The sequence below is a fragment of the Hippoglossus stenolepis genome, chromosome 13 (assembly GCF_022539355.2).
Source record: "Hippoglossus stenolepis isolate QCI-W04-F060 chromosome 13, HSTE1.2, whole genome shotgun sequence".
In the NCBI taxonomy this organism is placed as follows: Eukaryota; Metazoa; Chordata; class Actinopteri; order Pleuronectiformes; family Pleuronectidae; genus Hippoglossus; species Hippoglossus stenolepis.
In genome coordinates, this window is record NC_061495.1 from 10,712,477 (window position 1) to 11,134,459 (window position 421,983).

General features: G+C 41.8%; 21 protein-coding genes across 35 annotated transcripts; 10 read left to right on the forward strand and 11 right to left on the reverse strand.

Moving 5' to 3' along the window:
• Positions 1 to 3,023: 3,023 nt before the first annotated feature.
• On the reverse strand, positions 3,024 to 25,070 carry LOC118119602 (neuroligin-4, X-linked). Its single transcript, XM_047342485.1, has 9 exons — positions 24,526 to 25,070; positions 22,249 to 23,182; positions 21,095 to 21,247; positions 17,352 to 17,537; positions 16,391 to 16,841; positions 15,147 to 15,360; positions 14,503 to 14,627; positions 7,783 to 8,392; positions 3,024 to 6,178 (listed from the first exon to the last, which is right to left on the reverse strand). Exons 2-9 carry the CDS (start codon positions 22,721 to 22,723, stop codon positions 5,771 to 5,773), a joined length of 2,622 nt encoding a protein of 873 aa, XP_047198441.1. The 5' UTR covers positions 22,724 to 23,182; positions 24,526 to 25,070; the 3' UTR covers positions 3,024 to 5,770.
• Positions 25,071 to 47,256: 22,186 nt separating this feature from the next.
• Positions 47,257 to 57,836, reverse strand: sona (SON DNA and RNA binding protein a). Its single transcript, XM_035174228.2, has 10 exons — positions 57,668 to 57,836; positions 55,469 to 55,558; positions 54,993 to 55,200; positions 54,574 to 54,650; positions 52,639 to 54,444; positions 51,899 to 52,295; positions 51,120 to 51,637; positions 50,402 to 50,889; positions 50,168 to 50,260; positions 47,257 to 49,376 (listed from the first exon to the last, which is right to left on the reverse strand). The coding sequence occupies exons 2-9, from the start codon at positions 55,494 to 55,496 to the stop codon at positions 50,186 to 50,188; spliced, it is 3,597 nt and encodes a 1,198-aa protein (XP_035030119.1). The 5' UTR covers positions 55,497 to 55,558; positions 57,668 to 57,836; the 3' UTR covers positions 47,257 to 49,376; positions 50,168 to 50,185.
• Positions 57,837 to 58,782: 946 nt separating this feature from the next.
• On the forward strand, positions 58,783 to 62,231 carry ercc1 (excision repair cross-complementation group 1). Its single transcript, XM_035173686.2, has 9 exons — positions 58,783 to 58,937; positions 59,139 to 59,573; positions 60,056 to 60,159; positions 60,318 to 60,417; positions 60,838 to 60,914; positions 61,253 to 61,352; positions 61,568 to 61,639; positions 61,791 to 61,859; positions 61,940 to 62,231. Exons 1-9 carry the CDS (start codon positions 58,878 to 58,880, stop codon positions 62,000 to 62,002), a joined length of 1,080 nt encoding a protein of 359 aa, XP_035029577.2. The 5' UTR covers positions 58,783 to 58,877; the 3' UTR covers positions 62,003 to 62,231.
• Positions 62,232 to 65,677: 3,446 nt separating this feature from the next.
• LOC118120540 (zinc finger protein 135-like) lies at positions 65,678 to 68,030 on the reverse strand. 2 transcript variants are annotated; one of them, XM_035175599.1, is made up of 3 exons: positions 67,724 to 68,030; positions 67,318 to 67,433; positions 65,678 to 67,241 (listed from the first exon to the last, which is right to left on the reverse strand). In XM_035175599.1, the coding sequence occupies exon 3, from the start codon at positions 67,191 to 67,193 to the stop codon at positions 66,165 to 66,167; it is 1,029 nt and encodes a 342-aa protein (XP_035031490.1). In that variant the 5' UTR covers positions 67,194 to 67,241; positions 67,318 to 67,433; positions 67,724 to 68,030; the 3' UTR covers positions 65,678 to 66,164. The 2 variants fall into 2 exon arrangements, with proteins under 2 accessions (XP_035031490.1, XP_035031489.1); XM_035175598.1 differs by lacking the exon at positions 67,318 to 67,433 and having other exon boundaries at positions 67,724 to 68,029.
• A 469-nt stretch (positions 68,031 to 68,499) lies between these two features.
• Positions 68,500 to 87,953, forward strand: si:dkeyp-118h9.7 (sacsin). The gene is made up of 8 exons (XM_035174816.2): positions 68,500 to 68,703; positions 70,913 to 70,958; positions 71,783 to 71,870; positions 73,133 to 73,244; positions 73,652 to 73,798; positions 73,907 to 75,335; positions 76,108 to 76,196; positions 76,315 to 87,953. The coding sequence occupies exons 2-8, from the start codon at positions 70,930 to 70,932 to the stop codon at positions 87,216 to 87,218; spliced, it is 12,798 nt and encodes a 4,265-aa protein (XP_035030707.2). The 5' UTR covers positions 68,500 to 68,703; positions 70,913 to 70,929; the 3' UTR covers positions 87,219 to 87,953.
• Positions 87,954 to 89,048: 1,095 nt separating this feature from the next.
• Positions 89,049 to 168,617, reverse strand: dip2a (disco-interacting protein 2 homolog A). 7 transcript variants are annotated; one of them, XM_047342535.1, is made up of 39 exons: positions 168,077 to 168,613; positions 126,531 to 126,602; positions 121,495 to 121,611; positions 121,281 to 121,400; positions 116,937 to 117,206; positions 114,904 to 115,041; positions 110,248 to 110,367; positions 108,362 to 108,559; positions 108,139 to 108,230; positions 107,558 to 107,668; positions 106,370 to 106,493; positions 106,167 to 106,276; positions 105,930 to 106,032; positions 105,222 to 105,286; positions 104,819 to 104,912; positions 103,615 to 103,734; positions 103,350 to 103,464; positions 102,610 to 102,749; positions 101,670 to 101,806; positions 101,040 to 101,120; positions 100,459 to 100,586; positions 100,182 to 100,296; positions 99,307 to 99,508; positions 99,027 to 99,136; positions 98,618 to 98,698; positions 97,512 to 97,629; positions 97,173 to 97,294; positions 96,947 to 97,058; positions 96,289 to 96,398; positions 95,891 to 96,021; positions 95,602 to 95,770; positions 95,181 to 95,351; positions 94,548 to 94,577; positions 93,670 to 93,731; positions 93,300 to 93,357; positions 92,734 to 92,808; positions 91,503 to 91,677; positions 91,208 to 91,331; positions 89,049 to 91,077 (listed from the first exon to the last, which is right to left on the reverse strand). In XM_047342535.1, the coding sequence occupies exons 1-39, from the start codon at positions 168,198 to 168,200 to the stop codon at positions 90,825 to 90,827; spliced, it is 4,797 nt and encodes a 1,598-aa protein (XP_047198491.1). In that variant the 5' UTR covers positions 168,201 to 168,613; the 3' UTR covers positions 89,049 to 90,824. The 7 variants fall into 7 exon arrangements, with proteins under 7 accessions (XP_047198491.1, XP_035030057.2, XP_035030056.2 ...); XM_035174166.2 differs by lacking the exon at positions 94,548 to 94,577 and adding an exon at positions 113,350 to 113,391 and having other exon boundaries at positions 99,036 to 99,136; XM_035174165.2 differs by lacking the exon at positions 94,548 to 94,577 and adding an exon at positions 113,350 to 113,391.
• Positions 168,618 to 169,107: 490 nt separating this feature from the next.
• Positions 169,108 to 175,420, reverse strand: LOC118119716 (CASP8 and FADD-like apoptosis regulator). 2 transcript variants are annotated; one of them, XM_035173896.2, is made up of 10 exons: positions 175,125 to 175,420; positions 174,666 to 174,996; positions 174,156 to 174,261; positions 173,737 to 173,872; positions 172,639 to 172,688; positions 172,474 to 172,543; positions 172,217 to 172,257; positions 172,045 to 172,123; positions 170,739 to 171,243; positions 169,108 to 170,636 (listed from the first exon to the last, which is right to left on the reverse strand). In XM_035173896.2, the coding sequence occupies exons 2-10, from the start codon at positions 174,959 to 174,961 to the stop codon at positions 170,510 to 170,512; spliced, it is 1,410 nt and encodes a 469-aa protein (XP_035029787.2). In that variant the 5' UTR covers positions 174,962 to 174,996; positions 175,125 to 175,420; the 3' UTR covers positions 169,108 to 170,509. The 2 variants fall into 2 exon arrangements, with proteins under 2 accessions (XP_035029787.2, XP_035029786.2); XM_035173895.2 differs by having other exon boundaries at positions 172,639 to 172,691.
• Positions 175,421 to 176,741: 1,321 nt separating this feature from the next.
• On the forward strand, positions 176,742 to 217,069 carry LOC118119715 (protein FAM126B). 3 transcript variants are annotated; one of them, XM_035173891.2, is made up of 13 exons: positions 176,742 to 176,897; positions 191,857 to 191,941; positions 196,186 to 196,262; positions 198,278 to 198,379; positions 199,900 to 200,079; positions 201,790 to 201,870; positions 204,194 to 204,309; positions 206,142 to 206,237; positions 206,942 to 207,058; positions 208,360 to 208,447; positions 208,663 to 208,819; positions 209,487 to 209,702; positions 212,384 to 217,069. In XM_035173891.2, exons 3-13 carry the CDS (start codon positions 196,212 to 196,214, stop codon positions 213,055 to 213,057), a joined length of 1,878 nt encoding a protein of 625 aa, XP_035029782.1. In that variant the 5' UTR covers positions 176,742 to 176,897; positions 191,857 to 191,941; positions 196,186 to 196,211; the 3' UTR covers positions 213,058 to 217,069. The 3 variants fall into 3 exon arrangements, with proteins under 3 accessions (XP_035029782.1, XP_035029783.1, XP_035029785.1); XM_035173892.2 differs by having other exon boundaries at positions 176,743 to 176,897; positions 209,487 to 209,654; XM_035173894.2 differs by lacking the exon at positions 209,487 to 209,702 and having other exon boundaries at positions 176,743 to 176,897.
• Positions 217,070 to 221,083: 4,014 nt separating this feature from the next.
• On the forward strand, positions 221,084 to 236,383 carry trpm2 (transient receptor potential cation channel, subfamily M, member 2). Its single transcript, XM_047342491.1, has 32 exons — positions 221,084 to 221,253; positions 221,475 to 221,643; positions 221,741 to 221,921; positions 223,342 to 223,508; positions 223,631 to 223,811; positions 223,920 to 223,981; positions 224,047 to 224,235; positions 224,672 to 224,774; positions 225,547 to 225,659; positions 226,641 to 227,018; positions 227,234 to 227,356; positions 227,445 to 227,574; positions 227,675 to 227,820; positions 227,956 to 228,068; positions 228,415 to 228,513; positions 228,638 to 228,860; positions 229,059 to 229,202; positions 229,272 to 229,391; positions 229,899 to 230,070; positions 230,486 to 230,666; positions 230,782 to 230,963; positions 231,761 to 231,893; positions 231,993 to 232,080; positions 232,235 to 232,338; positions 232,448 to 232,580; positions 232,688 to 232,733; positions 233,100 to 233,136; positions 233,558 to 233,644; positions 233,735 to 233,813; positions 233,901 to 234,002; positions 234,635 to 234,751; positions 235,040 to 236,383. Exons 1-32 carry the CDS (start codon positions 221,084 to 221,086, stop codon positions 235,154 to 235,156), a joined length of 4,389 nt encoding a protein of 1,462 aa, XP_047198447.1. The 3' UTR covers positions 235,157 to 236,383.
• A 1,480-nt stretch (positions 236,384 to 237,863) lies between these two features.
• si:ch211-45c16.2 (mitogen-activated protein kinase kinase kinase 13) lies at positions 237,864 to 267,998 on the forward strand. Of its 4 annotated transcripts, none has more exons than XM_035175076.2 (15): positions 237,872 to 237,951; positions 247,915 to 247,993; positions 257,591 to 258,297; positions 258,935 to 259,118; positions 259,230 to 259,421; positions 260,300 to 260,458; positions 260,708 to 260,866; positions 260,967 to 261,075; positions 261,270 to 261,379; positions 261,911 to 262,027; positions 262,364 to 262,507; positions 262,648 to 263,407; positions 263,493 to 263,560; positions 264,106 to 264,397; positions 264,714 to 267,998. In XM_035175076.2, the coding sequence occupies exons 3-15, from the start codon at positions 257,658 to 257,660 to the stop codon at positions 264,813 to 264,815; spliced, it is 3,036 nt and encodes a 1,011-aa protein (XP_035030967.1). In that variant the 5' UTR covers positions 237,872 to 237,951; positions 247,915 to 247,993; positions 257,591 to 257,657; the 3' UTR covers positions 264,816 to 267,998. The 4 variants fall into 4 exon arrangements, with proteins under 4 accessions (XP_035030969.1, XP_035030967.1, XP_035030970.1 ...); XM_035175079.2 differs by having other exon boundaries at positions 262,720 to 263,407; XM_035175078.2 differs by lacking the exon at positions 247,915 to 247,993 and having other exon boundaries at positions 237,864 to 237,951.
• A 959-nt stretch (positions 267,999 to 268,957) lies between these two features.
• Positions 268,958 to 279,000, forward strand: pfkla (phosphofructokinase, liver a). The gene is made up of 22 exons (XM_035175169.2): positions 268,958 to 269,291; positions 270,294 to 270,367; positions 270,473 to 270,550; positions 271,286 to 271,475; positions 271,576 to 271,741; positions 272,820 to 272,864; positions 272,948 to 273,056; positions 273,174 to 273,269; positions 273,431 to 273,523; positions 274,218 to 274,343; positions 274,443 to 274,507; positions 274,677 to 274,740; positions 274,850 to 274,996; positions 275,089 to 275,159; positions 275,583 to 275,670; positions 275,757 to 275,909; positions 276,587 to 276,751; positions 276,834 to 276,895; positions 277,276 to 277,387; positions 277,899 to 277,998; positions 278,098 to 278,203; positions 278,285 to 279,000. The coding sequence occupies exons 1-22, from the start codon at positions 269,207 to 269,209 to the stop codon at positions 278,430 to 278,432; spliced, it is 2,343 nt and encodes a 780-aa protein (XP_035031060.1). The 5' UTR covers positions 268,958 to 269,206; the 3' UTR covers positions 278,433 to 279,000.
• Positions 279,001 to 279,130: 130 nt separating this feature from the next.
• Positions 279,131 to 282,755, reverse strand: LOC118120341 (RUN and FYVE domain-containing protein 2). The gene is made up of 14 exons (XM_035175170.2): positions 282,615 to 282,755; positions 282,348 to 282,404; positions 282,051 to 282,177; positions 281,830 to 281,919; positions 281,546 to 281,733; positions 281,409 to 281,451; positions 281,207 to 281,315; positions 280,967 to 281,108; positions 280,778 to 280,848; positions 279,912 to 280,117; positions 279,708 to 279,825; positions 279,573 to 279,614; positions 279,455 to 279,482; positions 279,131 to 279,369 (listed from the first exon to the last, which is right to left on the reverse strand). Exons 1-14 carry the CDS (start codon positions 282,664 to 282,666, stop codon positions 279,242 to 279,244), a joined length of 1,401 nt encoding a protein of 466 aa, XP_035031061.1. The 5' UTR covers positions 282,667 to 282,755; the 3' UTR covers positions 279,131 to 279,241.
• A 1,026-nt stretch (positions 282,756 to 283,781) lies between these two features.
• tmem169b (transmembrane protein 169b) lies at positions 283,782 to 287,592 on the forward strand. The gene is made up of 3 exons (XM_035173708.2): positions 283,782 to 283,936; positions 284,508 to 284,900; positions 285,199 to 287,592. The coding sequence occupies exons 2-3, from the start codon at positions 284,627 to 284,629 to the stop codon at positions 285,831 to 285,833; spliced, it is 909 nt and encodes a 302-aa protein (XP_035029599.1). The 5' UTR covers positions 283,782 to 283,936; positions 284,508 to 284,626; the 3' UTR covers positions 285,834 to 287,592.
• Positions 287,593 to 288,711: 1,119 nt separating this feature from the next.
• xrcc5 (X-ray repair complementing defective repair in Chinese hamster cells 5) lies at positions 288,712 to 297,205 on the forward strand. The gene is made up of 21 exons (XM_035174151.2): positions 288,712 to 288,939; positions 289,805 to 289,918; positions 290,014 to 290,197; positions 290,809 to 290,857; positions 290,940 to 291,062; positions 291,437 to 291,610; positions 291,753 to 291,867; positions 292,432 to 292,570; positions 292,885 to 292,997; positions 293,132 to 293,194; positions 293,282 to 293,419; positions 293,507 to 293,597; positions 294,488 to 294,618; positions 294,781 to 294,977; positions 295,139 to 295,232; positions 295,362 to 295,431; positions 295,583 to 295,692; positions 295,926 to 296,022; positions 296,239 to 296,306; positions 296,436 to 296,510; positions 296,702 to 297,205. The coding sequence occupies exons 1-21, from the start codon at positions 288,925 to 288,927 to the stop codon at positions 296,714 to 296,716; spliced, it is 2,175 nt and encodes a 724-aa protein (XP_035030042.1). The 5' UTR covers positions 288,712 to 288,924; the 3' UTR covers positions 296,717 to 297,205.
• On the reverse strand, positions 297,062 to 309,105 carry LOC118119821 (collagen alpha-2(VI) chain). Of its 2 annotated transcripts, none has more exons than XM_035174150.2 (29): positions 308,854 to 309,105; positions 307,128 to 307,185; positions 306,528 to 306,692; positions 304,492 to 305,102; positions 304,365 to 304,385; positions 304,205 to 304,270; positions 304,043 to 304,096; positions 303,882 to 303,926; positions 303,756 to 303,782; positions 303,637 to 303,663; positions 303,477 to 303,521; positions 303,331 to 303,384; positions 302,712 to 302,774; positions 302,139 to 302,201; positions 301,986 to 302,039; positions 301,858 to 301,893; positions 301,701 to 301,763; positions 301,189 to 301,251; positions 300,818 to 300,880; positions 300,646 to 300,708; positions 300,505 to 300,555; positions 300,329 to 300,427; positions 299,918 to 299,980; positions 299,743 to 299,778; positions 299,610 to 299,655; positions 299,334 to 299,486; positions 298,190 to 298,645; positions 298,061 to 298,099; positions 297,062 to 297,981 (listed from the first exon to the last, which is right to left on the reverse strand). In XM_035174150.2, the coding sequence occupies exons 3-29, from the start codon at positions 306,676 to 306,678 to the stop codon at positions 297,380 to 297,382; spliced, it is 3,114 nt and encodes a 1,037-aa protein (XP_035030041.1). In that variant the 5' UTR covers positions 306,679 to 306,692; positions 307,128 to 307,185; positions 308,854 to 309,105; the 3' UTR covers positions 297,062 to 297,379. The 2 variants fall into 2 exon arrangements, with proteins under 2 accessions (XP_035030041.1, XP_035030040.1); XM_035174149.2 differs by having other exon boundaries at positions 306,519 to 306,692.
• A 6,711-nt stretch (positions 309,106 to 315,816) lies between these two features.
• marchf4 (membrane associated ring-CH-type finger 4) lies at positions 315,817 to 326,841 on the reverse strand. Its single transcript, XM_035173788.2, has 5 exons — positions 326,485 to 326,841; positions 325,394 to 326,115; positions 319,169 to 319,324; positions 318,155 to 318,347; positions 315,817 to 316,419 (listed from the first exon to the last, which is right to left on the reverse strand). The coding sequence occupies exons 2-5, from the start codon at positions 325,823 to 325,825 to the stop codon at positions 315,998 to 316,000; spliced, it is 1,203 nt and encodes a 400-aa protein (XP_035029679.2). The 5' UTR covers positions 325,826 to 326,115; positions 326,485 to 326,841; the 3' UTR covers positions 315,817 to 315,997.
• A 2,269-nt stretch (positions 326,842 to 329,110) lies between these two features.
• smarcal1 (SWI/SNF related, matrix associated, actin dependent regulator of chromatin, subfamily a-like 1) lies at positions 329,111 to 341,349 on the forward strand. The gene is made up of 17 exons (XM_035175167.2): positions 329,111 to 329,852; positions 329,933 to 330,305; positions 330,858 to 330,908; positions 331,052 to 331,306; positions 331,407 to 331,457; positions 331,556 to 331,739; positions 331,983 to 332,133; positions 334,394 to 334,555; positions 334,681 to 334,746; positions 335,709 to 335,849; positions 336,325 to 336,543; positions 337,704 to 337,774; positions 337,988 to 338,090; positions 338,268 to 338,450; positions 339,692 to 339,792; positions 339,999 to 340,095; positions 340,260 to 341,349. The coding sequence occupies exons 1-17, from the start codon at positions 329,514 to 329,516 to the stop codon at positions 340,389 to 340,391; spliced, it is 2,679 nt and encodes an 892-aa protein (XP_035031058.1). The 5' UTR covers positions 329,111 to 329,513; the 3' UTR covers positions 340,392 to 341,349.
• Positions 341,350 to 341,388: 39 nt separating this feature from the next.
• On the reverse strand, positions 341,389 to 349,509 carry nme9 (NME/NM23 family member 9). Its single transcript, XM_035175168.2, has 17 exons — positions 349,323 to 349,509; positions 349,177 to 349,234; positions 348,738 to 348,841; positions 348,532 to 348,603; positions 347,770 to 347,886; positions 347,517 to 347,601; positions 347,269 to 347,351; positions 347,075 to 347,167; positions 346,074 to 346,228; positions 345,552 to 345,751; positions 345,251 to 345,395; positions 344,859 to 344,966; positions 344,126 to 344,277; positions 343,863 to 344,007; positions 342,226 to 342,491; positions 341,936 to 342,028; positions 341,389 to 341,515 (listed from the first exon to the last, which is right to left on the reverse strand). Exons 1-17 carry the CDS (start codon positions 349,353 to 349,355, stop codon positions 341,445 to 341,447), a joined length of 1,980 nt encoding a protein of 659 aa, XP_035031059.1. The 5' UTR covers positions 349,356 to 349,509; the 3' UTR covers positions 341,389 to 341,444.
• Positions 349,510 to 387,588: 38,079 nt separating this feature from the next.
• Positions 387,589 to 402,455, reverse strand: zgc:162707 (UPF0524 protein C3orf70 homolog B). Its single transcript, XM_035174942.2, has 2 exons — positions 401,925 to 402,455; positions 387,589 to 390,389 (listed from the first exon to the last, which is right to left on the reverse strand). The coding sequence occupies exons 1-2, from the start codon at positions 402,106 to 402,108 to the stop codon at positions 389,695 to 389,697; spliced, it is 879 nt and encodes a 292-aa protein (XP_035030833.1). The 5' UTR covers positions 402,109 to 402,455; the 3' UTR covers positions 387,589 to 389,694.
• Positions 402,456 to 403,173: 718 nt separating this feature from the next.
• Positions 403,174 to 413,979, reverse strand: ehhadh (enoyl-CoA, hydratase/3-hydroxyacyl CoA dehydrogenase). Its single transcript, XM_047342716.1, has 7 exons — positions 413,780 to 413,979; positions 412,454 to 412,557; positions 411,323 to 411,492; positions 410,864 to 410,975; positions 410,160 to 410,264; positions 405,506 to 405,847; positions 403,174 to 405,198 (listed from the first exon to the last, which is right to left on the reverse strand). The coding sequence occupies exons 1-7, from the start codon at positions 413,851 to 413,853 to the stop codon at positions 403,946 to 403,948; spliced, it is 2,160 nt and encodes a 719-aa protein (XP_047198672.1). The 5' UTR covers positions 413,854 to 413,979; the 3' UTR covers positions 403,174 to 403,945.
• A 230-nt stretch (positions 413,980 to 414,209) lies between these two features.
• tmem41aa (transmembrane protein 41aa) lies at positions 414,210 to 417,818 on the forward strand. The gene is made up of 5 exons (XM_035173695.2): positions 414,210 to 414,425; positions 415,117 to 415,267; positions 415,724 to 415,885; positions 416,449 to 416,587; positions 416,988 to 417,818. Exons 1-5 carry the CDS (start codon positions 414,256 to 414,258, stop codon positions 417,206 to 417,208), a joined length of 843 nt encoding a protein of 280 aa, XP_035029586.1. The 5' UTR covers positions 414,210 to 414,255; the 3' UTR covers positions 417,209 to 417,818.
• The last annotated feature ends 4,165 nt before the right edge of the window (positions 417,819 to 421,983 follow it).

Below are 421,983 nucleotides of genomic sequence, written 5' to 3' on the forward strand. Positions count from 1 at the left end.
TTTCGTGGACGTAACATCGTCACCGAACCGTGACGAGATAAGAGGAGGATAGTGTGGTGGTGAGAGAGAAGGAGGGTGATGAAGGCTGCAGAGAAAATGATTCAGTGACTCAAGCTGCTATGAGGAATTCAGCAGTGTGTGTGTGTGTGTGTGTGTGTGTGTGTGTGTGTGTGTGTGTGTGTGTGTGTGTGTGTGTGGTGGGGTATGAGGAGGCAAGCATGCATGAAAATGTGCACAGTTTATTATGTATCGGTAGATGTGCAACAATGCGTGAGTGTGCGTTCAGACTGGCACGTGCAATGTGTACAATGTGTGCAACTGTGTGTGTGTGTGTGTGTGTGTTTGTGTGTCTTGGCAGTAGTGATTAAGTACAACTAGCCTGCCAGCCAATAAACAACCAGAGAGGCTGTGTTCCATTCCTTAATGAGTTCCCCTTATCTCCTACCCTCCGCTCCTCCTTCCATGCATCCTTTATTTACTCCCCTTTACATTATCTCGTTCACTCGTCCTTCCCATGTCCCATTGTCATTCATCTTTCATCCTCCACTGCTACTCCTCTTTCAATGTTTCCTTTGCACGGCCACGTTCTTTTTTAGCCTTCCCTTCCCCCTTATTCACCCTCCATCAGAAAGAAAAGAATAAAGGAAGACACCTTGTTTACAAAAATACCTTGCTAACATTGAATGTAAAATGTATTGACATTCATGGTCCCCAGTGGAAGTTTAATTATTTTGATGATTTTTTTCTAGGGCTTCAACTGAAAACTGTTTTCATTATCAATTAATCTATAATTGTTTTTTCAGTTAATCCATTAATCAGAGCGAATCGGGGGCTCCACAGAGGAGAGAGTGGAGGATATTAAGTTTCCGGGAGTGCAGGTCTCAGACAATCTCACCTGGTCCGGGAACACCACCCGGCTGGTGAAACGGGCCCAGCAGAGTATGTACTTTCTGAGGAAACTTAAGCGAGCATCACTCCCCACGAGGATCCTTAAAACATTCTACAGAGGTGTTGAAAGTGTGCTGACCTTCTGTATCACCATCTGGTTCTCCAGCTGCAGTGGAGCAGACAGAAACAATTTCATTCTACACTGCATAGTTGTACTGTTTGGTTAGAAATGACAATAAAAGATTATTGATTTTTATGCCTGTTATACTGTAGTGTTGGAACTAGCTGATGTCTTCAAATAGTGTTTCCTCAACAGTCCAAAACCAAAACATATTCCATTTACCTTCATGTCTGACAAAGACAATCATTAAATCCCCTTTTGTGGGAGGCTTGAAACGACAGACATTTGACATGTTTGATTGAAAAATGTGTAAACCCATTATTCGATAATAAAAATTGTTGCAAATACATTTTCTGTCAATCGGGCGAATATTTAACTTGTTGAAGTTCTGGTCTTTTCCTCTACATTTTTGATTTTATTGAAATAACTCAACAACTATTTGATGGATTGCCTTGAGATTCACCGCATTCATGTGTTGTTTAAAAAATGTCTGTGTTCATAGTGGTTCAAATCAAGTGAGTATTTCTATGTCTCATTCAGAATATGTGACTCCCAGCTCTCCTTCAAGCTAATTTGCTCATTGGTCAAATGGTCATTACCTAAAAAATGAGCAGGTATTCAATGACCATAATTACAGGTCACACGTAGGACAGTGAGAGTTTCCATTAAGTTTAAAGGTAAAATTCTGGATAAAACACTTCAGTGGAAAAATTCGGATCTCTGACAGGTTTTAAATTAGCTAACACTCAGTTATCACTTATGATTTAATAGTTACTTGGTGCAAAAGGTCATGAAGCTCATAATGTCAGGAACAATAATTTAAATATCACCTTGAAACAGTCTGCAGATGTTCCAGACTAAGAATCTAATCTACCAGGTATCTGTAAAATGTTCTAACATAACCACCATACTGACACACAGCATTTCTGATTTATATGTTTCAAATATCCTGATGAAACAAGTTCCTCCCGTTTCAGGTAGGATCCAATTATAAAAGATGCTAAATTAACCTGTGGGAGGAAAAATGTTTCTGTATGTAAGTGACTGTGGATTCAGTAAAAAAGAAAAGGAGCCGACAATGCAGTGGCTCTCTTCTCCGGGCGTCTCTGTGCACATGTTGACGTCAAACAAAGAGACACCTGGTCATGACTTGAACTCGTGCTTTCTAACGTGTTGCCGTCCATAAATCGAATTAACTGCAGTTATATCTAGTTAATGGGATTAGAGCGAGGACACAATGTAGGAGACATAAATCTGGTCTGGAAGTCTGCCATGGATTCGGTTCTTTCACATCTCACAGGGTCTCCTTCGCCAGCTGGCAGGGGCTGCTGGTCCATGGTGATTTACAGTAATGTCTCCCTATTTTGCTGCAGCTGTGACTTCAGTAATTGTCCAACATATGCAGTATAGCGAAAAAGCTAAAAGATAATCCATACGAAATTCTTTTTACATGGGTTTCATGAAAACCTAGTGGATTAGTTAGAACTTTTCTTGGTTTATTTGCCTTCTTGGATTAGAATCGAAAGGATTCAGTGTCTTATTTAAGGCTACAGACATCAGCCACTTTTTTTTAGCTTCACAAAAACTGGGTGCATTGACCTCCTCAACTCGTGTTCCATCCGACAAATAGTCCAGGACAACCTGCTGTAAAGTCACAAACTTTCCTATCACATGGACCAACCTGTACAGGAACTCTGAACTGAGCTCTAGCGGTGTTGTATTGGTTGGTATAGGTACATTTTGTTATCCTTGAACTGACTTAACCAAGTTGTTTCCACTTGTCTGCTAGCTATAGCTTCATATTTAAACGTGACAGTGGTAAAAGCTCATCTATATCTCTGCAAGAAAGCAGATATGTGTATTTCCAGCATGTCAAACTATTCCTTCAAGTTTCAATGTAAATTCTACCGCTGCTGTAAATTACAGTGATTTTTCATAAAAGTACCTCATAATTCAAAAAAGTCAAAAACCACAAGAATTCAGACTAATTATCAGAATTAAGACATAACAGACATTTAAAATGCTCATAAATTGTAAAATACTGATATTTTTATTTTTCAAAAATGCAGCAGAAATGTTTTATGCTTGACACAATCCAGCCATCCGCTGAGTCAATAAACCCATATGAAAAAAAAAATATTAAAACAATCAAACATCCATTAAATGTTACTTTTATATTATTTTTCTAAAACTTCTTTGCTTGCCATCCACAAAATGTTCAGCTTTCAATTTTCGCGTATTTTGTTGACAGTAAACTAAAAATCTTTCATGTGGAAGTTACTTAGGATGAGAGGAGGTTAAATAGGCCTCACTGTGACAAAGCTGCATGTGGTCGCACAGGTGAGGCTGGGAGAGGGGGAAGGACGGGTTTGGATGGGAGAAAGGAAAGTTTAGGGCAAGGAAAGGAAGAAGAAAAAGAGAATAATACAGGAAAGTTATAATATGAGTGTTAGGGCCTTACTGGTTAGGATGACATTGGGAGTTTGGGTTGGGTTGGTTGATACAAGATTCTTTTAGCTTCCCAGCAGCAACCAGATAGACAGAGCTTGGCTATTTGTCATTTTTAGTGGCTGGTAAGATGGCACCATATCTCTCCGACTTATCAGCCGTTTGGAACTTATTTAATAACAGCTGTACTTGTCCTTATGTTCACACAGAGCAGTAACCACCGTAGCCCTCGAGCTATCATTCGACTTTAACATATTTCTGAAATAAATCATTTCAATAAGGTATTGGTTAGGGATTTTGGTTGAAAATTGAAAAGATTAATGCTCCATTTAAAAGATATTACGACTTAAAAAGCTGCATGTTTAGAGGCGTGTTTGCCTTCATTGTCAAATCTCTCACAATCTCAGACAGAGCGTCCCTCCTCAGCTCCACCCAGGCTCCACCTCAATCGTCAAATTTGGCTCCAGACAACTGACAACATGGGGGCAGGTCGTAAACTAAACCGTGTGAGTGACGGATCCACATTTATCATATAGACCATGGGAGCTGCTGAGGACATGACATTATAGATTACAAAACAACGTGGGCCAATTTCCTTCAGACGGCAGCTTTAGGAGGGACGAGGTTTCAGCCAGAACTAGGAGGTTCAAACAGGGGCTCGTTTAGAAATACCAGCAACTCTGGTAAAGCTGTTAAAGTCTGAAAAATGCAAGATAGCACTGGTGACTTTTTTGGGACACGCTGTGACTCGGGACCCCCTGAATCATCACCACCTGTCTGTCTACAGAAACATTAATTATATTTGGGTCGACAGGGTATTAAAGGTAAGGCCTTTAATTAAAAATCCAGGAACATTAGGAAGGAACAGGGAGGGTTTAGGTACAAAGGGTTAAAGGTCATGGTTTTTGGCTGGTGCTCAATCATCAAACCAATATTGCATTATCTACACAGTACAAGCTTCTCGTCCGATGGTCAAACAAATAGACAGGATGGAGCGAAGAATGCCCTACACTTCAACTGCTAAACAAGTATCTAGATGCTAAGATAGTTAATAATTACTAAAATGACTGTGCATAGCAAATATAGCCTTTAAATAAAGGTACTGTGTACATACTACAATGGGTGAGATAGAAAGACAACCAGCCTTGCTTTAGGACATCTATACAATAATATAGTAATATCTGAAATGAAAGCAATAATGTGGTTAAATAAGTCATGTTTTTAATGCAAGAGCAGGTAAATGCTATAAATCATAATAGATCATCTGTATCTTTCCGTTCTATTTACAAGAGTTGAACACTTAGCTGGTTAGAGTGATTCTTCAGTAAGTCTGGCGACGCTTCAGAGGCCCTTTGTTCTTCTGAAGCTAATTTTCCTTGGTACACGTTTTAATTTTCTGTGTTTTCCAGATCACTCCATCTCACTTCGTCTCCCTCGCTCTCACAGCTGGTAAATCCCTCTCAGTTAAATCTTAATCTCTTTCCCACAAACTGCCTAACTTTTCCTTCAAATAATGTTCTTCTTTTTGTCTTTAACCCCCTTCTTCCTCTCTGTCTGTTTTTACATCCATCTCTCGCTGACACTTTTTTTCTATTTTTTCTCCTCAACTTAGTTTGATCCTTGGCAAATAGCGCCCTTTGATCGTTTCTTGAAAAAAAAAAAAATGCTACATTCACATTTCACAGGTTGTTCAAGTTGGCTTCAGCAGTCTGTGTGTGGTATCCCTAACAGCTCAGGTCTGCATCTGCTCTGCTCAGTTGCCGGCTGCTGCTTCGCGGTGCAGCGTGAGTACAGTAGGGGATGTAAACCGATCAATTACTGACCCCTTTTTTTTTGCCACAGCGCTCCTCTTCCTCCTCAGCTGGAGAAAAAAAAGCAGAAGATTTAATATCCAAAGTGGGTTTTGAGACAGTTGATGGATGTCTTGGCTCGTCAAATTCCAGGTTATGAGCGAATGATGCATAGAACTGCATCTCCTGGGAGTCAGTCTGTCTTCAGTTCCACATGCAACACACAGCTGTCTGTCTCTTCATCCTGTTACTGAAAATGCCTTTCAGTCTCTCCATCTGTAACAATCCTGCAGGGTAATTAGTAGAGGTATTTAAGTCTTTTGTTTCACGTATGTTTGTGTGTGTGTGTGTGTGTGTGTGTGTGTGTGTGTGTGTGTGTGTGTGTGTGTGTGTGTGTGTGTGTGTGTGTAGTGTGTTTGTGTGTTTGTGTTTGTGTTTGTGTGTGTGTGCGTGTGTGTGTGTGTATATTTATATGTGTGTTTGTTGTAATGACGTCCCAGTGTGTGCAAGTATTTTGCTGCGGTTATACACGTGTAGTGGAGTGTGTGTGCGCGGAGATGTGTGTGTGTGGCAAGTGTGTATTGCTATACGGGCTGTGGTGTGTGTATCCCTGGTGAGGATGCCCCATTCTCATCCCCACCACTGATGCAGGCGTCATGGGGGTCATCGGCGTCGCCGGGGTAACAGGGTGTGACCCAGGGGTCACCGGCAGCGACCCTGGGGTCAGAGAGGTCATGAGGGGGACGTCATCAGGTGAACGGCGTAGGGTGAGTGTGTAATCAGGTGGGCAGGTGAGGCGCACGGTGTCCAGTGTGCTGTAGATGTCCTGGGTGTCCATGCCGTCCAGGGCATCCAGCGTGTCCAGAGTGTGATGGTGGTGAGTGTTGTTCCTCTCGTCTGCTGATGCTGCATCACACTCAAGCTGCTTCACCTACAAATAAGAATGATGCGGAGGTGTCGACATGTCAGTAAGGAAAACAGAATTTAATCAAATCTCAGCCTACAAGTATGGATTAATTTCGTTATCAATTAATGTTGCAGTTATTTTCGTGTTTCATTAATTAATGATGTGACGCTAACAATTTAGAAAATTTTGAGAAAAGTTTATAATCCCCATTGAAATTTCCTGAAGCTCAAGGTGAAGCTTTCAGATCTCCTGTGATGTTTTCTAACCACTGAGAAGCTCGAGCCTGAGAATATTCTTTTCATTTTAAAAGTCACTAAAAACAAATAGTAGTTGCCAATTCATTTTCTGCTGACTGAAGTCAAATGATCAGCCCATCATCTATTCAATTTACTTTGAGGGTCCAGTCCAGAGGCTGGAGCCAGTCACAGCTGACATTGGGCGAGTGTATTACAGGGCCAGCCTATAAAAATAAACACCTCTACAGACTATTTAGAAACTCTAATTAACCCATACAGAGAACATGCAAACTCCAACCCAGCCAAACCAGGATTCAAACCCACTACAACACCTCGCCTCAATTACCAATTCAATTTAATCCCATATTATTTTGGCTGGGTGATGTGGTTGAGATATATGTTTGCATATAAATACAAAATAATCAAATGATGTTCATTGCAATAAACATTTTTTTTTAAATTTCATTTTTTTTATAATCACAAAAAAGCAGTAAAAGTTGAGGTTGTTAAAGTCCCACATTTGTTCCAGCCTGAAACCAGTCAGAGCAACAAACCAAAATTTAAAATTTAATTTAGAATTCAATTCAAATCTCATCTGATATTTTTCATCATTGTCTGAACCGATGCCGAGTGAGTCTGACTGATCCTTTGCAGGGCTAGTGTGTTTTTTTTATTAGTCAGACTCATCTATAACAGATAAATAACCCAAATGTCCGTAGTGATAAAACACCACATGAGTACAAATTACTTTAACTGTTTACAAACTAAAACACAAAAATATTTTTTTTAAATACAAAATAAGCTGCAATGCTGAGCTATATCAGCTGAGCTGTACCTCATTAACAGTTATCTGAGATTCTAAAGCAACTAACAGCTCAAAAGGGGCCAGGTAGTGACTGGATGAACTGGGAAAATAAAAATCAGGTAACTGGACAGAGCTCACAAATGCATCACAACACACTCACAGATACACACACACATTCTCACACTGAGAGTGTCTGCTGATCGCAGGCTGTGTTTCACAGCAGTGCTCCACTGGCAGCTCCACCGCCAGCTGCTCCACTTGCAAGAGAGGATTTCATTCAGAGAGTCGCACACGACCTCATCTGGCTTAATGTTACTTAAACCTAAAATAACATGTGCAACTCTGAGCACTGAGCACAACTTAATTCAATGCAAGCTAAATAACGTATTCATTGTGTAGCTGTGAAACACACAGGCAATGCAAACAAATGGTAAATGGTCTGTGTTTATATAGCGATTTTCTAGTCTTGATGACCACTCAACCCGCTTTACACTACAGTCTATTGTCATATACATTCATACATTGCATATATGGGCAGCACGAAGGGAGACATATGCAATTAAAAATGCAATAACTCATCGACTCACCTGTAGTGACATCAGTCCTTCCCCCTGTAGGTGGGCGGCGACATCTGCAGGTGTGATATCTCGTCTCGGTTGAGGAAGTGGGCGGGGTCTACGATGCTCCAGACGTCTCTTGTCCTTCTTGTACAGCAGCGCCGCGAACGCAAGGATGTTGAGAAACAACAGGGAGGCTCCAACAGCGATGGTCACAGAGAGTTCAGTGGAGTAGTCCTCATTAGGGATGCGGACCCCGTTTTCTGCTCCGTCTTGGCCCAAAGCAGCCTCTGGAGGCTGCGGGGTACCTCCCTGCGAGCCTGGGTGACGTGTGCTGCTTGGAGGCCAACCTTTGGACAGCCGCTTGGTGTAAGAGTAAGGGGTGTCGTCCTGCGGAGAGGGACTATGCGTGAAGGAGGACACCGACTGGAGGAGCTCGTTGACATGATGCAAATGAGGCACCAGCTGGAGCCAGAAGGAGATTTTGGTGGCGCGGTAGTGGTCTCTGACCCGGGGCTTGAGGCCGATGTGGAGATACAGCTGCTCTTTTGGGGTGTACTTAGACCAGGCCACTTCCTCAAAGCGGTTCGGTTTCGTGTGGATAAACTTGGTGTCTTGAGGAACTGGCTGGTTTGGATCACTGTAAAAAAAGTGAAACACAATGACTTATTTATTCATATGTAAAGAGTAAGAGATTTGTTCATTGGGGGAGGAAGGTGACCCCCCCTCAACTCAACAAGTAAACAATACATGGAAAGATTTTCACTCAACTTGCTGGGATGACAACCTCTCAGTAGAAATATGCTTGTTGTGTGAACGTGCCTAGCAAAACCGGTATCTACTAAGTTTATGCTCTATCCTGCCTGCCTGCTGAAGATGGCAAAACTTTTAACGATGGCCACCGGCAAACCGACAAGGGTAGGACTTCTCCTGGTGCCGCTGATGGTCAATCTGACTGTGACAAAAGGTCAATGTGTTTGTATGGGAGAGAGGGAGAGAGAAAGGCAAAGACCGCTGTTTTTGGGTTCTTTTCGATCCCATTAGGATTCAACCTTTTTAAAAATTTACTTTGGATCTGTTTAATATGCAACATTAGCTAGAATGGCACTTAGCAGAGTGCCCAACAGTCCCCTTATGAAGCCATATTTAAATTAACTAGATCAACATTTTTATTAGGCTCTGCTCCAAATTGTACAAACTCATAAATATTGGTCCTCTAAATGTATTCCTCTTTTTTGTTCGGTTTATTAGCGGGTAGCAACCAACGTCAAGGTGTATAAATGCCATCTACTGTGTCTTCTTCTTCTTCTTCTTCTTCTTCTTCTTCTTCTTCTTCTTCTTCTTCTTCTTCAGTGGCCGTCCGGTTTATTGGCGGGTATGGAAGTAAATCAGTCTCACCAGATTTTGAAATTTTAAAGGGGACATAGGATGCAAATTCCACTTTGTTAGTGCTTCTACAGGTTAATGTGGGTATCTGGCATGTCTACCAACCCAAAAACTCTGGGGAAAAAACACTCACGCGTTTTGTTATAGTTCCTCTAAGTCAGAAACGTCATGCTTGAGCGACTCGATTGCGCTTCCTGGGTATTGTGTCGTAACAAGGAACTGGAAGTCTCCCTACATGGTCTTGGTCTCGTCCCGTGTGAACAGCCAGGCGGCTGCGCGCTTGAGAACGGCGCTGCGCTGCCTCGCAGCGGTCTTCCACACTGCCAGCTGTGTGGAAGACTTCCGCAGTGTTCAGCTCTACTGTATGCCGGGTTACAGTAGTTACGCCGGGGTACAGTAGTTACGCCGGGGTACACCAGACGCGGAAGCGCAGCTGCGAGGCAGCGCAGCGCCCCCCAGCGCGCAGCCGCCTGGCTGTTCACACGGGACGAGCATTTCTCCGCTGGTCAGCCCCATAGACTGTATATATAAGGTCAGCCCGCGATTCTGCTTTCTCCGCTTGTTGTTGTACCCGTTGAATGTCGGGGTTCGGGGTAAATGATGGTCTTCATAGCCCCCCTCTCTCTTTCTCTCTCTGTCTGTCTGCTTGTGTGCTTGTAGTGGATGGGCAGAGGGGGACATTTAATTATGTGATTGGGAAAATTAAAACTCCAGGACAACAAGGGAATACAAAGTATGGGATGCATATTTGATAATTTATATCATATAAAATATGTAATTTATATCGTTTAAAATCATGGGGGGAGAGGGGGAGGGGGGAGCTGGCTCATTAGCATTTAAAGGAACAGGCACTCAAAACAGGTCACTCTGTGGAGGGCTGTTTTATACAGGGTAAAAAGGGTGCTGTTTTATATGATCCTTGTGGTATTTTGACCAAAGTATGTTACAGACATTTCATTAAGACCCCAAGGAACCATATCAACTTGTGGTAAAATGGGCATGCTATGTCCCCTTTAAAGCCTTTTAAAGCACTGAATTTTTTTACGTTGAAATTATGGATTTGTATTTTTTGCCACTGAAATTCAGTATTCACATTTTAAAAAGTATAATATTCAACTGCTAAAATTCAGTTGCAAAAATTCAGTTGCAAAAATTCTGATTAAACATCCGGGATACCAGGAAAAGCGATCGATAGTCTCACATCGAACCAAACCTCTGACCAATCAGGTCATGTGTCAGTGGTCATGTGACGTCAGGTGATGCTTGCGACAACGGGAAGCGACATACTGTCAGCTACGCTACTAGACCGGCCATGGCATCAAACCAGCATGAGGTTTGGTTCGATGTTATCGATTGCTTTTCCTGGTATCCCGGATTGAATGGGTCCTTTCTTTAAAAAAAAAAAGTATGCCCCACCCCTCTGCTAAATTTGATTTGGTTGAGTAGTTTTTGCCTCATCCTGCTAAATAACTAACAACCAAGGAAAAGCAGACGAAAACATTCTCTCCTTGGTTGAGGTAGATATACACCTGCACATACAAATTCCTTCTCTCTCATGGGGGATGGGGGGTGGCTGAGAGGGGATGGCGGAATTGACAGGTTGTCAAGGGGGATGGATTTTTGGTCATTTTAGTTTAAAGACGATGGGATCCAAATCGCCTCCTGGCTGAAACCATTAACAAAACAATTCAGAAATAAAACAGAGAAAAGATTAGCTCAGCAACAGTGAGACGGCTCTGAGCATTTTGACTGTATGAAAGCAAAGTCATCATGGTGAAATAGCTGCTAATGACTACAGCCTCCCTCAACAGAGGCCTAAAATAAGTCAGAAAAATGAAATGCAGCAGAGAATACACCCACATGCTGTATCTACCGTGTGGATTCCACATATTCATTGAAAGCACAAATACCAGTATTTCACGATTTTCAGCTTTTCAAATGTCAGGGAGCTGCGGAGGACTTTTTCCTGTTGGCTTCCGTCCCCTGAAGAGGCTGAGTTTCTCTCTCGCTGGCCAGTTTCACCCAACCTGGCACACGTCTCTCTAATCAATATCCAAGTAACACAGACAAACCAGTGGCAAAAAAATACTTCTAATACGAAAAACAAGTTTTGTATTTCTGTGCACATAGCTCAAAGGTGGTCTGGTTCTAGATCATTGATTTTAGTCCATATGCCTCACATTTCACTTAATGCACAGTTCAAACTCCTGCTGTTTGTATAGTGTTTGGATATTTTCCCCTCTAGCGAACATAAAAGTTTAAGTGTGTGTGTGTGTGTGTGTGTGTTTGCGTGTGTGTGTGGTACAGTGAACATATCCTCAGAAATCCCCTCCCTGACACATCTAGTTGTCGATTTGCCGACTTATTCGTGTCAGCAGCTCAGATGCCATAAATGAAACAGCAGCACGTCTTCACAGACTTGCCAGTTACAGACAATGTGCTCACTTGTCAATCACCTTATGAGCGGGGCACAAAAAGGCAGCCAGCGTGAAGACCTACCCGCACACATCCGCTTGGATTTATACGCCCATGCTGGGGCTTAGAAAATATACATGAGGGAACATTGCATCCACGGCGCCCTTAGTCTTAGCCATAGTCTTTACTCAACAACACATGGATGGAATTTACCAAAATTCACGTGAGTATTACTTGGAGAGTATCTCCACATGATTGACATTGAGAAATGATCGGTCTTGGGTGGGGGTGTGGGGGATGACAACCTCTCAGTAGAAAAATGCTTGTTGCCTAAATGTGCACAGCAAGTTTATGCTAAATCCTGCCTTCCTGCTGAAGACAGTTAAATATTTATGGATGGCAACCGACCACCTGCAAACCGTCGCAGGTAGGATATGTCCCATTGCTGCTGATGCTCAGTCTGACTGTGACAGTGACAGATGGTCAGTGTGTTTATGTTGGAGAGAGAGGGAGGGAGAGGTAAACATCGCAGTCATATCCTCTTCGAGCCTGTTAAGTTAAAACTTTTTAAAATAGTCTGTAAATCCTATGATTTCGTTAGCATCATTAACTAGGAGAGCACACAGGAATCTTTGCATCCCTCCTCTGTGATTTTGCTTTGCAGCCTGCTGCAGTGGTAATCACAATAAAGGGCTATAAGCTGGAGGCTGCTAACTTGAACTACTTGCCTTAATGCACCCGCGTTAATGAAAGTCAAAATATGTGTGAGCACTGTCCTGATTCTGTACTGCATGTTGTGAGATAGCAAGGTTCTGCTGTGATTTAGATCAAGGTCTAGACTACAGATGCCTCGGTAAATCTAAAGATCTCTCGGTGGAGCGAGTCTCGATTGGATTAATTACTGGTAATTATTCACTTGGAGCACTGCAGAAAGAGGGTCCATCCTCAACAATTACTTTTAACTTGTGTATATCATGTCAGAGCGGAGAGATAAAAGGTGCTCTTATCAGTGCGGATTGTCAGGTTTTTAAAAGTTTTAATGTGGATTTCTCTCTTTAACAACTGCATTTCTTTTAGCCACTGGCAGATCATTTCACTTTCAATTTAATGAATTAGATATCAAGAATCAAGGGGAAAAAAAGCTCTGTCTTCGTTGCACCACTTTTTGCCCATAAACAAGTGAGTGAGGAAGACAAAGAGAGGATAAGAGAAGATTTATCAAACTGAGGCCAGCCTCTCGTTTTTCTTTAAGGACACTACCTTGGCTTTCCTCAAGGACTCTTTCAAGAGCGGCGATTCTTTAACTCTCTCAGCCAAGGTCCAAAGAAGAGAGGCCTCGTCAATATTTCCACATGACGGAGAACCCATGGGCTCCCTCTGCCAAAATTAGTCTGCAGTGCTGCTTTCATGATTGTATCTAAAGTCGCGCTGTCTTCTCGTCAGACACCTTTTGAAGGGGAAGACATTATAATAACACATCCTTCAGCTGTGAGCTTATTATTTTGCTGGAGAAGTTTTTATGGTCTTAAAATGTTGCTTATCGTGACAGAACAACTTGACAGAGATGCTGGATCTAATCTAGCCCTGCTGCACACATTTGCATTTTTTTCCCTAAATTATATTTAACTAATGCTAATTAGCCGCATACAAACATAATTTGCAGGACATAATTTTGCTTAATGCTACAGTAATCAAACCCTGTTATCTTCTCCCTTCTACTCTGCATCTTTGATTGTCGGCTCTCTGTGTTTAAACCCTGTCAGATAACTACACTATACACATGTTTACAATCTACTGGTACAGCAAATTAAACATAAGGAAAAGTTGAAGCAAAGTGGAGAGGCGTTGTGCTGTTTTTCTTGATGACACCATGGAGAATCTTGGCTGTCTCATTTCTAGCTTGGAGGAGATTTGTTCCTGTAAAATCAGGAGTGAGCTGTTTGCTTACAGCAACACCACTTCGTGTTGCCAAAACCTTGTCTCCTCACAGAGTAAAAGAGAAAGGCATGAAAAAGGACAGATTTATCATCGACAGCGATGCTTTTTCTTTTTTTTTTTGCATATTTTAATGTGATTAAATTTCCTGACTCTCATTCACAATTATGAGACATTGTCTATATGAGAGTGGCGATTATCTATCCATCCATCCATCCATTCATGAATTATCTATACCGCGAGAGTCACAGAGGGGTGGAGCCAATCCCAGCTGACATTGGATAAGAGGCGGGGTACAAGTCACCAGGATTTTCTTTTTTCCTTGGTAAACAGTGCGAGATAGGGCGTTTTTCAACATTTCAAAGTTCACCAAGGGAATGTTTCATGGTTCTTTATCTAAAAAAGTCAGGCATATTAAGGGAACTGATATCTAAGAGCGTGTGTAATTTGGTGCAGCTTAATTTGAAATGAAGGGGACTTACTGTTGGACCTGGGCGGACGTCTCGACTCCGCTCTACTGAGTGTCATTCTAATTTATTGATTAGTTTGTCTGTTTGTTTATCAGCAGGATTACGCAAAAACTACAGAACGTACTTTCCACGAAACTTAATGAAAGAATGGGACATGGGCCAAGAAAGAGGCAATTCAATTTTGCATTAGATCCACACAAAGGATCGGGTCAGGGAACTTTTTTTTATTAGCACTTTCTATAACAGTGCAAGATTTCAAAAATTTCCAACAATGTCCCTGGAAATAATTCATGACTGTTGATGAAAAACTATCAGACATATTCAAGGAGACTTATATTTATGAGTGTGTGAAATTTGGTGCCAATCCAAATAAAAATCTGGATCTAACAGATTTATATGTGGTTTTATAGGGGCCTGTTGGCGGAGGTGTCCCCTCTACTGAGTACCATTCTAGCTTTGTGTCGTTTTCTGGATTTTGCTGTAATTTCTATCGCCGGGCAAAAGATAATCAATATTCCACAGTAGTAAACATTTTATAGCTCACCCAGTCTTGGCAAAGTTGGTCCAGTAAGTCATGACCACCGCGCTCAGCATCACGTCGTTCTTGGAGAAGTTACAGTTGAACAGATCAGTGGGTCCCACCATGGGCACGCCGAACACATAGGGCACCTACACACATGCACACACACATACATGTTAGAATAGCTTTCTGTCGGAATCACGTTTCATTCATTCTCTTGACAGCAACTGAATCATGTCGAACATCTAGCCCCAGTGAAGACAGACACAACTTGGAAATAAACAGTTCACAGCTTAATAGATACAAAAGAGAATATTACCATAATAACATCTTATTCATCTGAGCAGTAAATACACAAGTAAATAAGACGGCTTCCAAATCAGACCGGCAGCAAAGTATATTTCAGATATTTCATGCTGTAGTGAGTTGTGTGATTCGACTTATTAATCACTTTGAACAGATCAATATGGCGAAACACTTCAAGGGTATCCAAACCAAGAGCTTCCTATTCATTGTATAAATAATTCAAAAGTCTTTGAGACATTAGTCACTATCATTTGCATCTTGATTCAATTTAGACTCGTAACCACCCGGTGACTGTGTGGAGTTTGACAACTTCACTCCTTACTACTTGTTTTACTTCAACTACAGCAATGTGACATCCTTACCTCGTCACCGTGGGCGGAGTCAGCCCAGGGTGGAGTGGCGTCACTCTGGCAGTGGTGGTAGAAGGAGTAGAAATAGGTGGGAGAGCCATACTGAGCGTGAAGGTCAGCTGTGGCGATCGCTGGCGCCACCCATTGGTGGTCTGTAAAGAGCGCCACCAGAGTCTTCCGTCTGGTCTCTGCGTTGTCGCGGTCTGCCCAGTCCGTGTACATGAACCTTCAATGAATACATTTAAAATCAGACAATAAGCTAATTGGTCACCCGAATAATTAAGGTCAAGTACGTCTTTCTATTAATCAATATTTCAAAAAAACTATTGTTGCTCTTACAGTATGTAAAATACAAATTGCAGGATCGATGCCACTCTGTCTGAACCATAGGTATAAAGCCGCAGTGAGGGGACAGGTAGCCTGGTTCAAAATATCTGCCTACCAGCTCCTCTAAGGACACTTTCACACCTACCTTGTCTGGTCCAGACCTTCTGACTTTTCAGTTTAGTGTGAACCAAAATAACAGGTGTGAAAAGCGTTTCGGATCAACGGAACAAAAGTTTGTCCAACCAAAAGAGGCGGTCTCGCTCCAGATCAAACAAACCATGGTTCAGTTCCTTGCCGATGTAAAATCTTCCTTTTTTAGTTCAGACTTTCAGACCAATTGCAGGAAGTTGAGATAGCTTTAAACAATAGAAGAAGAAAAAGAGGTGGAAGCAGCTCACAGGATTGCTTGCAGTCTTTTTCCTTTTACCATGCACTTTATTCAAAAAAGTTAGTGAACACAAAAGGCGAACACGGCGATAACAGACACACGCCTGTCTACCAACCCATCGCAGCCCATTTAGGTGATGACAACAAGACGTACTTATGTCATACAAAGGTCTTCAGTGCGCTCCTTAAAAAAAAATGTGAAAATGTCCTAAAACGAAATCTACAACCAACAAGCTGGAATTTCTTTTTTAAGTAACCATTTCCCAGTTCTCCGCCAGATGCATGGATTCCAGGAAAACATAGTGACCAGGCAAGAAAGAGTCACTAGTAATTTTAACATACTTTTTTTATAGATTAAATAAACCAGACATAATGTGTTAATTACTGAGCCCTAGGTGCTGCTAGGTGGATTTTTAACTTTAGGATGCACCCTATTTAATGCTGTTCCACTCTTTACACTACGCTAATCATCTCCTGACAGGGGCTTAATATTAAAGGTTCAGTCATAAGAGTGGTATATATTCAGACATGCACTCACTCACCTTATGCTCTCTCTCAGTGTGTCTCGGCCTTCTGGGTATCCATATAAACTATCCACAAAGTCTGATACAGCGAAGTCAAAGTCCTCAGCCGTGACGCCGTCCTCTGAGTCCACGATGCCCTCCACGAACTTCACGCCCTCGCCCTGATTAACCCCCAACATCACGTCGTAGTTAAGAAATTCTCCCTGCTCCATCAGAATCTGGGGGTCATCCGGTATGACATCACCGTCAATCACGGGGGCAAAAGCTGTGTGATATTTGGCCGGCGTTATGCTCTGCTCCACCAGTTCCCGGTAGCTCCGGCCCTGAAGGCAGGCGACCAGTTGGGTGCTGTCGTCGATGCCGCAGCCCACTCGCTCGCCAAGCTGCCGGGCGTACTTGCTTGGCTGGTAGTTGACAGCCCAACTGGCTAGAGCGCTGCCGCTCTGGATGATGGCTCTATGGAACAGGTCTAAGATAACACATGGGCACACAAACATGAATAAAAGCACAGAGGCACACACATCTATACATTTATGGAGGCGTATGCATGAGCGCACAACGCATATTTGCACACTTGAAGGGGTTACACACTACATTTCTAAACAGATGCAGGACAAACAATCACATAACAAGAACATTGAATGGACATGCATTATTCAGGAGAACGACAGGTCATGGTTAGAGCAGCAGGTTCAAGTAGGTGAGGGTTAAAAGATTAAAATAATACAGCTCTGAGCTATGTGAGTCATTGGAAAGCTCTACTGTATAATTCAGAGGATTCAAAGGCTTATTCAGGAATTTATACCAGTAAATGATGTATTGGTCCACTGGACACCTTGACAAGTTTCCTAACCCAAAATGTCAACGCTTTCACAGCACCAACGATCACAGGGCCCTGCCTGTCCATTTGCCTAAACTCTTCCACATCTGTGCCACATGCAGTCAGAGGAAGGTGAGCAGCGGTTCTGTCTCCCCTTACCTTCAGAGTAATGAGACAAGGTGAGGAGGCTGACACAGGAGGCTCCGGCCCCGGATCCGAACACAGTCACCCTGCCCGGGTCTCCTCCGAAGGCTGCGATGTTCTCCTTCACCCAGCGCAGAGCCTGGATCTGATCCAACAGGCCGTAGTTCCCTTTGGCTGCCTGGTCACCGGTACTGAGAAACCCTACAGGCAGAAAGAAAGAGGGATGGTAGAACATATACCACCTCATTTTGAACTTATACCACTTAATTCTTAACTAGACATTTGTTTGTTGTATTGTTTTATTTTGTGTTTTTACTGATATTTGCTTTGAACAGGAAATTTGTTTTTCTTATTACTTTAATTATTCAATTTTCTCTTGCATCAACTTGTTTAAGTTTGTTATTGTGCTGCATTGACTTTCAGTTTCTGCACTTTGCAAACCTGTTTATTATAATAATAATAATAATAATAATAATACATTTTAAACTCTTTGTTAAATAGAGTTTAAAATGAGTCAACCTCAATTTTTTAAGGATTGAGTATCAACATCTTACATATTATGATATATTGATAGGTTGGACATGCTATCATGGCATCCCAACTGTTAAGATCAATTATGCACGAGTCTCGTTCATCATATATTTAAAGAGCAAATGAATAAAGAAATATGTACCTCCCCTACAGTCCCTTGGAACTTGAATCAAACCAACAGGGGACATACATATGCATGTAGAGCAATATCAGCTTACACACAGAGACCCAACATACACAAATACGCGGTTGCAAAGGCAGCCATCCCTTATTCCCTTTACTGCTGACTTTATTAAGTAAACACAAAGGATCCTAATGGCTCACTCCACTGCAGTATATCTCATTACTGCAGAAAACTTGTTTCTTTGAACCTCAAGCTGGCCCTAAACACACAAGAGTATAATGAGCAAGAAAAGCAGCCCTGTTAAAATAATACATTTCATCACTTATGTGCATTTTGTCAGAAATCCCTGTCATGCAAAAAGAACATTATATGGATATTATGTTAATTGGATTGTAATAACAGTTTCAGCACGCCTTCAAATATACTGCGAGATGTGTGCCTGCATACTGTAGTGAGATTTGGGTCAGTCGTTCTTTACATTTCTGCAGGAACATGCTCCAATTCCAGCTGATAACAAAGAGATTAGCAAAAAATAAGAGTGTGCATGATTATACAATGTGTTGCATGTATGGGCTCACCTCATTCACGCTTATGATGACAAGGGAGGAGAGGAAGACAGCGATTTGTAAGGATGGATGGTGGATCATGGTGATGATGATGATGAAGATCATATTGAAGATGGAGTAAAAACAGAGGATGGAGATGGAGACAAAATGAAGCATGTAGGATTTGTTCAGTTCACTGTGGTGATTACTTTTTTTTATCCCAAGGTCAAAACTAGACAGAATTTAGTTTCACCCTCAAAGCAGTTGCAGATTTATGCCATCTTTTAAAATCAATATCTAATGAAAGCATTGAAAGCCTCTACAAAATGAAAAAGACAGCATGGATCTCTTAAACTGAAATCAATATTTTTTGTTTGTTGAATCTTTAAACCTTTTAACATGTTTTCAACTCCAGCTCCAGTTTGTTTTCAAACCAAATCTCTAAGGAGAAGCATAGGTGGCTCTTTTTCCTGAAAGAGAAATATGGCACATACTGTATTATCATGCTTTGCGTGTACACATGAACTATGAAATGTGCTAAAACTGCATAAAAAGATAGGGCGGGAAAATAGGAGCACTTAATTATTTAAGGAGGAAGAGCAGCCAAACGCCCTGAGAATTCTGCCTTTACTTTTGCATCTATTAAAATAAGTCAAATTATTCGGTACAAAAAACTGATTTAAAAGCCACAAAATAACACTGACCCACTACAACACCAATGCATATTATCGAGTAGAACAAATGATTATGGCATATGCATGATGTAATATTATTGAATAGTGGGCACAGTTACAGTGAGGACATGATTTAACCTAGCCAGTGGAATGATACTCATCTTATACCTCTGACTTACTGTAATCAATATAAAGGCTGTGACACTACTCAGTGCACATGCCCTCACTGTAGTACAATCACAGATGCCTTCATTAGCCCTCCTGTGCCCCCGCCCAGGCTCAGTTAAAAAAATTTATAATTTCTGCCAGAAAAAGCTTAAAATGCTCGTATTCTAAGATATTTTATTCATTTGGCCTGCGTGCTTCACATAGCTGTCTAAAATTAGAAAACCACAGGGAAACAGATTAGAGCTGAAGCTAGTAGTGGATATAAATGGCTTCAGGGGGTTTAGTCCCTCTAGGGACACCCATTTCAAACATATTTCCACTCAAACAAATAAAAAAATAGATAAATAAGGGCACTCTGGGTAAAAAAACAACTCTCTAATGATTTTTCCATTTTATAGCTCGTTGAAGGATTAAACAATCCAGATGGTGATACAAAAAAAAACAATATCTCATTTTATGTATAGAAAATGGTCATATCCCCAAAGAAATTAGTCAATAAGGAAAATAATACATATTCCATAATTAACTATAAAATTGGAGGTGAGGAACAATGGGGTGTAAAATTTTAAAAGAAATTGCTTTTCAAAAGTTCATATTGCATCAATGCTCTTTACTGATAAATGCATGTCATCCAAGAAAAATGAGACAGGGAAATAGCACAGAATTAAAACAAAAATGAATGTGGATTTAAATATTTTTCGTTTTGTGATTATGTGATTTAAACTGTTGCCTGTGAATGTGAATTGATGAATGTTCATCAATTGTGGAGGTTTTTTACCAGATGTGGTAATTGACCACTGTCTTTAGATTAAACGTACATATCCTCTAGGGCTGGACAATATGTCCTAAAATAATAAAAAGATGAAAATGTTCATATCACTCGATATAGTAAATTATTATGATAAATGTCACATTATTAAAGTTTACCTGAGTGAAGGTTGAGGTTTTAAACTCTTCTTTATGATCAGAATGATTAACACTTGATTAACAGCAAAACATTTTACACATCTGTGGTCGATCAGTATTGAGTTACCTCCTGACTCTGCTTACACAATGCATCAGCATTATATCAATATATATTGAACCATTTTATTGTTATTGATGAAAATTATATTACGATAATTGTTGCCATTGTTTTATTGCCCAGCCCTAATACCTTCAACCAATACCACTTCCTCTTGAATATTCAGTCCAATTTATCCATTCATTTGCATGTGAAATGCATGCAATGCATTCCTTCTAGCCCCTTTACCTCCCTTAAGAAAATGACTATACAGCAGGCATATGATATCACAGAGATGTTATCAGGTTACCCAGAGAACCTTGTCAGTAATTGCACTTCTGTTGCTCTTGCTCAAAGGAGGAGTTTGCTGCTGAAGCACCACTACAGCCGTTTAAACCCTGGATTGATAGATTGCTGCCTATAGTTTTCTGTGTGTGGAGCCATCCCCTGAAGTCCAACTGACACTACAAAGCCTGTGTTTATTACTATATTATTTGATTGTTCTGTGTCAATATCACAGCCACAATAAAAGTGATTTGAAATAAATGAGAAAGATGCATAAATTGTACAATACAGATGTGTTTTTTTTTTACCAGTGACAGATTTGAAGTATGGCCACATCCATATGAACTATATACACTCACAGCAACATAAAATTCGTATGAGCAGACTGTGCACACGATAAATGAGATAAGAAAGATATATAATTTTACCCAGTACTCCCAGGCGGTAGTTGAGTGTAATAACAATGACGTTGCCGTAGCTTGCCAGCACGCTGCCATCCATCATGTTACCAGTGCCCTCTGTGTACGAGCCACCGTGGACATAGACCATTACAGGACGCTGACCTCCCTCCTCGTGGATGTCTGGGAAAGAGAGAGAGAGAGAAGATGGAGGATGACTGACCACCTCCTTATCCCTCCATTGCACCTGCTGTTTGAATAAAAATAACATGTCGACTTCATGTATGTGGCCACATGTCCATTTATATGTATCTCGACCTTTCCTCCCATGATGTGGGCTTATACAAACAAAAGCAGAATTAATCACTGCCTCACTCGCTTCCACTGTGGGTTGGTGTGTTTACTAGTATGGCTGCACATGGCGAGGACTGGTTTTTAGACCGGAGTGGGGACAATTTGGGAAAGTGAGGACATTTTGGTTTGTCCTCACTGCCTGAAACACCTTCAATGCTAAGACGTCAGATTTAGTTATGACGGCTACAGTTAGGGTAAGGGGCTGGGGTATGTATCGTGGCAATGTGTGTCCTTACAAAGGGAGAACTACAAGCGTGTGTGGAGTCGCATGCATGTGTATGAACCAATATGTATGCATGAGTGAGTCTGTGTCCTTCCCACTTTGCTCCACAAGTAGAGGCGTTAACCCCTTGGCGACTGGCACAGGTGTCTGCATATTAAGTGATGGTTCAACCAGTGGTGGGAACACAGGGGGTGGAGGGGATAGGTTGAGTGGCGTGTCCCAGATTAAAAATAAAGAAAAAAACTCAATAACTTAAATTATTAACTTTATTTATTTATTTAAGAAGGCTAAGTCTGCGCCCTCAAAGGACACTTGCATATTTTATCCCTTTGTCACAGCCCAAACGCTGCTGACGTTCCTCTCTGGTTAGTGGCCAGTGTCACTTTGTATTGACTTGGGACTAAAATGAACCTAAATCTAAACATGTATGATTATATATCTACACCTGCCCCCAACAGAGAAAGCGTGTGGATGTGGGCCACTTCAGGCAATGATGCTGCACTTGGCCTGCATAAAATGGATCAGAGCCCAAAGTGGCCCACTTGTAACATGGCAAATGGGCCCAAATATCCCCCCAAAAATGGTAAACAAAAACACCTAAAGAGGCCCATGTGGTAAATATAGATATTGAGGTAGAGACAATCCTCGCTCTGGTGAGTGAGGTACGTTGCTGCTATATCCAGGTTAGCCGTGAGCCAGGACGGCATCATATCTCCCAGCATGCTCCTCTCATCCAGCGACTGCGGGCACACGGGAGCAAACTGTGTCACGTTTCGTATTCCAGGCCAGGGCAGCGGAGGCTCTGGTGGCTGGAATCGCCTGTCTCCCGTTGGAGGCCTTGCATATGGTACTCCCAGGTACTGGAGGACGGGCCCCAGGAGATCTGAGGGCAGCGGGGTCAGCATGCCACGGATGCGTCCCTGCGCCGTGGAGATGACGGGCACGGTTTGCTGCGCCGACACCGGGTCGAAAGAAAGGGAGAAGCCGAAGAAGAGGAGGAGGGATAGGAACCCAAATGGGGAGGATAAGGGTGGGAGAGACGATGAGGGAGGCGGAGTTCTCCTGGTCCTCGACGCAGACATGATGTTGTATTTAGGAGTAGCTGGGAGATGGAGGATGTTGAGAGGAGGACGGCGAGGGTAACTTTCAGATGTATCCAACACTCACACACAGCTGCTGCTCAGCTTGGCCCATAGCACGAACGACACACAGTCCAGGCTCTTGCAAGCAACCTTTCCCCCTTGTGTGTTTGTCTGTCGATGAATGTGTGTGTGTTTTTTGTGTGTGAGTCACTGATTCTGTGCCTTTGAGTGTGTGGTGACTCAGTCAGTGAGTCCCTTGAATACGTGTCTGTATGTGTGGAAGTGTTTAAGCGAGTGTGTATGTCCTGGACTGGCGATTCGAGCGTGTGCGTGTGTGTGTATGTGTGTGTGTGTGTGTGTGTGAGAGTGTGTGTGTGTCTCGTTATGTAAACAGTAGCATCACTGTTCCTCTGTCACTCTCTCCTTCCGGTCACCCCCATAACAAGTCCAAAGTGCCTCCTGGAAAAGAGGGGAAGAAGAGGCAGAGAGATGGAAAGAAAAGAGGCAGATTTAATTAGTCGTCATTGGAATAATCACAGTGTAAAATGAATACAAATGTCACACACACACACACACAAACACACACAGGAGGGATGCACATGACATCAGAGCGATAGGCTGTGCTACCTCGCTGCTGTTCACGTTAAAAATAGATATGAGAGCGATAGATAGGGCAAACGAGATGTTGTCCGCTCAGCTTAACTTGGTGTCGGACTGTCAGGGCTGCTGTGTCACACAGTAAAGGCGTATGTGTGTGTTTGTGTGTGTCCGTTTTGAACTGCAGACATATGTCACATCCTCACTACACACTGTTTCACAGATCACAGGACCCTGGTTGAGGTGGGGAGGGGGTTGCAGCGGGTGAGGTTGGAGAGTCACGTCTCATGCTTAATTAAACCCTGAATACACTGCGGGGCTCCTGACCTGCATGTAGCATAAGGTAGGACGCCTGTGACACACACACACACACACACACACACACACACACACACACACACACACACACACACACACACACACACACACACTTTGTTCTCTATCTCACTCCCACAGATGCATGCACACACACCTTCATTATGTCTCTTAATAATAGACACAGACACTGATTGTCTCTCTCTCTTTCTCTCTCTTTCTCTTCCAAAGATGCACACACACACTTTCTTGATCACACACACGCACAGCTGCTCCCCAGCCGACACTGCTATCTCTCTCTGAGGGCCTTAGGGCAGAATATTAACACATGGAGAGAGCAACATTAATTTCCCTGTAATGACACACACACACACACAGACACACACACACACACACACACACACACACACACACACACACACACACAGTTAGGACATTAGATTGTAAAGATGACCAGCACAGGCTACTCATTCCTCCTCCCCATGTTGGCTGTGGTATTGTATTGGTGCTGTCCAAGGTGCTAGTTAACATTCCAGTGGTGATCACACACACGCTGATGAATACTGCTCCATTTATCAAGGCAAACCCGCCTGCCACCCTCCTCCTTCTATGTTTTCCACACAGAAACAACAGAGCCGCATTCTTTCTTCTCAATCACCGAGCGAAAACAAACAGATAAGAGCAAGTAGGAGGGGAAAAAGAAAAAGAAAGAGAGAGAAAAAAAAAAACGCTTGGCTGTGAGGTAGATGGAGGAGATGGAGCTGACTACGGCAAAAAAAAAAAAAAACACACACACACACGGACACACACACACACAAATGCAAAAGCCCCAAACCTGCATCCCCGCTGCAGAATAAGAGTGTTAAACGATACAAATGTGTGTTGCTTACTGCACCCGGTGAGAAATCCCGCGCACCATGTTCCTCGTCCACCGCAATATTCGCCTCGTGTTTTCGCTGCTGCAGCTTATCCGACGTGCCCGGGATGGGATATGTGGGGGGGAGATACTCCTCTATCACCGCTGCTGCTGCTGCTGCTGCTGCTGCTGGTGGAGGTGGTGGCACGTCTCCTTGGTGGGAATAAAAAAAAGAAACAAGAAAAACACACACTCACAACCCTCAATCCTTCAGTCCGAGGAAGGTGGAAGAGGAGGAGGAGGAAGATAAAAAATATAAGAAAAAAAGAAATGACGTTTTGGATTGAAGTAGAAAATTGAAATGTTTCTTCAAGGAATCCAAGGCCCAGGACGTTCAAATGATCAATCTCCCTCTCTCCCTCTTTTCCTTTCTTTCTCCTCCCTCCCCCATCTCTCTCTCTCTCTCTCTCTCTCTCTCTCTCTCTCTCTCTCTCTCTCTCTCTCTCTCTTCCTGTGTCTCTCTCCCTCTCTCTCCCTCTCCCTATATGCGATTGGACAGTGTGGCAGGCAGAAGCCACTGATCCAATGATAGGCCCACGCACCTATAAGAGGCACAGACATGGAGAGAAGAAGAAGAGGAATGGGGGAAGAGGATGGAGGGGGGAGAGAGGGGGGGGGACTGACCTGTGCAGGGAAAACACAGAGAGAGAGAGAGAGACAACAGAGAGAGAGGGACTGACCTGTGCAGGGGAAACACTCACACAGAGACTATTACACATGCATTAACATGCACACATGGCTCCACACACAACTTGTAGAAGGTCCCATCACATATGCACATGCAGGCGTGAAGAGGACAATCAGTCTCGTTCACACAGACCTGTGGCAAACACACAAACACACCTGCACACTCTCTCTCTCTCTCTCTCTCTCTTTCTACCACACGGGCACACACAGGCACGCACAGCTTTTACAAATGGTGCTGGAGTACACAGTGACCTCTTCAGGACCAAAACAGGAGATTCTGTCCCCATTCTATTCAGCTCTGCCTGCAAGCAGCCTTCTCCCTGAGGCACTGTGTGTGTGTGTGTGCACGCATTTTTATCTTTGTGAGGACCAGTTGTGGCTACAGACCTTATGGAGTGGGGGGGGGGATATAGCCTAAGGTTTTAGGGTTCAGGTCAGAATCAAGCTCTGGTTAATGTGAGGTTGGGGTTGGGATTAAGCTGTGATGATTAAGGGTTAGGGTGAATTGCTGGAATTTGTTGTATTCATAGATGTCCCTGCAACGATAGAAATGCGTGTGTGTGTGTGTGTGTGTGTGTGTGTGTGTGTGTGTGTGTGTGTGTGTGTGTGTGTGTGTGTGTGTGTGTGTGTGACTATGGTAATGCAGTGGGTCTGCAGTCGCTACCAACTGTGTTTGGGAACACTCCTCACGTCAGCACAGCCTGCCGCAGCAGCATTCAGGACTTTCTATTCCTCCCCTCAACAATCCTCCATCCACCCATCCATCTCTTTGTCTGCCTGTCTGCCTCTCCGTCTGCCTGTGCACTTGTTTGCTTATTCCCCCGTGTTGCCCTCTAGTCCGTGTCTCCCGAGTCCTTCCACTCTTTTAAAAACGGGTTGTCTAAGTATATATTTTTTTTTAATAAGGCAAAAGAAAACAAGCACGCATTAGTCCATTTGTGAGGATGGGTTTTCGAGAGGTGATTTGGAACGATGATACTGACTTATAGTTTGCGCGTTTCCAAGCCTACAGGGCCCCTAACAGCCAAAGCCTTGTCACTCATTATTTTTAACCGAGACTGGCTCCAGCTCTGCGTGAGGATCTTTGGTCTTTGAGGTTTAGTCCAAACAATGCAAAGAATATCTTCGTAAAAGCCAAGGAAAAACTCAGAAACTGACAAGAAGTGTAAGTGTAAAAGGAAGCGACAGCAATTTTCACTATCTCGAGACAAATCACGACGTCTCAGCTGAGAAAGATAAATAAGTTGCAACAGGATTTGAGACAAACCGCTCAGGAGGCACGTTTGATTCTGTGTCGTAAATTATCCCGGAAATATCACACAACTGAATCAAACCCGATGATTTTGGAGAGTTGTTCAGGGGTCAGGCTTGGATGAGACATGATTCACAGAGTCTATTATCTGGATGCAGGATGAAAACAAACCTTAGAGTCTGATTTGAAATTGGACTCAGTGGCAATGACAACGTGCGAGCGACAAAAGCATCACTTCAGTCTTGTCAGAGCACGGACAGTGTATTTCCTGTTGCAGTGTTTGCTCATGTGAGCAGCCGACAGGATGTGAACCTGGACCCAAAGCTGTTTACTCGCAAGCTGTCAGTTTTGAACAGAGATTACATCTGGATCTGTTAGGACGGAAAGCCCTTGTGCTTGGACGTTGGGACTTTAGGGGACATAGTGTCCACTGTGTTTGTCATCACTCTTTTCACTGTCGTTTTCTTCCCAGCACACACAAACACCCTGGGAGAGAAAAAAAAACAAATTGTGAGCAAAAGGCAGTTGACTCATCTTATCAATGACGCAGAATTTGACAAGACAACTTTAAATTTAGAACATACATATGCAAATTAAAACGAGAAGAGATAGGCACACATACGTGATCAAGTCAAGATCATCCATCCACCTCAATAAGGCCATATTCTTTTAAATCTAAGAAACCGATCCTGTCGACTTGTGGGACGGGGCTCAGCAGCTGGAAAAGGCTCCTCAGCTGCAGGTAGTGCCGTGACAGGGAGCAGGGGCGGGGTCATATTAGCATATTCATAGATCCTCGTCACAAAATGAAGAGGAAGGTTTAGAGTTACGTTCAAGCCATTTTAAGGCCTTAAGGAGATTTATTTTGTCCTGTCAAACCTTTTGAATATGTAATTCTGAGGAACAGAGAAGAGAATTCAAGGGTGTCATAAGATACTGGAGTGAGACTTTAATAAGTAAAAAAAAAAAATTGATGGAAAGCAGCATCCAGCACATCGGCCCCAACTTTTTCCATGGTGGTTCAGTTGGTTTAAGCCTTTGAATTAATTTATTGTGACCATTCCTGTTCCTATTATCTCTGGGTCTGTGCTTGTTTTACACTACTGAACACTCAAATGTGCATTTGATCTTGAAATGCGCTACAAAGTGCCCCAAGCTGTTTACATGCAAGTGGTGACACCTTGTAATGTTGAATTATAAAAAGGGTCTCATGTGCAATATCATAGAGCAGCGATAGGGAGGAAGTCAGGGTGCAGGGTCATGTCCACAAAAATAAAAACCGGACCTTTTTTTATCAAAGTGAAACATCTATTATTGTAACCATGGTAACTAAACTCCATTAACCTCAAACCATGATCTTCATATCATGGTTATGAAACCTTTATAATACAAATACAGATTTATTTTACCTTCACTAAGAAGGTTATTAACCCATGTTGTTTGTTTGCAGGATGACGCAAAAAACTAACAAACCAATCTCCACCGAAGTCGGTGACAGGAAATGTCCTAGACCTCCAAAGAACACATTACATTTTGGAGAGGATGTGGATTAAGGAGCAGATCCAGGAAATGTTTTCTCACTTTCTTTAACTATTACAAAGTATTTCAGGCTATCAGACCACTCTTCCTTTTTTCTTTTGTATTTCTGCTATTAGAATTAGACGATCGTGTGTAGGATTGTTTGACCTTGACAGAGGTATGTGCTCCACTGACTGACATTTTAGTTTAACAATACATTGCTGTGTTTTTTTGGTACAGCACAGACTAATGATTTTGCCAATAGGTACATCAGATCAGACGTAGCTTTTGTGTGAGTACATGCACCAACAGTGTATTTTTTTATTTCAACTAGACGGCTTGTTGTGTAATGTGGGGTTCATGCTCTGCAGTTCTGCTATAATAGTCTCCTATTTTTCCTCTCATGCCACAGTAATGCACATATATCAGGGTCACTGAATTTATGTTTTAACCAAATTTTCTTTCCTATGCTATTTCCCCAACGAAGCACTGCACCTTGTCTTTGAAAGCCACGCTCATTCCAATGCTGAACCCTATTTCAGAGTCTTTTCTGAGTTGTCCCATTTGTCAACTGGATCTGTTTGATATTTGTATACATGTCATAGCTTGAGAGCAGGTTAATTGCTTGGTTGTATCTAGAACTGCACCTTTATGGCAGCATTATCTGCATTCATTATTCATTCTTCACTCATTAATTCATTAATCAAATAAAACAAGATACATAAAACACAATGAGCTCTGTGTAGATTGGTTGCAAAGGGGATACAAAAAGATGAAATAGCATGGATTGTATTTTGTATTTGATTGCTCCTTTACCAATATTGCAGACTCATTTTACAAGGGTTATTTTACACGTTATGTGGGAATGACCTACTGGCAGCAGTGTGGCAGGTGAAAACTGCCTCGGTAATAATCTTGTATAGGGTCTTTAAATAGTCTGAAATCAATTTTGTAATTTAGTCATTTTACGTTACGTCTTACATGGCATCACAATACATTACTATCAGTATTTTTAGTCAAAACTATTTGTGGATTCTCAAAATAGTAGAATCTTCAGGATGGTGCACTGAGTCACACGTGGTGGTTCAGTTTCTATTTTCTTTTTTTTAGGAAGTGGATAAAAATACCACAAACAAACAGGGAAAGATTAAAACAGATTAAAACAATTCAAGAAATGATTCAGACACCATGTGTACACACACTGTGTGTATCCTCCATGGCCACACTGCACAGAGAACCAATTTTAATCTTTCTCTGAGACGTTTCCTGTTTGAGTCATTGTGCCATTGCTGGAGATAAGCCGCAGCAGGAAATCACTTGTACGTAGTTAAGTGGAGGCTGAGCTCATCTCTAACGTGCTTTAGGTCAATTTAATCTGTGGTTTAAAACCGCTGCCAGAATCTGCCAGTCTTAAATGACACCGATACAGAGCATGAGGTGACGGATACAGTAGACAATCGTCAGCATAGCAGCCGAGCTCAGTATTGTCTGGCACATGAGGCGGCATGAAGGAATAGTGAGCATAAAACTGAATCCTGACATATATAACATTTATCTTAAGAAGTAAATGGAGACCCTAATACTTTTATTCAACCACATCATCAACTCCCATGCTTCATATCTTCATGCTTCCTGAAGGTAAGTCAAGCTTGAAATGGATTTAAAGCACAGCAGCTGATGGACAGAACATCTTTGTGTCTTAGCCTCAGGGAGGCCACACTTAATTTGAGAAGTTGAAATCTCTAAACCAAAAAACACTTCCATAATTTTCCCCGTGTGCTCTAATGCAACAGCATTGAAGTGCCCCCAACTTCCACCTCTGGTCAGTTCAAGTGTTCGTAAAAAAAAAACCTTCTGGTCAACCCAACAACTGTGTTTTTACTAAAACATTGAATTTCATCCGTCCAGCTAAACCCACCTAAACACACTTTTCATTCGTCACAAGGCAGTCCAGGTTTCTGATATTTTTTTAATATTGCACAATGCATCTATTTGTCCATTCATCCATCTTATTACATTAACGTCTGTTCTCGTCTCCATCGCTTAGTCCAGATTAGTCCACCATTCATTCATTTCCCATCCCTCCAGCTTTTCTGTCTCTCCTCCAACACATTTGCTCGGCCCGTGTATTAAATTATCTCTCCGTCTCTCAGCAGCCCAAGTCTTTGAATTCACCCATCCCTCCCACAGCTCCTGTTCTCTCTTAAAATATTCATTGATGTCTTAAACACTTTTTCTGTCTCTTTGACACACACTACCTGTCTTTAACTCTTCAGTTGCTCTGTGCAGCTCCCATATAGAAAACCACACACACAGACACGAGAACAAGGATTCGTTTTTTTTACAAGTCACATTCACATATAATTCCTGATTTAATTGAAACTTATTATTTAGGATTTAGTGGTTTGATGATTTACAACCATATAATATTTGGTATGTGACAAACAGTATCACATAACAGCTCTAACTGGAGTCGTGATATTCTGTGGCTTTGGCAACAGTGTGGTGATTTTAAAATCTGTGAAGAAAAATCATAAAACACAAGTGGTTGTTTGTGGCGATGTACTTTCAATAGGAGCTCATCAAATTTACGCAGCAGGGAAAAGCGGAAAAACACTGGAAATGGTGTTGTACTGCGCGTGCAGAGTAATGAAAAATAAATTACTGGCTGAGCTGGAAAATTCACGGTCATTTTCTCTCATCATCTGATTACTACAACTTGTTGCTCATCTCATAAAATTGTGTCTTTTAAATCACATTTCAGTCATGTTTTGAATGTGTCTGGCTTAGTGATGTTATCAAAACGCACGGTCGCGTAGAACACATTTTCTCATTTCTGTCTACTGTGCAGAGTAATAAAAACAGACACACCCGAACGGCATTTAGACATCATCTTCATTAGAGTCATTTTCTTTTATTCAGACAACACAGTTAATATAAAAAGAAGGGCTCCACTGGTGGTCTCTGCGTTTTCCCACTCACCCTCTCAATATGAGTCACATTTGAGTCACGAGGGGTCCAATTAAATTTCAGTCAACCTGCATAACGCTGTCTGAGAGCCTCTCTGGTCCTGCCCGTCTCCCAGAACACGGTTCAGTGGTGTAGCCGTGCCTTCAAATTTATTTTTATCCCCCCCCATCATATTACATGGCCGGGCAGTCGCATCAAATCTGATTTATTTATAGAGCGCTTGTCACAAAGTACTTTATCACAAAGTGCTTCAAAGAAAACAAAGGACACACTAACAGATATTAAAGCAAGGACCAGTAAAAGACAAAACCAAGTGCAGACAGAGACTCCAAAGTTTGGATGTGTAGAAGGTTAGCGTGGCTGGTTGGCTGGTCAAGGAAGCTTCCATCCATCCAGACAGTATCTATAGCACATATCCTTTGAGGCTCACGGGGCTGGAACCTATCCCAGCTGGGGATAGGGCGAGAGGCAGAGCCAACATATCAAACAAACAACAACATTCACAGCTACGATCAATTTAGAGTCTCCGATTAACGTAACCTCTTGTGGGAGGAGGCCAGAAAAAAAAACCACAACACAGGGAGAACATGGGAGGTTGAGATTCAAACCAGTAACCTGCTAACCACTGCACCACTGTGCCACCTGTAGAAAGCTTTTATAACTTAATGGGCATGTAGGCTGACATGGACACCTGCAGAGCTATAGCAATAGAGAAGGAAAAGAGCAGGGAAGGTGAATAACATTATAACTAACAGCCCATTACAGACAGATGTTGCAGACTAAACCATACAGACTATTAGAAGTGCTCATAAACAGACATATACATTTGACATGTTTAGTCATTGCTTAAGTCCTGGATATCAAAGACAAACTCAAACTCGGATAGCACTCAGGAGAGCACATATCTCCACCAAGTCCAATGGACCCTTCACTTCAGCTGCACCAAACTGCACCCACTCATATCAGTTCTCTACATGTGCCTGATTTCTTTCATCTAGATCCATGAAATATTATATAAATTGGCGAAAATGTAAAAAAAAACGCTTTTTGGAAATGTTAAAGAAAGTGTTACAAAAAAAGAAATTGCTGGATCCACACCAACATTTAATGTGTTCTCCCCTGACACATATTGCATCCTTCCACCAAGTTGTGTGATAATCTATCTTGCTTACAAACAAACACACCAACAAACACACCAACAAACAGCTGGGTGACAACATAACAACCTTGGCGTAGGTATTTCAACTATAGGAACGCTGCTATGTGATTGATTATGCATTACTAGAGGATCGGCCCTTCGTTACATTAAATAAATCAGCAGTAATTGTTATTAAAAATCCTGCAATGGAAGTCAAAACAATGGGGTCGCAAAATTCACTCTTGGCTGTTTGAGTTATGTGTCGTTGATGATTTATTCAAATGGCCTGGAGATTCTGCCTCATCAGCTGTGATCTCTCAGCGGTGGTGGACGGTCACCGGACAACACGGGTTTATACAGAGCTGTGTCTGTGGGTACTTCACTCTTCAGATATAGCAATCAATAAATGTTGTTCCCAGCAACAAAGGCCTCTTTTTTTTGGGCTCTTGTTTCGGATTAAGATTAAGTTGATTTTCAAAATGTCAGCGACACACACACACCATTTTGAGCTGTTTGTGTAGACTGGAGTCATTCATAAGGCCACTGATTTTCTGTGCAGTGCAGTCACGCTCAGCGGTGTGGCTGCACTCTTGCAGGCTGCAGGAGTGTTTGTGCGTGTAGCACCGGCTGAATGACACACTTAAGGCATTCTGGGAGCGTGCACACTCCCGCACGGCAGAGCAGAGGCAGCCCTTATTGGTATTTCTCACGACGTTACAGGGGGGAGGGGAGGACAGAGATTGGGAGGTAAGAGACAGATGTCAGATGGCGACAGAAGAGGGGAGGTGGGGGAAGAAGGGGATAAAGGGGTGAGGGAGATGTAAATGAGGATGAGAGGAGAAGAGGGGGATGAGAAGAAAAGAGGGGGTGGGGATATTAGGGAACGAGGGAAGAGAGGGAAATGGGTGCAGGTGACGGATGAGGGAGGGAGGGGGAGAGAATGTGAATAAAATGTGAGACGCAATTAGGAGAGGTGAGAGCGATAAGGAGCCATAACAATGTTTTGAATTAACGATGTGAATCTATTGTGATTACAGTTCAAGGGATATGAATATTACGCAGGTGAGGGTGAATATTGACTCACAGCACCAGGGTGTATGCACGTCCAGAGGCTGCGAAGGGAAATTGACATGTCTGGACCACATGCCTGTGTAGTGTGAAGATTAAAGCTCTATAATTGGCCGCTCTCTGTGAACTGGTTCAGGCAGAGGTTAGAGTCAATAAAAAGCACCAGACAGCTTCGTATGTGCAAATTGATTGTTCGTGGTACCACCAGAGACAATAAGTCCTTTTTTTCCCCTCCTTTCTAAACTGTTATCATTTAAACATGAGCTAAGCAGAAACCAAATGTTATCATTCAGAAATAAATCAGAAACCGTACCTTCACGTTCACATTGAGTTTCCATTTGGCTTCGCTCCATTTACTAAATCGCGGAACAAATGCGAGCAGTAATTCAGACGCCCCAAACCGAGGCTGTCACCAATTGTGGCTCGAGAACTGTGACTCTATGATCAGTTATTGATTGGTTAATTGACTCGCTGACTGGACTGGTTCATTGGCGTGTTGCTCGGTGGTGTGAAATGAGGAAAGAAAAACAAATGAATTGCTTTTGTCAGATTTGGGGGGTTGCACCACATAATTAGGCTTTTAACCGAAAAGCAGAGTCAGTGCTTGTGCTTCTGCTTGTACTTGTGCACTAAACATACATGTTCTTGGTCTGACTGCCATCCTATAACATTTTGAATTATAGAGCATGTATCCATCCATCCATGATCTGTAGCGTTTATCCTTTTGACGGTCACGGGGGGGGAGGTGGAAACAATCCCAGCTGACATTGGGCGGGAGCACCACCGGTCGATCACAGGGCCGAAATGCAGAGACAAACTTACTCTCACATTCACACCTACGATCAATTTAAAATCTCCAGTTAACCTAACCCCAATCTGCATGTCTTTGGCCTGTGGAAGGGAAGTGGAGCACCTGCAGAAAACCCATGCAAACACGGGGAGAACATGCAAACTTCCACAGGGACAGAACCCTGGCCAGCCTGGATCCAAATCAGGAACCTCCGAATTGGGAACAGTGCTAACCACCCCACCATCGTACTGCACAGTATACAGTATTTGTACCTCATATCCCAGTGATAATTATTCTGCTTATGTCTGAGCGTGTTGCAGGAAGTACTGCTAATGTGAACCCACAGTGCCTGAAATCGATGTCCATGTTCGGCAGCCTAAAAGGGGGCCTCCTGCCGGCGTCTCATCAAGGGCTGCACCTTCTCTGCTTGAAGATGTACGCTGATCGCATGTATATATGAGCTAAGCTCCAGCTCATGCAGAAAGAACACTGGTTTGAGGCGATGCATGCAGGGCTGTGCTCGTGTGCCTCCCTCTTTATCTGCGCCAGGAGATTTATTGCCTGAAGGTACCGCTGGGTTACAAATAGCCGCGGCACTGGCCTCCGAATTGATACAGCAGCTGTTCAATCAGGAGACCTATAGGCGCGGCTACGTGACGGAGCATCCCAGATCACCGCGGGGAAAAAAATCCTCTTTTTTTAACTCGTGGATTCCTCCACTCCCGGCTGCCCGACTCCGTCACCTCTCTGTCAGCTTTGTGTTGTGACTACACATGAGCGTCTGTTCAAATACCCCGAGAAGAAAACAGCGCATCAACTCCAATTTGTCAGTTCACTATGAATTTATGCAGGAGCTACACACCTCCCGCTGTGTTTACTTAAGCAGTGTTCCAGCAGAATTACTGTCATCATTTTGAGTCTCGTAGTGTGACAGTACACAGGAGTTCAGTGTTTCTCCACCGGGATGATGAGACCTTGTCTGAGAGGTCACACGCAATTAACCATTCATACAGCGAGCATCACATTAATACATAATACACATACGCATGCCTACGATCCTATTGATAACTGATTATTACCTATTGTCTGGTAATTTTGCACGTTTAAAGCATGCAAACACTTTCTGAAAAGGAGACAACCCATGATCGACGCTGCTAGCGGTTGACCTTGGTTAATCTATTTGTTTGTGTGTGTGTCATTTTGTGTGTGTAGACCAGCCTTGAAGCAGCAAGCACACTTTGAGCGTAGCTGGCACATAGGTAGGCAGATCTGACAAGTCTTTTATTTTTTTGTCCAGAAGTTGATCATCTCCCGCGCAGCCCTGAGCTCTGCCTCTTATGTTTCTACAGCAACCCGCACTCATGGCGGAGCCCTATCTTTTCCTCCAACACGCACGCACAACACACTCAGAGAGCAACACAAATACGCCTGAGTACACAGGAAACAGATTTTAAATATGCAATATGCATGTGCATATAATGTGCTAAATGGCTCTTTGCATGTTGCATGTTCTACTCTTCTGCAGACACATGACAGAAAAAAAGCTCAGAGCTATATACAGATATTTTTAGTCACAGGACACTGTGCTGCAACTCTACCAATAAAGGCACTAACTGGTTCTTTGAAGTGTTAGTTAGTTGACTAGTTTAATTGTGCATTAATTTGTGATATAATCAATAATGCAATGCACCAAATAAATGACAAAACTATTTCAGAAACACATTTCAGAAATATTCCACCACAGGCAGATAATCACCAGAAGCAGCAGCAAAAATGAAACATGATGGGAAAATATATGTTATAACATAGTAGTGTTTAAAATGTTCACTGGATTTACTGTAAATTCCTGACTTTAGATTATCTACTCAAGTTATGCATTTAATAAATCAAGTGGAGCGAAATGTATTTTCACCAACATAGACGTCTAATTGGACTATTACTCTGGCCATTCCCTTATTTCCCTTATAAATGGAGACACAGGCCCAAGTGAACCTGTGAGGCTGTGAGGCAATTTTCCAGAAACGTTGCAAACCTCTAAGTTACACGAGAAAGATATTAACCACACATTGATTCTTATAAGGAAATGTACATGAAATAAGAAAAAACAACTCAATTACTATAATTTAAAGTTCAATCAACCGTAAACAGCTTTTTGTTCTATATTCTGCCAAACCTGGGACGAGTGGGTGAAAGTATCAACATCAAGCAAATCGTTGAGACCAGGTCACAAACAGGGGAAACTTTCTCAGACACAATGTGAGCAAGAAAACATCGAACTGGTTGATCTATAATTTATCATATTTTGTACCTTGCTCTGTGAATGAAGGACTGGCAACGGATACAATCGGTGAAATACTCTGCAGTAGACAAGGGTTTTTATCGACTCTGGCAGTGATGGAAATGAGACACCCGGATAAACGCACTTATTGGGTGAGACAGTGAGGTGAGAGAGCGCCTCAGTTTTCGGTTTGTTTGCTAGTCAGACATGATGCAGCAGGGGAAAAAAACAAAAAGGAATAGAAAGGAGTCAAGCGCCTTTTTTAGCATATTTACCCACATTAAAAAAACCCACTAATTTGGTGTATAAGAAGTGTATGACTGATATATTACACAGACCGATCAGTTTTTTTTTAGGAAAGCTAGAGAATAGAAGCAATGGGGAAAATAACTAAAGGAAAAGGTAAAATAACTAGAGGAAAATGCGGGGGGAAAGTAAATGAAGCAGGCCTGGAAAACGCCACAGACTTGCAACACACCAGTGCTAGATTATCTGACAAAGAACCTAAAATTACAAGTGGCATGTGTCACGTGCTTGTGGTAACCTAGCAACCCTTTGTAACTGTAATAAGCAGCGTAGTTGGGGGTGACCAATTCAATAAGAAAAGAGACTGTTTCGGTGTTTGAAATATTATTCGTCTTCGTCCTTTGTCCTCTAATAAAAATTATTGAGGGGCTTTGGCAATAGTGTGTTGTCGACATTTATGCCGAGAAAGCTTCGAGAGAGAGAGAGAGACAGACAGAGAGAGAGAGAGCGTGCATGTTCGTATGAAGGCACACGAGTGGGTTAACTCGAGGGAGAAAGACGAGGAGAAGCAGTAGAGGATGTGAGAGAAAATAAAAGAAATCCAAAATGAAAGACAAGTGCTGCTGCTGAGGCTGAACGTTCTCCACCACACTGAAGCCTACAGAGTCCCATCGCCGCGGAACTGAAAAGCACAACATTTAGAGGCATAGAAGGTCAATAACAGCCTCAGAAATAACACACTCTCTCCACCAATACAGAAAGCTCTCAAATTATAAAAGGTCTGGGATGAAACATGGACAAAAAAGGTCGTCACCATATCGGAGAAAACTCTATTTATACATGCCTCCAGGTAGATTTGGAAAAATATAGATTTGGTGGATTGAACTGTATAATCCAAAAACATGACGGCACTCAGTAGAGGACACACCTGATAGATAGATAGCACAGATAGATAGCAGATAAATATGTCCGACTTTCTTTTTATCAAGATCCATAGATCAGTGAAAAAGCAACAACAATTTTTCCACGGTCAAAAAGCATCATAACAACACCACTATTCCACCAGATTTCTACAGAAAGCTTTATAATTTTAGAGTGGCTGTATGGTAATGGGGGTTTGCACTTAAACTTTACAACTTTACTATTCTTTATGTGTTTGTACAGTATGCACTTTGTTTATATTATTGATACTAAAAGAAACCAAAGTGTGAGGATTGGAATGATGTCCTTTGGTATCATATGCTCCTTGGGGGGCCCAGATCTCTTCTCCCTCGGGCCCCTAAAGTCCCTTGAAATGCTCCTGGGTGAAGTAACAGGCAGTAATTGGACAAAAGGTGATTTTGTATCTGTCAAAATGTTGACAGTGTTGAATCCATCAGATCTTGCTGCAGTTAAGTTGTGTGTCTTCTCTTGGCATTTCATTAATTATACATACGAATGCATCTTTTCTGGCAAATAGCTATAAAGGCAACACAGAGACTTTCTGTGAGTTTCCAACTAGGAAATAATTTGGGTCAGTGTTGCCATACAAGTGTTAAACCCCTGGGAGACATCAGGAGACACAGTTAACTGACAGCCCCATTGTTTTCTCAAAGTCAAACATTTCCTGCAGAAAAATAGGAGAATAACCAAAACAGAGACACATCAGAGTTTCTGTCCTCTCTGTAATACAGCACAGTGTTGAGGACAGGGACACGAGTGAAAAGGGATTCAAGTGCTGTGGGAATAAATGCAGGAGATGTTCTCTGTGTTAAACTATCACATATACACTGTAAAAAAAATCATGTATAGGTCATATCCCGGGAGAATTGTATTTACCATTTGACAGTCGATACGGTGTGTACACTCAAAACATGCTCCTAGAAGTAATGGTTCATACCGAGAGTAAAAGTGACACAAACTGCATATTCAGTGGAATTTCTTCTTCTTCTTTTTCTTATATTGGCACGGGCTCCATTTAGTTGGACAGGAGTGGGAGGCAAACACATGTGAGCCGCGTATTGCCTCGGTCGCTCAATGTAGTTCCTGATCTAATCCATTTTGCATGGAAGCCATCATTAATGCAGGCAGCAGCAAGCAAAACATATATTACTTGGCTGTCTTGCTATGTCAGGGAACAGCGAGTTAGCTTTAAAAGAGCTGTCGCGTATAAAAATGTGTAAAAGTACAGTCAGAGGAAAGTCTCGGGACAGCAGCACAGAGAAAATGTTTGTTGTTGTTGCTGAAAGAAGTCAGAGTTTAACCCCTCGCATAAATAAAATGTGCAAATGCAGTCCACGAGGAGAAGCAGCACTACATATTGAAGAGACATTTGCTATTTCTTGCCCCACATAGAAAGCATTTTAATACCTTTGGTACCAGCTGTATTCTCTTATATAACATGCGCAGTATATATAACTTTTCAACAACGACAAAAGTGACACCCAAAAGACTTGGTGGGTGTGTCTTGCTGGTTGTCTGAATAAAACTGCGACTTTCCCAAACATAAAGGAAGTATTTTTTCCAATAGTCCTCCAGTTCATGTTATGTAATAACTAGAATGAACAGAATATGTTAAGAGCAGCGGGCACAGTGTGCTGTAATATGAAATGAAAAAAGTGTCATCACAATTCGAACATTCAAGGTATCAACATCTGTATTTTCGATATACAGTGTGATGGAACAGAAATAGACAGAGTATGAGAGAATATGTTATACGCTATGATGCAATGTGATACAATGCAAAGTGGCACGATAAAAAATACACAACAATATGGTGCAAAATGATGCCACACCATACAAAACGATACGTACGATACGATACAATACAAAATTTTACTGTACGATACGACAGAATACAATACGATACAAAACAATACAATACTATACGATATGATTGAATACAACATTAAAGATGCAAAACAATATGATACAAAACCAAATCGTACTATACCATACAAAACAAAACGATATGATGTAGCCTACAACAGTACGATTAGAGACAAAAGAATACAAGACAATGGGATAAGATACAAAACAATATGATATTCAAATTATACAAAATGATCCAATACGATCCAATACAATAAAAAAAACAATACAATTTGATACGATACAATATGGTACGATTAAAAAAACAATACAATTTGATACGATGCAATACAAAACAATGTGATACGATACAATCTGATACAAAACAAGACAATATGATATGATACCAAACGGTACAATATGGTACAATACAATGGGATAAGATACTAAATAATATGATACAAAACGAAACGATACAAAATGATTGGATACGATTCAATAAGATGTATTACAAAGGATAGAAGGAGAAGAAAGGATAGGAAAAAGGATGGGAAACAATGTTATGCCATGCGATACGATACCGTACAATGTGACGGTACGGGATGAGATAGGACAGGGTTGGTGAAATGACGTGACATGATATGGAGCAGATACGATAGGACAGAAATTACTTTATCTGATATGAACTTTAAATAATAGGACCATGCAATTAGTCAGCATGTGAAACCTGTCTCTATGCACTCGTTAGGTGGATTCAAGTCCGGCTCATTACCTCTGTCTTTCCCACCTTTCTCACTTCTCCCTGAGGTATAACATCTAATGACACACGGGTACAAAGAAACAACAGTCAGCTCTCCCATTCTTATGATGTCTCACGATTTCATTAATGTCCTGAATTGAGCGACGCTGCGTTTCAACCATCACCGTAACGTATGTCTAATGAATGAGTCAGCTGAAAGGATTCAGTTTATAATTAAAGATTACACTTGTTTTTTTTCCAGGAACAGAACTTGTGATCTCTCGGTAAGCCAGGGAGACCACTCAACGAAATAATATGAGTACTTTACAGCCCTGTGGCAAGAATGAATATTTGATCAGCCAGTTGGAGATTTCAATATTTAATCAGCCTGTTGCAGGTGGGTAAGAGTGAAACCTTTATATTTGTATCATAACAGGAAGAGTGGCCTTGTTTCATTTACGCTTACACCGTCATATGTTTTCCTCGCAAGCCTGTAAGCTCATAATGCAAACTTTTTTTCGAACAAACCAATTAATTGTGTTCGTTTTTTCCACAACAGGTGATTTATTAGGCCGGGTGAGCATTTCATGAGTCAGCAGCTGATCTAAATAGATGACCAGCCTGTTGTGTATGTATGTGACACACTGATTATCTCAGCCATGAGAGGGAAGCACATGCAGGTCACTGTCAAAGCACCAACATGTCATGGCAGCTGCTCATATCTGCTCTGCGTCTGCTGCTGTGGAGTTTGTTCCCACTGAAGCATGTGCACGCTCACACACAAACATGCAGCATCACTGATCCACCTGGATGTTTCACGTCAGCAGAAGCAATGAACTAGATCTTCCTCAGTGCCAGTGACAAGCACACACACGCACAGACACACACACTCTCTCTCACACAGACATACACACAGCCGCACACAGCTCTACCTTGTTGTATCATGACCCTACATCGGTTTGTCACTGCACAACCCCCCTGGTTTTGTCACTGTGAATCTGGGAGCATGGGCGACGGACTGGAACGTCCATAACTCTATAATACAAACGTCTCACACGACATCAGTGTGAGCACTGGACTGAAACCTACCATGCATATAATATACCTGCATGCGAACACACACACACACAGACATACATACACACAACTGCATGGGCTGTGTGTGGCCTCAGATGCAGAATGGTGGATCAGGTGACATCCAGATGGATTTAAAACATTTCAAAATAAATTTTCTCTGCCAACCATCAGTTACATTTTTGTTAACGTGATTCCCCCGAGGCTTTAATCCTGAGTCTCACCTCTGATGTACGAACAAATGCTAAACTAATCAATGTGGACACAAGAGGAACTTTCGTTCCCCACAGCCAACACACACGCATACAGACTCACACACATATTAACCTTGATCTACCTTGATCTTTGTGGACGTCACCATGGGTTCTCCCTCTGTCCCTGTGACAAACACACACGCACGCACACACACACACACACACACACACACACACACACACACACACACACACACACACACACACACACACACACAAGTGCGCAGATTGCTTCTACCTCTGCTCTCAAGCAATGAACTGGAACTAACACACACATTCCTGAGGCTGTCTCTCTTTCTCTCTCTCACACACACACACACACACACAGGGAGAAAGGCAAAGAAGACAACCTTGCTACTGTGAACGCTCAGACTAAATTTCACAAACACACACACACTCTTATGATCTCTGACTCACACAAACACACTTCCTCTGTAGAAAAGTATCACTTGGAGTCTAGGCCACCACATACACACACACACACACACACATTCCCACACACACTCTATACTGCACCGCCATGATGGTCTCATCATTCACAGCAACACGTGCTGCAGTCAGGAAGCATCCGTCTCTGGGGTTGACTTCATAGGTCAACTCTGTGGCAGTGGCCGGCTTCTCCTCTGCCCTTGCAGACAGAGTTTGATGACCCAGGTCCACTCATGATGACTAAAAGCCACATTTCAAATGCATCATCTGAACATCAGTTAGGAAAGTGCATGCACAGCACACAAATATATTTCGGTTTGCGGTATTGCGGTTTCAGGAAGTTCGGTGTCTTTGCTACACAGCAGGGCAACCTTACACTTCACTGTTTTCTCTCTCTGTGGTTATGTCTCATGGACTTTATATAGCGATGAACGCCTTGTCTTCACTTCCTCCCACTGTCCATAAATGAAGCCAAAATATGTGAGATACAGACATCGCCATCTTGCACATTTGGAGCCGGTAGCGATCGTGGGATGGATTTGCAGTCGGGGCTCTGTACAATCGTGATGTTTCACCCCCCTTTTTATAGCTTCAAATAACTAATTGAAACCAAACTTACAAAATCTTACTGAAAAGAACTAACTTAAACAACGTATATATATAGGTCTGCTGCTATAGGCTTATTATTGGTCATTTTGTCTGAGACGCATTCAAACGAAGGTCAGAGGAGGAACATTTCCTGAGGATAATCACTTGTCTGGTTTCTTACATCAGTCATCCGAAATGACTCATGCTTTAGATGAAAATCTAATTAAGACGACCAGTATAAGATGAAAGACAGAGATGTGCAGTTAATCTGATCCACATAAACATATGTAATATCATTATCCATCTATCAATCAATCTACCAATCTATCTATCTATCATTTCTTGTCATCAACCATAAATTAAATGTCTTTAATGAATTTCTCTCTCACATTTTAATATTCTTGCCAACACTATTTTCCAGTTAACATGAATATTTGAATTGGTTTCACTTCAGTCATTCATAAATTAGGATCTCTAGTTGCTCCTTCCCAGTGCCCTCTTTAAATATTTAGGTATGGTGATGCAACATGTGTGTTTTTTACTCATTAAGATGAAGATATTCACACACTAATGTTGCAGGAGAATCTCCTGCTTTTGTACAATTTTGGCTTCTGACCTATCGAGGACAATGTCACAATCACACACGCTTGAAATGAAATGTACACACACATACACACATATACACACAGCTTTGACTGTACAATGAACCGACAAGTACAGTCAAAGTCGCAACCTTTATTGTCCTCCTCTGACCGGTGCACGGACCCTCACAGTTACACACACAGCTCGCCCATTTCTGTCGGCAGTGCTCCAAATCCTCCTCTGTAAAATTAGGCATTCTTCGTTCGTCTTTTGTTTTCAGTTTCCTCTTCCTTTCTCTTCAATCTCGTCAGCTTTTATCTCGCCGAGCCTCTCATTTCTCCCAAATCCTCTTTTCTCCTCTTCCCTTCGCCGTCTCCGTTGTCTTCGTTAGGCTTTCTGACATTGTAGTGAAACAAGTTCCACTCTGATCCAGAACTCCACCATGGGCTGAATTCATCAGCTTATCTGGTCTGTGTGTGCATGCATGAGTGTATGCGTGTGTGAGCATGAAGCAACACTGTGAGAGAAAAATATCCTCAGCAAAAGGAAAGCAGGGGGGAGTATGTGACCTCCTTTCCTGGCTGCTCGACAGAACGGGTAGAGTGCTTGGACTGGGTGGTCGTTGCAAAGCACTCAGCCATCCATCGACTGACAGCCATTGATCTGCAAAGACCCAATGACTCACTAGCTGCTCAGTATGCAACCCACATGCATATACATGCAAATACAACTGCTGTGTGCAAACAAGTGCGCATGCAGACGCTGACAGGAAAACTGTAACTGTAATTACGGATTAATGTAATTTACGGTCCACATTTTAAACAAGTATAATTGGCCAGGACCATTAAACCGAATTACTCTTTCTCAGATTTTAGTTAATGCAGATAACAAACCCCAACCCACACATAGTGGAAACAGTGCTGGAAACTTAGAGTAGGATCAAAACGCTGCCTCTGCATTTCTAATTAAAAGATTTGTTGCTGTTTTTTTCTGTAGGGATGAGGAGGGATCAGAAAAAGGGGAGATTTATTTACTTCTTTTTTTTTTGCTAAAGAGTGGGAAAGTCAGATATTTTTGGATTCCAACTTTATTCTACCCTTGTGAGATCAAGGGTAAAAAAGAAATCAAACTCACAACAAAAAGATAACCTTGTGTGCACCATCGTTAATAAATGTCATCTCATTCATATGTATTACAGTTCATTTTTAGCAACATGTTCCTATTTCCCTCATTATCTCCACCAAGGGGGTTACGACCCCCCCGTCCATTTGTTGGTTAGTTTGTTTGTTCGTAAGCGAGAAACTTGCTCACAGATATGGAGCTGTGAGCTTTGGGGACTTTTTTGACATACGTGGGAATAATTCATGAATCTTGATGAAAATAATCAGGAACATTTAGTGAACTGAGATCTATGAGTATATGTGCAATTTGGTGCAGCTTGATTGAATTTAAGGTGACTGCGGTATATGCTCTACTGAGGGCCATTCTAGTTTAGTGGCTGTAATATTGTTCTTATATGCTCTTTATTCATATTAAGACAGTGGCTGTATTTTCAACATTCTGTAATGAGGGGTATTTGTTTTCACACAGTCTCTTTATCATATGTTTCTAAGTCCTACACAAAGGCAAATGGATGATGTTGAGGGTTCTTGAAGAAGTCTCACCTCTCATCTGAAAGGCTTCTTCGTGTCTAAACAATTGAACCTCTCGTTGCGTCGTCAACGCCTCGAGCCGCGCCAATGTCACGTGTGAGTCGTTGACCCACCTGACCATCAAGTAAGCTGTTAGGGTCACATGACGGTCAAGCCACATGGGCATTGAGCTACCTGGGGAAGGATCTCTAGACTGCAACGTCAGCAGCTGATAATTGGTGTGGTGTAAATCACCTCCACTGGGGTTTTTTTCTCATGTCAGGATATGCACATTGTTGTCCTTTAACTGGGTTCCCTTGTCCGACAGATGTAAGTGGTTCAGTCCTGAGGAGTTGGGTATCCTGTTAGGAGGTGGTTGTCTATTTCCACCCATGTCTGTGTGTTCCTCGCTGCATGAACTGCGTACAATGATCTGCTTATGCCTGGGTGTTTTGTCCTCTGGGGCTTGATGTGCACATGGATACAGTGTTTGTTGAAAACAGTTTTCAGATACTCCTGCACTGTAAGAAATAACCATGTTGTTCAATGTATTGATGTTTTGTTCTCTCTCTGCTCTCCCACTTTCCCAGTGCTTCCCTGATGTGTCTTTTGCTCCTTGCCCCTCTGTCCCAAAGAGTAAATATGGATCTGTGCGGGTTGTCTGTATACTTCAATGTTGAGGCTTCTGTCATCTTCAGTGTGCACTGCTCAGTCCGAGAAGGCCAAACGATTCCCCCTGACATCCCCCCGAGTGAATTTAATGTTGCTGTCCACTGCATTGATGTGTTCGGTGAAAACTTCCACCGCGTGAGTTTTGATTTTGATCCAGGTATCAACCATGAATCTGAACAAGTAGCTTGGAGCCGTTCCTGCGGAAGAGCTCAGAGTTCTGCTCTCTAGTTCTTCCACACAGAGATTGGCCACTGGAGAGCCCAGGGCACAGCCACCGGTCGGCAGCAGCCCTCATTATATTGGAAAGAAGTGGCAGGAGGTCGAGCGCGGTCTTGAGAGAACATATCAATGCAACACCAAAGTTCACTCAGGAGGATGATAATTTGAATTAATGAATATGTTGCATGTATGGATATGCATTTCTCTCCGAACTGATTTGAAGGGGAAATTTGTTAAGGGACCATTCAGAGTAAGACAAAAAAGCTTAAATTTGTCTCTCACCATCACAACAAGCAAACAAAATAAGAAGTCATGAAGGACTGTGATGTGATGAAATGACTGGAAGGAACAGTCTCTGGTGTTTGTTTCATTTGAAGAGGAAAACGAGCCACAGCACTGATCAGTCCAAAGCCCCTAATCCATGACTATGGTAATGATTGCATTTTTCATCTCAGTGTATGCCACAGTGAATTGTATTATCATACCCCATGAAGACCAAAGCAGAAAGTCCCACTGTGGTGGGGTTTTTTAACCTTTTTATCCAATGCGCTGAGCAAATCCACAGATTAAAGCCTTTTAAAGCTTTCTTCATGAAAACTGTGCTGGGTCGCTCCTCTTTACTGGACATCTGAGTCAGAATCAAAAAACAAAGCAAAAAACAAAGTGTCTAATATGTCAAAGCCTCTAACCTAATCCAATTACAAAGTTTCTCCTGTTCCTACACAAACTGCACACTGATGTGTTTTAATGCTCATTTTCTTAATAGAGGTTTAAAATGGCTTGTTTGCAATTTCACAGAGTTAATGTCTCTTGATTAAAGGCTTTGGAAATGAATTTACTCACTGATCTCCAGGATAAAAACACAGTGCAAAGAGAAAGTGCACCACTTGTTGGAGGATTTCATAACTGCAGGTGCTTAAAACATTTTTTAATGAAACTGCATTAAAATGATCAAAGCACAAAGGAAATGGCATGGGTATATCAGGGACTGCATTTCCCATAAAACATTCACATTAATACATATCTACTTTTATCTTTATCTTTGTCACACAGACAAACCAACAAAACAAACACATCAATAGAGGGGACGGAAAAACTTGGATCCGCCTACAATCCATATCTTTAACTAACTCATCCCTCTACACTCAGTACCTCCATAGTGAAAAAGCAAAAACTGAATTTTTGCAATTTTATTTTAAAGGAAAAGCTAAAATATCAACATAAGTTTTCAGTTTGCTATAGCACTCCCCATTTGTCTTGATCATCTTTGAGATGTTTCTACACCTTGAATTGAGCCCACCTGTGGTTAATTCAATTGAACAGACATGTCTCACTGTTGATAATGCATATAAGAGCAAATATCAAACCACGAGGTTTAAGGAACTGCGTTCAGTTTAGAGACAGGACTGTGTCCTGTCTCTAAACTGGGGAGGGTCTCAAAAGATTCTGCTACATTTAAAGTTCCCAGGAGAACAGTTTCTTAAATTGAAAAAGTGCGGAACAATCAGGATTCTCACTATAAAGCAGGGTGCCCTGCCAAACTAAACACTGAGGATGGAGAAACTTTCAGGACAGTCGTCACTGCAGATCATCAGACAGTTAAATGTATATGTATGAGATGAGGAGTTATAAGATATTAGAAAGACCTATAGAGAGCTCTTTAATTGCTTGTATCATCATATCCAATCATTTTAATGAACCTTAACTCTTTACTACCCTTATGAGAAGTGATGCTTCTTGAACCTGACAGGTGAACATATCACACAAGGACAACAATAAATACAGATCATTGAGATTTTTAATAACTGTAACACATTTATGTACAAAGCAAGCAATGTCCTATTGAACTGACTCCCTAAAAAAAAAAAAATCCTTTTTTTTGTCATTAAAACAGTTTTAAGATACCGCAGGGAATCAGTCCAACAATATTTGTGTTGCAGAGTCTGTATAGGTACAGTTTGACAAAGCCGTCACAGATCATCTTCCATGGTTAAAAAGCCCTGGTTATAGAAAAACGACATGGGAGGACGGATCCAGAAATATTTCCCCCTCTGATGAAGCTAAATGGTTGGAGTTATGGGGGGAAAAAAAACAGAAAAACACAATTTCCACAAAAGCACCAAGTTCGTCTTTGTCCTTCAGCTAACCAATGGGATGAAGGTTTACTGTGAAACATGGATCCTGTTTACTCAGCTCTAACGAATTACCTAGTGCAGGCCTGACAGTATCTACATGTAAAGAAGATATTAACTGTATCATTGGATTAAATGAAAAAGGCTTGTTGGGTTTTTCATACTACATTTTCTCTTCTCTAAGACAAATCCCAAATTTGCCGCCTGAATACAACGCTGCAAGATGATCAGATTTGCAAAAAAAAAAACTCGAGACAAAGAACCTGATTGTCTTGACATAAACACATTTAACAGCGTTACAACTCAGGAAATACTCAGGTTTCATCATTCACCCCTATAACCACAATCAGTAATTTGTCACCCCCTCCATTGTAGTAACATGTTTTCGTGTGTGCCTCTAAAAATGGCACCAGTGGAATTTATGTATTAATCAAGTAAACAGCCGAACCGACAAGGGTGTCTAAAGTGTACTTGATACCTGTTTCTAATGTCACGCAGTAAAACATAAAAAAATCTTCTAAACAAGTAATAATCACCTACATTAAGAGAATCAAGTTGCATTATCATCTTTTTGGGGAATATCAAAAACCTGGTGGATTTATACAATTTAATTCATAATTTTGATCTTAATCTGGATTTATACTAGGGTCAAGTGTTATGGTTGGCACAACCAGCAATTCTTTCGAACGTCACCTGCTCTGAACGTCAAACCCAGACAACAAATGTTTGACAGACTTAAGAAATATTTCTTCAAGTGTTAAATTGGCATCATGGTCTGACACTGATATACGACATGCCCTGTGCATCTTAAATAACATGTCTTCTGCAAAACCCAGGAGAATGCATGTCATGGTGGCAGATGAGAGATGAAACAACCTTTCAAATATACAGGAAACATGTTTCCACATCTGAGGAAATCCTAATAAAGCAAAGATGAAAGACCAGGTTAGAGTCAAAGATTTGCTCATTTAAAATATGGGTAAAATAATTCACACCCAGGGCAGAACTGAATTAGCTTTGTAAATGGATACAGTAATCTTTGAACTAAATTCCAAAACCTTATTTTTGCAGCCAATATATTCATTTATTCCCATCTATCACAATAATCAGCTCTGGCATCTGTTCCAGGACACATGTTGGCACTCTCTTGCCCTGGAGACCATGAAAACAACTCACGTGTGAGGATCAACCAAAACTTTGTCTACATTATTTATTAATAAAACCAGGGAGAAGAGGTAACCAAGGGAATACAGCAGAACAAGGGAAGCAATCTCCACTCAACACAATCCTTAGCATAAAATCATGAAAGTAAAACTAATTTAGAGAAACTAATCTTTTACAAAAAACACTTGAGCCACTAGTTAGTTTGGTTTGTTTCCTCTTCAGTCTTATCGACGACGACTGCTTGAGCAAGCAGCAACACTGAGGGGTTGGTGGTGAAAGTCAATATATACACACACTTTCACACACACTGTACAGTCATACAACTGTGCACACATGTCAGTGTATCCAGTTTTCTCAGTGGTATCACAGGTTACAGTCTGCCTGACTCACGCCCTCTCTCTCACACACAGAAAGAAACAGGGGAGCAGAGTGGGGCAGTGGCTGGTGCCGGTACTCCTACATTATAACTGTGACAACTACGGTGCTCTTCTTCTTCTTCCTGGTAGTTTATGACTCAGGTTATCCGGCTGACAAAGGAAACTGTGGATAGGGAAGTCCTCTTGAAAATATTTTTTTTTTACAATTTCCTTCAGTCCTTCGGAGGCTGTGTGCAGAGAAAAGTCAAAGTTTTAACAGTTTGCCTGTTTATATAGTAAATAGAGACAAAATAGACAATAAATATGTACAGAAAAACAGGCTTCATAACTACAGCAGGACTAAATGATATAGAGAGGAACACTTTAGTGCAGTGAGAGATTAGAGTGTATAAAGATGGACGACACATCTCCACTCCCTCCCACTATCCAGAAATAAAGCCAGAAATATCCTGGTTACGAAAGCTGCCATCTTGCAAATTGGGAGCCAGCCTGAACAATAGCGATCAGGGGAGGAAGCCCCGGTAGTGAGGTCCTGGCGATAACACATACTCGACCAATTGTGAGTCTGTCTCGGCTGTCAATCATGACGACTCACCCAGTCTTTACAACATCAAATAACCAATTCAAATTACAAAACCAATTCAGTCCTGGACATACATCAGTGTAATAAGACGTGCCTACAATGACAGAAACCTTCTTTGTGAAAATATTATTTCACATGTACTTTGACTTATTAGTTTGAAGTTGGGTACATGACCTATACTGCAGCCAACTTTACTTTAAGTTAGCCCATAAAATCACCAGTGGACCAACAAGTCAGTATTGTTCATAAAAATATAAATGAAAACTGGAGTGGGTAAAAAAATAAAAAATAAACTCCCTCAGGTATAGGATTCAATTGATCATAAATAGAAATAATGAAGGAAGTAGGGGAAGGGGACAAGGGGGGTGCCAAGTAATAAAACACGAATATAAAGATATACAATGAAAAGGAAGACAAATAGATTGAAATTTTTACCATGAAGACCTGGCGATTCTAGCTTTCATCATCTGAGACATGAGGTTTAGCAATGGCCATCTCCTCCTTACTATTTGCAATCATCTTGCATTTCTACAAAAACACAGAAAACACATCAGTTAGGACATGCACAGATACTATATGCATTTATACATCCTTACACTACTCACTAATCGTTCAGTCCCTCACAAAAAAAACTGTTAAACAAAAATGACAACTTTAGCCCCCTTTTACCTCAGTAAGCTCCTTGATGGTGTGAATGTTAGCCTGCTGCGTGACCTTCCTCTTTGCTTCCTCAATGTGGTCCAGGTTAAGAGTTGGCGTTGGAGGAGCGAGGCATGGTGGAGGCTTGTTAGTAATGGTAGGAAGTGGGGCAAGGGGAGGCATGGCCGCCAGTGCACCCATGTTGGTCAAGGCAGCTGTCATAGTTGCTGCCGTCATACTCGCCATAGCAGCACTCATGGTGATGTTTGACATGTTGGGCATTCCCGGGATATTGCCTAAGCCCAATGGACCCATGTTAGACATATTCTGCATGTTGGCCATCCCCATGCCCATTGGAAGCGGTAAAGGTAGAGGTAAGGAGAGGGGGGTAGGAGATGGAGTGGGTAGAGGGAGCTGGAGAATGGCTTTTGGCCGAAGACTCTCAGGAATGGGAACCCCCGCCTTAGCACACATGGCAGCAGCGTTAGCCTTGGCTATCTCCAGCAGCTGGTCCTTATCTGAGGAAAGGGATTGTAGAAGAGATACATGGAAGAGGGGTAATGTAAAAAGGGAGAAAAATAAGGCAATATTAAGCATTAGAGTAGTTGAAAACTAAGACTATAGAAATCTATTAAACAAAATCACGCACAACTGTTACATAAGTATTCCTAAAAGATATAGAATCACAATTGGTAAGAGTTTATTGTATTAAATGCGATTGTCATTGGTTATCATCTAATTGTTTTACCCAGTTCAGTGAGCCTTGGAGGAGTCTTGCTGGTGCTGCGACGTGTCCGGGACCCTGAGCGACGTTGTTTCCGAAGAATAAGAACTGGAGAGTGGCTAGGTTCCCTCTTCCATCTGTCCCGTCTATCAAACGAACGACTACGAAACACTGGACGCCTCCCTCGACCCCTCGATCTAGACCTGCGTCTGCGATCAGAGGAACGAGACCGAGAGCGCCTGCTTCTGTCTATTGACCTAGACCTTTTCCTTCGGCCTATGGAGCGGCTCTTTGATCGCTTGTTCCTGTCTGGGGACTTGGACCTCCTCCTCCCTCGAGCATTGGGTGATCGGGATCGCCTCTTGCGGGCTGGACTGCGAGACTTGGACCGACGGGTTTTGTTTCGCAACTTCGAGCCTGATTGCTTACGGCGTGCGGCGGAGCGGGAGCGTGACCGCCGCCGCCGGGCGGGAGATTTAGACCTTCGTTTCTTCCTGTCTGAAGGAGAAACAGATTGTCTTTTCTTCAATGGAGACTTGGACCTGAGGAAAGATGAATGATAAGACTGATGAATACCTGTACACAACACAGCAACTTAATAGAGCAGTTAGACACAGGCAGAACGTGTCAGATTTCTTAACATTGGCTCCGGCAATAAGATAACTTTGAGATCAACTTCATGAGTTCTTTAACAGCTACTACCTTTAAGACGATTAAGTAATTTAATTATTGCTCTTTAAGGGACCCATTGCATCCCTGATTAAGGATGTAGGATGGGTGCAAACACAGACTAACACACTAACCTGGATGGCTTCCTTTTGGATTTAGACTTGGATGTTGATCGTCGAGGGGATGAGGTTGAGCGTGAAAGTTTCCTTCGGCCGATAGGTGACGGTGACTTTGACAACTGTTTCTTCTGCACTTCAGGAGAGACTGAAACTGAGGAGCTTCTCTGGCATTTAGATGTAATTTTAACTGGAGAGGTAGAATCCCGTTCTTCATCAGAGCCTTCGGAACAATCTGACCCACCTGGGTTAGGCTCTTGGGAACCAGACCTGGAACCATCTTTTTCGTTGGATGAGCTGGTGCGTTCCTTCTGCACCACGTCGTTGTTAGGAGCAAGCTGCTCCTGCAATTTATCTGAGGAGCTTCCCGCTTGGGGGCTGGCGGCAGCTACCGAGGGCACAGGTTTCCAACCACCTGCATGGTACATGTTAAGGGATTTTGCACAAAGACATGTTAGGACTTTTTAATAAAACAAACTTGAATGTATCCACAACAATTCACTAATATATTACTATATCACCAATATTCCCCACTTAGCAAACATCACCAAAATGAACATTGACTAACAATTGTAATCAGTTTGAAGGAATAAATGGAAGAGTATATCTAACGATTAACAGTGTTGATGCATGAGGTAGGATTCACTTTTGCAATTATATGAAGACTTATTAAATGTGCAGATAGTGCAACTATAGAAACAAAATCGATTAAGTAAATATAGTTTGCATAAAAATATAGGAATGAAAAAACTCTTGACCTGTTGTTACTGAAAGTCCTTCACTTTCTGCTGCTGTCTCCTCTGCCTTAGGAGAAGGAATCTTTACTTTTACAGGAGAGGAAGATGGTGATCTGGCTGGCGAGGAGCTGTCAGACTGCTCACCACTTGATTCAGACCTAGACCTGGATCTCTTCAAGTCGGCAGGGATAGATTGGGATTTTGACCTTCTCGCAATCTTCTCGGGAGATTTTGACCTCTTCTTGCCAGGTAGTGGCGAGCGAGACTTTGACCGGTGCCTTCGAGACAAAGAGCGGGATTTGGAGCGTTTTCCAGACCTAGGAGAACGCTTTCTGACCGGTGACCTGGATTTTGACCTCTTTCGGGAGGGAGGGGTTCTAGATTTGGTCCATTTGCGGGGACTTCTGGATCTGGAGCGTCGGCCACGCTTAGAGACTACAATGGAACGTGATCGAGACCGCCTGCTCTTGCGGATTGACCGGGAGCGGGAGTGACGGGATCTTGGGGGTGGTGACCTCCTACGTCGAGACAAGGATCGACTCTTTGAACGCCTGCCTCCTGCACGTCTTGCTGGTGTCCGTGACCTGGAGCGACGAGCAGGCCGTTTAGATCTAGAGCGGGAGCGACGTGTTCGATTGATGGAGCGTGACCCTGAACGCCTGCCACCTGCACCTCCTCTTCTGGGTGAGCGAGTCCTGGAGCGCCTAGTGCCTCCACGGGAACGTGACTCTGACCTTCGGTTTCTTCTTGGAGACCGAGATATAGAGGGGGACCTGCGCCCACCACGTTTAGGGGATCGCGAAACCTTTCTCTTTGGAAAGGGGGAACTCCGGCGTCGCTTTGGGGAAGTAGATGAGGAATTTCTACGACGTTTAGGGGACTTGGACTTTCTTGGAGATTTTAACACCTTCTTCTTGGGGGTGAGGGAGCGAGAGGTGGACCGGGATTGACAGCTTGCTCCCTTTGGAGATTTGGGCAATGGGGAGGGGGACTTCCTTTGAGATTTAGGGGACTGGGAGCGGGACATCTGCCGACTCATTAAAGGAGTTGTAGACTGTTTTCCCTTCGAGGTTGACCTAGAATTGGATCTTGACTCTTCTTTAATTGTTGTTGCTGTTTGACCACCAGACGGCTGCCTACTGGGACTAGGTGTTGGTGAGTGACTAGGACTTGACCCAGATCTCTTTCTGTTTATTCCTCTGGAAGGGGTAGGAGACCTGGACCTTGATCCATCGTGTTCCTTTACCGTTGCCCTCTGAACCAAACTGGCCTGATCTTTCAGGCCTGGGTCATCTCTTGGGGTAGCGCCTTCCTGTTTTGGGATGATGTCAGGCAGTTCCTGGGCATGGCTGAATGTACCGTCTCCATGACTAACTTCTGTCTTAACCCGAACTGTCGCCGTCTGTGTTATCTCAACCTGCCCAGCAGATGGCGACATATCCTTTTCAGATCCGTTGGTGTTGCTGTCCTTCCCTCCAGTTGGGGACATATCCATATTTGTAATCTCCTCTTTCTTCACTCCAAGTATTTCAGGTTTCTGCATGAGCATGGGAACTCCTGTCTCCTCCCCTCGTTTGTTTTTTGAACCCAGTTTGGAAAATGGTTCTTGCAGGTCAGATGCTGCAGCTGGAGAGTATTTGGCATCACCAGCTCCTTTGCCTCCTTCACCTTCAGACTCTGAACCTGTAGCTGAGCTGCTTTCAGATGGGGAGTGCGATGGTGATTTCTTTTCTTGCTTTTCATCTTTCTTCCTCTTCTTTTTCTTCTTCTTGGCTGCATGTCTTTTGTGTTTTTTGGATTTTGTATCTCCCTCTGTATCCACACGATCTGAGAGAAGAAATGATTTGGGATATATATATACATACATACATACATATACATATACATATACACACATCAAATACAAAAGAGAATTAACCCTGCACTTTATAGGGGAAGTGTTTTTGGATCACCTACCTGTAATCACATTCCTTTTACTCTCCTCCTTCAGCCCAGCAGGGTCTCCAGCTCCTGTAGTTTGGGCCAGTCTGGCACTAAAAACACAAGATATTAAATTTAAGTGCCAAATACTAACAAAGCACACATTGGCCACCATTTAAATTTGGGTACGTTACAGAATCTTACTCAAGTAAGCGAAAAATTCACTCTACAGCTCATTATGGCATTTCACAGACATCTACATTGGATGACGTAATAAAAACTGATTACATAAAGTTTGAGAGATGTGAAATTTTGATAAATTCACCGTTCATATATCAATTTTAGTGAAATCAGTTGAATCTTGTAAAATAACAGAAAAATGCTTAATTTTGGCATCAATACATCTCTCAAACAGTATTTTGGTTTACTCATGGTGCTGGTAATTTTAAGCTGACCTGGCTCTGGTGGTCCGAACAGGTTTCGATTGAGGTGGTGATTCTACATCGGACTCAGCACCAGATTCTGAACTGCTCTCCTTATCACCCTTCCTCTTCCGCTTCTTCTTCTTGCTTTTGTGTTTTCTGTGCTTCTTGTTTTTCTTATGGGGTGGCTCATTCCCTTCCTTCGCATTTATGTCATCTTTCTCAGGTGCCTCATCCTCACCTGCACAGGAAAACGGTATTTCTGATTACTTGGCAAATCCATGACATGAGCAATGATGCACAGTGTAGGTTATTTCAAAAATAGAGCATGAGTTGTGAAAGAGGAAAAAAAACAACTGTCAAAATCATTCAAATTATCCTTTATGTGTTTTAAATAGTTTCTGGACACCAATGGACTTTTATGGTTCAGTGGCAATGCAGCAAAAGAAACTGTCAAATTGGATTAGAATTTTAATGACAGATGATTTTGTGAGTTATCCACCACTCACCTAATGGGATGTCCACTGCACATTCCATTGTGCCGCTGTCTTGTTCAAGACCCTCTGAATGTCACTGGTTTGCTGCTCCCTCACTCAACACTGGGGGGGAAACAGAGGCATTGGAACTCAAATCAGTAAAAAGTTTAGCACAAACAAATGAAGTACTGTATATTTAAAAACCATGCTTCAACAAAATGTTAAATAGCCACGTCTTGATCAATGACAACTAAAAACATTTCCTGAAATTATAAGTACGGATGGGCCCTAAAATACAAAAATTGTTACCCCATTCACCTGGAGCAAAATAGCTGTGCAGTCATACTTTCATCAGTATCTGAATGTCATTAAATTCATTATCCATAAGTAGCAGAAAAAATATTACACTGTATAACCAAAAGGACAGCTACTAACTACCAAATTGAAATGAAGCTGCATCAACACTTCTCTAAAAACAGTTTCATCAATAACCTGAATAACAGTAGACATGTCTGCTGTATTCTGTATATGACCCCTCTCTGATTAAAACCAAAGAAGCAACTTGCAGGATTAGGATTGGAGCTCATCTCTTTCAAATATGCCTCAACGAGGCACAGAAAATTCAAAATTAGGTAAAAATAAACCAGCGTACTCTGGCAAAACAGCTCTCATTCATTTTTACTACTCTAAATTAAAAACAGAGTCATGCACTGTAGTGATAGCAGAAGAACACCTTCTGGCCAGATTGTTTGTAGACTCTGGGCACAAAAAAACCCCCCCATAACTCTACAGCATATCATAGCTGATGAGAATACTGAGAGGATAACAAGAGTAAATGATTACCTTTCACTTTTAAACTCTGTAAACACTATATACACACAGTTTCCTGTACACAATAATAATTATTCAAATGATGTGAGCAGTGGCATCCTGATTATCAGACGGAACAGAACTGCTGCATGTATCCAACGCTTCCATAGACAAAATGCACTGATTGAGAATATTGATTGAGGGTTGTAATAAACTCAAAAAGCTGCAACCACTTAAATACAGGAGCAGTGGTCGTATTTGCCATTAAGCATCAATACAAACATTTAAAACAGACCCTCTCTAACCTAAACAAGGTTGAAGTTTCTCTTTCACAATGAGACTGGATTTCTGATGCAAAAAATACCGCATTAATCAAATTTATAAATATCTAATTGTAAAGCTTGGTAACGATTCCATTGAAGACTTCAATAAAGGCTTACTCCAAAAACTCATTCTGAACTTGCTATTCACGCAAAACACAACTTAGCCTTTCGACATTTTTACACGAACATACCGATCTGATGAGATTTAGCTATAAGCCAACGAGGCCTGTGCTTGACTAAAGAGAGTAAGTCGTCCTGATATCATAAAAGTTTGAACACGATCAACACTAGCCATGCCACCATTAACACGTGAGGAGCACTAACACAGGCAATGAAGCCACAGTCTCAAACACTACAGAAAACACCCATAGGCTATATTGGCTGAAACCATTCCCTTACTACAGTTATAGTTACTAACAATAGTTACTCCAGACAATGAAAAACAACGATACTAAGAATTTAAGTTACCTACACCCAACACATTCAATGGACATTGCCGTTTCGGGTTCATGCTAAAGCTAACCGTCGTAAGGTATGGCTGCCAACATGTTATTTTAAATTTAATGTGGGTTAATACAGTTAAGCCCTCTGCAGCCGATACATTATTTACCATGTAATTACACGAGGACACGTTTTTTACAAGTGGGCTAAGGGGGGGAAAAGAGAATAAACTAAAACGGAATCAAAGTTTATTCGTTGCCACGTTAGATAACAGCAAACACTGCCGGGCCTGCACTACCGCAGCTAACTTTAACACCATTATCACATATCAAAGCACAAATCACTAGCTAGCTAACATTAGCTCAGGTTAATATAACAGAGACTTTATGGTTTATCTGGAGAACCGATTCATTTAAGGGTCCGACACGTTTACCGGTTACACAACGCAGACGCTATCAAAGCTGCACATGTAGCCTGCACGCCGCGGCCTCAGCGGCGCCTCGCCGCCACCTCGTTCCGCTAACATGTTACCGCTCGCTAAGATAGCACGCTGCTAGCCATTCAACTAGCTAGTTTGCTAAGATATTTAGCGGCTACTTCTCTCATGAAAGCAGCGTCGTTCGCTCGTCAAAGCCGTCGGTCTACAGCGCGAAATTACCTCGTGTGTGTTGGTCGGCAGTTCCTTTGTAGAAAATACCAGTTGACCGCGGTCCTGAAAATGTGCGGGACCAAACAATCGCTGAATGTGCTATCCGACAACGTCCGCGAACTTACTGGTCCGCCATGATGGGGAAAGGTTTCCCGACATGCTGCGCGGTTCCAATGGCGGCGTTACGGTCTCCTAGGCAACTCCACACCGCGGGATCCATCAGATCTGCACTTTGTTGTTTTTGTCTTGATGTTCATTATCCCATGTTTATTTCATCCAGTGTATACGTGTCAGGATAGGAGCTTGTTATAATATAATATATATCATACAAATAAACAAACTCGTCGCTGAACGATCTGACCGCATGTTGAAAGTTCACTTGTATTCACTTCAGTCACCACATTAAAGTTTGTCTGCGTGGTTAAAATGTGTTTGATTTGGTTAAAGAGATGATTCAGGGATTGGATGTTTTCATTTTTAACTATACAGTTTATTTTCCGCCAGGGAGATCTAGATGGGCAACAATGAAATAAAACTAAAGTTTAATAATGTAAGAATGTAACCAGGGACAGACACAAAACTGACAAAAACGAATTAAACATGCCAACATGCACAGTTTACAACTTTGTTACATAAACTGATTCTTGTCTATTTCTAAATCAGGTGACATTAATTATGTTGGGCTTTGGCTTGAGTGAGCTTTTAGAAAATTAATATCATAGACAGTACAGACACATGTACATATACACATGTGTATATATATTAGTGATCATTGTATCAGTATCCCAGCGGATAGTAACATCAGAAAAAAGTAGCATGAGACGATTGAAAAGTACCAAGGGCTGAAAGAACAACTAGAACAGATGTGAAAGGTGAAATGCAATGTGATCCCTGTGATAGTAGGAGCATTAGGGGCTGTAACCCCATAAGTACATACACACACTGTATATAACATATTGTAAATAGATAGATAGATAGATAGATAGATAAATAGATAGATAGATAGATAGATAGATAGATAGATAGATAGATAGATAGATAGATAGATAGATAGACTTAGACTATATACAGTTTATTGTACAAATTTAAGGGGACGCTTTTATTCTGAAGGAGGTAGACCGGAAGTGTCATTGTTGCTATTCCTGTCAGACGATATTGAGCAGTAGTATTTCTAGTCTGTGCTACTTTTTATTTGAAAAGTCTTTATCAGTTTACAGACATGAGTAAAAGGTTCAACATCAACCTGGAAGATTCAGCTTTCACCAAAGAAAGAACACCGGTCTGTATTTTGCCAGAATCTTAACTCTTAACTTCGTGCGGCTAATAGTTAGCAGGCTAACCGACTAACGTCACCTTCAAATTCAAATGTCTGAATTATGTCAGCTTAGCAACACAACGCTTTGGTCAGGAAAGTTTGCTATAAACATACCCGATTTTATTTATAATCCTCAGACCAGCTCTTCGTCTAACTGTTTTTCAGCCAAAGCCGCAGTTTGTGTCTTCATCGAAAGGAGCTGTCTCCTCAGCCTCCTCTGCATCTCCAGCTGAGTCTGCTCCAGAGTCAGTGGACCAGCCCATGTCTTATGCTGAATACATCGTCCAGAGTAAAAGCACCGTGGCTCCTCAGAGAGAGAACATCTTCAAAGGTCCCGGGACTGACGGTGCTGGAGTCCCCAGTGTGAAACAAACCCGGCCTGGTTCAGTATCTTCTGCCACTGGAGGGTGTGAAACCGGTCAGGATCAGGACTGTTCTAAAGTGACTGAAGGTGGATCTGAGGTGCTTCGGGGGACTGAGGAGACACAGGCGGTTTGCACAGACCCAAAAGAGGGAAACTGTCCAAGGTCAGATGCGAGCCTCAGCCTGGGTCCTAAACCAGTGGGGACAGGGAGCAGCATTATTGTCAGTTCTCGACAGGTAATCCTCAGGGTTTTTCAATCAGGCAACAACAGATGTAGGATTTACAAAAACACTGGGCATGTAGCCTTGATCAAAACTTTCTTATGAGTCGGTGTGGATATTGTCATGATAAATGTTCAATCTTTATTTCTTAAAGACTTAAGACTTAAAGATCTTTGCTTCTGAGGGAAAGTTGAAGAAATCAGACAATTGATTGTGGTTTTAAACTCTTCTTTGCGGGCAGGAACTTACAACAAAACACTCGTTGAAAAGCGAAACATTTCATAACTTTGAGGTAGAACATTCTAAACAATTATGTGTTATACCTCCTGACTGTGCTTGCTCATCAACAGTAAATAGTAATTCGCCACACCTGACACTTCCAATGGAGAGGCAGACTCGTATGTTTGATCTGGAAAGAAGTGTTTTCTGGCTTGTTAGTTGTTGTGCAAAATGGTACGTATCACATCACATCTTTTTTTTTTTTTACATTCATACAGAGAGGAAATCCCATTCTGAAGTTTGTGCGGAGTGTTCCGTGGGAGTTTGGAGATGTCGTACCAGACTATGTGTTGGGCCATACGGCGTGTGCTCTCTTCCTTAGGTGAGGTTTTGTTCTGGAAGAATAGTGTGTGAGATCAAGAAGATGTGTTTGAATGTACACAAGAGGAGTAAACAGTTTGTTTTGTTAATGTTTAATCGTGTTTCTTTCTTTTGTGTTGCCTGTTTGGTTTTGATGTTGGTTTCTGGGCTGACTTGAAGTCTGAGGTATCACAACCTCAACCCAAACTATATACACGACCGTTTGAAGCTGCTTGGACAGACTTTCACCCTGCGAGTTTTACTGGTGCAAGTAGATATAGTAAGCAAAAACATGTTTTGTAAATACATCCAGGCTATGTTTTTAGCTAATATAGCTGTTTATTTGATAGGTGTTGTTTTCCACTACAGTAAGTTTTGACATGTAATTATGGGATGTTCAGCTATGTTATTTTTTACTCAGTTGAAAAGCCTCTAGAAAACAATAAATACAGGCTGTAATGTCAGCCTCCCATTCTGAACTCTTGTATATCTCATACCTTGCCTAAATTTAATCAGCTCTACTATTTAAAGTGTGCCATGTAGCTGGAGGCTGTTTCACGTCTGCATTTAGGTAAATATTATTGGATGACAGATATGCTGTATACATACTTAAGAAATATTTGGTTCAAAAAACCTACAGCTCCATGTTCCATTTATGAAGCTTAAAGAATTAATTTTTCTCACTGGTTTATGATCACAGAAAGATCCTCATCATGCATTGAAGGAGCTGGCTCGCATCTGCATCATGGCTGACTGCACTCTCATCTTAGCTTGGAGGTAAGACCAGCAACAGATTGCCAAGAAGACAGATCCATTTTTTTTTCAGAAACACAGACAGAAAAGAGCGAGCTTGGAAACGGCTTCGAATACATTAACTTTGTGAATTGGGAATGACACTGAAAGTTTTTTATTTATTATGTAATACAGGTTTGTTATTTGTAGTTTCTGTCTTTCATACTTCAGCAGTCTTAAATTAAATATGCTCATTCTGACCATAATCAACACATGGAGAAACACTCGCAAACCTAACTCTAGCATGTTTTATTTTTTCTGTTAGTAATCTAGCATTATGGCTGGCCAAAAGAACAATTCAAATATTTGTGTTGATTTAACAGTCCGGAGGAGGCAGGACGTTACCTAGAAACATATAAGTCTTATGAAAAGAAACCAGCAGACCTACTGAAGGAGCAAGTTGAAAAGGACTATCTGTCAAAGGTAGGCAAATTCATCCAAAGATTTAAGCATCCGAAACTACTTCTAATGTGATCCTTTTGCCACTTCAGAAAAAAACATATGAGACATTTGTATGTGATCTGACTTAATATGACGCTGTCACATTGAAATTCTGATTAAAATAAACTGCCAAAGTCATGCAGAGTTTTTCCATCTCTGAACAATGTGATGCTGATTGGATTTGATGTTTTTTAAAGGTTACAGATTGCTTGACCACTGTCAAGTCTATAAACAAGACCGATGCCATTACCTTACTGTCCACTTTTTCGGTGAGTATTACTGAACAGAAAACAGTATTTTTTCATCCAGTAGCTGCTCTGTACGGCAAAGATTATTGTAATAATTATTTCTGATCACTGTACCCCTCCACACACACATTGAGTGATATGTGATCTCCTTTTATTTCTTGTTTTTAAACAGTCCATAGAAGGAATCATCAGTGCATCTAAGGAAGACCTGGTTCTCTGTCCAGGCCTCGGACCACAAAAGGTACATTAAAGCACATAAGCAAGATATAACTGTGCGGAGGATAGATGGAACATTTGTTCAATTCATATTTCTGCTCACAGGCAAGACGACTCTACGACGTGCTGCACAAGCCCTTCCTCAAGTCCAAAACAAAAGACACCTGAAACTTCCCACCAACAACATCAGACATGAGTTGGTCATCACCTTGGACTTCACTGAATACTACCAACTGAGAATCAAGGATTTAAAATGTGAACTGTTCACAGGGCGTCACAACACGGTTTCACTGTGTGAAAAGTGTTTTTGGAGTTTTGGTGTGCTGTAGTTGGTTTAATGTTGAATGAATTTTATGGAAATAATGAAAATAAATGTTTTGTATATTTTTATACTTTATATTGTGCCTTAATTCTTTGTTACTTAATTAATTGAATATACTTAACACAAAACAAAAATAAGTAATAAAAAAAATAAAATGTGCCCAACCAATCCAGAGTTAGTCTCAGCTGTCAATCATGTTCACCCCAAAGTCAAATAACTAACTTGAATGACACTCAGTAGAGCGTATAACACAAAGGTCTTCCCTGACCCATACCGCATTCTTCCACCAGGTTTCATGGTAATCTGTCCAGTAGATTTAGTGTAATCCTCTAGCAAACAAATGAAAAAACTGATGGGTGAAGACCAAGACAGTTTGGCTTCCCTTCAGGGAGCTGTCCTGTCATCCATCTTTATATATATTCTATGGTCTAGACAGTACTGACTATGGTAGTGACACCAAGACATAAATCTGACTAGAGTCAGGAAATCCATCACAATAACCATCTTCTCTCAAAGTTATATTTGCTAGAAAATGCAATGAAACAAAAATAGACATAAATCAAAATGCAAGAAGCTGTTCAGCTACTCAGCTTTATATGTCTGCATTTCTTTGAACGCACCACTCATAAAGACACAGGACAGACACAGGACAGACACAGGACCACCTGTATTACAAAGAGGAAATTGGTGATTGTTAACTTGGATCCCGTTAGTTGTTAGGGTTAGGGGGTCAATTTTTTTCTCATAATGCAGAAGCTTCACTTGGAGATGTTGTCAGACAAGAGATGTACTGAAACATATGGGCAGGTTCTTCTTGTCCCTCTGAGGAAGATAAGTGACTGTGTAAATAGATTTAGGTCCCCACAACATAAGTAATAACTTGACAACACAAACAAACACACACACACACACACCAGACTGCATGCCGTTAAAAGTTTTTTGCAAGTTTGGACATTTCTGTCAAGGTATAATTTTTTCCATCTGGTTAAACAGTTTCTTTAATTTTTGTATTTGTAATATTTTCCCCCATCATGTGTCTTTCCAATGGACTGTGTAAACATGGATGAATTATAAGACAATGGGTACCTGTGTACAAAAAGATGAAAGTTGCTCTGGCCGACCTGTATAGGAGCAAGAGCTACGGCGACTTCATTTTGATTCTCTTATTGGTTGTTGACTTGTCTCATTGTGGATTTGTTGTCTCTCTTTATGGCAGTTGTGTGCATCTTTAGGGTCATTGTGGATCTTTTTGTTGTCACTTTGAGTCCATTTGTAGTCGTTCCATTGACTTCCCAATGAAAAAACAGCCCACTTTATTGGCCCAGGGACTCCTGACTATGTGACTCTTTGTGCACCTGGGCCTGTGCCCTGTAGGCCCATTCAGTAATCTGCTCATGCATAGAAGTATATAAATATAAATTACCATCCAAATATCACGAGAATGCGCATGGGTCAATCATCGTTACCATAAACAACAGATAGTGTTGTAAGCTTGCAAGTTTTCTAACTGACAACGTCATTTTGAGTTATAATAGACAGGAAATCTGGTAAATCAGAGGAACAGAATCTCTGTGTGATATACTAAATTACTGTTTACTCATAGGTCAGATATAATGTGTACTGAACATAAGTGAATCTATGCTCCCATCTGCTGGATAGAGGGTGTTACTACATGGTATGAACAGCATGTTATGGTTTATACTCACTCTCTTGATTTGTCTAAATATTACATGAAATATTATAATGGTTCTCGTACACATTTTTCGTGATGTTTTTGGTAAAAACACATGTTGCAATACAAAATACACACAATACAATTCTCACAGCATGTACATCACTCTAATATCATACCCACTTCTTGTTATTTTTAAACATGAATCACTCATTATTGTCGCTTCAAAATCACTGCTCCCTGTGACGCCATCTACCCGGACACTCTGCAAGTCAGTTACCTGGAGGTACTGTGTCTGTGTGTGTGGTTTTTTTCTATATTCAAAAAGGATCCACCCCATACACCTTGGATTCCGTAACCAAAGGAATGTGCTTTCATTTCTCAGGAATTCGAGGGTCAGTTTCAGTTCTGTGTGGAGAAGCCTGGAGTTTTCCATGGTACACTGTTCATTTCGAGAGCCTGGAGACAGGAGGTGCAACAGTAGAGCTAAACACTGGACCGGACTCAGAGAATAACACACACAAACTTCCCTCAGCACTTCCTCTCTCTGTCATGCTGTTACAACATGGAAAATAGTTTATTCACTTACAGCCATTTCTAACAGCAAACTCACATAATTCAAATTAACAAAATTAGTGAGTAGTAAACGTTCAAATACTTTTTGACTTGAACACCACCGAGCACGTCTGTCTTTTAATCCAACACTCATCTTCTAGTCCAAACTAAAAGGGCCCTGGCAGAGTGCATACCCCCACCATTGGCCACTTTATTACCATATTGCATTAACGTATGTATGTAGATCAAATACATCCGGATCATTAACCAAATTTCACCTGTTCATACATACTGCTTAAGCACTCTCTTTTTCCATTTCTTACAAGATTTCTGCGTTATTTACTCATATTTTTACCTTCCTCAGCTCATACCACATCCTTCCACCAAGTTTCAATAAGATCGATTCAGTAGTGTTTGTGTAATGCTTGTGAAAGTCACTTATACAGTAATGAAAGCATAACCTCCTCGGCAGATGTAAGAAGTCAAAATCTCTAACGGCTGACAATATCAAATCGCCTCTTCTCTCTTCAGGCCAACGCGCTGGAAACAGACTCTCTTCATGTTGGACAGGCTGGTCAATGTGTATGAGGGAGATTCGATAGGTGGAGCCATTGTCCTGCTCTGGAGACGCCACATGACTGTTACCCTGCACTGGAACATCAACAGCAGCACAGAGGACACTGACAACTGCAAGGCAAAAATCTTCACTTCATACGCCTCAACTGAACGATATAATTAATGGACTATAAGCCATAAAGTGGTGGGAGATTGCTTTATCATATTTTATAGCACCTTGGTTGCGTTATTCCCATGCTCTCAAGAGTCCTCGCTATATCTTTGGTGCCCTTACACTCTGTGTCTCCATAGGTTGGTACAAAGAGTTTCCCCATGTGGAGGTGACACACACACAACAGAAAACCAGTGATTCATCCTCTGTTAGGCTGAGGGTCAGTGAAGGTATCAGCTGCGAGCTGCTTATGACCTGTAATGGAAGAGCGACCTTCATATTATTACGAAGGTGCCGGTCACAGGAGCCTCATCTGGGCGGACATGTAGCCGTACACGTGATAACCACAGGCCCAGGTGATTCAACACACCATGATGAATGCAATAGGAGCAGGGTTGGGTTTGAATGAACAGCGGATGATCAGTGTAATTTCAATTTAAATGCTTTTTTGGGCTCAGTGGGGTAAAAGGTTTCAGAGAAGACAGTGCTGTGCTGACAATGATCAACAACAGAAACATGTTTTTATCAAATATTCGTGGACGCAGCGGCAATAAATGAGAATTCAAGTTCAACACTATGTTTCTGTCTTTATTTTTCCACAATATACATTTACTTTGCATTTGTACAAGTGTTTTAAAAGCCAATGGGCCTGTATGGAGTTAAGAAAACAGATTAACCATGAATTACAACAATTGGAGATTTCTTTTCTTTGTCTATATGAAAAGATTAAAGTGAACATGCATGCCACATAAATATTATTGGTACTAATGTTAATCCCTCACACGAGCTAAAATGTGCAATAAAAACACTGAATTGTTCGCAATAAAATTCAATATTCTAAATAAAATAAGTGTGCAATTCGTAAACTAACGTTAATATAAGTCTGTTGTTTTTCTGGAGTTATTCAACCGCAAATTTGTTCTTTGTCTTTTCGGGAATTTGGAAACGAGTGACTTTTCATTTGTTTCAGGTGTTTTTAAGACAATATCTTAATATGACAATAGCAGAATTGCATTAAAGATCATTTTTGTCCAAGTAGATGCCCACTTCCTGGTCACTGCTCTGTTTTACTCTTTGCTTTTGACCTGGAGCGTGTGTTGACTTCTGAGGATAAAGGCTGAGTGGGTAAGGATTCAGGAGCAGGAGGAAGAGGAGGTGACGAAGGCCTGGAGAGTGGAACAAACAGAGGGGGTTTTACAACTTTGACCTTAACCTCCTTACTTTTATCCTTTTTTTTCCTCAAGTGTTTATCACAGTGGTTCACAAAGGTGTCCAGCTTGACAAAGGTCTTGTTGCACACTTTGCAGTGATATGGCCGCAGTCCTTTCTTGAGGCGTATGTGCAGCCGGATGTACGACGATCGGACAAAGGTGCGGCAGCAGACGCCGCACTTCAGATCCTCTGTGCTACCCTGTGTTTTCTCAGGTTGGGTCGGTGCTGCTGCAGGTGCTGGTTTGGCCTTCCCAGAGGACTCCTGTGCCTTGTGAGAGAGCAGGAGGGAAAAAGACCGAAAACCCTCACCGCACCGCTCACACTTGTACGGCCGCTCCCCTGTGTGAATACGAACGTGCGCTAGGAGCCCGGCCTTCTGCGTGAAACACTTGTCACAGTAGGAGCACTTGAAGGGCTTCTCGCCAGTGTGGAGCCGGCTGTGCGTCTTCAGATGTGAGGCGCGGCCGAAGGTCTTGCCACACTCCGGGCATTTGAACGGCCTGTCTCCGCTGTGGATTATCTTGTGCGCCATCAGATGGGAGGACTGGTGGAAGAACTTGCCACAGGTGCTGCATCTGAACTTCCTCTCCTTGTTGTGGGAGGTGAGGTGAAGGGTCAGGTGGGCGGAGGAGATGAAGGTTTTGTTGCACAGGCTGCAGATGTGGGGGTCCAGGCGTAAGCGCCGGTGCGGCCGTCGGCCATTGGAGAGGCTGCTGCCCGCCTGGCAGGTCGGACACCTGGACTGGAGTGTCTGCTGCTGGTTGGGAGGGGATGACGTGCTGGTTGAGTCTGGCTCTGGTTGGCTGAAAGTGCATCCACAGTCTGAGCAGTGGCCAGCCTGTTGGTCTTTATCACTGGGTTTATCCAGCATGGTGCTTTCTACAGCCACAGTGGAGGAGCAGGGGTTTCACAGGGACATCTGAAAGATCATAAACACCTATTTAGTTATGATACATACTAATGTAAAGACATGCACTTCTACAGAGTACACCCACCTCTGCCTATCAGCTCTGTGATTATGAAAACAAACCAGCTAGCATACGGATGTGGGCCACTTCAGGCAACGATGCAGCTCTTCTGGTCTTCTTGTGGCCCAGAAATGGACGAGAGGCTAAAGTGGCCCTCGTGTAAAAATATATTGCAAAACAAATGTGGGTCTTTGTTGGCAAACATGCAGTGATCAGTCGCGGTTCAACTCGTGCATGTACAGTGCACAGCAGGTCTGATTACAGTGGTTGCCGATGGCCATAACAGACGATTGATGTCCACATCTGACAATCCTGATGTGCACCGCTGTACTAAACAACAAATCAGCTGTGCCGCAGGCCTCGGTGTTCGCCCTGAACAATGAGGTTATTGGAGAACGTGAGTAATGGCGGATAAATAAATGATTTTACATACCGAGTTCATCCTTCTCTAGAAACGAAAACGTGCGTGTGTTGAAAGCAGGTGTCTCTCAAATGCAGTTAAATGTCATAGTGACACAATTTTTTGTCCGATCACATCTTACGTCCTGGCTTTTCCCTGCTGTGAGACACTGCCCCCGGATCTGTGGCGAAAACATAATACAAAACAAAACAGGCTGCAGCGTCATCTAGCGAGTGGCGGAGGAACATGTCTACACCACGTGTTTTACTCTTGGACTCTAATATAAAAGATTTTACTGAAGAGTCACGGTGCGTTCACGTGCTGTGGACACTGTAAAAAACTAAACAAAGAAAAACAAGTGTTGTATTTACGTTTAGAGAATAACATGATATAATCCTAAAAGAGGATAGATGTATTGAAGTGAGTAAAATAGAAACATAATAAAATATAGCACATTAAAAAGACCATCAAGAGCTTAAGATGAACGAGTTAAAGATCAATTAATTGAACTCAAACAAACAAGTCAAAAACGTATGTTTTGGCTTAAAAATATAGAGTTTGGATCTTGTGAGAGATGGACACACGGTTTGCAAGTGACAAAAGATTAACCCTTGACAATTTCTTGCAGGAAGTACTTTTTCCGATTACCCGGACACCACGTGATAATAAACACTTGTGTGCACGTGAAGTGATTGTGTGTGCGCGCGCGCGTGTGTGTGCGTGTGTTCATCACACGCGCGCACGCACACAGATGCGAACATCCTCCCAACAGAGTTAAGTTTCGTTTTCCCTGATGCAGCCAAAACAAATGAACCCTGAATGAAGCATTTCTGATGAAACGGTCTCCGGGTAAAGTTTCATTTTGGGTGAACTGGTTCTGACGGAAACGTCTCGTCACGTTGGGGCAGGACATGTTCAGTCTTTATATTCTCATGATGTGACTCCATTCAGTCTGTGAGTGAACATCCCAGCAGCTGCAGACCTGAGACAACCCGTCGACCCACATGTCTGAGGTACAGTGTTTTTACTGCTGTCACCATGATGGCATTTTATTAGTATATGTTCATATATGTTTGTATTTTTGGTTTATTAATTATTTTGTCCACTTCCTACTTTGATACTTTTGGTGAGCCAGTAAAATCAGAATCACACTTCCAGTCGTGTGAAGGCACAGATGTGGATCATCTGAGTTTAGCCTAAATGAAGTCAATATTTGTAAATTATTGTAGTGAGCACCCGTGTATTGTGGAGATGGAAACTAACTGTAAAACCATATAATCCTCTACACTGGATCAGTTTAACCTTATTATTAGTCTTGAGTCCACCTGCTCATGCAAGCAGCAGCAGTTGGTATTTGCATCTACAATATGCAGTGTGAGTCAGCAAAAATGATCTGGACATGGAACAGGAAACTGGGTTGTTGGATCAAACACCTGGTTTTCCTGAAGGCACCACTAACCTGCTTGTATCTTGATTTTCATTTCATCAGAAAACAGATCTAGAATCAGTCTGTGTGATGAAAGACTATAAATTTGTTACACTGGCATTCTGGGTCTGAGTATACATTTCTGAACCACACCCTTACTCTTGATATGGCAAACTAATTCAAAATCTAAATACATATATCGGTAAACTATTAAATGCAGTTCTAACTGATTTCTATGCATTTTCTTTTGTCATGCACATGGTGCCATTAACACAGGGTTAGAGTTTTTGACACTAACAAGTTGCTGATGTTGCTGCAGAACATTTTTAATTCCAGATGAAACCATGGAAATAAGGCAGAAATACATAGATCGAAACCTGTTTTGTACATGTGATTCTTTTTGTCTGCGAGCGTGTAAGGGAGGGGCCATCACTGAAAAACCACAGTGAAGAAATTGTCTGATACTGGGAACTGATTAGCTTTCATCACAGGTTCCGGTTTTCTCAGAAACAAAACAAGGAAACTGAGTCATCACATTCTTTAACTCCCTGATACTTTTAAAAATCATTTTGAAAACACTTCCTTCTGTCCATTGCATATGAAATACAATTTTTCCACACTATAGTAATAAAGAAGGCTAAGTCAAAGCCAAGTACATGACTGGACTGTGTATGGTCAATGTGCAAAAGTGAGGGTGTAGATGAAATGGAACGCCCGGCTGTTGTCTGAAGGCCTCCCTACTGTCTGTCACTGTTAATGACATTGTTATGCATTTATATTGTTGCTGTTAAATGGTGTGTAACATTTGCTTAGGTGTTGCCTTGTTGTTTGTTTCATGTGATGTGGTTTGTGGGGGTGAATTGGGCTGAATTTCAGCCCACTCAAAAAGTTGGTTCATGTTGCCGGATGACGTAACACACTAATTACCACATTCATGATGTCATCGTGTGGAATTGGCATCCTGCCATGTGTCTGAAGATTCGGGTGAATCTCTCCGCCCACTCCCGGTCTCACAGAATAAACATTCAGGCTTGAGATTCTTGAACCGTTACATATTTCTCTGATTCTCTTTTCAGACAGCAGGAAATAAACCCTGGTCCATTAAGACCACAGATTAACATATTCCAAGGTGCTGTTCTTCATCACCACAGTGTCATCTGACAAAATCAGCAAACACACAAGTCCAAGACAATGACTGTGATTTTAGCTACAATTACTTATTAAAAAATGGCTCATGGAGACAGTTAGCGGAAGATAAGTCACATCATTGACTTTTGATCAGAATGTTTACATGAGCTGCAACCACAATATTCCATTCACATTCCTGTTTACATGTTACAGAGCATAGTCTGACCATAACATAAATAGTTGCTTACTGCCGTACATGTTAATGTTGCAAAATGCAGTGAAAACTTCAATAGGATGTTATGATGTGATTTAGATGTATGCATATCTATGTAACACGACTAAGATCGGATGCAGGCCTTCAATTATTGCTTAGTCTGAGTATGACCTTTATTCAGGTAAAGGTAATCAGAAAATACTGTTTACATGACAGTGAGACCATTGTCTTAAGCGGGTTAATATCAGAATATTGGTGTCTATGTAAACAAAGCCAATGTCAGCTGCCATGCTGTGGGGACAATTAAATGTGATGAAGCCTTGCATTAAAAAATGTCTATGAACAGTTTGCTTTGTGAAGTGCTCAGGCATTAACTAATTTTTCAATTCATTATTAATGCCAGTAACTATGCTGGAGTCATTGCAGTTGTCACAATAATGTGATTCTGTTACAGCACCCAACACAGGCAGGATGAGTCAGAAGACAAAGAAAAAAGCTCGGTGAGTTTCACCTGTATCTGTTTATACATTGATGCACTGACCCATTACAGTGAGAGGGACATCACCTTATGTTTCACTTTTGGTAATTTTGAAGCCAGTGAAGGAACATTGTGATGAAATGTCTGAGTTACTAATATCCTCAGAAACATTTGAACTGAAGTTATCCTCAGTGGTCGGCTGTGCGAGGAGGGAGAGCGGGTTGCCCATGAATCAGAAGGTGTCCATGTGTCATTGAGCAACATACAGTACTGAACCCCAAAGTGTGTGAAAGAAAAAGCACAGCATATAGTAGCACTGTATAAATGTGTGTGTGAATGGGTGAAAGAGTGGTCGATAAAAGTAGAAAAGCTATATAAATACAGTTAATTTACTTAGCTGCAGGACTAGAATACATAGTTTTGTAAACTGCTAGTTTCTATATGAATCTATTCTTATTGCTCATCATATTAATAATAAATTATTCAAATTCAGATCCGAAACAGGCATTTCATTTCCTTATGTCTACAAGAACAAAGTCATATACAGTATGAATCCAAGGAAACACCAGGGGAAGTCAAGTGGAATACCTGTTATGGCTAAACATAAAAGCCAAATATAAAGAATGTGCTTGTATCATTAATTCAGCCTAATATTGTCTTATGATTCTGTTAATAGCTTTCTTTTTTGAAAATGTATTTCTAATTTCTTTTTTTGTACCTAATCTTATGTACTCTGACTTGACTTGTCTAACCCCATTTTTCCAAACTCTTAAGTACTTTAGGACGACTCGCCTTGTGTTGATTTGGATTCTAAATCTTTTTCTTTAATCCTGCTGCTTTGTTTAGAACGTCCTTCGGGGCAACAGCTCCACCCTTCATTGACTACCTGAAAGATATTCTACGTCGATACCCAGACGGTGGACAGATTTTGAAGGTTGGTATACAGTCAGTGCTCACTTGTCAAATACTGGTCGTAAAAAAGGCATGGGAATCAAGCTATGCTAAATGCTAAAGGCTCAATCCAACGCTTAAAGTGCTTGGAACAAACTTTTGTGTTCATGGAAACTGTATGAGCGTTACACAGGAAGATGTTCCAGTGAGCAGATTGTGACATAACGTTACTGATTTAATCAGAACATTTCTCAGGTCTGGGGAAAAGATGCCACGACAGCTAACATTACGCTGCTAGCTTCATTAAAACATGCAAGTTGGTTATATAACGCTCCAGCACCTGACAAAGGTGTATCATTCCCTATGATGAGGATGTATATCTTTCATAAAGATCGTCATCAGAGTAGGCAAAAGGATTGTGTGGGTCTCTGAAGACCCTTGTCCTCCTCAGAGACCCTGTAATAATCCACTACGGGATCCTCTACTTAAGTGATTCTCAACTGGTGGGTCGAGACCCAAAAGTGGGTCGCGGGCCTTTGCCTGGGCAAAAAAAAATGGTAAGAAAAAAACCTGTGCTTTTATTTTGAAACAGATTTTTTATGCAGCGGAGTGCCGTCAATTCACACTCCTGAACAGTATTTGTTAAGGAGTGTGAATAGAATCAGTTTTGTTGGTTGTCATAGATTCAGTGAGTGAGTATTCTCAGCTAAAGCTCCATAATTTGAGTCTTTTTGAAACAACTTCTCAGTAGTTGGACTTTTTTATTTCATGTTTGTGCATGAAAGCACTGTTGAGTCTGTTAAAAAAGGCTGAAGTTACTGAATTGTTATGTATGTTGTATTACCTTGTGTCCTTAAGATGCACTTTTTGGTTTTTAATTAAAATGCAGCAAATTGAGTGTAAAAGGGAATATTTCACTCTCTAGCATCGCCACCTGCTGGTCGTTTTGGTTTATCATTAAACTTGTTTTTTTTGTGTTGGCATACTGTGATATTCTGTACCATCTCAGGTTCAAACTGCACCATCTTTTCATGAAATAAATTTGAGAAGTTTAACATTTTCCTCGATAAGGGGGGATGGTAGACCAGTTGATAACCACTGCTCTACTTAACCTGCTCTGGAGTAAGCTGGCACCATGGTAACTTATGCTGAACTGCCAGCTTACTTACTTCATAAGAAATTAATGAGAGCTGAAAAGTCTGAATTAAACTCAAAGTTACCCTGACAATCGCAAATCCTACTTCGTACTACAGGCCTCCGGTCTGCTAAACTCTGTTCATGGTCATGATCTTTATTTGTCAACAGGAGCTGATTCAAAATGCAGATGATGGTCAAGCCACAGAAGTGGTTTTCATCCACGATGAGAGAAGCTATGGGACTAAGAGCCTGTGGACTGATGAACTGGAAAAATACCAAGGTACCAAATTGATAAATAATTGATAACTTGATGATACAGCTTATTAGTCTACAAGCAGACCTTGGTTCTCATGATCACTTGATAAGAAGTATGATATTTAATAATCATCTTCTCTGCAGAAGTAAGGCAGCCTCTGCAATGTAATGTATGTAGCTGGTTACAGTTACATTAGACCACAAAAGATCCCAGGATTACTATAATATTAATTACAGATGTTTTACTCAACAGTTTTAAATACTGGATCTGACCAGGAAATGAATTGCTTCATGTCTACAGCATTTCTACCTCAGTTTGTGCTGCGGTGGACTTCAAATTAAGCAGTTTGAGAGAAACTGGAGAATATTAATGAACACATGCATGAATTGATGTAATGCCATAAGCACTTTTCTCTGTAACTAACTTTTTAGGTCCCGCTCTCTATGCATACAACAATGCTGCATTCACTGGTGATGACTGGGAAGCAATTCAGAGGGCAGGGAGGAGTGACAAGCGCAATGACCCAAACAAAGTCGGGAGGTTTGGAATTGGCTTCAACTCTGTCTACCACATAACAGGTAAATACATGTGCACTTACCACCCATGTGCATAATAGTCCAAGTATTAGTATTAGAGAACATATGTTGCGAATTAACGGCAAAATATCAATTTCATCTTATTTACAGATGTGCCGAGTATATTCAGCTCAACACACCTTGGCTTGTTGGACCCCCAAGAAAAGATATTTGGAGACAGAAATGGAGGTTATCTGTGGTCTTTGGATGATCCAGAACACCAAGAAGCTCTGACGTTCATGCATGATCAGTTCCAACCCTTTCGAGATATAGTTTCACTTGTGAGCGAACAAGAGTGGTCAAAAGTCATCATGGAGGATCAGTGCTTTGACGGCACAATTTTCAGATTCCCTTTGCGCAACAAGACATCAGAAATTTCAGATAATCTGTATGACTCTGACAAGGTGGTTGAGCTTTTCGACAGCTTCATTGCAGATGCGGACCAGAGCCTCCTGTTCCTGAAAAATGTGACTTCTGTGTCACTGATACATATCGACGTACATGGCACTGTGAACACCAGACTTAAGGTGATATCCTCAGTGCCCACGGATGTCGTTTTGAAGTCAGAAGACGAGTCAGTCATTGAGAGTTTAACAAGGTTCAAACTGATCACCCTCCACGCAGACGCCCACAGAGAAACAAAGTGGCTTGTGACAACATGTACCATGAAGAAAGGCATTGTAGAAAATCTAGATGCACTCGCAGAAAAGTTGAAATTTTTGCCTCAAGTTGACTTGGCATTCCCTTGTGGAGAGCGAAGAGACTGCAGTGAAGGTCGACTGAGCTGCTTTCTTCCCCTCCCAAACAATGAGTCCAACAAAACAGGACTCCCAGTTAATGTCAACGCATGCTTTGGTCTCACAGACAACAGAAGACACATCAAGTGGCAAGAGGAAGACCAGAGACATGATGAACATGCCATGTGGAATGAACTGCTGATGAAGGAGGTGCTCCCACACGCATACCTCACGATCATTCAAGATGCTATCAAACTTGCCCAGCAGTCTGTTCTGCCTGTCTGTTCTGTGTACGATTTGTGGCCAGATATTGCCAAGATACAGCACAAAGAAAAATGGTGTGCCGTTGGTCTGGATGTTCTCAGTCACTTGTTCTTACAGGATGTGCCTCTCCTCTCTCTTGCAAAAGATGAGCGAAAATTCATCACCCTATCAGAAGCTGTGTTCCCCTGTAATGGTCCAACAAGCTCTGAAATACTGGCTGCCATTAAAAACACTTTGGTTTCCTGTGGAGAAAATCTTGTCACATTACCAGGACCTGTTGCAAGAGCCATACGTGAGGCCTGTCCTGTCAGCAGCCTGAAATATGTGACGCCAGCTTTCTTGAGGGACATTCTCCGCAGCTTTGGTGCGCATAACATCCCTAAAGACGACAAACTATGTCTCTTGGAGTTTATATTGAGTGATGGAAAATACAGAGAACTTGAGGGTCTTCAGCTGCTACCACTCAATGATGGCTCTTTCAGATCTTTCACAGACAGAGAGGAGGACACTGCTTTAATTGACAGCAATGAATTTCCCAGGTAAAATATATTTATAATAAAATATTATTCATATAAATAAAATGAACACCATGAGACAAACACCCACAATCTTGATAGAGGAAGAATGAATTGCAAAATTTGGGTTTGGGCCTCAAAATCACAATGTATTATTCTATTGTCGTCCAACTGCATCTGTCATGTAACTACTTTGGTCTAGTTATGATGAGTGATTAACGTAATGGTAGTTTGATTAGATCAAGATGGATAATAACCCTGAGATTGCAGACCCTCACACAAAGTGGCAAAAAAAAAGAAAAACATGACTTGAAAATCAACCTCAGCCAAACCCTGGATTTGTAGAATCATTACACCCCTTGTACATTTGAAGGTAGGGTACGTCAGGTCGTATACATTGGGCTTGTCAGAGCTTTTTTGTAGAAAATAACTGCCTGCAAGTGTGGTGGTTCTGTGGCCCACACCCAATCTCAAATGCTTTGATTTTTAACGATGTGATTTTTTTCCTGTAACATAGAAAACACCAGAGATATGGCTCATTGTTTTTTTAAGTTTAGCCTGAACCCTAACCCCAAACCTCGACCCTTTATACAAGTTATAATGTACTGTATTTACAGTTTGATCCCTAATAATATAAATTGACAGTTGTTCCCCAAATCCAGTGACTACTGATTGGCTTACTCTTTCTTGCTTCAGTATTTTATTTGACAATGCATATGGTTTTAAGCAGTTTCTGATCTTCTCTTCCATTAGATTGAATCTAGACTGATAGAAACATGTGCTATCTTTTGTGCAGAGCCTTGCTGCCATGCTGCAAACACCTCTTCATCCCTGATGATCTCAGTCCAGCCTGCATTACCCACCTGAATGAACTGGCCAGAAAAGGTATGGATGTGATTTTATTAACAGTGATTTAAAAGTGAATTGTATCTGTAATTTGCATGTTGTTTCACTACATCAACATATATTTATACATATATTGTTCCAAAAATCTGTGTTTCAGATTTCTACAAAGTCATCAACATTGACGCAGACCAAGTGGCTGACTACACAAGGAGGTTTTTGCCACCAGACTGGAAGCAGACCAGGACGGGGCTTGTTACCTGGAACATCGGCTGCAGTCAACATCCACCTTTAGAATGGCTCCAAGAATTCTGGAAATTTCTCAACACTTACTTCAAAGAGTTAAGTCAATTCACTGGAATACCATTAATACCTATCAGCCCCATGTCTGTCAGTCAGGTTGTGTCACTAGCACAACTACAACAGAGCACAACCCTCATCTTTCAGAAAAGCAAAAACAGTAGCTTGCCAGATGAAATAGCTCAGTTGTTGAGCAAAGCCGGTGGCACAGTGGTGAGAGGAAACGAATGGCTCCAGCACGTAGACTTAGACTCTTATGTGCTGTGCCCATCTCCGAGGAGCGTCATGAAAGTATTGGTGAATTTAGACCCTCAGAATCTCATTGGAGAACTCATGACGGCCTCTCACAGAGCACGAGAAGAGCTGAAAGATTATCTCTCTCGTCTGGATTCTCTCTCAAGGAGTGAGAATGATTTACTCTCAAAGTTACCTCTCTTTCAAACCATGAGAGGAGTGTGTTCGGCAGCTCAATCAAAGAAGGCTGTTCTTCTGACATCTGGTCTAACAGTACCAACAGAGCTCCCAATGCCTGATTCAGTTGTGCAGTGTGCTACTGAGGCTGATCGCAGATTGTTACAGCTGCTCAAAATTAGTCCCTTGAACACAGCCGAAGCAGTCCTTCTCCTCATTGACTGTATTGAGAAGAGAACTTGCAGCAAAGAAGACACAGAGAAAATCATGACTTGGATTTTACAGAATGGTAATACCCTTTTCTCTCAGAATAAGACCTTGAGACAAAGATGTAAGGACTTGAGCTTCATTGAAGTGAACGGACAGCTGAAAAAGGCCTCAAACTTTTTGGATCCAAGAATTAAAACTTTCCCAGTCATTTTTGAGTCAAATCTCTTCCCCCCACATCTGTACACTGACACATCACAAATGCTTGAAAGCCTAACAGATCTTGGATTGCTGAATAAAGAAGCAGATGTGTCACCTCAGCATTTGTTGAATGCCGCCACACTGATTGACAAAATGCATGTTTCCTCTCAAACTGAGGCTGAGAAAAGAGCTCAGGTGCTCTTAAAAATGTTGGATGGCAATAATCTGCTGTCAAAGTTTTCACATGAGCAGCTTCAAAGCTTTAAAATGCTCAAATGGATCCCATGTAATCAACCTGGTAATGACAAATCTCAGAAAATGTGTTTCTTCTGCCCAAATGAAGTAAGACATTCGGATTTCAAGGACATTGTTGGACATGTAATGCCTCTACTGGGAAATGTCACTGACAGAGTAAGCAACAAACTTGGTCTCAAATGTCGACCCCCACCAGAAAAGGTGATGGACAATTTATCGGTCCTGACATCAAAGGTCCAGAAAATGGTTGATCCTGACAGAGATGTGGATTTCAAAATGGAGCTGCATAGCATTTACAGACACATGCAAGATCACATCTCTGAATTTGCGACAATGATAAAGGGGGACACACGCTGGCTGTGGAGCCACAACCAGTTTGTTTCACCAAAGGATCTGGTTCTTGACTACCCACCTAATCTAGACCTGAGCTCTTACATTGGAAAGGTGCCCGATGAATTCCTGTCATACAAGAAGTTGCTCAAGGAATCAGGCCTGAGAACGCTGATTTCAGATGAAGAAATCATTTGCATTCTGCATTCTATCCAGCAAAATATTGAAGGAAGGCAACAGCCATGTGCAAGTTCCTCTGAGGTAGAAGTGTCAATAGAAATTCTTAACTGGCTTTGGAGAGAGAAGAAGGCTGTTAAGGATGACATCCCAGTGCCAGTCATCTTAGAGGGTGAACAATACACACTGAAACCAGGGTCGACAGCAGTCTTCTGTGATGTCAGCAAAAATGGGTTGAAAGATCTTAAGTGCAGCCAGGAGGAAATTCATGTTGTGCATGAGGAAATCACAAAAGCAACAGCTGAATGGTTGAACATTCAATTTCTCAGTACCTTTATCCTCAATCCAGAGTTAGTGGGAATAGAGCAGTGTGGGCAATCTGAGCCAATAACAACAAGGATTAAAAACATTCTTAAAGAATACGATGAAGAAAGTGATGTATTCAAAGAGCTAATCCAGAATGCAGAAGATGCTGGAGCAGAGGTCTGCAAATTCCTGGTGGATTTCAGAGTGCACAAAGATCCCCCTGAAAGTCTCATTGACCCTGACATGGCTCTTTGTCAAGGACCTTGTCTTTGGGCATTTAATAATGAGCAGTTCACAGCTGAGGACTGGGAAAATATTGTCAGAGTTGGCTCTGCTTCGAAAGAAACCAAAGTGGAAAAAATTGGAAAGTTTGGACTTGGATTCAATACTGTGTATCATGTGACAGATGTTCCCTCCATCCTGAGTGGCAACAGTCTTCTCATTCTTGATCCAAATGTAACTCATCTTAAAAAGCACATCAAGCATAAAACAAATCCTGGAATCAAGCTTGATCTCTCTAATCAGCAACTTTTTCGTTGGTTTCCTGGTCAGTTTGGACCATATGAACACATTTTTGATTGCAATTTCAGCAAACAAAGTCCTCCTGAACCCTATTCAGGCACTCTGATCAAACTACCTTTTCGAACTGAAGAAGAAGCTCTCCAGTCAGAAATAAGCACAACGGTGTATCACAAACACAATATCCTCACTTTTCAACAGCACTTAACTACGAATTCACAAACTCACCTGCTTTTTCTGAAGAAAGTCAATGCATTAACTCTACAAAGGATCTCCAGCAATGCATCAACTCCACCAAGAGATGATGAAATAGAAGCCGTTCTAACTGTCTCCAAAACCGTTGTGAGTGCAGTGAGGATTCCTGATGAATCCTTTGTGTCGAAGCAGGATCAGGCTGAGAAATCACTGCTGAAGCTTGATGGAAAATGTAAAGAGGTCATTGACTCCACCACAGTCAGTGTTGTCCAAATCACCAGTCAGCAGTCTGGAGTGACTGAAGTCCAGTCCTGGCTCCTGTACAACTGCTTTGGAACAGATAAGTCTTTAAAAATGGCCCTTGAAAAAAACAAAGCAGCCCAGTTCTCTTTGCCCATAGGGGGGGTTGCTGTGCCTTTGCAAAATAATCCCAAATCCGGGAAACTGGCCTCATCACAAACAGATCTTGTTGGACAGGCATTTTGCTTCCTTCCTCTTTCCATTCACACAGGTCTTCCAGTTAATGTAAATGGTACATTTGCCGTAACAAGCAACCGAAAAGGTCTGTGGGAGAGTGGGGTGAAAAATGACTGGAACAAAGCTCTTCTACAGGATCCTGTAGTGACGGCATATGTCATGACACTTTTGACACTGAAAATGTCTGAAATCAACCAACTGGAAGATTACTGTTATCACACCTTCTGGCCTGATAGAGAGAAAGTGAGTGAAACTTTCAAGCCTTTGGTCGATGCGTTTTACTCCACCATTGCCCAGAACAACAATGGTCCAGAGCTCTTTAGTGATGGAGAACATTGGTGCTCAATGGACACTGCCATATTTCTACATGAGAGCATTGAAGAGGATAAGGACATCAGTGAACTTGTCAAACAGCTGTGCAAGAAATATCTAAAACCACCCAACATTGTTGTTCCTCTTCCACTGTGGCTGAAAAATAGCTTCAAACAGGCAGGCCTGGAAAAGGTTGTACAGAACAGAACATGGAACTGGGAAAGGTTTTACCAAGAAGTAGTGTTTAACAACCTTGGTACCATCGACCCTGTGAGCAGAGATACGCTTTTACTGCATGCTATCGATCTTCAAGTCAAAGGGATTGACAATCGACTCATCAGCGAACCATGCATTCCCACAACAGATGGACAGCTGCAGTATATCAACAAACTTGTGAATCCATCAGGGAAAGTTGCCTGTCTTTTTGAAGCAGAAGAGGGGCGCTTGCTTGGTGGGACAAAAAATGACTTTTGCTCCCCCAAAAGGATCAAACGCTTGTTGGAACTTGGAATGGCAAGTGACGATCTCCCACTGGAAGAAATCACAGAAAAAGCAGGCACAATCCCCCAAACCTGGAGCACTGACAAAAAGAAAGCATATGAGAGGTTGAGATGCCTTCTTACACTTATGAAACATCACATGTATGAGGAAGACTCCCCCCAATGGGTAACACTGAGGAAGACGGAATTTCTTCCAGCATTTTCCCCTGGTGACATGAAGATGAAAAGAAATGCAACACTCAGAAGGCCCACTGATGTGTTTAGTGACAAATGCAGACTTCTTGTGAACATGACACAACCTGTGCTGGATCATATCAATCTGATTATACACAACACTGATCCGCTCCTACAAATCTTAGGAGTTCATGACAGTCCAAGTCCTGAGACAGTGCTTCAGCAGCTGGAAGAAATGTCGAAGCAGTCTCAATCCACTGACAAACCTATGCTGCACGAAATAGCACATGAGTGCTATAAGTTTCTAAACCAGGCGCTCAGTGAGTCTGAGAACTCCACTATAATCTCACAGAGGGCAAATTCATTCCCTTTCATACTTGTAGGCAGTACATTTATAAATGTGAACTGTGTAGCTGAAAACGAGCAGTTTGAAGCAAAACCGTACCTGCATGTACTTCCACCTGGCTTCAAAAGTTTCACAAAACTCTGGAAATGTGTAGGTGTTGAGGAAAAATACACAATCAGTCAGTTTGAAACTGTGCTCCAGAACTTGCAGTGTCAACATGGAAACAAGCCCCTGCCAAAGAGTGATCTGTCAATGTGCCTCACAATTTTAAACAAAGGGATATTTGAGGCAAAAGAGAAAGCAACAGTTGACTGCCTGATACCCAATGAACATGGAGTTTTGCAACCTGCAAGTGAGCTGTTTTACGATGACAGCCCATGGATGCCAGTGGCTACTGGTGTCACATTAAGCCACAAGAATATCGCACGTGCTATGGCTCTGCACTTTGGAATAAAAACAACTAGGCATCATACTCTGCAAAGCCACGTAGCTGACATTTCACCATTTGCATTTCAGTTTGAACAGCAGGAGGAACTGACAGTTCGAATCAAAAACATAATTTCAGCCTATCCGTCAAAAAAGGATATCCTTAAAGAGCTAATCCAAAATGCTGATGATGCAGAGGCAACAGAAATCCACTTTGTGTGGGACAAACGACAGCATGGCAAAGAAAAAACTTTTGGGAAGAAATGGAACCATCTGCAAGGTCCAGCACTGTGTGTATTCAACAACAAAGTGTTTTCTGATGCTGACCTGACTGGAATTCAACACCTGGGAGAAGGAGGGAAGCACAACACTCCAGGAAAGACAGGAAAATATGGTGTTGGATTCAACTCTGTTTACCATTTGACTGACTGCCCCTCAATCCTCACTGGAGATCAATTACTGTGCATTTCTGATCCCAATAAAAAATACATTGAAGGTTCTTCAGACAAACCACTTTCTGGCATTGGCTATAAACTAGCTGATGAATTCAAGAACATGTACGTCGACGTCTACAAATCCTTTCTTCCAGACAACTTCCCTCTCAAAGACGGCACCATGTTCAGATTACCTCTGAGGATTGGTACCATGGCAAACAGCTCTAACATATCAAAGCAGGGAGTCACTGACGGTGACATGAGACAACTGTGCTCTGCTCTCTCCGAAGATCCTGAAGGATTAATTCTGTTTCTGAAAAACATCTGCAAAATCGAAGTCCATGAAATCAATGAGCCTTCAGGAAAACTCACAACACTCTATGTGGTTGAAAAACGTCTACAACAGAAAAGCAGAGATGAAAAGGATGCTTTTGTAAAACTTCAACAAGAAGCACTTCAATCTGACAAAGTAGCATCACCGCACAACGCGATTTATGAAACCATAATTTCAACCTCAAGTAAAAGACAAAGTAAGTGGATCGTTGCAGAGCAGTTTGGCTCATTCAAAAACAGAGATGGAAGGGAAACAATATCAGAGAAACTTCCCCAAGCAGCAATAGCAGCACGTGTGAGCTTAAAGGATGAAAGTAAGGCTCGTGGTTGTTTGGATTTTCAAGGCGAAGCATTTTGTTCACTTCCTTTGCCTGGGACCACAGGACTTCCAGTGCACATCAACGCAAACTTTGAGGTAGATTCTTCCAGGAGAAGCCTCTGGAAAGAAGATGGGCAAAGTCTGAAAAGTGAGTGGAATGAACTATTGAAACAGAGTGTCATTGCTCCACTGTACGCAGATCTCCTTCATTACATCAGCCATAAAATTCCAGAGACAAAAGTGTCAATTAGATCTATGTCTTTTTGCTTCAATCATTCGTACTTGGTTTTTTGGCCAACTGTGTCCAAAGATGTTGATCAGAATTGGCATGAAATGATACACGAGGTGTACAGATCAATCAAGGAAAAAGGCCTAAATGTGATTCCTGTGATGAGAAGATCAATGCATGTACTTGCAGGCCGCACATTTATTGAATACTCTTTTGACTGGTGTGACATCAGAGAAACTGAGGCAACAAAGGCACTTTACCTGACACATTCAGACGATGAGGAGATGAATCTCATTTTGGAAGATCTGGGAATGAAATTGGTTCCCTTTTCTACTAAAATGCAAGAAGTTTGGAAAAGCTTCAAATCTGCCGGTATTAAACTGAAAGACGTGAATCCTTCAACTGTACGGACTTTCCTGACAGAAAAACCTCTCCATGACCCAAAGCAAACAGATGAAGCATTACCACTGCCCATAACGTCCACTCTGATCAGTGATGATAAAAGATGTTCAAAGCTCTTGGGATTCTGCTTAAAAGATCTCTCGCCGCAAATGGTCACCAAGGACAATGCTAGTTTACTCGATGGGCTTCCACTTCTCCTCACAAGAGATAAAGTTTTGAGAGTGTTCAACTCTAAATCTCCTAAACTGATATCACCATACGACATTTTGTTCTTTGACTACATGGACCAATTTGCGGATTATCCGACCAACAGAGATCACATGACTGTTCTGCAAAGATTTAACCTCGTCGAAAGTCTGACAGTTCCCCTTGCAGCAAAATATCTGAAGCCATTAATTCAGCATCATCTTGATAGCTGTGCTGTTGATTCAGACAGTGGTCTCTATGTCCCAAACCAGACAATGTTGGTGTGGTTGAATTCACTTTGGAAATTCTTTGCAAGTCAAATTAAACCTGCAACAGCCAGTGGTGACAAACAAACTCTGACATTCAGTGATGTGAGGCAGCTTTTCAGTGACTGCTACATTCTACCGGTTGTGTGTCCAAGGTTAAACAACAAGTGCTTCTTAAAAACAATGAAAGATATGCCGAGTGTGATTCAGTTTGCCCCAGAAAGATCAGACATCCTCTTCAAACTTGGTTTCATGAAGCTCAACAATACATTCTTCTCCGAGACGCATGTAGATCAACAGATACATTCACTTCTACGCTCTGAGCTTATGAATGTGAATGATGCAAGCTGTGTGCTGGACCAGGTTTATAACATTAACCACTCAGAGTTTTCCCAGCTCTCCTCTGATGAGAAAAGTGAGCTTCAGAGCTTCCTGCACTCTGGAGTGTCCAAGGCCAAAGACACTCAAGACTTTCAGCGGAAGCTCAGGTCCCTGCCATTATTTGAAACAATATTTGGTGAAAGAGTGAGGATTGATGGACACAAGGAGGTATTTATCCTCAAGAGCGAACAATTGGGGAAGTTTCCGGATTTGTTCCTCCTAACCAACAGCAACACCATTTTTCTCAAATATCTCGAGAACCACCATCTGTCACAGTCACTAAACATCAAAATCCTGACTGATATGGAGTTTTTAATGAAGTTCATTCTCCCTGTTGTACACACACTCAAAGAGAAGCTGGTGCTTCAGTGCTTCAAGCTCTTACTGTCACTGCAACATGATTGCAACTACTGTAAATACAAGGACAAAATCATCTCCTCGATGAAGACGGTCAAATTGATTCGCAATTCCCAAGGCAGTTTGGAGACAGCATCATATTTCTTTGATGATAGCATCGAGCTATACAAGAAAATGTTGCCAGAGGAGAGATTTGTGCCTGAGAGATTTTGGTCTGAGGTTGATGACAGAAATCCACAAAAAAAAATACAAGCAAAAGAGCTGCTCAGAGAACTTGGAATGAAGCATGTGCTGTCAAATGATGAAATAATAGATTTTGCATACCAGTTGGAATCAAAAGCAAAAGAGAACTTTCAGCTTGAAGAGTTGAAAGAGAAATCATCATTCCTCTTTAGAACAGCCTTAACTAAAGTGAGTGTTGACAAAAACAATGAAAAGTTGCTGGAGAGCATAGCCGACATCAAGTTCATTTTTCCCGTGACAATTCAAAAAGAACTGCGCGACTATCACCAACCATTCGTCGCTGAGGGAAGTGCTGTTAAAATCAGAGGCTCTTTGATGGATATCAATCCCAAGGATCAAGAATTGATTTGGTCTTCAATGCCAATCATACATTTACCAGTTTATCAGTCGCCGGAGCTGCTGCGGATGATGAAAAATTCAGGTGCCCATGATCAACCACCTCCACAGTGTGTAACCAGCAACATGAGCAACATCTGTCAGTCTCCCTGTCAAACTGACAAGTTGATTAAAACCCGTGCTATCGTGTTTCGAAGTTCCTACACCTTCCTGCTAGCAAACAGATTTGACAGTCGGCCACTGGCTGGTCTTCCCATTGTATTGGTTGAAAAAGACAAAGAACTTGTGAAGACTGAAGACACGTCTCTTTTCGTCCCCTGTCACAAAGACTTCAGACCATATTTGTACAAAATTCCTTCAGATGATTTAATTTACAAAGAGTTCTTCAAGAAAATAGGTGTAAAGCAAAACCCTACTGCTGTGGAGTATAGTAACGTTCTGGCAGCAATTTATGCCGAAACTTGTGATAAACCACATCTAAACCCAAACCAACTTACCACTGTAAAACGTGCTGTTGAGATGTTGTTTCGGTTAATCAAAGACCAAGGAGTCAAGTCCCTTGTTAATGATGTGAAGTCTTTGTATCTTCCTGCAGTAGATGGTAAATTATACCCCTCATGCACTCTGTACTACAATGACACGACATTTGAGACCAAACGGTTTGAAGAAGCATTGGAGGGTGAGGTCCTGTTGCTTGAGAAACTCAGCGAATGCCATTTGGGGAAAGACACCTATGAGCATCATCGGTTGGTGAAGTTGCTGCCTCCAAACCTTCAGCCAAAAATGCTGTCTCAGGTCACTAAGGAGAAAGTAGTGGAATCACACATTGAGCTTTGTGAGTTTGAGACTGACTGTGAATTCAGTGGATGGTTTGAACAACATCTGTCCTCATTTGCATTCAGACATGGACTCATTTGTCTTATCAGAGCGTGGTCTCAAGGAGAAATAAAACACGAAGATGCCGCTGAAATGTGCGAGAAGACTTTTGGCAGTATTCAGATCGTCTGCTGCAAAAACCTGGAAACAAAGCTTTGGCTGAATGAACAGCCGCTAGAAAAAACTGCCACTGAAAATGATGTTTTTGTCACACCAGTGCAACAAGGCTGCGTATTTTACCTAAAACACAATGATGACATGGCTATGAAGGTTATAACTGAAGTCATTATGACACTGACAAAGGAGATTATTGCTCTTTTAGGCAACAGAATTGCACCAGATCACCTCCCAGTCCTTGGACAACTTCTTATGTGTGACAGTTTACAAGACGTTCAGAAAACTCTGGCTAAGAATAGGATCCAAGACAGCACTGAAACTAAAAGTTTGTTTTTCACACCACCAGCCCCTGGGACAGAAGTACCAAAGGAATGGCATGACTCCTTAGACATGAACATCCTCAATAACTTTGAGGAGGGGGAATATGTTGGCTACAGCACTGACAACAAGTATATTTATGCAGTTATTGTTGAAGAACTGCCTGGAAACTCTGGGCAGCTTTCACGCAGATACAAAGTCGATATTGGAGAAGAGGAGCCAATTGAAGTCAGTTGTCTCGACATATACCAGATTAAACGGGAAAAGAAAGCAAAACATAGGAGGACTTGCAAATCCACTTCTTGCATGGAGCTGGAGCCACTGGCAGGAGCTGTGCCGCCTCATTCCCAGTCATCATCTACAAGATCCTTACCAGCCTCTGTTGACGAAGCTAAAAGGGAAATTGATCAGTGCTTGGCAGAGATATGGACTCTTCCTGCGGAGGAGAGGCATAAAGCCATCAAGCGACTGTACCTCAGGTGGCATCCTGACAAAAATCCTGACCACCAGCTTCTTGCCAATGAGGCATTCAAATACTTGATGAGTCGAGTTGATGAGCTCAGCACAGGCAAAGGCAAAACCGCAGGCTCCTCCTTTTCAAGGGGTCACCAGGATTTCAGAGACTTCTACCAGCAATGGAATCAAGAGGCACGGTATCACCAAAATAATCGACAGAGATCCTCTGGTGGCGGTTTTTGGACCAATAATGGAAATGTCCCTCAGCCGAACAAAGAGGAGGCTCAGCGCTGGTGCAAACAGGCTCGCTGTGATCTCAATGCAGCCAACAAGGACACCGGTGGGGGCAGCACAGAATGGTGTCTGTTCAAAGTCCATCAAGCAGTGGAAAAGTCTCTTACAGCCGCAGAGTATAAAAAGCACGGCCATCCTCCCTCCGGCAGCTCCATCTCAGCCCTTGCCACACGAGTTTCCTGCTACAACCCCCAACTGACAAATCTGCCTCAAATAGTGCAAAATCTGAAGACGCTGGGAGTGGACGCCAAAAAGACTCAGTATCCCAACTGCCATCGGTATCCCCACATTCCAAACGGACAGTTCAAATCTGAGAACGAAATGCAAGCACTGGAGAAAGCGTCTGAGCTTCTCAGTGCAGTTGAGGCGTATGTGAATTAGCAATTCGAGAGTCATGTAATGCTGAGAACACAAATTTAAGTCTTTATGTTATAAATACAATTAGCCATAATATAGTGGTATTTAGACATTAATATGAAACAAAAAAAGTCTCTTTTTGGACTAATTTCACCATATGATTTGTTACTGAAATGTAAAAAACAGGGATTTTGTGCAACGTTTGACGTCTCACCGAGGATCAGTACATTCATTATCATTTATAACTTCTCATTTGGGATCAGTACTGTCACCATACAACTTATGTTATGAAAATGCAGATATCAAATAATTGTTGTTGTGATGTCAACATGTATGAATACTTGCTAATGACCAGTATAATCCCTCTACTACTTTGTTATGTTCTATTAGTGTCAATAACCACTCACTGAGGACCAATATACAGTGATCATTGTGTGACTGTTATTAAAGTTTTAAACATTTATGGCTTCTTTCTGTGGGCCTGTTCATCCACTGTACTTTATGTTCTATTAGTGTTTATAAGTACTCACTGAGAGTGATCGATTTATGTCATGAAAATTCATGTTTCTTTTCAGTTTTGTTAACTTTAATAGCTACTTGCGGAAGACCCAAGTAATCACTGTGCCACTTTGTTTTGAAAATGCAAGTGCAAACGTTTTTCACGTATAATTTTGTCATAAACTTCTGTTACAGTTGAATCACCTTTTTCCTGTTAAAAAAAAAAAAAAAAATTCAATTCAATAAAGGATGAAAAATGTATTCCTGTTTCATGTTTGTTTTGAAGTCTTCTCACAGGTAATTTAGTGTAAGAAAGTTTTTGACAAACTATTGTGTTTGTGATATAGCTAAATTCTACACAGCATGTGTGTATATGTACAGCACCACGTCCAGTTAAGCGTGTGCTCTGTGTGAATGGGGTGTGCCCAGCATTCTTATTTATTACTTTTATTATTATTCTTACTATATAGAACAAACCTAAGTCATTGCTTTTTTCTTTTAGAACAACAAAAAAAAACACTGTTAGCACTGTTGCATCACAGCAAGAGGGTCCCCGGTTTGAATCCCTGACTGGCCGGGGTCTTTCTGAGTGTAGTTTGCATGTTCTCTCCGTGTCTACTTGGGTTTTCTCTGGCTTCCTCCTGCAGTCTAAACACATGCAGGCTTGGGTCAGGTTCACTGGAGACTCTAACGTGTCTGTAGGTGTGGATATGAGTGTGAATGGTTGTTTGTCTCTGTATGTTGGCCCTGTGATGCATTATTCAAGGTTCAGTGTGTAACATTTCAGTGATTTCTATTGGAAGAAATTGAATATAAAATAATCTTACTGATGTTTTCACTAGTGTTTTTAGTACTGATAAACTATATTTACATCAGGAGCGGGACCTCTCTATGTAGGCCGCCAGGTTTTTTACAGTAGCCCAGACTGGACAATCTAAACACCTTTTGAGTTTTATGACAACTGAAGGATACCACAGGTTCTCTGTCATGTTTTGAAGGGGAGGGTGAGGTGAGGGGTATTCAGCTGCAACATGCAACACCACCACTAGATGTCACTAAATTCTACACATTGAACCTTTAAGCACTGCTGATAATAAAACTTAATATTAAATTACTGTCACCTGCAGGCCAATCTGAAACAAGAATCGTCAGTGAACCCAATGTTAAAATTGCTAAAGCACAAGAAGATGTAAATGAAGTCCGCTAACATTGTGTCATTCCAATTTAACTCTGCCCACCTTCAACCAGGGTGGTGGTGGTCCAATCTGCCACAGTACTGAACCAAAATATACTAAAATATAGTTATTGGACAGGATACCTGGAGGCTCAGTCGCCACTGAAGACAAACATTTCAAGTTAAAAGCACTTTTTTATTCATTAGGAAATCATGTTATGAAAATAATGACAACTAACCGTATATCAGACAACTGTATCTTTCCATATGTTAACAACAAAACTTTGCGAGGGAGGGAGTGACATCTCACGGTCACCAGAGCAGAACTCTCTTCTCCTTGTGCTCGATGTGTGCTCTGTCCCGTCCTGGAAGTTCCCACTGTTCTTTCACACTTAAAAAAAAAAAAGTCTCTTTCCCATTGTCCACACACGAGGATCCATTTCAAATCATTTTTGTTTGTGAGGGAGACGTTCACGTCCATATCAGATTCAGTCTTTTTGCGTCCCTGTCGTCTCCTCCATCTATTAATAATTTACACAAAACCTGTACATACTTACAGCAGGCTGGGGCCCGTTTCTGAAGGGATGTGCACGTAGAAAAAAAGCAACACACAATGACGCGAATCTTTATGTAATGAGATGTCACAACACTCGCCTCATACTTTACATGCAGCTCAAAACACTTTTCATCCTCCACCCAACCTTATGCATCTTGAAATGAGGCTGTGACAGGCGGCATCAGACCCACTACAATTTCTTCCAGTCTTTCGCTATAAAACACATTCAAATCGACTAATCATAGGGACAGACGTTAGTAAAAACACTTATGGAGTACGTGTGTCTGTAATGGTCGATGTTAGGATCAAGTATATTCATCTTAGCCATCAAGATGAGGGTAGGTGCAACAAGAGCAGGATTTACCACACTAACCTCCTTCTGCATATTCCTTTCCTGTCCACCAGCTAATGAACTTCACTAAATGAAGTCGCACAGACGCTGGGACAGGAAGAGGCATCGGAAAAAACACTTAAGGCTTAATTCGTATCATTTGGTGCTGCTAACAGTAAGCAGCGATTCTATTTCTCTCCGTATCGGGACGTCACTGTCCACAGTCATTCAAAGCCACAACCTTTCTCATCACTCATATTGCATTTCGTTCAGATAAAACAGGAACTATATTACACGTTTCCGATTCAGACAAGAACAAGATTTTGTCAAACCACGAGAATATTCCTAAACTTTTTGTTCTACAAAAACTAAAGCGTTACAGCTGGAATGAGCAACACATAACACTTACTGCCCCCTCCTTTGTCAATGCAACAACATGGAACTGAACTGAGCTGGATCACGAGAATCAGGGATCACATGAGGGTGCAGCCGTAACCTGGAGAGCTGCCCTTCCGTCACAGCTGTGACGGCGGTGCTGGTGGCGGAGTTTCTCTACGAAAAGCATTATGACCTGTGGACGCGAAAAGTGTGAGAGCTCGTTTGAAACAGGTTACTGGTTGGGTTACCTGCGTCGGTCCTGTTCTATGGCACAAGTGTTTGACAGATCAAAACTAACAGTCGTTATTGTTGGGACTGACAAAGTAAAAAATAAGTTAATGGCACAGTGTAGTATTAAACCTTTAACCTCCTGTTGTTCCTCTATCTGGTGTCCTTTGTTTAAGGAGCTAGACGTTCTGTCATACATATAAAACTTACTTTAACGAAACAAAAATGCCCTTGAAAACATTATTTGTTGAGGCAGATAAAATAAAAAATTACAGGGAGAAACAGACATTAGTTTGGGAATTTGTCTCCGTCTTGCATTTCATACTGTATTTCCCCTCTGCGACAGAAGAGGGCAGTGTGCTCTCTTTCAACAGAAACCAGGACCTTCCCAGCTCCATATTTTTTGTATCGTCCTGTGGTCTCCAGTAATATGAGGAGTGACCCTCCCCCTTCCAGCAGGGCCCCTCACATGTTGTAAGCCACGTATATGGGGTCCAGCTGGTCGGCCAGGAATCCGTCTCTGAGGTGCATGCGCTGCTTCTCCCCTCTGGAGTTGATGGGGATGACACCGGGGTCGACCACCACCACCACCCCTACAATGAGGTAGTGCTCCTCCAGGACGACGTTAGTGACCAGAGCCACCAGGTCCAGGGCCTCCTGCTCGGATCCCTCCAGCTCCACGACCACCACGAGGAGGTTGGTCCAGGTAAACACCGCGCTGGTGGGAGGAGGAGGTGGTGGATGCAAAAAGGTTAAAAAAAAATATATAGCAGGAAATTTAAAAGTAGAAGAGGTTAGAAGTCAGGAATCATGTTGAATAAGATTCATAACTGATGCAAGTTTCTCACCATTCAGCTATGCTCTTATGAGAACGGATAACGGAGGTCTCAATGTCGATGGGGTGATACCTCATTCCCCTCAGCTCAAGAGTTTCATCAAGAGAGCCCACCACATAGAGGGCATCATGGCGTTCTGAGACAGACAGACACACACACACACACACACACACAGATGTCAATTTATATCTAATAAATACATTTTTAGGCAATGATAGAGAGAGAGAAAAAAGGAAGATATCTTTATTTTTCTGTGATAACAATAATGTGGTGAGTGTGCGTTAGAGCAAGCACTGCTGACTCTCACCTCCGCTGGCATCGGTCAGCTCGGTGCGGCGCAGGAAGCCCAGGTAGCCCGTCCTCGCCCAGACCGTCTGAGTGTCACCGAAGCTGAGCTTGGTGTTGAAGTGGTCGGCGTGCAGCGCCTCCTCCCCATAAACTGTGTAGTAGCCTGTGGCGTTGTGAGGACTGCTCACCCACACCTATCACACACAGACACAGTGAATAAACGCTGATTGTGAGATGATCGCACACATCCACCAACCTCCCGCTCAAGGTTTCAGAACTACTACGCAAACTATCGCGTCACGTTTTAAATAACAACTAAAGCTGGATGTTACAGTTCCACAGAAAAGGCTTAATGGCAGATCAGTTTGCATTAGATTGTATAGGTGATATAATAAAGTGACCTGTGAGTAAATATTTACAGCAAAGAGAATAAACATGTTTAGTGGTCGTCATTGGAAATACAAATAAAACTGATCTGGTTAAAGAAATAGACGTTTGATCAGATATGAGCCCCCTGTCGTAACACACTGATTTCTGTGTGTGTGTGTGTGTGTGTGTGTGCTCTCATTTGTCTGGCAACACAGCGTGAGGACTGGCTCTATAGCCAGAGCAAAGAGAACTGACTTATTTTTTTAAAGGAAACTTGGATTTCTGCAAATGAAACCTTTTTTCTTTATGTATAAAATGTGTAAAACGCCAACCAGTGCAATTTCAGTCTTCATACGTTTTTTTCCAGATTTATATAAGGACAATGACCTTCAGCCAACAGCCATGTTTGGTCTCCCAGTCAAATGAAATTTAGTACATACATGTTATTGCAGCAAGAAGACTGTTACCTGATGGCTCAGGTTTATAACTAGAGCCTGACTGATTTATCGTTTGGGCAGAGAAAAATAAGCCGATATGAACCTTTCACAGTATCAACGTTTATTTTAACATTTTAGTTAAAAATAAAGTATATTTTCTTAATTCTTATTATTTATAATAAACTTTATGGTTGAACTGTAAAACATTAAGCATTTCTTTTTCAGTCTATGGTCATAAAAGTTTGATAACATTTTAGGAATAATTGAATTAAAAAAATATATAAATATCGGACAATTTATCAGAAATGTTTTGTTGTCTAATCAGTATCAGCCCCCAAAAGTCGGTTGGACTCTGAGGTTAACACACTGACTTTGCATTACAAGCAGGTGGAACAGGTGACGTTGAAATAAGTCGGCTGCTCATCAGATTACGTCATGACTTACCTCTCCGAGATGAGAGTCTCCCAAGGGTCCTTTAGTCTCAGTGTTTGCAATGATCACTTTCACTCCTGGAAGGATCTACAACAGCAGACAGACATGTGTCAAACTGACTGATTTGTTTTAAGACAGCAAATCTTTTGCAGCATAAAGTCACAGCTGTTTATTGTATTTTTTTTTATACTTAAGTGTTTATTTATATATTTAACAATTTATACAAACGTATAGAACAAACGAACAAGACAACTTTTTGGTTGCTACACCTCCATGCCATCCGTTCTCTTAGTTTTCTCTTCTCCATAGTTTTTAGCTGTGTCGCAATTCAGGGGCTGCGTGGACTGTCCCATTTCCAAGGCTCCAACAAATGCGGCCGACCGTTTTCCAGAACATTGATAATTTGTGGCATTTCCAAAATATCTGTTGTTCCACACTCTCTCCAGTAGGAGACTTTTTTTTGAGAATTAACTCCTGACCGTGGGTGTGAAAAAATGTTGAAGAGAGTACTCTCCACATGCATTAATTGGTGGATGTCGGCTGTCAAAAGTAATTTAGTGCTTCACACGACACCGTACCTTCCCAGACTCCATCAGCGGCAGGCTGTGTGGTGACCCTCTCTCCACAAGGCGAACCCTGAAGAAGATGAAATTGAAAGGTCAAAATCAGACAAAGTATAGCTCACCTGGTAGAGCTGCTGCCCCAACGAGGCAAGGCCTCAACCTCGATTCCGACCCGCGGCCATGTACATGTCCTCCCCCACTCTCTCTCTATCCCCCTTTCACAAGCTTCCTCTGTCCTGTCCATTAAAGGCGATAAAAAGCCCAACAAATACACAAAAAACCCAACTAATAATAATTACATACACAAATATATTCAAGAAAACATCTAAAAGGACGACATAGATTATCTCAAAAACGACTCTTGTAATGAAATTGGTGCCCCCACCTGTCGTGACGTAGAGCTCTCATGTCCACGTAAACAGTGGTGGGGTCTGGTCCAGCTGTACCCTGGAAAAAAAACATGACTTGAGTCACTGACGTACCCCATTGACATTAAATGGATTCTGTGTGCTGTCTGAGTGGAGGGAAGGTGAAGTTATGACACAACTGTAGACAAAGCAGGGGGCAGCCAGAAGCCAATCAGCCAGGCTACAAGAGTTAGGGCCTCGGCACAACTCAACCATGTAGACACAGACACGGCAAGGACCTGCAGATTTAAATTCACTTGCTCTAATGGGGAAAAAGCTACTTCTGTAATAAAAAAGGTCCCAAAATATCCGAAACGATCGAACTGAGCATCATTTGTTTGGACTCGATGTCCAAAACTTAGAATTGTAACTGAATAATTTCGTGAGCATTGACTCCTTAAGTTGTGGGATTTGTCATCATTAACGCTGTGAGCTTCGTCACAACACACTTTATTTTCCATCGCTCCTTTGCCAGAGTATAGCCAGAGCACAAGCCAACAATGAGTCGCTGTACGGGGGCGGACATGTCAAGCCAAGCAGAGGTTTCAGCAGCTGCGTTGGAAGTTTGAATATTGTGATTGTCAAAACATTTTTTTAATTAACATAGCACTCCTCAATTTAGAAATCTTCTCAAAGTAAATACATCACAGCGCCGCTCGTGATGCTCATGGTATAATGTACTGTAACAGCATGAAGCTTAAGCTTGTCTGGAAAAATAAAACCATGAAAAACATCACTGAATAAAGGTTAAGCATGTTCAAACGTCATGCAAGATAAACAACAAACACACACACACACAGAGACAGACTCAGTGGTAGTGCGATGAGCAAACGGCCACTCTTATATCCCACAGTACCTGCTCAGCCAGTTTTCCTAACCTGTTGGGCTGACAGGACAGGGCAGGACAGATAAATAAAGATTTGTACAGATTTATATACAAAGACACACATGCACACACCAGACAACACACCACAACACACAGTCGCATACACAAAATCCAAAGGAGGCAAAGTAGGAGAGAGAAAACAAGGAGCGGTACTGTGGGGCAGCATCGTTCAAAAATCCTCCGTCTGCGGAGCCTCAAAAATTGACAAAGTTGAAAGGTCGAAAATATAAATAATCACATCAAATTATTCTTCATTAGTTATGAAAATAGTTAACATAGAATTTGACAAGAAATTAAACATTCTCTCTTTCTTTCTTTAAACTAAATTTAGACATCTTATTTCTTACTTTCCTGTTTTTAGTTTGTCTTTGTTTTTTTTGTTTTATTGGTTCATTTTTGCCGGATAAACTGCTTCTTTTCAATTATTTGTACTTTGTCACACAATCCTGTGTCTTTCACTAATTTCTTGGATGTTCATCTGAATTGTTACATAGGTTTTGGCCCTTAAACATTCATAATCAAGAACTCTGGACCTCACCCTCCCTAATTCCCTCCTCTCCTCCTCCTCCTCCTCTTCCTCTTCGTCCAGCCACAGCTCCTTACCTGCAAACAGATCGCCACGTTCACCCTGCAGCCAAACGTGGTGCTGACGGCACGTGGCGAAAGCCCCAAGTCTTTGAAGATCTTTGAGAAGGACTGAGTAAGTGCGATGCGGGGCCGCTCCTCTGCTACCACCATGCACGTACGCACGCAAGACAGGTTCACATTCCGCAACTGGAGACAAACAATTTTTTTATATCATTAAACTTTTTACGTTTTGACAGATTCATTAAACAACAGACATTATTTGTAAAATCCAAATCTCAAGTGCTGCAGGCAGTGACGTGTTTTCCTCGATAATCACTGGGCGGTGGAAGAAGAACCGCAGGAAAAATAACCCGTTAAAGTAAAACCCTTAAATTTCGTGGAAGAAAATGCTGCGATTTGCTGCCTCCCTAGTGACACGCTCATTAGACAAACTGACCCGTAGTGCTTCTGTCTGTGAGCCCAGGCCTTTGGTGCACATCTCCATGACCGAATACGAGCAGAAAGTGACTCGCACTTTGTACTGGCTGACTGCAGCGAGCCACAGAGATGCGTTGCTCTCTAGCTCCAGAGGGGGGACCAGGATCGACTGGTGGCCCGAGTACACGCTAAAACATAGACACAACACACAGGAAAAAAAGTTTGGGACAGCCATTAACCCAGGATCTAAAGCTTTAAACTCATTTTGACTTTGCCATTATTCATTTGATCAGAGGTGCTGGTTTTACCTGCAGAGACACCAGAGTGCAAAGCCAAGGCCGCAGTAAGGGTCCAGGCAGATGGCGATCTGCCGGGAAGGGTAGAGCTCGCACTGCAGCTTGATGGAGCGACACAAGGCACTGGTGGCTGCATGAGACATCTAAGAGAGATGATATGTCACATAGACGCATAAATGATGACAACCTCTGGAGCTTTTATGGAACTGCAGTTTCACACATGGACACGTCAGCAGTAAGTAGATGTCTAGAAGTCTGTGGACTTAAATGTGCTGATCTTAACACTAACAATTGTTTTCATGATCTCTAACTCCTGAGAGCAGAAGGTAAAAGCCATGTTGTGATAACAGGAGTATGTGGAAGCTGGTAATATCTGGAGACTACTGAACAGCACATCTCCTTCTACGTACCTTGACCCCCGCCAGAATGCCTGTTGTGGACACACTGAAGTCCAGGTAAGCTAACATCTCTGGGGTTGGGGGCTTGTACATTTGGGGACTCTTCTTCCTGGGGAGGTCATCTGGGAAATGAACAGAGGAGAGTTTTTCATTGCAGACACATCATTTTTTCTACACTGTGCCACTCTGTAAATGTTGTTAAATTTGACCAGTAAATAATCTGAGGTGGAAAGCCAAAGCTCACACGACCTGACTGCTCACGCTATACATTCCTGTCGGCTCCTCCAGACCGACTCCAGACAAGGGTTTTTTTTTTTTTAAAGAAGAAGAAGTTGAAGTTTGTTTGCTAACAATGCTAACAAGGGAAAATGCACTGCCTTGATCATTTGTGCCACTTCTTTGCCAAAACGTCCAAAATAAGAGGCGCTAGCATAGAGACACGCAGGTGGCTTGGAAGATTTGGCATTTCAGTCTGGCTATTCTGCAGAAAGAAAGAAAAACTATATTTGAGGGTCCAAACTTGTAAATTGATCACTACCTACACTCTGATTACTGTACTTTCCTTCCAGAGAAGGACAATGTGCTGACTTTGGAGGAATCGACCTGTGACTGCTTCAACCGTGCCTGAGCTGAAGACCTTGGTGTGTTTGCGTGCATGTACACAACTCACCTGTGTCCAGCACCATGGGCCAGCTCTTGACGTCCACGGCAGCAGCAGCCTCTTTGGATTTCAGCAACTTCATTATTGCTTGTGTTGTCAGGATGCACACCGACTTACTGACCTTTAACAAACACACACCCACACTACAGTATTACTACATTCACAATGTATATATCACTTTAACTGTTTAATGATTGCAATAACTGCGGTGGGAGGTCGGTGGACTCTGTGTTACCTCAACAATCATCTTGACAGTGGGCAGGGTGGTGGCCAGGTTCTGGGGGTGCGGGGGTCTGACAGTGACTGGCACACAGCCGGCGTACAGGCAGCCGTAAAAAGTGGCAATCAGGTCGATTCCTGCAAATAGATGTTTATAGTTTTGCATTTTATGTCTTGTAGCTGATTATTTCACAACAGATTAAGCAGCAGAATTAACTTTACTGTAATAATAGGTAATTGATCAATAGCCAAGGATCTTTGTTGGTGTGCAACTGCGACAGATAGACAGATAATACTGTGCTCTGGAGGACAGAAATTAAAGGACAAGCTGCACAGTAGCAGTAGCACCTCTTACCTGGCGGGTAGACGAGCGCCACATGGTCTCCAGTGTTAAGGCGTCCCATCAAAGCTACGGCCACCCGCTCTGCCCGCTTGTGCAGTTGCAGACAGGAAGCTGTACTCGCCACCGTGCCCTGAAAAGCAAAAAAAACATAAGAACTAGTTGTATTTATCTACACTTTTACATGTTTCTTTAATTTCTACAGATATAACAGGGATTCTGCAAATTAAAGATTCTTGCAATCTCTAATGATTTAAATTTAAGAGCTATTTTTTCTGCCATTCTGCCAAAACATTTCTCTTAAAAATAAAGAAAAACAAATGATAAAGTGTGACAGAAGAAATTAATACTCAACATAATTAACATCTACCTTAATGTATTACACAATAATTTAACATATTTTAGACTATTTCTTTGACTTTTTAAGACCCCAATAGAGACCCTGTATAAAAGTTATAAACTCAGTGATGGGTCATCTTTATGGTCTGCGGGATTTATCAATCTGTACATCTCTATCAAGGTACTTTTAACTTTTTAACCTTGCAGGAAATGTTGCAAACCAATAAGAAAGCATTTTAGAAGTTACAGGATTTTTACATCAATGTAATTAAGTACCTATATAATGTAACTTTATAAGCCAAATAGAAACACAACTTTCTAGCAGCTCAATAGCAACAAACAGGGAATTTAAGGACTAATTTAGCTGAGCGGGTACACAACACTTTATATTTAGAATCTAATATTTAGTTTTTAATTGCCACAGGTCAACTTGTACTTAATTGGTCAATTTTTACTCCTTCTACAGTATTTTGTATTCTTCTGAAATGTTGTTCCTGGTAATGTATTGTGTCTTCTTATGTACTGTGTTGTATTCTTTTGTCTATCATACATCAGCGAAAGCAGAATTTCTATTCATGCCCACATTATTGGACAATAAAGTTTTGAATCTTGAATGTCGCAGTTCCATCTAAAAACTGTTTCTAAACTGAAATTCATTATATCACAACATAAGCGTGTTGTCATTGCAAGATGAACTATCATATATTGAGGTAGTAAATTATATCTGTATCCAATTCTTAATTTAATTCGTGGTTAAGAGACGGTGAATAAAACAAAGGTACCTTAGCATTGAGAACAAGGAACAGAGGATGGTCTGGAGTGGCCTGAGCTCTCCACTGTAGCACATCCTGTATGTAAAGGAACTGTAGGAGAGAGACAGAGACACAGGTTTAATTACAGAGGAATCAAAGTGAGACAACAATAACTCATTTAAAGAAACAGTGTTGAAATGTTGGTGTATGGTGGCACGTGGTGTATTGCTAATGCATGATGGGTTTAATGGGGTATAGTACATGTGAAGCTGAAAACCGTATCAATAATAGAGGAAGAATCAGATTTACACAAAACTGCGTTCATTCAAGCCCACGTCCTCTTTTTGTGTTTCAGATTCCACACCCTCCGTTATGTAACCGTACCTGTGTCTGCAGTGGATGTGTGGAGGTGATGAGTGTGTGAAATGGGGATGACTACCTTACGTGCCTGGTCATTGTCCTCCAGTTGTGCCACGTCTCTCCCACAGGCTTGTGCGATCCTCTTGCCTGCTACCAGGTTGCCCACTATCATAGAAGCAGGACCAACTTCTAAGAAGCATAAGTAAACAACCAGTGTCATCATACGTGTCACTGAGGTTACAACCAAAATTCATGTTAACACAAAAATAAACACAAGAAAATACCGAAATTAACTAAACAAGTCTTTGCGCTGCATTTTTTCCGAAACCCGATGCATGCTGGGACGTCTGGTAGGCTACCTGGCTGTTTTTGTCTCGGCTTAGGCAGGTTGGTCACACAAGTGTGAGGGCACATGAGGACGTTGCAGGGGTGCAAGGCGCCCTCCAAGAAACGCTGTTTGGTCTCAGATATGTGGATGCCACCCAGGGGTGCCTTTGGGAGCGTGTTGGCAGGCACCAGAGCCAGGCAGTACACCCCGACCTGGTGGATGCTGTCTATTGCCTGGAAACAGACACGTAACACACACGGAAACAGAGGAGAACTTGAGATCAGCAAAGTTGTTAAAAAAATATATATTAAAAAATTTTCAATATCAAAAACCAAGTGTGAGCTTGACATAAATATTTAAAGTAGGAATAAAATATGATTAAATGAAGTAATAAGACCAATAAAATAATAAGATACATATAACCAATAAAAGGAATAAAAGGACAAGGCCCAAGTTTCCCTTTAAATAGAATCATGCCGCACCAAATTTTATACACTTAAAGATGTCAAGATATCAGTTCCCTAAATATGTTTTTCATCTAGATCCATGAATCATTCTCTAAGAAAATGGTGAAAATGTAAAAAAAAAACAACTTTATCACGCAATGTTAAAGAAAGAAAATCCTGGATCTGCCCCTTAACCCGGATATGCATTGTAAATGCAATGTAATGGTTTCTTTCCTGACCCATATCATCTAACGTTCGTGGTAATCAGTCCAGTAGTTTTTGTGTAACGCTGCTAAATAACATAAAAACACAAATAGAGACAAAAACATGACCTCCTTGGCGGAGGTAATAAAATCTAGTTTGCACTTACTAAAATAAAGCATGCAAAACCACAAGTATAGTTGTTTAAATACATGCTACAGAGTGATAACATGAGAAGAAGACAGGACTCAGTCAGTACCTGAAGGACACGGCTCATCCACTGGAAGCTGTCTTCTTCGGAGGCATCCGGCCTTTGCTCAGCCACAACAACAATCCTTTCGTCATGCAGCACAGACACAGAAAACACTGCTATCCTGAAACACACAGTGCAAAACAATGCAGTTAGAGCCTGACTGTACTCATTCAATCAAGCTTCTCAGTTATTTACATCCTTTACTATGTCAGTAGAGACAACACAGCAGATAAGACAGATGTGTAGACAAGTGGCAGGTTTTTCAGGCTCCTTCTTCGTTTACCTGCCCCTGTACACAAACTTCATGGGCTCCACTGCCAGAGCTGTGGCGACCACGTCGTCAGCGTTGTGTCTCCGCCCGCTGACCACCATCAGCCCTTCCATCTTGCCCACGACAAACACAAGGCTGTCCTGGTGATGAACACAAAGTCAAAACAATTAGGTTTATTTACCAAATGAGAGATAATGGTTTGTTGGAAATTGAAAACTTAACTGAAGATTTGCAAATGATCATCAACCTCTTTATATACTTGAGCTGTCATGTCTCTGTTTCCGAAAAAAGTCACCCCCAAATTTTTGATTCACTTATTGTTGTCCTTTATGATATAAGCTTATGAGGGATCATCTCAGGTCAGTGATATAAAACAGGATTTCTCTCCTTTTCTGAATAAACAGACCCGCAGATCAGATTTAACTGACAGTTGTCATTGCAACCAAATACGTACAATCAGAGAAAGTATCAATATTTTATGTCAAATATCTTGTTGTTCTTTTAAGCAGACATGTCATTTAATATCTGTATATGAGGCAGACGTTTAAGTAAAGGAAGGTTAACAGACTGCAAAGTGATGAGGTGGAACTTACTGGTCCCACAAAGCCCAGCAGTGACGTCCTGGTGAAGGGTCTGTCACTGACGGGAACCCCAGAAGATGTTACTGGGATGGTCTGCAACAGGAAATACACGTGTATGGATGAAGTATTTAGAGAGAGCAACATCATACTCTGTCAGCTATAAACAAGTTGAATAAAGATTTGAAATTAAATTAAGTAACTTGTGATAGAAAAACACACCAAAACTGACAATATACTTGTTCTATGTAAAAGCATTTATGTCCGTTATACTCCACCGCTTTGATCTCCATTGTCCCAATTTTGAAAGACTTGCAGTTTGCTTCATAAGCACTTCCAGACACTGGTTTAACCACCATAAATACTCATCATTCTCAAGCCACTTGTCGTTAAACTTGCATTTCCCCATGTTCATAAACTAATCAGGAGGCTGGCTAGAAAGGAACTAGTTTATTTAATTTCAACTTAACCAGAAACAGAGTAAAAACGCAGCGCATACCAGAACTAATATTTTTTCTTCAGTCTGACAGAAGTAGAGAAATTCTCTCAGTGATGTGAAATATTAGGACCCATCCCGTCTGAATTTAAGACAGTCTCAGACTTTTTAAAGGCCTGCGGCGTCCGTTTCAGAAATAAAAGACTCACCTCAAAGATGTTCTTGGTCATCCCTGGGAGGCCGTAGTAAGCTACACCGGTGGTACCTGAGCTCAGGCAGATCTCTCCAACCTCATCGGTGTGACAGAGATAAGGTGTCCCCTCCACCCGCACCACACAAACAAGAGCTGGAGACGCACAACGATGACAGGAGAAGTCCACTTCAGAACAACGAAATATCATTAACAGTACTGCAGATGTCTAAAATGATTTACTCATTCCATTTGGAGAGCTTCTTTCTGTTTGGGTCATGTTCTAATTACAATTAATTACTTATGCCAAGATGGTTATGTATTCACCCCTGTCCATCTGTTTGCTTGACAGCAGGATTACACAAAAACTACTAAAGAGATTTCCATGAAACTTGGCGGAAGGATGATCAAGAAAGAAATCAGTAATTTTTGGTGCAGATTTGGACAAAGTGAAGGATCCAGATTTTGGACATTTTCACTGATTTCCCAGGAAAAAAATCCGACATACTTAGGGAACTGATATCTATGGATGTTGTAATTTGGTGCGGCTTGATTGAATTTAACGGTTGGGCCTTGGCTGGGGTATTCGCTCTACTGAGTACCATTCTTGTTATGTTTGATTTAGATTTTTGTTCGCTTTGTAATTTTGTTTTTAATGGTTCTCAAGAGCCTCATGTGTTGTCATAAAAACCATGATGTAAACACAGAATAAGAGAAGAGAGCTGAAGCATAATTATGAAAACATCTCAATTTACCACAACAGCATCTGTCTTCACATAACACAAAGAAGAACTCTGGATTTAACAGTACCGGGAATAATTTAATTGTTTTTTTAGATTATGCATTTTTTCCTGTGGTATTAATTAAAAAAATTCTGTATTTCACAATTTCTCTTTATCATTAGTGTGTTTTACTCGTATAGGCAGCAAACTGTTCATAAGCAGCACAGTGCACTGTACCTCCAGGCATGACCTGTCCCACATCCTGCACTGTGAGGACAGAGAGTTTCTCCTCTGTGTCCACACGGATCACACTGTGACTCAGCCCACCCATAGACAGCACCGCCTTCCCTGGGGGAGGAACACCCATTTCTGGAGGTCTACAGGACACACACATTATTACACACACACATCATCAGCTGTCAGAAAACAACACCGTCACTTATTCCTCTTCATTTCCTCTGCCTTTCATGCCAAAACACAAACGTAGCTACATTAAGACTCACAGTTTCTATGGTTTTGATACCAGTTGCTGTCTTAGATCATCAAATAATGTTTTTAAATAGCCTTCATTCCAATGCCTCAGTGTCATTACATAAATACAAACACCTGAAAAATGAGACAGATATGATGTGAATCTGTGAGATTCAGACTCTGTGGGTCTAATTACAAAATTTCTAGACTCGTATCTGAAAACGAGGTATTTCTCATTTTAAAAATAGCACCATCGTCTCTATTTGAAGCTTTAGTTTTTTAGTCTGTCTGTCGTCCTCAAGCCTTCCTCCATAACCAAGCCCTGTGATCAGCAGAAAGCAGTCAAATCAAAAAGTTCATCTCTGTGATTAAGACACACAAATCTCTCTCTCCTCTCCCTGCAGGATCCAGCTGATGTTGCAGACGCAGTGTGATATAACAGCACGGTAATGCAAAGCCATGGTAGGTTTGCTTTGTTCTAATACGACGCAGTAACGGCACCTCACCTGCGGATGGCGACAGTCATGGCTTCCGAGGAGCTGGCACATGGACAGATCACCTCAGGTCGCAGCCCACGTGCCTGGAACACATTGAGGAAGGCGTCGCAGGAGGATATCGACCCTGTGGTCACACACACACACACACACACACACACACACACACACACACAGATATACAAGCATACACAAAGTGAATCAGTAATGAATTATTGTAGCTGCGGGGTGTTTAATAAGGTTTTTTTATCAAAGGAGAATCGGTAGGTGAACTCACAGGGGTTGGCTCCGTCGGCTACGATCAACATGCGCAGTGAGCTCAGGCTGATGTCTCTCTGGTCCCTCTGAGCGAGCAGAGACCAGTGCATGTCCCTCGATTTCACCACTGCTACCCGCGCTGTACAGGGGACAAAAACAAACCAAAGTTTCCAATCAACACCTCGGCCGTAACGCTTGACAGCCAATCACAGACCACAAAATCTTGCCAGCAAATAGCAGCACGGTCTGAGTCAGTTGCTGAGTCACCTGTTGGCAACAGAGAGATGTTGTTGAATTGTGTTCAGTGCTTCAGGCCTAAAGTCCTCGACCTCCACAGGGCTCATACAAATGAGCGACAAATCAATGAGTCCAACAAACGATTGCTTTAATCTATTCCCCCCAGTCAAGTGTACAGTGAGAATCAAAACTGCAATGAGAAACAGACTCTCTCTGGATGTTCAACAGACTCACACTCACAATGATAGCACAATGTTGGGTAAGGTACACTGTAAAAAAAAAAGCTATTTCACAAAGGTTATTTTACTTTTTTCTAAATTAAGTGTAAATGCCATAAAAAATACAGCAAATTACTTTTATTAAAAATATTAAGCATAAATAAAAGTTGTATTCTGTAAATTAATATAATGGGGAATTATAGATTCACGGGATTAATCAATTGCTTAACAAAGTTAAATTACATTGAATCCAATGAAAAATACACATCACATTGCTGAATGTATGCATTTGTATCTGTATTAAAAAACAATCCCTGGAGAGGTGTTTTTACTGTAATGTGTTTGGCAACTTTTGCTGCCAGACCTTTTACCACTTTTTTCAGTTTCACAATAAACTCTAAATGATTTACCATGATAATAAAACAACAAGGCTTATCCTGCACTGAATCCTGCTTCAAAGGGCTAAGTCATCACAACACCAGGCGGTCTATTGGTTGGGGAACTTTGAAAGACTTGTTGCAGAATAAACATGGACACAGAAGCAGCATGAGCAAGAGGACAATGAGCTGAAGCTGGAGGACAGGAAATGTAAGCAGAAGCAGGGTATACTTGAGTGCGAGCGCATGGTTTTGAGCGAGAGCATCACAAAATCCGAATGTGAAATCAATCAATCCGTCTCTCAATCTGAAAGACCACGCTCTTGAATGAAGACAGGAAAAAAATTCCATACTGGCAGAGTAACAAATGCCAAAGTGGACGGAGTCTTACCTTTGTACGTGTGAACCTTCTGAATCCAGGAGAGCGGGTTGACTTTCATCAGGGAGTAAGGGATGCTGACCACATGCATCCTATTCATGACGCTCTGCCATGAAAACAAGACAATTGAAAATGTGTCAATTTGTTGTGTAACAGCAGGTCATGTATGAACTCTTTGAAAATTCCACGGCAAAGTTGAGTTGATTTTTTTTTTACAGGTTTCAACCTCTTGAGTTATGACACAAGATGTTTCTGTCCATCAATAGTTTGAATGCATTTACTTAGCTAAAGCCCTCATAGGGGAAAAAGGTCAGTCTGGTGAATGACTTTCTATCAGCAAACTGAGAATGTATTTCTATATTTGTAATTGTACAACCATCCTGTTGGTTTTACCACAGGGTTAAAGATCACTCACAGTGAGAACTCCATGCCATAATCCTGCTTCCCTCTTGAAGTCCAGGACGTTGGTTATGGTCTCAGCTGAAAATCAAAAAAGGGGATTTTTGCCAAGGTTATTAGGAGAAAGAAAAGTTTTAGACATTTAATCTAACCTCATCATTGTAGTACTTATGACACACGCACAATTTTAATATAAACCATGACTGTGACTGCACTGGCTTGAGCGAAATCACCCAGCTAAATTTCAGAAACAGACCTGGGGGCTGGCGGTGTCCCTCTGGGCTACTGGTGCAGTAAGAAGTTATTTGGAACTAAAGTGGGACGCTGGAGTGAAGGAGGTAGTTTACGTTCTCTTTAACCTGACCCAGGTCTAACGCAGACACGCAACACACAGAGCGGCTGTGTTAATCAAAACTAGATTGTAATTACACTCTGTTAGGGTCAATGAGGGATGCGAAGAGTAATCCTATAATATCAGAGATTATAAAACAGGTTTCTGCAGTGACTGCCCTCTGTATTTTCTAAAGAATGAATAAGAAAAAACAATAAAAATCCCACATTTTAATTATTACAAAAGCTGGTCTTCCTTTCTCTCTCTCTCTCTCTCTTTAGCATGTATTAACATCACCAACTGGGTGTGTTTCAACATGGCAGACGAATAGATAAATGATGGAGAAGCACAGGGCACAATGCATTCTGAGTAAATGCAGAGTGTCCTCCTCACCTTCAGTGTAACCGCAGGCCTGTGTGAGGGAGTGACAGTGAGCCAACATGGCTGAGTTGGACACTGTGATCCCCATGGTGCTTCCTTCCTTGCTGGTTTTATACTGGATGCAAGAAACACAGAAAAACAAGCAAAGAGAATGCAATGATTGCTCAAAAATACTAAAAAACACATGGAAAGCAAAATATAATGACAATATATTGGTTTTATTGGTAACATCAGTGAAATTACACTTACCTCTATGTAGGCTATGTCATTACTGGCTTCACGTATTGGAGGATGCCAATCTTTCGGAGGCTTCACAACGTGCTTCCCATCTGTCACAAACCACAGTAACCGTGGCCAGCCTGCAGAGACATGAAACCAGTTCAAACCAAGACACTATACAGACACACTGTTAAAATAAATATCAAAATAAACATGTTGTACGCAGACAGTACCTTTGAAAGTTGCTACCTCCCCAGTTTGTGCTTTGGGCAAGCCTTTCTGACAAGCGTCGGTGGTCAGTGCCAACGTGACGCCGCAGCTGCCCAACAGAAAGCCAATCTGTTGACTCCCTGCATCCTGGGGGAGCAAGGAGCATGAAGACCAGAAGTTCACAACGACAAACTGAGGCATGTGTTGCACAATGATCAACAACAACACAATTCAGAAAAGCTTTGAGATCAGTTGCAGTGAGGGAATGAGCAGCAGTGGAGAAAGCAAGTGACGGCCAATCACAACTAAAAACTACACTGCTGAGCATCAAAGACCGATCGTAGTGGGAACTAAACCCAGGATCCCGCTCTCTGAGTGGACGGGCAAAATAGCTTATAGCAAGAGTTATTCTGAGGAAAAACCATAGTGTGATGGATTGATGGATGGAAGAAGAAGGAAGGAAGGGGGCGGGAGGGAGGGAGGAAGGAAGGAAGGAACAAAGAAAGGAAGAAAGAAAGAAAGAAAGAAAGAAAGAAAGAAAGAAAGAAAAGAAGACAGCAAGAAAGAAAAAACAAGAAAGAAATACATTTAGAAGGAAGAAAAAAAGAAAGAAAGCAAGTAAGAAAGAATGAAAGATAGAAAAAAAACAAGAAAGAAAGATAGAAAACAATAAATAAATAAATAAATAAATAGAAGATAGGGTGTTCTGAGTGGGTGAATGAGTGTCTGACTCCTCCAGAGAACAGTTGGCCTGTGATCTAATATTTTGACTGGAATTACACATCATTTCACCTCCACTCAAATCTCATTAATTACAGCGCAGCGTCTGCCAGCAGCATGCTTACAAAGGGTAATGAAGAACAGGCGTTAATATTCAGCCTGTGTAACTAATGTGGATGAGTCTGTGTGGTTGGAGCTGATGGATGTGCTATACACTGCAATGCATCACACCACTCTGTAATTACAACATTTAGAAGATAACGCTGCCATAGTTAGAAAGTCATGCAACAAATGACAAAAAACTTGACATTCTTTGTGACAAACAGATGTTCAGACACATACGAATAAACAACATGACTATCTGACTGTGTCATGACTCTTCTTCAATCATTTAGGGTCTAAATGTCCAGCAGGGGTCACTACTGCTCTTCACTGGTGGAGCTGCTCAGAACAAATAATCCCAGGAGACAGTATTTTGTTTTTGCCTTTACCTTTCTGGTCAGCGGCACTTCGATAGGCACAGGTACCAGCTCTGCCAGGAGACAGCCGTAGAAGGCCACCATGAACATCACTGGGTCGTTGTTGGGGAACACAAGTGCAACCTACCGGGTATCACACACGCAATTTGTCATATATGTATACATTGATATACTGTATAGTGTTATCCGGCTATCCAGTAGCTGTTTTAAGTCAAGATACAGCATGTAAAGCAAAGTGAATGATGTGTAGCACATTGTGTTTGTAAATACAGATTGAATACATGAAAACTTATTGAAAATAGAGCTTTGAAAGGCAGCTCTCTGAAAAGGAACATTTATTAGGCTGACTTTAAAATAATATGTTTTGAGGAATGACATTTTCTCCTTTGCTCCTGCTTTATCTTCAGTTCGGTTTTGGGAGTAGGGTTGTAGAACTTTAACCTTTTCTCACTGCTGATACTAGTAATTGAGAAAATTCATGTTATTCTACTACTGTACTTGCTGAATATTGTTTACACTAATATTGAACACTTAACTAAACAACAAATAACACAACAACAACAACAAAAAAACAGTTTTATCTCACAACTTACTCTGTCTCCAGGCATGAGCAAAGGCTCATTTCTGGTGCTCAGCTTGTTAAGGAGAGTATACGCCAGTTTGTGACTGCGGGTCCACAGTTTACCTACAGAGGTGAAAACACAGTGTCATTAACAACCACTCAGATCAACATTCAAACACAAACTTAGTCTGACAGAAGTAACGAGAGGTGATATATTTTAATTCTGGATCAATCATCCACAGTTTGACACCTACCGTAGGTGAGTGTGTAGACGGGTTTACCAGCATTGTCAAGTGCTGTCAGACATGGACTCTTGGGCTGAGTCGTACCCCACCGCTGTAAGGCTGCTGGCAATGAAGGAGGCCAGTTGGTGACCACGCCGAGCGGTTCCCCTTCAAGGGGACTCATCTGCTGGCCTTCAGGCTTTGGCTGGTTGGGGTCTGGCTGCTGAACTAAATACACAAAGAAGAAAATAGAACATGTTTTTTGAGTGCTTAAGGTAGAAACGGAAAATCCTAGCATTATGCAACTCTCTTAAAGGAAGGCATGGTAATAAAGGAAGTGTGGGACTGAAAGACAATGAGATGTGAGCGATAGAAGAGGTAAAGTTGGGGGATTAAAGGTGAGCTGTCTTCTGTCCTTAACAGTCTCATTTGCCTTAGATACCCATTCCTGAGAAAGTTGGAGCTACGGCTCATTACAGGTAACCCTTCAAGCACCGTACTTGCTCTTTGATTCCACTCCCATCTCTGTCACTATTGTCTCCTCAAACCCTCCTGAACTCTCTGATAAGTGGAATTCAGTTAAACTGAGCTGGCAAGAAGGATCCCCGCCAAGTAAAACGCCTCGATCAGGAACAGATAGCGTTCGACCCTGCTTCCGTTTCAGCTTCGTGTGTTTTTCTGCCCCCACCACACAGACCACTGAGGCTCGCCACAGCTTCAGTGCCGAAGTCAGGGAGGCTTTACAATTACCTGCTGATGTATTACTATTCTTGCTGTTTTTACTTTTTTTGTGTTTATTCAGCCTGGCAGAGTACCACCCAAAACCCACGAGGGGCCGGTTGGAACAGAGGAAATGGTTAGACAGGGCTGGTCTGATGCTTGTGTGTGTGTGTGTTTGTGCACCCAGTATGACCACTCCGTTTGCACACCTGGTGGTCTCCGCTCCGACAAGAGCCAAAATAACAACCAGTGATCTAAAAGCGTGCATTGCCTGTTGATTTGGTGGGCATGGGGAGGTCAACATGACATTTTTATATCAGCTGCAACAAGAATCTACCTACTAATACCACAAATGTCTGTGTATGTGGAGCGCATATCTTGCTAAATGTTCATCTCACAGGAAGCCCGAGGAAGTGCACTGTTGATTTTGTTCACGCAATATATGTTCAAAATGTATTATTTGTGGATAAACAGGCGACCAGCACCTTGCAGTCAATGCCTTCAGTCTGCGGACCGAGTTGAACATGTCTTCTTCTACGTCCTCGGATAAACTAAAGCAATGGATGGCAACTGGAGACAATGGCAATAATGTCTTCTCCACCAGATCATTTTGATTATTTTATTCACCATATCGGACTGACATGATATTCATGGAGCTGATCTCCGTCATTGCAGCAACATTCATAGAATCCCTTCCTCTTAAGCAATTTATCTAAAAACTAAAAGCACAATGTTAATTTTGTTTGTGAGCTTTTGTTTTGATAAGTTTTGTACTTGGTTCTGAAGATTATGTCCGACAGACCTCTGAAATAGCCATTCAATAGTAACAACAACACAAACAACAACAAACATTGACTTCAAAATTTACGCAAAAAACAGAATCCAATAAATTATTGGTCACTTTTACAGTTTCAGAAAGAAAACTGCAACAGCCTCGCCACAGGCCAAGCTAACAGCCCATTCAGAACAGACAGGTTTAGAACAGGCACTGCACTAGTATCATAAATAACCAATAATGAAACAGGAAAACTCGTCTTGTCAGCTGATGGTCCTCTCTGTGTGTGAGCGTAAAATTCAACATTAACCGACTGAAGGCTCTGATCAATATGCTTGACACACCAAAGGAAGAGGAATACTTTTTTTTCACGATTTATTGATTTGATAAAGCCAATGTAAGTATTTTCAAGCCAGTTTACCGTCCATAAGCTCCTCAAAGTCGTCCACAAAGAACTCTCGCAGTGGCGGTCGCTTTGGTCTCTTCAGTGTGTTGAGCAGCTGCTGGATCTTAGAGGAGACGCGACTGTTGACTGGAACACCTATACAATGATATTGGAGGGGGTGACAAAAAAAGGTTGGGGAAATAAACATGGCAAGACAAAGGTATGGAGAGAAATACAGTCATGGAAAAAACAAATATCACAGTGGATATGATGCATGAAGCAGGTGGGGGGGGGGGACACAGTAGAGAAAGACATGTAGACGAACAAATTGAAAGAGTGAAGAGGTAAGAAGGAGAAATGGCAGAGGGGAGGACAGATAAGAAAAACAGAGAAAAGTTCAGTGTGGTATTGTTGCGAGACATAGAGGACAAACCAGCCGTCACGCACACTGTGGCTAGACAACAAAACAGTGGATGAGGTCTGCAGTTACCTGGAGGTCAAAGGTCACAAGACACGCTCAAGAATGACTCGGGACCTTTTCCTCGAAGGCAAAATAAATACAGAAACGAAGAGCAGTTTTGCCTGCTGCCTAGCAACAAAAGATGTCCTCCCTATATTAAGCGATTCATGAGATGTCTCATAAGAAATCTGTTTTTCATACGCTCTGCAAAGTCTTAACTGTAGGAGGCTAAAATTAACTACAGCCAAGTCAAGTCAGAATTTATCTATATTATTTGACATGCATGTTAAAGCTGATCATTAATAAGATTTTTACGTTGCTGTAAACAAGAAAGCCGAACCGGAACACACTCATGAAGCAAAGCTAATAACGACAGGAAAGACGAGAGAAATAACAGACTTCAAATGAGAGAGCAGGGGAGGAGTCCATTAGACTTCCCTCACATTTTGGGCACGTGCAGACTATAATCATCGCCGGACATAATTTGCTCCATCTGATTTCATACTTAGTTTGGGAAGAGGAGGGGTAAGTGGTCTGTGTCAGACATTGCAGACAGCCGCAGGAGACGAAGGCCACAGCTGCATGAAGCTCACTATGATATATCTTACTATAATAAACCCGGCTCAGACAGACTCTGCCTCCACGTGTCGGGACAGATGTACTGGGAGTTAGACGCATGAGGGTCAGCGCAGCACCTGATGGGCCAATTAGAAAGCCCCAGACACACGGGACGACATCTGAGGGCCCTGAATCCCACCCACTCAAGGGCTTTGATCATTAATATCACAGCATACCAGGCCCTGTCTGTGATGATAACTATAATTAATGCTTCATAATTTCATTATTTTTCCTGCCCACAGCACTGAATCGCTGTAGCAACAATGAGTCTGGTTAAATTTGTGCTTGAAATGCAACAGAAGCTCTTTGAAATAATAGTATAATCATATAGCTTAATGAGAGCTGCATAAAGCATCAGATTGAGAACATAAGATTCTGAGTATGGTGTTTGGGCAATGATGGTGTGGCTGAAGAGTTTCTTACAGATATTACATCATACATACAGGCAAAGCGCATGAAAATAAACTAAAAAGAAAAGTTGTTTTAGTGCCTATAGACAGCATGAATCACAAAGTGATGAATAGACATGTGGTGAATAGGTTGTTAGCGCCACAGATCATTTCAGAGCTCTGGATGGGGTTCAATTGTCAGACAGCTCACACTGTTACTGTGCTGTTTATTTAGCTGTTCAGTGAATATTACCAAGACTCTGTGTTTGACAGGTGTTTAGAGTTATGGTGGAAAATAGGTGGCAGCTGATAGAGGAGCTGGCTTTGGATGGATCACATTATGATTTAAAAGAAGTTAAAGAAGCATGGAGTGTAAATAGTCTAAGTAGTGAAAATGTCCATATATAAGATGTTATTGTGGAATCATGTGTATATTTCGATGGATGACATGGCAGCGAAGCCAAAGCGTCTTGATTGCTACCTGGTGGCTGGCTGCAGTATAGGTCATAAATCCTGCCTACTCCATGTTAGTGGATCGGACATTGACCAAATTAAAAAGTCAAAGTACAAGTTGAATTAGTTGTTCTTTAAAAGGGCTTCTGTCATTTTAGGTAGTTCTTGCCAGTTTGTTCAAGTGGTAATTTTACCAGTTGTCTGATGTTATTAAAAAGGGAGTTAAACATCATGATTGACAGCTGAGATTGACTCCACCTGCTCCATACCCCCATCTCTACGGCTTAGACTATCACTCTAAATCCGCAAGATGGCAGATCTTACAACAGATCTTTTGGCTTCATTTCTATAGTAGGAGGAAGTGTCTATTATATTATAAACAAATACTATGCACAGACCCTCAATTGTTTGTAAACAGGAAATCCTGCCATAGCACAGAAGTAGACGAAAAATCAGACTGTGGATAAACAGTCAAAACTTGTTATTGGGAGAAAAGCATTGTTGGTATTGTTCTTTTTGTGGTATATGTTAGTAGTAGGAAAAAGTGCATCATATCACGGGGTGCACCCTCCATCAGAAACAGTATCTGAAATGTAACTGAAGTCACTGTGTGTCGTGTTTTCTTCAACCAACCACGTGTCAATGTTGAATCGACAGCGGTGTGAGACAGCTGCCTTCAAAGACCCCAATGTTTGGCTACAGGCTAACAGGCAGGTGTAGCAAGAAAAATAAACTGACAAGTCTCAGTGTCAGAGAGGGAACCAGTAGGTTAACATGCTAATCATTCACAACACGCCTGTCACCTTTTCACACTATCTGCTTCGATGTGATCAACGTGAGAAGCATTTAGGTTAAATATAGCTTGAAGATGCTATAAATGCTGAAGCAACACACTCCGTTATGCAAACCACACACACACACACACACACACACACACACACACACACACACACACACACACACACACACACACACACACACACACACACACACACACACACACACACACACACACACACACACACACACACACACACACAGACTGAATCCAGCTCTGCATATATATTTCTGGAAAACACACGGTTTGGGCAAGTGCTACATCTGACAGTATAGGCGAAGGCGGAAACAGGCACAAACAAACACAAATGCAAACACTCGCACACAGCAGAGGGCACATATAGAAGACTGCCATAAAGTTGGAGGAACAGTTATAAATACCATCCATTAAACTGAGGGATCCTTCACCTCCCCACTCACAGCCTGGAGGAGAGACATATCAGGATGTCAATGAAACAGTCCTAGGAAATTGGTGTTCGTGTGTGTGTGTGTGTGTGTGTGTGTGTGTGTGTGTGTGTGTGTGTGTGTGTGTGTGTGTGTGTGTGTGTGTGTGTGTGTGTGTGTGTGTGTGTGTGTGTGTGTGTGTGTGTGTGTGAAATGTACTAGCAACCAGACGTAGAGTGGTCTTATAATGAAGTCAGACTGTTGTTGTGGTTGTTGTACCACATAAGGACAATTTTATTAAGGTCTTAATAAGATGTGTGGCTTTGAAAACATTTGAATATCACGCAGAAAAATTAGGATTTAACAACTGTCCATTTGCTTGTCAACCAGAAGACAGATTATGCACACACATATTCTTAATGACCAAGGATGGATAGCAGGAAGATAATAACTCAGCTGTAGCAATGTACATTAAGTGAAATTAGACTTTCAGCTCTGATTTTGTATTAATCAAGATGGACAAGTGACAAATACATTGCTCCTGCTTTTCTATGGATTGGTTGACCTGATTGTCATCTATGGCAACTCTCTGTCAGCAGACAACAAAGTTGTACAGTTAAAGCTAGGGTTGGTAATACTGGAAAAAGCTAGCAAGAGAAGGTTACACTTTGAAAAAATGCAACAGATACGTCCCATCCTGTCCCATCGACCCTCTCGTCCAAGCTACACCCCCAAAACACATGACCTTGACACGCTCGCTGACTTCTGACTATCTTCTCTGCTTCAGTGGAGTATGTCTCCCGGCTGAAGACTCCGGTCATGGACAGTAAGCGCCCGGGCAGGGTGTACGCAGGCAGGCTGGTCAGTTAGTGACATACAGGTACTGCAGCGAATCATTTAATTTGGTCCGAATGAAATGATTGGTCGTTTTAAGGCCCACAGACACTAACTTTGTTTCACTTTTTTTTAGTCAACTTAATAATGGCTATCAGGATGTGAAGAGAATATCAACAATGATAAAAAAGTTTCAGGAATAACTAACCAACCCTTCATGTAAAAATAACTAATTGACCCAATATAAGGAAAAATAAGCTGTTAAATTGATATTGTATACATTGACATCATCCGCTTGGTCTGTTTTCACTTGTTGTCACCGACCTCTACACTTAAAGGACTGGGCAAGATCGAGTGGATACGAGAGAAACCATTGTTTTCAGGGCTGTTTTTTAAGAACTGCCTCACTAGCTGAACACAATATTCACCTCTAAGATTTAGGTTCATTACTCAAAGAAATTCTGAAAGAAAATGCTCCCGTCTACATTGTTATTATCTATGTGTTTGTATTAGTTAAGGAGAAAGAAGATTAGGGTAGAAAACATGGTGTGTTTTTCATGGGTGGTTGAGGAATGGTTGCAACGTTACCATGGCAACACAAGAGGGTCAGTCAGCAGCTTGCGCCAGTCTGAGTCCGACAGAGGGACAGACGGCAGGGGAGAAAGGGAAAAGGGAGGTGACTGTGTTTCTGAGTGTGTACGTCTGTAGGAAACTCACCATCTGCAGTCTCCATGACGCTGGTTTGGTGGTTGTAGCCGCGGGGAATGCCTCGTACCGAGGCCACTTGGGGCCGCTCCGCATGAAGCGAAGAACGCTCCGACAGCCCTGTCACGTCGGGGGGTGCTGAGTGGTTATCTGTGATGAGTGGGGTGTCGGGGGTTGAAAGGTCAAACGCCAGGTCGAGTATGGGCTGTTGCAACTATATGAGTATGTACTTTATACATTAAATGATCTGAAAGCTGAGGAATTTGATTAAGAGGCTTGAAACCTTTTTGTCATCTGTAAGTGAAAATTCTTTCACTGCAGAAGAATGTATTTTTAAAAGGGTAACATTTTGCCTGCATTTTAACTACCTGCCAGAATAATGAATGAATGTTTCTATTCAGCAGACACATTCCCTATCAATGGGGACTGTATTCACAAAGAGCAAGAGGACAGCGCAGTATGATTAACAGGCAAGTCTGAGGACATCGTGATGGCTTCCATTTGTACTCCCTTTGTCCTTAACTCTAAAAAGGGGCTTCACAATAACGTTACAACAGATAAATTAATAACATGGCGCAGAGAGATTTCTGTAATGCAGATTAATAAACCCAGGGCAAGACAGCAAAACACCTGGAAATGCTTTGGAGGCAAATAGATATATTTTGAGGTGATAGAACTAAGTTTATTATATTAAACGCATTTTTATAACACAAGTGTGTTAGTGCAGCCTACGCTACCTAGCGACTTAATCCATGTGCTGGTAAAACTGAAAGCAACTCAGTAAGACATCAGCCACAAACTCTCCATTTACAAAGATTTGAATGTTCAGTTTTTGTTACAGTGCACTGTCACAAAGGTGATTTCAATTCAACGTTATGTTTATTATTGAAGTTAGTGTTGGTGTAGCACTGGACTTTTGAAATATGTCATCTGACACCTCAGTAATGAACATATAGTCAAATGTCCACCTTAATACCACCAATAATTGGTAAATACCATCAATATCACCCTTCAATGTTTCCCATGCTTGATGGACTACAAGTCATTGGCTGTTGCTGACGTGAATCAAGAGTTTGACGGACCGAGGATGAAAGTGAGATTTATTTACAGCTCGACTGTCTCAATTAACCTCAACCTTGAAGGGGTTGGCTGCACAACAAATAGTATAAAAAAATAGATATTTTTTTAATATAGATATTTTTTTACCCTTAAGGAACACCCATGCCAGCAACACATACTGACGCACATGAACACACATACACGAGCAAGACACAGTCTCACTTTGCTGCTGCTGTGAGACAGATTGATACAGATACTGAATCTCATTTACTAGCTTATGACACTTGCATCGCAACATGGTATGAGTAGCTTTGACAGGGAAGTAGCTATGAGCCCTTTCACATGACTGAATGACAGTGAGATGGCAGACGGAGACGACTAATTAGATAAACGCGAATAAAAACTCTGTTTCTTGTTCCCTTTGTCTCGTCCCACCAAGTGCTTTTGTGTGCCTGGAGGGAGATAAGACCTCTGATGTACCAGATGTGTAGGACACCACTGTCTGTCTGTGATTAGGCCGCAGTTACACAAAAACAGCCTGAGCGACATAGTACAGGTTCTTGTGCTGAAATCAGCAAATGTGAGATAATATATAAAAACCTGTCTGCATGCAGAAGTCTGCAGTCTTGTTTAATGATTGTATAAGAATGTTATTTTACTGTGAAGGTTAACCCAATGACACTGAAAGCATCTTGAAAATATTATATGCACTAAATAAATTTGAAAATTCAAGCGTTTTTTGGCTCACATCGTCTCATTCTAGTTTTACATTGCCTCCTTACTTCAGCTCAAAACCCCGCTAGACACAATTTTACAGTTTTCCAAACAGCATGAGGGGTAGAGATGAGTTAGATTAACATTGTGTAAAACTTAAACATGAACCTCTGCTAACTGAATGAGAGCGCTGTATTATAGTAAAGGGTAAAGAAACATACAGATGGACCAGCTGATATGTGATGGAGTGTGAGACTGCGTGTGTCACTGACCTAGCTGGGTGTGTGCCATGAGGTCTGCCAGTGCGGTAGCTGCGGCGTTGGCGTTGAGGGCTGCGTGGGCAGTGGTGTTGGTGGTGGTGACGGATCTCCCTCCCGGGTGGGATGAGGTGGATGATGCGGAGGATGAGGTGGACGAGCCCTGGATGACACGGTTAAACCAGTGCTCAACGGCTGGGTGGCCGTGGCCCTGGTAGGGCGTGGAAGTGGCCAGACGTCCCTGCCGGCGCAGCGAGCCCTCATCTTCCGACGCTGAGGAGGTGTCTGTGTTTGACAGGTCAAGACAGGGCAGCGTCACAACAAGAATATGGCGAAACATGGCAATGAAACTCTTCAGCAGGATTTAGATGATATGCTGATGATACACTATTCTATTTATGCAAACAGGAAGAAGCAAGTGAGATGGCCTGATGATTTGGAAAGAGATGCAAGTTGAAAGGCTGAGGGATGCTTGTTTTTAATGTCTTGTAGCGCATGTCTTTGATATTTGACTGCATGTAAAACTGCCACACTAACACACAGTTACACTGCAACTATACTTTCACAACACGTAAATGACAAAGTGCAATAGATTTCTCCAACAGATGGAAGAGAGTGACTCATATTTGTAGAGGACTGGAGGGGTGAGAACAAATTTGGTCTGGTAAGAAAACAAGAGGTTGTGAGGTTGTGTTTTAATACACTCAACATAGACATATTTTAATCTTTTGAATACAACAAACAAAGTCAGTTTTCCAAGAAAGTTTTTCCAAGATTTAAAAAAAAATTTCTGCTACAAACTACAGGGACGCAGGTATAACATTTTATAAATCTTGGGTATTTTGAATACACTCAAGAATACAGTTTTCAAGAAAGACGTGTCAGTGCATTTACATTTAACTTCACTGATACTGGTATTTGTGCTTGAGAATGTTGCTTCTAAAAATTGGAAATATAGATACATACAGTACATGTATAATAATCTGGTAAACTAGAGATTATCTGCTTCAGTTGTTATGAATTGGTCAGAGCCCCAGGTATTGATGACTTCGCTGTGTGAACTGTGAGCAGTTGGTCTCAGCAAAAATAGCCCAAACAAGAACAGCTTCAAAGTAAGGTAAGGATCTTTAAAAATGAACACATTCCACTGCATCTGCCCAGTTCACAGAAATGTCAGCTCTTTCAAACAGATCACTGTAGTTGCACAACAGCAGGCCAGTCTGAGATTTGCATTCTGCAGAGAACGGGATGAAAGGGCTAAAACAGCCTAAAAAAATGAAATACTAAATTCATGAAGCTTTTTTCAAATTCAACAAGAAAGATCACACTTGCCTTATGAACCATCATTTACAAAGTAAAAAAGGGGGCCTCTTCTGCAGCAACTGAGAAATGTACCAAACTCATTCACATGTGAACACTCAAAGTCTCTGAGCATGTTTTCCAAACCAAAGCTTTAGTAATGTGGGAAATCTATCCCCAGTCCACTGAGGGGATGAGAGAAAGACGTTTAGAAAACAGAGATTAATCCTGTGTGTGATCAGCACATGCCTGACGAATGTTCTAAACTAATGAGCCTTCTCTGTGATTAATCTGCCTACTAATCACTCACAGTATGTATTACAAGTGAAGTCCACCAATAGGGATCCGCAGACTCCTCCAGCTTCCTCGTGGCCTTGCAGAGGCTGTCAGAGGAAGGCTAGAGGAGGTCTGATTATAACAAGCTAAAATTTAATATCTCTACAACCAGTGGACCCAAGGGGGTTATCACGTATTCATGATTCTGTTTGTTATTCCTCTGCCTCCTTACAATCTCTCGCAGTAACCTCAACACAGTTACACAGAGGGATGGGGAAAGAGAGGGTCCGAGAATAATTGCAAAGTAGAAATAGACAGGCGAAAATAATGGAGAAAGAAACTATGAGAGAAAGAAAGAAAGAGGTTATTAGTCACAGAGAGGAATAAGAATAGAAAGTAAAGAGTGAGTCAGAGAAAGTGCTGGAGGATTCGTCGGGAGAGAGGGTTATAAAAGAACGAAAAGAAAGAGGCAGATAAGCTGAGATTTCTATCATTTTTTTGCATCAATTAAATATTACGTCGAAGCAAAGACGAGTATATAGAGCAACAGTCCAGCAGTCTAACATTAATTGGAATCCATTTAAGTGAAATAACATCATAACAGTTGGTTCCTGAATGTTACAAGTTAACTATACAAATGACATCCTATGTATTGGAGCATCCATGTGCAATCTATCTTTCTTTATATGTACCAAAATGGTAAACAACTTGCAATAACTGACTGATTACAACTTTGTGAACATTGACAGTACTCAGAAAATGTACTTAAGGTACAATGATGCTTTGAGCAAAATGCTAATGACAATGACAGTGAACTATGCGTCTCCACTTCCTCTAGTTTTGCAGAGATGAAGTTAACATATCCCGGATATGGGTGCCGCCATCTTGTGCTTTTAATGTCATTTGGAGCCAGAGTCTATACAGGAGAGATCATGGGGTGGAACTGGGTATTGATACACATGCTCGACCAATCGCAAGTAAGTCTTCGCTGTCATTCATCATCAATCGTCAAACGTTTCTCAGTGGGATAAGAACTGCCTAAAATGACAGAAACCATCTTTGAGAAAAATGTATTTAACATGTACTTTTACTTTAACCTTTTATTGGTTGGTCCATGTCCTATCCACTGACATGGAGGAAGGGAGTTTATGACCTATACAGCAGCCAGCCACCGGATGACCAAGATAGTTTAGCTTCATTATTGGGGAGCTGTCGTATCATCCATCCTTATATAAAGTCCTGTCTGGCAGGTATATTTATCATTTCCATCATCTTAGTTAAGACTGTTAGCTAATTGGCATGGAAGACAATGTATAGCTGTGGCAGCTTTCGTTCAGCAGATATTCGTTCGGGAACTACAGGAAAATTGTGGCACTAGAGGGAAATTCAGGGGATCACTACAGTTATTACAGTTCCTCTCCAGGGGGAAATGAATGTGTTCTGGATTTGAAGGATATGAATCCAATTTTTACTGAGATATTTCCGTCTGGAGTGAATTGATGGGCAGAGAAACAGACACAGTCGCTGACAGACCAACATTGCCATCCCTAGAGCTATGCTGTTAGCATGGCTAAAAATACACAAGAGAAGCAGATTACTATTGGGCATTGATTGGTGCTGGTTTTTTTTCATGTTTTCCGTGTATGATTAGTCACAATCATTATCTGTATATTACTACTATTATTACTACTGTATATTAGTACTTTTTGCTCGTATGACTACTGATTCTTCCCTGTTAGACGTTGGGTGATTAGACACATAGTTTGACTGAATATGAGAGATGCAAACAGAGAAAGAGAAAAATTGAACGATGCCTGTGTTAGATACAGATAGCAACAGCACTGGGACCTGCTCAACAAAATATTACACCACAGCACCAGTAGTTTATAAAAACTCTTCAGAGCAACTTTAAGGTTATTCTGCCAAATATCAGACATTATGTTGAAATAATGAACATAACCAATGTCACTATGCGCAACGCCTGTAGCTGCCATTAGAAACAGTAGCAGATCCCAGACCATCTTATGTGTACAGTACAGGATTTTGTGGGTCTGTGGAGCCAATCCTGTGAACATTACCCCAATATATTACAGTAGATCAACTCAGAGTGACTCAAAACAACCATGAAAAGGGCCCCTCCTCCTGCTCAAACCCCAGTGTCTGAGCTCTTAATCCGGTTACGTGCTCCTGTGTCCTCTCTTTACCCAAGACATGAGGCTCTGAGGACTCCTACCAATTAACTCTTATACACCAACAATAAAACCACGACAGAGTTTGAGAGACTTGAAAGTTTTCGACTGTAAAATATGTCACACAGATATCTTACTCGCTGATCAAACAACGATTTAGGAATTTGAGAAAACATTTATATAGTTTTTTGGCCTTGGACATCTTGCAAAAAGAAGCCACAAGCTGCAGCAAAATGACAAAAATTCAAGTGATCTGGCCCACACAATACAAACCGTTATAAAAGCAGGCGAAAGGTCGACATTTTGAGACTATGTTAAAAATCTGATTATGCAACTCATGTGGGAAGGTCTGCCTGGGAACATGATAGTGAGAACTGAGTCCTTTATAGTCCTAGAGAATGGACACATTCATCAGACTGCAAATTTCTTTCCAGTGGCAAAAGCTTGGCAACATCATCTTCGTTCACTGGACACAACAGGGAATAGGCATCCTGCACTCTGATACACATGTAAACAATCATGAGTGATTGTAAACCTCGGCTAGGATACTCTCTGGCCTGGTTTGGCAGTGGGTCTTCAGGAATAAAGGTCTCACCTGGTGGGGTGCATGCCTCCACAGATGACTGAACTAGCACAGATCGTCTCTTAGAGGGCATGGGCATCTTCCTCTCTTTGTACTTTGCCAAAGCTGCTTGGACGGCTTCTGTGTGCAAATCTACCAGAACAGACAAACACAGTTTAGCTACAGCATATAAGAGGAGCACCAGGTATAAAAAAAAAAACTTTTGGCAGTATGGACAAATCTTTACCAGATCTGAAGCGTTCATCCCGGGTGTTGGCAGCCCGGGACTTGTGTTTGGAACCTGGAAGAACTGCTTGGGAGGAGGCCTGGATTCTGTTGTCAATTTGCAGAGATGGATCTACACCTGCAGAGAAAAAAAGACCAAAGCCGGTAGAGGACAATTTATACCAGGAAATCAACAAAACGTTTATCTTCCTCTACTGTCCACAAGCTGAAATATTAATATCAGAAATAGGAGCACATACCATCTTTGCAGAATGTGTTATGGACAAAGAGCAACGCTGCTGAATATTTCTTGACCAGATCAAGTATCCACAAGCTTAAAGGTAATCCCTACTTAGGCTCCTGTCTTCTAATACAGTAGCTTGGAGTTGAGAAAGTGTTCGCTATAATTAATCCAGCCTGTCTCGCCGCTCTCCAGCTGCCTTCAAGCTTTCTAATAAGGGATGCAAATGCAAATTTTACAGTCAGACATAACAGAAAGAAGGTGATTAAGCACCATGAATGTCAAAAAGACAACATTTTCTGAGTGGAGCATTCTAAAAATTATCAAACACTCAGACTCGTCAACCTCAGACAGGGACTCATCCTTTTGCTAATGCAATTCTCACTTGAGCTTCATTAAGGAACTAATGGTTAGTATCAGTGGAGGAACCCGAGAGTAATGCCTGCTTTCGAGAGGATGTATTTAGGTGGGAAGGTTAAATGCATAGGATAAACTCAAAAATTTATTCTGAGGAGGAAAGATCCCATGAAACAAAAAGAACGTGATCATATTAGATTAATCTGACTTTGGTGTTCATCATTAAAGATCTGAATGTACACATAAATGATGTAACATGAACAATACAACTGAAGAAATCTGTTGCCCACAATCTGCCTACATTTCTCTGTTGGGCAATGAAAGGCCGTAGCGGTTATTTTAGGCAGCCTTGAAGGACAACATTAGACACAATGGAACAGGAGGCTGTACTATAACTTAGCAATATGTCCGACAGTTTTACACAGGGCATTTTCCTGGAAGCGGGACAAAGAAAACACTCCAGTTAAAAAGGATGTTTCTGTAGTTCTGTAGCTGTGTCTTGATAAATATCAACTGGGCCCATGTTTCCACTGCCTCCTGTCAGTTTTCCAAAAAATTATCCAAACCAAACAGATGCCAAAATATTACGTGGCTTTTTTTTCTGGAGCATTAGCAGCAGAGAAAACATTTAAATACGTTACTGTGTGGGTGATAATGTCGGACCAGAGCTGAACTAGAATTATCACCTCATGGCTGTATGCCTCCAGCAGCAGGTTAAGTTGTAGTTTACATCCATGTCTGTTAAGACTCATAAACATTAATGTGAAGACTTTGAAGTTGAGTTTAATAAATGGAATGTAAGTTAGGTTTTTGGGGGAAATGAAAGTGATGCATGATTCCAGGGAATAATTTCCAGTGAAATCAAACATAATAATTGATACCTTGCTGCACAAGATTAAAGTCAGACTGGATTTGGTCGTTATGAACACAAATGACAGTTGGGATTATTTGCATATCGATCGTGGAATTGAGAGCCGATCACAAGTGGCCACAGAGGACACATTCAGGACTCACTCTAATGCCAGAGTAAACAGATGAACCCAACGCTGATCACTTGTGATCGGATTTGTCAGGACGGATGTTAATTCCAGGTCTGAACATGGCCCAATAGTCACAGTGTGGATAGAGAGAAAGTCTAAATGTCCACAAATTACAGGCCAAAATTAACAGAACAGATAAAATTGACAAGACTGTAGACAGTTATGAGGTTTCACTGGGTATTGACCTGTGACCAAGCGACACACACAGAATGACTACAGAGTTCCACCAAGGGCACATTCAGCCAGTTAGATCCAACACTTCGCTGGATGGCTGATCAGACACCCGGGCCAGCCAGCCAGCCGGCCATCAGCCCACCCGGCTTTTCAGCGGCAGCTTACAGGGGATCAGCGAGCTCCACGATGTCAGCAACTCTCAGACAGCAGCAGCACAAAACACACTGCAATACTGAGCAACATCCACAAACACACTTCAACTTTACCCTATTTAATAATATGAGTTTAAATATTACACAACATAGCCAATACGGCCTGAGGACATTTAAGGACACACAATGCATAGAGCCTCACACATGCACAGGTGCACACACGCCAGACACACAAACACACACACACACCATCCCTTGAGCTTAGATAGAGATCAATATACGCTGGTGCCTTATATTGCTCTGACAGCACAGTCACACAATGGCCTTTTCCCAGCTCCCACAGGAAACAGACCTATAAAACAAGCCAGACAGGACACCAGACCCGGTTGCTGGGCAGAGCACACCTAGGAGACACACCACACTGAGCCAATCAGAGGCATGCTCCGTCACAGCAGATGTTGTTATTGGTTCACAGCGAAACCCTGATGAATTTTTAGCACCTGCCTGATGCCAACACTTATCGGTGTGGTGGCTGACAAGACGTGTGCCGTGTCTCGCTTGTAGAGAAACACTTGGCTATCAACGTGCATCAAGTTCACAGATGAATATAAGAATCACACATAAATAATCTTCCTTAATATAAACTATATATGTGTATAATATCTTAATAAAGGTGAATTAATTAAGAAAGAGATGGAAATACATTCCTCATCAGAAACAAGAAAAACAACCATACTATTATTGTATTTTTTACCATAGACTGTATATAAAGACGGTCGCCATGACTGTTCCCCAAAAGTGAAGCCAAAGCATTTGAACGCCACCTGGTGGCTGGCTGCATTATAAGTCATTATAGGCCCCCTCCATGTTAATCAATGGGAAGTGGAACAAACTAATAGGTCAAAGATTACATTACTTTGGTTTTAATTAGTTATTTGATGCTATCTGAACAGGGTTAAACGTTAGGATTCACAGCTGAGACTGACTCCTGGTCGAGCACATGTATCGATGGGACCTAGCTACAACGGCTCCATCCCGTGATCACTAATGCACAGACCCTGAATAAAGATGGCAGCGCTCATATCCGGGGTATTTTAGCCTCATTTCTGATAGTGGGAAGAAGTGGAGACGCATTCTCCATCTCTATATACAGTCTATGATTTCCATCAAGAAGGTATATACATTCCTCTGAAAAGCTGAATTTAATGCTGATAAACCTACATTCAACAAATCATGCAATTATCTATTCTTTCAGTGGCACCAAAAAAACTAAAGTATAAACAAAGGAAATTATTCTGCTCTCACAGATCTGGCTTTGTACACCAACTTTATTGCAGTTGGCACATGTTCAGTCCTATGACAACAGTGAAATATAAGACATTAAAACAGCTTGTGAAATTTAGTATGGAGCTCTGAAGCCGACAGTCTATTGGACTCCTATTTCAACCGTTCAGCTGTTAAACTCTAACCCACTGTCTCGTCGTGCTGGATGGATTTGTCATTAAAGACCAACACATCCATTCATCCTGAGAGAAGTATGTGTTGTACATGAACCACACCAAAGTGTGTCCCTCTCTGCTCTAAACCAGTCACTTCCCTGCTTTATCAGACTGTGTGGAATCGAACAATGAATGAGGGAGCAAGATAAAGATAGAAGATGAAGATGCTGGTCCGCCCAAGCTAAATAACAGGCATGCTAACTCCAGTGGAAATCCTTGAGCGAGCGGCCCACACCAGACTCTGGTTTCCACTGAGGCTTGATGTTCTGAGATCAGGCCAAACCAAAGAACGACATGGACCCTGGATAAAGGACCGAGAAGCATGAAGCATACGGCAGCAATTCCTCTCTGGGATTCACCACAAACCACCTCGTCCTTACAGTCTGCTCATGGCGGCTAGGAATGACCGACTGCATGACTGGGACTAAAAATACAATGAATTGATATACGCAGTCAATGGCCATAGACATAAGTAACACACAGATGGGAAATATCACAACCTCCTGTTCTTCAAAGCTAATACTTGTCTTCTCAAACAATTATAACCTTAATGTAAGATGGCTGGCACAAAAACGCACAAGTTGTAGTTACAAAATAAATAGAAGAAACATTCCTTAAAACTAGAACGGTGCAGGAATAAGGCAAACACCCTATCTCACCTTGTTAAAGAAAGTAGGATAAAAGAATCCTGGATCTGTCTGTTCATCTGGACCCAGTCCAAAATTAAAATTCCCCGACAATGTGTCTTCACAAGATTCACACACAATTCAATGAAATTGTAAAAAAAAAAACATACTATCTTGCAATGTTAATGAAAATGAAAAATATCCACCAGATCCAACAAGTTTCATGGTAATCTGTTCATAAATTTTTGGTGTAATCCTGCTAGCTGCTAACAGACAGGCAAACTTCCTTGGTGAACGCAATAACCGTGCTCCTGTAAAACAAGCTAATTTATTTAAAAAGCACATTATCCATACCATGAGAGTAGCATAAACAATGACAGGTGACTGAGTAACTTGTAGAATCTAGACGAGTTGTCTCCTTCCCTAGCTTGGTTAGCACCCATTTTCATTTCCATTACATACAGTGTGATAAATGGCTGACGCAAGACAAAGGCATTAATTACAGATCCAAGGGTGACAGGGCAACAACCCTGACCCGAAGAATCAAGGTCACACCAGCAAGAACACCACTAACCAGGATAGTATAAAAAATAGATGGGTCAAAAACCTCTGCAGTATCCTTCATGTGGAGGTTAATTTACTGCGTTTAAAATAACTCCTTTGTAACTTCTCAATTTGTTTTTCTACTTTGCTTAACAATTCTAATGTTGATTTTGCATAATTTTCTTTCTATTACTTTTCTCTGCAAGCTGCATTAAGGCTCCCTTCAATAAATAACCTGAATTTGCTCTTAGCAAATAAAGATGCAACAATAATTATCATTACTAACATGATCAGATTCATCATCTTGTTCTCTTTTCTGTTGCAAGGACAATTCTCTCAATGCAACACCGACAGAGGCGGTCAGAGCAAAGATACAGTAAAACCTGGTTCTGGGCAGTAAATCTCTTGCAGGCCTGTGTGCCTTACCTTGTATCTGTGGGATGTACGGTGCCAACAGCTTGCCTCTTTTCTTCTCATAGCCCTTCTGAGTGATGTCCCCTGAACAGACAGAGACAGAGAGGTACAGAGAAACAGACAGAGAGAGAGAGAGAGAGAGCAAAGAGAGGGGGGCAACGGAGAGAGATGAGTCATTAGCTCAGCTGTGTCCTGGCGGTGTGTGTGTGTGTGTGTGTGTGTGTGTGTGTGTGTGTGTGTGTGTGTGTGTGTGTGTGTGTGTGTGTGTGTGTGTGTGTGTGTGTGTGTGTGTGTGTGTGTGTGTGTGTGTGTGTGCTGGCAGCCTGGTTACACTGGCACCATAGGGCACCAGAGGAGGGCTGTGGCAGCAGATGACCAGTACAGTAGATGACCAACTGGATGTCTCTCTTAAAAAAGACAAACAGGAAGTGACACTGCAATTGTTGCTCCGTACAACCACAAAAAAACTAAAATCACACTTGACAGATATGATATTGTGGAGAGTTTCCACTGAATTCTTGAGTGATAACATCAGCTCGGCAGCGGGCATTTAAAAGATCGTTTGTCTGGTGCGCCTGGAACATGTTTCCCTCTCTGGGTTTTTTACCAGAAGTAAAAATACTGCTGATGTCAGCATCGGCATGAAGTGAATCCGCACACACACATAATTAAAAGGCAGTATGTTAAATAATCTCTGGCTACAGGTTATTTCAAAAGCCCTGAAAGGAATATCAATGTACAAGCGTTTCCAAGCCTGGAATTTAACTAGAATAATTGAAGGAAGACGAAAATGAAGGCAGAGGGAGATGGAGAGATAGGGATGCAGACAAATGGACAGAGAGAGGCTGCACCTCGAATCTATTGCTGTGAAAGGTGCTTTTTAAATAAAATTGCCTTTCCTTGCCTTGAAGGTAATATGGCTTAGTAGTGTGAAAACATTGAAGATTCAGCAATGGATTAACTCAGCAAATTATCACTACATTTAGCGGGGGGAAGAGTAGACTTAGTTAAAATGGCGATTAAAACAAGTTTGCTCAACTAAATTAACCCCAGCACTGCTTCTGTTGAGCTGCTTATATTGTTGGTGACCTGAGGTGAAACAGACTTATTGTGTGATACGATAATAAGGGAACTGCAAAATGTCACTTTGTTTACATTATTATGCAGACTGGACAAACTTTTATATATGACATATTAATAAAAAAACATCATAAGATTATCATCGTCAGATTTGTAGCAGAATAATTTAGTCATGTACATCACATTTTGGCATTTTTGTGTTGATTTGACCCTGGCAGCAGTTTAACATTTTGAAGAACCCGGCAATACAGTGTGTTACACTTTATTATCAGCTGTCACAGTGTGAAATGCTTCACTAACAGCATTTAGTCCAAGGAGAAAGAAACTGACTTATGTCACCGTAACATTGAAACGCATCCATGTCCACATGAGACCAGCTCAGAAGACAGAGAATGAGGTCACTAAGTTTGGAGTGTTTTGGCTGCTCGTGGATGATTTGGGGTTTGTAAGATGTCACCATTTCTCAGTGGATGCTCACTTTGTTTTCACATAAGGCTTTTCGATTCACACACAGTACCTCGGACACACAAACAAACAACAGTATATCCTCCTAAATATGACCTCTCTAGCACAGAATTCAACCCAACTTCTGAGTGGTCAGGTTTTCCACTGGATGTGACTTGTCAATGAGAGTTCAATGAATGGAGATCACACTGTGACCATTTTAATAATCTATACAGGCTTTCAGTGGGGGTCATTTGGGTGGAGGTCAAGTAAAAAGGGGTCAACTGGGCTATCTGGACAGAACAACCTGATTAAATTCCTCCTCCTCTGATCATATCTCTTCATCCTACCTTGGGGAGTTCTTGATTTTACTTGCTTCTTATTAATGTACAGTACATGAAGTGTTGAACCTCTATACATGTATTAAGGTATAAAGAACACAATCTGGTCCTTTATATTGATAGATTTTTAACATTTTAATTAATGCTTTCCCAAAATATTCACATGATATTACAAAATACGTGTCACAACCACATGTTGGTGTGAAGGCAGGTGTTGGTGGTCACTGCCTACTGGTCCTGAGTCACCAGTAACAGCTGAATGACTGCACTGTTAAATGTCCAGGAGAGCAGGAGGCCAGCAACAATACAGCGCTGTCCACAGACCGGCTGAGCCCGCTGACCTGACACTGACTCTTTCTGGTGATAAGTGTATGTGTGTGTGTGCGTGCGTGTGTGTATATATCAGTATATGTCTGCGTACATGCCAGCGTGTCTGAGTGTGAGCACCGCAGCAGCCAATCAGCCTGACAAGAACACAATAGAGGGCTATTCTCTGTGGTTGCTGCAAATACTGACCAGCAGCCTTGATGGCCAAGTGGCGCACACACACACACACACACACACACACACACACACACACACACACACACACACACACACACACACACACACACACACACACACACACACACACACACACACACACACACACACACACACAAAGTAATGTCTCTGTGAAGCTGAGGTCTTTTGATCTGACAACTAGCAGCTTGATTATTAAATATGGAGGAATGGACTCAAGCATTCAATGGTTAATTATGGCCCTTTAACGAATCTTAAAAAGCCAAATAAAAAAGGTCTGAGGCAAAAGAATGAAATGCACAAGTGTGTTTTCATATGCTTGCACATATGTTTGTATGTGTGTGTGTGTTCCAGGTATTTATATTACTAAATCAGTACACAGTCACATTATGGGGAATTGTATACCCTATGGGAGCAAAAATCGAGTCCCATTATATAAATCAATAGATTCCAAGGTGAAGACATGTGTTAAGGTTAGGTTTAGGTTAGGCAAGTAATAACTATGGTTAAGGTTAGAGTAAGTCTCCATGAAATCAATAAAAGTCAATGTGATGTCACCTGAAGTCATGGACTTAAAGTAAATGTGATGCAGTGTAAAGGCGACAAAAATGAAACGTCCCTTTTGCCTTGAATACACTTTGGGATTTCTCTGGGTTCGAACGTTGTTGGAAACATTTTGGAGAAAGTAAAAACAAAGGCAACAAAATATAACATTGGTCTGGTCATTTTTAGACATTTTAATGATGAGTTGGTACATATTACAGTATATCATTAAGGTTAGGATAATGGACCAAAAAGTGTGTCAGTAAATGTCCTCACAAGCATCTAAATAACCAACAAAAGTGTGTGTGTGTGTGTGTGTGTGTGTGTGTGTGTGTGTGTGTGTGTGTGTGTGTGTGTGTGTGTGTGTGTGTGTGTGTGTGACTATTTTAATGTATTCCTGAACAAACACTCCATGTCCTTCTGTGTATGAGCTTTGAACACCTCATAAAAAGAAAAATGTGAGGATTCAAAGGTCAATATGTGACCTGTCACCTGGGGAATAAACAGAGGGTGGTGGGACACAGAGAGACAGAGGGATGAATGGAGAGAAGTTTAGCACATGCACCAAATTAAATTGTCACAGGGGACAAGCTGTAGCTTATAGTATATTCGCGGCGGAATGGGAAACACTTCATTTAACCCCTGCACGCTGACTAAAGGCTTTGCCATGTAATTGAGCTGTAAAGAAAAGGCTGCATCTCTAAACAAGAGGGAGAGACGAGGGGTGGGAGAGAGAGAGGAGGCATTTCTCATGTCATGATGGTTAGACAACCAGGGGCTCAGCTGAAAGAGTTTTTTTTTAGCTTCCTCAGCCGGCATCCACCTTTATCAAAACCCAGCTTCTTTGTTCGCACCATCCCACTGCTCTGACCTCTCCACACTGCGCATTCCTGTCATCTCTTGACCTCCAAACACTCTCACTTTTTAATTACCTGCCGCAGTTCCTCCTGAGAATGTCCATATTTTTGCGGGGTATATTTGGTCGTCTTGTCAAACTCATTATCAGTCTGAAGTGACAAAAAGCTTATTTACAGCAGAGCGTGGGCATATTTTTGTTGTGGAACATCACACAATGTTGTTACCATAAAAACCCTTCTCACAGGGTCCTGAATCCAATTGTCGAAAAAGAGACGGTCAATCTCGTAACACCCTGAACTGTGACAGCTAGAGAGCCCGCTGTCCTCTGCTTTGTCTTATTGACTGTAATTGACTGATGGCTATTGACCGGAGCTGCTCCTCAAATGAGGCCCCATTAGAGAATTACCTTGCATCTGCCTAGACGGAGCTCTACAGTGAGGAGGGAATTACTGACACACACACAGCACATTCCTCTACAAGGCTTCACCAACACAGTGATGACAGATAATGAGACAAGTAAAATTAATATATATATATTTCAAATTGGTATAGAAAATTTCTTACCTTATGATTGTTCTCATCTTGAGGTATCATATTTCACAGTAATTTCTCGTAGTATTACTTATTCTGTCCATATAGTCCAACACTCATTCATATAGTCTCAATTTCCTCTATGTCCTGAAATAAAATGTGCCACCCTGCCACCCTCTCCTAATTGACAGACGGACAGGTGGCCCCATCCTCCCTTCATGTCAGTTCCTGTGCCAGGTTGACCCACAACGTGCCAACACTGCTGCCAAACCAGCGACCAAGCCGCCTGCCCTTCAGCCGCAGAACGCCACAGCTAAATATTTAGGCTGAGCAGCCCTTGCCCTCTGGGCTTGTATATTTATTCCAACAAAAGCAGATGGCCAGGTGTCATCTAGCATCAGCTCTCCAAACGTTGGTTTTACACATCTGGATTAAACTTTACTCCAGACACGCGTTAAAAAAATCTTGACATTTTTCCAGTGCATATTTGCAGTGGACGGTTTATTCGAGGACCTGAAGTGAATTATTCCAGGTGTGCACAGCAGGCTCTGAGCACTACCCCTCTTATTCTCAGAGTCTATATACGTGCTTCTTGCAGCTTTCCCTTACTTGTGTCTGGCAGATGTAAAAAAAAGAAAAGAGATATGAATAAGGGGCAAAGAGAGGGCTAGATGGAGAAAGAACAGATCCACACCACAAACTGAACCACAAGTCTAGCTTAATAGTCTGTGTACATGACAAATAAAACACCAAGCTGCAGAAATCATTATAGTAAAAGAACAATGTGCAATTACCACAGCTGATCCCTATTAAATAGTTTTACCTACACAGAGACGGAGGCAGAATCACTCACATGCAGAAGCTGGAGGAGTGAGCGCAGCGGCGATGAAACGTCTTCAGCGCAGAGTGAGAGATGATATGCACAGACAGATGGAGGGAGGGAAGAGGAGGCCAGCGGCAGAATACAGGCAGCCGGGTCAGCAGAGGCTAACACCAGCTAACAGGCTAACAGGCAAAGTCTATATAATCAGTCCTGCTGTCACCAGTCAGTCTCTTCAGCATCCTTTGTTTCCTTCCAAAGTGAGAGCAAGAGAATAAAACGTACAAACCATCTCCCCTCATACTGCCTTCCCATCAGTCCCCCTCCCTCCTACCCTCACTAACATCCTGCACTCCTGGCTCACCCCCCCTACCCCCTTCAGTCGACTGCCCCCGACGCCCCCCCCTCCTTCCCCCATTCGTTCCCTCTCTTTCAATCCCTCCCTTCCTCTCTGCTGAGGTCTCTGCACAAAGCCAAGCTATAGGCTGCAGGATCAGGGTGTCAAAGCAGACCCCTGCCCCCCACCTTCCTACATACCAATCTCACACACACATGCACACACACTGTACAAGAACTATGGAAGAGACTAGCCTGTTACAACATGTTTATGCAGGTTAAGTTACCGGATAATGCAAACTTTGTCTCACTGTCAAAAAGAAGATTCTTCTACTCTGATGTTGACAACCACAGCACTTCCTACAACAATATACTCCACAGCTGAGAAATAAAAAGACAAAGTCATTTCTATAACACTGATGGAAGGTTGATATGACCACTAAACCACCTGGATAACCAGGTATAATAAGCTTTGATGCTCTATTGTAACTTCCACATGGAAATAGCTTTGTGTGAAGCAGAAGCTATGGGGTTAGTTAAGACTGGGCTTATTGTGATGAGGAGGTCTCTGATGGAGAGGAAACACTGACCTACTGACCTGTGATTAGACTGGTTGGAGATGGAGTAATACAGAAGTCCCAGCAGGCAGTGTACACACGTGTGTGTGTGTGTCTGTGTGCGTGGGTGTGTGTTTGTGTTTGCATTTGTATTTCATTTTTGAAATTAAAAACCAAATCAGCCTCTGGCACCAGGTTTCAATGAATAGCTGCACATAATTAGGCTCAATTGTTCATTGCTTACACACTAAAGGGCCTGAACAAACACTCCAGCAGAACGCCCACATACAATAGATCAACCCCTATGATTCTAAAGACAGACATTTACTACATGTCACCATGGACTTGTGGGTCAATCATGTTCTAAATGTTTGTTTAAGCTCACAAGATAGGAGGCTCTTCACATGTTAAACACCAGATACATGAAAGAAGACAACCATTCTGTTATATAAGATAATCCAATAAAAAAGCCCGGCATTTAAGATACAATGTGTAACAATTATATTTTTGGGTCTAAAAATGACAGAATAGATGATTTGGGTTTAAACCCAGAGGTAACGAGATGTTTTTTTACAGTCTCAATGATAGGTGGAGTATAATCAAAAATGGAAACAGTCATTGGTTGCATGCCTCTTTCTGTTGCAGTTCCAAACCTTATCATTTAAAGTTATTTTTAAGTGACTGTAGCTTCCAGCAGAACACAGCAGTACAGTGCTTTTCAATAATAGCAGGAGATGTCGAGTAACTTCACAGCTTTAACAAATACGTCATCAAAGATTCATACAGCTTGAGTCATACTGAATGACATGAATACACAGTGTAGGTTAGAGACAGTTGGGGATGGGAGGAAAAAAAGGCTAAGTCTTGCAGAAAAGAGGGGTTGATTGAAGATGACAAGGAGCTTGACACTGAGAGCCAGCTGGTGAGACGGAGGGGGTCGGGCCGACTGGAGGAGGCTTTAGGGAGAATTTAGAGACAGGAGGGGGGGATGAGGAGAGAAAAGAGAGAGGAGGAAAAGGGGAGAAGGACTAAAGAAGGATATGATTAAAAGGTAATGACTTCCTCTTCCTTTCACTAGACACACAGACACATGCTGATACACACACACACACACACACACACACACTCACAAATACACACTGATAGCCTCGATCCTAGAGGGCCTGGGCATCTCAATCCGTCAATGGCTCCAATCACACTGTCGCATCACTTTTAATTAAGTAGTGCCAACGAATTAGGAGACTGAACGAACCCTCCATTACCACTTTGCTAATACATAACCCCCTCATCACATGTGCACACACACACACACACCCTCCATCCCAGAGGCTCTGTATGGCTGGTGAGTAGACAGACAGTGTGAATAATAAGACATTAGATGCAGCGCTGCCTTACACAGGGGGGCCCTGCAGCTGTGCACTGATTTGGGAAGCAGACAAGAGGGGTGGAGGGGGGCTTAATTAACAGTCTCAAATAAACACTGATACTGCACACACGCACACACACACACACACACACACACACACACAGTGATGGTTGCACCAGACTTCACAAAGAAACAGATGCAGATCAACTGAAGCGCAAATACCAATGCTGAGCACTTATAGCAGGGATCAGGCCATTACACAACGGAGCAACACATAAATATACAAAGCTCACACACTGTCATCACTGGTTGCCTGAAATGTGAAAGTATGGAGCGCCTTTGAGGAGCATGGCCATGTATGTCTATCATTATGACGACCAGTTTGAGTTTTCAGAATGATTTTTCAAGAGTGGAAACATTCTGATCATTGATCAGTTTATTAAATGGCTGTTTGAGGGTTAGGATTTGGTTTACACATGGGCTCGGTTTAGGTTAAGTTGTAATCTAATAATGATAAATTAAACGTGCAATATGTAACTTCGGCCGCTCTGGGTCTCTCAATCAAGACAATAACAGAATACCTAGTCTTTGTGAAGCAGCGTGGGATCATGGGAGTTAAAGTCTTCAACTCCAATGTGAATGAAAATAAGATTCACAGATGAGGTAATGTATTAAAGTTTCTTTAGGTTGTGCAGTACCAGTGGAAGGAAAAAACAGCCAACTGGCTAACTGGCTAGCAGTGTGTATTTTTCCTATCGTCCTGTTACCTTCAATAAAAATTGGGCTTTCTCTAGGTTTGATCAATGTTGGACACATTTTGGATAATGTAAGTACACAAGTCAACAAAATATATAAATTGTTTTTAGACATTTTAATGAAGAATTGTTACATATCACAGTATATATTCAAGGTTAGGATAATAGGCCACAGTTTGTGTCAGCAAGTGTCCTTTCAAGTATATGAATGGAAATTAATGTTTGTGTGTGTATGTGTGTTTACGTGCGTGTGTGTGTAAGAGACACTGGCCTGGCTCCAGTCCAAACATATTCATCTCAGTTCATTCAGACACATGATACGCAGGCTAGTCTGAGCTGCTCTGTGTAACTGAGCGATGTGCTGCTATTCTGGCTCTGAGCCAGAGCTTCATTATGTGTAAACATGCATCTCACCTACACGGACAGCAGCAGAAACCGTCCTATCCCACATCACGCAGTGCAGCTGTACATACGGCTCAATGAAAACACTGAGCAGTGACAACAAAGGGTGCAAGGCCAGGAGAGAATAAGTCTAATGTGTAATCCTGTTGACCTCATCAGATTAACAGCCTCTTTTTTAGGGAGCGTAATTTACTGATGCCTCTTGCAAACAGTTTTTTTCTAATTTGCTTCACTATTTAGATCTGTTTGGGGGGGGAAAATGAGAAATGTGGAGCTGTGGAGTAAGAATTTATTATATTTCAGACTGGATTGTGTCATTGTGTAAGTGCTTTCATGTTGCCTGTGTGTGTGAGATTTGTGGAGCGAGACATCTGTGTGACAGGCGTGACCAGTGTGGGAGCCTCAGACGGAAGATTGCCATGAAAACACAAGAATCTGTTCACGGCCAACAAGCCCCACTCTGCCTCCAGCCACAGTTGAAGGACTAACCACTCACTGTACTTTATATCTTCAGCTCAGGAGTGCCAACCTTACTGTATTCCCCGCTGGTTCACTTATTGGATGGCATGCCCGTAATTCAGCTCTGCTGCTGGTGACAGCTTCAACGTCTCATGAGATGCAGGAAACCATGTGTGCTACTGTTGTGATTAGGCCAAAGTGTCCAAGCCGATGGTGTAGTTTCAGAAGAGCTGCACAGATCAGTTCAAAAACAGTATGAACAGCGCCTGAATAGCTGCTAATGAATGACTCAGGTTAAAACTGGGGCTTTATCCAATGTGTCCTCATGAACAAACTGCTTCTCATGTGTGTCCCCACAGAAAGTTTTCAGCCGGAGGTACCATCACCCTTCGCGCATACATCAAACCCCACTGTTACCAAAATGGGACGACGTGGGACGTTACATTCATCTCCTTAGAAATCCAGTCAGTCGAATTCAAAGCCAGAGTTTATAAAATCCTCTATTCAGGGCAGAACAGCTCTATACTCACACTCAAACAATCTAACCCGTCTCATTTAAAACACAGAAGGAGCTACCCCGATGGGGAAGTCGACCGCCATTGTCAAGATGCTATTCAAACCGGCGATCCAAACATGCTGCATGTGCTGCACAACAAGAAAACAAATTGTTATTGGTAATGACATGGTAATGATAATAATAGAGATAAAAGAACAATAGTAACGTGGCACCCAGAGTAATTCACTTCTGAATAAAGTTAGTTTTTAGACAAGACTTAAAAGAATATGTCTTAGACAGCCTTATTTCCTCAGGCAATTCATCCCAGAGCCTTGGGGCCCTGATGTCCCCCTAGTTTTCAGCCTAGATTCAGGAAGTGACAGCAGTTTCATATATATTTTTTATCATTATATACGAGCCAAAAATCATCCTGATCCATAGAGTCTTCATGACCTCCAAAGTGAACCATGTCGACAACGTGACAACAATTCCATACATAACTTGAGCCTACTGCCCAATGACGAACAAATCCTACTACAGCTCTCACCTACTTGGCAGAAGCAGCATATATGTCCTCCAACATCTCCAGCCTTTGTGGAGAGAAGCCCTGCATCCGTGGTGTTTGAGATATGAGTGGGACGGTGTCCCATCTGAAGCTCCCAACTCCGTGCATGGAGTCTGCCCACTTCTCTGTATGCTCTCAGAGGATGTGGAGAGATTTATTGTCTCCTTCTTTTGCATGGTTATTACCATATGAATGACCGTGGTTTCACTGGCCTGACACAGGCTTAGCCATTAAGCTCCTTGCATATACACACGCATAAACACCTTTGCTGTGGTGAGGGATAGCAGGGTGGGAGGGAGACGCTGGGTCATTTTGCATGGACACACAAAACAGCTAAACGTCTACACATGGCCACCGTGGCAATCCAATTAAAGGGTGCACACACAGATACACTTAGTGTGGTATAGTAGTTGTATTAGAGATGCAGGCTAATGCGTCCAACTGTGTGATTGTGTGAGTGGGTTTGTTTGTGCATCCATATCTCTATGTCAGGGGCCAGGGCTAACTAGCGCAACTCCAAGTCTAACAAGCCGTGTGGCACACTCTTTTGTTCTCCGTCTGTGATTCATGACCGGGTCTTGGAGGGAAGCCCAGAGTCTGTGTGTGATTACATGAAAGCCTGTGTGTGCCTGTGTTTACTCTTTTCAACACACAAAAAAAACACACCATACGCCCATGAATTCTTGTCATCGTCAAGCGTCTCTTTCCAAATATACCCAGAGAGCAGTGCTGCGCCATTCAGGTGAGAGGATCAACTCGGCATCAGCCCAGGTCGACAGATCAAGCAGGTGGACACACAATATGGAACAAATGTGCTCAAACTCAACTACGCATTCAGTCATTGGTCCGCGAGCACAATCTCTGTTTTCCAACATACACAAAAACAGAACAGGCCAATCTCACCAGGCGTTGGACAGGATGACCACAAGCCTCACCTCCTCTCAAACGCCATCTGTTCCTCTTTTTAATTCCCGTCCTCTCTTCATCATGACTGCACCGTTCAAACACACAAAAAATATAAAGCCGAGGTGTGACAAACACAAAAGTACCAGCACTCCTCCTTCCTGCTCTGTGTGTATCATCTGTTGTTCATATTTCAAACTCAGTTTGCAGACTTGCAGAATATTTCCCAGAAATCTTCCAAGGAGTTTCCAAATTTGCTTGCTAAAACAATAACATTTGGGCAGAAAGAATATTAGCTCTACAACGTCAGCTGCTGAGCCCATCACATAACACAGAGAGCAAAAGTTAAATATTCTTAAATACAGAGAACTGGGTTAGTCTCAACAAAATGAAGTAACCATTGGTCCCTAGAACCACATGGAAATATGTGTCATATCATGTTTTTATTCTACCATGACATCTGTGTCTACACAATCAATTGTGTAAAACACTGTATATACAGTATATCTTTCTTTCTCTTTTCTCTCCTTAATTTTCTTCATTCTCTTAATCACCTCAATGTAGGAGTGACCCCCCTTAATCATATATATATATAACATATATAGCAAGTCAGAGGATCCGTGATTTCTTTCTCAAGGCCCGACTTAATCCATTTAAATTTTAACACTGCCCCAGCCCCTGTTAACACGTCCGGGGCTGACTGGAACATCTGTTTGCCCTCAGTCAAGATATTTACTAGAGAAGCGAAGAAGAAGGGGTGAGAAAATAGTATGTACACTGACAGCCAGCAGAGTTATGTTGGTATGTTACATTATGGCTTGCTTATTTTTTCGATTATCACTCAGACCAACTTAGGAAAGTGTGTGCGTGTGTGCGTGTGTGTGTGTGTGTGTGTGTGTGTGTGTGTGTGTGTGTGTGTGTGTGTGTGTGTGTGTGTGTGTGTGTGTGTGTGTGAGACAAACAGAGCTCATTTAAGTCTGTCTCATCTGAGATCCACCACGCACAGACATTACCAGACTGGTTTTCCTGCTGCGATTAACTAGTACACGTGCCACACACATACTTTAATTGGAAACATTTAGACTTAGATATACAGACAGTTACCCCCTCAACCCACACATGCGCGCGCAGGCAAGCACACATAGTGAACAGTACATTAAGGAGAGCAGAGGCAGCATGAGGCAGTCCAGCTGGAGCACATATGCCGAGCTCCTCTTATAATGAGTCTATTAGTCAGCGGCAAAGCAACTGCAACTGCTACCACACACACACACACACACACACACACACACACACACACACACACACACACACACACACACACACACACACACACACACACACACACACACACACACACACACACACACACACACACACACAAAGCACACATATACACATATTGTTATTATATACATATTTATATAATAACAAAATAAGGCGTCCTCTGCCCCTTCAGCTACATACTCACATCAACACGACACATTCATTTCACTGTGATCATCTGATGATGCTCCACACAACTGGATAACGGTGGGAACAGCGCTCCTGTCAAACAGGCTTATCGTGTTACACGATAGCATCTCACCCGTCCCACCAGAGTGCACAGTGACAGTTCAACGGCGGTGGGCTTTTCTATGATGTGTCCAAAAGAGGGTGCTAGAGAGCCTAAAGACTCTCATGCCATCACTTGTCTGACTGTCTCCTCTTATTCTTCAATTCATCTAATCTGGTCTCTTCATCCTCCTCCTCCTCCTCTTCTTCTCTCCATCTCTTCTTCAGCCTTTATTTATATTAATGATTTGGTTGTTTTTCCAAATTTGTAAGTCCAGTCTCTTGTATTTAAAGTGAGGAATCATTTTTCAATTACTGCAGTGTAGTTGTGACATCTCTGCTATGAATAACCTCCCATTACACCACTATTTCAGAATATTAACAGCATAATTCCAGCCCTGAGCTCTGTAACAAGTATGTGGGATTTGGTTTATCTGAGGACCAGCAGCTTCAGACAGAACCCGACACTGTCACATGTGAATTGACAAACTGAGCTGTATTCGCATCATGTAAGTAAACCCCGTCCTTATGATGTTTGTGTGTATATGAAGAAGTGGCAGCACTTAGCCTGTGCACATCTATCACAGTAGTTGCGCGTGTTTTCTAACGAGCGTGATCTGTGATCTCTTAATGAGGCCGAGCTCTGTGTGATCAGCTCTCTCCCGCAAAGGCCAAGATATAACAAAAGGCACTTGAGCAACACAAGCAAAGAGCAACACTTACACAAAACAACAGACTCTTGACCCGCTCAGGCAAGTAGCAGCCGTCATCTGTCCGCATGGGATTATGTTTACACCAGTGTGTTTACAGCGGGGCCGCACAATGAGTGCTGAAATGATAATCTCTATTATTTTAAGAGATATAATCTATTAATCTGTGGGTGATCTGCTGCAGGCAGAGAGCATATTCCTCTGTTGAAGCTGCACACGCCTCTACATTTGTTACTGTAAAATTGTTAAGTTAGGAATCTTTGTTACTGAATTAGTTTATAAAAAAAAAATTGTGAAAATCTTTGTTTAAAAGTAGTTTTGATAACCTCACATTTCTAAAAGTTTTATTGCATTTGTTCAAAATGTATTCTAGGATTGTTAACTGTCCATTTTTCATTTGGATCAGTGTCTAAATGTTGTAAGACTGAGGCCAGCACTGATTGTGACATTAATACTGTCCAGCTTTGAACACAGGAGCAGCTACTGATCTCAAAGGCAGTAAAGCACTTCCCTCAAAGTGAGCCATGTCCTTTTATGCGCAAGTAGAGTGCTGAGAATGCAGATGTGAGGAAATGCAGAGACATGAGGGGGTGGTAGAGGTTTGAAGAGGAAGGGAGGTAGGGAGTCAAGTGTGAGGGACAGATGTCTGATCTTTACTGTACCTACGTGACAGCGGTGCTCGTCCGTGACTTCTCCTCAAAGGCATTTACTATGTTAATGTAAGTGCACAGCTCCCTTCGGGCTGAACTGATCGGTGCAGCACTGAAGGTCATCAATGACTGATCAGCGACAAAAGGGTAGGGGTGTGTGAGTGTAGGTCAACCTCAGTTTAATGAGCATGTGTGCGGATTGCTCTGCATAATTTTTTGTTTGCTATATTTGTGCGTGTGTGTGTATTGGTTGTGTAGCATTATCTCTGCGGACTGAATTGTTTTAGTAGAGCAGAGTGCAGTTTTTACAGCCCTGACCTGACAGGAACATTGGCCTCCGTCACTGGTGAGTCGCCAACAACACAACCCACTACAAACAAGTGGACACAAATATCTGCAGACAAACGGTGTGTGCCTATCTTGAAAGCCATAGAAAGATGGACAAGATGATGGCCTCAGAATGTTAACAGATTAGACATGGACCAAACTAAAGAGTCAAAATGTTGAATACATTTGACTAAAAGATTTTTTTAGATTGCTCTTATCACGCTGTTGCACAAGTGTTCATATTTCTGTTAAACATACAATAGTTACTTCAGCCACTTGGTCCCTTAATCGAAACAATAACAAAATACCTAGTTATACTGCGCACTCTTTGTCCAAATGACGTCATTAGTGAAAGACGGAAGCATTCGTATCTGAGATATTTTGGCTTTATCTCTGGATCGAAGTAGAGACGTGTCTGTATTTTGTGCTCTACCTCAAAGGAATGGAAGTCAAAAGAGTTCATCTGTGTGGTTCATGCTATAGAGGAGAGCGCTGCAGAACAGGAAATTTGATAATTGAGGGATGTCATTGTAAAGACCCATAGTTAAGCCTGCAATACAATCCCAGCTGAAGGGAGATATTATGTGGTACAAAGTTCAGTGGCTATCAAAATACTATATTTTGTCCTTCATGCTGTTTCCAGGAAAATGGGAAGTTTGACTACAAACAGTTGCAAAGATAGAAACTAAAAACTGAAAAAAGTAAGCTTTGTTAAAATAGATGACAGCCTCGTTGTTAGTTCTCAGGCAGAGCTTCTCTTTGTCCTCTTAGCGTGTAGGCAAACAATGCCTCGTGTTTCACCGCCATTTTTCTATACATTCCACCAAGTATGACATAATTCCTTATATGGACCTTTACTTTTTTTTTTTCCACACTCTCGTTGCCAGATAAGGTGCCATGTGTTTCCACGCTATTCTTCCCCTGAGGGAACCTGGCCGTGGCATGAAACGTGCTCGCTGTCTGCAGGCGCCTGCCTGGGTAAACGACTGCTACACGAGGCGGAGACATGGCTTTGATGTCTCCGGACTAGTACGATTCACTGAAGAGAGATGAGGGTGAGAAAAAAAAAGAGGGAGTGAACAGGAAAGGGAAGAGGTGCCGAGAGATAGAGGAAGACAAAGAAAGGGCGAGAAAAGGAGCAGAGAGGGGGAAAAGATATTGATTGAACAATGCAAAGAAGAGAGAGAGAGAGAGAATACAAATAAAGGAAGAGGGGCATTGAGTAGGTAGATGGGAAAAAAGAGCAGGGGGCATGTGCTTTGAAGTTGTGAGCCGAGCAAAGACCTGCCTCCCTGAGGTACGGCCAGGGGAGGGTTGGAGCCATAATTTCTGAAGGCTGGATGGGTAGAGGAAAGGGAAAGGTGATGAATCATGATGTGTGATAGTGGACTTCTCTCAGTCTCCATTTTTTGTTTGTCTCTGGGCTACATGTTTTATCTATTGAATGTCACAAAACGTGGAAACAGTGGCAGAAAAAACCTAAACACACTTTTTCTTTGATGTCCTCACAGCCATTCAGTTGTTTGGCTGTCTGAATTAAGGCTATTTTTCTCTTTGCTGTTGCAGACTTTGGCAGCATGTGAGTGTCTTAAGTCTGATTCAGCCGGGCCAGCGCTGGTGATTTAAAGCAAGGCTTCCAGCATCTGCAGCATTAGTCCAGAGTCCCCTGGTGTCCAACATTGTCTGTCCCAAGCAAGGGTCACCATGGTGACAGCAGCAGGGCTCCACCGGGGTCATCCAACACACAGAGTGAATGTGCTGAAAAAGATTGATTGTTCAACTTTCACTTGCAGAGTATAACCAAATTAAGAGAATCTAGACCAAGCAATCACAGTTTCTCTTTTTCCCATCGGCATCACTGAAATCCAAAACACACAGATTCGTATGAGGGAAGAAAATTAGCCTCTCTGTCCTCCTCTCTCTTAAGATCAGAAAATAAACTCAAGGAGAAATAGGATGTTGTTTACCGAGAACTCGAACAAACGCAGGTCGAGCCCTGACACATAGGGTGATGGAATAAACCAGACAAGCAGTGGAGGAAGACGGCAAGAAAAAGAGAGACCGCTTTATCTCTCCTTCACACTCCACGGCCTCTCTTATGGTTGCCAGACACTTCCTGCTCCATTGTGTAGAATATTGGCTGCATGTACAGGAAGTGGGCTCTTTGTTTCCTCTCTCCTTCCTGTTGGTGTCGAGCACAGTGACGAGAGGAATGTGCGCAGATACTGGGAGGGAGGGAGAACACACGCACAGTGTTTGCAAGTAACCAGGAAGGAGCTCCCGGTGGAGACCTTTGGACTTGGGAGAAAAGACACACACACACACACACACACACACACACACACACACACACACACACACACACACACACACACACACACACACACACACACACACACACACACACACACACACACACACACACACACACACACACACACACACACACACACACACACACACACACACACACAAGTAGAGTGAAGGGCTGTACTTCACATGGTAAGACGTTGTGTCGCCTACAAACAGGGGGTTTGTTGCACAGATGGGACCATATTGGATACAGGCATTTAACGCAGGCACATGTGCGGACAGCAACATGCAAAATCTCATCAGATCAAACACCTGATCCTTAGTGATGAATTGAGCAGTTTCACGACTCATCAGGGAGCGGAGTGAATCATCAATGGCAGGCTCTCGGCCACAACATACGTCATGTCAGCCAACTCTATTTACCACTGTTTATTGATTCACGCTTACACAATAGCCCCTGGAAATGTGGACCTCTTTTTTTTGGCTCAAAATATCCCATCCATCCTACACTTAATCTACCCTCCACGGCTGATAGCCGGCAAGAAAGGGCATATATCACAACACTCCATCAGAGAGATTAAAAACTGAGTGTTATACGGCCCTGAATCTTTCATTGTGTTACTACAACACACTATTAAGCCCACTGCTCTCTTAACTGAAGGTAAATAAAGTTTCCAGTAGGTCCTGTTAACACATATCACTCGAGTTTTCACATTTCCTTGAAACATCATATTTAAAAGGAGGTTTTGAGGACATGTTTTGCACTGTGACCTTAGACGTCTGCTGCAGTTTTGGTTTTGGTTTTGCGTTGACGAGTCATATGACATAATGTCTACAGTCATTTTTTTTCTACGCACAGAGAGAAAGGTCAAAATGCTGCAGGCCAAAAAAAACACAGAGAAACTAGTTTCACTGGACAAACAGGTGAGAGAAGAAAGAAATGGAAGAGGGAAGGAAGCAAGAAGAGCCGTCGGTGAGATTGATTTAAAGAGAGCAGAGTCATGACAGCCCGGCTTCTCCCAGTCAGACCCTCATTTCATGAGGCTGGCAGAGCGAGACAAGCGTATGTGTTTGTCTGCATAGTAAAATTCTCACAGGAAGAGAAGAAAATAAATAAAAGCTGTGCTTCTCTGTGAACTTCCTGTATCTCTCTTTCTTTATTTTCCCCTCAAAACTAAGCTTTTGAATAGTTTAGTATTAAAAGCATCTGAAAGCCGTGTTTCTGTTATCCTATAATCATTTAATGTAATTAATAAATGTATTAAAGTTTTAAGCATTGTGTTTTTCCTTCATCATATGTCGTCTGTCTCGGAGGTTATAGCAGAGAGGTACAAAGTCAGGGGTAAAGTGGCTATGACGCAATTAAAAGCCGACCAAAATGAAATGTCCCATTACCGGGAATAAAATTGGGTTTGAACATTGTTGGAAACATTTTGGATAATGTCCACATAGGTCTAGTTGTTTTTAGACATTTTAATGTACAATTGTTACAAATTATATCTTTAAGGTTATTGTTGGGCACATGTGCCTCAGGCCAATAAACTCCCCTAATGCCGTTGTTACAACTGAACTGAGCATCACAGCTGATGCAGTCCATTGTCAACCCGAAACCTGGCGGCATGACACACATCCAGATAAGCAATGTCCACCCTCTGTGCAAACAGTTAAAATAAGCATAGCAAACAAGATGAAGCATCCACTGACAGGAATCTGGCTCAATACTGCAGTCACGTCAAGCACTGTTATACCCATTACTTCCACCTCAGTGGTAATGTGTGTGCTCATGTGTAGCATTGCACACATGTAGATTATGTCTACTCAAAGAACTAACATTTAGGTGGAAGCAATATGATCCGGAGAATGTTTGTCTTTTTAGTGTGTGTGTGTGTGTTCAGGTTACGGAACGTACTCGTTTTGTGACCTGAGGCTGAGCACCAGGATAATGAGGATCTGTAGATTAGACTACAGATGAGACAGCTGGGCCCCTGACTTCTTGGCCATCTCAACCGTTCATGGAAGTTTAATGGAGTGTGATGATAATGGCAACTAATCTGAAGGGTTGAAGGGAGGTCAAGTGACCCTGATTGACTCAGGGTCAACGGAGGAGGAGAAAAAAGGGAGAGAGCATGAAAAACATCACATGAAAAGGGAAGAAGAATAGAATAATGCAAATATTTTCTATAAATAGCACACCAGGGGATGGCTTTGATCTGTATCAGATCACTCACAGATCACTGCTGATGATGACAGACATCAGAAAAAAGTGAGAAAGAAAAACAGTTAGAGATAAGAGAGGTGGAGATCCAACACGGCAGCAGAGACAAAGTGGCAGTCGTACAGTATCTGTCTGCTCTTTGATGATATGGGAGTCTTTTCCCACGGGGGCAATCCCCTCAGACGGGCTGACATGGAAAACAAACAACTCTATTGCCTTCACTCCCTCCCTCCTTCTCCCTGTAAGCCTATTTTTAACCCTCCATTACCTCTTTTTCCGAGTCTCTCTGTATTGTGCATCTCTTTCTCTTCTTCTTCTTCCAGTCACATGACCTCGGTCTCTAAATACAGAGAAGTTGTTAGTTGTTGCCTGTTGTTATAGGCAACACTTGCCTGTTTAGTTCACCTTCACTCCATCGCAATTTGTGTTTAAATAGATATATATAAATTATTCAATCATATAATAAGCAGGAAATTAATATTTTCTGATAATATATTCATTCTTTTACATTATAGCAAACACTAATTTGGTTACTGCTCATGTAACATTAACTCACTTTTTTTTTTATTATGATTGAGGTTCCAGCAAAATGGAACTTGTAATGATATTCGCAATAACTTATTATAAATAATGATAGTTTACGTGGAAAAAAACCCCCAAATGAACTAGTAGGGGAAGTACTGATATTTATTTACCATCTCGCACATCTGGCATCGTTATTAACATTTGTGCTATTTTCAACTAAATCAGCTCCTTTGAATGAACGCTTTCTAAACTTGACAAGATCCAATTGCTATATTATTATTTACTCTAAAGACAAATCACGGCACAACAAAGTCCTGGTTGGAGCAAATGCGGTGGAGAAAATCAACCGCCGCAAAAGAAAAAAAGAAAAGGGAATCTTAAAATGTCCCAGCTGCCACTTGTTTCTCCACCTGCTACCAGCCACACTGACGATGCCTCACAATCGCGCGCGCGCACACACACGCACACACACGCACGCACGCACGCACGCACGCACGCACGCACGCACGCACGCACACACGCACACACGCACACGCACACGGCACCTTCTCAAATGTCTTAGTGCATGCTTGCAGACTAAGCACACAGCGGGAAATGCAAACAGACCAGTTAATGCACATGTACACACAGGTAAATCCACTTGCCTGTTTGCACATGCTGTTTACCAGGCGACACCTTCCTTTAACACAGAGATTGTAGAGGCAGAATGTGAGGTGGCAGGACCCTTCACACACGCACGCACCAAAAATGTGCCACACAGCACACACACATCTGTAATAGACCCTAATCCTTTGTTTCACACTTGTATTTCATTCCAAGAAACACTGAACTGATCCTAATGTAATGTAATGTAATATACTGTAGATTACTGTGCTTATCTACATAAAATACTATATGTGTGTCTGTGTATTTGGGAGGTGTGATATTTTTTTCAAACCCCCACCTAACTGCCATCCGTTGACTCCTGATATCATGTTGTTTTTGTTTTTGCGAACCAGTGAACCCGGTTGTGTGTTTGTGCTGGAGTCCTCATATCTCCACTGCGAGCAGAGAGTGGAACCAGCTGAGTGAGTTTACAGTCACCTAACTTTCCAATCAATGCTCACTGCTCGCTCCGCTACAATGCCTCCGACACGCGTCACGCCATCGTTGCTTTCTGTGTTGGAGGGCAAAAAAAACAAGTGCATACATGCAAACATGCACTACGCCACATATAGCAAAATATCCATAGGGACCAACACGAGCACGCACTCATTCTCCTGCTCTCACACCACATATGCTCTATAAACAGACATGAGGGCACACACCCACACTGTAAGATTGACATAGAATAATTTTTTTTCAAATTCCTAATCCACCCAGATTTTCATGATATGTAGACATAACCTAAATAGTGAGCGGCTTACTGCACATAGATCCCTATTAAAACCTGAGTTGTTGCCACTCAGCTGGTATTATCTCCTCTCCACTACACTGTCCAGGTCCAATGAGTGACACGGATAACACAGATCCATTGTGCTGGAAGGATTATTCATGTAAACACGTGCTCTCTGACACAGGACACAGTCGAGCAGCTTCACTGACAGACTTGATCATTTCATCTGACTGTCCAGGTTGTTGTTTTCAAATGGAACTACATTTCCCATTTCTCCACACAGCTCCGACATGACAAGCATTTAATAGTCAGCCTGTGACCAGATCTTAACACAACCCGACAGCAGTGTATAAACACAGATGCTGACTCAGGTCATGAAGGTGCTACATGTGCTGGCCAAATCAAACCCCAGAGATGAGACAAAGGAGGAGGCATCACAATAAATCATCAGCTAAACATCTCTCTGAGGTAGCCAGCGCTCTTTGAATCATCTCCTTATAAGGACCAATGAGCTGGTGATGCAGCGATAACCGACGAGTCTGCTGTAGGTTCAAAAAAACTGCAGTGCTTTTGTTTTTAAATAAAGCACAACGGGAAGTTTGATTTGAATAGGACAGAGAGCAGGGCGGACAAGAGGCAGGAAGACTGAGGGGTGTCTAAAAGGGCGGAAGGAAGAGACACAGGCGAAGTGTGGACACAAAAAGTGTAAAAGGAAAATAGAGGGTTTAGAGGCGTTTGTAGGAAGGTGGGAGAGGAGAGAAGAGAATTGAGATTAATAAGAGAAAGAGCAATACAATAAACAGTTAAATAAACTAGATAAAAATACACCGACAGGAGACACAGATAATGGATTACGTGCATCAATGTGTGTGTGTGTGTGTGTGTGTGTGTAGACCTACTTAAATCCTGGTAAGGACCAGGATTTTGAGCATAGACCTTCTGGAGTGAGGACATTTTGGTAAAATGAGGACATCTTGGCCAGGGGTTCGAGGGGGTTTGAGGGATTAGATTTACTTTCAGGGTTATGGTTGGAATTAGGGTTAGGCATTGAATTGTGATGGGGGGGCTAGGGAATTTATTATCCCAATGGGTGTCCTCACAAAGTCAGAAGTACAAGAATATGTGTGTGGTTGTGTGCAGGCCTCCATCGGGAAACATGCGACAGAAGTCATGGCCAGTCTACCACTACTCACTAGACTATACCCTCCCCCTTCACACACACACACACACACACACACACACACACACACACACACACACACACACACACACACACACACACACACACACACACACACACACACAACACACACACACACACACACACACACACACACACAAAGACTGGCGAGACACTGGCAAACACAAAACAAATTAACTGCCGCTACCGACATTTGTTTACAACACAACACACAGACAGTGCTGTTTGTGTTTGCCAGCAGGGGTTAGAATTTCAGATTAAAAGCACTTGCATGATTGGAAACCTGGGTGGAAAACTGCCATTAAATTTAAATTACAACTTATTCAACCCTAAGCACCAAGGTCAGTTTGTGTTGCTTTTCTGGAGCTTTTGTTCATATCACACAGGCTGTATCAGGGGGTGGAGTTTAATGCTTTTTCAAGGAAACCAAATATTATCATCTTTAGCCAACGTGGCCAACTAGCTTGAAGCGCACTGAAAAAAATGTATTTAACACATATGCAATTTAATGTAGAAAATGAGTTGAACATATAATATGTAACTTCTGCCAGTAGGAGTCTCTCAATCACAACAATGACAAAAGACCTGGATTGATGATGTCATGAAGCAGTGTGCGATCATGGGAGTTGTTGTTTATTTGTTTACAACTGTTGCCACCACATTATAGGTAGTTCAGCTCAAATTCATTTCTGGATAGTGGCATGAAGTGGAGACATGTTGTCCAACTTTATATACAGTTTATGGTTTCAGACTAAATCCCTTCATGAATTAAACAAAGAGGTTTGTACTTGGTTCTACACTGTACGCTGTCAACTTTGTTACTAAGGTCATATCGTATCCTTTCACATTTAAGTTCCCTAAAACTGAAATATATTTGCTGACCTCAGTGGGTCTGGTATTAACTGCACACACAAAGATTTTCTGTTCCTTCGTTCTTTCATTATCTGTTGTCCATAAATAATTTACTGTGACCATGTATGGTGAGAAAGGTTCCACACACAAAAAAAAACACTGGATACCATACCGTTTGGTGCTATGCTGCTTAGCACGATGCTGGTTGAGGTCACAGATATTTTAGATGACATCAGTGTAAAAGAAGGCTGCAGATCCGCTCTGTGTAACTTTTAACAATAGAGGAGCAGTGGGCTCTTTTTCTCCCTCTCCCCCGTTTCCCCATTCTGTCCTCTTTCTTTCTCTCTGCCTGTCCTCGTCTAATTTCTCTTCCTTCCAGCCGTCTTCACGTCTATCCATCACTTCTCTCTCAGATGAGCTGCAGAAAATTAGGGCCTGTGTCCATGACTGTCCTGAAGGGAGTTATAGCTTTGTGTAATCTTTCACAAAGCCAACCTCCATCTCAACCTCCTCAAGCTGCAAGTGAGAAACTGTCTTTTGTTTGAGCTAGGCCACAGTACGTGACTCATGAAAAAAGAAACTCAGGAGAGATAGAGGGAGAGACTGTAAGTCCTCTTTTGCTCTCTAAAGTGGAGGATACAGCAACACAGTTTATGGTCTTGATGCTAATGAAACCATTTATCTTTCTCCCAGAATTCAATCACACTAATGCCGAGCTGCTTCCCTCCGTTTCAGCTGATACATTACAGCCAGGCTGCCGACCAGGTGTGACCTCACTGACCTCTGCTTGAGTTGGTGGGACTGCAAAGCTGCCACGGCTCATCTGTGACTATGATGGCCTTTACCTTTCCAGCTCGAGCCTAAGATTAATGCAGCTCGGAGGTATAATTGTGTATGAGGGATGAAAAAGGTCAAGCTCAGACCATAGACTCTTTTGAAGCTGATGGCCCCTGACTGAGGCTAAAAGGCCCCACAGCTCTGCATGTGTCACATATATGACCTTAGCATGTGGATAGTCGGTCAGCTACAAAGTTAACATCTGAATTATAGCTGACTCAAAAGGTCAGAGGTTAAGTAACAAGTGGCTGAAAGTGTTTAGAAGTTCCTGGGGGTGTAAAGAATAAAAAAAAAATTCTAGCTTGATTTGATGCTCTGCTTTAGCATGGTGATTTCATAGAAAAATGTGAGTGTAAATTATTTTTAACCACACAGATTTTCAAGATCACTTTAAAACTGAAAGTAAAATTGAAAAAGTAAACAACAGTAAAAATGCTTTTTTTCTATTTGTGCACTAGAAGCAGTGAAGATATTTTAATATATGTGTAAAAAATACACAAGCTCATCAGTGCGTGACCTCTCTAATATCCGGCTTTCACAAAAGGGAACAGGGTCCAGGGTCCAGCGATGGGAAATACCAGCGTGACGGGGAGCAGGGGTTTGATCCCTCGGCTGATGACAGAAACTTCCTCCTGGGGTCTGCCTGATAACACTGTTTACACTGGTTACCTCAGAGCAAACCCCTCATCCAAAAAGACTTTCCTGCAGATCCAACCATCCAAATATATGTTGTAAGAAAAATTCATTTCCAGCAAAGCCTGAGTTAATTGCACTGCCGTACCTCAGAGGCGAGTGGCAGGCACTGAATCTCAGAGTTTAAAAATGATTTAATAATGTGCTTTACTCACAAACCCACAGACAACGAGCATTTGAAGAGGTGGGATTTCATTTGGGGGTGAAACTTGTGTGTTTTGTTGGGGCCTCAGGACTGTTCCTTTGGTTGACTAAGTAGTAAGACGCTTGCAACACCATGAACAAATTTAAAGGAGTTAAAGGAGACATATTATGTTTGATTTTACTTCTCTGCTGTGTGTTATAGATTTTTTTTATGCCTGTAAAAATTCTGCAAAGTTAAAAAGCCCAGAGTCCGTGGCAAAGGAGGCACCTTTCCCCAACAGAAAGCACTGGTCCTGAAATGCCTCATCATGGGCAATATTTTGGTCATGTGACAACACAATGCCATACATTTGCATAATGCACACCTGGCAGCTAGTCAGACACGCCCCCTAATAAAGGCAGGTCGGAGCCGACGCTGACATTTCATCTCTGGACACTGTTAACCAATCACAACAGAGTGGACCTGCTGGCCAATTAGAGCAGATTGGGTTTTATCAGGATGGGGTCTTAAAGACACAGCAGCTAAAACCAAGTGTTTCAGACAAAGGCTGAAAGGAGTAGCTGCAGCAATAGGAAGAGGAAATTGAAATTTAAAGCGATGTGTTTACATTAGAAGAAGTAAACATTTTCAGGTAAAAACTAAACGTTAAATTATGAACTTGAGCGGAATAGGTCTCCTTTACTACTGTAAAGATCATAAAGCCAGACTTCGTTGTTTCAGCATCACTGTGCAAATCTTGATATTATTTAATATTTTAGGAACCTATATAACCTATTCACCTATAAATAATAGTGTTATTGTCTGAATAACGTATGTTAACTTATGTTCACCTCAATTTTTTTTTTTATTAAACATGACATGTTTCCTAAATGGAAGAACTATGGATTTTAACATTTAAACTAGGCTGAGAGGAAAAATTATATCTGTTAGCCAGAGGAAAAATTATTTTAAATGCGACAACTTTTGCTTGATTTGTTTAATTATAAAGACAAAGCAATGCAATCTTAAAAGATAAATCTGCACACTGACTCATTAGCTAATCAGATGGGCTTTGCTACCTACTGAGGAACAACGAGGACAGGAGGGCAATGATTCTTTGGAGGATGGTGGGGGGTGGAGAGAGAGAGAGAGGGTGAGGGATATAGGAAGTGTGTGACTGACTGAAGCGATTGCTGACCCATGACTGTGGTTTACTTGCAAAGGGAAATGCATTGCAACACACATTCCAATTTGAAATCAGAGGAGAAACATCAAATTGCCTGAGCAAGCACATATATATGTTCACGCAAACACATACACAGTCAGACACACTCACTTGCGTTGCGTCGAGAAAGCTTTTAAGCAGCATTGTTGAGGTGAGCAGAGGAAGAAAAGCAGCTTTTTACAAGGAAGAATGCTTGTTCCAGCTTCGAGATGCTTGACTGATCAGTAACACATCCAAACGGTGGGATGAAGTCATTTATAAAAGGGCCTTATCATGAGCTCAAAGATTGCTTGAATGGTGCGGTAAAGTTTTTTTCTTTAATTATTACTGATATGGCTCTTGGTCTCGAAAGTTGCAGAAGTACTGAAGGCTTTATTTTTTTCCCCAAATAGCGATGTGCTGCTCTGATTGATTACTGAGCATAGCGAGAATATGATGTGATTGATGAATCAATCTCCTGCTAAGCTGAAACAGACAGATGTTGGCCCATTTCATCTTTTTACAGCTGTAGGTATTGGATGACGTTTGTTCTGTGTGATGTAAAACAACATCCTTTTCCCCCTTAAATATACTGTATGCTTGTTAAAAATGTATGATTTTCTTTTTGATGTTCATGTCATCTGGGGATGTATCAATCCTACGAATCCTCGGTTTGGTTCAGACCTTGATATATTGATCACAGTTTGGTTCATACGTCATTCGTGCACCTGCAGCTGTGGCAAAGGACTGGGGTGTCGCAGGTCTGTTGTCCTGTATTGTCATATGCAGACTTTGGTACCGCGGTTTCAGTCTCTGTTTCAGAAAAGTTGAACCCCTGGTGTAGACATGATCTACTTCATGTAAGCTTTGAGGGCAGAGTATCAGTTTAACATTTGAGTCTTCTAATGATGTCAGCGTTAAAAAATCCTACCTCGAATCTCAAATGAACATCGCATCTACAACCCCACTGCAAATGCCTGCTGGCTGTGGTAATTCAACCACCCAGCTGAGAGATTTTATTCAGCTAGATCATTTTACAGTGAGGAGATTTCTAGCTTCTCAGCATTACTTTGAGACCATCATCTTTCCCCATCTTCGTTCAACGGCACATACTGTACCTGAGGTGAAAACGAGACACTGACATAACCTGATCGTCTGGTCTGTAAAACATACACCTCTTTGTGTAATGTAATAATAATAATGTACAGTAAATTAACTACAATTACATTTTCACAAAGAAGTCAACCCTTTTTTCTCACGGATCACCCAGTCTTGTGAGACACCAGAGGACTTGCTGGTTTGTATAAAACCTTCGGGACAGATAGATAACGATTGAAATGGGCCTTTTCTTTCAGCTGGATCTAGGGCATGTGAACCTATGAGTCATATTCACATTCATTTGCTGAGAACACATACACAAAGCAAATGATTCAAGACCAAAAAAGTGATTTGTAAGGTCACAGTGACTTTGACCTTTGAAAACTAAATTCTAATCAATTCATCCATAAATCTGAGTGAATGTTAGTACCAAATTGAAAGAATTCCCTGGAGTGGTTCCTGAGATTTTGTGTTCACAATGCAAAGATGTGTTTTGTGATTTTGACCTTCGACCACCAAAATCGAATCAGTTCATCCTTGATTCCAAGTGAAACTTTGTACCAAATTAGATAATTTTTTCCTCAAGGCATTTTTGAGACATCATGTTCACAAGAATGGGACGGACAGACGTAAAAAACCCCAAAACATGATGGATCCAGCCACTGGCTATCTTCGGCGCAGAGGCATCAAAGGGGAAATGTACTTCATGATAAATGCTACAAAATCTCTGACAGGAGACAAATTTATATTGTCTCTCTCATAAAAACCTCTTGCAGCATGTTTTTTTTCCAAGCTGAAGATACTCTCTTATTATTCAAACTTTCAGATTCTCATCCTTTCCTCTGTATGTACTTTATCACTCTGTCACTCAGCAGCTCCCAATATCCTACTGCCTCCCATTACTCCTGAGTCTCCCTCATTTGGTCTTTCGCTTTGCTCCTCAATCAATATCCTCCCTCAGTGAAACCTCAAGAGTTATTGTCAACGGTCAAACCCCCCTGCATGAGCCTCTCAGTGAAGAATCTGACAAAAAAATAAAACAAACCCAGAAAAGATACAGTAGAGTCCAGCCTGAGGTAATGCAAGGTTATAGCCTCATGCTCTTTTGAGAATGAGAGTGAGAGACGGAGAGAAAGAAAAGAAGTGAGTGGCAATAACACGGCTCAGAGACGCATCTCCTGAAGCTAAACTGTAGGTAAACCTTTATTCTGACAAACAAACTATTTCAAAGATTTGGGTTGTGCCTTCAGAGAAATCCCTCATTTACATTACGCAGGTAAACAATCCCACATGATAGGTGATCTGTATTGTATCATTCAAACAAACAAACAAACAGACAGACAGAATAGAGGCAACCACAGGAACTTGTTTCCTCACGTCTGTCAAACAAAAGAGCCTGCAGGCCATTTCACCAGCTTCCCGGGGTTAGTCTGCCAGCTCTCACTGCTTCCCCACACATGGGGGAAAACAACTGAATAACATGGTTGTTCAGAAATGTCTCAACAAAACCCATCCCTTTTTTCCAGCCCTGCATTCCACATAAGCCCACAACTCAAAGTGGAGGCCAGCCCTCGGACCAGGCAGCAGTAGGGCTGTTCGCTATTCTTTCCAGGACGTGTGGAAGATAAGAGAGTCAGCTGTGGTGATATTGTTCACGTGGCTTTTGCGAAGTAACATTAGCCAGCTGATACTGTCTGCCAACAATAGTGCAGGCTTATCTGCCCTCTGTTAGCTAATGTGGTAAAGAAGCTGCCTTGCAAGGGAAATTAAAGAGTTCTAAGTTCCAAGTCCTTTGGGATTTCATTATCTGAAGTTGCATATAAACACACCTGGGTCAACTATGTGCAAATGATTCATAGCATTATTTTCAACCTGCTTGGAGAAAAAGAGGTACAAAGTTTATTCTTTATAACGAGTGCCAGAAAATATTGTATTTCAAAGTAACACCCTGACACTGTGTGAACTGTTCTCATGCAGAAAGCTAAATGTGTGTGGTGAAGTAAATTGTCTAAATTCAAACCTCAGGAATCAGTGGTCATTCTTGAGGATCTAGCCAAAGGTCTGTCATGCACTAACTGCAGGAATGCATGAACTTCTTTAACACCATTGTTTTAAAATAAACATCTACAAAAATGCAATTAATAAATACCAGTCCATTAAACTAGACAAAATATCCCTTATTTATGGAACCAGTGTTGGATTGCTGGGTGGGGTTTAACTTGAGAGTTGATACTTCAAAAACAAGCGGAGCCGATTCCAGGACAAAAACAAACCCTTGTCCTGGCTAAGTCTTGTAACAGCATTTTTCACTGAGTAAGGCATTCAGTGCTCTAGACCCTCCACCACTGCTTATAGAAAAAAAAGGGCACAAGAATAAATGGTCAGTTCCAGAGAGAGACAGACAAGGTCTGCTTTTGCACTTATCCTCACACACATGTAAGCCAGAGGCCAAACCCACAAACTCAACAAACCGGCTGTGACACGAGGGAGAGGGGGAAGGAGTATCTGTGTGTGTGTATTCATGTGCATACACATGTACAGTATGTGTGTAAAGCCTGCCGAAAGTCAAACACACAAAGCAGATCAGGGGTCCCAGATGATCGTCTATGGGCAAATAGGGGGGAGCAGCATTGGTCCCCAGCCACCGGCCGGCGGCCATTCCTTTTGCCCTTAAGAGAAAGTGCAGATTGATGGTAACCCTGGTGGAGCTCTGCACTGGCCAATCATTTGTCTTCTGTGACTTGCAGGGGATACCGCACTCATCCTGATGCAGCATCAGTAGCAGTGGGTCAGAGGTCATGGCCTTGAGGACAGCCCTGCTGACAGTTCATCTACACAACTCTTAAAGAGGATGGAAGCGACAATAAGTTGAATACATTCAGATGTTACAATTATTATTATTGGTTTTAGTAGTACAGTTCTTTACAAAATCCTTTAGGAGCGAATAAAACCCCAAAAGATTGTATCAACAAAATTGATACAAATTAGTGTTGTATGCTCTGCCACAAAAACCCATTACCCAGGTAGTGCTTTTAATAAAGCACGAGATTTCCAACAGTAAAACTAAGGCAGTAAGGTGTGTCAGCTCTACTGTTGCTGTAAGGACACAGAAAAAAAGAATACTACAAGTTTGGATCGAGATCTGAAAAGAACAACTTACAAATTACTGCACATACTGCTATAAACCTTTCTTGATGCAGACAGTGATTGTTTCATAAGAGTAAATGCATTATTTAAGCATACAAAGCTGCTGAGTACATAGTGTTAATTCTTAGCATTGGTTTTGAACATTGTTAAAGCTCAAATCTTACTGCATCGGGAAAACTATAATCAGACGTAAGTCAGCCCTAAAATAGAAAGTCTGGAAATATCTTAATGTGATTGTTGCGGATATTCTGTGTCTATGTGGCAAAGTAAACCATTTAAATCTGCTACAAGCAGATTAAAAGCATGCAATATGAATAACTGGCAAATGCTGATTTCCCCAAGGTCTGACAAACTCCAGCTGTTTCTGTGTGAGAGAACATTTAAATCCAGGCCTCCCACTCCTTCTTTCTTCCTCCTCCTTTCTTCTCCTACTTCAGCTGACCCCTTGGACACAGACGTGTAAATAAAACTCTTTATAGATCTGACTTGGAAGAACTGACTTTAACCTCTGAAAAAAAACAGACCAAATGGTAAGCCTGGAGCTGACGTGAAAGACATGAAAGACACAAAATGACTACTTTCCTTGACATTTGGTCTGGTCACAACATGAATTTCATTCATATAATCACAAAAGGCAAAAATAAAAAAATGACATGTTTCAGAATGCACGATATTCAATGGTCAAGAGAGTTGCACAAAGAGATGTGTACACGCTGGGAAATAGGATGAATTGCAGGATTCACTTGGTGCTGTGTTCTCTGCATTGACAGCAAGCCTTTGTTGTGTAAATCCTTTCCATTTTAGCCTTATTGATCTTCATTGAACGTGGCGGTGGTGCCGGAACTCATCTTCCTCTACTACTCCCCTCTCTTTGCATTAAGTGGAGTCACCTGGTCATCAAAGCACTGGTCCCGAAGGCTAAATATAGGCCTCGCCCGACCATGACAACAGTTAAATTGAATTCAGTTTGACTCATCTAATTAGTAAAACAAAGAGGGGACAAGCAGCAACTCTGTCATGGGTTAGCTTTCTGATTTCAGGTCATATGGCGCACACACACACACACACACACACACACACACACACACACACACACACACACACACACACACACACACACACACACACACACACACACACACACACACACACACACACACACACACACACACACACACACACACACACACACGACACTAAGAATTGGAGGCTGCAGTGGTGCGCTTCAGGAGGAAGTTTGGAAAGTGTGTGTGTCATCAGGAGCATGACACACAAAGAGAGCCTCAGCAACTATCTGCCACTCACTGGCATTTCAGACTTCACTGTTTCTCTCCCCTCATGATGGACAGGGTGTAGTCAGCACAGGCTGTATATCTGAGTTCACTGCAACAGAGATGCAGCAGTTCATCAAGACAAGCCCTCCAGACTTTGCTGTAAAATGTGGGAACGGTTCCTCCTTGTAGTACAAATGCAGCAACATGCACACTGTTCAACTTGATTTATGCTGAGGGATAAAATAATCACCCAGAAACCCAACACCACAGAACACACAATCAACGCACACCAATCTGGATATTAGGACTCAAATACACACACAAACATAAACACAAATGTGTGTTTAATTCCCTGAAATGCTTCATGTAAAGTAGAATTTAGAAAGTTTGTGAAAGTTGGGCTCTTAAACTTGGTTGTCTAATGAACTTCTTGGGCAAAGACAAAAGGGAGAGGGGACGTGAGGAATGGACATCTGATATTCAACAACTGCACTATGACCTCATCATGGGGTGAGTCCACCACAGCCACAAACATCAACCACAGGCTGCAGTGGCCTGTGACCTCTATGGCAAGAATGCTGTGAGCTGGAGCACAAAGACGTGACAAGTGGTGTGGGTATGTGTGTGTGTGGGTGTGTATGTGGTGTTATATTAGATTACAGGTCCGCTTAAAGTTTGAACTGCGTCATTGTTCTTCCCCAAGCGCCTGGGATTCCACAAGTAACACTGTGTAAAAAAGGTTATTCACCACGTCTGTGTTGACATGCAGCAAAACTGCTCAATGCAGTGAGAACCGGGTATATTTAAAACAAAGCTTCCAGTAGCCACAAACTGTTCACGGATCAGGATATCACAGATTTTCTCTTCAATTTATTAATGTATTTTCACATTTGTAAATTAACCCAAGCAACTTTATCAGCACATGTCAGACATCATATATGCCAATACCAATATATCTGTGATAGGCCAATTGGCAGATTAAACCAGCCAACCGATATATCGGTCAGGCTCCAGTAAAAACATCTGTGCTCGTGCTAATGCCAGAGAAAACATCACAGTGATTACTTTAGACTTTGAACTCACATATGTGAAACCAAATTCATACATCATTACTCAGGTATGAAGATTGGATGCAAACTCCTTAGATAGTAACTCCAACGTTAAAAAGTCATTGAAAGCATGGCAAGTTAAAAAAAGACTAACATGGTGTTAGTTATCTTTTCGTGGCTACAGGGGAATAAAATAATAGAAGAATATAAGGCTTCACAGGTGCCATGAGGGATTTGCTTGGTAAAAACCTGTGACTAGGTTTGATCAAAAGACCTCTTCAAACACTTTAAACAAAACTTCAGAAAGGAAAGAAAGTCGGATGAAATGAGAAGTAGGTCTTAATAGTATAGCACCAAGCATTACTGACATTATTTTACAACTTCTCTCAAACAGACATTAAGTTCTTGGTTGTCAAATGCTGAAAGTGTCTCCACAATTTGTCAATTATGCCTCGGGAGCTTTACACATAGTCTTAACTTGCCCCTGCTTTGTGTCACTACTTTCTTTCTAGCAATCCAGGTTCTCCTGAATAACACACTGGGAAAAGTCTCTGGAGAGCAACAGCAGCAGAGCTCATCTTAAACCGTCTGTTCGCTGTCATAGCACACAGGCTGAAAACATATTTTCTGGTATGTGAGCCGAGTCTGCCAAGTTAAGTTTTATATCTAAAAAAAGCCTGGCTTTAACCCCATAAAAAAAAAAAAAGTTTTGCTCTGTTCCTTCCCTCCCGTATTCTACTGGGACACCTAAGGGAATGAGGTGGAGGAGGGGGGAGGGGGGAGGAGGGAAACTTGGCCTTGTTCTCTTAAAAGGCTGGGACAACCTGCTATGCTATCTGCGTGTTTGTTGTGTGTAGTCGTGCCCTCCAGCAGTGTTGGGGATTTGGAAACCCCTCTCCTCACGGTTAAGTTGATAGGTCACGGCACATTCCAGACATTTTCTGATTCTGTTTGTTTTCCACCAGGACGGCTCACAATGCAGCCCGCTGCTGCTACAAAGCGCGCTGTCGGTCTTTGATGTGCACATTACACCTGAGCAGGCCTCGACATTGATTGAACCAACAAAGAACTCAAAACCTGTTTATTGTCTTCTCACACATCTCTTCGGTTTCATTGCTGTAAGTTTCAAAACAACTTTTTCTAGTGATGTTAGACTACAGTCACAGCATGGTAACTGGCATCATTCTTGGCAACAAAATCAAAACTACACATTTTCTGGTTTACCCTATCAATTCTAAGTAAAGCTGCATTACGACATTAGCTTTTTCAGCACAGCTAACCATCAGGACCTCTTAAAAGTAGCCCTCTGTAGTGCTCCCTCCATACATTCACTGAGGACTGCTTGTTGAACAGCTGCTGTTACAGCTAACTTCAGTGGACTACACTGCCCTGTCACATCGCACAGGCTGACCTCTGCTTGCTCCCGGCTGTAGAGGGTCAAGAGAAGCTAATAAGTGTTGATTCCACTGACCAGTACATCATTACACCACCTTTCTGGAATGAATTATCATAACACATTTTAACTCAGTAGAACACCTCGGCCAAACACTCCCCCTAAAGCTGCAGCAGGTGGGATCGCTGGAAAAATAGCTGATTGTTGAGAGAGATGAGGGCAGATGCACTCACTTCATACGCGACATATGATCTACGCACGTTTTATTGTGCTAATTGTCCAACTCTCTTTTAGACTCAAGTCTTCCTTACTTTAGGTTACTTTGGCAGTTGTTAGCAATGCTAGAACAGCGACCTTTCCTGTACTATTTTACGCCATTGATTGAGGGCAGGCATGCGCAGCTGCTTGGTAGAGGGGCCAATAGGAGCGGCTTCTGTCTGAACTGCCCTGTGATTGGTCAAAGTATCCTGTCCCAAGCCACATTTTCCCAAGGCTGGACACAGAGCCAAGAAGAAGTACAGAGGTTAAGTTTTCTCTCAGATCACTTGGTTTACATTATACTGGAAAATTATTATGGAATTACTCAATTTCGACAAAATGCTATGTGTTCTTTCTTTGCCCATGTCCTGTCTTTCCACTAACTTCCATGGAAATCAAACAAGAATATAACATTAACACTATAGACATGACATGGACAAGTCCTCTACTTACACTGTATGTTATTCCAGTGTTCAATCAAATCAAATATTAAGCATGAAGACTAAAGAAAGATTAAATAAAACAGAGAAATGAGCAGAAAGAAAGAAATACAATGGAGGAATATTGATGGATTTTCACCTTGGGCTCTGAATAAAATGCATGTAACAGATCCCTGCACAGCTCAGTGACCTCAGCCCTGCAACCCCCTCCCACCCTCTGTAAGCACATCACTCTGTACCTTGAAACCACTGCAGTACAAATGTTGTGAGCGTACTGTACTAATGCAGCAAACATAAATAATAGAAAACATGCCCTTGGATCCAACTCTTTATTTGTCATATATATTGTATTTGTAATTCACAGCATCTAGACTGATCTACAGAGGCCTTTGTGTTTCACAGATAGTCCAGATTGAGCTATGGCGTTGGCTGGTGAGCCCCCGACTCCAACCAGATGGTCACAGATAGGGTGAGCAATCAAAGATACACACACAGGTGGGTGGGCACTGGGCAGAAGAGAATTTACACCAGAAAGTTGATGGAGGCAGAACAAAAGCCTTGCTGGGCACAAGAATGTGGTGCACAGAGTAGCGCAGACTCTGTAATGTGTCCTTGAAACGGGGCATGTGGCTTGTTTGGTCAGCAGATCCCCCTGCCATCAGCGCCCGCTATGGTGCCCCGCTCGCCACTGCACATGACATCTCGCTTGCTGCAAGGACGTTAACAGTGTAGCCATGTACTAGCACAGAAATCAGACCTGGCAACCATGAAAATAAAGACACTTTAAAGTGTAAAAAGCAGCATGGTGGTGCAGAAATTAGCACTGTCGCATCACAGCAAAAAGGTTCTCGGTTCTAATCCCACTTCGGTCGGGGTCTTTCCGTGCTGAGTTTGCATGTGCTGGCCGTGTCTTGACTTGGGAATGGGAATGCTACAAGGAAAAGAGAGTTTCTAAAAGCTTTTCTTAAAACTTTAAAAGGATTGAGCATTGGCTCCTGCCACAGACTTCTTCATGATCTGGGGTTTCAATAAATGTAATACACACAACAAGCTGACAGATATTTTCACATAATGTAGCAAACAATATTTAATTGATAAATAAATGTGGGTAGTAATAATTTGTCGTTATTTGTTTTTCTAACACATTATTGGACTGTGATAAAACACTGCCCCAGTGTTACATATTTGTGGCATTAATGCAGGAAAGGGGGAACATTTTTTTAGCATTTCTCAAGTTTGAGTGCTTTCTGACAATACTTCCATAGGGATGTAAAGCACGGCCATGGAAATTTGAAAAATGTTTTCACAATGTAGAAATGCTATGAGAGCAAAAAATAGCTTTAAAAAAAAAAAAAGCAATAACAGATATTGGATTGAAAACAAAACTTAATCAATTCATATTTTTGATAACCTTGAAAGCATGTCGATTAATAAAATGGTAACAAATTGCCAATCACCTCTAAATGAGATGCAACGACTACATTTCAAACACTGCACTAGATTTTTCAATAAATTAAAACAATCAGTCCATTGATAATGCATATTCATTAGTTGCAGTTTTAGTGATAAGGAGTACCGAAAATGTATATTAGCAATTCTATTTTAGAAAAAAAGACACTAAAAGTACTATGCTGTTGGAAATGCTACTCTGTATTCATACTTCAATAAACACATGGAAGAACAGATACATTTCTAGATATTACATTCCTGCACTGCAATCCATTAAAAATGGTGGCTCCAATAAAAGCAGAGACAGGATGCTGAAGAACTGTAAAGAAAACAAACCGACAGAAACTACAATAACAGGCACTCTCTGGATATTAGTGTCATTAAAATGAAACACAGTTCTGTGGTGTATAAATAGGGAGGAGCACATCAACAAAGCAGCAAGAGACACAACCCAAAAAAAGCAAATGCACTGAAAACCACTCATGCACACACTTACATGTGCACATATACATGCAGCAGCATAAGAGAGGAGCACAAGAATCTGAGGCTCTCCTCCACTCTGAGGCACACCCTTGAAATATTTATGACCCTCCACCTTCTCTGCTCCACTACGGCAGGGGCACAACATAGCTGTCTCTTTATCTCTGAACTGGACTTTGCAGCAGCTACAGGGACCTGCTAGCTCGCTCCAAGGCTCAACATTCTTCTCTGTTGGATCCTATTACAGAGCTAACCAGCAGCCACGTACAAAGTTCTTTCAGCAATCGCCCGAAATCCTACATGTTCTCAAAGCCCTTAATGCAATGTTATTCTACGGTACATTCGTCAAATGCTTGGTTTTGCTTAACAATAGGCTTGAACTCACACTGGGTGAGCCCACTGGAAGTTCTTTCTTCGTGATTTATGTGGTGGGAGTAAGTGACCACATAGAGGTCTGAGTCAGGACCACAACCAGGACCAGGGCCAGGGTTTCCTGTACACTCATACTTTCCAAAAGAAAGTTTTAGGAAAGTATTGGCCACCAAATCTATCCACTACCCCCACCTCGTAAGCAGGACCACCACTATGATTCAGGTATAATAGGTGTGTTTGCAAAGATATTTGAGGAAACGACGCCTTTAGCAAATAAAGTTAGTTAGTCAGTGTCATGAAAATAGGAATTAAAGGTCGCGTATCAGGAAGTGGGTTTTCTTTTATTATAAACAGGTCTAGGTGCTGTATAAATACTGTAAGAGTATCAAATTGCTGTGTGTGGACTTCAAACTTGCTTGCTGCAACAACTATTAACTTTGCAGCCCTGGTTAAAAAAAACATACGGCGCTACAGTGGGGTTACAACCATTAACAGCAATAAGATACACACCACTGATCATTACACCATCAAGCCTCTGTCAGTGCCAGAGGTTGACAGGCTTGTGTAAGTGTATTCATCACCATCTTATTACTGCTGTTACCACTTGCCAGCGCACACTGCCTGACCGCCTCTTTACCTCTAGGTCTTCTGTGAGGGAGGTTCCACCTTATCTAATCACTGAGATAAGGTGAAACTTTAATGATCTCCATGGGGAAATTGGGTCGCTTCAGGAGCAGATACTAGGATAAATACCAGAACAAATGAAAACAGTGTCTCATTAAACTGACTGGACATTATCACTGCTTTGTCAGCATGCATTAACAAAACGCAGTAGCCATGTTTTTATGCTAGGTCTTCTTTCAAACACCAAAAAAACTGCTGCAATTGTTTTCACAATTAATCCAAATAACCAGAAAGAAGCCTGACAGCCATTAAACTACCAAAAACCGGCCTTCCTCCTCTGTAAATGTTTGCTGAAAGTGAGAAAACAAGCACATATGACCAACTAGGGGTTCGCCAGGTTCCCCAGCAAACACAAGCACCAGACTAAAAATTACTTAGCAATCAGAGTGTTTGGAGAGCAACAGAGGAGGAGGGAAGACAACCAGGGAATGATAGAGTCCGCCTATGAATTACTCAGCAGACCATTTCTCCCTCTGTCCTCCATGCAGGAGATAATGGGGATCATCCATCTTCTTGGCCTCCTTTTACGCCCCATCGTTTCACCACTCATCTGCATCCAGGTCAGCTGAGAAATAACACAGGTCCTTTCCAATAACTCTGACACGTAGAATTTGGTAGGAGGGAGATTTCAGTCGACAAGAATAGTTTGGGGAAAAGCCATGGGAGCATGTCTCACAAGGCAGAATCAGCATGTTAGCCGGACAATTGCACTTATTAACGGCCCTAAAAACATGAGGGAACAGCTGTGGTTACTCCACATGATAGACTTCTGTGTGTGTGTTTTTCTTCCTCTTAATTCTTCTCATTGTTTTGAAGTGGGCGGGGCTCAGCTGAAAAAGGTGATGTCACACAATTTTCTCAGCACCAATCATCGGTGTTTGAATCTGATGACGATTGTTTGGTCATTGTGAATCAAACTGCATAATAAACTATATGTTTATCTATAAATGAGTAAAAAATGTCAGAAGTTCCAAAACTGAAAAAAGGTTGAAACATCTGGTTTGAAAGCTTGAACTGCCTTCGTAGGCAGAAAAGAAATGAAAATCTCTGCAAACATTATATTGTATATGAGTTTTCCTTACTCCAACTGCAGCACTCTTTTGACAGTGTTTCTCCAACACATTTTCAGAGTTTAATTTAGTCACTGATCTCCCAGTGCATCAGTTTGCTTTCCAGGTTTGTAAATTTGTAAATGGTTAGTTCTCGGAAACCCGACAGTTCGTGAATGCACGCATTGGGGAAAGTATTAACAGAATTAACCGACATGAGCAAGATTATGTTGGTGAGAGGGGATAAATGTCAGTTGCCCAGCCCTGCCATAGACCAATTAAAAACAGTTGAGTTATTGACAGAAATAAATGCACAATACAAGTGACATAGAAAGAATAACTTGACTGGGTCAAATAACTGGGTGGTTGATTTGCAAGTTCTCATTACCACAAAAATGTATCCGAGGACTGTAGAGTGAAGTACACAGCCAGAGAAATTGAAAATAAAAGCATCTCTTGAGGAAACACTATTTATTATAACCACAATAAGAGAGCCCAGATTGTTTATTTCACACATCAGCAGGCCTAAGCTGCTGATGCTGGAACACTATCGGGCTGAGCTGTGGACGGTCTCAAACTCATATTAATCAAATGGCTGCTTCAGCTAAACTGCTTAAGATAACATACATGACACAGCTACTCAACCTCATGCATAATACAGCGTTCCTGCACACTCACACACAGTGAAAAACTAAGCTGTGTCTCTGTGGAACACAGACGTGTCTGACGTCAAATCCCTGTAAGAAGAGTTCATTGAGAAGGGTACAAAACCTCCGGGATTATCAGGCTCTCATCTCCTTCCAATAAAACAAGTCATCTATTCTATCCCAAGACAGGATGCAAAGGGGGAAGCAACCAAAGGGCATCAGCGTGAGGTGAAGAGTTCACCATGAGATGCAGGAATAGGATTTGAGAGTGAAAAAAATATGTTGATGTTGTTTGGTCTGAAAGAGAATGACTGTCTCTTCTTTGATTGGAAAATAGAGTAAATATGGAGGTGGGGGGGCCTGGAGACAGACACAGAGAGAGACAGTGGGCAAACAGACAACAGAGCATGTCAGAGGAAGAAAAACCATAAAGAGAAGCAGAAGGCAACCGAGTCCGGGAGATACAGCTATCAGAGCTCCAACATAGCAGGATGTGACATGTGGAGAGCAGGAAGAGGAAACCGGCCAGATATAGATTGGTTTGGTAGCTGCTCCTGAAAACATGTCCATCCCTTCGGGGGCCTCAGTGGCAGTTAATGTGCTTATCAAAGCGTGCACCTTTGGTCTATTCCCAACCGAGGTATGGTGCGTGCAAAGGCAACATGGAGAAAGAAAAGATTCAATGAACATAACTTGAATGGCAGTCAGTAGAACAAAACTCCACCAAGGCCGAATAATTCTACATATGTCTGGCTCTCATAAAGGGGAAAAAGAAGTAGTACCAAAATATACACAATCGTCAATCTCAACACCATTGATATGTCTGATTGTTTCAAGATCTATGCATCATTTCCTGCGAGGTTGAAGATATAATTATATATATGAAAGACACATGTGAAAATAGAACCTACTTTGTCAGGGGTAACGATTCAGGATTACAGAGGGTTGTATTTCAAGTTGTAGGACGACACTTATTAGATTATGTGGTTGACATTTTCTCCAGAGTTGGCAAGAAATGGGGTCACACCCTGGGGTCATGTCCCAAATCTAATCAGACCAAATGTGGGTCATTCATTAGTATTAGTATAATTGTACAACTTGATAATGGCTTAAACAAAGGGTTAGGCGTAAAACTAAATATATTTGTTTAATAAAGTCTGTGTAGTGCTGTCTGACGATATGTTTGATAAAGTCCCTCTGACACCAAATATGAAAAAAGGTGTGCGGGTTTCAGTTGACATGTAAAACAAATACAGGCAAATCAGTGACTGATTATTTAAATGGGGTTCCATGGAGGCAAAGCTATGTTGACACGGCTTTGATATTTACATATCTGTTCTGCACATTCAGCTCTATAAATGCTACATTACAATATAAGAGAAACATAATCACATTTGTCCCTCTGAACAAATGTCAAGGAAAAAGATATAATAAGTCATATCAATGCACACTGCTTTCTCATTGTACAGTTTCATAATATGATGTCTTGGTGTGTCTCTCAGCAGGTAAGTATGATAGAGGATTTGATTATTTTCAATAGAATAGACTCTAGGGCTGGGCGATAAAACAATAACAATGATTATCGCCATTTAACAAAAGTTATATATATATATATATATATATATATTACATATGCGTTGTAGAAGTACAGTCAGATATATAACACGTTATTGTGGATAATGCTATCATGGATTATTATATGAGGGATTGTGTTCTACTCCGAATTGTGTAATGTTTCACTGTTCAGCAAGTGTTTGATAATCTTTTTGGTCATATTACCCAGCACTAAACCTGGAGATACAAGATATCCACGCTGAAAAGGCCACTCTTGGCTCTTATTATACCAAAGCTCATGGAAGTGGAAGGTCACACGGAGGCTACAAGCAACTTGTGCATGACACATGTGTGCCTACACACAACCACACGTGTACAGATCAGCAATATCAGCCAAACTGCACATACATCTATCCTATAATGTTATCCGTTGACTTACACAAAACTGACCACGTTGCCATTTTTCACAGCAAATCAACTTATCTACTGACCTTTTGATTCGATGGTCAGTAAACTAATGACATCTGGATCACCAGTTACAGCAGTGAAAAAGTTTTACAGACAAGATCTTTTATGCAGCTGTGGTCTCAAAGCAAAAAAATCTGTTTATGTGGAAACATTTTGATTACTTTTATAATGAACTTTAAAAAGACCAGAAACACTTGAGTGAAAACAGAGGCAGCAGCAGCATGGGTGTGTCGGCTCAGATAGCCATCTGATCAGCAGGGTATTTGGAGTCTGGACGTGTGCTGTGTAAAACTTCAGGCCAATGGGAGCAGCGTGTCTCCATTAGGGACAGAACAGCACATATTAACCGGTGTGGGTCAGTTTAGTGTGTGAAGCCCCGGAGCTGCAGCAGTTCAGAGGGATGAGGAGAAAACTACAGCAGAAGTTCAGCTGTAGTGAAAAAAACCCCAGAGCGGCTGTGATGATGCTGACATGTCCTCAAACATGCCGAGATAAAGGGCGGTGGTCGTGGTGGCTGTCTCACACAAACACACACAAACACACACAGACACACAGACAGACACACACACACACGACACCGTTTAAACAGCGTGTGTTCCTGGAACCTCGCGGTGCAGCTGTTTGTGTTGTCAACTCACCCTCGGACAGCTCCAGCTCCAGCTCCGCCAGCTTCTCCCGCACCTCCGCCGGCAGGGTCATCGCGACAGCCGGCGTGGGCTCCAACATCATCGTTAGCAACCCGGTCGAGGTCCTCTCTGCCATGGTGGTCCAGTGTGAAGCGCTGGGTGAGGTGGAGGAGGAGGAGGAGGAAGAGGACAACACCACCAGGGATGGAAGATGTGATAAAATACAACCTCCTCTTCACTCGGTCTCGGCTGGAGAGGGCGAACAGGGTGTTGGTGCGGCTCCTGTCTCGCTGCAACGTCGCGCAGATGTGGGAGAAATGTCTCCGGCCGTCATGACACGGTTAGCCGCGGTGCTAGCGGACACACCTGGCTGCGGGTTTCCATGTCGAGCACCGGGCCCCGGCTGTGTGTGTGTGTGTCTCCCCTCGTCCCGCTGCGTGTCCCTGGGCACAGTCGGCGGCTGCTGCTCCTCAACTGTGCACAGAACTCATTCAACTCCTCGCTCCGCGCTTCCCACGGCGTTGCATCATAGCAACCGCAGCTCAGGCCGTGCGCGCTCACGAGAGACACACACACACACATACCCCCTGCGCGTGCTCGTGGGCCTCCTGCCTCTCCACGTGCAGCGTGTCCGCCTCCTGCTGTCTCAGCCTCAGAGCTGCTGTTTATTGTGTGAAGGTCCAAAAAACTAGTGTTTCAGTTGACACGTTAAACAAATACAGGTTAAATCAATGAGGGATTGTTTTTGTAATGTGGCTCAGTGAAGGTAAAACTATGCTGACAATAAAGTTTTCATATTTACATCAGCCCTCTGCACATTCAGCTCCATAAATGTTACGTTATAATATTAGTGACACTTACTCACATTTGTCGCTCTGAACAAATATCAAGGTAAGTAAAAACCGTGATGACACATCAAGGCACACTGTCTCTCTAGGGTTGGACGATAAAACAATAATTATCACAGTATACATTTCCTCGATAGCAATATAGCAAAAGTTAAATATATATCATAGATAGATAGATAGATAGATAGATAGATAGATTATTGAATGATCCTCGGAGAGAAATTCGATTTAATAGCAGCCAGGTATATCAGAATACAATGAAATACATGGTAAAAATACACAAAAAATAAAAGAAAATACACAAGGTGAGGTAAGTCTTAAAATACGAATGAATGAAAGATTAAATGAACAGCATGCAAAGGAAGTCGTGATACTGGTGTGCAAAGGATGGTGGTGATAACATACTGATGAGATGATGATAATGTTATAATAATAATAATCATAATAATAATAGCATCACAGTATAACATTATAATCATAGTAATAGCAGTAATTAAACAGTAGCAATAGTATAGTTATAAGCCAGATATGTAGTTATGACTAGCATGTAAGAGGTATATCCATATATACATGCATACATACACACAAACATAATATATGGATATGATATATAACTATAGCAATATAGTGTATACTATCAGAATAGTGTAACATGATGTTACTAATATAATAATATTCGTGTCACTTACTTATATAAAATATAATCTGCACCAAGTTATACAAACTCATTAATCTCAACACCATTAATATGTCTGATTGTTTACAGACAGATCCACACACACAAGCAGATGACGATGATAAACAATGACAGTAGTTTTGCTGGGGCTGATACCCCAGAAGGTATCTGTTAAAACAGAAGTGATTGTCGTAATGTGCTGGAGAAAGGTTGTATAGGCTGAAAGCCCAAATTGGAAAAGATCATGTCAAAGGGCTAACAGGATAGTACTGCCTCATGAACCCAATGATGACACTGACATCATGTGATCCACATCAACATATAGGTCATTTCACTTTAACCTTACTGTCATGCAGCAAACATAAACATTAGCATGGTATCGTAGAAAAGTAAAAGAGAAAAAGCCATGTCAAACACATTTGAAATCTTTTTATTCAAAAGGGTTAAAAATATATAATATTGTAAAATCACATTGAAGGTAATAAATGCACCCATTAAAAGCTTCAAATATTACATTACATTTAGCTGACGGTTTTATCCAAAGCGACTTACAATAAGTGCATTAGCAATGGGTATATATATATATATATATATATATATTACTTTTATAAAAAAGCCAAAACCTTTAGAAAACCTTGAAAACAAATACACGTAAGACATACTTGCACAAAAAAGTCGTTCTGTGACGTTCACAAAAATGTTTTGTTTTGAGTTCATACAACCAGTAGGTGTCTCTGTATACACAGTAAAAAAAAAAGCAGGAATTTACTCACCACGCACCACTGTTTCGTTAAGCACTCCTTTGTGCCCCTGTCCATTAAAGCCCTCAACACTACCATAATAATACAAAATATGTACAGTATATATTAACATTAACAATCCCTTATGGAGAGTTGAATGAACATGATTGTACAACATCCTCTATTGCAAGTAAAGATCTTTCCGTAGAGTATGTTTCAGATCGATGTGGTAGTTTGCTGCAGGATTCCTTTTGTTGTGATCAAAGATTGCCCCATTCACCTCGGTGTGAATATCAACAAGCTTATTCCTGTCAGACCATAAACAAGACAACAGTTAGCACAATGGTTGTAGTCTAAAGCTTATATTGAAACTTTCTGATAATAGACAAAAGCTAAGAATTTGCCTCTACCTCTTTCGGCCTTTGAGCAAGGAATCTGTCAGAGCCTTCAGGTACATGGAGCGATGATGTCCTTGCTCCAGTTGACGTTCGTCCGTCCAGGAGTGGCTCCAGAACACGTCTGCATCTGTGGGGATAAAATCATATCTGGGCAGCCCATGACAGCCGTCTGTCTCAAGATCCTCATCCTGATGGTGCATCGCAGCGCAGGTCTGGAACTCGGGTCCGTTGTACGTCTGGATGAAGAATAGTTTGGGCTTTCCCGCCATCATGGGGCACGCATCAGCAGTGAAAAGACGTCTGACAGTGTTCAGTTGTAGGCCATTACTGTGCGTGTCTACACCCAGGAGATGATCTGCCCTACCACGGCTGATGATGCAACAGACAAAGGCATCGCCTTTGAGGTTCTCTCTGTCTCGGGATATGTTTCTGAGGGTTGAGAGAGTGTCATCCACACTCAGGTACTTGCGGAGCACCACGTTGAAGTGAAGAGCCTTAAATGTTTGTTCCAACATGTCTGAGGGAGCAAAGAAAGACGAAAGATAAGTTAAAAAAGAGTTTGAAAGTAGTAGCAGATTAATTTAATGTTGACGGACTCACTGATTAATTGACTAATTATCTAAGCTCTAATTCAAATCAGACATTATTCTTTAGTGGAACGTGTAATTTAACTTTTTACTTCAGTACTGTACTTAGATATAAATTTGACTTGGATCATACTTGAATCTTTCCATTTTCTGCTATTTTGTACTTGTGACATCTGAAAGTTTGTCTGTTTGTCATGTGCTTGTCTCTTATTTACTATTACTGTTGAAACTGTTAAGTTTAAATAAGAACACTTGTGATTTGCCTGGGGCCCCTTGCCATGTTCCAGATGTCTATAAGTAGTTAACAGCAAGACCAAAAAGTACTTTCCCCTCTAAACTTCTCATATGGTTTAATATAAATAAAGATATGGGGCCAAAATTATTTGAATCCTCTATTTTTCAAAGGATCCTGCCCCATAACTATCTTTAAAGCCTTGAGGTTTAAATTGTTAGCCTTTGGAAGGGACTGAGTCTTTAAAGCTGTCTAGTTTCCACCTCAACTTTGCTTACATGTTGTATTAATAATCTAATAACATCATATATAAATATGCCAGTCAAGGCCCATTTAATTACAATTTTTTTGCTGATGATTCTCTTGTATTTTTATTTAAGTAGGATTTTACGTGCAGGACATTTATTTGTTTTTTAAACAAACTTTACTTGGGTAAATGATCTGAACACTTCCTCCACACCCTCCCTGTAGGCACCAACTGTTTGCTTTTTAATCTCACCTCCGTCATTACCCACGCAGTCTATGATAACACAGACTCCTCTGGGATTACTGTTGAATTTGTAGCGATCCAGTAGACTCTGAAATGCAAAGGAGCAATCAGTTTCACTCATGCACTTATCTAATTAAACACACCGAAAAATACAAAGTCCTGTAATAAGAGCAATCCTTACCTGAGTGCTCTGCTCCACGTGTACGGGTGCTGGTATGTTTTCTGTGCCAAATTACAGAAAGATGATGATATTAAAAGTCAAATACAATGAGTGACCTGGAGTTTTCCAAGTCTCTTTACTGCTTAGCGCTGGTAAACCCCTTGTGAAACAATAATTGTCATTTCCTCTTCTATTGGTTTAACATGGTATTTTGACTATCTCTGGGAAATACGTGTCTTTGAAGTTGCTATAAATTGTTAATATGCAGCCAATCTTACCAGCATGGAGGGACTGTCCTCCTCTTGTTTGCTGCAGAGAATGGGAACTCTGAGGACTGAGGGGTGTACACTAAAGAGAAGATGATTTTCAGAAGAATAGATTTTATGAGAGAGGAAAATAAATAAATAAAAAACCTGTTATTTTTTTAACAGTGTAATACTCACAGGAGCTCTGGACCATTCCCGTTGAGATGACTGCTCTTCAGGTGCTCCAACTACTGAACACAGACAGAGACTCAGTTAACATTAGTTATAAAATATAATTTAAAGTACTTTGTAATTACCCTTCTGCTCTAATTTCTGTCTAGCCTTCGTCAGTATGTGCTGCTGGGGTCTATGAATAAATGGCGTTCAAAGTAACACCTTGGCGTTGTGGAGGTAGCTGGGAGAGCACCTTCACCTACACCGGAGGATCAATCAGAGCAGGTGAGAGCTGTTAGCTGATTGATCCTCAGGTTTAAAAGGCAGCAGCGGAGCTGCCTCAAGAGGAGACTCTCAAGACACTCAGAGAACACTCGGAGACTCAGAGACACTGAGCTGCAAAGCTGCAAAGCTGCAAAGCTAGTCCCTTTGGGTCAGTTTATCTGTGTTTGTTCACGTGTGTGTGCTTAAAAGCAACAGTTCAGTCTCTGGCTGTGTGTGGGAGAGCCCTGTGGCATATTTTATAGGATTAAACCAATTTGCTCCGAGCAAAAAGCTGTGCTGGGAACCTTGTGGAGAACAACTGGCTGTTTGTATGAGCAAACTGTGGAACCAACAGGTATTATCCCTCATGTGGGACGCAGATTTGTGGTCCTTGGCCATTATAACTGATGTATGTCCGAGTACTAACTTTTCTGGTAAGTTTGGTTTCAATTTGTTATTTGATGCCATAAAAATGGGATGAAACATCATGATTGACAGCTGAGACTGACTCGCGATTGGTCGAGCGTGTGTATCATCGAGACTTTGATACCGCAGCTCCTTTCCCCCGATCGCAACTGCACAGACTCTGGCTCCAAATCTTCGTATCTGGGATATTTTGGCTTTGTTTCTGGAGAGCAAGTGGAGACGCGTCATCCATCTTAACATACAGTCTATGGTCTATATCTATAGATGTGGTATTATCATGCGTCACGGATGAAGTTTTGTTCCTCTTTTCAGCATTTCCCCTTTAAAAACTTCCCATTTTCACATTTTGTCAAAGTATGCTTTGTTCTTTTCATAAGCTCTGTAAACATTTGAGCCAGTCACTATTAAAAGGTATCGGTAAAATGGTCTCACCTGACATCTTGTACTTAGTCACTTTTTTGGCGAGGTCCACCCTGCCGATGTTTGTCAAACACTGCTCCACAATGTCGACTCTTTCGGGTGAAACTAGATCCAGCCTCTCAACTTCACTGATCACATCCAGGAAATTCTGTCAGGGAAAAGAGAGAGGGGGACGTCAAAAAAACAGAAAGAGACTCTGAAAAAAAAAAAATTGTGTCACGTGATGACACCAAAGTCTGGTGTGAAAAAATGAATGAGTTCTGGTTTTGTTTTCATTCATTGGATTCCTCTGTGTGTGTGTGTGTGGGAGGGGGAGCTTTGGTGTCACATTGTCATCACTTGACACCAAAGCTCACACACACACACACACACACACACACAGAGTAATCCAATGAGTGGAAAACAAAACCAGAACTCATTCATTTTTTCACCTTTGCTTTTTCCATGGTCTCACGAGGCAACGTGCTGCCCATCAAGAACTTCACATTGTTCAGATCTTCATTGGCCAAATCCTCACTTATATGAGCCATCAATACTCTGCAGAGAGGGAACAATGATTAGATGAAGACAGATGGATAGACAGATAGATACTTTATTGATCCTGGCAGGAATGGGGGCATCCAGTAGCTTCAAACACACATCAGGGACAAGAAAACATTTCAAAATTACGGAGGCAAAGTAAAAGGCTGTGGAAATGGTCAACAAATATATGAAAATACTAAATTTAAGTGAAAAAAGCATAATTAAATTATGCCTTGGTAAATGTGAGTTTCTCTGGAGGAAATCAGTTTTATATCAAAAAATAAACCCTACTAAATAAAAAAATGTAACCTGAAAACATATTGTGCATATAAGTAAAAGTGTGTGTTTTAATGGAGGACCACAGTGGTTGGATAAATAATTATGACCCATTATAAAGCCTATCATCAAACATATCTCACCTGAATTCAGGCAGAACCTGTTGACCTTTCGGAATCCTCTCCACCTCGGCTCTGCTGATACTACACACCCTCCTCAGGATGTCAAATCGTCTCAGCTGCGACAAGAGCTCCGCAAGGAACAAGTCACCTCCTTCCTGGCACATCACTCTGGATTTCAGCATCTCCTTCACACACGCCAGGCTGTAATCCGTGTCCTCGCTTTCGCACAAGTAGAAGACTCTCCTGCGCTCGCTGCTGTCGAGGGCCTCAGCTATCTGATTAATGGCCTGGAGCTCGTGTTGGTGTGTAAGAGCCATGGACTTGGGTAGAGGAGGAGCGAGTATGTCCTGCACTGAAACGACATTGCGGACCGTCTATTAAATATCAACCAAGGGTGTAATTAGCTATTTGGGACCGTAGATCAAACTATACAGAAAATAAACATCACAATATATCGGTAATAGAATGAATGAAACTTACCTTACAGCGAGTAAAGCGACAAGGACGCAACTGCGATAAGAGCGAGAGAGTACAAAGTACAAAGCAGCTGATGACGCACGACCAAAAAATCCCGTTCGGGAAGTACCTCTTACACGGAGACTAACAAAAAAACTCCCTTTTAATCGTTCACCCTGAGTGACGAAAAATAGTGCACGTACATATATCGTAAACGAGTCTTGGTTACAGCAGAGTTATCAGGTAAAAACCTTGATTCGTTTCAGTTATTTAAGACGCCACGACTTGCCTTCGTCGAAACCAAGGTGAAAGTGAAAGTTATTGGGCGTCAGCAATGGAACTAAAATTAACTTAAAGTTGCAGTGTGTAAAATTTAGTGACAAAGTGGTGAAGTTGCATTTTGCAGCTGAATTCCCCTCACATCATCCTCCCTTTCCAAACATGAAAGATAACCTGTGGTAACCTTCAGTTTTCATAAAAACTCCAAGGGGGTTTAGTTTGTCCATTCTGGGCTACTACAAGAAACATGCCATAGAGAGGACCCCCCCTCATGTAAATATCAAGTCTTTCAATATAAAGGGCCCATTCTAGGGTAAATAAAACAACAATTTGTATAATTTAGATGAAACACACTCGTGAAAACATCACCAGGATTATTTTATATTAAATTTCTGTCAATTGATCCCTTTCAACTAAATCGTACACACTGGACCTTTTAAAGGCACAATCCATGGCAAGGCAATTTTATTTATAATTTAATTTATTATCTGCATCCAAATCCATGATGACAACTTAAACTGTAGATGTGGTGGATTCTCACCTTGGGTAAATTGTTTATTAGAGAAATCCAGAAAGATTTCAAATGGCTCAAAACATTTAGAACCTATTGATTATCAATTATAAAAAAGGGGGGAAAACACCAACCAATGACATTTTTGACAGCTAGCCACTCAAGCTGATCTATGCAGCAATTGGTAAAGGAGATTCAAACAATCATTAAAGCCATTATTTACAGGGAGTCTTTCTAAAGGGTGCCTTTAAGCATCACAGTTAGCAATCCATTGATTAATTGATTAGTCAATGGACAAATACAATGATCAGTAACTATCTTGAGAATTGATTAACCATTTAAAAAAATCTGGTTTCAGCTTCGCAAATGTGAGGATTTGCTTCTTTTCTTTGTCATATGTCACGGTAATTTAAAAACCTTTTTTTGTATTGCTGGTCAGACAAAAGCACAAATGAAAGACATCATTATGGATTTTGACTGTGCCAATGTAAATGACACTTTTCACTATTTGAAAAAACATGATTGATTTATTGAATGAATAATCATCATCATTGATAATTAAAACCATTAGATGCAGAGCAAGGCACGACAAATGAAACAAATATGTTTTAATTAAAAAGAGGCGCTGGCCTTCCTGTGGATGCAAGACACATTTCAGGAGAGATTCTGACAATAAAGTCGGATCGAATCTCATCTGAACAGTTTGTTATTTGACGTACAGGTGCGCTCCTACTGAGATTCTGTGTTTTCCGATAGTCATGAATGCACCACGGCTGCTCCCCCTGCCTCCTGCGTATCACAGCAGCGTCCTCACTTCCGCTCGGCCTGACCAATCGCGTGGCTCCGTGGCTCAGCAGCAGCGTTGCAGTGTGGGGGATCATACGCGGAGAGAGAGGGAGCGACTGGAGGGGAGAGACTCGACCTGGGTGACCGCTCTGGACGAATAGCACCCCCGCTTCCCCCCCGACACATTCACCGGCAGACCAGCATCACCAGCCTCGGTCCGGGTGAGTGTTTTACTCGTAACCGGCCAACACACTCATGTAGTCGCAGGGGTCGGTGGCTGCTGCTGAGTTGGAACATCATCAGAACTGTTGTGTTGATGTGAACGTAGACCCCGCGGCGAGGAGGCTCCAGCGGGCTGCTCAGCGCGCCCACACGGGCGATTGAGTGTCACCGGAGCCGCACGGCGGACACCTCGGCTCCGGTGGGGTGACTCGTCCCGGCCTAGTCACGACCTAGTCTCGACCGGTGGGAAACCGGGGGGGGATGCTCGCCCGCCGCGGACACGCTAGCGGCATGCGAGCCGAGCTAAAGGTGGCTAGCGTTGACGTCCAGGTTGAGGCTTCGTGGCAGTGTCCTCACAGACGTTAGCTAGCGGTGAACCAGCCGGCTAACGGAGCTGCGCACACACGTCCAGAGAACACGTTAGCCGTAGTTTGACTCAGCCTCCACACATTTCACCCTGAAAACACACACAGTATTTACACCGTGACACGTTGTAAGTGAACTCAACAAAAAAACGCTGCAGCTTGTCGCTACAAAAGGACACGTTACTTTCAAAAATGATGGGCGGAAATGTACCTTGCAGTCAGGTTTCTTTTATAACTTTGTATTTGTACCACAAGAAAAACTAATGTTTATCTCATGTAAGTAGAGATTTAAAGGTTCAGTTTTTCAGAATTTAGTGGTGAAGTTGCAGCTGGACACCCCTCACCTCACCCCCCTCTTCCAAACATGAGACAGAACCTAAGCCTTCAGTTGTCATACAAAACTCAAAAGGTGTTTAGATTGTCCAGTTTGGATGACTGTAAAAAAAACATGGCAGCCTCCGTAGAGAGGACCCGCTCCAGGTGTAAATATAAAGGGTCCATTCTAGGGTAAAGAACACTACAATTCATAAAATTTTTAGATGATACACACTAGTGAAAACATCTCTAGGATTATTTTATGTTCACTTTCTGCCAATAGATCCCTTTCACCTAAATCTTACACACTGGACCTTTTTAAGGGTTGGTTGATCATTCATTTAGTCTTGTATAACAAAATGAGCTTGCCTGTCACCTAGGTCATTGACTTCTGTGATTATTTTAGTAAATAATCATCATCACACCATGTCTGTGAGTTTGCAGCTGTAACATAGTGATTCAAATAACCACCACATACGTATGGCTATGTATAAGAATATGTGCATGTCCAATAACTTGTGCCGTACTCTGTTAATTCACCTAATTGATGGGCCATCAGTTGAGCAGCATCAAGCTCGGAGCCTGGTGTTTCTTTAGCTTTTCAAACAAGAAATTTCAGGCGGGAAGCTATTTCCTTGAATGGTGCCTTTTATACCTGCACTATTTGGCTAAATACAAGGTCTCACTCTTTGCCCCATAGACTTGATTTAAAGATGGGCGACATAACAGCCCCTGATCGTTACTGCACAGACTCTGGCTCCAGATTACGCCATCGGCACAAGCTTGTTGTGTTCATATCCAGGATATTCAGTTTTGTAAAAAGAAGTAGATATGCCTTGCCCATGCAGTTTTCAATGAACTATGCTTGTACAGATCAGTGAGTTACTCTAGACTAGAGCTGCAATTTCATTATCGATCCAATTGATTAATCGATGAATCATCTGCTCTAGACCAGTTATTAATTGCTGAAAGTGGCCAGCAAACCACAGTCCTTACAACAGCAACACGTCTAAAGATGGTTTTGGACATGAACTCCAGAAAATATCCCATACATTGGGTCCGGGCATTTTCCTGAGTTTGCCTTTTACATTTGAAACATGCAGCAGGAGATTCCCAGAGTCTTGTATTATTATTGTTACAGTATTGAGCATGATGGGTAAACTCAAATCATGGCATCATGGGCTACCGCTACAGCTGAAGATCCAGATAATTCCACGCCATCTGCTTCTCATCCTCAATCGTCTCCTCCTCCCCTGTGCTGTCTTTTCCACTGTGTGTTTTGGGACTAAGCTATCATCAGAGCTGTGGTCTATTTTAGACAGAAACTCCATTTACCCACTTAATCTGTGTCTCTTTCTCCAGGAGTTGAGTTTACTTTATTGCTCAGTGCAACAAATGGTAGCTTATCAAGAAGAAGGACACGAGGCTTAAAAATGTATCAGATCATTTTGTGAGTTGGTGAATGGAGCAGTATACTGTAGTTAAGGGGGTAAGTGCTGTAAAATACAGTTACCTTGCGTAATAGTTTCAAAGGGGTTTCATGAGAGGCAGAGGTCAACTCTTGTAAACTCTTAGGCCAGTATCTGAGCTGACTAACAGTGTATAGCATTGGTATTTGTTGGTCACACATCTGCAGCAGCTTTGAGCTGATTAAGACATCTCCCAACCAAAACAAATCTAACCACGAACCGTGTTGAGCCAGAGAGTTTGTTGCCTCCCTCCCACCTATGGTGATGCACACGCCTAGGGGATCAGAGCTGTAATTAGCCTGCCATGGATTAACAGTGGGGACTATTTTCCACTGTACTCGCTCCCACAGAGCCAAAGGATCACACAAGCAGCAAGCCCTCTGCCCTTCCTCTTCTTCCAATAGAAAATAAATTGGATTTAAATGCCCATATTTTTCCCTTTTAAGGCCAGCCAAATGAGAAACTTCATAGTTCTTCCCAGAGAGTTTGGACATTCAGCATCTCTGAAACTGATCATGACATTTTGCTTCATTTGTTGTCATTCAGCATCAAACCAAAATTCTTAACCTACCCAAAAGTCACTCATGCCGTCATTCTAGTTGTGTTGCATGCAGACGGCCTTGAGAATCAGCTGGATATGTGGTTTGGCTGTGGTGCTGCTGACACTCTGCTCTGCCAGGTATGAGGTCTGTCTGTGATGCACAGTACACACCCCCTTTCCCCTCGCCTCCACATGCTGAGTGCCTTGTCTCTCTGTTGGCCAAACATGAGTTCATACTGTTCCTCTGGGGGCTCCGGGAGGCGGAGCAGCATGACGCAAGTACTCTCCTGCTTGAAAATTAACTAATTGCAAGGTTTATTACACTTCCAATATATATTAGTAATTTCTTGAGGGCTGGGTATCACCACTGTTTTCCCAAATCGATCCGATTCACAAGATTTCGACTTGATTCCCGATTAGATTTATTATCGATTCAGTTAAGGATATTTAATTTTACAATACCAATTTTGCTTCGATATGAAAGAAATTCTGAGAGAACTAAAGCTGTAAACTGTGCAAGAAAACCTCTAACATGGTTAGAGGTTTTGTTGGACAATATTTTGTCCCAGAAATTATAGCGATAAATTATATTATTGTCGTCATTGTGAAACCATTTTAAACCACTGGTGTAATGATAATATTATAGCATAATCATGCAAGTTCACCCTTTCAAAGAGCAATACACTGCAAGAGCAGTGTCTTGTGAACTCTTGAGCAGATCAAACAAAGTAAACTTCAGTACTCTCCAGGTCCTAATAACTTCTGATGAGAGTTGGTGTTTATTCTTAAAGTGTAAAGCGAGCACAGGTCAGTGGGGGAGTGTGGAGGGAGGACAACCAGACAGGAGACTCTGACATGGTATAAACCAACCGCTTATTCTGCTCTGATCCTGAATCAGCGGCTTTTTTTGCCACAGTTTACCGCCTTATTCACCGCCTCCCCTCTCTGCCTCACTGCCCTTGTGTCAGTGTATGACTAGGGGCGGGGCCTGTGTGTGTGTGTGAGTGTAAACTCATGAGATGAGTAAGAGACAGGACTCGCTAAAATACATTTTCCAGATTATTTTTCATCATGATTCATACTTTATTCCCTTGAAAAAACGTTAAAGATGTCAAAGAAAATGCCCCATCTCGCAATGTAGAAAAAATATCTGAAGATCTTTGTCTAGATCTGTGCCAAAATTTAAAGGGTTTCTTGGTGCATGTTCCATCCTTCCACCAAGTTTTGTTGAAATCCGCTCAGTAGTTTTTGCGTAATCCTTCTGAAAACCCGACCAACCAAAAAAAATGAACAGACAGGGTAAGAAATGCCAGTGTATCAATATTTAAAAAGAGGAACTAATCTAGAATATTATCAGTTATTTACCAAACCAGTTATTTATCAAATTCATTAGTTAAACTTTTAATTTGACATGTGAAATGAGGATTACTTGTGATTACATTGTAAGATTTTAAAACAATATTATTTATGAATTTGGCCTTTGCTGCTAAACTCAGGTGCCATCATCAGAGTGTTGGTGTCGCTGGACGTGTGACTGTTTTGATTAGGTTAGATTAACTGTATTACCCCTTGGGGGAAATGGCTTGTTCCCATGGGAGTGGTGAACGGGTCTGTCATTGTTTTGCTGTACGCACTGGTTGATTTTAGTTTGCCACAGACTTTCACCCCCTTCAGTTCATTTCAGAGAGTGCTCTGTTTGCCACCCTTCATTATTAAAACAATGCTGTGTTGGCAGACCAAGTAGTTCACCTTTAATACACAATTCTGGACTGAACGCAATGAATAGACACATTATTGCAGATATTTCAGGCAAATTCAAATACTCTGTTGATAATAAATGAAGAAAGAGTTCAAGCTATAATTTTTAATGTTGAATGTAATGAGATGTTATAAGGCAAACTACAAGAATGAACTTACAATGATACACAGTCTCATGATAATGCATATTTCAAGATATATTATGTCTTTTTCCTACAGCTACATCAGTGTCATCAGATACTAAACAGAAAACCTCACCCATTAATTCATCTGCGGTTTCTTGAAAAGACATTATGCAGACAAAATAAGAAACATTACTTGCCCATCAGGAAGGAACACACTGAACCAAATGCATTGCGCACACTTTTAAGTCGACTCCTGTGGTTTCCCCTATCTCAACCAGATAACACTTTGTCAACAAACAAAAATCAAGAGCTCACATCTGTTGATTTTACAAGCTGTGACTATTAAATTTGTTATGAGAAAGCCAACTGTTTTTTACAACAGTCCCATTGCCATTATGTCACAGTACATCTTTGCATCTTTAAATAACTCAATCTGTCAATACAGACATTTTATGCATGGTGCTAAAACAAAAATTGATTAATTGAATTAATATACACATCTTCCTCCTCCTTTCTACTTAAATTTGATCTCCTTCATGTTGCCGGCCGAGAGTCAGCAGTAAATTTCACACGGCTCGTTAGACACTGTCAGTCGGTTCATAAACAAACAACATGGTGTTCAGCGCCGTACTTTTTAATTTGCCAAAACTGACCGTTCTGGAGAATGTTGGTTTTGCTGATTCGCATAAAATCTAACTGGTTTAAGTTCTTACACTGGACTTGGTGGGCAAAACAGGTAATCAATACATCACTATTGTCTAGCTCGATTTCCAACAAATATACAAAGCACAGAAATATTAATGAAAATGATTTACAGTGAAAGATAAGCTGCAAATCTTTATTGGACATGCTGGAGCCTGCCAATGTTTGTCACTTAACTGCTTAATAAATAACCAACTCTACTGCTCTGTGAGACTGAACTAAAAGAATGTGTGGAAGAAATGGATTTAGGTGTAAACATTTTTCAAGACCTTATCTCTCCTCAGAATTAAGTCATGTCTCTGTTTATACCACCTAAAATATTTCTTTAAAGTGTAATACCAGTATTGTTCTTATTTAAAAATGTTATTTACACAAAAAAAGCAGTTGAACCAGACAGGACTAAGGCTCAATTGACATACAACCTGCAACTGCAGCACTTGAAAAGTAAACGTCACATCCTGCTGTTGACCTCAACACAGTTTGCAAGAAACTGAAAGGCACCTGAACTTCAACCGCTGTTATACTGGGTATTAGAGTGTCTGTCTTTGGAGGGGAAACACAAGCTCAGTATCATAATGTGGCAGAATGGTTTACGTGTGTAAGCTTTGATAATACTGAAAGTCATCATCTATTCACAGCCACTGCTCTCTGCTGGGCTGTACCTTACCGTCAGTCAGCTCTCTGCTCTCCTGCTCGGTTTGTTGGTCACGACTCAGCACTTGTGTAAAGTTGAGCGGATGCCAAAGCCTGGTGGATTCCAGGAGACTTTGAATTGTTGCCAGTAATTTGTTTTCGTGATATGGTGGAAAAGACAGCGAAGGAAAGTGGAGGCTTTTGCTGAAGCAAGCTGTGAGATATGTTCGCTGTAGAAATGTGCCTGGTAACAAATGTATTAAGTAAAGGTTTAGGAACAAGAGGAAGGAGGATTTTTCTCTTTAAGTGTGCAACTTAGACAATCAAATACAGACAGTTAAAAGCCGGCCAGAAGCCTCAAAGCAACAGTTTGCATTGCATAATTCAATGTTTTCGGTGTCTTGGTTTAAAAATACTTAGCAGGACTGAGTGATTGATTGGCAGAGGAAAGTCTGGCCAGGGCTCCGTGGCTAATGCTTATTAACTTGGCAGCCGTTTTTATCAAAACTCCATCATTGTCCAGCTAGTGTAATGTCTTTACATCTGCTGCAGTGCAAAGGATGTAGATAAAATGTTGCCCACATTATTGCTGTTGTCTGTGTTGCAGGAAACGATTTGATTTAATAATTATTATGTGTCTCTGGGGTGGGAGGAAGTTGAGAGGCCAGGCTCTTTGGCTTGATGTTCATGGTATTCAGCAATTTTGCAGGGCCCTCAGCAACTGAGGTGGCTGTGTAGTAATCCAGCCCCTCTCCTTCTCTGTTTTTTCCTCGGCTGATCCTCTGGTCATGATGACTGTGGCCTGTGGGCAGTCCAGTGGTCTTGGCATGTCACAAAAAGCCAAAGGTGGCCCATTGCTTGGAGACTGCTGATCGGCTTATATGGCAGTACGGCACATAACTCTACCTCCATTCCTTTTAACTGAAATGCGTAGCTTACACACACACAATAACACACACACAATAACACACACACACACACATCATGCACACATTGTCGGCCACACTCAGTTGTGAATTAATGGCCACGTGTCTGTATTTTGAACTGTCGGTAAACTTCTGACTGCCAAGGTTTTCATAAAAACAATCCCCACCACCTCATGGCTCTTTGTTTACTCTGCATATTGGGCACACTTGTTCATTCCAATGCTCTCATGCCCATTCGAGTGACTGGTGTGGGAATGTGGACAGCTAAAGTGGAACTGCTTTAGTTGCCTGCCTGCTGAGGACGGTGAAAAATTAATGCTTTTTTGGGGGGGGGGCAATCCCCTGGGCAATCCCCTGGGCAATTCCCTGGGCAATGGCACCTTTCTCCTGGTGCTGTTGATGACCAGTGAGAGAATGTCCCAATCTCAAGGTGAACGAAAGCAGTAAAGTGCGTTGCGTATTACTCTGCTATAAAGCATAGTCTGGAAGTGCTTACCACTGCCTGACAAAGTTTACAGATAACTTTGCTTTGAGAAGTTTACTGTGCATAACTGAACCACTGCTGCTCTACTGACGTTGAGTCCTTTTTGGCTCCAGCTCCTCATCGGCCATGCTGCTGGCTCACTCACGATGAATTGTTTTGCAAATACGTCATTCATGAAAGTGACCCTGTGTAAAAGAAGCTATAATTCGGCCAATCAGTCATTCATGTCATTTAGCAATTATGTGTAGGTGAGGTTACTCTGGGTCTTTTTGGAGAGCCTCAACACAGCGAGAGTGTTCATCCGGTCTGTAGATTTGTATACACACAACATTTGCATTGAAAACATTTGCATGCCTCAGTTTGAGGAGCAGAGAGGACAGAACCCAGAGACTCTTGGCATTCACCTGTGCTGTTGTTTATTGTGACTCACCCTGGCTAATTGGTGGAACCCTCTGTGTCTGCGTGCTTGCTTAGTTACAGCGTGTGCCCATCCCAACACGTCTGGTCCTGCAGCTGCAGCAGAGCTAATTTTAGCCCAGGATGTGTGTACGCCTCAGTTCCCCTAGCCTAGCCTATAGGAGATGAAGAGAGGATAAGGGAGATGGAGTAGCCAATTTTTCACTGTCTTTCTCTCTTCCATTATCTGCAGCTATATTTTTCTTTTTCTCTTTCTCTCTTACTATTATTAACTGTAGTATCTTTGTGTGCCTATAGAGTATTTTTGCATTTCTGTCCACGTGTCCTAAGGGCACTATTGATCTGCACAGGAACATGTTGACTTCAGTGAATGTTGCCTGCCTGTTTGTGACCTTACTGACCAAAGTCCTTGTTCTCAGTTGGTGTCTCACTGAGGTGTGTGTGTGTGTGGGCGGGCCTGTCCTCTGCTCTATCTCTATACCTGCATATCATTTTGAATAGAAAACCATGCAACAGGGTTTTTTCCCCCTCAGTGTTGTATCTGCTATAAATAAACTCAATTCTATTCATGTGCTGACAGCCAACTACTCCACTGCTGAGTGGTCGGTTCTTGTTACGATTCAGAGAGGCACAGGGACGAAGATTACAGCAGTCTAGTTCACTGTGGTTAGGTATTAGAGCGTGTGTGTGTGTGTGTGTGTGTGTGTGTGTGTGTGTGTGTGTGTGTGTGTGTGTGTGTGTGTGTGTGTGTGTGTGTGTGTGTGTGTGTGTGTGTGTGTGTGTGTGTGTGTGTGTGTGTGTGTGTGTGTGTGTGTGTGTGTGATATAAAAGTTTGATTACCAGGTTTTGGTTCCCTTTGTGTGTAGTTTTGATGATGAACAGCATCTATTATAACAATGTGAGCATGATGATAGAGATGTGTGTGTGTGGAATAATTTATGACAAAACATATCTAGAATTGCATTGATTACACAGACAGGGGATCACGTCATTGAGGAATCCTATCTTTCATGTGTGCAAAAAGCGTTTTCATTTTTAAAATTAATATTAATTGTTATTTACAAATCTACATTTTAACAATCAGATGCGTAAACATATTAATATATCCAATAGTTAAGATTAATGTTTATGTTGGAATATTGCCTTCATTATGTCTGGCTACTCCATATCTTTTTGGAAAGACAGTAGTCTTGAACCTGCCCCATATTGTAAACCTTACTTTATTCAGTCATATAGTCTTAACTTAAGTGAAAAGTACAACATATTTAAACTAGACAATATTTGCATTGAATCCCTCTGACCTGGTGTTCTGACCTTCTGTTTGAAAAAGTCAAAAGCAAAGGAAACACCAAATGTCATCGTTGGATATTTACTTTGTCATGGTCACATGGGCCAAACTTAAAGGAAAAGTCGTGGTGCAAACAGAACAGGGACAAACCATGCTCAAGTTCAATAATTCATGGCCAACTAAGTTAAGCTGACCTTGAAAAAATCTCCAGTGTTGGACCGTTGAAACCAGGCACTGCTCATTTAGGGCAGAGAGAAGATGAGACGGACAAACACACATACACAGACAGTACATGTGAACTCTGTCTTTTGGTAAGTTTTTTTTTTTCATTCCTTGATGCAAATTATCAGCTTACTTTGGCATTTGTCACTATCGCAAAGAGCTTACTTTTAATTTCATCATGATAGTTGTTTTTTTTCTTTGACTTCCATTATATCTAAAAGCTCTACCCACTTTGACTTTACATGTGAAGGAAGTATTTTCCTCTACCGTGAGTAAACCTCTATAAATGTTAAAAAAGACCTGTCTATAACAACAGGTAAAGCAACTACCGAAACCTAACCTACAAACTACCTTGATAATTGTTAATTGCTTGACCCCTGTCTTGTATTGTTATATACCACATGAGATAGTTGCTTAATCTAATCATAATGGCAAAGTTCAAGCCACCTCCTCACTAAGTACTTTTATTTTCTCAGTGTTGAAAGATGAAAATAGATTTTAAAAAAGGCACACCTGGATCTTCCCTTAGCTATGATGTGTTAGCAAGGTGAAGACCAACTTTTGAGATTCTCTCCAGCAGCAACAGACTATCTTTGCAGTACTGGCTGGCATCAGGTGTTCACGGCACCTTATGCCAAAAGACAGGGACATTGCCACTCTGTTGAATGTCGACAAGCTCCTTCAGCTACTATGACCTCACTGATGCCCTCGCCTCTGAGAAACAGGTCCCACTTTCCTTGCTCATAGTAGTAGAGTTTATAGGCAGCGAAATTCTCACTGAGCAAGCTGCAGACAACACACTCACCACACAGATGAAGAAAGCATTGAGTGATGACTTGCTAGAAGTGAAATACACTGAGCGGGTTGCTGCACACCTCCTGCTTTGGATGCCCGATTTATGAAAAGCTTTTGTAAAAACCGGGATGACACTATTGATGCGTGCGTGGAAGAAGCTGTGGATTTAGCAACAGCAGTGTATTCATGCAGACAACAGCCTCGAGCAGAAAGGGTAGAAAATGAGATAGGAGAGGGAAGAAGCAGCACCACGTCCTCTTATAGGAGAGAGAGAGAGAGAAGTCTGGGTTGGCACAGCCAATCACTTCATCCGGGCAGAACAAAGTGACCTCAGGAAATGAAAACCTCTATGAAAAGGTGCTGAGGTAATGTACATCTTCCTCCCATTGATACTGACCGTCTTGCTTGGTGTAAAATGCAGCCTGAAGGAAAAAGCCTCCTCGTAAATATCCCAGGAAGTGCCTCTGTATTCTTGACAGGCCTATTTACCCATACCTCCTATTAATAAATTTAAAAATAAACATTTCAACTTTAATAGCTGAGATAAAACGTTTTGTGAAAAACCATGTAGAGTAACTTGATACCATGTGACTGCTTCATTCATACCTTGAAGAATGGATTTGAGGTCACAGTGACCTTGAGCTTTGACCACCAAATTCTAATCAGTTAGACCAAGTGAATGTTTGTGCCACATTTGAAGAAATCCCCTCCAGGTTTTCTGGACCGAATTACAGCGCCAGAGGCATACAAAGTGACACCACATAATCTGGCCTTGCTAAAACTATCCAAGTTTAGATATCCTTAGATGCCCTACATTGCAAATAGAGTTTTCAGAATTACATTTTAAGCGATAACAAACCTAAAATAAAAACTAAGTAGCCTTCAAGAGCAGCAGGGATCGAAATCAGACTTGCTTTGAGAGAATCTTCTCACTCCTCCACTGCCAAAATCTCACACTAATCTCATGGCACGAGTTTGCAAAGCTGATGATTTGACCCACACAGAATTGTGTGTAGATAACAGTTTTGATCACAAATCCAATCCAGTTCCCAGTTGCATTTGAACTTAAACTAAATAAAAAACCTTCCAGTGGTTTTGAAGATGAGAAAAACAGTCTGTGTGATCGTACCACTTGTTTAGAGGACTTCAGCATGCGGTAATGTCTTTTACTTGAGAATTCAGGACATTTATTTACAGGATATTACTGCAACTCTAAAGTAATTAATTCAGTAGCCAAAACAACAAAACGGCATTGGAAAATCTGAAATTGTGCCCCCCTACAAAAGCTAATACAACCTCAGTGTGGAGTGGTTCATTTATCTTGGCTAACACAGGATGGTTTCCTTTCTACTGTAGCTTCTAACAGGAACGGATTAACTATTAAAATCTTTAGGTCTATCACCCCTTCCCTGAGCTGGGTGCGGCAGTGGTTACTTGGTCCTCTGTAACCTTGAGTTTGTTTAAACTGATTTAATCAGTCACTTATTCACAGATGATTGGATGTACGAGTCCTCTGTCTGTACTGAATGATGAGCATTGTGCGGTGCTTGGGGAAATGCTTGGGGATACCTGCATTCAGTAGCCAGTAGATGTAAAACTCCAGCCACTAAGGAGGTAGATTGTAGATTGCTTGGTTTTACGTTGACTGTTGTTGCTAATAATGTGTCACCTGTTGGAAATACTTTCTTTTAGAGGCGTAATCAGTCGCAATGCAGCTTGCATCCTAAAATGATTGACAGCCAATGTCTAATTTAAGAAGATTGTATATGTTGACTGTAAGGTAAACACACGGTACACCGAACAGCAATGTGGGATTTGCATACAAGTGTGCGACTTGATTAGCATGCTTGCAGTGTTCGTCTGAGGGGTTGCACAGCATGGTGATTAGCGTGCTGCAGCTGCTGTTGGCCCTGTATGTCCTGGCAGCTGTTGGCAAAGGAGAGGATCAGCTGAGACTGTCCCTCAGTTAGAGTTAGGACTGTCACGTTTTCCCAAAAAATGTATCCTGTATTTTGATATACACGGTGCCCAAAGGATGAAACCCGATGGCTTTTGCGATCTTTACTTTACCCCTGACTCAGTTGTACTCAATGACTGACTCAGTTTCGTCATCCCTAAACTTCAGTGCTAATTAGCAAATGTCAATATGCCAATATTCTGAACTAGGATGCTGAACCTGAACAGTATATCTGCTTAACATCAGCATATTAATATCATGAGTATGTTTGCATGCTGAATTATTAATTTAGCTAAAAACACCATACCAAAGTAAAGGCTTCAAGCATGGCTGTTTCAATATCCTTGGCTCAGTCCATGGTTTGGATTAGATAATAATTAGACGATAAGATATTACTACAATATTTCTTATACAGAAACAGACTAACTATGTTACACAGCACTAATAATCCAAAAAGTATTAAAGCTGCAGTCCTGCAGTTAACCTTGTAAATAAAGATAAAGGTGTGTACATTTTGTTGAAAGTGTTTTAGAGATTGTGATGATAAACATTTAGTACTGCCTTTTAATATTCATGAAAGTTAGTTTTTGTTGAGTGTTGAAGCCTCTGACTTTAAATTCACAAAGGAACACATTGTGTGTTAACTGCTACATCTTGAAACTCACAAAATACAATTGTTGTCTCTGTTTCCACCTTGTGCACCGTTTAGCACATATCTAACAATGTCATTGTGATTTGGGGTTTGAAGTGCCGTAAACAGGATGGGTTGGCACTCTCCTAGTCCCTTGTGAGGCCCGCCACGGGACAATGAGCATTGAGGAAGAGCGACTCTTGAAGGAAAGTTTGCTTACTGTGATTCGCCAGGTCTCATTAGGTGTATGACATATTTAGCCAACAGTGGCGGCTGGCTGGAGAGTACTGTTGTTACTACACTCAAACACTGGGAAGAGATGGGTGCAGAGTGCTAAGGAATTACACTTTAGTCCCGTGGTACCGCTCCAGCTAATTATGCATTGTCGTTGTCATGATGGATTGTCACCTCTCTTATTTCATATTCTATTCCTGTTAACTAGCTGTTTTTCTTATTCTTACTGTCGTTTTATAGTGATACTGTGGCTTTTGGGTTGGATCTGTGTAATGGGAAACTCTACCCCTTAGATTAGGTGTTAAGTTCCAAGCTCTTTGAGTAACACTGGAACAGCTGAATTGAAGGAAATGCACTTTTGTCCCTTACAGTTCAATCATTTTACCTTGTACCATATAATTTGAAGCACAAACAGTGTACTGTCACAATACAAAGACCAGTCCACTCCAGTTCAAATAATCTTGGTGTATTATATTTGACTGGTAATCTCTGAAATGTCCGCAGAGGCATTATGTCTTCAGATACCTCTTACTGACTGACTGACTTATTAATAATATCTAATACATTTATCAGACAAAATGTGGGAGGGGGTTATGAACAAGTAGTAATACATGTCTTTGCATATTTAACATTATTGTCTATACAGTTGTGACAAAAGATCTGGATTTTCTGGGAAATCAATTAAGGAACAATTAAGGATTTACTAATGTTAAAATAACAAAATGTTGTCAGTTTTCTGGTAACCCAATGGTATTTCATTACACTGATGCAAAAACCATATCAAAATCCAATATTGCCATTAGACAGCCCTATTCATTGACTTGCAACGTTGCCCACAACCGCCTAATATACCCAGAGAGCCAACATAAAATCTCCTGTTTATTGACTCACTGTATTTATCATGATGTCACCACTAGAGTAAGACTGAATGAAAATTCTATCATGAAGACTGAATGAGATACAGTGGATACCAAAATGAGATCAATCCCATTTAATGGAGATTCAATGTCCTATCATGTTCTGAAGAATTTGAAATATTTCCCTTTCAAACGTTTCTTTATTTCACGTTTACTGGATTTGATGAGTCACATAATGAGTTGGCTTTATCAGGCAAAGTAAAATAAACAGCTTTTAATAAATATGGAGTATATAGATCATTCTAGACTGATGGGACTTCTGCATGGTATTTTACTTGACTCTTTGTGATAAAGCACGAATGTGAGGGTCCTTCAGATAAACACACGGCTCTTATGAAAATACTTGACATCAAATGCCGTGCTCAGTGATGTGGCACCGTCTGCTTCTCAGGGACATGCAGCAGTGCAGAGCGACCTCTCGACAGCGTCTTCCTGTGTGTCACCGAAGCCTTGATTCATTCTGCCAGATACAGCAAATATGACGGGTGTGGATCCTCAGGATGCATTTTTAGCAGGCGACGGCAACAAGTTGGCCAGCTGACTGTTGCTATGCAACGATGGGGAACTTGACAATGTATTCCTTTTGCCATGACTCAAAATAACCTTCAAAAATGTGGGGTTTTTAAAAAATTTTTTTTAAAGAAAATGCATTGTGAAACAAAAACTGCATGTTATTGTTTATGTTTTACATGACTGCTATTAAGCCTTCTCTACATCACGTTTTACTGTTCAAACTGCTTCTTTGGGTCTTGCTGTTTTTTTTATCCAGTAAATGTTTTCAGCTGCTTTGTTCATTGTCTTTACTGATTATTTACCATGTACTGTATGTTGTTTGCTTGCCATTTCCTTTCTCAACCTTATAAGATTCAAAAACATTATTTGAAATGCTGTTTCAAATTTTTCTGTGATTCCTTCTCAAAGTCACATGTCTTTAGACCTGCAACAATTAGTCGATAAATCAATTGTTAAGTAAGTTTTGACTCCAGTGGTCACACTTGTGGGTCTGACTGTCATGCTGGACACGTATATGTTTACCTGGTCAGAAATTACACTCAAACCTGGCAACGTAGTGTCCTGCACATGATGTTATATGATTGTAGTTTAACTTTTGTTTGATTTCTTATGGCAGTTGTAACCATGATCATATTACTAATAGATCATGTTTCCTTGTTGTTGCAGGTGACCCTCAGTGAGTGACAAATGTGTGAGAAAGCAGAGAACCACTTTCCTCTCCCAGTGGAGATCTGAGTTCTGGGACACTGAGGTAAGTACAGGGATTTAACAACGTGCTTTCAAACTGCCTCATATTTAGTATTTTAGTGGTCCATGTACAGCTGAAATAATAAGTTCTTATTTTATATTTCCTATTTTGTCAGTGTCTCATAGTTTTTAACAGATTGTTCTTCCCTCCATAAATTCTCACATATGTCACATAGTCTGAAAGAGAGTCTTATTTTAAAGACAGGCTTTTATTTCTAATTTCCCCTGTTCCCAAGTTAATGTAAACTAAAAACCACCTCTATGTTTATGTTTTGTCTGGACAACGTGACGTCTCTGTAATGTCCCACTATTAATATTTAACTTCAGGGATATCAATCTGTCCATTTAGGAAGCACAAGTGATTGTGAATACGTTTCACCTGCTGGTGGCCACAGACAGTTGCTCCCTCCTCATCCTTCCTGACTGATCCTTGTCTAGTTTTGTGTTCTGCTAGTGTTCTTGTCACTACTGGTAGGATGAGGCGGTACCTGCAGCCCAATCAGGTTGCACAGGTAGTCCAGCTCCTCCCGGATGGCACATCCATACGTGCGGTCGCAAGAAGGTTTTCTGTGTCTCCTGCTTGGTGGTGGGTCAGTGATGGTCTGGGGAGGCATATCCTTGGAGGTTAGCACAGACCTCCATGTCAAAGCCAATGATACCCTCACTGCTGTTAGGTAGCGGGATGATCTCCTCAGTGCGATTGTAAGACCTTACGCGGGAGGAGATCCCCCAGGATACCATCCACGGACACATCAGCGGCATGCCTAGACGTTGTCGGGAGTGCATACACACTGAGTCACATTATCAGTTGCCGTGATGAAATTCACGCAAGTTGGATCAGCCTGTGATTTCAATTTTTTACTCGGTGTGGTTTTGAATCCAACCCTCAATAGGTTGATGATTTGGTTTTCCATTGACCGTTATTACGTCATTCTTTTCTCAACAAATTATACAATGTCCATCGGTAAAGATTTTCAACTTGAATAATTTGTTCATCAAGATCTGATGTGTGATTTAAGTGTTCCCTTAATTGTTTTGAGCTGGGTGTATTTTGAGCACTATCTCGAAGTGTAACAATGTTACCCTCACTCAATGTTATTATTCTGATATCTTATTAAGCTTATTAATGGGTTTAAATAAATTCTCTTCTCTTAAATTACATTTATTCAGGTCTTAAAAAGGTCTTAAAGAGCATTCAATTCGACTTTAAAAATGGTGCAAGAACCCTGGTTTATATAATCCGATTGGTTGACATTACCAGTTATGTAAAGTGTTACTCTGGAAATGTGCTATTTATCAACCTGACTTATGCTTCCAGAAACCGCACATGGAATCGAAATGTGAGCTTTTGACAGTTTTTGACAATCCTTCCCCTGCTGATTTGATTGATGGATTGTTTTCTATTTAATGTTGCAGTGACAGTTTTTAGTTTAGTTTAGCACTTGGAAGGTTTCTGTCATACAGCACAGGTTGTTTTTTCTGTCTGCTTGATTTTGTCAGGTTTATATCTTAAATCAGCAATTAAATCAGAAGGAGCGCTCACCTAAAGCAATGTAGTGCTACAGACTTATAGAGGATAGCAAGAAAATGTAACATCTTTTCTGAGAGCAAAAATAACCTAAATAGTTTTTCTGTAAAGGACATGTCTTGTTGGTGAATATTTGCCATTGCCTTAAAGTCACTTGACTACTGTTCCCATGGTAACTGATGAGCCTGCCCTGCCAGTGGTGAATTTCACTCCAGTGAGTCTTTGACAGTTTGACAAGCTAGGAGAAATGAATGAGTCAGCCTTTCGCGAAGAGCTGAACAAGCTTACTAAGTGGAGCCTTTCAATTCACACAGATTGTGTGCTGACACAAAAAGATTTCACTCGTTCAAATCTTCATCTCGGTGGAGCAGAGAATGTGATCTCTCTCTCTCCTCATGCCCAACAGCAAATCAGATATCCTGCTCCTCAAAGTCAGTTTAAAACATTTTCAGGCTCATTATCATTATTTAGACAGCCGTGTATTATATTTTATATTATAGACAGAAAACAGCAAAAGGTAATTCTGGTACAATTTCTGTGTCACATTTTATGACAACTGATCAAAATACGTAGATCCTCTGAGGCCTTAGTGCTGGTGCGGATTTCCTCACCCATGATGTTTTGGGTGTGTAAGGAAGATTAAGTAGTGGTGTGTCAACACTATGGCGTATTGTGGGAGAGAGCTTTAGCACTGTACCCATGTACAGAGTTAAAACATTGTTTGGTGCTTTCAAAATGGAACAGTGTGTGAATGCTTCATAAGCAGCGATTGCTTAATCTGTCTAAGTCTAGTGTGAGCATATTACCAGTTTTGCACATACAGCTTTTTACTCTTGAGAGTTTAATACGCCTTAAATAGCTGTCTGCATAATCTTCGTGGTCTGGGTTCAGTTCTGTAAACTTGCACATATCAAAAAGTTAAGAAAGGACTCACCCAGATACAGCTGCAGTGAGTTTATTTACAACACTCTTCTGTCACATGGTGCGAGCCGTGGGAGCACATACTTTTGCCAAAGAGAGGAAACCAACTAAGAGCGAGGAGTGAATTGGTCAGATCATAGACTCTGACATAACACACGATCACTGCACTTCTGTGTGAGGGCTTGCGGTGATAAAACAGCTCATCACAAACCACTGTAGGGGAGATTCTGGATTTCCTTTGTCTTAACTGTGGCATCTAGACAAAAACATAAATGACAGTACAACTATCCTGATGGGGATGGGCAATACAGCCAAAATTCAATATAAAATAATAATCATGATAAATTTCACATTATATATGTAATAGTCCCTTAATTTATGATGAGCAAACTTTGCAGTCACATCCATCAGATTTTATAAAAATGACTTGAAATATTAAGTGGGATTCCACTTTGAATATATTGAGTTAGTCCAAATCCATTATCCCATCAAGTCAAAGCCACAACAACATACACAGCTTTTGACCCCAGGCCCCAGTGCTGTTGTATTTGAACACAGGTGACTGAAGTAGCACAGTATGTCACTTTAAAAGATTTTTTTACAATGGCACAATGTCCTTAGATAAGGCAGGGAACATGTTGAGGTTAGATGTTATGTTAATTGCTCTTACTGTCAGAAATGTTCTATTGAGTCCATGACTCATTCACCACATGGTGATTTGAGGTGTGAGTCAAGGTTTCTATTAATCTGAAGCCATGTATAGGCCAGCTGTGTGTACGTGGTCTTAAAGAAATCAATAGCAGCTCACAGGTTGTAAATTCTAGCTCAGGGTTGGTTGCATTGTCATTCAATATTTTTTGTCCATGTTGACTTTTTAGGCTTTTCACTGAGTAGATGAGAACAGATTTCCCTCAGCTCTGTAGCCTGCATAGAGCTGGCTGGTGCTTTTATCCTCTGCTTTTATCCGTACTAAAGGTTATTAATGGAGGCTCAGTCATGATAGTGTTTGGTGAAGGATTTTATTGTCAAACAGGAAGGATGAGCGGCTGTGGTGAGTGTTAAGGTACATCTACCTTTACATAAGAGTTGCTTGTTCCATTCTGGAAACTTTGCTCGCTGAGTGTCTTGCAAAATCACCTACTCCCCCAACACAAACACACACAAACGTGCGAACACGCTGAGGCACATGTGTCCGTTCATGGCAAATCTTCTATGGGATTATTAATGAGAGTATATTTTCCATTGGATGAGGAGAACTTGTTATTTTGGGCAGTTTGCTGAAGATATTTTTAGCTGCTGGATACAGAGAACAGGGCCAAGGATGACTGTGTTCCTGCAGCCCCAGATCATAATATGTTTAAAGAAACTAAAGACCGCCTTATCTCATCTCCTTTGATACATTATGAATATGAAAACTGGCACCAAAATTCTGATACTTGAGCTTTCTGTCATAGTAAAGTAGTTATTTTAAAATTTTTTAATCGTATAAATTTGAGATGGAGCCGCTGTGGCGATGCCCTTTCGATATATTTGCACTCGATCAGTCACGAGTCAGTCTCAGCTGTCAACCATGATGTTTCACTCCATTTTTATAGCATCAAATAACTTATTAAAACCACACTTACAGGAAAAATGACCACTTGAACAAACATCAGTTATAAGAACAATATAAAATGAAGGAAGCCATCTTTGAGAAAAAATTATTTAACATGGACTTGTACATGCTGTTCTCAAGGTTTCCGTGTTCCCTGCTCTCCTATTCATCCACTATATCTCCCATCTCTGTGTTCACGCTGCAGGCAGCCGGTGGGGGTCTCTGAGGAAGATGCTGGGTTCAGAGCGCGGTGTTGTAGAAGAATGGCTCTCAGAATTCAAGGTAAAGGCTCCCCTCTGTTCTCTCTGTTATGACTCATGTCATTTAAATGTGCGCCTGGAGTTTTTTATTTTTTCTTCAGATAAACCACCTTTAATATTTCAGTCCGTTTTGAAATCAGGATTAAAAAGTGTACTATGGAAGTGTGTACTATGGCCATTTCAGGACAGTCAAGACTCAGGGTCAGCTCTGCTTTCATTAGTTATTTGTACTTTGTCAATGTTAAAGCATTTATTTGTCTTTGGTTGTCTCACAAGTAGATGTACTTTGCTGTCTATTATTATTTTCTGAATCATAGTCTCTATCATGCATAAAGAAAAACTGTTTTTTTCTTGCAGACATGTCAAGTTTACAGGCTGTTACAGTAAAACCTTAGTATGTTGTACACAACCAATAGGAAGGTCTGTGTATAGCACTTAGAAATAATGTCTTCTTTCTGTCAAGTGCTAATCACAAAGGAAACAGACAGAAAGCAATAATGCTGAGTCATTTTCACTTATTCATAACAGAAACTCAAACATGGTGAAATGATAACTGGTTTCCTGCTGTTTATTTTAACTCAACTGCAGTTGCTAAATGCAAAGTAAAACTTTTTGGATTTCACAAGGCTGATATATCAATTCAAATATTGATTCAAGCTCAGGTAACTGTTATTTGTAATATTAACACTACTGACAGAGTCCATCTTAGTAATTCAAAGCCATAAGTGAGTTACCGGAGCTCAGTACAAAGACATGTGAAACGCACAATCATGTTAAGGGAGTGTAGGTTGAATGTGAAAGGATACACGTGAATATTACAAATATTGACAGTTCCTCTTCAGGAAAAAAATCAGCTGGTCTGTTCATAATTCTGGTACATTCCATTTCAGGAAACTTGCAGGTGTTTCCAAAAACACAATCTTGTACAATGTTCTCTCCATTATACTCTTTCCTACATAGTGAAATACTGTACGGCTAAGATGCATGATGCAGCTCTTTTCTCCACTATATTTATGTATAGTGTCTATTTTTGACACTAGATTGCATCTCTGAAACATAAAATTAAGTACACAGCATGCAAGTTTAAACATAAGAATATTGTACATGTGGACGCTCCGTTTCTGAAACGTGGAGACTGGACACCAGAACCCAGTGCTGCTGCATCCGGTGGACATCTGAGTTAAACACAGTTACACTAATCAAAGCGGGCTTGAGCCCAGAGTCTGAGATGTCCTGAAATTGCCAGAGTACATCAAGTATTTAAAAATCATCTCTGTGAGATGAGGGGAGTGCAAAAGAAAGATGAGCCACGGAGAGGAAATGCAGGAAGTGCATAGTGCGTTAGAAGCGGTGGCAAAAAAAATGAAACTATGAAAGAGAGAAAGAAGTGAGTATTATGAATAGTGAGGGAAATAGCTTAGTATGACTCATGGTACATTGTGTTCTGTCCTCAGAATGTCTGAGGCTGTGCTGCGAGTGTATCAGACTTCTGTCATCTGCACACAGACAAAACAGCCATGACCATTTTAAGGATTTCCGGATATTTGATACAGTCAGATATCATCACCCTGTGATACTCTGTGGCTTCTAGAAGTTATTTTCTGATGCTTTTCTTATGAGCGTATCCACTTTCACGTAATCTGCCCTATTGACTTTTCCCCACCTTCCCTAGAATGCTTTCACTCTGAATAAGCCTTTTTAAACAGTAGTTACAGAGTCAAAGTAAAACCAGATGGTGAGGTGTCCTATAGACTTACAACAGACAAATGGATGGTTGTTGATCACTGATGTTTAGCTTAAATGCCCTGCACACTGTCACAGGTGTTTTCAGCGTGACTCTTAAATTACAGAAACAATCATTGCCGATTTTAGCACAGTTTCTACACACCTACACACACCTGAAAAATAGTTGAAGTGAAACCTGGTGATGTTTAAAAAAAAATTCCCCTGCATTTAAACTTCTCTGGGTGTGAACTGGAAGTGAGCATTTTAGTTTTATCATCATTCTCAGCAAACCTTTTTTTCTCTTTGCGCCAGTCCTTACCAGAAACCCACATCCCCAGCTACGCCGGCAGCCTTCATCTGAAGAAGTCCCTGGTGTCAGCTCTCTACAGAGTCATCCAGGACCCCAACAATGAGGTGATACACAGAGAAAGCACACACACACACACACACACACACACACACACACACACACACACACACACACACACACACACACACACACACACACACACACACACACACACACAGACTCCCAAGTATGGCTGTTTTTAGCTCGAGGAAATGCGTTGCTCGTGACTCACGTGACGTAGCCTCAGTTGGCAGTGAGCAAGAAACCGGCACACAGCTGTGTCCACAAGGTACACGTGCACATGGAAAATGCAAGCATGCAACGCTTTGGAAAGAGTGTGATGGACAGGCACAGTCACAGCGCCAGCTACGTCACCTGCGAGATGGCACACAGTGTTCCTTATAATCTCACGTACACACACACAGAGCACACAGACAGCTTAGAACATCTGCTGCCCACACTGGTAAAGCAACGTGCATACTCAAAGATACATCCACAAATATTGTATATAATCTCAGGTTATAATTAGTCATACTGCAACACACAAGCACCACAACGCCTATTTAAAGGAAGTAATGACACAGTTTTCCAGCAAAGGCTTGAGGCCCTCAACGGGACAGGACTTTAATTTCACTCTAATGATACAGTCGGTGCCTCCAATTCTCTTCTCCCCTATGTTACTCGCTCCTTCATGGTCGAATTTGGGTGTCAGGCAACCGGGGATATAAATTCCATTAGTGTTGTCAATCTGGCTGCACAAGCCCATTAATGATTGGACAAGTGATCCAGTGTGTGTGCGTGTGTGTGTGAGAGAGACAGAGAGGGGGGCTGGGATTGCAGAGCGTATTTGACTGCTGTGTTAGGCCGTTGTTTCGCTGATTACATGGAGGGTCAAATGTCTTGCCAAGTTCATTAAATGAGTTGCCGCTTATTTCAGGGTCAGCCACAGTACAACACACGATCCAGAGCAGTGCTGTGCGGGCACTCACTCCACTGACCCCTGGACAGTATAAACACATTGGCTCAGCCGGCTCCACTGAGACTACATTTGAGCAGACTTTCATTGTCGTGATTTATCCCCTCCGCTCCTGCGCACCTCCCACTACTGAGCAGCAGCAAAGCTTTCTTCCCTACAGTCCACCCGCCCCGTTATAATCAGGATGACATCCATTCATGCTTTCAAATGAGAGCTGCGAAGCAGAGATACTGTCTGAGGCTTGTCACTACGACAGGTTCCCGCTGAGACTAAAAGTTTTGCATATGAGTGAAAACAAGATTATTTTCTGAGTATCATATATTTTTTTTAATACCATACGCATATATTAATGCTAATTTGATCCATTTGAAATAAAGATGACTTGATGATCATAGAGACTTTGTAATTTCAAAATTTCTCCAGGCACTTCCTCTCGATTGGTGAAAGACTTTACATTGTCTGTACATGTAAATGTGAGCGTGAATGGTTGTCTCTCTGTCTCTTGCCCAATGTCAGCTGGCTTTAGATCCAGCCCCACCATAGTGTATATTCTAGTAAGGTGTCAGACCTGTGCTAATTTGCATTCATGCGTTTCCTCCTCCTAACCAGCTGCTGGAGCCGGTGTGCCACCAGCTGTTTGAGCTGTACCGGAGCTCTGAAGACCGCCTGCGACGCTTCACCCTGCAGTTCCTGCCTGAGCTGGTGTGGGTATATCTGCGGCTCACGGCCAGCAGGGATCGTCAGAGCAATGGCTGCATTGAGGCGCTCCTCTTGGGCATCTACAACCTGGTAGGGGCATGACCTTTTTAGAAGACATAGGTTTTGCGCCAGTTTGTATCTATTTTAGGAGGGAGAGCATCCACAGAGTTGCCGAAAATAAAACGGCAAAGAATAAGGGTTAGGGTAATATAGTCCTTATTTGAATGGACAATTTGTCCTCCAGAGAAACTGAGGGCCTGTTCATACCTGGTATTAACGTGTTTTCAAATAGACAGCTCTAAATTAAGGTGTGAATGCACCCAATCCACATTGGGATCCAAATGCTCAGACCACATTTACAGATTTGTAGGCTGCAAAGGGCCACTTTCTTCTAGAAGTGTGACTGTGCCCAGAACTGCATTTTTCTTTATGGATGAATGTACAGTAGGTGGAAATTATGTTTTAAGATAGAAGGAATACATGTCTAAGAACCATATCTAATATTTTGACAACATGAAGAGGGCTCTGGGGGTCCTGGAGTTTTAAACTATTTCATGTGGGAAAAACCAGAATGCAGGGAAAAGCCCAGTTAATGGAAAGACCCGGGATAGATTGTATCATGAGGAAACACCCTTGGGGAAATGGGCTAAGAGCCGGAGATATCAATAGAAAGAGCTCCATGTCAGCTGGTGCGGCTAAAGGTATATCCATGCATAATTTATTCCTGTATGGCTATACCACCACACACACACACACACACACTATACATGCTCATAGCCCTCTTTTCTTGCCTATGGTCATTGCCAACCGGGCCCTGATAAACAGCTTTGCTCTCAGCAGTCCCATCAGATATTCAGAGATACACTTTTAGCCACTGAAGGGCAGGACACGGCCTGAACCAGGAGTATGCTGAGGAAGAATGGCAGATAAAAGCCTTTTTGGGACCACGTTTCAAAACCTAGATTATGTGATGCTTGGTCGTGGGAATGGATTAACAGATTTTTTGTTTGGTCTAATTCATTTATTCGCAGTAGCCACACACAGCCCAGAAAAAAAAAATCTGTACAATCTGAGCAGCTCATATTTAAACAAAAGAAAAACTGTTGCAGTTCAAGCGTTAGTAGTAAATGATATATGTAATAAACCCTCCACCTTCCAACTCTGCCTTAAATTAGAGTTTTAAAAAAACGAAGGAATGTTGCACATTCAGGAGAAAAGAGACAATTATTTCTTTGTCTTTGAATCAGTGAGCAATGTCCGCCATCCTCACACGTAATAGAAACAAGTGGTTCGACTCTTGCACACCCCGCCAATCCCCCTCGGCTGCACATAATTGGTTTACAGAGCAAAGTAGGAATAACAAGTACTTTCTTCCAATTGTAAAGTGCTCAGCTGTATATCTCTGTGAATGCACTTGATTATTATTATTATAACCATTATTTCAACTGCAGTTGTTATGCGTGGAGATAATCAGGCATTACATTTTATTAAAATGCCATCATTCTCAGAGACGTGTTCATCTCTGTTACGTATCGCAGTGTGAAATTGGAATTGAGTGGATAGTGTGCTGGCAGTGACTTTCAATCTGTCAAAGTCAATAACATGTACCAGCACTGAGAAGGAGAGTGGAATGTAGAGCAGTTGTTCAAAGTATTCGGCTAAATGTTTTCACCTATCTCCACAGGAAAGAGCTTAACCGGTTTAAGATTAATAAAAACAAACAGGGTGTTTTCCAGGCTTGGTTTCTGTTCCCTGAATGACACAGCTTCTCTGTCTCTTCCTCACTCTCTGGTTTCGCAGGAGATCGTCGACAAAGATGGCAACAGCAAGCTCCTGTCCTTCACAATCCCATCTCTGTCCAAACCATCAATATATCATGAGGTAGGATGCCTGCCTGTCCAATCAATCAGTGTTTTCAGAACGCCTCTCTCCTCAGTGTAATCTACTAGTTACTCCTCTCCCCTTTTTTATTGCTATGTTTGTCTCCTCATCTCTTTCTTTCCTCCTCCTTCCTCTCCTCTTTTGACTTTTGACACCTCCTCAGTATCCAATGCTTCAGGAGGTCCATTTTCATTAACCCCACCTCCAGGGCTTATCCATCCATGTTTGTTAAGATGTCACTGTGATTCCAACATCGCAACAGGAGGTTTTTCACACTTTTTTGTGTGTACAACCAAAAGCTTCACTATGAATGTTCTTCTGTTGTTTTAAATGGAGGTAACTTCACTTTCTTAACTTTCATTCACTCTCTCAGGCACGCCAGGTTTTTTGGAAAACCCTCCCTTCTGACCGAATGCTAACACAGGACAGAGTATTGACTATTTTGTTGAGCTGGAATTCATTAGCGAGGTGTTTCATAGGACATGCTGACCTAGGACCATTAACCAAGGGCACAAAGAAGCATGTGTCATTTTTATTTATTTTTTTCTATCCTGCTACCTAGGCTCAGCAAAGACTGTGCTGTGCAGTATATTTATATACAGTTTGACAATGCTTAGTGGCTCCCTATGAGTGTGTGTTGATGAGACTACAGTGTATGGCGTGTGCTGTGGGAGATTTATCGCTGTAATTACAAGCTTGAGAGAGTCTTCCCTCCATGCTGAGAGAATGCAGAAAGCATGGAGGTGTGTGTGTGTGTGTGTGTGTGTGTGTGTGTGTGTGTGTGTGTGTGTGTGTGTGTGTGTGTGTGTGTGTGTGTGTGTCGCGCGTGAGTGCGCATGACAGTGAGTGCGCATGAATCCCAACAATCTTCCTAGGCTGTACTACAGCTCGGCACATCACATGTCCTTATCCCCAAGCCTCCAGCATTAGCATACACTCAAGTCTCTCTTTGAATTAATCCGTACTGCCCGCCTCCTCTGCTCAGAGTCGCTCAAGATACTTAGAATGGAGTATCAATTCAATGAAGAGGTGACTTTTGTTCTGCACACCATCAGAATGACGTTGCCTAATGACATATTCTCATGTGAATATAAATTTAGATTAATTTAAGTCATAACCTGTTCCTCTTCCTCTATCTTACATAGGAAAATAACTAATTTGCTCATTGTGTGGTTCAGTTTGAGAGCAGGGCTTATTGTTTTTTATCTTCAGATTTTGCAATGCTTTCACTCAAATCCCTTGGCTTGCACTCAAGTATATCCTGCTTGTGCTTAGATTTGCCAGCTTCAGCTCGTCTCTTTGCGCTCACGCTGCTTCTCTGTGAACGTGTGCTCTCTGATTTCTCCTTCACTCTTGGATTTTTTGTGTAACAAGTCCGTCAAAAATCCCCAACCAATAAAATGCTAGGTGTAGTGTTGACGAATGAAATTGCACAAAACAATCCAAGACGAGATGTTTAACGCGTGCGCAGAAGCAGCGTGAGGAGTAGACCTAACGCAGGTGCACAGGAAATCTGGCCAAGCAACAAAATATGAGTGCAAGCGTACAGTTTGAGCAAAAGCAGACTAGATATTCTACCAGAAAACTCTGTTAAGCAGAAGTGTTAAAGCTAAATCATTCTGCATCTCGTGTTATGGTCAGTTTAGGTGGTAGATGACGACCTAAACAAGGTCATTTGATGTGTCAAATAAACACTGTGACCTTTCTTCTGAAGAAAGAACGTTTTAGTTCATTAAAGTTTATTAGTTTTTGTCAAGTTACTACAGGCGATTCTTACGAGGCAAGGTGGCCACTTCCACTATAAAACGCTTCAGGAAACTGTTATTATAGGTGTGCAGATGCCTTTTAATAAAGAGGAGAGACTAAAATAGAAACCTGGATCAAGAATTTGAAAGGTAGTAGAGTATAAATTCTAAGCTTTATGTTGCATGAAGGAATTTGTAGAAGTTACAAGAAAAATTGCAACATATAGATTTCAGTGGACGAGTTGTACAGTCAGCAGTTAATCGACTAAAATCTGTCTGTTCCCGAGTTTGGAAACAGATAAATGAGCCCAACAGAAAGAAGTCAAGTGCTGCCAGTTACGGTGACCAAAGGTGAGACTCTGGCAGAGGTCCAGTGGCAATCTAATTCAGCTGCAATAAAACATGAACACTAATCACAGCAGTTTCCCATCTGAGCACAACGAAGGTCCCAGTTTTTCAGTTAACTATTTGAAGTGCACATAATCGCACCATCCTCGCTGTAATTTTACTGTCGTGGTGCAAAAGCCGACATGGTTAACAAGTATTTGATTAACTGTGGTTTCTTTGTGTGTGTTTAGCCTTCTAGTCTGGGGTCCATAGCACTGACAGAGGGGGCTCTGTGTCAACATGACCTGATCAGAGTGGTGTACAGCGGCCTCCACCCACAGAGAGAGACCTTCACGGCTCAGAACAGGTACGGCTCCCACTCAGCCAGCTGTTAACAGGGAGTGAATGATTTGAGACCAGACTGTGTATAAAGATGGACGACATAACTGCTCTCCTAAAGTGAACTTAAAGCGTCTTGATCACCAGCTGGTTACGTTGGTTATATATCCTGCCTCCTCCGTGTTCATGGATGGGATATCGACCAAAACAAAAAGTCAGAGTACATGTCAACTAATTTTGTTTACGTCATATTAGGCAGTTGTTCTTCTTCACACTGATGTTTGTTTGACAGCTGAGACTGTAATTGGTCGAGCGAAGGTATTGACGGGACCTGGCTACCGCAGCTCCATCGCACAATCGCTACTGCGCAGACTCTGGCTACAAATTCGTATCCAGGATATTTTAGCGTAATTTCTGGTTAGTGGGAGGAAGTGGAGACACGTCGTCCATCTCGTGTCATAATTTATCTCATCTCTTATTAATTTATTTATTTCATGACGAAACACTTTTCTTTACCTTTCATCCCATCCATCCACCCATGTAATATGAAAAAGACCCTTTAAGATGATCAGAACATAACCCTCGACTGTCGCTCAGCCCCCTCCGGCCAGACGCTGCAAGCCTGAAAGCTTTTTTGGCTCCGACACTTTCTCTGCTGCTGTGGATGAATGATAATCTTGGCATAATAATGAAGCACACTGGAGTCCTGACAAAAATATGCCTTTCTGTCACACTAAAAGGAGTAGACTCACTCTTTGTACATTTGTTTGTTGGCAACGATGCATGTGCAGAAACGGACTGAACTACCAGAGCTGATAATGTTAGGGCAGAGCAGATGACGCAGGTCATCCTGTTGTCCAGAGCAACATGGTCCGGATACGATGAACATAGAGTGCCATAAGTATATTGAATGGATTTTATCGGGGCCAGGCCTCATAGTTTATCTGGAAATCTATTTGTGTGGTTGCTGCTGAGATAGAGTTTATGTGAAGAAAGCCTGAAGCTCCTGAGAGGTGGCAGCTCTCACACACTGATGACATTTACATTTACATTTACCTCCTCAATTATGGCCCTTACACTCGAGGTCCCCCTCCTGGTTGTGCTTTTTCAGCGTACACACAAGCACAAGCTCATGCACATATTCACACACTGGAAAGCTCAAATGCACCAAGAGATGTACAATATTGACATTTGTACCGACGTCTGGAAACCAATCAATTAAAAGTGGGTAGTTTCATTTTGCTCTCATTTTATTTCATTACCACATAAATCTTTTTATCAGTGGTGTCTATAATACTCTAATTGTAATGCTGCAAAAGGGACCATTTCAAAAATCTCCCCTTTCCTCACTTATCTATAGAAGAAATGCACTGCTGCATCAAGTGGAAATAAAAACGTCGGTCAGTTGCTGTCACATTTAAACAAGAATGGATAAAAAAAAAGGGCAAACTTGAATCCTACACATTAAAAGTTGTAATATGTCAAATAATCTTTTGACTGTTCATTTCATTTCTTTGAATAAATGTGGTGGACACATGAGACTTTTTATGAACAGAGGTCCCGGACTGGACAAAATGTACATGTGAATATCTTTGCGAACCTATGCAGAGAATTGTATATTGGGTAACCTTAGGTCGCAGAGATTTGCAGAGTTTACCAACATAAACCACTAGGGCACCATACAGATTATATAAATATATATATATATATATATATAGGGATGTCACGATTGCAAAAATGTAGTAGTCGATACCGATACCATGAAAGGTTAAGTGATATCACGTTAAAACAAATATTGACTTTACTTTCTCTTGTCTTTATAATTTTTCTTTTTTTTCTGACTGTGTTTTGCGGTTGCAGGTTTGAAGTGCTGTGTTTCCTGATGCTCTGCTACAACTCTGCTGTGGTGTACATGCCCCTCTCTTCGTATAAGTCGGTCTGCAGAATGAGCTCCAGGTAAGAAAAACAAATGCAGAACATGCAAGTCTTATTTTTTTTTTTCATCCCTTCTGTTATTAGTGACCTCCCTCTCCCCTCATCTACCCTCATCACTCACTCTCCTGAAATGGGGATTAAATCGTCGCTACTACCCTGTAGCCATACACTAACCTCTATACTGTGTGGATTTGATATGTACGATTTCGTTAGAGCTCAGTTGTGCAATTGGCAAAATGAAAGCATTACTGGTGGATACCTGTCTGTCTGTGAAATGCCCTGTTGTTAGAAGAAAGGATCAATATGGAATTCACAATATGAGGCCCTGTACTGGATCTTCAGCGTGAAGACGGTTCAGGATATGAAGACTTCCCCTTTGCTCGCAAGCAGACGAATGCCTGAAGCAATCTCTGTCTAGACAGACTGCAAACTGTGAAGGTTTCAGAGCACGAGAACAACACTCCCTCTTTCAGTTTCCGATGCAGAACACCCCGCCATCTAATCTCACCTGACCTCAAACAATGGCTTCCCTAGCTTGCTGTTTGATGTGTTTCATCTTTAGCTGTTCTTCTTCTCATCCAGGCTCTGTGACTTCCTGCAGCGTTCAGAGGATTTAGCGCACAGAATTTTAAAAGCTAAATATCTCTAAACCTTTGTCTCAACCGCCTTTGTTTGACTTTACTTACCTTTGTCATTGTGTGTGTGTGTGTGTATTCCCTCCTCAGGTTGTGTGTATGTGGCTTCCCTCGGCAGCAACAGAAGCTTTGGCGGGATCCATGCAACCGTGTGCTGCTGGACCCTGAGTTCATGGTGCAGATGCTGACTGCCGTGTATCATGCCATGTATGTATCTTTTTAAAGCTGAAGTAAAAAATAATAATACCTAGGCAAAACAAAAAAAATTACAAACTTCTTCCATTTAAAAAATTATGGAAACCACACTTTTTTGACAACCTTCCCTAGTGTGTCACACAGTAACACAGTCCTGTCTCTGCAGCCAGTTCCTTTGACCTCATGGATTGGTATTTACAGGGAATTGTCAACAGTGAGACTTTCTATAGACAAGTGTTTGCCTTTTAGGATCATGTCCAATCAAGTGAATTTATTTTAGGTAGACTCCAATCAAGGTGTAGAAACATTTTCAAATGTCTTGATTGTCATTTTAAACATTGTTTTTAATATTGAGTAAACCCATTTCAAATGACTTTAATCCATTTTTCCTCAGACGTGTGTAGAGAGTTTCTTTATGAGCTCGATATCACAGCTTTTTTTCACTGTTTGCCTTTGTGGGACATTTCTAATGAGAGTAGTCTCCATTGTAGTTTGCTGTGGTCTACTGCAGAAAATCTCTTAACGCCATATGCTAGCACTCTACCAAGGACAGCGGCTCCCCACTGTACTGACTGATTTCATCAGCAGTGCATTGTGGGAGCAGGTGATTTCATCCTGCGATGGGGACAGTCGTTGCAAAGCTGATTACGGCTCCTCGATGACAGCTCATCCTCAGTGATGGATCCCCTGATACCATAGTGACTGGAATCACTGCTGTTAAGGATTGTGTAGCAAGGATAGTGGGAGAGAATGAGGGTGTGTACTGTCTTATCCCCCTAGCCTCATTGCCAGCTTGAGCTCTCATATTCACCCTTGGCCTGTGCAGGTGCACATGAAGGGCAGACAAACATGAATCCCCGGCTTCACACATGCTCAGGGACCTTGGCAGCTTGGAGGATACTCTGAGATTTAGGTTAATATGTTTGCTAATGCCACATGAAGAGAGAGAGAGAGAGAGGGTGACGTGCAGGATTTATCCGAACAAATACTGTCATGGGACACTCCCAATTTAATTTTATCTATCCAGCAAAGAGATGAGTGATAAAAATATCATGCGCTTTTGCATAGTTCTTGAATCGGCTTAATACAAATTTGTGGAGTATAATGGATACGTGTCCAACCTCTTTCCCTCCCTCACTGTAGCTGGAGACATTATTAGGTAACTAATAATAGTTCAGGGGGATGTGACTCAGACATCAAGGCATGTTGTCAGACACTCCTGTTTACTCCCAAAAGATAATTACTTCACAACATGACGTCTTTGAATACCAATGCGTGTGTAATTGTGTCCTGTTCTGGGTTGTGATTTCCAGATACAATGGAGAATGGGAGATGGGGCGGGAAGCTCTGGAGGACATTCTGTACAGAGCTCAGCTGGAGCTTTACTCCCAACCTCTCCTGGTAAGACCAATAGGATTGTGTGCATGGAGTCAATTACACACAGCACAGTACATGTGCAGCCTGAGTAAAAAATTAAAACACTAAAGAAGAAGAAGAATGCTTTGATCCTCCATGTTTTTCTCAAATCAGCACAGAATGGCCATTAAAAACAGTCATCAGGCTTTAGATATTGGAATATTATCTTTGATCTTCATCTGTGTTTGTATTGTCTCCAGCTGGGGAACGCCATGAAGAACTCGCTGCCAGAAAGTGCTCCCAACGAGTCACAGGGGCGCAAAGTGCTCCAAGTGGAGGTGACGCCCACCATTAGCCGCATCTCCATCTCAGCCATCACAACTGCCTCCATACGGCGCCACCGCTGGAAAAGAGAGGGTAAGACGAAAAGCACCGGGAGACGCAGGGAAATCTTGGACACACACACGCAGCGAAGTGAACCAGGCCTCAATGCAAGAGAGATCTCAGCAGAAGAGACAGCACAGTATTTCATTAGTAGTTTGGAAAGGAAACGAGGAGAAGGACCAGTGATCCGTTAACCTCACGAGCTGTTCCTTATTTTTTTTTTTATTAGTAAAAGGCCGCAAGACGGATCTATTTGGTGAGAAAATGATTTTTCTGGTGTTTGTCCTCAGCAGTGAGAAGAAAACCTTCTCTTGTAACCCAGTCACACCATGAACATCATCCAAATGGTCTTTTGTGTCATTTATAATATGTAGTTGTGGTCATGTAGTCTCTGTGTTGCAGTGCCTGTGCCACCCATTTTGTCTTAAGTGTGCTCTGTGCTTTGTATTTCAATTTTACAATGACTGTTTGTGGTATAAGAGAAACTTCAAAACAAAATGGTGCCTGTAGAGTCTACTGACTCCATTTTACCCAGTAGATGGGCAATTAATGGAGCAGTTAATTTTTAAGATATAAGCTCTATATTTTGTAATCTACTCATGAATTTACACACCTTCTGTGCCAATGATGAGACCCGACTCGTTTGACGCTTGCTGCCACTAAAGAAACGCGTTTCCCCGTCTGTGTTGTTGACTCCCAGATTGTTTTGACTACTCAGCCGATGCAGAGTTGAGCTTCATCGTCAATCCTCCTAGCCCAGTCCACCACCACCACACTCCCTGGGACGCAGCAGCCAAAGAGGAAAGACGAGGGCGAGCTCACAGCCACCGCAGCAGCAGCAGCATCATTCCCCCGATCACACTTGAGGGTAGGGGACAGGGGCGGATGCTCAGAGAAGAGAGGGTCTCAGGAGGAGGTGCCCACTTCCATCTGTATCCTCCCCATCCTCCTCTTCCTCCTCTTATCCCTTCTCCAAGTCGAGGGGCTTAACTCTGCTCTTCCCATTTTGGCTTTTTCTTCACTTCCCCCAGAGTATACTAACTCATCCAGTTTATAAGACCCTCAGCCAACAACCCCTCTACTACCAGACAGCTACTGTTTGTCATCTCACAGAAGAGTGGAAGAGTCGCCTATTCTGGGTTTGAAGGAAGTGTCACTAGTGGCCATTTTGCATGGGCCTGTAATCATGTCATATCCTGCCTCTATCCTCATCATGCATCCTCCAGCGTCTGACTGCTAGACTGCTGCCCTTGTCACTCACTGAGCATGTTCAGTGCCCAACCTGCAGCATAACCTTTTACTCTTGGGTTTTCTCAACCCTCCATGTCTGATAATTGGCTTTATGGTTTAGATTTGTTTAGATTCCGGTGTTAACCGGAAAAATATATTCGTTTTACAAACCCGGCACAAAGTACCCGAAACCTTTGTCTCGCACTGTCCCTCATGATGTTTGACAGCGCCATAAGTTTTGGGTCACTCAGGCCAACGGCATCCATCTGCTGCCACCATCCTTTTGTTTTTTGTTTTTTTCTGTCCAACAGCTTTATTGTTTGCTCATTTTGTGTTGCGTTCATTTTTCCTCCGTTCAGTGAGTGGGAACGAGCCCTTCACCATGCATGCGCACGCCACAGCAAGCTTTGATCTTTTTTACTAGAACATGAAACCCTGGAACACTAACACTTGAAATGACAGGACCGGACAAACAAACATAATTCTTGGTACAACTAAAGCTATTGACTTGACTACCTGCCAGGACCTCTCGAATGGCCCGTTTTGTCTTGTTGAATGTGTGTGTGTCCGTTTCCATGTGTGGAATGTCGAAGATTGAGTCCCATTCCCAAACTTTATGGTCAGTGTTTGTCTGGAGCACCATCCCGTCTTCTTCCCATGATCTTTCAAAGAATTCTCACATGTGTTTTATTGATAGAAATCTGCCAGTCAGCGAAAAAGTGATGATTTGACAGATTTATCACCCAGCATCTGTGCACTAACTGGACATTTTTTTGCAGAAAGAAATTAATAATAACACACAATTTTGGGGCTGGTATTACCACACTGGTGGTTTGGCAGGTTTAATCCTGTTAACTAAGATTTTATTTTCTCTGCGTAATAACCATTTGCACAGGGATATCATTTGTTTTTGATAGATTTTCCCTTGATATCTACAACAGCATCTAAGTGCTATTGTAGGATCAAAAATAATGGCATGAGGGGGTACCTAATCAAATTATACTTTGCAGTTAGATGTAACTGTAAAGAAATCCTCATGAAATTAGCTCAGTCACTATATTGTGATAAGCATCTGGACTTTAAATTACAAAATTGTGGCAAAGAAAAACAGTTTATTGTAGTGGATTAACCTCTGCAGGCTGATTTTCATAGCACAATGAAATGAGCGTTGCGTAACCAAACTGTAGTCAAGGTTAAATCATGCAAAAACACTGGTTCAGTCCTTTTTTAATTGTTCCTGTGTTTGTGACGTTTGGGATTGGGTTGGCTTGTGATGGCTTGCAGACAGGCCCCCGTTTCAGCCGTGTGGTCTGTCAGCCCTAACTGGTATGCTATTGATCTGATGAGGTTTACGGACTCGCCTCAGTGGGCTCCGCAGGCTCATCTCAGCCAGCCAAACCATGTGACCACCAGGCCAGCGTTGTGGGAGAAAGGAGGGATGGGGCTGGAGGGGAGAGCATGTGTCTTCTCTCCATGTTATGTGCATGTCAGTCCTGGTGCTGCCTGCGTTTCCCTGTGGTCCAATTTCTGCTTGTCCCAACAATGCATGACGGAGACAGACGGCTGATTCTCTGCCTCTTCTTTTAACAGACGTTTTCCTCCATATTGTATGTCAATAACTTTTGATTTTTTTTTACCTAACATAGTTTATCATCTTTTTCTCTTCCAGCTTTCAAACAATGAGGTCTTAAATGGACTAAGACTGTTTAATTGTTTAGATTTCTTCAGCTCTGTCCTGTGCCTGTATGAATTCAACGAAATTATCACCAGATAGGAAATGTTAATGTTTGATATTTTAAATGAGGCTCTGCTCACTGATCAAGCTGGTTATTGAACTCGAGCTTTTCCTAAACATACAGCCAATCATTCTTTTAGTCAATCTGGATTACGTCAGATCATCAGAGCTCAAGGTCATTGTGCACTGTATTGAATTGTTCTTCAGTCTGGTACAAGAGTGAGCTAATGAACCAGTACGCTCTGACAAGAGGCAGTGTTAGTGCTGGCCTGCTAGAAGGCTGATAAATTAGACTCCTCCTCTGCATTGTTTTAAACACTTAATGTTACTGTCACTGCTCAGTAGTAGCTCATTAGTTTATCGCTGGCCAGTTGACATCACAATTGATGAGAATCAGCAACAACATTTTTGTCCTTTCTCTAGATTACTGTGAAATTTTGTATTTTAGAAGTTAATTTCTAAAAGTACAATTTAACTTTGCTCCACAGGACTGAAAGCAAAAGGGTTAAGTTTGCATCACAGTCAGATATTAGTCAGATTTGTCATCAGGTCATGTGTTGTCTGCTTCACCCACTTCTCCGTTTATCTATCATCCTTTCTTCCTCTGTATGTTCGTGTATGTTCATGTTCAGATGCTGATGGCATGAGCGGTGGGGAGGATTCCTTCAACGTCAACGACCCAGACGAGGGTTTCTCCTCCGGGGCTTCCAACAGCAGCCAGCCCAGCGGCATCAAGGCGAGCGGCAGCGTGGGGCCGCGGGGCGGCAGCCTGAACAGCAGCAGCAGCAGCATCAAGAAAGCCATCACAGCCCGGCTGTCACGGGACAAGGAGAGGGAGAGGGAAAGGGAGAGGGAAAGGGAGAGGGATCGAGAGAGAGCAGCGGAAAAACAGGCCGAATTGTCTACTGATCACCAGGCAGCTGTGAGGAGGCATCACCAGAGGCAGCAGTCGCCTCCAGCCAGTATCACCTTGGATGCCATCCAGCTGAGCCCCATTAAGAAGAACCTGAGCTTCCCTGTCGGGCCCACGCTGGTGCGGACTGGAAGCACCTCCTCCAGTAAGTCTTTTGACTGCATGAATTTCAACCTGAACGGAGGCAAGGACGAGAGAGAGGAGGCACTGGGAGGCTCAGACAAGGAAGGGGAGCGTCCGGCAGGCAGCTCCCACCGCCACTCCACCATTAGCCTGCAGGAGGAGCACCTGATCAGGCCAGAGGATGCCCAGGACCTCCTGTCTCCTGGAGCTCCCCTCACCAAGCAGTCCCGCTCCCCCAGCTTCAACATGCAGATCATATCACAGGTCTAACATGCAGGGCAGGGCATAATACACACACACACACACACACACACACACACACACACACACACACACACACACACACACACACACACACACACACACACACACACACACACACACACACACACACACACACACACACACACACACACACACAACCTAACCATAAAGGCTTGTTCACACCGAACATGGCGTAATTTCATACAAAGTGAATCGAGTTGAAATATTTTAACTCGGGCATCAAATTCGCGTAGTGCGATGTTGCATCATCCAATCAGCGCTGAGAATGAAACTCCGCGGACTCGGCCCTGGGACCGACCCGAGCTAGAGAGTGATCAGGCCCTTCACTAATCAGCCCCAGGTGGCCTTGGAAACCACAGTCATCCAGACCAAGCTCCTGTAGGAGCCGGTGACAGTCCCTGAGCTGTGTGCTGTTCCGGGTGGGCTTGTGGACCCACACACAACAGCGCTGGCTTCCCCAGTTTTTCGATTAACTTGAATAAACACAAATGATCCGCATTCGGTGTGAACACACCATTACAGCCTGACTACTACAACTCCTGTCTACCTGTGCGTTAACGTGTGTGTGTGTGTGTGTTTGGGAACAAACCCTTTCATCATCCATTAAATAAAAATTGGCCTGCAGTTACTGAGAATGCAACAAGAAAAGTAGTAAAATCATAACAGCCCACTTCTGTAACCACAGTGGAGCATTAAAGAGTCACTGCTCTCTTTGTGGAGAGAAAAGTCGTAAGGATGCCACGCTAGCTGAAGGGGAAGTATGACATTTCAGATTTTTCTTGAGTTCATGAATCAGCAATAACACTTATCGTCGCTCATGTGGAGAAGAGTTCTCTTCATTCCTTCCCTGTCATTCCCGGGCTCACGTGCAATCGTTCTTGCTGATTATCTTCCTTCTTAATTGCTGTTTGGTGGAAATGGTTTTACGGAGAAAAATAAATCTTTAAATATTTAGTTAATTACAATCCAAAGAAGATAGATTTTGTTTTCGTTCACTTTGCTGAAGTCAGATTTTGTCGGATCCAAATGATTCTCAGCCCATGACTTTAATTTTATTGTGAAAATTATTATAATAATAATGATCTGATTTGATCTATAAAACTTTTAAGATTGTTGTTCAACCAAACTGGAATGTGATAAGGGTTTGTCTTGCCCCAGACTTTTAACCAGGCAAATCACTACTGTGCAGCTACAGAAGGAAAGAATTCCTCTTGTGATTTGATATAAAACCCGAAACTTGAGTAGGAACTGGATAAAAACATTGAGAAGGTGCAGGTTTGTGTCTGAAGCTAAAGGCAATGACTGTATTTTATATTGGGATTGTTTTTTCTGGTTTAAACCATTGCAATCTGAAAGCACTTGTTGGTGTCGAGGCTTGTGCGTGGCATTGTCTCTGATCCGTTGAATTTGCCGCTGGAGGCTCGTACTCGTCACTGTGCATCAGCAGTAACCATGACGGTGGTCTTGTTGTGCTCTGATTGGATGCTCATGAAACATTTTGTTCTACCTCATTGTGTGTTCACCTGCCACTCAGACACCTGTCTCCCAATCAGATGCAGGATTAAAGACCCCATTAGGTTTGAAACCGGAGCGCTCGACCAGTATAGCGAGGGACCAATATGGTTTCACACTGCAGCTGTAACGACACTGAAGAATCTGTTCTGACTGAATTTCTGGTCCACACATTTCAGTTCAATCACATTGTGCACAAACTCGCGCTGCAAAACGAGAACACAACCTCTGTCTTCAGGTTTTCATATTCTCTGTCATATATCAAACAACCACACTGGGGGTTAACCTGATAATTTACCAAGAGAAATGTCCTGCTTATCTTTTTATTTATGTAATGATTTTCAAAGTGCAATTTTGTTCTCCTCACGTGCATGGAGTTGGATCTTCTCTGCTGATAAATGCCTGCATCTGTGCACAGTGCTAGCTAGCCTTCTGTAGTGCTCCCTGCCCAGACTGAGTGATTTTAAAACATGGCGTGCTTGTCTGCATGTTTATTTCCCTGCAAAGCACTGCTGTTTTTTTAGATGCGTGATTTACGGCCAACAAGTCAAACCCAAGTCTCGTCTTCTGCCAGATGTGCCAACACACATCCTCTTAATCTTTTTTCGCTTGGGTGTCTTAAGTTAAAAATGCCTTTTTTTCTGTTTACTTGTCTTATTTTAAATTTAAGGCACAAAAAAAGGGATGTTTGGACGTGTGGCTCAACGTGCCCTTAGATGCGGCTTCACCTTTTTTGCCATGAACCATCTTTTCACTCGTCACTCGTGTGTGCGACACACTGTACTTTCACAATCATTACTAAGCATTGCTGTTCACGTTAAAAAGCAGTATAGTAAGCGTCTGTGTACTGTAGCCGTCAGCTGTTGTATTGCATTTCCCCAAGTCTTGCTTACGTGCTCGTTGAAAACGAGGGTGAATGATTAATGTATATAAAAGTCAGTTCAGTCTGCAGTGAAACTGTCACACACTCGCGCTCCTGCTGTGCTGAAAAGCCGTCACACGGCCACTGCTCCTTTGTGCGCTTCCACCTTAAACATTTCAGGCCAAACAGCCTACGATTGCTGGCTCTTTGGCCTCACGGCGCTCCTCCTCTTCCTCCTCCTGCTGGACTGGACTGCGGAAGAAGAAGAAGAGTGCAGTTCACGCTCTCACCTGGTCTGTCTGCCGTCATCCTCTGTGCTGTGTGGCTCCCAGCGAGCCGTGTTACCATTTGCTGTATTTTGCTGTGAGTTGAGTGGCACCTTTTTGCTGTTTTTAAAACTGGTGACGTGTTCATGTCATTAATATATGAGTGCCCCTGACCGAGATTTACCAGCAGCCATGTTGGTACTGTATGTTGACTTAGAGTAATCCCTCAGTGTCTGGTGTTATTTGCATGTGATCAGGGCGGGAAATGAACGCCGGCTAGCACACGTCTGATTGGCTGTGGCTGATTATTTTATCTTCCATTTATTTTTGGCAGAATTATCAGCTCAGAAATCCTCACATGGTCCACTAACATTTAAAAAACAGAAAATCTCTTCAAGGTTGTGGAAATATTTCGTTAACTTCGTACCGTGTCAGCTGTTGCTGCTGGTGGACAACGTTCATTTCCTGTCCTGCATGTGATAACTGTGGGCTTGGTTTTCATACAGTATAATGCACTTTAATCCATCCACCTCTCTCCTCAAGATAGTTATAAATGATATATATATATATATAGATGTGCAAATGTGTATACACTAAATGCAGGGTTTAAGTCTCTTTAAAGTAGTACTTCTATGTGATGTCACATCCAACACAATGCTATTTTTGTTAGTCTAAGGGTACAGCTATCTATTTTTATTTTTTCATTTCAAAACCAAAAAAAAAAGTTCCGTGGTCTGGAAGGTCTCAGGAGATTATCAAAATGCCACATTTAAAAATGGCAGCACCAAAATTTCTGTTCTTGAAGTCAGAATTGATTCTATGCAACATTTTTTCCCCTTTTTTTCCTTTTGTTTTCGGTTCTCGGTATATGGGCTCTCATTAATCCTTGTCGGGTGGGATGGGGCTGATGCTTTTAAGCTGATATTTAAGGTGCGAGTCCTCAACAGCATCCTCATTCAACAGTTCCGTTTGTACACCCTGTTGTGGTGCCACAGAGTAAGCACCTCTCATGTGGGTAAAATACGAGAGAAAGCCACATGTGGACTTCTGATTCATGTTGAGCCCTCATGTCAGTTTGCTCCTCTGTGGCTCAAAGACGTCGGCCAGTGTATGAAATGTAAACAGATGATCGGTGATGAATCTAATATTGATGCTTCGAGGGAAGCTGCTGTAAGATGTGATAACACTGTACCACTGCTGTTGTATAAATGGAGAGAAAGACTTATTTTAAATCTTGTAAATATCGAATGTACAAAGGTGAGAGCAAGGTAAATTTAAAAAAACAACCGAGGATCAGTCTGATATGTAGGGAGAAATTAATCTGTATATTGTTGAATAAATATTGTGCCGTAAGGGATCCAAGTGTCTCTCTGCTTTGTGTGTCATTCAATACGATGTTGCTCATTCTCACTCATCACCATGATGCAGCTCACAGTCTATTACTATCATATAAACCAATATCCACAGTACATATAAGCTTTCCATATTTATGCTTCTGCACCAGTGACAACCAGTGGCCGGAGCCATGTTTTCAGGTTGTCCGTCCATATGTACATATGTTGGTACGTCTCTGACACTTTTATTCTTGTGAACACTTGGAACGTCTTCCAATTTTGTACAAATGCTCACTTGGAGTCAAAGAAGAAGAATTTTGACGTTAAAGTTTAAGTCACTCACTTCACAAAAAACCCTTTTCCCTTGTGAACGCGTTATTTTAAGAATGCCTTGAGAGAAGCTTTTCAATTTTGGCGCAAATGTTCACTTAGACTCAGAAATGAACTGATAAGATTTGGGTGATAAGTCACAGCGACCTCATGAGTCTGGAAATGAACTGATATAAACTGAAACTGCAGTGGTTGGTGGCAGCATACAACCACACAGAGGGAGTTCTGGTTTTAATCTTAGTTTAGTCTCAAAAAGATCATAGCTGCTAATAATATGGTAATATATGATACACTTAGTGAGGTTATAATTACAGTAAGAGATAAAGCTATTAGATTTAATAAACAGAAATAAAGAGTTTGCATTTGATTGACACATTTCTCAATTTTGTTTAATCTTGTTTAAATATGATTTATTTCTATTGTTTAGTACTAAACAAAATATTTTGGGGTTTTGGACTCCAGTCGGTGATTTATAGGTGACACCTTTGTGTTTTGATAAAGCTATTTGATCAGTAATATGCAAGTTAATTGTAATGTTTGTGCAAAAGGTTCAACTGAACATCTCCTACACAGAGCCACATCTCTCCTGCAGAAAAACTCTGACAGCTGAGTTCAAGCATGTGACCAGCTGTGATTATTGGTGAGGTGCTGACATCTGGTGGTGGGACGTCAGAACAACTGGGAATTCAGATTACACAAGAACAATTCATGAAGGTCTGATGTGTAATTCAATGTCTTCATTGGCAACTGTGGTGGTTTATACCACATGAGAGGGAAGAATTCTAGTAGCCTGCTCAAAAACTGAAGGATCAGATAGACTTTATCAACAGGTCAAAGCAACACTATGTAACTTTTACTGAGAAACAGCGCCCTCTGCAGCCACACGTGGTGAATAATAAAAAATAAATAAGCTGTAATTATCCTAACTTTATTCAGGCTCTCCTGGTCATTCTGTCTTCATGAGTTTTCAACACAGACACGGTTTTAACACCTGGAAACCAACCAGCGCTCCATTCAGTAACTAGATCCCCTTACTACAATACTCTGAAGGTGTCACCTGGCAACAAGTGTTGTTTGACAAACTGTTGTAATGCCTGGAAAATGACATGAAACACACACCACACCACTGAAAGTGTGTGTTGCTCAAGCCAGACGCCAGAAACCCCTTCATGCTTCTGCTGTCGTTCGTCCGAGTGAGAGGAGCGTCTGAAGACAGTAAAAAGGGTAAAGTTATCTATAACTAAACTTACCATAGCTGTTGTAGACATATTTTTTCACTGATGACTTAAAAATGACTGAGCTTCCTTGTCTTCTGAAATTATTTAAAGTGTGTTTTGCTGACTCACCTTCTTGGGTGTGTTGAGCTTAAATATTTATATATAGATATCTCAATCTTTTTTTTGGTGGTCAGGTGGAAACTGACTGGATGACAGCTGCTCTGTCTTATGACAGAACACATTAGAGCCACTTAAAGGGGGGGGGGGAATCATTTGATGAGATTTTCAAAAAAAGTTATATTATGAGTATAAAGTCATAATATTGCAATAATAAAGTTGAAATGTTACAATAATTAACTTTACGCACAATACAAGTAATTACATTAAAATAATAAAGTCGTAATAATTACGATAATGAGGTGGTTTTACAGGAAAATCTGATTATTCTATCGCCTGCGTTGAATTGAGGAATGTGGATTACTTGTTTAGTTATGCTTTAGTTTAGGTATCACAAATAATAAAATAATTAATCTTTTGGCTCATCAGCACCATATTTTCAGAAGTATCCAGACTTTGAAAGGATTGTGCAAGAAACTGTGTCTATTTGGCCTTGTTTCAGTTTAGTCACATTAGTCTCAGAATATTACAACATTGTCCTCGGAATATTACATTATTTTAGAATTCACAAAATGTGGCCCTAATACTCCCCATGTTTTGACATTATTTTAATTGTAATCTCAATTACGACTTAATTCTCAAAATGTCTTCATTGTACTGTCCAGCTGAGTCATCACGAAGCATTTGTTGCCACTGTAGAACGTGGTGGCTGAATCGGTGGATCAATGTGCTGGAGATGAGAGCTGCTTGCTTGCTGCTCAAGGAGCCTCGGTGGAGGAAGAAGCAATAATGAACAACAGATCACATGTCGGGGAGATAAAAGCATACGTCAGAATACTGAAGCACCATCACTCAGAAGGTTTTATAGATGAGGAGTGACTGTCTGCCTCTACCTCCAGTGTTCGTTCAGAGCAGAAGCTTGCAACTTATAGTCTTATAGTCAAACCTTAGACCTTTTGTTTGTGACGTCTTCAGAAATGCTGCCGAAATCTGAGAACCAGGTCCAACCAGAGGGATTTATCAAGCAGCTGCAGCAGAGCAAAGTCGGAGTAAATCAAGTGGTTTCTTGCTTTAAAAGGGTGAGTGTTCGCCTGTTATATTTCTCCTCATGATCAGGGATCATTACTAAACAATTACCATGGTGAGAAGGGACATTTATTCACTAGTAAACGTGACTGTACAGCAATGGATGAACCAAAGATTCAATAAATCCAGTTCAAAGATTAAGGTTTTTATTCTAAGTGCCTGTGGGGAGTAAAATAAAAGCATTTTGTGGGAAATAAATGACCCGTATCTCATTTTCCATTAAGAAAGCAGAAGAAGAGTCTGATACGTTTACTCATATTGAAACCATTGGAATCAAGATGCGGAGAAGAATCAGAAGACCAGACAAAGGGTTCAGTTCAGATGAGGCAATAAGAAACAGACTAAAATCCACAGTCCAAAAACATGAATACAAGTCGTGAATGGGTTAGCAATGCTAGGAGAAACACTTGAAGGACATGAGGGTAACAAGACAATCTGGCACTAAACTGTAGAAAGGGGAGACTGTATAAAGGGGTTTACCAGGTGGGGAAAGCAGGGACAGGAAGCTAATCAGGTGGCAGAGGTCAAAAGTTAAAAAATATTCCTCCTTTCCTAACGAAACTTTCATGAGGTCAAGGAAAGAAGATGTATTGATATCTGAAGATACATACAGTGATAGACTCAATGCTGTCTGCCTACAATTCAAGAAAGGTTTCTTGTCAAAAGCAGAATGACACCTAAAAGATGGATGTAATTACAAAATAGATGTCTGTGAATATAAAAACAGAACAAACAAGACTGAAATGTTGAAATAATGTGAGAGAAAGTTGAGCCATTCAAATAATAATTGAATTCAAGTTAATAATATTCAGGCTGAAGTGCAGCTCGGGACAAAGAGGGTAAAACAGTATTGGTATAAATCATAAAATCAAGAGCACCCCAAAACTGTACTTAGATACACTACTTGAGTGAGTATACTGTATCTTTGTGAAAAACATGAATTATATCCCTTAAGTACAACAAATAACTTTTATCAATATTATAAACTGCAAGTGTTTCATCTTTTAACAGAAAGAAACTGCAGTATTTTAGCTGTGTCATGTTATTAATCCACTCTCAGTAATGCAGTAATTTATTGATCCAGAACTGGCGTCGGGCAACGTTCTGTCCGATGAGGAGGAGGTTCGGTCAGATTTTGCTCTGGTGTGGCTCAGCACTGACATCACTGATGCAGTGCTGAGCCAGCACCCACAGCCCCGGCTGCAGAAGGCTCCTCTCTCCTCTCATGCTGCCGGGCTGTCGGCCTGCGTGGGGCAGATCTGTGCAGCGTGGCCCTCCCATGTTGTGATGGGAGAAGCTGAGGTGGAATCGGAGCTGGTTCACGCTCTGGCAATCAGCGTAGCCAGACCCTCTAAGCATCTCTCTCTCTCCCCTTCTTTCCAGCGCTGTGCATTCGGCTCCTGGATCAGGGAAAACATCTGCAAGACGGAATGTCGCCTCTTTGAAAAAGGTGTCAGGTAGGCAGAGCTGCTTTGTACTGTGTTGGTTTGGTGAAATGACCTTGTTGATGTTGCCAGTGCACAATGACACGGAAATACTAAAGAAAAGCTACATGAATGAATGTATTAGTTCTCTCCAGCAGCTGCTACTCTTATCACACTGTCTGCTGAGGAATGACATATCAACACTGCCAGGTATGTGCTCATGTTATGCCCCTTTGTCCTCTGTGACCCACTAGAGAGGATGTGTGTAAGTGTGGTTACTCAAAAAACGATCATGTGGAAGAAGCCATCAAGCCAGAGGACTTCACTGGGGAGTCGTGGGACAAACACAGACACGTTCGTGAAGTCCCCACTGATGCTTACGGAGACATCAGCTTTGGTGGTTCAGGCCCAAAGACAGGAAAGGTGACCCAATCCTTTCTCTACACTACGGCAACATGAGTGAAGTGCCTGTAAATGTGTCTTCATCCCTCCTTTTCTTTCCACCTGTGTCCATTCTCAGTATGTGCGAGTGTCCGCAGACACCAGCCCCGAAGACCTGTACCACTTACTGACAGAGCAGTGGAAGCTTTCTCCTCCCAACCTGCTGATCTCAGTGACCGGAGGAGCCAAGAACTTCTATCTGAAGGCTCGTCTCAAGAACATGTTCCACAGAGGTCTGATCAAAGTGGCCCAGACGACAGGTCAGTCAGCCAGAGAGAGAAACGCGTGTGTGAGCTGTCCAAGTGTAACAATGATGATATGCAGTAACAAATTAAGTATAAAATCATTGGGAAAATATTCAGTATTTTTAATAAGTCATTGTTTGATTGACATTTGTAAATCAGGTCATTTCCTGTTGGTTTACTGTGCAGTAAAGCAGGGGCGGATCTGGGGCAGGGCCAGGGGGGCACGGGCCCAGGCAAACCATTTGATTGTCCCCTGATTTAGAAAATCCTCGAACCACACTGTAGTAAAGTAAAGTATTTTTATACTAGATGTGAAAACAGTGTGAAGATTAGCTGTGCAGTAGTAAACATTATAAAATACATGGACCACACACTTGAGGTTGGAGGCACTTTGTTTTCGGTTGTTTGTCTGTTGTTTGTCTAAGAAAAAAAACTGTACGCACTTCACTGAGTTGTTTGTCTGTCCTTCCCATTATTGCAAGCATGATATCTCAGGAACGTCTTGAGGGATTTTTTTTCATTTATTTTATTCATTTATTTATTTTCAAGTTTGGCACGAATGTTTACTTGGAGTCGAACAGAACCTGGTGTGATTTTGTTGGTGGAGGTTTTTTGTTGTTTTGTCTGGTTTGAGCGACGTCCCCTCCAATTAAATGAAATCTTAAAGCTGCAGGGTTGAACGATATTTTAGACAATAGAGGGAGACAGTGAGCTTCCAGTTTGGTTTCAACATGACAGTAGCCTAATGCATACAAGTTGTACCTGAAGTAATAGTTTTACCAGTATGATGTGGAAGAACCATGACCTGAACCATATTCAACACATTTGACACAGCGTTAAAGAGCACATACCTCTGCAGACTATTGATGAACAGGCTACTGTAAGACGAGCCGATACGATTGTCAATGACACAGCTAATATTCAGAGTATGAGCTGCTGCCCTCTGGTAGGAGGTTAAATAGATTTAAAAATTCAGTTATCCCTGTATTTATAAAGCTTTTAAATAGTGGTAGATAAAGCCAGATTTGGCACTGGAGGATGATATCTCATTTGCTCACTTGTTGTTACTCATTTATTTTGCTGACTGTATTTATTCGAACCCTTGTATATGAATATGTACATGTATTTGCAATATGGTCAGGTACGCACTGTAAAGTACCATGTTATGCATCAACACATCTTTAGGGTAATTGCGATGATGTTTGTTGTATAACGGGGATTTGTGCCTGTGTACGTGTTTATTTGTATCTTTATGGCTGCAGCATGGGTGAAGAGCCCATGAAGAGTTTATCTTGGATCTCTTGAATGTTGAGTAGCACAAAGACTGGAAACTCAGGAAGTCACCGCAGCCCCATTCCACTGTCCCGTGTGTAAACGTGAACCTATTCTTCATCACATTGTTTCTCTGAATTTGAAGATGTTGTGTTGCTCACAGGTGCCTGGATCATCACCGGTGGTACCCATGCAGGTGTGATGAAGCACGTGGGGCAGGCGGTGAGGGACCACGCCCTGAGCAGCTCCTCCTCGCAGGGTCAGATCGTAGCTATCGGAGTCGCAACATGGGGAGTGATTCACAACAGAGACGCTTTGGTGAATTCAGAGGTGTGGAAAACACATTTACACATGGCTTTTCTTTCTCGTGTTGCGTTGATACGTCGTTTTTATAGAATAGATTCTTCTTGTGATATCATTTCATTCCTCTTATGCCACCAACTTCACTGCAGGGTTGTTACCCAGCCCATTATTTGATGGACATCAATGGCCAGGGCCGGCTGTCCTGCCTCGATAACAACCACACCCACTTCCTGCTGGTGGATGATGGGACCAACGGACGCTACGGTGTGGAGATTGAACTGCGTAGTCGTCTGGAGAGGTGCATCTCCGGGAAGCTTCTCGGAAATAAAGGTTAAAAGCAACTGATGCATTGTCTACAAATACAGCAAGCCACTACAGATAGCATCTCAAATCTGTTCCCTGCTTTTAATATTGATTTTTTTGTTATCCAACCCATAGTGAGCGGTGTGACCATCCCTGTGGTGTGTCTGGTTTTGGATGGAGGACCAGGCACTCTGAATGTGAGTCATCAGTTTCAAGCCTCCTTGTTGTTGTCTGTCTTGTCTGAATTTGCGTCTCCTTTCAGACCATCTATAATGCCGTGATAAATGGTACACCTTGTGTGGTCTTGGAGGGCTCTGGGAGAATAGCAGATTTGATTGCCCAAGTCGCAGGACTGCCAATGAAGCGGGTTACTATTGCCCTTGTCCGCCAGTTGATGAAGAAATTCTTTGGCCAAGAGGAGGAAACACAGGTCATAACATGGACCAAAATGGTACGTGATCCGATCAACACCTTACCAATTAGAGATGAATTACTGCTGTTTATTTCAGTAGTTTTATTTAAAACTGGATTAGATCTCATCATAGCCCAGAAACTATGCTCCAGAGGGTCCCCAGGGGGCTTTACTGGACCTCAGTGCTGTACTTGATTTGATGCAGTGGACCATAGTGTGGAGGATGGTGGATCACTTCATCCTCTACTGTTCATCTAACTTCCTCTTGGACACATCACTGGCAAATATGATAATCTTCATTTTTAGGCTGACGACATTCTGCTTTACGTAACTTACAACACATGAGGATAAAAGCCATCTTGTTACTCCCATTCACTGAATTAGCAATGTTGAAAAGAGCTATGCAAATATAATGATTACTTGTCAGAACGTTTGATTGCCTTGCTGCCCACACCCGGTTCGTTGTCTGTTACAGATTCAGGACATCATCCAGTTGCCTCACCTGCTGACCGTGTTCAGAGTAAGCGAGGATAGCCACGGGGATATGGATGTTGCTATTCTTCAAGCACTACTCAAAGGTAGGAACCTGGTTTCCACAAAATATTTAGTAGCTGACTGGACTAAGTGAAGTTGCACAACACAGTATTAAAAGCATCAATATAACAATAATGTAATGTAACAATAATGTTGCTTCTCTGATAAGTAGATGAATGGACTGAGGTATCAAATGCGGCATGTTTGAAAACCAGCAGAGATATTTTTTCTGATATATTTTACTTGACAATTTCTTTTAGTTACAGTTGCTACAAATGATCAATTATAGAAATGAGTATGTGTAAAACACATTCTGCTTTGTGAGTTGAAATGTTTTATTATTCAACCCCTGTAGAACAAGCTGAATGCACTAAAAGGAAGTGAGCCCTCCACCCGAGATTCTCACTTAATGCTTTGACCATGATGAATCATCACTCTAGCTGAACTCTGGTGTACATTGTTTCCATGAGTGAGCTCCACTGCAGTAATTATAATGCATTTCCAGGCAGTGGTCCTGCTCACTCTGCTAATGTAGATCCATAGTTTTGTAGTCACAAAGTTCTCAGTAAATCTTTGTAGTAGTGTAAACACAGCTTTGCAACCCGGACAATACAGCTGCACACGTAGCACTTTACTGTGTAGATAGTAAAATAATCGATTTGTCAACTGAGGGAAAATGTATCAGCAAATTTCTACGTTGCATTTATGAAAACCTGAGCTCTGCATCAGTCAATCCAACTAAATCTAAGTTCTCTAAATCTAAATATGATTTATCACTCTCCCTCTTAAATGGTGTCAATTTAATTCTCTGCTCAGCTTCAAGGACCAGTGAGTCACAGTGCTGGAGGAGGCAGCTGGAGCTGGCTATTGCCTGGAACCGAGTGGACATAGCTGAGACTGAGATTTTCACTGAAGAGAGCCAGTGGAAGGTGGGTCTGTCCATTACACAACATAACAACGACACCAGCTCTGATCTGGCCCACATACAGCCTTCTCATCCCATCATGAACTGACTGTATATTAAGATGGACGACATGACAGTTCCCGAAAAGTGAAGCCAAAGTGTCTCAATCACCACCTGGTGGCTGCCTGCAGTATAGGTCATAAATACTGCCTCCTCCATGTTAGCAGATTGTATCGACAAAATAAAAAGGGGTCAAAATATACATTTTCTCATAGATGGTTTTTTTTAGGAAGTTTTTATCACACTGATGTTTATTCAAGTGCAAATTTTTCAGTAAATCTGGTTTAGTTTATTTGATGCTATGAAAACGGAGTGAAATATGATTGACAGCTGACACTGACTCACAGTTCTTTGAGCGTGTGTTTTGATGGGATCTCGCTACCGCGGCTCCATCCCTCCATCCCTCGATCGCTACTGAGCAGATCCAGATGAACAAGTTCATATCCAGGATATTTTAGCTTTATTTCCGGATAGTGTGAGAAAGTGGAGACGTGTCGTCCGTCTTAATATAAAGTCTATGATTTCAACTTGTGGCTGTGAAACAGAGAGGACTAAGTTGAAAGGAGAAAATATTGTCATATCAAATGGAGATTTAAGAATACAAGTAAAAACAATAGATCGATTTTGTATTTATTTATTTTTATATCTAAATTTTGTTCTTTGGAATACTCGAAGAAAATAGTAAAATGTTTTATTTGTAAAAAAATGTCAAGCATCATCCGAATATTAAGCTAATAACCTCATATCATAAAAATGTTCGAATACAAGGGGCAGAGAATATCCTAAAATAGTATAAATGATATCATAAAAGTTATGATTCTTTCTCCCTTCACACATGAACCTGACATTAAAGAGTTACCAGTCCCTTCAATGAAACACATTTCTCAAAAATAATTTATCACACAGAGTACTGGGATGCTGATTGTGCCTTGTGATCTCGCTTTAGTCCAGTGACCTCCACTGGGCCATGCTCTCTGCCCTCATTGGCAACAAGCCGGAGTTTGTGAGTCTGCTCCTGGAGAACGGCGTGAGTCTGAGGGATTTCCTGCAGGACGAGGAAACGCTGTGCGAGCTCTACAAGCAGCTTCCCGGCTGCTTCTTTCTCCGCAGGCTGGCCAAGCGGGTTCAAAGCTCCAGCAGAATTAGGGGAAAAAAGTTCAACATCAGGCGTCGAACGCGCTGCGGGCAAGCTGAAACAATCTCCATGACTCACGTGTGCAGTGAGGTGCGTCGCCTGCTGGGCAGTTTCACCAAGCCCCTCTACCCTCCTCCCACCAACATGGCATACCACTTCAACATGGCTATTGAGGAAACATCCACATCAGTGAGTAGGTTTATCCATCGTATATAGTCTCTTCTCAAAATAAGCAATCCGGCCACCAGAAAAAACACTGCGATTGAATAAATGTAGTTTAAGAACCACTCAAGGTTTGACATTTAAGACAATTCTACCTGAATAGTTCTGAAGTCATAGCTACAACCATTCATCAATTAATGCAACACTTTCCTTAACGTTTCCTCGAGCTGTCTAAACATCAGTGGGATTCCGGAGGTCCACTCAGCGAGGACAAGGCTGAAGCACAGAGGGACCCAGGCACACACCTTTTCCTCTGGGCTGTCGTCCAGAACAATAAGGAGCTGGCTGAAATTTCCTGGGAGCAGGTGATGAAAACAAACTTATGTGGACAAAGTTTTAAAGTTGTCATGGTTTTCTCTGTATCTGTATCCGTGTTTGTGTTTGTTTGTATAGTGCAGAGACGGCATTTGTGCTGCTCTGGCCGCCAGCAAGATCCTGAAGAATATGGCCGAGGAAATTTGTGATGCGGACGAGGCAGAGGCCATGCAAGAGCTCGCCGATCACTATGAGAAACATGCCATTGGTAATGATACCGCAGACATAATGAGTGGCTTTACTGTACGGAAAAGTTATTTTACCAGGTTAGCATTTATCTTCATTGTGTGTGTGGGTGTGTGTCTCAGGTGTGTTTAGCATTTGCCACAACAGCGATGAGGAGCGGGCTCAGAAGCTGTTGGTCCGTTCATCACCATTTTGGGGAAAGACGACGTGTCTGAGGCTGGCACTGGAGGCTAATGATAAAAGCTTTGTAGCTCAGTCAGGTGTCCAGGTACAACAATCTTCGTTAGATTTGTTCAAACTGATTATTTTTGCCTTCGATTTTTGAATTCATATCTCGATGAATGGGACTTTATGCATATATGCATGATGCCGTCTGATCACCTTCCTGTCTGTCTTCCTTCAGGCTCTTCTGACTCAGATCTGGTGTGGTGAGCTTTCAGTGGACAACCCTGTGTGGAGGGTGATGGTCTGCATGGTCTTCTTCCCCCTTATCTACACTGGCTTTCTGGTTTTCAGGTCAGTGTAAAAGTTTGCACAAGATGTCTCTATGGTTGGTGTCAGACATGAACTGAACTTTGGACGTTTTCCGGATCTTTCCCTGCCAGCCCCCTACTAACATGACATTAGAATTCATTATAGAAGATCCATATGTCTGGTGTAATCTCGCTGTTCTTTTTGTCCAACCATACATGGTTCAATGTTTGTAATTTATCACACATTTATCAAAGATGAACATGATTCGATGTGAATCTTATCTCAGTTTACAGCCATGTCATTAATATGTGATTCTATGAACACATTTGTGCTACTGCTTGCGCCACATCTGTGACGGTTATTAGTGATGTTATGATTCTCACTCTAGACGTGATGAAGTCATCCACAGAGAAAACGAGAAGAAAGAGGAGATCAAGACAATCGAGACTGTGACAGGAAGTACAATAAGAACTAACTCTCGTGCCTTGTAAGTACTTATTTGTTGATTATAATTTATTAATACAATGATTAAAGCTAAAAATGCCACTTGGGTATGATAAAAAATATATATAACATGAAATATAATCTGTATAATACCATTCTGTCCACAGTGACCCCAACCAGCAGCACCTGAAGCCTCTGAGCAGCTGGTCCAGACTGGTTTGTCTCTACAGCTCCCCACAGGTCAAGTTCTACTGGAATATTGTGTCTTACTTCGCCTTCCTCTTCCTGTTTGCTGTGGTGCTCATGACCGACTTCCAGGCTACACCCTCTGTAGGGGAGTTGCTGCTCTACATCTGGCTGATGTCTCTGGTGCTTGAGGAGATCAGACAGGTGAGAGGCTGCAGCTGGCACACACACACACACACACACACACACACACACACACACACACACACACACAACACATAAGAGTTGACCCTTTCACTGGAACTAATTACTGTGTCAACAGAGTTTTTCTTATTCTAAGAAATATAGGATTTATTGATTACTACATCTTCTACAAAATAATTTGTCCCTCTCTCATCTCAGCTCTTTCATGATCCTGATGGTTTTGGGTTTCGTAAGAAAGCCAAGATGTACATCCACGACCTGTGGAATATTTTAGACGTCCTCTCCGCCCTCCTGTTTATTTTTGGCCTTGCTTTTAGGTTAGTTTCCTTCCTGTCAGACAAAGTGCTCTCACTGCGCTGCATGGGTCATCTGTGAATCACTAATGTTTTCTATTTCAGGCTGACGTCCGAGCTGTTCTACGCGGGTAAAATCCTCCTCTGCATCGACTTCGTGGTCTTCTGCCTCCGCCTCATGGCCATCTTCACTATCAGCCGAACTCTGGGACCCAAAATCATCATAGTCAGGAGGATGGTGAGGGGGTTACGTGGCGACCTGATGGAATATGCTCCAAAAAACCTTTATCTGACACAAAAATAGTCTCCACTGGGCCTCTGTCTGGTGTCTGCAGATGAGATGTGCTGTTTGTGTTGAATATAAGGTGTTTGTGTTGAATATAAGGTGTTTGTGTTGAATATAAGGTGTTTGTGTTGAATATAAAGTGTTTGTGTTGAATATAAGGTGTTTCTGTGTTGCAGTTGCACTCTGGTTTTCAGTCTGACCATCCTCAAAGATGGAATATTCATTCAGCTAGTTTCAATTATTCCTTTCATGATATACATGACAATATTTGAGCTGCAGTGCAACCTATTGAAACTTTTAGCAGCAAACACATAGTTTTCTCAAGGACCGTACCTCAGTAAAAGTCAGCCACCAGATGAAAGTCACCACTGTGCATACTTCACTTATCACTTGTCACAGTATCCAGATGTGTCCATTTCTTCTTCTGGCTTGTGACTGATGTGTCTGTTTGTCCTCCAGATGACGGACTTGTTCTTCTTCATGTTCCTGCTGAGTATCTGGGTGGTGGCGTACGGCGTGGCCAAACAAGGCATTCTCATCCACAATGACAATCGGCTGGACTGGATTGTCCGTGGGGCAGTTTACGAGCCGTACCTCATCATATTTGGAGATTTCCCCTCCAATATTGATAGTGAGTGAAGATGGAGAACAATGTTTTTTTTGTAGTTGAAACATTTTGTAGTTTTTATTATTCTTTGTATGTAAATTAAATCATTATGTTTTGGGGTTGTCCATCCGCCTCATTCTTTTGAACACAAGACAACTCAAGGGAACGCTCACTTGGACTCACGGATGACCTGATTAGAATTTGATGGTCGAAGGTCAAAGGTCACATTGACCTCATATGAGTCTGGGGGAAAAAATGTAAAGACTGAAACTGCACTGGTTGGCAGAGGAATACAACCACAGGGCAGTAATTTCAGTTTTACAGATGAAATGTAGTTTCCATACACCAAGGAAAACATTCTTTCCTCCTTTTGACATTGAAGGTTGTTGGTTTTTTTAAGATATTACCACAAAGAAAACAATCTCTTTGCCCTCTGCAGATACTGCATTTAAAATAGACTCCTGCACCATGAACGGCACCGATCCCCTGAAGCCCAAGTGTCCAGTGTTGAATGAAAACCAAACGCCAGCCTTCCCTGAGTGGCTCACCATCATCATGCTTTGTATTTACTTGCTCTTTGCCAACATACTCCTGCTCAACCTGCTCATAGCTATCTTCAAGTGAGTTCCCTCAACACGGCTATCATCATTTTAGTGATGACATTTTCCCTTTTCACTTGTTCGTGTGTGTCTTGTTGCATTCCTGCGTGTCGTGTCCCGTTGCTTTGTCCTGCAGTTTTACGTTCCAGCAAGTGCAGGACAACACCGACAGAATATGGAAGTTTCAAAGATATGAGCTCATTAAGGAGTACCACAGCCGCCCAGCCGCCCCGCCTCCCTTCATCATCCTCGGCCATCTCTACCTCTTCATCAGACACGTGGTGCTGTGCAAGCCGCCCGTCAGACCCAAGGAGTTCAGTGAGTATTGAGTTAATAACTTCAGACTATTGACTCTGTGATACTATGCTGCAGACTTCTATTCTTATTTTAGCTTCATCAATCTGTAGAAAAATACTTTTATACATTGTGACAACAGTGGTGTTTTCATCATGAGCCCAATTATAGTCATTTCAGTAAAGTCCTGTTTTCAGTCTCTACATATACAACAGTTGACTGAAATTCCATGCTTCAGTCATAACCATAGGCTGTATATAAAGATGGACGACAAGACTCTCAAAAAGTGAAGCCAAATCATCTGGGCTGGCCCCTGGTGGCTGGCTGCAGTATAGGTCAAAAACCTATACTGCCTCCATGTTAGTGGATGGTACATGGACCAAACTAAAAAGGCACAATAAAACACATTTTTCACAAAGAGGGTTTCTGCAATTTTAGGTTGTTCTTATCAAAAAAAAATTTCCAGATGGGAGCACCTGTATATCCAGTATAATATGTCTTAATTTTTGTACAATGGGAGGAAGTGGACACATCTCGTCCATCTTTATATACAGTCTATGGTCACAGCTACGCCATCTCCATGACAACTGAGCAACTCCACCAGACAAGTGTGACATTGTTTTCAGAGACTTTTTAGTCAAGCTCACAATTACAGTTTTATAAATTTGTTCCTTTTTCTTAACTTAAAAGGGTTAACGCATTGGATGTATATTCCCTTTCCAGTTTAACTTTGTTAATCTTAATTAGCATTTCTGTGTCTATTTGTATATGTACAGAATTTTTTAAGGTCGTGACGCTGAGCATGTGACACTGTGTTTCAGATAATAAGCTTTCTGAGATAGAGGACGAGGACCTGTTGTCCTGGGAGGCACTGATGAAAGACACATACCTGATATCCACAAAGCAGGAGCAGAGTCAGAGCATGGAGCGACGCATCCTGGACACAGCCCAAAAGTAAAGTCCCACAGGAATGTAGCTGCAGAATAATCCTCTGTCCTCACATTTGTCCATCCTAATAGACCGGGAATGATATTCAAACAAATGCTTCCGTAGGGTTACAACCATAACAGATCTGTTGGAGAGGGAAGAGGAGCCGAGCTCTGCTGCCATGGTGAAAAGACTGGCCCAACTAGAGGAGCAGGTTGTGACCTGAATTTTTCTTATCACTACTGTTGCACCTGTGTCTGTAAAATTTCACATTCTGTGAGAGCGAGCGAGGGCAAAATCGGTCATCTTTAGCATTATATAAGCAGTCATCAGTCAGTATTTGACCCACTTCCGTTATGTTTCATCAGGTTGCCCAGTCATACCGAGCCCTGCAGTGGATTATGGACAATCTGAAATCTCTGAATCCTGCCACAAAAGAAGCGCAATCACTGAGTCAGGAGCCAAATTCCTCATTCACCATTATTGTCGATTTAACTATTGTTGTTTTGCAGTTTTATTTTGTGTTAAATCTCCTTTTGTTTGCACTCATTGTGATTCTGCCCTGCAGCATCCACTACAACAGATGAAACCCCTGACACTTTGATAAATGTGTCAGAGAACGAGGACGGGTTCCACGTGAACGCCCGTCAGTTTCACTATCCGAACAGCAAGATCCGGCGCTTCCCTGTGCCTGAGGAGAAAGTGCCGTGGGAGGTAATTCTCACACAGCGCATCTCTACCACAGAATCATCAGAGCTCTGCTCGAAAAGATGGTCTGGGTTTGTTGAATCCGGTTTGATTTCGTGTCCTCCTTTTTACAGGTCAGTTTCAGCTCATACAACCCAACTCATTATGCCTCTGAAGACAGTGGGGACCATGTGGATGGGTAGGATTTAATTCATTCATGACGTTATGTCCCTATATGGCTTGATGTGAGGATACCTTTTCAATAGTGTTTTATCAAGATAACCAAATATTTTCTTATTGAAGGAGACCTATGTTTTCTCCAATTTTTCTTTCCTCTGCTGTGTTATATAGTTGTTTTTTTTAAGTCTGCAAACTCTGCAGTAAAGGAGGCTCCTTTCCCCCACAGAAAACACTGATCCTAAAGCTCCTGAAATGCCTCGTCAGGAGTCTATGCGATCATCAGAATGTTCTTATGTGCCACATTTGCATAACGCACGCCTAGCTTGCTAGTCTGGCACCCCCCCCTCACAAAGCCACGTAAAGCAGGAGCAGAGTCCGATGTTTCCTACATGAGCTTGTACCGGCTGAATAATCATAACAGAGTGGGCCAGCCGGCCAATCAGAGCAGACTTGGCTTCATCAGGAGGGCCTTAAAGATACAGGAGCTCAAACTAAGGGTTTCAGACAGAGGCTGAAAAGAGGAGCTGCAGCAATAGGCCGTATGAGTAGTGTGGTGTTTTCTGAACATTAGAGCAGTTAATGAATGAATGTCTGCTTCAGATTAAAGTTTGTCTTTCTGACCTTAACCTGAGTCCACTTTCTAATTAATATCTCCTCTCTTCTCATCCCTAATATTTAATCTCTTCCTTCTCGACACAGATTGGAATCCGAGGCAATAGATAATTACAGGTATGATATAACATAAGAGACATAAAGCATCAAATGACACTTAAAGCAATCATACATGTCTCGATGTCTGAAAAATGTATCTCCTCTGTCATCAGAAACCCAGGAGGGAGGACTGGCATCAGGGGACAAGGTGCACTCAGCCAACTGGGTCCAAATCTGAACCTAGACCTTATTGTTACACGGTAGGTCAGCTCGTGTGCTCCTGCAATGTATGTTTGTCTGCCACTGCATTGTATGGCATGAGCTATGGTTTTGAAAGTTTTTTTTTTTAGCTGGCGAGACATTGAGAGATCTGTTTTGGAGTACCTGGCAGTCTGGGACGAGAGCCAAAGAACCTTGGCTTTTCCTGGGGTGAGTCCAACTGTTTGTTAACTTCAGGGTTTTTTATCCTTACTTTTGTAGATCTTCAAATAAATCTAAAGACATTTAAACCCTCAGGGACCCGTCCAATCTGCTGATCTGCTGCCTGTGACGCTCAAGAGAACCATGGGAAAGACGCTGTTTGAGATACTAAATGCAAAAGTGTCAGAGGGAACAAAGGTGGGTCTTTTCAACACATTGTCTTTTTATAATTTAACACTAGATAGACAAGTTCACAGACAGCAGTAAAGCGAATGAAAAAACAAGTGGAGCAGTGAATGAATAAAACAAGTTCGAAGAGGTGAATGGGTAAACAAAGCAGAAAGGACAAACCAGACACCAGGGGGCAGTCTTGTATGATTTGCAGCCGGTGACAGGAAAAGTTACATTTTCATGAAAAAATAAAAGACAGTGGTTGATTAAATAAAAGTAAAAGTATACAAAGATGGATGATATGACAGCTCCCCAATTCACAACTAAAATGAACATTATGCTTCTAACTAACGTTATATTACCACTCAGTGATTGCCCCATTCTGTCTTGCACTTGCGAACCCTCGGCTCTGCGAGCTTTGGCTTCAGGCATCACTGGTTCAACATTCCATTGTCCTCCCTCACACTAGTTTCAGCCTCAGGGGTTTTCTGAAGGGGTAAAGACCTCCACCTCCAAAGAGCCCTCTGTGGCATAGGTGCATTATGCTTCACTCTGTTTTTCTAAAGCCTAGTAGGGATGTCACCGAGCAACTCCTGCCTCACACATCTTGACGCTGACAGTGATGAACGTGTGGCAGCTGTTGTGTTACTGTGTTTCAGGTGTCTGAGGGTTATGTAGATGACTGCAGGAACACAGATAACGCCTGGGTGGAAACCACCGTCTTAAACATTCACCTGGACAGAACCAGCCAGGTGATGGTAAATATCAATAACACGGTGAGAACATCGCTACTGTAAAATGCGTAGAGCAGCTATTATTATGCCTCTGCACTGGCAACAACCGCTGCCTGCAATATGTTGCCAGGTTGTCCGTCCATAAGAATGTTGGTACGTTCCCCTTTTATTTTTGTGAACACGATATCTCAGATTTCATGTGCTGCAAACATACACTTGCAATATTTGGTTTCTCTGCATTCAGGGGATAATTATGTACAAAATTCCGCTCATGAACTATAATGATACATAATCACTTATTACTGTGTTTGATCATCTTCTTCCTCGTAGTTGGTGAGCGGCCACGGCTTTCCTCAGTGGCAGGAGGTGAGCAGCAAAACCAGACTCGGCTCAAACCAAAGAGACTCTCTGCGGCAGGTTGCTGGCCTGCACAAGATCAAGTTCTGATCTTCACTCGGCTGTAGCTGTCAATGTGCCTCCTCATCCACAGGTTTACAGGTTCATTCTGCTGCAGTGAAAGCAGCAGAGGAAAGAACGGACAGAGGCTAAGATGCTGTAAAGCCATAATGTATGAATGTATGCTGCCGTGGATGATTTTTTACAGATGTCATATGACATTAGACTGAATGTTTAGTTTGCACACTGTGTTGTTCACTTAATGCATTGATATGAACTGACATATGAGAATGTATAGGCTGAATTCAGGTAATCTGGGAAATTGAGGGACACCTAAGCGACAGTCTGTTTATTTCCTCTTCCAACAAAATCTAGTCAAAAAGACTTTTACTATAGGTTAGCATGGATATCATGTGACTGAAATCACATGACCTCATGGTGGTGTCACAGTAAAGGTGCTGGGCAAGTGTCAATCAGGAGCCCGCCCCTTGGAATTGCCCGACAAGTTCAGTGACACAAGATTAATGTTAAGGATATAAATCTGTCATGAATTAGACAACGTTCCTAATTGTTATCAGATTATGTTTGAGATGTATTCAAGCAAAAAAATATGCATTGACTTTTAATTTTTTTTTTTTCAACATTTTTGTAGTTGTCCCACTTCCTCAAACCTGATTGATAATGTGGGATAATGTTGAGTGTGCTTTGGGTTCTGGGACGGTCATTGAAGTTCTCTAAATGGAGGAAATATGCATTCAAAGACTGAAGTAAAAAAAGAGAAACTAAAGAGATGTAGCAGATGATCTGCAGTTGTCAAACAGTCGCAGAAGTCAAAATTGCAAAAAAAAAAAGTATCACCCTACAATACATTGTAATCGAGTGCTTCGTACTTCTACAACTCCTTACCAGAGGGAATATTTTATTTATTACTTCACTGTGTTTATCTGACAGGATGGTGAGTTACAGAAATGCAGATTACAATGTATTATAAATAAAATACAAAACAATACTACTACAATACTGCAATAATATGACTTATACATATATACAGCTGAGAAGAAGTTATTTTATTTTAGATACATTTAGCTGCTACTTCTCCACCTTTAATGCAGGGCTTTCACATGTATTCAAGTACAAGTTCCTCTGAGAACTTTATTCTCCACTTCTGACAAACTGCACCCAATATTCCTCTTGTGTCAGGCGCTGGTATATGTTGCACTTTATGTCACATGTGACCTTTATCTAATCAACCACTCTTGACCTCTGAGATGAATAAAAACCAACCTACAACTTTATCATTTGTCTCCACTGCCTCTTCTCTCTGCTTGTTTGGGACACCTCAGTGTTTTGAACTCATTCATTACACATGTTACACGTATGGGATTTTTTTTCAACAGGGGTTTTCTGCACCTGACACACATGCAGCCCTGCCGTGGTTTCGGAGCAGCCTCTGCCACCTGTGATTGGCTCAGGCTGAGGTGGCCACATGGCGCAGTATCGGTTCCACGCCCTCCACATTCCCCTGTTTGCTCCTTGTTCAAATTATTCCTGCGCTAGAAAATTCAAAGATCGTCGGCACAGTCCGTCAAAACCGCTCAAGAGTATTCAATGGTTACTTGCACAAATTCATGAATTCATGTTTTTAGATGAAACTTTGTATACACTCATCAACAGTAAAACATCTGTATTATTATGATTATGATTATTATGATTATTATGATTATTATTATCCCAGTGAAGCCCCGGCGGCGCAGCTCCATCGAAAATATACCGGGGCTATTTTTAGCCATAACGTCAGAGAGTAGAAAAAAGAAGAGCACCCACTCTGCTCTTTATTAGCGCCACTAAGCCAAAAGATCCTCCAATAACCCTAACCCTATGGATAAAACATTACATACAGTTTGGAGATGAAATTGAAGTGGATTTCTACATCGATTCATTAATGTATTAAGTTAGTAATTTCTTATGAGGTCAACTTTTCACCTCTGCGAGCCTTTCACAGTCATATCTGTTTCCTTAGGTTGAGTCAAAAATCACAGGGATCATAACTCATGTCATAACGTAAATTCACACCTGTGTCGCAAACTGCAGCCACGTAAAAGACCATAAATCTGTTTAATGCATTCCTTTTTAAAAGTACCAATTATTGGTTGGCCTTTAAAAATCATCCAATATGAGCCTTTCACAGACAGATCAGTCTCTGCATTTATGTTTGCTGATAAAAACCTTTACTTTTACAGAATAAACAAAGGAGAAAAGTTTCACATTTATGTTCATATTTTATACAAAAAATATGCTTATTTTCTTAACTCTAGTTCTATATAATTGGTTTTATAGGTACTTTTTATGTATAATAAAAAAAGATTATTTAATGTAATTAAATTATATTATATTAATTATATTTTAACTTTATTGAAAACATCATAATGTTTGTATTAAGTGAGCGTTTGAGCTGTTAAATTTACCCCCAATTACATACAGTTTTTTTAAATTTACCAAGTACTTTATATGTACTTGCACCTTTACTAAATTTGTACTTTAATGCAGTAAATCTACTTAGTTATATTCCACCGCAGACTAAAGGACATAACTCTCCACCTGTGTCTCAGCTTGACCAAACAGGCGCTAGTTTATTGCGCGATAACCTGACCTCTTCAAGCAGCAGCGTGAGTCATCTCTCCCTCAGACGATCTTTGAGGACGCTCGGGGTTCACAGGTGATCGGCCCAGATTGTCCGGAAGTGACGTGTGACGCTCACAGGACTGAACCATAGCGGACTGAACCACTGTAGTGGACAGTAAACAGAGGGAGAGGACAGCGTCCGGACGTCCGAGAGGCTCCAGCCGGTAAGAACAGTTTTATTTCTCGTGTGCTGTGACATTCAAACGCTCACATTTAGCGACAGTGTGACTGGAGTCGCGGTGGCTCGGTTCGGTTTGTTTCTCCGGGATGAAGCGGAACGTGCTGCAGCTGTCAGGGTCCGCGAGCACCAGCACGACGGTGGGACTGTTTATGAATGAATCCTCTGCAACACAACACAACACAACACAACACAACACAACCAGCCTGCGACACTAGTTTGACTCAAAGTGGACCTGTTCTTCTTCTTATTATCATTATTGTTATTATGATCAGGTTGTGTATTATCATTATTATTATCATGTGACTGAGGACAGTGGTGTTGAAGAGAGGCTCCAGAGAAAAACGACTCTTTCCTGGTCTGTTTTTAAACCAGGAGGAGTAAATTACAGGCTGCTGCAGGAAAGGAGGCGAAATTATACAGAGTGCTGGAGAATTGTTTGCTTTTGCAGATAGATGCTCTCGATGCACTCTGTGACTCTTGACTACGTGGCTTCATAAAGAAGCGCAAGCAGATCTTGGCTGGGCAACAGTCCTGGGAGAAGAACACAAGGGTTATAACGTTCAGTTTGATGAGTGTTGTTTCACATTATGGTCATTAGGGTTTAGAGTTATCTTCACCACATTTATCTCAGTAAGGGTACAATAAATATTATAAGATAATAAAAGTTATAACTTAATTTACATGGATAGGATAAGATAAGATAAACTTTATTGACCCCACACCAGGGGAATTCTCCAGTAGAGAGGTAGACAAAAGGGAAATTGAAAGTACAAAATAGAATAAAAACAGGCAATAAAATAAATTTTAAATAACATAAAATAAAATATATGTATGTAATGTAACATTTCACTACAAAGAGAATATTATGGGTAGAGAAAGTAATAGAACAGAGGGCAGTGGCACAGGATGATTCCAAGTTATTGCACAGATTTAACAGATGTGTGTGTATATATATATATATATATATATATATATATATATATATAGATATAAGTACGTATAGTGTACATGTATAGTATAATATATTTACAAGTAACGTGCATGGTATTGATTAATCTTATGTGTATCTGATAATAACATTAGTATAGTAGTGGGTGAGTCAAAGGGATATGTAACCTGAGCTGAAGAAAAACAGTAAGTAATAGTTATGAAACACAGCGACATTAAAGCTGAGAAATGTGATACTTTACTTACTTCTGCATGGTAGTAAAATGTCCGTTGAGACGTAACCTTGGACTGTGGGGATTTTTCTCTTTTTTTTCACTGTTATCTCACAATTTATTGACTAAAGAAATCTTAGATCAATATGGTGGAAATTATCTGCAGATGAATCAAAGGAAATTGGAGCTATTGGCTGAAATTAAATACAAAATAATCCTAGTGATGTTTTCAGTAGTGTGTTTCATCTAAATTGTACGAATTGCTGTTTTCTTTAAATTGGCCCTTTTTATATTTAAATACTTTATATTGACATCGGGAGCAGATCCTCTCTACATGTTTTTTTCAGTCGTCCAAACTGGACAAACTAACCACATTTTGAGTTAGAATGACAACTGAAGGCTGCCACAGGTTCTCTCTGTCAGATGTGGCGCTGGAAACACTTGAGCCTGCGTGATCGCTGTGCAGCAGTGTCCAGCTGACACCAATCACAGACGATCATTCATCTGTCTTTTGTGAGGACTCAGTGTCACAACAGTTTTATGGCCGGGCCGCTTTCCATCCCTGCACTGCACACTTTTGACAGTCCGCCGGCAGTGGAGAGCGTTACGTGTGATTGGCGGAGGCTGTGCGCTGTCACGGCTGCAGCACTGTGTTCCGCCCTCATTGTGCTGAGTGCTACATTCCCCGTAGGTGTCCACGTGTGGCACAAATGGCTTCGCCTCTCTTGTAACTGCTGCCTGACACTGTGGTGCAGCTACAGGTCACACTGCAGCTCCAATCAGCCAAATGTAGTCGCCCCCCCACTAACACTGTTGAAGGCTACACCTCTCAGGTTGTCTTTGTGTTTTTAACTATGGCACAAAGATACCTAACACCAGGGGCTACACTAAAGTGTGAGCAACTACACATGTGGGCCAAGGTGAGCGTTGAACCCAAACTTTGCCACTAACAAAGTATACATAACAGATTTTAGCGAAGACACAACTCTTCCTTTAACCAGAAACAACAACATCCGTTAGAAGCTGCTTCCATTGCTTTTACATTATCACTGAGTTATTGGCTCTTTTCTAAATGAAACATGTCATCTGAATACATCTCAATGGAATTCTTCACTATCTTTTTTTATTCAACAATTAAGACGTTAACTGAATACATAATTGATTGGTTATTTGTTACTAAAAACTATTGGTTGTTTAGTTGCAGCATTCATTTAATATTTTTCTTATTGTCAACAAATCCCATGAAAACCCAAAATCCCACTTTACCTAACAGTATAATATAACACATCACTCTGTGCCATGGAGCTTTATTGTTGTCCAGAAATGATTAAATACACAACAGAGAGCTACACTGTTTCACTGGCTGATATTTTCCTTCATTATCACAAACATGGCCAATGCTTATATTGGCTCGGTCCCACACACATAATCCTACTGCAGTTAACGCTCAAGCACCAAATGTGTATCCTTCCACAGTTGAAAATAGTCCGCAACAACATAGCGGCCGAACAAATTGTTGATTTTATCCTTCATGGCCTTTGGGATTTGTCGACCATTAGAAACATGTATAGAAAAACTGTTTCATCTGTTAAGTGGTTGAACTCCCGAATTTCATCTTGAAAAAGTGGGTCACTGCAGCGATGCTGTTGCATAGCAACACGGTGTTTATCCAGGTGTCAAGACTCCGAGCCGCAGAGTTGCGAGTGGAGCAGAGCGTCAGTGGAGGAGGGATCGTCCTGATGCTGCCGTACAGCGACAGGAAGCAGTTTTTATGTAATTGACATGTGAGGCCTTGCAGCAGCAGTGGAGCCTTGCAGCTGTTCTGATCTCTCTAATCTCAGCCCTGCAGACTCGGGCGCTCCCATGTTTAGGGTCACATTTACATTTTACATTTGTCCTCAATGAAGAAGGTTGTCGTCATGTTTCATAAGGTTTAATGTGTAATATTAAATGTGTCATAATTGGTTTACTGATGATGACCCATTAAATCTGTCAGCTGTAATATAAAACACTTTTGTCTGATTTTAAAAGTTCCATGTTTAAGTGAGTGGTTTATATTGTGTACATTAGTTGCTCAATTAATTGATTAACTATTGATTAACTAAAACTATATTAGCTACTTTTAAGTACCTTGAACAATGAGGCACAGAGTTATGGAAGATACATAGAACTGTCAATGGAAAGAAAGTTAAGAACAATTCTGAAAATGTATCAATCTGAGAAAATAATCAGGGGATTAATTGATGATAATTAAAAGTAAAAATTATAAGTTTAATAAGTTTTGCCCCAATCAAATTTTTTTTATACAGAAAAATTCAGCTATTTTGATAATCAATGATTCTTGAAGTTAGTTATTAAGCAAAATGGGAAATTGTCCTTCTTAAATGTGAGGATATTGGACACTTTGAGGTTTAGTCTGGACAAAAACAGTATTTTTACATCACTATAGTTTTTTAGATATTCCGATTTTTCACGGACGATAACTCAAATCTATTTTTGCTCTTCTGAAAGCTTATTATTTGAGTGCCTGGTATAGAAAAAAAATCATCTCTTGTGTTGCTGTGGTCGTCTTTGGGTTAAATCACTGACCGTGCACCACAGTGTCCCACTTCTCTCCCTTCATATCCCGTCACCTTGCCACTGGCGCTATTTAACAAAGGCATAAACAACACAAAAAGATAATTCTGCAGCTCAAGTGAAAAGAAATCAATATATTTGATATTATATTTTATGTATAAATATAAAAAGATTTAGGTTTGTAGTTACTTATAGTTGACATAAATGAATTCCTAACAGTGAGCATCTGGAAATCGACATGACACAGAGAAGGTTTACACACACTGCTGAGTGTTCACGTTGCATATGCGGCAGCCATTGAAGGTCAGTTGAGTGGAAAAAGCCAAACAATAAACGTTGGGCTAAAGAAAGGATGTGAACATGAAAGTGTTGTCCCCTTTCCTCTCTCTCCCTCTTTGTCTCCATCCTCTTTCTCGCTCGCCCTCCCTGCTTCCTCCTCCTATTCCTCTCCTCCTTGGGGCTCTCTCCTCCTCTCCTTCCTTCTGACTGCACTGTCTGCGCTCCACAAGCTCGTCTTACTGTATCCAACAGTAGAGCCTCACATCTGTATCACACCACTGAAGGCCAAGTATCACAACTCAGCAGCTCCATTAGGACATAAGTGTCTCCCTCACGTTCTTTTGGCAACTCCTGGAGATAAAGTTGTCGTGTGGTTTTATTGGACAGATGCTCTGATGGTCAGCCGCCCGTTTGGGGACTGGGATTCTGTTGAGAAGTGGGTTAAGCCCCTCATCTCTTTATATTTGGGCAGGGGTATTACAGTTTTGACTGTGTGGGGGTTAGATTAAGCCGGCGTTGTTGAACCCTAAGTGCGCTGCCTGGACTCTGCTTCTGGTGTTATGCAGGATTTGCTTGCGGGGTAAACTGGCGGAGCAGTCTGTCCTTGCTGGTTATTTCAAGTCCACAGTCATATTTGGTAAAATGACAAATTTATCTGCACTATTTAAGTTTTTAATAGAGCCACACATCATGAAAAACCCTTTTTGGAGACTCATTCACATGAGAACTTGGATCAAAATGCAGTTTTATTTTCAAATGAAGTAACTACAATGTTTCGGTACTGTGTGTTATTTGGTCAGAGCATGTACACATGTACTATATTTACACAGTTGCGCCCTTTTTATGTACTTCTCTCGTGTGATGTTTCTGCTATAGCCGAGCTTCTATAATTACCACAGCCTGCAGCGCCTCATGGGGAGCATATTAACACACACGAGTGGAGGAGCAAGAGCCAGAGCACATGCCCAACTCTTATACTGACTGTGTGTGTGTGTGTGTGTGTGTGTGTGTGTGTGTGTGTGTGTGTGTGTGTGTGTGTGTGTGAACCTCTGATCCGTGCATCTGTGATATTACATGAATAACAGTGATGCACAGTTAATCATAGGTCATGGTATAATGGGTTTGTAGCCATGAGTAATGCTCGTCCAAAGCAATAGGGATGATTTCTCTAAATCGATCACAAGGAATGAGTGTGCAGCGTTCACCGCACGTGATCAAAGCAAATGTTAAACTGGAGCAGAGACAAAGAACATAAATACACTGTAGCTTGACTGATACATAGTATTTCTAATTCAAGTGGTCGAATAAAACAAGACATTTGAATATTTCATGAACTGGAGGTGGATTCTTTTCCTGTATTTTCCGACAAACTAAATAATTAAACAGCGCATTTTTGCTAAAGGACCAGTCAGACCCCTCCACTCACACCTCCCTTTAGCTGAGCTCCCATTGACTTTGCGGAGCTCTGACCTCACAAACTGGTCTGACCTCTCACCCCAGCAAGTGCAGGCAGCAGCATGCACCCCTGTAATCTCAGGCCGACCACTGCCTGCCACCCACTGCAGCCCTGCACACTTCCTCATATCCCTCTCCCGGGGATGTAGACGGAGGAGGTGAAGTCTCTCTGAACATGACATCCCAGCATGTGCTCATTTCCTCCCGCCTTTTGTAATTCTCTTTATTAAAATAATTAGCAGCAAGAGAGCCGGAGAGACATTTTGTGTTATCTAATGCTGTGTTCGGCATTATAGCTCTGCACACAATCCCATAAATCACGCTCGGGATTACCAGGTGCATTCAGTGAGGAGGGAGGACGGCGGAGACCTTGGCGCTCTGTCTGCTGCTCATCATCGCCGTGCTCCTGCGGTGGACTCTGCGGTGATGATGAGGAGGGAATGAGGGTGGATGTATTGTTGTGGTGGTGCGGGGCAGAGTCCTCCAGGAGCGCTCAGCAGTCATTGTTATGTAATTTCCTCTCTGCCCAGATTGGTCTGGCTGTGGGTTGTTGGTGGGCTCAGCATATTAATCTCACAAGCATTATCTGCCTCTCGGAATCAGTGGTGGTTGTGTGCGCGACTCGCTCATCCGTGCCTGCTTTTTGTAAAACCAACCAATCAGCCGGGCCAGCCTCTATCTGTCATCTATCTGAGCCAAACAGGTTTGTCCCTGTGCATGAAGTCAACACACGCATCTCATCAGCGTCAGCATCAGTCTTTTCTCAGGAGTTCAGGTGTTTCCCCGACTCTTCTGCCTCCTTCATTTATCTCACTGCTGGCCGGCTGATGCTGGCACTGTGTGTTTTTAGAGTGCAAGTAAAAAAATGTGTTCAGACAGTGTCGCGTCATAAAATTCTAAGCAATTTCAAGTTTTGCAAGTATAGGAAGATATTGTGAAGAAAAAACGCAATCGACTACATCAAAGTGAACAATCTCTGCTCTGGAAGCATTTCCTCTATCTCAGTGCAGACGAACAACAACTGACCTTAAAACACAGCGGCTGAGAAAGACTTTTATTGACTGATTGTGTTGCACGTGATTTCCAAGTTTGCTGTACCTTAATTTCAAGTTGAATCAAAACTACTGAAATTGGAGTTATACAAAGAATAGTTTGTAAGTGAAGAGAATATAATAACATGAAAATCCCCCAAATTAGACGCTCACAATTTTCATCTGATAGTGAAAGTGAACTATACTTTTATTCACGGCAAAATATTTTTGAGCTTTGATACTGATTCTAAGGGAATAACTTACCTATGAGACAGTTTAAATCACTAATATCCTGGATTAGTTCTGCCACCAATTCAGGAAGGTAGTACAGAATGATGTTATCTGATGTTGTCTGACGTTGTCTGACGTTGTATGATGTTGTATAACGGTGTATAACCACCACACAACTGAACATGTCAACACACTGGAGGAAGGAGCAGGCCTTCTCCATTGTGTGGTGGTATGTATTAGTCAGTAGTCAGTAGCTGAGCCTGTTGGCCGGCTGTCTGTGCACGGCTGCTGCATGCGATGGCAGATTGGAAAGGTAAACCACTGTCAGCTTATGTGTGCGATGGTGCTTTTGTCTTATTGATGCAGGGGACACAGGAGCTGTCAGCGCTGCTGTTCCGCTTCTGGTGAAATAGTAATGAGTTTGTATAACAGAGCAGAACCAGTGTGGTTTACGGCTCTGCTGCACCCGGAGGTGAGTCCGGGCCACAGGGAGCGCTTGCTGTCCGTGCATCTGGTCCATGTGATGGAGACGGAGCAAGAGGCTTTGGTCACCGCTGGAATAGAACCAACTGAGGTACTGGTCTGGAGATATTTAAAGGTATTTATCGCTGCAAAGACACAAAGTGAAGGAATTTTTCATTTCCATTGTTTTTGCTGAGGGGCTTGGATAGTAATTGTTTGAGTTAAATAACTTTTAGGCTCTCTTTCACGGAAAAGTTGTACATTTTTCAAGATCAACTTAAAACTCATGTGGACATATCATAAGGGTGATCGTGGACTTGACTCTGACCTTAAAGACTGCGTGGCTTCATGATCATTTCATTCTCAATTAACCTGCAGATTATTTGTTTCTATTCATTGATCAATCATTATTTCATGAAATTTTTATTTGGTAAAAACAAAGTGAATGTTTTGTCGTTTGGCCCCAAAATTGACAGAGTGGAGAATTAATTGATAATGAAAATAGTTAGTGTTCGTTGTATAGAGTATAACAGATTATTAATCTAGTATTAAATAGTGATGTAAATGATTGTTATCTGCAGTCTTTGCATGGACGTCAGTGTTTTGAAGTCATTGTAACGTGTAGACTGACAAAGCTCTCGAAAACTTGGCCCACTGATTCTGATTCATGCGACAGAAACAACTGATGCTCTTTCTAAAGAAGTCTCGTGCCAGTTTCATGCCCTTTATACTCAGAATGATAACACCTTATTTTATGATAGATACAGAGTTGTGATACCATTTGTTTTATGATGCTTAACAAAATTGTAAGTGATTATTGACTTTCAACATCTTGGCGGCACTGACACAGTTCGAAGAAACCTGAGATGCAGCGCAGAAGTCTTTCTTGTCCAGCAAGAAGATGTTTGGTTCAGCAGACGTGTGTTGGGAGGGCATGAGCAGCTCTGAGTGACAAAATAACTCTCTGCCATCATGAGCTTTGTTTTTGTTTCGTCTTTAATGCTGTAACCTGAAGAAAATTGTAATTTGTTCCCCTTTTGTCAGTCTCAAATGAAGAAGGAAAGTTTTGTACTGTAAGACAGTTTCTACCTGAAGAGTCTGTGATCAGAAACACACAAGCTCAGATTTCAGCTGCTTGTCACTCGATACTTTTAATTAAAGTTAAATGAAATAAATCATCCTCATCAAAATTGCAGGACGGAGGAAATACAATGAGAAAATCACACAACTTATAAAAACTTGTAAAGGTCTGGTTTCATCAAGCTCACAGGGCTTTTCTCTCGTTCCTGTTGTTTTTTAAGGTGAAAGACTTTATTTATATAACACCTTTAAAGGCAAGGTATGTTACAATTCATAAGTTACAAGACCTTATGTCTTTCAAAAGGATTTTAAAAGAAATAGGAGGATGTGACTTGTGCTTTTTCCCCAAAAACACTGTTTGATGTTTTTGTTGAAAGTGGTTTTACAGCCATGTCTTATTAAAACTGTTTAACACAGTTTGCTGTCGTGGCTATACATGGTTTTCTTCTACATTGAAGATTACTTGGCTGGAGGTGTTTCAGGTTTGTTTTCTTGATACAATGTGGCTTTTACTTGTTTTCACATGTGCACACAGGCTTATGATCCGCTGACCTTTGGAATTTGGGCCATAGAGCAGAGCTCTGTGTTCCCACTAGGCAAACAGGTCAGGAATTTGAATTCCCCTGCTCCTCTGGATATCTGAAGTCTCTCTCTCTCTCCCTTTGTCAATATTTAACCAGAGCTCTATTTTTGTGAATCCCCTTGCTGTGTGTTTTTTTTTTTATGTTCTGTACACAGTGAACTTATTTACGGGAATGTGTATTCAGAAATGTGGCGAGGACTTTGCCTTACGCCCACTCTTGTTCTCTCCGGGGCTACAAGAATCCTTGACACCGTGTTAATTCGGGACTTTGCATGACAAAGGTGTAGTTTTCACAGATCCAACAATCAGCCAGCACACTCACCATTCCCTCCTGTCAGTCCCATTACAGCCAGCATCCCGGCCATCTGTGCTGTGACTCATTTGACTGTCATTTCACGCCATTTATAGGCAGTGTTTGGACACCTCCGCCGCCGCGCCCCAAGATACCAAACCTCCTTCTCTGCCAATGTCCCCTCGCATGTGTGCAGCCCGAGGGTGGATATTGGACCCCAATACCCACCCACCCCCCTCTCTCATTATATTCTTACTGCCCCCACCCCTCCACCCGTCACCTTCCCCAGAGGTTTGGGCCTGAAACGAGAAGAGGGGGGTGAGCATCTGTTCCCTGTGGCTCTCCTCTCACCCACAGGCCCTCCCTCTCAATCAGTCTCTTTTGATATCCCCTCTGGTCACAGTCAGTTTCTATATATCTGCCATTAACACACACACACACACACGACACACACACACTACACACAAATACACCACCACCACCTCCTCCCTCATTCTGTGTGGCACCTCCTGTCCTCATAGGTCTCTTGATTGTCTTTTGACCACTCAATCAATTTCTCAATATCACTCCAGAAATGTCGGCAGATTTAATAACAACACTGTCATCTTTATTCATCTAAAACTGTATAACGTTCAACATGTCACTCATATGAACTCCCTGTTCTCTCTCTGTGTGTGTGTGTGTGTGTGTGTGTGTGTGTGTGTGTGTGTGTGTGTGTGTGTGTGTGTGTGTGTGTGTGTGTGTGTGTGTGTGTGTGTGTGTGTGTGTGTGTGTGTGTGTGTGTGTGTGTGTGCAGGTGAAAAGCAAGACGAAGCTGAACCTGAGCTCACCTCTCACTCTGCAGACCTTTGAGATGCTCACAAACCACCTGACAGGTCGGCACATGCACACAAAGACACACTCAAGCTGAGGGCTTGAAAGGCAAAATAAAGAGGGGATTCTTTATAATACAAAGCACAAGTGTGAGATGTTGAGAGAGACGTTAAATGACCTTTTGGGGAGAGAAAAGAACGGTTCTGCTGACCTTTTTATTTTTCACTGTCCGAGTTCTCCAGGCCGGTACTGATCGACACTATAAGTCCCATGTAAACAGGGAGACGTATGGTCACAATTGTTTTTAATGCTTTGTAGAAACACAGGAGTTTGAAGTCTGTCAGTCTGCAGAAGAAAATTTATTATTTAGTATAATTACACTCATGTGTCCTTAGTGTATTTAACTATGAGAGTAGGTCTGATTAGTGTGTGAGTGCGAGGTTTGCTTCTCACCTGCACACACACACAGAGAGAAAACAGGGAGGGGAGTTCTTATGAGTGACATGTTAAAAATTAGACAGATTTAGATGAAAAAAGATGACAGTGTTGTTATTAAATCTGCTGACATTTCCAGGGTGATACTGGGAAATTGATTGAGCAGTCAAAAGATAAGCAAGAGACTTACGAGGACAGGGGCCACCACACGGACTGCTTCAGCATCATGTGTTCGGCAAAGGATCCATCACTACACAATGATAAATTAATGCTTGGTGAAATGTTTTAAAGAAAGCAGAGGCTGTGTGTTAAAGTCAACGTGTATGTTTGAAATTGAATTCGTCCGGATAAGGATACAGGACGAAGCGTGCAGTCGTACGTGGTGATGCTGATATACGCTCGGCGTGGTGAGAACTGATGACTGATCGGGAACAAAGTGCAGAAAGAGTCATACTCGTGTCCTACTTACAGAGACGCCACCGCAGCCTATAACCTGCTGCTCCCAGCTGCTTTTGCTTTGAAATATACGCCCCCCAACCCACCCACCCTCCTTATTCTCCTCTCTCCTCTTCATCTCTCGTTGCACCTCCTCCTCCTCTCAGAGTCTGTGCAGAAAGCTCCACCTCCCTCCCCTCCCTCCCCTGCTCTTTGAGCCGTGTCCTCTCTGCGTCAGACGGCTCCATTCATGAAAAGTGTGACGTGAGCAGGTCTTTTAGCGAGAGCCGGTGACGCTGCCGCCCACCCACTCACATTACAGGTGCTGCAGGAGTTGAGTGTCTGTGCGTCTCCGGGCATCTTGTCTCCCTCTATCCCTGGTTTCTTGCTGTTTTTCTTTTCTTCTTTTTTGGATCCTGACCACCTCTTCACTCTTCCTTCCTCGGCTTTCTCCTTTTTAGTTTTTTTTCCCCCTATTTCGTCATCCCTGCCTCAGAGCTCGGAGCTGAGAGAGGACCATGAATCTGGGCTCTGTACGCTGTGAGTAATCTGCAGATGCTGTTGTCTTCTCGCCCTGATTGTGTGTACGAGTGCTCTCTTTCCTTTTTTATTGTACACGTGTATGCGTCTGCAGCGAGACATCCCCACGTCTGTGTGTTTATGTGCTATTTGCATGCGGATCAGCTGTCAGTGCTTGTTCAGGAGCGATGCTGCAGGAGTGTGTCGAGCGTTCGTGCGTCGGTGCGTGCAGGAGCTATTTTAGGCTCAGCTGTGATGATGCTGCTGCTGCTTTTTGATGCAGTGCCTCTCTGTGCCCTCTGAAGGACAGGTTGAGATGTAGGAAGAGGTGTACGAGCGGGCGAGCGGACGTCACCCTCCTCCACGTTTACATTTAGCAACAGAATCAAACAAGCGTGACCTCTGAGGCTTCACAACGCCCTGATGGCCAGAGATGACGGACTTTCTGGGACGCACGTGTTTATTGTGCACAGCCACGGGCACTTCTGCATGTGCACGCACACAAATCGCACTCACTTTCCCTTCACTGTCTCTCATAGTCTCTTCCTTTACTCCACACCACTCGTTCCGCATATTCTCTCTCCCTGCCTGCCTCATCATCTTCGACTTTTCTCTCCCCACTCTGCGTCCTCATCTCTTTATTTACTCGGCTTGGCAGCAGGAGCGCTCTGTGTGTGCCCACCTCTGTCCTCTGCTACTAAGCGTGTTTATATAACGGCAAAGGATGAGTAGCTGGCAGCCGGGACTTTAGAGGAGCGGAGGGGGGAGGAGGGGAGAGCTCCATCCATCCCTCCATCCTTTTTCCACACAGTGTTTGAAGTACCGGCTGCAGATCCAAGAAGAGTTTGCCGTTCGTGTTTCCTCTCAAGCATCTGACTCCAGCAGCTTGCAGAGAACATGATTTCCTATTTAAATGCACATGTTGCGGTTATATTAAGAGCAAGCAGGGATAGTATGAACCCGGGAGCTAATAGAAGCACTAATGCATATTGATTTCCCAGCTTCCCATCTATCTTCAGGCAGAAGAAAATAACATGTCGTACAACACCCACTTCCTCCCACATGCTTGTGCTTATTCTTTTTTCTTTTGCTCTGTAGATTTGTACACTTTCATAACGCAGCCATTAAAACAGTGTCAGTCGCAGCCAGCCTCCTGCAATATGTGTTTGTCTGTCGTGTCGCTCCTCGTGTGTGGGTCCGTATCTGTCCTCGGCCCCTTGTTGTTGGCAGGCCGAGCAGGCCCAGGCCGTCCCCTATTAAAAGAGCACAAGGGGGATTGTTGTGGCAGCAGCTGCTCTGGTGTGCAGTGTTCGAGAGTGCGTGTTTGTCTGTGTGTGTATGTGTGTGTGTGTTTCTGCTGCTGTCTCCTGGCCGTGCAGGGCCGACGGGCCCAGTTCACACGGAGCCGGCTCCTCTTGTGTCCTTTGTTGTCGCTCCGGGACTCTTTCCCTTTGGAGCGTGGTCGTGGTACAGTATCACGCCGCAAGCAGCCACAACCGCAGCTTTCCTTTTCCTTCACATCATCCCTGTTCACATCCCTCCATGTCTCCTTTCTTTCTTCCCTAATCTGCTTTTCTTCCTCTACTTTTCTCTGAGCTCTTCTCTCCGTCCGCTGTCTCCTTGGCCCCACCGTCCCTCTCTGTCTGTTTGCATTCATCATATCTGGATGGATCTGGTTCATAAACGGAGCTCTGTTAAGCTTCTACATTAAAGCATCACTGGGAACAAAAAGTCTGCTTTAACTGCAAAGGGCAACGTTGAGACTGTTTGAGCTTTTCTGTGGAAACCTTTTGTGATATTTGCAGATTTTCTTTAGGAGGCTGCGTGTCCTGGTTGCAGTGCGGGCTGCAGCCTCACTGAGAGGCTGGGAGACTGAAGCTGGAGGGGAGAGTGTGTGACGTGGCGATGGCGCACACTCTTTTCTTCAGTTATTTATTTTCTCCAGTTCTGGCTGGTACCGGCTGAGGCTATTTGAGGAACAACTTGTGTGTGTGTGTGTGTGTGTGTGTGTGTGTGTGTGTGTGTGTGTGTGTGTGTGTGTGTGTGTGTGTGTGTGTGTGTGTGTGTGTGTGTGTGTGTGTGTGTGTGTGTGTGTGTGGTGCTAATGATTGTCAGCCGAGTTTACCCCCACGTATCTGAATTTGAATGCGTCATTCCTTAATTGAATTTGGTTTGAAGAGCTCACTGACAGACCTTGAAACCATACAGACAGACACTGACTTTAGAAAAGAGAAAACTAGGGCTTAGCTTGTTTGTACGCACTTTTTCAGCCTCCTGTCAGTCAGCTCTCTCTCTCTCTGGCAGTTTCAGTCATCCACCTGACCACCCTCCTCCTCCTCCTCCTCCTCCTCCTGTGAAATTCAGCCTTCACAACAAACTCTTCATATTCCACATGATCCCACCTGGGACTTTCCCTGTGGCTTCAGCATGTAGCTCTGACCTTGTACCCATTAGCCCAACAACACCAGTCAAACTCTGAGCCGGCAGGCAGGTGCATGTGACCTGCTCACCCCTCCGGCCACCACTAGGTGTTAAAATCAGCCCAGGTGAGTCACCGGAGGGAGTCAGAATGTGAAGAATAGAGGAGATTGTAACAAAATGGCAGCCGCGTGATGGCAGATGTCCGAATGCTTGAGCCAGAATTAGTTTATCTTTCCCTTCCACCGCTGAGCCCGCACCAGCAGATTAATACTTTCACCCACCTACAGCAGGCCGTCCAATCCCTCTAGCGAGGAAAAGCTGAAGTCGGCATCGACCCGCATCCTGACAACAAATCAGGACGGGGCAGCTCTGGCGGCAGAGTCATACTCCCGAGGTCTCTGCACTGTGATGTTGCAAAATATGTCATAAGGGTGTCTGCTTCAGTGACAAGAAAGAAATTCATGTTTCCACATTTCTGTTTCATAACAGTGTTTACTCACAAAGGAAAAGTCCATAGTCTGCACTGATTCCAGAAACAACCAGAGTCCAACTGTTCAGCTCATATAATAACAGAAAGTCACAAGTGTAGTTTCGAAACCTAGAAACCCCTCATGATGAGAGACTCCTGTGTTCATCCAAGCTCTTTGATTTTTACAATGTAAACTTCTATTGCTTCCATTGAGTTGCTCAGTGTAGACGATTATCTTGCCTTGCCTTTTTTGGTTGCATTTGTTGAAGTAAAGGAGGTGAAGAGCAAATTAAAAGGCCTGGAAAAGGCATTTATCTTCCCATCTGGCAACAAGCTCTGCAGGGTGAAGCAATGGAGTAGATGAAAGTGCTTGATCTTCGACAATACTGGGGAAAAGGTTTGCTCTGCAGTCGTGTGTCTCCACATGCTTTAGTTCTCTGAGGATATGAATGTCAGCATTTTTATTTTCATGCACAGGACAGGTGTCACAACACAACTGTAAATGTCACAACACAACTACAAACCCACAACGCAACTGCGAACACCACACCGCAACTGCAAAAGAGACAACACAACTTCAAACGCCACAACACAACTACAAATGCCAAAACACAGCTACAAAAGCCACAACACAACTGAAAAAGCCACAAAACAACTGCCAAATTGACAACCCAACCACGAAATCCCCACAACAGAAACACAACCACAACTTAAGCGAGTGACATCCATTGTGTTGTGGCTGTTGCAGGTGTGTTTTCCGTTAATGTGCTTGTGTGAGACATCTCGGTCTCCATAGCTGCCGCGTGTGAGATGCTTGGTGGATACATCGCGGACTTCTCGGGCTTTTGTCCTCTCCAAACCTGAGAGCTGGATGAGAGCGAGTGTGACTGGGAGCAGAAGGTCAGGATGGATGCTGTGTTGACATGGTAACGTGTGAATGATGAGGTGGGACAGGGTCTAAATTGGTTCATTGTTGGTGGCGCAGCTGTCACCCAAAGGGAGGTTCCCCCTTTGGGGCACAGCAGGGCTTCCCTTAATGAGGAGCAGAGTGATGGAGACACAGATGCTGCACGTGGTGCGGCGTTTGTGAGCCTGAGCATTAATTCAGTGTGTGTCTGTTTATGTTAAAGGTCGGCCTTTTGCTACAGTATGTTGTGGAAGGTACAAGATATTGAAACACAATCTAAACAACCACATTAATGTTTGCTGAGTGCCAATCCCCAGTGGATTGTTGGGAGTAGTGGGATTATTGGATCCTGCCAGACATGGCCTGTGTGTGTGTGTGTGTGTGTGTGTGTGTGTGTGTGTGTGTGTGTGTGTGTGTGTGTGTGTGTGTGTGTGTGTGTGTGTGTGTGTGTGTGTGTGTGTGTGTGTGTGTGTGTGTGTGTGTGTGTGTGTGTGTGTGTGTGTGTGTGTGTGTGTGTGTGTGTGTGTGTGGAGGGGGGTGTTCTCTCAACCTGATCCCCCTGCAACACCAGCTGCCATGTACACTCACACACACATTTACAATATCAGTTAGGTCTTCTCTGCCAGTCTTGCGCATAAATGTGTGTTCACAAACTAAAAAACTACCATAATGCATTGTGCTATTGATCGCCTTAAGAGGAGGCAAGAAATGAGAGGAAGTGTGTCGAGGATAGAGGGGGAGGGCTGAATAGGGTCTGTGTTTGTCGAGCTTGTCTCTAGAGCCCTGTAGAGGGATTAAAGGATCAGCCCCTGATCATTTTTCTCTCTCTCTCTCTCTCTCTCTCTCTCTCTCTCTCTCTCTCTCTCTCTCTCTCTCTCTCTCTCTCTCTCTATAACCCTCTTTCTTCATTTCATCCATTCTGCTAAATAGCTGTATTGTGTCTCGTTCTGCAGAGATATCTACTTTATACAAACATGTAACACAGTCATTCTGAGCATCAGATGGACGGTGTGCGTTTGCACTGTCACGGCGACTTTCGGAAAGTCCAGTAAATAAATAAATGTAAACGAAACCTCGCTCCTGTCTCGATCAGGCATGGACATTATTCATGGGACTCTATGCTCCTAGAGATCGTACATTAGAGATTAATGGGTGAGAGAGCGAGAGGTTTGTTTCCTGTTCTTGGTGTCACATGTAGATGCAGAGACTCAGTCCAGATTCCGCCTGGCAGGAAAGAGGAACAGAACAAACAGATGTGATGACTATTCAGTAAACACACTTAGGGTGTCTTATTTGGTTTATAGAAGTTAATGTGCGTGCAGGGTTGGGTCTTGACATGTGTGTTTCTGTCCAGCCGACCACATCCACCCACTGTGGCCCACGTCAGAAGCCCCAGCTCTGAGAGTCATCCGTGGGGTGGAATTACAGCGCGGGCCTCTACTCGCACGGCTCAATTGTCTCTGCTGTGGAATGGACGGATTTATTGGATACCTGAGAGAGCATTCTCTCCTTCCCCTGCACTCTCAGCAACCTGCTTAGAGACAGACCTGCATTATAGATGAGGCCCTGGCAGCCACCACACTCTCACAGCGCTCAGGTTTCCCACCAGTAGATATACACAAATACTGTACATGTATTCATACAAACACGGAGGCCGCATTCGTGCAGGCCAGCAGACCAGAGCACACGTAGCTGTGAACTTCTCCAGTTAGAAAACCTTGAATGCACATCATCCTCCTCTCTCTTTTCCCGTTATTTTTCTGATCTTCACTCTATTGTCATTTATCCAAGAAGGCAAAATGGCGAATACAAATTCATGATTTAGAAATAACATGTTGTGATATGAAATCCAGGCCACAGAATGTCAGCAGCAGAGTTAGATCAGAGGGATCAGGGCTTGATTGTACTTTGACCTGTGCCAAGTGGAATAGCTGCGCTTTCATGTCGGCGCTGCCCGCAGAGGGCAACATAAACACTGTGTGTTTCATTGGTCTTCATGACCATCCCCTGCCTGTCAGGAGACTTCCACGTAACACAGAGCCAGCTCACTGCTCTGCCTCTGTGTCTCCTCCCTCCTGGACTTTGGTCTCCTGTTCGCCACTGTACACACTGTACAACCTCTCTCTATATCTCCGGCTCACTGTGTCCTGCACTCTGTAGTTTCCACCGCCCCTTCAAACTTGATCGGATTTCTGAGGCTGCGCCCACATGGGTTGAAAGGGGAAAATAGATCTAGTGTCCTATACATTGCGATTAAGTCACTACTCCGAGATTCAAGAGACCTTTATTGTGACTGTACAAGTGCAATGAATACAAAATTTAATGTTTTTATATACTGCAACAACAGTCTGTATGTTAAGGACATTGTCTGTGTCACACATGGCTGTTAAGGGCCCTGTTTATTGAAAAACACATTTTCCCAGTTTGAATTCTGTATCACTGTGATAATTGTTCATCTATCTCTTGTTAATTGCTAAATATATGTCAAAAAACCAACATTATAGTATTTTTTGCATTTAAATCCATGTCCTGCTGTCGTCGTGACTCTACATGTTGAGCTGCTATAGTTACTGTCAGCATTGCTGTAAGGCAAGATGCACATTCAGCGCTATTGGCTACTGTAAACGCAAATTAATATCCAGGACGATTCCCTCCATGACTGTGTTTTTACCAGACACATTACCATGAAAGTAGCAGTGCATAAATGACTTATTCCTGTTAATAATCCTGACCTATCATACTATTGGGTGTGGATACAAATTAAGCAGAACGGTACAATCTTGCTGTCGCTGTATTTTAAATGGGATGCCCGTGCAAACCAGTTCTGATTAGTAGAGCTGGGGTCTCTTGGAGCAGCAGCTCGCTCTGATGTGGAGAATCTGTGCTTTAACCGTGCACGGCCATCTTTTCAACACACCGTTTTCCTAATCACTCTCAATGACTGCCGCCTGATGTTTCCTCTCATGTTTGTCATCCTAAAAAAACCCAAGTCAACACTGAACTTCCTCTGGTCCTCACCTGGCGAGTTTGAAGACGATAGGATCAGCAGCTGTGGAGAAAATCAAAGGCATACAAAAAAAGACAATTTACGAGAGGGATAACATAGTTAGAAGTCACGGGTTGGAACACACCCTTCTTTGAACCCGACCTTTACTTTGTTCTCAGCTGCAAACCTGTAAAGTTTCAGGAAAGCTACTCGCACACACAGACATGTAATCACCTGCTGAAGTACTTAAAACTGCCTCTGTGGTAGGTCCCCTGTGTGCGTACGTACACACACACACACACACACACACACACACACACACACACACACACACACACACACACACACACACACACACACACACACACACACACACACACACACACACACACCGGTAATCAGTGACAAAGGCAAGATCACCCAGGACTGCTCAGACAGATAGACACCATATTAATTGGGTCTAGCTAATGTGATTTAATTATAAAGTTATCTGATAATTGTACCACTGAAGTACATCATCTATGACACATCCTCCATCTTGTGGCAGGAGTCTTTAATACATGTACTTATACACATAATGGTAAATGTATACGTCTGTGATAATAGTTTCAGATGATTGTTTTCTGAAATATATCTAGTTGGATATATATCTATTAGTATTCTTTTTATTTGCAGGTTTTCAGGTCTAAACAGACACATGTGCCTACTTGTTTAATCCATAAACTGTTTCTTTATTGATCTTCCAGAAAATGTTCTGTAACACTATATTACAATCACAATATCACAGTGTTACCTATACATTGACTCATATCACCTGACAAGACGGTTTTACGTGACCTCCAACGTGAACCATTGTCTTGTGTAACAGCTTAAGACTGTATAGATTCTCTCCTGGTGGCTGAGTGGCTGAAGAAAACTGTGGCTCTTATGGGCAGTTATACTGTATGGGGCAGCTATGTCCGGCCCTGCTGGTTAATCAGTGAGGATGGGCTGTGTGCCAGATGTTTTGCTCTCAGTCGTCCTAATACACAGCAAGACCTTTAATCCCCCTGCTATATGTTACTGCCCCACAGAGATCATGGTAAAGCAGCAGTTGTGTTTGTTTGTTGAGTCCCACTGTTTCAGATGTTTACCAGAGATGCATTATTACTATACTGCAACATCTTTCATGCAGAAACTCTTCGGCTCTTGTGCACTGATTTAAAGCTCGTCTGAAACGTCTGACCTTTTCCACTCTGCGTTGTTTGCAGTAATAATAATTAACGTGAGCTCTCTCTCAGCCCCGGATCAATGAGAGGAAGTGAGAGGATTGCATTTCTATTTGTGGAAGTAATAGGGTCCCACTATGGCAGCAGAAATAATTGTGTTTGTGTTGTCTCAGAGATGTCTACGATCACCCAGATTGAATCAACGTAGCTTTTTTATTTTAATTCCATTTTCTATGGTCTCTATAGTTTAGTTAACCTGTCTCTCTTTTTCTCTCGCAGGTGATTTTCAGCATCCAGACAAACCAGTGTGTTAGGACGCGCCCCTCTCATCATCATTGGGCAGCCCATGCACACGCACGACACCATGGGTAGCTCCCCCGAGGTGCTCTCCTGGACTTCCTGCCCCAGTTTGCTGGTGGGCAAGCTGAAGGAGGAGCTCAAGCTCACTGTGGTCGGGGACGCCATGAAGAAATCCAACCCGCCCAACTCCCAACCCCAGCCTCCTCAGGCCCCTCCCTCTAACGTACCTCCTCAGATCATCACGGACCTGGCCCCGCCAACCCACCTGCCCGTCCCCGTACAGACGCTGCAGACGCCCGGCCAGGACGAGGACTCCATGCTGGGGGGCGCAAGCCCCCCAAACACGGCGCTGAGTGTGGACTCCATGCGGAGCGATGGCGGGCACTTCGACAATAGCGTGCTTCAGCTGCAGGAGCAGGACCAGGAAGAAGCTGTGTCACCGGCATCCTGTGAGCATGGGTGTGGCAGTGGGATGGAGGAACAGATGGGAGAGGGGGACTGTCCCATGGACCACAGTGGAGAGGGGAGACAGAGCCACCCACATCACCCCGATGACATCAAGCTGCATTTCCAGAGAGCAGGGCCTGGGTCAGGGGGCTTCTTAGAAGGGCTGTTTGGCTGTCTGCGGCCGGTCTGGAACATTATAGGGAAGACGTACTCTACAGAATACAAGCTACAACAGCAAGGTTCGTGTTTAATCCAAATGTACCTGTATCTTTAAGACCTTTGAGGGACAACCTTTAGATTCCTGTTTCTCCTAATGTAGCCTGAAACCGTAACTCAATAGCCAGCCCTAGTTGCACTGTACTGCTGATGTGGTGAGTCTGTACAGCTGTCAGCTTCAACTGAGGTCACCGTAAAGGTAGTCTCACCTTGATGCAGGCCTGCCCGATCAGGTTGGACACATGGGCTACAGGGTACGATTGGAGGTCAGACAGAACGGGCGTAAAGATTTTATCTTCGAAACTGTTTCCACCTCCCCATAAGTAAGGAACAGCACGTGACCCACCTCCTGAAGATCTAAGATGTTTGGAGCATTTTGCCTTCAGGGCTTTAGGTTTATTTTTGCTCAGTATGACTCATGAGCCTCAGGGAGAAACAGAACTTGTTGTTTTAATGCTTCAATTTTTGGATTAAATAAACAAACAATATGCTGTTTATTTTAACCAGTTAACCTGGCAGTTGCCCCTTATTTTCTGCTCTTTATGCTTAGCTTAGCTTAGCAAGACAGACAGAAACAGTGCTGAAACTCAAAATTAGACAATCATATGCACTTCAGAAAGTAACATTATGTTGCATTCATTCTGATTACATGAAATCCAGACATGTGGGAGGTTCCCTTTGAGGAGATCTCGGAGCTACAGTGGCTCGGCAGCGGCGCACAGGGAGCTGTCTTCCTGGGCAAACTCCGCTCTGAGGAGGTGGCCATCAAGAAGGTGCGCGAGCAGAAGGAGACCGACATTAAACACCTGCGGAAGCTCAAGCATCCCAACATCATCAGCTTTAAGTGAGTCTATGAAAACTTGACCTTGTTTGTCACCTGATGCCGTCCTGTTGTTTTCAGAGCTGGTTCGCTCTGTGGTGTGTAAATGTGTTTCCTGTGTTTTACCCAACCCAGGGGCGTTTGCACTCAGGCACCGTGCTACTGCATCATCATGGAGTACTGCGCCCAGGGCCAGCTGTACGAGGTGCTGAGGGCGGGAAGGAAAGTGACCCCCAGGATGCTGGTGGACTGGGCCTCAGGCATCGCCAGCGGCATGAACTACCTACACCTGCACAAGATCATCCACAGAGATCTCAAGTCTCCCAAGTGAGCTTCTTGTTTAGCTTTTTATTATAAGACCAGAATATAATAGACTTTGTTTTTAATTCTCATTCCTGTCAACTCTGCTGCTATGAAAACGATCAACCTAAAGCATTGCTTACGATTGTGTTGTGTTATAGATGATAATATCTCTATAGCAACTCTAAAAAAAAATTACCATGTTCTTTACATATAAAAACACAAGTAAAAGACATACAAATAACATACTTTTTTTTTTTTTAAAACACTAAACATGTGACAGAAATTTTAGCATGACCACCCATTGCAATGATTAAAACTAATATTAGGTAAAATCAGGGAATGCTGAACGATAAAAGTACGTTTGAAGCTTTCATTTAAAGGAAGCTACTGACTCAGCCTGCCGTCTTTCCTCAGGCAGGGTGTTCCAGAGCCTCTGAACTCTTGTTTGGAGAGGATTCAAATGAAAATCATTCTCTATGTGAAGCAGAAAAAGTGACACACAGTATGCGTTCCTGTTTTTTAAAATTGTTATTGTTATGTGGGCCCATGTAAGCGCTGTGGTCTCGTTCTTAAAACTAACCTCAGTAAAACAGCCCTGTAGTCTGATCCAAGATTTCTAAGCCCAAAGCAGCAACAGCAACTCAACCTTTCCGCTCTGAATATTCTGACATCAGCTTTTATTTTGACATTTCTCATGAATTAATAAAGCTTTAATAAAAGAGTAAGACAGTGTCCCGTCCTGCTCCTCCTGCCTCATCCTCTGCACACTGTAGCCTTGTTACTCTAATCGATATCATCCCGCTGCAGCAGCAACAAACTCTGTGTGAGTCAGCAGATGAATACGCCAGAAAAGGTCAGTCATTTTAATCTAAACCTCTGTGCTTTCTCTTCTTGTCTTTCAGTGTTTTGGTCACCCACGACGACACTGTGAAAATATCTGACTTCGGAACGTCCAAAGAGCTCAGTGACAAAAGTACAAAGATGTCATTTGCGGGGACGGTGGCCTGGATGGCCCCAGAGGTGATCAGGAATGAGCCTGTGTCTGAGAAGGTCGACATTTGGTGAGTAATGAAATGCCACAGGTTTAAAATAATAAATTATTTTAAGAGATATAGTAAATGATAAATTCAAGATATGTAGCTGAAGCTTGTTATAGTTTAGATTTTGAGTCATATTACCTGTATGCTTCATTACATTTGAGAAAAATTAAGTCATCATTCTATTGCTATTTGTCAACGATATTTTCTTATATTTTAAAGAGTCATCTGTTGCTGTAGTGAGACCTTTTTGTCTTTACTTGTGTGTTGCAGGTCATTTGGAGTTGTATTGTGGGAGCTGCTGACTGGAGAGATTCCCTACAAAGATGTCGACTCCTCTGCCATCATTTGGGGAGTAGGCAGCAACAGTCTTCACCTTCCAGTCCCCTCCACCTGCCCAGATGGCTTCAAAATCCTCATGAAACAAACATGGTGAGTTCGGACAGTAACATCACTTCTGATCCCCTCTCAAATTTTAAGAATAGTTGATCACATCCCTTTTTTTTCTCTCTTTTTTTGGGGTTGATTCCAGGCAAGGTAAGCCCAGGAATCGGCCTTCATTCCGTCAGATTCTCCTGCACCTCGACATCGCCTCCGCTGACGTCCTCGGAGCTCCTCAGGAGACCTACTTCAAGTCTCAGGTCTGCAGCGGAAAATCACAATTTACCCTCATTTTGTATTGATCACAGGGTTTTATACACTTATTTCCTATCATACATTTGGTATGCACTCAAAAGAAGAGCACTGCACTCCAGACGACAATATTTTCTCTGCTGTAGTATTGATAGCAGTGTGTGTGTTGACCGCATTTCCATTGTATCCATTCACGTTACAGTCTGAATGGAGGGAGGAAGTGAGGAAACATTTTGAGAAGATCAAAAGTGAAGGAACCTGCATCCACAGGCTGGACGAGGAGCTGATCCGGCGCCGCAGAGATGAACTCAGGTGAGCATGACATCAGAGCTAGTGGGAGTGATGTAAACGTTCAGGGCGGCTGTCGTTCAGGAGGTCGAACAAGTCATAACTAACTTGCTTGTGACTTGTGTGTCGGTGGTTAGATCCACAGTTCCTCCAGCCCACATACCAAAGTGTCTGTCCGTCCATGTCCTATTCCCTCAGAGTCAGAATGTGAATGTGTTACAGAGATAGCAAAGCTGTATGAGTGTGTGTGAATGGCTGAGTGTGACTAAAGCGCTTTAAGACAATTTGTCCATTTAACATAAAAAAGTAATTCTTGTATTGTATTAAGCAAACAAAAAGTGTAGTTCCCTTATTTGGCAAAACTATGCGGAAGTATCATTCCCTTACAAACGTGAATTACATGACATCACAGATTGTCCACAGACAATCCTAAGTACGTCTCTATTTTAATTTCCATTAAAATAGAGACGTTAGAGATGCTTTTTCAATGATTTATTACTTGAAATTGAAGTCCCTGGAAATACATATTTTGCTGTGTTTCCTGTCGACCCTCAGACACGCACTGGACATCCGGGAGCATTATGAGAGGAAACTGGAGAGAGCCAACAACCTCTACATGGAGCTCAGTGCCATCATGCTGCAGCTGGAGGTCCGGGAGAAGGAACTAATGAAGTATGTAAAATAATATCACATATTAGCTCCTTCCTTCATTATCAGAACTGTCAGTATCCTATTACCTTCGACTCAAAGGTATTACTTCTCAAAGGTAACACGATTTGAAATGTTAACAGTGTCCAGGCAAAATTAACTAAAAGTTATTTGCAATTTTTGAGTCACATCACAATCTGTAATATTCTCATGTTTCCCAATAAATATAAGAGTGATCATTGTATTAAGATTATGTTTTTATAGACTGTTTAGACCAATGAAAGTACAACTCTGTGTAGAAGAGAACGTTAATGATGCTCCCAGTCACACATCTCTAAATCAGTTCTGCTGCCCCTGCAGGAGAGAGCAGGCAGTGGAGAAGAAATATCCCGGGACCTACAAGAGGCATCTGGTCCGACCCATCGTCAGGTCCAACGCTGTGGAGAAGCTCATCAAGAAGAAAGGAAGCATTTCCCACAAACCTGGGGTTCCCCCCACCAAAAGGTCTGACGCATTTCGAGTTAGAAATATTTATGCACTAAATAAGTACGATGAATGGTTATATTTCCAGGTAAAAGAAGTACATACAAGAATCAAAGTAACTTAAATACAATACGCTGATGTTGCTGGATACTCATTTACAGGCCAGACTTGCTTCGTTCTGATGGCATCCCCAGTGTTGACCCTCTCCCCTCCCCCTCGCCGCTGTCTGCCAGCCCAAAGGTCTCCACACCTCCCGGTAAAGCCCGTTACCGGAGCAAGCCTCGTCACCGCCGCGCCAACAGCAAAGGAAGCCACAGCGAGTTCCCCGGCGTGCTGAGGCCTGTCGCTGGGGCCCTGGAAGACACCCGGTCTCTCCAGGCGCCGCCGTTCCACCATCTCCACCACCACCACCACCTCCTACCAAATAAGGGGCCCTTACTTCCCTTGAAGGGCCGCGAGGAGGCTGTTGTCAACTGTGCCAACAACCTGCGCTACTTTGGCCCTGCCGCTCCCCTCCGCAGCCCTCAGACGGACCACCTGCAGCGTCTTGTGTCTGGTTCCGGCCCCGACCTCATTTCCACTGCTGTGGATGCAGACACGCGACAACGGACTTCATCCACTGGCTCCAATCCTGTCTCGGGTGCTGCCGCCAGTTCTTTGTGCCCCTGCTGCCATGCACACCCCTTCCCTGGCTGCCTGCACTGTCAGGAGACCCCGCCTGCGTCCAGCAACCCAGAGCTACCCAACTACTCGCTGCTCGGCACCCAAGAAAGGACCCAGTCTTCTTTAGGGGCTCCCAGCAAGGATCCAGCCTCGGACGGAGAGGCCTCAAAGAAGACCGAGCTACAGGAACAGGAGGCATCCCAACACACACACACCCTGCCCTCTGCACTGCCACACACCCTCAGACCGCTCAGGAAGGTAAGCACAGCTCGAAGTCTAACATCAGGGAATCTGGGAAATGTGATTGTGTGAGGAAACTGAAAGATGATTGTTTCTCTGACAGGGTGATGAGTCATCTGAAGAGGAGGAGGGAGAGGTGGATAGTGAAGTGGAGTTTCCAAGGAGGCCGAGGTAAAATACAGTTGTTTCTTTAGTGTGCATACTTAACCTTCATTATACTGTAACAATATTACATCATGCGGTACAATAACAGAACCATTAGTATTATCAATACAAATATTTGTAGCCTACAATAGGTTTGTCACTGGGGGGTGATGCAGGTTGGCGTTACGGGCTACTGCTAAATGAGGTGAATCTATTTCGCCAAATGTTTAACAGACCAGTTGATCAGGTGTGGATAGCAGGGAGATCTCACATTTCTTATTGCTAGCACGCCACTTTGTATTCTCACTCAAAACATCCAGATCAGCTATCATATAGCCACATGCTCTGTCTGCCATGTAAAGTAACTTTGCTAGGAAGTTTGTAATAAATGGGAACTTCACCTGGAGCTTGTTTCATTGAAGCACTGGCACGTTAAAAATGAGCACCCAGCTAAGTGGCTGATTGATTGTCAGGACCGTCACTACAGCTCGTAGTATCGACAAGGTCTAAATACACTGAGCGAGTTATGAAACTAAAAGGCATCGAAAATCTCCTCCCCTGCTCCCTCACAGGCCTCATCGCTGTATGAGCAGCTTCCAGTCCTACTCCACCTTCAGCTCAGAGAACCTGTCCGTGTCCGACGGAGAGGAGGGAAACACCAGCGACCGCTCCCACAGCGGGCCTCTGGAGAGGATGAGCGCCAGTCAGGAGGAGCACCTGGACGAGCTGCTGTCGCACACACCGGACATCCCCATCGACATCTCCACCCAGTCAGACGGCCTCTCTGACAAGGAGTGCGCTGTCCGCAGGGTCAAGACACAGATCTCCTTGGGAAAACTGTGCTCAGATGAACACAGCTACGAGGTCAGTACTGAGGATGTGAGGGGGATTAATTTTACATCCCAAACATCTATGATTAAAGAGATACTATGTTTTTTTTAATTTTAAACTAAATGTTATGACTGTTCTTACATTAATGATGGTTTTAATATCACATTTATAAAAAAAAAATCTACATCTATGGGTTGCACCTGACTCATAATGCCACCTAGTGCACTGCATCCTCAAGGCATTTTTTTAATTTCCGGGGGGGGGGACTCTTCAGCTACGTCTTAGGGTTGAATATGAGCAAAGTGAACACCAAGTGTGTGATGATGCTTCTCTGTGTTTCCTGTCTCAGAATCCCCTGCAGTTTGGAGACTCAGACTGCGATACGTCAGAAGCAGAGTGCTCCGACGCCACCATCAGGAACAACAAAGCCGGGGCTCCTTCCTCGTGGTGAACACACGCCCCCGGGGGCTCCGTTCTGTTTTTTGCCTGGAGGCCGCAGCGTCCCACTCTGCCCCGAAGAAAATAGCAATAAAAGGACGACATTGTAAACATAGCTCCCTATAGCAAAGCCCCATGCAACCTCTCCCAGAGCCTCCCCAAAACCCTTCCCTTCATGAGCCCCACTCCCCCTCCTCATCTCTAGCACAGCATCCAGGCAACCCATGGCAGGGATTCCCTTTTGAATGATACTGTACAGTAGATAGTGTAACATTCATAATTTATTTTTGTCTTAGTTTTGAAGGAAAATTCAGGATCTCTGTACGTTCTCTGATCCCAACAGAGAAATAAAACTGACATTTTGAAACATGGGCTGACTGTGTGTGAGGGAGAAACTGGATGAAGATGCAAGTGACGATGATGAGAAGGATTATGTTCTGATCTATCTGAGGCTGACAGTTGTGGGACGTTACATCACCGCGATAGTCGGACTCTACACGTCTTTACACGTCTTTTGATGTGGCCGCAGTCAGCATCTTACTGCTTTAGACCCCAAACCAACCAACCAACCAGGCCCTCTCTCATACGACTGTCCAACTTACCTGCTTCATCATGACTTTACAGTACAGAGCCCCAGTGCCCTGCCTCGTTCCCACCTCCATCCTGTACCCAACGAGGGCACAGGGGGCTCGTGATAAAAAGCGTGAACACCAGCATGAAACAACCTGCCTCGCAAACGGGACTTACTTCTCCTCCTCCTCCCTAAAACCAACATTTGTGCAGACCCCACCACCCGCTGAACAGTCCAAGCATGTCCGTGCAGCTCGCTAAACGCAAAACGCTGCCAGAACACTGCATGACGTGGACGAGCTAGCAGACCAACGGGGGATGAAGACTCACGTGACAGCAGATAAAAAAATAAAAGAAGAGACTCTCCCTCTCTGCCCCTGCTCATCCCTCTCTCTAAGACACGCCATCGTCATCATCATCAATCAGATGTCATGACCAGAGATATCGAGGGCATTATCAGCGTGCGTGTGTGAGTGGGTTCACGTAGCCCTCTCCTCGCCATTAGTCATCACAGTTTCAAGTCTCATCTCAGGATCGTTGGAGGAATTGAGAAACCAGACTGGACCAATTATTGTACGTAGGAATGTTCTTCGAGCGGCTCGTATAATGGACCATGCAGGAATATTCAAAATAACGGTCTTACAGATAGCCTTGATGTTCAACTCTATATTGCTGGACATTAATGTTATATAGAAATGTAGTGTTTTAGTCGCAATCCAGGTGCGGTATCCCATTTCTTGAAAATCACGAGGTGTAGCGTCTCCCATGTACCATTTTCTAGCAGGATTGTTCACACCACCGTATGCGTAGTGTCTGAAAGAGGCAAAACAATAATTATGTGCTGTGCAGACTAAAACAGCAATAACATGAGTTGGTGCTCAGGTGAGAAAAAGACGTTGCTTGCTCAGGATTTGGGGGCGTCTAGCTGGCTAGACACAACACAGTGGCTGTTGGCTAGAGGACAGCAGCGTGTGTCAAACTGTTTATTATAGATGGTATATTTTTAGATTGTCCCATTTTTTTATGAACTCACCTCTCCAGCGCTCAATGCTCAGGATTCAATGTTGGTAGTAGAGAGCAGGAGCGATGCATCAACAGCCACTAGATGGCGACACTTGCAATGACCTAGTTTGCCTTGTGTTATGGCTTTTCGTTCCTTTTTGCTACCCAAGGTAATTTCCCCATCTAAATCCCAGAATGCCAGTAATATTAAGTTTTTCGTGCGGTTGCTATTGAAAAGGGATACTGCATCTGTGAGAGCTTTATTTTTTAGCCCCGTCTGAGTGTTTGTCATTCACCCTAATGATTTTGCTCGTAGAAAAATAACCAGCCAGGGTTGAATTTCAACGATAACGATGTCAAGAATGCTCAAGTGTATGCAGACAGCTGAGATTCTACATAAGGAATATAAGCCAGAGACAAGGCCAGAGAGCAATGAAAGCTCTTGGTTTTCAACGACCTCATCTCAGTATTATTGTATATAAACACCTAAATGTAAATGTAATGTGACCTGTTTTCTGTCCTCTCTCTCTTCAACGTATATATCGCACAGCTCGGACCGAGCCTGTCGCCGACGACCAGCAGACTGGTTGAATATGAGCAGGAAGTTCTTTAATCTGTATCACATCAGTATTCAGCACTGCGAGGGGGGGGGTGTCATACAAACCGAGTAGCACAAGGTGAATCTAAACCTGTACTGATGGATAAATGACCTTTTTGTGCGTGAAAGCTTCGTAAAGGCTCACCCCTGGTACGGAGAACAGCTGCTGCCGTTCCTCAAGCCTCCTTTAACCATCTTCATCCTGTTTACGTTTGTGTGAAATAACCTAGTGTGATGTAATGACTGGGTATATCTGATCAAGCTGTTATTAACGTTATCTTTCTGGCATATATCCTGTGAAGTATGATTGTTGTAAAGCTAATTTAATTTTGATTCTTTTTTTTTTTGTAGCTGGCCTACGTGATTATTGAATTAATTTATTAAGAATGACTGGTAAGGTGCATTGTTCTTTTTATTTTCAGGCAGCTTTAGAAATGTTGTGACCTATGATTTCTCCTGAAAAGTATTATTGAAAGGAAGCACAATGAATTGGTGTGGGAAGAGGACAGTATTTGTATGCGAGAACAAAAGCATTGTCATATCATCGACTCTGCAGGGGACCATTCATCATTTACATCATCGCTGCGGACAAAGTATTGATTATACAGACTTTACATCAGTAATTAGTAACACCAAGTGTTCCTAAATCTTTTTTTAATATATCGATATAGCTTCTATGAAATCACCTCTGTTTCCAACCAAAAGTCAAGTGACTGTCACAGCAGCAGAAGTGAGACTTCAAACCTGATTCCCTTCCTCTCATTTTTAGTCAAAAGTACCAGTTACTTACATCTGAATATCAGTGCAACTGTCTCTAACTGTGGACATCATGTCGCCTCATCCCATAAACCAAGCATCTGTTTCTTTGTTATCATTTCCGACTCCCTCATCCTGTTGAGTGGCATTACGATCAACCAATCCTGTCCGTTTACTGTATTATCCAGTGTACAGTGCAACGGGTATCTGGGAGAATAAAATCAGAGCAAACAACTGCATGGAATAAATGCTGATGTACTGTACCCAAAACACTGTGGTCACTCTCTTCTGTCAACTACAACATTATTGTTAGTTTTTATCAACATTGAAAATGTATTTTTTTATTTCTATTTATTTATTTGTGTCATTGATAGAGGAATCAGCTAATTATTTTTGTGTCCAGTTACATTTTCAGTAGATTTTATCTTTATTTCAGCTACAGTCACATTTTGAGATATTCTCCCCAAACAATATCAGACTACTAATTACTAGTTGCTATAATATGATAGAATATGATATAATATATCCTATATAATACTGTATATCATAGTAATTTAATATTACTAATATTAGGATAGTATTCAAATTCCAAGAATAAATACAGATATGACAGGTTGCTACAGCCCTGATATGAAATAAATTAAAACATTTTACTCACCAATATTACTAGTTTTTGTATTTTTATTTTACTGTTGGTACAGTAATATCCACGACACCCACATATTCAGCTAATTACCAGCTCTCATTCAAGTTCAGGGAATACTATGTCAGTATTTAAATATAAATATTAAACATAGAACTAATAAATGAATTATATGTACAGTGGTAAAACTATGGATAAAATAGGTACACACATCTACAAATAGATTAAAAAAAGTAGCAATACCAAAATGTAGAAATACTGTATTACACTTTAAAATCATGCATTCATACTTCTGCACTTAAGTATTAGCAACAAATTATATTTAAAACACAAAGTTTATTTTTGAATATATAAAATACAAGAGTTATAAAATCTTGGAATTAGAACATTTTAAAGGAAATGTTACATAAGACTTATAATTTTACATATATTAAAAAAACTTATATGATTTGTATCTAATCAAATTTAAGCCCATTTTAATAAACATTTAAAATCAGTGGGCGGGGTTTAATCCTACCTGTTGCCTGGAGTTCGTGCGGGACGTGCTGCGGACATTTCCTCCTCAGCGTTCAGCGAGTGGGCGGGGCTTATAGCTTCTGGAGGAGGGGAGCGTGTCACCGGACGGAGCGGGGTTATAAAACAAACGCACGGTGCACTCCTCTGGACAGGGCGGAGTCGGACACTGGAGAAGGGTCAGGGCGGGTGAAGTGCGTCTACTCGCCGAGGGGGGTGAAATAACCTTCCGCCATCGAGGAGGAAACATCTGGACCAACTAACAAACCGAACCACAGCACTTCACCGAGACTCTGCACCGCCTCGTACTTATAGTTCAAACATGTCCTCCATGGACCTGGAGCGGCTGAAGATGACGGGGGCCGGCCGGGCCATGGCTGTGCTGACCAGCGGCGGAGATGCGCAAGGTGACGTAAATAATTCAGATAAACTGACATTCAAACGCAGCGTGTTGCCTTCAGGTACATGTGCAGGGAGGAAGGTCAGTGTTGAGGCAGGAAGGAGACAACAGGACCGAGGGGACACTGACGCTAACAATAACTGAACATATGATCCCAGTGTTTCCTGTTTTTAACCTTCGGATCTGGGACCAGGGGTCAAAGGTCATGTATGTGCTGCAACACACATGACCTCTGTTGTACAGCAGGTTACTCGCAATGGAGCAAAGTAACTGAGTACACAAGTAACGTAGTTATGTGCTGTATGAACTATCACTTGTACTTTTATGAGAGTATATCGCGTTTTGGCTACTTTCTACTTAACAATTGAGGGAAATGACTGCACTTTTTACTGCACTAATTCTATTGAATGTTTAGATTAATAAACATAATAATACTAATAAATTAGCACCAAACAGTGCTGTACAAAGATGACTAAAAACAAGAAAATAATACATTGAAGACAACAAGTATAATAATACATAATTTAGGTAATTTACCTATGCTTATATACTTAGGTAAATAATGTGAAATAGAAAGAACAAATACATCATGAGGTCTTACTGTGGGTTAGGAAGAAATAACACTTTCTGGATCCACTACCCTGCCATGTATTACGTAAATAATATTACCCCATCTTTTTTTTTATGTGCTCGTTATTGCACCAGTAATTATAATCCAGTGATATAATAAAATATTCAGAAGTTAAATAATTTGCATCATCAATACTTTTGGTACTTCAAGTATAACTTGATGTAAGGTTTTTAATGTGTGACTTGTATTTTTTGATTAGTAACTGCTACTTTTGTACTTGAAGATACCAGTACTTCTTTCACCACTGGTGTGAAACTGTGTCACATCCTCCGCAGTATCTGATTTCCTCATTCAGGACCATGGTGTAACCACTTGTGTGTAATCACTTCAAAGTCCGATTTGAATCTTGATGTTTTTATGCAATTGTCCTCGACCCAGGGATGAACGCTGCTGTCCGAGCTGTGACCCGGATGGGCATTTATGTGGGGGCCAAGGTCTATCTTATTTATGAGGTGATTAAAAAAGCTTTTTATTTAATCATGTTCATGACCATATTAAATATACACATTGAATTAGTCCTGTTTTCTTACTTGACTGTACATATCTGTACTTTTCAGGGATACCAGGGCCTGGTGGATGGAGGAGACAACATCAAACTGGCTCACTGGCACAGTGTGACCAACATCATCCAACAGGTGGGTTGAAACATTAGCTTCGGTCACTGCTCCCTCACCACTGCAGAAGTCGGCCTTTTTCATAGTTTTGACTTACCATAGTAGGAAGAATACATTGATAGTGTTAATAACATTATTGATGTAACAAGCTATGCTATTAGCACATCAGCAGGGCCATAATGGATGTTTATTCTGTCTTTTCCTACTGTCACATGTCAGATCTCTTCTGTAAAAAAGTGACATAGAATTCGTGTATCTCTTCTGTCTTAAATCTATTTCTTTATTTCTCTTTTTATGGTTTTCAACGGAATTTTATTATCTCATCCATCTCCTCTGATCTGTTTTCCCTCTGCCTGTCTTATACTGGTAAAAGCCTGGTAAGGAGTCTTGCCGCATGTGCTTCAAGCAGAAAGCTGCTTTCTACTCATGAGACAGTTATAAACAGTCTCACACTGCACTGACCAATTGTGTGAGTTTTCTTGGACTTGTGTAGCTAATGTGTCGATGTTCGACCCTCTCTAAAACTGCTTGAACGGTTGTGTTTGTATTGTGTTTAACTTACATCCTCTTACCGCCACTGTGGCCGTGTTCATACCTAGTATCCTGTATCTAGCTGACTGTGTTTGCATCACAAACGTAGTAAAAATAAAGTTTTCTGTCATTTATCAGGACATTTGTTATTGACAGATGACAAAGTCCTTTCTGTCTGAGCTGAACTGGTCTTGGACTTGTTAGTAAATGAGGTATCTGCTGCAGGGTGGGACTGTGATTGGTAGTGCCAGATGCAAGGTCTTCACAACGCGGGAGGGCAGAGTCGCCGCCGCCTACAACCTCGTGAAGAAAGGCATCACCAACCTGTGTGTGTGTGGTGGAGACGGCAGCCTCACCGGAGCCAACATCTTCCGCAGTGAGTGGAGCAGTTTGCTGGAGGAGCTCGTACAGAAAGGTAAAGTGCTAAAGAGTACGGAATCATTCATGTCATCACTCGTTCTCTACATATAACAGTAAACCAATATTATAACATTTCCGTGTGTGTATGACTTTAGGACGGATCACAGACACTCTGGCCCAGCAGCACGATCACCTGAACATCGTAGGGCTCGTTGGCTCCATAGACAACGACTTCTGTGGCACTGACATGACCATCGGAGCCGACTCGGCGCTGCACCGCATCATGGAGATAATTGATGCCATCATGACCACGGCACAGAGGTTAGACGCCGTGTGATGTGGAACAGTGACGGCTGCTGTTTCATCAAAGTGATTAATCCTTTGTTCACTGATGAATGTGATATTAATTTGTTCAGAATATGAAGATATAACAAGAACACAATGATACTTTAATTGAGAAACTGTAAATATATTCATTTATAGCAGTAATAGATATACTGCTATCAGACCTAAAAAAAAGTAAACAATTAATTTGAGTAATCGATTAACAGGAAATTATCTATAGAATACGAAACACTCTGCAGTTCCAGATTCTGAAATGTGACTAATTGCTGATTTCCTTTGTCGTATATGATTCATACAGGTTACACACATATACAGTAAGTTGTATCTTTGTGTTTGGGACTGCTGTGTGAACCTTAGACTGTTTATAAAGATTAATAACGCATCTCCACTATCTAGAAATGAAACCAAAATATCCCCGATACTAACGCTGCCATCTTGTGCTTTTGGAGCCAAAGTCTGCGCAGTATTGATCAGGGGATGGAGCTGCAGTAGTAGAGTCCCATGGATACATAGGCTCGACCAATCAGGAGTCAGCTGTCAATGATGACTTTACACTCTGTTTTATAGCATCAAATAACTAATCAAAACTGAACTAACTGCAAAAATGAATGAACACTTTGACATATATGATAATAAGTACCTAAAATGAGAGAAATATATATTTTGAGTTAGTTCCATGTCCCATCCACTAACATGGAGAAGGCAGGATTTATAATATATACTGCAGCCAGCCACCAGGTGTTGATCAAGAAGCTTTGGCTTCACGATTGGAGCAGTCACGTCTTCCATCTATATAAACAGTCTATGGTTTGCACAAAACCTGCAGTGTGTAGTTGATGTATTGGAATGCGATGATCGAGGCCAAGGTTTGTTTTAACAGAGTTCCTCCATTCAAGCCTGTTTGGCATGATTCCTATGAGCTTGTTCAGACTTGTACTTTTGCATCTCAGCTGCTGAGCTTCTGCAGTCTGAAAACTCTCACGTGCTATGTTCACATAGTTGCTACAAAAGTGTTTTAGTTTGTTTGACCATAGCTGTTGTTTACTTCCCCCAGCCACCAGCGCACTTTTGTTCTGGAAGTCATGGGTCGACACTGTGGGTGAGTAACACACTTAGATACATTTGGATGTAATTCATAAGAAGCCACTAAATAAAACATAAGTGATTGTGCTGTTACTCCAGGTATCTGGCCTTGGTGTCAGCGCTGGCATCTGGGGCCGACTGGCTCTTTATTCCAGAGTCTCCCCCTAAGGAGGGCTGGGAGGACCGTATGTGTTCCCGTCTAGAAACAGTAAGACACAAAAACTATACTTCAAAGATAGTTAGGTCTACAAGCTCTTCAGGTACTTGGAAACAGGTTTATGTTCCTGACTTACTGGTTAATGCATGTGTTTCTGTTTACCTCCAGAGCCGTATAAAGGGGTCAAGACTAAACATTATAATCATCGCAGAAGGAGCCATTGACATAAATGGCAAACCCATCTCCTCAACTTATGTAAAAGATGTAAGTATAAAGGTTTAAGGACTATATTACGCTTAAACTACCGAACAGATTTCCGGGGATTTTGGTGGAAGAATTGGACATTTTTTTCTGAAAGCCTCTCTGTTTTGTTTGGTCAATGACAAAGACATAGTACACTGAAATGCTTCCATGTGTGTTTGAAGCTGGTGGTGGATCGGCTGGGTTATGACACCAGAGTGACAGTACTCGGCCACGTTCAGCGAGGAGGAACTCCCTCAGCCTTCGACAGAATTCTGGTGAGTTGAACATATTTTATTATTTATTATGTATGACACCTGAACACATTTTTGTGAGGTGATAGTAAATGTTTTATTTCAGCAATAGGTTTAACACCAATGCAGTGTGCAAGGTTAACTGCTGGAAATCATTGCAACAATACTCTGGTGAATCGGACATAATGCTTTATTACAAAGAATTCACAGTTTTTATACATGTTGTTGTTTTACTGCAAATGGTCCGAGTTCCATGGTTCAGATTGATCTGAACCTCTTTGGTCTGACTAAAGCTGTTTTCAGACATGACCTGCAGGTAGAATCCTGAGAATCGGCTACAGAGTTTACACACAGTTTGCCTTTCACACATGCACAACACAGCTGGAGATTTTCTGCACAGACACGTTAACAACAGCAACAAATCCTCCACATTATTCAGGTGAGAGGTGGTGCAGCAGACAGAGGCGGGAAGTGACGTATTAACTCCGCTGCAGAGATCACAGGATTTTCTTTACAACATTATGTTTCCCCTTCGGTGTACCTCACTGTGGGGTCTTGAACTATGTCAGCCACAACCCCTGAAGATACAGCCAGAAGGACATGCTAGTCTACTGTTTATATTATTTATTCTGGTTGTTTCCCAGCCCTCATTTAGACACATTATATATACTTATATATTTAAATGGACACGTACGTATGTGTGCTCTTTTTTCTCCAGAGCAGTAAGTTGGGTGTGGAGGCTGTAGTCGCTCTGATGGAGGGCTCTCCTGACACTCCAGCCTGTGTCATCGGCCTGTCAGGTAACCATGCTGTTCGTCTTCCTCTAATGGAGTGTGTGGAGATGGTGAGTCTCTTTCCTCACTTCTATATTAGTTTTTTAAGGACATGAATGCTAACAGTGGGAGGTGGCTGTTTTTTCAACTTTTTTTCACATTGTTTGCAGACTAAGTTGGTGCAGAAGGCCATGAACGAGAAGAGGTTCGAGGAGGCAGTCAAACTGCGAGGAGGGTGAGAGAGGAGATTTGTTCATGTATATTGAATAGTTCTATCATTCATCTCCATTATACAAATATGCCCTATAATCCCTTGTAAATGGTCTTATGTTCATTTTATCACGAGACCATTTCATTTTTTTGTCGTTACTGTGTCAATAAAAAACAAGATGATGTTCTTGTAGGAGTTTTGAGAACAACTGGAACATCTACAAGCTTCTCGCCTTCCAGAAACCTGCCCAGTCTCAGGTAAGTCTCTCATCAACATGAACACATGTACACACACATACTGTATGGTATTAGATTTAACACATGTAAAAATCACTTAAGTTATAATGTGAGACTCATGTTCCCACAGAGCAACTTCTCTTTGGCTATTCTGAACGTTGGCGCTCCCGCTGGAGGGATGAATGCAGCCGCGAGGTCGGCGGTGAGATTAGCCCTTGCTCACGGACACAAGGTCTTTGCGGTCAACGATGGATATCAAGGACTTGCCAATGGAGCGGTTAGTCCAACTATCTTTGCATCTGTACCACACTGCAGTATCTTTTTAGTAATGCATGAGACTGAGAGGAGACTGTTCTGTACTGTTGTCAGGTTTTTGAAATGGAATGGCACAGTGTGGCCGGATGGACGGGACAAGGGGGCTCGCTGCTGGGAACAAAACGGTGGGCTACAACCCCTAAGCGTTTTTTAAAAATTGATGGATTTATGTACTCAAACTGTACCCACATTTCTAGTACTCCACTTTCATGAATGTTAATAACTAATACATTATGGAGTAGATATCGTTTGGCAACTATATGTTTTTTTTAATGTTTTATGCTTGTCATATCTCTTGGTTGATTGGTTAGTGTGGGCAATGTGACACATCATTTAGCACCTCTGTGTTACAGCCTGGCCATTTTTTGTCCATATGATTCTCATTCTGTTTTGTTTTGGGGATTTTTCAGAAATTTCAGAAATGTATCTGATCCTCCAGTGGCATCTAATTGCTCCTCGCTACAAATTGCACGGTGTATGTCTAGCTTATGTGAAGTTGGCGTTCCCCTTTAAGTGATTTTTAATGTCTGTTTCATGTCCTCCCTCAGGACGCTTCCAAAAAAACACATGGAGAAGATTGTGGAAACCATTGCCAAGTTCAACATTTCGGCTCTTCTTGTAATTGGAGGATTCGAGGTAGAGTATTGATTGGTTATAGGTAATAATCCGTAATATCAGCGTTACATCAGAGTGGTTTTCACTGTACCACTTGATGTTCAAAGGCGTACGAAGGAGTGCTGCAGCTGTTTGAAGCCCGGAGTCGCTACGACGAGCTCTGTATACCCATGTGTGTAATCCCTGCCACCATCAGCAACAACGTGCCTGGAACTGACTTCAGCCTGGGAGCAGACACTGCCGTCAATGCTGCCATGGAGGTAACACCGAGCAGATGGCACATTAACTCGGAGACTTTGATGTTTCAGGATTAAGATGGATGAGGACTGAACCATCACATCAGAAAGCATCACATCAGATATGAGCTGTGTTACAGAGCCAGACTTTGAACTCCTCGTACATATTTAAAACAGAGGATAGAGATTTAGTTTTTAATTTTTAGAGGACGGTGATTGAGGCAGATGGCCCTCTGGTTATTCCCTGTGACTTAAATATTGTACCTGGTAAAAGAACATAAATAAGACAACAGCAGCTTTCTCCAAAAACCCTTCCTGTGTATCTGTTTTTTACGCTTTCTAGAGGCTGCATAGTCACAATAAATACAGGTGATGGTTAATGAGAAGTAGATTAACGCAACACTATGTAACTATGTGACATCAATCTGTTGACCAGAGCTCTGGCTGTATAGTCCCACTCACTGAACTGAAACACAACTGAACTATGGATGTTACCCATGATCCCCCGCTTCTTGAACCAGGGGAGCTGCTGCTGTAACAAATACAACAAACTCTTGTTCAGAGTTGTTAATATTTATTAAGTTTACTTGCTGAATATTGGAGATAAACACTAGTTTCTAAGTCTTTAATTGAGTCCCTCCTTGACTTCCACACCCACACTTTGACCCGACTTTCAATACTCATTTTAATTTCCTCATCAGGGCTGTGACAAGATAAAGCAGTCTGCCAGTGGCACCAAGAGAAGAGTGTTCGTGGTGGAGACTATGGGTGGATTCTGTGGCTATCTGGCCACGTCAACTGGAATAGCTGTGGGTGCCGACGCAGCCTACATCTTTGAGGACCCCATCAACATCAATGACCTGAAGGTAAGACCGGACTGTGCTGTGTCTATTCTTTATTGGTATTGTTAACAGATTTCAGCTTATTTATTTATCTGGCCTTTGACAGACCAACGTGGAGCATTTAGCTGAAAAAATGAAGAAGGACATCCAGCGGGGTCTGGTACTGAGGTATGTAAGAGATTTTCATGCTGATCCGATATATATATATATATATATATCGATCACCACCTTAGCTTAGCGTGCTAGCATGTGAACATTTTGTAAACATCAAGTACAGTTGTAGTATGATGGAAATTACTTTAGTTTGCAGGGACCTAGTCAAAAGTTTTCGGACAAACTAGGCATTTTTGCTTTAAGTCTAAGGATCATGAATGTCAGGAGGATTTATCATCTGGGGCACATGATTTCATGGCAACGCATCAAAACGTTGATAAATTTAACCCCGGACCAAAGTGGCAGAATGACCGAGGGACATTGTCATATTATTGTGATATTGTGTATGTCTGATGCAGTTTTTCCCATGTTGAACTTTTCCTCTGCTGCAACAGGAATGAGAAATGCCATGAAAACTACACGACAGATTTCATCCATAAGCTGTATTCATCAGAGGGGAAGGGCATCTTTGACTGCAGAGTCAATGTGTTGGGACACCTTCAGCAGGTGAGGAGCCACCGTGTGATCTATCCACTCTGGCAAAACACAGCTTAACAAATTACAAATGATATCAATATAAGTGACACTCATATACTGTAAAGCAGAGGTCCCAGTTTTCAGGCCCTGACTTCCAAAGCGTCAGAGACTTGGGGACCCCCATTATCCCATTATTGATTGGGGAAAAATAAAAAAACTTTGTGCACATGTCGCAATGTTTCTTGTTTTGCTGTAAACTGACCTCAATGAAACTGATGCTGTCACTAATTTGAGATTATGATTTTTGGGGTCATGTGCTGATGAAGACGATCAGAAGATGACAAATATGTTTTCTTATTTGCAGTTTTATTTTAAATTTGAATACAAATTTAATGGCTAAAATATGCTATTTTTAAGTTGTATTTAAACTGTATTGGTCATCTTGTGACCCCTTCTCTGTGTCTACTTTGGGATTCGCTGCTGTAGTGTAAGTGACAGTCTTGCTACATATTTATACTCAGTTTGTGCATTTGTGGTCTAGGGTGGTGCACCTTCTCCCTTTGACAGAAATTTTGGCACCAAGTTGGGTGTGAGGGTGATCCAGTGGATTTCAGAGAGATTGACAGAAAACTTTCGACAAGGTAGAGTTCCTGCATGAAGTCATATTTTATATGAATAAACTGCTCAGAAACCTAAGTCAAACAACAGTGATGTCACGATTGCGCCATTTTCTCCACCAGGCCGCGTGTTCACCAACTCGCCAGATACAGCGTGTGTGCTCGGCCTACACAGGAAGGTCATCAAGTTCACGCCTGTCGCTGAGCTGAAGGCTGTGACTGATTTTGAGTAAGTAAATTCAAGGTGCTTATCAGGTGATATATGTTTTTGATCAGTCTTAATATTTTACTTTATGTCACTGGTTTTCAGGCACCGGATGCCCAAGGTCCAGTGGTGGTATAATCTGCGGCCACTGCTAAAAATGTTGGCCAAGTATCAGACCAGCTTCTGTGAATACGTCCCAGGAGAGATCGAACATGTGACTCGACGATCCCTCAGCATCGATTCTGGGTTCTAAGCTCTCTGAGTCCAGTGTATTCTGTCCATCTTTAGTTCCCACACAGATTTTAATTTGCTGCTGTGCACGTTCACTGGACTGAACACAAGCCAGCAGATACTGTAACTACTGAACTGTAAATATTATAAGTGTACTTCAAACACCCATGTAGACAAACAAAGCAATTGCAAAAGGAAACCACTGCCAAAAAAAGATGACACAAGTCTGTCATTAAGTTAAAATGTACAATATAATATAAAGTACATTGTGTGTGTTGTTTGCTTTGAAATCACATATTTTTAGAAATTCTAACTTGACTCAGACAAAATACTGAACCATTAAATTATGACTGTGACTCGTGGGACCTGTGAGATGTTCATTTTATTTTTGCATTGTATCTGTACTGAAACACTGCTTCTGTCTAAGTAAACTAAACAGCTAATCACAAATTACCATCAAGCAGTTTATTACACTATGTAAAAGAGAATTACAACTACTGCACTTACTACAGGGAACTCTGTAAAGAAATATGGACTTGTGTATTATGGTGTTACTATAACTATCTTCAATAAAATGTTATTCAACAGTAGTGCTATTAGAAACATGTTCACTGAAATGTCAGTAGGAATAAATAATTAATTACACAGACAAATACATAGAAACCATTTAACAGAGTAAAAGATGAAAAATGCTGTGAGAAAAGCCAAAGTTGGCAAATATATATATATTTTTTAACCATTGAATCCATTGCAAACTATATCAGAACATAACTGAAGTTAAACCAGGAACGGCTCTTTGAACCAAATAAACCACTTTTTTTGTTACAACTCTCAAAAGTTGAATGAAAATGGAAAGTCCTCCCTGCTCTTCTCTTTGGTAGTTGCTTGAGGGCTCTTGAAGTTGAAGGCAAACTGAAAGTCCTCACCTTGTTCTGATTGGTCAAACAAGAACTCACCGCCTGAAAAACAAAATCATTTACACACCTTTATTTTAAGGAAGGTAACACGCATCACACAAATGGAGAGATTTGATTAGGTGTTTACCACTTGAAGACTTGGTGTCCGTGGTTTTCTGAAATATAATGATCAGATTTTGGTGTTATTTTTTTAAAGAGTACAGCATGAGAAAAAGAAGTGTTTCAATAAAAAGAATCTACTGTACCTTCTCGTTGAAAAAAGAGCCAGTGAAAGCAAAATTTGTGTCCTGCAAAAAAAAAACATTAAAAAAGCAAGTAATTCCAAAACCAAGAGACACGGATTTCTTTAAGATTGTTTGTTCCTTCTGCTCGTTCCTCACCTCAGCCTGCGACGTGTCAAATCCAAATCCAGAGAAGCCGGGAGTGCTCGGATCAGAGTTCAGAGAGAACAGGAAAGCTGGAGATTTGGTATCGGAGGTACCACTGGCAGGGCTGAAGCTGAAGTGAGCACATGAAAGATTGCTCTCAGTGGTTATCTTGACAGTGATATAAAATGTCGGACAACTTGGATACAAAAACCTTACTTAAATGGAAATGCTGTGGTTGAAGGTGCAGCTGTCGTCTTTGCCACAGAGGCCTGAGAATTAGTCTCTTCGCATGATGACTGAGGAAAAGCAACAAGTTCCTCATTGTCCTTTTCACTTGATGTCTGCTCTTCATCTGTTCCCACTCCTTCCTCCGCCTTGTCCTCTGCTGCCTCCTCTTCCTCTGACACATTAGATTGCTGTTCCTACACACAAAACACATTGAGTGTGAAAGCTTTTCCAACAGGAGTGGAACCAGCTTCTGCAACGTAGACAATAATATCACTGCTGTTTTCAGTGGCGGACAAAACAGATCTCAAAACTGTTAACATCGACACTTGTGGTAAATTCCTTGAGATTGTTCTGAAAGGCATCCCCGTCTTTTCCAGATGAAGCACATCAGTGTTGTGAGTTTTACTATTTCAATTCCATCATGTTGGGACACTTGTAGGGACAGCCCAGTATGGGTCTTTTAAACCTCATGGCGGGAGCTTGACATGGAGGGTTGTTGTTTTTTGTTAGTTTTTTTTTTCCAAATTTGTCCATCTACAAGCTTAAGCTATAGTACTTCCTCAGAATACATAAAATTCCAGTTTTCATAGACTGAGCTCCTCGTGAAGTGATTTTAACAGAAAGGTGAAGTTTCTATAAATTAAAGTACTTTCACCTCCACTATTTTGGGGTGGATACAGTGCAGTTCAGTAGGTGTCAAGACCAATAACTGAAATATGCTTTAGGAAAGATACGAGCAGCATGAGGGAAAGTGTTTTCAGAACATTGGGAGAAGTGCCCACACCAGGTCATTCGTACCAAGAATGTCAAGGTTATCTATCTATCCATCCATTAAGTTGAAAAGCAGATATTACCAAGACTTGTTCCTGTAGTTCAGTGTCCTTTTCCTGCTCATTAGTTTGCATCTCCTCTGTCCAACTTTGTTCTAAAGAGATATAAATATTTAGCTGATGAGGTTTTATGCAACATCAACACCGAAACACGAAGACCACCGTGCGTAAAGATGCAGGCATTCACTGAAATGAATGCATTTCTCTACTTACCATCCAGCTGTTGGTGAGACCACAGCTCTCTGCCTGCTTCCTCTGGGTAAGTGCTGCAGGCGGTCGTATCCTGGACCTTGTGTTCCTCAGGGATATCTGCACCACCTGCCTCTACAGATACTTTATCTCCATTCTGCAACATCTGTTCATGTTAAACCGTTTGGTTACTTATATGATGTTACTTACATACTTAAGACAACTATGATGTGCCATTAGTTTTGACTTATGGCTTCTGAGTACCTTTGTCTGGTTGAGATGAAGACAGAAGCTGTCGATGGCAGAATCACAGTCCTCGGTCTGAGGATCTAATTGTTTCTCTGCTTCTTCTTCAGGCTGTTGACCTGTAACACTAGAAAGAAAAACAGATTAGATTGGAGAATAATACAATAAAATAAACATGTGTCATAATTATTTGTTATTTATAAGATTCAGAGAGAGACACCTGTCCAGTAGCTTCTCAGTAGAAGAGACAGTGACTTCTGGACCTGGTCAGACAAAACCAGAGAAATCAATTGTGTCAAGAGGAATTTCAATATTCTCAAGCAGAGCAAGTTGCCATGGGATTATAAAGTGTATTACCAGTGAGATGGTCTAGCTCTGCCTGCTTCATTGTAATTTGATCATCGCAGGCCTTGATCCTGCACTCAATCTCCTCTTTTTCGCCCTGCAGCCTGAGGAGCTTTTGAGCCGTAGGATTTTGCAAATAATATTCTTGATGTGACTGGAATTTCTTTCTGTAGCTTGCAATCCTCTCTTCATAGACTTCCCTAGTTAGGTAACAAATACAGAACAATTCAGTTTTGTTATCAGAGCACACGAAGGACGTTAAAAGATGATTCGACACAGCAGCCAGTTGAACCCACGTGTCGTGGTTGAAGCTGTCTTTTCTGCTCTCAAGTTCAGCTTTCAGCGTCTGCTCGTACTGGAGGAGCAGGCGGTTGGTCGTCTTCATGCTTCAGTTACATGGACGACAAGCAGTGAAATAAATGTATATCTTTATTACATGACACTGGTATTAACATGCACAATTTGATTATGTGTCATCTTCATCCATCCACCATGGCTTGGCTCTGTCATCCTTTACCTTCTTGCGTTAGCTTTATTATACATGGCAGTGCTCTGCTTCCCCCTGGTTTCCTCCTCCAGTTTCTTGATGTTTCTGTGAAGTGTGTCGATGTAAGACCTCCTCTCAGCAATGTCAGCTCTGCAAACTGTGCACACACACACACAGAAACACTGGAGTGACACCGTGCAACACAACACCAAAATGATTTTACATTCAAAACAGTGAGGTCTCCATCATGTTGCTAACTTACATGGTAGCTAATTTAAGCTAGCTCTTTATTTCACTGTTTGTCAGTGGTTTCTTTTACTGGCTTACCTTTAATTCGTTGGATGAATTCATTCTTCTTTTGGGAAAGCTCGCGAGTCTGAAGAGCTATGAAATAAGAATAAAAAAAAACAATTAGCTTATGTCTGAAAAGGTGCCATCTTGTGAAGTTGCTAACTTCAATTAGCTTAGGTTTTCAGCAGCTAGCTTGCAACTGACATCTCTGAACCACTTTACCGAACATTAAACCTTTACACACATACAATTACAACAAAGGTAAAACTGTTAAGCTCAACCAAACTCAAAAAGCAAACTCACCAGATTGACAGAGGAGGCCGTCGATGCTGTTGAGTGAATAATGGTCGCTCATCTTCGCAGCAACTTTAGCAACATTAGCTGCTTCTGGTCTCAACTGCCGCCGTCAAAAGTAAATGGTTTCTTCAAGGTTATAACTTTAGAAGTCAGCATCTAAGTCTTGAGGGGCATGAAAGTACAGAACCCCCCCTGGTGACATTTGGGGAAAAATATTATTCTTGGCCACGAGATAATAATCTGTTCTCGTCTTTTTGTCTTTTAATATTATGACTTAATTCTTGTCAAATTACAATTTTAGTTTTATAAAATTTTACCTATTTTCTTTTAAAATTATGACTTTCTGTCTTCTGATTTTACAATTTAATTGTCACAATCTCCGATTTTTACCCTTTAAGTGGCCCTAAAACTCTTTTATATGCTAATGCTGTGAAAAAAAATGCTATGATTGTATGATTCTATATGATTCTTATTTTAAAAATATTGTATTTTAAAATGATTGATAATTTCAATAAAATGAAATGAAATTGCTAACTTGAACCGTCCAAGTTATGAGGTACATCCAGCCAGTAATTGTTTTTGCGTAATATTGTTTACAAACAAACGAACCAACAGGCAAATGAAACGGGGTTGGAGGTAACAATAGCATTTCAAGTCTATAAAATATTTCATATTTCATATTGGCTATTCAACTGCACTGATGTCCCTGCCTGTGACTGTGACACTTTGACACTTTACACATAACGATAACTGTACATTTTGCACAATCCCTTCCGCTTATAGTATATTTTATTTGCTTATAGTATTTATTTATTTTTTGCTTATAGTATTTTTGTTTCCTATTTTTACATTTTCTATATTTTTAATTGCACAAACATGTATGTGTAAACCTGCTTGGCAATAAAACCCTATTCTGATTCTGAATTGAGGCCATATATGATACTGCTGTAACCTGTAAAATAAAATAAAGAAATCTTTGATAAAATGATTCCATAAGCATTTTTTGTATATGGTTCTATTTTTAAAAGGAGTTATGGTTTTATTTTAAAATGATTTTTATTAGAATGGGGGCTGCTTTATTCATCATGTGGAGCAGACATGGCGGGTTCCTGTTCACATGACGGTGGGATGGCTGAGGCAGGATTGGTGCGACAGCGGTTCGAGGGGCGGGTTTAGTGCTATTCTTCAAATCATTTTGCGTAGCGCATCTGTATCGGAGAGAACTCGGCGCTGCGATGCTTCTGCTCCTGCGATGTGTCACAGAAACTCGCTGATTTATCCTCGCTGCTCTCACTCCATCTCCCCGCTGCTCGTCCTCTCTGCTTCAGGTAAGATCACATTGTAGCTGCAGCTCTGGTTCCTGTGCGTGTTGTCCGCCGGCTGCCCGTCTGCAGACAAAGAGCGGACATGGGTGGGATTTAAATGGGAGGGGATCAGCTGTGGGAAGAAGGGGTTGCATTGTCAGGGCTCGGTCCCTCGTGTGTCTTATTATATAAAGCATTGATTTAAGAAATACAAAAAAATGGGCTCGACCCGTGTGCGGAGTGTGCAGCTCTCGTGTCATCATGTCTGCAAAGAGGAGGAGGCGATGCATTTCCACGAGAGTATCATTGCGCTGTCATGCAAAAGAGAGACAACCCCCCCCCAGTTTAAGGGAAATCCATCACGCTTTGTTTGTCATCCATCTGGTGCTTTTTGATCTCTGTGTTCAGGTGTTTCAATGCCATGCGATCATTAAGAATAATAATGATAATAATAATGATGTGTCCTGGGGTGGGTATTAGTCATCAGCACCGACTGACCAGGATCTGGGCCATGCAAACTCAATGTACATGCAGGATTATTCTGACTGTCACCACCTTTTAATATCATTCTCTCTCCCTCTCTGTGTTTTCTTAGATTAGAAACTTTTGACAAAATGGGTGGATGTCGTTTGTGCTGCTCCAGACTTCACTAGTCTCCACATACAACCCAGCAGAAGGTATAGCTTTAGAGTCTTTAGTGGGTCAGGCGAGGGGATGACACAGGTAGAGGAGTCTCAGACCGAAGGAGAGGGCAGCCCCCAGTTGATCTCCTTGAGGTCAGACGCATCGGGGAACCATGTGGACGATGGAGAAGCGGGACCCTCTATAAGGAGGAAGAGGAGGAAGAAGAGAGACATGCGTCCAGAGTCCATTATTGTGTACCGCTCTGACATGGAGACGGTGCCTGGAGAGGACCCAGGCAGCGAGGAGGGAGCAGAGAGGAGCGCAGAGGAGGGAGCTAAATTCCTCTGCACGCCCACGAGCGATGGTGAGACAGGTGTTGTATTGTGTTAATATCATGAAGCTAAATTTATATGTTCTATCACTGAAGTAAAAAGATGTTTCATTGTACATTTTTGGTCATGTAATCAAATCAATATACACCAAGCGTCTGAACAAAACAAAGGAGGGATAATCCTAAAATGATGCACTTAAAGTGTGACCGTACTATTAATTGGATTATATTACATCAAATTAAATTATTATTACTTAGGTAAACTGTATAGGCATTTTTGAGTGCTGCAGGCAAAGTGTCCATGGTCCTAATCTGGATTATATCTAAACAGGTGGAGGCTGGAGCCTTCCTCCAGACAGCCGTTACGTGACCCTGACAGGCACCATCACCCGGGGCAAGAAGAAGGGTCAGGTGGTGGACATACATGTCACTTTGACAGAGAAGGAACTCAGGGATCTGGCCAAGTCGAAGGAACGCCTCGATGCAGAGTGTGAGGCCGGGGAAGGCTCCAAATGCACCTGCAAATTAAGTGTGTGTCAGGGACCCCACGTTGTGCTGTGGAGCATCTCCTGCGCCCCTGTGGTTTTCCTCCTCTCCTTCATCACCTCCTTCTACTACGGCACGCTCACCTGGTACAACGTCTTCCTCGTGTACAACGAGGAGCGGACATTCTGGCACAAGATTACAATATGCCCCTTCCTCATCATCTTCTACCCCATGCTCATCATGCCTGTGGCGTTGTCTCTGGCTCTCTACTCCGCCGTGGTGCAGGTGTCCTGGGCCTTCAGTGAATGGTGGCAGGTGGTGCGAGACTTTGAGAAGGGCTTCTGCGGCTGGGCCTGTGGGAAGCTGGGACTGGAGGACTGTTCCCCCTACAGCATAGTGGAGCTGCTCGACTCTGACACCGTTTCTGGCACCCTGCAGAGCAAGGCCCCCAGTGAACTCGCCCAGACATCATCAGTGTGAAACAGGGTGACGCCGAGGTCCAAGGCACATAGTGAGGACGGCGTCAAAGTTGCAGGTGCTTTTACTAATTTGACTGAAATTCAACACGTGAGTTTGGTTCAGTAACGAAGGACAAACAAGTGCCAGAAATTTAAAGTTAATCAAAGAAATTTGAGCTTAAAGGCTCATTTCTGACAATGGAAGCAGTTTGATGAAAGCATCATCTCAAGGTCAACCTTCTTGACTTATTGAGATTTTGCTGAAAGCTCCTGAAGAAACAAATTGAAGAACAGGAAAGTATTTTTAGCGACTCCACCGGGCTTTAAAGTGGAAATTATTATTTATTGAACACTGCCTGAACTGTCCTCAGGGGCCGAACTATTGTTACAGAAACTATTGTTAAATCATTAAGCTCTGAGCATGGGAGTGGTTATCATTGGTCTTTTTTTTACGTACATGTAATGGTCACAGCTCCCTCAGATCACTAATTAACCTCAAATAATCACAGAACAGCAATGCACCTCAAAAGAAGTTGGAGCTGACACAGGAGTTACTGCAAACTTGCAAGTTAGATCATTTCACTTCATCTGTAAATATGTGTAATTATATGCATGTGATCACTGTGCTGTGCTGTGCAACGACATCGAAGGCCACATTTTAAATGCTCAGTTCAATCCATGAAGTTATAGTTGGAAAAAGGCTGGAACACCAACTGGGAAAATTGGGCAACCACCTCAGGGTCACAGATCCAAGTTGAATGTGTGTCAGTTACTATTGAAATTTGCTTAATTGCTATTTTGATTGGAAATATGCATATAACTGAGTTATGGTCAACACTGTAAATTACTAGGATTACTAGACTAAAACAGTAAGTGACTGAAGATGGGCAAGGTTTTTTAAGGGACTCTGTCACCATCTAGTTTTTAAAGGGCAACGCTGGATTTCCTCTACTTTTCTTGTTGTCAAAAAAACACTGAAGATGTAAAACTTTATGTTATTCCTTATGATATTATGCTTAAATGATGTCACCAAACAAACTGAAACACATCAAACTTGGCCTTCTAACATGTGAGTACTGGTTGGTTTCTCCAGTTATAGGGTAATGAAGCTGCGATGTGCATCGTGCTGTGTACTCTGTGCTTGATGGCTACTTGTGGCACACAAACAAAAAAATCTGAGATTGGGAGAAATGGAGGAAGCCATAGTCAGAACAAGCTGACAAAGCATTTCTTTGGTGTAATTTAGTTTTTTTCCAATGTCATGTTTTCATGTGTTTGAGGCACTATCAAAAAAAGATGTTTGTAATCGGCCTGGATTTGGGCCGATACTACTTGTGTTGTCTTCACAACTGTGGTCCACACACACGAGTAAAATGTTTTCTGTAATTTTCTACCTGACAATTCCTGTCCTATTTCATTACAGACACATTTTAAATGTTGCTTTAATTTATTTTAGATATTTAAGTCTAGTACATTTCTGGAATTCTTGTAGCAAGCTACTTTTATATTTTTTCTCTTACGCACTTTGAAGTACATGAACTGCCAACAGCTATTACTGACTCGATGAGATACAAGCCAATTAAAGGGATGAGATGGTTTAAATATTTGTTGATTCAAATGCTTATAATTACACCTGGGAGGGTTTAATTTGACTTTCTTACAGGTTAAAAACACGAGTCACTGGTTGTGGATTGAATCTGTATTTCACGTTACATGTTGTGAATTCTCATGATGCAAAATAAAAAAAATCACACAAATGAAATAAAGTGTTGTATCATTTACATGGCAACTGTGTGCTCATTTCTTCATTTATTTTGCAGAGCAACACACACAGCAGCTCATTATTTTCCTCGGTTCCATAGATTCACTCTTACAGAGACAAGTCAGCAAATGTGCCTGCATGGTGCACACAGAGGCTTAGTTATGTGCACTTTGAGATCTGATTATCAGCACCCTGGGAAAACAAATCCATATGCTCTAATGCAAGGTCAGCAGTGTACAAAATACAGTCAGTTAGAGAAAAGCACCACTAATATAGCTGAGAGCCTTACTTCCTGTTCAGTCCCAGGAAAGTAGGACTCCATTTCTAAGCCTTTTAGTGGGCTGGATTTGAGCCTCTACTCAACCTCCTCTTTCAGTGCTGCAGTGAGTGAAACCTCTTTTGATGATTATGTATTATTTGAGTAGGTTACTGACATGTGTTAAGTCGTTCCTTTTTTAATAGTGAAATTGCTTTGATTCGATTGTTTATTTTTCAGCGTACTTACTGTTTATTGCCAATGCAATGCAGTGCCAATGCAGAAGCTGACCAGCTCCCAACTTGCACGGTCCTGTTACACTCTGTTAAACGAATGTTGAAACATTTTAGGTTTAAAGTGAGGTCCGGTTCAGATCCCCAGTTAGTGTTTTCTGATGATTCCAGGGTTTCATTATTTCCCAGGAGTAAATTTATTCCTGGCAGTTTATGGAGGAAAAGAAAACTTACAGAAAATGTGAAAATGCAATACATATAAAATGATCAATAAATTAAACATTTTAAATTTTAGGGGGGTGAGTAATTTGTATATCTATCGATCAATATAATACTTTTTAAACAAATCTTTATTACTCTTATCTAATATATTTCATTATTATTTGATTATTTTCATTTTGTTTCATGACTTATCATGATCCACATTGACGATTGTTCTTTACTATGATTATTATTTTATTTAGTTTTTTTTAACTTATTATTAAAATGTGCCTTTTCGTGTATTTATGTGTGTATCAGTATTTTGGTTTGACCTCAATATGTGTGGCCACAGTCAGTCAGTCGATGAGTCTGTGCGAAGTGCCATGTGAAACGCTGGGGGGCGTGTGACCTACATCCACAGACTGTGTACATCTTATCATTACGGTATTCCTGCAGCTCGAAGCCCCACATGTCCACAGAAACATCCACATGTTGTACGAGCAGGTATTTTGCGGGTTTACGTTGAGGAATCGAGCGTATCGACGGCTGGAGAATACTGCGGAACGATTCTCACCGCAAACCAAGAACCTCGTTTGGGCCGCGCACAGTTTCTCCCCGGAGCCATAACACGGTGACACACCACACTCAGAAGAGGGAAGAAATGGCAGGATCGAAAGTAAGTTACTGTTTTCTGACGTTTCTCTAAGACCTGAACTATTTAGTCTATTCCTTCAATGTGTTTAACGCCCCTTCAAAAACACAGCGAGGGGACGGCAATGTGTTAAATAAGAGGTTTGTAGCTCCATTGAACGAGTGAGCGACATGTTGAGACTGAAGCTATATCTTCATGAACTGAATGTCGGGCATGTATCAAAATACATTGTGTTATATGTATAAAGGCAGGTATATATACATTTTATACCATACCTGCCTATATACTTATAACAGTTTATATGTGTATACGTGTATTTCAATATTTCATACATTTTGTTAAGTTACAATATACAACCTCTTACAATCATCGCGCCACTGCACTACAGTACATTTTTCTACAATTCATTTTTCTGGCCGCAGTGAAAGTTGTTTTCGTATTGTCTATTTTTATTTAAATTATTTTTTATATTACTATTCTACTGCCTAATTTATTCAGTTTTATACTTTCATGTGTTCTCTTCTCTACCTCATTCTAACTCTCTGCTGCTTTATACCACTTTATTGTGGGATCAATAAAGTTTATCTTATCTCATCTCATCTCATCTCAGGCACAGTGAGGAGGTACAACACTTTGTTGATCTGCCTCAGATTCGTAAAATATTTGTATGTTCTTCACTCAGGAGCATATTTACACTTAAAAGAAATGTTACAGTTATTATCTCCGATTGCATTTTTGGACAAACCTGTTCTCAGTCAGTTCTAGAATAAATGACCGTTAACATAAACATTCAAATGTTTTCTTGGCTGTGTCCCCTCTAAGGTGCTGAGGCAAAGTCGCCTTGAGTTAAAACCTGCTCTGTATTAACAAAGTGTTTGTTGTTTTGCAGTCGGCTCTGGTGCTGTGCATGGACGTGGGCTTCTCCACGTCCAACTCTGCCCCGGGTGAAGCGCCTCCCTTTGAACTGGCCAAAAAAATTGTCCAGAAGTTTGTCCAGCGTCAGGTACATTTACACATCTATGGAAATACTTATTGAACCAAAATTACCCCATCATTTTTTATACAAATTAAGTTGACACATCTTTTTTCTTCCGACAGGTTTTTGCTGAGACTAAGGATGAAGTGGCTTTAGTCCTGTTTGGCACAGATTCCACCCAAAACCCTCTGCACCAGGACGACCAGTACCAGCACATCACCATCTACCGCCACCTCATGGTAGCCGGTTTTGAACTACTGGAGGAAATTGAGAAACAGGTCATTCCAGAGAGTCAGCATGCGGATTGTATCCTTTTCAAGATAAGAAAACAAATGACAATTTTGGATGGGACTTTGAGATTACTTTTATAGCAGTCACTTCAAGGTGCTTTTTGTTTTATGTTTTTTGTGACACCAAAGCTAATATTTCTCTCATTTTCAGGCACTTTGGTTTGGTTATTTTATCCAATAGTATTTCATCAGTCGTTAGGGTTAGCCATAAAATGTGTTCCAACAAGATAAATATTGATATTTTGTTTTAGTTGACACGTCCTATGATGGAGGCTTTTAAAGATATTGTGCTTTTCTTGCTGTGCTACATGAAATAATAATTTCACAGTTCACTTTTCTAGCCATACTCAACAAGGAAGATTTGTTAGTCAATACTATATATGACCTAAGTGAAGGACTTTGGTCATGTCAGTTGAAGGCTTAAAGGAGAGGACTTTCTATTGATAATATTTACCACAGCAAAAATATATAAACATTTGACTGGACAATATCGTTGAGAGTTCATTTGCGACACCCTGTTTTAGCCTAAACACATAGATCTAATTCCTGTGTTTTTGCAGATGAACCCTAAAAAGGTTTGCTTCAGAGTTGCTACAGTAAAATGAATCCTTAACTACTGTTCACCAGGGCTTGATGCTCTTGTTGTCTGCATGGATCTCCTTCAGACAGAAACTGAGTAAGAAGCCGCCTGTCTCTCATAACTCACTTCTGGTTGTTCATCAGTGTGACTGAGGTTATGTTTTGGTTTTTCTTTTCAGTGGGAAGAAGTTTGATCGTCTCAACATCGTCTTCCTGACTGACCTCAACTCCCCAGCCAGTGCAGACAACGTGGATGCAATTATAGAAAATCTGAAAAAAGCTGGCATCACTTTACAGTTCTTGTAAGGTTCAAACTTACTGTATTAACAAAGTGTAATTCCCAAATTAATATTAATTACTGTGTGTGATACAATCAGACTATTTGAGGCAAATAGTCCATCCTGCCTTTCTGTTTTAAAATGGCACACGGCACAAATTGTATTTTAGTTTATTTTAGATCTTCAAACATCGATACCTTTGTCTTGATTGGCCTAAAACTTCATGTACCCCTATCAGAAGTCACTCTGGATAAAATGTGTTTTCTTATCAAAGCTTTCGACGTTAAACGGATATCTTGGGAAGTTCAGGCCGACTTCCTGACATTTGGTCACTTGTGAAACCGTATGCCATTTATGTTCTTTAATCTGGCTTTGATTGTGATCATTTGCTTTGCCAGTCTGCCTTTCCCTGTGAAGGACCATGACAAGGAGGGAGGTGGAGGAGTGGATGAGGACAGCCCAGGTACTGGCAAAGGTCTGTCCAGGGAACAGAAGAATAGCCTTGACATAATGAAACACATCATGTTGAATCTGGATGAAGATGAGGGCCTGGAGGAAGTTTATACATTCAGGTCAGAAAACTCTTATTTAACACTGCATGTTAATTTCTTTTTCTGAATCACATGGGTACTTCTATACATATACACACACAGACACATATATATGTTGTTAGTATTGTGAGTTTGGTTTCAGTGGGGTTTTCTCTTGTTGTAGGAATGCAATCGAGCAGCTGTCTATGTTCAAGCGTATCGAGAGGAGACCAATGGCCTGGCCCTGTCAGCTGACAATCGGCAGCTCCCTGTCGATCCGTATTGTAGGATACAAAGCAGTAAGTTTAAGTGTACTGGATTAATATGTTTTTCTCCCCTGTCCATTTGTATATCAGCAGGATTAAACACTACTGAACTCATTTCCACGAAACTTGGTGGAAGGATGAGACATGGGCCAAGAAAGAACTTGAGAACTGGATCAATTATTCAGACAAAAAGGCGGATCCAGGAAATTCATTATTCTTTTTCGCAGAGAATAATTCATGGATCTTGATGGAAAAAAATCTGGCACAACTGGGGACTGAAATGTGGTTTCATAAAGGGTGAAGGCTTTTTTCAGCCTCTGAGAATCGTAATGTGGCCTTAGGTATAAGGCTTAATTGAATTTAAGGGGACTGTTCTGCTTTGGCAGAGGTATGTGCTCTACTGAGTGCAATTCTAGTTGTTTTTGTTTTAAAAACAAATCAGTTTGTGAAACCCTCACAACAAAAAACAGTGCTGGACAAATTCACCATATGGTTCATTATAAAAACAGATGATAGCTCATCAATATAAGTCACACAGCCTTGCCAGTGAAGCCAAGGTTTTCCTCATCCTCAAATACTACCTGTCATGCACATCAGGTGACAGAAGAGAAGCTGAAGAAGATATGGTTTACAGTTGATGCTCAAACCAACCAGAAAGATGACGTGAAGCGAGAGACTGTCTACTGTCTGGATGATGACAACGAGACTGAGGTGCAAAAGGATGACACCATTCAAGGTGAGGAAGTTGTTTGACATCCGTGTGCTCTGCGGAGGTCGCTCAGCCGACCACCTCTGCCACAGAGAGACAGACAGAGAGCTGCCACCGGCAATCATCAATGTGCATGAGAGAAGCAGGGCGGATTTAGTTTTGATTCATGGAATTTATGTTTGATGTATAGTTTTCTGTTAATAAGAGATCTATGTCCGGCTGGTGTTGGGAGACCTGCAGTTGCAGGGGACTTTGCCACACGCTCATGTTGTTGTTTCACCACAGTGACATCACACACTGAATTAATTCATTATTTGAATTCACTTCTTTTCTGTTCACAGGTTTTCGTTATGGAAGTGACATTGTTCCCTTCTCCAAAGTGGATCAAGACCAGATGAAGTACAAGCATGATGGGAAATGCTTTGCTGTTCTAGGCTTCGCCAAGCAGAGCATGGTATTTTCTTTTTTACATTAGTGTGATTGAACATGACATCTTAAAAAGTATTCAAGTAAAACAAATGTGGTCTAAACTTGAGCTGGTTATTTTTCTTAACATTTGGTTTATTTTTTACCGTCTGCATGCCGCAGGTACGTCATCATCAGTTCATGGGAAATCAGGTCCTCAAGATTTTTGCTGGCAGGGATGATGAGGTGAGAACACAGAGAACTGGATGTACTGCTTGTGACTACAATGTTGATGATGTCGTGATTGTGTCTATTTCTACGCTTTCTTAACAGCATGCGGGAGTGGCGCTGTCGGCCGTCATCCGGGCGCTGGATGAACTCAAAATGGTGGCCATTGTGCGTTATGCCTATGACCGTCGCTGCAACCCTCAAATCGGGGCAGCGTTCCCTTATATTAAGCAGGACTATCAGGTGAGATACCAGACTCCTACACATGCTGCTTTCAAGTTAATTCACTGAGTCTGTGTTAAATAATGTTCCATCTCCCGCCCTCCATAGTGTCTGATGTACTTCCAGATGCCCTTCGCAGAAGACCTCAGACAGTTTACATTCCCTTCACTTGAAAACAACAAAAAGTTCACACCGTCAGGTACCGTTTCTTCACGTCGTTGAACCTGTTGCTTCACATTTACCGTCAGTGTTACACATCATGGGGGACTTCATGGTTATTAATGGTTCATCCTCACAGCCGTTGTAAATCATTTTTCGTACTAGTCCTCCACAACAGCTGTTCAGACCTGCTTGTGTAAGCACATTCATGTTTCCCCCCCACAGGCACAGGAAGTGAAAGCTGCTGCAGTATTATCACACTACTTTTGTTGCCTGTAGATGGCACACAACATCATGTTGACACGCAACTGCTGTTACTTTGCTCGGCTACATCTGACACAGATTCAGAAATGCAAACCAAAAAAGTTTCTGCTTAATTATAAGTACGAGTACAGCAAAACAGTAAAAAACCGCCATTATAAGGAGATGTCCAGTATTCAAAGTTGGACTTATTTAAAAGTACACAAGTCTTGGCAGGAAAACTTTTACTTTTAGGTATTAAAAGTAAAATAACTAGATATGCCAATAAATTTGTTAAAAAGTCTGAGGCCACTTTCCCATTCACTTTAATGCATAATTATATTTATAATAACATTTTATGTACTGATGATATACATGTTGTTTATATAAAATCTAGAACTGAAAAGTAACTTGGAGTCAGCTGTCATATAAATGTTGTGGAGTGAAAAGTACATTTCCCTTTGATATGTCGTATTAGTATAACTGAAAATAACATTCAGACACTAAGTAAATGTGATCAGAATGTCGTCATGTACTGCATCACTCCTGCTGGCTGTGATATTTGCTGGGTCTTTCGGTGGTATGCATCACTCGCACTGTGTATCTGTGTTAAGAGGTACATACATCTGAAGACTGCAGTGAGAGATGTGTTAATAGACTGGACTGTTGACTGACATGTGATTTCTACAGACACTCAGCTGTCGGCTGTGGACTCTCTCATTGACTCCATGATGTTGGTTGAGGAGGACGAGAATGGAGAGAAAAAGGACCTGTTCAAGCCCCACCACATTCCCAACCCTGCATTCCAGAGGCACTTCCAGGTACAGCATCACAGTTTGTTTTTCATACAGACAACAATGTTGTCTGTTAAACCTGTTAAAAGTCAGGGGGAAGAAAAAATGGCCTTTAACTGCCTGACTAGAGCTTCACCAGCTAGCAGCTGTTATATCCTGTCTCACTCCCTTGACCAAACCTTCTTTCAGTGCCTGCATCACCGAGGAGTAAGCCCTGGTACCCCTCTTCCTCCAATAGAGCCGTGGTTGAAGGCTGCTCTCGAGCTCCCTGAGGTCATCAGCGAACGCTGCCAAGTTCCACTGGAGGAGATGAAGAAGAAGTTTCCTCTCACAGAAGTGGAGAAGAAAAAGAAGCTGAAGACAAGTGCTCAGATTTTTGGCAAAGAGTACGTTTGATTCAGTGTGGTCTCTAAATGTCACGGACAAGGCTGTTTGTCACTTTGATTATAACACTGATTGCATGTGGGGTTGAGGTTTTTCTCTTTACAAAAATATTAGTTTCTGAAAATGTGTCCTGTGTTCTAACTGACCTCCCTGTGATTTATAGTGCAGACGAGCTGGACGCCAAGAAAGTGAAAGGAGACGAAGAAGAGGAGGAGGAGTATAATCTGGCGGACATTGCTGAAGGCTCTGTTACTTCTGTAAGATTCAGGGATAGCTTCCTATAAAATCCGCTTTTTCAAATTAAGTGTTTCACCACTTGTTTAAACAGGCACACTTTAAATTTTCAATTTCACCTCGGCGTTGAATTACATGAATTATTTCACCAGGTGGGAAGTGTTGATCCAGCCCGAGACTTCTGCACTCTGATCAAGAAGAAGAGTCTTCCATTCGGAGAGGGTGAGCTCCAGTCACTCTCTTATTTTCTCATGAACTGGGCTGATACAGTTTTTTTCCCCCTACTTCTGTTATAAACCATCATGACTCACGTTTATCCCGTGTTTTTGTGTTTCTCTCTGTTTGGTTGTGCTGACCCCTGTGTCCTTCCCAGTCTGTCAACAACTGACTCACAGGATAGAGCAGTTGCTTAGCAACAAGAACACACAATACTACATGAAAAGCATATCCTGTATCCAGGCTTTTAGAGAGCAGTCTGTTAAGGTAAATAAACATTCACTATCTTTTCATGGTGATGTGGGGGTTACTCTGTGTTTTGAAATAACCTTTAGATAAAAGACCGCAAAGAGACTCAACATGAGGAGATTACGACATGTCTGTTTTATTTCTCACAATTTGAACTGAAGCCAGTTCTTATACGAGTTTGCTTATCTGCCTGCATGTAGATGTGAGCTTTTTAGGAGACTTATAAATGTTTCATCTCTTTCGTAATTCAGCTTGGAAATGCTGATCTGTACAATAGCTACCTCCAATCCTTAAAAAGGAGCATCCCAAACAGAGGGCTCGAGGTCTTCTGGGACCTGCTTGTTCAAGGTATGATAAGCCTCTTTACAAGTGGCTGCAGGATTCCTCTCATTCTCTCACAAATCATTCTCCCTTGAGGTGCGATGGATTGTTTGCAAAGTTTCTTGAGTTTCTTGCAAAATAAGTGAATAACGCGAAAACGGGGTGCTGACTGATGCTTAAAAATGCCCTGCAACACAAGTGTCCCGAAGCAGTTTACAGGACTTGATTATTCCTGTTTGACAGATGCCTTAACTCTGATCAGCAAGGACGAGGTTGAAGGAAGCACTGTGTCCAAAAGCGAGGCGAATCAGGTGACTTTAAAAAAAAGAAACTCCCCTTTTTACCTCTGTGAGCTGTTGAGGAGCAAGCGATTGAACCATTTTCAAGTTAGATGATGTTGAGACATGATTCCTGCTGACTGATTCGTACTTTGTTCTAAGTTTCTGGTTGCAGAGGAAAAGAAAGAGGAGACGGCTGCACCACCAGCTGAAGACGCAGGAGATGTTGATGACTTGGTGAGTATCAGTGTGGCTTTTTCTGTGACAACCCTTTTCAGGTTTTAAATATTTAACTGATGGACCCCAAACTCATGTTAAAGCTATTTCCTATATATTTGCAGAATATGCCTCAGTGGGTATCTGCTAATGTTTCCTATCCTATTGAGACCTCATATAAACTCTCTGGTTTCTCCCCTCTTCCTGTGCAGCTGGACATGATGTAAGACGCAATGGGAGAGACTGCAGCGGACATGCAGGAAGAAATGAGAAGAATGCGATCTTTCATCCCGACCAGCCCAAACCAGTTAAGCCGTCCATTGTTCTGCCTCCCACTTGATGATACTTTGCAACTGCTGATGTTGAGTATCTGCATGCAATGCTGCAAAGAAGAGGATTTGACAGAACTAAAGTTTACACTAGTACTATAATAAAAGGCTACTCTTGTCTTTACAATTTACAAAAACCATGGTGAGGGTTTGGATATGTTTAGTCTGAAATGTCAGCCTCTGTCAAGTTAATGAATGTCTTGTAATTCCTTTGTAATACGCAATAATATTGGATACAGTGAGTGCTTTAAATGTCAAGATTTATGTGCATTAGGAAACTTGATGACGTTACAGAAGTCATCACTTCTTCTGACAGCATCCAACAAACTTTTTTATTTGGATTATTTAGTTTATCTTTGATCAGTAAAGTTTAACCTTTGAAAAATGCTCAACTCGTACTGTGTATTTGTATAACAAAATACTGGGGATAAATACAGTTGAATCATTTGGAAATTGTACAGTGCATAGTAGAATCATAGTTAACGTATCTCATCTTTAAGATGCTAGATTATCAGCAGTAGCACCGCCATGATATTCATGTCACCTGAGCATGGTCTTTCTTTAACATACCCACTGCATAAAACGGTCAAATAACCCAGATTTGGACACGTCAGAGAAGTCCTTTCCTTTAAAGATGGCGTCCTGGTCACCCATAGCCAGCTTCATTAGGACTTTTTGGTCAACGTCACTTCCAGTGGCTATCACTGTGGAGACGACCTGTGCCCCACGCATCGCACTAACCGCCTCCTCCAGGTTGTTGGTTTCAGTGACGCCGTCCGTAATGAAAACAAATGAAACCTCTGCATTTCGCCGTGTCTTGCGAGCATTTCCTTTACCCAAGACGTTGTCGATGGCGTGGATGATGGCAGGCCCCACGGTTGAGGAAGAATCCAGATAAGGCAAGCGTGCGATGCCGTCAGCGATGACGGCAGGGTCGTGCGTGAGAGGGAAGGCCATGTGGTTCTCATTCTCCCTGCCGAACTCCATTAGTGCCAAGCGTGCTCGCATACGATCAGCCTTGCCCTTGGCGAGTCCTAGTCTTTCTGACACTTTTTGCACAAATTCACGAACTTGCCGGAAGTTCTCCATCCCAAGGCGCTCTGAGCCATCGAGTAGAAACACCAAATCTACTGGCCGTCCGACACACTGGGCTACTTCAGGTTCTATAAAGAAAAGAAGAAGAAAAAAAGGTACGTTCCATGAAGACACTGAACATAGACTTAAACCATGAACAACACTTACTACTTTTGCAGGGGAGATCAGGGCACACAATGACTGGCTCTGAAATGGAAATCACATGGACATGAGTTAGCCAAATGAATGAGAGGGACCAGTTTCATCATCCTGCTGAGGGTAGTGGAACAGGCTTACCTGGACAGAGCACAGTTTCCATTGTTTGGATGAAGGATTCAGCCACCAAGTCGACATAATGACTCATCTCAGTTACCCGTTCCTTCTTTCCGCATGCTATCGACCCCAGGATCTCATTATCCTGCCCTTTTTTAAAGATGTCACCAACTCCAATGGCATTCACCACCACATTAACATCAGTACAAAGGTAATTCAGCAGATCCTCATCGTCACGCGGGTCAAAGCGGCCATCTGTGATCACCACCACAGATACTCTGGCTCTGGCTCTCTTGCTGTCCTTGATGAGGGTATCGTAGGCAAACTTGAGAGCGGACGGTGTGAAGGTTCCCCCAGCAATCCACTGTAGATTCTTCACCGCAGTTTTGAAGGCAGACATGGAGTTTATGTTTGGGTCATCGAGATGAATGGCCTCAAAGGTCCCGTTGTGACTGAACTGTACAACTCCGACTCTTGTACCTAGAAGAGGCCGACATGTCAGGCAGGGCATTTCCAAGTAAATTATTTCAGATTTACCCTTAAATTTTAACAATGCGTAACTAATTCCATGAAAAAACTTCAGGAGTTGTACAAGTGCACACAGGCAATTGGACTTGTTTGTGTTTCCTGAAGACGCATCACCTCTCATCCGAGAGGCTTCTTCAGTTCTAACTGACTACTGAGAGGGTTCAGGTATTTCATTTCTGTGGGTCTTTAGCTTTCTGAAGTATTGGCTTTGTGCTCCCGTCAGTCTGAGTTTACAGTGTGCAGTTATTACCTCCACCAAGGAGATCCTTTGTTTAACCCTGTCTGTGGTTATTGGTTGTTTGGTTTGTCAGCAGGATTATGTAAAAACATCTGAACCTATTTCTATTTTATATGATTTTTCAGTGAACTTAAAGAATGTTTAAACATGATGGCTGAAAATAAGTCTGTGACAATCTGTACTTTGTCGTTACTGTACAGTCAGTGTTAATGAAGAGTACAGGGCCAAGGCAGGTGCCTTTCCTAATATTGTTGGCTTCAACTGTAAATTCACTGGTGGATTAAGTGATTCAATCTTTGGAAATTGTTCATCTTTTATGGCAAACTCTACTTTGTGTCATTTGAAACTCTGTCTGCAGATATACAGGTGACGTCTTTGCTCCTTTCTTTTGCTCAGCCATACCGGTCGGTGACGCAGGGTCGTTGGCCATGGAGCCCAGTCTGTTGATGGTGTTGATAACAAAGTTCTTTTCCATGGTGAAGTTTGTCATCCCAACACTCTCGGAGCTATCGATTACAAACACAATGTCCAGAGCGCCACAGTGCTTCTCACAGTCTGAGACAAAACACAACGAACAGGATTTACAACATTGAAAGATACTGACAACAAAGCTGTGTTTGATTCATTAACTTAGCACTCGCACTGCATGTGTGCACAGTGGTGATGGTATTTGCTTACCACAACAACCGCACGTCTCCCTGATGTAAGTCATGACATCACAGTCCTGCAGTGACAGGTATGCAAGTTAGGCGCCATACAACCAGGAAAGTTTAGATAATGTAGTATTAACAAAGCCATAATGTTTACTCACAGTAAGTCCAGGGTCACCCATTGGTCCTGGGTCCCCCTACACACACACAAACACACACACACACACACACACACACACACACACACACACACACACACAAAGAGACGAATGCATTTGAATCTCAAAATATGCATGGATGGTCAAGTATTAGTTGAGCGAATATGCTGTTGCTTACATCAGTTCCTGGCTCTCCTCTGGGTCCTCGCTCTCCTAGCTCACCAGTCTGACCCGGTTCTCCCTGGAGAAGAAACATCTTTCACTGGAACTAACCAACTATTTTATAACTACATTTTCTATGGAAGTTATGTTTTTAAATGGATTTCGGCCTCTGTTGAAGTCAATACTATATTAATGTTGCTTATGGGTTACACAAAGACATCAAGATACATCACACTCCACCAGAACAGCTGGTGTCACAAGATCTCTTCTGTTGGGACTTTGGTTTGTGTTGAAATCAGAAGCCGCAGCTGGTAACGCCCAGTAACATCACAATTTTATTCTTCATATAAATTCAAACAAGTCTTTGTTTTCTCACTACATAAGTTTGTTGATTTACTTGTACATAAATTGGATTTTTCAGACTTACAGCCTCTCCGTGTAGTCCTTTGTTTCCAGGATGTCCTTTGGCGCCACATTCTCCTCTTCCTCCCCTGGGTCCTTTGTTCCCTAGATCACCTCGGTCTCCCTGGAGAAGAGTTTAGACTCAAATAAAGACTTGAAAGCCACATGAAGGAATATCAAGAGGTAAACAGAAAACCATACAGTGGGTCCTCTAGCTCCAGGATAGCTGAATCCTTGTCTTCCCATGTCTCCCTTCATAGAGAAAGAAAAAAGTATTTATTGACCACACTGCAATTTCTTTTGGAGAATTTGATGATCACGAATGTTGAACTCTTTTCCCACCTTTGGTCCAGAGGTTCCTGAGTCCCCCCTTGGTCCAGGATCTCCTGGATGTCCCCTTGTGCCCTGCAAAGAGGATGAGATGTTTTGTCTACAGTATGTTTCTTACGCAGATTTAGTTAAGAATACACTCAGAACAAGAGCAACAATTAGAAGTAGATGATTAACAACGCACATTTGCTCCGGTGGCCCCTGGTTCTCCCGAACGACCCCTCGGCCCTTGTAGTCCTTGGTCTCCCTGGAAGAGAGAGGGTGACAGACAAAAACATCATGACGGGGCATCACCTTCGCTCCAGCCCTGACAGAATAACTTAATGCAGATGTGAATTGGGCAATACATAGTGCTGGACACATTTTTTTACAAGAACAATTTCCCTGGAACATGTGTTTTATTGATAACAGACTGAGCTCAGGCTATTTTGTCTGGATACCCAGTTCAACAACACATAACTTCAGTACTGGAGGCGTGATATGTCTTTGCTGAGTTCTTGGGAAGCTGCTGAGTCATGCTTCCAGCAAAATCCACCCACAGCTCGATCCCCTCACCTTGGCGCCCTTCAGTCCGTCTTCCCCCGACCGACCTCTGCCTCCCTGCGGACCTCGTTCTCCCTCGAAAATAAATGAACGTGTCAGGATTTGCACCACAACATTAATCATCAGCTAATGTATACAAAACACAAACAGGAACTGAGAGGCATTTCAGGACACTCCTCACAATCTGGTTAGTAAATATCCTATATCAGCACAGAAGTAAAAAATAATTCTGGGCTTGCGAGTGTTACTGATCTTTCTCTGGAAGATCTGCAGTCTGTCGGGATATTTGAAACTTGTGGGACTTGTCTCATGCAGTTGAAATCTCTGGTTAAGTCAGAATCCACTGTGATTTCTCAGAGTTTACGTCACTTTTACAACAGTGAGTGGAGTCATAGTTAAGATGAAATTCTGTGGAATGTCCTGCTAATTCCCCTGTGGGTTTTAAAACTCCTCACAATCCAAAAAGGAACAATTACACAGAGATGACATTTAGCAAAATACACATACAAGAGCACTGAACTTACCTTCTCTCCACTAAGCCCATCAGTTCCTGATAGTCCCTTTGCTCCAGGGTTTCCTCTTCTTCCCTGTTAACATTTATTTAAAAATAATTGAAATAACTATGACAAATATATTTATATATATATTTTTTCTCCATAAAATAAAAAGTGTTTCAGATACCTCCTCGCCTTCAGGTCCGGGTGAGCCCTCAAGCCCCTGTGGGAGATTAATTTTATTTCAGAGCTTTGTAGAAATACCTTGTAGCAGCAACAGTATTTGTAACAACGAATAAAAAATGTCTTTGGTACCGGAGTTCCATTTGCTCCTGGTGGCCCTGGATGTCCAGGATTCCCTCCTTCACCCTGCAGAGCAAAGACTCAGACCAGTGATTCTGTTTTTAAAGTAAAGACAACCTTCATTTTTGGATGATGCTTTCTGTCAGGTTTTAATTTGAAAGTTACCTTTGGTCCTGGTTCACCATCAGGACCAGGGGGGCCTGACTTCCCAAGACGGCCCAGGTCTCCCTGTGGACATCAAATAAAAAATACATGACTTAAGACCTATTGAATGTGAAGACTCAAAAGAATCTCTTTATAAACTGAACTTAAAAAGCCAGCAAGTTAAGGGTCATATCAAAAAACGCTGTTCTGTGTGGGCGGTCAGACATGCATCACTGCACATGTGGTTGTAGGTCAAGAATTTGTTGAAAGCCTGAAAAATCCTAGATGAGAAACTTGACATCACATACAGTAAGAATAAAGGCTTTAACACCCTGTTTTTTTTACTTTTATACATATTACATTATATTCTAAAGTTAAAACGGCCGGACTTAGATTTTCCTCCTGGTTTTTGTCCTTTTCAGGTACTGTTTTTTTTTTACTCTGGACCAAAGTATTGGACTGATAAACCCACAAAACACCATCTGCTGTGTGCCACCTCCAGAGCCCTAACATGGCCCATTCGAAGCTTTGCTGAATGTTTTATTTTTTATTGCTTCAGGGAGAAAAAAGATTCTATCTTTAATTAATACAGACCCTTTCTCCCTCGTCACCAGGAGGCCCTGCGTCACCAAATTCTCCAGCGTAGCCATCTGGTCCCTGGAAGAGACAAGAAAACACTTATTCATAACAACAGTAATCCATTGAAGCAAACTTCACAGCTCTGTGGCTGATGGTGGGTTGTAAAATCAACCAGCAACTTCATTTATTTTAATTTAAAAAAAAAAAAAAGATTAAATAAGATGATGAGAGTAGGATTAGAGCTATCAATTATTATTAAGGAAGAGTATTTGGGTCAACCATGAGAAAAAAATAATGGACTACAGAGGTTGTTTTTTGTATTTTGAGAATAAAGTACAAAATGTCAAGAATATATCAAACTACTAACATTAGCACACATGACTGTCTCGATACTAAATACCATGTGTAGATGAATTTTAATAACAAGGAAATTCTTACTCTTTTTACACATTAAACCAATATGTTAAACAGTTGCTCACATTTCCACAACTCAACCCCCACTCTCGAAATGCAAAAGGAAAAAACAACGTCCTCGTCTCAATTACTCTGTGTTGCAGCTGTTCTCCATAATGGTGAAAATTAGCACTTTGAGAGTAACTAGTGAAAAAATGTTTTGTATAAGATGGTGACTCACCTTTTCGCCTGAATCACCTTTGCAACCGGGAGCTCCAATTCGTCCCATCTTACCCTGAAGATTTCACAGAGACGATCACATCAGTATCAGTGAAAAACTGCGTCATGGATGTTCTGCACATCTCACACTGTCATTTGAAAACTCACCTTTTGGCCGTCCGTTCCATTCCTGCCAGATAGTCCTGCCACGCCCTGAGTGTTTGGACGTCAGTGATGACACAAAATTACATACACTTCCCAGTAATCAATGTAGTAGATAATACAGAAAATGTATATGGAAGCATAACGTCGTAAAATCATCATTTACCTTTGCTCCACTTGCTCCGATTTCTCCCTGAAGGTAAAACAGACCAATTAATCAAAATAACACGTCTTTCGGTTTGAAGGATCAGCCAAACAACAGGAATATAAAGATTTAACTCTCACCTTATCACCTATCAACCCAATCTCTCCCTGAACAGAAGCACAGACACATGTGTTATTGTTGCAAAAAGATAATCAACACCTTAGAAACCTATGTAATGTGAAAAGAAATCATCAGCCTGAGAAAACCTTTGGACCAGGTCGTCCGATTGGACCCTCGATGCCAGCATCACCCTGAAATATGGAAAATATATATTCAGCATTAAAATCACAACACTGTAGATATTAAAATAAAACATTTATGTTATAAAGATTCTTTGTTTATGAAGTTGAACAAAACTGCGACCTACCTGTCGACCTTTTCTCCCTTTTGGCCCAGCATAACCTCTGTCTCCTTTTACACCCTATAAATAAGAAGAAATATTAACATTTAAACAAAGCAATATTTATTATACATACATATACCATTTGTTTTGTTTTATTTATTTATTTTTCTATTTTTCATTACTCACTTTTGGACCTTGAGGCCCTGTTGGTCCATGGATCCCAGGAGTCTCCATGCATTTAGGTTCATAACACTACAAGATCAATGAGGAAAATAATAATATAAAATGTGGTAATGCATGAAAACACAGGAGATGTGAAAGATTTTTAAATGCTTTTCTTTCTTACCTGTAAATATGCTTGATATTTCTACAAAGAAAAGAGAGCAGTAAGTGAAAAGTACCTGAAAGTGATACTGTCATGAAATCTGAATCAAAATAAAAGCATTCAGGACAAGAAAAAAGAAAAACTTCACCATGACTTTTATGATACGATCGATGGATTCAGTCTTTATCTTCGGTCGCCCGTCAACAATGTCCACAGCGATGTAGTCATCACGGTAAAGTTCAGAGGGAGAGTCCGCGATCTCACTCATCCCAACTTCATCAATGTTCCTGGATGCTGCCACCGAGAAAATATGGATCTTTTTCTCTCGGGCCTTCTCGGCCATCTCCTTGATGCCCCCGCATGGATTACCTGTCACGTGGCCATCAGTGATGACCACGGAGAAGAGCACGGCATTCGACCCTGAGTAGTGGTGCGTCATCTGGTAGGTCATGTTTTTCAGGGCGCAGTCGGTGTAGGTGCCTTTTCCCAGGTAACTGATCCCGCCTAGGTTCCTGATGAAGTTCTCCCTGGTGGTGAACTGGCTGAAGACATCCTGTGTCTGGGAGAAATGCAGGCCTCCGATGGACCAGCTGATCTGGATCTGGCCCTTGTACTCCTCTTCGGCGAGCCTCTGGGCAAAGATCTTGGTGAACTCTTTAATGTTTTCCACCAGGATACCAGGTGGCGACTCCTGCAGGGCGATGGTTTCTGAGGTGTCGATGGTGAAGAACAGCTTGATGGGACAGTCGATTATTCCTGCTGCAGGAGAGAAGAGCGACTTGACGGTAAATATCATTCCACGTTCTGATGCCTTTGACACAAATTGTAAGTTTACTCAGACGAAACATATGAAGAACTTTATATAATCAAACTATCCTATATCATAGACAAATAAGGCAGAATCTTTGAATTAGCAACTATTCTAATATTTGTCATTTTTAGGCACAAATGCTATTTCAAAGTTCTAACGTTTCATTGGAACTTTTCATTTTCACATGAAGAATCACTGCTCATCCATGTAATCTTGTCAATATTTCTAATAAACATTATAATTTGTAATTTACTTTTGATGCATTTGAGGTTTGGACTATTGGTTGGACACACACACTGTGAAAAATGTTTCTCCATTGCAACAGTAAAATGATCTGTTTATTATATTTATGATAATATAACATTCACAGGGGACGGTCTACCACAAGTTCATTTAGTCTCCTGATTATACTTGTTTACTTTTTGTATTTCAATCCAAGACTTAACTGTAATATATGTTTTATCTAGATACTTCTTCCACCACTGATTCAAATGTGACTTTGAGGTACTTTTACTTTAATTGAGTCAGTTTATTTAAACTCCACAAAGTCACATAGGGAGATGTTTTACTCTTTACTTTTCTGATTAATATTCTTCATATAAAAGCATATAATCTGTTTATACATTATAATGATATAGATTAAACAACTAAAAGATACATAAAGCAAAATACACTTAACCTTGACCAGCTGTTGAAGTACTGCTCATGTTAATATATTAGTAATGATAATAACTCAGTAATATGACAATGTAGCTCTTACAGGGACTTACTGGACATTTACTTGCAATGGGGTATTTTTTACAGTGTGTTGATTTTACTTTTAATTTAGTAAGTGATCTGAATACTTCTACCACCATTGAGTGCTGCTCCAAGATGATCAGAGTCTGGCATAAAGACTTGTGCTCTCTCTGGAAGAAGCGAGTGGTCCAGAGAGCAAAAGTAATTATTAGTCAGTCTGACCATGTACTTTGAAGGGAATCCTCTGTAATGACCTGATGGTGGCGCTCTTCAGTGCCCTATACGGAAAAGAAATCGAATCTCCTTCACTCCCTCTGCCATAAGGCCACTAAATGCCGAAGCTGGTCACTGAAATATAAGCATTTCTATGTAATCATGTTGTATTTCATGTCTTTTGTTATCACCTGGCTCCTGAGAGAGCATGACTATATTCCCCCTCTGTTCTCGTAACCTGCTGATCTGTTGCACTTGTCACGCATGCTTATGTTGATGTCTGAATGCTGCGGCTAGTTTGTGTTCTTTATTCATGAGTTTTATTCACATGACATTAACAAAGTTGTCTGAATCTGAAAAATCACACCATCATCACACTTGATTCGAGTTGGAAAACAGTTGAGGGAACTCACTGTCACAACCTTTAGGTCTTGGTGTGGGCTCAGGTGGAGGTAGAGTCGGATCCGGGCCGTCCCCTCTCCCAGGAATCAGCCTGGGCCCACGAGGGGTCAGACCTTGAGGGACCGCAGCTTGGAGCATGCACAGAAAAACGAACCCTGAAATAATCCCCATTTTTGCTGCAACCCCTAGAAAACATAAGGCAGAGAGGAGTGGACAGTTGTTGTAGGCTTCACTTTTATCTCTGAAGCTTGCTTTGAATGCAGGAAATAGCTGTCAAACAAGTGAGTCTTCACAGAAGGCGTCTCCACAGGGTTGAGGAATGTTTATCGCCGTTTTAAACAATGTCAGTGAGCAACCAAGCTGTGGAAAAAGAGCACGATATTTAAAATGTTGCATCCCACCTGTTAAGTGAGGCTGAAAATACAGGGCGGGGGGGTTCCACAAGCTATTTTATGTCAAGAGCCCTGAAGCACAAAGGAGACAACAGACGGCTTACGTGATATGGATCGGATTGAGTGAGTTGAGCTGTTTGGTGTGAACTGATAAGAGTCAGCTGAGGAGTACCCAAAATGCAAAACATTCCCTTAACCCAACATTAACAAAGAAAAAATTAAAATCACCTTAAACTGACGGGTTAGTGAAAACTTCGTCCACAGCAGAGGGTTCCCAAACGATCTCCTGTCAAGGACATCAGAACATAAGGAAGACAAGGGACGGGTCAGGAAAGTAAAGCCAAGACGAGCTTAGCTGTTGGACAATGAAAACCCATTTACTGAAGTTGTGTTTTTTTAAATAAGATAAGTTAAGTCAAGTCAAGTTCGGTTAGATTCAGTATGAAGAATAATAAGTTAGGATAAGATAAGATTAGTTATGATATAATACATTAAGTTAAGTTATGTTATGTGAAGATACATACACTGTGTTAAAATACGATATGTTTAAGATATGATATGTAAGGATTCGCTAATATATGATACATTTATATTACGTTAATCCAATAAGTCAAGATACAATATGATACCTTAAAATATGTTTAGATACAATATGATACATATAGATACAATACCTTAGGTTAAGATACGATAGGAAACGATACAATAATATATGGTACTTTAAGATCCGTTAAGTCCCACAATAGGAAATTTCACATGTTACAGCAGCACAGGGGATAGTTAAAATCGAAAGTAATAGTAATAAATAAGTACACCATACAATATAGACACAACGAAATGTAAAGGTTTGAAAAAATATCCTTGTCTTCTATTTCATGTGTCACTTTTTACTTTTCCTCTCCTGTATCTCAGAGTGAAGGTATGTATTTTTTACTCCACTGCATTTATTTATTCAGAAAGTTACTAGTTTCTTTACAGTTTACATCCAAAAGATAATTTATCCTTTATCTAACCAGGAAATTCCAATTGAGATACAATATCTCATCAGTATGGCAGTCCTGGGCAGCATTCAAATAAAAATATTCAAATATAAATACAAGCTGGGACAGATAACACACACATACACACACAAAAAAACTATCCTAAAACACAGCGATCAGACTAAAGCCCAGGATAAACACAGGGATCATTGGCAAAAATTTGTTATGGAAAACCCATTACATTGTTTTATGAAAACTGATTTAAAACAAATTTTAAACGTGCCAAGAGAAGGTAAAGATTCCACGTTTAGATGCGTCTTTTAGTGCATGAAAGCAAAAGACAGATTAACCAGCTCTTTTTGGTTTGTTGGGACCTTAAGGAGCATTGTCTCTGATAATTTGATAAATTGCGGAGTAAATAATGAATTTATAATAAATTACAAGTTATAATAAATATGTAACAAACATTAAAACGTTGTTTGATGTCCACTGAACCATTTCACATACATGACGGTAGTTGTGTTCGAGGGGTTGTGCCCGGTACGAACCTCAATATGAGCTTTCAAATATGAGGCAAATGTACAGAATATATTATCCAAAAGAATATTCAAAAACTGACCAGCCACAACTTTAAAATAGTTCTAGTCATGAACAACACAGAAACAACTGTGGTGCGATAATAACACTATACATGGTCATTGTGGAACATGTTAAATGTTGCAGCAAATACTTTTTACTTGTATATAACAGCCTTTCTCCCATCAAACCATGTTAAGACCCACAGGACTGGTCTGTTCTATCCAACACAGAACTCTAAATAATGTTACTCTTCATTTCCCAACATCACACTAGTCAGCTTTAATGTGGAGAGGAGACAAACAGATGATGAAAAGTATGATATCTTTAGCAGTGTTTGTCACACACATTATCCTCTGCACTAAAGCCGTGTAACAGTTAGAATAAAGCGCACTCACCGTGGAAACACCGTTAGAAAGTAAAAATCCAAGCTGAGACTGCAGACTCTCAGGAAGTTCAGGCAATTTCCAGAGAATGTAAAATCCAGATAATCATCTCATTCTCAAAGTATCAGAGATCTGGGAGTGAGGGTCAGATCCTGGTCGAGGGGGCCGTCTGTTTTATTCCCAAATGACGCACTAGTGCGCCTGTGCGTCTCTGCACTGCAGAGAGACAGCTGTTGATTGGATGATGGTCTGCTGGACTGAGGGAAGACAGCTCAGTCTCCAGAAAGCTAGACAGAATATGTGGAAGATGAGGTGGAGCTTGTGTAAATACAGCAGTCTATTTATCTGTCTGATTTGACAGAATAACTGTGAGTGTCACACACTGACTCTGTGTGCAGCTCCACATCCTTACATGGAGAGAGCTGCTCACACCCGCTCGTGTTTATGTCTGCTCACCATACAGCATCAGAGATGTCCCGGTGGAATTCCACAGCTGACACAAGCCAGAACTTTACTAGGAGGAGATTATTCAATAATCTGAGCAGGAACATATTATTAATCTGTTTTAATTGTAATAACTGTATTAATTTATATGAACCAAAAGACTTGAATAGACCAACAAATTCACATAATGTTGACTTGACCTTGAATCCAAGATCATATGAATTTTTGCCATGTTGTTTTCTTTACCCTAAAATGGGCACTTTATATTTAAATACTTTATTTACATCAGGAGCGGCTCCTCTCTACGGAGGCTGCCATGTTTTTTACAGTCGTCCAAACTTTGAGATTTTATGACAACTGAAGGCTAACACACAGAGGGGTATTCAGCTGCAACATGACACTTCACCACTAGATGTCACCAAATTCTACGCACTGAACCTTTAAGATGAGGTTAGGGTTAAGGTAAGGTTTAGGTTTAGGATTAAGTTAGGTTAGAGTTAAGGTTAGGTTTAGGATTAAGTTAAGTTAGGGTGAGGGAAGGAATCATTCAATACCTAATTTATATCAATTAGTTAATAACCCAAATTCAATTTAATTAATTTTCTTTCTTTTTCAATAACTGAATATTACAAAGATTTGATAGTATATGTATTTATATAGGCCCACTGCTTTTGAAGGCATAATATTGATGCTGCAGCACAAGCTTAGTTTCCGCAGCCAATCACTTTTTCATTGTCCAATGAAGGACGTTTGTCCTTTCAGACACTGTCGATTATTACAGATGACCTGTCTGTCTTTTCATGCCTCTGTGATTTTATTCATTTTTTAATGAGTCAAGGGCAGAGACACCTCTCTGCAGCGGCTGCGGCGAGGTCGTCCTCATGACTACAACTCTATGCTTCATTTCACTTTAGTATTTATAAAGCATGTACTGTATATACAGACATGATTTGATGAAAACATTGTGAGAGGCACTTCCACACTGTGAAGTGTGTAACTGCACTGTAAGTCTTTCCTTACAGCCGATCAAGGACTCCCTCCATTACAATAAATCTGTTATGTTTTCACACTGGGATGCAATTAGTGCTCTAGTGCAGCTTTTTTAAACCGCAATTATCCATTCCTTTTTGTGTAACCACCACCTACTGGTGTATGTTCATGTTGTTTATGCTGGTAAGGAAAAATACATATTCATGCTCAGCAATTTGCAGCATTAAGGCTAAAACTGGAGATGTGTTCAGTGGAGATCAGGAGAGAGGAAGCTGCAAGCTTCAATACAAGGATAGTAGAGGATATGAGGAGACCTGACCCTCACATAAACCATTTGTTCTTTATCAAGTTCTTCTATCCTGCAAATTCATTTGGCGCTGCAGCTGTTCACACTTCAAAATACCTGAACTCCACAAAAATCGAATCCTTCCGTCCTCAAGTGCATAAAAAGGCTGGGAAAAGAGACAGGATTACTGCCTATAAGCCTTCCATCTGGAAATTATATAATGGTTTACACCCAAGCCAATTAAAAAGGCCAACAAAGCTGTTGTTTTGAACATGCTCCCAGGCATTAACTTTGGGAACTAAACAAGTTCAGCAGGGGGGAAGTGTGGGAGTTTTTAGGGACTTGATCTTTAAAGGTATGTTTAAATCAGGCCACATGCACAAACACACACACACACACACACACACACACACACACACACACACACACACACACACACAAAGAGTTGCATGACACTGTGTAACTATCAACAGGAATGCATTAGTGCAAGCCGCTCAATAGGGGCTCAATTAAAGAAATGCAGCCTTACATGTATTGACGTGCTCAAAGGGCACTGCTATTTATAGAACACACAAGTGTTTGTGTGTGTGCGTGTGTGTGTGTGTAAGGGGTGGGGATGCATTCCTGAAGAGATGCTGAGTGGGCAAGTGAGCGATTAAGAGCGAGGCAGGCAATCTGGGAGTGTTTTCCCTGAGCAACACTCTTTTTTAAAAATGTTTGCTTAATCCAGATAAACATTCACAGGTGGAGAAGCTGCATCATGTGGTGAGGAACAAACTCACACGATTACAATGAAGATTAATACGTCTATGACCCCGATAAGTGTTTGGAGATTAATGCTGATATCAGATATTATCACCAGTGTGCTTGGTAATATACAGTTAAATACTAAATACTGAAGGAGCTCTCAAACTTGTCTGAGTATGCGATGAAAGTATTTGACAAATTTTTTAATTGGGTAAAAGTGCAATGAAAACAGACAACAATATAAATAGATCCAGGACTTTATTGTTCCCGCTTGAAAATGCCTCTGCATTCATTTTTATAGGGCTGGGAAACAAAAATAAAGATAAAAAAAAATCCTATCAGTTGATATCAATAATCATCACGGTAAATATGTACATTATTAATTATTTTAAGTTAAAAGACTGATCTTTGCTCCTGAGCAGAGAATGAACAACAAAAAAATGTTTCACAAATCTAAGGTAGGTCAACAATGTGTCATATCTCCTCACTATATTGATATATATTGCACTTTTGTCACATTGATATTCATGAAAATGATATTGCAACAATTACTGCTATAGGTTATTGCCCGGTCCTCGTTATTTATAATATATATTACTATTGTCAATAAATGTTAACATACCACAGTACTGCATTTAAAAGTTTTCGTTTTCAATTGATTCAGATTGAATTAGCCTCAGTTGATAATTTGATATTCGTACAGAATAGTAGCTCCAAGTACCAAAACATATAAGCACAAAGTGGACAGAAGTATCCAGATAAGACGCAGACCCATGATGCGGTGTTATATAATATTATACCGCTGGTGGAAGTGGAACAGCAAATTGTGTTAGATGGTTTCACACAGACAGGAAAAAGCTATTACAGTTATCTTAAATGGATGGAGACTCAATCATGGTGCTGCCTGCCGGTGAAAGACTTCATCCTTGCAGCTGTCATACAGTACGACATGTGGAAATAACCTAAAGGAAGAAATTAAAACAGCTGCTTGTAGCTGTAACTTCATTAAAGTAACTGTTGAAAGAAAGTGAACGTGCAGAGTCGCCTGGTTTCACACTTTCAAACTAAATTTGCCACTGTTGTTTCAAGATAGTAATAAATACTTTGTGAAGCCAAGTCTTCAAGAGCAGAACGCGAGTCAGCCACCAGGGGGAGAGCACAAGCTGCAAAAACATGCCAGTGAGATTCATGATGCCCGTCAGCTTTTCAATTGGTTCCACTCATGTTAAAGTCCATTAAAGCGTAATAAAAGATCCCAGATAAATAAATGATCTGAGCATATATTCACAGAGTGTTGAAAACTGCACTTCCTGCCCTGCAGTACCAGGGAGTTGGGACCTGGCTTCTCAACCAATTAGAAGCCTGGATCGGGGGCCTGCACTCAGCCTCTTCCTCTGTTTGCTGCAGCATGTGAACGTTCCTGTGACTGTGTTGACTGTGCATCAGATGTATTACTTGAGTAAATTATTGATATTTGTTAAGTTGTTGCTGTTTTTTATTTCTTTATCTATTCTTTTTTGATTAGTGCTTTCACTTGTCTTTAAGCCATTTAAATCACCTAGAACAATTAACTACTTGTAGGAAACCTTTGGAAAGATTATTGGAAAATAAATCAAACTGTTTAATCTCTGTTTTCTGGTCCTGATGCAGAAGTTCTTTGATTTTCTAGACTGAAGTACATGCATGGGGGCAGCTCAGTGTTTATTGCCCTGTCATCTCACAGCACGGACCTCAGCTCCAGGTGTCCTGTTGCTGGAACCTCGAAATTGCTCATTCTGTATACGTCTGTTTCTCTGTGTTGATTTGCCCAATGATTGCAGCATCAGGCTGCAGCAGCCGCCTCTGACCCTGACCAAGAACAAAAAAAAAAACACTGACAGATGAATGTCTCTGCATTCTCCAAGAAGCAGAATCTGACCGTGAGCATTAAGGCTGCCATCTCCTCCCGTTTCTCCGACCCTTGTCATCCACTATCAATTCGTCTAGCTCCGTTTTCTACTACCTGTCATTTAATTTCATCTTACCTCAGCACAAAATAAGAGCAATTCCTTAAAAAAAATATTCATTTTCATTTTCAGGGGTTTAGCAGAGGTCGCAGGGAGTGAATGCATCGTGTTCTACGACTTCACATGACCCGGCTTGAAAAGCATATTAAACTGTGCGCTAGTCACTCTGTTTCAGAGGTTCAGCATTCTCTGCTGTCTGCACAAAATCCTTTTTTGGGTCAGTTTTCTGCAGATGAAAGCAACGTGCACAATGGTTTTTATGACAATGAGCACCACCGAGGAGAAAGACGGCTCCTCTGAAATCACTGGTTAGTATGAATTCTCACACATTCATGCTTTGCAGAGAGCCTCAATTATTTGCGTTGGCTGAAACGTTTGCAAAATCAAAAGCTTTGAAACCCCCCAAAAAATAGTTGAATTAAAGGTTTAGTTGTGTCATGATCCCCTCAAGCTGAAATCTGACAGATTGGCTGCTGCCTTGGATTGTTAACACGCAGCATACAGTTTCTTTGAAACAGACATGATCTCAATATTTAAACTGCTGCAGACACGTGACCCATATGAATCCTGAAATAGGCGATAAACTCCTGTTTGCTTGTTTTTTTTTTTTACAGCTAAGTTGGATCAGAGCTACGTGTACGTGCTTGTACACTCAAAGAGACGAATGTGTGAAGAGAACTGAGGCAGGCAGATTCACGGTGAACTCTCTGTAACCTCCCAGCCCTTTGCAAGTCGCTTCTGTGCGGCAGCTCCCACCCATTGATATCAGCACTTCTTGCCTTGAATAATTCATCAGAAAAAACTCACGGTGCTACCTGTATCTCTGCAGATACTGTACTGTACACTGGCATTTGATGATAATGATGAGGACCAGCGGGGGTTGCAAAACAGCACATCCAACATTTACTGCGGTGATTAATAATAAAGGATACACAAACTCTCGGTGATGCTCTTTGGCAGCTGAACTGCTACTTGTGTAAACCTTTATTACCTTTATTTATTACTTCATTGAAGGTCTTTGTCAGTGCTGTGTTGAAAAGAGAAGCTGTACATCTAAAAACAAATTACGCAGCAGCATCACTTGTATTGATGCATATGATTCCTATCTGGTGTATATTTATGATAATGTAGGGTTTTAATGTGTTGCATATTAGAAAAGGCTCAAAGGAGGCAGAGCGTCTGAAATGTGTTTCCCTCCATTATCAGTTTTGGCTCGTTCGCAGTCAGATGGTCGTAAGATAACGTTGAGCATCAAACAATGTTTTTTAGCAGACCGCATCCAGATGAGAAACTGTAACATCTTCCCTTAACATCAATGCCACCATCACCCCTCCTCCCCATCTCCACCCAGCTATGAGCATGTTTTTAACCAGTGTTTCTTCCTGCCCACAACATGCTTTGGAGATCTGGTTCCCCCTGGGATGAAGAACTGATCTTTCATGGACATGGGAGAGAAATATCAAAGAGCATATCTGAATGTGAAAGCCAGAGAGATGTGAAAAACCGCCGGCTTTGTGTGAGCCAAAACGTGAACATGAATATGAACATAATGGACCTGCGAGTGGCGCCCCGGTGCCTCAGAGCAGGGGACGTGGTTTCAGATAGTGGCAGAAGCAATTAAAGCAAAGTGGCTGATGAGTTTCCTTGTTATCGTTTCTCCGTTGTTCAGATGCAGAAATACTGGTGAAGGCCTCATGTAGAGACGAGATGTTCCGAAAAGACCAAATGTGCTCGATTAATTGCTCAAAACTCCAAATAGAAGCAACATAATCATATAACGGCTTCTGAAAAGCTGCTCATTAAAGACACAGAAAAACAAACTTGCACCAGTCCTGTTAGAATCTTATTTCTTGCCTGGGATTAGAGTTTCACCTAAACAGCTGATCGACAAGTGGAACCTCAGACCACTACTATCCCTTGTGTGTCACTTTACATGCAACATGAAGCTGATAATATGGTTAAAAGCTTTGCGCATTTCTACATTTTCACACAGAAAAGTTTTTCTCGTGATTAGTTAACGGGGATTTCAGTGGGATTTCTTGGAGAATTGTAAAACGAGCAGTTCAGGGAACCAGAAAGTCGCTAAAATATACATCAAGGTGAATGGATTTGAAGTTTTGATCCCTGCATCGCTGCATTTGCTGTTTTAAAACTGACACAAAAAAAGGATTGTGTCAGTTCGGGATGTTTAGTTATTTTTTCTTGACAGACGGATGTCCATGTAAAACTTTTAAAACTTTTTTTATGAAGAAGAATAAAGAGAATCCTTCCACCAACGTTTGTGGTAAAGTCCAAACCAATACAAAAATGGATTGGGGTGAAAACATAACTTCTTTTGGCAGAGGTAATGATGCAATTAAAAGCTTTTGATCATCACAAAATAGACCTTTCAATGTATAATCTATTCACCAGGTTGTTTCCAAAGATCAAGAACATTCTATGCGTATCATATTCGTACACATGTCATAGAAATTATACTTAAAATAACCATTTTCCAACCAATTCTGAAAATCAAACAACTTTGACTTTTATTCAATCCACGTAAGGACATCAGAGATGCATTTGGAAACAAACAAGAACATGGTATTACTCCACTGCAGTTAAGATTAGATGTTTTTTTTTCAACTGTCAGCTGGTTCATAAATCTTTCTCCTCCACGTGAGATAAGGCCTGAACTTACTCCTCAGACTGTGGTGACTCGCATGACCAGCTCTCGTGTGCTATTGCTGGGTTGGTCGCGGGCCTCCGGCTGCCTCAGGTGGCTGAGGAGGTGGAGGATGTTGTAGGGACAGTGTTGGTCTGGCACTGCGCTGCCACTGGTGGGGTCCACGTGTGCTCCCAGTCCTCCCGCGCTCGTCACCACGGTTGAAGAGGTGGACCCGGCGGCCGTGGAGGCGACCACCATGAGCGAGGAGTTGGAAGTGGACACTCCGAGCCCAGTCTGAAAGCCCTGACTGGGCTGGGACACAGTCCTGTTTAGGGTCGTGTTCTTCAGGTCACCGCTGTCCATGGACTTATCGTAGTTCAGGACTTTCCACTGCTGGTTCACAGCCTGCCAGCGGTGGAAGATACGAAACACAGATGGTCCCTCGTGGACTATTAGTGCTGTGGAGCAGAGCATCAAAATGACAATGTCACTGTCTGGCAGCAGTGTTAATGACACCACAAAGCAAACTACACCTCCGCATGGTAGATTCTCTGTACTAAAGCCTGCAGAAAGTATCAGCCGAGGTAGAAGCAGAACAAAACAACTCATCTTTAAAGTGTTGCACCATAACCCCGAGATAAGATCTTCACTTCTTACAAAACCTGTAGACACGGCACAAATTATGACACAGATACTCTCCACTTCTGGATTTAGGTTAGCAAGAGTGATGCATCTGTTCTCTGGGGGCTGTTCGATAACATCTTATCACGGTTCAAAATTACTTATTGATTTGTTCATTGAACTGAGCACATGAAAAATTGAAATCAATCTGTGACAGTAAATGCTTGGAACCGGCGATTTTACTGCTTTTTTTCATGTTGCAGTCATGTAGAGGGAAATAAAGAATGTAGAGTTTGTATTGTAATATATAATCAGTTATTTCACATTCTTAAGCAGCATATAAACATTTAACAATGTTTATTGATGGATCTGTCAAATCCTTACAAATAATAACAACACACGCAGTTGAAATTATATAAATAATGTCTTCATAAGAGAAGTTATACTTTTTAAAACCACTGTACATTGACAAATGTTTTTATTTATCTGCTTACAACTACTTTATAATTAATTTATTATATGTTTACATAATTAAATACTAGGAGTGGTTAAAATATATTTTTTCCACTGTATAAAGAGGTAGTATTCATTTTACAGCCAACAAATTATAAATGATAATGTACTTAATTTGAGTTATAGCTTAATTTGTCCTCTGACATAAGAGTTTACATATTGCAACAACTACAGTGACATCAGTCTGCCACATATGGACACGGATTACATCATATCCTGCAGAGTTTATTGATAAAATCCCACTTCTTCTCCTCCGTTTTTCTTCCACTCCAACTTTGTGGATAAGTGAACGTCAGGTCTTACAATCTGCCAGGTGACAAGTTAATCTCTGTACAGTGCAGAGTTAATGTCTCCACAGTCAACCCTTCGTCATCAAACCGGAGAGGATCAATCTCCTCTTCCTCTCATCCCGCTCTCTGCTACAGAGGCAGTTAAAAACATTTTGATGCGACATGCCATCACACAGTCGTCCGAATCACGAAGAGGCCCTCGGGCTCCAGAGGACGACGAGTGGATGCTACAAGTTTTAATTTGGATACACAAGCAAATTCAGAGGATAATTAAAAATGCTTCAATGCATCTTTGATTATTTCTGGACACGTTGGTCATCAGTGTTTGCGTCAGAGTTTGACACAAACAACTTTTATTATAAAGTGAAATGTATTTTAATGCGCACAGTGAAAAAACATTTCAGTTGCTGCAAAAACTGTTTTTAACATTTAGCATTTGAGTTTAATTATATAAGTTTCTTCATTAACTTAAATATAGCAACTGTTTTGTAATTATATCAAGACTGATCAAACAATCATCCAGGCAATATTAATAATGGACCAAAACACTCAATATTGATTTTAGGTTGTTGGCTATGTTTTATAGATGAATTATTAAATGTCGATAGAGTGAAAACGGTTCATGGCGTCCTCGGTAATTTGTGCACAGCCAGCGGGTATAATTATTGACTTTATTTAGGTTTGATTTTCGAAATAGCTTGAATAATGTGAGTGAACTGGACACACTTAACATTACTGTAATAAACCAGTGTTGAATGTAGCACCTCACCGATGCACACGACATCCATGAAGCCGTACATGCCGTAGCAGATCTGAAAGAGCAGGTCCTGTCGCTGCCAGCGGGCCGACGGGCTGAAAGACGACCACACCAGCCAGGAGATACTGGCCATCAGGAACAGGGAGCCCAAGATGGCTGCTGCTATCTGCACTTTCTCAATCACTGTCAGGGAGATGGCCTGCCACTGCAACAAGACAAAGACCACAGTGCTGCTTAGCTGACTCTTATTTCACTTTTAACTTGGGAAATCATTGCTGGAAAGATGCATAAAGATAGAGATGCATGCCAAAACAATTAAAACATAAGAGTTCTGTAATAGAGATCGGAGGGAAAAACAATATTTGAATTCCTCAGGAGCAAAATCGGAGCTGCAGTAAGCATTTTCTGAAAATGGTCTTTTTACGGTTTCATTGCAACCTAATATATGTATGTAAACTAAAAGCATATCCACATGAGTCCCACATGAGCTGGGGCTAAGAGCTGTCTCCCCCTTTCTCCATATAACACAACAGTTCTCCTGACGACCTCAAAAAACACACATTTCAGTTCTCAGTGTTTTTAATCTCACAGTTAACTTCCACTGTCTGCTGGTTTCAAGCACAGACCGTAATAATGGATGATGTATCTCCACTTCCTCCCACTATGCAGAAATGAAGCCAATATATCCTGAATACGAACGCAGCCATCTTGTGGTGCCAGAGTTTTTCGCAGTAGCGTTTGGGGGATGGAGCAGCAGTAGCAAGTTTCAATCGACCAATCCACAGTAAGTCTCAACTTTCAATCATGACGTTTTTATAGCATCAAATAACCAATTAAAACCAAATTTACCCGGAAAAGGAGCATTTAAACACACATCAGTGTGATAAGAACTACCTAAGAAAACTTTTGGGCGCTGACCTGTCATCCATCTTTATTTACAGTCTATGATTTCAGTTATAATCACATTTCATTTCACTCTTTTCCATTTACATTCCCTCGGAGCTTTTCTTTTGGCACACGTCTCACCTGCAGTGGATTCTTGGTGCTGATGGCGATGACCTGATATTTGTAGTAGCAGAGCTCACAGGCCCAGGAGCCTCTCTCACTGATCCACTTGATGAGGCAGGGCTGGTGGGTGCAGCGTACTGACCCACAGCACCGACATGGGCTCAGGAGCTCCCCCTGCAGGAGAGACCAAGAGCCAGTGAGTCCTAGTGAGCCCCAGACAAGCGTTAGAAACTATTTAATTCATTGAAATGTGGAAATATTTTAAGCTCTTTTTGATTTTTTTTTTTTTTTTACTGTCAGGAGATATCTTGCACAACAATCTGTGCTGCCGGTGGTGAAACAGGAATGTACCTAACAACCTGAACTGAGCTGTGATGAAAAGAAAAATACAGCCTGGGTTACATTTTTAGCAGCAGTACAGACAATTCAATGAAAGAAAGAGAGAAAAAATACTGTAATGATCAGCGTCATAACACTGGAGCCTATCAGAGCAGGAAGAAATATCTTCCTTTAGTAATCACAGACTGATAATCATTAGTTTTCTTATTTTATTAACCCACTCTAATATGTGCAATACTGCAGGTTACGCTATACACATCGCAGTTCTTGCAGTTGTTTGTGCTGGAATACAGATTTTCCAGACAAACAAGTCTTTCCTTTCCTCTCTGCCTGCACCTGATCTAAAGAGAAAATATAAAACTCTGCCTCTGCCTAGATGTCCTATATTTCTCTAGTGTTCATATATATAAATTTTAAACAAGATCCAACATTTCGTGCAGGTTTTACAGAAGATATGGTTGCTGAACTGTTTATTTTATAATGTCACAAACTGTCAGTGAGTCGTGGTGTTATGATGACTGAGGGCATTTCAAGTGCCCTCTGTCCTCCTGCTGAAGAGCTTGGAATGCTTGATTTCACTTGTGAACTCTTGTGAATATTTATCATTTTTGCAGTTATCAATGCTGTCAGGTAACAGTGCTGAGGTGTAGTAGCCTTATTTTAACTTGACCAGTGTTTCAACTTAGACAATGATGTTTGACAGAGGTCCAGAGGTTTTTTTTCAGCCTAAAAGATTCTGGGGCTCCATTTTAACGATCTAAGTGCATGGTGTAAAGTGCATTTAGGGGCCAAATCAACTTTTGTCAGTTTAACTGCAGAAAAAAAGTTTGTTGCAGTCAAATTATTCAAAAGGATTGTACTTACAGTTCCCTTATAATCATGGGTGTGTACTGGGTGTAACATGCAATAAACCAATCAGAGTGCAATCTCCCATTCCCTTTAAAAGCCCTGTGCACTTGCACCTTGGCAGATTGCTGTTAGAAGGGCAGATGTGCCAGGTAGTGAGAGAACGCTTCTCTGCAGAGGGAACGCTTTCACTTCACCCACGTCCAAACCATCTGTGTGTGAAACCAGCAGCTGTTGTGCACCTGCCCATAATGCTGCCTTAAAATAACAGTGAAATTCTGCAGCACCGACTTCAGACCAGGTATTTATTTGTCAAAAGAAATATCACTTTCCTCAAGATAGAACTGTGCCTGTTCACACTGCATTTTAAGCACAACCGCTCAAATGGACACCAGTTTACACAACATGGGCGCTGGACCAGAAAATGACAACTGTGTCGATCTGAAACTAACAGGGGCCCAAAAAAAAACACATCAGCTAAAGAGAAAACCTGAAATTCAGAAAATGACGCATCATAAGATTTTTACTTTACAGCAATTTGTATTCAGGCATATTCTTTACCCATCATTATTGTCAAGCTGCATTCAGTCTGAGGAGCACATGGGGGATCTATAATCTCTCAGCATGGGCTCCAAGCTTATTAAAATACAGTTTTGTCATAATGAATATAAAAAATGACATATGTCATAATATACAGGCTTAGTTGCCACCATTTTTAGGTCCTGACCTTCAGTTTAAGAACCTTGGATCAATAGAATCTAAAATTCAAAACAGGACCTTCTTGTTCAGATGATTTAATCTTAATGGGCCTGAACAAAAAACATGTAGTGAATGGAAAAATAAATTAGCCATCTGCTGCAAGAAATCTCTCCGCCTCAAGCTGTGGCGTTCAACCTGAGGTATTATTAATTTAGTATTCAGTATTCGCTCTTGCTCGATACCAAGAACATGGCACGGAGATTATAGGAAAAATTTCGTGAGATTCCAAATTATTTCTTTTGTGGCGTCATTGTGCTGACAGACGGAGCAGTACCGAGGCCGAGGAGAAGGGAGGGAAAAGAGGGGAGATAGAGGGAGGAGAAAAAGGCCCCTCTACAGATGGCCGGGGTGGGAGTGTATTGGCAGGAGCACCAGAACACTTCTGCCGTGTCCAGTGGGACTCAGACTGCTCACTGTGACCGGCCCGATCACAGCCAAGAGCTGACACCCAGATCACTCCAGTACAACTGAGGCTGGAGAGGAAGCAAGAAAAAACGATTACAAACGTGGCATTGCAGCCCACGCGTACAGCAAGTGGCAAATAAATGTCCTTTTGTTGATCAAACAGTTATGATTATTGGAAAACAAAAACACACACAATACATGTATTGAAAAGATGACAAATCTGATCGCTTTGGTCGTGCAATTATCCTAAAAACACCCCAGTGCACCCAATCTTCTCCGTGTAAAATTGGATCCACTTTCAATGCATATAATGACACGATGCTAAATTAGAAATGGCCATTCACCATTCTTAAGGGTCTGGAATCGATGCAAGTGAACTCCATTAACTCCAGGCGAAGGGAAATCGTGGTATAATAATCTCGCTCCCACAGAAACTGAATGAAAGCGATTTTTACGACAGCCAATGACATTCAGGCCACGAGCATTTCTTTAATAAGACGCTGCAACACTGCAGTCATCTGAGAAACAGCTTCACATATGCATTTTAACTATATTCAACAAGTTAGAGGGAAAGACGTCTCATCACTGGGAAATGGGGGTCATATAATTTCAAATTTATTTACCTATAATGACTGCACATAAAACATATGCTGGGGCACCTTCCTTATTGCTTATTTTACGGGAACCATTAGGCAAAAAGCGACAGTTAATGGACCCTATAAAGAAACTGAATAAACCAGGTCTTCTAATTTGAATTTAGGAACTCGAAGCTCCTGTTTATAGACTTCAGCATTGCCAAAAAATGTCGTGTGTTTATATCTCATTCCTGACAACTGGCAGAGGAGCCATCCTACATATGATGGAACACAGAGAGCATAGTGCGTGGGGACATATAGAAAAAAAACACGATGCTAACTTGACCCCTGGAGGCTTCTCATTGTGCTGCAGACAAACACACTGTGCAAGTGCATTATCCGTGTTATGATTTAGAAGGGGAAGCTGACTTTATTCTCTCAGTAGCAGGGACTCCCATATTCTCGTCATGCAGCTGAAGTGAAGACAGTGCAGTTGCAGCATTAGCCCCAAAGGCCACTTCAATGTAATAGCGCATGACACTTCAGAGAGAGATCCCTCACACGCAGACCTATTCCAGCATTTTTCTTCATATAATGCTTTTTAAATGTCCCTTTTATAAGTTTGTGCACAACGTGACTATTTTCTGAAAAAATTCTATAATATGAAAATACAACAATGCAGAGAAGTTGCTCATTCATCAAGTGTGAAGGTCGAGATTTGTCTGAAAGCACAGGCTCTAATAAAGCCAATGCTCCATGTGGGCGAGCCACAGTCCTCTACAAAGCTTGTCGCTGACCTTTAGTTAAACTGAACTGATAATTCAATCGAAACATGTTTCAAATATAGCTGTAAATTCAGAAAATAAAAACCTGATGAATAGAGGTATTTATGTTACAGACACAAATTTATGTTCCTTTGTCTGATATTGGCTCAGCTGCTCATTTTTTCTTTTTACCTCACATTATGTATATATGTCTGGGGAAGTGGTCTGGTTTTAAGTGTTGGTAAAGGAAAATTATCTATCTATCTATTTCAATTGAATAGAATAGAATAGAACATTTATATACTGTATATTGAGAGACTTACTTAATTCTTATCCTTTCCATACTGACCATGGAGAAATACATTTTTTTGTGATTCTACTGTAAGAGATTGAGAGAAGAATCAGTTCTTGATTTGTGCAATCAAAAGTATTATTCAAAGTTACCATCTAATTATGGACTTGCGAAGAAAGGATAATAAAATGTTCCCTTAAAAGACTGTTCATTTGGAAGATATCCAGTTGATTTGATTAACAGGAGGCTGAATGGGTGGCTTCATGTCATAAGGAGAAGAGGAATGGGATAGAAAGAGATACAGAGACCAATAAGTCATTAAATATACATTTAAAGATAAAAAAAAATATCATATTGAGGATAGATAAAGATGTGAACTTGAAAAAGAACCATGTCATACTAAATCACAGTAAAATACATTTTCAAATTGTTGACTCTGTCAGGCCCCTTTTTTTGTGACATACTTAAAGAAAGCTGTCTCTCGACTTGAGTATCTGAGCCTTGAGGGTGGAAGTGTTTTGAAGGTGGATTGTCAGATCAGATACTGGCTACCTTAGTCCATGTGACATCCTAACGGCTACGGGGGAATAGAGGACAACTAATGTCACCCACTGCCTGTATCACACTGTGACACACCGACAGTCCACTCATTCCTCTTTTCAAATGGACCCTCATTCTCCTTGTACCCATTTACACCTCAGCAGATCCATATCTGGATTTCGCCCAAACCAACAGCAGAGGCGACTGGGAAAAAGGAAGGCCCGGTGATAGATAAGAACTTGCATAATGATAGGATGGCATAAAATCAAAAGGTTATTGACCGGCTGCAGTGTCTTGAGCAAGCATTGACGACATGAGCTGGAAGAGAGCATGGGAAATACGTAAAAATCTGAAATCTGTAGTTTTGTATGCATTGCTGAATGTGCTGACTATCTGTTGAGTTTTTTAATAAAAAGAAAAGAAAAGCAAGGATGAGGCCTTGTCTTCTAATCTCATAGGTAGACCCATGTCAGAAATAATTACAAAGTCTGAGCTCAGAGGTGGATTGATGCACAGAATCACTGTTGGAGTAATTAGTTGATGAAACACAGGGAGATTAATGCAATGACCATGAAATCATACACTAAACCTGCTGCTCAGGTAAAGGAAAGTCCAGAGTGAGAACAGACTGCTGGATACAAAGTTATGTTCTACACCTCAGTTGCTTCACATTCTTTAATAACCTCCCGTCCTCCATTACATTTGGTGAGGTGTGACATATTTGTCAATGTGGTTTCAAAGGCTCTGTCAAACAGTGTAACTAATGTCAGCAAATTGTTAAGCGCCTGCTCCTCTGTTATAATTTAATATTATTAAGTGCGTCATCTTCTCTCACAGTTTCCCTCGGCTGATTGATGTAGTGTGACATTATCATCAATACGGCCCAAAGGGTGAAGGTACACAGGGAGATTAACTAGAAGGCTCTTCCCTTCTGTTCCGTGCACATCATTTCTTTTCTGCTGTTTCCAGGTGGTGCATGTGAGCGGCAGCGTGAAACATATTGGTTGATTTTTATTTTTATTTTGCTTGCAATGATTCAATAAGGATTCCCAGTGTTTGGCTATAATGAGTTGTTACTTCTTCGCTGTGTATCCTCCACACTTGTCACATGGAGACAAGGTCTTTCATGATCCTCCCACTGCTATAGCTATGGCTGTCTGTTCAGGGCATGAAGGGGGAGGAGAGCAGGATGCAGTGGGATCCCTGCTCAGAGGGTTCTCCAGCTGTGTGGCTGCATTAACAAGACACAGGGAGTGGATGCTCTCACCGGAAAAGAGGTAAATACTCATAACAGAAAGCCTGCAAAGAACAGATGCTAAACCAGGAAGGATCTTCAGTAGACTAGTTGTACAAGTGTGCAAAGGCAACTGGACCTGCTTGTGTTTCTTGAACACATTTCACCTCTCATTCAAACGGCTTCTTCTGTTCTGGAATACTGGAAAGTCCAGTTGCCTGCTTACACTTGTGCAACTTCTGACGAATCATGACCAATTTGACTGAGGATCCTCACAGGAAAGATGATTCTTGATCTGAATGTGCAACATTTCCTTCACCTGGGTCTTATAATCTATGACTTCGTCGGTGCAAATAGTTGGAACAGTATATTTAGATAAGGCTATATCAATATTTTTTTACTTTAAGAGGAACTCCATAGGAGAGCGATCGATGAGAACATGAAAACTACAGCTTTTTTTAACAGAAGGAACCTTTTTCTTTGACTTACATGCTCTGGTCCCTGGAAGCAGATCCTGCACACAGGCGTCCTGAAGCCACTCTCCGTGTAGCTGGTGAGGGAGAACCTCTCCTCCAGCTTGCCTTTCGAGCAGTCGTCGGAGGAGCTGCTGCAGCCGCGCAGAGCCGCCGACAGCTCCGCGGCATCCACCCAGCCAGCTCGCTCTCCGCCCGGTGGCCCCGCGGCCCCCGGCGCAGCAGTGGGCAAAGGAGTCCGGTCCCCTGCTTGCTGGTGGCTCCCTGTTATCGTGTTGTTGTTGTCGGGGACGGCGACGCCTGTCTCATGGCTTTCCGTGGTTTGGCCGCTCATCGGGGTCAGGGGAGGTAGCGGTGTCGGTGGCGCCGGGGGCCCGAGCAGGAGCACCCTCAGGTCACCGAGCAGGACGCAGCAGCGGCTCTTCAGCATGCCCTGGCTGCGCAGCATCAGGCTGGCTCCCTGGCCACAATCTCACGGCACCGTGCAAAGGTGCTGGAAGAAAACACCAAGCACCGTATGTGTCCCCGTCATGAGCAAACACTTCTTCATATGTTGTGAGATGGGATGGTGGGGGCAGGAGGGGAAGTCTTTTCCAGCGTTTGTTGGGGTTTTAAATCACCCTTTTAAGTTTTCTTATCTTCTGACTTTTATTGTCTTCCCACGAGGATGTAAATCCAAAGGGCAAATAAATCCCATGGATGCAAACAAGTGTCTGAAGCCATTAAGTTGAATAGACGCTACAAGAGGAAAGTGGAAATGTTAGATTGATAGGAATATGCATTCAAGTAATAAGGCTACGGCCCGTTCACTCAGTGTCCACTGTCATTTCATGGCCTCAAAAGGGAGGCTGCTCTGTGCAACATAAACTATCCAGACAAGCTGCTCCCTCCACATTCACTCAGACAACCAAGAATCACATTTGCCTAGAGCGGTACAGTCGATTTCAAATAGACTACCAAACAAAATGTCAGCGACCCGCTCTTAAAATTCAAATCCAACAACAGCGCATTTTAAAAACCACCAGAGATTACTCTCGACGTCTTGTGAGGATTTCCCAGTAAATCAAATCAATCGATGGCCATGTTAGGCGGAGAGATCTGTCTTACCTGGCGAGCTACACCGTTTTCAACCCGACTCACTGTTTTCTCCCCCTCCTTTTCCTTTCACGGGTATCCAGCCAGACTGCAGGTCGCTGGCAAGTCTGTGTGAAGCTTACATCCCCTCAATTATGGAATCGCCCATGTGCCAGGGACGAGCTGATGGGGTTTTTACATCTCTCGGTTAAAATCCCCCAACGCGATTGTCGGACTGTCCTGCTCCGGGTGAAAGCCTCCGTAGCCCCGCATCCTCCTGCGATCATTGGCTGCTGGCTCGGTGCTGCAGCTTCAGCACCATGATTCCTGGGACAGCTCCCAGACGCCACACGTCACCAGCGCACGGTGATGCAAGCAGCCAGCTCATTACTAAAACTGTGCACTGACACACACACACACACACACACGCACGGGGATTAATTACTTGTTGTAAGTCACACACCTATTATTATAGTTGATTATTGTTGTGTTAAAGAATTCATGTTTTTTTTTTTATCCAAAGGAGATGTTTGCTATTTTCCATCATGCAGGCTGCAGATTAATTAAGCAGTTGCCATCAATTATCAATAATTAAACAATTCAATTATCAGGGAACACAAAGAAAACACAAATTATTCATAACAGCTTATAGCTTGAAAGTTGCTGAAACCCTTAAAATTCATCATACTCTCCAAAAGCACCACATTTCTTCAGTGTAAAAAAGAAACCCAGTGATCAAACCCAGTGATGGAAGAAGTACAGCCCTCTTTGCCTGCAGCAAACGTATAGCAAGTCTTCTAACAGTTTTACTTCCACTTTTGATTGATCTGTTATCAGTTTCCAGCATGATCGATTTGGTCTCTAAATGTCAGAGCCTGGCGAGAATGCCCTTCACAACTTCCCAAAACCCAGGTTGGCTTATTCAAAGTGTTTGTTTTGAAGCTCAGTTCACCAAAAGGAAAGACCATGAAAGCCAGCAAATAGTCACACTTGAGATGCAGAGAGTTTCTTGTAGTTTCACATAAAACATAACAAAGGATTAAATGGTATTTTAACTTGTTTTCTATTATTCGTCTCATTTTAGCCACATAATGAGCAACACTACAATGATCAAATAAAACATGTATGGCTGGCTAGTGGCTGGACTGTATCACTGAGCAGAAACATGTTCCCTTTTTTTGTCAGAATGTATATAAGACGGTGGTCAGGCTATAGTGCCCACGGGCTGTGCATTTAATGGATTGCTAGCAGCGAACTGACAGATTAAACTTGTAGCTCTCACTCCTGCGGGTTTTCTATTCTGGCAGATAATTGCCAGTGATTGCTTACTTGGTCCCAGTAGTAAAGTAGTGCCTGATTAAATAGCTATTGAAAAAGATATAGCTGCAATTTGCAGGTTGAAACCTTTTTGTTCAACAGGAGAGAAGCAGCTATAGGTGCCTGATATTGTGGCCATGAGCAGCAAATGAGTGCAGTCATTTTTAGCTAACTCTGTTTAAAGAAGTAGTGAGACCAGGCACATACATACATAGAACTACAGCAATAACAAATGATACCATGCTGAGTGTGACGCTGTTGGATGAGGCTCTCGAGAAAACTGGATTAACACAGGCCAAGTAATCAGCCCCTACAGGCAGGCACATTTTAAACAGGCAGCACCGAATATCACAGAAGAAGACAAATTATAATAAGCCTGGCACAGACTAAATAGGGTGTATCCTTTCAGGGTTTGAAGCCTAATAATCAAAGCAAGAAAGCTCCTCATTTTGGGCTACATAAATACATCAAACACAAACTAGAACACTTGAGTGTTGAAAGAAGTATTCATAACCATTACCTAAGTTAAATATCAATACCATAAGGTAAGAATACTCCATTGTAAGTAAAAGTCCTTGAATCTAAAACCTAAATGTACTCACAGTATCAGTACTCCCTTTCTTTGCATTAACATTATGCGTATATATCTTAATGTTAGTTTGATAATACTGATGCATCAATCTGTAAGTCGCAATTTATTGGCTGATATAGAGCTAATTTATTATTTAAAGAAGTAACCATATTCTAGTTAATGATCAATATGTTAAATTAGTACGTAATTTGCAAGGTAACTATTAACTGGTTGTTGTATGTAAAAATATGCAAATATGACGTGTTTGTTTATTTTGTTAATTAAAAAGAGAGAAAACACAGCCCCGGCAGTAATTACTGTTTTTTGTTCTTCTTTTAATTTCATGAAATAACACATTGACAGGTTAATGTTTATAATATCTTTGTGCTGCAGCTGTGAGGAGACGAATTAACTACTTTTCACATCACATGTCAACAAAATGTGGGTCGAAATGTTTGGATTCAACTGTGTGTCAATGTAGTGGAGTAAAATAAAAATACAATATTGACTATGGAATGTGGTTTGTAGAGATGTGAGCCAGTTACACATTATGGAAAGTGCAATTTAGTTTCCTACAATTTCAATTTAACAAAGGACCCACCTGAGGAGGGTTGAGCTAATATTTAACACATCTGTTAACATCAGGATCTTGTTGAGCTAAAACACAACAGCATTTAGTTTTCTCTTAGCTAGTTAGGCTAGGCTAAGCTTAACTTTTTTTCATTGGAAAGTTTTGAAAAGAAGTTAAATCAAGCTAATGGCTGCCTCTCTACGTCACCCGGCAACCGCCCTCTCCGCGTGCCTGCTTGTTGTCCTACGTCAATTCCGGCGCGGCAGATTAGGAATATTCCAGCGGGTTGTCAACCAGCTAGCTGGATGCTAACTTCACCTATTAGCTTTGAGACCTTTCTTTGCCGTCTGTAAACCACATTGCTGACATGGCTGCTCATGTTGACCCAGCACCGATGTGACGCTCCCGGTACATTTAGGGTGTTTAACGGTTTTTTAACTGTTGACGTCCAGGCTAGCCTCGTTAGCTGCTAGCGTTAGCACCAGCAGTGGAGGAAGTCAGTTCTAACGTCTTACCTATAAAAGCACACATGGGTTTCCACGGATCACTTGCTAGCAGGTAACTAGATGCATTTGTTTATGCTAGTTGGCGTTTAGCTCAACCATGTCTCATCAGCTGACTGCAGAGCAGCAGCGTAAGATCGAGGAGAACAGGCTCAGGGCGTTGGAGAGACGAGCCGAGAGAATGGGACAGGCTCCCAGCATCAATAACCAGACCTTGGCAGGGCCCAGCAGGGCTTCAGTACATAGACAGGCCCCTGTCCATCACAGAGACTCACCCAGCAGCTCAGTCTCTGCACCAAAACTGTATGTTCCACTCTCCAAACATCAGCCACAGGGCTTCAACAACCAAAAGCAAGCTGGGCCGACGCATCATCAGTCATCTGCTAATGGAAAACAGATCAGCCAGAGTAGGCCGTGTAACTCTTCTCCTTTGAGACAGGTGAGATGTACTGTTGAGTCATTTATTATTTGGATGAAACACAACTTCTCATTCACACCTTTTGCCGTCTTTCCTCATAGATCCAAGTTATCGACCCACTTCCTCAGTCAAGAAGTCGACGTGCGAGGAGCCCTGTCTTGTTAAATGGAGGAGGCGTTGTCGGGAGACCAGCTCAGTCCAAACCTAACCTCTCCTCCGGCAGCTCTGGTGGTGATGGTGGTGCAGCCAGTTCTTTCTACAAGCAAGCGACGACTAAACCTGCCCAGAGTTCTGTGGCACAGCTTCCCTCACGCTCCTCCACCTCCACCTCCACCGCTGTAGCTGCTAAAAAGCCTTCCATCTCTGTGAGGGGAAGATGTGTCCCCCACACAGAGGACAGTCGCTTCAGAGTAGAAGTGGGCTACCACGCAGAGCTCATTGCTGTTTTCAAGTCCATCGCCTCCAAGAACTATGGAAAGTATCTGCCAATGTAACTGTGTTATTTTGAACTTTGGCTTTTGAGTCATGGAGTGTTGCCCCTCATTTTTATGTGTAAATGCATTTTTAAAAAGCAACATTTTCTTAAGTAACATAAACCCTGTCAGCATCAATACATTTTTAGTAGTACAGGACTGACAGTACCTGGGCAACATTGTAAATTCATAATTTAGCTGCTACTTAAACACAATATTCAAGAGAGACAAGATGTGCATAAAAGGTTTGTTTGTCAAAATTCAATAGTTTTACTTTATTATGTTCTGTAGCAGCTGGTGTTGTAATTTTCAAATAATACCAAGCCTTAGTGCTACAAGGCATATGTGCCCCTAGTCAAGGTAACCTCCAAGGCCATACAAATACTGAATGTGCTAAATTAAAAGCAGTATAAACTGTTATGTACTGAACCTTCAGTAATTTCCTTTGTTGAGCATGTCAAGTTTAAAAATGTTTCATCCCTTAGCAGTATCAATGGAAAAGCAGATTACTTCTGGGATGTTAAAGTTGATAAAGTATTCTTCTCTATTTTAGACCCTGCTACAAAGATGTGGAACTTCAGCCTGGAGGACTATCAGCAGCTAAGTGTGTACATTAGGAAAATAGTCATGGAGACATTCACTGATTTTAAATTTCTCTCAGAAGTATAATAACTATTAAGGCATGACAGAGTATTTATTTAGTCTGACTTGCTGCCGCATCTCCCCCATCTTGACTCTGTGTTGCAGTGGAGGAGGCAGCCTCTATTGCCTCTGTGTCTCTGAGGCCTCTGGAGGGAATGGAAGTGGTGGATGTTGCTTCCTGCCGACCCCGTAACGGTGCAGCGCTGGCGGCCCTGCTGAAGCTGTGTAACGGCTGGCAGAAACCTGGAGCCACTCTGCAGGGCCAGTGCATCTTGGTGTCCCCGAACAAGTTTGAGGTTGACATCGGTTACAATGTTGATGTCATTGCAGCATTCAAGCAAATGCCAACAAACAGTTATGGTAACAGTGACTTCATGTGATAAAATATGATTTTTCTGTTGTATTGACACTTTACGGTCTTTGATGCTGAATTGTCTTTGTTGATTTGTGTGTGTGTCAGACATGAAAACAAGAAAGTGGAGCTTCTCGCTCGAGGATTTTAAGAAACTCAGTGAGTAACAACATTTGCTTTATTAAGCAGGTTTATCTCTGTGTTTTGTCTCTGTTGCATTTGCCATCTTGTCTGACCGAGCTATGTTCCATACCCAGTGGATCTCCTTGGTGGGATAGCAGCAGTGGAGGTGGAGCCTCTGCCCAGGGCAGTAATCCAGGCTTTCTCTGCCAGTTTTGACGGGACTGAAGCCAGGTCTTTGGACGTCCCAAAGGCAGACCTCTCCGCCATTGAGCCCTCACTCACCCACAGCCTTATGCCCTTCCAGAGGGAGGGGGTCAAGTAGGTGTCTTTGAACCACCATTAATGTTTGATCTGCACACTGTAGCCAATAACTCAATACCAGGAGACTTCTTCATATCTACAATTTGCTTGGTCTTGTGTAAATGAAGAGATGCTTATCATAATGAGTCAATATTTGTGTGCCATTCCTTAGTGATATCAAATGAGTCGATTTGTAATGGTTTGATCTTTGTGAGTTCCTGCTGTAGCTTTTAATTTTGTTATTTGCTCATGTTCCTGTAGTTTTGCAGTGTTTAAAGAAGGCCGCCTCCTCCTGGCTGATGACATGGGTCTGGGAAAGACCGTGCAGGCCATTTGCATAGCAGCCTATTACAGGAATGAGTGGCCCTTACTGGTGGTGGCTCCCTCTTCCGTACGATTCACCTGGGCTGAGGTAATAACATCAGCGGCTTCTGTTACTCCCAAGTTGTGCCTCGAAGAAAAGTAGCTCATTACCTACTGGGTTTTAATAGTTTATCACTTTGTTTCCATTTCATGGTCTCATTAAGTCAGCAGGCACCGTCTTAAGGATATCCATTTAATCTCCTCTCACCAAAGCTATGCTTCGACACATTATAATGTGGGTTTCTGCTTAAAGCTCTCTGCATTTGAGGAATGTTAATACTGGTCCCCGAGGACTGCTTGCACTCTGTTAGGTGCTTCATCCTCAGTAGGAATTATGGTAGTATTGATTTTCCTGCTTCCATTTTTCTGTCTCATGGGGGCAGGTGTGTTGCTAGAAGTGTGAAGCATTGGTTTTTGATGGAGATGCCAACACAGCAAATTTATTTAGCTACTTTTTTTTTATTCTCCCTCACTGATAATCTGCTTTTCCTGACATCAAAGCTTGTATTATATTGTCAGGGAGGTTTTCAACCCTGTCTGTTTGTTGGTTTGTATGTTTCTTTGTAAGTAAGATTACACAAAAACTGCTTCACTGATTTTCATGAAATTGGTGAAAAGATGTGGTACTGGTCAGCAAAGAGCCCATTAGAATTTGTGCGAATCCAGATTAGGGGGCGGATCCTGGAGAGAGGGCCTTTTTTCAATGTTGTCACAGTTTTCCCAGGGAATCATTCATGGATCTAGATGGGGAAAAAAACAGGGTTACTATATGAATAAGTGTGTTTAATTTGGTTCGGCTTGAGTGAATTTAAGGGTACTATTGGGCTTTGGGCTCTACTCCGTTCCATTCTAGTTTACTGTTGTTAGTGTCTCACTAATATATTAATTGTTTTGTCTGTAAAATGTCACAACACCAAAAAATTGCCATTTTAAGAGCAAGATGTTCATTAACTCATGTATGACAATGAAAAAGCAGGAAATCCTCACATTTGAAAATGGGATATCGGCTAATGTTTGACATGTGTCCTTGAAACCAGAGACTGTATATAAAGATAAACAACATGTCTCCCCTTCCTCCTGTTGTACAAAAAGTAAGCTAAAATATCTCGGATACGAAGGCTGCCATCTTGTGCTATTGATGTCATTTGGAGCTCGAGTCTGCTCAGTAGTGAGGAATGTGGCCACGGTATCGAGGTCCCTCTGATACACAAGCTCAGCCAATCGCAAGTCAGTTTCAGCTGTCAATCATGATGTGTCACCCCATTTTTAAGCATAAAATAACCAATTAAAATCAAACTTTCTTGAAAAATTAACTTGAACAAACATCACTTTGATGAGAACTACCAAAAACGACAGAAACCATCTTTGAGAAAAATGCTGTTATGTAATCCTTGTTTCTACAGTCTGTGCTTGAAACATGAAACAATGAATCGATTATCAGAATAGTTGTTCTTCATTCTTTTTGTCATTTGACAAGAATATGAATCTATATCTAAATATTTTTTCAGCACTGCACTTTGCATAGTTTTTCTGACTTTTATTCAGACTTGTATTTTTGCAGATAGTAGATATACAGACAGGTTCACATCTTTTACCACAAAAGCCACTGTGGCGCCTCCACACTTGGGATGTTTGAAGCCTTAGTGCGTTTTTGTCTGTGTTTTCCTTTTACAGTGTCAATACTCGCTCATTTCCCAATTCTTCTCAGGTGTCTGTTTTTTGTCCTGAACACGTCCCATGTGCTGCGGCATCTATTTTCTGCAGCAGCATTAACAGGCTGCAGTAACAGAACATTTTCAGAAGCGCTCTACTTGGCCTTCTGTCGCTTGACGAGACGTCTGTTCTCTAAATAGATATCTTGGATCAAATACAGTCCCCCCAATCAGGAGCTGGAATCACGGAGGAGAGTTAAGTCACTGGATGTAGACCCATTAAAATACACTTACTGTCTGGCTCGTCTCTTATCTGCACTGTTAGTCTTAAGCATTTGGCCAAATCTACTGCAAAGAATGGGAGCTATGACTTAAGTCAGGTTGACAAGGCAAATGAGTTGTCAGAAATATTTGGGACACCGTGTTTTTTTTTCTTTTCCAAACTACACGATTGATTGTCTATTAATGCAGACCCTGTGTTAGTAGCTAGGATGAACTATGACCTTCAAACCAGCTGTCAGCCATAAGATCCTTCTCCATGATGTTTATTACAGATTGCACAGATTGACCTTAGCACTGCCGGAAAATCAATAGTGTTAGTCTGGTGAGTTCTGGTTCACTCTGCGTCTCTGACATGAGTCTTACCTCTGTGTGTAGGCCTTCAGACGCTGGCTCCCCTCCCTCAGTCCTGACTGCATCAATGTGGTGGTGAAGGCCAAAGACAACCTGCGCTCCGGTTTGGTCAACATCATCAGCTACGACCTGCTGAGCAGGATGGACAAGCAGCAGCCTGGAGACCCCTTCAATGTTCTTATCATGGTCAGCTGTATATTATTTGGACATGGCTCTGAATCCTTTTTCACCTGTGTCAGTTTGACTTATTGATTTTAGAAACAAATTTCCCCTTTTATAGCAATAATGTTATTTTTGTCATTTTTGTGCAGGATGAGTCCCATTTCCTGAAGAACATAAAGACGGCTCGGTGTAAAGCTGCTTTGCCTCTACTGAAGGTGCTTTTCTTTCTCTTCTCTTATCTAAAATTGTATTTTACAATCTAAATCAAAGAAGTAATATTTGTACTTGTTTACCTGACTCTGCAGCATATCTGAGAAATATCCAAAGAAGTAGATCACAGAATACGTAAGTGATTCTGTTCACAGAAACAGATTCACTTGGATATTGAGGTATAAATTTGCCTCATAAAAGTTTCCTTAATGTTTGTTCACAAACAATCTTGGTCTATTGGCTATCTTGTCAGAGGATCAGTTGATTAGATTTCCACTGCAAACCAGATCTGGGATTTCTCTCATCAGACAATTAACTTTTTATTTAAATATTTTTTGCACCTTACCAGTGTGGTAGAACTGTAAGGTTAGCACAGTCGCCTGACAGCAGGAAGGTTGCTGGTTCCAGTCCAGGTTCAGCAGTGGAGTTTGCATGTTCTCTCTGTGTCTGCATCGGTTTTCTCCAGGTACTCTGGTTTCCTCCCTCAGTCAAAAGACGATTGGGGTTAGGATAAGTGGAGACCCTAAATTGTTTAGGGTGTACGCTGTCTCTTGCCCAATGCCAGCTGGGATTGGCTCCAGCTCCCCCACCGACCCTGAAAGGATAAGCGGTATAGATAATGGATGGATGGATGTTGACAGAGGGATGCACTCTGTGAAGTGTTTCAGATTTGAATTCAAACATTCATATCCTTTAGGACAGTTGTTGTGAGTTTCCATAAATGACCAAATAGCATTTTATGTCTAGCAATATACAAATGCATAATTATGGCTGTCACTGTATTAAGAGGTTCCTCATAGATTTGCATATATTATATTTATAAAAATAAGTAAAATATATATTAAGTTAAGTATGTATTAAAAATAATAAAATAAATATATCATTTATCTTGGTTGAGTTTAATTTCTTGCTCTGACTCTGAAACTCTGTTAGCAGTGATATGACGAGTTGTTCTTTTTATCCTCAGGCAGCAAAGAGAGTGATTCTTCTGTCTGGGACCCCGGCAATGTCCCGACCCTGTGAGCTCTACACCCAGATTCTGGCCGTCAGACCTGCACTCTTCCCTCGCTACCACGATTTCGGGATGCGCTACTGCAACGCCAAGCAGGTAGTTTAATCCTGACGGGTCCTTATTTGTTCCACTGCGATGTAGGGCTGGCCGATATGATTATTTCAAAGTTTTACCTCGATTACGTTTAATGAACGAGACAAGCTCACTCAATAAGCTCAGAGAGAGTTATAAGATTGTTGATGTAGACTTAATCGCCACCTACTGGCCAGGCATTTTTTGAGCGTTAATTGTGGTTTTTGTGTTCTCATATGGACGGAGATATTTTGTAAATCGAAGGTCTTCATTTTTTTTTTAACTGGCAAATATCCCTTCAAACAATATACGCAGTAGTGTAGGCAAGGCCTATAATGATAACAAGCTGAATGTATTTATAGCTCTTTCCCCACACTACCAGTTAAGTGTACTGGCCAACTGCCACATGTCCCCTTGTAGCACTTGTCTGTCCCACTCTCCATTATTTTCTTCATTCATTTCGTCTCTTCTTCATCTTCCTCCTTCCAATCCTCTCCAGACGACTTGGGGCTGGGACTACTCCGGCTCTTCTAATCTTGGGGAGCTGAAGCTGCTGTTGGAAGAGTCTCTGATGTTGCGCCGTCTCAAATCCGAAGTCCTGTCCCAGCTTCCTGCTAAACAGCGCAAGGTTGTCACGGTGACCATAGATGGGATCTGCACCCGCATGAAAGCGGCGCTGTCGGCTGCTGCCAAAGAGTTGGCCAAGGAACATCGCAACGTAGGTCACAAATATTTTTGGAAGAAACTAGAAAAATGAATGAATGAAGTATTATCCAGCCCTTTTTATTTATTTCTCAACTCATTTCTTTAAAATGCTCTCTGTGACAAGCCGCACAAAACTAACACGCATAACCCAAGATTTCATATTAATTAGTTATCCTTGTGTGTTGTTGTCGCTGTTTTCATTGTTTAATGATGTGTACTGTTTGCTAGATGTTGCTCTGTTGTTTGTTTCATAGGACATGGTTTGAGAGTGTGAATGTGGGTGTGAAACTGAATTTCCTCTATCAGAGACAATTAACTTACTAACTAACTTCCTAATTTACCCAAACCTAAATAGAGTGCAGGTATTTTTGGCAGTCAGGAATTGATGTAAAACAAATCAGTCGTCACTTTATTTGGTAGAAAGTTTGAAGAAATAACATATTGGAAGAAGTAAAATACCTAAAAAAAGATTGCATCAGTTTTTCTTTTAGAAAGACCAGGGTCAGTTCTGTTGCAATAACTACAGACACTGTAAGATACTGTTGCTCTGAGAGATGTCATACATGTTTCTTTATAAACCCTCTCTACCAGATCGTTTCGAAATGTTGGGTCAAAATGGTTTATCCCTACTTTTGAAATATGTGACACCCAAACTTCAGGATAAAATGTGATATATCAGCTGTCAACCATAAAAACATTGCACATATTTTTGTCAAGAGGTGGATGGCCATGACATGTACGATTTCAAAACCTGAGGTTGCTTTGACATTTCATATCTCTCTGAATATCTACCATGATACGGAAATACTTTTAAATATAATAAATGTGTTGTAGGTATATCATGTTATACTTCCCTCAGCAGCACACAAGTTCTTCTGTTTCTAAGGTAATTTCTACTTTCACTCTTTGTGATTAAAATGGTCAAGAAAAGGCTGAAAGACCCTTGTTGAGCCCAATGACTCCTTTCAGGCCTCAGACACGTACGAGTGCTTTTAAATTGACCCAGAATCCTCCAGAGAGCCTTGATTTAAGTGTTCATACACTCAGACGGGAACGAGTTGCTGAGCTTGATTGTGCATAATCCCACTGCTCCTCGGAGTAATAGGACTCCTATCAAATCATCAAACACAATCCTGTCAGTTCTTATCTTATGTTGTTTCTTATCTGTTTCAGAAAACGGAAGAGAAGGAAGCCCTCCTCATCTTTTATAACCGCACCGCTGAAGCCAAGCTACAGGCGATTATGTAAGTGCAGACTCCTTAATGATGGGGATCAGTTCAGCTGAATCATCTTAGATTTGGTGAGCAACGAGAGAATAATGTGAATCTGATCAGAATCTTTTGTCGGATCACTGTGATAGCTCTGGATTTGAGATAATGTGAAGAGGCGAAGACAGAATATTGCAATGTGCCTCTTTAAAAATAGTGGAGAGCTGTGTTTGTGTCTGTCACTGGCAGGGAGTACATCACGGACATGCTGGAGTGTGGGAGGGAGAAGTTTCTAGTGTTCGCCCATCATAAGTCAGTTCTGGATCATATCTCCTGTGAACTGGGCAAAAAGGTGAGTAAGATATTAGTCTACAAAAGGCTACATATGCAAATTAATAAGAGTTAAATTCGTTTGTTGATTTGTTCTGGCGTTAAACCATTCGACTCTGTATGTTTTAAGTATAATTGTTGTGTGATTGTACTGAAAATGAAACTATAAGCTATAATGGTCTTTCGCCTCCCCATGCAGAATGTCCCTTTCATCCGTATTGACGGGGCCACGCCATCACTTGAGCGACAGCAGCTGTGTGAGAAGTTTCAGCACTCGACCAAGACGTGTGTAGCTGTGCTGTCCATCACTGCAGCGAACATGGGTCTGACCCTGCACTCCGCAGACCTGGTGATCTTTGCTGAGCTGTTCTGGAACCCCGGAGTGAGCCACTTCATGATGATTCTTTTATTGGGAACGCAATTTAGGTTGAGACTGACGCCTATGTCAAATTGCAGACAATATTACATAGTGGACATGGTGCGGCAAGTAAGGCCTTAAGCAGCTGAAAACAGATATTTCTTTCTGGAGTCGAAGGAAATATAAACTCAACTTAACTGAACCTACAGTGAAATTAAAGCAACACTATGCAATTTTTTTTTATCTTAAAGATAACCCCTTCAAAGTAAGTTTGATGACACACAGACGATAGTCGCAGCTTGAATTGCCAGGATCAGGCCCAGCAAGTTCAAGAGTAATGCTGAACTGTAGATCAGTTAAAAAGACCAAAGTCATTAAAAACCAGCACTTCTCTCTGATATTCAGTGAGGAAACTCTTTAAAACATGAAGAATTCTACACAGTTTGGTGTATTTGTTACAGCAGTAGTCCTCTGGTTCAAGAAGCAGGGAATCATGGGTAACACCTGCGTTTCGTTGTGTTTCAGTTCAGTGAGTGGGACTACGCTGTCAAGAGATTCGTCTCTACATGAAAACTGTTTAATCCCTCGAACATCAACAGAATGAATCACCACCTGTGGCTGCAGAGGGCGCTGTTTCTCAGTAAAAGTTACATAGTGTTGCTTTAAGTTCTACGTGAAGAAGACTTCAGGTGTTTACTGCTGTTCTGCTATTATCTTTAGAATCCATTAGTATTATAATCCTATCTAATGGCGTGAAGAACATCAAGGCTGCACATCTGCAGCTTCTGCCCTGTGTGAAAATGTTTGGTAGTAAATGGTGGTATTCTTTTGCGACTATAGAAAAACCGAGGACGAGACATTCAGTACGTAAAATGCAGCAGAACTTCTCTCTATTTGGCAGCCAATTTTCTTTTTTCAATTTAAGGGTTGACATCTCCTAGAAATAACAATTTCACATGGGAAAATCATTCCACCTCTGTCTGTCAGAGGAGCTTGTTCACACCCCCGCACTCTCGAGGCTAACAGTGGAGTGGGAAGTGATGTGAAGATGTGACATGGAGGCAAACCTTCGATTCTAAAATAAGTGTTTGAAAGGGGACAAATCTAGAAGAATCCTATTAGAGTTTTACTTTCAGCTGAATTATGAGCCATTTTTAGCTTTGTTTACCATTTTCATCGGAGCTATTGCACGTGGATGAGGACAGTAAAGATTTAGTAATGTAAAACTTCAGGTGCTAGTTTTTTGTTTTGCCTTTTCTCTGCAGGTTCTCATTCAGGCAGAGGATCGGGTGCACCGCATTGGCCAAACCAAGAGTGTGAACATTCACTACCTGGTTGCCACGGGAACTGCTGATGATCACCTGTGGTATGTGTCTATCCTGACATGTTCCATCGCTGAGGATTATCCTGTGTTCAGACTGTTTCCTCTCATATTCACCAGTCGTCCACTGCTGCAAGACACTGAACCAAAACTGAACCAGCAGGGGGGCAGCTTAATATGCGTACTGGGAGAAACAGTGAATTAAATGTTGTCTGCTCTATTATAATCCATTTATTTATGTCTTGATTCAGGCCAATGATCCAGGGAAAAATGAATGTCTTAAAACAAGTGGGTCTTTCTGAGTCTAACTTCTCAGGCAACGCAGTGAACGCCAGCTTCCACTCTAAGGTAAATCCTGCATATGTATATAAATAAATGACATGTAATAATGTTAAATTACGTTCACACATGTTTATGCATGAAATATGTTTACATGAGACCACCCAGGACAACAGAACTTACATAGTTATATGTCTGTAGTATCTTGAACATGAATATTTGGGTTTGTCCAGGACCCGAAACAGAGGAGCATCATGGAGATGTTCCAGAGATCATTCAAAGCTGAGGACGACATCGACGAGGCCATGTTACTGGAGGCCGCAGACGACTGGGACAACGCCCCCCCTGAGGACACCTCTGGATAACATCACGGCACGATCGGACAAAGCCCCAGCAAAGGGAGCATCAAGGAATATTTCAGCAGATGACTTTTACTGACAAATTATTTTGTTTATTTTTGTCTTTTTCTGTTGATCATGAATGAACTTATATACTTTTGCAAACATGCCTCAAATGTTTTAGAACACGCAAAATAACAGTCTTATAATCCTTTATATTTTTTGCTAATAAGAAAACTAAATAAATGTGACTCAAGGTTTTTAGAATCCTTCTTAAACCTGACTGCTCACTGTGGTGACTGGATTAAATGTTTAGGTCATTCAAGTGTTTTTTATGGAGGACCACAAGTGTCACTGAAATAATAAGAATGAAGCATCGAGAAGCTAGAAAGAAAAACTCAAGGAGCACATCGATTAGCTGACAAAAAAGGAAAAGCAACAGGGAGATGGAAATGCAAGTAGAAAAGGAAATTGCTCCTTTTTAAAAATCTGATCAAAATCTATTATTTCGATTTGTCAATTACATGACATTATTAATTGATGAATTATGGAATGTACTTATTGGCTGTTTTATGTTGTTTTTGTCATCCTAATTTTTTATTTGAACTACCTTTTATTTAACCAATTAAAATGTCAAATATTTACTTCGTAATGCAGTCTATTTATTTATAGATCAATACATTAATTAGTTAACAAATGTATCGATGCCTATTTTATTGTAGTGCCTTCATTAATTTTGTGACACTTGTGGTCCTTCATACTAAAACAATATACAAGAGCCTGGTCATTCTTACTCATTGCCACAGTAGTTACAACAATTTATTTTAGGTAATTCAAGATAGACTGGTGGTGACTGAATGACCCTGCAGCTTTTGTGGTGAGCCAAGACCTGCAGTCATCTGAGAAGTTAACCCTCTGTCACGTGATACTTATGATTGAGTGTTATACAGCCCTGTAATGCCACAAATAAAAGATGGAAATGTCAGATTGATCTATTAATTTTTTATGATTCATAAAAAACATTGTGGTGTAATCGTAACGTTGCGGAAGTGGCCAACAATAAAAAGGAAAACATTAGGTTCAAGCTGAGCGCTCTGGATCGTCATTCTCTCCCGTCTGTGGACTGCAAGGATTTGAACTTTGTGGGTCGGCTGTAAAATAAAAGAGGATGATTAGATCAACTGAGATAGATGCTGTAGATCCTGCAACCAAAAATATCTGTAACATTGAATGGCTGAAACTGATCAGCTAAAGAATTTGCTCAGGTGCAGCATTTTATCTCTTAAACCATTTATACTGCGATCACAGAAAGGAATTGTACTGCATTGAATTTGTCCTTAACGGTGCGGTGCAACAGGTCAAGATTTACTGCACTGTAACATCTCAGCTGTTTGGGACATTATGAGGATAAGTGGTGTTTTTCTCTCAGTCAGGAGAAAACACAACCTTCTTGTTAACGGAAGCTATCTGAATATTACTTTGTGAAACTGAAACACCTGAAAACTGAAGACCACATTAATGGCGAGTTTCTCCATCGTGCAGCTAATGTATCAGTGAAACTCATCTGATACCTTCTTGTTGTTGGTGTTGGTTATCAGACGTTTCTTCACTCTGAGATTGTAACATATTTGTGTTTTCATCTGCAGAACCGTTTTCCTGTTCGGCTAAAAGAAACAACTCATTATTTCAAGCAGAATCTTTGAAAAATCGTTTTTGTCATTTAAACCAGAATAAATATGGCTAAATTTGGCTATTATTTCTAGCAGAAGCAACAACCAAGATGTAAAAAATATCAGAACAAAATTGTTATTTATCTGAAACCCGATGGAAATGACTCATGTCTCATGCATCAGATCATTACCTGAAATTATCCCGTCACTCTGTCCATCACCACTGCTGGTCTCTGCCTCTGTGCAGATTTCACCGAAGATGAAACGGATCTTCTCCGCTGCGTGCTGCTCGTTTGAGGCGCCGTGGACCGAGTTGTGGAGGATGTCGCAGGCAAAGCGGGCCCTCAGAGAATTCGGGGAAGTCTCCTTAGCCTGGTCAGGGTCTGTGGGGCCCATCATGGCCCTCCACTCCTCAACTGCATTTTCCTTAGTCAGGAGAAGCATCATGCAGGGCCCCCTGAACCAAACAAGGACAGGATGCTCATATACATGTAACAGACAGAATGTTGGGTCCTGGGTAAAGCCTGACCTACAGAGAACTGTACTGAAATACCTTGTTGGATTAAGAGTTACATGTGATACGCCCACTTGCTGCTGATGGATTTGGGAGATGAACCTTCACCTTTCACCATTAATGCATTTGACATCTTTCAAACAGTGAAACCATGATGCACCTGTCAACCTTGTTATTCTTTCTGTTTACATTTTTGCGGTCGGCAAATCTGGGTCAAAACTGAGCTGAATTTACTTAAAACGTGCAAATATTCTGGGAGCCTCTGTTAAATTAATTGTTATTACAGCATCACTATATTTACCTCTGCCTAAGATGTTATGCTTTCGTCAGCGTTAGTTATCGAGATTATTCAAAAATTACAAGACGGATTACAACGAAACTTGGTAGAATCAGTAGTATAGTTACTTTTTGTTTTACTTTCTTTAACATTGTGAGATGCTGTGTTTTTCAACATTTTCTTGGATTTCTCAGATAATAATTCATGGATCTAGATGAAATAATAATTATTAAATAATTTAAATGTGATTTCAAGAGGTTTCTATTGTTCCTTGGTGGAGGCCAATCTAGCTCAACTTCAATGGTCTGCTTCATACTAAATGAAGTAGTTAAAATGCTGTTAAAACAATACCATAGCTAATCTGATCCACACTACACCGGACGACACTCTAAAACGGCCTTTTTTATTTTAACCTACCCGAGTTTCCACCTCTAAACCTGTAGATGAGAACAGATCCAATGATGTGGACATCAGTGCTTTCTGGGAGATGCTTTAACTGCATTGTAAGTGTTACCACAAGCGGTCAAGGCCACAGAACCCAATGTATAACCACTAACTGCAGCCTGGAGTGTCCCTGGTGTGTGTCTGGAGACATTTGTTGCTTGTCACTCCATCTATCTCCTTAAAAGCAGAGATTCCCCAAAATACTCCAAAACAACAAGAAAAGGAAGAATTAAGGCTAAACCTGAGCTTACATTGAGAAATAGTAATGGTCAAGGTAGTTTCCCAAGCTGAAGTGCCCAGCTGCGCCCTTCTCTCTGCCCATTGTGTCCGAGCAGTTGTGTAACTACCAAGTAAAGGGGCCCATCGGAGCGGAAGATAACTCTAAAATCTAGATGTGCTGTAGAACTAAGAATGAAATTGAGATGGACTCTCTCGCCAGTTGCCCGAGGCCGCCTTGATTCGGAGCTGCTAGAATGACCGCTAAAAAAAAGTGCAAAACTTGCAGCTGCCACAAGGATGAGGCTGCGTCTGCTTTGGTCCCTTCGGCCTGCTCCTGAGAATAGGGGTCAAACTAAACGCCAGGTGAAACTAACCGACACATGAACTCCACCAGCTGGCCGAAGAAAGGCTTCTCCCTGTGCTCTTTGTAAAACTCCTCGGCCACTTCCCTGGACAGCACCGTCTCCTTCAGCTGCGTGACAGAGAAGCCACTGGCATAGATCTCCTCCAGAATCTTCTCTGATAGAGGGAACAGAAGAAATGTTACTAAATGATATCATCATCTGTGCATCTGTAACTAAATATATAATAAGTATATTTGAACATTTCTGTATTGTTCTAAATGACCAGACAGAACCTTTGTGCTCCTCCATGGCGTCCGGTTTGATAACTGCCAGCGTCCTCTGTTTGGGGAAGAAGAAGTCGATCTCCCGCTCTGCCTCTTCTTGGCTTCTACTGCCATGCAGCTGGTTGATGGTTTCATTCTCCACAGCGAACTGGGCCCTTAGACTGAGTGGTGAGGCACACAGAAGCCAGAATTACAGGTATTATTGAGCTTTTAATATTTTTAAGTTAAACTCCAAGAGGGACCTTGGTGCTTCAGAGGTGGAGCGAGAAAAAATAAAACCTGTAAGGGGGTCTGAACTACTGTTTGGAAAATACAGTGCTATCTAGTTGGTTACCTACTGTGTGATTGTTGAATGTGCAAATGGGGTGACGCCTTTCTCTCTTTAAACTGTTACTTCACCCCCAGCTCTGACACCAACTCCAACACCAAAAACTGGGCAGGGGACTGAGGGGGCGAGGGAGGCGGAGCTGGATGTCAGTGACACTGTCAGTGACATCCTGGTGACGGAAGCTGCCTCCAGATCAGCCAATAGCCAAGTTTAATAGCTGGGTTTCAACCACTAGAGGGCAGTCATTATGATTGATAGATGCACTAAAATGTCACGATTTGGACTTGAATCAATCAGCAACATTGCAAAATACCTGTATCCATTGGTTTTCAACTGAAAAGGGGTGTTTAAGGGTTCAGTTACTCTTTAAACACAAATTTGTCTAAACTAATCTGACAGAGTTCCACCACTCACCAGTCAGGACTCTCCTCTTTGGCTTTATTAACGTCAGCCGGACCAAGGATGCTCCTCCAGTGTTCGACAGCCCCTGTTCTGGCTAGAGCCAGAGCTAGCACCGGCCCACTGTAAATACAACCACACATGTTAAATAAACCTTTGCAGTAGCAAGCTGAGATTTCATGTTTACGTGGGTCTTCCTCCCACAGTGCAAAAACATGTCGATTGGTGTTAGACTAATTGGAGTCTTTAAATTGACTGTAGGTGTGAATGTGAGCATGAATGGCTGTTTGTCTCTATATGTGATGGCCTGTCCAGGGTGTACCCCGCCTCTCACCCAATGTCAACTGGGACTGGCTCCAGCTCCTCCCACAACCCTCAAAGGATGGATGAATGGATGTGTAAAGTACCTGGTCATGCTTCTCAGCAGTGCTGGAAAGTAGTCCTCCTCAACATGTTGGAGGTAAAACTGTCTGACCTGCTCCTCTGTCAACATCACCTCTCTCTGAAGAGCCACTGAGAAACCTGACTTGTGGATTTGGGCCAGGACGTCTCCTGCAGAACCACAGATACCAACCATGTCATTGACAGTGTTGATACATTCTGAAAGAGTATCTAACGAATCAGGGAGCGGTCCCACTACGCTGACATGATCCACCTTTTGTGTGTATCTGCACCCTTATGTGCTTATGCGTTTGGCACGGGCCCCACCTCGGTTCTCTCTGGCAACGTCAGGCCGGATAAGGGCCAGCGTCCTCTCCACACGCTCTTCCTCCCCATCCTGCTGCTCCGTTACCGAGGCCGTCCTGAAGTTGGGGAAGAAGAAGGCGAGCTCCCTGCTGGCCTGGTCGCTGTCCTCGCTGCCGTGCACTGCATTGAACGGTGGCTGTGTGCAGTACTGTGCCCGCAAGCTGCAGGAAGCCAGGGGGGAGAGAGGAGAGCAGAGCAGATGGTTGCTCTGCTGGTGCTCGACCAGAGAGAAGCATTATGTTTGGGTGTGTCTGACGGAGCGGCTGAGAGAATGTGCTGCTCAGTCTCTTTCCCAGACTTTAGATTGAGATTGTTTCACACTGTTGCAGTCAATGGTGCATGAATAAGTGTCTTTACAAACAAATATTTGCTGTAGCAATGACAATTTTCTTCATGCCGCATTACACTGTGTAATGATGTTGATGTTTTCTCAACTCAATTTTTCTTCTAAAAGGAACGTATGTATAATTTCCGGTAACTAACCTTTCTGGCTTCTCTCTCCTGGCTTCCTCGATGTCTGCTGGGCCGATGAACTCACGCCACGCCGGCACAACACTGGCAGAGCCCTCGACCTGAGACAGCACCAGAATGTGGGAGGGACCGCTGGACATAAACTGCACCAAGTCCTGAAAGCAGTCCTGTGAGCCAGCATCATAAACACACAGAGGCACACGCAGAGACGAGGACAGACGGATACAACAACGTTAATGTCACAAACACAACTCCAGGCGGTCCATGTTTCAGACTAAAGAGATGCAGGTGATTCAGTAAACATTCTTTGAGGCTGTTTTTTATGAAGAGATTAAGAGAGAAAATAGAGTAGAAATGATTTTGTAAAAGACACAACAAATATTTGACAGTACAAGCCACATATACATTCTATCATTTCATGAACATTTTTCTGGATCATGTAGTCTCATCACAAACAGTGTGATAAGCAAAAAAAAGAACTGTCTATTCAGCAGCTGTGTTGTGCAGAGGTTCAGATGGAAGTGTGACGTATTGCCAACTAATTGAAATGGTTTTTCCGTTGTGCGTGACTCTCCCATTGGGATATTGACCCAGATGAACTTCACACACACACAATGAATTCATTGGTCTGACCAGTTCATCAGTCTCTGCAATAAACAATAACCATGAGTCTGTCAGATGTACCGTCGGCGTCTTGACATACCTACATCGTATATATCACATATAATGTAATGTAATATATCATATATAATGTAATGTAATGTTTTTACATGTTACTTTTACTCCATATGATGTACTTTTAGGTGTTTGTGTCTCCTGATGCAATTTTAACACTTGGTTTTACTTTAATTATTCATGTGCTTAGTTGTGATATATTGTAAGGTGGGTGTCTAGAAAGGTGTCATGAAATCAAATTTATTATTATTATTAGATGTCTCACCATTATCATATTAACCTTTTTTCAATTATTGCATTATATATTCTCAGTTTCTTTTAGTTCCCTGTATGATTACCTCTGCTGCTTTGTGTTGGTAAAAGTCTCGAGCCTCATCCTCAGTCAGCGTGCGCTCCTCGTGGGCCAGGATCTCAAACCCAGCGTCTTGAATCTAACCAGGGGAATCACGTCAGAGCCTAATGAAATAATATCAGCAGGACGGCTGGAGACAATTTTGTCTTCCCAGAATGTGAGCAGTTTGTCTCTGTGTACCTTCATAATGATCTCGTTTGCCTTGCCGTGAGCAACAGCATCTGGTTTGATGATGGCGACTGTGTAGGATTTACTGGTAGGAACTGGAGGAGAATAGAGCAGTTTGAAAGATGGTCAGTGAGGCGGATATAATTGAAAATGGTTCACGGAGATGCCAGTAAATGATAGTACTAACAATAACAACAATAACAACACCAATGACAATTTACAAAATGACCAAAAACATGATTATACTGTTTCCACAATACCAGTTATGCTTTCTTCATTTTCTGACTGCTGAGGCGCCTCCTCCTCTTCTGTATTCTCATAAGACAATAGATCATCGTCCTTAACCTGAGAGACACAACACATAAAAACACTCGCTGGACATGACTGTCTATAAACACATATGTGTGAGTGGATAACATGTGTCGGCGTGTGTGTGTGTGTGTGTGTGTGTGTGTGTGTGTGTGTGTGTGTGTGTGTGTGTGTGTGTGTGTGTGTGTGTGTGTGAGTGCTCACCACTTTGCGTTCACCACCTTGCTCCAGGACCAACTTCTCCTTGGCCAGTTCCTCTACAATCATCTTCTGGAGCAGAGGAGCGTTGGCCCCTCGCAGCACAGCCACCAGCTCTCCTCCCTTTTCATTAGACAAAAAAAGAAGGATACAAAAAAAGATGAGTCAGGAATGAGGATAACACTGATAACAGAGATTTAACATTAAGCATGAAATAGTGTGCAGAATATTGCATCACCACCAGAGAGGTTACAACTCTAGGTGGCTCGGTTTCCTGGCCTACATCGTTAGCACCTGAGTATTGGAGAGTCAGAATAATTTTTTTTTAAAAACCACATACGTATAGACAGAGATCTAGATATATCTATTCATAATGCAGCATCACAGTTTACGCTGTAATTTTTCTGTATAAATCAGATACCAATAACGTACTCTTACTACATAATTTATATCTAATTTCCTCACAACTCCCTTGTTGCTCGTGGTCTCATTTTCCTCCAAAGTGCCCACGTTTCTCTACGTACAAGAGGGAGCCACTAAGTGTTTTATTGGTGCCTGATTCAGAAAACAAAATAACAATTTTCATCATGAGCTGTAATGCAACATCTTACTTAAATAACTAGAGAAGTACATTTTATGGAAGAATATGTATCAAACACACACACCTGATGGCTCATGCTATATGTGATCAACCTTAAACACACATTTACAGTAAGAACATGTATAAACAGCATGTGCACAAACACACAAACACACACACAAACTCACCCCATAGAAGAGGAAGGTGGGCTCACATTTCCCCCGATACCTCTCCAAAGCATCAATGCTGTCTGCCTCGGCCTGCACCACACACACACACACACACACACACACACACACACACACACACACACACACTTTCAAGTTTAGGGATTCTTCCTCACAAAATCATTTTTTATATTCTTTCATTTTTAAAAAACAGGTATTTTTCTTACTGTGGCAAAATGCAGTAGATCATCAGCCAGTTCGTTCTTTATTTTTCGCAGCAGACTGACTACAGCTCGACAGGGACCACACCACTGCTGGTTCACGTCCACAACTAGAAGAAGAACAGACACAGTGTGACAGGAGCAATAGAGAACCAACCATTGATTGGTTGATCGATTGATTGACTGATTGATTGGTTGATTTTTCTATCCAATCATCATCACATGTTGCACAACAAGTATAAACAATATAGACGGTGTAAACAAAGTCCAAACAGTCTTTACATCATATTATAGTGACTGCAATTCACTGAATTAAATCTGCAGTTATCTCAGTGAACACAGGGGGGCAGCAGCACACAGTAAATTACACACAGTTTATTAACAGCTGTTTGCAGGGATGCGTTCAAGTCAAATAGGACATCTCTATTACTTCTGAGGATCCTACCTGTTAAACCTTTGGTGGCGAGCATCTCCTCCCACTGCTCTTGGTTTGTGACACACGCCTGGACAAGAAAACACAAATAAAAGTGACTATAAGCATCTTAAAGCATCACAGGAAGAAGAAAACTGTGCTCATGGGGTCTGTCCAACCTGCAGACTCGCTTCTTTCTTCTTGGCTGCCATTGGGTTGTCTTGTCAATTCAACAGATGTATCTACACAGACTGATCGAGTTGTGCGTTGTGCCGTAAACAACAATAATTAGCTGATAAACACATGTGCTAATGTGTCACGTCTCCTCTGGGGCCGCTGCTCGCGCTTGTTTGGACCCCGTCGGTTGCTTAGCGACGGCACCTCACGCATTGTGCAGCCACGTGACCTTTAATCACGAAGCTGAAAATGAAGTTGTGTTGTTTTCTGTTTTCTAGACTATTATTATTAATTATTAATTATTATCACTGATCATTATTAGCAAACAGGGAACTAGACTCGTTTTCTACTAATGACTGATACTCTCTCTCACAGCCGCCTCCCATGGGTCACTATCGGTACTGCAATTTATGCACAGGAACTAAAACTTGATTTACATCTATCTATCTATTTATCTATCTATCTATCTATCTATCTATCTATCTATCTATCTATCTATCTATCCATCTATCCATTTTACCACCATGAGCTATACTGGTATAGATAGAAAGAGGTGCACTGTTATTTTTTATTTATTGTTTATTTATTTGCACAATCGAAATATGTCTATTATACGAAGCACAAAGACCTCTCTGAAAACTCAAGGCAAGATAGACATAACTGAATTATCGTCTTTTTTATATTTTTATTAGTATTATTTTGCACACTGCTACAAATCTTCAGGGCTTTCAGACAGTATATTATTCACAGATTATGCTGTCAAGGCTGTGCAGTGTTATTACTACAGCAGAAAACTCCCCAGTCTGTTATCAATATTGCGCCTTGAATTCTAAAAGGTATTAAATATATTAGGCACAGTGTTGCCAGGGATTAAAAGCAAATAAGAATATTCAAATACAGTTTGAGGTTCTTATTGTATTTCTGGTCCACTACATGTCAGAAGAGTGTATTGTACCTTTTGTGTCTTTTCTCTATGGTTATTGAAAAGTAATATTTGCTACTGACTTTTCACATTACGAATTTATATGCAAAAAATGAGTTTTATAAAACAGAATATATTGTTATAGACAGATAAACAGGCTTATCTGTCAGACATAATATGATAATATTACCAAATAATTGTCTGACTTATTACTGCGTACAATACTTTTTGTAATCTGACACAAACCTCTTCTTGACTAAATTAATATTTAATCCTAACTTATCTTTACTTTTGCAGAACTACCTCTGAACTTTTAACACTCATCCGATCACAATCACATTCAAGCAGCTACTTCACAACCAAGTCTCTTGTCCGTGTGAGCTTTAGCTGCCAAATGACTTTTGACCAGTTATCAAATCCAAGGGGTTGAATTATTGTGTGTGGTGTGTCAAGATGACCTTGACGCTTCAAATGCAGCTTGTGTCATATCCTGAAGCCCCTCTTGTGATGTAGAGAGGGTCAATGCCCCAGAGCGATATGTGCGCCCCCTTCATCCCCCTCTGTGCGAGGTGTTTTTAGTGTGTCACCTCCAAGTAACCATCAAGTGCATCATACTGTACCGAGAAACTCAGAAACCAATCCACTGCTATGGTAACATGCATAATGTGCAGCAATGATTGAGTGGTGATTTAAATTTAATGGGCAATCCAAACATTAAAGAGAGGATTACAGCTGCAGCAACACAATGAATGGATTAGTTGACTGATATATTTTGATAATTCAATAACTCCGTCGGTCCTTTCTCAACATTGTGTGGTTTCAGGTTCTTCGTCATGATGATTTTCTGCTTTTTTTTGTCTTCTCTTATAAGAAACTAAACGTCTTTAGGTTTGAAGTATTTATCAGACTAAACAAATCTTGCATTTGAAAATGATGAGGGGCATTTGCCTCATTAAATTATCAACCGATTAACCGAGACAGATTCATTAACAATTAAAATAATCATTAGTTGCAACACTAGCTGGGAAACTGGAAAGATTTGTGCCCTCACAAGGAAGGAGGGTGCAGACAAAAGATGCTGGAAAATGACATTATGGGAAGTGTGGTGGCCAGTATTCTGGAGAACCTCAGGGCCAAAAGTTTTGATATCTCATCCTGTATAGATTTTTACATTTCTTTCTTATTGTCTCTCTAATAAACACCTAACACTTTAAGTAGGTTTACTTATACTGTTGTAATACAATTGACAAATTAGCTTTAAAAAAAATACTCCCCTACGAACAGAGAGCCTTGGCTACTCCCTTGTATATCCGTGGTGGTTATAAATACTAGTATTTTATTCGTACTCCTAATATGCGACAAAACCTCCCTGTAAGCAGCTCGTACAAAGCAGTCGCTATCTTTTTACAGTTTGCTCTACGCCCCAATCTCTTAAATGCTTGTTTTAATGAGTTTGTGCGAACTCAAAGACATTACCATCATAATGTCGCACTTATTTATCTACTAATGAAAGCATGCTGTGTGTGTAATATATGCATATTTAATGGAATCAGGTGTTCACTATAGGTTGTGGCCTACGGTGCTGCACTGACACCGCGGAGAGGCCTCCTCCTTCTCTAACATTTCATTTGATAGTTAAAATTGGCCCTCAGAGGAGATCAGACCACTTTTGCAGGTTCTTGAATATCAATGAACTTGAGTGGTTCGGCTCCGCAGCCCCCGTCGCTCGCTCAAGTGGCGCCCAGAAAAGCAAGTCGCACAATTAGAGCAATTTTGGAAAGAGACAAATCACAGTGAACTGTGACAGCGAGTGAGAGATGGAATTATAAAGTGAAACACTAAAAATGGGCAGAGTCCTTTATTTTTGTCGACTACAACTGCACAGCTTGTTTTGCTCCCACCGTACAGCATGTATCATGTGATGTTTCTCTATTAGCAATCCCCGTGTCTCACTCCGAACTCATTATGCGTCCAGATGGGAACAACAATCACCGCCCCTCTGTCATGGCTGCGGTGACGAGGACCCAACACGACTCTTTTCCCGCAGAAACAAGATTCATACAGTGAGTGTGTAATGTGCAGCCCTGTGTTTTTGTGCTGCTTCTCATCACCGAGACGCATTGGAAGTAATTGCTTTTTTTTCTATCAAGTCAATGACAAACATTGATTTGATGCTTTTGTCCCATGTGTCCGATTCAAATATTAGGCCTTGAAAACGTCATGTCGTCAGTAATGACTTCTGCTGCTGCCTGTAGCTGACTCATGCATGCTGAACAGATATGCAGGCCCACTCCTGCAAACTGAAATGTGACTGTTCTGTCCCAGGGGCACGCACCGACAGAAGATGGTTGGGGGTGGGTGGGTGTATCTACACGAGGTGGTACCTTCTCATTCAAACCTGTGAAGATGCATGGGTCATTAGGTCCCTCTGTTCATATGAGGAATGAATATGAACATTAGAGATTATTATTAACATGTTCATTTCATATTGAGAAAGGTTGAGATATCATATCCTCAGAGTTTGTTTCCTTAGCTAAGGAGGATAAATTGTTGCCTGTGTTTGTTTGTTTGTTAGCAGGATGACACAAAAACTACATAACCAATTTCCAGGAAATTATTTGGAGGCTTGGTGCATGACCCAAGGAATAACTCACTATATTTTGGAGCAGATGTGGATCAGGGGGCGGATCAAGATTTAATTTTGCATATCGTTTGTAGGAGATAAAGCGTTTTTTAATGATTCATTGAGCAAAGAGCAGCTAAACGTCTTTTAAAATAATGTCTGACCTATTAATGTTCCTCATGAAGCCACTGACAAACTTCTGTGTATATGTTTGCTTATAAATGACGTCTCAAAGTCAAGACTTCTTTAACACTCTGCCCTCCAACATTGTTTCATAACCATCAAGTAAAAACCACTGACCCTGGACTGAATTCAGAGAAACTCAGGATGTTAAAATCTCCTTCTCGGCACATTTGTTTGACAGAGTTTCAACGTTTGGGCTCAAAATTGGTTTCAATGGTACAATGGTAATTCCTCAGTCTCCCTGCAGGCCTTCAGTTCCCATGTCAACTTGAAGAACCACTTATCATCTCCCCTGGTGGATTTCTGCTAATCTCTCCTCTTCAGCTTGAGACACAGAGGATTTGATGCTGTGACAGTGCTCAGGATTAATCTTCATTAATGCATCTTAAGCACAAAAGTCATATTTAAACCCCTCATTAAAGAAGAACTCCATTTGTTGTGCTTATTTTTCAAGAAGGTTTTATCCTGCGATGCTCAAAGCGAAGGCCCGAAGGATTTCACTCTAATTATTGAGAAACAAATGGTGAAAAAAATCCCAGTCGATCTGTGGCGTTGTGTCTTTGAGGAATTCTTCAAAACAAAGAAGATATCTCAGTTTGTTTTCTTTGTATTATTTCCTTTTGTTTCAATCAACTAAATTTAGAGCTGCAGCTAATGATGACTCTCATTATAGATTAACTATTTTCAAAAACTCTCATTAGATCAATTATTTAGCCAATAAAACATATGAAGTAGTGAAAAAAGATGTCATACTATATTCCACTAAAAGTCAAAGAAGCTTCAAAATATCAAAATATCTGCAGATCTAAAGGGACAAAATGACCTAGTCCAAAATGCAGATGTGTAAATGTGTGAGAGCTAAAGGAAGTGATCAATGAAGCTCATAAGTGCAGAAATTCACCCGATTAGACTCTCAGTTCATTGAACGAGCATAAATACACATCTGTCCCATGCTAATTTTAATTTTTTCAGATAGATAGATAGATAGATAGATAGATAGATAGATAGATAGATAGATAGATAGATAGATAGATAGATATATAGATAGATAGATAGATAGATAGATAGGTGGATGGAAGGAAGGAAGGAAGGAAGGAAGGAAGGAAGGAAGATAGGGAGGGCATTGTGGCGTGGGTGGACTCCTTTTTCAGCCTGTCTGCTGTGGATGGGCTTGATTCAGTATATGTTAATGACTTTAAAAAAACATATCTTCAATTTCACCTGTGACACTGCAGTGAAAATAAAAAAATGTATTGAAAAAAAAACATTATTTTTAATGCAAAAATTCTCTATAAGATATCAAACAAGTAAAATGTTTGAAGTAGACCGATAACATCCAGCAGCAAAGAGTTTTTTTCTTTTAAACAAGAGGGCACTGTTGCCTCGACATTAAACCACCCCCCTCCTCCCCACCTCTCTGTTTCCAGGACACACAAACACACACACACACACACACACACACACTGCTCTGTGAGTTTTTTTCTATGCAGGAAAGCCCTGTGCTCTCAGTATGCTAGCTGCATGCTTATCAGCTCCTCCAGGCCTAAAACTTGTAAGCAATACAGCAATTGACTGCAGAATAGCTTTATTTTGGCTGGTGTATTTGTTAAAAGTCATGGTGTATAATGTCAAGTACAAACACTATTTTCATACCAGACCATTTCACCGGGCTGCGTTCAGGAGTGGCAGCTGTGCTTTCAGTCTGATGTGGTGCCAGATCAGCGACATTACAATATTTCTCCATTTTTCTTAGACCTCATGATAAGCGTGACCCTGTGCCTTCACACACATGGAGCAGTTCAGCTGAGAGACGGGTCTTATCTCCTCTTTGCTGCATTAATGTAGAATTTATACCGGCCGTCAGTCAGTCAGTCTCATATTCAGGCAGACAGCAGTAGTGATTGTCAGTCTGGAGAAAGAGGAGGGAGCTCTCTTCTCTTTTACACTGACAGGCGGCTGTGAGAGTGACAGAGGAAGCCAGTACGGAGGAAGTCATCTGCATCTAAATAAAGACCGCCAATGGCTTTGTCAGAGTCCATTAAGCAAATTGCCATATTTGATAAATGCATATCCTCTCTCTCTCTCTCTCTCTCTCTCTCTCTCTCTCTCTCTCTCTCTCTCTCTCTCTCTCCTTTTTTTCCACCCATTCGTGCAAATCACCCCGAAGCAAAAAATGGCTTGCCTTGTTTGCTTTCCTAAACAGGGAGAACATGCAGTGAGCCATGAGAAAAGACTCAAGTGAAATATTATTTTGATGCAAATGGTGATTGATTTGTGCATTTGATGCATGAGACGCCTCACATCAGGTGTCGATGAAAGAAAATCACTCGGAGCTATATAGAACTGTATTAATTAAGAATTGGAAATTTGTGATTTATTTTGCATGGATTCCGTGTTGGAGCTTGAACATCGGTCTTGTTTAAACAAGGCAGGCAGCAAATTTTTGCTGTGACATCATCAGAGGCAGGTCTCTGTTATCTGCCAAAGCTGAAACAACTCCAGATTAATAGCTGCTGTCACTCAGTCAACTAATTCAGCTCTGCTGCTCCCACAAGGCCTCATTTAGCAGATCTGCAGCTCTCATGCAGCAAACTGTGTTTGGTTAGACTGGACTCACATCCTGCACTTCTATCTAGAAATGGGTTGTTTTATTCTGTCCAGCAGAGTAGCAAGGATCTGTGTATACCCAACCATATTCTACATATACCCAACACTATTACTTTAGCCATGGATGTTGTGTTTTCACCTGCATTTGACAACTACTTTGCGCAAGAAGTGCTGGACATATTACCACGAAACTTGGTGTAAGGATGCAGCATGGGTCAGGAAAGAATCTATTCAATTTTGGCGTGGATCCAGATCGGGAGGCAGATCCGGAAATTATTATTTTCTTTAACATTGCTAGAGAAAAAAATGGTGATTGGCCTGTGTCCCTGTTTTCTAGACAAAATTACTAATCAATAATGAAAACGACTGTAAGTGTCAGTCTTAAACAGAAAATGTAAAAAACTATACATACAAAATATATGGTTAAGGTTAATTCATGGTTACGGTTAAGGTTACAATTATCTGAAGAACACACAAAGAGTGAAGTGATGTCTTCTGTGAGTCCATGTGTCAACGCTCCCCGTACACCGACACTGAAGCACACTATCAGGACATCCAGGAGATTGGCTGGCCCACTATCACAGATGTGCCTTCAATACTGATAATTCAAAGTGATACCTTGTTCTGGCTGGAGAACAAAAAAAGCCCCAGGGCAGCAACGGTGGAAGGAGACGAGAAAAAAGTCAAATCAGACCTATTAAGTGGATTACGAGTTATCGGCAGCGCAGCGTGTAATTGGTTTTGTGTTATCGTTGTGATGTCAGATAGGTGCTAATTGAAAAGCCAGTTTATTAGTGGGTAGACGGTCTTCAGAGGGTTGGGCTGTGGTTTAAAGGTCTTGTTTCGGATAGCCTCCCAAATTATAACAGATAATAGACTGCTCCTACTGAAGCTTTCCCTTCTCCCAGATATAATTCCCCCAGCGGCTTTCTGCTGCTTTCATTTGACTGTGCCTGCAGGTCTTGCGAGAATAGAACTCAATGTGGTGGTAATATCATGTTTCTGATGTTATGATTTTATTTGTAGTTTCGCACACTTCAGCATTTGTTTTGCTCTGCAGGCTTCATACAGTAGCACAGCTCCGATGTACTTGACACAAGCAGTCTGTCGGAGGCCACTGTGAGTCATGAAGCAAAACATGAAAACACTGTGTGAGGTTGATGATAAATGCCTGTCACAGAAATGTTACTTTTATTTCTTTCAGTTGGAAATGTGTCTTGAAGCAGCTGTGATAAAGTCCTGTGAAACACTCTCACATAGACTGCAGACTCTTATGTGGCTGCCAGGTTCTCCCTAGATGCTTTGGCTCACAGGTGATGTGTGCGGGGCAGCGGTGGATTTACAACACGCCAGACTTATTTGGCCATGACCTGTGCAAAAGAATGAAAGATGAAAAATGCTCCTGTCTAAAACCCAAAGCTCATAATCCCCACATCTCAGACAAAAGCTGCAACAATTGTAAGTTGTGAAACATCTGTGGAGATTGCGAGAGGTCCTCCATCTTGCTTTGTCGCACCGCGGGAACGGCAGATCCCTGATCCTTTTGATAATGACGGCATGCAGTTGTAGAAGCGCGCTGGGATTTCTCTGAGGTCGTGTAACCTCCTGGTGACGCGTCTCACATGAGCTGTGCAGCCTGAGTGCTGCAGATTTCACAAAATGAGCTGTGAAAATGGGGCACGGAGCTGTGATCTTTGACATCCAAATGCAGAGAGAGAGCTGAAGTGCTCAGCGACCAGCTCTGCACTTCATCTCTGTGGGCTGCTCGTGCTGTAGCAGAGAGGAAGTATAGTGTACTGTAGCTTCTCTGTCATGGCAACCACTGACAAACTCCTTTAAAAAACGTTCCGATGGCAGTGTTCACTTTCTCCAACTTATTTTGGGGGGTGATGCTGTAGCAACACTGCTTCCCGTGGCTTGTGATTTTTTTTTTTGAGTGGACGGGTGCAGATGGGGTGCCTTGCAGTCTGGCTGTGAGGCGAAGAAATGCCATAGAGGCTTGTGCATCCGTTGCTGATGCATGTGGATAGCTGGCATGCATTATTCAAAGACTGAATGCAGTAAATATGAGGTGCCTGACTCACACTGGAGGATGGACTTCCACTACAAGCTCTTGTTGTCAGATGTTTCCTCCACAATCAGCAAAAGGAAGCTTTCATTTAAGGCTTTAGTGATAATGGTCCAACTAAATCCCAACAACACATGTAAAAAGGTTTTTCCTGAAAATCTATCATTTAAAACACCCTTTCATCAAATAAACATGCAGCAAAACAATATAAATATATTATATTCAGAGAAGCTTTCGAGTTTCCCACACTGAGCTTCAGACATCAGAGAAAAATGGCTGACGTGTGAATATGGTCTATGGTTCTCAAAACTGTTCTGTCAAGCCCCCTCTACACACCACGATTTAACACACCACGATTTAATAATGATAGAAGAAGCTGCTACTAACAAAGAATATAAGTTGAGTTTTATTGAAATTAAGGTCAACATAATAGCATCAGCAATTTTCTTTTAATTTCCCCATACCAATTAAATCATATTCAGTCAATTTAGTTAGACTCTCCTTCAGTGATACTATCTATCAAATCTCCCTCCTCCCAGAGGGACCTGACCCCCAGTTAAAGAGCCACTGCTATAGGGGCTGGAATCACAATGTAGCTCTAGAACCAGGAGCATTTATTCCCTTTCTCAGCAATATGTCAGCTACCATTTAAAGTGCATGTGTGAAAAATGAAGTTTAATTGAATTAACTATATCTGTAAAGTGAATCAGTAAAATTCTGCCGGGTGTGCATTCATCATCAAATGGAGCCTTTAGGCTGAGCTCATCTTTTTATACTTCAGCCATGAAAGGTATATCCTCCGCTCCGTGGTGCTGCATTCACAATGCCTGAGCGTTTAAATGGTGACATGTTGAAGTGGAGAAACTGGCTTAGAGGATCAAATATGGCTGAATGCATTAAAGATCCCACTTGTAGTATATTTGCTCTTATTATCAGGCTACAAAGAGCTCCACGCGTATTCATCCTCTGTGGACCCTGTTCCCATTTGAATAGATTCCATTTCATGCCTGTAAACGACCATGAATTAATAAGTAACCACATGCATTATCTGTAGTAGTTTTCTGAAAATAGGAAATTCAAGTTTTAAATATGTATAGGAAAAGCAGTACAATTTCAAATCTCAGCATATGTCAGCCGTCTGTTTACAACTAACCTCAAACTGTGTTTATGACTGTGTGAATCATACTTTGATTTACAGATGTGTCAGTTATTCTGTCCATGGTTCGTCCCGTCTAAAAGAAATGATATTAATGTATTATTTATTTGTTAAGAAAATGATGTTTGGTGAGGAAAACATGCACTCCAGTTTTCAGGTAAACAAAAGTTATATTTTCATTCGATGTATCCTTGAGATCTACTTGATATGGTGAATGCAGTTTCTTCTTGATTAAATATTTGCAAAGCAGTGTACAGTTGTATTTTAATTATTTGCAAAGCAGTGTATTTTAAATATTAAAATTCCAGCATTCATGTTTAATTTCAAGAACTCTTCTTTCTTGCATTTTCCAGGACATTAGTATTTTTCTTTATGCATAAGAGTATCAATCAATCAAAGCGAGGGTTTATTAGAGCACTGAAGGCACTACGTAAAAACAGGGACTGAGGAAATGCTATATCACCTACTTACAATTAGGAAACACTAGAGGCAGAATTTAAAAAATAAAAGACCAAAATAGCAATATTAAAAGAACAGTGGACAGAGTATACATAAAAAGATATATACAGTAAAAAGATGATAAAATAATAAAATCCAAAGAGAGAATAGATTTAATGAAATACAATATCGCCTATTAAAAGGAAAATAATAACATTATTAGTATCACAATCAAGTGTCAGTCAACTGTATACATGAAACCATTGGCTGGATGCTGTGTGCTTATGTGCCTATGCACGTAAAAATATTGCTCCATAGCACTACTAGTGGTCAAAGCATCACATGGTTGATGTAATTTTGTTTGTAAACATTAATCCAGGTGACATTACATTTATACTTATAATGTATATTTGATCATTTTCAGGGGTTGCTTCCCTTTCTCTCCTGAACAAGTTCCCTACATGTAATAGCAATCTCTCCCTGACTGTTACCGCCACCTTTTGCTTCAACTGTGTCAAATTATCCCGGATGCTCTCGAACTGCTGTTTCACTATGATTCAGCTGTCGTTTTTTGGCTTTGTGTTTGTGCAGTGACAGCAAGACGTCCTATTTGGAAAGACTGCTGTATCACAGAGAGCAACAATCAAGCCTTTTCAGAGGGCATCCCTGGCTGATTGTCTGATTATCTGCTAAAGTGCTTGTCCCCCTGCGCTCCCTCCTCTCCTGCTCCCCTCCCCCCCCCACACACACTTACCATCACATCGCTCTGAACTCTGCAGCCCTGGAAGTTCAAGGGACAATCAGCCGCCATCAATCACCGATGCAGATGAGAGGAGCACGGCTCCCTGGAGCAGCTTAGCCTGTTGAACATCACACAGCATTGAGCAAAAATCCCCGAATGCTAATCATCTTCAGTGGATCGCTAAATGAAAAGAGCCTTCCTTTCAAGAGCACTCAATAGTGGCCTGCTTTTCAAAGGCTTGTGCCCGCGTGTGCAGTTTAATGATGAAAGTCAGGAAGGAGGCTGTGTCACGGGGCGACTGCACTCTGCTCGGCAAGGTTGTTACCATGACATTTAGCAACAATAGGCTCGTGAGGATGCTCCAACGTGCCCTTTGGAGGAGTTTAAGGTGCCGTGGAAGATGTCACAGTGCCATTCTTATTTAGATGCTGATACCCTGCTGGACTGCTGGAGCTGGTTAGATGGGAGTTTGCTAATGAAGAGACGTACCTGTGGGGAGCCTTTGAAATTGGTGTTTTAATTCTGTTAAGTTCTTTAAGTGTTTGACCTTGCTGCCTCTGCTGGGAAGTTTTAAGAGCAAGGTAAATCGCTTCTCGCAGGACTCCGGCCATGTCTAAGTAATTAAAAAGTGCTCCTCCAGGCCCAAACCTTATAATTGCAGCCTTGGAGAAATACCTTCAGATGTTCCTAAGCTCTCCTCCACGGGCCAGGGCAAGAGAGCCTGTTTTAGAGGGAGAGATCTGGGTAACTTTACGCCATGTGACATTTGGAAAGCTAAAAGTAATTCTTATTAGAGGAGTAGCCTCATTTTCTGGCTTTTCTACAGCGTCTTTGTTCTCTTTAGCTCCAGGGTGCAGCATGTTTATCGTGCCGACTTGCACTCAGTGAACCTCACAGGAAAGTGACATAATATCTACACAGAACATGCTGGTGATGCTGTCCAGGCACCAGGCTGCACTATGGACTCTGATCCTGGCTTTCATCATTAATACAGCAGCAGAACATGAAAACACTCTGAGACCACATTTCTCAACATGAAAAGTGTAGGAGTTGTTCCTGGAGAATGATCCGAGTACACATCCTACCATGTTACGTTGCTACGACAACTCTGCTACGTACACGTGTGGCGTTCACACCAATCCAGAGTTTTATAACCACTAAAATGGAGAACTTTCCAAACGCTGCTGGCCCCGTTTTACTTAGAAAGCTCTGAGGCTGTGCTTTATTCTAGACCGACAGAAACTGAGATGTTTGGAAACAATGATGTTTCACCATTCAACCTCTTCCTTCTTTCTGTAGAAGAAGAACCACGGAGAATGAAGAATTCATCCTTAGTTTTTAAATGTTTCGATTGGACTTCTTCATTTTGAATATACATCACCTCGATTATTTAGATTCCTTTAATTTGTGAACATCTTCTTTCTTTGTTTGTTATAGTTAGTGTTTTATTTTATTGTCAGACAACTTTGAGGGTTTCTTCCTTGATCATATATTAGGGTTGTATTTATATTAACAATATTTTTTACAGCTGAAAACTGGTCATTAAGTGAGCAACTTTATTTTTTTCCACTTTTATAAAGAAACTTGTAAATAGTTCTAAATAGTATATTTACACTTTTGATAAAAAAAAAACAACCTTCCTTTAAATCACAACTTGATGTGCTGGTAGCAAGATTTCTATGCAATTTCTAGCCTTTATGCTAATATAAGCTAACTGGATTCTGGCGATGAAAAGGTTCATATTTACCATCCAGACAGTGATTCATCTCATCTATCTCTGGGTAAGAAAACAAATAAGCCCATTAGTCTAATCTCTTATCTCATATCTGTTTACTGAATTTTTTTGGAGGTCTACATAATTTGGAATCTACTGTTTATGCTCAAAGTCACATTCATTCACTCACAGAGCTCAAAGACTAAATGTTTAGTGGCACAAAATTATAATCCAGTATCCAGAGTTCAGGAATCAGTTGTGAAAGTCAGAGCGGAAAGTCTCCCTCGTTGTTCCCCATCGCCTTGATATGAATAATTGAATTGAGAAAGAAACAACACAAGTATCTGAGAGTAAGATAAATATTTTTGAATCACTAAGACATTAACAGTGCACTAATTTCTATCTTTGATGCAGTATATGTCGCACATATAATGAATGTATATTTTATATTATACATTCATTTTGGCAACCTCATGCATTTTCTACATGCAAGTAACGGAGCCCTTTGAGCCACGAGACTGTTAATTATTCATCAGAATATGAAAGATAATGTAACGCTTGCAGGCAATTTGAGAGGTGAACTAATGAGGCCACCCAAGGTTTTAATGAGGGTTGAGGCAGAACGTCTCCTTCATGGCACAGGACAACCGGAAACAGAACACCTGTGGATTCAGTCACTCCAATTGAGAGGACTCCCGACTATAATTATCTATCAGGAAGTACGCTGGTACGAATTGTGCGTTTGCGTGTCTGTGTGTGTGTGTGTGTGTCTGTTATGCTGGCTGACATTAATTAAACTTGTTACCAGGTTTCCAGGCCAATTAGTACTCTGTGTTTAGCGAGCCTCGCCGCACCGGCATCATCTTCACACCTTCACTACGAATAAAGGATAACGTAGAAATGGAAGGTTGTACTGTCATTAACCTCCTCACTCGCTGTTAAATAATCACTTCACATGTGTGATCAGTCTGGACATTACGCGTCCTACTCCGCTTCTGGAAGAATTACCTCGTGCTTACCCGTTTAGAGATCAGCGACACCCGTGATCAATACGGTTACCGTGGGAGAGGCAGCCGTTGATAGGCAGAGACAGGCCACAGATGAGGAGATAACAGCCAATCTAAAGCCGCTGATCTACCTCTCACCTGCTCCCGGAGACGGAGGGAAAGGCTGCACGGTGAATTACTGTAGACGCTCTCCTCTCATCACCTTCGCACAGACCTCAGGCTGCTCCAGAGTGGGGGGGAAGACGTTTGAAATCAGTGGCGTGACAACTGTGACAGCCAGAGCTGCTGTGGAGGTGATTACCCTGGGCTTTCATCAGTTTTGGTCAATGATTGTTAATCTGAAGGTGCTATGAGATGCAGGTTGAGCTGAGCAGTTGCTTTTCACGGCTGAAAAACACCCTCTGAACATATTACTATTTCTTTAAACCTATTTTAATTGATTTTTGGCTTCCTCAGAACGACGCAACAAGATGCAAACGCAACACTGCTGCAATAGCTTTTATTTAGAGGCCCATATCGATTCCTTGAGGAAATCTCTTTCACAGGTAAATGCATCAATATGTTCAGCAGCTAATTACTAAGCTGTGGTTGAAAAACCAAAACAATGAGCTGAAAGACTCCAAAGTACAACTAAGGAGAACTGTCAGTGAGAATCACAACGAATGACCACACCTTTTGATTAGCGCAGCTTTAATCTGTAATAATTCTTCATTAAAATGAAGAAAACCTATGTTTTATGCTTTGTAGACTTGTGTACATTATTATCATCCAAAATGTTTTAAATAATATTCAAACCCAGAGAAATCCACAATTTTATTCAAGGTAACAGGACATTTCATACTGGTCGCCTTTTAATTGCATCATATCCTTTCTGCCCGTGGCTTTGTTTGTCTCAATAACTTCTGGGGCAAACGATGTATGACAAAGGGAAAGCACACTGCATGCCTTTTAGCCAGTCAGCTGTTTGTATTGGTCACTTGATGAGTTTTTCATTGCCGTTTGCTGCGCCTCCTGTTGCCAAAGCTCTCCCAGTAATATGTGGACGCACAGGGGAACCTAGCAACCCAAGAAGAACATCTGCCATGATCCTACGCTGCTTCACGACATCATCAAACTAGGGCTAGTCCATTGTTCCTAACCGAGGGAAATGACCTGGACGTATTTCAGCAGCCGAGCTGTTTGCACTCTCTAAATCTTATCTTCTTTAGAGTAGGAAACAACGGACTATCCTCTATGAAAGTAAAGGTATAGGAAAAGGTACAACCCACAATTCCCTGCAGCAACAATCATCATAGCCTTGCCAGACCCACGTAAATTTAACAACAGCTGTTCCATTCTTGTGACACAATCCACAACTGATTGTAATCCTTACATGGACGTCTCAGCTCCTGATTTCTTCTCTGACTTTCCGACCACAGCCTAAATCTTTTGTTATTGTTTAATTGAGAAACCCTTGTGACCAAAGTTGCGTATTGAACATTTAAATTGACTCTATTCAACTGCAGGCCCATTTACACATACAAAAGAATTGTTTAATCATCTTCTTGGTTTTGTCCCTGGCACATATTTCAAAAGAATGCTCTGTACGTAAATAACACTGGGTCATCAAACTTGTTTCCATGGTCATAGATTTTCTCAGCTCTGCTCGCCACCTCAAGGTTGTTCCCTCTTTCGGATCGTCTCAAGGGCTTTCACTGTTTTTCATATTGCCAGTTACTCCCACCTGAGGCAGCAGCGACACCGGGCTTTGTGTGAGGTGTTGATAAATGTGACGGCCACTCAGACTGTCAGGGGAATGTAGCGAGATTCAAACAAGTACAATAACGTCACAGCTCACCTCTTTATTACCTCTGGGCGCAGGGGCTCAAGTTGAAGGCTGCTGCGATAATATTACATTGATGATATTGGATTATAATTGATTCAAAACCTCAGCTTGACGCAGACAGAAGAGATTTTCATCACATATAGAAATATTAGTGGTAACATGAGGTGACGCTGTGTCTTAATTAGTTTGAATCAGGCTCAGAAGGCATTGTACTCTATGTTTTGTCTACACACACAGCAGGTTTTCTATTCCACTCTCTAGCAAAGCTGCACTTAACATGGAGCACAATGAGAGTAGTTTCACTTATTCAAACGCACATCACAATGCTTTAATTAGTTAAATAATTCAAAATCTATCACAGCATGTGAGGAAGTGACATTAAATGTCTACAACTGGAGTTGTTACATTAACCAACAGAAAAAAGATGAACTAATGGAAGTTGTACTGAAGGAACAAGCTTTCTCATTTGATCTAAGATAAGGACTTAAATCTTAACACAGTTTATTCAGAGTAACTAAATAAAAGATCAGTCTTTTAAAATTGCTTGGTAATTATAAAAAATGAATGTGATGATATATGTTGTTATTTGCGTGTTGATGTTGATGCTGTCAACTAAAGCTATTAAGGCTAACTTAAGAAATGTAACAATAATTGAGCACTTTTAAACTCTAGCCTGGTTTAAATACTAGATCTAAAAAACACCTGGTGTACCTGGCATCTGAGTGGAAGTAGATCTGACAGATAAGGATAGACAACATTGTCAGGGCTACCAGCTTTAATGTTGTTGGACCTGCTCTATATGTTCATGTGGATTTCTGTGTTTTTACACCTCAGTGCCAACAACAGCCAATGATCGGATCCGTCCCATTCTTGTGAACACGAAATCTCATCGACGTCTTGAGGGAATTTCTTCAACTTTGGTACAAACATTCAGTTTGACTCAGAGCTGACCTTATTAGATCTTTGTGGTCAAAGAACAAAGGTCAAGGTCACAGCGATCTCATGTTCTTGTGATATATCAGGAACACCCATAGGAAATGAAAGAGGACCTGATTAAGATTTGGTGGTCAAAGGTCAAGGTAAGTGTGACCAAAACCTTTTGCCTAATGAATACATTATTTGAAGTATAAATGTTTTGGACTCAAGTCTGACTTTAGGGAATTTCTTCAAATTTTGACCAGTTCTCATTTGGACTTAAAGATGAACTGATTAGATTTCAGTGGTCAAAGGTCAAGGGTCACGTTGACCTCATATGAAAAAATGTATGGTGAATGAAACTGCACTGGCGGAGGCATACAACCACAGTATGGTAATTGTACTTGGTAACAGTACTTGTTTCTGGCATACATATTCATCCAAAGCTGCAAGGTCCATTAAGGTTTCTGCAAAAAGCTGTTGGATGCGTGCATTAGGCAACGGGCACCACCCCTGTGACTAATCTCAATTTAGAAATACAGTGCAGTCCTGTGAAAAAACGGAGGCAGGCGGGCCTCCAACAGCTGTTTCTCTCTGTGAGGAAGAAAATTCACTTCAGAAAGTGACTACCCGCCGCCACCCAAGATCAGATATGTAGATTTTATTTGGGGGGGGGGGGGTAAACTCCCTGGCAGCTCCATCTCACTCCCACGCAGCCAAATTAGCTGTCACCGAGGACGTTAAGCTGTCATCTTCTGAGGGTCCCCTCAAACATAGCACATACAGTGGATGCCTAGAAAGAGGGTGGCATTTTTTAGAACTGGCTGCATAAAGGAGAGTATGGAGGGATACATATATAAAGATCACTTCATGTGATGTTTGCAGCCCTACTGTCTCTAGCTGAGTGTGCAACCAACTGCAGAAAAACAACACCTACCCCCCGAGTCCACCATTGCACAGCAGCCACTACAATGGCGGTGCTTGAGATGAAGTGCACCTCATTGTGCATACTAATGGACCAAAATAAGGCTTTCAAAATGATAGAATTGCTCTGTTTCGGAGACGACGATTGAGTGATTAAATTGGTTTCGCCCTCTGGACACATCTCCTCCAGCGGTGATAATTACGTTTATGCATCAGCACAAAACTGTAAACAAAGCACTCGGGTCTCTCTGGTGTGAGGAAATAATGTGTTTGTCGCTGCGGAGATGGGCGGAGGATGTTTGTATTTTACCGCAAAGAGGTTTGATCTGAGATAGCTAGAGAAAAGCTGCTATTATACATGACGTTGCTCTTAATCGGATTTACAGTGAGTGGCACTGAGATGTTTGCTGTCGTCTCAGGACCAAAGGAAAAAACAGGTTTCTGCTGTTGCTCAGTTCTCAGCTGATGTAACGTTGGAAAGCAAATGCGTGACGTTTCCCTGGTGACACCTATTGTTTTCGTCTCTATATCTATCGGAAGGAAACTGGTAAACACAGGATGTTTTACCAGATGATCCTTTCCTCTGTACTGCCATTATCAGGTTAGATAATGATATAATAACCAAAGCAGCTTTTAAATGGTCAGTCGTATGTCAACCATATAAAGTTCAGCAATAAGTCAACGAAACCTCCCACATACTTTTAAAATTGAATTGTGTCACATAAATCACATTCCCTCCCCTCATTCACCTTTGCCTGGAAATAATATACAATATCCTCGACCTCCACTGTGACTATATATTGTGCGAAGCTCCAGGGTCGTTAATCTTGACAGCAGGTGAAAAAAAAAAGGTCACATCAGATGCGCTGGCGGCGATGGGCCTGTGTCAGGCTGAAGACGCTGATCTGATAACATCCTCATTAGCTGGCCTCGGCCCAATGGAAAAATCCACAGCCGAGAGCAGGAAGTGCGCTCTGCTGGTGACAGCCACCGCCTCAGGGCCTTCCCGGGCCAGATGAGCCCTGGATGGCAGCTCACACACCTCTGGGCTCCATCCGTCACAACGTATCTGCAAGAAAAGAGGAAGGGCTGCTGGTGTTTGAGGGTGACTTTGATTTTTTTCTTCGAATCAATGTGCCATGTCGATCTGAGACTGTGACAGAAAAAACAGCCCTCAGTGTGTTTCAAGGCAAGAGATACAGTATCTACTCCGTGTGCTGATGCTGATCTTGCTCTCACATTTTTGAAATCCTGGTTCCTATTACATGAATATGGCAAAACCCATTTCGGCTCTTGCTCCCCCCCACCCCATGGAGCATCGTATGAATCGGACACCCAACGGGAAATCGTACCAGCACATCTGGTGTTTCAGCCTCATGTGCAGACAGTATAATAACCAAGTATTAAGCTCCGCTGTGGCAGTGATTTCTGCTCCTGTGTGTGCAGCTGCATGTGCATCTGGTGAAACTGCTTCGTACCTCTGGTGGCAGAGATCAGTTTATAGTCTCAGTGTGAAACTGTGGAGGAAGAGAGATCACACCTACCTCTCTGACTGGTGGGCCCCCGAATTCATTTCTGCTTCCAGCAAAGTCAGCATGAAGAGATGCTCCCCCAGCGTGTATACAATGTTTGATGCTGCAGGATACCGCTGCTACTCTTCAGCTTGGCAGAAGAAAAAGAGAGATTGATGTTTTTTTTTAAATAAACAAACAATATAATACAAAAAGATAGGGTACAAATATTTTATTTAAATCCTTTTTCTATTTGCTCAAGAGTGCGTTTAAAATAGCTGATCAAGATGAAATTATTCTTCAGCAATTTTGATGATCAATTATCATTTCAATTACTGTATCTTTACCATGTTTGGTTTGACACGAATACACGATATTCTAAGACTCATGCTGGACTCTTACTATTTTTTATAATTTCACAAACCCAATGATTAATCAATGTCTTATAATTTATTGACAAGATTGGTAATTCAATTTATTTTGTGCAGTCTACTCAGGAAATTCAGTAGAATAAGAACCGGATAAACTGAAAATCATTCTCTGATTGTGCTTGATTGGTTTCATTAGTATTCTTCCACAGTATTTTATTAGAAATGGGGAGAAACAATAAAACAATTTAAAAGAGTGAATACATTTTTACCCTGTGAAATGTGGCAAAAAAATTAATTTGTCTCCATCATGTGAGATCATCACAAATTAAACTTAAATTAAATTATATATAAGATATAATATAATATAATTGGTATTGGAATTGTGCTTCTCATCTGAATATTTCTCATGTGCTACTTCTAAGTGAGAGAAAAACAGCCTCAGGTACATTGATTAGCTCTTTTGGAGCTATCAATCACATCCCATCAGCAGATGGGAGTTTTCTAGGATCTAAAGGAAATGCACATTTAAAAATTTCCACCTGAGCATTTAGAGGATTTATGGTCCATTAACGACTCTAAGGTCATTCTTCACCTTGGGAACCGACGCTCAGAAGCAGTGTCCCCATGAGAGGTCCATTGAGTGGATGATTTATTGCTTCATGATGTTCACCTGCAAATTATGTTTGCCCAGTTGTCATGCATGTTCCAAACCATTGTTGTCAGGCACAATTGAACGTTGAGTAGATAGCTACTTAGGACATGCTAAGAAAACCAAAAAGTGTGGTTTTCTATAATATGATCAATGGTTGAGTGAAAGTATTGAAAGTACACACACAGTCAAAGTAATGAATAAGTAAAAATACAACATAAGAAACATAATATGTCAAATGTAAACAGAGAATATATACAGTGGAACAGTGTTGCACATGTTGACATTGCACGGATTAAAATCGTTGTGCAGGTTAACACTGTTGAAGACTGACAGACTGACAGACTTCCAAACACACAAAAAGAGGTGAAAATGAATTAGAGTTGTCAGAATGCTCGGCTCCTCACTTGACTTCCCCCCTCTCGCTGCTGCCTGTGCTGAGGTCACTCCCTTGTCACCCTCGACTGACACAGTCTATCACTCGCTGTCATGCCAACGCCATCCCTCTGGTAGATTTGAGCAGCTAGGATTAGCAACAGTGGACCTATAACATCTGCTGATCAACAACCCTGATCATTTTTCAATTCTCTGCCCCCTCGTACACTAAAGCCATGTGAGAAGATAGATAGCCGGCTCCTGATCGCCCATCTGTCATCGCCGGCCTGCATCAGCACCAAATACCCTGGGCTTATAGTGACTCTAGGGGCTGTAACACATGAGTTACAGTGATGCTGACATAATGTTTCCAGGCAAACAATGGGAGAGGCCAAACAGCCTTTGTGGTGAGAGGAAAACCATGTAGTGAAGAGGCGATAAAGCTCCAAGTGTGATTCGGCCAGCCAGCTGATTTTGTAGGCAGGTGTTTCCATGACATCTAAAGATGTTTTATTGATGCTTTATTTCCCTTCTTTTCTGCTTTTGTTTTCAAGCCAGCAGCAGGGAAAGGTGTTGCTAATTCACACATCCGTCTATTTTGGTCCTGGCACTTAAGTTGTAGCCGACTGTATTTCAGTAAGTCATGACGTGCTGGCACACGTCATGTGATTTTACACCGCGTCCGTGGAGCTGTCAGCACAAGTCATTTGTCCTTTTTTTCCCCTTTTTAATCCAGTTATCGCAGGTGAAGCAGCTAATGGAAATAAGACTGTGATATGAAAATGTATGCAGAGATGTAGCAGTGGGTTGATTTACTTTGGCAAAGATATAACCTGCCAATAAAGAAAACAGTGCTGACAACCTGTTTCACCTTATGATGATGCTCTTAATCCTAAATGTATTTATTCCATAGACTGTATATAAAGATGAATGACGTGTCTCCACTTCCTCCCACTCAAATGAAGAAAAATATCATGGATTGTGCATTTGGAGCCAGAGTCTGCACGGTAGCAATCAGCGGAATCGAGGTCTCACCAATACAAGCGCTCGACCAATCGCGAATCAGTCTCAGCAGTCAATCATGACGTTTCATCCCATTGTCATAGCATCAAATAACCAATTAAAACCAAACTTACAGGAAACTATATTTGATTTGTATCTACTGTTTAATCTGATCCATTTCCCATTCACAAACATGGAGGAGGCGTGGGTTTATGACCTATACTGCAGCCAGCCACCAGGTGGCGATCCAGACCCTTTGGCATCATTTTTGTGGAGCAGTCATTTTAATATACAGTCTATGATTTAAACATGGTGGGTTTATTAAATCAGGTTTTTCTCCAAGGTGAAAGTATTTACCTGAGTTTTCTGCTGCAGCAAAACCTTCAATAAAAAACATTTAAACTAAAGGACTGAGTTTGTTGGGATTCAGCAGCAGCTGTGGTTGAATACTGAGAGAAATCTCTTTCATGTTTCAGCTTTCAAAGAATTAATGTGCTGTTATTTTACATTTTTCTCACTATAAACCAACTGAAAACTAACATTAATTGGTCAACTAATGACCGAATCCCACCTGTAAAATACTCACTGCATCACCAAATGTGTACTAATCTATAATTCAGGAAATCACAAATCACGAGTATGTCATTAATAAAACAGTATTTGAGCCATGTGTAAATATTTTACATCTTCTCCGGTTAGGGGATGAGTGATGCATGGTGGCACAGTGATGCAGGGGTTAGCAGTGTTGCCTCGCACCCGCCATGACAGCTGGGATTGTTTCCAGCTCACCACGCGTCCCTCAAAAGGATAAGCAATATTATGATAATAAAATGGATGGACACTGATGTTGATGTTATCGTGGATGTTTGTTGACAGTAGCCTTTACTTTGAAATATACCAATGAAAGAGGTGCCATCAAAACAAATTCTGTTCCACACTGAAAATGAGTCTGTAAAACACATGAGAACCTATGAACATATTCTGTCCTATTCTGTGAAGGTTTAGTGGTTAATCACATAGTTGTTGTATATATATATATAAACCTTCTGAATGTTGTCTCCGGGGAGTGAAAACAACCAAGTCTGAACATAAAATCCAGAGACCAATAAATCTGATTTTAATTATTTTGCATGCAGTATGTGAAACCTTTTCCCGGTGGAGGAGTGACTCGCTCTGCACGCCACGTTATCGCTGCCCTTTTAGAATATAACAGCTGCAAAAATGTCACCTCCGGTATCTTGCTCTGATGCTATTTGTAAGATTGTAAAAGGTGATCACCTCCCCTATCTGCACCCGTTTCTAATACACCTGCATCAAATGTCTCGAGCTGATTTCTCCGCCGCTTTCCCTTCAGTCAAATTAGCACTGTGAATATGACATTATTTATCAATCAAATCAATCACATTTTATTTGCATAGCCCATATTTAGAAATGACAATTTGTTTCATAGGACTTAAAGGGATAGTCCACCAAAGGACCCCTTCTTCAGACGTTAAAAAACAACAGAAAAGTTTGCATTGCTACGTCCGCTAGCATTACTGCTTCCATTAGTGGACAATTAGGCTTAAAACACAGTGTAAATGAAGCCGTTTCGAGTCAAATTTCAATGTCGGGGCTTGCGGACACTTGGATGACACCACACGAGCAGTATGGAGGCATGTTAGTTTATTTTTTCCATTGTTTTATTACGTCTGAGGAAGGGGTCACTTTGGCTGCAACACTGTTTACCCCTGAGACTCCAAAAGTGCCTCCATCGGCATAGTGGTGAGAAGATATTTCATTTTTCTGTGAACTATCCCTTTAAGATGCGACATCCTCTGTTCTTAACCCTCGAAAAAGAGTAAGAAGTACTACACAAAAAATCCTATTAACAGGGGAAAAAGAAACATAGAATATTCAGAGAGCCACATGTGGGGGATCCCTCCCCCAGGGCAGACAGCAGTGCAATAGATGCTGCGTGTAACTGAACACATCATCAAAATTACAATATTTACAACATGGATGAGAAGAAACAGTTTTTAGCAGAATGGAATGGTGTGTCAAGAAGAAGTCAAATCAGTAACATTTGTTGATGAGACATTAATGTGATAAAGAGGGAGAAAAGAAAAGACCTACAGCAGCATAACTGGTCCAAGACAGACCTGAACCAGCCTATACTCTTAAATGTAGACAGTGTGATGATATGGTACGATGAGCTCTTTAATGTATGATGGTGCCAAATTATTAAGGGCTTTGGAGGTGAGGTGTTGAATTTTAAATTCTATTCTAAATTTAACAGGATGCCATTAGAGAAAGTGCAGTTTTATTTGCAAATGATTTGACCTTGATTTCTTATGTTTGATTATCTTGAGTCACATTATCTCAGCCAAACACGTCTTTGCATTGTGAACATTCACATCTCGGTGTAAGGGCTTTTCCCTCGGGTTCCCCAGCACAATAGTTGATATAGCTCATAGTTATTCCTGCTCACTCGCTCATGCAAACTCCTCCGCACTCTCTTGCCTTTCATATCTCCCAATATTCCCCTCTCTACCTCCATCACTTGCTCTCTGTTCTTTCTTGTCTCCATCTCCCTCTTTTGCAGACCCACTCATCCATGGCTGGTACATCGGTGGCCATCCTGTGTGTCATCCCTGACTCTGGGCTGCTTTCAGATCTCTGTCTCTCCCCTAAGCAACGGCACAGATTAAATACTTAACTTGGTTCATTTTTTCCCCCTATCTCACCCTCTCTCTCTTGCCTGGCATTAAAAATTCATCCACTCTGTGTTGTGTTAAAAGCACATTATGCAAGACTCTACCCCCTCCCAGGCAGGAACCATTTGTCCCTCGCTGCCTGCACGTCTGTCTTTGTGTGTGTGTGTGTGTGTGTGTGTGTGTGTGTGTGTGTGTATGTGAGCTAAGAGCTGATGTTGCATCTGTTATATCTGTCAAATCCCAGTGGGAGGCCAGCTACAGTGCTCACGGGAAAGTCCCTCAGGTAGCGACCGGATGATCCAGCAGCCTGACAAACAGGTAAGGTTAAATAAGAACCTCTTGAATCAACAAACACTTAAGCCTATTGATTTATATTCAGCATATGTTTAATATATTTTCTCTTGCATGCGATGACGCAGCCGGCTCGCCACCCTCCACGAAAGGAGCCTCTGTGTCTCATTCAGGCCGTGCCCTCGCCTCTCTCACCTACAAGAGGTTATTATTGCAGCCTTGTTTTTCTGACGTGGTCACTCTGAAGGCAGTTTACCACGTGCAGAGAGGAGAGGAGAGAGCTGCTGTGCGCGCCCGTCTCTCCCCCAGGCTGACCTGCCAGTCTGCCTCCAACAACAAAAGCTGACAGTCGAAGCATTTGAAGCTGCCTCCCCGGATGAAAAGCCCCTGTAATTGGCTGCCATTACAAACTGGGAGCCATCACTGACAATGGCGGTGAAAGGAAAGGAGAGACGCATGTTTCCGCTGCCCTTATTTTAAATAAAGTTCATCGTCTGTATTAGTGCGACAGTGTTTCTATTGTGATGCTGCTTTCAGGTGTGTTGTCGGTGTGTATAGTGTAATTACCTTAATCTGCTGAGCTGTAAAAAGCTTTTCATTTGAAACACAGTCAACTGAATGGTTCAAAAACACATTTGTCCCTTTAATATTTCACAGGGATGATTCATGTACTTTCAGGTCTATTCATTATGTTTGGTATCACTGTTCAAGGAGGGAATTAATTAGGGCCCGAGCACCGACGGTGGGAGGCCCTATTGTATTTCGAAGGATTTGTATTTCCCTTCTGGGGCTTTTTCAGGGCCTAGACATGCTCAGATTGTTACCAAAGTTTGCAGGGAATTCAAAACCCCAAAAAGTAATTGTATTCTGGAGTAATTTGAAATGGGCGTGGAAAAATGGCTCAACAGCGCCATCTAAGGAAAAGCCCCTCAGTTAGCTTTCACCGATCCTCACAAAAATCGTAGCCCAGGTGTATCATGACAAGACAAACAAAAAAGGTCAGAGCTGCAATGGGAAAAAAGCAACAGGAAGCCCGCCATTTTGACTGTAGTGGCCATATTGGCTATTTTCCACATTTTTACTTTGATGTACTTGTCCCAGGGCTTTCATCAGATCAACTTCATATGGAGATGCGTGTCATCACAACAAGATGGAGATGAAAACTACCCCAAAGATCGATTTTTCGTCACACGGTGTGACCGTGGCATGGCGTCAAAGTTTGATTACACGCCATCAAAACACGAGGTTCTGTATCTCGGACATATTTGGTCGAATCAAGTTCCAAACTAGACATGTAAGACAAAAGTCCCGGCCTGATGACATCTACACAGAAATCATGACTTAAAAACACAGCGCCACCTGCTGGCTACAGGAAGTGACATGTTTTTACTTTGATGTACTTTTAGTTACTTTTTAGTTACTTTCGTACTTTTAGTTACTTTTGTACTTTTAGTTACTTTTTAGTTACTTTTGTACTTTTAGTTACTTTTTAGTTACTTTTGTACTTTTAGTTACTTTTGTACTTTTAGTTACTTTCATCAAAAATATTCATCACCAGGTGTCACTAAATCCTCCAAACTGAAACACAGCTACATTGCTACACACACCCACACACTCCCACACACTCCCACTCCTCTGGTGTTCTGTGCAGCGTAATCCGTGGATTTTCACCTCAGTATTCTAGATCTAACCACGATGAATGTCACAAGCCACGGCTCTGAGAGAATAAGGGTTTGTTCTCTTTCTACCAATCCACTCCACATATGACAAGTCATGCTTGCCATTGCCTCTCCCCACAGAAAACACCTGCCAGCCTGCACTGATGCGTGGCTTTCCTAACTCCATCACCATCGCGAACACAACACCTGTGATCTACAAAGACTAGCAAGCTACCAGGTTCCTCCCGTGGCGAGACGTGCGTCTGTCTTTCTCTCTTTCTTCTTGTCTCTTTCTTTGTCGCCTCTTGTCACCAGGTGTGTGTCTGCTGTAGTGTGACACTGAGGGAAACTGTGTCGCTTGCAAAGAAGAAAAAAGAATGAATGTTTACGACATCCTCTGTTTGCTCCACATTAGAAACAGACCACCCGGCCCTGCAATTAATGAAGATGCAGAGACTGTGGATTTACGCTGCAGTGCAATTCCAAGAGCGTTTATTAGTGAGAGGAGGCCCCACAATAGAGGAACATCTGGCCCCTTGTGGCCAATTCGTCTGCTTGAGCACCTCGCACATTCGGTGTCCCCTTCCTTCCTCTCCTCCGCAGAAGGTGTAGTAGTGAGTGACAGTAGTTGGCTGCACGTTGGTCTGTTCTCGCTCCCCATGGGTCTAATTTGTGCAAGCTGCTTTTTGAATTGTTGCAAAGAAGATGCAGGAGCGCAGCCAGCTGAGGGGGGCTGGGGCGTCCGGGACCTGCTGTTCCTCTGTGCCTTTAGTTCTGCTGCCAATTCATCTGCATTCTTCAGTTCTCCTCGGCACTCCTGCCTCGTATGCCTCAAAGTGTTTGTACTGACTTCCTGAGAGAAAGGTGCGAGGGCGAAGAGGTTAGTGGGGCAAATAAGAGTGCGTGACTTCTGTGCATGACTCATTGATAAAGGCTTTATTACTTTGCAGCAACATCCGGAACCTGCGTACACTAATTAGTACGTGCACAGCTTTATCACAGCAAACACTGGTGCGACTACCTCCTCTGTCTTTTCTTACAATGTCACTTTCCCCTACATCGTCGTGGCATTTGCATCAGTTACTAATGTCATCCTTCCAATGACTAAGCCATGACTCAGAGGTTTCTGCTCCTGAGCGCAGAGCCCTGCTTTGCAAGTACAAGTGTCATACTGTAGTTATTTTCTCTACAGGGGGACGGGATAAATCAGCAACATCTGAGCTCCTGCAGGAAAAGAAGTCAGAGGAATGAGCTGAGGCTTTCAAAGTGTCACTTTATGGAGAAAAAGAAAAAGACGAGCTGTCTGTTTGACAAGTGAAGATCAGTCACCTGCAACTTTAAAGGGATCGGGGCTGTCGGAGCATCAGCAATAAAAAATGTGTCATTCCTCAACCCAAGGACAGTTCAGGCTGCCTTTGTGTGCGGCCTTTTCACTCCCTAAAACCCCTACAGCAAGATGGAGGAACTGTCCCGACACCGAAGCTGTAATGACATGCCAATTCACAACTCCCCAAGGAAGGAATTAGCAAGGTTGCAGCATGCAAACTAGAGCTGTGACAGTGCTCAGCATCTTTCGACCAGGGAAGAAGAGAAGAGCATACGGGTCGATGAAATGTTTGAAAAATGTAGACTGCGATAAATCTTTAGTATTTGAAGTCCAGAATCATCCACTGTCAATACAGGGTTATATCTGCTGACATGATCATAGCTCATAGGATTTAATTACCACTGAGCCTTGTGACTGTGCCAGTTTCTTACATAGACTGAATGCATGCTTATTAAAAACAAGAGAAAATGCAGGACTTACCTGAACCTGTGGGCCAAATATTAAATCGGAGGGAACTGGATTTGCAGAGAAGCATGTTTGAAATTCATAACTGAGAGGAAACGACTGTTTTCTGTGTACAGTATCATAAAATGTTCAATGTATTAAACATATAGAATTTTGGTTTCTTACAACTTTGCCTTGTTTTTGTATTGTTTCTAATAATAATATGTTTACCAGAAATATTACTCAGCTGTTATCTTGATTTGTGAACATGTGGTTACTAAAATAAAGGCAGCCAAGGCAAGGTATTATAGTGATATACTCATAAGCAAACAATTAGTTTCAACTATCTGTAACTTGGCAGATGTGTTAATTAACATTAACATTAATCTGAGAGACATCACATCTCTTAGAAAAGATATCTGCTGGTGTAGTTGCATAAAAAACACAATTTCCAGGAGATAATTACCGCCTGGTTCATCTTTGACCTACTGTACTTATCATAGTTGTGCAGTGACATAGTTTCCCCGTGGGCAGTGAGGGATTATTACCCACATTACGTGTCTGGTCACTTTTCCAAATACAGTGGTTCAGATAATCTGATAATCTGGCTAAAGTGTTTGAAGGTTGCCTGATCATCTGATCGCTGCTCCATTGAATTTGATGTTGCAGTGAACATTTCCACAGATATTAACTCAGCACATAATCCTTATAACTGCCCAAACTATATGAAAAATAATCAATTATTACTTGTTATTAAAATGGTCAGTTTTTTACTGTGGCATGATATACAACAGACTGATAAGGCTAACTTTAATATACAGCATATGAAGACACACCATGTACTGATGTTAAAATGGTTAATACTAATGTTCAGTATCTTAGAGTCTTTGAGCATCGTTTCTCACTCACTGACATCCTGACTCTTCCTTTTCTCTTTCATCAGTGAGCATCTAAAACAGTGGTGGGTGGCAGAGGAAAGAAGAAAAACAGCTGGAGCAACCAGTTTTAAAAAAGTTTAATAGGCCTGGTGTTATCCGCAATGTGTGCAGCACAACATAAAAACACACACACACACACAATTCTTTGATTTTTTTTCAAGCCATGGATGAGAAAGTAAATGAAAGCCAAAAAGATGCTGGGAGGTTTATTACAACATCTGTAATGATGCATGATGGTGCAAAATAGAAAATAAATCAAAGAGACTCCCAGCTAAAGACAATGGGAAATTAAATTGGGTAATGGAGTGTGGGGATATGAGGCAAAGCTTGCATCAGATTTCAGCGTGCAGACAGAACAGTTGACAATAACAGCAGCAGTCCTGCTGTGAGGCCGAGATGGTCCTCTCTGTCTCCTGCCTCATCTTTTGATCACAAAGAAACAGCACTGGGTTTGCAATTGAAATGGATGCCACACCTGTCCAAAAAAAGATAATGATGATGATTTAACACCAGAAACAATATGCATACAGCACCTGTTCGGACAAAGTGTGAAGATTTCCAGGCTTTACACACTTAACACTTCTGCGTGGATTCTGAGTCCTGCCTGTTTTTATTCAGCTGCTTCATTTCCAGCTCCAGCCTGCCTCTAATGATTTCAGAGACAAATTGAGACAGCCGCTAACAATGGTCCCTTGTGTCTGCTCTCCACAATAAGCACAGGCAGTGCAAGATGTCATCCACATGACAAAATGAGCCTGGCATCTCCGGAGAAGTATTACCCTTCCTTTGTTTGTGAGGGTAAAAACTGTGAGCAAATCCACAGGCCTCGTTAAGAAAATTACATAATCCTCCAACATGTACAGAATAACGCTATGTGATTTTAAGAGGAGATGAACGGGGGAGAGGGAGAAACAGGAGGAATGTGTTTTTCCTCGTCTCACAGATCCCTCTCCTGTGCAGCTGTCTCGTGGGCCTTGCGAGAAAGCGGAAAGGGATGAGACGACACTTTCTGCATTATGGAGACATATCTGAGGAACACACACTGGTTTAGTCTTCATTAAGTGTGTCTTTTCCTTTTTTGCACCCAGAGGCAATTCAGAGTCAATACCTACTGATCCACAGCAACCTTTGCGACATGCATCCACACCGCCTGTTGTGGCGAGAGCGCTGGGGAGCACAGACGGGAGGTTTGACAGGACGGTTCCAAAACTGAGGAGGAGGCGATTGGCGATGATTAGCCGGAGTGAGAAGAGTGACAGCAGGCCCCCAGACAGTCACCAGACAGCCCCCGATTTGGCATTTTGTCAGTTTGAAAGGACACACTGCCAGCACTTTGTGTGTCTGTGTGTGTGAGTGCACGTGGAGGTGTGATGGTGGGTAAAAATGTTGTGTCCTGTCGTTTGAGGGGGTTGGGGGATGGCTTTGGATGAGGATTAAAGGGAAGACGAGATATGAGCTTTCTCTCGGGACCTTTTTACTTTTTACACAGTTTGTGAGTTATACAGCATGAGCGGAAATGTAATTTGTTTTACTAAGTGAACATTTCTCTGACCCTATTGATCGTCCTGCAGGAGCAACTTTGCCACCTGCCTGCTTGTGTGTGTGTGTGTGTGTGTGTGTGTGTGTGTGTGTGTGTGTGTGTGTGTGTGTGTGTGTGTGTGTGTGTGTGCGTGATCGAGTGTTGAGCAGTTTAAAGGGGCAGTGTGTAAGAATATAACTGTCAAATTCATTTTCATAACAAATAGGGGGCAGCATTTTATATATTACACATATATCAGAAAGTTGGGACATCCACTCCTATCCATGCTGAACAGGACAGCTTGAATACAGCTTAAATGTACATGATGTACAGTGTGAAGAAATGGAAACATATCATTCATCTGTCTTTACAGTCTATGGTCCTCTCATGTTGGACTAAGCGCAGACTGGACGCTGCAGTGACCGACTATTGCCTCCTGAGGTGCGGCTCGGTATCACAAGACGGGATGGGGCACGGCTAGCTTGTTAGCATGCTAATTTACTTAGATGTTTCAACAAACAAATGTGTTTGACAGCTTTTTTGATCATCTCAGTAATTTTTTACCAACTTATATATATAAAGCCCCATTTGATGTGCAAATACATGTGTTGTGGTATTTCCTAAGTGCTGCAGACGTGGGTGATGGATGGAAAACAAAAGATAGAAATGGCGAGACTGGGCGCACACTCTTCTCAGGGTTGATTGGTCATGCATTACACTACACTTTCCACAGGGGAAATGCATGTGTGTGTGTGTGTGTGTCTGTATGTGTGTGTGTGTGTGTGACAATGGCAGCAACCCAAAAGGCAACAGAGGCTGAGACGAGGACTGAGCTTCTCTGGACACACAACCGTCCTTCTGCTGTCACCGGCGTCATTTGCAGCCGAGGCCTCTGAACCAGATTCCAGCCGTGTAATAAAGCCACAGCAGCCAGATTTCTCTGCTCGTGTTATTTCCGGCTGCCGTGTCCCAGCTACCCTTCTGCCTCTTGTCGGGCTCAAGGGACACAGAAGCGAGTCTGTTGGGTTCCCTCACAGATGACTGCTGTCTCTTAAATAATTCAGTGCAGCCGCAGAGGGCTCTGAGCAGTGAAGGACAGAGGCAGTTGCAGAGCAAAACTTATGGCGCTGTATCTACCAGTTATTTAAACCCCATGACTCCTTGTCTCTCTCGAGGGTTCTGTGGAGTTATTGCAAGGAGTAAGGAGTTTCATATTTGTGTGTGTGGCATCATAACAAATGAAAGCACAGTCAGCGTCCTCTCAGTTGAAATATACTTTTACTTTATTTCTATACCTGCAGTTTTATACCACCCAGAGTGTCATGACTGCAAAAACACATTCTGATTTTGATGCCAACAAATAAAACACAGACTGCTGTTTACTTGATGTAAACACAAACCAAATAAATAAGCCTTTGCTCGTCTCTGATTCTGCTCTAAGGGAGCTGGGGAAATTAAAGGTTTGTTTTTCATCTGACTGCTTCAACCCACGATGATGACACACTGTGAATATTGCACATGCAGGAAATCTGAGTAAAGGCAGGCAGCCGGGTGAACACAGTCGGGTGCATCTATACTGCGTTTCTGCAGTCGTCAGGATCAGGGTACGTAGAGGTTGGGTCGAGCTCCTCAGAGATGTGAGAGAATAGGACAAGAGAATTTACACATTTGGGCTTTTATTAGTATTTTAGACATAAATGTACTTGAGTATTAGTAAAAGTGCCAAATTATGTTTTCTACTTGAGTAAAAGTAAATAGGTAATTGCTTTTAAATCTACTTAAGTACGAGTGTAGCCTATTCCCTCATGCAGCAGTGTACTTCATCATTATGGTCTCGGTGGTGGCGGTGGCATCTCAGCTCTACTCTTCTTCATGCATTTTAAAATGTAGTGGAGTAAAGTACAGATTTGTGTTGATAAATGTAGTGGAATTAAAGTGAAAATAATAGATCAACTTAAGTACAGATACATTAAAAAAAAAATTCAAGTAAATTAAGGAAGTTAATGTACTTAGTAACATCCCCCTAGTGACTTTACATGTTTCTGAGTGTTTGTTGTTCTGGATGAAGGTGGACGGGTACAGCAGATGACATTCATTAGGTTTTTCCATGTTTGCTAATTTGTTTGCTTCTGCCTCAATAGCCATGTGCCTGATGGTTTTGGTTAAGAGAGCATTGCAGCATTTGATAAACATTTGGGCCTAATACTCTGCAATTAATCAATTTTATTGCAATTGTGCTCATGAGCCCCAGTGTGCTGCGCAGTAATGTGGAGTGACCATTTAGAGAAAAAGAGGCAGGAAATGGAGCGGGAAATAAAGAGGAACTAAAAGCTTTGAAAGCGGTGGAATCAAAAATAGCTGCTTGCAGAACAATATGTTGCTGTTGTTTCCAAGTGAAGATGTACAACTGGAGACGGATATGAAAAGTGCTCACAGCATTAATCTGCTCTTTAACCTGAATGAAATGATGAAAAGTGTTTGTGTAAAACAAAAGTGGGAACAAACTGAGGTCCCTTTACAGATTGTATCAAAAACAAATGGAGTCGGCTGCACCGTAGCAGTGCTTGTTGATTTATGTGCCGCTCCAGGCTTGGTTGAGTGTTTTGTTATGTACAATGCATTTCTTAAATAAAAGTGAAAAACTGAAACAACAGAGCAAGAAGAAAATCTTCTGTCTCTATGTTATGTTTCGCGATCATAGATTTTAGTTGGCTCCATGTCCCATCCACTAACATAGAGGAAGCGGGGTTTATGAACTATACCACAGCCCGTCACTAGGTGGCGATCAAGACGCGTTGGCTTTCCTTCATGGTGAGCTGTCATGTCATCCATCTTCATGGTAGATACAAACATGGCGTCCTTGAGGCAGCAGCTCCTCCTTCAGCGCTGCCTCTTTAAGAAGTGGTGTGACTCTCTATGACATGAGGACCTTTGATATTCATACCATAACTCAAGCCAACCTGAACTCACCACAACCGGCGCCCCACCCCCCCACATAATCCCACAACAATGAAGAAAATAATATCAATGCGCCGAGAAGCTGGAGGTCTACTGCAGCCAATCGGCACCCACAGGCGAAGGGGCTCAGCTGTCATTTACATGCTAATAGTGTTAGTGGAGGCAATGAGAATGAGGCTGGAGCGGGGGCCCATGCTGAGTAGCTGGTTGAGGAAGGATCTTTGGGGGGAGGGGGGAGCACAGAACAACACGGCGCAGCACAATATGACCCTGCGGTGTGGAAAACCATCTGCTGGTCCTCATCTGGTCCAGCCAGCAGGTCCATTTACACACTGCTTAATCAGACGTGTCTGTGGGACATTCCCCCTGCTCTTACCTCTCTGGCGCGCACACACACACACACACACACACACACACACACACACACACACACACACACACACACACACACACACACACACACACACACACACACACACACACACACAGCAAGGCCTCTTTTCAAACGCAAATGAGTCTGTCTGATTTCATACTGGTGTTGTACACCTTGCTTCTGTCGCCATTAAATGTCTCATCGTTCCGAGGCTTGGCTTGTCTGTTTTCATTGTTAGCATTATGTTTGAGCCGCAGCTTTTGTTTGTGGACATCCATGTGTGTTATGACTTGAAACACAGACAGATTACATTGTCCTTGTTAACACGCTGTGCTATCGGGGCAGAGACAGAACATGAGCAACATCTATTTCTCTTCCACATTCTGGCTGTGTGATGGTGTAGGTGTAATGTCCTCTATTTAGATGCAATTTAAAGGTTGGTGTGGGTGGACAGTCACTTTAGCCACCCAGATAGAAAATAAGAGAAAGACCAAGAATTGCCTCAAAGAGCCATGATTGAACTAACAACTGCAATTACTTTTGAGACGACCAGTTAGGTGGAACGCTAAACACACTGACATTTTAGAAACTTTATATCAGAACCTATTTCAGCTTTTGGCTCATACCTCTTTGGGATTACAAGACTTTTGACCACCAACATTTTATGGGTTCATCTTTGAGTCCAAGTAAATGTTTGTACCAAGTTTGAAGAAATTCCCTCCCAGTGTTCTTGAGATATCTTGTTCACAAGGATTGGACGGACGGATGGACAACAGATAAACATAATGCCTCCGGGCCGTTGACTGTAGCTGGCACAGAGGCATAAAAACATAAGACACACACACACACACACACACACACACACACACACACACACACACACACACACACACACACACACACACACACACACACACACACACACACACACACAATATACAAACACAAATGAGCTTATCACATACTACATATCTATAAATTGAGCCTTTTTTCTCTTCTCTCTCTCCAAAAGTTTCTAAAAGTTTCTGAAGCAAGTTTCCAAAACCTTTGTGGTTGTTTTTCATTCTTGACTTTAAGCTTGATGTGCTTTTTAGGACAACATTTTCCTTCAAGATCTCCACATCCATTAATGGATCTACAAAGCTCGTCTCAGGGCGACTTAATGGCTAAGACCTCATAATGCAATAATTCCCCGAAAGCAATGTTTTTTTTATGGTTGACAGGCAGCAGGCATTTAGATTGAGAGAGCTTACATCCCCTTTTTTACAGTCATATCTGCTAGAAGCAATCTGGATCCAAGCTGGCCTAGTTCTGTCCCTCTATTTCGGGCAAACCATTTGGAATGTATTAAACGGAGGAGAACAATGCGATTTTTGAGTGGTAGCATTATGAAATGCTCTCGCAGATGATGGCCACATCTGTCCAAAGTGATGTGGGGGAGAACTGGAGAGACATCAGGTGAATAGAGAATGATTCAGCTCTCGACTGTTTCAGGCTGAGGAAAAAGAGGCCTCATGATGTTGCAGTCTCTTAATGTCAACATGTGTAATTTCTCCATTGTTCCATTACTATGGTTTGGGTACGTGACTTGGCATGATTTAAAATTGCAATCTGTGTGTCCTCAGAGTTCAAGTGATTGAAAACCACCGCTGGAGGCTTTTGATTAGTTACTCAAGTGGTTTCAGCCATATGGACTTTTGAATTGAGGGCCCTCGATATAAAATGTTTTGTTTTATTTACTGACTACCAGGAGAACAGGGGCATTTCAGGGGCCAATCAGACTTTTAGGCAGGGCCCCACCCCTATCAGTTAATGTTCCATTATTCCTGCTTTTTAAAACTGAAAAGAGAGAAAAAAGAAATCACATTTATGGGAGAAAAGATTCAGCAACCAGAGAGAAAGACTCTGGAGAGGGCGGCCATAATGACCACTGCTGCTCTTTCAATGGCTGCTATCAAAACCCAGACAATGGCCAGGAAGTACAAAGACAATAGATTTCAACTGAGGAAATATTGTGAATTTTTTACCGAATCTGATTCCGGATCACTGTGAGCAAATAGTTTCATCAGAGCCTCCCACTGGAAAAAGGAAAGTCTGATATTTAAACATTCAAAAAGTAGTTTTATGTGAAGCTTTTTTTTTCCAACGACAGACTATTCCAAAACAACAAAGGCAACTAATCACATTAAGATACACCACTGTGAATCACTCTACCATTCTGCAAAAAAGAAGAACTCACAGGCTCTTCACCACAAGGAGTGAAGTAGCTTGGAGGAAGAAAAAGGGGGTAAATACTTTCAAACACAGTCCTGCCCATCAACACTAACGCTCAAAGCTGATGTCTGGAGCGTGCAGGGAGAAAGTCACACTCGGTGTCTGAAAGGGGAAAAAAGTGCTCCAAATCCATTTTCAAAGACGAGGGCAGACAGTGACGGAAAAAAGTAATGAATATTTTACAGGCAGGGAGTGCGGAGCTGCACTCCAGGTGACACCCGCGCGTTTTTAGAGCTTCTTGGGAAGCTATCACCCACGAGGGCCGGGGAGAAGTCGTGCGTGTGTGTGATTGTTTAGCAGCAGCCTGCTGGTTCCTCTGGTACCTGCACATCGCCTGCATCAGACCAATCACAGGGACAGTATGATGTTAAATTGGACATTAAAATGCTTTTGAAACGGAGTGCTGCTGCTGCAGACGTTTGGCTCTGAATGTTTCAGATTAGAGATGGGACATATGAGGAAGCTGTGTACCTGCAATATGCTGCTGGTTCCCTGTAGGCAGCTGATATGGATTTTTGTGATGTGGACTGTCAAATTATAAATTGCATTAACTCCTTAACCTTCAGGTTCCCACTGTAAAAAAGTCCCACAAGCTTCAAGTTTAAAATTGAAACTCTATCTTATTCCACTCCGTCCAAAAAGATCACACACTATATTCAGGATATATCAGTCAGCTTGTTCCAGCTGACTGAGTGCGCCATTTCCCCAAAACTGGGATCTCCAGAAGAGGTTAAAGTAAAGCTCTGAGGATTTAAACAAAGTTTGAGCGACTATTAGGTCAGTGGGGTTAACATTTGCATATATATTTTTTTTTTATGCCCATTATTCCAGGAGCCTTTTGAAACCAGGTCCCTATACCTTCTAATAAATGTCATTTGAAATTATACAATAAGTATAATACCAACAAATGTGTGTTATATTTGACACTTTACAAGATAAAAAATATATTTGACAAGTGACGACTAACTTTTACACAGGCCAATATATTTTATGATTATACTCAGCTTTAACATAATGGAGTGCTAATCACAGTGCCTATCACCGGTTATCTCCAGCATGGATGTTACCAAACAGGAAAACACAACGTTATCTGCAACACTGAGAGAAAACCTTTTATGGATTAAAGCTTTTTGACTCAATAAAATAGTTGAAGACAAATAGTTTGATGAATAGAGGTCTAGTTAAATGCTTGATTACCCCCGCCAAGGGAGGTTATGTTTTCACCACTGTCTGAAGAGGATTACGCAAAAAAACACTGAATGGATTTGCACGAAACTTAGGGGAAGGATGAGACACGACAGAAGTCCTTAACTTTTGGTGGGGATCCGGACAGAGGGGCAGATCGAGAATAATTTTGGGTCATCTTGGTGGAGTTTTGCCATGATGTAGGTTTAAAGGTCAAGGTGGAGGTCATATATTTTTGGAGTGACTCTAGTCCCAGTTCCTCCTAATGCTTCTCCATTTACTCAGGTGAGGCTCTGCTCTTACTCCATATCTTTAAATTGTCTCTTAAAATCTCATCTGAGTGTGTAGGTGTTACTCGTCTAATAACGTGCCCCTGGGGAGAAAACTCATTTGTATGAGATTAAAAGGAAACCTCCTCAGCGGGTTAATGTGTTTGAACGCAGATGAAAAGCAAAACGACGTAAAGCTGACAACGTTTCTCTGCAGCTCGTGCGACTCGTGCTGTGCCAGCCCCGCTTGTGCAGCAGTCCTACAACAAGGACGCTTTTTGATGTGGTTCATATCTTCTCCCATATGTGTGTGTGTGTGTGTGTGTGTGTGTGTGTGTGTGTGTGTGTGTGTGTGTGTGTGAGCCCCACGCTGCTCAAGGTGCCTGCCAGCTGAATGACTTTGCTGCAAGGGATTAGCAGCAACATTGATCTATCTCTTCATGAAATCTGTCTGTAGTTTATGAAAAGAAAAAAGAAAAACGGAAATTATTTCAAAATACTGAAGTACACGCAACCATGTGTGGCACACACACACACACCATCCAAAGACTTTACATGAGCTTGCATCATCGTCCTTTTCAATTGCGCTTCTTTTCCTGTGCCTGCCTCCATACACTCTCCCATCTCTCTCCTCTCCCACTCTGTGCTGTCACCCAGGCTCTCCGGCAGTCCTCCTCTACATCACCAAGCAGAATATGTGATGTATATTTATATAAACTGATTAGCATTTCATCTCTGCCTTTGGGTTTTCTTTTTCACACTGGCGGAGTACAAAGAATCGATAGACACAATGCAGGAGGAAAGGAGAAGCGTGGAGAAATCAATCTGGGCTGGAAGTCAAGGTGAGAAAGGAGCTCGCATGGCCTCTTATAAAATCCGCTGCGAGACAAAGTGTGGGGGAAGAGTGTGGGACAGAGACACAGAAAGAAAAACATGGCAGGACGGTTTCTGTCATTGGTGTGGATCAATAAGGGGAAACACCAGGGTCGGAGGTGCAGAGGTCTCACTCAAACAATATTATGTCTTATTTTATAGAGGTCGTATTCCAAGCTACTTTGGGTTTGCAATTTCTTTTTGAAGCAATTTCTCATATATGTTTTGTGCCAAAAGCAGGAAACAGAAACACTCTTCAAAACCAACAGCGACAGTTAGGGTTATGACTCAGTTTTAGTGCGTCTCACTCTGCGTCCACCAAATCTCTGCTGAGTGTTAGTCATCACCTCTGACTCAGGTGGAGAGAGTTTGACTTCATTTCAAAGATCTAAACTTTCTCTCCGTAAAACCATTTCAAAGATCAAACAAAGTGAGTTTCATTATAGGATTTATTCATATGAAAATAATATAACAATAATAGGAACATAAGACATGTTTCAACTGCATTGCTGTAAGCGGGACTGTGTTCAGTGTATAGTCAAGGGCTGTCCCTGAATAAAACAGATACAGGATTTGTGCTCTTTGAACACTCGATTGTTAAATTGATTTTTGACAGGAGGGACTTCTGCAAAGAAATGCTACGATGGAGTATTGGGGCCATATGAAGAAAATAATGATTGAGAAGGAAGTTGTAATTTAATGAGAAAAAGTTATAATATTACAAGAAAAAATGTGTTCTAATAATAATAATAATAATAACGTGATTTTATTACAATTCATTCTCGCATTTTTATTTTTTCAAATTAAATTACAACTTTATTTTAGTAAATGTGCAACTTTTTTCATTCAACATTACTACTTTTTTGTAGTATAACGACTTTTTTCTAGTTTACTCATAATTCCAGATCGTTTTTTCCCTTTAAGTGGCCCTAATACTCTGTCGTAGAATGCAGTCATGCAAAAGGACTTCTTTTTTTTTCCATCCAGTACTTGTAGCGTTGCATTAATACATATCTGTGAACATTTTAGTGATTTGTTTGCTGAGAACGCTCCAGGAAACAACTCTTTAAAGATTGAAGAAAGAAAAGAATAAAACGCCAGCTGACCCAGCCCAGCTTCATTTTTACTAACTGACTAATAATGGGCTAATAATCTCACTATAGTTTCATATTCGAGTGTATTTCGCACAACATTATGTCCATCACAACATCAAAACACCTATTCAACAACCTACTCCAAACCTACTGTTATCGCCTTTTAAAGGTGCGTTAAGTGAATTTTCCTGCCCCTTCGTACAAAATAACTGACATAAAGTCTAACCTATTCTGAACACCTTTCTCGGGATCCCCTGTCAGCATTCTCTCAAACAAATAACGATTCAGTATTATTATTTTAATTATTTATAAGTATAAGTATATGTTGGATATATTCCCTCTAGTGGTCTTACTAGTTTCTGCTGCGACAACATGACTCGCTGTGCCAGAGACACGACCGTGCTTCTTTAAACTTCCTGGCAGCTAATGGAGGTCAGTGTGGGTCATGTTTTGCTTAACGGCCCATTAAACCACGAACAGCACTGCAGTTTCAATTCGGCCCCGACCAGACAAAGCTGGTCAGAACAATGAGTTTGGGTCTGTGATTATCCTTGGTCCTCACTGGCAGGTACATTTATAGGAATGTGCTTCTGTGTAATCCTTGATTGTCGAACACTGTCCTACCTAACTACTCCTCGTGTTGATGGTGTCAGTAAAGTGCAGACAAACTGTGAGCCGGCTATTCTCTCTCTCTTTTTTTTAAAAATGTATTAACGTGATAAAAGTGGAGTTGTCACAGCAGCTTAGTAATTAACAGGTTAAAAGGCTGATGTGCTTTAGGCCCACGAGAGGTAGCTGGCCTTGTGGTTATTATGCTGAAGTGTCAGAATTGCTAACGCGTGTGGGTGGAGCCACTGACCCGAGAACGAGAAATGCCATGCTTATCTGCCTCTCGAGCGTCGAATTAGAATAAAGTCCGACGGCCAGAATGCCAAGAACTACTTAACTGCTTATTATCATCATGAAACCTACTCATATCTCCTCTGATCGTACATATTTTAGCTCCGGCAGTGTTTTTACCAAATAGACGTTTTGGCAACTTTTCACTTTTTCCTTCCTCCCTCTGAAGGAAGTGCACCCACTATAGATTCAGTTGTATTTTCGGATTTTTCGCCGTATAATTGGGGCCGACTTGGGCCACCGTGCATGTGCTTGATATGCTTGTGCTTCCTGTTCCTACTTTATTGTAATGAGTTGTAAAAAATTCACTCCATGCAGGGTTAGTGGGCAGAGCAGAGGCTGTGTGAGAGTGCAGGCGTACAGTCCTCGGCCACCTGCAGGAAAGCAGATTCAAATTAAAGCAACCCGGCGCAGCCCTGCTGAAGCGTTACAGAGGGGCTTTGTTCTCTATTGGTCCACGTAAAATGAATCCTCCAGTGTTATTCTCATGAATATGCTTCATCGCTGTGAATCACGCTCCCCCTCAGCTCAGTATCATGACAGTTACACAGTTGTTTCGATCTTTTCAATGATCTCTATCATAGACTTGGAGGGAGAAAGCACAGAGCAGTCGTCTTGATCCCAGAGGCTGCCGGGGCTCGAGTTCCCGTCCGAGCTCAACCCGTCGTCCTCCTCCTCGCTCTCCTCCTCGCACGACTCCAGGTAGTGCAGACCCAGCGCGTTGATGCCAGAGTCCTCTGAGCTGGACGGAGAGGAGCAGTGGTCCATTTTGGGGCCCTTTATCTTATCCACTGGGGAGGGGTGTTTGTGTTCACTGTACACCTGCTGGACCGGCTGCACGGGCGCGGCCGCAGCTGTGTGTTTTTGGGTTGGCAGCGTTGGCTTGACCGGTGGCCGAGGCTGAGTGGAATTTTTGGGCAGCTTAGACGAGGCTGAAGCCGGCGGGGAAGGGGTGGGAGCATGAGGTGGTTCTGGCAAGGGAGGCAGAGGCCGCTGCACGTAGCACATCTTGCCACTGATCCGCTTCACGATGTAGTCGTCCACAAACAGGTCGGCGATGACGCAGTATTTCGGCGACTCCAAGTGAGGCGGGGACTGGAAGCAGGGGGCGAGCTTCAGGAAGCGCTCGGCCAGGGAGACAGACAGGTCGATGGTGTCGCTGTACTCGGAGCCGACCTGCGGCACGGTTGTGCTCGGGAGCTTGCACACATTGGTCATGGGCTGGTACACATATTTGCCTAAAAGAGACGGGAAAAGACAAAACACAGAAAATCACTTTCATTGTTAGATTTTACTTTATGACAAAATGCTATGGTTCAGAAAATCACTCATAGTCTCTGTTACATTAGCTTATTGCATGTGAATTATGTTGTTTATAAACATTCCATCCCACAAAGGATAACCACTTGACTTTCCTGCAGTTCCCCTCAGCACTAAAGAGCATTTGAGAATATTTCAGCTTATTGATTCAGTTTTCTGTCTCTGAAACTTTGCTGCTCACTTTAATCACCGGCAGCTTTTTCAGCAAAAAAAAAAAAAAAGCTCTTTAAAAATCTGTGCATAACCTGCTCAGCACCAAGCAGCAGAGAGACAAAGTAAGAGACCAGCTCGAGAAAATAGTGCACCATTTAGCAGCTGAGGAGCCGGATCTTTCCCTCAGGATTTGGTGGAGATCAGCACAGACTTAGAGGAGAAAATATTACATACATCAGGTGGACAGGAAAAAGACTCTTAATGAATGCTTATGTTTCTACTTGTCAACTGAATGTTTCAAAATGCTGGTGTTTGCTAATATGTTCACAATACTGACTTGAAATGCGATAAAATTTCTTCGGCCACAAAGGATCTCTCAAACAGAATTTGATCTAATTTGATGACGTCGTCAAGCAGAGTGGGATCATGGGAAAAGTCTACCTGACTCAAATCATGTTCACCACAGGTAAAGCAGACATGTAGCAATTAGAAGGCAACAAAAATGAAACTTCCCATTAACTTGAATAAATTTGGGGATTTCTCTGCGTTTGAACATTGTAGGAAACATTTTGGAGAATGTAAGTACACAAGTTTAAAAAATATATATAACCTAGGTCTGGTCATTTTTTGACATTTAATAAAGAATTGTTACATATTAGATGCTTAAAGGAAAAACAGCACGCAAGCAAAATCTCAACCTAGAAACTGCAATTCATGTCACAGATGATAACAAATACAATTTAATTCATGTCCGTCTGTTAACTCTTGTTACTAATATACAGTATTTAACCAAAAAGTATTTTGCCATGCCCTAATACCCAAGTAGATTTTCTTTTTCTTTCTTTCCAGTAAGTTAATTATCGATATAACACAACAACAAAACGTTCTTAGGTTTTGCTTTACCAATAAAATTATAAAACTATGTTTGAGCATTTGCATTTCAAACCCCTTTTTCTTTTTCTTTTCTTTTTAAAAAATAAAAGTGAATTTCATGACGCTGTGGGGGCACATTAATTCATCTCTTCAAGTATGAACCCTTCTCATCATATAAAGCCACACTTGTTCCTTGGGTGACAGTAGCAAACAGAGCAACACAGCAGCAGCACAGTCTCAGCCAAGGACACAGTTTTTGAAGTGGGCTCTGAGTGAATACTGTGTCTGTAATAACCAACCATGTGTCCGTCTGCTGTCAGAGGGAAAAATGTAGAAAATTTTTTTTCCCTCCTCCAAACTGCTGCAAGACTCATTTGAAAAATGAAACTGCATTTAGAATTACGTTTACACCTCAGAAATCCTGATGTGGTGCTGAATCACATCTGGACAAAGAACACTGCACAGCGTCACATCAATCCTGGCATAAATAGATTTATTCTGGAGAATATTAATATATTAAACACGCCGTCCATGTGAGTTATGCCTCATGTACTGGGTTTGGTGTGAAAATGACTTGCTCCCGAATGTTACTCATTGTTTTGAAGCCCGCAGCCTCATACTCTCGAGCGGTGCTGCCTGAGCAGTGTGGCTCAGAAGTGTGTTTAACTGGCTCCCTGGAGATGGAGGAACTGCAGAAGATGACAGGCCTACGCATCGCTTCCTCTTCGCTCCGCGTCCCTGTCTTTTGTTTCAGCGGCTGGGGGACCCCGTCAATCAGTCTCATTTCCCAGGTTACAGTGAACACGTCATAACTACTTTCAGAGTAGGAACGTGTGTCTGTTTAGCTGAGTGGACAAAGAGAATTCCTAATGCTGATGCGACATGTTTTCAGTATAAAGTCAACTACTTTTCACAAAGATTCCCATGACCAACCTCAATTTCAAAGTCACAATTTATTGTCCACCGATGTGAAGCGATCAAAGGAGGCTACGACTGAAGTTTCATGTCCGTAAACATTGTTAAAGCCAAACACGAGAGCTAATGTCGATAAAGACAAGAGGGGAAATAGTCGTCGTCCTCTGTTTTAATGAGAGAAACTCAATGGCCCATGTTCAGCCGGAGACGAGCCCATTCAGGCAGACGAGATAGAGGCAACAAATGAGTGCTAAAGCTGCAGAGGGCGACGTGTTGACATTTAGTTTTTCAGCATATTACATCTAATTGCACTCATCCATCTGGAGTTTCAAATACAAAGAGCAATACTGAGGGACGGGCAGATGCTTCAGCAGACAGTAAAACAGACAGGCATATGGAACGAGCCCCACACCAACGCTGGCCGTCCTCCCCGGCCTTGTCAGAGAAACACGGGCTGTGTGTAGATTTAAAAAGGGCGTCTGCGGAATGCAGAATTAGTTTCGCATTTAGTTTGAAATATCATTGTTTCTCTGAGTCCCAGAGGAAAGTCCACTGCATGTGAGATTAATATCAATTAGTTTGGCAAAAAAGGAATCTGAGAATCCTCATCAGGAGCAAAATATAGCTTTCTGCAGGCTTGAGATACACAAAGTTCACATTATTAGAAATGCTATTCTGTTACAAATGCTATTATTATTATTCTTCCAACAGCCACCAGAACCATCACGGAGCTGTGTTGTCACAGCTTGGTCCCAGTTTTGTTTGCATCATGCTCGTGCACAAGCATGAATGATTTAATATCCTGTTATAATATATTGGTTTCACACTATTCCTCTGATCAACATCTGAGGCTGGTTACACACAAAGGACTGACTGTGTGCGTCAACTCCTAAACAGGATTCCTGTTTAGGAGTTGACGCTGTTACAGGATGATAAAGAAGTGAGATATCGATGTCCTTATATTTGTCCTTATATTTTTATCATATTTGGTTTTATGTATAAATATTTATATATACTATACTGAGGATTGAAACCAACAGTAACTGACAGACAGCGAACACTGTCCGAGCAGCTTTATTGATATTCAGTTGTACCCTTCTGTGTTCCCCAGTGCTGAAGTCGACACATGACAATGTCAGATGTAAGGCAGCCTCTGCTCGCCCTCCCGGCTCTGTGTGTCCCTGTGTGTGGGTGTATGTTTGTATTTCTGACCTAACGAGGCCCAGTCCTAACAATGAAAGAAAAATTGCAATATTTTACCATCCTGAAGACATTCAGTCGAATCTCAGTTTAAGGTTAGAACAAAAATGAAGACAAATGCTGAATATATTACATATTTTTCTTGTTGTCAACACAACCCAGAAATGGCCAGAAGCAACAATACTTTATGGCTCAAAACCTTTTGAGTGCATCACCCCGTCTGTGCCACTCAGCCAAGCCCATTATTTCCAACTGAAGGAACAGGTCACAAAAATTCAAAGTTTAATCAGGCGTTCCTGAAATATCCCGGTCACAGGAATAAGATGGACAGGTGATTGGTGGATGGATGGATGGATAAACAGACAACCTGAAAACAGAATGCCTTTCGGTCAAGGCAGTCGCCGGAGCGGTGGCATTAACAAAACGGAGAAGTACCACAGGAAACCACTGGGGGCAGTGTAGCCAGTAGTTTAATCGAGACGGCCATAGGACATGAGGAAGAACTTTATGAGGAGAGTTGTGATGGTAAGTTGGACCACCGCTGTTTACAACGTGGTCACTTTTCCCTCTTTATTAAGGTACATCATCAGAACCTATCCCACCGTTGCCATGTTTGTTGTCAGAAACTCTCGAGTCTGCACTGCCGTCTACTGGATGTATTGCTAAACAACAATAATAACAGTAAAGGACGCATGGCAGTATGTGGGCAGCGACGGCTACATCGTTTGAAATGGACGCATCTGTTTTTGTACGAAAAGGCAGCATAAATGAACCTTTACTCAAAAAGGACTAAATAGGATATTTGGTTGGGAACTTTTTTCAGATGGGGATTTGGTCTTTTTGTAGGATTTGTTGATAATAATAAAAAAAAACAAACATTGAGTATCATCAGATTATCTTATTTCATAGTGTTGGTTAAAAAACAAATCCACCATCAAATGGTAAGAAACAGTTACTGGTAATGTATCTGACTTTTTCATCCTTTTTGTTGTTTTCCTGTGCATTTGTTGTTCCCTCGAGATAATCGGCCGAAGTGATGTCACAAGACATTTCAAGTCTTGCTACAATAATGATTGACAGAGTGAAAAAAAGTGCAATGTGCAGCATTGACAGTAAATGTCAGGGTTTTGAGTCAGTGCTGCAGAATCAAACCGTCGGAGCTACACTGCAGACCCACTGCTTCACACCCACAGTCACACTGAGACAGAATCAACAGCAGAGGAAAGTCAGACTCAATGTTTTCGACTGACTGCAGCCTCAACTGACCAGAAAAACACGCAGCCACAGAACATGTCGCTCTTTGAGGAGAAAGAATGATTCCTACTTCTTTTCTCTTCATTGGATTAAGCCTTTTCATTATGTGAACATTTTTGCAGAGGAGTTCACTGAGGAGATCAGGAACTGAAGGCAACAGAAACAAGGCTGTTGGATACATAAAAAATAAGCAAATAACCGCTTTTCAATACGAGTATGTCATTATGCATGCATGACCTCTGCAGTTAAAAGCCATGGAGGTGAATCTCTCCTCTACTTTACAGTTAAGGTGGGTGAAGTGTCCACAAAACACTTTTGGAGTTTCACTGGTAAACAGCGTTGCAGCCAAATCCAATAAGCAAACAGCGACCACTTCTCCAAACAGAAAAAAACTATAGAAAGAAAAACATAAAATGCCTCCATCCTGCTCCTGTGGTGTCATCCAAGTGTCCATAAGCCCCGACAGTCACGAATTCTCACAAGAACCGCAGCAGTAAGTAGGAGGAGGATAGTGGTGAGTAGTTTTTATTTTTCGGGGAACTATCCCTTTAAAGGGAAACCTGGGATTAATTATTATAGTCAGTGTTAAAATAATTCCTCTTGGAACAAGGAGCTAGAGAACATTATATACAGCCAAAATATGTTTTTTTAAAAGATGATTCATGGTGAAAATCAGGAGTGCAGGAGGTTAATGAGAAAGCCGTAGAACAGGCAGCTCACTCCTGGAAATTTACAGATTGCACTCTGGAGGAGCGGAGGAGGAACGAGGAGCTCCAACTCCTCTGCCTCCACCCGTCTCCATCCTGCAAACCTCATGTGTTCTCTGCTGTGTCTGGCCGACAGTCTGCTTTAATACTGGAGATAGGAGTCTCCCTTAATAATGCAGCATGTAGCCCATCAGCCTCTCGCTCTCCTTCACAGAGCTTCCACATCGCTCCGTCCAAATCCCAGCTCTGGCTCTACAGTCTGCAGCTGGGAGGAGACGCTCGAAGGCCGAGGTTTGTTGTCGACGAGCTCAACGTGTTGTCAAAGATGAATGAGCACGACTTGTCTTTTACGGATTATGTAATTTTGATAGCAGTTTATATCAAAGCCTCATAGAGACTGAGTCATTAACAACCCCCTCAGTTTTGAATCTATTTGTATGTTTGAGTGAAAACCAGCTGCCTCATAATGCAACATATCAAAGATGTTGGAAAAATGTGGCTGTATAAAATTAATAATCTTAACAGACTGTCCTTATAACAGCTGCTGCACCCATTTTGCTGGTGCCGATAGGGTCTGGCCGCACATCCGCAGCTCTTTGTGTTTAAATCTGTGCAAACAAAGGGAGCTGCAGCTGCAGGGGCAACAACATACAGCAAGTTTCAGGTTTCAGGCGAGAGGGGACGGCCGACCCAGCGTCACGTGAAACTCCTTTTCCTGTTTCGTGGCTCCAGAGGCCGAGGCTGTTCCTGATTTACAGCCAGTCAGAGATCCAGTGTTTGTCTGTCACCACAGTGAAAGAATGTAACCCTCAGAGCTGTTTTCACAGAGCAAACACAGAGGTTCAACAGCTGTAAACACAGGTCTTAGAGGAAATGTTCAAGTCCAACACAATAGTAACACGACCATATGAGCTTTTAAAGAGTTATTGGTCACTGTAGTTATCCCTCCCTGCCAATACTGACTATAAATGCACCAACGTTAGTGGGAATAGGTGATAAAATCCACAATCCTCCATTTAAATACATTTGAATTTGTTCTTTAACTATCATACCAAACTCAAAATTAACTGTGTCAGGTCACAGGGTTGTGACACATGGGGGCTGTTTGTAAATCACACTGTCACACTGGTCTATTGATGCTTTACTGACAAACAGTGGGTAATCAGGGTTTTTCCCTCGCAGCAGACATCTTGACTTATCATAAACCGTTTTCAGACTAGAACTCTGGGAAAAATGGGTTTCCAGAGTTTGCCTTTCACATATGACGACAGCAGCAAGAGATTGTCCGGGTCGGACGTGTTTAAAGCAACACGACAATGTCCAGAGAGTTCAGGCGAGGGGTTGTGCCAGGGTAGCTCATACAGGAGGGAGGACAAGACGTATAATTCCTGGTCTTTCCTAGTTGACATCTTCGAGATATTTATGTTCTTCCAGTTTCGCCGCCCGTCGCATGTGAGAAACGTCATCATCAGCCCACTCGCTCACTATAAAACTTTCATGCTGTATTCTCGCACGGGCTCGCTCAGACATTTTTTCCAGACATTTCACTCCTGGATGTGGGTTGGCAGGCAAAGTTCCAGAAAATGTCTGGAGCAACTGACATTTGCGTGCTCACATACAGCCTCTGGCGTTCAGTGCATGTCTGAAAGCAGCTACAGTAGAAAAAGCACACGGCTCTGTTCCATTCGGATCATGACTGTGAACAAGCATAAAGATACCAGGACCCTAAACCTGAAGGAGCTTAATAGCAATCAGCCATTATTTATTTTTTTCATCTTCCCACTTTGACCTGTTAAAACCTCTTCTGATACAATTGTTGGTCTCTTTGTTAATGCATGATGGGGGGAGCTAGCGAGCGGCTCTGAACCGTGTAATTATATGAGGGCAAAGTGCCTGCGTTTAGATTCAATGCCATGAATGGAAAGAAATAGCAGATACAAGGTGAGTCCACCTGCTGCCTTTTCAAAGCACATAATGTGAAGTCACCCGGTATCTTTGTCACGAGGTGAACAAGTCTGCGACGAGGCTGCGTGGGTTTCATTTGGACTAATTACACGATAGTCGTCTTTCGTCAAAATCTCCTCTAAAGTTCAGCTCGGAGTTAATATGAGGCTTATTCCAATCGTTTTAGCTTCAAAATCCTCGTTGCCTTTGTTCGCTCTCAGTTTTTCTCACTGAGCTGTGATGAGGAGACAGTAACACAAACAGAAAATGTGCCATTGCATTCAAGGAGACCTGAGACAATCTAAACCTTTCCTTCCAAACATAAGAGAAAAGTTGTCGTACTTTTATTTCGGTGCTTGCATCATTGAGAGACCTGCAGGCGGAGCACTGCAGCTTCCCAAACACGATCAATCGATTCGAAAAACATCCTCTCAGGCCTGCGCCGACAATATATTGATCCTTTAATAACAGCCGAGGCTCTTTTCTTTATGATTCAGCACTGCAGTTAATTTTGATTTGGTCACCACATCAATCAAATTAAGGTCAGAGCTTTACCCAATAAACCTCCTTATTTCACTTTAGTAAGATCTGCAAGCTACAGCTGCGTGATGTGACAGACGAGACCACGAGAGGAAGTCTGACAGACAAGATCCCACTTTCTTGTATCTACAAGCTTGGAGGAACAAAACGAGAGCTGACAGAGAACGAACAGACTGACAAGACCGTTCAGGAGTCATTAGACTTTGTTAGATTTTCTTAATGAGTAATTCATCGCTCTGCCTGGTAATTGTAATCAGTTGGTCGAGGATAAAGAGAAGGACAAAAAAAAACACCATTCAGACCAGGTGGTTCCAGTGCTGCTGTGAGCAAGAACCTCATCAGACATGACATATTGGCAGTGACACTAAACACAGCTAATTACCACAAATGAGAGGCTTGGACTGATGTTGTCACCAGCTGGGAACACCGCCTCCGCTTAAATCCAATTCCAGTTTTCCCCCAGTTTCTCTGCCAGAGGTTTCCACAAAGCTTAAAGTAAGTCAGAATGACCAGAAGGCCCATCTTGCTTCTTGCTGATTTGTGACCTGTGAGTGCAGGAACCAGAATCGTGTGACACGGTGTTCGGTTTGCGCGCGGCACGTAGGAAACAGGAGAAGCCCCAGAACTAAGTCGCAGGTAATTACCGCACACGGCTCTAAAGGTAAGAAAACACACATAATTTGTGTTTGAGAATTTAAATGCTGACCTTTTTGTGTTTGTTTCGCTGGAAACCTATTAAAAAATGTAATTAAAAACGCCGCCTCGCCGTGCTCCCTGTGGTGAATGCACAATTATCAGCTTCAGAACAAGTTTGTACTCCAGGCAATAGGCGTAGGCACATTCAAAATGGAAAATCGCAACATTATTATGCTTCTCTAGGAAGAAGGGCGTGAGCCGAGCCGAGCCGAGCAGGCGTACCTCGCATGCAGAAGCACGCCATTATACTTTTCTCACTGGGTGTCCTGGTTGTGCCTGATTCAGCAGTCTAAGCTGGTTTACTCTCATTGTGGTGCGTGCGAGGGGAACCTGTGAATTACAGGGCAAAGAGATGTTGAAGGTGAGAACGCTCCTTTGTGATGTGGCTGGCTCCCTCTTCAATAGCATGACACATCTGAATTATAATGGGTACAAAGGGCTGTGTGTTTATCACACAGCACCTTTTGAGTCGGAGGGGTGAATATTTCAGAGCAGGGAGGAGGAGCGAGTCCAAATGTTTACAAATGATGCAACAACGGAGCAGGCTTCTGCAGAGAAATCACAAATTTCCGTGTGTGGCTCGTCAACAGACACTGGAGAGAATTCATCATTTTTATGCCACATCAGATATTTCAAATCACTTGGCTCGCTCTGAACGGAAGTCGGCATCTAAATCCAATGATTACATGGCAAAGATTACAATGTGACGAGTGCAGTTGTATACTGTAAGCCCCCCTCGGCTGACGGGTGTGGAGTGGATGGTGATTGTGTTTTACACTGATCTGAGGATTTTCAGGGCAGCCAGCGATGAGGGGGTGGGGGGGGAACTAAGGGGATGGACGCCCTGTCGGGTTCACGCACAGTTTTTGGCCGTTTGGTGGCATCAAGCGTCACGTGGAGACTCAGTGTAAATGGAGACAAAATATCCGAGGTATATGGATGTCACAAATACTACATGGCTGCTGATTTTGTCACTACTTGACTTTAGCCCTTTTCCACTGGTCAAAAAAATCCACCCACATCTGGCTTTTATCTGCAATGGGAATAGATTCGATCAGCAGCCTCTCCCAGGTCAAATGACTCTGCAGTTGACAGGTTTTAATCGGCACCAGCTCAGCTGTAATGGAAACATGACACCCGGGTGAACGTCCTAATTTAGCGAGGACGCTAGGCGAGAGAGCACCTCGGTTTTCCATGCATTTGTTACGTCGAACATTACACACTGGGGGAAAAACAGAAGGGCAAACACTCGACTGGCAAAGGGAGAGTAAAAGAGGCGTTTGTCTACACGTTGGCACGTCTAAAATGTTGGCATTGTTCTGCATTCTTATCGAATGCCATGAAAAGACCAAGAGAAAACACAGAGTATCCTCATTCATCTCTTTCAGACATCCTGGCACTGTCCATAGAACTCAGTCCAGAGCCCATTCCTTCCTACTGAGGCTGTAAGTCTTTAAATTTGGGTCACAGATGTATAATTCATTTTTCAGAAAGGGAAGTAATTTAATAAGAAAGCTGGGCTGTAGTTCTCAGTAATTGTTGCCCATAAAAGAATGAGTAACACATATTTAGGGACTATTTCCAGCGGTGGATTAATACCCATGTCCATCGCGATGTGTGTGTTGTATATAGTTCCTGAACAACAGTGAAGGTCTGTGGTGGAGAGGATTAAGCTACATCAGGCTTTAGCTCCACGGACACAGTACTTTACTTGTTAGTCGTATCAGCACATCGTCTTTTCAAGGGATTTGTTGACATTAAGACAAATGTCGAGTGTCACAACACTCTGAAAGCAGAAATGAAACTGATGACTGAATTGATGCATGTCACGTCACACAAGAATTTCCAGTAAGGAAAGCAGGGGCGCATCCAGGGGTGAGGCGAGGGGGGCACTGACCCCGACTGAAATCTGATTGAAATGTATCGAATGATGTGCGGCTTTCCTCAAAGCTATGGGGCTAACAGTTAACAAGGAATGACTTAAATGTGCACCTTACTGAATCAGGAATTATGCATGAATATTGGTAGTAGACTCTTTTGAAGGAAATGGTCTTGATGAGACATAAAACAACCCTGTTATAGTATGTACAGGAATACATACAGACTAAGCCCCTTTCCCATTTGGAGTTCAATAAAAAGTAAATTGAAAGACACAGGATATCAAACATTAAGATTAATACCGTTACCTCCACCAAGGATGTTATGTTTTCACCCTGGTCCCTTTGTTTGTTGGCTGGTTGGTTTGTTTGTGAACAAGATGACACTAAAATAATTGAATGGATGTCCATGACACTTGGTGGAAGGATCAGGGGAGAACCCATTCAATTTTTTTTGAGGATCCAGATCAGGTGGCAGATGCATTCATTATTTTTTACTGTTGTTAACACTGTGAGATGGGGCATTTTTCAACATTTTCATCATAATATATCATTGATCTTGATGATATGTAAGTGTATGATATTTGGTGCAGCCTGATTGGATTTACAGGGACTGTTAGGCCTTGTAATTTGTGGATTTTGCAGAAAACAAATCTAAAATATACAAATTTCCAATTATTTATTTTTACTTTGAACATATCATGAAGACTAAAGAAGATACACAGAACTGTATTTTGGACACGCAATTTGCAAGGTCCTAAATATGTATAGTTTACACTGACTGGGCTGGAAATCAAAATTCAGAACAGTTTACGAAACAGATACAAGTAAATTCAGATAAATACATGAACCGTGACCTGAAACATTCATGCCCCCGCTCATGAATATTTCAGCCTACATTGTTTAGACCACATCAACTATTCATATAAGGAAGTCTATTTGTAGGTTTGACTCTCATTAAGAATATCTATACAGGACTATGATGGTATACCTTATATATGCAAGGAATACAGACAAGACAGTGAGATGAATTTGAAGTTTTAGGGGAAATTAAAACAATAGTCAAGTGAGGAGACTTTACATAACCTCCCATAATGAGCCACATCAAGCCTTTAGTAATAAATTGTCCATATTTTTAGTCAATACAGAGTCTGAGCATCTGGATTCCTGACATGGCGGAGAGAAATCAAATACCCAGCATCTGTTTTTCTCATTCTCGTGCCAGTGAGATGGATTTCTGGTGATTCACTGAACTTATTATCAAAACCATGTAGGGAAAAAATGACAAACTTACAGTGACACCAGCCCAAATGGCAGCACCAGTGCAGCTTGAAGCACTTCCCGTGGCTGTGCGTCGAGCAGATGGAGAGTCCGTCACACGGCAGGAAGTCTGGTCTCCCCGCGCAGCTCCTGGCCAAAGCCTGCGCCTCGTCCAACTTCTCACTCTTCGGACACTTGCGCGCTCCCGAGGCGGCCATGCCAACATTTCCTGGATCCCCCTAAACGCACACGGCCAAGTAAACTACAACATTTACCCGTGAAGGACCGAGCCGGGGGTTTGAAACGATCCACGCAGCCCCCTGCAGGAAACCTCTCAGCGGGGATCTCTGGGATATCCACTGGGCTACAGCACAGGCGAAGAGGAGTGCGAGTAAAGGAGGTGAAGAGTCATATTCAGATGCTCCCGTGGTCGTGATCCACGCATCTCTCCATCCTCTCCTTCCTTCCTTCCTTCCCCCTCGCGTCGGGAAGCTCCTCTGCTCTGCGCGCTGGTGACGCGCGTTTACGGCACAACTGCGCGCGTCTGAACTTCCTCACACAGCGGGAGGAGTCCGCCAACACAAAGCCAGCTGCTGTGCGCACTTCAATCACACACACACACACACACACACACAAAGCTTTCATCAGTCCCTCTGACAACTTCAAAACACCAAGATCTGCATCCTGAAACGAATTCACACTCAGACTGACCTAAAAATAAGCACTCATGGGTTTTATTTGAGGATTGTATGCAAATTGTGCCACATCTGCTTCAATTCACAGTCATATAAACTCACATTGTTGGTAGTGCATTAAGCTTTCAGATTTAATAAATGATGTATGGTACTTGCAGGCAGACATTAAACACGAGAAGAGCATATTACATTATAACCCAGCTGCTCTCTCCCTCTCTCCCTCCCTCTGCAGCCGCTAGGTGGCAGCTCGAACATCTGCTCAGTGCTGGGGCGTGAGATTTACACGAGCCCATTGATTTATATAAAAGCATCCGAGAGTCGTGTCTCAGCCTCCATCTCCTCTGCAGCTGAGTCAGCAGGAAACACACACCTCTGACACTGACACACACACACACACACACACACGCACACGCGAACATAACTTCTATCATCCAGAAATAAATGTTTCACCTATGAACTGAAAGAACATGGTTTAAAACACAACGATTCCCTGCATTGGGGAGATCTGAACATTAATACAACTAAAGCCAAACAATGGGTAAAATCAATACAATAATATTGTACATGATGCACACACACACACCAAACTAACACGAGTATATAGCATTTCTTTATTGAGGCATCAGATGATAGATATTATACAATACATGCATTACAGATGACAGCTTAATATAAGACAATCAGTAAAAAATCATCACTTTGATATTATATTTATATAATGTTATTCTGAATGTGATTCTTTCAAGAATTTCCTATATCTGTTCAGATCACATCAGAGTTTAATCACATCATTGTATATTTTTTATACAGTGTTGTTTTAAGAACTTGCACTTTTTGGTCAAAGCAACTTAACAGCTCTTTGGTGGTGTTACTGTGTATATTTGCCTCTTTTAATTGACCTGAGGTATTAATAAAGTTGCATCTCATTGAATAACCAGTTTATTAGGTACATCATATTCATTCCAATACACTTGTGCCCTCATACATTCGATGGTCAAACCTAAGTTAAGTTCTGTTGACACTATTGAGGTGTTTTCATTCAGCTGTTATAACTTTGGCAGTAGTTGCAGTGCATATTTCTAATATTTTGTTAATACCCATTTATATTCATGAGGCAGATAAGGCATTAGAAACAAGAATACAATCAGTATAGTGTGAAATGAATGGAAATCTCTGATAAAGCAGTGTAGGCTCACAAGGCCACTGACCAGGGAAAGATGTTAAAATTATTGATCACTAAAAGCACAATGATATCAGAAATCAATAATCATCATAATTGTGTTGAAAAACACATTGTAAATCAAGTTCATATGGGTTTAAAATTAGTGTATTAGGATATTAAAGCTGAGACGTATGACATTTAAAGCTGACTTTGGAGTTTCTTCACAACTTCCCTCCACCTGTGGACAGGTGGGCTGCCACTGGCCACCAGCCTCCTCAGCAGGTTGCAGGGCTGCAGGTAAGGCACGTCGGGGTGAGCCTCATGGTAGAACTCCAGCCTCGCCAAGACCTTCTCCAGCCCCACCATGCTGGCGTAGAACATGGGGCCTCCGCGGTGCCGGGGCCAGCCGTAGCCAAACACATAGATGATATCTATTTCTTCAGGCCCTGCAGCTATTCCATCCTCCAGGATGCGGAAGCCCTCGTTGATCAGGGTATAGAGGCAACGCTCCAGCACCTCCTGGTGGTCTATGCGGCGTGCCACCAGGCCGTGCTGGGCTCGGTACTCCTCCAGAAAGCTGTGAAGCCAAGGATCAGGCCTGGCGACCCGACCGCCGGGTTTGTCGTACTGATACCATCCCCTGCCTGTTTTCTGACCAAAGCGCCCCTGCTCACAGAGGAAATCTCCCAGGGGGCTGTACCGGCTGCCTTGTCGTATTCTAGCTTGTTGCCCTGACGCCCCAAAAGACTTTCCCAGCCCATCCGCCTTCCTGACCCTCCAGCCCACATCCAGCCCAGACAGGTCAGACATTCTGAACAAGCCCATGGGGAAACCAAAGTCCTCCAGTGCACGATCTACCAGCTCAGGCGTGGCTCCCTCTTCTAGCAGGAAGAAAGCTTGCTCACTGTAAGGCTTCAGCATGCGGTTCCCCACAAAGCCCCGACAGTTTCCAACAGCCACACTGACTTTGCCCATTTTCTTTCCCAGCTGCATGGCAGTGGCCAAGGCTTGAGGAGAGGACTTGGATCCATACACCACCTCCAGCAGCTTCATGACATGGGCAGGGGCAAAGAAGTGCATCCCCACCACCAGCTCCGGGTTGCGTGTTTGAGAGGCCAGGTGGTCCACGTCGAGCCCAGAGGTGTTGGTGCACAGAAGAGTGCCTGGTTTACAAAGAGCAGACAGCTGCTGGAAGACTTTCTCCTTCAGAGCCATGTCTTCAAACACAGCCTCGATGACCAGGTCGGCATCAGCCACAGCCTTGATGTCGTGGCTGTAACAGATCTTATCAAGTGCAGGGGCCACACCACGTCTCTTAGCCCCTCGCTCTAACATGCCTGACATCTCCTGCTTGGCCCCCATCAACTGCTTCTCCTGGGTCTCCACCGCGACCACAGACAACCCCGTCTGAGCCAGGGCCACCGCTATGCCTCTCCCCATGGTGCCAAGACCTTAGAGGACATAATCACATGTTGACTACAGAAAAATTAACAATGGTCGACTTTAAATAGTTTTAGCCTGGCAGCATATAGTTGTTTTTTTTTTCCAAAGCGTGCAATTTTAATGCACAAGCTGCTACATTCAGTCCTCCCTTCAGGGAAGAGAGAGTTCATCCATCTAAACTCAGCTGAACTGCGAATATGGGCTTAGCATCCATAGGCAACATGAATTTGGATATGCCACACAGACAGCTTGATGAGTCTGTGTGTTTACTGACAGCTCAAACAACTGGAGCTCTAAAAGCACAAAAGCTCTTACCGATGACAGCTGCTTTATGTACAGGCCTAGGCTTGCTCGTGTCCCAGCGGGCTCCACTGGGCATGCTCCACCTGGCGACGGCCCTCTGAGCGAAGAAGCTGTACTGCAGGGCACGGGCCTGGCCTGAGGTGAAGAGACTGGCCATCAGCTCTTTCTCCCGCTCCATGCCCTGATCATAGGGCAGGGTGGCGGCCGCCCGGACCGCCTGGACACACGCAATCGGTGCTATGGCTCCGCGGGCGCTTTGTCGCACCTTCTGCATCACGCCCTCAAACAGAGCATCAATGTCGGACGGGCGAGGACACGGCAAGCTGCTTATACGACGGCCATCCAGCGGTTTTCCTAAGAGGGAGACATGGAAGAAAAGGGGTTCCAGAGAAATTACTTTTTCATTTGCAGTTCTGTGACCTTTGCTGCCCATTACAAGTTTAAAGCAACATTATTTTCATTTTCAAAGTGTAAAATGCCATTTTGTTATTCTATTGGTACCACTTTTTTCTCACTTTCCTCTATTTGTCAGTCAGCACTCAGTCACACTTTTCCTAGATAAATGGTAGAACTCTTCCAGTGCACTGGTACAAGTCACCTTGAATAAAACCGATCTGAAAGAAAAATACAAAGCAACTACTTTGGCTTTGGGCAAAATAGTTGGTAAGTTTCCAACTCTGGAAGCAAAAAGGGCCAAGAAATTGAAAACATTTTCAGATTTTCTAGCCTCTGAGCAACTTTCCAGGTGAAATTACATGAGACGATTTAATATTGGAGCCCGGAACCGTTACAACACAAGATTTCCTGTCCGCGGCGATTTAAGCCCGGGAACAAAAAGAGGGAAGCCTCGTTAAAAGCATCTTAATTCTCATTCCTGTGCCGTCTGACATGATTACATGAGACAGTAGACAGAGTCCTTCACAGCTCCACTGAATTACACTCCGCTGTAGGTTCGGGCCAGAAACTGGGTCACCATGGCAAAGCTTAAAGAGACAGCCGCTGCATCTGATTCACAGAGTCCACTTTGTGGGATCACAGACAGATTTGTCTGATACAATTGTTCGTATCAATATATCAGAGCTGAAGAATAAAAGGCGTGGGTCCTTTCAGGCCAGTGAAATGTACACTCTGTCCACAATGAAATGTCAATGTGTGTGCAATGTGAATCCAATGTACTTTCAGAGGGCATTATTGCAGCAGTTAATCTGTAAATGGTTGAGCTGTGGATTTGTTGTGCAGCGAGTGGGAAGCCTGGTTGTTCTGACAGATGTAGCGGGCAGATGTTGCAACTGCCGGGGTAAAAAAGTTAATCTTGTCACCAGCAAGACTTCAGTCTGTGCACGTGTGGGTCGTTTGTGTGTGTGTGTGTGTGTGTGTGTGTGTGCTCGAACCCTCATGTGTATTATATTCTGAATAAGATTGACAGGTTAAGGGTCGAGCTGGGTCGGAGGAGTGGTTATGGCTACTGTTAGTATTCAAGGCATGAATCTAAGTTAATAGATGCTTGGATCTGTGTGTGTGTACTTGTACTAACGTCTTTGTGAGGACAATTTGGGGCATGAACCTTACGGACATTTTAGGCAGTCCTTATTTGTTGTCCTCAAAGAGCTGTTTTAAGGCTTGTTTTTGGGGGTTAAGATTGGGGTTAGGATTGGGTTTAGGTTATGGTTAGGGTGAGGGTTGGATAGTTAAGGTTAGGGTAATGGGCTAGGGAATGCATTATGCCAGCTAGAATGGCACTCAGTAGAGTCTCCACCAAGGCCCAACAGTACCCTTAAATCCATCAAGCTGCACAACAATTCACACACTCATAGATATCAGTTCCATAAATATGTCAGATTTTTTACCATCAAGATCTATATATTTTTTTACTGAAAAAACTGAGTCCCTGATTCGTATATTCACAAAAAAACACATCCTTCCACCAATTTTCCCTGTGGAAATCCATCCAGGAGTTTTTGCATAATCCTGCTAACTAACACGGATAAACACATACCCTCCTGGTAATGAGTGTCCTCACGAATAGTGTGTTGTGTGTGTGTGTGTGTGTGTGTGTGTGTGTGTGTGTGTGTGTGTGTGTGTGTGTGTGTGTGTGTGTGTGTGTGTGTGTGTGTGTGTGTGTTTTAGTGCTTCTTGTATAAATATATATCTATGATCCAAAACAGTAAAACAATGCTGATCGACTCACCAGCTGTGCCGCTCCCCACATAAACACTGACACTAGTTTGCACATTTAAACACACACTTCCTGTCCCCATTCAACCCGCCTGCTAATCAACTCAAGACCGCCGCCACATCCGTCAAAAATCTTCACAGCTTTTAGTTCTATCTCCCCAAATCTCCCTTCTCATGTGCTGCTGGCTTTTCTGTCTCACTCATGTCTGAGCCTCAGCTTTACTAACAACGCTCACTCTCTCACCCACTCAAAGTCATCCTGGCAGTGTTTGTGTACAGGGGGAAAAAAAACAGCATTTCTAAAAAGCATAAGACTACAATCATCTTTTGAGAGTGAGTGTAAAGTGTTTTTTTTATTTCCATTCACACTTCGAGACTTGCTGTGGACATTTTAATAGTGAGATGGTTTGCTAAAGGCACAATATTGGGCTCAAACGTATTTCAGATGAACTTTAATGTCTTGAAAATGCGCTGCTATTGCCAAGTATGTAATAGTATCTCCTCCTCATTTCATTCAGAATCAAAGGCTCTTGTACCATCAAGGCAGTGCTGAGGCTGTGCTGAGCAGAATATGAAACATCCTTATGTGCTCACACAGAGTGAACACTGAGAACCACACAGCAGAGTGGGCGGTTTGTGCACTGGCTCACAACACCAGAGAGGATGAAACATTCTTGAACACTCTTTTTCTCGGGGAGACTTTCGATAAGGAGATGCATACAACTCTCACGTCTGTATGATGACACTAAAGTTGGGTTAGCACACAGGTTAGCATAGAGCCTGGAAGCACATGGAACCAGATTTAGGTCAAGTTCAGACCTGGTATTAACATCCGTCCCGAGAGATACGATCACGAGTGGAGAGTGTAAATTCGTCTGTTCACACCCGATGTTAAAACGCCTCCTGAATGTTTCTCCTGTTCCCACTTGTGATCGGATATCACTTCTTAATTCACTTCCAGGATCGCAGCTGCGGCCACATGGTGGAACGTGGTGGCAGCTGATCATGGATTATGATTACAGCTATTACAAGGATTAGATATATACACTGTTCCTGCCCACATGTTGCAGTATTACTGTCATGGCTGCTCTGCCTTCCATGCCCCCCCCCTCTACTCTCATCTCTGTCAGACATTTTCTCTTTGCATAAATATTTTAAACATTGATACACCTCTCCATTTATGTTGTGATTTTCCCTGAAGTTTCTGTGTTTTTTGCCGTGTTAAAAGGTATTTTGGAAGTTTTTCCTCACTGTAGTCGCGGGCCAAGAACAGAGGATGTTGCACCTTGTTAAACCCTATCAGGCAAATTGACAATATGGGCTATACAAACGCAAACTTTTTACCCAGTGTGAGTTTATAGATGTGTTAGACGACAAAGTTTTTGTGTCGGCATGAGTGACAGATAGAGGGAGAGAGAAAGAGAGAGAGATTCATTGTGACACTGTTGCGTGTGAGAGAACGTCAGCTGAGAAATCAGAATCAGAAAATACTGTATTGATCCCAGGGGGAAATTGTGTTTGTTGCACTAGCTCCATGCAATAGTAGAAATATAAGCTTATAAATATTTAAAAAATATATTAAATAAAATAAAATATTAAATATATACAATATGTGCGTTCTGTACATTGAGTATTTAGTGCAAGCATGGATATGTGCGAATAAGTGGTTCTCCATTTGTCCCACAGGAAACAATTGTGTTCGCACAGTGAAAATAAAGTGGCCACGTGTGATCGGACCTCAGGATGGATGTTAACACCAAGTCTGTACAGCACGAAAATTGGGAAATTCTTCACATCTAACTCTGAGCTATGAGGCGAATAACCATATTTAGGCACTACTTTAAGATAGTAAAATTAATATGAATATGGCTGCTGTTCTGAAAAATAAGATTTCCTTGGAGCACAATAAAATCCTTCTTAAATGTAGTTTTATTTCCCATTTAATTTTCCAGTTGAGCATATTAATGTGGTCTGTCAGTGTTATCAACATGTATAGATCTGAATGGGTTTTCCCTCAACACAGACTGAATTCAGAAGTCGCTCCTTGTAAACTGCAGGGACGTGGCACACTTTACCGACCCATCGAGTAAAGCAGAGAGCAAATGAGTCTGATTCAAGATCGCAGGGCAATCCTCGTGTTCATAAATGGCTGGTGAGAGCTTATTATTAATATTCTCGGAAAGTTTGTCCCTTTTCGCCCTTCTGAATAATACAGCAAAAGCGGTGAAGACATCAGAGCACATCTGACAGAGCCATGAAACATTTATGACTTCTGTGTTGGAGGATCTGCCTGCCACGTTCTTTCTGCTTCCTTTGACTTTCCACACATGTCGACGCTTCTTCACGCTTGACTCGTCCCAAAAGAACTGCTCTAGGAGGAATCTCTGTTCCTTTGACTGAGTTAATCTTTAAACCAGTGAAGAGTGAGTAGATTTTACACCAGAAGCTACTTCTGTTTAAAGTTTTTTTAGGGGGGGGGTTTCGGTCTCACCTGCAACACTCAGAGCAAACTTCACTGCTACATCCACGGTGCTGTGAGCCGTAACCTGATCCACTACTCCGAGTTGCAGGGCCTCAGCGGCAGTGATATGGCGGCCTGTGGGAGACAAGAAGGACAAGGGTGTGTATGGGCGACATGTGACATTTCACATTATTAGATTGACTGTAACAGAAGAGCATCCTGTGTCCTTGTGATTAAGACATAAACCGTATCACTGCAACCTCCCCTCATTATAGCCTTTATCAGATACAATGAAAAACAGTGTTGAAAAGAAGAAAAAGATGAATAGCTACAGTTTGACCTCAGTTATTTGTTGAGAAACCTTCCAGTTAAAGACACAATAGGTTTCATAGGCAGTGATGATAATAAAAGTGAACACATACTGACATCTGCTGGTCATCAGAGTAACTGCTCTAAAGCGCCGGTACTCCTGTGTTTATCAACACCTCTGCCAAGACAATGTTGTGAACTGACTCTCACTGCTATGATATATTGGAATTTGAACCACAATTAAAATACAGAAAAAGGTGGATTGACAAACAGCACTGTAAGAAAAACAGAAGATTGTGCATATGGTGGTTTCTACATATTTACTAATGCAAACCTATACTTAGTGTAACAGTGTAAAAACTGTCCACACTCACGAGAATAACTCCATAAAAGTGAGACAAGGTTAACCTCTCTTAGCTAGCTACCTGTGGTGATGAGGTCTAAGGCAGCTGGGACCCCGATGAGCCTCGGGAGACGCTGGGATCCCCCTGCAGCTGGGAGCAGACCCAGTGTCACCTCTGGAAGCCCCAGGCTGGCCTGAAAGGACACAAAGGATGAGTCTGGATGAGATTCACAGAAAGCCTCTTGAATGTAAAGGCCTTACAGTGATTGTTTCATAGCTTAGAAGGTTATAAAAATCTTATTTATGAAAAATGTACAGTCTTTCTTACCTCTCAAATGATACTGGATATTCAGAAGGAATTACATTCTCTTTTAAATTACATGGCATACTTTATATGACTCTGGAAGCAATTCAACAACAATTCACTTACAAGTCATCCTGTAACATGGACGTCAACACAATCTGTCAGACACTTAGTGCAGCTCAACAATGACATTTTAGAGACACAGAGAGAGAGACACACAGAGAGATCTGAACTAACTTTGGAGTGTGCGATTCGATAATGGCAGCCAAGTGCCAGCTCAAGGCCGCCTCCGAAAGCGCCCCCCTCTATGGCCGCCACCACCGGTTTGTGTGCAGCCTCGATGGCGTGGATCATCGGCACAAGTGGAGGCCCGGACATGTTCGTCCCAAACTCTTTGATGTCGGCTCCTGTTGTGCAAATAAAATCATGAAGTTATCAGTGGTATGATGCGTCTGGTTCAACATCCTCCTGGTTACCGTCTTTACACAACATACCCAGTTAAAATCACAAACTACTGATAAGAAACAATTTACTGAACAAAATCTGTCAATAACTGTTTTGAAAATCCGTGAATAATTTCATTATTTTTCCTTCAAGATTCCATTAGTTTCAGTTTCTTAAGTGTGAACATTTTCTTTAAGATAGATATTGTTTGAGTGTAAATATAAATATATATAACTTGTATCTTATGAAATGATGAATTCATAAAATGTTCTTCAATAGTTTGAATTCATCTAATATCAGTTTCACTTGAACTTATGAATAAACATGACCTACAACCCATGTAATATTATTTTTCTTCCATATTCCCTCTCTCCATGAATGCTTTCTACATTAAGTGTATCCCACAAATTAAAACATCATGAGACAAATTTGAATTATAAAATCTATGATATCATGGTTTCAGTCATAACTTGTCGCAGTGGACCAATTGTATTCAAAAGAAAATGTTCTAAACTGTTTTCATTCTCTTAATTATGTTAAAGTTTGGTATATAACAATTGAAATAGTACCGTAAAACTTAAATTTGGCAAAAAAAATAACAATGTTCAAGTTAAATCAGATTTTACCTGGTATGGCATTCACTTCTTTTATTTCCAATGAAAGCTATTTAAGTTCAGTTGTCCTTGTTCCTTTGTTGAGGACCAGAGGGACTCAATGATACATTATGAGAATCAGTGAAGGGATGACATCACATTGTTTGCAACCAGAATGTCATGGAGTGATAACTTTTCAAAAGATTTTTCAAATCGTGTCGCTACAGCCATTGATAAAGCAGTTTTCTTCTGAAAATGACAAGATATGTGGCATAACTGTGACATTACAGGAGATAATGAAGAAAGAAAAAGATAAAAAAAACATTCATACCCCCACAGAAGATTCCATTCTGGCCACAGACAACCACCGACTTCACCTTTGGGTCACTGAGTGCTCTCTTCACCGTGTCAACGATGCCCTGTCTCACCGCCGCACTGTATTAATAAGACATGTTTTTACATGATAGAGGGTTTACAGTATTAGTAAAATGAAGTTTAGGCTTAAAGCAACACTATGTAACTTTTACTCATTAACGGCGCAGTCTGTAGCCACACACTTATTCTTTTGGGCTCTGCGTTTGAGTGATGAAGTAATTTTCATACAGAAAAAAAGTCCCACTGAACTAAAACACAACTGAACGGTGGATATTTCCCATGTTCCGCTGCTTCCTGAACCAGAAGAGCTGCAGCTGTAACGAATACACCAAACTCTGCATATAATTCTTACTATTTTAAAAGTTTTCTTGGTGAACATTAGAGATAAACATTGGTTAGTCTTGTGCAAGGTTTTAAGTTTTTCGCTGTCGAATAGGCTGATAAGCTGAGTCTGAGATGCCCTCAGATAAACCTTATTCAGGTGAGAGGTTAAACAAGTATTCAGATTATTTACTCAAATAAGAGCAGCCATAAACATAGTGTTGAGGAATTTTTGGCCGTCCTATCCATGCAACATTACTGTATATGCACCTATATAGTAACTATATAATGTACATTACATTATATCTGTACAGACTTGGTGGTGTAAATTGCTCATGTTACTCTGTTAGCGTTTGTATATTGTTCCACCTTCTGGTCTCCTTGATGCATCAAGTCTACATTAAAATCGTCTGCATAAGACATCAGCTGCTGCCTGAGTTCTCCTTTCACCAGCTTCCAGAAAACTTCCATAACACATAGTAGCAAAAATATTTTATTACAAGTAAAAGTCCTGCATTCAAACTTAGTATAATCAGCAAGATGTAGGTCAAATGTAAGTATTTGTTTTGCGGCAGAATCGGGTGACACTTAGTTATCATCATAATTACTATAAATGGTGGCAGGAAAAGCCAAGCTCATATTAACTACTTGTTGTACTGATCAACAACCCACCATATTTTAAAAGGACATGCCAGATTTTGTTTGTATAGTCTTGATCTGAAAATAAACTGTAGCTGTCAGATAGATGTAAAATGTATTGTAGTATTAAAAAATAGCAAAACAGCCAAATACTCAAATAAAGTGATCTACTTGACTACAATAGTGTTGTTTTTATCTCGAGCTCACAAAACCAAGTGAATCTCTTCAGTGTGACACGCAGAGCTGAAGTAAATCCTCCCACAGAACAAATACAGATCTCATATCAAGAACTTTGCAGCCTTGTTTTGACACCTCGGCTCACCTGAGCGCGTTGACAGGGAGACTCTGCAGAGTAATCAGACCAACGGACCCTGAGACACGAGTGAACTGAGCCATGTTGTCGACTGAACTGTGTTGACGCACTTCTGTCTGTTGTGCAGGTTGAACTTTGAAACTTTTCCTGCAGCCATGCCACACAACACATATTAACACAAAGTCTTCGTCTTCTTAGCTTCCGCGTTCAAACGATGCACTACCGCCCTCACGTGGCCCGGAGCCGAAGTAGCAATCTTAATTAGATTAGTTTCTCTGTATTCTGTTGATGTACTTAAAAACAAATGTTTAAATTTTTTTTATCCTAATGATTCATTCAACAGCTGATCAATAACGTCACATATTTGAGCTCAAATATTTAAATAATTTCCGTTCATACAGGATGTGACGTCAGTGCAGCGGTCGTCCTCTCTCGCTGACAGCCGGAAGCTGTGGCTGCGTGTGTGTCTCGCTGCTTGTTGAAATATGCGCTCACTGGTCGGACTCGTCGCTGTGGTCGCTGCCGCCACGTTGTACCTGTACTCTCTGTCCCTGTACCTGCCCCCGGGACCCCGCCGACCCCCCGCTCCGCCCGCTGCCCAGGGAGAGCATGTGGACCCGGCACAGAGCCCTGACAGCGCCGGGGAAGTCAGCAGGTGATGGACGTTAGCTGCTAGCAACAGGAGATAAGAGTGCTTCCATGTTCAGTGTCTCTAGCTGCGGTATTTAGAGTTGTGTATAAAATGAAAGCTTCTGTTACATTACAATCGCTAGTTAGCTAATGTTAGCATGCCCTCAGGGGGGGGGGGATACTCAATGACATGATGCATTTCCAAACCTCTTACCCTAACCATCACAACTACATGCTAAACCCCAAGCCTTATCCTTATCCTAATGCTAACCTGAACCTTGAAACCACGTCTCAATCCCAACTGCCCTTTGAAGAATGAGGTGTAAAATGCCCTCAATCTGTAATGAGGTCTTACTCGAAATGTTCCTCGCAAAGATATAAGTGCAAACACGACCAGAAACACCAGTTATAGTATCTATTCAATATCTTTCTGTACTATGTGTTTTCATTGTGTGTTGTGTACCAGAAAGGGACAAGTTGAGTGTATTGTATAGGATTCCTCGACTTTTCTTTCGTATCAGCATCAAGAGAAAAACAATCTAAAGCTGATTTAAGATTTTAAATTGAGAAACTGAGTGTTTTGCTCATTTTCAATGAAGCAATTTTGAGCATCGCTGACTGTTTATAGTAATACATGATTAAGCATTTGTTGGTACATACACTTGAATGAGTGAATGGAGGATTGTCACAAACGTCAGTGTTTGTTGTTCCCACAGGTTGAAGTTCCCTTCCGACTTGGACGAGCTGAGGGAACTGGCCGAGCTCCTGCAGTTTTACAAGACGAAGCACACTGGATATGTCCTGCTTCTCTTTTGTAGTGCATATCTGTACAAGCAGTCATTTGCCATTCCTGGATCCTCGTTCCTGGTAAGTGCATTCTCAATGTACAGGCTGACAACAATATTGAATATATTCAAACTTCCATGCTTGGTATTTATTAAAAAAAGTAGGCTTACATTAAAGGCTTACTTAAAGGAAAAGGGAGAAGGCACTGGACCTGCATGTTAAGTGTGGTTTAGCTTTCTTCTTTAAGGACACAACATAGAGGATAAAAATATTAATCTAGTACAAACAACAAAGTGATGTCATATTTACTTTTGCATGGCAGCCATACTGGACTGTTAGACTGCTCACTATTGTTTCTGCACAACTGAGTGTGCAGCACATAAAAAAAGCCCAAGACCACAAACCACATGCAGATTAAAGCGTCTCTCACCCAGCGTCTTCCACTTTAAACCACTATGAGATCACAAAGTGTGTCAGAGCTTATCCTTACACGTACACTGATGATGTTCTTTGGTATCCGCTTGTGTCTTTGTGCAGAACATTCTTGCAGGAGCAATATTTGGACCATATGAAGGACTGCTGCTAGCCTGTGTGCTCACCACTGTGGGCTCCACCATGTGCTACCTCCTGTCACAGGCCTTTGGAAAAAACTACATCGTGAACTTCTTCCCTGATAAAGTCTCCATGCTGCAGGGGAAGGTACATCTGCGACAACATTGAAACAACTGTTAATTCAAACTAAGCCTGGAAACCAGACCGAGTGAGCTCGTGTTTATTCACTCCTACAGGCGAGTCGGTCCCTCTCTTTATCAGATAGATTTTCATCCAACCTTAAACAGGTTGGACTGGTCACTGTCATTAAACTAAAAGGGGGCATGCTTGATATGATGGTTAACGGAGGAAAACCAAGATGGCTGCTTCTTATGTGGACAGATCTATCCTTAAATACTCTTGTGACAATAGTACTAAGCAAACTGGATGGTATGTTTTCTCTTCAAGAAGAACAAACACCTGCACTTACAGCAGTGCTTGATGAGCTGCTTCACATGTTCACTGCTCTTATTCTTGTAGGTTTATCCAGAGAGGTTTCAGATTGATGGACTTTTTACATTCCTGTTGATAAGCTTCACAGCTTGTTCTAATGTGCTGCCATTGATGCTGGACTGAAACTATGTGATATGACATTAACAACCAAAGGAGAAGTGCAGAAATATGGGTCTACTGTCCCTTCATAGATTCTTAACATGTAATGTCTCTCCCAGGTGACGGAGAACAAGGACTGTCTGTTCTTCTTCCTGCTCTTCCTAAGATTCTTTCCCATGACACCCAACTGGTTCCTGAACATGTCTGCCCCGATTGTAAACATCCCCATCACCTTCTTTGTCGGCTCAGTCTTCATTGGTAAGCTCACATGGAACACCTCTTGTTATAGAACTGTCATTAAATGATGACACACTTTCCACATTCTTAAGTCACACATACTTCATGTATTCATAAATCAGAATAAGATTGTTCTTTAGCTGTTACCTGTTTAAAACACATCAAAGGGCTGATTGTCGGATGCCTGTTATAGCCGACAAATGCAAATACAACCAAATAAAAAGTCTCTTTGTAGCAGAGTTTTAAGATTACATTCCTTAAGATCTAAAGCTCTTTTTCATTCATAGTATTGTGTATTTCCATAAACGGTTCGTCAGGAGTGCATCAATTTGAACAAGAAAATCAATATGTTTCTCACACTGCTGCAAATACAGTTTAATCTCATGTATCACTCCAGTTTCTTGTTGATCTTCTTTCACAGGTCTCCTGCCGTACAACTTCATCTGCGTTCAGACGGGCGCCATGCTGTCTGAGTTATCGTCACTGGACGACTTGTTCTCCTGGGAGCGACTGCTGCAGCTGCTCGCCATCGCCTGCATGGCCCTGCTGCCCAGCGCCCTGATCCGCTGCTTCAGTCAGAAACGTCTCAAACTGGACGTCCGGTCACAGAACGGACTCGTGACTGATAAAAAGGTCCAGTGATTTGTTCTGGTCGTGAGTTTGTTCCTTGGTGTTTTGATGCAAAAGGGAAACACAGCCGATTTTATGTGGACTGTTTTAATTCTTTGGAGCCACGTGGACATGGAAAAGGGATCTCAGCTTTTAAGACAATGACGAGACTGTCATAGTGCAATTTAAATGGGTGTTTCTTTACCACAGCTGCTGGAGGCGTTGTTTATACAGTTTGTGGATATGGAAGATGTATGAATGTATTATAATCATATGACGAAAGGTTGCACTCTTGTTTATAATATGAGTAGGACTTCAGTGGAACCACCTCCTCTTCAAAGTGCCTGACATGCAGTTAATGACTCAAACTTCTACCTCCAGGATGAACATTTTAAGGCCTACTCATGTTTGTGATTGTTCATATGATTGTTTTGTTGGGTTTGTGTAAATTATTAAATTTGTAACTAACCCTTGTATTGCAGTATATACTACACAACTTGAAGTTGTACTTTACACATGAATGTTAATGACATCTTTTTACTATTTTTCATCTCTGACCTGAAAGTTTTGTAATTTAAGGACCAGACTCTGGCCTCAAAAACGGTGATAATGGGTTGCAATTGAATTAAATCATTTTTTGTGACCAATTGTTCAGCCCTGATTTAATGTCTTGATTCTAAAAGCATGGATTTTCATTTGATTGTGCCATTCATTGATGCAGTGTGAGGATTGTGTTTTCAACACAATCCTGGTCCTGCAGCATCTGTGCTGCATCCAGTGTTATTTTTGAGGGTTGAAGGTTCAGTGTGTACGATTTAAGTGAAAGGGATCTATTGGTGATGTTTTCACTAGTGTGTTTCATTTGAATTGTACAAATAGTTTTCTTTACCCTAGAATGGGCCATTTATATTCAATTACTTTATATTTACATCAGGAGCGGGTCCATGTTTTTTTTTTTACAGTCGAACTGGACAAACTAAACAACTTATGAGTTTTAATGAAAACTGAAGGCTGCCACAGGTTCACTCTCACTTTTGGAAGGGGAGGGTGAGGTGAGGTATTCAGCTGCAACATGCAACTTCACCCCTAGATGTCACTAAATTCTACCATGTTTTTAAAGTTTAGTTTCACTCAGATAAAACTACAGTTTTCTTTTCCCAGGAACAAGTTCTTCTCCGCCACTCCAAAACAGCTGTAGTGCTGTACGGCAACTGGCAAGTTCTGTTTTTAAAGTGGCAAAGAATATTTGATTATCGGTAGTGTAGCGTTAGCCAGAGCTAGCTAAAATGTCAGCAGTTTGGCAATATTTCATGCTGGAAAGTCCAGATTCAAGGGATGGCGCCAGTGTTCTGAATTATAACACTAAACAATCTCATGAAGCATTTGAACCATCATATGAAAGAGCACAAGGAGTTCACCGAGGCGAAGGGAAAACAGTTTCTAAACCACATACAAGGCAAGAAAGATAACATAGGGTTCATGGTCCTTTTTATAAATGCACTGGAATCCGATTGGTTCTCAAAATTGGCCGGTATTAAAAGTCCAGGTATTGGAATTGGTATCGGGAAGGGAAAAATGGTAATACAACATCTCTATTAATTATTTTAAATATAATATAAATACATTCTGTGGTTTGTTGAATCACAAATGATGAGGCACCTGTTATTTTAGAGGAAAAAAACTTTAAAATGATAAAACAGCAAACATGGAAAAAAACAACACTTTTCTTTCAAATATTCTTTATTGCTCAGATCCAGGTTGCTCAGCAATACAGTTCACTCACAACTCAAAACAACAGCATGGCTGTTTACCAGAGAGGCATGGATCCACGAGATGTGTTAAATAAGGATCATATGTCTGTCCGGCGCACAGTCTCCAATTACCTTGAGGTGTCTGGGACCTTTTGGCCCGTGGGAAATGTAGGATTGAGGGAGTTTTTGACCTACTGAGGAAACAAAAGGAATTTTCCCAAATGGTGAAAAGCAGTTAAGAAATGGATCCATGTAAAACCACTACTGAAGGTCTAGTGCTATATGAAGTGTAATACGTACTGGATCGCCTACAACAGTCTCATGCAATGCTTTGTGTTTTTTCTTTGAACAAGAAGATGGGACGAAAAAAAACAACACTGCTCTGGTTCTGCACACATCTGACCAGAGGTTCACTGAATCCTTCCTCAGCTAATCCATAGTTTGTGTCTCCTTTTTGAATGGTTGTCAAATGCCCTGTTTGCTGTTCAGTCCCAAAAGCAGAACGTGCATAATGAACTTTTCTCTTTTCCGACGTGATACTCTGTCAACCTTCCCGCTTGTCAAACAATCATATTTACTTGATTTTTTATTTTTTCTGATTCCAAAATACGTTGAAAACCCAAGCTAGGATCATTTTTTAAAACCACATTTTAACAGCTAGTATTATTGATAGTGATCAAACAGGAATGAATATTAAAGCAAAGAATCACATCTACTGCCCCAGACAAAAAAATAAAAAATGCATCATTAAATCAGTGTAAATGACGAGAAAAACCCCAGATTAACAGAAAAAATTAAATGAAATAAAAGCCTAAACTATCCAACCACCATGTGATATGACTAACAACACTGTACATCCTCAGTGATGTGTGTACTTTGTGTGGTTTTTCTGGTACTGAATATTAATGCCTAGCAACACCCCACAAAAACCTAGAAACAACTATCCTTGGATGTTAAAAGTTTACTACCATCCTGACAAGATTCGCCTCAGAAAGCGGCTGCCTCACGTGTATCAACAACCAGGATGCCGGAAAACAAACACGCCGGAGGGAAACCTGCGCTTCTAAAGAGCCAAAAAACACAAGAGAGACAGAGGTCCGAACCGAGGAGGCCTCTGCGATGCAAGAAAAGGGCCTCCACTTCAAAACTGCTCTAAAAACCCAAAGAAAAACTACTCCTGACATTTAAAACAAGCCGTGACAGACAAACTACAACTTCCAGTGCTACTGTGAAAAGCCGTTTCTTCCTCGACGTGCCCTACGAGAAGAAGCACCGCACTGCATTGGCGTGGGTAAGGTCGGGGTCTTGTAATCAGGTCTGCTGAGCTATTGTCATCAGTATGAGGTACTGTACTGGCTGCGGGGAGGCTCGCTGAGACGGCCTCAGGCATTGTGTGAGTTCCATAGACCTTTACGTTTTTGTTTTTAGCACTGCTAGTCTGTGTTCACTGGGACGAAGAAAAGAAGAACCTCATCTGATGACAAAAGTCTGCCCTCTAAAACAGTTAAAAGAACTCCAAAGACAAACACTAACTTTCACTATATAGATCATTCATTTATTTAATACTTTTTCTTTATTTATTTTGTTTGCCCTACATTGGTTTTTAGTAACTAAAGTCAGCCTTGGATTCTGAGAGGTAATTCTGAAATGTACAGCACAAAATAAAAGAATGAAACTAAAATGGGCAGATGGGTGAGAACAGCGTCCAGAGGTCAGTTTTGAGGGAAGCTGTGACGCTCCAAACGCCTCCCACCATCTCTCACAACGCAGGTGCAGACTTGTATAAGTGTTATAGAGAGACAGAGAACGATGCATTTATGTGTGACTCTATTGTACATGTTTACAGATATACAGTTATCTTTTTCGTACACAGTGACATCTCAACGACTCTACATTCTACACAGAAGACGAGGATTTTACACCATGTTCAAGAGTCCTGTCAGTGTATTTTTGCAGCTTTGCGTTGTTGTTTTTTTTTTCTTCAAATCATCCCCAGAGTTATGCTGTTATCAAATAGAGCTGGTAAGATTGGTTTGGGTGATTATAAAATTCATTTTTTTTTTCTTCTTACAAGTGAATAAACGTCATTGTTTTTTTTGTTGTTTTTGTTTTTAAGTCTCAAAAAAACCTGGAGGTACAGTTGGGAAAAACAGGAGGTACAGTTGGTTAGTCTCTCTATCAACCAGTTTGTATGTTGTTGTTTTTTTTAAATGGTGAAATCAGTACACAACATCCACATTCAGAACCACTTCGGGCAGGTATGTACCCCTTAGATCCTGCACTTCATTCCTTCTTAGCAAATAAAAAGAATATGGACTTGGAAATCCTTTATCATTAAGAGGTTGTTTGGCGTCCAGGCAAAGACAAGTCCAACAGAGTTGACTACGGTTTACAAAGTTTCACTAGTCAGCTGGACCTGAAAAGCTTAGAGATTACTGTAAGATCTTCTGTTTTGATCTCTTTTTTTGTTTTCATTAAAAAAGAAAATTAAAAACTCTCAAAATGATCAACAAGGTTAACAAGGCATACAAAATGTGGAAAAAAGGGGAAATGAAAGATTGGACTGAGGTACCCTGAAGCCTGAGGTAGATCACAATACTGACATGCGCACTGTTCACATCCTGACCAAAGTTAGCACGGTCGTTCACGCTGCTGTTCTCCTATTTTTCAGGTTTTTCATTTATATTATTATTCATAGTCTAGTTTTTCAAGAAAATAAACGCTTCCCTTCAAAATAATATGGCAGTGTCCCACTGAGGAAAAAAAGAAAAGGACTTTGTTTTTCTTTTTGTTTCTTATCAATAGCTCTCATCACAAAATAGGAAAAAAATAGATTCATAAATATTACTCTCTTTTTATATATATACACACACGCACACACACACACACATACACACACAAGGAGGAGGCTGTGCGTATTGGCAATAACCTTTTAAGTCTGGAAGATGAAGCTGATGGGTCGTGTGGTGACAAAATAAGGCAACAAGCTTCCATGGTCTCCAAAGTAAAAGCACAGAGGGGACACCAGGACATACCTGCGTGTCCAGCGTGCTCGCA

Bases quoted from the DNA above. Each gene is read 5' to 3' on its own strand.
- LOC118119715 (XM_035173891.2), top strand. From the start codon at position 196,212: ATGCTGGGTTCAGAGCGCGGTGTTGTAGAAGAATGGCTCTCAGAATTC. The intron at 196,263-198,277 runs GTAAAGGCTCCC...TCTTTGCGCCAG, and splicing joins AATGGCTCTCAGAATTCAAG to TCCTTACCAGAAACCCACAT. The intron at 206,238-206,941 runs GTAAGAAAAACA...TTCCCTCCTCAG, and splicing joins GTCTGCAGAATGAGCTCCAG to GTTGTGTGTATGTGGCTTCC.
- tmem169b (XM_035173708.2), top strand. From the start codon at position 284,627: ATGACACAGGTAGAGGAGTCTCAGACCGAAGGAGAGGGCAGCCCCCAG. The intron at 284,901-285,198 runs GTGAGACAGGTG...ATATCTAAACAG, and splicing joins CTGCACGCCCACGAGCGATG to GTGGAGGCTGGAGCCTTCCT.
- LOC118120540 (XM_035175599.1), bottom strand. From the start codon at position 67,193: ATGCTGGATAAACCCAGTGATAAAGACCAACAGGCTGGCCACTGCTCA.
- ehhadh (XM_047342716.1), bottom strand. From the start codon at position 413,853: ATGGCTCAGTTCACTCGTGTCTCAGGGTCCGTTGGTCTGATTACTCTG. The intron at 410,265-410,863 runs GTAGCTAGCTAA...TGTCTCCCACAG, and splicing joins CTTAGACCTCATCACCACAG to GCCGCCATATCACTGCCGCT. The intron at 405,848-410,159 runs GTGAGACCGAAA...TCTCCCTCTTAG, and splicing joins GTTTGCTCTGAGTGTTGCAG to GAAAACCGCTGGATGGCCGT.
- trpm2 (XM_047342491.1), top strand. From the start codon at position 221,084: ATGGGAGAAGCTGAGGTGGAATCGGAGCTGGTTCACGCTCTGGCAATC. The intron at 227,019-227,233 runs GTGAGTAGGTTT...TCTAAACATCAG, and splicing joins TTGAGGAAACATCCACATCA to TGGGATTCCGGAGGTCCACT. The intron at 234,752-235,039 runs GTGAGAACATCG...TCTTCCTCGTAG, and splicing joins TGGTAAATATCAATAACACG to TTGGTGAGCGGCCACGGCTT.
- si:dkeyp-118h9.7 (XM_035174816.2), top strand. From the start codon at position 70,930: ATGAGTCAGAAGACAAAGAAAAAAGCTCG. The intron at 73,799-73,906 runs GTAAATACATGT...TCTTATTTACAG, and splicing joins CTCTGTCTACCACATAACAG to ATGTGCCGAGTATATTCAGC. The intron at 75,336-76,107 runs GTAAAATATATT...TCTTTTGTGCAG, and splicing joins GACAGCAATGAATTTCCCAG to AGCCTTGCTGCCATGCTGCA.
- sona (XM_035174228.2), bottom strand. From the start codon at position 55,496: ATGGAATGTGCAGTGGACATCCCATTAG. The intron at 55,201-55,468 runs GTGAGTGGTGGA...TTTCCTGTGCAG, and splicing joins TGCAGTGGACATCCCATTAG to GTGAGGATGAGGCACCTGAG. The intron at 54,651-54,992 runs GTCAGCTTAAAA...TTGTGTTTTTAG, and splicing joins GTTCGGACCACCAGAGCCAG to TGCCAGACTGGCCCAAACTA.
- ercc1 (XM_035173686.2), top strand. From the start codon at position 58,878: ATGAGTAAAAGGTTCAACATCAACCTGGAAGATTCAGCTTTCACCAAA. The intron at 59,574-60,055 runs GTAATCCTCAGG...ACATTCATACAG, and splicing joins TTATTGTCAGTTCTCGACAG to AGAGGAAATCCCATTCTGAA. The intron at 61,640-61,790 runs GTGAGTATTACT...GTTTTTAAACAG, and splicing joins CCTTACTGTCCACTTTTTCG to TCCATAGAAGGAATCATCAG.
- LOC118119821 (XM_035174149.2), bottom strand. From the start codon at position 306,678: ATGGGGATTATTTCAGGGTTCGTTTTTCTGTGCATGCTCCAAGCTGCG. The intron at 303,385-303,476 runs GTGAGTTTTCAA...TGAAATCTTCAG, and splicing joins ATGGAACGGACGGCCAAAAG to GGTAAGATGGGACGAATTGG. The intron at 298,646-299,333 runs GTATGGCTGAGC...GGCCTCTTCTAG, and splicing joins CGACCCTGCGTCACCGACCG to GTACAAGAGTCGGAGTTGTA.
- LOC118119716 (XM_035173895.2), bottom strand. From the start codon at position 174,961: ATGGCTCTTACACACCAACACGAGCTCCAGGCCATTAATCAGATAGCT. The intron at 172,258-172,473 runs GTAAGATTGGCT...AATTTGGCACAG, and splicing joins AGGACAGTCCCTCCATGCTG to AAAACATACCAGCACCCGTA. The intron at 171,244-172,044 runs GTGAGATTAAAA...TTGCTCCCTCAG, and splicing joins CTGCGTGGGTAATGACGGAG to ACATGTTGGAACAAACATTT.
- tmem41aa (XM_035173695.2), top strand. From the start codon at position 414,256: ATGCGCTCACTGGTCGGACTCGTCGCTGTGGTCGCTGCCGCCACGTTG. The intron at 415,268-415,723 runs GTAAGTGCATTC...GTCTTTGTGCAG, and splicing joins TTCCTGGATCCTCGTTCCTG to AACATTCTTGCAGGAGCAAT. The intron at 415,886-416,448 runs GTACATCTGCGA...TGTCTCTCCCAG, and splicing joins TCTCCATGCTGCAGGGGAAG to GTGACGGAGAACAAGGACTG.
- pfkla (XM_035175169.2), top strand. From the start codon at position 269,207: ATGTCCTCCATGGACCTGGAGCGGCTGAAGATGACGGGGGCCGGCCGG. The intron at 274,997-275,088 runs GTTAGTCCAACT...TACTGTTGTCAG, and splicing joins AAGGACTTGCCAATGGAGCG to GTTTTTGAAATGGAATGGCA. The intron at 275,671-275,756 runs GTAGAGTATTGA...TGATGTTCAAAG, and splicing joins TTGTAATTGGAGGATTCGAG to GCGTACGAAGGAGTGCTGCA.
- zgc:162707 (XM_035174942.2), bottom strand. From the start codon at position 402,108: ATGGCCGCCTCGGGAGCGCGCAAGTGTCCGAAGAGTGAGAAGTTGGAC. The intron at 390,390-401,924 runs GTAAGTTTGTCA...CGTCTCTTTTAG, and splicing joins CCATTTGGGCTGGTGTCACT to GCAAATATGTGTACCAGCCC.
- si:ch211-45c16.2 (XM_035175078.2), top strand. From the start codon at position 257,658: ATGCACACGCACGACACCATGGGTAGCTCCCCCGAGGTGCTCTCCTGG. The intron at 260,459-260,707 runs GTGAGTAATGAA...TGTGTGTTGCAG, and splicing joins TCTGAGAAGGTCGACATTTG to GTCATTTGGAGTTGTATTGT. The intron at 262,028-262,363 runs GTATGTAAAATA...CTGCCCCTGCAG, and splicing joins CGGGAGAAGGAACTAATGAA to GAGAGAGCAGGCAGTGGAGA.
- LOC118119602 (XM_047342485.1), bottom strand. From the start codon at position 22,723: ATGTCTGCGTCGAGGACCAGGAGAACTCCGCCTCCCTCATCGTCTCTC. The intron at 15,361-16,390 runs GTGAGTGAGTGC...TATTCATTGAAG, and splicing joins ACACTGAGAGAGAGCATAAG to GTTCATGTACACGGACTGGG. The intron at 6,179-7,782 runs GTGAGTCGATGA...TCTTATTTGTAG, and splicing joins AAGGACTGATGTCACTACAG to GTGAAGCAGCTTGAGTGTGA.
- marchf4 (XM_035173788.2), bottom strand. From the start codon at position 325,825: ATGCTGCGCAGCCAGGGCATGCTGAAGAGCCGCTGCTGCGTCCTGCTC. The intron at 319,325-325,393 runs GTAAGTCAAAGA...TCTCTCCTGCAG, and splicing joins GCTTCCAGGGACCAGAGCAT to GGGGAGCTCCTGAGCCCATG. The intron at 318,348-319,168 runs GTGAGACGTGTG...GTCTTGTTGCAG, and splicing joins GCACCAAGAATCCACTGCAG to TGGCAGGCCATCTCCCTGAC.
- xrcc5 (XM_035174151.2), top strand. The intron at 291,868-292,431 runs GTAAGTTTAAGT...CATGCACATCAG, and splicing joins GTATTGTAGGATACAAAGCA to GTGACAGAAGAGAAGCTGAA. The intron at 294,978-295,138 runs GTACGTTTGATT...TGTGATTTATAG, and splicing joins GCTCAGATTTTTGGCAAAGA to TGCAGACGAGCTGGACGCCA.
- nme9 (XM_035175168.2), bottom strand. From the start codon at position 349,355: ATGGCAGCCAAGAAGAAAGAAGCGAGTCTGCAG. The intron at 347,168-347,268 runs GTACACAGAGAC...TCCCCTGGTTAG, and splicing joins CAAACGAGATCATTATGAAG to ATTCAAGACGCTGGGTTTGA. The intron at 341,516-341,935 runs GTATCAGATGAG...TTTATTTTACAG, and splicing joins CCAACACCAACAACAAGAAG to CCGACCCACAAAGTTCAAAT.
- LOC118120341 (XM_035175170.2), bottom strand. From the start codon at position 282,666: ATGAGCGACCATTATTCACTCAACAGCATCGACGGCCTCCTCTGTCAA. The intron at 281,452-281,545 runs GTAATACACTTT...TTGTCTGACCAG, and splicing joins AGAGCTAGACCATCTCACTG to GTCCAGAAGTCACTGTCTCT. The intron at 280,118-280,777 runs GTAATATCTGCT...TTTTGTGTGTAG, and splicing joins AACTACAGGAACAAGTCTTG to GAACAGCAATCTAATGTGTC.
- smarcal1 (XM_035175167.2), top strand. From the start codon at position 329,514: ATGTCTCATCAGCTGACTGCAGAGCAGCAGCGTAAGATCGAGGAGAAC. The intron at 335,850-336,324 runs GTAGTTTAATCC...AATCCTCTCCAG, and splicing joins GCTACTGCAACGCCAAGCAG to ACGACTTGGGGCTGGGACTA. The intron at 338,091-338,267 runs GTGAGTAAGATA...CTCCCCATGCAG, and splicing joins CCTGTGAACTGGGCAAAAAG to AATGTCCCTTTCATCCGTAT.
- dip2a (XM_035174165.2), bottom strand. From the start codon at position 168,200: ATGGCAGAGAGGACCTCGACCGGGTTGCTAACGATGATGTTGGAGCCC. The intron at 108,560-110,247 runs GTAAACTGGCTT...TTGTGTATTTAG, and splicing joins CTTTGAGGAGCTTATGGACG to TTCAGCAGCCAGACCCCAAC. The intron at 106,033-106,166 runs GTAAGTGTAATT...TCTTGCATCCAG, and splicing joins ATGACATAGCCTACATAGAG to TATAAAACCAGCAAGGAAGG.